This window comes from Schistocerca gregaria, chromosome 5 (genome assembly GCF_023897955.1).
Source record: "Schistocerca gregaria isolate iqSchGreg1 chromosome 5, iqSchGreg1.2, whole genome shotgun sequence".
In the NCBI taxonomy this organism is placed as follows: domain Eukaryota; kingdom Metazoa; phylum Arthropoda; class Insecta; order Orthoptera; family Acrididae; genus Schistocerca; species Schistocerca gregaria.
The window spans coordinates 126,111,870-126,688,585 of NC_064924.1; the positions used below are offsets into that span (position 1 = coordinate 126,111,870).

Sequence of the window (576,716 nt, forward strand, 5' to 3'; positions counted from 1 at the left end):
TGATTGTGTGTATTGTTCTTAGCATAAGTTATTTTAAGTAGCGTGTAGGTCTAGAGACCGATGACCTCAGCTGTTTGGTCCCTTAGAATTCACTCATGTCTGAGCATTTTTTGAGATTTGATATTTTACCGGATTGCTGATATTCACGGTACACTCGTGAAATGGTCGTACGGTGAAAATTCCCACATCATCCCTAGCTTGGAGTATTCTGCCTATCGTATTCTGCCTGTTTACGTAATTCTACAGGGTGGTCCATTGATAGTGACCAGGCCAAACATCTCACGAAATAATCATCAAACGAAAAAACTACAAAGAACGAAACTCGTCTAGCTTGAAGGGGAAACCAGATGGCGCTATGGTTGGCACGCTATATGGTGCTGCCATAGGTCAAACAGATATCAACTGCGTTTTTTTTAAAAATAGGAACGCCCAGTTTTTGTTACATATTCGTGTAATACGCAAAGAAATATGAATGTTTTAGTTGGACCACTTCCTTCGCTTTGTGACAGATGGCACTATAATAGTCACGAACGTATACGTACGTGGTATCACATAACATTCCGCCAGTGCTGACGGTATTTGCTTCATGATACATCACCTGTGTTGAAATGAACCGTTTACCAATTGCGGAAAAGGTGGATATCGTTTTGATGTATGGCTATTGTGATCAAAATGCGCAACGTGCGTGTGATATGTATGTTGCTCGGTATCCTGGACGACATCATCCAAGTGTCCGGACCCTTAGCCGGGTAGTTCAGTTATTTAAGGAAACAGGAAGTGTTCAGCCACATGTTTAACGCCAACCACGACCTGCAACAAATGTTGATGTCCAAGTAGGTGTTTTAGTTGCTGTCGTGGCTAATCCGCACATCAGTAGCAGACAAACTGCGCGAGAATCGAGAATCTCAAAAACGTCGGTGCTACATCAACATCGATCGCACTCGTACCATATTTCTATGCACCAGGAGTTGCGACAAGTTTGAACCTCGTGTACAGTTCTGCCACTGGGCACAAGAGAATTTACGGGACGATGACAGATTTTTTGCACCCGTTCTATTTAGCTACGAAGCGTCATTCGCCAACAGCGGTAACGTAAACCGGTATAATATGCATATTGGGCAACGGAAAATCCACGATGGCTGCGCCAAGTCGAACATCGGCGACCTTGGCGGGTTAATGTATGGTGCGGCATTATGGGAGGAAGAATAATTGGCCCCATTTTAACGATGGCAATCTAAATTGTACAATGTATGCTGATTTCCTACGTAATGTTCTAACGATGTTACTACAAGATGTTTCACTGCATGACAGAATGGCGATGTACTGCCAACATGATGGATGTCCGGTACATAGCTCGCGTGCGGTTCAAGCGGCAGTGAATAACATATTTCATGACAGGTGGATTGGTCGTCGAAGCATCATACCATGGCCCGCACGTTCACCGGATCTGACGTCCCTAGATTGCTTTCTGTGAGGAAAGTGGAAGGATATTTGCTATCGTGATTCACCGACAACGCCTGACAACAAGCGTCAGAGCATTGTCAATGCATGTGCGAACATCACTGAAGGCGAACTACTCGCTGTTGAGAGGAATGTCGTTACACGTAATGCCAAATGCATTGAGGTTGACGGACATCATTTTGAGCATTTATTGCATTAATGTGGTATTTACAGGTAATCACTCTACAACAGCATGCGTTCTCAGGAATGGTAAGTTCACAAAGATACATGTATCACATTGGAACAACCGAAATAAAATGTTCAAAAGTACCTAAGTTCTGTATTTTAATTTTAAAAACCTACCTGTTAGCAACTGTTGGTCTAAAATTGTGAGCCATATGTTTGTGACTATTATCATCTATCTATCTATCTGTCTATCTACATTCCTGGAAATGGAAAAAGAACACATTGACACCGGTGTGTCAGACCCACCATACTTGCTGCGGACACTGCGAGAGGGCTGTACAAGCAATGATCACACTCACGGCACAGCGGACACACCAGGAACCGCGGTGTTGGCCGTCGAATGGCGCTAGCTGCGCAGCATTTGTGCACCGCCGCTGTCAGTGTCAGCCAATTTGCCGTGGCATACGGAGCTCCATCGCAGTCTATAACACTGGTAGCATGCCGCGACAGCGTGGACGTGAACCGTATGTGCAGTTGATGGACTTTGAGCGAGGGCGTATAGTGGGCATGCGGGAGGCCGGGTGGACGTACCGCCGAATTGCTCAACACGTGGGGCGTGAGGTCTCCACAGTACGTCGATGTTGTCGCCAGTGGTCGGCGGAAGGTGCACGTGCCCGTCGACCTGGGACCGGACCGCAGCGACGCACGGATGCACGCCAAGACCGTAGGATCCTACGCAGTGCCGTAGGGGACCGCACCGCCACTTCCCAGCAAATTAGGGACACTGTTGCTCCTGGGGTATCGGCGAGGACCATTCGCAACCGTCTCCATGAAGCTGGGCTACGGTCCCGCACACCGTTAGGCCGTCTTCCGCTCACGCCCCAACATCGTGCAGCCCGCCTCCAGTGGTGTCGCGACAGGCGTGAATGGAGGGACGAATGGAGACGTGTCGTCTTCAGCGATGAGAGTCGCTTCTGCCTTGGTGCCAATGATGGTCGTATGCGTGTTTGGCGCCGTGCAGGTGAGCGCTACAATCAGGACTGCATACGACCGAGGCACACAGGGCCAACACCTGGCATCATGGTGTGGGGAGCGATCTCCTACACTGGCCGTACACCTCTGGTGATCGTCGAGGGGACATTGAATAGTGCACGGTACATCCAAACCGTCATCGAACCCATCGTTCTACTATTCCTAGCCCGGCAAGGGAACTTGCTGTTCCAACAGGACAGTGCACGTCCGCATGTATCCCGTGCCACCCAAAGTGCTCTAGAAGGTGTAACTCAACTACCCTGGCCAGCAAGATCTCCGGATCTGTCCCCCATTGAGCATGTTTGGGACTGGATGAAGCGTCGTCTCACGCGGTCTGCACGTCCAGCACGAACGCTGGTCCAACTGAGGCGCCAGGTGGAAATGGCATGGCAAGCCGTTCCACAGGACTACATCCAGCATCTCTACGATCGTCTCCATGGGAGAATAGCAGCCTGCATTGCTGCGAAAGGTGGATATACACTGTACTAGTGCCGACATTGTGCATGCTCTGTTGCCTGTGTCTGTGTGCCTGTGGTTCTGTCGGTGTGATCATGTGATGTATCTGACCCCAGGAATGTGTCAATAAAGTTTCCCCTTCCTGGGACAATGAATTCACGGTGTTCTTCTTTCAATTTCCAGGAGTGTATCTATCTATCTATCAATCATCTATCTATCAAAAAGCGAAAAAAGTGGTCTAATTAAGACATTCATATTTCTTTACATACTAGACGAATATGTAATAAAAATGGGGGTTCCTATTTTGAAAAAACGCCGTCGATATCCGTTCGACCTATGGCAGCGCAATATAGCGGGCCAACCATAGCGCCATCTGGTTTCCCCCTTCAAGCTAGACAAGTTTCGTTCTTTTTAGTTTTTTCGTTTGATGCTTATTTCGTGAGGTATTTGGTCCGGTCACTATAAATAGACAACCCTGTATATCGGTTCCTTTGGGCCTTCAGTATAGCTATTCATCAATTAATAAAATGTGATATGACATGAGAGGTTTCCGAAGATACACTCAGCGTACATACTGATCGGCATGTCCGCGCGCCAGGTTGGCAGGCCTGCCGGAGGTGCTCGGCTCATTACGGACGTAATGAGGCGGCGTGTTGGCCCAGGGGGCGTGGCTGGCGGGCCCGCATCACTCACTGGCAATCGGCGCGATGCGTGCGGCAGCGGCCGAGCCGAGGTCCGTGACGGACAACAGGCGGGCGTCGCTGGCGTCGGCTCGCGTTTCACAGTCACGGCGTCGCGACGCCCCACCTCACCTGCTGCGACGTCACAGAGACACTGCGGCCGCCGTGTACCCTGGGGCCGGATGTTGAAGCCATCGGCAAACCTCCAGAGAGGCGTGTATGTGCTCAGTAGCTTGACACACACATCAAAAAAGTATTCCAACACGCAGATTTCCAAAAGATATTTCACCAGTGGCACCTCCAGAGGGGAGTGTATGTGCTCAGCAGTTTGATACACACATCAAAAAGTATTGTAACACGCAGATTCCCAAAAGACATTTCATCAGTGTCGGCTGTCGTGTACGAGTACAAGAGCACGTCACCACCCTAAACTTTTGACACCTTCAAGAGTTATTGGTTATTTTTCTTCGAATACTGTTAAACTTAGTGTACAGGATGACACTAATTGAACTATAGGGGGAAAATGGTAAATTAGTTGCAAACTACGACGTGCAGACACATTATTCAACACGTAAATGTCATGAGAAATATTCTGATTCAGGTCATGACATGTTCGATATGCCTGCCATCATCAACGATGATGTGGCGCAGACGAACAGCGAAATTCTGCGTGACCCTCTGAAGTGTCGGAACAGCGATGTTGTTGATAACCTCCTGAATGACTGTTTTCAGGTCAGCAATGGTTTTGGTGTTATTTTAATACACCTTGTCTTTAACGTAGCCCCACAAAAGCATTCTCATATGTTCAGATCCGCAGAATATGGCTGTCAGTCTACCCAACAGACAAGAATTAACTTCAAGAAAGAAGGTTGCAAAATAATCAGTAACATGAAATGAATCAAAAGAAAAAATGAGGATTGTAACGGCATAATTGCACAGCCGTAGCGGAGAGGGGGAGAGCCGCCTCTCTATGCGCTTGACACGTTGAATGCTGACGGGAAATTGAGTGTACAAATACTTCCGTATGCCCTTTGGACTACGTAACGCCCCAGCTACTTTCCAACGCCCAATGGATTCTGTTTTATGTGGGCTCACCCCAACACAAGCTCTTGTATACCTTGACGATGTGATAATTTTTGGTGAAAACGTGAGGCAACACACAGAGACTTCAGGCAGTATTTGAGCGTATCAGAAGTGCGAACTTGTCTTTATAATAAATAAATGTCTCTTCGCACAAAGTGAAGTGAAGTACCTTGGACATGTTATAACCTGTGAAGGTGTCCGCCCTGATCCAAAATTAATCGAAACTGTCAAAACTTTTCCTGAACCACAAACAGTCAAAGAACTACAATCATTTTTGGGTTTATCTAATTTCTATCGTCGCTTCATAGCCCATTATGTAGATATCGCAAGGCCAATGACACAGTTACTTAAAAAAGGAGCCACGTTCAATTGGTCAACAGAATGCAAAAATGCAATGGAAAAACTGAAAACCGCTCTAACCACAGCTCCAGCTTTGGCCTATCCGGATTCCAGTAAGACCTTCATCCTCTCCAAAAATGCTTCAAGTTTTGCAGTTGGTGTTATTTTGTCCCAAAAATTTGATAGTCAAGAACGTCCAGTATCATTAGCTTCCCGGCAATTAAATAAGGCGGAATGTAACTACACTACCACTGAAAAGGAACTTTGTGCTCTGGTCATTGGTATCAACAGATGTGTCTGAACAGGAAGACAATTCACTGTAATCACAGACCATGCCGCATTTAAATGGCTGTTGAGCTTAAAGGATCCCAGTTCGAGACTAACAATATGGACATTAGAACTGAGCGCTTACCATTTCACAGTTACCCATCGTCCTGGGAAACAACATTGAATGATGAGTCGTAAGGTTCGTGTTTGTGTCCCATAAGCCGAGAGGTGGAATTAAAAGCAGCCCAAGAAGAAGATCCACAATGCGAAATATGGAAAAATTATCAACGGTTCGTTGAATTAGATGAATTGCTGTATAAAGTTACTAACAAAGGAACTCGCCTAGTTATTCCAGGAAGCATGAGAGCAAATCCTAACTGAACAACATGATTCCTTGCTATCAGGACACTGCGGTAAAAAGGCAACGAATATCAAAGTAACTGAAAAGTATTGGTGGCCAAGTCGTAAGGCTGACGTATTTGTGTTTGTTTCACAATGTGATTCCTGCAACAGACGGAATAATACGGGAAGAACTAAGCCACTATTACAAGAACTGCAAGAGACTAGTGAACCTTTTGTAAGAATTGGGTTAGACGTCGTCGGTCCGCTGCCGAAGACTAAGAATGAAAACAAGTACATGTTGGCGATTTTAGATCATTTCTCCAGATATCTTATGATGGTACCGACACCTGATCAAAGAGCTAAAACCATAGCTAAAGTTTTTGTGAAGGAATTGATTCTAAAGTTTGGATCTCCATTAAGCATTACCAGTGACCAAGGGACGACTTTTATGAGTGATTTACTTAAACAAACATGTAAGCTGATGCAAATAACGCAGTTGAGAACCACACCAACACACCCTGAAGGCAATGGTAGCGTCGAGAGAGAGTACACAGAACCATCATTAAAATGCTTAGCCACTATGTAAGCAGCAAACATGATAATTGGGACTTCTGTCTTCCATTTGTTGTAAATGCCTACAACGCTAAAATGCATCAACAGGCCTCAGTCCCTATGAAATTGTATATGGACGGAAGATGCGTTCACCCTTAGACTTTGCACGATCGGCAGCTGGAATCAGCAATGAACACGTAAGGGAGTTAGCTCGCAAACTGAAGGACGCATGGAGGGGAGTGAAACAGCCGAATCATCAGTCCTGTCTTCAGCAAGCCAAGCAACATGATTACCAAGCAGTCGCGCCGCAGTATCGAGTGGGAGACTGTTTACCTGAGTAACGTAGTGCTGAAGGAGTCGCAGGTCAAAAAGTTTAAGAAGTTTTGGAAGGGACCATACCCGATATTGGAGGTGGTGTCACCTCTCACTCTCAAGTTGCAACTTCTTTTCGTTCGGTTGTTGTCCATGGCAACCGTGTAAAGCCCTACTTGGGTAGATTCCCTGTAGGAACGCAGGACAACGACGAGGACCGACCGAGGGCAGACCAGCTTCTCCAAAATCCAGGAGACGAACACCGCGTCGCCCCCGCCAACCCAGCGATCCCGCCCAAGGCAGACTTACAACCGCCGTAAGCGTGTGTAGTGTGAGTGAATGCAAAGTTTGTTGCGTTTAGCCGAGTGCATATGTGAATGTGCTGTGCAACACAAAACCGCAGCTATTGCGGAAGGTGCTCGAGTGTAAATAATATCTGTTCCACAGGTCACCGAAGACACATATTTCTTCATATTCATTGTTTAATTCTAGTGTGTAGAACTTATTAACCATGTTTACTGTAATCCCATTCTTCGTTATGTTAGTGTGTTCCATTAATGATGTAGACGTAGTATCACAGAATGCACGTGTTTTGTTTGAACCACAATCAGACATGGCAGTCTCAATGTACAGTGCTACAATTGTGCTTAAATATAATTTGTCTGAATTTCACCAACAATTTGAGTCTGTTAAAAAACAAATTGATTTGATCCCTTCAATTAAGAATAATGATACAGTCTTGGAAACTGGAACCTCTTGGTATAACAACCTCAAAAATGCAAGTAGAATCCACTTTCGCTAGCTATGAGCAAGAGATTAACTGTTTCTTAAAACTCTTGCCGAATAAAAGTTTGATTAGGCGCAAACGCGCCTGGTTTGATTTTGGAGGTAGAGTTCTTCGTACTGTATTTGGTACCTTAACTAGCCAAGGTCTATAAGACATAAAGGATAAAATACTAGCCCTAGAGCAGCAATCTAACACAAATTCAATTAACTTTTCTAATGAAATAATTGTGTTAAGAAATATGCAAAAGACCGTTACTAACCACACATTATTTATTGAACAAATTGTGAAAGACTTCATTACACATTTTAACACAATTCATGGTGAAATGAATGCAACCATCCGTGAATTATATGCAATTCTTCAAGCTGTGAGTGCACATTTAGATTTAAACACCCTACTGTTAAGAATTACTGACAGTTTATCAAACGCTAAATTTTATGCTCTCAATTTAAGAATAGCCTTAGAAAGTCGTTCAAATGATTGCTTGAATAGCGTTTTATTGCATCCAGACCAATTTTTACAATTACTGCTGTTGACTGAACGTAAGCTAGATGCATCATCTACCATGATTTACCCTGTCAATTCCTACTATTTATATGCATATTACAGATTAACTACCACATATTCTTTAATGATTGAAGACCAATTAACTGTAATTGTTTCTGTACCGATTGCCAGATCCAAGCATAATTTTGAAATATATAAAATTCATACTTACCCTGTGAAATGGAACCAAGTAGGTATTGACGCAATGTATCAGCTAAAGGATTATTTATTAATCAGTAAAGACAGAATATATGTTGTATCCCTGAATGAACATGATGTTCGTAAGTGTAAACGTAGTCACAAGCTAATTTGGCCAGAGACGGCAGTATTCTTAGATACTAGAGTGTACAGCTGTGAGAAAGATTTGTTTATGAACAATCCACCTCCCAGTGATTGCCCTAGGATTTTAATGCATCTTCATCAACCATTTCTTAATAGATATTCTGAAGGTATGATATATTCGCTTAGCTCAACTCTCGAAATCACATTTACCTGTAAAATGTTTGACACACCTAAACTACCTTTCACATTCAAATTAACTGGTAGTGGATTAATTCTCAATGTTACTCACTGTGATTTATCATGTGATCTTTTTTAAATGCCTTCTGTATTACCATCCACCTTTCACGCAGATGCAAAATTCCCTTTAACAAGGATGTTATCTATTTATTACAATGAATCATACTTAACTAACCTATGCAAATCATTCCCTGTCCAGCTTACCCGAGGATGACAATTTAATTGCGGATATCCATGAAAGTGTAATAAATACTAATAATGAGTTAAATTTCTTAGAAGTAGCAACTAAAATTAAGTCTATTGAAACTTCCAATAATGCTAATCCATATTTGATTGTCAGTGTTGTGTTCTTTGTGCTTTTATTGATGCCTCTTGTATGTACAACCTATGTAATGTATAAATTGTTGCCCTGAAAACCCGCTCGTCAGTACCCATCGTCATTGTGTCTGCAAACAGAATAAATGTTGAAGTGCCTCCCAACGCCGCCATTGGCGAGACAAACGCATGACGCCCTGGAGGTCGCCTCGAGCAACCTTCGGTAGCTCGTTTTCATGAGGGAGGGTGATTGTAACGGCAGAATTGTACGGCCGGAGCGGACAGCGGGAGAGCAGCCGCGCTTATCACACTAAATGCTGACGGGAAATACAATCTGATTCGCTCACCGTGGCGTGTACACAGCCGCCAGCTATGGCAGTCAGTCTGAGACCGGCCAGTTGCGAACATGTATCGCTCTCGACTCAGTGATGACAGGTTACCAGACGCGCGTAGTGCTTTGTCGCACCGTCTTTATTAATAAATGGTAAAACTAAGTTTTCCGTGTTCCACTTTCTCCATTACCCGGAACTACCGCCCACGCATCCCATCCTAACAACAAATGGACGCAATAACATTTTATTCGGCCATCCAAAAGACCTCGTTAAAGGATTTAAAAAATATATATTTCACTGAAGGAGGAGCTATTCTGCGCCCTATCAAAGAAACAATCAGAGAAAAGATCGGTGCCGAAATATGAATTTAGCGGCGGAGGGAAGACGAATACTTAGAAACTTTCGAACCGTGAATCTGCGGAAGAATGGAAGTAATGTGATGGAGAGATGAAACAAAGAATAAGCTTGTCTCGTACAAATACAGATGAATGAGAAAAGAAAAACGTTAAAAACAACAAAGAGCAAAAGGAAGACAAGGCTAGAATGTAGGACCAGAAGAGGCTGCACAGAAAATATACACTAAAAGGGAGAGTGACTTGGTAGACACGACAATAAAAAGGTATATTATGGTACTTTAAGTAAAAACTGCCAACAGACAGCGACTGTAAAGTTTCCTTTCCCAATATAGCAGAAATTTAATTTAAAATCTTTATTTATTTTACCAAACGCACTCCAGAGAATTTTCATTCTTCTGTTTCCTTACCTGGTTCTTTATCTATTTATCGACCTAAAGTCCATTTAGTTCAGTATCCGAAAATTATACTAACTATTTGCTCATTTCGTTGTTGAAAATTCTTAAATATGGTCACATGTAAACGGGAAATGACGGACACTACCAACGAAGGACCTTACGACAGCAATAAGAACGAAACAACATAGTCAAGAAAACCTAACTAGGCAACCACTTCCACTCGTAAACAAAACACGAAAGTAAATACGCTGTCTAAGGAGCGGCGATATCTCCTGAGACGTGCGTAAGGTTAGACTGGCAGACTGAGCTTTTTTTCCCTTTATTTTTATTTCAATACCTTACAGAAAAGATGGGCCGGCAGCGGCAATATTACGTCACTCTTCAGCCACAGATACAACAAATAGGCATAAAGAAAAACAAAACACAATGGGGGACATAAAACAGTAGACACTTGAGTAAAAAACATGGAGCCGTTCACAGGTGGAGCATAATAAAAAAATAACGTTCAGCACTTTTACACGGACACTGATGACTGAAACGACACATGTGAACGATGGAGCATGGGCGGTGAAAACACTAAAGCACTAACACGACGACACATACAAAGAACCGATGGCGATGATCTCCGGCATGTGAATGTTCACTTGACGTATACGAGTCCTGGGACCTGCCAAAAGGGGAAATGGTGGGGAAGGAGGGAGAGGGAAGGGTGTAGATGCCAGTGGCAGAGGAGATGGGAAGCGAAGAAGGTACAGGGGTAGGGGAAGCACGGAGGAGAAGGGAGGGAGGAAGGGAGAAGGGAGAGAAGGGAGAGAGGGTGCCCTAAGGAAACATAGGGTGTGGAAGGGGAGGATCAAAGTTGATAGAAGGGGTAGATGGAGGGAATGAGGGCAGCATCAGGGAGGGCGAGATGGTGGAAGCCTCCTTGCGTAAGGGTATGGAGAGTGGAGAGATGGAGAGCAGGTGGGACGTGGGAATACAGGTCCGGAAGCAGACGGTGGTAGGAGAGGATGGGAGAGAAAAGTGGGTGAGGGGGATCAAGTTTTGGGAGGTGTAGAGGATCAGTATCCTTTTGAGGAGAAGGAGGTGGCGGAATGGAATAAGGTCATATAGGATCCTTGTGGGGGAGGGGAGACAGATTTGATACGCGAGGCGGAGCGCATGGCATTCTAGGATTTGAAGGGGTTTGTAAAAGGGAAGAGGGGCAGAGATCAATGCAGGGTGGGCGTAGCAGAGGATAGAGCAGATAAGGGATTTATACGCTGGAGGATGGTGGAGGGATCCAGACCCCAGGTACGGCCAGAAAGGAGCTTGAAGAGGTGGAGGCAGGAGTGTGCCTTGTCTTGGATTGTCTGGAGATGGGGGGTCCAGGAGAGGCCACGATCAAGGGTGATGCCAAGGTAAATGAGGGCGAGGGTGAGGGTGATATGACGGCCATAAATGGTGGTATAGAAGTCGAGGAGACGGAAGGAAGGGGTGGTTTTGGCTACAGAGATCTCCTGGGTCTTGGAAGGATTGACCTTGAGCAACCAATGTGTGCACCAAGTGGTGAACCGGTCAAGATGGGATCAGAGAAGGTGTTGGGAGCGTTGCAGGCTGGGGGTGAGGGCAAGGAAGGCGGTGTCATCAGCATACTGGAGAAGGTGGGGGATGAAAGTGGCAGCATGTCCGCCGTATACAGAAGGTAGAGAAGAGGGGAGAGGACGGAACCTTGGGAGACACCTGTGGAGGGGTATAAGGTGTAGGAATCCGTGTTTGGATGGTGACATAGTAAGGACTTCAGGAAAGAAAGGACTCAATCAGATGGACGTAGTTGGTAGGAAGGGCAAAGGTTTGGAGCTTGAAGAGGAGACTGGAATGCCATACACAGTTGTAAGCACGCTCAAGGTCAAGGGAGAGGAAGATGGCAGACCGACGGGAGCTAAGCTGTTTGGAGAGGAGATGAGATGAGTAAGGTGAAGGAGAAGGTCATCAGCAGAGAAGGACACTCGAAAGCCACACTGGGTAGCGCATCCACCAGCATCTCCACCAGCACCGCCTTCTTCCCGCTTGCTGAAGACCGAGGTAAGGCTGATGGGATGGTAGGAGGAGACAGCAGATGGCAGTTTGTCAGGTATGACGAATATCAGGATACAGGAGGTTTTCCACAGGTTGGGGTAGTAGCCAGTGGACAAGACCACATTATATAGCCTGGCCAGGTTGGAGAGGAATAAGGCAGGAGCCTCACGGAGGTGGCGACAGGTAACACGATCGTGACCAGGAGTGGTGATGCATTTTGTGTGGAGTGTATGGATGATATCCAGAGTGATGATGGGGCATTGAATTCATTGTGTGTAATGTTTTCCAAGACCTGGAAGCCAAGAGCGAGTGGAGGCACAGAGGAGTCAGTCCAATTGTGGACATCGAGGAAGAGGGAGTAATCGAACTGTGGATCGTCAGAGAGGGTAAAGATATTAGAAAGGTAGGACGCAAAGTGTTTGGCCTTACTAAGGTTGTCAGAGAAGGGTTGGTTATCATGATGGAGAGGGTAGTAGGGGTTTTTTAGATCCGGTAAGGCGGGTGGAAGGCAGACCAGTACTGGGACGAGTTGATACGAAGTGTTGCATTAAGACGGGAGCATGTCTGTCACCAGACCCAGCATTTCTTAGCCGCGAGCAAGTTTCTGATGTGTTGTAGTTGCCGGTGCCATCGTAGTGTGTCCGGGTCACACGTATGAAGGAAGGCACGGTAGAGATGGTGGGATACACAAAGGAGGACGACAGCCTGTGGGGGTAAACTGGGACAATGCAGGTGGGCGGCGACGGTAGGGATGTGGGTCTACACGGCCTCTGACAAGGTCTGCTGGAGAAAGGAGTCAGCATGGGTAACATCATCAGGGTGGTGGTAGGTGAGGGGTGGCTATCGACCTGGGTAGAGAGGGTATCCTGGTAGGCATTCCAGTCTGCACAGGATTAATGATGGACATACTTTGGGGGAGGGTGGATGTGAGGATCAGGATGGGGGCGATGACTGTCTGACACAGTGAGGAAGACAGTGATATGGTCACTACCAATAGGGTCAAGGACAACCACCGCTATGTGGCCAAGGAGGTTAGGGGAGGAGAGGACGACATCTGGAGTGGTACTGGATTCAGGGCGGGTGTGCTGAGGATTTGGAATGAGTTCGCCTTGCAGGGAGGAGAGGAACTGATGCCACCGTCATAACAGGGCAGTGGAACGACTATGGATGTTGAGGTCAGCGGTGAATACGTAAGAGGAGAAGGTGCAGTCGACAGGAAGTCAAAAGGCATAGGGGCGTTAGGGCGGACATGAATGGTGGCGCAGGTAATGGTAAGGCCGGGGAAGAAGAGACTAAGGAACAGGTTTTCTGTGGGGTCGGGAAGGAGGGGTTGGAGCCGAACAGGAATCTTGTGGTGGTGGTCGATGGCTACTCCACCATGCGCTATCAGGAGGGGATTATTGGAGCGGTGGAGGAGATAGGGCGATTCGTGTATGGTATGCTGGGGCTGAAGAAAGGTTTCTTTGAGGAGGAAGGCATCCACACGGTGGGTTGTGAGGGTGTGCAGGAGGAGGTTCTTATTTGCTGGAAGGGTGCGGATGTTACTGAACAAGAGATGGTTCTGTCACACCATGACATGAGTTTAGACAAGGGTGTCAAGACAGGAGAAAGTGAAGTGGTCTTGGTTATGGAAATAGTTGGCATAAGTGTTAAGGTGGAAGACAGACCGTGCTGCAAGGGATATTTGCTGGAGGGTGTAGGGTGCCAGAACAGGTTGACGTTATGGAGGTCGATGGTGACAAACCTGATGATGTCCTTGTCAGTGAGGGGGGGATGAATGGCGTTACCAGGAGGGATGGGAGCGTCCAGAGGGTGGACGGGAACAGTGAGTTCAGGAGTGGTGGGACGGGGGCTGAGCCTTGCACTTCTGGAAGTAGGTAGGGTGGGGGAGGTTGCAGGTGTTGCAGGAAGGAGAGGACTGGACGTTGGCACACTGCCAGAAGAAGTGCGCCTGTTTGCAGTGAGGGCAGACAGGGCCTCGCAGAACTCAGACGTTGGGTGTGCAGTGTAATGCAGGTAGCTCTGCCAGCAAAAGGATTTAGGAGAGGAATGGGAGAGGCCGACATTGTACTGGCGATGGAACAGGAGGGCACCCTCCTTCAGGAGCAGGTCAATGGAAGGGGCGTGTTCAGAGAACACCCACATATGGCGAGTGGGGTTGGCTGTGTTGAAAATCAGTCGTACTGCCTGTATGTCTAGGTACTGGTCTGCCTTAAGTTCCGCCAACATCTCCTCCTCCATGATCGTCGGACTAAGCCAAATAAGGGGCGACAGTCGACACGGGGGTTGTGGTTGGTGGGAGAGGGACAGGGAAGGAGCAGGGCTGAAGGAGGCATTGGGGCCAAAGAGGGTAATGGGGATCCTGGATAGAATGTTGGAGTGGAGGGTAGGGCTAAGGGAGGTGATAAGCACAGAGTCACGGAGAGGAGTTAGGAGGGAGACTCTAGGAAAGTGCTGGCAGAAGAGCAGGGTGAGGTCCTGGGCCTCGAGGAGATCAGGGGATCAGCGCGGGATAGGAGGTATTTGTAGGAGGAGGGGGTGAAGGAAGAGGAGGTGGTAGAAGGGACAGGCGGGGAGACATCCATGGCATCCATGGCGGTTGGAGGGGGAAGATGCTGGGATTTTTTGGAGCAGAGGAGGCAGGAGTACCGCTGGCACGTTTAACTGCTACAGAAGGATGAGAGGGGGCGTGGGGGTCGGGAGCAACAGGGAGATGGTGGGAGGTGGCAGGTCCCATTGTGGGCGCTGGTGCTGGTGTTGGCGATGGTGACAGTGAAGGCAACAGCAACGGTGATGGCGATGGCGATGGCGATGGTGATGCCGATGGAGATAGTTGTGTGTGGGCAGTGGCCCTCTGGGCCACCACCCTGGTGGGTGCCACAGGGATAGTGGCAACAAGGTGAGGGAGGGGAGGGAAGGGATCAGAGGAGGAGGCTAAAGGGGAAGGATCAGAGGATGGACCAACAAAGAGTGCAGGAGAGGGGAGAATGAGAAGTGGAGGGATGAAATGAGGTGACTGGGCTTACCACATAATCTTGATGGCCGTGGCGGACGGTGAAGTATAGACGATGACGGTGGTGGTGGTAGTGGTGGGTGTAGTCATGATTACAATGGGAAAAGAAGGAAAAGAACACGGCAGGATTGGGCAAAACGAAAGAAGAAAACATAGAACTCACGAAGACGGTCGAATACGGACGAAGAGGACGAAGCCCCACTCCACTGGCGCCAGTGGGAGGCGACCGCAGAGGCTGCTGGGCTGCTAGCTGTTACTGGTGCTACTGCTGCTGTTGCTGCTGCTGGCTGGACCAGTGGCTGCATCGCTGGCTGGTGGGTTTGCTGGCTGGCTGGATCGCTGGACGGCTGGCTGGTCCTGGAACACCTAATACTTCGATAAGCGGCTATGCAGTTATCGATGGGCGGTACTCTTTCGAGATACCGCCGGAGATGATGCGCAGGTTGAGATTTTTTTTTCCTTTATTGAGTTTCGATTCCCCCTGAATGGGGCGGGCTGGCAGCAGCTTATTACGCCGCTCTTCAGCCTACAGGATTTGTTTTAAAAAGAGGAAGATAATAAAAGACAACAGTTGGCGATAAAATCGGTGACTTAAAGGTAAAGTGGCAGAAAATTTTGGAACTTAAAACATAAAACACAGGGTTGATGATGCTAATCAAATACTCAGGAAGCAGGAACATAACAGACAGACAATTAAAAAAAACACGGCGCCAGTCTGGTTTCTGTTCGCAAGAGATATAAAATGCACACCCAGCGACAGCATGATTTCTGTTCTTAACACTGTGGAAAGACGCACAACACTGAACATTAACTTAAACACTGTACTAAAAAGTTGGCACAAATATGACATACCACAGCCAAGAGCAGGCGGGGGGAAACTGGCCAGATGATTGGAAAATAAAAAAGGGGGGAAGGAGAGGAAAAGTGAAGGGGGAGGGGGAAAGGAGCCAATGGAGGATGAGGATCCAGAAGAGGGGTGGGGGTTGCTAAGCAGACGTGCCAGGGAGTGGGGAAGGCAGAGGAGAGGAATACAAAAGGACTCTTGGGGGGAGAAGGGAGATAGGGAGAGGTGAGGTGGGGAGAAAATACATGATGGAAGGAGGAGGAAGAGGGATCCCAGGGAAAGGACGGAGGAAAGGAGGGGGGTGAGGATCAGAGTTGATAGGAGGGATAAATGGAGGGAGAGAGGGCATCATCTGGGAGGGGGAGTTGATGGAAGCCACCTTGGGAAAGGAGATGTAGGATGTAGAGATGGAGGGTAGGGAGGATACAACATTGAAGACGTGGCAGGGGTTGGGAATGGGAGAGGAGAGGAGCAACGAGGGGGTGAGGGGGTTCAAGGCGGCGGGAGGTGTAGAGGATGCAGATATGTTCGAGGACTAGGAGCAGATGGGGGAAAGGAATGAGATCATAGAGGATCCGCGTGGGGGACAGGAGGCATATACGGAAGGCGAGGTGGAGTGCATGATGCTCAAGGATCTGGAGCGACTTATAGAATTTGGTGGGGGGGGGGGGAGATATCCAGGCAGGACCGGCATAACAGAGGATGGGACAGATTAAGGATTTGTAGGTGTGGAGGATGGTAGAGGGGTGCAACCCCCATGTCCAGCCAGAGAGGAGTTTGAGGAGTCGGAGGCGGTTGTGGGCTTTGGATTGGATGGAGCAGAGATGAGGGATCCAGGTGAGGTGACGGTCAATGGTGAGGCCAAGGTAGGTGAGGGTGGGGGTGAGGTGGACAGGACGGGCGCAGACAGTAAGGGAGAAATCCAGGAGCCGGAAGGAGCGAATGGTAGGACCTAAGATGATTTCCTGGGTCTTGGAAGGATAGATTTTCAGGAGCCAGGCTGAGCGAGAGGCAGGCGCTTAAGTATTCTATCAGGGACGCCGCTATCGGCCACTGCAACCATATATTCCACTGTGGCGCCCTCATTCTAATTGCGGGCCAGGAGGCGCGAGCCGCCACAGCTTACGGCGTGATGGTGCAGAGACCTCTAGGGGTCTTCGACGTAAATGACGTCTGGCGGGGATTCAAATTTCGTGGCGCGCAGTACCAGAATAAGCATTAAAGAATTTACAATTATCAAATAAAGTAAGTGGTAATACTAAATAATCAAAATACCACTTTCACGGTCATAGAACACTGAAACGAATAAATAACTGGCAAATCCATCTATAAGCGGGGCATAGTTTCATAAAAATGTGTTGACCAGTCAGTAGCAAAGAGTGCGGCTCATATCGTGTGGTTATGATTTAGGTGCAGCTCCTCACTACAGATCCAATGTGGGCTGTAATTATTGTCCCGTAACGAAAGGTGGTAAAAAATGGCTCTGAGCACTATGGGACTCAACTGCTGTGGTCTTCAGTCCCCTAGAACTTAGAACTACTTAACCCTAACTAACCTAAGGACATCACACACATCCATGCCCGAGGCAGGATTCGCACGGTTCCGGACTGCGCGCCTAGAACCGCGAGACCACCGCGGCCGGCGAAACGTGGTAAATATTCCACTGTGTTAATGTGTAACCGAGTTTACGCCGGAAAAAGATTACTTCCACCAGGTGCAACTGTGGCGCTGACAATGCAAGAAAGAGGTATAGAAATGTTTCCACACTTAATGGATGAGGAACGCGACTTGCAGAGACGTCGATGGTATGCTACATCCGCATAACAACGTGATCAACAGTTGCTCGAAGCAGTTCCGATGGAGTATGAGTAACTTGTTCCTATACACTGGCCTTCAGTTCAGGTAGAGACCGAGCGTGTCCCTGGTAATTACGTTCTTTTTGGTATCCACCAGTGCGAAATAGAACGCACAACGTCCTGTAATGTTTGTTGCCCATGTGATGGACAGTTCTCCTGACACTACAATAGCGCTAGCACTACCCGGCGGACGAGGTGCACGATCATTTACAGCAGCAACAACCTGGTGAACAACTTCAACTTACATAGGACGCTTTCTTCCCCCAGGGGCCACACTAAGCTCAACCACGTTTTCGAATTTCGTTATCATGTCCTTTAAACCGTACAATGACACCAGCTCAATCATCAAACCTTTCACTCCCTGATACTCTCTCTATGCAGCAATGTAATTGCTCCGATTCATATTAAACAGTTTAGCAAACAGCACACAGATTTTCTTCTCGATAGCCATAGAGTTCACTCACCTTATACCTTGTCAAATAACATCGTGGATGCCATACAGTCATGCAAACAGTGCACAGCTCCAGATTTGCACCTGGTGGCCAAAATCGAAACTAATGTTTTTCCTGCGTAAAGCATTAGCATATCTACGGAGTTCCGCTGCCGTGCGATAATTACAGCCCACATAGGAAGTTATGTCTGTTGCTCCACGTTAATTATAGGCACCCAGTAATAAATGCTGACAACAGACACATCAGCGTGCACCAGGTTTATTGAACATCCACAAGCTGCAACCTCCTGAAAACAGGTTGCAGTTCTTCGCAGCATTGTGTGAAAATCAGATACATTTACGATGTAGATGGGGAAATGCAGAACAGCGGACAGAAACTGTCACTGCCTGACGTACCAGGTACAAGACTGAACTACCACAGTACTTAAGGACCAGGCAGACTTCAGTTGCTCTCCACTTCTTTATACCGCAGAACATGGCTGATTACTTACACTCTTATTAAATTGTGTCTCATTGGCAAATCGGTTTGTCAGTTATTTATTTATGTTAGACTTCAATGATTGTGAATTAAGTATTTCGTGTTTTTTTTTTTTTTTTTTTTTTTTTTTTTTTTGTATTAGGAGTAAGTGTCTTTGATTGCTGTAAATCCTTTGCTAGCAATGGGCTGATAACCCGAAACCCAGGGAGTTAAAAAGACTATTTTCTTTTCCAAGCGTTATTTTATTCTTAGCGACATCGATTTCTGAGTGGTATACTAATTTTTTTGTTAAATCGTACAAAATTATTATCAACATGAAAGTGCATGATGTGCCCCTTCTTCGGTTTCCTTGTTCAAGGAGCTGAGAGCGTCCCGTAGGATTCCTGAGAATTGTGTTGCCTGCATGAAATCTCCTCGCCAGACTTATCTTTCAATTATGAATTTTTCACTAGGTGGATTCTGCTTCAAGAATTGGCCTGTATATTTTGACACGGTCTCTCACAGCCGTTTAGCGAAAAAAGTACGAGCTTATCGACTATTGGAGAAGATTTGAGACTGGATACAAGACTTCCTTGCAGACAGAACACAACTCGTCGCTCGTAACGGAACAAAATCGACAGATGTAAAGGTAATTTACGGTATACCTTAAGGAAGTGTGATAGGACCGTTACTGTTTACAGTATGTATAAATGATATAGTAGAAAGCTTTGGATGCTCTCTAAGACTGTTCCCAGATGATGCGGTTGTTTATATCAAAGTAGCAACACCAGAAGATAGTAACAATTTGCAGAATGACCTCCAGCGACTTGATGAATGGTGCAGGCTCTGACAGTTGACCCTGAACGTAAGTACGAGGGTTTTCCCACAAAGTTAAGTTCAGATCGACCGCGAAATGGAAACCACTGGGAAATTCCGGTAAAGCTTTCCGCAGATGTGCCAAGCAGTATCTCTAGTATCCCGTCGATGGTGTCGCGTTGCTCTATTCAGTTTTGAATGAACAGTGAGCACGTAAAGATGCATAGGGAATAGCGTCTCCCGGCATGTATGAGGACCTGGTTGGAGATTTCGCCTGTGTCATGCAGCCCACATAACACAACTGTCGAGCAGTTCCTTCTTCATGCCAATTCTCGGGTGCACACTGCAGGGGCAATGAAGACGCTCCTGTAGCGTTTCCGATGAGAAGTGTTTGATCACCCACAATACAGTCCGTAATTGGCTCCCCCTGAGTCTCATATCTGCTCACAGGAACCGCTGGCTATGAAGACAAAACTTTTCCACGGACAATGAGCTGCAGACAAGTGCAGATAACTGGCCGAAAGCACAGGTGGCTGCTTTCTATGGCGAGGATATTGGAAAGTTGATACAACACTACGACAGAACTCTAAGTTGGAGCGGCAACTACGTAGATAAGTAGGTGTAAGGTGTACCTAACGGTTGCAAATAAAATATTTCTCGTATTCACTGTAGGTTCCATTTCGCGACCGATCGAAACTTATTTTCTGGACAACTCTCGTAATATAGCAAATTGCGCATACGTAGGAAAAGAAATCCACTACTGTATAACTGCACTACTGATGACTAACCCATGGAAACAGTGTCGGAGTAAATATCCGGAGCGACCTTAGTTGGAATGACCACATGAAAGAAATAGTGGGAAAAGCGAAAGCCACACTCAGATTTGTAAGAAGAATCTTAAGGAAATGTAACTCATCCACAAAGGAAGTGGCTTAATAAGGCGCTTGTTCGATTCATTCTTGAGTATTGTTCATATGTCTATGGATCCCTATCAGATAGGACTGATAGAAGAGATAGAGAGGATCCAATGAAGAGCGGCACGAGTCGTCACGAGATCGTTTACCCGGCGCGAGAGCGTTACGGAGATTATCAACAAGCTCCATTGGCAGATGTTGGCAAGAGAGGCGTTATCCAACACGGAGAGATTTACTATTGAAAGTTCGGGAGAGCGCTTCCGGGAAGAGTCAGGCAACATATTATTTATCGCTACATTCGTCTTGCATAATGACCATCAGGAGAAAATTCGAGAAATTAGAGCCAATAGGGAGGCTTTCCGACAGTCATTCTTCCCACGCGCTATTCGAGAGTGGAACAGGTTTGGAGGGGTCAGTTAGTGATGCAAAAAGTACCGTCCGCCACACTTCATGTGGTGGCTTGCAGAGTACGATGCAGATGTAGGTGTCTATTCCAATCTCTGTTTGCCTCCACAATTTTACTCTCTACAGCTCCCTCTAGTTCTCTGGAAGTGATTCTGTGATGCCTTAAAAGATGTCCTATGATCCTGTCCCTTCTTTTTGGTGGTTTGCGTACGTTGCTTTCTTCGACTACGCTACACACAACCTCCTCATTCCTTATCGTATCAGTGATTTTCAAATCTGAAACGTTTCGATTCTCTGTAGTTCCAGTTCTCCCACTGTCTACAATCCACTCTCATAGAATGCTGTACTCCAAATGTATAGTCTCAGAAATTACTTCCTTAATGATACAGAGTACGTATAAATGGTGGAAAAATAGAAATTAAATTCGATAGTGTTTCCTGCCTACAATGATATATACGTTATAGGGTTTCAAATGAAAAATGACCTACATATTTCAAATTTTATAGTTATGGTCATGTATGCCGCCATGCTCCCTTTATTTCTGTTACAGAAACCAGTATTGTTTCGAAAATGTCTGTGAACTTTCTGTTTCCAGCGATTATACGTATGATACGTTGTATACAGGGTGTTACAAAAAGGTACGGCCAGACTTTCAGGAAACATTCCTCACACATAAATAAAGAAAAGATGTTATGTGGACATGTGTACGGAAACGCTTAATTTCCATGTTAGAGCTCATTTTAGTTTTGTTAGTATGTACTGTACTTCCTCGATTCACCGCCAGTTGGCACAATTGAAGGAAGGTAATGTTGACTTCGGTGCTTGTGTTGAAACGTCCCCTTGGAAAAATTGCACATGACTGTGCTTAAACTGACACAAAATATTTTTTTTAGCGCAACGCAATCTGACTTTCAAAAATCCCTACAAAAGAATTTCCCTGACTAACTTTAACCTATACGTTTCACAAATCACTTACCTCATAAAAATCTTCGTTACTCGAACTAATGCAATACAGAGAGCGCCAATACTGCTAGCTAAATAAAAGATTCAAACTACGAAAGGCACTAACCTCTGATAGGCATAGTTAGCGAATGAAAGATTTTAATAGAGAACAAACATTGTATTTACTTAATAGTCATAATATATGTAGCAGTTCATGACATCAATTCTTACAAATTTCAAAACTCCGCCATCTCTCTCCCCACGTCCACCACTGCTGGCGGCTCACCTCCAACTGCGCAACGCTATGCGCTGTTAGCATCCAGCTACAATGGCGAGTATTACAACAATGCCACATCCAGCTGCCGCTGCCCAACATTACAATGGCAGACAACAATGCAAACCAGCCACAGACTGCACACAGCACAGCCAGTGATTTTCATACAGAGCGCTACGTGGCGGCGGAGTTACAAATATAAGAACCTAAACAGCCTACTTACAGTGTTGACATGCGACTCATTGCTCTACAGTACTAGCATCAAGCACATCAGTACGTAGCATCAACAGGTTAGTGTTCATCACGAACGTGGTTTTGCAGTCAGTACAATGTTTACAAATGCGTAGTTGCCAGATGCCCATTTGATGTCTGGATAGCAAGGGGCAATAGCTGTGGCGCCGTACGTTTGTATCAAGACAGATTTCGAGAACGAAGGTGTCCCGACAGGAAGACGTTGGAAGCAATTGATCGGCGTCTTAGGGAGCACGGAACATTCCAGCCAATGACTCGCAACTGGGGAAGACCTAGAACGACGAGGACACCTGTAATGGACGAGGCAATTCTCCGTACAGTTGACGATAACCCTAATGTCAGCGTCAGAGAAGTTGCAGCTGTACAAGGTAACATTGACCAAGTCACTGTATGGAGAGTGCTACGGGAGAACCAGTTGTTTCCGTACCATGTACAGCGTGTGCAGGCACTATCAACAGATGATTGGGCTCAACGGGTACACTTCTGCAAATGGTTCAGCCAACAATGTGTCAATCCTCATTTCAGTGCAAATGTTCTCTTTACGGATGAGGCTTCATTCCAACATGATCAAATTGCAAATTTTCACAATCAACATGTGTGGGGTGACAAGAATGCGCACGCAATTGTGCAATCACGTCATCAACACAGATTTTCTGTGAACGTTTGGGCAGGCATTGTTGGTGATGTCTCGATTGGGCCCCATGTTTTTCCACCTACGCTCAATGGAGCACGTTATCATGATTCCATACGGGATACTCTACCTGTGCTGCTAGAACATGTGCGTTAACAAGTACGACACAACATGTGGTTCATGCACGATGGAGCTCCTGCACATTTCAGTCGAAGTGTTCGTACGGTTCTCAACAACAGATTCGGTGACCGATGGATTGATAGAGGCGGACCAATTCCATGGCCTCCACGCTCTCCTGACCTCAACTCTCTTGACTTTCATTTATGGGGCATTTGAAAGCTCTTGTCTACGCAACCCCGGTACCAAATGTAGAGACTCTCCGTGCTCGTATTGTGGACGGCTGTGATACAATACGCCATTCTCCAGGGCAGCATCAGCGCATCAGGGATTCCATGCGACGGATGGTGGATGCATGTATCCTCGCTAACGGAGGACATTTTGAACATTTCCTGTAACAAAGTGTTTGAAGTCAGGCTGGTACGTTCTGTTGCTGTGTGTTTCCATTCCACGATTAATGTGATTTGAAGAGAAGTAATGAAATGAGCTCTAACATGGAAAGTAAGCGTTTCCGGACACACGTCCACATAACATAATTTGTTTCTTTGTGTGTGATGAATGTTTCCTGAAAGTTTGGCCGTACCTTTTTGTAACACCCTGTATGTTGGTAACAATGCAGGTTTCTAGTGTCTGTAAATGATTATCTTTACTAGTATTTACTTTCGTTTCGCTGAAGCAGTCTGTTCACGTGTTACTGAATGTTTATTGCCCAAGTGCTACATATACTTGTGGAAGCACATATCCTTTAGTGTGCAATAAATACGAACTATGCCACGCATCAAGAAATTCAATAAAAGGAAATACGTGGTAACCAGTTCTCAAACAAAGCAAGCTACACTGTTGAAAGTGTCCTAGGTATCACTTTTTCAGGGAAGAAACTCCCACATGGCACGCCACCAAGTGATTCAAATTTTTGTGTGAACAATGACGCTGTTTGTAGTGGTTGTTGTCTTTTCTTCTTTGATAAAGGAAGTGGCGTAATGTAAACAACGTGATGGCGTAGTCTGTCTGGAAATAACAGAACATCAAAGTAGCAGGAAGGGCTTAGCGTCAAAATTAATTGTTCTGTGTAGATTCTGAAATAAATCTACCTCGAAAAGGACTTCGAACATTGTGCAATGCTTGCAAAACGGAAAAGAAAAAGGCTGCTCAAACGTTTTGTGGTTTGATGAACCTTCCTCTTCCTCGCAGTAGCTTCAGCAAGTTCATAAAAATACTTTTAGGTGCCTTGACGGTTGTGTCTAAAGCATCTATGGAACGTGCAGTAGAAGAAACTGTAAATATTAGTGGAACCAGGGACATTGCTGTGGCACTTGATGGGACATGGCAACGTCGAAGACATTGTTCCTTGAATGGCGTTGTAAGTGCTAGTTCTCTGGAGAATGGAAAAGTTACTCATGTTGAATGTTTGTCTAAGTACTGCCACAATTGCCATGGTAACACTGAAGGACATATTGGACATCAGCGTTCTAAGAATTATGATGGTTACAGTGGAGGTATGGAGTATGATGGAGCTCTACAGATATTTCAGAGGTCGGTGCCCATTTATAACTCTAGATATACGAAGTACCTATGCGATGATGACTCTAAAGCCTTCAATAAAATAATGCGTTCAATGCTCATGGTGATACGTTGGTAACAAAACAGGAGTGTTGTGCACATGTGCAAAAGATGATGGGTGCTAGATTGAAAAAGCTATGATGAGAAATGAAAGGAAAGTTGCTATCTGGTGGAAAATCTCTGTCTGGCCGAGGCAGATTGCAGAAACTGAAATACACGTCCTTCAGAGTTATTGTGGACCGGCCATTACACGAAATGCACCTCTGAATGATGTTACAGTAATTAGAAAAGCTGTATGGGCCACCTACTTTCATAAGTTGTCCACAGATGACCACCCTATTCACGGACTTTGCCCTAAATGAGCAGATTCTTGGTGTGGTTACCAAAAAGCAAACGAAAGTGGTCAAATATACCATCATACGCATTCTCTTCCTGAGCCTGTTATGAAAGAAGTAAAAACAATTTTAGAGACCTGTGTGTCACTGTTTTGCTTAGTAAATGTCTTTTGGGGCACTCAGAATACGAATGAAATTTTCAACCATTGCATATGGGAAAGATTACCCGAGAATATTTTTGTAGTACTAAAAACGTCAAAAGCTGGTGTAATAGATGCAGTGATATGCTTCAGTGATGGAGTGATAAGAAGGTCGGAAGTGCTGAGAAATTTACGCATAAAATGTGGCTCTAATATGGAAGATCAATTGCTTGTGTGTGACAAACAACGGGTACATGAAGCTGAAAGATCCGCTCTTCAAGCTACCAAAGGAGCTATAAGTGCTAAAAGGAATGCCAAGAGGAAGCTTGAAGATAAAGAAATCCTGAAGCATGAAGACGATGCTTCAGGAATGTTCTGAGGCACCGTTTACTCCGACCCCTATCTTCAATCGCAATTTCCCCCAAGTTGTATTGTTCAGAATTCAGGTGCAAATATTTCCTGAAGTTTATAAAGTATTGCTCTAATTTTATGATGTATCTTGCAATAGTAGACGTAAGATTTATTGCAGAAACAACCAAAGTATAGAAAAAATTACATTTTATTAGGAAAAAATCATAAAAATTAAAGTGTAAGATGTGATATTTTTTACCCTTGTGATATACATAATAGGTGGGATTAATTAGGTGTAGTACTTCAGCAATCATGTCATGCATATCTGGTAAAAATTTGGTCTCCTTCAAATGTATAACATTGGATTAAATGATACATCAATTTGAGGAAGCATTTTGGAAAAAAATTGCATCACTTTCTTTGTAATTTTTTAATAACCCTTAGCAGGTTGAAAATTTTTTAAAATACTTCTAATTTATTTAGAACGGGTGCTGCATTACCTGATATCTACAAAAAAATCTGTAAGACATGTACGTTATAAACAGTGCTTGACAGAAGTAGATATTGATTTTGACATATTATTGAGCCTTAAATTAAGATCTATGTTTTTATATTCGCAGACTACTCTTGTCCAGGAATAGCCTCTTTGTCTGTGCTAGGCTGCTTGTGATGTCCTTCCTTCCTCCGCCACGGATTATTTGGCTTACAAAGAAGCAAAATTCCTGAATTTCGTCACCAACTCTGCTATTAAGTTTTTCGCTATTCTCATTTTTGCTACTTCTCCTTAGTTTTGTCTTTTCCAGTTTAATCTCATTAGAATGTTCATTCCATTCAACAATTCCTGCACCTCTTATTCTCTATTACTGAGGATAGCAATGTCATCAGTGAATATTATCATTCGTATCCTTTCACCCTGAATTTAACTCCATTTTTGCACTTTTCTTTTATTTTCTTCATTACTTCTTCGATGTGAAGATTGAAAAGTATTGGCGAAATATTACACTACTGTGTCACAGCCTTTTTAATCCGACCATTTCGTTCTTCATCTTCGAGTCTTAGTGTTCCCGATTTGTTCTTGTACATGTTGTATGTTACTTATGTTTCCCGATAGCTAACTCCTATTTTTCTCTGAATTTCGAAGATATTACATCATTTTACAATGCTGACTGCTTCTTCTAGATCGACACATCCTAAGAACGCGTCTTGATTTTTCTTCAGTTTTGCTTCCACTTTCAACAGCTGTACTAAAGCCAAACTGATCCTTATCTAACATGTCTTCAATTTTCTTTTCCGTTCTTCTGAATGTTATTCTAGTCAGCATCTTGGAAGCATGAACTGTTAAGCTGATTGTATGATAATTCTCGTACATGTCCCCCCCCCCCCCCCCCAATGATTTGGAAATTCCGAAGGAATTTGAGCTATCGCTTTAGTCTTGTCTGATGTAAGCCGTTCAAAGCTCTTTCTAATTCGGTGTCCAGTACAGGAATCCATAAGTCTTCGGTACCGACTCCAATTCTGTCTTCTGTCACGTGATCAGATAAGTCCTCAATGCACTCTCTCCATATCTTCGCTCACGCCTCTGCATTTAGTAGTAGAATTTCCATTTCTCTCTTAATATAGTCGCCCTTAACTTTAATTTCACCGTAGGTTGATTTACTTATCTGTATGCTGAGCCAGTCATTCAGGCAATCATCTTTTTTGCAGTTCCTTCACATTTTTCCAGCAGTCATTTCGCCTTGGCTTCCATCTGCTTTCTGTTTACTTAATTCCTAAATGACTTATGTCTCAGTATTCTTGTTTTTCCATGAACTGTTTTGGGCTTCCGTCTTGCGTCGATCAGTTGAAGTATTTCTTTTGTTACCGAAGATTTCTCCGGAGTTACCTTTGCTTCATCTGTGTTTGTCTGTCCAACATCTGTGATTGTCCTCTTTAGCGATGATCACTCCTCTACAGTAGTATTGATTGTCACAGCGTCTTCAGTTTTAGGGAATTTCAGACTTACATCATCATGCCTCACTACTTCAGTATCCGAGTTCCTTCCTTGATGATGCTTTCAGGGGACTCTCTTCAGCTTCAGTTCTGCATCTACATCTATGTGATTACTCTGCTATTCACTATAAAGTAGCTGGCAGAGGGTCCAATGAACCACCTTCAAGCTGTCTCTCTGCCGTTCCACTCTCTAACGGCGTGCGGGAAAAACGATCACTTAAATTTTTCTGTGCGATGCCTTATTTCTCTTATATTATTGTAATGATCATTTCTCACTATGTAGGTGGGTGCCAACAGAATGTTTTCTCAATCGGAGAAGAGAGGCGCTCTGCATCGCGGTGTAGCTTGCTCGCCAGGTTTCGAGAGGGTGCGTTTCTGGATGAGGTATCGAATATATTGCTTCCCCCTACTTATACCTCCCGAGGAGATCACGAATGTAAAATTAGAGAGATTAGAGCGCGCACGGAGGCTTTCAGACAGTCGTTCTTCCCGCGAACCATACGCGACTGGAACAGGAAAGGGAGGTAATGACAGTGGCACGTCAAGTGCCCTCCGTCACACACCGTCGGGTGGCTTGCGGGGTATAAATGTAGATGTAGAGGTAGATGTAGACGTAGATGAAAACTGATGTTTGAAATTTCATGAGAACATCCCGTCACAACGAAAAACGCCTTTGTTTTAATGATTGCCATTGCAATTCACGTATCATGTCGGTGACACTATCTCCACTATTTCGCGATAATACAAAACGAGCTGCCGTTCTTTGCACTTTTTCAATGTCATCCGTAAGTCCCATCTCATGCGGAACCCACACCGCACAGCAGTACTCCAGAATAGGGCGGACAAGCGTGGTGTAAGCAGTCTCTTTAGTAGACCTGTTGGATCTTCTAAGTGTTCTGCCAATGAATCACAGTCTTTGGTTGGCTCTACCCACAACATTATCTATTTGATTTTTCCAATTTCGGGTATTTGTAATTGTAATCCCGAAGTATTTAGTTAAATTTACAGTCTTCAGATTTGTGAGACTGTCCATCATTACTAAAATGTAATCGGAATGTATTTATGCTCTTGGGCATGTGTTCCAATGCAATATCTGATTTTGCGGTCTCTGTCTGGCTATAATGTAATCCAGCTGCACTCTTCCCGTTTCTCCGGACCTTTTCCTTGTATACCTCTCCCTCTTAGGTTTCCTAAACATAGTGTTTGCTATTTCAAACCAAAATTTATTGCAGAATTCAATTAGTCCTTCTCTCTCATTCCTACTGCCGATCCCATATTCTCCCGTAGCACTTTCTTCTGTTCTTTACCCTAAAATCGCATTAAATTCTCCGTGTTTGTTAGATCATCATCTCCATTTATATACTGTTTCATCTTTTTAGTATTTTCATACGCTTTCTGTATCCCTTCAGCTCCTGCTTGTGCCGTCGGTATGTATTCCTGAATTCTTGTTGTCGGCTTTTGTTACCGTGGACTCTGATGAGAACCACCCCGTTCACTGAAATATTCGTAGTAATTCATTGTCGGTCCCATCTTACTACTCATAACGAGTATTACTCTCATTATACAGTTTTCTTTTGCTGTTAATTTTGTAGTATACACGTATCCTTACCCTCTTCCCATCTCACTTCACTGATGGCCACTGCGTATAGAGTGAGCCTTTATATTTCTCTTTTCAGATTTTCTAGCTTCCCTTTCACGTTCAGACTTTTGACATTCCATGCTTCGACTCGTAATTGTCTTTGCCTCATGGTCGCCTTCCCCCGGCACTCCTCTCTACAAGGCCCAAGTGGGAGCTTACCGCGGAATACTTTGCAGATGGAGAGTTCACGTTGCCACTTTTTCATTTACAGGCCACACTTCCTGTGGATACACATCATGTGTCTTTGGTGTAGTGTTTTCCAGTATCTTCTGCTTTCTCATACCGTTGATTATTGCTAATATTTCCGCCTTTTATGGGTATTTCCCACCCCAAGGGAAAAAGAGTGTGTTGAAGCTCTCTCCGGTCCTCTGGCCTCTTTGACAAGGCCGTTGGCAGAACGAGGGCGACTTCGAATGTCACCATTACTGATGATTTTATTCATAATTTAATAAGTGGGTGGGTTCAAATTCAAGAACAGTGGTGTTTTCAATACTAGTCAAGGGTGCCACCCATAGACCATGGGCTAGCCTGCAATCCCATTCATCTCAAAAAGCCACCCGTGCACTCAATGTTCAACACTCTTAATTTTTCTGAGAGCAAGTAAAACAAGCATGTCATTGTCCGGTTAGTGGCCTCCACGGCTATCGTTTATACTCGTATATTTAACTGAGTCCGGAGAACACTAAAACACAATATAATAAAAACTACATACTAAAATTATTTGCAAAGAATGTCACCCTTCATGAGTACACTGTTCAGCAGCCAGAATGACACTGCCGTTCACCGCAAACAAGCCTTTCATATCACAGGGTTCTCTCAGATTTCTTCGCACTAACAGGTAATCAGAAATCTGCCTTGCCCCACATTCACGAAATTCGTCATCACTGATACATAACTTCTTCAAATTAGTCTTGCACCTCGCGCCGGCAACTGTGACCGAGCGGTTCTAGGCGCTTCAGTATGGAACCGCGCGACCGCTACGGTCGCAGGTTCGAATCCTGCCTCGGGCATGGATGTGTATGATGTCCTTAGGTTAGCTTGGTTTAAGTAGTTCTAAGTTATAGGGGACTGATGACCTCAGATGTTAAGTCCCACAGTGCTCAGAGCCATTTCTTGCACCTTGCCCGGTGTTCTAAACCTATTGAGGGTCTTATAAGTCCCGTATTGGAGACGGCAGCCTGATAGTAATCTCTCTTTTCCTTCCCACAGTCTTCCACAACGTCTTCTCGACGTTTCAGTTCGCCTGGCTTCTGCTGAACTTGGAGTTAACGCTGTTTGTTCTAAGTAGGATCTTCTCCTAGATTCCAGTCGTGATGAATCAACGCGAATTCAGATTGACTTGGAACTGTTTCTTGCTTCTCTTTACATTCTCTGCTTCTACTTGTCTTCATATATCAGGAGGTGCTAAACCCATGAGTTCTGGCAGACCGGTGCGACGTACTCTGCAGCAGAGGAACACAGCTCAAGTGCGGGTGCAGCAAGGATGCTGGATGCGTTCCCCATGTGGTGTTTGTCTGCTTGCGGATAATGTTGTTCTTGGTGCATACCTTCTGCCTGGTTTACTTAGTGATGTTTGCAGGTTAAGTCACGAGCCAACCTTAAACTGAAGTATTAAGACTGGCGACCCTGGTTTAGACTGTATCCTTACAAAGTGATGTTCAGTTTTCATCTTACCCCCTTATCGCTTGGTGGAACGCACACACTTTAGTTTAATCCGGATTGGGTTACAAGCGGTGTTCGACATAATAGATAGCAAGTTCTTCGAGAGAAGATGTTAGTTTGTATCTTACTTTTTCAACTGTCCCTCCCTCAGTAGCAACAGCTGTGTCGTCTGCATAGATGAAGGACCAGGTTCCATTGTTGAGTGCGCGGTCACTCTATATTTGTTACACAATATTGGAGCCAGCACACTTCTCTGGGAAAAGCAATTTTTCCTGAATTTCCCATCGAATGTTTTTGTCATTTAGCGTGATAAAGAAATTGGGTGTTCTGCAGCAGACAGTTGATGCGTATGGCTTTGGTGACACTCGAATAATCATTTGGAAAAATTTTCAAAAACAGTTTTTGCATGAATGTATTGGTATTCCGCCGATAGTGTTCAGTTCGGACCATTAACGCTTGGATGTTCGTAGGATTTTCGGTGTGAACGTGGGAAGGTGGCGCTCAATTCTTATGAACAAAATGATAAATGACGCGGTTCTTCACCGCTCGAGCTCTGTTGGCAGAAATTGTTAGTCGGTGGCATTTTGTAAACATAGAGATGCATACCTGTAGTTAGAATACTGTGAAGTGTGGCTCTTGCAACATCTAGCTCATATCTATGATGAAAAACCACGTTCCCCGGGCACTCGACTACACCCTTGCCAACTGTCGCGAAGTTTGTTTCTGAATGACCACAGTGAGCTCGTGCTGTGTGTTTCACAGCAACAACTCAAAGAATCATGTTAACCAAAATGCCGCGCAACTCCAATCTTTTTAAAATTATCTGGTATCTGATATATCGATATTTAAACATATTATAGGCTCACGATATATCTAAAACTGAATCGATGTGAAGATAGAAAGATATCGACGAACCAGCCTAAAAAATATCGGCTGCACGCTGTAAATATGCTGTGAGTTTTAGAGCTGTATAGTTAAGTACTGATTTATCTTTAGAGATTCTATATATCAACAAGCTAGCAGCCTGCTTATCCTCTTTAGAGCAAGAACTGAAAGGAAAACGTTGTACATTCACCCTTGGATATAACCACTTTGCTAACAATGGTAACCGCCATTTAAGTGGATGTTTGGTTTCGTCACGTATCGGATTTATCCACAACGCTTCATAACGACTTTACTTTTTCATTTCTGCAGACGCCAGCGAACTGGCAGTTGTAGTGTCAAAATTGCGTAGTGATGGTAAATGCTGCAGTATCTACTGGTAGCGTCGAGTGCCGGTTATGTCAGAATTTATTTATTTATTTAAATGTCAAGTTCCATAGGACCAAATTGAGGAGCAAATCTCCAAGGTCATGGAACGTGTCAGTACATGAACTTACAACATAAAAAGTAATAACAAATAAAAATAAATGTTCATGAATCTGAAAGAAAATCAGTCCATAAGTTTAAGCAAACGCTATCAGCAATACAATGAAAATCATCTTAATTTTTCAAGGAACTCCTCGACAGAATAGAAGGAGTGACCCATGAGGAATCTCTTCACTTTCAATTTGAAAGCGAGTGGATTACTCCTAAGATTTAGAATTCCAGTGGCAGCTTATTGAAAATGGATGCAGCAGTATACTGCACACCTTTTTGCACAAGAGTTAAGGAAGTCTGATCCAAATGGAGGTTTGATTTCTGCCGAGTATTAACCGAGTGAAAGCTGCTTATTGTTGGAAATAATCTAATATTGGTAACAAGAAACGACAATAAAGAATATACATATTGTGAGGCCAATGTCAAAATACCCAGACTCGTGAAAATAGGTAGACAAGAGTTTCGAGAACTCACACCACTTACTGCCCGAACCGCCAGTTTCTGAGCCAAAAATATCCTTCTAGAATGGGAAGAGTTACCCCCAAACATAACACCATACGACATAAGTGAATCAAAATAAGCAAAGTAGACTAATTTACGTGTCGAAATATCACTCACTTTCGATACCGTTCGAATAGTGAAAATGGCATTATTAAGTCTTTGAACAAGATGCTGAACGTGGGCTTTCCACGACAGCTTACTATCTATCTGAACACCTAGGAATTTGAACTGTTCAGTTTCACTAATCATATGCCCGTTCTGTGAGATTAAAACGTCAGGTTTTGTTGAATTGTGTGTTAGGAACTGTAAAAACTGAGTCTTACTGTGATTTAACGTTAGTTTATTTTCTACAAGCCATGAACTGAAGTCATGTACTGCTCTACTTGAAACCGAGTCAATGTTGCACACAACATCCTTTACTACCCAGCTAGTGTCATCAGCAAACAGAAATATTTTAGAGTTACCCATGATACTAGACAGCATATCATTTATATAAATAAGGAACAGGAGCGGCCCCAACACTGATCCATGGGGCATGCCCCACTTGACAGTACCCCACTCATATCCCACATCATAGCCGTTATCAACATTGTGAATAATGACCTTTTGCTGCCTGTTGCTAGAGTAAGAGGTGAACCAATTGTGAGCTACTCCCCGGATTCCGTAATGGTCCAACTTCTGGAGCAATATTGTGAGATCAACACAGTGAAATGTCTTGGTTAAATCAAAAAATACTCCAAGCGTTCGAAACGTTTTGTTTAGCCCATCCAGTACCTCAGAGAGAAAAGAGAATATAGCGTTTTCAGTTGTCAAACGACTTCTAAAGCCGAACACATTTGATAGCAAATCGTGTGATATAAAATGATCAATTAACCTTACATACACAGCCTTTTCGATAACTTTTGCAAACACTGATGGCACAGAAATAGGTCTAAAATTATCTACATTACCCCTTTCTCCCTTTTTATAAAGCGGCTTTACTACTGTGTACTTTAATCGCTCAGGAGGATTTCCCCTCACACGTTTGCGCCCACAGCAAAGACCATTCTTCTCGCTCAAATTTTTGTTCACCATTTTCGTCAAATTCTGTCGAGAAATCACATCGTAAATTTTGTTACTCCATTCACGCCGTCATCTCATACGCAACCTGACTTTGTCTTTGTCCCACGTATACTTGCTCCACACAGTCAAAGAGAAAAACTGAACTTGATGAAAACTCAAAATATTGTAAGACTCCTTCACACAGTGAAAGTAAAGTAATATTCTACTACAATTTCATAAGAGAAGTTTCCAATATTTACCGACAATTAGGAAGAAATATAATATAAGTTGCAAATATCGTTATCTCGGTAAAAAAGATAACCGCCTTCATACACTGAAGCACCAAAGAAACTGTATAGGCAGGCGTATTCAAATACTGTGATATGCAAACAGGCAGAACAACCGCTGCGGTCGGCGACGCCTATAAAAGACAACAAGTGTGTTGAAGTTGTTAGATCGGTTACTGCTGCTACAATGGCAGGATATCAAGAGTTAAGTGAGTTTGAACGTGGCGTTGCAGTCAGCGCACAAGTGATGGGACACAGCAGCTCCGAGCTAGCGATGAAGTGGGGATTTTCCCGTACGACCATTTCACAAGTGTACAGGGAGTATCAGGAATCCGATAAAACATCAAATCTGCAACATCGCTGCTGCCGGAAAATATCCTGGAAGAATGGGACCAACGACGACTGAAGAGCATCTTTCAACGTGACAGGAATTTTGATGCAGATTTCAATGCTGGGCCATCAACAAATGTCACTGTGCGAACCATCCAACGAAACATCTCCCATATGGGCTTCCGGAGCTGAACGCTCCTTGGTGTACCTTTGATAAAATGGAAATGAGCGTAAGGCATCGTCGGTCGGGAAAACCCATCCGGGGAAGTGCAAGTTTTATTTCGTTCAACGCCACATTGGGAGACTTGCGCGCCGGAGGATAACACAACACCCAGCGGAGAAAATCTCCAACCCGGCTAGGAATCTAACCCGGGCCAGCTTGCATCGGAGGCGAGCACGTTACCACCCAGATAAGCAGGTGAGCGAATGGACGTGCACGGGTATGAAGACAATCTGATGAATCCATGGACCCTGCATGTCAGCAGGTGTCTGTTCAAGCTCGTGGAGACTCTGTAATGGTGTGGGGCGTGTGCTGTTGTAGTGATATGGGACCTCTGATTCGTCTACATACGACTCTGACAGGTGACACGTACGTAAGCATCCTGTCTGAACTCGTGCATTCATTCTTATCCATTGTTCATTCCGACCGACTTGGGCAATTCCATCAGGACAACGCGACACCCCACACGTCTATAATTGCTACAGAGTGATTCTAGGGACACTCATCTGTGTTTAAACACTTCCGCTGGCATCCAAACTCCCTACACATGAACATTATTGATGGCTCGCATCGTGCTGTCCAGAGGACATTTCTACCCCCTCGTACTAGTGCGGGTTTATGGACAGTCTTGAAGGATTCATGGTACCAGTTCCCTCCAGCACTATGTCAGACATTAGTCGAGTCCATGCCACGTCACTCTACGGTTCTTTTGCTCCTCGCGGGAGCCCAATTAGGCAGGTGTGCTAGTTCCTTTGGCTCTTCAATGTATGTCGATTATTTGATAGAATGTCGATATATCGACATTTTTTCGACAGCCCTAGCCCTTACTGTAATATCCTGTATAATCATGCCACACCATTTAAATTACGGGACGGGTTTGTCAGGAGAGACTCCATAGTAAAAGGGATACAGTGCTTTGTATATAGAGCCCGTGTGTCAACAGTTGGCGTGTTAGTCTGGCATTGAGGCATGCGATAACAAAAGACACGCTCAGACTGAACGCAAAGCGATTGCCTGTGGCGATGCGCTTTGCCGGTCAGTGACAAATCCCGAGTCAGTACCGCTTCATGACGCGCTCGTACTCTGCGTGGCAGGAACAAAAACGACTCGTGCGTGGCGATTCGTGTGTAGCGATTGTCCTCGCGCGGCACTTGTTTGTTTGGTGAAGAGCTGGACCGGCAGTAGAGCAAGTCAACAAACGACCGAACACCATGAGAACAATTTTAATTTAAACATCACGTAGCGAGGCAAAAAAAGATGGAAGCGAACGGTGCGAGCCAGTTAAATTAGTATTTTAAAACCATTAAAATGTTATTGGGTTTAATTAGGTATCGGCTTTTTTTATCTGCACTTCTTAACACAATATTGTCGGGTAAATTAATTTATGTTAATATCTCTCTGTAATACAATTACGCCAAAGCAGAGGCAACCAATTAAAAGTAAATAAATGTCGTTTGTGTTTTAATCCTCTTCGAGCAGAGAAATCCTCTAGGACGCAAAACTGGTTCTGACCCGCAGTGTTGCGAATTTAATCGATGAACAGGATTCATTTATTTGTTTTCCTTCCATAGTGTTTTCAGCTGTAAAAAGCACTTTGAACGCAGGGGGCCATTACTTTGTAGCAATGCAGTCCTAACAACATTTTGTAACTGAAAATCATTACACTCTTTAAGATTTGTGTTACTGGCTACCTGCGACAATCACGTACACGAATTTTTGCGTCCACCTGCTAAAAGTCAGATTTATCGCAGCGTTAGTACTTCAGTCACTGAGTAACAAGCCACTTTTTAACTAATGCCTGGATGGCTGTATATTCACCAAATCGGTTAAGTTACAATTGCATTAGACGTGCGCGATTATGAAAATGATAAAACATAATTAAATCTTAACATAACGATACGTAAAGGAGAATATTATTTCAAGAACCATTTAGACAGTGGTTTATACATGGTGCGCAATCCTCGTTCGCACAAACTTATCTTGAAAACAAGTTTAATGATATTGGCAAAATAAAATAGACCTTAACATCTCATTACTAGTCACTGCACACAATGTGCACCCTACACACACACACACACACACACACACACACACACACACACACGCAAACCTCAGGTAAGTCGATTACGGCACTGGCGACATTCCAATACATTCTTCGTGCTCGCCATTTGCTTGTCTAAGAAGATAACTCTGTCTCCTTTGTCTTCTTTTAAGGGGTGTCCAAAAAGACAAAAAGACTCTCCGCAGTGCCGTGTGACTGTTAGCCGCTCGTGCCGTATAATTGTTGGCCTTTCTGGGCTTTTTCCCTTAAAGTGGTCTCTCCCAACATTCCACTTTTTCGTTTATTTCAGCCAGCGTTAGTAGAATCGTTGGTGTGTGTCGTTAAGTGTTGACGTCAACGTTTAAGTTTAGTTCCTTTGTTCATTTGTTTCGCTTTTGTCACTGTTAAAATCCTAACCATTGAAGAACAAGTGTTCAAAGCTGGAGGTAAACACACAGTTTCAGTTCGTCAGACGCTTAATTCAGTTATCCCGGATGCAACACTCCCACATCGCGATACTGTGCGAGGTTTGAATAACAAATTTCGAAGTACGGGTTCAGTGACAGATGCACCGAGAAGTGGTCGTCCTAGCGTTTCGTGTGAGGATAAACTACTTGATATTTCCGATAAAATGTCCACGAGTCCGAACAAGTCAGTAAGAAAACTCGCCCAGGAAATTGATGTTAGTGTCGGAACGGCCCATAAAGCTGTAAGGAAAAAAATAGAAATATTCCCATACAAAGTGACAGTCGTGCAAGAACTGAAAAATACTGATCATGACAAGAGACTGCATTATTGTCATTGGTTCAAAAATTTCGTTCAACAAAATGGAAGGGATATTCTTAATGAAACGTTTTTCACTGATGAGGCGTGGTTTCATTTATCGAGGTACATGAACTTGCAAAATTCTTGTATGTGGCGTACTGCAAATCCATTGTGTATTCATGAGGAACCACTTCATTCTGTGAAAATAGGAGTTTGGATTGCAATTTCTAGACGTCGGATCGCGGGTCCCATTTTTGTCAACGAAACAATAAACGCACAACCATACTGCAGTGATGTTCTGTACTCATTCATAGGAGAACCTGCGATAAGTGAAATACTGAACTGTTATTTTCAACAAGATGGTGCAACCGCGCATACAGCTCACGTTTCATTGTCACTACTTGCTGATGTTTTTGGTGATCGCAGGATTTCACTTGGACTTTGGTCTCCATGATCGCCTAACGGGCTGAGGTGCAACGGAAGCAACTGTCTATTAAAACCGTCCAAAATCCATCGATGAATTTAAAACTGCAATATCCACTTTCACAGCTTCTGTTAAAGAAGAAATGTCACAACTTGTGTTAGGAAGCATGATAAGACGAATTGAATTGTGTATTCAACAGCAGGGCGGACACTTTCAACATTTAATGTGAAAATTTGAAACTGAAAATAAATATTCAATAAATTAATAACTTGTATTTCACTGAGTTTCATTTCGGTATATTCACAGAAGTGTACCGCACGCTCGGCTAAGCATCATACGGCACTGCGAATGTGACGTTGAGCATAGGAATGTGAAAGGAGGTTAGTGCTTATTATCCAGCACAGATCTTGGGTACACTACTTTGTTACATGAGTTACACTGACAAGGTTCATTGTAAACTGACAATTTTCTTATTATTCATTTATATTTTATTTGCCAGTATTGCCATCCAATTTTCTACGAACGACCTCTGGATGACTATTGAGACATGACGCTGCCATTACTTTAGAACTTGACATTTATTACTGTTAAATCATTGGCAGCTCAGAAAATAACAAAGCATTTCGTTACAGAAAGCGCTTAAAGAAAACTACTGTCTAATTACGATGGTTTGTTCCGATTTGGCATACCTTCTGTCGAGTTTTTTAACATTTCCTTGCACCAGTTAACGAGAGACGTTTTTTAGCTTCAGAAAATTTTACAGAATCCATCTGGAACTGGTATTACTCACAGCTAAATGTTGACGGTAAGTGGATCTACCGCAGGCATCGCGAAGAATAAGGAAAGTATAATGTGAAACTTCACGTGAAGCTTTTCTTTGGATGAGTTTTCATGAATTTCGTAAAGGCTTGAATCAATAACAACAGCCTTAATCTCTTTATTCTAGTTTTTGTACTCAATCAAACCCAGAAAAGATGGTTAAAAATTGGTTTCCGGGATTCCGTTGTGATCTTGTTTCCAACAGTCTTGATTTTTATAAAAACAGATTTTAATCGTTTGTAGATTCTCTGTGGAATGTGACTGGAGGGCATCACCATGTGGTTTTCCGTAAGATAGCTGCATTCTTAGACATATCAAACATTCGAGTTTTCATGGACATTTAGCTGCGAAAAATAAATCATCTCAGTGGATTCCGCACAGATTGTTCAAAGGTAAAAAGTAGCCTCGTGTCATCTGGCGTAAGGAAAAGTCGAACGTGGAAACTCAAGGTCCGAATTTGACATTGTGACGGGATATAACAGTACGAGCCGCAAAGTAAACTGAAGTCCATTGTATGTTTGTGTAAGGTACGTGTGTTTATAGAGAATTAAGAGTGATTTAAGTCTGCTTACTACACATCTATCTTCATTTGGTCCTAGATAACTATCTTTTGTAAATAAGAACTATAGTACACCTATTTTATCTACTTAACTTATGTTGTGACACATCACAATTCTCTTAACTTACTCTCGTAGATGATTGGTTAGGTCCTGAAAATTATAACAAACAACTGAGTAATGTAACTAGATTTTTTCTTCTAGAATTCATCTGTGCAATGCACATGTGCGTGTAATCTAACAAGGGAACCTCCCCATCGCACCCCCCTCAGATTTAGTTATAAGTTGGCACAGTGGATAGGCCTTGGAAAACTGAACACAGATCAATCGAGAAAACAGGAAGAAATTGTGTGGAACTATGAAAAAATAAGCAAAATATACAAAGTGAGTAGTCCATCCGCTAAATACGCAACATCAAGGATAATCTGAGATCAAGAGTGCAGTGGTCCCGTGGTTAGCGTGAACAACTGCGGAGCGGGAGGTTCATGGTTCAAATATTCCTTCGCGTAAAAAATTTATTTTCGCAAAGTTGTAATCTGTCCGTTCGTTCATTGACGTCTCTGTTCACTGTAATAAGTTTAGTGACTGTGTTTTGCGACCGCACCACAAAACCGTGTCATTGGTAGACGATAGGACGTGCCTCTCCAATGGGAACAAAAAATTTGATCGCAAATTCATAGGTCAACCGATTCCTCCACAGGAAAAAACGTCTAATATATTCTAGACTACACTGGTGACGGCATGTGCTTCACATGACAGGAATATGTTGTCGACCCGCCTAACTGGTACACTTGGCCAATGGGTAAAACGATTCTTCTACCTTGCCCGATTTAGGTTGTCTTGTGGATGTGATAATCACTCCCAAAAAACTGATGTAAACATAAGAGTTTGTCACATAAACTAAAATTAAAAATATTAAACTTTTCGTTCGAGGGAAGACTTGAACGAAGGACCTCACGTTCCGTAGCCGATCACGCTGAGCACGGGACCACGGCGCTCCTGATCTAACATTATCCATGATATTGCATATCTTGTGCATGGACTACTCAGTTTGTATATTTTGCTTATTTTTTCACAGTTCCACACAACTGCTTCCTGTTTTCTCGATTGATCTGTGTTTGGTTTTTCAAGGTCTATCCACTGTGCAAACTTATAACTAAATCTGAGAGGAGTGCGATGGGGAGGTTCCCTTGTGAGCAACGAGCAGACCTTTATGAACATACTGCAAACAAAAGATGATGTGCCACTGACTGCAAATTATAAGCATATTAATTCATCATCTGATAAGAGCTGATTTTAAGTCCAAGAAACATAATGCTTGCAGTCTGGATGTACTGCTTGTAAACTTACCATCTGCACCTGAAAATTACACATCACTAAATTACTTGGCTATGTGGCCGTTACGTGATCTTTATTTTGCTTAAGTGCCCCATAACTTTGTAAAACATATAAAAAAGCGTCAAACAAAATCGTAATAAACTAATCTCCACCAGATAATGAAATGTGAATTAGTGCCAGTGACTAAGTTTTTAAACTTCTGCTTACAAGGTGGGGTGAAACTCACCCACCAGCCCTGTTTGCCTTAGGACGCACGTGCGGTGTAGCTCAGGTGCTATCCCCAGCTAGTGCATCCTTGTACACGTACTGGAGAGGTCACCTGCTCCATGATACGTACTAACCGAGTGGGATTCTGCTGTCGTTGTTGTTAACGTCCTTCCAGTCCACCTTGTGGGCAGATGATTAACAAAGTAGATTACGATTTCCTATATTAAATTGCATCTGTAGGTGAGTGAGAAGCTATTGTGAAAGCAGGCTGGACTCCGCAGAGAACGAGAGATGCGCTGTAGGACCATAAAACCAGATGGAGTCATCCCACAGCCCTATTTGCAGAATCACAGCTTGCTCTCTGTGCGACGGAGAACACCAGGCATGTATAATGTTGGGTCAAACAGTATTTTGTGGAACGAAATTTAGAAAGGAAGCCATCCAGCCACCACGCATCTGGAGTCAGACGCTGCAGATAACATTGAAAATCTTGTTAATAAAAGTTCTCTGTTTAAACTAGACTTAACTGCATGTGACTGCTTTAGTCTCTAATAAAACTTGCATCTGACTGCGTATTTAAGTGAACTGAACTTTATCTGACTGCATGGAAATATTGTTGGAAAATTAATACTCAAAATACACATCTGACTGCATGAAAGTTTAGTGGTAAAAATAAATGAAAGTCACCAACCTGCATCTGACTGCGTCTGTGGACTTAGTTCGTGCACTCCTTCCCGTTTAGCCGATAATAAAACATATATTCAACTCAGCCGTAGTGCAATGGCATAAAATTGTCATTCTAGATAACTTTACTCATTTTGGCCCTGATTGTTACTTAATAAAAATACTGTCCTGATCTGAATAATTTGCCAGCTGTGCAATGACATATAGATTATTTTACTCTGAAAAATGAAATTATTGGCTTTACTCACGGGAACTTTACTTCAATGTACCTTTTGGTTCAATGCAAGCATAGGAGCGGAGAACGACATAAGGTATGAAATGAAACTCTAATTTTATCTAAAAAATATCTATTGTTCAAACTTTTAAGGCACATGTGAAAAACTAAAAAAAAAAAAAAAAAAAAAGCTTCTATAGCATGGATTTACGAGAAAGTTTCACAAAACGCTTATTACATCAACAATGGGATTTCTATCTAGCTTTTAGACGTTATTTAACCAAAGAAAACCTATTTTATTAATTATTCTTTCTAGTTTCCCCAGGTATATGCCAAGTTTCGCTCAATATATAGCTTATTATGTGCGTAGCGCCAATTCTTACTTTGATGCTGTCACGACCCGGCTGCCTCCTGCAGGCATCTAGCTCCGACTCGAAACACGTCTGCTGTCTCTGCGCATCTCTTCACCACTACTCAAACTTTTACCGCGTGTATCTAGCTCTGTTAGCTGTTAAAGATCTTACTACTCGAAGATGTACTACTCGTCCAACCTTGCGGTTGGACATTTTTCACTGACTCTATCCTGATCGAATCTCAGCACATACCTTTCAACATCTCCAGGATGTAGTGAGCTACAGAGTCTGTTTTCCACAAGCAGTGTGCTCATGGGACGCACACCGCCTTAATCAGCAGAGTTCCAGAAGAAGTACCATTGCAGAGGGAAATATCAGAAAGTCAAACTTTGCCAAGAAACACGGGCTGTTAAGGTAACATTTTATAAAGTGAAACGGGAACAGAAGGTTTGTGACTTCACTGAAGATCATGGGACGCCGGCACCTCATCTAGGTGCTGCCAGATCTAATGTTTAAGGAAATGTAAAAAGAGCTACCATTGCTTCATATAAATAATTAAGAAATATGAGAATGTAGACCGACTGAAAGTACGTAGGTGCCACCACGTTGACGTGACAGAAAGAGAGAGAAAGTCGGACACGTTTTGGGGTGCCGAGTCTAAGTTTTTTGACTGGTTAACTACCTGAAATATGGGTAAGGGAGGGCGAGCACTGTCTTGTACGAAAACTTCTTAGTGGTTCTCGCTCACAAGTATTAGCATTCAGCCAGTCAAAATTACACGACGCTAAAGAACACAAAGCACAAAATGTTCTTTGTTGGTCGGGCTCTGCAGATGGTTATTTATCGGGCTGACGTGTTCTTAGGTAGGTTTTTCTACTGGCGGAATTCACTTCTAGACTTCTCCGCATGCAGGCTTGTCTGGGCGAGAAGCTCTCATCTCACTGAGTTGAACTTAGACGCAGACAGAGAGTAGCTGTGGCACAGGACCGGTGACTAATTTTGCAGTCGTTTCAACCGCCTCTTGCAGACTGTACAGAGAGATCCAGCAGCAACAGCAAAATGAACGCTAGGCAAAGGCGAATCATTTGTAACGATTTTCAATAATTTCAGTCTACATCTCGAAGATTTTTTGCCGTTAGAGGTTCAACATGCTTTCAACTCCAGCAATAGAAGCAGACTCATATCCTTCTGTAGTAATTTCTGTCTCTTAGCATTAACCTAAGGCAATCATATTACGACTTCCGTGAGTGTAAATGTTTTTTTCCAGATACACACTTGAATCACATTCCAGCTTCCAACCCAAGTTTGCCAGGTATTAGTTTACACTTATCAATTATCATTCAATTCCTTTCTTGTTAATTTGATTACATAAATGTAATAAACTGTATTAATTGAGATAATTGTTTAATTTAATAGTCAAATGCATTCATTCATCATTGATCTGATGGGTGATGACTCACTTGTGTCAGATGTTACGAGGCTAATTTAATATATTTAACTAATTCCAATTAAAGTGTTCCATTCACAAATCAGGATAGTGCAAAACCATACCATAAACTTTCGTCGCTACTAGAGCAAGACATCTGTAAAGAAAAGTTTAATTATGGTGATCTGGGCCGCATGTGAAAATAAATCTCGGAAAAATCATTCAAATGCATATGAGATTTGTTTTAGTTCCCCTTTATTTAGTAGGCAACATTTTACAAATAAGACTGAGATACAAGATAAAATCGCTACGTAGCAGTATACAAAATTCTCCCAGAGTATGCCAAAGTCCACTACCAATAGAGATATTAAGATGTAATAGCATACGTTATTCACGAAACATACGTGCAACGGTTAGTAAAATAACTAAGCTCACTATTCACATACAAACAAAGACAACATTGAAGAAACATTTTTCACGACATTCCAAGACTGTGCTCGACAGAAAGCCAATAAAATATATAATTTACTTGGTTCCGGCCGAATGAGGCTACGTAAGTGTCATACAAGAACGGATGATGAATAATTGGGCGGATATCCTCTACCAACAGGGGTACAAAGCTCAAAACCATTCACAAATTACCGAGCCAAACGGTGCTTGACCGCTGCTAAAAAGACCTCTGTAAGACATTACTGTCAACCTGCCGCATGTCAGCCCAAAAACAGTCGCACAAGGAGTGTCATATATTGACTTCTGCACGCATCTTTGGAAATTTTAACTTTTGCAACTTCAGCAAGATACGAGCCACTTTCAGGTGGTACAAGGTGAAATAAGCAAAAGACATGGTTTGTGAAGAATTTCGAGAAAACGTTGTCTTCTTACATTGATCAGACTCGACATATCGTGGCCACTGCTTTAGAGAATAAAATAACAGTTAATGCTGAATGGTATTCAAAATTTTTTTGCCAAGGGTCATAGATAAAAATGGAAAATAACAAAAAAGGTGGCGTCAGTCTTCAAAAAGACAACGCTGTGTGTCACAGGGAACTTCAAACAACTAGTTATTTGACGAAGAAAGCCGATTCGCCAGATTTATTACCTAAAGACTTTTTTGTGTCCTTATGTGAAATACAAAATCACTTCAAGAAACCGTCGAATCATTCCGAAACTATTTTTGGGGATACCAACAGCAGAGAACAATATTTTATGCAATTCATTCGAATTTAGTAAAAACTGAAAAGGTGACCTTCAAACCAATTTTTCTACAGTATGATAACAAATACTTGAAATGTATACTTCCTTCGCCATTTGAGATATATTAAATTTAGCTTTAGATTTAGCTTTATCTTCAGTTTCCTTATGTAATTTATTGTTCAGTTTGTTTTCCTAGTTGAGAATACGGCTTTCGTATTTTCGTTTTTTTTTTTCCTCAGTAAATGTAAGTTAGGTCTGGCTTTTGTAACGATCATTAACGTTGTTGTTAATGTGGATAAATGACTGGCAGGTTTACTAAGAAATAAAGCAAGTAGAATCCACAACGCTTTGAGAATATTTGTATGGTGCTGTCGGTCTATAGCATTATCCACACGTTTTATTGGTGTGTGGCGTTACCTCTATATTATGGTAGGATGTTCATTCTAAAACAACAGTCCTCCGTTTTTTTGAAAATACATTTGTTTATATATGTATTTGCCTTTGGTATTTCCCTCAGTAATTATATAGCATGTACCTTACATCCAACCTGAATTTTTTTTTAGCTAAGAGAATAAACTAAAGCTCTGTGCTGATTGTAGGACACGCTAAACCTTGTATTTTCTGTGCATCAACTGTTTCTGTTTCTGCATATTACCAGTATTTAGTTTTTTAACCTTATTTTGTCCCAGAGCGCAAGGTTTTCATTTATAAAGTGTAAACACAGAATTAAGGAGATTCTAATGAGACGGAATATCTTTTATACAGTCAGATGCTAACCTAGCGCTCCATTTACGATTTTTTGTACTGGTTAATAAAGTTTTCATCACAATCAGATACTAATCTAGAAGGTCATTTATAATTACTGAAAATGATTAAGACTTATTTACCAGGGATTTTTTTGATATAGTCAGATGTTAATCAAGGCTCCAGCTACGATTTATGTCTGTTTGTAACTGATTTGTCAGTTAATGAGTGACGGAATAATCAGATAATTCTCTTTTTTGGCGGTTCCATACCTCAATCGATTAAAATAAAATCTAGTCTGTCTGCTTGTTTGTCAGTGCGATAAACTTACGAGCCCTTTTCCTCAACAAAACGTAGAGGTATCAAGTTGAAATTCAAGTCTCACACTCAGACTACAGTCCCTTGCTGGCGTGAAAAATTTAAGTTTCGAAGTCAGTGCAATCAAAAGATACAGCCATTTATGTCACAATTTCGATACTCATCTACCGACTCATCGAAACTTATTGAAAATTGCCTGTTGACCTAGAATCATGAAATTTGGCAACAAACAAGGTTTTTCAGTAATGAAGGAAAAACCAGAAAAATTGTTATTTTGTAATTACGTGCCATAACATTTTTTTGCTGTTTGATACTTGTCTGTTTCTATGCCCGTCTATTACTCTCGGGAAAATGGATGGGTATGATGTTGAAATTTAGATTAGAGATTAGATTAGATTAATACTTGTTCCATAGATCATGAATACGACACTTCGTAATGATGTGGAACGTGTCAGGTTAATAAAAGATGTCTGTACAAGAAATTACATTACCCAAAATATTGCATGACACTAATGATTAAGTGTTTTTTTTTTTTTTTTTTTTTATTACTTACTTTATATCTAAAAATTCAGCCAATGAGTAGAAGGAGTTGTCATCTAGAAATTCTTTTAATTTATTTTTAAATATTAGTTGGCTATCTGTCAGGCTTTTGATGCTGTTTGGTAGGTGCCCAAAGACTTTTGTGGCAGCATAATTTACCCCTTTCTGTGCCAAAGTCAGATTTAACCCTGCATAGTGAAGATCATCCTTTCTCCTGGTGTTATAGGTATGCACACTGCTATTACTTTTGAATTGGGTTGGATTATTATCAACAAATTTCATAAGGGAATATATATACTGTGAGGTTACTGTGAGGATCCCTAGATCCTTAAATAGATGTCTGCAGGATGACCGTGGGTGGGCTCCAGCAATTATTCTGATTACACGTTTTTGTGCAATGAATACTTTTCTACTCAACGATGAATTACCCCAGAATATGATGCCATACGAAAGCAGTGAATGAAAGTAGGCATAGTAAGCTAATTTACTGAGATTCTTATCACCAAAATTTGCAATAACCCTAATAGCATACGTAGCTGAACTCAGACGTTTCAGCAGACCATCAATGTGTTGCTTCCAGTTTAACCTCTCATCAATGGACACACCTAAAAATTTTGAAAATTCTACCTTAGCTACAGACTTCTGTTCAAATTCTATATTTATTACTGGAGTTTTGCCATTTACTGTACGGAACTGTATATACTGTGTTTTATCAAAATTTAAAGAGAGTCCGTTTGCTGAGAACCACTTAATAATTTTGTGAAAAACATCATTTACAATTACATCACTTAGTTCTTGGTTTTTGGATGTTATTACTATACTTGTATCATCAGCAAAAAGAACTAACTTTGCATCTTCATCAATGTGGAATGGAAAGTCATTAATGTATATCAAGAACAGTAAAGGACCTAAGACCGAACCCTGTGGGACCCCGTGCTTGATAGCACCCCAGTTTGAGGAATCAGCTGTTTTAACATTACACGAACCACTTATTTCAACTTTCTGCATTCTTCCAGTTAAGTATGAATTAAACCATTTGTGCACTGCCCCACTCAAACCATAATGATTTAGCTTATCTAAAAGAATTCCATGATTTACACAATCAAAGGCCTTTGAGAGATCACAAAAAATACCAATGGGTGATGTCCGGTTATTCAGAGCATTTAATATTTGATCAGTGAAAGCATATATAGCATTTTCTGTTGAAAAGCCTTTCTGAAAACCAAACTGACATTTTGTTAGTACTTTATTTTTACAAATATGGGAGGCTACTCTTGAATACATTACTTTCTCAAAAATTTTTGATAGAGCTGTCAGAAGAGAGATTGGGCGGTAGTTGTTGACATCCGACATATCCCCCTTTTTATGCAATGGTTTTACAATGGCATATTTCAGTCTATCAGGGAAAACACCCTGCTCCAAAGAGCTATTACATACGTGGCTGAGAATTCTACTTATCTGTGGGGAACAAGCTGTCACACACATAGGTCTACGGTCTCTTGGCTGAAGGAAAACTTCAATGAAAACTTCAAGCTTCTAAGTCAATGCAGTCAAAACTTAGGGTCACTTGCGTCAGATATTTTGTTACGAAAAATGTTCAAATGTGTGTGAGATGTTATGGGACTTCACTGCTAAGGTCATCAGTCCCAAAGCTTACACACTTACAAACACGCACATCAGTGCCCGAGAGAGGACTCGAACCTCCGCCAGGAGCAGCGCGCAGTCCATGACCTAGCCTCAGGCCCCTCGGCTAATCACGTGCGGCTTTTTTGATACAAACTCACCCATCATGTTATGGGACTTCACTGCTAAGGTCATCAGTCCCAAAGCTTACACACTTATAAACACGCACATCAGTGCCCGAGGGAGGACTCGAACCTCCGCCGGGAGCAGCCGCGCAGTCCATGACCGAGCCTCTGACCACTCGGCTAATCCTGTGCGACTTTTTTGATACTCACAAACTCACTCATCAAAAGTCGTTGAAATAGCGGCCAATAGAAAGACATGTCCAAGCCGTTGGGCAGCACGAACTTGTTATTATATCTATAAAGGTAATTAATTTTGTACAGAATCCTCGGAGCGCAGGTCCTCCTCGCACTTGTCCGATATACAGTGTATTTTTTTCCACCGTGTACATCCTATAGGGATTGATCTATGATAGGATACGGACAAAAGAGGTGTAATGGACTTAAGTCCGGAAATGCATGGTTTCCATGGTAAAGACTTTTTATCCAATCATGCATTGTTACAGAGACTGCTATCTAATACGTGCTGTACCTTGCAGCCACAGTTCAGTATGCGTTCAAAACGGTTTCCATGTGCCTCAACGCATGCGTGTACGCACCGTAACATGTTCTGCCTCACACGTTCACATCGACCACGCTGCATCCAGACAGTGTCAAAGCCAGCATGAGTTCGCTGCTCCAGAGTCTTCACATCTGGAATGGGCTCTACATACAGGGTACTTTTGAGATGGCCCCATAACCAGAAATTGCACGAATTAAGATCTGGTGAATTAGCAGGCCATGCAACTGAACATCCTCGTCCGATCCATCGCCCAGGGAAGTCACGACTGAGATGCGTGCGAACGTTAACGGCGGGGTAGCCTGGAGCACTATCATGTAGCAGCCACATAACCCTTCGAATAATCAATGGCGCTTCTTCCAGTCACCCGCAATAAATGCCTCTTAGGCGACGTGGGAGGAAGACCGGTCCCAGAATACGGTCGCCAGTTATCCCGGTCCACACATTCCGGCTGCATCGATGCTCATGATTCACTGTCACCATACAATGGGGGTTCTGCATACTATTCCACAGGTGACTATTATGAAAGCTGAAGATACCACTCCGCGTAAAGGTGACATCGTCTCTGAGAAGGATGGATGACATAAATTGTGGTTGACTGGTGGAGAAACCAGTGATAAAACTGCTTCAGATGTGGAAAGTCTCACGTTAACAAGCCCTTCAAATGCTGTAAGTGATAAGGTTAGTAACAACCGTCATTGAGAAAGGCCCACACGTTTGTCTGGGTGAGCCTGTATTGGTGGGCCAACTGCCTGGCACGACGGTAGCCTTCCACAATGTTAAACACATTTTCCTCCAATTGTCGTGTCCAAACGTTTCGGGTGCATCCTTCATGATTTCCTGCTTCCTGCAACGACCCTGTCTCAGACAAATGGCGAAACACTGTTGCAAATATTGAACGGTGTGGTTGCTGACGGCGGGGTTCGGTCTCCTGGTACAACCTTGCTGCCCGTCGCCCGTTGGCATTTGCCTTTCTGTAAATAAAAACACGTCGACAAGTTGCCGATTCGGGTATGGAACCATTGTGTGCCGGCCGCAGTGGCCGAACTGCTGCGATGGTCGCAGGTTCGAATGCTGCCACGGGCATGGATGTGTGTGATGCCCTTAGGTTAGTTAGGTTTAATTAGTTCTAAATCTAGGGCACTGATGATCTCAGATATGAAGTCCCATAGTGCTTAGAGCCATTTGAACCATTTTTGGAACCATTGTGTACAACGCCACATCACATTCACTACAAGATGAGTCAGCAAGAGAAGTAAATCGGATATAGCATTACCAATTATTATTTCAGGATAGGGCGCTAGGGCATGACACGTGAGGAATTGTACCACCCTCTAGGAGGAAACCAAGTGTACTGTAACTGTGGCTACACGGTACGGTGCGTATTAGGCCGCAGTCGCTGTAATAAAGTATGAATGAATAAATGGTCTCTAACATGGAAACCATGCATTTCCGGATATGAGTTCGTTAGACCTTTATTGTTCCGTATCCTCTCATCGATCAATCCCTAGAGCTTGTACATAGTGGAAAATATCACCCTGTATAAAGAGAAGCGCTACGACTCGTATGCTCATTTCATTAACATTACAGAGTAACCCACCGCCTTGAAATGTAAGGTGGGTAGTATGCTTCCGAATTTAATATCGAAGACTTCTCATTGTTGCAGTATTATTGGTATTCAGTTGTTAATGCATTTTTAAATAATATAAAGAACATAATATATAAATATTTCTCTAAGGCTACAGCGAATTGAAAGCTTAACAATTATTAAAATGGTTCCATATAATTTGTTACTATATAGTTAATGAGAATATATAATTTATACAATGTAAATGTCAAAGAAAAATAAAAAAACAAAATGTAACACAATGAGTGTGGTTAAGAATAATTTTTAATATATAGAGGGAAGTGATATGCTGTATTTGGTTGAGTAATACAGTAGAAGTAGCATGTTGATTAGTAGTGGCCTATTTCTGTCTATTTCAGATGAGAAGGTCTCGGTTCAACCCCGAGATATTCTCATCTAAAATGGTTTGCGCTCATGTATGTTTTCACAGGTTATACAGATTAAATTCTGATTGAGCACTTCATACATGGAATACATGAATTTTAGCTTCACATGAGAAATACACTTATCTTTGTAACTTGTTGGTTGAAATAGAATATTTTACGTTGCTACTTGAATGCATTATTACTTAAATAACTTAAAACATTTCTGATATATGAAATTCATTGATTATAGCTTTGAAGAGAGAAGAGAATATACGTCTGTCTGCACACAGTAACACGAGCAATACATTACTGCTTGTGTGCAGTATACTTTAAACACTATGCAGGATGCCATTGTGGAGGACTCGCATGTGCCCTTGTTCTTCGGGAACGCAACTGACCCGCCAGGTCGATGCCTACCAGTCTTCTCATTGTTGCGCAGGTAATCTACTTGCACGCACCCACCTCAGATTTAGTTATAAGTTGGCACAGTGGATAGGCCTTGAAAAACTGAACACAAATCAATCGAGAAAACAGGAAGAAGTTGTGTGGAACTGTGAAAAAAATTAGCAAAATATACAAACTGAGTAGTCCATGCGCAAGATAAGCAACATTCAGGAGAGTGTGAGCTCAGGAGCGCCGTATTCCCGTGGTTAGTGTGAGCAGCTGCAAGACGAGAGGTCCTGGGTTCAAGTCTTCCATCGAGGGAAAAGTTTAATTTTTCATTTTCGGACAATTATCAAAGTTCAGGCACTCACACATAATCAACTTCGCTCTCCAAAATTCCAAGACATGTTCAGATTTGCTTGGACATATGCAAGATTTGACGGTCTACACACGGAAAAAACTGAAAGCGTTAAAGACAGATGTTTTGACAGAGCACAGGGAAAACTGTTTGACTGTGAAACTGTTGCATTCATTTGATGCAGTTTATGTGACAAACTCTTATGTTTACATAACATTTTTGGGAGTGATTATCACATCCACAAGAAAACCTAAATCGGGCAAGGTAGAAGAATATTTTTACACATTCGCCAAGTGTAGAAGTTAGGTGGGTCGACAACATATTCCTGTCACGTGACGCACACGCCGTCACCAGTGTCGTATAGAATATATGAGACGTCAATCGGATGACCTAGGACCTTGCGATCAAATGTTTTCGGTTCCCATTGGAGAGGCACGTCCTTTCGTCTACTAATCGCACGATTTTGCGGTGCGGTCGTAAAACACAGGCACTAAACTTATTATAGTGACAGAGACGCCAATGAACGAACGGACAGATCACAACTTTGCGAAAATAAAAGAAAGTAAACTTCTCACTCGAGGGAATACTTGAACCAAGGACCTCTCGTTCTGCAGTTGCTCACGCTAACCACGGGACCACGGCGCTCCTGAGCTCACAATGTTGTCTATCTTGCGTATGGACTACTCAGTTAGTATATTATGCTTGTTTTTTTCTTAGTTCCACACAACTTCTTCCTGCTTTCTCGATTGACTTATAACTAAATCTGAGGGAGGGGGGGGCGCGATGCGTAGGTTCCTTTGTGAGTGGAAGGCGCTGGCCAGACGGGTCCGGGCGCGATGTCTGCAGCCCCGCATCCCGCGCGTCGCGGGTTGCAGCGTCGCCCCTGCGGCGCCCAGCTGTCGCCCTCGGCGAATCGGCGTCCGCCACGCCTTCGACGGCAACGGCGACATCGCGGGGGCGTGACGGGGCCCGGAGCGGGGTAGCGGGGGTGGGTGTAGCGTGTCACGGGGAGAAATCCTCGGGGACCCCGCGCAGCCGGCATCCGGCAACGAGATAAAGTCGGTCGCGCCGCTGCAGCTATAAAATAGGGGACCTCTGGAATTGAGTTAAACCGAAAGTGAATAAAATAGCATTAGAGCAGTGAGGCGGGCGTCGGCGCCGGGGCGGCGTCGCAGATCAATATTCATCGGGCGCACCTGAGGAGGGAGGCCCGTCTGCATACCGGGAGCCGGCAATCGCCCTGCCACCCCGCCCCTGCCGCTGACACCAGTTCTTCGCCGCGCCGGAGCGGAATCAATTTGCGACAATTTGGCGAGCCGGCGTGCTTCGCCCTGGCACCGGGAGAAAGGGGCCGGGGGAGTAGATACTGCCTCCGCCCTGGGACAGCACCAGATACTCGGAGTTTATCCGACAGCTGCTGAAGATGCGGCGCAAACGGAATGAGACTGGAGTGGCAATCCTACTTCGTCTCAACAAGGCTTTTCTTGCTTTGGTAAGAGATGAGTGTGTGTCTAAAAAAAATACTATACGAGTAAATGTATCCTTATCTCGGAACTCACGTTGTCGCATTCCTTCTGGGCCCGTTGTTGAGAGAAATGTTTATATGACGCAAAACATGCTGCCTTAATACATAACGCACTAGGGACCACTACTACATGCTGCGATTCAGCATGCAGACTCAAGCAAACGTCAGAATTTGATGACCACGATAGGACGTCCAATATCTCGTTTTGTGCAAGGGACGTACCATATTCCATCCTCATGAAAGTTTGCCATTTCACACGTGCAACTTGGCGGATTGAAATTAATGCCTCACCACCATTTATAAACGCCGTAGAAGCAAAAAAGACAAGGCCAATGGGGCCGATGGTTTGACTTGGACAGATTCTTTACTTTTACAGTCACACGTCCAATGTCAACAATACGGTTCAAATTATAGTCGTAGGACGCCATTCAATCCAGTCGGATTCTTTACATTAAGTAACTTTAGAACTCATTCTGGAAATATCCGCCAGGCTGTGGCTAAGCCATTTCCCCGCAGTATCCTTTCTTTCACGAGTGCTACACTCCTGGAAATGGAAAAAAGAACACATTGACACCGGTGTGTCAGACCCACCATACTTGCTCCGGACACTGCGAGAGGGCTGTACAAGCAATGATCACACGCACGGCATAGCGGACACACCAGGAACCGCGGTGTTGGCCGTCGAATGGCGCTAGCTGCGCAGCATTTGTGCATCGCCGCCGTCAGTGTCAGCCAGTTTGCCGTGGCATACGGAGCTCCATCGCAGTCTTTAACACTGGTAGCATGCCGCGACAGCGTGGACGTGAACCGTATGTGCAGTTGACGGACTTTGAGCGAGGGCGTATAGTGGGCATGCGGGAGGCCGGGTGGACGTACCGCCGAATTGCTCAACACGTGGGGCGTGAGGTCTCCACAGTACATCGATGTTGTCGCCAGTGGTCGGCGGAAGGTGCACGTGCCCGTCGACCTGGGACCGGACCGCAGCGACGCACGGATGCACGCCAAGACCGTAGGATCCTACGCAGTGCCGTAGGGGACCGCACCGCCACTTCCGAGCAAATTAGGGACACTGTTGCTCCTGGGGTATCGGCGAGGACCATTCGCAACCGTCTCCATGAAGCTGGGCTACGGTCCCGCACACCGTTAGGCCGTCTTCCGCTCACGCCCCAACATCGTGCAGCCCGCCTCCAGTGGTGTCACGACAGGCGTGAATGGAGGGGCGAATGGAGACGTGTCGTCTTCAGCGATGAGAGTCGCTTCAGCCTTGGTGCCAATGATGGTCGTATGCGTGTTTGGCGCCGTGCAGGTGAGCGCCACAATCAGGACTGCATACGACCGAGGCACACAGGGCCAACACCCGGCATCATGGTGTGGGGAGCGATCTCCTACACTGGCCGTACACCTCTGGTGATCGTCGAGGGGACACTGAATAGTGCACGGTACATCCAAACCGTCATCGAACCCATCGTTCTACCATTCCTATACCGGCAAGGGAACTTGCTGTTCCAACAGGACAATGCACGTCCGCATGTATCCCGTGCCACCCAACGTGCTCTAGAAGGTGTAAGGCAACTACCCTGTCCAGCAAGATCTCCGGATCTGTCCCCCATTGAGCATTTTTGGGACTGGATGAAGCGTTGTCTCACGCGGTCTGCACGTCCAGCACGAACGCTGGTCCAACTGAGGCGCCAGATGGAAATGGCATGGCAAGCCGTTCCACAGGACTACATCCAGCATCTCTACGATCGTCTCCCTGGGAGAAAAGCAGCCTGCTTTGCTGCGAAAGGTGGATATACACTGTACTAGTGCCGACATTGTGCATGCTCTGTTGCCTGTGTCTATGTGCCTGTGGTTCTGTCAGTGTGATCATGTGATGTATCTGACCCCAGGAATGTGTCAATAAAGTTTCCCCTTCCTAGGACAATGAATTCACGGTGTTCTTATTTCAATTTCCAGGAGTGTAGTTCTGCAAGGTTCGCAGGAGAGCTTCTGTAAAGTTTGGATGGTAGGAGACGAGATACTGGCAGAAGTAAAGCTGTGAGGACCGGGCCAGAGTCGTGCTTCGGTAGCTCAGATGGTAGAGCACTTGCCTGCGAAAGGCAAAGGTCCCGAGTTCAAGTCTCGGTCGGGCACACAGTTTTAATCTGCCAGGAAGTTTCAGCTTTAGAACTTTTTTTATGTCTCTCAATTCATATTCCCGACCAGTATGGTGTGAACACATTTTGTTGACTTCCTAGTACTTCCTCAATCGAAGTAGGGTGTCACTGGTGCTGTATGATATAGGGTATCTCCCAAAGTAGCTTGGCGTCAGGTAAGCCATCTAACATCGTCACAAAGTCTTATTCGTTTCTCTGGAAAGACTTCACTTTTTACTGTCATGTTGCTGAAGCAAAGGGTGAAGAACAGCCATCAAGATGAAACCCATGATTCTACACCATAATCTATACGGCCTCTGAGATTGAAATTGTTGTACATCTGGCTTCGGTTGCCTGCCGGATCAGAGATTTCCTTCTCCCGGGGACTGGGTGTCCGTGTTGTCCTAATCATTCCACCTCATCTTCATCAAGGCGCGAGTCACTGTGTGAAAGTAAAATTATGTTCTACTACAGTTTCAAAAGAACAAGCCAGTCATTTATCGGCAAGTGTAATAAATTTTTTTTAAAAAAAACGCCACCTGATATTGCTGTTTCATAATCTTATATCGACACATTGGTGTAAAAGATATCACCGATGACAGTGGGTAGACACTGGTCTAGCATTCGGGAGAACGACGGTTCAATCCCGCGTCCGGCCATCATGATCTAGGTTTTCCGTGATTTCCCTAAATCTCTCCAGACAAATGCCGGGATGGTTCCTTTCAAAGGGCACGGCCGACTTCCTTCCCTGTCCTTCCCTAATCCGATGAGACCGATGACCTCGCTGTCTGGTCTTCTTCCCCAAAAACACCAACAACAATATATCGCCGATATGTATCGGTGTTTTGGTGGTAAATTCCGATATATCGGTGTATAGATACATGGACATTTTATCAACGGCCCTAACCAGCACCCCTAAATAACACTACCTGTAACATGAGAGGAAGAGTCAAGGAATCAGATGGAATCAGAGCACATACAAAGGTGTATCCCAAAAAAATGCTTGAGTTAAACTACCTTTTGGAAAAAAAGCGCGTAGACATGTGAAAGTGTATCCATAAAAACCGTTAGGAGTGCAGTTGCCATTTGCAACAAACTGCTTAGAATTATCTAGCGTGGTTCTTTAGAAGTACTTACTTGTAATCAGAGAAAGGCTTCACGACACTGAAAGGTTTTGCCTTAATATCTCTCTCTCTCTCTCTCTCTCTCTCTCTCTCTCTCTCTCTCTCTCTCTCTCTCTCCCTCTCCATAAGGAAAATATAGATGTTACCACTGGAGCAAACCTGTGTACTATCATTTTCGGGAAACTTCATTTCGATACTTAGGACTGCTTATGAAGTACTTGTGAAGTCCAGTTTATGTAATCCATCGTGTTTGCAGGGCAATTTTTTGATACGTAGGAAAACGTCTCCTCCAGGAAATGTATCTAGTTTGCGGATTTTTTTCGGGTGTATCAGTGGACAACTGACGTTTAAGTGTTCTGTTTACAGGTTCGAACTTTGGAAACCACTCGTGTTCGGAACTGAGAGTCACTGGCAGATGTTTCGGGAAGCAGACTTGCAGGGACTTTCTAGTGTATATGTACAAGAACGTGTAAGCCACATAAGCTCTGCATCATTTGCGAAGCTGATTTGCCCAACTTGCCTGGAGATCGTACTGTATTTGGCTTGGTTCACTACGATATATAAGGGGCAGTCAAATCAAAACGAGACACATGGAAAGACAAGCAAGTAAACTGTTTATTATTTCAGAAGTAAGAGCCATAACTGTTGCAGGCCTACATTTATCTCACTGTGAGACAAGATGGTAAGTGCCTTCATGAAAAAATTTTAGTGGTTGTCTAGAGTACCTTAATCGTACCCAGCTATGCACCTCTTCGTCCAAAGCAAATCGACGATGACCAATGCCTTTCTTCAGCACTCCAAAAATATGGAAACCACGTGGTGAGAGATCGGGACTATATAGAACAAGTGTATACCATGGTTCTGTAGGCAACCGCGAACATTTTTCCATGAAGGCAATGGTCGTATTGTGTCACAGTACGATGAATATGTTAACAATCAGGCCGATTACTGTGGTCATAATAAAGAGTTTACTTTCTTTTTTTCCGTTTGTCTCGTTTTCATTTGCCTGTCCCTGACATTTCCCTCATTTTGGGGTGAAAGGGCTTCGTTTAAACAAAGCAGCTCGATAAAATGTTTGTAATGTGACCAACTTACATTCCAGTTAAGAAAATTATATATTTTTAACCTGTTATATGTGAGCTACACAAAATTAGTAACACTTCTAAAATATTCTTTAAGTGAAACACGGTATGTTACTTTCCGGTTACTTTCTGCATTATCTGTTTAGTTGAAAATTCTTTCTTTATACTAAACAACATCTGGAAGGTATTGACTCTAGGTAATGCAAAGGATACTGTGTGCAGTATACAGATAGCCTCAAAAACATTGTGCACTGTTTACCTGTCCATAACTTCCACAGAAATTAACGTGAACGTCCAATTTTTCATAGTTTAGCAATTTATTGTTCTGTTAGTCACTATTATGCCTTCTTTTGTTTTGTTACGTGATAATGTTTTGGTTTCAGTTACGTGAGTAATAGTGGCTCATGCGAGGCGGACATTCGACGAAAGGAAGGCAGTTTTGAAGTGGTACATTAAGAACGAAAACGTTAATGGGGTTCAACGCCAATGACGAAGTGAGTTTCAATGGAGCCACCGACACATAACAGCTGACCGAAATTGTGACACATTTGAAGACGTAGGCTGTGTTGCAGATGCACGCAAACAACGATGTGAACGGAATGTAGCAGCAACAAGTCCTGTGAACTCTTGTGCTGTCTTACACTAATTCGCTAGCTCACCGCGCAAGTCTGTGAGGCAGTGTACCCGTGAAACCAGGGTCAGTCGCTCTTGTGTTCATCAAATTCTGTAGACTGAGAATTTTAAGTGCTACACATAGTGAACACGCCCGAGATGACGCAGATCGTAGATTAGTGAATTGTGCATGGTTTAGTGGCATGGTGCCCTACAACGAAGTGTTTTCAGAGATGATTGTGTAATCTGATTAAGCACAACTTAAGCTCATTGGTACAGTAAACCGAAAAAACTGCGACTACTGGGATGCAGCAAATCCGCGCGCCAGTTTGAGCAAATCCGTGAATTTTCAGGGACTGAATGTATGGTGCTAATTATCTAACAGGGTGTTACTGGGCCGTTCTTCTTGGATGCAGAGTTACCTGTTAAGTTCACCTAGAGATGCTTGAGACATCCATTTTACCTGTCATCCGTCAGTTGTTTGGGGTCGAAAGGTTTTACTTTCAACGAGATGGTGGTCCATCCAACTAAAATATTCATGTCAGGGAGTACTCACGATTGATAGGCCGAAGAGGTGCAGTTCGTCTCCACTAAGTTCTTCAGACTTAACGTCACTGGACTTATTAACTTACGGAGAAGACTAAAAGACTCCGTTTATTAAGGAAAATCACGCACATTGGATGACCTTTGAGAATGCATCGAATGTTTCTGTGCAGATATCCAACTGGAGACATTGCTGACTATAGTTCGTGCAGCAGTGCATAGGTTTGCCTGTGTATAGATGTTGACAGCAACCACTTCGAACATCTAGACTGATTTCCATAACTTTTACTTCAATGTACACGTCCATCAAAAACGAGACGTATCCCTAAGTTAATTTCGATGTTATGAGCAGTTAAACAATATACACATTTTTGGTCCTCTCTGTATGTAATGTTGTCGTCCACATCACAATAACGAAGAGCGCAGAGGTGTCTGAACGTACTAGGTATCGCGTCCCCAGCAGGTTGACGGCATGTTCAGCAGATCACTGAGGTATTTCGCCACGTGACAATACTATACTGGTAGCCACGAATTGGCACCAGCCCTTTTCTGGCTGCGGTGGGGCGAGCAGTGAAAATGTTTCCCTGCGACTACTTTGTATCGGTCTGGGTGATCAGATACAGCTGGACATCAGTGTCTAGACGGTTCCCTACACTGTGCCGTGTGATACAACTACGGTACGCACACGTCACGTTTCCCAAAATTCGTTACACGATAAAGGAAGACTCGCAGGTCTAGGCAGAAAACGATTGTGTAGATAAATAGGTAGAATATAGCCTCGGACTTTAGAGAAAACTTTCACGTCGCACGTACTGAATGGTGAGACTGATTGTTCAAATGGCTCTGAGCATTATGGGACTTAAGTTCTACGGTCGTCAGTACCCTAGAACTTAGATCTAACTAACCTAAGTACATCACACACATCCATGCCCGAGGCAGGAATCGAACCTGCAACCGTAGAGGTCGCGCGGTTCCAGACTGTAGCGCCTAGAACCACTCGGCCACCCCGTCCGGTGGTAGGACTGGCATTGTGTCGCAGCGTATGGAAGCCTCCAGGCATGCCGCGACCACAAATTCTACTTCAGTCATCCTGAGCAGCTGCTATGTAACTGAGTGGCCCGTCTGGATCCAAACTGCTTTTCACATCAGTCAGGGAATAGTGCTATACTTAATTTGCAGGTCTGGGTAATGGTAATTTGCCTCCACACTACATAGCACTACTGTCTGCGCCTTGTCTTTTTTGGTTTCCATTCCGGGTGTCTTTTTAGCAGCGTTTGAAGCAAGTTGTAACATTTGCTGCTGGTACAAGCATCGGAAATTCAGAGATTATCTGATGAGACAGAGCAGTCGACAGAGAACAGAGCCCATTGTCTCGGGCTCGCAGTGGCTGTGCCGCCGCGCCAGTTCTCTGATTTGCATTTGGGTGCGGCGTCGACGTCTGCGTCGCTACCGCCTCCGCCTCCGGCTGCAGCTCCGCGGCGCCCACGCCCCCTGGGAGGAGAGGCGCCAACTCTTATCATGATTGCATTAAAGGCTGAGGAAGAGACGGCGACCGGGTCCCGGCCGCCCGGCCGACAAATGCAATTTCCATTTTATTCCGGGGGCGGGACGGAGGCAGGGCGGAGACGGGCCGGCGTGCCCGGAAATTATACCGGGGGCAGGCGGGGGCGGGGGCGGAGGCGCGCCCTGTCATTACGGCGGGCCCGCCCACATGTGCGGCGACAAAGGCGATTCTTACCGGCAGTCCGGCTAAATAGCGAGCCACACCGTAAGCCGGCCACCGTGGCCACCTCAAAGAAAGATCAGCATCTTGGAAAAAGAATTACAGTCTGTTCCTCTGCCTCCTGGGAGATGCAAGGCAAAGTGGCTGTTTAATCGCACTTATACTGGGACACGTGCACACTTTTTCTTACAACAGCATGTCAATTTAACTCTTATACGGTTTTCAAAGTCTACATTATAGCTGTCTGTTTTGTGTCGTATTCTTTTTGCCTTTAATGATTATACACTCCTGGAAATGGAAAAAAGAACACATTGACACCGGTGTGTCAGACCCACCATACTGCGGACACTGCGAGAGGGCTGTACAAGCAATGATCACACGCACGGCACAGCGGACACATCAGGAACCGCGGTGTTGGCCGTCGAATCGCGCTAGCTGCGCAGCATTTGTGCACCGCCGCCGTCAGTGTCAGCCAGTTTGCCGTGGCATACGGAGCTCCATCGCAGTCTTTAACACTGGTAGCATGCCGCGACAGCGTGGACGTGAACCGTATGTGCAGTTGACGGACTTTGAGCGAGGGCGTATAGTGGGCATGCGGGAGGCCGGGTGAACGTACCGCCGAATTGCTCAACACGTGGGGCGTGAGATCTCCACAGTACATCGATGTTGTCGCCAGTGGTCGGCGGAAGGTGCACGTGCCCGTCGACCTGCGACCGGACCGCAGCGACGCACGGATGCACGCCAAGACCGTAGCATCCTACGCACTGCCGTAGGGGACCGCACCGCCACTTCCCAGCAAATTAGGGACACTGTTGCTCCTGGGGTATTGGCGAGGACCATTCGCAACCGTCTCCATGAAGCTGGGCTACGGTCCCGCACACCGTTAGGCCGTCTTCCGCTCACGCCCCAACATCGTGCAGCCCGCCTCCAGTGGTGTTGCGACAGGCATGAATGGAGGGACGAATGGAGACGTGTCGTCTTCAGCGATGAGAGTCGCTTCTGCCTTGGTGCCAATAATGGTCGTATGCGTGTTTGGCGCCGTGCAGGTGAACTCCACAATCAGGACTGCATACGACCGAGGCACACAGGGCCAACACCCGGCATAATGGTGTGGGGAGCGATCTCCTACACTGGCCGTACACCTCTGGTGATCGTCGAGGGGACACTGAATAGTACACGGTACATCCAAACCGTCATCGAACCCATCGTTCTACGATTCCTAGCCCGGCAAGGGAACTTGCTGTTCCAACAGGACAATGCACGTCCGCATGTATCCCGTGCCACCCAACGTGCTCTAGAAGGTGTAAGTCAACTACCCTGGCCAGCAAGATCTCCGGATGTGTCCCCGATTGAGCATGTTTGGGACTGGATGAAGCGTCGTCTCACGCGGTCTGCACGTCCAGCACGAACGCTGGTCCAACTGAGGCGCCAGGTGGAAATGGCATGGCAAGCCGTTCCACAGGACTACATCCAGCATCTCTACGATCGTCTCCATGGGAAAATAGGAGCCTGCGTTGCTGCGAAAGGTGGATATACACTGTACTAGTGCCGACATTGTGCATGCTCTGTTGCCTGTGTCTATGTGCCTGTGGTTCTGTCAGTGTGATCATGTGATGTATCTGACCCCAGGAATGTGTCAATAAAGTTTTCCCTTCCTGGGACAATGAATTCACGGTGTTCTTATTTCAATTTCCAGGAGTTGTATATTTTCTTAGTAAATTTCAGGTAATGGTAATGTGTGTCAAATCTTATGGGACGCAACTGCTACCGTCATCAGTCCCTAAGCTTACACGCTACCTAACCTAACTTATACTAAGGACAAACACACAGACCCATGCCCGAGGGAAGAGTCGAACCTACGCTGGGACCAGCCGCACAGTGCATGACTGCAGGATCTCAGAGCACTCGAGTAAATTTAAGGCCACAAGGGCCTCTCATAAATCAGATATGGCATTTATCACATATTCTCATTACATTCATTATAGTACATGAGCCTTTAATGGTTTCTGAATAGCACGCAAGAGCTAGAAACAATTTCTAAACAGGTGGAAGTAAATCAGGTCTCGTGCTAGCAAGCATTCGGTAAGGGGGGACAGAGAAGGGTGGGAGCAAAGACGGGAGGGGAAGAAGGAGAGAGAGAGAGAGAGAGAGAGGTCGGGGGAGGAAGTGCGATAGTCAGGAGGAGAGGAAGAGCGGAATAGTGGGAGTGAGTGGAGGAGGGGAATAGGTGAGAGGGGATAGTGGAAGCGAGACAGAGATGGATATTGAGATGATGAGAAAGAGAGGGAGGCAGAGGCTGAGGGGGAGGGAGAGGGAGAGGGAGAGTGGTAGGGAGAGGGACAGGCAGAGTGAGAGGGAGAGTGGAAGAGCAAAATGGGGAGAAAGTAAGTTGGAGAGGAGATGGAGAGTCGTAGAGAGAGTGGAGAGTGAAAGTGAGAGTCGTACAACAGAAGAGGGGAGGTGAAGATGGGGGACATACACATACACACTCTAATTACTGATTTTTGCCCAAAAGAAAAGGGAATATTTCCAAAAATAAGTTAAAATTTGTACGTATCCCACAGATCCCAACAACATTCTAGCGAGGTTCATCTTGGTTGTAAGAGAAATGTAGGTACTGACAATCACCTGTCATTCATTTCCAAATGGGAGCTTCTCTTCCTACTGACTGACATTTAGCTGACAAGAACCGCTGCTCCTCGATTGTCTTTATCACGAACAGCACACACTATTCCTTCCGTCAGAGAATGAGAAATTTTTAGCAAATAAAACAAAAATTGCGTCTAATTTGCACCACACAAATTCTGCAAACCACTGTACGGGAATGGCGGAGCGTCCATTGTACCAGCGCTTTACGCGAGATATACGATGGCGGCAGCAGCATAGTCTCACAGCGCTGTTCGAGTTCAAATGGTTCAAATGGCTCTGAGCACTATCGGACTGACATTAGTCCCCTAGAACTTAGAACTACTTAAACCTAACTAATCTAAGGACATCACACCCATCTATGCCCGAGCCAAGATTCCAACCTGCGACCGTAGCAGTCGCGCGGTTCCGGACTGAAGCGCATAGAACCGCTCGGCCACCGCGGCCGGTGCTCTTCGCGTATAACGTCCCTAAATTTATCCAACAGGGTTTCACATAAAATACATGGTCTGTCTGTCAGGGGTTCCTATTCATGTTTCTTAGAATTTCCGTTATAATTCTGTATGGGCCATGCCAATCTGTTACCACCTGCATCTCTGATTTCGTTCGATGTCCCCAGTCACGTCTACTTAGTAATTACTTAAAACACTGGAACAATATTGCGCAATCTGTCGCACTAGCGTCTTGTATGCGAATTCCTTTCCAGATGGACTTCATTTTCTCAGAACTCTTTCAACAAATCCGTAATACTGACTGTATGTGATCGTCCCACTTTGTATCGGTGCTCAGTAGTTAGCCTCAATACTTGTGCCACGCTCAAAATGTTGAGCTGTAATCATATATTTGATTGCTATTATTTCTCTTCGTTACATACCAGACATTGAAACTTCTTTATTTAAATGTGTGTGTCTGTACTTAAATTTCTGAATGACTGAGAAGATGAAACTTCTGCGCTATTTGAGTCTGAAACAGCTGAGTAAAACTCAACTTACTGAGCTTACTTTCTCTTTACTTTTTCTTATCATGTCAATACTGACCCACAACATTCTAGCGCAATGCAATCTGACCTCTCAAAAAATATTACAACCTGACTTCAAATAATTTATTCAAAAGAATGTCCCTGACTAAAAGGAAATCTTAACAATAAGCTATAAATTTCATTAAGCACTTACCTCATTAAAATCTTTATTACGCGAACTACTGCAATACAGCGAGCGTCAGTACTGCCAGCTAAATAGAAGATTCTAACTACTAAAGCCACTAACTGCTAATGGGCATGTGGTTAGCAAAGCGAAGATTTTGTTGCAAACCAAATAACGTATTTTTTACCTTAATAATGTGATATCCAGTTCAAACACTAATACAAATCGTCATTGACATCCAGTATAAAGATATGTAATCATGAATAATTTTCAGTCTCGAAGTCGGATACCTCCAGATCGTTATGCTTCGCTAACACTTCAGACCTCTGCCCTCCATCAATATTAACTTCTCACATCTAACATCCATATCTGCTGGCTGTCCACTTCCAACTGCCCAATAGCACTTCCACCACTGCTGGCGACTAACTTCCAACTACCCAACAGTACCGACGATTAACTTCCAACAACGAGTCCATCCAGCCACAGAGTCTCTTACAATAAAATCACAGTCAGAGATCCAATGCAAAGAGCTACACAGAGCTGCCAACACAAAAGCAGCCAACTTACAACATTATCTGTCAATTATATGCACTGAAAGAGAGGAAACATTTATCGTAGCAAGTGCAAGTATTTTTCTAGTGCATCTGTAGTTTATCTAAGAACGACACTTTCCTACATATCATCGTCAGCGAACAATCTTAGAGTACTAATATTTGACCCAATCCTTTAGACGTATGGCAAACATTAGAGCTCGTTTTACGCTACGTTGGGGCACACCCTATTTTATCTTTGTTTATGCGAAACACCAACCATGCAGTATAACATACTATGTTCTAACGGTCAAGTATTACAGGGGCGAATCACATATTAACGAAGTAATCCAGTATGACATTATCTTGGAGAGTACTGAACACTGTGGTACAGTGTCGAAAGCTTTTCTAAAAGCTAGGGATGTACTTGTAGAATCTACCTGTTAACTAGCACCTATTGTTTGTAGGATGCCGTGTATGATAAGAGTCAGTTGTTATTATACCTGAATCCGCGCTGATTCTTTGAGACAAGCATGTTTTCCCCAAGGAACATCACAATATTTTAGCTCAATTTAAGCTCTAGGACGCTCCAACAGATGGACGCGAGGAATTTTTGCCAGTGGTTCTGTACGCCCTATTTTTACCCTGTTTGTAAACTGGAGTGACGTGCACCTTTCTGCAGTCACACTTAACGGTTTTCTGCAGAAAATATTCTCTATGATCGTGATGATAAAAAAGGACATATATCCGAAGTTTACTAATGTGGAAGTTGACTGCAGTTCCCCGAGTGGCTGCTGCATTGTTGCCTCTAAGCAGTCTTAATCGTTTTTCAGTTCTGGGAATGCTGACATACTTCATGAGTTTGTGAGGCGATCAAACAGAGTTACGGTCATAGGGGTGAATACATTTTTAAATGCGAAATTTAATATTTCTGATTTGTGTCTGCTTTCTTGAGGCGAATCCACAACTGACTGAATGGAAGTTTAGAAACAGTTCATTGACTTTCGTATGACCAGACCGTCCTAGGATATTCTAATAGATGCTTCGCCAGTTTCAGATTGTGTTTCTTGTAGCCCCGACGCATGTCCCTTCTTAAGTGCACATGCGTTTCTAGTAGCTTTCCGCTGTCGGTGTCTATCGGGCCCGATAAAACTGTGAATGCTGGATCATTGACAGTTATTCCTTGCTGCACCCGGAAGAACTGATTGATAAAGTGGGTTTCGGTAGTTACTTTTACGAAACTGATTTGCGCGACGCTTGTTTCCAAATCCCTTTGAATGAGCAGTCGCAGCAAGTCTTTGTTTTTAATACCTATCCGGGTATCTTAAAATTTCTGAGATTCTCATTTGCCAGTGCTTCCACACCCGCCATTTTTGAGCATTTCCTGGAGCACCTGACTGCAAAAATGCCTTTTTGCTCGAATTATTTAGGTGACATTGTTGTCTTATGTCGCATTCCTGAAGAACACATTATCAATCCTAACACTCAGTTCCAAGTTTTTCGTCAGCTTGTCACAATTGTAACACACAGTAATGTATGTCTTTTCAGACTGAACCTGAGTACTTAGTACATGTCATTAATAGCCAGGGTGTCCACTCACTGCAATCACATTTCGTTACTATTCGCAACCTTCCACCCCCACACAGTTTCCTGGAATTACAATGTGTGTTAGGAAAGCTTACATATTAAGTCCGATTTATTCCTAATGCCGCTCAAATCGCGTCTCACCTCCATCGCTTGTGCAGAAAAAAAATTTCCTTTCGTTTGGTTACAAGAGTGTCAGTATGCTTGCCAGAAGTTGAAAGATCTTTGTTTAGTTATCGATGCCTTGCTCATTTTGATTTGGGTATGGATGTTTCCTCTTAATGCTTCAGTGCAGTTAAGTTGCATGAATTTGGTACTGTTGACAGACAAATTTCGTTTGCTTCGAAGTTGTCGAACGGAGCTCAGTGTAATTTTATTTGCAAATTGAAAAGGAGGTTCTCGTGTTGTCTATGGTGTAACTAAGTTACACCACTTTTTGGCAGAAAATGTTAATTGATGACTGACCACAAATCTCTAAGACCTTTGTTTATCCTTTCTCGGTCAGTCTTAATTCGCAGTTGGTTCTTCTTTTGTCACATTACTATTATGAGATTATGTATCATCCCACTTCTAAGCATGCCAACGCAGATGCTCTTCCTCGCCTGCCTGTTGGACCAGGCTCAACATTTGACGAGACACCTGTTTCTTGTTGCTACATTGGTGCACAAGACACAGATGATTTGTATATATTTCCACTTAACCACCGGAAAATTGCCCAGGCCGTAGCAGCAGATACTGATTTGCAGATGTTTCACTACATTCGCACTTATTTGGCGCGTTCAGCTAGGCAGTTTCGTAGCTCTGTCGTTCGCCGATGTTTTGCCTATTGACTCGCCCATGCGGTTCACCATGGTGTCAATTTGCTTCACACCGGTAATGGCTAGTCACATGTTATTGTGCCCCAGGCTCTATAACTTGATGTGTTTCGTTTGCAACGCCAAGGTCACTGGGGTGTTGTTAGCATAAAGCAGCTGGCGCGACGTCATAGCATTTGGCACTGTCTGGTTAGTTACATGTTATTGTGCCCCAGGCTCTATAACCTGATGTGCTTCGTTTGCAACACCAAGGTCACTGGGGTGTTGTTAGCATAAAGCAGCTGGCGCGACGTCATAGCATTTGGCACTGTCTGGATGCACAATGGTTCAAATGGCCCTGAGCACTATGCGACTTAACGTCTGAGATCATCAGTCGCCTAGAACTTAGAACTAATTAAACCTAACTAACCTAAGTGCATCACACACATCCTTGCCCGAGGTAGGATTCGAACCTGCGACCGTAGCGGTCGCTCGGATTCCAGACTGTAGCGCCTTGAACCGCACGGCCACTCCTGCCGGCCTCTCGATGGAGAAACAGAATGTCTGAGTTCTCATTTCCAAGCTTGTCCTAAACTTCAGTCAGCCCCACATGAGCAGTTCTCTGAATGGCCCAAACCTCAAGCAACTTCGTATTGTTTGCAGTTGGATTTCACAGGCCGTTACTGGAGTACACATTGGCTCATCGCCGTTGAAGATTTAAGCATATTTCCCTTCATGCTTGCTATGATCTCTACTACGTTTCGTTCCACAATTCAGATCCTGTCATAAATCGTTTGCCTCGATGGATTCCTTGAAGTGATTGTGACTGACAGCGGATCTCGGTTAAATTTTTTTTAATACATTTGCTCCCTGCCGCCGTTGGATAAGCAGCTGCAGCAGCAAGTCGAACACTCCTAGCTCAATCATTTGTTACATAGTTTAATTCTTAATTTCTTTGTGTGTTTTTGGTACTTGCATTGTTTAATTCATAAATTTCGGGCGTATTATAGTACTTGAGAGTTGTAGCATCGCGTTTTAGTACCTGAATAGTGTAAAATCGCGAAGTCTCCTTCCGCCGCCAAGCAGTGCGCAAGTAGCAGCATTACTGCATTTACTAGGCAGTCTTGTATTTTAATAAACGTTTAAATTTTGTGTCAAATTGTTTGTGCTCTCTGTAGATTAATTCAGACGTTCTTTGCACAACAGTTTTTAGCATGGATAGGAACTGCAACTACGGTGTTCGGATGCAGGCTGAGTTGGCATCCCTTCGTTCCCAGCTTCAGGCAGTGCTGGCTTCGGTCACACAGCTTGAGGCTGTTGCCAATGGGCATCACTGTGGGGCTCCGGATGGGGGATTGTCAGGGACGGACAGCTCGTCCCACGCATCCCCCGATCGGACTAAGACTGTGGCTGCCCGGGATACTGCCCACATTGAGGCTGATCCCTCACCTGTGGTAGAGTGGGAGGTCGTCTCGAGGTGTGGCAGGGGGCGAAAGACATTCCGGAAGGCTGGATGGAAGGCCTCTCCAGTTTGTCTGACGAACCGGTTTCAGGCTGTGCGTCCGGCTGATACTGATGTTCGGCCGGAGATGTCTGCTTGTCCTGTTCCAAAGGTTGCCCCTCAGTCTGCAAGATCAGGGCAGTCGCAGAGGGTTGGCTTACTGGTAGTTGTGAGCTCCAATGTCAGGCGCGAAATGGGGCCTCTTAGGGATATGGCAGCAAGAGAGGGGAGGAAAACCAATGAGCACTCCGTGTGCATACCGGGGGGAGTCATTCCAGATGTGGAAAGGGTCCTTCCGCTTGCCATGAAGGGTACAAGGTGCACCCATCTGCAGGTGGTCGCTCATGTCGGCACCAATGATGTGTGTCGCTATGGATCGGAGGAAATCCTCTCTGGCTTCCGGCGGCTATCTGATTTCGTGAAGACTGCCAGTCTCGATAGCGGGATGAAAGCAGAGCTCACGATCTGCAGCATCGTCGACAGGACTGACTGCGGACCTTTGGTACAGAGCCGAGTGGAGGGTCTGAATCAGAGGCTGAGACGGTTCTGCGACCGTGTAGGCTGCAAATTCCTTGACTTGCGCCATAGGGTGGTGGGGTTTCGGGTTCCGCTGGATAATTCAGGAGTCCACTACACGCAGCAAGCGGCTGCACGGGTAGCAGGGGCTGTGTGGCGTGGACTGGGCGGTTTTTTAGATTAGATGGCCTCGGGCAAGTACAGAAAGGGCAACAGCCTCAAAGGGTGCGGGGCAAAGTCAGGACATGCGGGGACCAAGCAGCAATCGGTATTGTAATTGTAAACTGCCGAAGCTGCATTAGTAAAGTACCGGAACTTCAAGCGCTGATAAAAGGACCGAAGCTGAAATCGTTATAGGTACAGAAAGCTGGCTGAAGCCAGAGATAAATTCAGCCGAAATTTTTACAAAGGCACAGACGGTGTTTAGAAAGGAAAGATTGTATGCAACCGGTGGTGGCGTGCTTGTCGCTGTTAGTAGTAGATTATCCTGTAGTGAAGTAGAAGTGGATAGTTCCTATGAAATATTTTGGGTGGAGGTTACACTCAACAACCGAGCTAGGTTAATAATTGGCTCCTTTTACCAACCTCCCGACTCAGCAGCATTAGTGGCAGAACAGCTGCGAGAAAATTTGGAATACATTTCACATAAATTTCCTCAGCATATTATAGTCTTAGGTGGAGATTTCAATTTACCAGATATAGACTGGGACACTCAGATGTTTAGGACGGGTGGTAGGGACAGAGCATTGAGTGACATTATACTGAGTGTACTATCCGAAAATTACCTCGAGCAATTAAACAGAGAAGTGACTCATGGAGATATCATCTTGAACCCACTGATAAGAAAGAGGCTCGAACTTTTCGACTCTGTAAATGCAGAAAAGGGAAAAAGTGATCATAAGGCCGTTGCAGCATCCCTGAATATGGAAGTTAATAGGAATATAAAAAAAGGAAGGAAGTTTTATCTGTTTAGCAAGATTAATAGAAGGCAGATTTCAGACTACCTAACAGATCAAAACGAAAATTTCTGTTCCGACACTGACAATGTTGAGTGTTTATGGAAAAAGTTTAAGGCAATTGTAAAATGCGTTTTAGACAGGTAAGTGCCGAGTAAAACTGTGAGGGACGGGAAAAACCCACCGTGGTTCAACAACAAAGTTAGGAAACCACTGCGGAAGCAAAGAGAGCTTCACTCCAAGTTTGAACGCAGCCAAAACCTCTCAGACAAACAGAACCTAAACGATGTCAAAGTTAGCGTAAGGAGGGCTATGCGTGAAGCGTTCAGTGAATTCCAAAGTAAAATTATATGTACCGACTTGACAGAAAATCCTAGGAAGTTCTTGTCTTACGTTAAATCAGTAAGTGGCTCGAAACAGCATATCCAGACACTCCGGAATGATGCCGGATTTGAAACAGAGGATGACACGCGTAAAGCTGAAATATTAAACACCTTTTTCCAAAGCTGTTTCACAGAGGAAGACCGCACTGTAGTTCCTTCTCTAAATCCTCGCACAAACGAAAAAATGGCTGACATCGAAATAAGTGTCCAAGGAATAGAAAAGCAACTGAAATCACTCAACAGAGGAAAGTCCACTGGACCTGACGGAATACCAATTCGATTCTACACAGAGTACGCGAAAGAACTTGCACCCCTTCTAACAGCCGTGTACCACAAGTCTCTAGAGGAACGGAAGGTTCCAAATGATTGGAAAAGAGCCTAGGTAGTCCCAGTCTTCAAGAAGAGTCGTCGAGCAGATGTGCAAAACTATAGACCTATATCTCTGACGTCGATCTGTTGTAGAATTTTAGAACATGTTTTTTGCTCGAGTATCATCTCATTTCTGGAAATCCAGAATCTACTCTGTAGGAATCAACATGGATTCCAGAAACAGCGATCGTGTGAGACCCAACTCGCTTTATTTGTTCATGAGACCCAGAAATTATTAGATACAGACTCCCAGATGGATGCTATTTTCCTAGACTTCCGGAAGGCGTTCGATACAGTTCCGCACTGTCAACTGATAAACAAAGAGCCTACGGAATATCAGACCAGCTGTGCGGCTGGATTGAAGAGTTTTTAGCAAAAACAGAACACAGCATGTTGTTATCAATGGAGAGACGTCTACAGACGTTAAAGTAACCTCTGGCGTACCACAGGGGAGTGTTATGGTTTTCACAATATACACTCCTGGAAATGGAAAAAAGAACACATTGACACCGGTGTGCCAGACCCACCATACTTGCTCCGGACACTGCGAGAGGGCTGTACAAGCAATGATCACACGCACGGCACAGCGGACACACCAGGAACCGCGGTGTTGGCCGTCGAATGGCGCTAGCTGCGCAGCATTTGTGCACCGCCGCTGTCAGTGCCAGCCAGTTTGCCGTGGCGTACGGAGCTCCATCGCAGTCTTTAACACTGGTAACATGCCGCAACAGCGTGGACGTGAACCGTATGTGCAGTTGACGGACTTTGAGCGAGGGCGTATAGTGGGCATGCGGGAGGCCGGGTGGACGTACCGCCGAATTGCTCAACACGTGGGGCGTGAGGTCTCCACAGTACATCGATGTTGTCACCAGTGGTCGGCGGAAGGTGCACGTGCCCGTCGACCTGGGACCGGACCGCAGCACGCCAAGACCGTAGGATCCTACGCAGTGCCGTAGGGGACCGCACCGCCACTTCCCAGCAAATTAGGGACACTGTTGCTCCTGGGGTATCGGCGAGGACCATTCGCAACCGTCTCCATGAAGCTGGGCTACGGTCCCGCACACCGTTAGGCCGTCTTCCGCTCACGCCCCAACATCGTGCAGCCCGCCTCCAGTGGTGTCGCGACAGGCGTGAATGGAGGGACGAATGGAGACCTGTCGTCTTCAGCGATGAGAGTCGCTTCTGCCTTGGTGCCAATGATGGTCGTATGCGTGTTTGGCGAAGTGCAGGTGAGCGCCACAATCAGGACTGCATACGACCGAGGCACACAGGGCCAACACCCGACATCATGGTGTGGGGAGCGATCTCCTACACTGGCCGTACACCTCTGGTGATCGTCGAGGGGACACTGAATAGTGCACGGTACATCCAAACCGTCATCGAACCCATCGTTCTACCATTCCTAGACCGGCAAGGGAACTTGTTGTTCCAACAGGACAATGCACGTCCACATGTATCCCGTGCCACCCAACGTGCTCTAGAAGGTGTAAGTCAACTACCCTGGCCCGCAAGATCTCCGGATCTGTCCCCCATTGAGCATGTTTGGGACTGGATGAAGCGTCGTGTCAAGCGGTCTGCACGTCCAGCACGAACGCTGGTCCAACTGAGGCGCCAGGTGGAAATGGCATGTCAAGCCGTTCCACAGGACTACATCCAGCATCTCTACTATCGTCTCCATGGGAGAATAGCAGCCTGCATTACTGCGAAAGGTGGATATACACTGTACTAGTGCCGACATTGTGCATGCTCTGTTGCCTGTGTCTATGTGCCTGTGGTTCTGTCAGTGTGATCATGTGATGTATCTGACCCCAGGAATGTGTCAATAAAGTTTCCCTTTCCTGGGGCAATGAATTCACGGTGTTCTTATTTCAATTTCCAGGAGTGTATATAAATGACTTGGTAGATAGTGTCGGAAGTTCCATGCGGCTTTTCGCGGATGATGCTGTAGTATACAGAGAAGTTGCAGCATTAGATAATTGTAGCGAAATGCAGGAAGATCTGCAGCGGATAGGCACTTGGTGTAGTGAGTGGCAACTGACCCTTAACATAGACACATGTAATGTATTGCGAATACATAGAAAGAAGGATCCTTTATTGTATGATTATATGATAGCGGAACAAACACTGGTAGCAGTTACTTCTGTTAAATATCTGGGAGTATGCGTACGGAACGATTTGAAATGGAATGATCATATAAAATTAATTGTTGGTAAGGCGGGTACCAGGTTTAGATTCATTGGGAGAGTCCTTAGGAAATGTAGTCCAACAACAAAGGAGGTGGCTTAAAAAACACTCGTTCGACCTATACTTGAGTATTGCTCATCAGTGTGGGATCCGTACCAGATCGGGTTGACGGAGGAGATAGAGAAGATCCAAAGAAGAGCGGCGCGTTTCGTCACAGGGTTATTTTGTAACCGTGATAGCGTTACGGAGATGTTTAGCAAACGCAAGTGGCAGACTCTGCAAGAGAAGCGTTCTGCATCGCGGTGTAGCTTGCTTGCCAGGTTTCGAGAGGGTGCGTTTCTGGATGAGGTATCGAATATACTGCTTCCCCCTACTTGTACCTCCCGAGGAGATCACGAATGTAAAATTAGAGAGATTCGACCGCGCACGGAGTCTTTCAGTTAGTCGTTCTTCCCGCGAACCACACGCGACTGGAACAGAAAAGGGAGGTAATGACAGTGGTACGTAAAGTGCCCTCCGCCACACTCCGTTGGGTGGCTTGCGGAGTATGAATGTAGATGTAGATGTAGATCTCAACTTATTGTTGTTTAGTTTGAACAGTTTTGTATTGCCTCCGGCATCGTCCAAGTCATGAATACACTATTTCACCAGCAAGCTAACAGCGAAGCTGAACTCTTTGTACCAACATGTAAGCAACAGATGAGCAATCTTAGTGCCTCATACCCAGGGATCAAGCTCTGTTGCTCTTGTCTTTCTACTGCTCCCAACCGTGTGACCATCGATCCCCAGTGAAGTTATTGTGTGTACGGCGCCACCGCACCATGCTTCCGTTACTGCACCCACCATAGCGGGTGGGGTCCATTCTACACAAACAGGCAAAGTATCACACTAACGATTCGGTCTTTCACAGTTTGTATAGCGGATAGAGGCGCTGGGAGCGAGGAACCACTGTATGGCGTGTTGGATGTTCTACGTTTTTTCTGTAGGAAAGAAGAGTATTGCTGAGAGACGACCAGAATCAAATTCGTCCTTGTGAATGTGTGGTCCTTCCGCACGCTCTGTGCTTTCAGATTTCATGCCTGCCCGGACGCAGCAACCCTTAATGCCACCAGCTCTCACAGGTCCCACACCATCGCCATTGATCCCAAGCTGATTAAAATCGACGCCCTCTCACGGTCGTCACCATTTCGACAGCAGCTGTCTTCTGGGAATGGTCTCCTTTTCCCCGCTGCTGTCCCACATGCCACCGCAGGAGTCCCTGTTGTCATCGAAATGCCTGTGTCTTCGTCTTTCTCCTCCACCTCTGCTTGTAGATGTGCACCCTCTGCCCAATTTTTCGGCGCTGTTCCTGGGCAGGCTCAGGGCATATGTTGGGCCGGTTGCAGGATCTCGCCCTCAGTTTCAAACACAGTGATTCGCATAATTTTTTTATTTCTAACTGTGAAACAAAATAAAATAATCTTAGATTTAACTTCAAACATACTTGTAAAGTGAGATACTTCCAGAGATACTTTCGTTCCCTATTTCACCCCCTAAGGGGTTGAATTTAAAGGAACACTGAAATTTGTATTTTTTTCCCAAGAAATCAAATGCCAGTTTTCAGAGATGTAGCTTTAAAAATCCTGTCGTAGTTCTTTAATAACCGTAAATATTTTCAAAGCAAATCATCTACTATTTCAACCCCATAGGGTTTATATTTAAAAATACCGCTGAAACACCATTTCCTTTATTTATCACCGAGAAATCAAAATTAACCTTCACTTCAAAATTTTCTTCATAGTGACATTTTTCAAAAAAACTTTTTCATGCCCTTTTTCATCCCCTTGGGGTTGAAATTCAAAAACTCCTTTCTAACAGGGGATACCTACACTATAAGATCAACACCCTCTCCAAATTTCAAGTTTCTATCCTGGGCGATGATGAGTCAGTCACTCAGGACACTCCTTTCATATAAATGGATTACCGTTATTATTACTGTTCATTTATGTTACAGTTTTTCACAGACCCCTACTCTGTGTTAGCTAAAAATCATTCGCTGTACATATTGGTAGATACTGCTGTTTCTAGTTTTATGTTTATTCTTCGTTGGTAAATAAAAGTTCTAGATCTTTTTCCGCTGTCATGGACAGACCTGTTAGTTCATTAATTTTCAATGTTATTTTTAATATGCTCAACAGACTGGTAAACGTACACACATGGTACATGTAAAATCTCCATTGTTTGAGCAGATCTTTACAATGAGCTGGAATATTGTTAATCGTTATTACTCTTGTGGCCTTTTTCTCAAGTTTGAAACTGTACTCGTATTTTGCTCTGCCAAGGCACTAAGGGCATAACATGCTGATGACTTTCTTTGTTACACAGGCTATAAATGCGCCATCTACAGTTAATTTAAGCGTTATTTTCCTTCTTCAAACTGAAATTTAATGTTGCTTTTTGTATAGGAGAACTCGGGGCAGAACGGGATAGTGGGGCACAATGGAAAATTGCTCTTTTCTAGACTGGACAGCGTTTCAACCTGTTGTATGGGCATGTAACTATTTCTCCGAATGGAAGGGAAGTGAGGGCAGCCATTCTGATTTAGTTTGAATTGCGAGATCTAAGTGAATTGTTGTCCGTCACGTTACCGCTTGCGTTGTTCTAACTTTTGGTGAATTTCAACGCCAGGTAAGCTGTTAATTGTTAATTTTATACCATAAAATGACACATTCCCTTAAAGTGCATGGCATTTGTTATACTTCAGTTATTTAATGCGTTTAAATACGTCAGTTATTACACTCCATAAAAGTTGTTAATCTCAAAAGTGCTCTTGTGGCAGAAGATAGTGTCCCGTTCTGCCCCGTCATATTTTGATGCAAGTAGAAAGCAAACCCAGCCTGGATCTTCATGGATGCCAGACTCTCCCAACCAGCTATGTTCGCCGAAGAACTGAGCTTCCCAGATATCGTCCGAGGCTGTCATTCCAATCCCACTAATGTCTCAAAATACTCGACGGACAACAAGACGAAAAGGAAAAACCGCTGTATTAACTAGGCCTACAGAAAGGAGGAGGGTGCACAAATATAAGCAATGTCAGGACAGAGACGTCAGGTGCAATGCAACTTAACGCAAAAGTATCAACCTGTACACTCAAAAAACCAAAACAGAGGGCATCAAATACCTGAAGAAAAATAAAAGGAAGAAGATGATGGATTAGAGAGAATCAGAGAGAAAGGATGCTGCGTGTCTCTACTGCGGGGAATTCTACTGTTTCTAATGAGGGCTGGGTCGCATGCCAGAGTGAGCACACAATTCATGTGCTGGCATAGACAGTGAAGATGAAGAGGAAATACTGATTTGTGACTGTTGTCGAAAGGGCTAGTAGTTAGTGGTTTGGTTGTTATTAAGCATTGTACATTTTTCAGAATGACATTAAAATATTTTCTTATTTTGAAGAATGACATTCCTTAGTCTGAATTGCCTGTTATATAACATTTTGTCAGTTTAATACGATATTCGTAATTCAAATTCAATGTTAATCCAATTATTTATCAAAAAATACCCTTACCCCATTCTGACCCATGGGTGGTGCGGAACGGGAAATATGCAAGTCTTTCTTTGAAAAATGGTAAAAAATGCTAACTGTATTGTTTTTAAGTGATTTTAAAATAAGGTACATTAGGTTACACTAAAAGGCGTTTTTTATCGCTTTGAGAAGTGTTTCCTTGTGTTCCATTATTTTATAGAAATTGTTAAACATTAAGTATCTAAGTATCCCGTTCCGCCCCGAGTTCACCTAAACGCCATATGTAAACTTTATTGAGAGCTCCATTTGATTTCTCTGCAAGGAGTGCTCTAAACGTTGCTATCATGAGAAAATAGAATTTTTTTCCTTATGGCTAACATGATACGGAAAGTCACTGACGTATTCAGGAACAGCACTGGTCGTAATATTCTACCCTGAGGAATACCTATATTAATGCATTGTTCACTAAAAGTTTAACTTTATTTAAGGTATGTGTTATCTCCAGACGTTGTACCCTGACTGCTAGGTATGGCGGAAACCAGCTGGAATTCTCTGTGACAGATAAAACGACCATCAGCGTGTTGTACGTGTTTAGTGTTGTTACCAGACTTGGTACATTATATAAAGGATGTGAAAAGCGTCAGGTGTTGGATGGACAGTGTGAAGGATATGGATATGCCACATACTAGTGGGAGACGACGTAGCTAGCACCTGACAGCTTTTGAAAGGACCTAACTGTGGCTCTCCATTTTTCCAGTTTGTCGGATCGTGCAATATTCACATTTCTGGGGTATTTGGATGTTACAGAGGCTCGGCGCTGGAGTGCATTGCAAAGCAGAAACAGGAGTGCTCGTCTTCAAGATTCTGGTCGACCACGTTTGGCTACCACAAGGGCGGGTCGCAACCCCTGCACATCTGCACCTGCTGTCCGAAGACAACTGACGGATTCTCTGCAACTTTCTGCGTCATCCTGCATCTTGGTCGAAGGCCAACAGCAGATGGAGTGGGGAATTACCATCCAATGCTTGGGCTGCCTTAAAAACCATGAAACAAATGGCTACAGTTGGAATGGTGCCTTGAGTGGGATGCACGCACTACTGATGAGTAGCATCAAATCGTGTTCAGCAACGAATCTCGTTTCTGCAGTGTCCCACATAACCATCGTCGGCGAATATGGATGTGACCCAGGGAGAGGTCCCAGTCTTCCAATCTTTTGGAGAGGTACAAATTTGTTAAACTTTGTGTGATCGAGTGGGGAGCCATCGGGTCTGACTTGAGGTCATGGCTGGTAATGACAGGAAGCTCTGGTGGCACAACACTTCATCACAGACACCCTGCCTCCTTCCGTATTACCTCTATTGCGATAGTACTATGGCGCCATCTGGCAACAAGACAGTGCTTGCTGATACAGGGCACGTGTTTCTACGAACTGTCCACCAAGATTTCCGTATCTGTCCCAATAGAGCGCATGTGTGTGACCTGCTCGGGAGCACTGCGTCGCAATACCAGTGTCCTGGATATCAAGGACCATTTACATCTGCTGTTGGCCAGCTTGCCTCAGGAAAGGATATGATAGTTAACTGACGCTCTTCTTAACCGAATCAATGTATGGATCCAGGCAGAAGGGGTCCAGCGTCATCCTAATATGTGGGCTCACACTGCCAATTTTTTGTAAATTTGATTCGATATTGTAATCGCCGAAATAACGTGACATACCTTCTCAACCAATGAAAATCCATTTCGTTTTCACTTCCTCTTCTGGGTGCTTAACTTTTTTGTCAGGCAATATACTACATTGCTCAACGGGGCTTTTATAATCTGTATGCTTTGTTTGCGCGCGTAGATGTTTCATCTAAGCATAGTGTCTTCTCATTGTTTTGGTTTTGTACAGATTTACTTACCTCATGCTGTGTGGTTGACTGCAACATCATATTACATAGTGTATAATTATTTACAGATGCTATTTTTCGGTAATTTTTGGGAATCTTATCAAAGTACAATTTAAATAATGTTTGATGATTTAAAGAACTTTGCTTTTACATTGCGTTTCTCAATATATTTCATGCCAACTTTAGTTTTATAGTTCTCTTGAAATATCTTGTACTTTGAATTCTGATGTACGCCTTTTGTAGGCCTGCACTATAGAGACTTTTCCTATAATTGATTTTAGTGTTATTATTTTGGAGAAACAGTCTGAGAATCTAAGATTTTTACAGCAACATCACACTTTTCACTGCCATATTTGTGGGGACGGTCGATTACTCATGTCATTGCCGAAACCCTTGCGCTGTTAACTACAGGGACGTACCAAAATGCAGCAGTGTATATTAAGTGTTTCACTAGATTCATTTGATTTACGATATCTGAGTTTGTGTTTATGTCTCCACTCAAAATTATATTGACTTTTGTGGCTGAGATTTTATCTAGAATTTCTATTAATTTAATGAGAAAAGTGTTCACGCTACGACTTGCTGATCGATACACAAACACAGTGTTTAGTTTCTTACTGATGTCGTATCTCATTAATCCATTAGCCGTTATTTCAAAGTGTTTGTCTTGTCTTGTTGAACTAAGACCATCTCTTGATTTAAACTATGTTCATCTTCTGATATAAATGTATGATCCTCTGCTCTTTGAGGTAGTCCTACTGGAACACATTTCATACGATGATAATACTGCATGTTAGATTTCTATGAAGCTGTCTTCGGTGACGTCCGCGATTCCAAAAGCCCATTGCATGCTGTTTGCTGCAAAACTGGCTGAGTTGGCCAGCATTCAATGACAGCAGGAATACCTGTCGGATTGGAGGGGGATTGTCATCGATTGTTGTTTGTGTTAGTGTTGCTACCAGGCCTGGTAGTGTATGTAAGGGACGTTAACAGCGTCCTCTTCGGTCCCTGTCGGTTAGGATCTTTAAACGACCACCGTTCTTATTGCGTGTTACATGCATGCATGCATGCTGGTCCACTGTTACCTGAAGACACGTTGGACAGGAACCACTGATACTCCCATACAACGGGGCAAGACATTTAGTGTGTGCAAATGGGTACTTCCAAACACAATAACTCCTTTCTGTTATCCTGTCACGTCTCAAAGTACATGCATCTTAACTGTGCTGATTCCTGATAACATACCAACAAATAAGACCACTTCACTGCCGTGATCAACGCCAGCAGGTCATGGTCACGTGACTGCCTAGTAACAGTTCCACCCTATCTACAGAGCTCGAGGGCGATCATTGTGATATTTTAAGGGGGTGAATAATATCTGGCCAGTGAACTTATGATTTGGTTCAACAAGAACGTTAGGGCTTCAATTAAAGGACCATTTTAAATCTATTTTAAGCCCTACATATACGCAGACTCAAGCGGTGAATGAAAATTCGTACCAAGGCCAGGATTCGAACCTGGGTCACCTGTTAACTAGGCAGATGTGCTAAACATTACGCCCCCCCCCCCCCCCCCTCCTGTAGTGCCCCTGCAATGCTGATTGAATTTAGTTGGAACTCCAGGTGAGCTGAGACGTGAATGGGAATTTGGACTGAGGTGGTAGACATGCTACGCTATTGTGCCAGGGTAGCGTAATGGTTGGCACATTTGCCTATGGAGTAGGAGACCAGTGTTCGAATTCCAGCCTTCGTAGAAATTTTAATTCGTTTTTCAGTCTACAAATGCACAACATAGATGTTTGCGACTTGAAAAGCTATCTGTAACCATGCAGTCTCACTCTATTGTAAGTTATGCTCTACTGCTTTATTAAGGAACTTTTCTATATCTACCACCAAATGCCCGGTACAAACTGTTATTTAGTTGCACTTTGTTCCGATTATTTCGTCATCAGTTGGCAGGCGTGGGCATGCAACATGACAACAACATACATTTTTATGAAACTAATGCCATGTGTAACACTATAACCATATCACATCGTTAACAGTTTACTGTAAAGCTTAAGATGGTGTGTACCACGTATCATTTATTTCTTAGAATGTGAAATGCTATGAATGTTAAAGAGACTAAAACTACATTCATATTGTACATCAAAACCATTGCAGTAAATATCATTGTTGGTTACTTTTTACTTTCCATTACACTATTTGAATAGGCGCCGTTTTATTTAAACTAAATGTCCGCTAATTACGACCCAGGATTTTAAGCGGCATTTTTGATTTTTATTTTCTCGTTGTGTGGTCACATCCTGTCTGAGTTGGCTTTGCGTGGAACATTCCGATGTTGACTGCTCTTTTTGGGACCTTCTTCGTGGCAACAGACATGATTAGTGTTTTTCAATCAGATTTGATCAATCTGTTGTACGATCTTCAAGAGTAAGCGTTTATTTGTGTCGGTGTGATTTTTTGTCGCGCGTGAATACTCATTTCAATTTTCGCTGTACAATCAGTCCTCACATACTCCAAATTTTGAAGGGAAGTATTCTCGATACTAAGAGTTTTTATTTTTCTACAGGATTGAATATTTTGTGTCATTATGCGAATGTCATTATTAAGTAATTGTAACATAAGTGCGCCACGAGATTACGTGATTTACTGACATAATAACTGTTGTGAACGGATCGTCTGGGTTGAACGGCTTGCATATGTTGTATTAGGTTTAGGTGCTCCGAGGTGAACGTACGAACTGTGACAGTGCATACAAAATAGACACACAAATACACATTTTACTGCAGTGCAATGCTTAACTAAAGTTATAGAGCAACTGGTTGAATTTGCTTGCAGACAGGTACAGTGGCCCGTTAAGTTGTGCGTTACTGAATACAATGTCAACAAGAGTATGACTATCCTGGGTGCCACACCGTCTACCACTCTAGTAGACAACTGTTACTATGCACATGAGGCTATATGCGACTGCACTTGCAGACGAGGTATCGCAGGCTGAACTCCACTACGAACTGTAGCTACGAACTACAAGCCTGGAACTACGAGGTAGAAGTGTCGTACGCCAGCGTGAACGTGAACCCCCGTTTCTGCCTGTGACCGTCGCTTATCACAACTCGGAAGCCAATCTCATTGGCGCCGGTGAGCATGTTACTGACTGGGAGACAATTGTGGTTGGCGGCGAGTTTCAAAGCGCCGCCCGTGGCTCCAGTCGGAAACTGTCTCAGCACGCCATCTCCGATTTCATCTGTTGGCGAGGAAACATCAATAACTACTTCATAAAAACATTACATTTTGTTCATAGAGAACTGGCACCCGCATTCAGTTTCTTTACTAAATCGTTTTTGCGCCACTTTGAAGCATTCACAGTTAATTGTGACCTGCGATGATAATTCAGTTTAACATGCATTTTATGAACATCTTTACTCTGAGGGAACGAGCAGGTGCACTTTCATTTTGACATAAGTTGTACACATTCTCCACTACGATGAAGTTTACGTCGAGACTGTCACGTTGTTTCTGAGACCATTAAGCCCACCATCGTGCGATCCACTGATGTACCTACTGGTCAGTGGCGGATACAGAATAACCTCAAGAGGGGAGGGGGGGAGGACGCTAAAGATATCTTAAGCTACCCTTAGTTTTACCGTAATAAAAAATTATCAAGTCACATGAGAAGTTTGAGAATGTTTTATTTAAACTGATTGTACACATATACAATACAATGCCACCTTATATAAAAACGTTAGAACTGTGGTTCTCTTCCTTAAATGATGAATTCTGTGTACCTATTCTTCCTGGAAAATTGGTTAATTACGTCTTAAATAGGACAATCAATGTCAGGGTGAGGGTTCAACACAGCTAACCATTTAAATCGATCCTTCTTCTTTGATTGAAAAACTTGTTTCTACAGCAGCAGTAGACAAGTAAATATTTTGTACAGCGAGTGCAAAGCAGGATAATCAGATCTAGGACAAACAGACAACGTTTCCATAACTGAATCACAATCATTAAGGGCGTTTATACTCGTTTTCTTGTATTGAAGAATCTCTCCCATTAGTTTCTTTTTGATCACAAAACGTGTGATTCTTCTTCAAAGAACTGTCCTTCAGTTAACCACTGTGTAAGTAGGCTGTTTAGGTTTTTATGCTGGTAACGCCACGTAGCGCTCTATAAGAAAATCATGACTGTGCTGTGTGAAGGCTGTGGCTTGTTGGCATTGTTGGAATAGTCGCTATCGTTGCGCAGTTAGAAGTGAGCATCCAGCAGTAGTGGATATATATATATATATATATATATATATATATATATATATATATATATATATATATATATATATATATGCCTATCAATAGTTAGTGCCTTCACTAGTTGGGTGGGAGTATTGGCGCTCGCTGTATTGCAGTAGTTCGAGTAACGAAGATTTTTGTAATGTAAGTGGTTCGTGAAAGGTATAGATTATTGTTAGTCAGGGCCATTCTTTTGTAGGGATTATTGGAAGTCAGATTGCGTGGCGCTAAAAATATTGTGTTTCAGTTTAGTGATGATCAGAATAAGCAAAGAGTGAATGTCTGAGTACGTTCAGTTTTGCTCAGCTGTTTGAAAATCAAATAACGTAAGATGTTTATCAGCACAGTAATTCACTAATTTTTTCTAAGGGGACGTTTCAACTAATTCAATTTATGTGCCAGATCATTACCGTCATGTTTCAGTAGTTGTGAGGCCAAAAGTTTTCTCGAACAAATGCCAGACAGAATAACGTATCGCGATCACTAGAATGGCCGCTACTTTTCTCGTAGCTATGTGTTAGCTATCTATGTGCCATACAGAAACGTATAAAATACGATGACGCGGACTCTCATCTACGTAGGAAAGTACAATTACTCGACAACTCGAATCAGTCTAGTCGACTGACGAAAGAAATGAACGAACAGCGTGCGGGTTGACTTGTGTATGCGGCGTGGGTGGCAATGCTGGTGTCCCCGCAGAGTTGGGGGGAGGGGGGCGGAGGGGGTGTAGGGGGGGGGAGGGTTAAGGGTGGATTGCTCGAACCGCGCGCCCCCGTATATATCCGCCACTGCTACTGGTGTAAGAAATACTTTAAAAAAATGAATGTTTATTGAGCTCACTGGCACAGAGAAATGGTCACGTGAGTTGTGCTCAGAAATTAACTCGAGCATCGTAATATCTCGTTTACATTTGAATTCGTGCGATTTTCTCGTTGTTCTATTGGTGAATATGTCCGAGAACTATGTGTGCGTCGTTAGTCACGTCGCATATTTCGTCTGTTGTCCGCTGCCAAAAAGATTGCTTGTGTATTTTTAGTATCGGCCTACAATTTGGCCCGAGAAATTGAATTAAGTTTTGTGATAAGAACGGGATAAATTGCAGCAGCGTTTTCGAATGTTATATATTGCTTTTGGTGTGACTGTTACGAGTAGGATAAGAGTTTATGAGTGGTATAAGTGTTTCGAAGAAGGCCATGGGTGCCCAGTACACCGCCAACCGAAATATTCGTGGGACACTTAAAGAAATAATCTTGAAGAGCCGCAAAGTCACATTTAGAGAAGTTGCTGACGATGTTGGCACATCACCTGCCTCATAGCGTGATATTTTTCGGATGTTCTGGGTATGAAACGCGTGACAACAAAAAGTGTTCCAAAACTGTTGAATTTCGAATAAAAATAGCGCCGAAAGAAAACTTCTGAGGAGTCGCTACATGAAGTTTTCTGTCACTGTATTGGATTAGCGTCACGAATAATGGAGGGCACCTTTTCTGGAAATAAGGACCAATTAACTTCTAATACGATCCACAAATTACTCTGGATTTTCTTCCATTTGCTTTCAAAGCCTTGGTTTTGCATCCATCGGAACACTAAAGACAGATCATTATTCACCTGAACCATGGCAGTATGTACAACTTGCGCAATTCTAAATCTTGATGCACTACATTGCACAAACAATATGCAACCACTACAGCTTGCTTCTCTAAGAAATTACGTATTGTATGCGTGGATGCATACACACTGGATTCTACATTCCATTATACCGTGATAGGGCTTTCGTACGACACCATGCTACATAAATGAATGTTTTTAGGCGTGTTTTTACACCTGAAACATGATGCCTATTAATATTTCGCGTCAGTCGCGTATCATCAGGTCTAGTAGCGCCGCTATGAGGACGCAAATCAAGTTTGCTTTAAATGCACGCTGTGACGGTTATGAGCGGTAGTTACCTTTGAGATTGAAAACGTTTAGTTGATGTTACTCAATGATTTCCTTAAGGGGACGAAGACACCATTGTCAACATCTAGTCGATTTTGATCTAGATCATGCCACGGTGCTACGAGAATCTGGACATATCTTCTGCGATACTGCAGAACGACAGCCATTGTACATGACTGATGGCAGCAGTGGTTACGAGAAAGTAAGACTGTAAGAAGAGCGGGCACCAAACAGCCATATGGCACAACCGAGAGGGAAGACCATCGTGTTCGACCTATGACTCTGAAGCATCTTACTGGATTTGGTGCAGCAATCTGAGTAGCAGTTGGCGCCTTGGTGACACAGCGAACTGTTACAATTTAGATACATTAAAGACAGAGGCGAGCCAGAAACCCTGCACCGTGCATTCCACTGACCCCTAAAGCACCGCTTCTTTAGACTTCAGTGGTGTCAAGTGAGAACTCAATGAAGGGCAAGGTGGAGGTCCGTTGTATTTCTGATGAAAGCTGATTCTGCCTTGGTGCCAGTGATGGTCGTGTGTTGATTGGAAGGAGACCAGTTGAAGACCTGCAGCCAACCTGTCTGCGTACTAGACGCACAAGACCTACACCTGGAACTATGGTCTGAGATGCCATTTCTTATGACAGCATGAGTACTCTCATAGTTATCCCAGGGACCCTGCCTGCAAATTTGTACAGCAAACCGTTGTTTGACGTATTGTGGTTCCATTCATGAATAGGTGTTTTCCAAAAGGATACCGCTCGCCCACAGGCCGCTGTTGTAACTCAACACGGTCTACTGAGTGTCGACATGTTGCCTTGGCCTGCTCGATAACCAGGTCTGTCTCCAATTGAGTACCTATGGGACATCATCGGACGATAACTCCATCGTCATTCACATCGACCAAGTGCAACAGGCATGGAATTTCATCGCTCAAAATGACATCCAACACCTGTACAACATAATGAAAGCACATTTGCATCTCCATCTGCATGATAATTCTGCAATTCACAATTGCGTGCCTGGCAGAGGGTTAATCGAACTACGGTACCTTTACGTTACTTTTCTAAACGGCCACTCTCGAACAGCGCGCGGGACAAACGAACACTTAAATCTTTCCGTGCGAAGTCTGATTTCTCTTATTTTATTATTATGATCATTTTTCCCTATGTAGGTTGGCTCTAACAAAATATTTTCGCACTCTGAGGAGAAAGTTAGTGATAGCAATTTCATGAGAAGGTCCTGCGGCAAGGAAAAAGACGTTTGTTTTTATGACTGTCCCCCCAATTCGTATATCTTATCTGTGGAACTCTCGCCCCCTATTTCGCGATAACACAAAACGATCTGCTCTTTTTGAACTTTCTCGGTGTGCTCCATCAATCCTATTCGATTTTCTATGTGTTCCGCCAATAAAACGCAGTCTTCAGTTTGCTTTCGCCATAAGATTATCTCTGTGGTAGTTCAAATGGTTCTGAGCACTATGGGACTTTAACATCTGAGGTCATCAGTCCCCTACTTAAACCTAACTAACCTAAGGACATCACACACATCCATGCCAGCGACAGAATTCGAAACTGCGACCGTAGCGGTCACGCGGTTCCAGAATGAAGCGCCTAGAACCGCACGGCCACACCGGCCGGCAATTATGTCCTTTTTGCGATGGGCAGTTCTTACTGGAAGATGTCATCGCCGTTGGCAAAGACATCAAGAATGAATTGAAGCCCAAAGGCCTATGCCCACGCCGCGGTTCATGTTTCAAGCAGTCGTTTTCATTATTTTCGGCGAAACAGGAGATGACCATTGATCTAGTTTAACAAGAAACGTTATTCAGCCGATCAAGCGACGCTTGTCACTGACCAACCGTTCAATGTTGATCGTCCCTAGCCCACCGTAGTCGTAAGAGACGATGTCGTTGGTTCGACATTGGTACAAGCAGGGGTCGTCTGATGAGGAGCCACATATGTCTGAAATACTCCTCTGTGATACAGACAAGAGGGAGATTGAGTCAATAATTAAATCACTGAAGACTAAGGACTCTCATGGTTATGATGGAGTGTCGAGCAGAATGTTAAAGTACTGTGCTCCACATGTTAGCTCTGTATTTAGCCATATTTGTAATTTTTCCTTTAGGAATGGTCTGTTTCCTGAGCGATTAAAGTACTCAGTAGTAAAGCCGCTTTATAAAAAGGGAGACAGGGATAATGTAGATAATATTAGAGGTATTTCTATGCCATCAGTGTTTGCAAAAGTTATTGAAAAAGCTGTGTGTGTAAAGATAATTGATCATTTTATACCATACGATTTGCTATCAAATGTACAGTTCGGCTTTAGAAGCCGTTTAACAAACTGCAAATGCTATATTCTCTTTTCTGTGTGAGGTATTGGATGGGCTGAACAAAACGTTTCGAACGCTTCGCGTATTTCTTGATTTAACTAAGGCATTTGATTGTGCTGATCACAAAATATTGCTCCAGAAGTTGGACCATTACGGAATCCGGGGAGTAGCTCACAATTGGTTCTCCTCTTACTCTAGCAACAGGCAGCAAAAGGTCATTATTCACAATGTTGATAACAGCTGTGATGTGGGATCTGAATGGGGTACTGTCAAGTGTGGGGTGCCCCAGGGATCAGTGTTGGGGCCACCCGTGTTCCTTATTTATATAAATGATATGCCCTCTAGCATTAGAGGTAACTCTAAAATATTTCTGTTTGCCGATGACACTAGCTTGGTAGTAAAGGATGTTGTGTGCAACATTGGCTCGGTTTCAAATAGTGCAGTTCATCACCTAAGTTCATGGCTTGTAGAAAATAAACTAATGCTAAATCACAGTAAGACTCAGTTTTTAGTTTCTAACACAAATAAACAAAACCTGACGTTTTAATTTCACATATCGGGCATATGATTAGTGAAACTGAACAGGTCAAATTTCTAGGTGCTGAGACAGATAGTAAGCTGTCGCGGAAAGCCCAGGTTCAGTATCTTGTTCAAAGACTTAATACTGCCATTTTTACTATTCGAACGGCTTCAGAAGTGAGTGATACTTCGACATGAAAATTGGTCTATTTTGCTTATTTTCATTCGCTTTTGTTGTATGGTATTATATTTTGGGGTAACTCTTCTTATTCTAGAAGGATATTTTTGGCTCAGAAACGGGCGGTTCGGGCAATAAGTCGTGTTACTTCACGAACCTCTTGTCGACCTCTGTTCACGAGTCTAGGTATTTTGACATTGACCTCTCAATATGTATATTCCTTATTGTCGTTTCTTGTTACCAATATTAGTCTATTCCCAAGAATAAGCAGCTTTCAGTCGGTTAATACTCGGCAGAAATCAAACCTGTATTTAGATCGGACTTCCTTAAATCTTGTGCAAAAAAGTGTGCATTATACTGCTGCATCCATTTTCAATAAGCTGTCACTCGAATTCAAAAATCTTAGCAGTAATCCACGTGCTTTCAAATCGAAACTGAAGAGTTTCCTCATGGGTCACGCCTTCTATTCTGTCGAGGCGTTCCTTGAAAGATTGAGCTGATTCTTATTGTAATGCCGACAGCGTTTGCGTAAATTTATGGACTGATTTTTTTCAGGTTCATAAACATTTATTTTTATCTGTTATTACTTTTATGTTGTAATTTCATTGCCGGCCGCAGTGGCCGAGCGTTTCCAGGCGCTTCAGTCCGGGACCACGCGACTGCTACGGTCGCAGGTTACAATCCCGTCTCGTGCATGGATATGTGTGATGTCCTTAGGTCAGTTAGGTTTAAGTAGTTCTAAGTTCTAGGGGACTGATGACCTCGGATGTTAAGTCCGATAGTGCTAGCAGCCATTTGAACCATTTGTAATGTCATGTACTGACACGTTCCATGACCTTGGAGATTTTCTCCTCAATTAGGTCCTACGGACCTTGAAGTGTAAATAAAAATTAAAAATATTCAACCGTGTGAGCTGCACGGTGTGCTCCGAAACACTTGTTCCTGCACCAGCATTCACTCTGTCGCAGACCCTTCGCAGATCATCCTCTGTTTTGCTTTACTGTCGCGAAACCAACACCAGCTGAGATATGTATTGCTTTACTTGGGTAGTACTCAAGTGCGTTGGCCATCTTATTGTTGCACTTCGTTGCGCATGTCTGAAAGGTTGTAATTTGCAGGATATCTAGGCATGGTGTTTTCCTAACCGATCGACAACGTATGGCCGTTAAAGGAGTGTGTGAGTAATGTGTGTGACACATTCTGAAAGCCAAAAGTGGTAATTTTTAGAGTGTGCGATCACTGTGAGGAAAGGCTGAAGGATGCGTCAGGATGCGTTGTAATCACGTGCACCACAGCTTCTATAGTGACTACTTAGCCGTAACAGACAGTGCAGAATAAGAGGTCAGACTGGTATATATCTTAACAGGTATTAGTTTCCGGATGTATTGTGATAGGAAGTTTTCTTTTAGTTTTCTACATCTACATCTACATCTACATCTGCATGGATACTCTGAAAATCACATTTAAGTACGTGGCAGAGGGCTCATCGAACCACCTTCAAAATTCTCTATTATTCCAATCTCGTATAGAGCGTGGTAAGAATGAACGCCTATATCTTTCCGTACGAGCTCTGATTTCCCTATTTTATCTTGGTGATCGTTACTCCCTATATAGGTCGGTGTCAACAAAATATTTTCGCATTCGGAGGAGAAAGTTGATGATTGGATTTTCGTGAGAAGATTTCGTAGCAAAGAAAAACGTCTTTCTTTTAATGATCTCCACCACAAATCCTGTATCATTTCTGTGACACTTTCTCCCATATTTCGCGAGAATACAAAACGTTCTGCTTTCTTTGAACTTCTTCGATGTACTCTGTTAGCCCTGACTGGTAAGGATCCAACACGGCGCAGCACTATTCTAAATGAGGACGGACAAGCGTAGTGTAGGCAGTCTCCTTAGTAGGTCTGTTACATTTTCTAAGTGTCGTGCCAATAAAACGCAGTCTTTGGTTAGCCTTCACCACAACATTTTATGGGTGTTCCTTCCAATTTAAGTTGTTCGTTATTGTCATACCTAGGTATTTAGTTGAACTTACGGCTTTTAGATTAGACTGATTGATCGTGTAACCACGGTTTAACGAGTTCCTTTTAGCACTCATGTGGATGACCTCACACTTTTCGTTATTTAGAGTCAACTGCCACTTTTCGCACCATTCAGGTATCTTTTCTAAATCTTTTGCACTTTGTTTTGGTCTTCTGACCAGTAATATAAAGGTTCGAGTTTGGGTTAATAAAAAAATAGGGAAACCTTAAGGCTCCAGTTTTAATGCTTCAGGTATTCCACGTAATCTCCTCCCCCACCTCCCATACAACATACTGGACAGTCACATTGTCTCGAATGCCGGTTACGTCGACAAAGCGTTGACCCTCCATGCGAATGTCTGCACTTTGTCGTTTTGTGATAGTTTCGTACTTACAAAACCAAATCTCGTCATCTGTGATAAATTTTGTCCAGAAAAGAATTGCCCGAGTCTTGCATTCCAGTCAAGTCGCGTCAGATGCCCACTCTTCGTTGTTTTTATTCGGTACACAAAGTGTGCGAAACCAACTTTGCACACACTTCTTTTTCAAAAAACACTTGGTTTATGACACAAAAACGCTGACAAACTACGGCCACACGTCCACTACTTAACACTGTCTCCAAACAACTGACCATTCGAATGCACACCAGTTGCTTACAGCCGTTAGTTCAACTTGTAACAGAAGTTACAGCCCTGACATAGCCTATATGTCAGAAATACATTGAAGAGTCAAAGAAACTGTTGTAGGCATGCGCATGCAAATACAGAGATATGTAAACAGGAGGAATACGGTGCTGGGGTCTGTCACCTGCATCCATACATGTCCATTGTGCATTCCGACAGACTTTGTCAATAACAGCACGACAATGTGATGCGTCACATGTCCAGAATTGCTACAGAGTGGCTCAAGGAACACTCTTCTGAGTTTAAACACTTGCGCTGCCCACCAAACCAAACTCCCCAGCCATGAACATTATTCAGCATATCTGGGATGCCTTGCAACGTGCTGTTCAGAAGAGATCTCCACCCCCCCCCCCCCCGTACTCTTACGGATTTATGGACAGCCCTGCAGGATTCATGGATTCATGGTGTCGCCTCCCTCCAGAACTACTTCAGACATTAATCGAGTCCGTGTCACATCTTGTTGCGCCACTTCTGCCTGCTCGCAGGGGCCCTATGCGATATTAGGCAGATGTACCAGTTCCTTTGGCTCTTCAGTGTATCTCTACATCTGAATATGCATGAATGTACCAGTGACTTTGACGCTTCAGTATAAAATCAGCCTCAGAACCTTTTGGAGGCACGCAGTATATGTCGTTTTTTTAAATCCCGTGTGTGTGTGTGTGTGTGTGTGTGTGTGTGTGAGTTTGTTTGTTTTTTTGTTGTAAATAATAGCTAGTACTGTCGAATTCCAAACTGTAGATCTGTTATCCCTTGCACAAACTGGTAGGGCGATCTTGCTCATTTTTGTCATAATGAAAAGAACACGTGGAACTGTACTGCATCCAACAACTCCAACCTTGGTAAAGAAATTCTGGAGTTCAACCTACGGACGTGCCCAGTTCTTTAGCTGCCGGATCGTGGGTCACTTACCTGTGGTTCTGTTGACAAGCCCCTTCTCTTTGGTTTACTCGATGTACTCTCTGCACAGTAATCTGTCTTTCACACATTGTTTAATGGGCGAAAAACTAAGTTACTGACTTTGAAACGGTTTCACGTGCTCCGTTTCTATGACAGCATCAGAAATAACAAATTTCTGGTTGATTCCGTGCATGCCAAGTGTATTATGATTTCTTCACACCCATGTTTCTTGACATGACTTAACTAAATCAGAAAATGAACTCCTAAACGCTCAGACCTTTGTAGTGTGTTTGAATTTCAAGTAGAACGTCGCCACTATTAATAGCACTAAAAATCACAAAATTGAAAAATATGAAGCACTTTAAAACTTTTTTGTAGTATCTACATCTTCATCTACATGGATACTCAGTAAATCGCATTTAAATGCCTGGCAGAGGGTTCATCGAACTACCTTCACAATTCTCTATTTTCCAATCACGTATAGCACGCGGAAAAAAACGAACACCTATATCTTTCCGTGCGAGCTCTGATTTCCTTTATTTTATTATTGTGATCGTATCTCCTTATGTAGGTCGGCGTCAGTAAAACATTTTCTCATTCGGAGGACAAAGTCGGTGATCGAAATTTCGTGAGAAGTACAGCCATCTATCATAACAAATATAGACGTTGAATAACTTAAGAGTGCGATATATTTGTGCCTTGAGGTTATTACGATGCACCATAAAAGTTACAATTTTGGCGTACGGCGATTAGTTTTTACTGCCAGACGTCATATTATAAATGTATATATAATACTGATGTCAGACGCTGTTCCCATGCTCTTCAGTGCACTTAATATGCTGATACAACTCCTCTACAAATTGTTAATTGTAGTAGCTGTTAAAATAGAATTATTAAAAAAATCTCTAACTTTCTAAGTATACTGTAATTGAGTGGAAGGTACTTCAATTTCTCGAGCTAAATTTACTGGTGTTCGCAACCAAAGAAGTCTAATCAACAAATTACGAAGTTAACGTACAGTTAAGAAGGTCGTGTATATCGTCGTGAAACGCGACTACAAAACATGCTGCAGATAACAGGCTATTAGCCATTTACTGATGTTCAACAAAGGCCAACTTACTACAGTCTGCGATGATCATTACAGTCGATACAGAAGTATGTTTTAAGTACAATTTTTCACTCAACAATTATACAATTAAAGATGTTACATTATCAGACCAATATGAAATATATCACACTTATGACAGCAGGGATGAAATATGTCTAGGTATAAGGAAAAAATATTATTTGTGTAAATAGGAAGAACATAATTCCGTAAAATGTTTCTGTAATATCTGACCTCCGAGAAGGAATACAACATTTCATTTGAGGAATTGGACTGGTGAATAATACCAAATTCTATATTTAAAGAATAGGTTTATTCATAATATCAGCAAAAAGTGAAAACAGTTTCCAACATCATCTTATACAGCAGACAACATGTCGCGAAAACAAGTACAGTAATACAGTAATACAATAGAGTCTACGCGATACAGTAAAAATCTTTGGCAAGAGTTACAGTAAAACTATACATGAGTGGTAATGGTCACGAATAGAATAAGTGCCGTAAAAGTCTTTAGCGTCCTACTATAGGTCAAATCCGACGAATTAACGTTTTGCAATGGTACAAGGAGAATGTGGGCAGAGGTTTCTGAGAAATTTGTGTGTGTGTTCTATATTCTTTAATATTGGTTATTAAAGGAAGAACACAGTATTTCTCACATCCCTCAAAGTATTCAGCTACACTTTTGCACTTTTTTTATATCCAGTACCTGTGTATGTAAAATTCGATAATTATATCTGACAAATTTCCAAATGTCCCTCTCTGTGAAATGAGAATCTTTAACGTCATTATACTTCAGTTTCTCATAACTGTGCTGCTAATGCCCTGGGATGATGCTCTGTGTCTCAGAAGAACGTTTTAATGTTCATTTGCTTTCTAGTAGTTACTACCGAACAATACTTACGTGTTTAGAACAGAGTGAATAATTGAGCAAAAAGACTTAAATGAATCTTCAGACAATAAGAAAAAAAATCATACTACGTTAGAACAAGGAATGAGTCCTTCCCTGAAATTTTAAAATAATATATTTGGTGAACTCACTCTAGAAAAGAGATTTTCCACATTAACCGTTATTAGAAACTAATCTTGAATGCAGCAACCACACAATGATGTTTAAATACGAAGTCACAAACTTTTAAACTTTCTGTGACGTCTGACTGAGATTTATACTGAGGAAGATATTAAATGTTTGCTTTATTTCTCAATTGCCAATGACAACTGAGCAAGATACACATTATGTCACGTAGGAGTAGAATGAAACCATTAGGAAAAGACCATACATGAACTTGATAGAGTCATTTTCAAATGGGCTTCAAATTCGAACCGGATATACCAAAACATATATTTGTGTACCAATGTGTTGGTCTGAAGAAAAAGGTGAAGTATGGTCTAACATTACTCCGACGTTGCGATTGAACATTAAGCTCACTTGTAACACAACACGGTAGAGGCGTAGCTCATTGGGTGGATCAATACAAGAAAATATGGGAATTTGCGTTGGATGGGAAGTGTTCCCGGATGGTCAAAGTAGCCAAGCCGACCGCTCGCAATAAGCGGGAGATCGACTTTCGAATCCCGCTCGGGCAAAAATTTTCCCTTGTCGCCACTGGATTTATTTGAACGCCCGATTGCAGCAGACGTCGTAGTTTCTCTTTCGTCATATGTACCTATGGCTACAGGTTCGTGAATGGTGTCTGTTCTCTTGGACATATTCGTTAGATATACTTTCCGGGATGTGAGGTCGTGGTCCAAGAACTTTTTCTGCTCCTTACGTTTCGTCCAGGACTGCGCTGGACTTCCTCAGAGGCGCTGCTCCGCTGAGTCTTGCCGACTGACTGGTCGGGTGTCTGAGAGCGACTTATATATTGTGAGAAAGGGGGGCGTGGTTCAGGTGACACGTGATGAGCAGTGATAATCCATAGCAAAGATAAGGTTGACTATCGATTACCACCTTGTCAAGATAAAAATTGTTAGCAATTTTGTAGAGCGACTGTCCATATATCGCTGAGTTTCATAGCCTCCTCTTTCCTATTAAAATTATCGTGATGTTTATAAATTTCAATAGCTTCTCTGTATAGGCGTTATGAACAACTTGATGGAGTAGCAATGGGTAATTCATTAGGCCCTGCGATTGCCAATCTTTACATGGAGTGATTTGAACAACCAGCTCTAGACAAAGCTAATAACAAACCATCTCGTTGGTATCGATATGTAGATGACACATTTGTGGTTTGGCTCCATGGCAGAAAGGCCTTGGACGATTTTTTTTGATTATTTAAATAAAATTCACCCAAAAATACAGTTTACTATGGAAATAGAAAAGGATAACAGAATATCTTTCTTGGATGTCTTAGTTATGAGACGGTCTGATAGAAGCTTGGAATATAAAGTTTTTCGGAAGGCAACACATACGGACAGATATTTACATAAAAATTCTAATCATCATCCACAACAAAAAAGGGGTGTCATAAAAAGTCTTGTCGATCGAGCGGAACGGATATGTACACCTGAACATCTGGATGCTGAAGTGAAACATCTGAAGCAGGCTTTTGAAAAAAACGGCTACTCAAAAAAAGAGATAAATAGAATTTTGCGTCCAAGGAACAGAAGACCAAAAGATAAGAATGAACCACAACGACAGAAAAATACAGTAGTTCTCCCTTTTATTAAAAAAAGTATCAGATCGGATCGGTAAGATTTTACGAAAACATGACATAAAACCGGTCTTTAAACTAACAAAGAACATAAGTCAAGTACTACGATCTGTGAAGGATAAACGCCCTCCTCTGTCGACATGTGGTGTGTATAAAATTCCATGTACCTGTGGGAGAGTTTATATTGGTACTACCAAAAGAAGCGTAAATACGAGACTGAAAGAGCATAAAAGTCTTTGTCGACTTGGAAAAATAGAAAAATCAGCTGTAGCGGAACATGCTCTTCAACCAGGAAACCACCAAGTGAAGTTTTCGGATACCGAAGTTTTAACTACAACGTTAAATTACTATCCACGCCTATACAGAGAAGCTATTGAAATTTATAAACATCACGATAATTTTAATAGGAAAGAGGAGGCTATGAAACTCAGCGATATATGGACAGTCGCTCTACAAAATTGCTAACAATTTTTATCTTGACAAGGTGGTAATCGATAGTCAACCTTATCTTTGCTATGGATTATCACTGCTCATCACGTGTCACCTGAACCGCGCCCCCTTTCTCACAATACATAAGTCGCTCTCAGACACCCGACCAGTCAGTCGGCAAGACTCAGCGGAGCAGCGCCTCTGAGGAAGTCCAGCGCAGTCCTGGACGAAACGTAAGGAGCAGAAAAAGTTCTTGGACCACGACCTCACATCCCGGAAAGTATATCAACAGCCATATTCGTTAGACTTGTGTCTCATGTGATTCTGTTGGGTGTACGACAGTGGAATGGCTGTCCATGTACTGTGCTGTCATGAATGTGTTTTATGATGAGAGAACGTAGGGGGTGAAATAACCGTGTTTACTATCCCTATTCGGTAGACGGGTCAGGCTCACCATCAACAGTGTCACATAGCTATCTTGACCGCACGAGACATCTCAGAGTGGTTTGGCATCTAATCCAGGAAATTGCCGCAGAATCTGATAGTCAGGAACTCTACGCCAACACATATAAACCCCTCGCAGGCCATATAGTCACTGTGGAAATTCCTTTCACCATCAGCGCTCGAAAAGCCCTCCTTTGATGCGAGAGCTACCGCTCAGCCCTGTGCTAGCGACTTCGTCTGCGGAGGTTCAAATGGTTCAAATGGCTCAGAGCACTATGGGACTTAACATCTGAGGTCATCAGTCCCCTAGAACGTAGAACTACTTTATTATGGAAGTTTTTGGGAACTTAAGCATCAGTCTATGTTTGGATCCAACACCAAAACCTCCAGATATCAGACACTCAGATCGGTACCAAACGTTGTGCGTCGATAGAGTATCAACCAAAACAATGATTTAGTTCGTGCTACGTGTTGTCGTCCAGAAGAACCATAGACGGTAATCAAAAGTTACACAAGAACCACGGAGTACAGTAAAAGTATAACTGTGTGCGGTGGCCCTGCAGATCTCTGGCAGAGGAGTTGGCGGAGCATGAATTCGTGGTTTTAAAGGTCCTGCGTTCAAACCACACTACACACAATTTTTTTAACTATTTACGCATAAAACTGTTACATGGGAGAACATTTTCCTGACATGTAAAAGGACTTTTCGGAGCTTGTAGCAATGTTCTTTTGCAGTCTGCTTTCGTTTCGTTAGCTGAAAGTGTCAAACTTATAGGAACATTTGTATAGATAGGTGTGTACTCTGTCGCACAGGTGCGACAGAGCAGACTCCACTAGTGATGAAGCAGCTAGTTCATTTATAATTTCACAGAATAAACATAAATAATCGGAACAGTAGGATAAAAAACAATTGATTCACACGTGCGGAAGTGTTAATAGTCCCATACAACACTTTCACGTATAATACAGTAAAAAATAATTGTCATCATTGGGGCATGAACCCAGGGTCTTTGCTACGATGATCTAACGCTACAGTAACTTCCCCACGGAACCTATACCTATTAGGTACTCACAGTTATGCCTTTCGTGTGTTTCGTAGGTCTGGTGTTACTCTTAATTAACGTTTACGCCCTTCCTCCTGGACGACAGCACACAGTACATACTAAATCGGTGTTTTCGTTGATACTCTGTCTATATCCAACATTTGGTACTGGTCTGAGTGTCGGACAGCTGGAGGTTTAGATGTAAGTGGCTCGTGTGGTAGATCTCCTGGAACGGTAGCTGTGTGGTCAGCGCGACGGAAAATCGTACCTAACGGCCCGGGTTCGATTCCCGGCTGGGTCGTTGATTTTCTCCGCTCAGGTAATGGCTGCTGTGTTGTCCTTATCACCGTCATTTCATCCCCATCGATACGCAAGTTGCCGAAGTGTCGTCAACTCGAAAGACTTGCACGAGGCGAACGGCCTACCCGACGGGAGACCCTAGCCACACACGTAATCTCCTAGAATAATGAGGTGCATGGAATGAGAGCCAGTGCCAATATTTAAAAAAAGTTGTGGATTTTTAGTTGCGGCTAACAGGCAGTTGGACTTGAATCCCCCCTCCCTTCTCCCCAAAGCACTCTATTTTTGTGGAATAACTTCCGCTCATGCTCTCTGATCCACTGTAAAATGCGCGCTGAGTGGGTAAGACTGAAGGAGAACCATTCGAGACCAGTCAGTTGGTGGAAGTGTGATGAGGAAACACGAAAGCGCCGAGTCAGCGAGGAACACGATGGCAACTTGTGAGACGGATGAACAACGAAAGGTGTGCGGACAAGAGGGGTGAGACGCCTAAGGCGACGGAATAAATGAAGGGGTTGTTACGGGAATAGGGTGGAGGGGGCTGCAACCCCTGGCGCGCCGGCATCGTCGGGTAACGCGACGCGGGCGCCAAAATCTTTCCGCCCCCGCAGGCCGTGAACGCATTGCGGAGGTGCGGCAGCGGGTCCGGGGTTGCCGCCTAAACGAGATTCCGCCCCCCGCCTGCGGCCCCTCGCGCTGCTAGCGAGCTGACATCGGAAACCGCCTCCGAAGTATCCGGCGAGAATCTTGAGCGAGGAGTGCTTTCAGCAGCACGCCGGGGGGCGGAGCGGAGGCAGAGTGAGGCGTAACCCGAGACGGCCGCCGCTCGCTTCTTAGGGAACGCCGGGGCCCGCGTGTTTGCGTCGCAGGCGGCGGAGTGCCTGTCCTGGCGTATCCACAACCGCCAAGTCTGCCGACTTTGCTGTGGAGATCCGTATGAAAGAAAATACGCTAATCGGCTAAAGCTTTGAAGGGAACGTGCTGATAAAGAAGCATGGAACGTCGTAAGCCTGAACTTTTTTCATTTGTTGCAATTTCAGTTCCTCATGAGCTGGCAGCAGTGATATGGTCGCTCATCAGTGTACAGGCTTTAAAACATAAAAGTGGTATAAAAATATTGAGAGGTGATAAACGATGCACAGTGATGTGAACTCGGTGGGGTTGACTTTGTATGGTGAGCTGTTTGGAGATGATGAGTTGCTGAGGAATGTTAATGATATCGGTTCTTCTTTGCTGACCACCTCAAGGTAACAGGTTGATAGGACAAAATTCCGATGGAGAGTGGACAAAGGATGAGAATAAGTAGTTGACATTGGAGCCCCAGGTATGGAAGAAAAGTTAGGAGATGTAATTTGTGAGGCTTGTGGAGATGGGGTCTGTGGGGTGTTGGTGGTGGTGAGGATATTTCTACCTACGTTGCATATATATATGATACAAGGAACTGACAGCCAGAGTGGCTTGATGGAGGATTCGTGGAGGCTCAATTTGATGGCGCTAATGAAACGGATAATGCCTTCAGTGGTGGGAGGAGAACGTAGTGAGTTGCTTGTGTAGTCTCAGCATGATCGGCGAACAATGGTATATCTCAAAGACACTGCCTATAAGAAGCAATAGGATGACAGCAATTATGGTAAGACTTAACAAAATAACGTGTGTGGTGCTATAAGGAGATGTCGAGGGAAATAACTGCAGAAGAAATGTCGAAACATATGAATCAAATAATGAAGAACGTTGAGTGCAAGAGCAAATCAGAAGATAAGACATTGGCTCAGAGAAGAAGTCGTGGCGGGCCTCATCACACCAGGCGGAATAGCGATCACATAAATACATAATGATTTAAAAAAAGCACTTCATCGTCTCACAATCTGGTGACTGTATACTGCAGACGTAGTTGCTCTTCTGCGAAAGTCTTATGTTACTGACGCAGAGGAGATGTCCTGATAACAGTTGCACAGCTGCTGGTACGATGAAAGGTGAACATCCTTGACCAGTCGTGGTCGCCAGAGCGTAACAGTACCATGGTGGTACCATGGCGGACCGTTCGAATTACTAGGAGCGGAACAATCTTTACTCGCCGTTATTTGGCCGACACAGTGAGTGTGAAACTTCTGAACACTGGATTTTGAGCCAAGGTTACAAACTAAATTCTAAATCTTTCCGCAGTGACTCGTTTTGCGAGACCATAAGACGCTATTGATGTTGAACCGTCCATCTGGTGAGGATGTTAATTTTGGCAACACGAAACGAGTAGTTTACCTGCTTTCTTTCCATTCTCACTGGTAAGTTAATATAAATCCTCAATGAAGACAGACACAGACTTGGCACTTCGCAACGGGCGTGATAAAAGCAACACAGAAACCAATTCCGATAGGACGTGGACCAACGCGGTAGTGCGGGATTCAACCAGTATCTGTCATTAACACTTATTTCCTTATTCTGGAACTGACAATTTTAATGTTAGAGTGTCAAAGAGAGCAGTAGGCTCACGTAAGAATACTTTTATGGCTAGTATTGGTATGACTGGGAAGCTGCCAGCGCTGTGTAACAAACGTTCACAAATCGAAGTTCACTGACGAAGCGGAGGCATACTTCTCGTACTATGTTAAAACTCACAAGAGAATATGATGAAGATGATAAACTCAAGGAACCAATCGAAATTTTAAAATGAGTTGTAATCTGAAAACTAAGAAAGTTTATGCAGTTGTGCTAAATTTCGTTGTTCTTGCGTCACTGATAGTGACCTAGTAGACTTCCCAAATTAGAAGAGTGCAATAAGTCATTAAATATTACATTTTTAACTGGAATTCATTATCACTAATCATTTATGTAAGGATTCACGCATTTCTCCTTAACGAAAAGTCAGTTGTTGCGATTACATTCAACAATGAAAACACTCATAGATATTGTACTGTTCAGTAATCTCGTTCAGTTCTTATACCGCTTTCACATTCTCTGTATGCAACGAGAAACAAGTATACAAACCCTCTCTGTAAAGCAGGTACCAAATACACGTAGCAAAAAAATAGCGAGCCTCAGGCGCCAACCGGATGTCAAGACATCTCTTGAATAAATATGGAGCTTTGGTGTTTGGCTACAATTGCATCAAAGTCAAGCGAATTATTACCTGTTCATGTTTCAGAAACGTCTACCGATTTCTCCTTGTACATTGATACCAAGTAAAACTATAGATCTCTAAATATTAAAAAAATAATTTTGTACATAACATTGCACTATGCCGACAAACAATATATTACACCTGGAATCGGAATGATGGAGTTGGAGGAATGTCCGATATGGAACGAGCTAATGAAATGTGTGGCGACACTACACACACACACACACACAAAGAGGTCAGTCTGACCGTCTACACACCTTGTTATCACAGGAACAATGACATACACAACTATTCACACATCTCCGATAAAATTCACTTCATTCGCATATGTAATTAATAACACTCACATCAAACAAATGTATCGTCTACATGTCATAAATATTTAAATAAATAATAGCTTATTATTTTCTTTGGTAACAAATTATCTGACTGTACGAAAAAGCCTAGTACAGTTTTAAAGAAATAATCGTCGACTTGCACTGAAAATTTCGCCGAAATCACGGTCTCCTAGACCCAGTTCTCAAGGTAGAGCTATCAGCTTTCGGAGCTACTTGAGTCATTTCATAAATCTAAATTTCTGTACCATCGATGGTAGACTTTGGTAAATAATGTTTTATTAACACATTACTTTGGTTTAGCAACAGTATCCGAAATACTTTGATATGTTTCAACAGCAAAACGGAATGATTCTGGAACAAAATAACATTCTGGAATTTTTGTCGAATTTGAAAGATTATTTTACTCAGACAGGATAGGTAAGGCTAAATGACTGCTGCGGCAGGTAATGCAGTAATGAGAGTCACTAACAACACATAAACGATTATGTTTATATAGTAGGGATGACACATACAGCTGTATTTGCAGGTCTTATTTCATTCGCAATCGATTTAGGTGTTACATTACATCATCTCCAGATGCGTCTATTATACCAGGCGATTGTGAGAATACATGCTAATCAGCATTATACATCTCACAGAAGGTACTGTGATGATTACCCGGTATACATACCATCACCTAGTGTCAGAGATGAGCCTCGAGATGGAATAAACTAACACTGACATCAATTGCAAATAAAATAAGACGTATAAACAAAGCTAGATGTATCATCAGCACTGCTTACAGATGTTGTAACAGGTCTTTCCATGACTTGTCGGAAGGTCGGTGTACGGAGATTGGGTAATTAACGATTATTTTATTTCGTTAAACCGGCCTCGAACGAATATACATTTACATCTCACGTTATCTTTCAGCAACAAAATGTGTAGTGCTTTACTTTCCGTAATTTATCGCATTACCACTGAAGTACGAGACTCCAAAATGTCCCTGCATGCACTAAAACCGCTACAAATTTCGAACAGCTTCTATAATTCCCAGAAGGTGGTAAGCGGACCAGAAACCGGTTTTGCGAAATAAAAGTACCGTTAATGAGAGATCCATGTTGTCATTTCTGCATTACCTGCACTTTGAAAGATTCAGACGGTTATAACAGTTCAGCGGAGTTGCCGAAGGGAAATTAGAAAGACTTTAGTGGAAACGTGAGTTTTGAAGCTCATCGTTAGAAGTCCGCCCCTCTTGAAATATACACGTCCCAGAATCTGTTTTGCTCCACAATTAAACAAGGTACACACTTCACTGTAGCTTCCGTATTCAGAAGAGAGAGTGTCGTCATTGTTCGTCCACAGCGGTCGTGGCAACGTTAACATTTTGTACGTGAAGAAGCGCCAGCGTACGTTCTCCAGAAATGCCAGAAACACTGAGGTCCATTACAGAGGTAACAGAATACAAAGTTTCTATCGTCCACAGTGCTTCTGAGACGACTCGAGGAGACATAGGTATGGGACGAGTTCCTTCGTACTTCCTTCGAGTCTCTTCCGAGCACGTTCTGCCTTCTGATGGCGTCCGCGGAAGTGGAGCAGCCGCGGCCTCTGCTGGAGTCGGCACAGTGTCTGTCGTCGATCCAGGCGATTGTCGGCGTGAGTGATGCGCACGTCGACAAACCCGACAGTCTCTGCTGCTGTACTGAGAGGTGCACACCTCTCGGATCCGGCACCCCCCTTCGCTGCGAGTAGGAAGGCGGCGAGCTGGATTCTGGAATCTTCTACTGGCGCGGCGGCACCGGATGGTGTCCCGGCGGGGGCGAAAAGGCGGGGGCAGCGGAGGCGGCGGAGGCGGCGGTGGCGGAGGCGGCGGCGGCGGAGGGCGCGGCACCGCCGCAGAGCGGCCACTACGCCACCGGCCTCAGCTCCGTGTGCTGCGTCTCCTTGTGGCGGCGGAGGTCCACCTTGCGCTGGAAGGCGCGCCCGCACAGGTCGCAGGCGAACGGCTTGAAACCCGTGTGCTTGCGGCTGTGGGTGATGAGGTTCGAGGACTGACTGAACGCCTTGCCGCACACTTGGCACTTGTGCGGCTTCTCCCCTGCAAAACACAGAACAGGACGGGGTGGTGACAACTGGAGTCAGGCAACAGCGCACTGCGACATCTGAGGCAGGTGCATGTCTGGATGTAAACAAACAGTGCAGCACGCGAAGCACAAAATGTACAGGGTTATTCATAGGTAGTTGCAGGGTTTCAGGACACGACAGATAAGCAATTCATTGAAGCGCACCTTCCCAGGGGAGTCATGTCAGCGACTCCAACGAGGTGCATTCACATACTGACATTTACCGTACCATAAAATGCGCCCATATTGCAGAGCTGTTCCGTCCACTTATATGTGTCATTTACCTGTATGTTCTGCTGTTTCCGATCGGTCTTCTTCTAAAACCCTATGTACAAGTTGACAATTATTGAACTATATGAAATAAAATCGTCTTAACTTCTGAACAGTCTGCGTTAGGACGTTCAAAATGCACGGTTGGCTTCGGGACATGATGGGAATTAGTATACGCGTGAAACTTCCTGGCAGATTAAAACTGTTTGCCGGACCGAAACTCAAACTCGGGACCTTTGCCTTTAGCGGGCAAGTGCTCTACCGACTGAGCTACTCAAGCACGACTCACGTCCCGTTCTCACAGCTTTACTTCTGCCAGTACCTCGTCTCCTACCTTCCAAACTTTACAGAAGCTCTCCTGCGAACAGTTTTAATCTGCCAGGAAGTTTCATATCAGCGCACACTCCGATGCAGAGTGAAAATCGCATTCTGAAAACATCCCCCAGGCTGTGGCTAAGCCATGTCTCCGCAATATCATTTCTTTCAGGAGTGCTAGTTCTGCAAGGTTCGCAGAAGAGCTTCTGTAAAGTTTGGAAGGTAGGACGCGAGGTACTGGCAGAAATAAAGTTGTGAGGACGGGGCGTGAGTCGCGGTTGGGTAGCTCAGCTCAGTTGGTAGAGCACTTGCCCGCGAAAGGCAAAGGTCCCGATTTCGAGTCTCGGTCCGGCACACAATTCCGCTGCAGAGTGAAAATCTCATTCCAGTATGCGCATGGTTTGGCTTAGCCCACTTTCATTTGTATGGGTTCGTCAATAAGCAATTAACTGGCGCACTTGGGAGACTGATGATCTGTAGTTCGCGATCGAGAAGTCTCTTCATCTTCAACGGGTGACTGTGTGGTGTGCAGTGTCCAGTCACGGAATAATCAGTGCCATATTCCTTGATGGCACGGTAACTACCGAACAGTATGCGAAGGTTTTGGATGATGATTTTATCCCCAATATCCAAAGTGGGCTAATTTCGACAAGATTCGGTCTTTGCAAGGCGAAGCTCGACCTCACAGAAAAAGGAGAGAGTTTGATATCCTGGAGAAGCGCTTTGGTAACAGCATTCTGGCTCTGGGGTACCCAGCGGCTAGAGGCATAGGTCTCGATTGCCCGCCATATTCTCCGGATCTGAACACATGCGACTCCTTTTTGTGGGGCTACATTAAAGACAAGGTGTACAGCCGTAACTCCAAAACCACTGTCGGGCTGAAAACAGCCACTGAGGAGGTCTTCGACAGCATCGATGTTCCGACACTTCAGCAGGCTACACAGAATTTCGCTATTCCTCTGCGTTACGTCATCGCTATTGATGCCAGGTATTTCGAACGTATCGTAACCCAAAATCGAATATCTGTAATTACGTTTACATGTTGAATACAGTGTGTGCACTCCGTAGTTTGTATCTAATTTACGTTTTCTTCATATAGTTTAATAATTGTCACCCTGTATGTATCGTCTCCGTCAATGTCCTACTGTTTTCGTCGGTCATTTTCTGAAACCCCGGAGATAGCTACGAATAATGCTGTATACAACGCAGGACAGTAATGGCTGCGTAAAGTGGAAGACCTAAAGGGGAGAGATAGGTAGTTGAAAAACAAGCTTGAACATTAGAGATGCGTAGCTTTTACAAATAGCAAATTTTTTCGATTGGAATGTTATTAAAAGTATTTATTCCCAATCGCCAATATCCGCGATTACTTCATGCTGAAATGACAGCTCGCTACGAAGTACATCAATGCATAATAGTTCTTTTTATGTCGTCACTGCCCTAGTGTCAAGCATGGTTTTACTTTTCGTAACCATGATAAGACAGCATTTTTCATTTATATCAAAGGACACAGCACTTCATGAAATAATTCCTATCGAAATGCCGCCAGTAATGAGGATAATATGCAGCGAGAGCCATGTTATTAATGTGTATGGGGCGGGGGGGGGGGGGGGGGGTAGGTTGGGGACGTGCTAGGCTAGTCCGTGCACTTACAGTGATCACTGTGTCTCGATGGCTTTGTGGTTATTCATGGTACAGGAACAGAACCGATAACGAAATCTACGCTCACTCAACGAGAAGACGCCTTCGGTCGCGTTGGGCGCCGCAGGACCCGCTACTCAAGGTTCTCTAAAAAATATTAATTATGTTTCATTTTCATGGCTCCCCTGCGGTTTCCTTCCTTTTATCCTTCCTCGTCCTGTGGTAGCTCTAGGTTAGTCGTACTGGGAGTAGGATTATGTAGGGTCCAGCGCCTTAAGTGGTGGTTTGTTTCTTTTTACTTAGGACAAAAGTTACGGTGACAATTTTGCCTCCTTTTTTTAATCCCTTTTCTAGTCTCCAGGGGAAGGAAAAAAGTGGTCGATGCATCTGCCTATGAAGCAGGAGACCTGCACACATTTTCAACTTAATCCATCGATTTGAATCAATGCCCTCTCGCAAGCAGTGTCTGTAATTTCTTTGCATCTTAGTTCGTAACGGCTGCTGGATCAAAATGATGTCTGCTCTGTAGGACACGTCCGAAAGAACATACACCACGTGTATACCAACTAGCTTAGCGTCCGCTACTTTTCTCGCGCAGACTATATCACCTGCAGAGATTTTATTTTGTTTTAATTTAATCGAATGTTTATATTGTTCAAAAGTTAGAACACCTTAGTCTTTCACTCTAATTAAGGCCGTATAAGCATGGTCTTTTCTGTATGTACTTCTGACCAGAAAGAGATTTTGGTACCTGGAGTCCAAAGTTTTTGTTAATCATCCCTTACGTGTTTTGTGGAGGTACTCATATTTTCATAGTAACTATCATCCCTTAACAAACATTTCTCTGTATCTAACTGAGAAGTGAAATACCAATTTTCATAAATTTGGCTTTAAAACTTTTTAATGCAACGAAATATTTTGCTAAAATTTTCATCCCCTATTGCACTGCCTTCGCGTTGAATTTCCAGAAACAGTGGAACGCGTATTTTTTAAATTCTAACCGAGTAATCAAATAACAATTGTCATCTATGTAGCCTTAAAAATCCTTTATTAGTAATTTAGGAACTGTTTATTTTTTAAAAAACAATCACCCACTAATTTACCCCGTTGTTGGTTGAAATTCCAAAAATGCTGAAACACGTATTTTCTTATTTTCTGGCTGAGAAACGAAATACCTGTTTTCGGATTTCCAGCTTCAAAATTCCGTTAATGGCGACAAGCTTTCAAAAAGCCTTTCGCCCCCTATTTCATTCACCCTCTTAAAGATTTAATTTCCAAAAATAGTGAAACATGGTTTTTTTTCATTTCCAACCGAGAAGCCAAACACCAATTTTCAAAGATTTAGCTTTAAAAATGCTTTGGCAATGAAATATTTTCATAAAATATTTGAAGCTCTTCTCGATCAATAAACGTGACAATTTCTCATTAGAAACTTCTGAGTTTTGCGGTCATCGAACAGAAAGAGTATTGGTGACATAAATAACCATGTAAGTCTAGCGAAAAAAGCAAAAAGGCAACTCATATCTGTCCTGAGCTATAGCAGTGTGTCAAAAAAGTCGAAACAAAACAAATATTAAAGTACTGTTGAAAGTATTCTTAGACAAGGTATCAACACCTGGCACTGAAGTTTTCGAGCACAAGTGTGGCATTTCTAGAATTGAATATGAGAAGAATGAAATATTTTCATAAAATATTTGAAGCTCTTCTCGATCAATAAACGTGACAATTTCTCTTTAGAAACTTCTGAGTTTTGCGGTCATCGAACAGAAAGAGTATTGGTGACATAAATAACAAAGTAAGTCTAGCGAAAAAAGCAAAAAGGCAACTCATATCTGTCCTGAGCTATAGCAGTGTGTCAAAAAAGTCGAAACAAAACAAATATTAAAGTACTGTTGAAAGTATTCTTAGACAAGGTATCAACACCTGGCACTGACGTTTTCGAGCACAAGTGTGGCATTTCTAGAATTGAATATGAGAAGAATGAAATATTTTCATAAAATGTTTGAAGCTCTTCTCGATCAATAAACGTGACAATTTCTCATTAGAAACTTCTGAGTTTTGCGGTCATCGAACAGAAAGAGTATTGGTGACATAAATAACAAAGTAAGTCTAGCGAAAAAAGCAAAAAGGCAACTCATATCTGTCCTGAGCTATAGCAGTGTGTCAAAAAAGACGAAACAAAACAAATATTAAAGTACTGTTGAAAGTATTCTTAGACAAGGTATCAACACCTGGCACTGAAGTTTTCGAGCACAAGTGTGGCATTTCTAGAATTGAATATGAGAAGAATAGAATAGCAAGAGAGATGATGGCTGTTTAAGAAGAAAACTGACACAATAGAAACAATACATCAGGTTACCCTCCAGTAGGAACGTTAGTGCACTCAGCGACTGTGATGTGATTTATAATTTACGGAGCGTAGTAATCGGGTTTTATTTGGCTAATCCGGATTTCGGCTAGTGCCTAGAAATTATCAATGCACTATTTACTAGACTCAATGCATTTCAGTTCCCTGTTGTTCGATTGTTCCCTGTCGTTCGGACGCTAGACCAAATAAAACCCGCAAAAAAAAAAAAAAAAAACGACGACCGATTGCTGCTATAAATTACAAAAGACGTCCACCTCCGTAACGCAGCGGTAGCGTTACCGCCTACCACGCAAGGGGGGCCGGATTCGATTTCCGGCAAGGGGCTGGGTGTTGTGAGTCCTTAATCATCAACGACACGCAAGTCGCCGAAGCGGCGTCAACTAAAAAGACTTCCAATACGGTGGCCGAACCCTGAAGGGAACATCCCGGCCAATAAATGCCATACGATCATTTCATTTTCATTATAAAAGAAACAATACAGCTGTTGTGGCTCGGCCATCTAGAAATGGTGGGTGATGACAGGTGGTAAAAACGAAATTGAAACTGGACTCCACAAGAATGAAAGAAGAGAGGATGTGGAAGGTAGGTCTCCATGTCACAACGGCAGTTATAGGCTTCCATGAATGAGACTGACTGCGTAGGGAGGGGACGAAAATGGGAGGAGAAAAATGGTGTCGGTCGTAAATAACACTTGCGATATGATAAGGACTGATATATATTGCAACTTGATTGTAACGACTGTCGAGGCAACGTTATGCACACTAGGAATGTTGGCATTTTTAAAAAAATATCGGAAATCCGATATATCGATTTTTAAAAAATATCACTGTAGGCCATCGATATACTGTGAAAATCACCGATGGATCGAAATGTCGACTGAAAAAACAACGATGTACTGTCCTATAAAAATATCGTCTGCACATTGTAAATGAACCGCCGGTTTTAGAGCTGTATATTGAAGTATTGATTTATTATTATATATTCTGTGCACCAACAAGTGTGTATCCTGCTTATTCCCCTTACAGCAAGAACTGAAAGGAAAACGATGCACGTTTACGGATGGTAATAACCACTTTTCTAGCAGTGGTAACTGCATGCAAGCGCCACAATAAAAGGTGTCCGACGGGTCCGTCCTTCAGTTTCGCCACATATCCGATTTGTCCAAAACACTACATGTCGGCTTCTATGTTTTTTCAGTTCTGTAAAGGCCAGCAACCTAGCAGTTGTAGTATCAAAACTACGTGGTTAAGTTAAACGTTGCACTTTCTGTTTGAAGCGCCAAGCGCCGATGAAATTAGCATTTCCCCTCATAGGTCTCCGCCCACCACAAAGACCAGTCCTTTCAATTATATTTGTCATTTAGATGGCGATGTGAAGGAAAAGCTCTCTAGTTTCGTTAAAAATTGTTTTGGCGATATAAATGGCTTTTTAAAGCAATTGGTGTGCTAATTCTTCACATCGAAGATCCTGTTATTCCACTCACACAGCACCTACCAGTTCAATCGGACTTCCTTTGTGCCACCTGTACTTACTTCACAGTCAAAGAAAAACACTGGAAGTCATGAAAGCTCAAAATGTAATAAGACTGCTTTACACAGTAGATGTAAAATTATGTTCTTCTACAATTTCAGAAGAACAATTTCTAATAATTATTGCGAACAAGATATAAAAATATCGTCAGCCGATATTGCCATTTCGATATCGATATATCGACATATCCGTGGAAACGTATCGTTTATCAGCATCTTATGGAAAAGTATCGACATATCGATATTCTGTCCGCAGGCCTAGACATTTTGTGGCAACAATGCTTGGGAACGAAGTGTAGGTGCTCTCACCCACTGCTAAGCTGTAGCTGACAATTACGTTGTCAGTGACAAGAGGAACATGTAGCGATACCTTGGTTGTGGATAGGTGGCCAGAGAGCTGCAGATAGAACTGGTAGAGTACGGAGTCTTTTCTTATACCACAGTATCTTGCAATACCGAGGGCGTCTGCAACTTCTCCCGCTGAGAATGACACTGCAGAGACACGCACGCGTGAAGAAGTGAGCGCGAGATGAAGGTCGCAGCGCACGCAGTACGCATGCCGAGTCGTTGCTAGGCAACCGCCAGTGTTTGTGGGCGGGACGGACGTTGCCACCAATCACGGCACGCCGTGGGCCGCGCCGCGGAAGCCTGGGGACAGGCGAGCTGTGGGAAACTGCGCGAGGCAAATGAAGGCTAAGTCCCGTCCTCCGTGTTTACAAACACCTCCACGTTTCTGTGACGGAGGCATAATTACACGTTAGTTCACTAGGTACACTGACTACTCTACTTCACGTTACCTGAACACGTAGGGGCGGATCAAGAGGAATTCGCGATACTAACCGTAGCCGTTGACCAGCGACCTAATGCTAAGGGCTCCTCTGACGTCACTCAGTGGTCCGTATTTTGAATATCATTTCTTCATAGCGTTATTTGTTGTCATATTTCCGTTACTTTCGAGATAATTTGTATGTTTAATGTTTGCCGTGTACGTAAAACAACAAAAATAGTCTCTACTGTTTCGGAGGGAATTTTTAATGTTTACACTAATGGAGTTATCAGTCTTTTTTTAATACTTATTTCTTCAATTCGTAGTAGGCCTGCATATTTATATGCAATCGCTTATCGCATTCTCCACTTGAGCTATATAGCTAAACTGTATTTTAGATACTAGCTTCGATTTATTTACTATAAATATTAATTTTCAGTTCGCACTCTGTAGCGATGTCTTCATTGCTGTTTTAGCGACGTTTTTACGATACTCGCTTCGGTATCTTTCGCACAAATAGTTTACTTTTATTCAAACGATTTTCGATTTATTACTGATACACGCATTCATCGATATTGCTTTATAGCCGAAGTGTATTTTCCGATAGTAATCGATTTACGAGAAATAATTTTTTTTAGTTCGTACTGTCGCCGCTATGCCCATTACAGCCTTACAACTTGTTTTTGCGATTCTCGATTAGTTTTCTTTCAAAGGACTGTTTCTCTTCTTCGTATATGATTATCACACCAATGGTTATTTGAACTTTTTTCCCGATGCAGTCAGTGCCCGTAATCGAGATTGTATTTGTTGTTCACGTTACAAAATGTCGCTAAGGTTCAAATGGCTCTGAGCACTATGGGACTTAACTTCTGAGGTCATCAGTCCCCTAGAACTTAGAGCTACTTAAACCTAACTAACCTAAGGACATCACACACATCCATGCCTGCGGCAGGATTCGAACCTGCAACCGTAGCGGTCTCGCGGTTCCAGACTGTAGCGCCTAGAACCGCATGGCCACTCCGGCCGGCGACTCTAATATCCCAATTAGCTGTTTACATGTAGCTGACCCGGGGTAGAGGGTCAGGTGTGGCTGAAAGCGGCTCGCAGCCGTCAGCATCAACATAGCCAAGTATTTTGTGATCCTAGAAGATAATAATAAACTTTGTCCACGCTATCGTTCATACATTGTACTCCTTCCCATAATTGTGTGAATGTGTGGAGGTGGAAGGACATCACACACATCCATGCCCGAGAGAGGATTCGAACCTACGACCGCAGCGTACAGAATATGGAAAGAGAGAAAAGCTATCGTTCATACATTGTACTCCTTCCCATAATTGTGTGAATGTGTGGAGGTGGAAGGACATCACACACATCCATGCCCGAGAGAGGATTCCAACCTACGACCGCAGCGTACAGAATATGGAAAGAGAGAAAATCGAAGAAGACGAAAGCAATGAAAACCAGCAGATATGAGGACAAAAGTGTTAGCATCATTGCCAGAGCGATATAAACATTTCCGTCCAGCACGGGGTCCGTTCCCATTGAGAAGCAAACGCTTACGAGAAACTCAACATCAGGATTGATGGTCACAAAACAGATGAAGTTAAGGAATTGTGCTTCGTAGACAGCAAAATAATCAATGACGGAAGGAGCAAACAGGACATCAAAAGCAGACTAGCACTGGTGAAAATGGAGTTTCTGGCCAAGAGAAGTCTACTAGTATCAAAGGCCTTAATTTGAGGAAGAAATTTCTGAGAATGTCCGTTTGGAGCACAACATTGTATGCTAATGGAACTTCAACTGTGGGAAAACCGAAACAGAAGAGAATCGAACCATTTGGGGCGTGGTGCTACAGACGAAAATTAGGTGGACTGATAAGGTAAGGAATGAGGAGGTTCTGCGCAGAATCGGAGAGGAAAGGAAGATGTGGGAAACAAGGATAACGAGAAGGGACAGGATGATAGGACACCTGTTAAGACATCAGGGAATGACTTCCACGGTACTAGAGGGCCCTGCAGAATGCAAAAACTGTAGAGGAAGACAGAGCAGAGACTAGAATACCTCCAGCAAATAACTGAGGACGTAGTTTGCAAGTGCTACTCTGAAGTGAAGAAGTTAGCACAGGAAAGTAATTCGTGGCGGGTTGCGATGACAGAAGACAGGTGACTCTTAAAAAAATAATAATAAAATCACTTGACAATGGAAGAAGAGCACTCGGCCGAAAGTGTGTGGAGATTTAACCAGATAATGAAGTTGGAACCTCGAAAAAATATTATTTGTTAGGTCACGGTGTGCGTGAAATGCAAAATTTTCTTTTGACAAAAATAATTTCAAGTAAAATCTCGTTTCTTTGTTCAGAAGTAATCACTTGTGGGAGACTGCGCTCTGGCACTAGGACCCTCAGCTGAGATTAATGCGTGTTTTTGTGGAGTGCTCGATGGACAAGTTCCGCGTCGGCAGAGCTCTCTAGCCGAGGCCCCGAGGAGAGCAGGGAGGCGGCACTGCCGCCCCCGGGCAGAGCCACCTGCGGCGGGGGCGGCTGTTGTGGGAGGGAGGGGGCAGACTGTCCGGAGAGTGTTTCATTTTTACAGCCGTGTCCATAAAGGAGAAGCAGAGCGCAGAGCGCAGAGCGCAGAGTGCGCCCGGAATCTGTGTAGTTTACGGCGGCAGTAAAAGCGGGCAATCTGTGTCCGTCATAAAGACGGCCTGGACCGCGCCGGGCGGGCTCTCAGATTGCTCGCAGCCCCCGCCGGATATCGATCCCGGTCCTCCGGAGCGGCGACCGCCGCCGCTTTCCCCGGGAGACGCCCCCACCCCTCCACCTCTTCACACTCTCCCCTTCCTCCGCCGCCCCCGCATCGCGGACGTCGTTTCCCGACTGGTCCGCCCCCAGCCTCCCTCACACTGATTGCTGCACACTCTTCTGGTTGCTCCTGTTACGCTCTCGTTACTATAGGCAACCCACCTCTTTCTTTATACCTTCTAGAAGCTGTCTTCTCAATGTCTCCAATCAACTTCAACCCTTATACAGCAGTCGTGCCAAATCTTAGCCTTATAACGTAAAGTTCATTCTACTCGAAGCATGCAACTGTAGAATTTCCGTTCCAGCTACACTATTTTCTCAAAAGTTTTTGAACATTGGAGATTTTGAGGAAAAAATGCAAATTGGAACCAGAAATGTTAGATATACTCAAGTCATACCTGGAATAATCTTTTACATGGAGTCAAATTTTACTCTTCTCAAAGTAGCCTAGTTTGGCTTTAATCACTGCTCTGCATATGCGAAGCATTCTTTGTGGCAGCTTCATTAGGGTTTCCTCGGTGATATTCCACCATTCCTTTTGTTGTCTGATCCAGAGGTGATGGACGTCGGTAGTAGAGCTTGATTTAACTGCTCTGTCCAAATGACCCCCAAGGCAGTTCAGTAGGATTACAGTCGGGGGATTGAGGCGGCCGGAGCATATTTTTCAGTTCCTTCTTCCAGTTTCCTAAATTTGCCAAATACGCTTTGCCCAGTTTTGAAGTGTGTTTAGGGTCGTTATATTGTTGTAGGACGAGTCCATTGCGAATCAAACGTCTTCCACATGGCTTTGTATGACACTGTAGAATGCGACGGTAATCCTCTTTCTTCATTGTTCCGTTTGACTGTGCGGGATCACGAGTCTTACCGCTTCCAAAACTTCCCCAGAACATGAGGGAACCTCTTCCGTGCTTTGAAATGGAGACACACATTTGTGTGACGTTCTTTCATCTGACAACCGGCGAACAAACTTGCGCTGCTTTGTGTCAGAGATCACAAATTTGGATTCGTCATTGAAAAGTATCTTTTTCCATTATCTTACTGCCGAACTTCGATGTTGTCTTGCCCAGTGTAGCGCCTTCTGCTCATTAATAGCCGATACTAATGGTTTCTTAGCCCCCACATGCCCGTAGATGTTCACCTCCTAAACACGTCTTTTCACAGTACTTACACTCACCGCCTTTTCTCTATTATGGTTGAGTTCTGCCGCTAAAACTGGCGCTGTTTTGAAGCGAACACGATTACTTGTGACTCTATATATTTTTCATCACTTTTTGATGTTACTTTTGGTCGGTCTATATTCTGGCCAGTGTCCGCATGCCTCTGCAAAGTATAATGGACACATCTCAAGGAAACATGTTCTTGACGCGGTATTTGTCGCATACTAGGACCGGCTGCACGTAAAGACACAATTTCAAATGGTTCAAATGGCTCTGAGCACTATGGGACTTAACTGCTGTGGTCATCAGTCCCCTAGAACTTAGAACTACTTAAACCTAACTAACCTAAGGACATCAGACACATCCATGCTCGAGGCAGGATTCGAACCTGCGACCGTAGCAGTCACACGGTTCCGGACTGCGCGCCTATAACCGCGAGACCACCGAGGCCGGCACACAATTTCAAGCTTTTTTTCTGTTAAAAGCTCCTTTCTTCGTCGCATTATCGGTGTTTTCACTGAGCGCTGTGAAATTCACTCTTTGATATCTCGTGCATAACTACATGCCGCTTTCTTACCTGTAACCATGTTTACAAATTTCTTGACGTTCTATGGACGCTATGTAGTGAGGAAAGATAATGTAACGCCACTAGAAATTAGCGGCCTGCACTGCTTAGAACCTGAACAGCATAACAAAGGAATGTTATGCTTTCAACTATAGTAAGTAGGCTGTTTAGGTTTTTATGTTGGTAACGCCACGTAGCGCTCTGTATGAAAATCACTGACTGTGCTCTGTGCAGTCTGTGGCTGCTTACCATTGTTGGAATATTCGCTATTGTAGTGTTGGGCAGTTAGATGTGAACAGCGCGTAGCGTTGGGCAGTTGGAGGTGAGCCGCCAGCAGTGCTGGATGTGGGGAGAGAAATGGCAGAGTTTTGAGAGCGGACGATACGGACGTGTGTCCGTCAGAAAGAGGAAATTTGCAAGACTGGATATGGTGAAATTATATATATATATATATATATATATATATATATATGATAACTTCTGAACATTATTAAGGTAAATACATTGTTTGTTCTCTATCAAAAAAAATGGTTCAAATGGCTCTGAGCACTATGGGACTCAACTGCTGTGGTCATTAGTCCCCTAGAACTTATAACTACTTAAACCTAACTAACCTAAGGACATCACACACGTCCATGCCCGAGGCAGGATTCGAACCTGCGACCGTAGCAGTCACACGGTTCCGGACTGCGCGCCTAGAACCGCGAGACCACCGCGGCCGGCCTCTATCAAAATCTTTCATTTGTAAACTAAGCCTATCAGTAGTTAGTGCCTTCCGTAGTTAGAATCTTTTATTTAGCTGGCAGTATTGGCGCTTGCTGTATTGCAATAGTAGTAATATTGTGGTCGACTAATGCAAGGCATGCATTAACAGGAAGCGCAAGCTTTGGCCAGTCTCACTGAATGAGACCGGTATCGAGGGTGATCCCTAATGGGGTGGGTGGGGATTATATCGACCACTCGAAAACGGCTTCACTAAATTGTACGGTTGAATCGGCAAGGTGTAACTGCTGTCAGCAATCGCGAGAAGATCTTGGGACCTCATGTGAGGTTGTAGTGAGTTGCTGTAGGTTCGGACTTCGCACTGAATGACAATAATGGTAGATCTCATACAGCACGGATGGTTGATGCTTTTTGGAATAAGAAGAAGTTGAAGGTATGGCGTGGCCTGCTTGCTCTCCCGATTTGAATCCCATAGAGCATGTCTGGGATGCACTAGGGAGACGAATAACATCACGTCAGCACCCACCAATCACTCTCCAAGACTTGCAAGTAACTCTGCAGGAAAAATGAGCGTTATTGCCTCAACATGAGATTGATGACGTCAGTCGGCCGGTGTTGCCGTGCGGTTCTAGGAGCGTCAGTCTGGAACCGCGAGACTGCTATGGCCGCAGGTTCGAATCCTACCTCGGGCATGGATGTGTGTGATGTCCTTAGGTTAGTTAGGTTTAAGTAGTTCTAAGTTCTAGGGGAATGATGAGCTCAGCTGTTAAGTGCCATAGTGCTCAGAGCCATTTGAACCATTTCTTTTTTTAATTACATGACAGCATGCGCCGTCATTGTCAAGGCTGTATTCCTGCCATGGGTGGTCACACTCCATATTGAGCACAGGAATCAGTTGACGGAATGTGTGTGCATATCCGTTAACTTTCGAAAGAATCGAAAAACGTTTTCGTCTACCGTCATGCACTTTACAATTGTTTGCGTTCTGCATTCCATACAGTGTTTCTACTTTACTATCACCTATTTAAACTGTTGTGTAGCAAAATAATCGCAACCTAACCAAATTTCCGTTTGTTGCTTTAATTTTGGACACCAGTGTATAATTCGAACCAGCCGTGCATAAAACCAGCAATTGCAACTTAGCGGAATGAACAGTGACACTGGAGTCACCAAGTTTCTCCTCCGGATGCATAAAATTGCGAAGGGTCACTTAAAGGAAGGTACTTCCGGCGGAAGGAGAGATATTTTTGGCGTCCCCGCTGCTAGGGGACTGGGTGGGAGGGCGCCCGCAAGTTGGAGCCGGCAGCGGTGGACAGTGATACAGCGGCTCGGCTCGTCCAGTCCGGCGCTAGGGAGAGCTGTCAAATCAGGCGGCAACTTTATTTGTCCTGCGGGAGGCGGCCGCTACCCAGTAGCCACTGGCCGGCAGCCGGGAGCGGCAGAGATTACGGCGCGGAGCGCTGCGCAGAATGCTGAGCAGGCGACGCCGACGCTTCATCTCGCGGCCCTTGGGAAGAGTCACCACTCCGCAGCTGAGACCTTGCTGAGCTCAGCGCCGCTTGCGGAAAACGCTTCGCAACTCGCCTGGTGTCACCCACCGCTTTGTACGAACACGTTCAGTTTTCCAAAAGGTGGCTCAGCTTGACAGCATACTCCGCAGGACAAGTTTCTAATGTGGAGTGATCAGTGGGTTGCTGTTTGCTTATTAGGGTTTATCAGTCTTGTCGGTTTATACAGATAGGCAAAATAAGACTGGTCCGGGAAACATTTCACGCACCTTAAGGTAGACAACCTAACTTGCATCCCCTGTACCTGCAGCGGATGAAAAATTTGGGTTGCCTATCTTAAGGGGCAATAGTAAGGTAACGGTAAAAAAAAATTGAAACTTTTTTTTGTTACGGTGTTCGGACGTATATACATTGAGTAATTATTCTCCAAAATATGCTCGAAATGTGAGCGTCTGAAAACGAACGTGCACGGCACTCCTCGTCGCTACAGAACAGGTTGCCACAATACTTTATCGATGCCATCGCCACTATTTATACCGATCTAAGTAAAACTGATTTGCTACATCGTTGTTTGGGCAGTTTCACTCGAAATGTGAACGAAAGTTTCAATAGTCTCATTTGGAGATACGCTCCGAAAATAACATCCAGCCGATGCGAAATTGTCAACATTGCTCCTGACGTGACCGGCAATTACGGACTGCTAATTATTTGCGTCTCACTGTATAAAGCAATGAATCTTGGTTCTGCTCTGCCCCGGATGAATATCGTCGGCGAATGTGGCGGCGACCTGGGAAGAGGCCCCATTATTCCAATATTTTGGAGAGGTACAGTTGTGTTACTCCTGCCGTACTGGTGTATGCAGCCATCGGGCGTAGCTAAAGCTCACGGCTGATAGTGTCTGGCGGTTTAGTGGTGCGTCACGGACATTCTCCGTTTCCATCTCTCACCTCTCATGCGATGCTACTTTTTTAACAGTCCAATGCTCGTCCATACCTGGTAAATGTCACCATCAACTCTATTTGCTATTTTTTTAGTTTTATGATTTTGTAAAACTGTAAGTAAGCTGTTTAGGTTTTTATGTTGGTAACGCCATGTAGTGCTCTATATGAAAACCACTGGCTGTGCTGTATGCAGTCTGTGGCTGGTGGGCATTGTTGAAATAGTCGCTATTGTAGTGTTGGGCAGTTGGATGTCAACAGCGCGTATCGTTGCGCAGTTGGAGGCGAGCCGCCAGCAGTGGTGGATGTGGGGAGAGAGATGGCGGAGTTTTGAGAGCGGATGATCTGGACGTGTGTCCATCAGAGAGAGTAAATACATAATGACTTTTGAACACTATTAAGGTAAATACATTGTTTCTTCTTTATCAAAATCTTTCATTTGCTTACTATGCCTATCAGTAGTTAGTGCTTTCAGTAGTTAAGTAGTTAGAATCTTTTATTTAGCTCGCAGTATTGGCGCTCGCTGTATTTCAGTAGTTCGAGCAATGAAGATTTTTGTGAGGTAAGTGATTCATGAAAGGTATAGGTTATTGTTAGTCAGGGCCATTCTTTTGTAGAGATTTTTGAAAGTCAGATTACGTTGCGCTAAAAATATTGTGTGTCAGTTTAGTGATGATCAGAATAAGTAAAGAGAGAAGTGTCTGAGTACATTCAGTTTTGCTCAGCTCTTTGAAAATCAAATAACGTAAGGGGTTTACCACCACAGTAATTCACTAATTATTCTGAGGGGACGTTTCAAAACTTACAACAAAAAATGTTCAAATAATAAAACTGAATTTGTATCACGTAAAATCACTCAATTTACGACCTGTTACGAAGATTATTCGGAATGTATGGGTCGATCATCGCGAAGTGGAAAATACAGTGAAAATCTGATGAAGCTTTGCACAGAAGCGTTGGGCACTGTGTCTAGTACACCCGTCCATCGCATCATGTCGCTCTTTTCAGTTATGAGCTCACAGTGAGAGCGTAAAGATGGCTATAATTAGCGTCTGCCGACAGGAATAAGGGCCTGGCGAAAGATTTCTCCTGAAGCAAAGCAATCCACATACCATAACTGTCGTGCGGTTCGTTCTACACGACAATTCTCGGCCGCACCCTGCAGGGGAATGAAGATGCTCCTGCAGCGTTTTCGATGGGAAGTCTTCGACCACGCACAATACAGCCCTTAATTGGCTCCCTCCGATTTTCATCTCTGCTCACATGAACCGCTGGCTATAAAAACAATATTTTGACGCAGACAACGAGCTGCAGCCCAGAGTAAAAACTGTCGAAAAGCACTGGTGGCTGTCTTCTATAACTAGGGAATTGAAAAGTTCGTACTACGCTACGACAGATGTCTAAGTCTGAGTGGCGACTGTGTAGAGCAGTAGCCGGAACGTGTAGCTAACCGTTGCTAAAAAAAAAAAAAAACAGTTTGGATTTTCACTGTGGTTTCCATTTCGTGACCTATCGCTCCTTACTTTCCGAATAGCCCTCGTGTATAGCAATAGGCAGCAGGTCTTTACTCGAGAAATAAATAAACATGAACTCTCTGCGTCATGTTGACGTACTTCTATTGCCACTAGGAACCGTAGACTTATTTCCGACAAAACATGTGTGGCACAAACTCGGCTGCCAACTCCGTCCCAGGAAAATTACTAAGTTATGACTAAGCTCTTAATGATAGAACATGGCTGAAATCAGGCGATCGTTCGGGAATAAACGACAGTGGCCACAATAAAAACCACTTGGAAAACGAAATAGTCTTAATAACTTTGTAGCTTTGAAATCCGATGGGAAACAACTAACCGACTTCAACATGTTTTTTTCTTTATTGCTATATAACTCCCATCGCCTCACCTGGACAGGAGTACAAAATACAGCTCTTTTGCCAAAATAAAAATATGAAGAAATACCGAATACATACGATTGGAAAGTGAAAAGTTTACTGGTATTTTAAAAAATCTATTAAAAAGATGTATTTCGACGACATTTATATAAAAACATTGAAATTGTTGATTTTCTTTGTTGTTTAAATTAAAATTGAGGGACTAAAAAGTAAAAACAAGCACATATATTTAATAATATTGCAGAAACTGCAACTTCTTATAAAAAACAGCCCTGCACTTTGTCTAAAAAGCTTAAGGTTCTCTATCGGGGAAAGGGATTTGAGGAGGGAGAAACGTCTACCAGAGGACTGAAGGGCGTGGGTAAAAAATATAGGAGCCGCTGCGTAGGAAGTGTGGAGGTGTAAGTAGGTGCTGGCGCAGGCAGTGGGAAGACAAAAGGTGAAGAGTAACCGTAGGATAGTTGGAAAGAAATTATAATTGGCTTGACGGATAAATTTTGTTGCGGGTTTCATTTAGTGCATTAGTTAACTGGATAGGACGGGTGTAAATGGTGGGGTAGATGTCGTTGTGGAGGAATTACAGGGGATGGACAAAAATATGGAAACACCAGAAACATGATACCATCTCTGATACGGCGTAGCAAAACCCTTGGCATTAAGAACGACTTCATGTCGTGTGAGAATGGATAGATACAGATGCTGTATGGTTTTGAAGACAACTTTATACCAATCATCCTGGAATGATGATGCAAGTGAGTAACGATAACAAACCTTCTCTCCACGGGAGACCACGAAGGCTCAATAATATTGAGCTCTGGTGATGATGATGGCCCAGGGGAAATGCGACAATCCGTCCTCGATCTCACAGAGCCCTACCTAGAAGATGCTATCTGTGTGAACAGGGGCGCTGTCCTCTTGTAACTCAGCATCCATCTTGATGAGGCGAAATGGTCAGATAAGCCTTGGCTGTAATTCGACCTTGCAGAGTAACCATCGGGCCCATGGAATACCACGTTATGGCTACCCAAATCATCAGCGAACCCTCGCCACGTTTCACTCTTGGGACGTAAACTTGTCCAGAAATTGGAAACAGTTATCAACTTGACTAATCTGACAAAATGAATTTCTTCCTCTGCTCCATATTCCAGGTTTTACGGCTTCGGCGCCACGTATTCTATTACGAGCATCTACATTACTGGTGGTTTTGGAAATCCAGCTCACCAAGAAGTTTCCTATTAAGAGAGCTCTTTAAAAAAAAAAAAAAAAAAAAAAAAAAAAAAAAAGTTTCGCGAGTGCTACATTCAATTCTGCAGTGACTTTTGCAACTATCGGTCCTCTTATTTTTCGTCACAATCCTCTTCAGTGACCGTCCATCAGTATTACTCAACACACACTTTCGTTGCGTTGTGACACGGATGATGTTTACCCGCTTTTTCCCTGTATACGGCATAGAAAAACACGAAACTCTTCAGCTATCTTGCTTACAGATGCACCCACAATATGACCATAAGAACTTTCCCGCATTCGGATTGACTTAGCTCCGACTTAATGCACTCGCAACTATACAGAACATTGGTCTTACCACAACTGACAATTGCGACGAATTGTGGGCATTGCGCAATTGTCGTTCGTTACCACAAATGACAATTGCGACGAACTGTGGACATTGCACAAATGTCGTTCCCAAAACTGACGATTGCGACGAATTGTGGACATTGCACAAGTGTCGTTCGTTACCATTAATGAGAATTGCGACGAATTATGGACACTGCACAAGTATCGTTCGTTACCACAACTGACGATTGCGACGAACTGTGGACATTAAACAAGTGTGGTTCGTGGTCAGTTATTTTCGGTGTTCAATGAGTACAAATGGTTCAAATGGCTCTAAGCACTATGCGACTTAACTTCTGAGGCCATGAGTCGCCTAGAACTTAGAACTAATTAAACCTAGCAAACCTAAGGACATCACACACATCCATGCCCGAGGCAGGATTCGAACCTGCGACCGTAGCGATCGCTCGGCTCCAGGCTGCAGTGCCTAGAATCGCACGGCCACTCCAGCTGGCTCAATGAGTAAAGCAGCACTTTCTTTTTCTCGGCCGATTATGGCTGAAAAACTGCGGAACTTCTTGGAGGACATAGTGGAATATTACCACTTCAGGGCCTATGAAGTTCCGATAGGTGGCGGCGCTATATCCAGGCATCACACTAGCGCCTGTAATAGAGGTGCGTTCCAAGCAGAGAGCGGTCATTGTGTTTCTCTCGGCGGAAAATCAGAACGTCTCAGATATTCATAGGTGCTTGCAGAATGCCAGCGGAGACATGGCAGTGAACAAAAGCACGGTGTGTCGTTGGTCGAAGTGTCTTATTAACGCAAGAAAGTCGCGCAAAACTGTCGGAGCTTCCACCTGAGGAGCAGCCGTGCACGACAATGAATCTCGCAATGTCAGAGCGTGCGGACACTCTCATTCAGGGTGATCGATGGATGACAATCAAACATCTTGCTGCACAGCTCAACATCTGCGATGGTGGTGCTGACGCACTCGTACACCAGTTGGGATGCTCAAAAGTGTCAGACGGGTGCATTCCTCGCCTTCCAACATCCTTTTGACCCAGTAAAGGACCCACTTTGAGGGAAGCAGTACTTGGATGATGGGGAGGGTGTTGATGGAGCAACACTTTGGCTCCAACATAGACCAGTAGAGCGGTACCACTCGGGCATGCAGGAGTTCCCAGTAAGGTGGCGTAAGTCAGTCGCATTGAACGGAGATTATGTTAAAAAATAAAAGGGTTTTGTACCCAATAGAGAGGGGGTGATATGTGATATTGGAATCCTGGATAAAACGTACCTGATTTTAGAAACAAAGAGTGTTGTATTACTTATTGAACACCCCTCGTACAACAGGACAACCTGCTGCAGCACTGCCTAGCATTTTCTTTTGTGTCGAAGTATGCATTTCTCGTGGTGTTTGCAGGTATTTCTCCAACCCCTGTGCGCTAACGACTGCAGCAGTTATGAGTGGTCTCACATGACAGTATTGAAACGAGGAATTCCTTTATTTTATAATTTTTAGCATTTTTATGCAGCGACAGCAACTGATATTGTTTATATACGAATATACAGCCTACAGTTGCAGATTAACTTTATCGTTTACCTAGGTTTCAATGTTAGTAATAACGTCTTCTTCAGAACATAAAATATTATTTAAATGTTTGCCTAGTCATACGACGAGGCCCTTACAACGGGCTTAAAGTGAATTCGCTACAGCGTGTTTTAATAGAAGTGGCATAACCTTATGGTTATGCCTCAAGTTTTATAAAGTGCGCATTCAGGAGGATGACGGTTCAATCCCGCGTCCGGCCATCCTGATTTAGGTTTTCCGTGATTTCCCTAAATCGCTTCAGGCAAATGCCGGGATGGTTCCTTAGAAAGGGCACGGCCGATTTCCTTCCCCATACTTCCCTAATCCGAGCTTGTGCTCCGTCTCTAATGACCTCGTTGCCGACGGGACGTTTAACAGTAATCTCCTCCTCCTCCTCCTTTATAAAGTGACTTAGGACATGGCTTGTTTTAGGCAAACATTTAATAATATTTTATGTTCTGAAGAAGACGCTATTACTAACGTTGAAACCTAAGTAAACGATAAAGTTAACCTGCAACTGTAGGCTGTATATTCAAAAAATGGTTCAAATGGCTCTGAGCGCTATGGGACTTCGGTCATCAGTCCCCTAGAACTTAGAACTAGTTAAACCTAACTAACCTAAGGACATTACACACGTCCATGCTCGAGGCAGGATTGGAACCTGCGACCGTAGCGGTCGCTAGGTTCCAGACTGTAGCGCCTAGAACCGCTCGGCCACCTCGGCCGGCGGCTGTATATTCTTATGTATCTTTTATTTTAAATTTTTGCTGTTGGGAGGCCTTTGTGTGGTGCGCGTATGTACGCTGCGGTCCATATAACCTGCGACACCGGCTCACTCGGTGGCATCTACATCTACATCTACATCTACATCCATACTCCGCAATCCACCTGACGGTGTGTGGCGGAGGGTGCCCTGATTACCTCTATTGGTTCTCCCTTCTATTCCAGTCTCGTATTGTTCGTGGAAAGAAGGATTGTCGGTATGCTTCTGTGTGGGCTCTAATCTCTCTGATTTTATCCTCATGGTCTCTTCGCAAGATACACGTATGAGGGAGCAATATACTGCTTGACTCTTCGGTGAAAGTATGTTCTCGAAACTTTAACAAAATCCCATACCGAGCTACCGAGCGTCTCTCCAGCAGAGTCTTCCACTGGAGTTTATCTATCATCTCCGTAACGCTTTCGCGATTACTAAATAACCCTGTAACGAAGCGCGCTGTTCTCCGTTGGATCTTCTCTATCTCTTCTATCAACCCTATCTGGTACGGATCCCACACTGCTGAGCAGTATTCAAGCAGTGGGCGAACAAGCGTACTGTAACCTACTTCCTTTGTTTTCGAATTGCATTTGCTTACGCTTCTTCCAATGAATCTCAGTCTGGCATCTGCTTTGCCGATGATCAACTTTATACACTCCTGGAAATTGAAATAAGAACACCGTGAATTCATTGTCCCAGGAAGGGGAAACTTTATTGACACATTCCTGGGGTCAGATACATCACATGATCACACTGACAGAACCACAGGCACATAACCACAGGCAAAGGAGCATGCACAATGTCGGCACTAGTACAGTGTATATCCACCTTTCGCAGCAATGCAGGCTGCTATTCTCCCATGGAGACGATCGTAGAGCAGCCGGATGTAGTCCTGTGGAACGGCTTGTCATGCCATTTCCACCTGGCGCCTCAGTTGGACCAGCGTTCGTGCTGGACGTACTGACCGCGTGAGACGACGCTTCATCCAGTCCCAAACATGCTCAATGGGGGCTGGCCAGGGTAGTTGACTTACCCCTTCTAGAGCACGTTGGGTGGCACGGGATACATGCGGACGTGCATTGTCCTGTTGGAACAGCAAGTTCCCTTGCCGGTCTAGGAATGGTAGAACGATGGGTTCGATGACGGTTTGGATGTACCGTGCACTATTCAGTGTCCCCTCGACAATCACCAGAGGTGTACGGTCAGTGTAGGACATCGCTCCCCACACCATGATGCCGGGTGTTGGCCCTGTGTGCCTCGGTCGTATGCAGTCCTGATTGTGGCACTCACCTGCACGGCGCCAAACACGCATACGACCATCATTGGCACCAAGGCAGAAGCGACTCTCATCGCTGAAGACGACACGTCTCCATTCGTCCCTCCATTCACGCCTGTCGCGACACCACTGGAGGCGGGCTTGCACGATGTTGGGGCGTGAGCGGAAGACGGCCTAACGGTGTGCGGGACCGTAGCCCAGCTTCATGGAGACGGTTGCGAATGGTCCTCGCCGATACCCCAGGAGCAACAGTGTCCCTAATTTGCTGGGAAGTGGCGGTGCGGTCCCCTACGGCACTGCGTAGGATCCTACGGTCTTGGCGTGCATCCGTGCGTCGCTGCGGTCCGGTCCCAGGTCGACGGGCACGTGCACCTTCCGCCGACCACTGGCGACAACATCGATGTACTGTGGAGACCTCACGCCCCACGTGTTGAGCAATTCGGCGGTACGTCCACCCGGCCTCCCGCATGCCCACTATACGCCCTCGCTCAAAGTCCGTCAACTGCACATACTGTTCACGTCCACGCTGTCACGGCATGCTACCAGTGTTAAAGACTGCGATGGAGCTCCGTATGCCACGGCAAACTGGCTGACACTGACGGCGGCGGTGCACAAATGCTGCGCAGCTAGCGCCATTCGACGGCCAACACCGCGGTTCCTGGTGTGTCCGCTGTGCCGTGCGTGTGATCATTGCTTGTACAGCCCTCTCGCAGTGTCCGGAGCAAGTATGGTGGGTCTGACACACCGGTGTCAATGTGTTCTTTTTTCCATTTCCAGGAGTGTATGATCATTTCATTTTAAATCACTCCTAATGCGTACTGCCAGATAATTTACGGAATTAACTGCTTCCAGTTGCTGACCTGCTATTTTGTAGCTAAATGATAAGGGATCTATGTTTCTATGTATTCGCAGCACATTACACTTGTCTACAATGAGATTCAATTGCCATTCCCTGCACCATGCGTCAATTCGCTGCAGATCCTCCTGCATTTCAGTACAATTTTCCGTCGTTACAACCTCTCGATACTGCACAGCATCATTTTCAAAAAGCCTCAGTGAACTTCCGATGTCATCCACCAGGTCATTTATGTATACTTTGAGTAGCAACGGTCCTATGACACTCCCCTGCGGCACACCTGAAATCACTCTTACTTCGGAAGACTTCTCTCGATTGAGAACGACATGCTGCGTTCTGTTATCCAGGAACTCCTCAATCCAATCACACAATTGGCCTGATAGTCCACATGCTCTTCCTTTGTTCATTAAACGACAGTGGGGAACTGCATCGAACGCCTTGGCGGCATGGCGGGGGAGTGACCTGTGCAAAGCCACTTTAAAAAGAAGCGACGCTCCGATGTGTCCCCCCCCCCCCCCCCCCCTGCCTGTTAGCACAGAAAGTACCGGCAGCAGCAGGCAGAGGTCGGCAGCCGCCGGCGGCGTGTTACCAGAGGCATTACACAGCTGGTGGGGGCGGGGGGAGGGTCTGGTCCGCGACAGGTCCCGGCGGCGGGCCGCGTGTCAGATTTCCGGCCGGCTCGCGCGTGTACACAAAACAGAGCGCGCCGCGCGCCGGCAAGGAGCTCGCTTATTGTCATAATCCCTGCTGCGGCCGCGCGCGCCGCCGTAATCCACTTACTCCATTAAACATTCATAAAGGCGGCGCTCGTAATCCACTTAGGGCGGGAGTAATGATTCATAAGTGTTGCGGCCGGCCCGCGTCGCGCCCTTAATGGCGGCCCGGCCGCAGCCGCAGCTACCCCGGTCCCACCCCTCCGGGATGAGAACGCGCGGCTGTGTTCGAGTACCACGGGCCCGCCAGGGTTAAGGAGCGTGCGAGCCGTGCGCCGCAGAGGCGACGAAAGTCGCGGGATAGGGAAACTCGCATACACAGGTGGTGGTAGTATCGCATACACAAGATACACTACTGGCCATTAAAATTGCTACGGCAAGAAGAAATGCAGATGATAAACGGGTATTCATAGGACAAATGTAGTAGAACTGACTTGTGATTACATTTTCACGCGATTTCGGTCCATAGATCCTGAGAAATCAGTACCCAGAACAACCACCAAAAAAAATGGCTCCGAGCACAATGGGACTTAACATCAATGGTCATCAGTCCCCTAGAACTTAGAACTACTTAAACCTAACTAACCTAAGGACATCACACAACACCCAGCCATCACGAGGCAGAGAAAATCCCTGACCCCGCCGGGAATCGAACCCGGAAGCCCGGGCGTGGGATGCGAGAACGCTACCGCACGACCACGAGATGCGTGCAGAACAACCACCTCTGACCGTAACAACGGCCTTGATACGCCTGGGCTTTGAGTCAAACAGAGCTTGGATGGCGTGCACAAGTACAACTGCCCATGCAGCTTCAACACGATACCACAGATCATCAAGAGTAGTGGCTGGCGTATGGTGACGAGCCAGTTGCCCGGCCAACATTGACCAGACGTTTTCAATTGGTGAGAGATCTGGAGAATGTGCTGGCCAGGACAGCAGTCGAACATTTTCTGTATCCAGAAAGGCCCGTACAGGACCTGCAACATGCGGTCGTGCATTATCCTGCAAAAATGTAGGGTTTCACAGGGATCGAATGAAGGATAGAGCCACGGGTCATAACACATCTGAAATGTAACGTCCACTGTTCAAAGTGCCGTCAATGCGAACAAGAGTTGACCGACACGTGTAACCAAAGGCACCACATATCATCACGCAGGGTGATACGCTAATATGCCGATGACGAATACACGCGTCCAATGAACGTTCACCGCGATGTCGCCAGATACGGATGCGACTATCATGATGCTATAAACAGAACCTAGATTCATTTGAAAAAATGACGTTTTTCCATTCGTGCACCCAGGTTCCTTCGTTGAGTACACCATCGCAGGCGATTCTGTCTCTGATGCAGCGTGAAGGGTAACCGCAGCCACGGTCTCCGAGCTGATAGTCCGTGCTGCTGCAAACGTCGTCGAACTGTTCGTTCAGATGGTTGTTGCCTTGCAAACGTCCCCTTCTGTTGACTCAGGGATCGAGACGTGGCTGCACGATCCGTTACAGCCATGCGGATAAGATGCCTGTCATCTCGACTGCTAGTGATACGAGGTCGTTGGGATCCAGCACGGCGTTCCGTATTACCCTCCTGAACGCACCGATTCCATATTGTGCTAATAGTCTTTCGATCTCGACCAACGCGAGCAGCAATGTCGCGAAACGATAAACGGCAATCGCGATAGGCTACAATCCGACCTTCATCAAAGTCGGAAACGTTATGGTACCCATTTCTCCTCCGTACACCAGGCATCATAACAACGTTTCACCAGGCAACGCCGGTCAACTGCTGTTTGTGTATGAGAAGTCGGTGGAAACTTTCCTCACGTCAGCACGTTGAAGGTGTCGCCACCGGTGCCTGCCTCGTGTGAATGCTCTGAAAAGCTAATCATTTGCATACCACAGCATCTTCTTCCTGTCGGTCAAATTTCGAGCAATTTTAATGACAAGTAGCGTATAAACTAGGGCTCAGATAATGCATATGAAAAGGACACGACGTGCTTATGTCCGCACGGGAATTAACAGACTTTGAACGCGGAACAGTAGATGGAGGTTGACGCATCGGACATCCACTCCGGAAATCGTTAGGGAATTCAATATTCTGAGATCCACAGGATCAAGAGGGTGCCGGAAACTCCAAATATCAAGCATCACCTCTCAATACAGACAACGCAGTCGCCGACGGTCTTAACAACCGAAAGCAAAGACGTGTGCGTAGAGTTGTCGTCACCAACAGACAGGCAACACTGCGTGAAATAACCGCAGAAATCAATGTGGGACGTAGGACTAACATATGTATTTCGACAGCGAGGCGAACTATGGCGTTAATGGACTATGGGAGCAAACGATCTATGCGAGTGCCTTTGCTAACGGCACGACACATCCTGCAGTACCTTTCCTGGGCTTGTGACCATAGACGACTGGAAAACCGTCTCCTGGTCAAACGAGTCCTGGCTTCAGTCTGTAAGAGCTGGCGGTTGGGTTTGAATGTGGCGCACACCCCACGAAGCCATGGACGCATGTTGTCAACAAGACACTGTTGGTCCATCATGGGCAGGGGACATCGGTTGGTTAAGTAATTGTCAATGTCAATAAAACTCACCAACAGCAGTTTAACTTAAGATATTATTTTATTTTATTGTGAAGGCTACTAGTTTCAGTATTTCATTATCCCATCTTCAGGCTCCATAGGCCTCTATCCAATTAAACGAACATGTTGTAAAGAGCCATAAATCTCTGGATATCGTGAATTCAATTGTTACACTATTGCTTCATTCGAAGACGTGACAACAGTTGCCATCTTGATTTCCAGAGACTTATGGCTCTGTACGACATGTTCGTTTAATTGGATGGACGCCTGTGGGGCCCGAAGATGGGATAATGAAATACTGAAACTGGTAGCCTTCACAATAAAATAAAATAATATCTTAAGTTACACGGCTGTTGGTGAATTTGACTGACATTGACAGACACTGTGGAAGCTGTTGGTCACTCCTCAACGGCGTGGGCTGGGTCCCGTGGTCCAACTGAACCGCTCATTGGCTGGAAATGATTATGTTCTGCTGCTTGTAGACCATTTACAGCCATTCATGAACCTCATCTTCCCAAAAAACGATGATATTTTTATGTTACCGGACCACAACTGTTCGCGATTGGTTTGAAGAACAGTATGCACAATTCGAACGAAGGTCTCACTATCCAGATCGCCCGTCATGAATCACACCCAACATTTACGGGACATATTCGAGAGGTCAGTTAGCGCACAGAATCGTGCACCTTCGCATTAAATAAATGTCGTGTGACGAGGGCCTCCCGTCGGGTAGACCATTCGCCGGGTGCCAGTCTTTCGACATGACACCACTTCGGCGATTTGCGCATCGATGGGGATGATGATGATTAGGACAACACAACAGTCAGTACCTGCGCGGAGAAAATCTTCGACCCAGCCGGGAATCGAATCCGGGCCCTAAGGATTGACATTCTGTCGCGCTGACCACTCAGCTACCGGGGGCGGACACTTTCGCGATTATGGACGGCTATAGAGGCAGCATGGCTCAGTATCTCTGTAGGGGACTACCAACGTTTTGTTGAGTCCATACTGCGTCAGATGCTGGGAAAAGGCGGTCCGCCATGATATTAGGAGGTATCCCACAATCTTTTCTCATCTCACCGTACTGAAGGGCCCTTCCTCAATCAGTTCCGTGCGTCCAACTGCCGACAGCCTCAACTCCCGATTGAAAGGTGCCTAACAAAAGGCTACATAGGAAATGAATTATTATATTTTTTATATTTACGTTACATGACGTTCAGGTTCCATACACCAGTCCCCCGATACAGTTCGATGGGAATAGAAGTTGTCCGAGTGGCTTTAACAGACTACAGCAAACATGTTTCTTCGATGGGCCGTTTGGTCCAGTGGTAATCACCGGCTTCATACCGTAGGACTGGCGGACGCTTCACTCTGTGCCGTCTGTCGTAGTATCGACGATGATCACCTCCTCCGGCCGGGATAGCCGAGCGGTTCTAGGCGCTACGGTCTGGAACCGCGCGACCGCTACGGTCGCAGGTTCGAATCCTGATTGGGGCATGGGTGTGTGTGATGTCCTTAGGTTAGTCAGGTTTAAGTAGTTCTAAGTTCTAGGTGACTGATGACCTCAGAAGTTAAGTCCCATAGTGCTCAGAGCCATTTGAACCATTTTTTTTATCACCGCCAATTCAACTTTGTAGCCGTTGCGGATGTCTGGTTGTTAGGGCAACAAATATTCGCGTGTTCTCTACGAGCGCTGTCGCATGTTATTGGCCCAAAATTCTTTTCTTCACACAGCTGTGAAATATTTTCCTGTCGCTAAGCCCCGGGAAATTCTCGGGATAAATGGCTGGATATTGGCATGGAAAGGCTCATCATTCTCACCATGATTTTTTGCAGTACCCGCATTAGAAGAAGCGCACTTTTTAATGAAACTGGAAGGTACGCCTTAATTAGCATATATTTGACGAATTTAATGTTGAAATGATGTAGGCATTCGAACTGAACAGAGAAAGGAACGGAAAAAATAAAAACCGAAACGAGACTCGAACCAGAGGTCCAGCGAATACCAAACTAGAACGCTACAGATATTTTCCCATCTCTATGTTTTTTATGTTTCAAGGTAAGTCTCGTTGAACACGCGCCTTTGTTTAAGAATTTGTGTCGGCCATGAATCGAAGCCAGGCCGGCCACGTGCAGGTAAGTACTGTACTATAACGCCACGCATCTCTGCAGGAAAAAATCCTCCGTTTAGTGTATTAAAGACGCTCGGTAAACATAAGGTCGATTTTCTCGTGAATGTTTGATAGTTGAATCAAACTGCTTTGCGCTATTGACATTTGAGATTTGAACGACACGTACCATGAATTTAAAAATATTACAAAAATCCGACTGCCTTGCTGTCTCCGCCTGTGACTTCCTCCCTATTTGTCTCACACGTCCGTGTCTCTGCATTCTCCAAGCTGGTTCTCGTAACAGAGGAAGATTAAAGTCCAGCGAAGTGTCGCGACCCAACGTTTCAGGTGAAACTGTAGAATGTCAGTACGACAATATTACTTATTTCTGTCTACATTATTTGCTTCAGTAAAAGAACATAAAACAAATCGCAATGAATATCTGAGCAGACAGAAATCACAAATTTTATTATAGATTGAGCCTAAAAAAAATCTTAAAGGATAGATTTCAACGTAAATCCAAAAAGCTTACCAACCATAACTTATCTGCTATCGGCTATAAGGAGATATTTCTCGGGAAAGCTTAACTAGCTTTGTTGACATGTTTAGTATAAATATTTACTGACAACAGGCTCAAAAAATGAACCGATTTATGGTGAAGTGATGAGCTATAAAAGATGACTGCCCAAGTGCCCCATGCGTTCCCACTGGGTTGCGCCTAGATGTGGGCCACAAGCCCGGTACAACTGCTGGGCAGTTTGCATACCATCCTGGCGCAGCAGCTCTCTTCTTAGCGCTTTAACTCGGCCTAGCAGGACATCGTTTACGCAGCACATGTATGAAACCACTGGGCCTTTATAATCACCGTTCGAAATACGTGCTTCCTCTAAGTTTGATAGGTCCTCCGAAAATAAGTATACGTCAATTCGCACGACTGATTCGATGCTGCAGACTTGTACAATGCAAAGGACGGTAGTCCCTCAATTCACCACTTAGGGTCAATTGTTTCTAGCTATTATCCGTCATCTTCACGGTACATCTGATCTCTATGTCCGAAATGGACATCTACCCAGTTGCTACAGACACAATGTTGGTCAATTATACATGAAAATTAAGGCAAAAATTTTGAAATACATCCTACGCTATTAATCAAATCCATTTGCACTGGTAGTTTGTTATTTGCACTCTACTTTTGTGCTGTCACGACTGGTTAACCACAAAATGTCTACCTTCGTCGTATAACCAAGGGAAGCGATCACAGGAAATACCCTCACGGATAGGTCCGGTGGCGACCTCATCATGTTACTAATAACTAGAGATATGAGAGTGACAACAAAAAGGTGACGGGAAATTGTTTCATTACTGCACGGAGGTGGAATGTGAAAAACGTAAAGTGAGGGTACGACGTGGTGCCGAGTGGAATTCGAAAATCTCCACAGGGGCGGCAAAATTAAAGTTTTTAAGTATTTCATTATGAAGTTGCTAGTACGTGCTCTATGGCAGTTTTTGTTATGATTAAATACTATAGGGAAAAACCACCCACCGTAAACGTTCCATCCGCTGCTGCAAATAGCTATCAAATAATCACATAATTATTTTACCCACGACATTCCATTTTAAATACTAGGGAAGTGAGAGATATACACTCCTGGAAATTGAAATAAGAACACCGTGAATTCATTGTCCCAGGAAGGGGAAACTTTATTGACACATTCCTGGGGTCAGATACATCACATGATCACACTGACAGAACCACAGGCACATAGACACAGGCAACAGAGCATGCACAATGTCGGCACTAGTACAGTGTATGTCCACCTTTCGCAGCAATGCAGGTTGCTATTCTCCCATGGAGACGATCGTAGAGATACTGGATGTAGTCCTGTGGAACGGCTTGCCATGCCATTTCCACCTGGCGCCTCAGTTGGACCAGCGTTCGTGCTGGACGTGCAGACCGCGTGAGACGACTCTTCATCCAGTCCCAAACATGCTCAATGGGGGACAGATCCGGAGATCTTGCTGGCCAGGGTAGTTGACTTACACCTTCTAGAGCACGTTGGGTGGCACGGGATACATGCGGACGTGCATTGTCCTGTTGGAACAGCAAGTTCCCTTGCCGGTCTAGGAATGGTAGAACGATGGGTTCGATGACGGTTTGGATGTACCGTGCAGTATTCAGTGTCCCCTCGACGATAACCATAGGTGTGCGGCCAGTGTAGGAGATCGCTCCCCACACCATGATGCCGGGTGTTGGCCCTGTGTGCCTCGGTCGTATGCAGTCCTGATTGTGGCGCTCACCTGCACGGCGCCAAACACGCATACGACCATCATTGGCACCAAGGCAGAAGCGACTCTCATCGCTGAAGACGACACGTCTCCATTCGTCCCTCCATTCACGCCTGTCGCGACACCAATGGAGGCGGGCTGCACGATGTTGGGGCGTGAGCGGAAGACGGCCTAACGGTGTGCGGGACCGTATCCCAGCTTCATGGAGACGGTTGCGAATGGTCCTCGCCGATACCCCAGGAGCAACAGTGTCCCTAATTTGCTGGGAAGTGGCGGTGCGGTCCCCTACGGCACTGCGTAGGATCCTACGGTCTTGGCGTGCATCCGCGCGTCGCTGCGGTCCGGTCCCAGGTCGACGGGCACGTGCACCTTCCGCCGACCACTGGCGACAACATCGATGTACTGTGGAGACCTCACGCCCCACGTGTTGAGCAATTCGGCGGTACGTCCACCTGGCCTCCCGCATGCCCACTATACGTCCTCGCTCAAAGTCCGTCAACTGCACATACGGTTCACGTCCACGCAGTCGCGGCATGCTACCAGTGTTAAAGACTGCGATGGAGCTCCGTATGCCACGGCAAACTGTCTGACACTGACGGCGGCGGTGCACAAATGCTGCGCAGCTAGCGCCATTCGACGGCCAACACCGCGGTTCCTGGTGTGTCCGCTGTGCCGTGCGTGTGATCATTGCTTGTACAGCCCTCTCGCAGTGTCCGGAGCAAGTATGGTGGGTCTGACACACCGGTGTCAATGTGTTCTTTTTTCCATTTCCAGGAGTGTATATTACACCACGAATACTATAGGGCTTGCACAATATGGTAGTTTGCAACAGTGGGATGTGAGCAAGACCCGGATCAGTTCCAAAGGGCACATTAACGGCGGTCCTGTAGAACAGCCAGCATTAGTGTCGATTTTAGGCGTCTATTGGTGGTTCTTTAAGCAATTGCTGCGCGGGTGTTCAGTCTCCGTCTCAAAGAATACGACACACAAAAAGTGAAAAAGCAAAGTTCACTCGATTCACAGACTGATGGCTAACACGAATTCCCTTCCACAGACTGCCTTACGATTGCGGGGAAACGAAATTAACAATAAAATAAAAATTTGCCGGCTCATGGAAAGACCGTACCTTGTGTTATGGGGTATATGTTATAGAAGATATAGAGATTAAGCCAAGGACTGCGAATAAAAAAGGCCTGGGCCAGACCAGTGTCCTATGTCTCCAGTGTAACATTTTTAAGTGATGTAAATTTTTGGCTGTCAATGCATCTATAAGTGTAGGCTGAGTTTTGCGCCTATGATCACTCTTAAGTGATCAATATACAGATCATCCCCCCAATTACAAAATCTGATAAGTTGATAAACATATTATCGGAGTGTTTTTGTACGAGGCACAAGTGATCCCTGATTAGTCGTTACAAAGTGGTAATGTAATTTCAATATTTCTGGGTGTAGTTAGACAACCGCGGGGCTCATTTGCTTTGGAGCACTAAAAAAATTGAACCCTGTCTGGAGGGACGAAGCTAGGCTGGCGATCCTTCTCAAAATTATGTATGTAGCATAGGGATGGTAGGTAACTCCAGGCCCGCATCTCGTGGTCGTGCGGTAGCGTTCTCGCTTCCCACGCCCGGGTTCCCGGGTTCGATTCCCGTCGGGGTCAGGGATTTTCTCTGCCTCGTGATGGTTGGGTGCTGTGTGCTGTCCTTAGGTTAGTTAGGATTAAGTAGTTCTAAGTTCTAGGCGGCTGATGACCTAAGATGTTAAGTCCCATAGTGCTCAGAGCCAGCCAGCCAGCCACGTAACTCCATTTTTTTCAATTTCATAGGAGAAACAGAAACTGCTTCTTAAAACTATATAAAGTGGTACAGATAACGTTGCTGCATGTGTAACTGTTAGTATAAGTCTAGTTATTGACATATTAGTGAAATCCATTGACTCTCAAATCTGTCTTTATTAATAAGGTACTAGTTATTGGAATCAGACAGATGGAGTTACAATGTTTTGATTGCCTACCATCGATAGGTACACTGAAAGTCATTTACTTAACTGTGTGTATATGTGAACAACTACACCTGCCCTTAGTTCTGACCAAGGTCTTCGGAAAGGTTCCCCTTGTTGTCAGGGGAATGATGAACCTGGAAATTCCCTCCCGAATATTACCAGTTCTGATTCTATTTACACCAATAAGTAGCTCGCTTGGTATTCGGCTGCAAAGTCACTGACTTTATAGTGGGCCATTACTCGAACAACCTCCTTAACCTCTGGAGACATGGAATCAAATGTGTTTAAAAATGTGGAGCCGTACACTGAATTGAATGGGGCCTACCAGAAACGTTTTCCTGGTTAATATTCGGAGCTGTACGTCACACCAATTTTCTCGTTCAGCCCAAATCATGGAATCCGATACACATTTGATTCCTTGTCTCTAGAGGTTAAGCAAGCTGCTCGAGTAATGGCCCTCTATAAAGTCAGGGACTTCGCAGCGGAATGCCAGGCAAGTTGCTTATTGGTGCAAAGGTAAATACAATTGGGAATATATATATAATATGGTATAAGTGCGTATGACAATTGAGGAGCTACTCGATCGAATAGTCACAGGAACCCATCACGACCGGGAGAACGATGTGCTGACCACATGCCCCTCTTGTCGGCATCCTTATCTGAGAATGACACGATGGTCCCGATGGGCCACTTGTGGCCTGAAAGCGGAGTGCTTTATAAGTGCGTATGCTTCTGTAAGTGGTACCTTAATAGGCAACACATCAGTGTGTTGGTTGTTTCTTCTCTGCATCTAACAGGCTTGCCACAAACATTTCACAAACTTTACGACTCAGTGTTGTTTGAACGGTTGTTCTCTACCACTAAGTGGACTACGCCTGTAGGTATAGACTAAATGTTTTGCGTCCACCTGTCCGCACTTCAATACCTCACCTGCTGCCCAAGGAAAAGTAAGCATTAATCGCATGCTCCTGCCACTTGTTCTTGGCTGTAGTAGCCAACCTAAAAACATACAACTTGTACTGACTTAATGTAATGAACGTGATAGGCTATGTAGATGCTTCACATGCCCTAGGGTCTTTGTAGTGTAATATGTGCCTCCCGCTTCCCTAAAAACACACTTGCATCGAACTGCTTTGGTAGATTAATATATGGGTTCCAAACTTAACGCACCATAAACACAAAAAAAATCTGATTGCGCTGTGGTCTCTTCGTAGGTGAAATGCCCAGCTGTGCCTGAGAGCCTGTGCTGTGCTGTGCTGCCGGCGACTGCCGAAAGAGTTTATCGCGGGGAGCTCTGGCGTCTCGCTGCTGTGTATCGAGTTGGTGGCCTGCAGTGAATACAGTGGCCTGCCGGCGCGCCCGGAGCTGCCCATTTGTCGGCGGTAATCCCGTTAGGGGCGCTGCCGGCGCCAGATGCCCGCGATGCGATCTGATCTGGCGGCGGCGGCAGATGGCCGCCCGCGGGCTGCTACTGGACGCCGGCCGCTGCCGCTGGAGCGCGCTTCCGGGACCAGAGGCGTCGCGTCACCGCTGGAATCCAGCAACGCCGAGCTCCCCTCTCCCTCACTCCAGCTCTTCAGTTCGTTACGAGTGCCAGACCAGCAAGTGTTAATAACGGCTGCCGTAGGAGAAACAGCGATACGAAAGGAAAAAAACCGTGACGTCTTCTTTACAGAGGAATGAAGAAACTGACAGAGGCCGATAGCGGAGGAGATATGTTTTATTATTAGGAGAAATGTTGTAACATGTGAGACGAGAACAAATGACAGACGAAGGCAAATCTACGTCTATAGTGAAACTTCCTGGCAGATTAAAACTGTGTGCCGGACCGAGAGTCCAACTCAGGACCTTTGCCTTTCGCGGGCAAGTGCTCTATCAACTGAGCTACCCAAGAACGACCCACGACACGTCCTCACAGCTTTAATTCCGCCAGTACCTCGTCTCCTACCTTCCAAACTTCGCAGAAGTTCTCCTGCCCGCGAAAGGCAAAGGTCTCGAGTTCGAGTCTCGGTCCATCACAGAGTTTTAACCTGCCAGGAAGTTTCATATCAGCGCACACTTCGCTGCAGAGTGAAAATTTCATTCTGGAAACATCCCCCAGGCTGTGGCTAAGCCATGTCTTCGCAATATCCTTCCTTTCAGGAGTGCTAGTTCTGCAAGGTTCGAAGGAGAGCTTCTGTAAAGTTTGGAAGGTAGGAGACGAGGTACTGGCGGAATTAAAGCTGTGAGGACGGGTCGTGAGTCGTGCTCGGGTAGAGCACTTGCCCGCGAAAGGCAAAGGTCCTGAGCTTGACTTCGGTCCGGCACACAGTTCTGATCTGCCAGGAAGTTTCATATCAGTACACACTCCACTGCAGAGTGAAAATTTCATTCAACGTCTATAGTATTTGCAGATATAGAGAAACCATACGACAACGCTGACTGTAATACACTCTTCGGTTGGCTCGTCAGATTTTCCCCTGGAAGCTCCAGCAGCGGTTTCTGAACTTCATTCTGATGTGGGACGGCGTTGTTGGAACCTTTCTCTCTGCGTGTGTGTGGCTCCTTTTATATTTGTTGGTACTAATTTATTTGCTCAACTGGAGTCCTGCCCTGAGTTGCGTTCATGTATGGTATTTTTGGCATTCGATGTGTTAGGTAAAGTCTGCCTAAGAACGGCGGTTTTCTACAGTATATACATAGTGAATTACTGCTGCTTGGTATATGTGGTCTTCTGGGACATGAGCAACACGATCTCGTCAATTTGGTTGTGTAACAGCATTTAGTGGTATGTTCTGTATTTTTTCTCACTGTGTTGTTATTAACTTGGTGGAAGAGATGCGTTCGGTGTCGTTAAGGCACTTCTGCGACTGTGGTTTGACTATTCATGTGCGCTTGGCTTTTATTGTTTCGTTTTAAGAAGCGAGAATTGTTTGAGATTTGTGTGTGTTGGCTTCCGGCACTTATTAAGAGCGCCCGAGTTAACGGCGCCGTGGCTATCATGTGCTGTCGGTATGTTATACTGTATTTTTGAATTTTATCTTGTCTTGATATCTGTCGTGTGTTACAGAACATAACCATGGTGCGTAAGTAATGGGCAGTTGTGGGAGGCATGTCGGGGAGCTCTCAGCGGTTTATTTCGGGGATCGTTTCTAGTGGGAAGTGTTGAGAGCTCGCTCGTCTGTGATTGCGTTGGGAGTTGCCCTCGCCATTTGGTTGTATCAAATTACTATTTTGTTATTATATTTACTGGTTGTGTGTTGCGCCTCTTACATTTTATGGAGCCAAGCGCCATTATCTTCCTCAAAGATGTTTTCATATAAATCATTTTAAACTGTAACGCCAAGTTAACTTATTATTGGATTTCTTCTTTTGGGTAAACTCTAAAAGCACTATTGTAAAAGCTTCTTTGATTTTATGGTGGCAAGCCGCCGTTATTGGTTTTAAAGCTCACTCTTTTAACCATTTGTTAAGTTCTGTAAGTTATATGAATTTGTTGTTATTTAAAAGAGCTTAGTACTGGCAGTTTAATAAATTGTGTACAGAGTCTGCTCTTTGGATATTATTGGGTGGAACTCCTTGGATAGTTGTCCTATAAGAACACACATTTCAGACGTCTGTATTGCCTTTCGCCTTCTTCTTTTGTCACATTTTTACATTTCCTCGCTTCACCTATTAGATGCAGTATCTCTTCGTCCCGCTTAACTAGGGTGCACCTCACGCAGCTCGGCGTGGCCCGCCGGTGGCAGGGTGGGGGAACCGGCCATGTCTGAGGCGCGGCGCGTCTTGGGGAGGCACGGCGGTCGGCCGCTGCCGGTGTCGGGTTTCGCGGCTGCGGACCGAGATTATTGCGATCGAGACGTAATGGGATTATGAGCGGCCGGCGGCCATCTATCAGCGCCGACAAGTTCATTTACACTGAAACCCGAGAGCCGGCTTTTTGTCGCCGGCCGGCCATTGTTGCTGATTGGGAGGGCGGCGGAGTGTGGCGCGTGGCGGAGGGTGCCTGCGGCAGGGCGCGGCGCGTGCTGCGCGCAGGGGGGCTCGTCGGTGCGTGTGTGTGTGTGTGTGCGTGCGTGCGTGCGCAGCCCGGACAACACGCTGCTCCTTCGCAGGCGCTCGCTGCGGGGCGCCAGGCAGGGGCACTCGAGAGTGAAGCGGCCCCTGCCGCGTCGTTACGGCCACCTGCTACCGACTGCACTCCGGGGATGGACGGCGTTCAGCCTAATTACTGAAATAACGCTGCTGCCGGCGTGGGAAGCGTGCACCCAGAGGATCACCGACATTTCTCATCTTTGGACCGACTCTAGTACATAGTATTTTTATTTTTTAGTCCTTCACCCCAGTGTAGTACTCTACGTCCTTAGTTACTTGTTGAATGTATCCCTCTACTCAATACCCTCCCGCTAGCACCATGAACGTTATTGCCAGATGTCTTAACACAAGTTCCATCATCCACACCTTTTTCTTGTCAGTATTCTCCAAATCATCGTCTGTGGAGAACCTCTTCATCGGATACCTTGCAAGGAGGCTGTTTAGGTTTTCATGTTGGTAACGCCACGTAGCGCTCTATATGAAAATCATTGACTGTGCTGTGTGCAGTCTGTGGCTGGTGTGCATTGTTGGAATATTTGCTATTGTAGTGTTGGGCAGTTGGATGTGCACAGCGCGTAGCGTTGCGCAGCTGGAGGTGAGCCGCCAGCAATGGTGGATGTGGGGAGAGAGATGGCAAAATTTTGAGAGCGGACGATCTGGACGTGTGTCCATCAGAAAAAGGAAATCTGTAAGACCAGATGTCATGAACTATATATTAAAAACAAAGATTCCAAGACTTACCAAGCGGGAAAGCGCCGGCAGACAGGCACAATGAACAAAACACACAAACACACACACAGAATTAATAGCTATCGCGCTTTGTTTATAATATATTTTTCCCATGTGGAAGTTTCTTTATATATATATATATATATATATATATATATATATATATATATATATATATAGTTCGAGTAACGAAGATTTTTGTGAGGTATGTGATTCATGAAAGGTATAGGTTGTTTGTCACGGCCATTCTTTTGTAGGGATTGTTGAAAGTTAGACTGCGTTGCGCTAAAAATATTGCGTGTCAGTTTAGTGATGATCAGAATAAGTAAAGAGAGAAATGTCTGAGTACGTACAGTTTTGCTCAGCTGTTTGAAAATCAAATAACGTAAGAGGTTTACCAGCACAGTAATTCATAAATTTTTCTAAGGGGATGTTTCAACCTCATCAGGCCACCTGCGTTTATACAGCCTTCTGTAGCATGGTATTTCGAGCGCTTACATTCTCTTCTTTTCCGGTTTTCCCACAGTCCATCAACCACTACTATACAACTATGTGCTCCAAACGTACAGTTGCACAAATTTCTTCAACTGATAAAGGCCGACAGTCGATACTAGTAGACTCTTCTTGGCCCACGCTGCCCTCTTTTCCTGGGCCGCTCTGATTTTTATGCACCCCTCCCTTCGTTCGTCGTGTTATTTTGCTTCCAGGGTAGCAGGGTTCCTTAGGTTCGTGTACTTCGTGGTTAACAATTTTGATTTAGAGTTTATCGGTAATCTGACATCTGCTACCCCTCATTACTTCCACCTTTCTTCGGTTTACTCTCAGTTCACCCGTATATGCTAATTAGCGTTCAATTCTTCATTCCATAAAAGAAGTTCTGCAATTGTTTCTTAATTCAACCGATCATAGCAATGTCATTGGTGTAACTTATTGATGTCTTTTCACCCTGAATTTTATTCCCACTGAACACGTCTCTTATTCTGATCATTGCTTCTCAATTCCATAAACTGAACAGTAGGAGCACTTGGCACTTGGCCTTCAATTCTTATTCTTCCCTTTTGGTTCTTCTACATATTGTACAATATTCATCTTACCCTATAGATTAATCCTATTTTAATACATTTTCGTTACTTCGCTTCTTGTCTATCTGTCTGTTTCATACAAATTTTGCAATTCATTTTAAACTTACTTCCCAGTAAGTTAGTGACTTGAAATTTTAAATATTGCTATGAACTGAATGACAGTGAGATATTAATTCGGTTTTTTTGTCGGTCTGTTCGGTAGGGATGTGGGTGAGAGAGAAACAGTTCGTAAGGCCTGACAAGTTAGCTGCCCTGCACAACCGGAGTATTGTGTGAGTAGCATCAGAACGTGTTCCAGGCTGAATGCGAGTGTAGCGACTGAGCAGAGAGTGGGGTGGTGAGGAGAGGGGCAGACGAGAAGGAGCGACATAGGGCATGCATGTGTGTACACAGGCAAAGCTCCAGGTAGAATACTAGCGTAACGGAAATATATACATAAAAATAACAAATATAATCTCAGCAAAAAATCTGAAATTCATACACAAGACTAAAAAGTAGAAATAATTATTTACTTAAAAAATTAATTTTTAATATAAAACATTTTTAAATCAGGGCAAAAAGTAGAAAATAATCTCTTCTAGCTCCATACAGGTACCTAACCCCATACAGACAGTTCTAAAAAAATGTGCTTTTGCATACTTAATATCTGTGACAATAGTTGTAAGATTTATAACGAAAAACGTGGGGCACATGGAATGGATGATAACTATTGATGCAAGAATTACGTACTGCAAGCACATCATTAATCTTGCAAGTACAGTTGTAGCTAATAAAAATTCAAAATCAATAATTATCAGTACTGTATGTATGGGATCAGGAATCTGTACGGAATAGTCCGATTTAAAAAAGTGTTATATTAAAATTTATTTTTAATTTAAATATTATTTCTCGGAACTTCGGCCTTCTTATTACGTTGTCGGTTGCCATTTCTCGGTCTATAGATCCTATGGATCTAATTTGATATTACTTAAGTGTTGCTTCTGCTATGAAGCGCAAGCTCATAACTGCCTCTCTGTGGCCTTTACGTTTCCTACAGCCAAACTGATCCTAATTTAACAGCTCTTCGATTGTCTTATCCATTCTTCTATGAATTATTCTTTTCTGTAACTTGGATGTGTGAGACGTTAAGCTAACTGTGCAGCAGTACGTACTTAGGTGTACTGCCCTACTGCGTTGCGCTTCTGAGGTGTTTTCGTGAAATCGAGGTTCATAAGTTTAGGTGCCTAGTAAGTAACACGCGCGGGGGTAGCCGCCCAGGCTCTGCCTTAGCGCAGCCTTTCAAAGCTGCAGACTGCACGGTCTCGGGATGCCCGGTGTTACGAAATGTAGATGTTGGGAATTTAAACGTGCGTATTTCCGTATCGATACTGAAGACTTAGAAACATCGAAACATGATGTTAAAGACAAAATATCGACCCTCAATGCTGTCAACAAAACTAGGCATATGTGATACTTTAAAAAATACATCTATCAATTCAAAATCTTCATTTATAATTATAATCCTGATCCCACTGAGCAAACAGTGAATAGAAACATTTCTTTCAGTGGGCTGGACAAGAATGTGGCCTTGCGCACTGGGTACTATGGTCAGTATGTTCTACATCGCTTTCTGGCTGACCACAGAAATAATTTCCAGGTTCGCCTAAAAGACGACGAACAATATTCCAATATTTACAGCAATTCCAATATTCAAATATTTTCCCCTATTACTTATGACTGATAATAGGTTATTATTAATACTTTTATTAACTCGCCGCCCCCACAGTGGGTGTGGAGAAGGTGGTCAAAAATTGTAGGTGGAGACCAAGGTTCGAGGACACTAGGCAGATTGCAATGGGTGTAGCGTGCAAATATGAAGAGCGTGGAGAGTTGCATGAAACCAGTTTTCAGACCAAAGAGCACAACAAAATTCGAGGTACCCATAATTATAAGATCTTCTGCCTACAAATTCCACGTGGAGAAGGGGAGGGGAGGAGATGTACAGGTGATTTCAATTAGGTGGACCCGATGTAGATCAAAGTAAGTGAGCGACAGAATGATTGCTAGCAAATCCAGCGAATTAGTGATCCTCCGCCGGCTAGTAGTGTCGAAATCGTTCTGACGCATCGCATCTAATTCTCCTGTCATACCTTGAAGATAACTAAATCTGTTATTGCGAAATTTCACCCACTTGGAAACTAAAGTCTGCGACTTCTCCGAGGTGACTGAAATCGGCTGTTCGTTATCTGGTGTTGATATCGGCACCCAGCTGTCATACTCGCACTTGTGCCGTGATTTATGAAGCTCTAGCTGCTGTTAACACCCCGCCAAGACCAGAGATAGCAGGTGAGTCACTTACGACACGGACGGTACGCTCGGAGGTCTGCCTTTGGTCATCTTCTACGCCATGTGATACTGAGCAAAGAGTTTACAAGGTGCGTCTAACAAGTCCCGTGAGGGGGAGGACATCAAAGCCCCAATTTCTATTAAAAATGCCCTCATGCCGAAGTCAGACACGGCGATACACTCCGCGTGGATTTGAGTACACTTAGGTAGAGCAAAGTTTTGGCAGAAACACTTGTTACCATCAGAGCAAAATCCTTTCCATTCTGCTCAATCACAAAGCCGTCTTCTGAAGTTACTTTCTATCTGTCAACGTTCCACAAAGTAGGAGTCGAAAGACAGGATGTGCCAGCAGGTTGTTATTTCGAACAGTGAACGTTACGGAACTGGAGGGCGGTAGAAAAAACAAACGTTTCGCACGAGTCAAGAGGCCATACGAGGCTTCGGAATCCGGTCATTGGGATAAAGGGGAAAGATATTCTTAATCTGGAAGGATCTGAAACGTTCGAGAAGGAACTACAGAGCGAACAACACAAAATTGGCCCAGACATAGCTTCGTGCACAGATAGGCAATTCAGCTTACACCATCCAACCTGGGTGCCGATGATGTAGGATGGGTTGTCTGTCTTAAGGTGAAGGAAATATTTTCCGACCTAATTTTACTTTTCCCACCGTGTAGACGCTCCATGCCCCTCAAGGGAAAATTAAAAGTCCAGTCCACACGATGCTACCAATAACACGGAAATTAACGACACAGAAATCTTACCTAAGAGAGCGTTTTCGACTGTGAGACAGTCTGGACGAGAGCTCATTCTTGGAGAATGGCAATCAGAAAGTATCAAAGTGACAGTCCTTGGGTCACTGTTTGGAAATCACGGCAGAGTGACTTTATGGAGAACCACCCTACGAGGAGACAGTAGCACATCGTCATGGGTCCTGCAGTCTGAACGAATAAGCATTTAGTAAAGTGGTATTGGATGATCTAATAGTAACCAAGGTTATACATACAAACTAAACGAAGGTTATTGATTGTTCTGAACTCCAAGGGGAGTAGCAGATGGTTGGTAGAAGTAGAACAAATCCGAGTTGCATTCGTTTCTACACCACAGTTAAAAAACAAGCCAGTTAATTGTGAGACACCTCTCCCAATTAGGGAGAGAGAAGGCGTAAGCAGTGAATTCAGTTAACTTCTGTTGATAGCTGATTTCAATTTTGAAAATTTTCCGGTACTGCAACGGTATGCCATGCTTGTTACTCCTGTCCATCCCGAGCGGCCTACATAAAAGAAGTAGCACTTCATGTCACATGTAGTGAAGCATTATATGCGGAAAACTCGATCGTGGTGTAAAAATACGCTTAATAACAGTGCAGGTGAAAACAAACACAGCATTTCCTTAAAGATTGCAGAACTAAAGTGAAAATAAAAATTGTTTCGATTGCAACTTTTACATACACATTCGAGCTATTCCTCGACATTGTCGCCTTTCCGATTTACACATTTGTCGTAGAGTTGTACCAACATGCCAGTACCCTCGTTACAGAACGCAGCCAACTGTGATTTCGGCCAGTTCCCTATTCTGATCTGCAGCTCGTTGTCTATGCCAAAATGCTGTCCTCATAGCAAGGGATGCATGTGAGCGAAGGCATGAAAAGCAGAGGGAGCCGAAGTCCGGCCTTTATGGTGGGCGATCGAACACTTCCCATCGGAAACGCTGCAGAAGTGCTTTCTTTGCCGCTGCAGCCTGCGGCCGAGAATAGTCACAAATAAGGAAACGCGTAACAGTTGCGTTATGCGGACTGCATGAAATCAGGCGGAACCCCTCAGCAACACATCAACACTAGATGGAGAGACTATTTTCTAGGTATCTTTCCGTGTTATCAGTGCGTTGAGACCTGAAAAGTACGACATAATGTAATAGGCATACTAGAGGCACTGTGTAACACGTAAGTGCTTCTCCGGATTTTTCGGCTGTGGTTTCAGTTTTGCGACTAATAGCAGGAAAAGAAGCTCTTAAATTCTTAAGTTAACAGAAGTGATTAAGTGACTGAATATTAACACATTAGCTTAGTAATATTGTTCCCCATAGCGATTCAATATTTACTGTTTAAATTTACGAAAATCTGCATATTTTATCTTATGCACTTTTCTCAAAGTTGTATAATTTTTTGATATAAATTCTTTCTCAGTCTACCCAAACTATTTATTAATGTGATGAGGAGTAAAGATTATACTATTTTAGAAGTTTTTGTTGGTGTGGTACGCCCAAAAATAATACATGTATATGCAACGCCACTAGACATTTCACGCACTCAACGCGTTTATCACTTTTTTTCTTCAGTCCTTTGTGCACTGCATAATTTCTGCTGTGTGTTTTCTTGATGACATTGGGAGGGATAAACCTAACACCACCTGAAAATGGTTGCTTATACCGCTTAAAATGATGAAAGAAATAGTGTGTCACACAGCAGTAAGCAGATCAATTTCACAGATTTTCAGTAATTTTTAACATGCCATGCCATTTATGAACACAGAAAAACAAACACTAAGAAGGAGCCGTCACTGCTCGGTCCATTCACAGCCGGCAATGTAATAACGGACCTGAAACCTGCGAACATCTGTGGAATGGCTATATAAGCCAGTCGATTGACAGCTACGATCAACGTTTTTATTATTTGCCATATGTCAACTCTCCTGGTGCTAAAAGCCGCAACTACAAAATTAGAAATTCGCAAGGGGAAGCCAAGACGTTGAGATTACAGATTTACTTCAAACTTAATGCACGTGTAGGCCATTACAACAAGTAATGTGAAAGTAGTAACACGCACTACTCTGGCAATTTCGAGAAAATCGCAAGAGAAGTTTTACGCGTGTATTACGTAAATCATATATGTGTGCATATACGCCAGCTGTAAGAATTCGTTGGAATAATGTAGTAAGCATTCACGCGTTACGAGAGGATCGCGAACGTGGCGGTGGTTTGAATCTCGGTAACACTTTTTAATCTTATGTTATTTGACTATTTACTATTCGTAATTAAATTTTCAAGAGCCGCGTGGTCTTGGCGTCTTGTCACGGTTCGCGCGGCTCCCCCCATAGCAGTTTCGAGACCTCCCTCGGGCATGGATGTGTGTGTCGTAATGTAGTTTAAGTTAGATTAAATAGTGTGTGGCCCTAGGGACCGAAGACCTCAGCAGTTTGGTCCCAAAGAAACTTAACACAAATTCAAAAAACAAAAAAAAAATCAAGGATGAGGGACAGGTTTATAAAGGCCAAGTCAAACCCGTAAGTCACAGAGTGCCAGACAAAAAGAGTAATACAGAATTACTTGTTGGATATTCTCTCCACATCACTCGTTGCTGGCTGTCATTTGTCATACAGACGTGTAAAACATAAACCGGAACTTCATACAAATACTTCGTACAAACACACGTGCTTTTTTTCATTGTATTATCTCTCAGATAGCATATAAATTAAATAATGAGGCCAATGATGAAAAAAATTTAGATTAAAAAGTAAGTTACATATAGGCGTTGATATAAGTCAACGGAGACAGTTTAAAATGTGTGCCCTGACCGGGACTCGAACCCGCGATCTTCTGCTTGCATGGCAGATGCTTTATACATCTTTTTTCAGTTCTTGATCGTTGTGTTTGGTCGTTACCTGCGTCACATGACATCCGTTCAAGTTCGTTTGTTAATCCTTCCGCTCTGTTACTTTTTTTAATTACAGAGGCCCACCAACTCTCTGACAGAACAAGCTAAGCTACCGTGCCGGCACCGATCTCTACCGAGGACACAGAGGATAGTGCGACTGGTTAAATGGCCGGTGAGCCTGAACTATACATATATCAAGCTGGTATCTCTTCTTTCGGACATCCAGCTTCATATATATAAAAAGTAAGTGTTGGCGTGATTCGAACCGTTTTATCGCCTACGACCCTCTTGCCATACTCGAACGCAAACTGCATGACCACGACGAATTCTTACGGTTTGCGTCTTTGGACACATACATGGCTTACATAATAAGTGCGTAACATTTCTTTTGCGACTGGCCGGGGTGGCCGAGCGGTTCTAGGCGCTTCAGTCTGAAACCGCGCGACCGCTACGGTCGCAGGTTCGAATCCTGCCTCGGAAATGCATGTGTGTGATGTCCTTAGGTTAGTTAGGTTTAATTAGTTCTAAGTTCTAGGGGACTGATGACCTCAGAAGTTAAGTCCCACAGTGGTTAGAGCCATTTTTGAACTTCTTTTGGGATTTTCTCGGAGTTATCAGAGTATTGAACCTTACTACTGTCACGTTATGTTGTTTTAATGACCTACTAAAGTGCGCGTCATTTATGACGGCGGCCGAGTTTAAGTTCGTTCCGCGCATCTGACGTCACAAAACACAGTCAGCCAATGAACAGAGGACGACGTTGCCAGAGCTCGACTGCAATGCAGAGCACGGACGAGTGTCTTCAGTTTTAGAAACGTGCTGTCATAAATAAGGTAATTGAACAAAAGCAGTGTCTTGATAGCAGACTTTCTTTTATAGAAAGTTTGGAAAAAGTATTCTTTATACCATTTGCTTCATATTGTATTAATGAATGAAACCAAACAAGCAATAAGCCTCCTAATTCAGGCGATAGCAAGGAAAGGTGTTTGTATCATTCTCACTAACCGCTTTTTCGTAATAAAGAACAGCGGTAATTGTTTATTCCCTACTGTACTTCGACGAAACGTGAGTAATTCATAGTCACACCAACAGTGTTCGTCGGTATTTTGGGTGACATTTTAAAGTCCTCCGGGAGTGCTGTTGAATGACGAGCTCCGTTAGCGTGATGGTTAAAGTGTTTGGCACCTAAGTGAAAGGTTCTGAGTGAACCTTGTTCGGTGCTGTTGTGGTTGGCAGGAGAGCCAACCCGTATAACTAAAGGAGGTCGAAATGCACGCGTTTTAGCTCACGCAGAGTGACATGAGGTCTGGAACATGACAAGGGAATTAGAATTGAGAAAAACGGACGTAGCTGGTGGAATAGTTAACTTTAATCCATTAATGAAGAACGTCGCTCTTTATGGTACATGATTCACAATATCAATAGTACGGATACTGGCGCATTGCTAGGCCGTAGCAAATAACGTAGCTGAAGGCTATGCTAACTATCGTCTCGGCAAATGAGAGCGTAGAAGTCAGTGAACCATCTGTAGCAATGTCGGCTGTACAACTGGGGCGAGTGCTAGGAAGTCTCTCTAGACCTGCCGTGTGGCGGCGCTCGGTCTTCAATCACTGATAGTGGCGACACGCGGGGCCGACGTATACTAACGGACCGCGGCCGATTTAAAGGCTACCACCTGGCAAGTGTGGTGTCTGGCGGTGACACGACAGGTGCTTAATATTTTCTTTATTTAAAAACAATATCGAAGTGTCTCACTTCATGAATTTTATTCATCTGAATGTAATTTTTTGAAATATCTAATAGCAACTATACACTATGGATTTTTACCTCTTCAAACTCTTCAAAATTTCGTTTACTACATCTAATGCTGCACAATAACTGCGTTGAACTTCGAAACAAAATTAAGTCATTTATGGGGAGAAGGTATCGGTGAAGAAGATGGGTGAAAATCAAATTTTTGGGCCAAATAGTATTTGTGAAATCGAATAATAAAGTGTGTCAAAGCAGTCGAAACACCATGTGTCTGCACAGGCGAGCAGTGCACTGATGACAAAATCGCGCACATCGCGGAATGCGGGAAGCACGTCTCTGTAGCAGCGAAAGGGTTAATGCGGCCATGGTGGCTTTACTTCATGAACTGCGAGCTCCCCCCTAAACGTAAGTTTGCGAACTATACTATGGCGCTGCTTCTCTTGGCGCGTGCAACTGGCAACGCAGCAATCTCCCGCGTCTGGGCGGGCATGCGCGAACCGCCAAGATAAAAGAATTGAACTACACTCCTGGAAATTGAAATAAGAACACCGTGAATTCATTGTCCCAGGAAGTGGAAACTTTATTGACACATTCCTGGGGTCAGATACATCACATGATCACACTGACAGAACCATAGGCACATAGACACAGGCAACAGAGCATGCACAATGTCGGCACTAGTACAGTGTATATCCACCTTTCGCAGCAATGCAGGCTGCTATTCTCCCATGGAGACGATAGTAGAGATACTAGATGTAGTCCTGTGGAACGGCTTGCCATGCCATTTGCACCTGGCGCCTCAGTTGGACCAGCGTTCGTGCTGGACGTGCAGACCGCGTGAGACGACGCTTAATCCAGTCCCAAACATGCTCAATGGGGGACAGATCCGGAGATCTTGCTGGCCAGGGTAGTTGACTTGCACCTTCTAGAGCACGTTGGTTGGCACGGGATACATGCGGAAGTACATTGTCCTGTTGGAACAGCAAGTTCCCTTGCCGGTCTAGGAATGGTAGAACGATGGGTTCGATGACGGTTTGGATGTACCGTGCACTATTCAGTGTCCCCTCGACGATCACCAGATGTGTACGGCCAGTGTAGGAGATCGCTCCCCACACCATGATGCCGGGTGTTGTCCCTGTGTGCCTCGGTCGTATGCAGTCCTGATTGTGGCGCTCACCTGCACGGCGCCAAACACGCATACGACCATCATTGGCACCAAGGCAGAAGCGACTCTCATCGCTGAAGACGACACGTCTCCATTCGTCCCTCCATTCACGCCCTTGCGACACCACTGGAGGCGAGCTGCACGATGTTGGGGCGTGAGCGGAAGACGGCCTAACGGTGTGCGGGACCGTAGCCCAGCTTCGTGGAGACGGTTGCGAATGATCCTCGCCGATACCCCAGGAGCAACAGTGTCCCTAATTTACTGGGAAGTGGCGGTGCGGTCCCCTACGGCACTGCGTAGGATCCTACGGTCTTGGCGTGCATCCGTGCGTCGCTGCGGTCCGGTCCCAGATCGACGGGCACGTGCACCTTCTGCCGACCACTGGCGACAACATCGATGTACTGTGGAGACCTCACGCCCCACGTGTTGAGCAATTCGGCGGTACGTCCACCCGGCCTCCCGCATGCCCACTATACGCCCTCGCTCAAAGTCCGTCAACTGCACATACGGTTCACGTCCACGCTGTCGCGGCATGCTACCAGTGTTAAAGACTGCGATGGAGCTCCGTATGCCACGGCAAAGTGGCTGACACTGACGGCGGCGGTGCACAAATGCTGCGCAGCTAGCGCCATTCGACGGCCAACACCGCGATTCCTGGTGTGTCCGCTGTGCCGTGCGTGTGATCATTGCTTGTACAGCCCTCTCGCAGTGTCCGGAGCAAGTATGGTGGGTCTGACACACCGGTGTCAATGTGTTCTTTTTTCCATTTCCAGGCGTGTATAAAGGTGTACAAAGTCTGAAATAAATCAATGATCCCAGCGTTGTCGCCTCCCCTTGTCAGTTTAATCTCCGGAAGTTCACGATTTCAAGCGGACAGACGCCAATCACCGCGGATGACCGGAGCTCCGGTACCGAAGACGTTTGGTCGAGGATTTCACTTTGTACGCAAGCGTTAAGCGAAAGGGGCGTACCGCAGCCAACGTGGGAGGGGCGCCGCCGCGGGGTCCGAGGTGCGGCGTGTTTAGTGCGGCCCGGCCTGCTCCATTTGCGTACGTAAATGACACGGCGCGCGGCGCCCGGCGCAAAAGAATCCACGCGTTTGAAGCGGCAGCGCGTTTATCATTCTTTTTGGCGTCCCGCGTCAGCGCCTGCCAGCGCAAACGCGCCAAATTACTTTCCGCAGTTGATGACGCCGCGGAAAACAATAGGAGGAGGCGGCGTGGCATTAGGCTGATGAAATATGCCGGGGCCCGTGGGAACGGCGCCGGCCTATTAGGCCGAGCTTTAGGAGGCGCGCGGGGACACCGGCCGGCGTCCACTGTCCGCAGGCCGAAGATTAATAACGCGGCGCGGTGCGCTGGCCGGCGCTGCCTCCATTACATTAGCGGCCCGCTGACACCTGCTGCGCCGTGTCACGACCCGGGCCGCGACACGACAGCCGACGCCTCCGCGCCTCCTGCTCGTCTTTGGCGTCGCGCGCCCGCCGCCGGAAAATACACTCCGCCGCCGACGTTAAACACGGCGGCTGCTGTGTCCGCGGGAGAGGCGGACCAGTCCGTCTCGTTTCTTCTCAACCCCCACCCCCCTCTCCCTGTCCCTCTCTCATTTCCGCGACGACTATCTCTCGAGGAGATGGTACTTAGACCAATTCCTCCACCTCACATTTCTCGAGGACGTTACGTAGACTAATTACTATACCTCGCGCATCTGTCGACTGGTATGTTGGCCAGTTTCTATACCTCATGCAGTTCTAAGATGGTACCTATATTTCGTTCATCCTATGACTAAACCTGATGTAAAGTCCGCCGCCGCCCCCCCCCCCCCCCTCCGCCCCGTAGCTGCGTGGTCAGCGCGACAGAATGTCAATCCTAAGGGCGCGGGTTCGATTCCCGGCTGTGTCGGTAATTTTCTTCGCCCAGGGACTGGGTGCTGTGTTGTCCTGGACGGAAGGATCTTAATTGTGGTCCCTCTCTTTTGAGCCCAACCCGACGGATACCTATGGTAGATCGGGTAAAACCACCATTCAGGCTGTTTTGCTGGCGGGGCCGGAAGGTGCTAACTGCCACACCACGTATCATTGGCTCAGCGTGAATTGTTTGTACAACCAACCTACACAGCCTATACCTCAACCTCCACTACACTTGTAACTTCTGATCTGAAGCTTAAAGTTAGGCACCTCTTCAAGGGACCTACGCCTCCTGGTAAGAGGCGGCGCACGGCCTGGATGGCAGGATCTTAATTGAGGTCCATCTCTTTTGAGCCCAACTCGACGGATACCTAAGGTAGATCGGGGAAAACCACCGTTTAGGTCGTGTTATCGGCGGGACTGGGAGGTGCTTGCGCCTGATGTACTCTACTAGGCCCCTTGTAGGCTCGACACAAACCGTTACCTTATTACTTTAACCACAAGTACCCTTTCATTAGCAATTTTGAGCCAAGCACAAAATCAGTTACCTCTCCATTGTAAATAGTTTAGCAGACTGGACATGGAGGTCTTAATCTTACTTTCTGGCTCTAACGTACCCTAATCTCTTCTAGTTAAGTTAGTTTTTAGGATGGTAGATGTTAAAGGCATGGTGCGCGACGGCCAGCGTCTTGAGGGTCATTCCAAGACCCGGGCCGCCGCCGACAACCAGGTGACGGGCAATATTATACCTATTCTTTCTCTATTCAATTCTCTTCCTTCCTTCTACCTAAATATTTAATTTCGTTTTGTTTATTAATATCTTACTTCATTTTGTGTTAGTTATAAGGTTTTCTAATGCTGCACAAAAACAGATATCGAATAGATGTAAACAAATAGAGCCCGCCTCCGACACGGGCAACGGTGTGAGTGGGGACGGGAGCCGGTGTGGTGTTACTTTGTCACACCGGACCCCGGACCCAGTCACAGCGGCTAAGTGGCAACATACGACCATCCATAAGAAATTCGACGGTGGGTCATAAAAAATAAGCAGCTAGTGAAAAAAAAGTGAAGTGCCCTAATCATTATCATTTCGTTCCCATCGACGCGCATGTCGCCGAATTGGTGTCAAATCAAAAGACTTGCACCCGACAAACGGTCTACCCGGGTCCCTAGTCACACGACATTCACATTTGCCTGATATAAACGAACACGAATGCTCTCGTATACTGGTGTTGTTCCGCTCTTGGAAGTAGGTCCAACTTATCTATTAGATACCTGTCACTGTAAATCAAACTTTAGGACATTCTGATGTATTGACAGCCGCCAACATTTTTCTTAATCATACTTTAGCCATGTAATTTTTATTTCAAAAATCGTGTACAGGCACGGTCTCTGTAAACGCTACTTGTGATCTGATTGTCTCGCTGCTCAAACGTACCGTTAATGGCGAGAAACATGTTGTTGTTAACGTTTTTCGTAGGATTACGGAGAAAACCCACCTCTACTTTGTTCTAGAATCACTATCTACTAAAAATAAGAACAGTTATCGTAATTTATGCTTGCCGTAATCGGTAGCGTCGTAAACCGAGCGGTCGTAGGCGCTTCAGTCTAGAACCGCACGACTGCTACGGTCGCAGGTTCGAATCCTGCCTCGGGCATGGATGTGTGTGATGTCCTTAGCTTAGTTAGGTTTAAGTAGTTCCAAGTTCTATGGGCCCGCATCTCGTGGTCGTGCGGTAGCGTTCTCGCTTCCCACGCCCGGGTTCCCGGGTTCGATTCCCGGCGCGGTTAGGGATTTTCCCTACCTCGTGATAGCTGGGTGTTGTGTGATGTCATTAGGTTTACGTAGTTCTAAGTTCTAGGGGACTGATGACCATAGATGTTAAGTCCCATAGTGCTCAGAGCCATTTGAACCATGTAGGGCCATAAATACCTTGTTTCAAAATGGAAGAGCAGTGCATGCGGGCAGATGACTTTTTTCGAATAATTTACAACGGCCTTTTAACCATACTTTTAAAAAAAACCGGGCATTTTGCAGTAGGAACCCTCAGGTTCCGTACAAACTTAACTACGTGTCTACATAGTTCATCTAGACTGAGCCACACACATCTGATTTCAGTAAAGTGTACGGGCCTGAAGATGGCGTTGACGCAACGCCGAAACTAGCAGCGAAATAAATAAAAAATATTAAGTACAGCTGGAGTAATTTTATTTTTATCAAAAATGCTAATATTGTATCGTAACCCTTTTTGTCAAGGGTACTGCAGCAACTCGACGTGGCAAGGACTCAACAAATTGGTGGAAGCCCCTGCAGAAATATTGAGCCATGCTGCCTCTATAGCCGTCCATAATTGCGAAAGTGTTGCCGGTCTAGGATGTCGAGCACGAACTGACCTCACGATTACGTCCCATAAATGTCCGGCGGGATTCAATGTCTTGCGATCTGGGTGCTAGGTCATTCGCTCGAATTGTCTAGAATGTTCTTGAAACCAATTGCGAACAGTTGTCGCCCGGTGCTGCGCCACATTGTCATTGGAACATGAAGTCAATTAATGGCTGCAAATGATCTCCAAGTAGCCGAATATAACCACTTTCAGTCAGTAATCGGCTCAGGATGCAGTCCATCCCACGTACATCCAACCCACACCATTATGGAGCCACCACCAACTTACACAGTGCTTTGTTGACAACCTGTGTCCGTGGCTTTCTGAGGTCTGCGACTCATTCCAATCCTACCATCAACTCTTACCAACAGAAGTAAGGACTCATGTGACCAGGCCTCCATTTTTCAGTCGTCTTAGGATCCAACCGATATGGTTTCGAGCGCAGGCGATGTCGTGCTGCTAGCAAAGAATTCGCGTCGGTCGTCTGCTGCCATAGCCCATTATCGCCAAATTTCGCCGCTCTCTCCTAACGGATACGTTTGTCCCACACTGATTTGTGCGGTTATTTCACTGAGTGCTGCTTGTCCATGAGCATTGACAAGCCTACACAAATTTCATTGATCTCGGTCGTCAAGTGAAGGTCGTCGGCCACTGCGTTGTCCAAGGTGAGAAGTAGTGTCGGAAATTTGGTATTCTCGGCACGCTCTTGACACTGTGGATCTCGGAATGTTGAATTCTCTAAAGATATGCGAAATGGAATGTCCGAGCGCCTAGTTTTAAGTAGATTCCACGTCTGTTAATTCCAGCCGTGTTGCCATAATCGGGTCGGAAACTTGTCACAGGAATCACCTGAAAACAGTGCGCCCAGGGTAGCTAGCCGGCACGGTAGCTCAGCGTGCTCGGTCAGAGGGTTAGCCGCCCTCTGCAATAAAAAAAAACTGAGTTAATATATCAACAACGAACTTAAAAGGGAGTATTACGACGTCCGCCCCGATCAGTTGCAACGAACGAAAACGAACAAAATGAAATTTGAAAAAAAAAAAGGTGGTCACTGCCACAGAATGTCAATCCTAAGGGCCTCGGTTCGATTCCCGGCTGGGTTGCAGATTTCCTCCGGTGATCAGTGCCACAGAATGTCAATCCTAAGGGCCTCGGTTCGATTCCCGGCTGGGTTGCAGATTTTCTCCGGTGGTCAGTGCCACAGAATGTCAATCCTAAGGGCCTCGGTTCGATTCCCGGCTGGGTTGCAGATTTTCTCCGCTCAGGGACTGAGTGTTGTGTTGTCTTAATCGTCATGATTTCATCGACATCGACATTCAAGTAGCAGAAGTAGCGTCAAATGGAAAGACTTGCACCCGGAGAACGGTCCTAGTCACACGACATTTTTGTTTAATCTGAATACAAACTACAGCGCCGCCGATGCACTGTCCTTTTATACTTTGCGTGCGCGATACTATCCTCATCTATATGTACGCACATTGCTATTCCATAGCTTTTGTCGCCTCAGTATAAACGGCCGTATCTTTTGATTGCACAGCCGGCCGGGGTGGCCGTGTGTATCTAGGCGCTAGAGTCTGGAACCGCGTGACTGCTACGGTCGCAGGTTCGAATCCTGCCTCGGGCATGGATGTGTGTCATGTCCTTAGGTTACTTAGGTTTAAGTAGCTCTAAGTTCTAGGGGACTGATGACCTTAGAAGTTAAGTCCCATAGTGCTCAGAGCCATTTGAACCATTTTTTGATTGCACTGACTTAGAACTTCAAAGTTGCTCCACCGCCAACGGACAGTGGACCTTGGAAATTTACGTAAATTTCAACATGGAGGCTCCATCGGTTCCCGAGAGAAAGGGATGTTAACAGACTAACGATGAAGTGATCCTAAAAGGGTTTTTTACCGACTAAGGTACGGGTCCGGGAAATAGCTTTTTTAGACATATGTCCTCAGAAATAGTGCTGGTCGAAATGGGTGCAGTTAAGGATGGCAGTCAAATAAAAACTGTGTGACAAGCCACATCCTCCAAAGAGACCCACTTTTCCGTCGAAACATTAAAACCCGTCGCTTTGGCTCTCTTTATCGGAGAAGTTTGTTCATCGCGAAGGGACTAGATCGGCCCGGAAAAAGAAAACAAAGAGAGGAATTGCCCTCCGTAGATGGCCCTTTTTCCCCCGAAAATTTAATTCGTCGCCCCAACCGAATTCAGTAAAATTAATCGTCAGCTCCGGCCATTCCCTACCCGTCGTCAGGAGCGGAGGCCGCGTCCGCCATTAGTAAATATTTAAAGCTTTTTGCCGGCCTCCCGTGTCGTTACACGCTGTAGCAGAAGATTGGAAACGCGCCGGTCCCATATGGCCTCCAAGTCCGGCGAAGGGTGTGCGCTCCGCGGCGCTGGCTAATACCTATCGACCGCCAGCTAAACTAACCTAACCGTTTAGCCGGCCGCGGCCACCCCACAGTTCCGTCTCCGCTGCGCAGTTTAGTTAGCACAGCCACTCTCTCTCCCTCTCACGCACGCACACACACACACACACGGTGTGGAGAACGCTCGGCAGAACCGGTCACCACCCCCTCCCTCCCACCCTCACACCCCCTGTGGTGGAGGCAGCGGCGGCGCAGCCTAATTGAACTCCGCGACCCTCTGCAGACAAAAATCCTTGCGCCAATTAACACGATTGGGTTCCGGGCGGTCCCGCGGGGGTTGGCACCCTCTCTCCGCTGCCAGGCTCGCCACTCGGCGGACCGCCATCCGCGCAGGCCTGCCAACCTAGCGAGGGCTCTTCATTAACCGGCGCTTCCCGCCGCCACTTGCATCAACACGCTGCGCCACTGCCGCGGGCCCCGCAGCCTCCTCGAGTGGCTTCGATCGAGATCAGAGCAAACTGTGGCGCAGGAAAAGCTACCGCCTGCCGCCGCACGGTGGGGGACGCTCTGTGAAATTTCCCAACCTCCGATAAAGACGCGATATAGCGCGAGTGACCACTTATGCATAAAACAGGGGACTGCTCTTGCAGAATTACGGAAGATTTCTGCATGGAAAAGCCCCATGAGATTACAATATCTAGGTCTTGGAGATGATCTTCATGTACACAGATATCCCGCAAACACCTGCGTCGCGGAGGGTACCCTGTACCGCTACTCGTCATTCTCATTCCTGTTCCACTAGCAAATAGGGAAGGGAAAAAAGTACCGCCTATATTCCTCTGTATGAGCCCTGATTATCTTATCTGTCTGGTCCTTACGACTATTGTATGATGGCGGCAGTAGAATCGTTCGGGAGTCTGCGTCAATTACCGGTTCTCTAAATTTTCTCAATAGTGTTTCTCGAGAAGGACGTCGCCTCCTTCCCTCCAGGGATACTTAACTTGAAACGTCATCTTAGAAAAATTTATACAAGACTGTGCTTAAACTGACACACAATTAGCTGGAGCATCAGTAAGCTAGACAGCCCACTTATTGAATGTTCCAAGGGCAACTGTTTCAACACTCATGACAGCCTACACAGAACGTGGAAAAACATTATCGCCGGCCGGAGTGGCCGAGCGGTTCTAGGCGCTACAGCCTGGAACCGCGCGACCGCTACAGTCGCAGGTTCGAATCCTGCCTCGGGCATGGATGTGTGTGATGTCCTTAGGTTAGTTAGGTTTAAGTAGTTCTAAGTTGTAGGGGACTGATGACCTTAGAAGTTAAGTCCCATAGTGCTCAGAGCCATTTGAACCATTTTTTTTGAAAGCATTATCGTGCAAACGTAATAGTGGGCACAAATCAAAACTAAATGATAGAGATCGTCGTACGCTAACGCGAATTGTGTCAAAACAAAACTACGGTGGCTAAAGTGACTACATGACTCAACATCCATCTTCAAGACCCCGTATCTAACGACACTGTGGAATGTCCCCTTTGAACAATTATACAAGACTGTGCTTAAACTGACACACAATAATTTTAGCGCAACGCAATCTGACTTTCAAAAACCCCTACCAAAGAATGGCCCTGACTAACATTAACCTATACCTTTCACAAATCACTTACCTCACAAAAATCTTCGTTACTCGAACTACTGCAATACAGCGAGCGCCACTACTGCCAGCTAAATAAAAGATTCGAACAACTGAAGGCACTAACTACTGATAGGCATAGTTAGCAAATGAAAGATTTTGATAGAGAACAAACAATGTATTTGCTTTAATAGTCATTTTATATATATATATATATATATATATATATATATATATATATATATATATATATATCAGTCCACGACATCCAGTCTTACACATTTTAAAACTCCGCCATCTCTCTCCCCACATCCACCACTGCTGGCGGCTCACCTCCAACTGCGCAACGCTACGCACTGTTCACATCCAGCTGCCGCTGACCAACACTACAATGGCAGACAACAATGCAAACCAGCCACATACTGCACACGGCACAGCCAGTGATTTTCATACGGAGCGCTACGTGGCGGCGGCGTTACCAATAAAAAAACCTAAACAGCCTACTTACACACTTAACGTGTTGTTCGACCCTACCGGTAACAAATATAGCAGCCCGCCTATGAATTACTGCGGTGTTCATTCAATCCAACGTGGTACGGATCCCAAACGCTCCAGCAGTACTTGAGAACAAGTCACACCTGCGTACTGTATGCGGTCACCTTTACAGGTGAATCACTCTTTCCCGAAGTTCTCCCAATGAACCGAACCGAAGTCGATCAGTGGCCTTTCCTACCACAGCTCTCACATGCTCGTTCCATCTCATAGCGCTTTGCAACGTTACGCACAGATATTTGAACAACTTGACGGTGTCAACAAGGACACTACATTACTGTATCCGAACATTACAGGTTTGGTCTTCCTACTGATTCGCATTAACTTACATTTTTGCCGTTGACTTTGTTACTGAATTCTTCTCTATTTTGGGTCATTTTTTAAGGAGTACCAGCTTGCTGTGGATCTCTTTTGACCTCTTCTACCTATTCAGAGGTGGCTTTTTTGAAAAGAAATCTCTAAAAAGGAGGTCCAGACACTACATTTCCAAGGAAGAGAGAAAAGAGGGAAGTCAAAGAATGAAGTGGTTCGGGGAAGAGTGGAAAAGAAAGGCCAGCAAATCTTACATTTTGTGCCCTCTGCAATTAGTTCAAAAGAAAGGAGAAGAACCATACATACCTGACAATTAATGGAAGAATTTTAAAGTTTTAGTTTTTAGGTCTTCTCGAAAGTGAAGTCTGCCAGCGTGTAAGTTGTATAAAATCTGAATCTCACTGTCTGCTTGTCTAATAGCTACGTGTGGCAGGTGGAGATGAATACAGCATTGGGACGCTTTGTCAGCAGAACACATACACAACTTTGACAAGTCTCCACTTGTCCGAGACCTCGCTGACTTCCAGAAAGCTGACACAGATCACACCCACATACACCCTCACAAACACCCACGCCCCCACCCACCTGCACACACACACGAACACACAAACACACACACACACACACACACACACACATACACACACACACACACACACACACGCACACACACATTATTTAGGTATCCCAATCACAGGTCAGTGTTTCACTGCACACTAAAACCAAACAACCTGTAACAGTCCAGAATTTTACTGGCTATGAAAGCTGAACAGTTAATCAATTTCTACCCCATTTGACGACTATAGTTAGATATTTGTACTCCACCTGCTGCAAGCCAAATTGGACCCCCAATTTAAATGTTACAACATTATTTACATACATAAAACGTCTGTCAAAAACTCACAATATCTGATGTGGCGTACCACGAATTCCTCTACTGTGGCAATCTCGTTATTCCAGAGTAACACTTGACCCAACGTCTTTAGCTGTTTGTCGTATGTATTCCAATCCCTGTCTTCCTCTACGGTTTTTACTCTCTACAGCTATTTCTGTTACCATGGGAGTTATTTCTCTATGCCTAAACAGATCTCCCCTCATTCCGTCCATCATTCTTGTCATGTTACCCACATATTTCTGCCTCCGTAGATACTATGGAGAACCTCCTCATTCCTAAGTCCACTTAATTTTCAAAAGCCTTTTATGACACCACAACTCTCTTCTTTTTCCGGATTTCTCACGGTCAGTAATTGACTTCCCTACAGTGCTGTACTTCAAAACTATATTCCCAGAAATTTCTTCCTTACATCTACATCTTCATGCTTAATCTACAGTTCAGGATTAAGTGCCTGGTGGATGGTTCATCGAACCACCTGCAAGCTATTTCTCTACCGTTCCAATTTCGAAGAGCGTGCTGGAAAAACGAACACTTATGTCTTTCTGTGCGAGCTCTGACATCAGTTATTTTATTATTATGAAAATTGCCTCGTATGTAGACAGATAGCAGAACGCTGGTGATTGAAATTTCGTGAGAAGTTCCTGTCATAATGAAAAATGCCTTTGTTTTAATCATTACCACCCCACTTCACGTGCCATAACCATGGCGCTCTTTGCCCTGTTACACTGTAGTACAAAACGAGCTGTACTTCTTTGAACTTTTCGATGGGTCCGTCGATGTATCTGATGCAGATCCCACAACGCATAGCAATACTCTAGAAGAGGACGCACAAGCGTATTATAGGCAGACTCTGTAGTGGAAGTGTTGCATTTTCTCAGTGTTCTGTCAATAAATCGTAGCCTTCGGTTTGCTTTACCCACAACATTACCTCTGTGACCATTCCAACTTAAGTTATTCGTAATTGTATTGTCTAAGTATTTATTGTGTAATCGAAATTTAGCGGATTCCTTTTGGTACTCAAGTGGATCACTTCACACTTTAATTATTTAGCGTACACTTTCAGTTTACTGCGGGCACAAAACACGTTAACTTTGGGGCTATCAAGAACAAGTTCTAGGGTTGCATGTCGATTTCCGTATTCCGCAGTTCCAAGTTGTGGGTGGTTCCGTTGTGAAGCTAATGGTTTCAAGTGTAAACACCTACGCAGCACTCGCCAAACAATCTTTTGTGGAATGGCTGTCTCGTGAGACGTCCGTCACTTTGATTTTTGTGGACTGCGAACGAAGTCCTCGCTAACCTGTTCGACATAAATATCAACACGTGGGCCATCTGGTGATACATCATGTCGTAATTAAAAAGCAGTCTGAACAACGTTCTTGTGTCAGGAGTAAATTGCAAGGTTGCTTGGAGGTTATTTAGCATATTCGATGCGAAATTTGCGCCGAGGAGTGGTTTCAGAGTTCGTTTCGTGAAACAAAAATTCACACTTAGGATGTTCCTCACAAGTGAAAGTAGCCATTTTAACTGTGCTTTACAGTGGCGCTCCTAGAGGCGGATCGGGGTACTGATGCAGTACGTGAACCAAAATTTCTACATCATTCAAAAGCTGTAAAGTGCCTTTTGACTCACCCTGTATACAGGCAAAACAATGTGAACACCAGTATTAATTTTGGAATGGTGTATTAATAAGAAGTTTGACCCCCAATTTGCCTGTAATACAGCTTCGATTTTTTCTTCCACTCGCATATAATGATTGTATAGTCTCCAGTGGAATGTTATGAGACTGTTCGAACTGAACTTGTTCTAACTCCCGTAGTGACGAGAGAGGCGGAAATCTCCACCGGCGTCTGGGCTCCAATACTGCCCACAAGGGTTCGATAATGTCCAAGTCCGGAGACTGTGCTGGCCAGGGAAGACGCTGCAGTTCAGCTGCATGTTCCTAATACCACGATTGTACTGTCCTGGCTGTGTGAATGCGTGCATTATCGTCCTTAAATATGGCATTATTGTTGGGAACAACATTTGAGTCAGGGGGTGCACCTGATCATCTGACATGTTTACGTAATCGTTGGCTGTAACACGGGCTTTGAGAGTAATGATGGGACCAGCAGAATACCATGATATGGCTGCCCACACCATCACGCTTCCATCTCAATGGTTAACCGTTGGAATCAAGCAATCAGGAGTGTAGGCTTCTTTTGGCAGTGTCCAGAAGTAAACCTTGCCCGATGTTGGAAATAACGAAAACATTGACTCGTCGGGCCATATGAGGTGTTTCCACTGATCAGCTATACACGATTTTTGCTTACACAATATTTTACGCTTGTTTGCTTTGGTTGTCGTCACTAATGGCTTCGGTATCACACTTCCACCTCCATGTCTAACCATTGAATCAAGTACTCAGGGCTGTAGGCTTCTTTTGGCGTTCTCCAGACGTAAACCCGGCCCGATGTTGGAAATAAGTAAAATGTTGTCTCGTCGGGCCATACGACTTGCTTCCACTCATCAGCATTATGCTCCTAACACCTTGTTTTACGCTTCTTTGCGTTCATTGACGTCAAAAATGGTTTCGGTATAGGAACTGGCCCACGAATATTCGCTTTATGGAGTTCTCAGTGGACAGTTGTATGTAGGCTCTTTAGGTTTTCTTATTGGTAACGCCACATAGCGCTCTGTGCGCAGTCTGTGGCTAGTTTGCATTGTTGTCTGCCATAGTAGTGTTGGGCAGATGGATGTTAACAGCGCGTAGCGCTGCGCAGTTGGAAGTGAGCCGCCAGCAGTGGTGGATGTGGGGAGAGAGATGGCGGAGTTTTGAAATTTGCAAGACTGGATGTCATGAACTGCTATATACATTATGACTTTTGAACACTAGTAAGGTAAATACATTGTTTGTTCTCTATCAAAATCTTTCATTTGGTAACTATGCCTATCAGTAGTTAGTGCCTTCAGTTGTTCGAATCTTTTATTTAGTTGGCAGTAGTGGCGCTCGCTGTATTGCAGTAGTTCGAGTAACGAAGATTTTTGTGAGGTAAGTGATTTGTGAAAGGTATAGGTTAATGTTAGTCAGGGCCATTCTTTGGTAGGGGTTTTTGAAAGTCAGATTGCGTTGCGCTAAAATTATTGTGTGTCAGTTTAAGCACAGTCTTGTATAATTGTTCAAAGGGGACATTCCACAGTGTCGTTAGATACGGGGTCTTGAAGATGGATGTTGAGTCATGTAGTCACTTTAGCCACCGTAGTTTTGTTTTGACACAATTCGCGTTAGCGTACGACGATCTCTATCATTTAGTTTTGATTTGTGCCCACTATTACGTTTGCACGATAATGCTTTCAAAAAAAATGGTTCAAATGGCTCTGAGCACTATGGGACTTAACTTCTAAGGTCATCAGTCCCCTACAACTTAGAACTACTTAAACCTAACTAACCTAAGGACATCACACACATCCATGCCCGAGGCAGGATTCGAACCTGCGACTGTAGCGGTCGCGCGGTTCCAGGCTGTAGCGCCTAGAACAGCTCGGCCACTCCGGCCGGCGATAATGTTTTTCCACGTTCTGTGTAGGCTGTCATGAGTGTTGAAACAGTTGCCCTTGGAACATTCAATAAGTGGGCTGTCTAGCTTACTGATGCTCCGGCTAATCGGGCCCCCACAGTCTGCCCTCTTTGGAACAACGTTAGGTCGTCTATGGCAGGTCGACCTACACTTCTGAATGCACATAAGAAGTGTGCACTACTCGTAAACAACCTGCACTGGTGCTTAGAAAGCAACAGAACCTCTGAGGTACAGGTCAAAGGACCATTTCAAGCTGTATGCATTAACAAAAAAAAAAAAAAAGTGTGTGACATCTTATGGGACTTAAGTGCTAAGGTCATGAGTCCCTAAGCTTACACAGTACTTAACCTAAATTATCCTAAGGACAAACACACAACACACACCCATGCCCGAGGGAGGACCGCCAGGACCAGCCGCACAGTCCTTGACTACAGCGACTTAGGCCGCTCGTCTAATCCCGAGCGGCCATTGGTTATCCGAGAGGAAAAAAAAAAAATCTTCCACTGTTCCATTGGACATACGAATGTATGCAGTACATCTGATTGTTGCATGGCCTATTACAACTGCGTGTTACGGTTTTGTGAATAATAGCGTAGACATATGTTCATATATTATGCTTTATTTGAGTAAAACAGTGAAAACTATTAACAACAGCATGACATAGGCAGAAGCACATGTGCCCTAATGTTACATTTAGTTATATGAGATACAATATATATATATATATATATATATATATATCTTTGAGCCACTTACATAGTTAACATGATACCCATCAATTGTTAACGTATGTTCTATGTTTTTTATAATTTTTGTAGTAGTACATTTCTTCTACTCATTGTACAGAGGCATCAATGTAATGCCGAAACTGGAAGTACATAGAATTTCATAAAATAAAATAAATTTCTACAACACATACGGCTGTTGGTAAATTATTGCATCAAGAAGCTGCATCAAGAAATTTGTCAGAGGTTGTGTGAGTGGTTTTTTGCTTGTAGCTACCACACGTGACATGTATGAATACACTTCTCGGCATCTCCTTGGAGGAAAAAGAAGGCACGGAGCGAGAGTGTAGTTTAGGGCGGGCGACACAGCAGGTAGTCTAGAGGGGAGGGGACGAACGCAAGGAGCAAGGAGCAGCGAGCAGCGAGCAGCACCGGCATTATTCAGAGGGCGGCGGCCGGTCACGTGGCCCGCCGCCTCCGCTGGGAGCCGCGTTTGCTCTGAGTGGACTTCGGGCGCGCTGAAAGATGCAGCACCGTCCAAGTGGGCCTCCGTGGCCCCAAATCTGCTGCCGCTGCCCCAGACCGCAGAGGACGGCCGGTCATCAGTACTGCGGCGTGCGACGAATGTCAGGCCGTGTTTCCCTAGCAGCACGAATTTTGCACTGCGTAGTGCGTAATGCGCCCTGTGTACTGTGTAGGGATGAGAAAAACTGACCGGTTGAGGGGGGGTAGGACATCAAACGGGCCGACTTGGAGCAGGAGAGGCTTCTCAGGACATTTTAATTTCCAGTGTCTATACTTTTACAAATAAATTCATAAAACTTTGTCAGCATCACCAAAAAGGATTCAGGATTCACGCTCATTGCAGTGAAAGTTAGAAAATGTAACAAAATGTGATATGAGAAGCTTTTTTTTTACGCTGGAAATTTCATCATTTATTTCACTTACTAATGGCTGCATTTGTTGCTATAGGTACACTTTTCTTCATACGTTAGAGAGATACTTCGATGAATTTTGCACATTATTCATACCATACTTACAGATGTATGAATCTCTAGAACTTATTTAATTTATGAAACAACGAATGAGCTGTTATATTTTAAACTTCATGTTCAGAAAAAACACAAATTTTATAGTTAATTACCTCAATTTTTACCACAGTTTTTAATAGATTTGGAAAATTCTAGAGTTTAACACACCTCTAAGTATGGTCTGTATGCTGTGGAAAATTCATCGAAGAATCTCTCATACTTATGAAGAAAAGTGTACCTATAGCAACAAATGCTGCCATTAGTAAGTAAAAAAAGATGAAATTTCACATGTAAAAAAAATTATTTCGTTATGTTTTCGAACTTCCACTGCTACGAGTGTGAATTCTGAATCCTTCCTGGTCATCCTGAGAAAGTTTTATCAATTTATTTATGAAAGTATAGACACTGGAAATTAAAATGTTCTGAGATGCCTCTCCTGCTCCAAGTCGGCCCGTTTGACGTCCTACCCCCCCTTATAAGCGATAGAGGAAGAGGTACAAATGTGGAATAGGGGTAGTAATGTGGAATACTATGATTTATCGCCTGATAAGTGCTGTACTTTCGTTAGCTGCTTAAAAACTACGTTCAGCAACGGTAGACTGCTTTGGTATGCATTCATATCACAGTTGGCAGCTAATGCGAGTGATTGAAGTGGAATGCATTAGGAGGCACAACTCTTGTAGGTTGCTGTTTCACAGTTTCATTCTTGTCACGACACATAAATTATTAATATATTTTGTAAACAGACGTTTAGCTAGTAAATTAAGCTGTTGTGTTTGTTGCCTATTTAAATACAATTTTCGATTTTATTTGCGTTTCTGAATTTCAAGATAGATGTCACTAACATGCAATACCGGCACTGAAGTGCCAAAGAAACTGGTAAGCCATGCGTATTCAAATACTGAGATATGTAAACAGGCAGAATACGGCGCTGCGTCCGGCAATGCCTATATAAAACAACAAGTGTCTGGAGCAGTTGTTAGATCGGCTACTGCTGCAACACTGGCTGGTTATCAAGGTTTAAGTGAGTTTCAACGTGGTGTTGAAACTAGCGATAGGACACTACATCTCCGAGGTAGCGATGGAGTGGGGATTTTCCGGTACGACAGTTTCACGAGTGTGCAATGAATATCAGGAATCCGGTAAGACATAAAACCTCCGACATCGCAGTAGCCGGAAAAACATCCTGCAATAACGGGACCAACGACGACTGAAGAGCGTCGTTCAACATGACAGAAGTGCAACCCTTCCACAAATTGCTGCAGATTTAAATGATGAGAAATTAACAATGGTCAGCGTGTGATACAACCAACGAAACATCATCGATATGGGATTTCGGTACTGAAGGCCCACTCACTCACCCTTAAACGACTGCACGACACAAGTCTTTACTGCTCACGTGGGCCCATCAACACGGATATTGGGCTACTGACGACTGGAAACATGTTGCCTGGTCGGACGAGTCTCGTCTCAAATTGTATTGAGTGGATGGTCGTGTACGAGTATGGAGACAACCTCATGAATCCACGGACTCTGTATGTCAGCAGGGGGCTGCTGAAGCTGGTGGAGGATCTGTAATGGCGTGGGACCTGTGCAGTTGGAGTGATATGGGACCACTGATACGTCTAGATACGATGCTGACAGGTGGCACGTACGTAAGCTTCCTCTCCGATACCTTCATCCATTCGTGTCCATTCTGCATTTCGACGGACTCGGGCAATTCCAGCTGGTCAATGTGATACCCCAAAAGCAGAATTGCTACAGAGTGGCTCCAGGACCAGTCTAGTGAGTTTAAACACTTCCCCTGGCCACCAAACTCCCTGTACATGGACATCTGGGATGCCTTGCAATGTACTGTTCAGAATTATTTAACATTGACAAATTTGAAACGAATGGAGTACTCCGTAATTTGTACCGTATAACCGGAAGTACAAAAAAAATGCCAAACTTCGTGTTAAGCCTAATTTAGAAGTGTTTCTAATGTAGTATGTATTTGAAAATATTGGATGCATTAAAATATATTCCAACGTATGTGCTATGAATATTTTGTTTGCTTAAAGTAAAAATTGGGAAATTTATGAAAGAAAAACAAAATGGTATTCCACTTTACCAGTTCCTCTACTGATATTTTAGTTCTGAAATACCGGTGCTTTTTGTTATTTGTTACCTAGTGGCTGCAACACGTTTGTCAGTTTTTACCAGTAACCGCGTAAAAAACCGATATATCAACTTGCCATTGCAGTAGTACCAAAATTATTGGTTCTTAGGTAAAACCTTTTTCAGGACGAGCAATCTTTATACGCTAAATTTCCATTCCTTTGAAGTATTGGGTTATTACAGCAAGTAATGGCAACAACGTCAGACAGAAAGCAGCAAAAGCATACGACATAATGATCGGCACGATACTGTACCTGTTGCTGTTTGGTATGTGTATTACAAGCTAAGCGCGTGCGTTTATTCTTCAAGATTTACCCTCACCTGGTCTATACGGTGGTTTCCCGGTGTGATCGTCGGACACCGGTTGCATTGCAAAATGGCACCATACGTAGTTCTTTAGGAAGTGCAATGAAGTATAAAGGTCCATTTGGTTTAAAAGATTAAAAACGGGAGGAGGCACAACATATCTCAGACATAAGGAGAAAATGTCCACAATATTCGTTAGGAGAAACGGTAAATTTGATTGATATACCTACAATTTTATAGCTGTGCTATGAACTTATGACAATACCTGGACCCTTACTTTCGTGGTTGCTTCAGGTGAAAAACAGACACATCCAAACGCGACGATGTAGGAAAGTCGTCAACTTCTGACATTTCACCATCGCTGTCGCGATGACACCCGCCATCTTTGGTGTAGGCAATGAGACTGATTTCTGCCACAGCCACAACACTCTATCGATCGACGTCTTCTATTCCTTCACCATCATTTAAAAAATTTAACCTTTGTACTGGAAAAAAATAACGATAATACAATTGAAAGCGGTTGTTTCAAAAACCGCTTATTCTGAGCGAGTTTAACTGTCGTGTTAAACTAGTGACGAAAAAAAGACAAAAGCAGTATAACCGAAAATCGATTTTTTCAGCGATAAGCTCCATCAGTAGCACTGCGTCGTCCACTTCAGCTGTGACAAAATGGTGAAAAATTTTACGACAGAAAGCAATGCTGGTGCTCACAGAGTTTATGTAAGGTGCTACAGCCTAACTGATTCCGAACAAGTCTAATTCGTTCTATGCTGCGTTCCAGCGGACGAGGAGCAAACACGGTGGAACAGCGGGCGTGCTCGCTACGGAGCACATAGAAAAGAAGAAATAACGGCTCTGGCTGAGATTTCTGGAATGTGTGAAAACATGGAAAATTGTTCTAATATGTCGATGGAGCCCAATAATGGCTTCTCAAACAGGGCTGTCCATAAATCCGTGAGAGTACTAGGGTGTCGAGGTCTTTTCTGAACAGCACGTTGCAAGACATCCCAAATATGCTCAATAATGATCATATCTGGGGAGTTTTGCGGCCAATGGAAGTGTTTAAACTCAGAGTGTTCCTGGAGCAACACTGCAACAATTCTGGACGTGAGGGGTGTCGCATTGACCTGGTGGAATTGTCCAAGTCCGTCGGAATACTCAATGCAGACGAATGGATGTAGATATCAGGTAGGATGCTTACGTAAGTGTCACCTGTCAGAATCGTATCTAGAAGTATGAGGGGTCACATATCCCTCCAATTGCACACGCCCCACACCATTACAGAGCATCCAACAGATTGAACAGTCCCCGCTGACATGCAGGGTCCGTGGATTCGTGAGGCTGTCTCCATATCCGCATTGTATTGTATTGCTTGTTAACCGGGGACCTAGAAACGACAGAGAGGTTCCGTCCACGCCGCTGCCGCAGTGGTCCACAAGCCCAAGACGACTACCGCAGTCCACTTCACCCCTCCAAAAATGGTTCAAATGGCTCTGAGCACTATGGGACTTAACATCTGTGGTCATCAGTCCCCTAGAACTTAGAACTACTTGAACCTAACTAACCTAAGGACATCACACACATCTATGCCCGAGACAGGATTCGAACCTGCGACCGTAGCAGTGGCGCGGTTCCGGACTGCGCGCCTAGAACTGCAAGACCACCGCAGCCGGCTTCACCCCTCCGCCGCCCCACATTGAACCCAGGGTTATTGAGCGGTTCGGCCCCCAGTGGACCCCACAGGGAACGTCTCACACCAGACGAGTGTAACCCCTATGTTTGCTTGGTAGAGTAATGGTGGTGTACGCGCACGTGGAGAACTTGTTTGGGCAGCAATCGCACACATAGTGTAACTAGGGGGAATAAGGGGAACCAGCCTGCATTCGCCGAGGCAGATGGAAAACCGCCTAAAAACCATCCAAAGACTGGCCGGATCATCGGACCTAGACAGAAGTCCGCCGGGCGGCTTCGTGCCGGGGACCAGGCGATCCTTCCCGCCTGGAAAGCTGTGCGCTAGACCACATGGCCAACCGGCTGGGCTCTCCATATCCGTACACGTCCATCCGCTCGATACAATTTGAAACAAGGCTCGTCCGACCAAGCAACATGTTTCCAGCCATCAACAATCCAATGCCGGTGTTGATGGGCCCAGACGAGGCGTAAAGCTTTGTGTCGTGTAGCCATCAAACGTAGACGAGTGGGCCTTCGGCTCCGAAGTACCATATCGATGATGTTCCGTTGACTGGTTCGCACGCTGACACTTGTTGAGGGCGCAGTACTGAAATATGGGGCAATTTGCGAAAGGGTTGCACTTCTGTCACGTCGAGGGATTCTCTTCAGTGGTCGTTGGTCCCGTTCTTGCAGGATCTTGTTCCTGCCTCTCCGACGTCGGAGGTTTGATGTTTTACCGGATTCATGATATTCACAACACAGTCGTGAAATGGTCGTACTGGAAAGTCCTCTATTCGTCGCTACTTTGGAGATGCTGTGTCCTATCGCTCGTGTGCCGACTGTAATACCACATTCAAATTCACTTAAATCTTGATAACATGCCACTGTAGCAGCACTAACCGATTTAACAACTGCTCCAAACACTTTGTAAGTAGGCTGTTTAGGTTGTTATATTGGTAACGCCACCGCCACGTAGCGCTCTGTATGGAAATGAATGGTTGTGCTGTGTGCAGTCTGTGGCTGGGTGGCATTGTTGGAATTTGCTATTGTGGTGTTGGGCAGCTGGATTTTAACAGCGCGTAGCGCGTATCGTTGCGCAGTTGGAGGTGAGCCGCCAGCAGTGGTGAATGTGGGGATAGAGATGGCGGAGTTTTGAGAGCTGATGATCTGGACGTGTGTCCATCAGAAAGAGTATATTTGTAAGACTGGATGTCAGATCAAAATCTTTCATTTGCTAATTTTGCCTATCAGCAGTTAGCGACTTCAGTAGTTAGAATCTTTTATTTAGCTGTCAGTATTGGCGCTCGCTGTATTGCAGTAGTTCGAGAAATGAAGATTTTTGTGAGGTAAGTGATTCATGAAAGGTATAGGTTATTGTTAGTGAGGGCCATTCTTTTGTCGGGATTATTGAAAGTCAGATTGCGTTGCGCTAAAAATATTGTGTGTCAGTTTAAGCACATTCATGTATAATTTTTCTAAGGGGACGTTTCATAACTTGACTTATAAAGGCGTTGCCGCCCGCAGCACCGTATTCTGGCTGTTTACATATCTCTGTATTTGAATATACATACGTGTACCAGTTCCTTCGGCGCTTCAGTGTCATATGAGTTACAATTATCCATGCACAGGATTGATGTATCTCTCACTGTGCTAACTAAGTTTACGCCATTTTGTTTGTAAGACTACTGCACTGGCTCGTGTTGGTCGTGGTGTTGTACACTGCCCGTGTGGTTGCCCAGAGTGGAGCTGGCTTCAGCAGCGGCGGCAGTAGAGGAAGCGCAGCAGTGCCGGCCGCCTGATGGAGGGCGCAATCCCCAGTAATGGCGGCGCCGCCGATAGCCGTAAATCCCATTAAAACGCGAAGAAATCTGCCGCCGCCCCGCGCCGCCCCACCCCGTGCAGCACCGCCCACGCAGCCAAGATTTCCCGCGCGCGGCGGCGCGGCGCTGCCAGCACAGCAGGCCAGAGAGCAGAGCAGAGGGAAAACATCACCTCACCCACCACACGGGAGCTGGCGGCGCAGCAGCAGCGCTCTGGCATGGCCAGTCGCGGATGTCCGCTCCTGCCATTCACTGCCTGGCTGTGGCTCTGTACATTTATACCACCTGCCTGCATGTATTGTGCGTAACCTCCTTCTCGTGGTATATAGAAAGATTAGCCTAATAATATTGTGCACTGAAGAGCCAAAAATCTGGTAAAAAAATGCGTATTCAAATACAGAGATACGTAAACCGGCAGAACATGGCGCTGCGGTTGGAACGCCTATTTACGCTACTGGCCATTAAAATTGCTACACCACGAAGATGACGTGCTACAGACGCGAAATTTAACCGACAGGAAGAAGATGCTGTGATATGTAAATGATTAGCTTTTCAGAGCATTTACCCAAGGTTGGCGCCGGTGGTGACACCTACAACGTGCTGACGTGAGGAAAGTTTCCAACCGATTTCTCATACACAAACACCAGTTGACCAGCGTATCCTCGCGAGACGTTGTTGTGATACCCCGTGTAAGGAGGAGAAATGCGTACCATCGCGTTTCCGACTTTAATAAAGATCGGATTGTAGCCTATCGCAATTGCGGTTTATCGTTTCGCGACATTGCTAGCAGCGTTGGTCGAGATCCAATGACTGTTAGCAGAATATAGAATCGGTGGGTTCAGGAGGGTAATACGGAACGCCGTGCTGGATCCCAACGGCCTCGTATCACTAGCAGTCGAGATGACAGGCATCTTATCCGCATGGCTGTAACGGATCTTGCAGCCACGTCTCGATCCCTGAATCAACACTTGGGGACGTTTGCAAGACAACAACCACCTGCGCGAATAGTTCGACGACGTTTGCAGCAGCATGGGCTATCAGCTCGGAGACCATGGCTGCGGTTACCCTTGACGCTGCATCACAGAGAGGAGCGCCTGCGATGGTGTACTCAACGACGAACCTAGGTGCACGAATGGCAAAACGTGATTTTTTCGGATGAATTCAGGTTCTGTTTACAGCATCATGATGGTCGCATCCGTGTTTGGCGACATCGCGGTGAACGCACAGTGGAAGCGTGTATTCGTCGTCTCCGTACTGGCGTATCACCCGGCGTGATGGTATGGGGTGCCATTGGTTACACGTCTCGGCCACCTCTTGTTGACATTGACGGCACTTTGAACAGTGGGCGTTACATTTCAGATTTGTGTTAGATCCCTGTGAAACCCTACATTTCAGCAGGATAATGCAAGACAGCATGTTGCACGTCAGGTACTGGCCTTTCTGGGCACAGAAAATGTTCGTTGCTCCCATGGCCAACACATTCTCCAGATCTATCACCAATTGAAAACGTCTGGTCATTGGTGGTCGAGCAACTGGCTCGTCACAATACGCCAGTCACTACTCGTGATGAACTGTGGTATCGTGTTGAAGCTGCATGGGCAGCTGTACCTGTACACGCCATTCAAGCTCTTTTTGACTTAATCCCCAGGCGTATCAAGGCCGTTATTACGGCCAGATGTGGCTGTTCTGGGTACTGACTTCTCAGGATCCATGCACTCAAACTGCGTGAAAATGTAATGACATGTTAGTTCTATATATTTGTCCAATGAATCATGTGCATTTCTTCTTGGTGTAGCAATTTTAATGGCCAGTAGTGTGAGACAAGTGTCTCGGACAGTTCTGATGGTGCTCCAGTCCACTTCCTCGTTAACGTCCGGACGCATCTCAATCGTGTCTTTTCTGGTCGATGGATCGTACGAGGCGGTCCACCTGCTTGGGATGCTCGTTCACCGGATCTAAACCCGTGCGATTTCTGGTTATGGGGCCATCTCAAAGGTATCGTGTATGCAGAGCCCATTCCAGATGTGGAGGCGCTGGAACAGCGTATTCGAGCTGCCTTTAACAGTATTCGGATGAGGACTGGCCGATGTGAACATGTAAGACACATGTAAGATGCTACGGCGAGCACACGCATCCGTTTTGGCAGTTGCATTTTCTACAGATACTGTAAATGTGGTTTGCATGGAGCAGTCTCTGTAACTATGTGTGGTTGGATAAACAGTCTCTAGCACGTAGACCACGCATTTCCGCACATAGTTCCTTTTTTGGTTCCGTATCCTCTCATCGATCAGCCCCTAGAGTTTGTACACGGTAATAAAATTCTAAAAGTACTACGTCACAGCAGTGTGACATTTAAAACAACATGTACATGACGTTGTGGCCGAGCGGTTCTAGACACTTCATTCCGGAACAGCGCTGCTGCTACTGTGGCAGGTTCGAATCCTGCCTCGGGAATGGATGTGTGTGATGTCCTCAGGTTAGTTAGGTTTAAGTAGTTCTTAGTTCTAGGGGACTGATGACCTCAGAATTCAAGTCTCATAGTGCTTAGAGACATTTGCACCGTTTTGAACCTTGAAACAATCCGATATGAAGCGGCATTCAAACCCTCCACCCATTTTTTTCGAAAAAAACTGAGTTTCCGCGATGTTCATATGAGTAGGGAAAACAATCCCGTGATTTTCGAATACAACATTAGTAGTGTGCTGTTCGAACCTATCAGCTCGATTAAATATCTAGACTTTACAGTGGAAAGCGATATGAAATAGAACGAGCAGATAAGGACGCTAGAAGATGGTTCAAATGACTCTAAGCACTATGGGACGTAACATGAAAGGTCATCAGTCCCCTAGAACTTAGAGCTACTTAAACCTAACTAAGGTCATCACACACATCCATGCCCGAGGCAGGATTCGAAACTGCGACCGCACCTGTCTCGCGGTTCCGAACTGAAGCGCCTAGAACCACTCGGCAACAGAGGCCGGCTGTTTCAAAGATGGGGAAGGAATTTGGCTGCCCCCTTTCAAAGGAAACTGCCCGGCCTGAAGCGATTTAGGAAAATCATGGAAAACAGATCTGGATTTTCTGACGAGGATCTGAAACGTCGTCACCCCCGTATGGAATTTCTGTGTGCTAACCACTGCCCACTTTGCTGGGTCGACTTCCCTCGCGGCAGAGGACTTCTTAGGATTTGAGACCTCCAAAGCTGTACTTGGTGATAAGCTGGTACGAATCTGCAGTATCCGAGACGAGGAGGGGCAGAAGCAGCTGTGAAGTTAGCACGCGCCAAGGCACGCGGGCAGCGGGCGCATTACTGTGGACTGGGGGGGGGGGGTAGGGGAGGGGGTGGGATGGTGGGTGGGGGGTGGGGGGGAGGAGGGGTCCAGTTTAATAACCGGGGCCCGGCGTGGCGTAAGCAGTGCAGGTAGTCGCCGGCGCCAATATCCACATTCCGTGCGTGCCGGGCCGCGCCCGCGGCTACGGCGCATGCGCAGATTAACATCCTCCGGGGGCGGAAGGCGGTTGCAGCTGCGCAGCCCGTGGCGCCGCCTCCAAAATCTGCAGCGCTGGGGCGGCGGGCTCGCCTTTAAAACAGGGCGGCAGTTCTGGGTCCCTCTAAAGCAAGCCTTCTCTGTCCTGCACTCTGTCGAAGTGTGCTACATCTACAGCCATACTCCGCAAGCCACCTGACGGTGTGTGGCGGAGGGTACCCTGAGTACCTCTATCGGTTCTATTGCAGTCTCGTATTGTTCGTGAAAAGAAGGATTGTCGGTATGCTTCTGTGTGGGCTCTAATCTCTCTGATTTTATCCTCATGGTCTCTTCGCGAGATATACGTAGGAGGGAGCAATATACTGCTTGTTTCTTCGGTGAAAGTATGTTTTCGAAACTTTAACAAAAGCCCGTACCGAGCTACTGAGTGTCTCTCCTGCAGAGTCTTCCACTGGAGTTAATCTATCATCTCCGTAACGCTTTCGCGATTACCAAATGATCCTGTAACGAAGCGCGCTGCTCTCCTTTGGATCTTCTTTATCTCTTCTATCAACCCTATCTGGTACGGATTCCACACTGCTGAGCAGTATTTAAGCAGTGGGCGAACAAGCGTACTGTAACCTACTTCCTTTGTTTTCGGATTGCATTTCCTTAGGATTCTTCCAATGAATCTCAGTCTGGCATCTGCTTTACCGAGGATCAACTTTATATGATCATTCCAATTTTTTAAATCAAAATTGAGACGCAGAGGTGGTGTGACAATGTGCAGCATACGAACGAGCAGTAAGGTTCTTGATTATCCCCGTCAATACGGATCGGAGGCTGTGCAGTTAACCAGAAAGTATGAATAATCCAAAATATACCTTATTTTATTCGAAAACTGCTATGCACCTTATTTACAAAGAATGCAAAATGCGGTGTTGCACACCTGCAAGGAAAGTGACGCAAGCCAGGAAACGGCAATTTTTAGATTATCTCGCTGAAAAATACGCGTTAAGTGCCGTACGTGCACGAAAAACGCCAGATGTCGAGTTCGCAATTGGCCCACTACAGGACAGTTCCGTAGGTGATGTCGTTGGCTACTTCACGGCGAGCACTGCTGTTGATAAGCGTGCGTGGGTCATCCAAGAAGAGTGGCTCATTCTGAGTTGAGACACTGTTCGTCTATATAATAAGTTGAATGTAACTTCTAAGATCATAACCACAATATATGCGCACATTATAATGTCCTTCAGACACGCATTCCATCCATGTCTGATAGAACAGACACTCTTTCGACGATTGTAACTGTTGTAAGTATCTCAACGTTGCAGCGTACAGGAAAAAAAATCTGTTATAAAGAAAGCTCCTATAGGAACCCTTTTCTCCGGTGAAAAATATTCCTGCGTTATGTAAGCCTACTTATGATTCTATGCTTTCATAAACTGCGTCCTTAAATTGTACCTTATTAAATTGTTTTCATTTTTATAAATTATAATTTGTATTTTCTACTTTTCTATTAAAAGAACTTCAACTTATTTTAATTTTTAATTCGAACTTAAATACTAATGTTGCCTGATGCTGATTGATGTTGGATGTCGAAGTGTATTATAGTAAGCAAAAAACATGCTATTTAGGGTGAAAAATTGGCAAAAGTCTTATTTGAGACTACACAAAAGAATCAAAAAAGTTTTTGGAAAAGATAGGAAAGTGATACAACTCAAAGAACTAACTAATAACTACCTGATAACATCTCACATTCGAGGATAACAGAACTACATATTAGTGTTGTACTTTACAATATAAGGAAATTTGCTGCCAAAAACACGTACCTGAAATTTTAAAGAAGCTTATACTACGTTAAAATAAGTTTTATAGAAAGTCCTTCCAAATACGAGGGAAATTGGGGCAAGGAGTGTAAGCCTATATTTTGTTGCCATGATGTAGGAATGATCCTAAACTGTAGACATTCTTCATCTCGGCGAGGTACTGCATGATACTTAGGGTGATTAATACGTCGTCTCCTTACTACCCGACCGAACTAAACAAATGTTACATAGCACACGTTCAGTTCAGCTTGTCTCCGACGAACACGCGGAGCCAGGACGTCCAGTTTGGCGGCAGCTCCGAGATTTTCTGGGGTGTTCCGCCCCCCAGCGACCGCCCCCTCGGCCTCCAGCCCCCGCCCCCGCCTCCTACACCCCCGCCTGCTCAGGCCCGCGCACGCTCCGTCACTGTTATTGGAACTGCTCCGGCTCCGGACGAGGGCTTTCAAATTGCATCAGTGTAACAGGCTGGTGCGGCAAGAAAAATATTTTGCCACGGCGCTGGCGGGCGCCCGCCAGTTGGCAATCTAAATTTGGCGCCAGAGAGATTGGCGCGCGGGGCCATCAAGTGTTTGTGCCGGCCGGATTGCCAGCTGCGCGCTAAACCCACGGCAAACACCGCCGCAGCGCCACCGGCGCAGACGTCGACGCCGGACGCGCGCTTGCGCACGCCGCTGTTTACTTCGCGCGGCCCTGACGTCCAGGGCTGTGCTCTTCTAGCGAAAGCTGCCGCGTATTTGCATAGCGTTTATTTTTTCGCAGACCTCGGTGTAGTCACCCAAGTTGTCGTACCTGCGGTAAACAGGCGGTGCACAGCAGATAGTACGCACGCAAAGTCGTTAACGCGGCACGGCGGCACGTGGCCACTCAGGGCGCTTGCCGAGAACGTCTGAACGGTGCTCGAGATACCACACGAGGGTTGTGAGCGCAAGTACTGGCACGCAACACACGGCACGTTCAGTTTTAAAAACATTTTACTGAAAATTTCTTAAATATTTTACTGTAACTCTCTGAAACTTTTACTGTGTCTGAAAACGAAACTGAACTATCAACAGGCCTCATCTGCAACTTCAGAAAAGCACTGCAGAAGATAATTCCAAATTCGTGTGCATGCGGCAACATGCGCTTCGTAATGTTCCAAAACACTGGGCATAAAAACAGGTTTCTTCCGGAGGTCATGCCTCGGGTTCTATAGGTATAAAAACGTAGAGTCAAGTGTATTGCATAGCTAGTTAGGGGTAGGCACCATTTGTGTAGCCAATTGAAGGACCGGCTTAGTATCACGTTCCTGCTGTAAGTAGGCTGTTTAGGTTGTTATGTTGGTAACGCCACGTAGCGCTCTATATGAAAATCACTGACTGTGCTGTGTCAAGTCTTTGGCTGGTTTGCATTGTTGGAATATTTGCTACTGTAGTGTTGGGCAGTTGGATGTGAACAGCGCGTAGCGTTGCGCAGTTGGAGGTGAGCCGCCAGCAGTGGTGGATGTGGGGAGAGAGATGGCGGAGTTTTGAGAGCGGATGATCTGGACGTGTGTCCATCAGAAACAGTATATTTGTAAGACTGGATGTCATGAACTGATACGTATATTATGACATTTGAACACTATTAAGGTACATACATTGTTCTCCACCAAAATCTTTCATTTGCTAACTACGCCTATCAGTAGTTAGTACCTTCAGTAGTTAGAATCTTTTATTCAGCTGGCAGTGTTGGCGCTCGCTGTATTGCAGTGGTTTGAGTAACGAAGATTTTTGTGAGGTAGGTGATTGATGAAAGGTATAGGTTATTGTTAGTCAAGGTCATTCTTTTGTAGGGATTATTGGAAGTAGATTGTGTTGCTATAAAAATATAGTGTTTCACTTTAGTGATGATCAGAATAAGTAAAGAGAGAAATGTCTGAGTACGTTCAGTTCTGTTCAGCTGTTTGAAAATCAGATAACGTAAGAGTTTTTCCAGCACTGTCATGCATATATTTTTCAAAGGGGATGTGCCACTGCAATACAGGACCAAAGAACGAATATCACAGACTTTATCCTGCTTAGGCAAATGGAGCAAATCGGTGGGTTCTTTTTGCATTTGATGTGGTCTACGATGGGCCTTAAGGGTCTTAAGGAGGCACCATTAGTTCATCGGCAGTTCCCTAGAAAACCCCAAAAAAGATATTTCTTACCATTTTTTTTCGTATCGAAACGGAGCCGCCGTTTCCAAACGGCTACGCTCAGCAAATGACAGAATTTTTTTACAATTTTTTCATAAGATAGTATACAGTAATACCGCGATAGAGTTGTTAAGTAGGCTGTTAAATTAATAAGCAGTTGCGCTTGTAAGAGAAGACGGACGTTTTTGCCTAAATTCTGCATGGAATCTTGCTCTCTCCCTGGTGTAAGAACGGAGAGGCAGAGTTAGCACTAACTGGTCACCCTTCTTAAGGAGTTTTTTGTACCGAAATGAAATGATCGTATGGCATTGTTGGCCGGGATGTCCGATGCGGGTTTGGCAGCCAAGTGCAGGTCTTATTTCAGTGGCGCCACATTGGGCGACTTGCAGCCGATGATGAGGATGAAATGAAGATGAGGACAACACAACACTCAGTCCCCGAGCGGAGGAAATCTCCAACCCTGACGGGAACAAACCTGGGCCCAGTGCATTGGAGTCCAGCACGTTACCACCCAGCCAAGCAGGCGGATACTTTATTAACATATATGACGTATTACGTAGCCCTTGTTGGCTGTGTGGTGGCGCTGTTAGACAATACATATAGACCGCATTTCTGTCGTCTTCAGGTTTCCAAACAACCAACCTCTAAGTCACGTGACACGGGGCGTGAATCAGAGATTCTGCTACTATGTGAAGTGAAGGTTTCTTTTTTTTTTTCATTTACAGCTGAAATCAAATCGTTTTTACATTAGCGTGTTCCTTAATTAATCAATTTCTTCTAAATTCTCCACTTTAATGATGCTGTTTTCATTTTAAGATATGGCCAGATGACAACGTAAAAATCGAAGTCTGAGCCCTGTGAAATCGCAGCAAACAGTCTGAAAACAATGTATTTATAGTTCTTTTTTGGGCAAGTGCCAGAATTATATTTATTCAGTGAATTCCTCTATTTTATTTTCAGTCTCATTTACTTCACCATTTCCACAAGGCTGAAAGACAGAATATCAGTTTGGAGGAGACATTTAAATTGTGAGATTCATTTAAAAAAAAGTGTGTAATTTTTCATATGAAACTCTTCCGTAAGGTACGACAGCCAGTTTTAACTATGATGTTTACTTTTCACACAAAATAAGCCTCAATGTTTTATGAGCTACAAATACAATACATATACTGAAACAATATTAAGATACGAAGCAATATTGATTAGAAAACGATGATTATTGAGAAAACTATCGCACGAGCGATGGGACACAGCATCTCCGAGGAAGCGATAAAGTGGGGATTTTCCCGTACGACCATTCCACGAGTGTACCGTGAATATCTTGAATTCGGTAAAACGTCAGATCGCCGTCATCGGTGGGGGCGGGAAAACATCGTGTATGAACAGGATCAACGACGACTGAAGAGAATCGTTCAACGTGAGAGAAGTGCAACCTTTCCGCAAATTGGGTTGAGTTGGTTGGGTTGTTTGGGGAAGGAGACCAGACAACGAGGTCATCAGTCTCATTGGGTTAGGGAAGGATGGGGAAGGAAGTCGGCCGTGCCCTTTCAAAGGAACCATCCCAGCATTTGCCTGGAGCGATTTAGGGAAACCACGGAAAACCTAAATCAGGCTGACCGGACGCGGGATTGAACCGTCGTCCTCCGCATATTGGTGCAGATTTCAGTGCTGGGCCATCAACAAGTGTCAGCGTGGGAACCACTCAACGAAACAACATCGATATTGGCTTTCGGAGCCGAAGGCCCACTCGTGTACCCTTGATAACTGTACGACAGAAAGCTTTACGCCTTTCTTGGGTCCGTCAACACCGACATTGGGCTACAGATGACTGGAAACATGTTGCCTGGTCGGACGAGTCTGGTTTCAGATTATATCGAGAGGATGGACGTGGCGGCTATGGAGAGAACCTCATGAATCCATGGATCCTGCATTTCGGCAGGCTGGTGGAGGCTCTGTAATGGTGTGGGGCGTGTGCAGTTGGAGTGATATGGGACCCCTGATACGTCTAGGTACGACTCAACGAAACAACATCGATATTGGCATTCGGAGCCGAAGGCCCGCTCGTGTACCCTTGATAACTGTGCGACAGAAAGCTTTATGCCTTGCTTGGGTCCGTCAACACCGACATTGGGCTACAGATGACTGGAAACATGTTGCCTGGTCGGACGAGTCTGGTTTCAGATTATATCGAGAGGATGGACGTGGCGGCTATGGAGAGAACCTCATGAATCCATGGATCCTGCATTTCGGCAGGCTGGTGGAGGCTCTGTAATGGTGTGGGGCGTGTGCAGTTGGAGTGATATGGGACCCTGATACGTCTAGGTACGACTCAACGAAACAACATCGATATTGGCATTCGGAGCCGAAGGCCCGCTCGTGTACCCTTGATAACTGTGCGACAGAAAGCTTTATACCTTGCTTGGGTCCGTCAACACCGACATTGGGCTACAGATGACTGGAAACATGTTGCCTGGTCGGACGAGTCTGGTTTCAGATTATATCGAGAGGATGGACGTGGCGGCTATGGAGAGAACCTCATGAATCCATGGATCCTGCATTTCGGCAGGCTGGTGGAGGCTCTGTAATGGTGTGGGGCGTGTGCAGTTGGAGTGATATGGGACCCTGATACGTCTAGGTACGACTCAACGAAACAACATCGATATTGGCATTCGGAGCCGAAGGCCCGCTCGTGTACCCTTGATAACTGTGCGACAGAAAGCTTTATACCTTGCTTGGGTCCGTCAACACCGACATTGGGCTACAGATGACTGGAAACATGTTGCCTGGTCGGACGAGTCTGGTTTCAGATTATATCGAGAGGATGGACGTGGCGGCTATGGAGAGAACCTCATGAATCCATGGATCCTGCATTTCGGCAGGCTGGTGGAGGCTCTGTAATGTTGTGGGGTGTGTGCAGTTGGAGTGATATGGGACCCCTGATATGTCTAGGTACGACTCAACGAAACAACATCGATATTGGCATTCGGAGCCGAAGGCCCACTCGTGTACCCTTGATAACTGTGCGACAGAAAGCTTTATGCCTTGCTTGGGTCCGTCAACACCGACATTGGGCTACAGATGACTGGAAACATGTTGCCTGGTCGGACGAGTCTGGTTTCAGATTATATCGAGAGGATGGACGTGGCGGCTATGGAGAGAACCTCATGAATCCATGGATCCTGCATTTCGGCAGGCTGGTGGAGGCTCTGTAATGTTGTGGGGTGTGTGCAGTTGGAGTGATATGGGACCCCTGATATGTCTAGGTACGACTCAACGAAACAACATCGATATTGGCATTCGGAGCCGAAGGCCCACTCGTGTATCCTTGATAACTGTGCGACAGAAAGCTTTATGCCTTGCTTGGGTCCGTCAACACCGACATTGGGCTACAGATGACTGGAAACATGTTGCCTGGTCGGACGAGTCTGGTTTCAGATTATATCGAGAGGATGGACGTGGCGGCTATGGAGAGAACCTCATGAATCCATGGATCCTGCATTTCGGCAGGCTGGTGGAGGCTCTGTAATGGTGTGGGGCGTGTGCAGTTGGAGTGATATGGGACCCCAGATACGTCTAGGTACGACTCTGTGATACGTACGTAAGCATCTTGTCTGATCACCTGCCTCCATTCATGTCCATTTTACAATCCGACAGATTTGGGCAATTCCAGCAGGACAATGCGACACCCACGCGTCCAGAATTTGTACAGGGTGGCTTCAGGAGCAGTCTTCTGAGTTTAAACACTTCTTCTGGCCACCAACCTCCCCAGACATGAACATTATTGAGCATATCTGGGATGCTTTGCAACGTACTGCTCAGAAGGGATTTCCACTCTCTCGTACTCTTACTGATTTATGGACAGCCTTGCGTGATACATGGTGTCATTTCCCTCCAGCTCTACTTCAGAAAGGAGTCGAGTCTATGCCACGTCATGTTGCGGCACTTCTGCGTGCTCGTGGGGGACCTACACTATATTAGGGAGGTGTACGAGTTCTTTGACTCTTCAGTGTAAAAATACCAATACACTTCGCCGGCCGGAGTGGCGAAGCGGTTCTAGGCGCTACAGTCTGGAGCCGAGCGACTGATACGGTCGCAGTTTCGAATCCTGCCTCGGGCATGGATGTGTGTGATGTCCTTAGGTTAGTTAGGTTTAATTAGTTCTAAGTTCTAGGCGACTGATGACCTCAGAGTTAAGTCGCATAGTGCTCAGAGCCATTTGAAGCAATACACTTCATTTAAGTAACAATTTTCTAGGAATCGTAGAAGACAAAGAAAGTAGGTGGGAGGTTGAGCCCTTGCTGAGAGAATGAGAGTATAGTGCCTCGTTTCTGGGAGGGAGGGAGGGAGGTGGGTGAGTGTGTCCAGGAGGCCAGGAAGTGGACAAACAGCGCTCGACCCGGCGGCGCTCCGAGGTTGGGGCAAGGCTTGCGGCCAGTCCACTTGTGCGCATGCGCGCACGCCCGCCCGGCAGAGTAGGATGTGCCTTATTACCCTGCTAACAATCCCGGGCATCTTCCCTAATTAGATCTCAAGATCGCCGCCGGCCGGACATTAATTCAAATCAAATCTGCCCAATTGCGCGACATTTCTGGAAGCCGCTGTGCGCTTGTCTTGCGGCGACGCGTCTTCCAGCCAGCAACCAGCGTCCGCTGCCGGGATTTGGACAACGCGCTCACCGCAATAATTCTGTTCAGACTGGGCCGGCAGCGGCTCAACGACGCATCCATGTCTCTGCCTGCACCACTCCTACCCGGTTCGCGAGGCCTCTCACAGATTCGTAGTTCGACCATATCAATGTCCGGTTTAAGCAGTGCCTACGAACGAGAAGCTGAAAAAAAATATATATATTCCATGCAATTTCCCGCTCATTTTACGTGTATACTCATAAAGCTTCAATTCTTGGCCTCAAAAGTAATAGGTCTTCAGACGTACATGGTGATTTTTTCCACCGTGTACAAACTCTAGGGTTTGATAGAAGACAAACGAGAACGAATACCAAGAACAAACCACTCAATTTATCCTCTCCTGGGCAGCAAAGAAATGTACCATAGAACTAAACTCAAGATCTACAAAGCAATAGTTCAACCCATGACGCTCTACGGTTGCTCATCCTGGGGCATAACCAGCAAATCGAACACGAGACCATTACAGAGTCTACAAAACAGGTGCTTAAAACTCATACTTGACGCCTCATGGTGGTCCAGCACAAACCAAATCCATGCAAAACTTGACATGCCGACAGTCGACACCCAAATCAACACCACCGCAAGAAGAAACGTTGAAAAATAGAACGGCTCAGACCTACTCGACAACAACTCCGTGATTTGGCAGCAGTTCAACCAGCCCAACGGCTTAAAATACGTGTTCCAAAGTCCTTCCTACAGAATGATTAAAAAAATCAACGAAGTACATCAAATAAATCTGCAATACCAGAGCATACAACGGACTGACCGCAACAACAGAAGAAAATGTCCTCCGAAATATCAATATTGTGGGCCTAAAGGACCAAAATATCGTGCCCGAAAACTCCCAAACGAAAAACAAGGTGCCCCATTTTGAAAAATAAATGGTGTCCCCAATCTCCTCCAGAGGTAGAGCCCCGGCCACCGCACAAAAAAGAAAAAAAAAATCGATGAGAGTACACGGAACAAAAAAGGTCTGATGAAGTTGTATACGGAAACGCATGGCTTCCACGCTAGAGACAATTTATTTCATCATACATTGTTAGAGAGACTGCGGTCTAGTACGACCTGTACCATCCAGCCACGGTTATAGTGCCTATGGTTTCGTTCTAGAGGGTGGTACTGTTCCTCAAACGTCATGCTCTAGTCATACTAATTGGTAATATGCTGTCCGATTCACTTCTCTTGCTGACCCACTTTGTAGTGGATGTGGTGCATCGTTGCACACAATGGTTCCGTATTCGAAACGAGAGCGTGCTTTACTTACAGAAAGGCAAGTGGCAACGGGCGTCGGGCAGCAGGGATGTATCAGCATTCCTACAACCGTCGACAACAACCACAGCGCTCAATGTTTGCAAATCGCATTTTGTCTGAGACAGGGTCGATTCGTGAAGCAGGAAATCATGAAGGACGTACCCGAAATGTTCGGACACCAGACTTGGAGGAAAACGTGATTAAAACTGTGGAAGGCGACCGCCGTGCCAGTACCAGCCAGTTGGCCCGCCAGTATAGAGTAAGCCAGACGACCGTGTGGAACATTCTCCGTGAAAATTGTTACTACTCTTATCACTTACAGCGTGTGAAGGACTAAATAGTGACAGTCTTTCCACATGGGGAGGCGTTTTGTCACTGGTTTCTTCACCAGACAACCATGATTCCAGGATTTGTGTCATCCATCCTATTCACAGGTGAGGCCACTTTTATACAGAGAGGTATCTTCAACTTTCATAGCTTTCGTCGGTGGGATAGCATGCTGAACCGCCTTGGTACAGTGACACTGAATCATCGGCATCGGTGCAGCCGGAATGTGTAGGCCGGGAAGAAGTGCCACTGATGATCCGAAGGGTTATGTGGCTGCTACACGGTGGTGCTCCAGCCCACTTCGCCGTTAATGTCCGCACTCATAGCAATACTGTCTTCCCTGGTCGATGGATCGGATGAGGGGGTCCAGTTAGACGGCCTGCTCGTTCACCGAATCTCAACCCGCGCGATTTCAGGTTATGGGGCCATCTCAGAAGTGTCGTTAGAATCCACTCGCGATCTGGAAACTCTGGAGCAGCGTATTGATGCTGGTTTTGACACTGTTCAGATGCAGCCTGTCCGATGTGGACGTGCGAGACAGAACAAGTTACGGCACGTAGAAAAAGTAACTGATATAATTATAAATTAACAATTTACGAATTTTTTTCCTTTACGTTAGATGTAAAATGAAATGAAATGTCGTGTGACGAGGGCCTCCCGTCGAGTAGACCGTTCGCCTGGTGCAAGTCTTCATCTACATCTACATCCATACTCCGCAAGCCACCTGACGGTGTGTGGCGGAGGGTACCCTGAGTACCTCTATCGGTTCTCCCTTCTATTCCAGTCTCGTATTGTACGTGGAAAGAAGGATTGTCGGTATGCTTCTGTGTGGGCTCTAATCTCTCTGATTTTATCCTCATGGTCTCTTCGCGAGATATACGTAGGAGGGAGCAATATACTGCTTGTTTCTTCGGTGAAGGTATATTCTCGAAACTTTAACAAAAGCCCGTACCGAGCTACTGAGTGTCTCTCCTGCAGAGTCTTCCACTGGAGTTAATCTATCATCTCCGTAACGCTTTCGCGATTACCAAATGATCCTATAACGAAGCGCGCTGCTCGCCGTTGGATCTTCTTTATCTCTTCTATCAACCCTATCTGGTACGGATACCACACTGCTGAGCAGTATTTAAGCAGTGGGCGAACAAGCGTACTGTAGCCTACTTTCTTTGTTTTCGGATTGCATTTCCTTAGGATTCTTCCAATGAATCTCAGTCTGGCATCTGCTTTACCGACGATCAACTTTATATGATCATTCCATTTTAAATCACTCTTAATGAGTACTCCCAGATAATTTATGGAATTAACTTCTTCCAGTTGCTGACCTGCTATTTTGTAGCTAAATGATAAGGGACCTATCTTTCTATGTATTCGCATCACATTACACTTGTCTACATTGAGATTCAATTGCCATTCCGTGCACCATGCGTCAATTCGCTGCAGATCCTCCTGCATTTCAGTACAATTTTCCATTGTTGCAACCTCTCGATACACCACAGCATCATCTGCAAAAAGCCTCAGTGAACTTCCGATGTCATCCACCAGGTCATTTATGTATATTGTGAATAGCAACGGTCCTATGACACTCCCCTGCGGCACACCTGAAATCACTCTTACTTCGGAAGACTTCTCTCCATTGAGAATGACATGCTGCGTTCTGTTATATAGGAACTCCTCAATCCAATCACACAATTGATCTGATAGTCCGTATGCTCTTACTTTGTTCATTAAACGACTGTGGGGAACTGTGTCAAACGCCTTGCGGAAGTCAAGAAACACGGCATCTACCTGTGAACCCGTGTCTAAAGCCCTCTGAGTCTCGTGGACGAATAGCGCGAGCTGGGTTTCACACGACCGTCTTTTTCGAAACCCATGCTGATTCCTACAGATTAGATTTCTAGTCTCCAGAAAAGACATTATATTCGAACATAATACGTGTTCCAAAATTCTTTCGATTTGACGCCACTTCGGCGACTTGCGCGTCGATGGGGATGAAATGATGATGATTAGGACAACACAACAGCCAGTCCCTGAGCGGAGAAAATCTCCGACCCAGCCTGGAATCGAACCCGGGCCCTTTGGATTAACAGTCTGTCGCGCTGACCACTCAGCTACCGGGGCCGGACATGTTAGAAGTGAAACCTTGCGTCTTGTCAGATGTCATGATTGTAGGACAACGATATGTGCCATGCAGGTTTTGATGAATGAATTTGCGAGTATCGAAATATAAGACATAAATGGCCGAATCTTTTGATTACATTGAATTAGTCTTAAATCTTTCACACCGCCAAGATACTCAAAACCTTCGAATGTAACATAAATATCAACTTGGTACCTCCACCCGTTCATGGAAAAAGGAATTTTAACAGTCGGACAGATAGACTGACGGACAGAACGACAACGAAGTTGTCCTATAAAGGTTACGTTTATACCGATTGAGATATCGAAACCTAATCATTAGTTTTGATTGGAAACGCCTTTTTCATTCATATGTGACTAAGATACCAAACGCCACCTGCTACCAACTGCCGCCGGCTGCGGTGGTCTAGCGGTTCTAGGCGCTCAGTCCGGAACCGCACGACTGCTACGGTCACAGGTTCGAATCCTGCCTCGGGCATGGATGTGTGTGATGTCCTTAGGTTAGTTAGGTTTAAGTAGTTCTTAGTTCTAGGGGACTGATGACCTCAGATGTTAAGTCCCATAGTGCTCAGAGCAATTTTGCCAACTGCCTTGTACTGATGGGAACAGCACGGATTCAACCAAACCTCTAACTTGTACAGTCAAGCAGCTTCTAAAATATTGCTGCATTTTGCAAGCTTGCCTTTGTAAACCATAAGGTGACAATTATTGAACTACATGAAGGAAAAAACCGTAAATTAGTTACAAACTACGGCGTACACACACTTATTCAACTTGTAAACGTCACTACAGATATTCGGATTTAGGTTATTGCATGTTCAATATGCCTGCCATCATTGGCGACTATGTGACGCAGACGAATAGCGAAATTCAGCATGACCCTCTGAAATGTAGGAACATCGATACTGTCAATGATCTCCTGAATGGCTCTTTTCAGCTTAGCAATGATCTTGGGGTTATTGCTGTACACCTTGTCATTAATGTCGCCCCACAGAAGGAGTCGCATGTACTCGGAACCGCAGAATACGGCGGCCAATCGAAGCCCATTCCAGTGGCCTCTGGGTACCCCAGAGCGAGAATCCGCTCCCCAACGTGTCCCTCCAGGACATCAAGCAGTCTCCTGCTTCGGTGGAGTCGAGCTCCGTCTTCCATGAACCACGTCTTGTCCAAATCAGTCTCACTCTGTACAATGGGGATGAAATCATCTTCAGAAAATTTCACGTACCGTTCGATTGTCACCGTACCATCAAGGAGTATCTCAGAGATTATTCCGTGACTAGGGCCGGGGTGGCCGAGCGGTTCTAGGCGGTACAGTCTCGAACTGCGCGACCGCTACCTGTCGCAGGTTGAATCCTGCCTCGGTCATGGATGTTTGTGATGTCCTTAGGTTGGTTAGGTTCAAGTAGTTCTAAGTTATAGGGGACTGGTGACTTCAGATGTTAAGTCCTATAATGTTCAGAGCCACTTGAACCATTCCATGACTGGACACTGCACACCACGCAATCATCTGTTGAGGATGAAGACACTTCTCGGTCTCTAAATGAGGATTCTCAGTCCCGCAAATGCGTCACTTTATCTTACTGACGAACCCATCCAAAGGAAAGTGGGTTTCGTCGCTAAACCAAACCATGCTTCTCCATACTAATTAACATCATGCCCGGTGGCCAACCGTGCAGTTTGAACTTGTTAACGTAAACCGTGCCGATGTTATTTTATTTCATCTAGTTGAATAATTGCCACCCTGGACGTTCTGGTACATCTGATTTTACATTTGGTGAAAATGAAATGAAATGATCGTATGGCATCGTCGTAGGATCTGTACTGATCCTGACTGTACTGTCTGCCGGCCGGAGTGGCCGTGCGGTTCTAGGCGCTACAGTCTGGAGCCAAGCGGCCGCTACGGCCGCAGGTTCGAATCCTGCCTCGGGCATGGATGTGAGTGATGTCCTTCGGTTAGTTAGGTTTAATTAGTTCTAAGTTCTAGGCGACTGATGACCTCAGAAGTTAAGTCGCATAGTGCTTAGAGCCATTTGAACCATTTGAGTACAGTCTCACGAGTTCCTACATTTCTCTGGGACCTACACATTTTCCCCGAGGCCGGCTCCTACCATTTTTACCCATTCTTCCGTAAATAATTCGTGTCAGTATTTTGTAAGCACGCCTTTAAAAACTGATGATTTAATAATCATACAGGAGTCACGGTGTTAATCAGTACTATTAACAGTGTGCGATCTTAAACTGGCCCCGTTAGACATCACACTTTCTTTCTTTCCGTCATCAGGTACGTGTGTTTCGCAGCCGCATTTGGATGCGTTTAGCGGGCTGCCCTCTGCGTTTATTGGCTAGTCTACACGACGACACTAGGTTGCGAAACTAAATTGTGAAACTACTTGCGATACTGTACTACTGGCCACGGCGGTTGCGCAGCGCACGTTTGCGGAAGGCGCTGTCGAAACTACACATTTCTGTTTTGTTCCACCTTTGGAGGTATGGAGGTACTGGTTGTGCGTGATTTGAGATCAGGTGTCGTGTCTGTAGCGTGTCATCGAAGTTAAATATGAAGTGGGGACGGAACACCCTGTTCACCTCTCGGACATACGTAGGTGTTGATGGAATTTCGTTGGCTTTGACCGCAAAAAGAAGGTGCGCTGTGTTGCTGCCCTCGAGGTCGCCGTATGCGGTGTGAACATGGATGGATTATCGATATCTGAGCTGGTGAGGAAAATTCATTCCATTAGAAACAGATGCACAGACGAATTACGGGGAACAAAAGCAAGCCGAATATGTGGGTGTGAAGCAGACAACATCTGCTCTATACACGAATGTGCATCACCATTCCCCAAAAAAACAAAAATTGATCTGTAATTTCAGTTCGGGCGACAGTGCATCACACAGTGTAGTGGCTTTCTTCCTTGTCGCATCATTAACTCCACGTGAACTGTGCTACTGCATGACTGAAATTACTTCACGCGTCCTCCATAACAATTTCTTCCAGCAAGATCGCTGAAGGAGCTAGCACAGGCTTTTTTTTCTGTATCCAATCACGTTACCAAACACGTCTCTCATTGATTTTGTTATAGCTCGACTTGATGCAGGCAAATACACTGACGGAAAAAAAAAACGCAACATCAAGAAGAAATTGCGTGACATAAATGGAAGTTGGCAGCCGTGTAAGATTATGTCCATTCAAACTTCGTGCCAGTCGCAGTTGTGTGGCGCTAGTAGCGCCGCTGTGAGGATGCAAATCAGGTCCGCCTTAAATACTCTCTGTAACGGTCATGAGCGTTAGTTACCTTTGAGACTGGACTTGGTGAGTGGATATTAGTCAAGAATGCCTTGAAGACGACACAGACGCCATTATCAACACGCCACTGAGCATAAAGGGGGTTGTACAATAGACTACGAGAATATGGATGTTTCTTCTGCGATATTGCAGAATCACTTGGCAGGAATGAAGCCACTGTACATGATTGCCAGCAGCGGTGACCACGAGAATGTACGCTCACAAGAGGACCAGGGTCCAGACGGGCACGTGGTATTAACGACAGGGCAGACCATCGTGTTCGGCGTGTGCAAAAAATGGTTCAAATGGCGATTATGTGACTTCTGAGGTCATCAGTCCTCTAAACTTAGAACTACTTAAACCTAACTAACCTAAGGACACCACACACATCCATACCCGAGGCTGGATTCGCACCTGCGACAGTAGCAGCAGCGCGGTTCCGGACTGAAGCGCCTATAACCACTCGGCCACAGCGATTGGCACGGCGTATGCCTCTGGCGCATCATAATGCATCTACAGCAGCAGCTTGAGCAGCAGATGGCACCACAGTGGCACAACGAACTGTTACAAATTGGTTAGTTCAAGGACAGCAACGAGACAGACGACCTGCAGCGTGCATCCCATTGACCTTAAACCATCTGTAACTTCATTGGTGTCAAGCGAGAGCTCACTGGAGGGCAGGATGGGATGTCTGTTGTGCCTTCTGATGAAAGCTGGTTCTGTATCGATGCCAGTGGTGACTATACGTTGGTTAGGAGGAGGCCAGTTGAGGACTTGCATCCAACCTGTCGGCATGCTAGAGACACTGGACCTACATCTGGAGCTATGGCCTGGGGTACCACTCTCTTGATTACTCTCGTGATTATCCCACTCACCTTGACCGCAAATTTGAACGTCAACCTGGTGATTCGAGCTGGTGTGCTACCGTTGATGAGTAACAGTCCGGGTGGTGTTTTCCAACAGGATAGCGCCGGCCCAAATACGGCTGTCGTTACTCAGCATCCTCTACAGAGTGTTAACATGTTCAATGCGAGGGGCGCTTGGAAAGTCTGTGCAAAAATAAGAACTACTTACGTGTTTGGGGTAAACCTTTTTTATTTCTCGACAGAGTCTCTTTTTTAGTCTTCTACACTTCGTCCAACACTGTTCTAATTGGTTGATCCCTTCCGAATAATAGGAATTAGCTATTAGTTGCTGCAGTCACCTCCTCGTTTGAATAAAATCTTTGTCCCGCGAGCCATTTCCTCAAATTGAGGAACAAATAGTAGTCCGAGGGAGTCAAGTATGGAGGATTGGGGAGATGTGAAACGAGTTGGAATCCTATTTTGCGACCACAACTGCTGAGGGGTGTGCTGGTGCATTGTCGTGATGGAAAATGACTTTTTTGCGGTCCCATCGCCGGCGTTCTACTTGCAGCTCGGTTTTCAGACGGTCCAATAACCTGTAGTGGTTTTACCCTTTTCCAGACAGTCGATGAGGATTATCCCCTGCGAATCCCAAAAGACAGTCGCCATAGCCTGTCCGGCTGACGGAATGGTCTTCGACTTTTTGGTGCAGATTCTCCCTTGGTAACCCATTGTTTAGATTGATCTTTGGTCTCAGGAGTATAGTAATGTATCCATGTTTCATCCACAGTGACGAAACGACGCTTGAAGTCCTGCGGATTCTTCCTGAACAACTGCAAACCATCCTTGCAACACTTCACACTATTCCGCTTTTGGTCATGCGTGAGCAATCGCGGAACCCATCTCGCGGATAGCTTTCTCATGTCCAAATGTTTATGGAAAATATTATGTACCCGTTCATTCGAGATTCGCACAGCACTAGCAATCTGTCATACCTCACAATATCGAAGATTTTATCAATCATTTCTGGAGTCGTAACCTCCACAGGGCGTCCAGAATTTTCAGCATCACTTGTGGCCACATGGCCACTCCGAAAATTTTGAAACCACTTATAAACTGTTCTAACCGAAGGTGCAGAGTCACTATAATGTTTATCAAGCTTTTCTTTAGTCTCCTGAGGGGTTTTGCCTTTCATAAAGTGATGTTTAATCACCACATGAAATACATTTCGTCTATTTTTTGAAAATAACTCGACTTGCTTGATTCACAAAAATGCCAAACACAAAGAAATAGATCAATGTGGCTGAAACTTGGTGAGCGTTCTTCCCAAAGATGCTACTAACTAAACATGATCTCGATACGCGCCGGTGGTACCATCTCTTGGACTTTGCACAGACTTTTCAAATGCCCTCGTATTTTTGGTAACATTTTCGGAGAACAGCGATCTTGCAAGCCATATAAAATTAGTAACAAACAGCTAGATCGCAACGACAATTTATTTAAAATGATCTGTTTCGAGCTAATCGTAGGCCATCTTCAAAACAGCGCTTCGACTGCTCGTAGTTTCAGCGTCTGAGGTCGACTGGCTGCTCTGAACATCGTTAACTCCAGCTGATGGGTGACAACTCTCCGAAGTCGGTAAGTATAAATTACTTTAAGTCACTGACTTCTTTATGGATCTAGCACGATTTCTATCCTTCACACTGCTATTCTGAAGATATCCTAGGTCTTGACGGAAACTAGTCATTTTGAATAAAATAACAATTGTGATCTAGACCGGTTTTCTTTAACTTCATTTTAACATTTGTCTTGGCCTGTTCGATCACCAGATCTGCTTCAATCGAGCACTTACGGGACATGATCAGACGAAGACTCCAGTGTCATCCACATACAGCACTAATTGTCCCTGTATTGACCGACAAATTGCCACAGAAATGGAATTCCATCCCACAAACTGACATCCAGTACTTGCACAACGCAGTGCCCTCGCATTTGCTTGCTTGAATTCAACTCTCTGGCGGTTACACCTCATAGTGATGTACCAACATTTCACATCTGCAAAGGCTAATCTCGAGTACATGACCCTGAGATCTTACAATCTTTCTTTCTTTATTTTGCTTGTGCCGTTTTCCGGTAGTGATGCAGGGTCGGCATGGTTAATTGGATTTGGCAAGTTTAATTTAAGGGGTGTCCGGGTGCCCTTCCTGCCACCAAACTGTAGCCCCCCCCCCCCCCCCCCCTGAATGGAATAAGTATACCCCAGCTGTCTGCGTCTAGTGTAAGCCATGAAATAGTGTGAATGTGTTCAGATGTCTGCGAGCTGTGTAACTGAGGTGGGACGTGGGGACCTGCCTGGTATTAACCTAGTGGGATGTGGAAAACCGCCTAAAAACCACATGCATGCCGGCCGCCACACCGGCCTCCATCGTCAATCCACCGGGCGGATTCGATCTGGGGCCTGCGCGCCTATCCGAGTCCAGGAAGCAGCGCATTAGCGCTCTCGGCTAACCTGTGATCTTACAATGTTAATCACATATGTTACCTAGACAAATGTGTTCCCGAAATTTCATTACTCTACATCGACTATTTTTTGGTGATGTGGCTTTTTCCGTCACTCGATTGACTCAGGTACTATTATTCCCTGCAGCTGCCAGAACTTTCATTTCAGAAGCGACTCTGGCATTCACAAAACATCGATGCTGAAGTGTACGCCGGTAACCCTGTGACTATGTGAATGAAACCAGTTTCGTAATAGAGGAAGAGGCGGCGGCTTACTGTGGGCAGGTGCGGCCACGTGGCGTGCCGGGATTGGCTGGCGGCAGCGGACGCCGCAATCAGGCCGGGCGGGGCGCGGGAATCGCCTGCGAGATTTCCAATTGGCGCGGGAGAGCGGCCAAGGAGAAGCAGAGAGAGAGAGAGAGAGAGAGAGAGAGAGAGAGAATGATGGGGGAGGGGGGAGGAGGACGCGCTACGGCCGGCAATCCAATTCCTTGGCCTACATTCCACCTGCGCCTCGCCTCGCTTCGCCGCAGCTCCTGCACTGCGGCCGATCGCCGCTACGCTGCAACCTGCCAGCTGCCACCTGCTACCTGCTACCCGACCCCGATACACGCCACAACGGGCATATCCTGTGCTAGGGGAGTGTGTCTGGCTAAAGGGGCTAGCACAGTACAGGCGAAAGTAGGAGCGACGGATTATGAAGAGACTTTTGTTGGACAGTGGTAATGTTTTTTTACTAATTTACTTTTCGCTTTAGGTACCGAAGACCATACAGCCAACAGGTGTTACAACAGTGCCATATTACCATGACTGACATTTCCTCACAATGGAAATTTGCCCATCGCACCCCCATCAGATTCAGTGGTAAGAGGGCCCGTCGGAAAGTGAACACAAACAGGAAGAAGGTGTACTGAACTGTGAAAAAAGAAGCAGGAACAGTGAACAGTCAAATCACAAGAACTGCAATATAAAGAAGTGAGTTTATCAGCCACGGCCTCATGGTTAAGAGGTCCCGATCACCGTGGGCGACCTTTATTTGAAGCTTCTTCAGCCCAATTCTCTCTTTCTTTCTTTTTTTAATTTGTTTTTCACTGTTCGCTATAGTCAGATTTGTGTCTGTGTCGTTGTGTAACGTCCCTTTGCAACAGCGTAGTAAGGACGGGACCTATAAGGACAGTTGATTCTGCACAATTACTCCATTAGCAGCCGAAAACAAGTGGCTTTCTAATGGGAACCGCAAACGTTTGATGACAAAGCGACAAGTCAACCGGACCCTCCGCCGGAAAAGAAGTCTGGTGTGTCATACACGGCATTAGTGACAGTACGTTTGTCATATGATAGGAATGTCTTATCGGCGCACCTAAGTTGAACGCCTGGTGAGTGAATGAGATATGCCTCCTTGCCCGACTCAGGTGTCTGTATGAATGTGAATGTGATTATACCCAGTGAAATGATGAAAACATAATAGTTTGTCACATAAGCTGCAACAAATGAACGCAACAGTTTCACAATCACACAGTTTCTCCTGTGCTCTGTCAAAACGTATGTTCTTATCGATCTTGAAGTTTCGTTCCGTTTTTGGACGTTTTGACTTTTGAATTCCTTTTTTGTAACGTAGTTCTCATTCGTTTATTTGTTGTTTTCATTTCTATGAGACGTCTGCGTGGTATCTCGCCTGCTCTCAAAATGGATTGTTGGTACATGCCAGTATGATCTGGTTCGGATCCCCCACTGCCGTTGTGTCCTGCTCACAGTGTCTAGAAGCGATGGTTATCAACCAGTATAGGTGGGCGGGTTCACCCGGGTGCAAACCTCATGTGTATGAGAGAAGTCACATGATGAAGTGAACCATGACCGAAAAGAGATGTTCGTTTGTATGGTCGCGAGGCGAGAAAGACATCGCTCCACCAAGCTCCATTTTCGAATTATACTTCTTTAAAAAATAGACGTGAATGGAAGCGTAAATAATGCTTCTATTAGAAAGTGAGTGAGACGATCTTGCGCGTTATCCCCCTGGGCTGTTCAACATTTTTATTGAGGAAGGACATATTCAGATCTAACCAAAAGGCCAAAGACCTCAAAAAGCACAGAGAAGACATCCATTCCATAAGGTGTGCACATGACATTACATTAACCAAATACTGCAAGTATCATCAGCAACAGTAACGAAAGCAAAACTGAAAGTTATCACTTCAAAAACCAAAGTAATAATTGACAAATGGTCCATTGAAGACACACAAACAGAAATCAAGACAGATGAAACCACTCAGCAATACACTCAGTTCTGCTACTAAGAATACATTGTCACTTAACTGGTGCACCACGGAAATGAAACGGTCTTTAATAACAAGAAACCGCGTCCGACAAGCAGACATGTACTATTAAAACTAGAAAATATTTCATCGAAACATTTGTCTGGAGGGTTTTGTTACATGGCTGTGAAACATGGCTGCTTATCCAACAGAATACACAACGTCTGGAAGCAATGGAAATTTGGATGTGGAAAAGGATGCTAAAAATAATCTGGAAAGAGAAAATAACCAACGGGAGGGTTCTCAAGGAAGCAGATGAAACAAAAGAGTGGATCACCGCCACAGAGAAATGGTGAACAAAAATTGTTTGGCCACACGATACAAGAAATCTTGACCACCGCTTTGCAATGAAAGGTTTTAGGAAAGAAAGGAAGATGAAGAATACGGAAGAATAATCTATATTCTTTGATGGATTGGCCTTAAATCCAAACAGTACGCTGAATTGAAACGGTCACCAGAGGAGAGACAAACATGGTTGCAGCGGCAAAAGCCTAATCTTTAGAAGATAATGTTGATGGAACTCAGGACAGTATTATTTTAAAAAGATTAAAAGTAAAAAAAAAACCTCTTGAAATGATGTCTATCTTGAGACTTACCGAGGCTGTGGTGTCCCATCAGAAGAACCTAATCGCCGGGCAAAATACTAGTGAATAGGCACGCTCGCCATCCTCCTACACAGTGATCGCTTTGCAGCGCTGTGGATAGTGAGAGCTGCTACCAGGTGCTCGTGTGACCATCCATCACTGACGTTATACCAATTACCAACAAATTTACTAAACCCCTGGAAGAATTTGCTGTCAACAGATCGAAATCGGTCCCTGTGGGACTTCACTCACAATTCGTTCCCAATATCTAACATTTCCTCTACTCCACTTCGCCACCAGTTCTTTTTTCCTGCATTCTTCTTCTTAAGAATGATTCGAACCAGTTCTTTGCAACACCATTATTTCCATGAAATAAAGCTTTCCTGATAGAGTGCAACCATCGCCGTAGTTCAAAGCCTTCGCCTTACCACGAAAGTACCAGCTTGAGATCGTTCGTCATTTATGGCTTCTAATATTTGGCTAGTAAATTTAAGCTCCCGGGACAAAATGCTTTAAAAGAGTACAGTGCTCACTTTGGAGCGCTGCAAACGGTTGAGAGTTGAGGAAGTTGTCTGTTAAACGGGTACTTTCAGTTTTGCATTAATTTTCCTTCATTACGTCGCGAACCTGTCTTTGCTGATGCTTTGCAAGGATTCTGGAACGAGTATCCATGTACACACTATAGAGTCTTCGAGTTATCTCTTTCAGATGTTGTGGCAGAAGCGTGATCACCTCTGATGCTTCCATGCGTTTTCAATCAGTCAGCACGCAGGCGGTTAAGAGTCCATGCTTGCGGACTGGTTTGAAACGCACATGTTTGCGGGTATTTGTTATGGCTGGCGGTGCGTCTGGAGGTTAGATCAGCGACAGCGGTTCGGCAGTATTGGTGAGAAAGTTACATTTATTGCGGTTATTCGAAGCAGTTGCTCAAATGTAAAAGTTTGCTCTCGAATTATTCGCGTGCTGTTCCAAGTCTAATGAATTAGCTCTGGGGCTGCTGACGGAATAATGTTCTTGTCATTCACTCTGAGTCAAGTCAATCATTCTCCCGACCAGTGTAGATTTTACATTTTTCTTAGAGTCTGAATACATGTTTTGAGTCTTTGCAATTGCTGGTAATTTCAGCTCACCAGCACGTGTTTCTCGGAAGGCAAGTGGCTTTTGTTCGATCCTTATTTAATTCTTAAATAATTAGACGATCTAATTGATTATGCTGTTCCTCATTTTCACTTTCAGTAATCATTTATTGAATACTTGCGTACATTCTTGTCTGTGCTTCGTTTACCTCCATTTTCATATTCATGTGTTACAAGTTACCACCTTCTGTCTACAAAATTGTTTCACATGACAAAGCTAACGAAGTATCTTGGTTCTCCAGTAGTTCCTCTATTTGTAATAATTAGTATCGTCTGCCATCGAAACTCGATGAATTGTATTGTTAAAGTAAGGAAAGCAAATTTGTTTATATAATTTTTTGGAATTTATTCGTATGCAGATTCTTAGTTTCTACGTTAACACTATGCATGTTTCTTATGCTTAACTAATGATTCTTTGAGATTTACATTTGTGCAAGAACAACAATGTACGTAATTTTTAATTATAATTTATGCGTTGGTAAACCACTTACAGACATAGATTTCAAAAACTCTACTGGACAGTAATTATTAATTTCTTAATCATTATTTCAAGTTATTTTATTGTAGCTGTAATCAATGATTGCTTCACTTGGCGTACCAGTGAGCAAGCTAAAAACAACGCCAATAAACACCGTTTATACTTGTATAGTCTTTGTTGCCCCCAAAGAGTTTTTCCTATGGTGCTTTGCTTTCCACTGCTGACAGCGACGATATAGCAGTTTTGGCATTGCAGCTGCCCGGTAAGCATGTGTTACTGCAAATGAACCATCTGCAACATTTAAACACGAACGACCCTAGAATGCCGTTTCACAAATCGTTGTTACTTTCGTGTGCCATTTCTACGGTAGCTCATGATAGGACTTGTCGGCAGTGTGTGACACAGAAGAAAACTTTTCTCATGTATTTATGTCTACTTTCTTTTATCTCTGACGGCTACGTACACACATGTTGGTCTCCTTGTGTAGCTAAAATTAAAAATTGGTGCTTCAGTTTTCGATGTTCACGTATTAATTATTATAAGTATCGTGTATTCCCGGTTGTGGATGTAGATCTTAACGACTACTCTTGAATGAAAAAATGCTGTGGATCATTCTATAAATTGTGCATGTTCAAGTTTCACAAACTAAATTAGAGTGTCTCACATCAATGTGCCCAGTATTATTTAATAGATTATGCACTTTCAGATCTTTCGAACGGCATATTATTCATTGATATTTGACTATTGCCATTAGAGAGGGGCCTCGAAAGCCATTCCACAATAGTCCACTATAGGTTGGCTACTATTACACTTTAACATTTGGAAGGATTCTGACGAATACCTCCTTGAGATGCTATCCACAGAAGATATGCCAGACGAAGAACAAGTACTCCGGACAAAATAACGTAAGCGATATACATATCCTACGCCGGTGAGGCAGTAAATATACCATTAGTGCAACAAGGCGTTGCAGCAATAATTCTCAAACCAGGAAAGGCAGGGCACCTAGTCCTGACAGCATATATTATACCAAATAATATCTTAAGTCCCGATATACTTTATATTTCTCATTTTGTGAAATGAATAAACCTTGTCTGGAAGGATATCTAATATGTGGGGACATTCTCGTGTTGTAATAATAAAAACGGGTACCGACCGTGATGTAACTATGTAAAAAGTCACGTAGACCATTTTTTTTTTCTAAACACTTTAGATAAACTTTTAGCCAACAGGTTACAAAGCCTTAGGAAATCATGTAGACTTAGTGAATTTCCATTCGGATTTAGGAAATTAAAAACGATGGAAGTTGCGGTTAATACAGTATATAGTTGCGATTACTGCTACAACGCGATAAGGCTGCCTGCAGAGTAGCGCTTTGACGTGGGGGAGAAAGGGGGGGGGGGCTTGTTCTCGGTTTCTTTTTGAGCTAGGAACATGGCATGAAAAGTTTTTACCTTAGATTGGAACAGGAGCCATTTGTATAGCCATTCGAACATATGTCTTACTGCAGCTATGTTACAGTATACTCGTATGAAGCAATCTTTGAACGGCGAACCAGAGCTGGCGCCAGGCAAATTGTGTGAATAGATTAATTCCTTTTGCAGATTATTTCAGTTGCGGTGAAATTAATACTCAGGTAATGGTACTATTTGAATATGCACGATTTGGATTTTACTACGCAAAAACAGTCACCTTCAAATCACTCCGATCTAGAGCGAGACTGCTACTTCAAATTTGGTCCACTGGTGTTCGGGCCTTGGTCTATGGTAAATTTTACCCGTTGCTTCGTTTATATATTACGTCCAAAATGTACGTTTTTCTTGGATGTTTCTGAAATATGTTACTTCTGTACTACAAACTTGTACAAATCGGTTAAAACTGTGGACTGAGGTAGATAAATGGATAAAGCCAAAGCGACATTTTTTCATCCACTAACCTTTATTAGTTATCGAGAGACGAGGTAAACGTAGAAAAGTAAAATTCGTTCTTACGTGAACGGAATTTACACAAATGATCTAAAGTGAATCAAATAATTAAAAGTAATTCTTACGATGAAATTGAAAACTTGCTTTCAAAAATACAGCTTCATTGGAATTTCACGTGCAAAAACGCGTTTTTTTGAGGATTTTATGCCCCACTTTTATTGTGTGAATCGGTTCAAATTTTGTAAGAAGATAAACAAATACATGCTATTAATGGTCTCCCTGTTTTGTGAAAACTTCATCTGTTGCCAAGATGCAGGTAACATGGCTCAAAGACAATAAAAATACCTATACCGCACAAAAAAATCTATATCGGTAGCCAAAAATTAAGGTGGAGTACACGTAGGAAGCCAGAATGAAAAATGATGCTATCACATAGAAAAAAAAATGGCGAACATGTCCTGGGCAGAGCTAGGGACGTAAAAGAAGGAAGCAGCTATCCGATTTACCTGAAATTTTCAAAGACGTTTAAATCAAAACATCTTGACATATTTACGGTTTTTTACCCTGGGTAGTGAGCTCCCTTGGGTGCAAGATGTTGGCATACTTGAATACTGCAGTTTATAGACTAAAGTCTCCGATCCTATGTCAGCCGTCCGGAAGATTCGCCAGCCTTAGTATACAATGTATAATACGAGTATATGGCTGAGAAGCATACACGTAATAACTAAAAGAGTTTTTGTAAGGAGGGGAGGGGGAGAGGATAAAATGTGGGTGGATTGAAACCACAAACTTGTCAAGATGTTTTGATTTAAATGTCTTTGACGCTGCTAGATAAGTCGATAAGCTAGTTCCCTTCTTTTACATCCATAATTCAACTCAAGACGCATTCACCTTTTTTTATGCTATGATCGGAGCACTTTTGATTCTGGCGTTAGTTATATTCGGAGAATTCGATAATTTAAATGTTAGAAATTTTCTTGGAGATGGTAAATTGCATATAGGCACAACATAAAGACTATCACAAAATAAGCTTTCGGCCAACAAGGCCTTTGTCAAAAATAGACAACAGACACGCGCACACACACTCACGCAAACGTAGCAGCTGACAGCGGACTACTGGCAGACTACTGGCTTCAGCAACCAAAGACTGTGGTTATCTGTCTATTTCTGACAAAGACCGTGTTGGCCGAAAGCTTTATTTCAAGATAGTCTTTCTATTATGCCTATCTGCAACTCGGCATCTCCGCCATATGGTGAGTAGCAATTCTCCTTTTCACAATATTGTTACAGTCCATTCTGGATTTTCCATTGGTTGAATCTTTCGTGGAAGTATTTGTCTGGGATGAAACCATATACCCATATACGACAGCGAAATATGGAAGATAAATGGTTTGGAGAAAAAGGGAATAGAAGCTTTCGAAATGTATGTTACAGGAGAATGTTGAAGGTTAGATAGTAGGCTGGGATAGCTAATGAGGAGGTACTGATTGGAAAGAGACCAAAAGTTGACTAAATGGAGGGCTAGGTTGACAGGAGATATCCTGAGACATCGACCAGTGGTCAGTTTTAAAATGGAAAGAACAATGGGAGAGAGGGCTGGGGGTGAGAAGAGAGCGAGGCTTCCCTGCGGCAAGCAGATACAGACGGATATAGGTTGCGAGTTATGCAGAGTTGTCGGGATGATGTTGTTCGTGAATGTCCCATCCCGTTGCACGCCATAAGTTGTGATAGACGCATCATGCGCCAGTGGAAGACTGAATGGTTGCAGGTAACAGAAAACAAACGAAAAAAACTAAACACCGTCCGAACAGGCCTGGGAAGGATCAACGATACCGACTATCCGTCGTGTCATCCTCAGCCCACAGGCGTCACCGGATGCCGTTTTGGTAGGCCGATCAGCACACCGCTCTCCCGGCCGTATGTCAGTTTACGAGACCGGAGGAGCTACTTCTCAGTCAAGTAGCTCTTCAGTTTGCCTCGCAAGAGCTGAGTGCACCCCGCTGGGCAGCCCGACAGCGCTTAAGTTCGGTAATCTGACGGGAACAGGTGTGACTACTGGAGCAAGACTGTAGGCAAAGAAAACAAGCTGCGGTCGCTCAGATCGACCGCCCAGGTATGGCGGACTTCTTGTCTGCCTCATCGCTGGAAGGAGGTTGGGCTTACCATGTTTCGCGTCGGACATGGCCCTTTAACAAATGGCTTCCTCCTCCAACGGGAGGATCCACTACTCTTGTCAGTTTTGTGCTGTGGCGCTTTCAGTTCAGCATATTTTGGCAACCAGTGTCCTATATTAGGACAGCCCTCAGTCTCGATGGAGATCTGCTAACCATCCTCCAATCCTGATTCCAATGTTGCAAGAGTGGTGAAACGTTGTGAACCGTCAGGTCTCATCCCTAAATTGGTCGGGAAGGGAGGCAAACTTGAATACATACTGCTCAGCATGGGGGGACAGCCTTCGTTCATACCCATGAGACTGGTATGCCCACTTTACGTCACGGCGCTCATGACCATGATGTTGAGTGCCTCCCACCTCAAATCATCAACACCTCCTTTCAGAGGTGAAGAGGCTTGCACATAATAGACTAGCGTGAAGAACACCACCAAAACAGTCTTCTAAATGCAGATCACAACAACAAAAACAACAGACAGCCAAGAGCGGAACAGTACAGGCACAGATGTAGCGATGTTGATTCGTTAACACAGTGTCCCCACCGCCGTATGAGAAGACTGCTGTGCTTCTTTTGTTTGCAAGAGGTTAGCAGCCGTACACTTGGCGGACGAGCGCGGGGGAGAGTCTATACAGCGGGCGGGCCGTGTGTCCACCTGCCGATAGGGGGTCCGTCCGCTTCCTTCCTGCACCGCCAGTCGATACTCCGGGGAGAAGGGCGGGCAACAGAAGAGCTCGGCGCGGCCGGCGCTCAGCCAACATGGCCGCCACGCGCCTGCCGACAGCCAGCAGCCGACACCTGTGACGTTGCCGCCGCACTCGCAGGCTCAACACGCGCTGGCCGCCAGGCAGATACCGGCTCAAAACAGCTCCGCGCAACCATCTGCAGCTGTACAGACCACACAAGACCACTCGTTTGGTTTTTTTCCTGTAGACAGGAGATCATCTGGAGGTAGGACCGTCATGGTGAGTATGAAATCCTCCTTCTAAAAAAAAAATAATAATAAAAAAGTTTTTTGTTGTATGGTCCAGAGATTGGTTTGATGCAGCTCTCCATGCTGCTCTATCCTCTGCAAGCTTCTGCATCTCCTAGTACCTACTGCAGCCTACATCCTTCATCTCTTGCTCTCCCTCTACGATTTTTACCCTCCACGCTGCCCTTCAATACTAAATTGGTGATCACTTGATACCACAGAACAAGTCCTACCAACCGATCCCTTCTTCTAGTCACGTTATGCCACAAACTCCTCTTGTCCCCAATTCTATTCAACACCTCCTCATTAGTTACGCGATCTACCCATCTAATCTTCAGCATTCTTTTGTAGCAGCACATTTCGAAAGCTTCTATTCTCTTCTTGTCCAAACTATTTATCGTCCATGTTTCACTTCCATACATGGCTACACTCCGTACAAATACTTTCAGAAACGACTTCCTGACACTTGAATCTACGCTCGATGTTAACAAATTTCTCTTCTTCAGAAACGCTTTCCTTGCCATTGCCAGTCTACATTTTATATCTTCTCTATTTCGACCATCATCAGTTATTTTGTTCCCCAAATAGCGAAACTCCTTTATTTAAGTGGCTCATTTCCTAATCTAATTCCTTCAGTATCACCTGATTTAATTAGACTACATTTCATTATCCTAGTTTTTCTTTTGTTGATGTTCATCTTATATCCTCCTTTCAATAATAATAACTTTTATATGTTTACATTTACCAGGTGCCAAATTTTTCAGCTAACTTTCGGAGAGGAGAAAGTAGCATGATACTTGGTGTCATGGAAAACGGAAGGTATTTGAGAAATTCCAACCATGCTTTGCAGTTGCTTCCGTTCTTGATTTGTGTTAGGGCGCAAAAGCAACTAAGGTCATAACTGCACATGTCAGGACCGTAGAATACGAAGGCGATAAAGGAGTTGAAAGCGATTACATGTTAAGCCCAATCGACGGAACACAGCTGAAAACGGGGACTTACTCTTGGAGAACGGTCCGTGAAATACGTCATAGAGACAACGGAGGCCCTGAACTAAAGATTAAATTACCTTCGCCATATGTCTAAGACGGATAAGAAGCTAAACGCGGTCGACAGCTCGCGCGTCGGTCACTAAAACGGACGACAAACATACGTTAGAATGTAAGTGGTTAAAAAAAAGGACATTCCGTCACGAAATTGCCAATTGTCAAAGATCGATGAAAATGAGTATAAAGTGGTGGCGGGTCACAACTTAACAAATGACGATGGTAAAATGAGTGCCCAATACGCAACTTACAAGGCAACCCTCCATACTGTAAATCACGGATTTTGAAGCGCTTCAAATATGTTGTAGAGGCACTACCCTGAGTACCTAGCTATCCGGTTTCTTAGCGACGTGTCTTGGTTTTTGAGAAAATCGATTTAGAAGTTCACTGCGTGCTTTGTATATCCATAACATTACATATGTTGCAAGTAAGCAAGCGTGGCGCCGCCGCGGTGAAAGTTGAGGGCTACCGCGATGGAGGTACCATGTTCGAATCGTGCTCGTCTTTTTTTTTTTTCAAAATCGACCGAATTTTTCAATTTTATTTCAAAGAACATCAACAAACATTGTAAGGTGCGCGAAGGTATAAAAATATATTCCATTATTAATTTTTTCAAATATTCATTCAGTTTGAGGTTCGCATCATATTCTCCCAATTCACCTTCTTCGTTAAAATCTCTCAATTCATCATCAATAATGATCTGTCTTTCGACCAAGGGACCAATCGACAATTGCAACGGAACTGAGAGAGATCACGCCAGGCGGTGTATCCGTTACGACATTCAAATCGCGGAGTAGATTTTCGGCTTATTTAATGGCATTTGTGACTTCGCCTTTTGATTCTTCGTTCAACTCCTCTACTTACGGATCTTGTTCTAGCTGCACTACCTCAGAAATACTTGGTTCTTCCATATCACAGAATTTTTCTAACACGTGGCACTAGAGACGCTTTGCGAGCAGCTGACGCTGTAGTTCGATGCGAACGTAAAGGAATGGAGCTCGCATCTTCATTGGCCGAAACTAGGAGCCGAGGTTTCCCGTTACGGCTAACGGTATTCACGGAGAGGGGGTGATAACGGGCGGAGATCGATTTCCGGTAATACAAGAAGCGACCGTTGTAGGAATATTTGGAACTCCAACTGCGGACCACAAACGGAGTGAATATTTGAAACAGTCAATAGCTGAATACATTGCTATAATTTCGCACACCTTACACACAGAGGATCAAGTAGGTAAAACGACGAGGGCTAGTAGAAATCCTTGGGTAACAGAAGAAATATTGAATTTAGTTGATGAAAGGAGAAAATATAAAAATGCGGTAAATGGAGCAGGCAAAAAGGAATACACACGTCTCAAAAATGAGATCTACAGGAAGTGCAAAATAGCTAAGCAGGGATGGCTAGAGGACAAATGTAAGGATGTACAGGCTTATCTCACTAGGGGTAAGATAGATACTGCCTACAGGAAAATTAGAGAGCCCTTTGGAGATAAGAGAACCACTTGTATCAACATCAAGAGCTCAGATGCAAACCCAGTTCTAAGAAAAGAAGGGAAAGCAGAAAGGTGGAAGGAGTATATAGAGGGTCTATACAAGGGCGATGTACTTGAGGACAATATTATGGAAATGGAAGAGGATGTAAATGAAGACGAAATGAGAGATACGATACTGCGTGTAGAGTTTGACAGAGCACTGAAGACCTGAGTCGAAACAAGGTCCCCGGAGTAGACAACATTCCATTGGAACTACTGACGGCCATGGGAGAGCCAGTCCTGACAAAACTCTACCATCTGGTGAGCAAGATGTATGAGACAGGCGAGATACCCTCAGACTTCAAGAAGAATATAATAATTCCTATCCCAAAGAAAGCAGATTTTGACAGATGTGAAAATTACCGAACTATCAGTTTAATAAGTCACAGCTGCAAAATACTAACGCGAATTCTTTACAGACGAATGGAAGAACTAGTAGAAGAAGACCTCGGGGAAGATCAGTTCGGATTCCGTAGAAATGTTGGAACAGGTGAGGCAATACTGACCCTACGACTTATCTTAGAAGCTAGATTAAGGAAGGCCAAACCTACGTTTCTAGCATTTGTAGACTTAGAGAAAGCTTTTGACAGTGTTGACTGGAATACTCTCTTACAAATTCTGAAGGTGGCAGGGGTAAAATATAGGGAGCGAAAAGCTATTTACAATTTGTACAGAAACCAGATGGCAGTTATAAGAGTCAAGGGGCATGAAAGGGAAGCAGTGGTTGGGAAGGGAGAGAGACAGGGTTGTAGTCTCTCCCCGATGTTATTCAATCTGTATATTGAGCAAGCAGGAAAGGAAACAAAAGAAAAATTTGGAGTAGGTATTAAAATCCATGGAGAAGAAATAAAAACTTTGAGGTTCGCCGATGACATCGTAATTCTGTCAGAGACAGCAAAGGACTTGGAAGAGCAGTTGAACGGAAAGGATAGTGTCTTGAAAGGAGGATATAAGATGAACATAAACAAAAGCAAGACGAGGATAATGGAATGTAGTCGAATTAAGTCGGGTGATGCCGAGGGAATTAGATTAGGAAATGAGACACTTAAAGTAGTAAAGGAGTTTTGCTATTTGGGGAGCAAAATAACTGATGATGGTCGAAGTAGAGAGGATATAAAATGTAGACTGGCAATGGCAAGGAAAGCGTTTCTGAAGAAGAGAAATTTGTTAACATCGAGTATAGATTTAAGTGTCAGGAAGTCATTTCTGAAAGTATTTGTATGGAGTGTAGCCATGTAAGGAAGTGAAACATGGACGATAAATAGTTTGGACAAGAAAAGAATAGAAGCTTTCGAAATGTGCTGCTGCAGAAGAATGCTGAAGATTAAATGGGTAGATCACATAACTAATGAGGAAGTATTAAACCGGATTGGGGAGAAGAGAAGTTTGTGGCACAACTTGACCAGAAGAAGGGATCGGTTGGTAGGACATGTTCTGAGGCATCAAGGGATCACCAATTTAGTATTTGAGGGCAGCGTAGAGGGTAAAAATCGTAGAGGGGGACCAAGAGATGACAACGCTAAGCAGATTCAGAAGGATGTGGGTTGCAGTGGGTTCTGGGAGATGAAGAAGCTTGCATAGGATAGAGTAGCATGGAGAGCTGCATCAAACCAGTCTCAGGACTGAAGACCACAACAACAACAACACTGTTTGTTGATATTCTTTGAAATCAAATTGAAACATTCGGTCGATTTTGGAAAAATACACGAGCAGAATTCGAACACGGTACCTCCAGCGCAGTAGCCGTGAAACCTTACCACGGCGCTACGCTGGCCGAAATAGTGTAATTTTAAGAATATACAAAGCGAGCGACGAACTTCAAGATCTGTGATTTACAGTATGTAGGGTCCTCTTGTTAGCTAAATTGATCTCCTCGCGGCGAGGGGGACGAGAGGAAGTCGGCCAAGTCTTTGGGAGAGGTGTAATTCGCTCGAGCTTGTTCCCATGAAGGGAGGACCAGTGGTGATGCCAAAGTGTCTTCCCCTGCTGACAGACAGCAACAAAGAGATGATCGGAGGGAAGGTAAGAACTAGCGGTCCGAGGTACGAGAACGGTGCCCTGGCAGCAGCGTCAGCGTCCTTGTTTCCCGCCAGATCGACGTGACCAGGGACTCACGTAATCACAGTGGCTCCATCAAGAGTGAGCCACTGACAGCTTTCCTGGGCCTGTTGAACTGTGGTATGGACGGTGTACATCGTACAGAGACTCTGAGAGAGTCGGCGTGAATGACACAATTCAAAAGCCTGTGTCGCCGGAAGGCTTGTACACGTGGATAGGGCCGCGCCTCTTACGCTTGCGCATAACACTCCAGCGAGAAAAGGAAGCACATCCACAACAGGTTGATCATACATGCTGACAGCAACAAGGAAGACAGGAGACGAAAACGCGACTATACACCCACCTCGCGGTGTAGCCGCACGGTCTCGGACGCCTTGCCAAGGTCCGCGCGGTTGCCCCCGTCGGACATTTGAGTCCTCCCTCGGGCATGGGAGAGTGCGTTGTCGATAGTTACATTAAGTAGTGTGTAAGGTTAGGCACCAATGACCTAAGTAGTTTGGTCCCATAAGATATACAAAAATTATACGATACGCGCATCATTTCCTTCTCTTCATTTTGGTAGTTCACTAGCGCTGAAAAAGCATCTGACAGCAATAAAAGTTGGTAAGTCCAGCGTGAGGCAAAGAAAAAAAGAAGTTACGTGTAGACATAAATCTGTACACCATTACAGGTTGTTAAAAATTAAGGTATTTTTGTTGTTTAGTTTTGTCAAATATCGGGATGGAACTGAATTGTCTACATTCGAAGAATGGTAAATTAAATGTATCATCCATATATTGCTGTACTATAAGCTATTTAACCGAACACGCTACATGCAATTCTGGTTGCTTCCCGGTTTCTGCTTTCTATGTATTCCGACATGAATACATATATTTCATGTAATTTGAATTTATTCATTGAATCACACAAGAATAAAACAAGCTAGTTTTCACGTTGCAGCTGATGCGGCTTTTCAAGGCAGGAAATTGTCACAACGAGAGTCATTGTGTGCAGATTTTAATTACTAACCGCTAAAATGAGGTGAGTGTGTTTCATTTCTATGACTTCTTTCAGCTCTTCCTTAACTACCACTGACGTCTGTGCTCACGTAAGATAGGAACGCAGCGTATTCGACCGCTCTACAGACAACAGTTTCAAAGAATGCCGCATTGAACTCATTGTGAAACGAGACGGGTCTCGGTATGCTTTTTCCGAAAGGGATGATCACGAGTATCAATGAAACAGGAAATGCCTCTGTTGTGAAGTTAAATGCCCCAAATTACAAATTTTATTGAGCACACCTGTACAGTATTTTTTATTCTATTACAGTAAAAGTAGCAAGTTACTTTCAGTTTCCATCAGAACATTCAGAACGTTTATGTATACAACATTACAGTAACCTACACAATATGAACAGCAACCTACTGTAATGTTGTATACATAAACGTTCTGAATGTTCTGATGGAAAGTTACTTTCATTTTCCATCAGAACATTCAGAACGTTTATGTATACAACATTACAGTAACCTAAAGTGAAGTTAAATGCCCCAAATTACAAATTTTATTGTGCACACCTGTACAGTATTTTTTATTCTATTACAGTAAAAGTAGCAAGTTACTTTCAGTTTCCATCAGAACATTCAGAACGTTTATGTATACAACATTACAGTAACCTACACAATATGAACAGCAACTTACTGTAATGTTGTATACATAAACGTTCTGAATGTTCTGATGGAAAGTTACTTTCAGTTTCCATCAGAACATTCAGAACGTTTATGTATACAACATTACAGTAACCTACACAGTATGAACAGCAAGTTCTGAGCAGTAGCTCCTGTCGGTATTATCTGGCAGCACAGGTTACACCCACACGTTAGTAGACAACACTGTATGGTTACAAGTACCGCAAATCATTACAGGACTTCATTTTTTAAATGATAGATTAAAAATAAAAATACGCACTGAATTACCTTTCGCCAGAACTATTTTCTCCTTTCAGTACTTCAAGAAGCCACAGCGTGCGCCCAGTGTGTGCGAATTTTACGTTATCTTGCCCCTAATTTAACTCATTTTCATTGGTCAAGTTTACACATAATGTGCCCATCACGCTCGCAGTTTCCTGACCGTTTATTACCTCTTAGTCAGTGTAGTAGCTCCCTATAATGTCAGATGAAATTAAACTGAAATGACTGAAACTGCAAAGTTATCAATATCGGCGTAACACCAGTCGGTTTCGGTTGGGTAACAATGAACTGTTAATGCATATGAAAACGCATTCAAAAACGATGGACGCAACGAGTTCCCTTTTTTATGCCTACGTTTATGTTTCGATAGGTGCCAGTGCTTAAGAAGCAAAGAACATAATTCCTCTTTTTTTTTCAAATATTACTTTCCTTTAATTTGAGTGCGAGTAATCGCAAACATTGACGTTAGGCAATATGAAATGTTTTCAAGAATAATCCTCTTGTCTTAACGATCTTCTAGCGCATTTTAAACGTGGTTTAAATCACAGAAAATGTTCTGAGGAACAATTTGGTTATACACAGACAGACAGCTTCCTAACAGAACAGTAACACGATTTCGAAGTGAAAGAGTGGTGGTAAGTTTAAATTACCCTCTACTGAAGACTCTGTACTGTTTGCGGGGTACGCCCTTTTACCGCGAGGCTAGTTACGCTTTGCAGCCACACAACATTTGCCTCGTTGTGAAATGATGGCAGAGCCGTCGAGCCGGGATGAGGCGAAGAAGCGAACACAAATCTGACGGGTGGCAGTAAAAAATTTTACGTCAGACGTAAGTGGAATGATCACACTCGTGAAAAGTTGCAGCAGTCTGTGACGAAGTGGAAAGGTGTTCTCTCGTGGAGTAGTCGGTACGTCTTCCTTGTTGCTCATTTCAGAATTTCATTAGGGATTGTAGATACAACACAGTTCACAGAAAATGAGAGCATCTGATCTCTAACACTGTCTCTGCGGCGTAATTACATTTGCCTCTTAAGATGTTGCTGAGTGCAATCTTTTACGGATATGGCGAATAACGTACTTATGAAAAACTGAAATATGGTACGACATTCAAGTATCTGCTGATGTAAAAGTTAAATAAATTTATTCGATGCTGGCGCACATCGAGGAAGATGCAAGATATCCCACAGACGTAACCGAGTGCCTACAAACGGTTCCTTTTCCATTACTATCAGTCTCTTCCAATTTATTTGTACCTTTTAAGACGTATCATTACTGAAACTCAGTCCCGTTCAGCTGAAACAAGCAGATGTGAAGGAACAGCTAAATTCAACTAATTGTAGCCTCCTGTTTTACAAAGTGGACCAAAACCCAAAATTTTTACATATAATCTTACTGTCTCCATTAAGACAAGAGACACTACATATAAATACGAAACGAACCTGTTGACAATCATTATCAAACACGAGGACAAATATGCCACTCGGCAGAATTTTGATACAGAGCTCCACGAGTTGTAGACAGCAATATAATGTATTACTAAGATTGGAACTGGTATAAAATGGAACTATATAATACGTAAGGCGGAGTAACTTTATTAGTATTAAGATGGTGCTTCTAGGAAGATGATTTCATGTTACATTTCCAGTACTAACACATAGCATAAGTTTCTCGGGAGTTGCAGTCTCGCTTGTGGAACAAACTATAGTTACTCCAATAGAATGATACGTTGCCGGAAAAGAATATCAACATGAATCAATGGAAACTTTTGGCAACAACTGCAGCGAGTAATGGAACCAGACAATATTCCGTCATCTCACAGGCACGCATCAGAGCAGCAATACTTTACCCTCCGATATTTCGGCTGATAGCCTTACAACCATCTTCATAGTATAAAGTCACACTTGGATACTCATGACGTAGTCACCCTCTGTTGTTGACGGCAACATGTACGCTCGTGGCAGTGTAATTGTACAGCAAGCTATCGGAAATTTCGGTTCTCTAAACTTTCTCAATAGCGTTTTGCAAAGAGTACGACTTTTTCCCTCCAGAGGTAACCATTGTAAGTGGGCTGCTTCTGTGTTGTCAGCGCTGTGTAGCTATTTGCATTGGATCTCTGACTGCGCTTTCTTTGTAAGAGACTCTGTGGCTGATTGGACTCGTTGTTGGAAATTAGTCAAAAATGTGTATGAAAACTTATGGGACTTAACAGCTAAGGTCATCAGTCCCTAAGCCTACACAATACTTAACCTAAATTATCCTAAGGACAAACACACACACCCATGCCCAAGGGAGGACTCGAAACTCCGCAGGGACCAGCCGCACAGTCCATGACTGCAGCGCCGCAGACCGATCGGCTAATACCGCACGGCGGAAGTTAGTCGCCAGTAGTGTTGGACAGTTGGAAGTTAGTCGCCAGCAGTGATGGATGTTAGATGTGAGAAGTTAGCATTGATGGAGGGTAGAGGTCTGAAGTGTTAGCGTAGGCTAACGATCTGTACATATTCGACTTCGAGACAATATTATTCATGATTATATACCTTTGTACTAGATGTCAATGACGATTTATGTTTGTGTTTGAACTGGATGTCACATTATTAAGGTTTTGCTACAAAATCTTTTCTTTGCTAACCACATGCCTATTAGTAGTTACTGGCTTTAGTAGTTAGAATCATTTATATAGCTGGCAGTATTGACGCTCGTTGTATTGCAGCAGTTCGCGTTGTGAAGATTTTTGTGAGGTAAGTGCTTAATGATATGTATAGGTTGTCGTTAGGATTTCTTTTTAGTCATGGCCATTCTTATGAACTAATTATTTGAAGTCAGGTTATCTTTATTTTATTTTATTCATTTATTTATTTTTGAGCAGTCAGATTGCGTTGCGCTAGTATATTGCGGGTTTCGGTCATTCAGCAATTTAAGTACAGCCAGGCTTGTTTAAATAAAGAAGTTTCACCATTTGAGTTCACGAACCATTTCCGTAATGCTCGCGTGTTGATCGAAACTACCGATGCCAAATTTTGTAACACACGTCTGACTTGCTTCGGTATCTTTCTCCAATCCTAGCTGCTGGAGGTCCCAAACACTCGAGCAGTACGTAAGAATGGGTCCTACTAGTGTGCTGCAGGTTGTCTTTCTCATAGGTGAGCTACAGTTTCGTGGAATTCTTCCAGTAAACCCAAGTCGACCATTTGTATTCCCCACAACTCGTTCCATCATGTCTTTTCGTAACGATACGCCTGGATGTTTTATCGACGTCACTGTGTTGGCAGCAAACTACGAATGCTGTATTCGAACATTACTTCACAATATTTCCAACTCATTTGCCGTACTTTTTCCACCTTTAGAGCAAGCTACCATTAATCTTATCTTAGAAGCTAGAACAAGGAAAGGCAAACCTACGTTTCTAGCATTTGTAGACTGGAATACTCTCTTTCTGAAGGTGGCAGGGGTAAAATACAGGGAGACAAAGGATATTTACAATTTGTATAGAAACGAAATGGCAGTTATAAGAGTTGAGGGGCATGAAAGGGAAGCAGTGGTTGAGAAGGGAGTGAGACAGGGTTGTAGCCTCTCCCCGATGTTATTCAATCTATGTAGTATTTGTATGGTGTGTAGCCATGTATGGAAGTGAAACATGGACGATAAATAGTTTAGACAAGAAGAGAATAGAAGCTTTCGAAATGTGGTGCTACAGAAGAATGCTGATGATTAGATTGGTAGATCACATAACTAATGAGGAGGTGTTGAATAGGATTGGGGAGAAGAGAAGTTTGTGGCACAACTTGACTAGAAGAAGGGATCGGTTGGTAGGACATGTTCTGAGGCATCAAGGGATCACCAATTTAGTACTGGAGGGCAGCGTAGATGGCAGAAATCGTAGAGGGAGACCAAGAGATGAATACACCAAGCAGCTTCAGAAGGATGTAGGTTGGAGTAGGTACTGGGAAATGAATAAGCTTGAACAGGGTAGAGTAGCATGGAGAGCTGCATCAAACCAGTCTCAGGACTGAAGACCACAACAACAACAACAACCATTCATCACACCAAGTAACCGAGTATCCTCGCCGGCCAGGGTGGCCGAAAAGTTCTAGGCACTGCAGTCTGAAACCACTACGGTATCAGGTTCGAGTCCTGCCTCGGGCATGGGTGTGTGTGATGCCCTTGGTTTAGTTAGGTTTATGTAGTTTTAAGTTCTAGGGGACTGATGACCTCAGAAGTTACGTCCATAGTGCTCAGAGCCATTTGAACCATTTTCGAGTATCCTCCTACGGTCATTCAACGACGATACTTTCCCATACACCAGAGAGCCATCAGCAAACAGTCGAATACTGCTTCTCACCCCCTCCGACAGTTCGTTCCGGCATGTAGAGAGAAACCGCAGTCAGCGAGGCAGTCCTGACGATACCCCTGTTTCTGATGAAACTGAGTTTCCAGGACAACCTACGGGGTTCTATTACTTCTTCTCCCGGCCACTCACATATACGAGAACTTATTCCGTATGTCCGGATCTTCGTGAAGAGTCTGCACTGTGCCACTGTGTTAAACGCTTTCCGGATATTTAGGAAAATGGGCGCTGCATGTTACTCTTCATCTATAGCTCGCATGATATTACGCGTGAAAAACTTACGTTTAGCATGAGTGATGCTTTTTAAGTCGGTGCCAGTTTGTGGACTGGAGCTTTTCGGCCTCGGTAAAAGTTATTCTATTCGAAGTCAGATTATGCTCAAGGATTTTGCAGAAAACCGGGGTGAAGGGTATTGGTCTGTAATTTTATGGCGCCAGTCTTTTACCTTTCTTATATTCGGGATATCCTGGGCTTTTTTCCAGTTGCTTGGGAATTCACGCTGAGCAAAAGACTCTCGTCGAATGGAAGTTAACTAAGGGGCTAAAGCAGGACACCGAATTGTTATTCCATCCGGACTTGGTGGCGTTTTTGTTTACAAAACCTTTAGCTACTTAGCAACGTCAGGGACACCTATTTCTATGTGCTCCACACGGGAGTTTGTGCGACGGTGAGATAAAAGTCCTGCTTGAATTATTTTTTTAAAGACGTGGGTGAGTTCAGTGACTTGTGGAGAGAAACACTGCTCCCTGTAGCGTGAGCACAGCCTGGGCCGCGGTGTCGGACTGACGTGGTGCTCTTCGGCTGCGAGACGGCCAGCCGAATCGATAGCGGTGGCGTCGTGGGAGGCGGAGGTGGCGGCGGCAGAGCGGGGGCGGGGGGTGGCAGAAGCGGCGGTCAAGAGGCGGCTCGTGGCCGGACTGCTAAACGCCGGGGGGCGGAGGGCGGACGCGAGCGAAATGCACGCGGCAAACACGGCGCCGTCACGCGATCTGCCTCTCCCATTCCCAATTTTCTTTTTTCAAGTCATCGGTTTTGCGATTGGTATGAAGCTCTATTCCCTGTACTCAGTTTTGCGCACTGTGTTTTCTGCGACCCCATACAATTTCCCTCATCTCTTACTGCTTCCAGTAGTGAGCTAACGGCTTCTCGACGCCGTTACGTATTTACATCACTAAAGAGATAAAACTGTCTTGCGGTCACCTGGCTTCTGCTGTTGGTTCAAATGGCTCTGAGCACTATGGGACTCAACTTCTGAGATCAGCAGTCCCATAGAACTTAGAACTACTTAAACCTAACTAACCTAAGGACATATCACACATCCATGCCCGAGGCAGGATCCGAACCTGCGACCGTAGTAGTCGCGCGGTTCCAGACTGTAGCGCCTAGAACCGTTCGGCCACCCCGGCCGGCGCTTCTGCTGTAGGAAACATTAAAAAAAAAAGACACTTTCAGTATTGCAAATAACAATTACTGACAGATACTTATGGCGCGCCGGCCGGTGTGGCCTAGCGGTTCTCTCGCGGTTCTAGGCGCGCAGTCCGGAACCGTGCGACTGCTACGGTCGCAGGTTCGAATCCTGCCTCGGGCATGGATGTGTGTGATGTCCTTAGTTTAGTTAGGTTTAAGTAGTTCTAAGTTCTAGGGGACTAATGACCACAGCAGTTGAGTCCCATAGTGCTCAGAGCCATTTGAACCATTCTGAACCTAGCGGTTCAGGGCGCTTCAGTCTGGAACCGCGCTGCTGCTACGGTCGCAGGTTCGAATCCTGCCTCGGGGATGGATGTGGGTGATGTCCTTAGGTTAGTTAGGTTTCAGTAGTTCTAAGTCTAGGGGACTGATGACCTGAGATGTTAAGTCTCATAGTGCTTAGGAGCCATTTGACCCAGTTGAACTCATGGCGTGCAAATTCCCCAGACTATATTGATCCACTAATTCAGAATGAGAGCAAGTAGTAACCTACGACAAACTTTACACGTTATTTCAAACATTTTTAAAACTTCCTCCCCTCTGACACCCACAAAACAAAAAGGAGAGAAGTTTATTGCTTATTACGTTTCTATGCAGTAAACCTTCAGCCGCAGGAATGAAGCTTTCATTTGTTACTTCTCTCCTGCTAGCGGTGTTCGCGGCACATTTTACATGCTGTGTCCACGAAAACCACTGAACGCACCTGTAAAAGTATATCACTGTTGACGTAGTTCAGCAAAGGTGACGTGAAAAACACTGAGACGCGTGAAGCAGTAGTTTTTCGCAAAACGGAGGAAAAATTAGCCTGATTATACTTTTCCAATATTTGATAATGAAAGAAATTGTCACTTGCAAAAAACTTAAACAACTTAAATAATTTTAAACATTTTCTATTGTTTTTCTCGCTTTAGGAGTTTGACAAGCTTGCCATCATATATTTAACACATTAACTACACTTCGCAACATAATTTAAGGATCACTTTCTCGAAACGCCGTGATTGTCCCATGAAGAAGTTTTTAATTTGGCGCGAAGATGCGTACAACAGTCCACTGTAACGGTACAAAAGCATCGCGCCCTGCACCATCACCCTTGAGACAAGAAGCTATCGACACATGCGAAAGATAGACTCGAGCTTACAAGTTCATATTTGGTGTAACGTGGATTGATGACGTCACATTGGCACCCTGTTTTGCCACAATTCTTCCAAAAGCCACCGTCGACGTGTCGCACGTTGGCAAGGTCGTCAAACCCCTTCTCACCCACATTTCACGCCTTCTTTCGGCACATCAGCGATGGAGCACAGCTTTGAAATCACATGGTTTATTTGTGGCTGGTCGAGGAAAAGCATTTCAGACACACTGCTTCTAAGAATCGACACAAAAAGGCCTCAGGGAGTGGCGTAAAAGGCTTCTATGAAACCACACTTTTCCTTCAGGTGTCGATTTCCACACATTTCGCAGTCTAAAGCTGTGTACTGAGCGTTCACAACAATTCGACGAAATCTGAACGCTAGCTGAACTAGCAAAGAGAGATTGTGCCTTTATGCCTTTACAGGCCTCCTGTTTCCCCCCTCCTGTGGCGTGATCAGAAGAGGCGACGTTGACACATGCGTGGACGAAACGGCAATGGGTCCGTCTAAGACCCCCTTGCGGCAACACTCTCACTGCGATCCGTCCATCTATGTTGAGCACTTCAGAATTGTATCTGTACAGAGGCAAAGTGTGGCAGAGTCTAGCTGCTTGCAGGCAGGCTATGCTGCCGCTCTTGCTCCTGCTTGTAGGTATGACTGTTGATATTATTAAAAATATCTGGAGTCTGTTATATCAATATTTAAATAAACAGTCAGCAGTCCAAATATTGAAAAAAATATCGATATACCGACGGACAAATATCGACATTCTGGTCTATAAAAATATCGGCTGCACATTCTAAATATACTACCGGTTTTAGACCTGTATATTTAAGTATTCCTTTGTTATTAGACATTCTGTACATCAACAAGTTAGCAGCCTGCAGCCTGCCTATCCCCCTCAGAGCAAGAATTGAAAAGAAAACGATGCACGTTCACCATTGGTGATGTCCGCCTCCGGTAGCTGTGTGGTTAGCCAGCACGGTAGCCCACCGTGTTCGGTCAGAGGGTTAGCTATCCCCTTAATAAAAAAGCTGAGCGAACGGCTCAACGAACAACCTGAAGCGGTGTCATGGAACGTCCGCTCTAAACATAGACAACGAACAATACAGAAAAAAAGATGAGATCAACAAAGGAAAAAAAGGAAAAAAATATAAATAAGTGGTCAGCGCGAAAGAATATCAAGCCTAAAGGCCCGGGTTCCATTCCCGGCTGGGTCGGAGATTTTCTCCACTAAGGGACTGGGTGTAGTGTTGTCATAATCTTCATCATTTCATTCAGATCGAAGCGCAAGTCGCCGGAGTGGAGTCAAATCGAAAGACTTGAACCTGTCGACCGATCTAACCGACGGGATTCCCTAGTCACACGACATTTATTTATTTACTGTTGGTGATAACCACTTTGTCAACAATGGTAGCTCCATGTAAGTGGCACGACAAAAGGTCTCCGTTGGGTCCGTCGTTCGGTTTCGGCATATATAGAATTTGTCCGGAACAGTTCAAATGGCTCTGAGCACTATGGTACTTAACATCTGAGGTCGTCAGTCATCTAGAACTTACAACTTAAACCTAACTAATCTAAGGACATCACACACATCTATGCCCAAGGCAGCATTCGAACCTGCGACCGTACGGGCGCACTGTTCCAGACTGATGCGCCTGGAACCGCTCGGTCACAGCGGTCGGCTCCGGAACAGCTCGTGTCGACTTTTCCGCCTTTTCATTTCTGCAAACGCCAGCGGCCTATCAGTTCTAGCGTCAGAATTGCGAAGTGACGGTAAACGCTGCAGTTTCTGTTGGTAGCGCCGACGTCTCCGCCCACCGCAAAGGTCATTCGTATCATTTAGAGTTTTGTTCATCAGTTTCAGTCACTGTGTTTGAAGGAGGCCGATTTGAAGAAATAACACACTAGTGGCGTTTAAAAATTGTATTTTAACGTAACTAGAGCGCTATTTCTTCACGTCGGAACCCTTGTGAATTCCATTCACATCCCTATCGATATATCAATATATCGATATTTTGTCGCAACCCTACTCCTGAGCATGGCGCATAGGAGAGGTGTCAAGGTACTGCCCGCCCATTAATGCCTAGTTCTCCGTCAAAATTGACCTCTGTACAGGTACAGCTGCGTGGGATTAGCCGAGCGGTCTTGGGTGCTGCCGTCATAGACTGTGCGGCTGGTCCCGGCGGATGTTCGAGTCCTTCCCTCGGGCATGGGTGTGTGTGTTTGTCCTTAGGATACTTTAGGTTCAGTAGTGTGTAAGCTTAGGGACTGATGACCTTAGGTGTTAAGTCCCATAAGATTTCACACATATCTGAAGTTTTTTTATTTTTATTTTTTTAAGCAGGTAGAACTTTAAAGTGTTCAACAAAAGGGGAAGTGTGCCACTTAGGGTGTTGCCGAACTGCAGTGTCTCAGAGGGACTTTTATCCATTTTGTTCACGTGCATGTCAATGTTGCACGCGCGTGGCAGAAACGTTTATATAGGGTGTTTGACTCTTCAGGTACAAACGAAAGGAGCGAGCACAGGAGAATGAAACAATGAACTAATCCTAACAAACACAAGTTTGGAAACCTATGGCTTCCTCGATAGGATCAATTTAACATGACTGTTAATACGTAAGGTTACATTTACGTTGCATCTTTTGATGAAAGGATGTGTACTTGTTACAAGCATGATGGTGCACTGGCAAAGTTTCATGTGGCTGTTCGGGGAGAACGTTGCAAGAACCTTCGACAACAAGGGTATCACTCTTGGCTCACCAATATTATGGCCTCCAAAGTCCCCCAACTGGAAGTAGCTCGATTCTTTTGTGTGGCGATATTTAAAAGATTTTGTGTATCCAGCGCTGGTGACTGGGTCGATGAACCCCTAGAACACGTTTTAGATGATTGTCATTGTACTGGGAACATGCCTGGGGGTTCCGAACGTGTACGGCTATCAGTGAGTAGGCGCAGTTAAGCTTGTCTTCACGGAACAGGTGGCCTTAAGGAACATTGAGTTTGTCCTTATGTGTAGATCTACAGTTTCGATCCTCGGGGACTCTGTTAAAAGGTGTACTCAGTCCTAACACGTCGTATTACGGAAACCTTTGGTTTACATTAGAATTATTTGCTTGTTTCAATGTCCCCGCACTCGCCCCTTTCCTATCTGACTGGCCAAACATCCTGTATTTTTACATATCTGTCAGTCTGCAAATTCCAGAGGTGATGTTTGGAGAATAAAGATAAATGAAAACTACGTCTCAGAAATTTTATTAGTAACAGTGTGAGATGGCTGCATTTCAGTTTTTACTGGGAGTGGTTCTTTACTGTGAATGTTCTTTAACCGCTCTGCAATTTCCATTTCTGGGTTGAATTATTGTTTCTTTGTCTATAACGTTTGCTTGTCTAATTTCCTGTAAGTACTTAAATTTATGCCAGTTGTTGATTCTACCATATTTTATTGTGATTGCTATTTAAATTGCGTCTTTGGTACATTGAGAGTGGGGCGACGGCAAGATATATTTCGGAGAAGGGGGGGGGGGGGGGAGAACAAACCATAACCCCCTTCCATCCCCCGCCCAACACCGAGAACCGAAACGTGGACTCGTGCTTGGTAATGTCCCAGCCAGCAGGAAGGGCGCGGCGGAAGTGCCTCCCGCCCAGGGAGGGCGAACGAAAGTCGGCACCGGCGAGATACTCGCAACCAGGGCGCCATCTTGGCCCTCTGCTCTGCAGTATCTCGTGATTTGCTTAATCAGCGTCACTTCCAAGCGCGCTTACCCACTCTCACGTTAATGAACGCTTTTTTTTTCCTCCCCCCCGCACCCTCCCTCCACTTCCGGGCTCTGCGCCACTTTGCCGTCTCCGGTCCTCTTCAAAAGTATAAGGAAATTAGAAGCAAACACTGCAATAAAAGAAAGTGGATCCGGAAAAAACGTGCCTCGAAAGTAATTAGACAATAAAAATCCGTTGAGGGTTGGCGCCAGAGAGAGAGAGAGAGGGAGAGAGAGAGAGAGAGAGAAAGAGTGAGAGACGGAGAGAGTGTCTGAGCAGAAACAAATGAACGGGCGTTAATTGGCTCCGGTAAGGACTGCGCAGCAGTAAACACGGCCGGCGAATTTCGCAGCGGCGGCGCCAGGCCCCAAATTAAAGAAACGCCAACCAGGCCGGCCTAGGGACCATTTTTATCTCGCGCTGTCAGCCGCCCGCGAGGATAAATAACGTTAGAAAAAGTCCAAAGGGTAATTATTGTGAAAGGGGTCCCCGCTTCTGAAATAATTGATAAAGATTTTTCGAGAGCGCCAGGAGGAAGGCGACCCAGCGCCTCGGCCGTAATTACGGGCCCGGGAAGGCGGCTTTTTTAATCACGAGCGGCCGTTCTGTCAAAGCGCGCTCCTAAAGCTGTCGCTTAGCTCGCCCCTCCCCCTTGCGTTTCTTCCTTAGCAGCCAGGGCGCAGGGAAGACGCTGACGCCTGCTACGTCGTCTTGCTACTTCCTCCGCTCTCGCTGCATGCGACCAACAACGACTCAAAGGAAGGCCGCGGCGCTTGTTCGTGACGTCACGTCAGCTAGGGGCGGCGAACGCCAGGTCTGTTGCAGGCATACTCATAATGGTGGTGTCTCCCTCTCTGACACAGTAAAATGTGAAACTATTGGCGGTAGTTGACCAACACACATTGTTCTGAGAGATTTCTGCAACCAATTAATTGTGCAATTCATTACACTTCTTAACAAATACTGTACTCCTGAACTTAAATTTCCACCTGTTTTAAGGATTGACATACGAAAACAACTTCATGGTCCAGCATAAACAGAATTCGTACTTCTTTACCTTATTTGTAAATCTGAGAAACTTACGTTTGTACTGGGTTGCTTTTAGAATTTGTGAACTCATTGGTGCTCTTCTTTAGGTATCTTTGTTGACTATGGGGTGAGGAGCACTGAATGTTAGTGAAATATCTTGCGATTGTACACGTTGGGGAGGGGGTTCGCGACAAAAAATTGGTTGAAATGGCTCTGAGCACTATGCGACTTAGGCAGGCCGGAGTCGCCGTGCACTTCTAGGCGCTGCAGTCTGGAGCCTAGCGACCGCTGCGGACGCAGGATCGTATCCTGCCTCGGGCATGGATGAGTGTGATGTCCTTAGGTTAGTTAGGTTTAATTAGTTCTAATTTCTAGGCGACTGATGACCTCAGAAGTTAAGTCGCATAGTGCTCAGAGCCTTTTGAACCACTATGGGACTTAACTTCTGAGGTCATCAGTCCCCTAGAACTTAGAACTACTTAAACCTAACTAACCTAAGGACATCACACACATCTACGCCCGAGGCAGGATTCGAATCTGCGACCGTAGCGGTCGCGCGGTTCCAGACTGAAGCGCCTAGAACCGCACGACCACTCCGGCCGGCGGTGCGGGGCAGATGAAGAGGCAAAAGAGAGATACTTGTTTTATCAAATAATTTGTTTTTCTATCTTAAAAAGTTTCTCCTTTCAGTTGCAAGAGAGGAGTATTTATCTTTTCTAATGTGCATGTTTAAAAAGCTCAGCAGTATTTTCGATGTATGAAGCTATTTTGTTTCCTGTTTAGAATTCCTTCCGTTGAAAACGCCTGTAATATAATGACTGACAACGGTTAGACATTTACACATGTAAATTATTTAATATTTCCATTGAAGATGTCAAACGAAAATAAATAAATAAATAAAAGAAACGAGTTTATTGCAAGGGGTTTGGGGTAAGTTTCGATGACAAAATGGATCCAGTAAATATAGTTACTTGAATGTAAAATTTCCGAAGCTTGCAATGGGGCAAAGCATTTCCTCATACTGATCTACGTTTGTTTCGACAGGATTCAGTAATACAGAACTATGATCTTCATTTGCAGCTTTACGATAGTAAAAATATCCTTCATCTAAGTAAAACTTCAGAATCCAAAACAATACCAAACATGTTGTCCAAAAATAAGATATTTATAGTGATAAGCACGTCCAGGCGTTTCTGCCTGCAGCAGACCTGGCGTTCGCCGTCCTTAGCTGACGTGGCGTCAACAAGCGCCGAGGCCTTCCTTTGAGTCGGTGTTGACGCAACACGAAGCCCACTGACTTCGTATGCTAAATGTGCACCTCACAACAGATGCAAAAATACATTGCTGGAAAAAAATGCAACGCCTTCATAAACAAGGTAATTTTATTTACAAGTGAGGTGTCAGGTATTTCATCACTGTAGGACTATATGATAACAAATTCAGACCGACAGAAAAACAAATGTCACAGCAGAGAGTGCAAAAGCACTCGCATCAGTAAACTGTTAACATCCCCCCTCCTACCACCCCTTGACCCTTTCACACTGTCGACTTCTGCAGCAACGCAAGTGTGTATTCTTGCATTCAAACGACCATAAAGGTGCCGTATAACATACTACGATAGAATGTCTCTAGTATATTGTGCTCTTTGTTGCATTTCGGCAAGGATTCTTGCAAGCCATGAAGAACGACTAAGTTTCCGTTTCACCATGCCCCGTATGTATTCTATTGACGAGGGATCTGGTGATGTCTGTTATCAGGGAATTTGTTGTACATCAAAAGGTCCAAATGGTTCAAATGGCCCTGAGGACTGTGGGACTCAATATCTATGGTCATCAGTCCCCTAGATCTTGGAACTACTTAAACCTAACTAACCTAAGGGTATCACACAGCATCAAAAGGAGGACGTTGCTTTGCAGCAGCCTTCTTGCAGAAGGGCATGCAGTAGCACGGGGACAGCAGGCTATGTGGCAGGCACTGGTTACTTTGCCTTGCAGTAATGCCAGATGTTACCGCGAGTTGTGCCTGATGAGTTCCCACATTATGGAGTCTGGAATGGGACCTCTACGCCATGACCAAACGCTCCGTGGAACACACATCTCACCAGATATACGCCGTACATGTGTACGTCCGTCACTCGCATACAGACAGAACCTCCTTTCGTCACTGAAGAAAACAAATCGTCATTCCTCTCTCCTGTAAACTCTTTCATGACACGACACATTCTTACAAGGGAAATTCCCAGATTTAGTGGCAAAATGGCACAGTGGATAGCCCGTCGAAAACTGAACAAAGATCAAGTATGACAACAGGAAGAAGGTATAATAAATTGTGAAAAAAGAAGCCAAATAGAAACGGTGAACGGTCCATGCTGTAGATGGGCAACATCGAGTCACAGCTGCGTCATTGTGTGGTCATGGTGTTAGTCTGCTAAGCGGGCGGTTGTGGTTCAAATCTCTCTAGTAACGCTGTTTTTTTTTTTTTTTTTACGCAAAAACTCTCCGTCCGGTCAATGACGTGTCTGTTCTCTTTCTATAATTTTGGTAATTGTCATACTATACATGGGTTATAGAATATGAGTCAAGTAGTAAGAATGTATTATCGTCGCAAGCAAAATGTGATGAATAGTGAGAGGAGGCGAGATGGCACATAGACGCCTCACAGAAATAAAAACAACAAATAAACGGGTATGAACTACATTGCAACAAAAGAATTAAGGACTCAAAACTTCCAAAACAGTGCGCAAGAGGCATAAAATGTGGTAATTGAGTAGGTGTGTAGGACAAATAGGGGATACGTACGTCTGGTAGTCCATTCCTTACACTTCTCTGTTGCAGACGGACATTATACCACAGCACAGAGACAAATTTGAACAGAGAGAACAGACACGTCAGTGACCGGAGGGACAGATCACAATTTTGTGAAAACAAAATATGGGGCATGACGGGGATCTGAACACAGGTGTCCCCCCCCCCCCCCCCCCCCCACTTCGTAGTCCATACCGTGCCCTTACTACCACTACGCCATTGCTATCCGAGTTCGCTGGATGTCACACATCGTGAGCTCGGACCGTTCGTTGTTTCGGTTTTGCGTTTTCACAGTTCATCACTCCTTCTTCCTGTTTTCTTGCTTGATCTGTGTTCAGCTGTTGGCGGGCCATCCACTGGGCCATCTTACCACTAAATTTGAGGGCGATGCGGTGGGAAGTTTCCTTCATTAATGGTATCGTAATGTCACTGGTAGGCTGGTCCGGGGCACACTTGAGTATAATCCTGCCGCAAGCAGACGATTACCAATGGTACCTACTGACACAGCTGGCTTACCATGTATCTGGATTTCGTCCCTGGATCACCGGAACATCATATAAAAGGTCTTAATACACAGTATTTTTCCATATGATTTCAATATTAGCAATGGTCTTTTTTGATCTTACTATTAAGATACCTGCAATTAAATAATATTTTTTGTATTATACACCACTATTGATGTCTAGAGTGCACTGGTGAAAAATATCTGCATAAAAACAAAATAAACAATCAGTTTCGAAAGATACATGGTAAACGTAATAGAAATACGAATTGAGGAATAATGACTGCAAATATTAAGAATTATTCGTTGCTTATTTTCCAGTCAGTTAGTATGCCTCTAATGTGCAACTACCGCTGTAAATGTTATGTTACAAGACTAAAAAAACGTTCAAATTTATGTGAATTGCCGGCCGTAGTGGCCGAACGGTTCTAGGCGCTACAGTCTGGAACCGTGCGACCGCTACGGTCGCAGGTTCGAATCCTCCTTCGGACATGGATGTGTGTGATGTCCTTAGGTTAAAGTAGTTCTAAGTTCTGGGGAACTGATGACCTCAGAAATTAAGTCCCATAGTGCTCAGAGCCATTTGAACCATTTTGAACACGAGACGCAGACAGGTGGGTACACTAATTCCGTCCTGGGGGGTACGGATTGGCGGCAGGATGGGTATCCGGCCACCCCTTAAAACTAACCTTGCCAAATCCATTCCTAACCGTGCCGACCCTGCGAAACCCGCGGACAAGGTACCAGCAAAGGAAAGAAAGCAATCCTAGCTCCACATGGAACTTCTAGAGTAGCTGCAAATGTACGTGCTACGTTCAACAAACACGCACAAACGGACACATTCACTAACGTTCTCTTGCGCTCTAGTGTGTACACTCCTGGAAATTGAAATAAGAACACCGTGAATCCATTGTCCCAGGAAGGGGAAACTTTATTGACACATTCCTGGGCTCAGATACAACACATGATCACACTGACAGAACCACAGGCACATAGACACAGGCAACAGAGCATGCACAATGTCGGCACTAGTACAGTGTATATCCACCTTTCGCAGCAATGCAGGCTGCTATTCTCCCATGGAGACGATCGTAGAGATGCTGGATGTAGTCCTGTGGAACGGCTTGCCATGCCATTTCCACCTGGCGCCTCAGTTGGACCAGCGTTCGTGCTGGACGTGCAGACCGCGTGAGACGACGCTTCATCCAGTCCCAAACATGCTCAATGGGGGTCAGATTCGGAGATCTTGCTGGCCAGGGTAGTTGACGTACACCTTCTAGAGGACGTTGGGTGGCACGGGATACATGCGGACGTGCATTGTCCTGTTGGAACAGCAAGTTCCCTTGCCGGTCTAGGAATGGTAGAACGATGGGTTCGATGACGGTTTGGATGTACCGTGCACTATTCAGTGTCCCCTCGACGATCACCAGAGGTGTACGGCCAGTGTAGGAGATCGCTCCCGACACCACGGTGCCGGGTGTTGGCCCTGTGTGCCTCGGTCGTATGCAGTCCTGATTGTGGCGCTCACCTGCACGGCGCCAAACACGCATACGACCATCATTGGCACCAAGGCAGAAGCGACTCTCATCGCTGAAGACGACACGTCTCCATTCGTCCCTCCATTCACGCCTGTCGCGACACCACTGGAGGCGGGCTGCACGATGTTGGGGCGTGAGCGGAAGACGGCCTAACGGTGTGCGGGACCGTAGCCCAGCTTCATGGAGACGGTTGCGAATGGTCCTCGCCGATACCCCAGGAGCAACAGTGTCCCTAATTTGCTGGGAAGTGGCGGTGCGGTCCCCTACGGCACTGCGTAGGATCCTACGGTCTTGGCGTGCATCCGTGCGTCGCTGCGGTCCGGTCCCAGGTCGACGGGCACGTGCACCTTCCGCCGACCACTGGCGACAACATCGACGTACTGTGGAGACCTCACGCCGCACGTGTTGAGCAATTCGGCGGTACGTCCACCCGGCCTCCCGCATGCCCACTATACGCCCTCGCTCAAAGTCCGTCAACTGCACATACGGTTCACGTCCACGCTGTCGCGGCATGCTACCAGTGTTAAAGACTGCGATGGAGCTCCGTATGCCACGGCAAACTGGCTGACACTGACGGCGGCGGTGCACAAATGCTGCGCAGCTAGCGCCATTCGACGGCCAACACCGCGGTTCCTGGTGTGTCCGCTGTGCCGTGCGTGTGATCATTGCTTGTACAGCCCTCTCGCAGTGTCCGGAGCAAGTATGGTGGGTCTGACACACCGGTGTCAATGTGTTCTTTTTTCCATTTCCAGTAGTGTATGTGTGTGTGTTTAGAAACCAGTCGTAAATCTACACTGTTCATCAAATAGATAGTCTGCCCAGAATCCGTAAACCAGCTACTAGTGGTTGACGTATTCATGTTTAGAAATTCGCCGTTAACAAGAGCGGAGTGACGTGGCGGCCGCGCTGAGGGTAGGATAGGATGGCCGCTGGGTTTCCGAGCCACGCGCAGCCGCCGTTGCCACTGAAGTATTTGGCGGTGCCGGTGGCCACCGCTTCGCGTGCCTGCCAGACATCAGCGCCGGAGGACCCCGCTGGCTGCGCAGCAGTAAATCCTGGGCCGCATGCAGACGGCGCTCATGGCGAATGCATGGCGGCGGGGGCGCCGGGGGCGGCGGGGGCGGCGGGGGCGGCGGCACCACCCCCAGATTGTCCCGGCCGCCTCCAACATGCATGAGCGCCGCGCTGCGCCGGCGCGTCGGGACAAAAGCCCACAGTCGCCGCCCCCTTAATAAAACAGCGCGCCCGCCGGACGTCATCTTGCGGCCGGTGTTTGTGGCGAGGGGCGAGTGTCTGCACTCTCTATCGATGTCCAGGTAGGTACTGGTCTCACAGAAAACATCTCTGCATTCTGCTTTTGCCGGGGGGAGACCATTCCCCAACAGGAACGCAACAGTAAATACGTCATGAACTATTAATAAAATATTCCAATGTGTTATGATCGCAACGATTTCACTTTAAAACCCGACATTTCGTTGCCGTCTGCGAGGATGAGGAGTCGTAGCTTTGTTGTATGTCCGATTCATACCCTCCCTCACACCCAGAGTGTGAACCGGACATTCAACAAAGGTACGGTCCTCCTAGAAAATTTCCTCCGATGGGGACGAAACGTCGGTTTTTAAAGTGAAATCCATTCCACTACGGCTTAATAGCCCGGAATGTTTTATTAACTTTTTATTAAAAATGAAATTCCTCCAGCTGTACTTAAGATTTTTTATTTACTTAGCTACTAGTTTCGGCGTTGCGTCAATATTATTTTCAGGCCCGTACACGGTGCTGAAATCATTTGTGTGTGGCTCAGTCTAGAAGTCCACGGTGTGATTAACACGTGCTCCACATGGATGGCGGGCAGTAACCAGTGTGAAGGTTAAACCAGTGGGTCAACGATAGTAAACAGATAACTTCTAGACTGATCCACACACACAACTGATTTCAGTAGAGTGTACGGGCCTGTAGAGGGCGTTGACGCAACGCCAAAACTAGTAGCGAACTAAATAAAAAATCTTAAATACATCTGGAAGAACTCTATGTTTAATAAAAATTATACCAGCTGTGTCCCACCTTCACCCAGTTTAAATATGGATGTACAAAGTTGTTTTATTAACTGTGACAATTCCGGCAGTGTAAGTTTACACTAAGCAAAGACATATACTGTCTAATAAGAAACTGACACACCCAGAAGATATGATCGGATATTCATTTAACTTCGTACATATATACATCACCGCAGGTATTTTGAGTATTAAGACTGTACCACGTAGAATGTCCACCAGAGTGGGTTAGTTTCGATCGTTTTTTGTGTTGTCGTCCTGGTAGATTGTGCAGTATCCTTCCTATCCTTCCTCCCCCCCCCCCCTCCCCCTCTGAAAAAAGAGAAAACATTTAGGACGGGTTTCTTTCACAAAAAAAGTTTAGTAAACAAGGGCAATAAAGCGCATACTTTCAAAGATTTGAGTACTTTTTCATCTTCGATGCTATGAAACACATCTCTTCTACTGCAAGCTCTTGCTCCTTACATTTTGGGAAAAGGCAGTAGAGACCAAAGCAAGAAAAAATACCTTGTAAACATTGGTTCTAAAATGCATACCTTAAGAGCTATGAGCATTTGTCCAATAGAAGAGATGTGTTTATCAGTATCGAAGACGAACGAGTGCTCATATCTCTTAATGTACGCATTTTAGACCACATGTTTACTGGCTATTTTCTTCTTCTCCTGCTCCGTCTTATCTCCTCCCAAAATATGGACATCAAAGACCTTGCAGTAGAAGATATCTGTTTCATAGTATCAAAGATTAAGAAGTGCAAGTGTTCGTACCTCCTAAAGTACACATTTCAAAGTCCATGTTTGCCAGACTTTTTTAACTTATTTCTGTATAAGGAACGTGTCACTAAAGTTTGTCGGTGTTTCTTTGGGACATCCTGTACAATAGGTGACAAAGACATACATCTGGAAGAACTTCATGTTTAATAAAAATTATACCAGCTGTGTCCCACCATCACCCAGTTTAAATATGGATGTACAAAGTTGATGGACACTAAGGTGCTACAGTCGTGGACTGTGCGACTGGTGCCGGAGGAGGTACGAGTCCTCCCTCGGGCATGGGTGTGTGTGTGTTTGTCCTTAGGATAATTTAGGTTAAATAGTGTGTAAGCTCTGAAACTGATGACCTTAGCAGATAAGTCCCATAAGATTTCACACACATTTGAACATTTTCTTTATTTTTTTTTATGGACACAGAGGTGCCGCGCACTCGTCTGAGAGAGAGTTATCAGCATCTGACGGACATTGAAAGGTGGCTTGCTGTCAGTCTCTATTTCGTCGCCAGGTTGAATTGTGGAATACCACGATTTTTATGGCATTCAGACGGAATGGTAGCCCGATGTCGGACTATATGAGCACAAGGACGCAGGCATACTTGTTGGAAAGGTTCCTATAGACCACGACTGACGGCCACAAGGCACGTCTGCACCTTTCCACGTCTGCATCTGCCATCGGAGAACAAGTAATGAATTCCCTGTGTCATCCCGCAGCACTGGTAGGAGTCTAGCAGCAGGTGGAGCTGGGAATTACCGTTCCATGTGTGGGCTGTCGCTGACACCACGACCCGAACGGTTGAGCACAGTGTCGGAGTTCTCTACTTCCCCCGATGACCGTTGTCGGCGAATATGTCGCCGACCAGGGGAACGGTGTTACTCCTGACGTTATGGTGTGGGGAGCCGTTGTGTAGTCTCCTCGTCATGGGAACTCTGACGACACAGAGGTACAACGCGGACATCGTTCGTCCTCACGCGCCACCTCTCATACGACAATATGGTGGTGCCATTTTTCAACATGACAACGCTCGTCCACACACAACACGTGTCTCTCTATGAACTGTCTGTCTGATGCTGACGGACTTCCGTGGCCAGCTTGAGTCCCAGATGTGACCCCCATGGATCGTGTGTGAAACCATCATATGTCAACTTCGACCCAGTGCCAGTATCTAAAACATCAAGGAAATATTGATAAATAAATAACATCAAGTAGCAGTGACATCTGTGGGCCAGATTGCCTCAGGGGAGGATGCAACGGCCACGCTTCCCAACGGAATGAGTGCACGCATCTAGGTAAGAGGGGGATCATGTCGTAATGATAAGTGTGTTCCTGCTAGCAACTTCATTATAAATTTGACTCGATTTTGTAATCAGTGCAGTAACACGATATACCCTCCCAAACCGCTAAGTTTCATTTCATTTCCTCCTTCTATTCCGTGTGCTTCATTTTTTTGCCAAGCGGTGAACTCTCGACGACGAACGCTTCGTTAATGATACTGACTTTCCTCTTATGTTTTACTTGTATGCTTTCTTGCAGAATTTCTAAGTCACTGCAAATAAGCTGTTCGGGGTGACTATTCGATACACACAGAAATGACACGTGTAGAAAATACAGGTAATTTGCATTTTTTATTTTTCCAACGGTTTAGGCTATAATTAACATATGCTTTTGTTCATAGGAACGACCTTCGGAAACGACCTGTGCCCAGAAGTACCTCGTGGGAGACCTCCTGGTCCGTGTTGAGGACGTGCGGTGGATAAATCAGAAGGGAAGTATGCTCGGCGAAGCTAGCTATGCTGCTTTGTCCCTCCCCCCTCCCCATATCCAGGTACCGAGGAAGTACGTCATTTACAAACATACGGTTGTCTCTCGCATAGCTCACTACTTGAAGCTTTTCGTGCAACCGTCCTTTGTTTAGATGAAGTAGCCCCATGAAATCCATACAGTCTGATGTTTTAATTATGAAATAACGAGATCATACTCATCCCACTTATCTCTTGCAAGCCGGCCGCTGTGGCCGAGCGGTTCTAGGCGCTTCAGTCCGGAATCGCGCTGCTGCTACGGTCGCAGGTTCGAATCCTGCCTCGGGCATGGATGTGTGTGATGTCCTTAGATTAGTTAGGTTTAATTAATTCTAAACCTAGGGGGCTGATGACCTCAGATGTTAAGTCCCATAGTGCTCAGAACCATTTGAACCATTTTATCTCTTACGAGCTGCAAAAACGCGCCGATAGCTTCGGAAATATCGTTTTACGTGGAAAAAATTGGTACATAATTTTTCGGTTTCTTCCCCCATTATCTCAACACCGCCTGATTCTCCGCACGCATCAAAAATTCTTCACACTATATCTTCGTATTTCATAATCTGCGTTACCCACAAGATGGAGTATCTTGAAGTCGAAAGCAGCAATAAATAGTAATAAAGTCAAAGAGCCTCCATTGATCGCTGGTAATCATAGAAGCCTTTCGTAACTGTTTAATTTTCTCTCTCCCTTCAGCAAAATGAAATGAACATTGGTTGGCTGAGTGCGTGCGATCTTAATGTGTGACGTAATTATCTCACTTTCAGGAAAAGCAATCATTTTATAGATACTCTTGTAATCAGAAAATGTTTAGAATAAGTGTCACAGTGCCATCTCTTTTGAAGCACACTGTCGTATGATGCCATAGAGATAACCAGAATTACCAGCTTCAGCTACCCTGCAACTCCACTCCAGCAAGACGCAGGGAAGGACTGAAACCTTGTCATCAGCTTCCCGTTCAAGGCGTGGTCATTATAGGTAGGACATACTCTAAGGTTGGTCAAGAATGGGACAGGAGTTCGACTGTGGCTGTTTCAAATAAATAATTCCATAATTAGGTGTTAGCGATTTGGGGAAACTGCACACAATCCGTGCCCAGACGAATGCCGGACCAGTACCTAAACTACAACGTCACTTAAATCTTTCCGAATACGGTTGCAGGGACTTTAACAATTGTCACTTCGTTAGGTGAGAAAAGTGCAGATGTGTCGTGAAATGTTCCATTCATATGGTGAGAAAGTGTATGTAAACGAATGAATTTTTGCACTTCCGTTCATAAGTGTGTCGCTTGGATAGCAAATCTCGATAAGAAGACTTTAGGTACTCCCTGGTGGACATCAGAGATGCGAAGAAATCATGTATAACTGAATAACTTAGGCCCTCCTTAGACAAAACGCATCGCAACCCCGTTTAAGACAATGTAAGCGATCATCCTTGTCATGGGCATTATCTAGATGGCGCAAAAAATCTTTATCACACATTTCAAGTAATTAACAGGATGATAACATTAATAACTTGAAGAAATTACATCAACTATATCTGCGTTGCGGCAATATCTTTTTTCAGTGCCAGTTTATTTAGTGGCAGCTACATCTACACTCCTGGAAATGGAAAAAAGAACACATTGACACCGGTGTGTCAGACTCACCATACTTGCTGCGGACACTGCGAGAGGGCTGTACAAGCAATGATCACACGCACGGCACAGCGGACACACCAGGAACCGCGGTGTTGGCCGTCGAATGGCGCTAGCTGCGCAGCATTTGTGCACCGCCGCCGTCAGTGTCAGCCAGTTTGCCGTGGCATACCGAGCTCCATCGCAGTCTTTAACACTGGTAGCATGCCGCGACATCGTGGACGTGAACCGTATGTGCAGTTGACGGACTTTGAGCGAGGGCATATATAGGGCATGCGGGAGGCCGGGTGGACGTACCACAGAATTGCTCAACACGTGGGGCGTGAGGTCTCCACAGTACATCGATGTTGTCGCCAGTGGTCGGCGGAAGGTGCACGTGCCCGTCGACCTGGGACCGGACCGCAGCGACGCACGGATGCACGCCAAGACCGTAGGATCCTACGCAGTGCCGTAGGGGACCGCACCGCCACTTCCCAGGAAATTAGGGACACTGTTGCTCCTGGGGTATCGGCGAGGACCATTCGCAACCGTCTCCATGAAGCTGGGCTACGGTCCCGCACACCGTTAGGCCGTCTTCCACTCACGCCCCAACATTGTGCAGCCCGCCTCCAGTGGTGTCGCGACAGGCGTGAATGGAGGGACGAATGGAGACGTGTCGTCTTCAGCGATGAGAGTCGCTTCTGCATTGGTGCCAATGATGGTCGTATGCGTGTTTGGCGCCGTGCAATTGAGCGCCACAATCAGGACTGCATACGACCGAGGCACACAGGGCCAACACCCGATATCATGGTGTGGGGAGCGATCTCCTACACTGGCCGTACACCTCTGGTGATCGTCGAGGGGACACTGAATAGTGCACGGTACATCCAAACCGTCATCGAACCCATCGCTCTACCATTCCTAGACCGGCAAGGGAACTTGCTGTTCCAACAGGACAATGCACGTCCGCATGTATCCCGTGCCACCCAACGTGCTCTAGAAGGTGTAAGTCAACTACCCTGGCCAGCAAGATCTCCGGATCTGTCCCCCATAGAGCATGTTTGGGACTGGATGAAGCGTCGTCTCACGCGGTCTGCACGTCCAGCACGAACGCTGGTCCAACTGAGGCGCCAGGTGGAAATGGCATGGCAAGCCGTTCCACAGGACTACATCCAGCATCTCTACGATCGTCTCCATGGGAGAATAGCAGCCTGCATTGCTGCGAAAGGTGGATATACATTGTACTAGTGCCGACATTGTGCATGCTCTGTTGCCTGTGTCTATGCGCCTGTGGTTCTGTCAGTGTGATCATGTGATGTATCTGACCCCAGGAATGTGTCAATAAAGTTTCCCCTTCCTGGGACAATGAATTCACGGTGTTCTTATTTCAATTTCCAGGAGTGTATATTCCACAAACCACTCGCGAAAGATACGTCCCATCGTACCAGTTACTAGCATTTTCTCTCATTCCATTCGCTTATGCACAGCCTGAGGAGTTATTCCCTAAATGTCGCTGTACGTGCCGTAACTAATCTAACCTTGTCTCCACGGCACTTGAGTGGGTAGTCCGTATCATAATCTGTTCCTAGATTCCTCATTCAATTTTTGTTCTTGGGACTTTTTAGGCACACATTCCCAGAAGAGTTGGCTTCTATCTACAGGTTTTTCAAAATCTATGCGACGCCATCCCACAGGTCAAACAATCCCGTGACCTTAAGCGCTGCCCGTTCTTATATACATTCAGTATCGATAACAGTCCCTGGTATGGGTCCCACACACTTGAGCAACAGTCAAGAATGAGTCGCACGAGTGTTCCGTAAGCAATTTTCTTTGTAGGCCGATTGCGTTTTTTCAACAAGCTACCAGTCAGTCGAATCTGCTACCTGATGCATCTAGCTGAGTGACCATTGCCATTTCATGTCCCTACAACGTGAATGGGAAAGAAATGGTTCTACGCAGCTGATGAGATATAATGGAATTTGATTTCTTCGGTGCCTATAGTTCGCTCCAGAATCCCAAAGAATAATGGGGAAAACGATATTACTGATATCAGTATGACTACCCTACGTCAAGGGTATAAAAAAGACCGAGAATAACTACTAACTACCTGCATGCCAATACCCCACAGGCACTAACTACAGTACATGGGTGAAGGACATTTGATTCAAGAGTAGGATAAAATGAAAGGTAGATATTGTGACTCAAGAAAGGATTAGAAGAAAATTGAAAACATTAAGATCTAACACATCCAGAAATGATTAGACTTGTCACTGACGCAACTTGTAACACGGAAGACGCAAGACTAGCTAGAAAACATTTGGTGATGTTGACACGAACAAGTGGCACACCGATGCAGGAAAATGATGGCGTATGACTTTCTACGTGAATATCGGCAAGAAGACTGCGTGAAACATGTCGTTGGGATGCTAATGTGTGGGTGGGAGCGGAATCTACAGTTTCGCAAGTGCATTGCTCAAATGCCTCAAGAAAATTTGTGCAGCTGTCTAGAGCCAGGCGTTCTTCTACGTTACTCCTTCTTTCTGAAATGAAGGAAACCTGGAAATCTGTGGTAAGGTCTTATGGGACTCAACTGCTGAGGTCATCGATCCCTAAGCTTACACACTACTTAATCTAACATAAACTGACTTACGCTAAGGACGACACACACACCCATGACCGAGGGAGGGCTTGAACCTCCGACGCGAGGAGCCCGCACGGACCATGACAAGATTCCTTTGACGGCGCGGCTATCCCGAGCGGCTGAAATGAAGGCTGTGCCAGATGTATGTAAACGTTTGTGATACAGAGAGGATAAATAAAATAACTGAATAACTGTCACATAGTGCAGCTGTCACTGATAAATGCAGAATGTCTTCACAGATAACTCTGAATGTGCGTCTTCTCAGAAACGAAAAGTCAGCAGACAATATCTGCAGTGATAAACACTGTAAGTGAGATTTTGTGTCCCTTTTCTTTCCACCCTTGCCTGACACTGCGGTATCGATAGCTGAGGGTATCGCAGTCATTACAAGTTCTACAGGTGTTTGGCAGGTTGCAAAAACGCTGTCTACGGCGACGAGTGGTAATCAGCCTCCCTCAACCCGACTGCTGCGTGACCCTTCGGTTCATTTTTTGGGACAGTGTGGCATGTGGCGTATCGGTTTTAGCCGAGACAAACCAGAAAAATTGAAAGCGACCGTCTAAAGGAGACTGAGAAAATCGTTGTGCCCTTTAGGATTACGGACTACTGTATCACTGTCTTATGTTTACTGAGCTGTGTGCATCCTGAAACTGAGAGGTTGTCTTCTGTTTACTGCCGTCCTCAGTCGTGTTCTACTTTAGGAATTTCGATATGCTTCCGCGAAATTTTTTACGAAATTCATTTATATACGATCGAAATTTTGGAAATTGTACCGTTCTCAAGTAAAAGCTGGCTACGGAATCCGTTACTGCAGGTTCACGTTTGTTTTCTTCCACTAAGCGTTTCGTGCGCTTACACCGTCGGCTTCACGTCGATCGATTTATTTTTCTGAGTACGGTCAGTTTTCTGTTCTAACCTCCGTTCACAGGAAATAAGCCACAATTCTTCTTCCGTTATCATACTGTAACACTGAAGTCGTATATTGTAACCATTAACAAGATTTACCTGCAAAAATGTTGATAAATGTATAAACTAAAATGAGAAAAATAAAATGCGGAGGGTCGCTATAAAGACCCAGTTGTATCAGTGAGTATCACATAAATACGAAATTCTGTAGCGAAACGAAGGCTAACATAGACAACTTCCTACAGCCAGGGAAAGAAAATCTAACGTTATCTGATGATTTAAGTCCTCGAAACGTTTACGTTAATTCCTCTTAAGAGGATATCTTCCTTGTGTGGACTGTATTTAAGTATTCCACGTCATATGCATAATAAAACTGGATAAAACGTCACACTTGAAATCATAAGTGTCGAATTATTGTCAATTTTACACTCTTATTTGCCACTAAGCATTGGCGCCCTTCATAGTGAGCCATTACTTGAGAATGCCACGACTTTGGAAATCGAGATGGCAGATAAACAAGTTTCACAGAAAACTGTTTCTGTATTACTATGAAGAGGTGTTTGTAATGACAGAACTATTCCTGTTTCAAACTGACATATTGCCAACTGTCAGTATGCTACATTTTTAATATTTCTATAATACTCTGGTGCCCAAAATTAAAGCAACAAGCGGAAATTTTGCAAGGTTGCGTTTATTTTGGTACAAAGCAAGTGATGGAAAAGTAGAAGCAATGTAACGAATACAAATGTATAACGGTAGACAAAATAGTTCTTCGTTTTTTAGGACTGCACGGATTTGAAAAAAATGGTTCAAATGGCTCTGAGCACTATGGGACTTAACATATGAGGTCATCAGTGCCCTAGACTTAGAACTACTCAAACCTAACTAACATAAGGACATCACACACATCCATGCACGAGGCAGGATTCGAACCTGCGACAGTAGCAGTCGCGAGGTTCCGGACTGAAGCGCCAAGAACTGCTCTGCCACAGCGGCCGGCTCATTTGTACTCATCTTCCAACTAGTTAATATGGGATGTGACCACCTGTGGCACCAATACAGGCGTGACAACAACGGGGTATGCTATGAATGATGTGATCAGACTCATTTTGAGGCAATAACGCCCATTTTTTCTTCAGAGCTTCTCACAGTCTTGGAGAGTGGCTGGTGGATGCTGACGTGATGCAAGCCGTCTCCTTAGTGCATCCCAAACATGCTTTACAGGATCCAAACCGGGAGAGCGAGCAGGCCATGCCATGGCTGCAATATCTTCCGTTTCCAAGAAAACATCAACCATGGGTGTTTATGAGGTCGAGCATTATTGTCTGTCAATAGGAAGTCTGGGCCCACATCACTTCGCAACAACAGCAGATGAGGTCCCAAGATCTCGTCACGATACCTGATAGCAATTATACCTTGCCGGTTCACCCGTACAATTTCGTATGGTTAACCTAATCCTTGCCCATACCATTGGGTATCCTCCTCGATATCAATCTCTTTCCACAGTGTTTGTGTCCCGAAATGGTGTTTCACGTTCCCTCCAGATGCGAATCCGTCGATAAACACTCTTCAGATTAAATGGGGACTCATTTTTGAAAACGCCATTGGCGCACTGTTTGCCCGTCCAGGTGGCAGGTTGATAACTCCACTCTAGACGTTCTTCAAGGACACGTCGGAAGTAGACATAAAGCAGGTATCCGACAACAAAGGCTACTCTGCCGAAGCCTTCTGTACACGGTTTGCTTCTATATAGCACTTCCAGGGGACGGTGCGAGTTCAGATGCCAGTTGCAGAGCATGTACTAAGGCGGTAGCGTCGTGTCCTTACAGGCAAATAACGGTTCTCTTTTCTGAAGTCACACGTGGCCGGTCCGGTCCTGATCTTCGGGATACAGTTTCAATCTCTATAAACTGTTGCCATATCCGGATTAACGATTCAAACTAAGCCATCGGGCCACATCAGTTTCCAACTATCCTGCTACCTTTCTTTCTCTGACCCAACACCGCAGGGTGTGTGGTAAGCACCTTCCCTGTGCCATACTGCAACGTTTGGGACTGTGTACACAGCGATTGTGTATGTGGGGCTACCCAGCAAACACTACCTCGTTTCATAGGTGCCCTGACATCATCGATGGAATAGTTGTCCGTTGACCGGAATGCATTTTCCGTGGGGAACGTGATGGTACTGACATCTGGTTGACAGTTTGTATGATTATGTAATGAATGCAACACACAGGACGGGGACGTAGTGGTTTGTTGCTTTGATTTTGGACACCAGTGTCGTTTGTAATACCACCAATCGCTTTTATACACTACTGGCCATTAAAATTGCCACACCTCAAAAATAACGTGCTACGACGCGAAATTTAACCTACAGGAAGAAGATGCTGTGATATCCAAATTATTAATTTTTCAGAGCATTCACACAAGGTTGGCGCCGGTGGCGACACCTACAACTTGCTGACATGAGGAAAGTTTCCAACCGATTTCTCATAGACAAATAGCAGTTGACCGGCGTTGGCTGGTGAAACGTTGTTGTGATGCCTCGTGTAAGGAGAAGAAATGCGTACCATCACGTTTCCGATTTTTATAAAAGTCGGTTTGCAGCTTATCGCGATTCCGATTTATCGTATCGCGACATTCAGGCTCGCATTGGTTGAAATCCAGTGACTGTTAGCAGAGTATGGAATCGATGGGGTCAGGAGGATAATACTGAACTCCGTGCTGGATCACAACGGCCTCGTATCACTAGCAGTTGAGATGACAGGCATGCTTTCCGCATGGTTGTAACGGATCGTGCAGCCACGTCTCGATCCCTGAGTCAACAGATGGGGACGTTTGGAAGACAACAATTATCTGCGCGAACAATTCGACGACGTTTGCAGCAGCATGGACTATCTGCTCGGAGACCATGGCTGCGGTTACCCTTGACGCTGCATCACAAACAGGAGCGCCTGCGATGGTGTACTCAACGACGAACCTGGGTGCACGAATGGCAAAACGTCATTTTTTCGGATGAGTCCAGGTTCTGTTCACAGTATCATGATGGTCGCATCCGTGTTTGGCGACATCACGGTGAACGCACGTTGGAAGAGTGTATTCGTCATCGCCATACTGGCGTATCACCCGGCGTGATGGTATGGGGTGCCATTGCTTACACGTCTCGGTCACCTCTTGTTCGCATTGACTGCACTTTGAACAGTGGACGTTACATTTCCGATGTGTTACGACCCGTGGCTCTGCCCTTCACTCGATCCCTGCAAAACCGTACATTTCAGCAGGATAATGCACGACCTCATATTGCAGGTCCTGTACGGGCCTTTCTGGATACAGAAAATTTTCGACAGCTGCCCTGGCCAGCGCATTCTCGAGATCTCTCACCAATTGAAAATGTCTGGTCAATGGTGGCCGAGCAAATGGCTCGTCACAATACGCCAGTCACTACTCTTGATGAACTGTGGTATCGTGTTGAAGCTACATGGGCAGCTGTACCTGTAGACACCATCCAAGCTCTGTTTGACTCAATGCCCAGGCGTATCAAGGCCGTTATTGCGGCCAGAGGTGATTGTTCTGGGTACTATTTTCTCAGGGTCTATGCACCCAAATTGCGCGAAAATTTAATCACATGTCAGTTCTAGTGTAATATATTTGTCCAATGAATACCCGTTTATCAGCTGCATTTGTTGTTGGTGTAGCAGTTTTAATGGCCAGTAGTTTAGCTCTGTGCCAGATTATGCTTTTTTTCCACAGTTGACGTTTTCTCTACAAGTTGATAACGCTCTGTTTTGGACTTTTACGGTGTCGGAAAGGGGTGCGCGAGTGTGACTGTGTTTCTGTGCTTTTCAAGCGAAAAAAAGAAAAACAACCAAGCCGTTTTGTAGTCGGCCGCAGTGGTGGTGGAACAGCCGGGGAGTATTTTCGCTGGCCGCTTATCGGCGCAAAGAAAGCGCTTGAGGGCGGAGTGTAGCGCGGCAGGAATGCCGCTCTGCGTGGAGCCGTTATTAATTGCGGCCCGTGAATAATTCACTAATTACAGCCGGAGCGTCGGCGGCGCGGGGGCGGTGCGGGAGCGGTGGAGGCGGCGGCGGCGGCGGCGGCGGCGGCGGCTGGGGAATCAGATCCCGGGACCAGGGGCCGACATATTAAATACGGGGCCGGCATTCCAGGATTCCAGCAGCCGCGCCAATCTCGGGTCTGCTGGCCGCTCCGGAGAGAGCTTTAGCTGGGTGCTGGAGTGAGGGAGGAAGGGAGGGGGCGAGATGGGAAGGGGGGGGGCAGGAGAGAAGCGGGGAGGTGGCTAAGAGGCGGGGGTGGGACCGGCTCCAGCGGCGGCAGGCGCGGCTGCCTTCCAGCGCGGCTCCAGGCCGCTGTCTGTACGCTAACATTGGACGAAGTTTCCGCCAGCTCATCCCGACGTGACACACTCGTATGAGCGACGTTCGAAAATTTATCTCCCAACAAAGAACGTGTACAGTGTGAGAGAAATTCTTCTTCTCTGAAGTCTGTTTATCTTGGAAGATAGATTAAAGAAAGCCAAACCGTTATGTACAAGGGGATGCCCAGGCATAAACCGGAATAACATTGCCGTGGGCGGAGCTTGTGTAGTACGCATTTCTGCCGCTGGGCGGTATGGCGCAACTCGTTGCCTGTTCAGTGCTGCCTGTGTTTTAGACATGGCTTGTTCTGTTCATCTGCAATGATTATTTTGGTAGCGCTGCTTTGTCCTTGTTTTCTTACTTATGATGGCATATTTAAGTGAACAATGTGCTGCTTTGAAATTTAGTTTTCTGCTTAGCACAAATGATGCTGTAATTGTATAAATGTTGGAAACAGATTGCCAATATCACGCTATAGGGAAAACATGTGCTCGAGGGGTTTGCTAGATTTAAAAACGACGTGTGGATTGATGACAGGCCTCGTTCTGCACGTCCATCAACTGCCCAAATCGACCATAATATTGAAAATATTGGAGAGCTTATGTTCACAGACCGTCGACAGACAATTGATCAATTGTCAGAGTGTTAAGAAGATTGTGCAACTGTGTTCGTCAAAAAAGACCCGATTTGTAGCAGACGGCAGACTGGTGCTCCCACAGGACACCGCACCTGCACACATAACCATGTCTGTTAGGCAGTTTTTGCAAACAATCTAGTTGGCAGAACATCCGCAACTGAACATTATAGCAGTTTATAGAAGTTTCATATCAGCGCACACTCCGCTGCAGAGTGAACATTTCATTCTGGGAACATGCCCTAAGCTGTGCCTAAGCCATGTCTCCGCAATATCCTTTCTTCCCGGAGTGCTAGTTCTGCAAGGTATGCAGGAGAGTTTCTGCGAAGTTTGGAAGGTAGGAGACGAGGTACTGGCGGCATTAAAGCTGTGAGGACGGGGCGTGATTTGGGTAGCTCAGTTGGTAGAGTACTTGCCCGCGAAAGGCAAAGGTCCCGAGTTCGAGTCTCGTCCCGGCTCACAATTTTAATCTGCCAGGAAGTTTCATTATAGCAGAAGTTGAAAATACTGCTTCAGTTGTAAATTACAGTAGAGCGCCGATTATCCGAGGTAATTGGGGGACATGGGTGTTCGGAAAACTGGTTTGGTCGGATAATCGAAATGTACACGTCTATTTGCCAAAAAGAAGTACTGTACAGTAAATTTATTCATAAAAACAGGCATCTCTTTTATATTACGAAGTAACACACAAAGGCAACTTCGGTAGGAATATATAGTATGAGGCACAGTTTATTAAATAAAAATATATACACATTACATACGCATTTTGCATGAACAATACACACAGTATACAAAATCAACGTTTAAAAAAATCCTTTATTATTGTCTGTCTAAAGCTGTTGGTATACTTTCATCTTCACTTTCTGAAGCACTGATTGATGAGATGCTGGCGGCGTCATTTTTATCAGTGACGAGGTTTACAATCTCGCTGTCCTCCATGACTTGGTGTCCTGAATCTGCATCATCGATATTCATCAATTCATGAACGTCTTCTTCATCACATTCGTGGCAATCTATTTCTTTCAGCATACCGATAATTTCGGACATATCATTCTGTTCGTCATTTTCAATCATACCTTGTGAATTTTCTTCTGTGTCCAAAATTTTGTTCCAGGCTTTCTTCAAATTCTCTTCCTTTACACTATTCCATGCTGCGCTGATCATGTAGGACGCGCCTTTCAAGTCAATATTCTTATTATCTCTTAAGAGACTTTCTTCTCCATTATCTTCTCTTTCTAACAATAACTTACGCGACAATTCTTTCCTGTAATATCGTTTGAAAGACTCTATAACACCTTGATCCATGGGCTGTAATAAGGAGGTTACGTTAGGTGGAAGAAATATTACCTTTATGAACTCGTCTTTTTCGTTTAAATATCACATGAAGGATGAGTTGGTGCATTGTCAAGGAGAAGCAGTGTTTTCTCCCTTTTCCCATTCTTTAGCTGATGAGCTTTTACAGACGGTACGGAAACGTCCAGAAACCACTTCATAAAAATTGTACTAAGCATCCAGGCACTCTTTTGTGAGGTGTACAGAACAGGCAAGGATGACATATTAACGTGCTTGAAACAACGCGGTTTTTTACTTTCACCCGTGACGAACATAGGCATAAGGCAAAGCTGTAACACGGTCCTTGCTTGTTTTAGGACCAGGCGCTGCTAATTCGTGACGTGAAACAAGAGTTTTTCTCGGTAAAGCTTTCCACTTAAGTCCAGTTTCGTCAGCATTGTAAACGTTTTCGAGAGCATAGTCTTCTCCCCTTAATATGTCCCTTAGTTTTACTTTGAAAGAATCGGCTGCTGAAGACTCAGCCGACAGTTTTTCTCCCTGTAATATAAGCTCACGAATGCCGTGTCTTGACTTGAAGCGTTTTAACCAACCCGTGCTCTCTTTAAAGTTCGAAGGCCCTCCACGTTTTTCGTTGAACTGCATTGCCTTCTCACACAGAATGGGACCTGAGATAGGTTCTCCTTCCGATCTCTTTTGTGTAAACTATTTGTAAACAGCATCATCTAGATCTGTGTTAGTGGCGATCTTCATAGTGTTACGTCTTGTTGATCCATCAGTAGAATCAAGCATAGCTGTAAAACTTGAAATGCTTGTCTTTTGTTTTTTTATATCCGTAATTGTCGACTTCCCCACCTTGTACTCATTGGATAAAGTGGTTGCAGATTCACCTTCTTCTAACCTTTTAATAACCTCGTACTTGTCCCTCATAGAAAGGACAACACGTTTACGATCAAGCATTTTGTATCGTCAAGTTCACTTCTTCACGCAGCAGCACACAAGTGGTCGTAACAGAGAACACAAGGTGACTGTTTGCACCATGAGAAGCTCTTCCTGGGGGCGCGCAATCCTTCAAACTGCGCGGAGCGGCACGTCTCAACTCCAAGCTGGCGCAGCTGTTTCTGTAAACAGCTTTGATACTACCGCTACTTCTACCGCCAGTGCCAAGACGACAGAAGTGTACTGACTGTTCAAACACAGCGACTGGCGGCTTGGCCGGTCAGCAGCGCCTTGTGAAGGCCCCATTAGAAGCAATGTTCCGCCAGCGGTGGCCCAGTGCGGCGACTACTGTGGGAGTGAGGGGGGATGATGGGCGGTAGGGTGGGAGAGTGACAGGTGCGAGCGAGTACACAGTTCGGTTAAGCGGTCGTTCGGTTGACCGACGTTCGGATAATCGACGGTCTACTGTACTTTATTTTCACACGACCAGTTTCGGACTGTTATAAGCCCATCCTCAAGTGTCGTAGCTGTGCTGCGGTCCCCGAGTGTCGAATGCACCAGGCGCGGTGTGCTGCCCAAGAGCGCAGAGCTGAAGCGATATTATCAACCTCTGCTAGGCAGTTTTTGGCTAAAAATGGCATGGTTCCGCTGCCTCACGCACCGTACTAGCCTGACCTGCCTCCGTGCGACTTTTCCTTATTTCCACACATGAAAAGTGACATGAAAGGACATCGATTTGACAACTTTAGACAAGCCAAGCAAAAAACGTGGGAGGAGCTGTCAGTTATTTCAAAAGATGACTATAAAAAGTTTTTGGAACGGTGGAAGCACAGGTGGGACAAATGTATTAGTTGTAACGGTCAGTTCCAGTTTTTTTGGGTACCCTCTCGTGTAGGGGAGAGCCTTGCATTGTCGGCCGCGTTACCGTTTTCTGACTTTACTGTGTAACTGTTGAGGTTAATATACTACTCTCTTACTTCAAGACGTGTTCTTTGAATAGCGTAGTGTAATGATTTTTATTTTTTATTTATCTACTCAGTAACATGTAAAGTAGAAGAGCTACAGTTACAAGGCTTGTAGAAAGTGTGTTGCAGTATCGCTTGAAATGCATTTTGTTTGACATAACGTTACTCACATCCATTTTAATGTACTCTTCTTTCCATTTCCCTCTTACTTTTTTCTTATTTTCTGCCATTTCATATTGAAAAGACACAAGAAGGAAAAAATCTATGTGAAAACTGAAATTACCTGTTGGCCGGTACTGTACGACAAAAACGCAGTTGTACCTAGTCATATTTTACGTTCTTTCATACCGGGTGTTTCTGTAAGAGCGTGCAAAAATTTAACGGAACATGGAGGATGCTTCACTGAACAATTTAAGGCGGGGAGCCTGGACTCAGCGCTCACGAGAAAGTGATCGGCAGACTAGCGTGTCAGATTTATAAACCAAGAAAACGTGTCAGCAGTGCGTTCCTGAAAAACGAAAAAAAAAAATCGAAATGTAGGTGCTTCTACCAGAACTGCTCTACCTTTATTGGCGTTGTGGACTAAGAATCACGGAGAAATTTCGAAAGCGTAACTTCCAGGAAAAGTTGGACGGAATGTCACTTCCTCCCTGAAACGTCCCGAGAAAAGATCACGACGAGAGAATCAGACGAATTGTAGCTCATTCTCTCCGCGCGCCGATGGTGAATAGAGTGGGTATGTGGGGAGAAGGTGGAAGACAACAAGAATCCACCGCGACACACCGCAAGGTGTCTCGCAGAGTGTAGACGTAGAGGCAGATGTAGCTGGCACATTACGTCTTAACACCTCTCGCCGTACGAGGACTCGTCCAGCACTGTCGAACGTGACCGTTTGTGGTCCAGTGTTATGATGTGGGGAGTCATAACGCTGTAGTCGAGTAGTGAACTCTAAATCTTTTGAACACACTACACTCACCGCTCAGCATTGCAGTAACACTGTAAATTCTTCCTCATATACGTCTATTCAAGGGTGCATCGTTCCTGATATCATTTCTGTGGATGACAATGCGTGACCGCACCGACCAGCGCACATGTAGGAGTTCTTCGGAAGGAGAGGATATTCGGTGATTGGACAGGTCTGCTCGTGTGACCCCCCCCCCCCCCCCCCTCCCTCGACTTAAATCCCTCCGAACACGTGTGGGATAAAACTAAAAACTAAACTCCGCCCAAACAGGCCATGAAGGCCCAACGGGACCGACCGGCCGCCGTGTCATCCTTAGACTACAGGCGTCACCGGATGCGGATACGGAGGGCCATGTGGTCAGCACACCGCCCTCCCGGCCAGACCGGAGTCGCTACTTCTCAGTCAAGTAGCTCCTCAGTTTGGCTCACAAGGGCTGAGTGCACACGTGTGGGATGCGTTAGGCGAACGTATTGCCGTACGGCCACTTGCATCAGCGAGCATCCAGGAGTTGACAGTTGCCCCGATGGAGCAATGGGAAGCTATACCATAACTCCGAAAGAACAGACACCATATCCATATAAGTATATAGTTCTGGCAATACCGGCCATGACCTTCCTTTTCTGTGCGGATGCAGACATATTACACGAACTCTTACGGGACTAGGTAAGAATGTCTACCACGATTAATGAGTGTCTTGGGTAGGGACGCTACGAATGTAGTGTGTGGGCATATAAGATGAGTATGTGGGTCTCGCGGGAGGAGTGCGCGAGATAGTTCCTGCAGTCGCACTATCCTTTGTGCACTCGGTGGCTCAGCTGGATAGGGCGTCTGCCATGCAAGCAGGAGACCCCGGGTTCGAGGCCCGGGCATACATTTTCACCTGTCCCCGTTGATATATATCAACGCCCGTCAGCAGCTCAAGGTATTAATACACATTTCTAATTCCCTTAGCAGTCTTGTCGCCAACGAGGAAGCACGTTGCAAAGCATGTACTGCCGTCCTTGATGACTCTGTAGTGACCCCAAACTCTATTAAGAACAGTGTACCAACCACTCTGATGTTCAGCGCACAGTGATAAATCTTCACTGTAATTTTTGTAGTTACCTTTTATACAATACTGCAGCAGTGCTATGTATGGTCCAAGTTGCAATGAGCTACGTTACTTGGCAGTGACACATAACGAGAAAATTAACCTTCGTTCTTAAGTTTTGCACACCAGTATAGTAACTCAGTATTGCAACAGTTATGTTGCAAACAGTGATATTTATTTTGCATGAAAATGCGTTCCTGAGATGAATTTCATTTTGAGTTACTTGCTGATTTGGCCTCGTTATTAAAATGTCAAAATTAGAAAACAGAACGATAACGCTTTTTTTCTGCTCAAATCTTTCTAGGAACTCGTTTTTGGCATTTTTCACTGTCATTCACTAATTAAATTAATAGTTACTGGAACCGTCGAAGCTAAATCAGACAAAATTAAGTGGTGCAATGAATGATGACACAGGACAGGAAGGTGACTGAACAGACACATACTCTGAGAGACCTCAGATCAAATCCTAGTGGCAGTTATTTTCAGGGCCGCTTTTACGAGCAGGCTATTTAGGCTGCAGCCCATAAAAGATTTTTAAAAGAATATTTCTTTTAATATTGGTGCTCGGGCAGCCTTATAATAGCAAAATATGCAGAAGAAATTGTTTTGCGCGTGTTCAGTTTGTTGAATTTCGCCGTGGACACCTCACACGATAAACGTCGCACTCAGCTCATTCTAATTTCGCGATCCGTTAAGTTAAATTTCTAACGCTGTTCGGTCAAATGCGTAGCTCTTCAGCTGTAAAGATTGAAACGACCTAGCCTAGCGGAGTGGCCGCTCGGTTAGAGTCACTAATTGCGCAGCCCCTCCCGTCGGCGATTCGAGACTGTAGGAAACTCACGAGATTGATGGAATACTGTCGGTTTATCAGCAGAGTCGTGGCATCGTGTAGACACAGCTTTTCGACGAATGTCCTATTTGTCGTCTTCAGATGAGTCTCTGACAAGATTTCATCAACGAAATTCGCCGAGAAAGCCTGCTTTCTCGTACAGCACACCGCTGCAAGGGGGGAGATCCAGCGAAGCTTCAAAACGCTGTAAAATTCTGAAGAAGACGAAGAGGAAACTGGCCGAAACTTGGCGGCAAGACGACGCCACTATTCAGCCGATAACGCGAGAAAATCTCATCAATGAAATACACTCCTGGAAATGGAAAAAAGAACACATTGACACCGGTGTGTCAGACCCACCATACGTGCTCCGGACACTGCGAGAGGGCTGTACAAGCAATGATTACACGCACGGCACAGCGGACACACCAGGAACCGCGGTGTTGGCCGTCGAATGGCGCTAGCTGCGCAGCATTTGTGCACCGCCGCCGTCAGTGTCAGCCAGTTTGCCGTGGCATACGGGGCTCCATCGCAGTCTTTAACACTGGTAGCATGCCGCGACAGCGTGGACGTGAACCGTATGTGCAGTTGACGGACTTTGAGCGAGGGCGTACAGTGGGCATGCGGGAGGCCGGGTGGACGTACCGCCGAATTGCTCAACACGTGAGGCGTGAGGTCTCCACAGTACGTCGATGTTGTCGCCAGTGGTCGGCGGAAGGTGCACGTGCCCGTCGACCTGGGACCGGACCGCAGCGACGCACGGATGCACGCCAAGACCGTAGGATCCTACGCAGTGCCGTAGGGGACCGCACCGCCACTTCCCAGCAAATTAGGGACACTGTTGCTCCTGGGGTATCGGCGAGGACCATTCGCAAGCGTCTCCATGAAGCTGGGCTACGGTCCCGCACACCGTTAGGCCGTCTTCCGCTCACGCCCCAACATCGTGCAGCCCGCCTCCAGTGGTGTCGCGACAGGCGTGAATGGAGGGACGAATGGAGACGTGTCGTCTTCAGCGATGAGAGTCGCTTCTGCCTTGGTGCCAATGATGGTCGTATGCGTGTTTGGCGCCGTGCAATTGAGCGCCACAATCAGGACTGCATACGACCGAGGCACACAGGGCCAACACCCGATATCATGGTGTGGGGAGCGATCTCCTACACTGGCCGTACACCTCTGGTGATCGTCGAGGGGACACTGAATAGTGCACGGTACATCCAAACCGTCATCGAACCCATCGTTCTACCATTCCTAGACCGGCAAGGGAACTTGCTGTTCCAACAGGACAATGCACGTCCGCATGTATCCCGTGCCACACAATGTGCTCTAGAAGGTGTAAGTCAACTACCCTGGCCAGCAAGATCTCCGGATCTGTCCCCCAGTGAGCATGTTTGGGACTGGATGAAGCGTCGTCTCACGCGGTCTGCACGTCCAGCACGAACGCTGGTCCAACTGAGGCGCCAGGTGGAAATGGCATGGCAAGCCGTTCCACAGGACTACATCCAGCATCTCTACGATCGTCCCCATGGGAGAATAGTAGCCTGCATTCCTGCGAAAGGTGGATATACACTGTACTAGTGCCGACATTGTGCATGCTCTGTTGCCTGTGTCTATGTGCCTGTGGTTCTGTAAGTGTGATCATGTGATGTATCTGACCCCATGAATGTGTCAATGAAGTTTCCCCTTCCTGGGACAATGAATTCACGGTGTTCTTATTTCAATTTCCAGGAGTGTATTTGCCGAGAAAATCTACACTCCAATTAAGTATAAGACGTCTCAAGTTCCAAAGCGCCGGACAGACATCTTTGCGACTCGTGACGTCATAACAAAGTCATCGTGTGCATTTTAGCAGGAAATTTAAAAGTGAAACCGAGAAATGTGTTTAGAGGAAACTCGTTTCACTCTTGTCATGGCCTAGTTTAAATCTACATCGCGGCAGATGTTTCAGGCGTAAAAACTAGATGATTCTCGTTTTGCGTTTCTCGAAAAGTTAGATACACATCCCACTGAGAGATAATCACAGCTGCTCGACAGTTATCTGAGACATATAACAGTGACTTAGACTATGAAGTATGGAATGAAGTGTTTCAGTTGACGTCTTTTTATCACGATATCAAGAGGAAAATGAAAAAGTAATTAGTCAGGAGAGATCGAGTGTATACTCCCATTTGCAAAATTAACGTCAAATATTGTTTTCCTACTATTAATGTCAGTCTAAACATGGACCTTTGAGTGATGATAATGTTCACCAGTAAAAACGGATAATTTTTCAAAATTGATGTTCACCAATAAAAGGTTTCAAACGTCGTGATAGAAATCAAGCTCCACTATTTGGATTATCTGGCCATTGAAAGTAAAACACGTACATTGTATTATAAAAAAATCCAGACATCTGGCTGAAAATGACTTGTAAGTTTTGTGGGGCCCTCCATCGGTAATGCTGGAATTCAGTACGGTGTTGGCCTACCCTTGGCCTTGATGACAGCTTCGACTCTCGCAGGCATTCAGGTGCTGGAAGACTTCTTGGAGAATGGCAGACCATTCTTCACGGCGTGCTGCATTGAGGAGAGTTATCGATGTCGGTCGGTGAGGCCTGGGACGAAGTCGGCGCTCCAAAACATCCCAGAGGCGCCCTATAGGATTCAGGTCAGGACTCTGTGCAGGCCAGTCCATTACAGGAATGTTATTGTCGTGTATCCACTCCGCCACAGGCCGTGCATTATGAACAGATGTTCGATCGTGCTGAAAAATGTAGTCACCATCCCGAACTGCTCTTCAACAGTGGGAAGCAAGAAGTTGCTTCAAACATTAATGTAGGCCTGTCCTGTGATAGCGCCACGCAAAACAACGAGGGGTGCAAGCCCCTCCATAAAAAACACGACCACACCATAACACCACCACCTCCGAATTTTACTGTTGGCACCAAACGCGTTGACAGATGACGTTCACCGGGCATTCGCGATACCCACACCCTGCCATCGGATCGCCAAATTGTGTACCGTGATTCGTCATCCCAAACAACGTTTTCCACCGTTCAATTGCCCAATGTTTACGCTCCTTACACCGAGAGAGGCGTCGTTTGGCTTTTACCGGCGTGATATGTGGCTAATGAGCAGCCGGTCGACCATGAAATCCAAGTTTTCTCACCTCCCTACCTGTTACAGTACTTGCAATGGATCCTGATGCAGTTTGGAAGTCCTGTGTGATGGTCTGGACAGATGTCTGCCTATTAGACATTAGGACACTGTTCAACTGTCGTCGGTCTCTGTCAGTCAACAGACGAGGTCGGCCTGTACGATTTTGTGCTGTACGTGTCCCTTCACGTTTCCATTTCACTATCACATCGGAAACAGTGGAGCTAGGCATGTTTAGAAGTGTGGAAATGTCGCGCACAGACGTATGACACAAGTGACACCCAATCACCTGACCACGTTCAAAGTGAATGAGTTCCAGGGAGCGCCCAATTATGCTCTCTCACGACGTCTAATGACTACTGAGGTCCCTGATATGAAGTACCTGGCAGCAGGTGGCAGCACAATTCACCTAATACGAAAAACGTATGTTTTTGCGGGTGTCCGGATACTTTTGATCACATAGTGCATGTGCTGTATTGCATTGTTGGCTGGGATACTCAAAGTGGTGGGTTCAGTCACCTGTCAGAAGAAATATTCTTCCTCCACGTACATAGGCCAATTTCCTAGCGATTGTGTGACATTTGTGTCGTACGTGAATTTGTAGAGTGTAGGTGAGTGTAGTGGATGTCAGTAAAGTGTAGTACTATGTTTATATTATGTAATGATCACGATGAGGAGAGGAGTGTAGCGTTCTCGTCCGACGGACGGATCACCATCAATAGTATCGCATGCTTTCACTTCATCAGACACTGCGGAGAGGTTTCGAGTTTAATACAAGACAGCGAAAATTTCATCCGCCACCAGTATTCGAACTGGCTTACCTCCGAGTCGTGCACCACCGCGCTAGGAGTGCGTTAGCGGCCGCAGCTACAGAGGGTGGGGTATTATCGGAAGTAATATTTTAAGATAACTGATCTACGAATATATTATATAAGAGGCGACATAGAAGTTTGTACTCGAGGGCGTTGCTGCAGCGGACATGCACCCCAGCGCGATTCCTGTGTGATATAAGCACCGAGATGTAGGCAAGGGACTAGCGTGGCATTCGAAAGGAAATTCTTTGATCGCCCTTTGCTCCTTCTAAGTAGATTCTCAAGTATGAAGTGCAGGTGCTAGAAAATTAACCCATAACATCATTTGAAACTCGTACTAGTTAGGAAAGTACTGTCTTTGAATTAAATACAAGTAAAATTTGTTTGACTGCTACAATCATTTGGTTACCTTGCATTTTCATAACAAATTGACTTGCTTCTATTCTACAAAATGCATAACACTGTACTGTCTGTAATAATGTATGTTGACGTCGTCTTAGCAAGGTGTTCCGTTTGCTTATAGTTACAGTAGTAAGTAGGCTGTTTAGGTTTTTATGTTGGTAACTTCTTTTGGATGGGAACAGCGCATAGCGTTGCGCAGTTGGAGGCGAGCCGCCAACAGTGGTGGACGTGGGGAGTGAGATGCCGTAGTTTTGAGAGCGGATGATTTTGACGTGTGTCCATCAGAGAGAGTAAATTTGTAAAACTGGAAGTCATATATATATATATATATATATATATATAGTATTTACCTTAATATTCAAAAGTATTGCTGTGTTGCAGTAGTTCGAGTAACGAAGATTTTTGTTAGTCAGGGCCATTCTTTTGTAGGGATTATTGGAAGTCAGATTCCGTTGCGCTAAAAATATTGTGTGTCAGTTTAGTGTTGATCAGAATAAGTAAAGAGAGAAATGTCTGAGTACGTTCAGTTTTGCTCAGCTGTTTGAAAATCAAATAACGTAAGAGGTTTATCACGACAGTCATTTATAAATTTTTCTAAGGGGATGTTTCACAGTTTATATTTTCGATATTGAAACGCTGAGTTTTACGTGTTTTGCACTTTTTTAAAAAAAAAATATTTTTTCACCGCGATGTTGATGGCGTTGCAAATCATTAATGATTACAATTCGTTTCAATTTTTATCTTTTTCAGTTCAATGAATCACAAATTGTACAGTGAAATCATCTCGAGTTATCAGCTTAATCGAGTTTTCGCAACGTTTCGACGAGTTTCCTACATGTCATTTTCAGGAGAAATCTTTGATTCATGTCGAGTTTTCTTTCCTTTACAGCCGCTAGATAGAAGAGCCCATCTGCAGAGGGCCCAGCCGGTGGTCTTGTCGCTTACCTCACGACGAAATATCGCTACCGATGGTGGAACCACTCGGCTTGTGAGTCTGCGGTCCAGCGGCCATAATGCAAAAACAAAAAAAACAAAAAACAAAAAACTGGACATGAGCCCAAGATTTCACCTGCAGATGACGTGTCTAAAATTCGTCGAAACGTTGCAAAAACACAACGCTCCTACCCTAAAAGATTTCAAAATTAAATTCTTAAATTGTGTCGTGGAATTTATACAGTTAAACCTTAAAGGCTGCAATACAGGCTTTTAGTTGAAGAATTCCTCTAAAATGTTGTTTTTGCGGATAAGCTATGACAAACTTTCCCTGGTAGGAGACCGAGCGAGGTGGCGCAGTGGTTAGCAAACTGGACTCCCATTCGGGAGGACGACGGTTCAATCCTGCATCCGGCCATCCTGATTTAGGTTTTCCGTGATTTCCCTAAATCGCTCCAGGCAAATGCCGGGATGGTTCCTTTGAAAGGGCGCTGCCGACTTCCTTCCCCGTCCTTCTCTACTCCGATGAGACCGATGACCTCGCTGTTTGGTCTCTTCCCCCAAACAACCCAACCCAACCCAACCCCTGGCAGGACCCACACCACAAGTTGGGCCAATGGATGTACATATGCTGAATACATTCCTGGGTATTGGTGCGACTCATCTGGCTGGCGCTGGGCGCGAGCGCAACTCAGCCTGGATGATGGTAACGAGCTGGCACTCACCGGTGTGTATGTAGGTGTGCTTCTTCATGTCGGACTTCTGGTGGAAGCGCTTGCCGCAGAACTGGCAGGGGTAGGGCCGCGTGTCCGAGTGGATGAGCAGGTGCGTCGACAGCGTAGAGGAGCGCTTGAACGACTTGCCGCACTGCTTGCACTCGAAGACCTTCTCCACGTTGTGGACAGCCCTGCAACACAAGACGGAGCCACGTTACACGCTGCAGCTCGTACAAGCGACCAGTGGCACACACACGTGCTACCTCTGACCTTACTGATCTCTTAAATTGTACAGGTTGGGCAACGGGCCCGAAAAATATTTCGTGCACGTTAAGACAGGCAACCCAGCTTACGTCATCCGCATCCTGCGTGTATGAGGGAAGTTAGGTTGACTGTCTTAACGTGCATGAAACATGTTTCGGGCCAGATTTATTTATCTCGTAATAGCGTGTAACTGTTATCAAGTCGAACAAAAATTTCGTGTTCAATCTCTACACCTACGAGACGTGAAAAAGAAACGTGAAATTTTTTTGCTTTTCGGAAAGAACATTCAGTCGTTCGTGGACATGAATGTTATCCCCTCCAAAGGAATCCCCAGCTTATTTTCCATTCCCCTACACACTTCTGGAACTTGGCTTTTGGGATAGCTTGTAGCTCTCTCGGCTATACATTTTTGCTGTCATTTACGCTTGTAAAACGCTATAAGCTTTCATTTAATTTTGAGAGCAGAAAAAAGTCACATAGGGCCACGTCTGGCGGATATGGAGGCTGTGGCATCACTACAGTATTTTGTTTGGCGAAAAATTCACGAACAAGCTACGGAGTGTGAGCAGGTAGGTTATCGTGTAGCCAAAGTAGAACACAAAAGAAGCTTCTAAGTTGATGCAATCGGCCACTAAGAAGAAGTACAATTCAAGTTTTAGTTATCGATTATTGAATAAATGGCCGGTTTTGGTGCCTTGGACATGATCGCCTCAAATCCTGGCGTTTTTTTCCCGGATTGCTTCACCTAAACGGCGTTGAACCTGTAAGTAGTAATCCTTACTGACAGATAAACTTCGTAGTAAGAATCATGGTGCAGTGTAACGTTCGCATCAAAGAACACTTTGTCCATAACGTTCACATTTCACCACACTTACCGAGATTTGGAACTTCCTGGCAGACTAAAACTGCGTGCCGGACCGAGACTCGAATTCGGGACCTTTGCCTTTCGCGGGCAAATGCTCTACAAACAGAGCACCTGCCTGCGAAAGGCAAAGGTCACGAGTTCGATTCTCGGTCCGGCACATAGTTTTAATCTGCCAAGAAATTTCATTACAGCGCACACTCCGCTGCAGAGCGAAAATCTCATTCTGGTTACCGAGATTTATTTTTTATCCAGAATGCTTCAGATGGGACAGCTGGGCCTTAGTTTCAACTTCATATCCGTAATTCAGTCTTTCATCACCTATTATGAAACGTTTCAGCAGTTCCACAGTATTATTGACATCATCTAGCGACTCCTGATCAACTTGAACTCGTCGCTGTTTTTGTTCTAAATTAACCACTTTGAAACAACTTTTGCTGCCACACGTTTCAAATCCGAAACATCCTAAAAAATTTCATGCCATGACCGAATTTATAAACCAATATCATCGCATTGTCAACACAACTGGCACTGCTAAGAGTATCCTACAACTTCCATATCGGTGCAACGGGTTAAAAAATATGGCTCTGAGCACTATGGGACTCAACTGTTGTGGTCATTAGTCCCCTAGAACTTAGAACTACTTAAACCTAACTAACCTAAGGACGTCACACACATCCATGCCCGAGGCAGGATTCGAACCTGCGACCGTAGCAGTCGCACGGTTCCCGACTGCGCGCCTAGACCAGCGAGACCACCGCGGCTGGCGGCAACGGGTCATACACAATGTTGGTGACTACTTTGAAGGTCAGTAAAACTTTGAAACAGTTACCTATTTTGTATGAGCTGTAAATAAATAGTTGCCACTATTAAAGTTCCAAACCTCGTATTTTGCTATAGGAAAATTTAACGCAAATTTCCTGACCTCCTTTTATGCAAAATACATAGTCGCCGATATTACTGAAACTCGTGTAATCTTTTTGACAGTTGACAATAGACTAAATATCAGACGTATCCGAAACTTTACAGATAATTCTCAGGTATATTTACCAACACAACAACGAAAGAATCGCGCATTACAAGCTAATCCAAATACGAAATTATGAAGTTCTCGTTACTTTTTCAACACACCTCGTGCATAATCTGCAAACCACTTTATGGAGTGCGGCGGAAGTACAAGGGCGTGGTGAAAAGTCAGTCTCCGAATGTGTCATTCTGGTCTCAATATCGGTTGACGTATTACATGTCATGCATATTGCTCGATCGACTTTCCCGCTTTGCTGGCGACCTATTACCGCTAGAGGACTCCTAATTGTAGCCTGCAACTTGGCGGTATGTAACGTATAACGTAAGGATGTCGGTGCGTGAAACACAGCGTGCTGTAATCGGCTTTCCAACCCTAGAAAACGTGACTGCAGTTGAAACTCGTAGAAGAATGAAAATACGGTGATGGTTGTATCGACATCCTAATGTACAATTTTGGGTTGTACGCGCTCGTAATGATGAAAACGGCGGTGTTAACTTAAACGTGCATGACACAGGTTGTAGTGAACGACCGCCTACGGCAACCGTAAAGACTCATCGAATTACATAGACACAGCTCCCATGTGACGTATCACCAGACTTGTGTACAGGCAATCGCAGCGTAACTGCGGTACAGAAAGCTTTGTGCACAGTCTCTGCCTCAACGTTCACTCCTGACACGAAACAGGGGGGACTGGACAAGTGTCGACAATTTTCGTTGCGTTTTGTGCGTGAGGCTGAAGGGTTCCTTAACAACAATGCGACAGGCGATAGAAGCTAGGGTCGCCATTTTGACCCCGAAAATAAGAGAGCATCAACAGAGTTCCACGCCAGGAAGTTCAAGACCTTCCCACCAGCAGGCAAAGTCATGCAGGGCTCAGGGACGTGGTGAATTAGGCAGTCGTGCCTAAGCACAATCGCATAAACTGTGCGAGGTATTGCGACACCAGCAAACAACTGAGGGCACGAATTCGAAGATTCATGCACATACAGAGCTTCCTCTCCTTCATCATGGCAGTGGCAGACCACACACGAGAGCTGAGGCATCTGCAACAATCCGACACCTTGGGTTCACTGCCATCCACCATCCTCCATACAGTCCCGACTTGGTCCCATTCGATTTTTCCCCTGTTTCAAAACTTAAAGAACGCCTTGTAGGACTTCTCTTTGATAGCGATGAAGCGATGCAAGCAGAGTTGAGACTGTGGTTCAAATGGCTCTGAGCACTATGGGAGTCAACTGCTGTGGTCATTAGTCCCCTAGAACTTAGAACTACTTAAACCTAACTAACCTGAGGACATCACACACATCCATGCCCGAGGCAGGATTCGAACCTACGACCGTAGCAGTCGCACGGTTCCGGACTGCGCGCCTAGAACCGCGAGACCACCGCGGCCGGCGTGAGACCGTGGCTCCGTCAACAATGTCAAACATTCTACAGTGACGGTATCAACAAATTGGTGAGTCGCTGGGATATATGTGTTCGTAGCCAGGGTGGCTATGTTGAGAAATACATGCGTACACATTAAGAACAAAGACGTAGAATATTAATAAGGTCCGTTTTATTTTAAAAGCTTTAAGAGTTTGCACATAAAACATTCTGAGGCATTAGTTTCTTGGACTTTCTTTACTTTACTTTGCTTTACGCGATCAGGCCCAGAGGACCTCGCGCTGCTACATGGTTCCTCCTCCGCTGAGTTCTGTTTTGTGCCTCCTGGCTCCAGTTATTCTATATTATAATCTGCAGCAAGTCCTCATGGATTCCATCACTCCGTCTTTTCTTTGGTCTTCCTGGTGGGCGTCTTCCATAGGGAGTATAATCCACAGCTTTCAAACGCCACCGGCATTTATCCATCCGACTGACATGTCCTGCCCATACAAGGCGCTTGGTTCTCAATAATCCTACAATATTTGGTCTATTGTACATTCCGTCTAGTTCACAATTATGTCTGATCCTCCATTTTACAGTGGTTTCATCTTGTACCGGATCAAAGGTCTTCCTTAAGAATTTCCGCTCAAAAACAAGCAGATTGTTCAAAGTCTTTTTCCGGACACTCCAAGTTTCACAACCATACAGTACTACGAGTTGAATCATTGTTTTATATAGCTGGAGTTTGAAATTACTCGAGAGACCATACGATGCAAGAAGTTGAGTGAGACCAGAGTATGATCGGCTGGCGGCTTGGATCCTCGCTTTGATTTCTGCTTCATTTGCTGCGTCTTCTGTAAAAGTTACCCCTCCCCCCCCCCCCCCCCCCCCGATATTAAAATTCCCTTTTGTACGATCGGTTTCCGACTACTTTCGGGAACGCCCCTGTAAATTATAAGACCTCCATTCAGGAGACGAAAATTTAGGCGAAATGCAAATCTACAACCAGAGCTCCAGCTGAAGGACTAAAGAAGGTTGCAACATTGTAACATCTACGGATGAAGATAAGACTGGCTGGTGTGGAATCAAATTAGCAGACGCGGACAACACTCGTCTTCCCCGCATACTCCTGTAATTATATGGTGTCATACAGAGAGAGTTCTCCACTAGTGTTTCGTTCTTGTACGCACCCATAACTGACATATAATGCGGACTCTAATACACATTCTCCGCAGTCGTTCATACCTCAGAGCGAAACGAAGGACTGTGACAACATGGCATCTTGTCTACGGCCTCGAGGGTGGAAAAGTGGGAGTGTCCATTGTTACCTAGTGTTCATAGATCATTATTGTAGCGTCAGACTCACTGTCACGAAATATCTCTATATGTTCTTTGTTTAGCAGAACGTGAACTTCAACACAGTTTCGTATTAGAAAGGAGCCACTCAAAAAGGCACGAAAACAAGACCCTGAAGATGCACTTCTGCTGCCGACACTTGGCGTGCACGAGGCGGTGAACTCTATTCATCCCCGCAGAGCAAACAGGGCGGTACTGCTCCTGCGTCCCCTGTTAAGACCTGTCCCGGGAAGAGTCGGCGTTCATTAAGAATAATTGAAAAGTCAACCAATCAAGGAAATTGGTTCCGTAAGGCGCAGTGGGTGACATGTTTGCACAGGACAAACACTGCTTTTATTAACGGTAGAAAGGAATATCTTTTATGGCTAGCTCCAGCGCAACCACTGTTACAACAGAAGGCTGTAAACGGAAAAATTAGGGGCTTGCTGCAGCGGTGCAGGAGAACGTAAGGATGAACACACACCACGTGTGGTGTTCTCGCTATTTCAACACGACGTTTAACTCTTACGTATATCTAGCAAATAATTTAGGATCGATCAAGGGTTTTATTCTAATTTTTTTTTTAAATACATCTGATAACAAAACTACCACTTTCCATCAGCAACATTTTTTTAGAATTCTTAAGTATCTTTGATGTGTGGGCGACAAAGTAACTAAGATCAGTGATGCATTTTTTTAACAACATACGTTAAACAAATGACGCCGTTTTATTCATTGATAACATAGAAATCATTCAGCTCTTTATTAATAGAGTTCAGCGTCATTAGCTAAGATCGTGGACCTAATATTATCTGCCACAAAACAAAATTTGACCAGTAACAAGAAGAGAATGAACAACTTGATTGTCACATTGATGATAATTTATTTTAGAGAGTCAGAAAAATCAAATACCTGGGATTCTGGCTAACAGAACGCAGCCAGCGTTTGAAAAACAGAGAAATCGGATTTGTAATTGTAATCTTTTATTTGCGATATGTTGTCAGTGCTGCTATAGGAAGTAGAAACGTGGACAGTTAAAATGTTATCCATGAAAGCGTTTGAACTATGCGTATACCGCCGCATACTCAGGATGCTATGAGTACGCCATGTGACCAATTATGAGATATTTCACCAAACTGACAAAATTTTTGAAGCAATAAAACTCAGTCAGTGTAATTTGGGGGTGAGGGTGGGCGCCTTTTCCGAAGCGAGACCTCCACTTTAATATGGTTTATCGTTGAAGGGGAGATAGAAGGAAAAAGTGGACATAGTCACAGAATAGTGACAGATACTGTGGCAGGCTCTTCAAGAATTGCCGAATATTGTGTTATTTTCATGATAGCAGAAGGATTTCAAATGACAGGTGAATCTACTAATTGACGCAAGTAGTGGTCATGGCAGAATTTACAAAATAGTCCTTTCTTTCTGTTAATTCAATTTCAAAAGTCGTGCATATACTGCCATTTACCCTCAAAGCGGCCCTCTTCCACAGTACTAAGATGTTTACGACATTCTGAAGCACCGAGCACTGAACAATATTCGTTCCTAGGTACAGTCGTGGACAAAACGAGCGAGGTCCCTCAGCTTATCGATATAACGTAACTGTTGTAGTAAGACAAAGTACCCCAGATCGATACGAATTAGCAAAATATTACGCACATTCGGCCGCCAAACTGTCTGTGTCAATATTCAGACCAGTCGTACTGGATTACGTTGCTGACCTACCATGAAAGTGTGCAAATTTAGCAAATTATTGACAGAACCGGAAAAAGTAGGCAGTAACAAGTAAGAAGTTCTAAAAGAGTTTCATACTGACATCCACAGGGCGCCGGTACAGAATAAAGGTAGCAAGAAAAAGTATTGAGGACGCAAGAAATTCTTAAAATTGCTTTGTTGGTCAATATTCAGACCAGTCGTACTGTATTACGTTGCTGACCTACCATGAAAGTGTGCAAATTTAGTAAATTATTGACAGAACCGGAAAAAGTAGGCAGTAACAAGTAAGAAGTTCTAAAAGAGTTTCATACTGACATCCACAGGGCGCCGGTACAGAATAAAGGTAGCAAGAAAAAGTATTGGGGACGCAAGAAATTCTTAAAATTGCTTTGTTGGTCAATATTCAGACCAGTCGTACTGGATTACGTTGCTGACCTACCATGAAAGTGTGCAAATGTAGTAAATTATTGACAGAACCGGAAAAAGTAGGCAGTAACAAGTAAGAAATTCTTCAAGAGTTTCATACTGACATCCACAGGGCGCCGGTACAGAATAAAGGTAGCAAGAAAAAGTATTGGGGACGCAAGAATTTCTTAAAATTGCTTTGTTGGTCAATATTCAGACCAGTCGTACTGGATTACGTTGCTGACCTACCATGAAAGTGTGCAAATGTAGTAAATTATTGACAGAACCGGAAAAAGTAGGCAGTAACAAGTAAGAAATTCTACAAGAGTTTCATACTGACATCCACAGGGCGCCGGTACAGAATAAAGGTAGCAAGAAAAAGTATTGGGGACGCAAGAATTTCTTAAAATTGCTTTGTTGGTCAATATTCAGACCAGTCGTACTGGATTACGTTGCTGACCTACCATGAAAGTGTGCAAATGTAGTAAATTATTGACAGAACCGGAAAAAGTAGGCAGTAACAAGTAAGAAATTCTACAAGAGTTTCATACTGACATCCACAGGGCGCCGGTACAGAATAAAGGTAGCAAGAAAAAGTATTGGGGACGCAAGAAATTCTTAAAATTGCTTTGTTGGTCAATATTCAGACCAGTCGTACTGGATTACGTTGCTGACCTACCATGAAAGTGTGCAAATTTAGTAAATTATTGACAGAACCGGAAAAAGTAGGCAGTAACAAGTAAGAAATTCTAAAAGAGTTTCATACTGACATCCACAGGGCGCCGGTACAGAATAAAGGTAGCAAGAAAAAGTATTGGGGACGCAAGAAATTCTTAAAATTGCTTTGTTGGTCAATATTCAGACCAGTCGTACTGGATTACGTTGCTGACCTACCATGAAAGTGTGCAAATGTAGTAAATTATTGACAGAACCGGAAAAAGTAGGCAGTAACAAGTAAGAAATTCTACAAGAGTTTCATACTGACATCCACAGGGCGCCGGTACAGAATAAAGGTAGCAAGAAAAAGTATTGGGGACGCAAGAAATTCTTAAAATTGCTTTGTTGGTCAATATTCAGACCAGTCGTACTGGATTACGTTGCTGACCTACCATGAAAGTGTGCAAATGTAGTAAATTATTGACAGAACCGGAAAAAGTAGGCAGTAACAAGTAAGAAATTCTAAAAGAGTTTCATACTGACATCCACAGGGCGCCGGTACAGAATAAAGGTAGCAAGAAAAAGTATTGGGGACGCAAGAAATTCTTAAAATTGCTTTGTTGGTCAATATTCAGACCAGTCGTACTGGATTACGTTGCTGACCTACCATGAAAGTGTGCAAATTTAGTAAATTATTGACAGAACCGGAAAAAGTAGGCAGTAACAAGTAAGAAATTCTAAAAGAGTTTCATACTGACATCCACAGGGCGCCGGTACAGAATAAAGGTAGCAAGAAAAAGTATTGGAGACGGAAGAAATTCTTAAAATTGCTTTGTTGGTAGTCTATCTGCCTCCATCGAGATTAGAACCGAAAACAAACCAGACCTCCCTTGCAGTAGCAAACACCTTTCACTACGCTAGAAGACAGCCCAGGCAAACAGCCCTCTGTTATTACCCCAGACATGAATAAGCCGGTAATTTCGCAATGAAAATGGCAAAATGATCTGCAGTTTCTGTTGCCTAGCGCTTTCTGGATTCAAAAACATGAATTTTCTACCTTTATGTCACCGCTTATGTGACAGCCATTCGGGATGTTTATCGAAATACCAAATATTTTATTAGCGAGTAAATTTATTAGGATAATTCTGCACCACCCCAGGAAATGAACGGCGACATAGCTGCCAAATGTATTCTACAATGTTTCGAATTCTCCATTGGACTCGCCACAGCCAGGAAACGTTCATTAGCCGAATTGATCCTTAAGCTATGGGAATGCTCGCATTTCTAAAGCGCGATGGCATTAATACTAGGATCCGAATTACCGCATGTATAGGCAAATGGATTTTATTTGCTTTCCTGTAAACGTGTTTTGGATCGAAAGTGTACCTACAATTAATATGCTGATGTATCGACTGCAACTAGAACATTTCAAATAAAGAGTAGGGGGAATTATTTATGTGGCCCTCATCTTCAGTGACTGTCGTAGTTATTTTCGTTGTTAGCATTTAGTCACCTAAATCGGTAAAAATGGAACCCTGCTTGTCTCACTTTCTTGACCGTCTATCTGTCTACCCAACCCTTAAAACCCATCTACCTAGACTACGGTTGGACATAATAAGCGGAAATGCATCGCATTTCCTGCGGTATACGGTGCAGAAAAGTAAGCTTCTTTGTAAATGCGACCTAAAGATACGGCTGTTAATGTAAAGAAAACTTACGCAACGGTAATCCAGTATGACTGGTCTGAACGTTGACACAGACCGTTTCGCGGCGTCATTTGTTTAACGTATGTTGTTTGCTAATTCGTAACGATCTGGGGTACTTTGTCTTACTAAAACAGTTATGTTATGTCGCTAAGCTGAAATTCATTTTTATTAGTACAGTTCATATTAATTAGCGTTTCTTCTTTCATTTATATCTTATATTTACGTGTTGTGTTTAACACACTAATCAGCATTAATATAGTCTTAGACATGATTGAAAACAGTCTGACAAAGTAAGGATGATTTTCAATTTCACGCCTGTGCATAGTATGTTGGTAGCACTTCGTCGCCTTGCCTGTTATGCTGTGTAGCAGACTTTAAAGCTGTGCGGATTAGCATAACGAAAAGGCGAGGGGTCTCGCTCGTTTTGTCCACGACTGTACCTAGGAACGAATGTTGTTTAGTGGTCGGTGTTTCAGTCTAATGACCTATTTTTGGATGACATGAAGTAATGCCCACTACAGAATGCCATAAGCACTCTCCAGTATTTTCTACTGTTTTTATTGTGGCGAGACGTGAGATTGAGTTTTGTGCAGCGACTGTAACTGTTACGAATGCTACTTATTTAACTTCAGTACTTGTATAAAATATTAATGTTATTTTTAGGATGTTCATAACTCTTCAGATAGAGTTTTATATTGAGTAAAATTACGAAAATTTTCGAAACTAGTTATAGAACGTGTGGCTTACGTGTAAGCCATGGTTCGTTACTCTGCACCATCTTGAATTCTGATAAGGATTTTTTGTTTTTACCATGTAACACTTGATATTTGCAAATAAACTGAGTTTCCCTAATATGTTCACGACTTTCTCTGTCTCTAAAATGGAAACGTATTTCAAAATATTTTTAATTTGTAACTGGTTTTTGATAATACTTCATCTTAATTTGATTTCCCTTAGTGATTATTGCTGTTTAGTAGAGCAGCAATGTCGCACAGAGGCTATAAATACAGTATTGTGACGATTTTCTCAACTGAAAAATTTGAATAGAACATATCGTTCCAAGGTACGTGACCATGTACTTTGGAACAGTTTTTCGCACATAGAGTAATTTTTTCAATTCCAGAAACAGACTGCAGAACATATAAAGTAAATGCTACAATTTCTGAGTGGAATACGAAAACATATTAAATTTATATTACAGAACTTGCTTGAGGCTAAAGCCTGGAAAGTGTTACAAGTTACATCGCTCTACTCTACGTTAAAACTAAGAGATTTAAAAATTAGCACTCTACTTCTCATGTCGTTTTTTTTGTTTTGTGTGTGTGTGTGTGTGTGTGTGTGTGTGTGTGTGTGTGTGTGAAACATAGAAGTGCCCCTAAAGCCGATTACAACAGAATATCCCCGAAGCTAGAAGCTCTCAATCATCCGAGCCGGAACAAAACAAATACGCCCTCCATGCCAGCCGATACGCAGATTATTTCCAACAGACTTCATCAGAGAATAAGTATACAGTGAAGCATTTGAAAGTATACCTAGCTTCTTCAGTAGATGTCCATAACATGATCGTGGGTGAAGACCACATATTATTCTTACTGCACGTTTTTGAGCAATAATGAATTTCTCTTTTACGGTTGAGCTGCCCAGAACGTAATTCCATAAGACATTATTGGAAGAAAGTACGCAAAATACGTCGACTTACAGATTTGATTGCCCCTCCTCAAAATTTGCAACGATTCTGAGTGCAAATGTGACTGAACTAAGTAGTTTTAGAAGTTCCGAAATGTGTTTTTCCAAGTTTAAATTCTCATTAATGTGGAGACAAAAAAATTTTGGAATTTGTACCCTGATTGTGCTTCTCTCACCATGTGTTACTCATGTGATTGATATAGTACCTCTAGATACGTGGACTGAATACGTTGTGTCTTTTTAAAATTGAGAGTGAGACAATCCACAGAAAATCAGTGAACGAGTACTGTGTTTCAGCTGCACACGCTAGAGGGCCATATTGCCTGTCTTACCACCGAAGGCACTTCTTCCACCAGGTGAGGTAGTGTCATCGACAGGAAGTGTAAATACGCCTTGCCTGTAACGCGTTGTGGAAGGATGACTGGTACAACGTAGCAGTCATCAATAGTATCTCCCACAGTCTGAGACAGAACCGGTGCTGATGGGGATCCTCCATGGCCCACAAGTGGGTGTTGTAAGGGTTAATGATATCCGCCCCTCGCAAAGGCCGGCCGGAGTGGCCGTGCGGTTCTAGGCGCTACAGTCTTGAGCCACGTGACCGCTACGGTCGCAGGTTCGAATCTTGTCTCGGGCATGGGTGTGTATGATGTCCTTAGCTTAGTTAGGTTTAAGTAGTTCTAAGTTCTAGGAGACTGATGACCACAGCAGTTAAGTCCCATAGTGCTCAGAGCTATTTGAACCATTTTGAACACTCGCAAAGACAGCCTCATCTGTGAATAGGATGGATGGTAGAAATGCCAACACCTTGCTGTTCTGAGAGACGAACCAGCGGCAAAAGTGACTCATCGGAGGCAAGTCCGTAGGCAATAATCCTTGTGATAGGGATAGTGGCAGTTGGTACCCCACTCTGGCGAGCCCCATACTTAGCGCTGGCGCTGGGGTCACTGCCAAAGATCTTTTACCTCCATCTTCAAGTGAATGCACCTTCCTTAGAAAGCATTTGCACTGATACGTCCCCGTGACCATGTTTGCTCCTCATCCTCTCCGGCATCGATTCCCCCAATTGCAAAAATCACCCTCTCTAGCCTGAAGATGGTCCAGTGTAGGCAGAAACTGGATTCTGAATAATGAATTAGATAAAAGTGTAGTTGTTCAGAGGATGACATCAGTCAAATACTGTAACTAGCAGCAGTCAACGACAGATTGCACGAAAGACAAAATATCTGGGCATGGTAGAATGAGATGGAGATGGGCACGCAGGCCGTGTGAAAAGCGGACCGCCTGGCGGCCGAGACGGCGCCGTCGACGGCTGGCTTACCGGTGCTGGCTGAGGCTGATCTCGTGGCCGAAGGTCTTGTTGCAGAGCTCGCAGGCGAAGGGCCGCTTGCCGTTGTGCGAGCGCCGCGCGTGCACCTCGAGCCCGTGCGGCGTCGAGAACATCTTCTCGCACTTGACGCAGCTGTAGACGTCGCCCAGCGGGACGCCGACGCCCACGCCGACGCCCACGCCGACGCCGCGCAGCAGATGGTGGTGGTGGTGGTCGTGGTACTGGCCCATCAGCGAGTGCCGCAGCCGGAACAGCTGCTCCTCCTCGGCGGACGCGCCGGCCGCCCCCGAGCCGCCCCCGGTGCCGCCGTAGCCGCCCCCGGAGGCGGAGCCGGACCCGCCGCCGCCGCCCCCGGAGGCTGACGTCGCCATGGCTGCCGCCGCCGCCGCCGCCTGCACCACGACCGACCGAGTTGACGGGTTGCATTTACTCCTCGTGAGGTGCTGTCACTTAACTATTAACGTCATTTTGAAACGAGTCTATCTTTCCTCCTTCAACATGACCTGCCTGCTTCCATCATGAGCGATTTGCAAGGTGAAAATTATTGAACTATATGGAAAAGAAACGTAAATTAGTCAAAGAGTACAATACTGCCCGACATAGAAAAGGTGTACAACATACTTCGTTGCTCTTTTTTGGATAATAACACTATTTTATTTAATACACCAAAGCCGGATACCAATGTAGGAAAGAAGGGCAATTTGTATATTTAATTATTCAGATGTGCACTTCCTTAAAATAGATCTCTGAATCCAGTTTGGTAATGATGCAGTAGCCCCATACTTAACAATCATACATAACCGTTCGCTCCCCGTAGTTCACAGAAAGGCAGCACATTTTGTATTATCGCGAAATATGGGAGAGAGTGTTACAGAAATGATACAGGATTTGGGCTGGAAATCGTAAAAAGAAAGGCGTTTTTCGTTGCGACGGAATCTTCTCACGAAATTCCAATCAACAACCTTCTTCTCCGAATGCGAAAATATTTGTTGACACTGACCTACATAGGGAGGAACGATCGCCACGGCAAAATAAGGGAAATCAGAGATCGTACGGAAAGATATAAGTGTTCATTCTTTCCAAGCGCTATACGAGATTTGAATAATAGATAATTGTGAAGGTGGTTTCATGAACCCTCTGCCAGGGACTTGAATGTGATTTGCAGAGTATCCATGTTGGTGTAGGTGTAGATGAATGAATGGATGTTCGTCTGCTGACCACAGATGGTGACGGTAGATGCTATAATCATCTTTGAGACGGTTCTCTGGTCACCTTTGGCCGAACCAAAGAGAGAAAATATACCAGAGCACTAGACGGCCTGGAATATGGCTCACCAATACGCTTGCAAGGTCCTCCCACAATTCTGTGGAAGCCGGATGAATGCCCATGTTTCAGCACTCTGCCGCTGGTTCTTGAGGTGTGAAGACGTGCTTTATGTGTGCTCCAGAAAAACAAATTTAATTGAAAATTGTATGCATGTAGAATATTTACAAGTACATAAACTAATAATTTCTCTTTTCAGAATGGTTTGGTGGGATGCACATGTAAATTCTTCGGAAAAAAATTCATGGCGAACATAGGATTCTGCGGAAGTGACAAAGAAACCATGTGTTGTAATTATAAGACGAAATGCTAGCGTGTGGTAGTATTAAGTTGAAATACTTGCGTGTGTAAATATAAGTTGAAAATAATTAAGATTTCCATGTGCAGAACTTGAATTAGAGACACTTAATTCCACGTGGTGAGTACAGTGTGAGTCTCAACATGACTATGAGGCAATAAAAAGAATTAGAAGTGCTGGTCCTAGCATTCAGTTGAGGATCCGAGTGTGAGATAAATAAGATACCAAAACTTCCATTATGAGATAGCTCGAGTGACGTGAGTTTGATATTCAGATACTCTGAGAGTGAATTAAGGTGAGTCAGCCATCTACCTGGCAACACCATGTGGGTTGCATTGCACAGGGAGATGAGCATAAATCCTCCAGAGTTTGTGGTAGGAAAATTATTACGTAGGTCAGTGACGTGTGAGTATGGGATGAGAATTGTTTGGTGGGGAAAGCAGAACGAGTACATAACCAGACATTTTGTTTTTTGGGATGTGTTTTTATACTGCCATTGTGATTAATTTTTTGTATTTAATCTGTGTGAATGTGTGTGAATCCGGACAAACATCAAATCTGCGACATCGCTGCGGCCAGAAAAAGATCCTGCATGAATGGCACCAACGACTACTGAAGAGAATCGTTCAGCGTCACAGATGGACAATCCTTCCTCAAATTGCTGCAGATTTCCGTGCTGGGCCATCAACAAGTGTCAGCTTGCGAACCATTCAACGAAGAATCATCGATATGGGCTTTCGCTGCCGAAGGCCCACTCCTGCACCTTTGATCACTGCACGATAAAAAAGCTTTACGTCTCGCTTGGGCCCGTCAACACCGAAATTGCACTGTTGATGACTGGAAACATGTTGCCTAGTCGGACAAGTGCCGTTCAAATTGTATCGAGTGGATCGGCGTGTACGGGTACGAAGATAGCCTCATGAATCCGTAGGCCCTGCATGTCAGCTGTGGACTGTTCAAGCTGGTGGAGGCTCTGTAATGGGCGTGTGCAGCTGGAGTGATATGGGGCCCCTGATACGTCTATGTACGACTGTCGGATCGTCTGCATCCATTCGTGTCCATTGTGCATTCCGACCGACTTGGGCAATTACAGCAGTACAATGTGACACCCTAAACGTCCAGCATTTCTACAGAGTGTCTCTAGGAAAACTCTTCTGAGTTTAAGCTCTTCCATTGGCCACCGAATGACCCAGACATTCACATTATTGAGCATGTCTGGGATGTCTTACGTAGTGCTGTTCAGAAGAGATTTTCAATCCCTGGTACTCTTACGAATTTATGGACGGCCCTGCAGGATTCATGGTGTCAGTTCCCTCTAGCACCACATCAGACATTAGTCGAGTCCATGCCACGTCGTGTTGCGGTACTTCTGTGCGTTCAATTGGGCCCCACACCATGTTATGCAGGTGTACCACTTTCTTTGGTTCTTCAGTGTAGTATCAGTGACTAACGTTTATTACACTTATTGAAAAACATTACGAATTTGTGCACCAACGGAATATTATCCACTATTGGCCAGCTACCACAACGGAGGGCAAGACAAACATGTGGTTCCTGAAGAGGCGCAGCGGCCTTTTCGGTAGTTGCAGGGGCAATAGTCTGGATGATTGACTGACCTGGCCTTGTAACATTAACCAAAACGGCCTTGCTGTGCTGGTACTGCGAACGGCTGAAAGCAAGGGGACACTACAGCCGTAATTTTTCCCGAGGGCATGCAGCTTTTCTGTTGACTTAGAGAATGCTTTTGACAATATTGACTGGAATACTTTCTTTCAAATTTTGAAGGTAGCAGGGGTAAAAAACAAAGAGCGAAAGGCTATTTACAATTTGTAGAAGAACTAGATGGCAGTTATAAGAATCGATGGGCATGAAAGGGAAACAGCGGTTGTGAAGGGAATGAGACGGGGCTGTAGCCTATCCCAGATGTTATTCAATCTGTATATTGAGCAAGCACTAAAGAAGACAAAAGAGAAATTTGGAGTAGGAATTGAAATCCACGGAGAAGAAATAAAAACTTTGACGTTTGCCGATGACATTGTAATTCTGTCAGAGACAGCAAAGAACCTGGAAGAGCAGTTGAACGGAATGGACATTCTCTAGAAAGGCGGATATAAGATGAACACCAACAAAAGCAAAACGAGGATAATGGAATGTAGTCCAATTAAATCAGGTGATGCTAAGGGAATTAGATTAGGAAACGAGACCCTTAAAGTAGCAGATGAGTTCTGCTATTTGCGGAGCAAAATAACTGACGATGGTCGAAGTAGAGAGGAGATAAAATGTAGACTGGCAATGGCAAGGAAAATGTTTCTGAAGAAGAGAAATTTGTTAACATCGAGTATAGATTTAAGTGTCATTAAGTCTTTTCTAATAGTATTTGTATGGAGTGCAGCCATTTATGGATGTGAAACATGGACGATAGATAGTTTAGACAAGAAGAGGTTTTCGAAATGTGGTTCTACAGAAGAATGCTGAAGATTTGATGGGTAGATCACGTAACTAGTGAGGAGGTACTGAACAGAATTGGGGAGAAGAGGAGTTTGAGGCACAAATTGACTAGAAGGACGAATCGGTTGGTAAGACATGTTCTGAGGCATCAAGGGCTCACCAATTTAGTATCAGAGGGCAGCGTGGAGGGTAAAGTCGTAGAGGGAGAGCAAGAGATGAATACACGAAGCAGATTCAGAAAGATGTATGTTGCAGTAGTTACTCGGAGATTAAGAAGCTTGCACAGGATAGAGTAGCATGGAGAGCTGTATCAAACCAATCTCTGGACTGAAGACCACAACAACTACAACAGTGGCCAGTTTTTTCTATAACGCCATTCTGAAGTTGTCCCTTCATGCAGAGAGGCCAATACACCTTGTAGACACCAGTGCAGGGACCTGTCATCATGCACGACAAATTGCACAGCACATTCTTATTTACTGCTGGAGAATGACAGACGCTTTAACCAGTGAGAGAGACTGTCGTTGGGCGGCGAACGCACCTGGACAGCGCCGAGGCTGAAGTAGAGCGAGGGCGCGGCCAGCAGGTTGCGGTTGCCGTCGACCAGGTCCTTGTGCTGCTGCTGGTGCTGTTGGTGCTGTTGGTGCTGCTGCTGCTGCTGGTGGTGGTGGTGCAGCGCGGCGGCCGCCGCAGACGGGTACAGCGAGGGCGGGAAGGCGAAGCTCGCCGCCGACGGCGCCGACAGCTGGCGCGCCAGGAAGTAGTCCCCGCCGCCACTGGGGTCCTGTCGGCAGGTGGCAGCACCGCGCTGCTACAGCTCGCGCAAGATAACGCGGGACCGGCGAAGGAATGGGTTCTCATCGTGAGGGTCGGGCGAGTCTATCACTCCATTCTAAACAGGCGGCTGCCTCGATACCTCTTGTCTGCTCACCATTGCACTTCGAGCGTTCTTATTGCTATCTCTTCAACCCATAGCGCGGTACCCCAGTTTTCACGCACCGTAGATGCCAGCAAAATTGTTCATAATTACACAGCTGTCATGAAATGCAGTGATATTAATATTTTGTTGCAAGAGAATGTTGCACACCAGTTATCAAATGTGTGATTCAGCACAATACTTTTCGGACTACGTTATAAAGTTTCAAAAAGATGGACACAGCAATGATTCGTTCTTTCCTTTCAGATTTTATTAAAGCATATCTAGATTTCGGCTAGTGCCTAGCCGTTATCAATGATGTCCTAGTATTTCAGTCCCCCATTGTTTAAGGTAGTAGTCTTGACTCATTTGTAACAGAAGTCCAAACAACAGGGCACTGACATAGTAGGACATCATTGATAATGTCCAGGCATAGCCGAAATCTAAATCTGCTTTAAAGAACCTCAAAGCAAAGGACGATTGATTGCTGTGCTCCATCATTTTGAAAGTCAGCTCACGCTTGTTGAGTGCATCCACGTTTCTATTGGAAGGTACCTTGATGTACATTATACAGTGCTATAAAGCAAGGAAACAAAGCCCGGCTGGGATGGCCGAGCGGTTCTAGGCGCTACAGTCTGGAACCGCGCGACCGCTACGGCCGCAGGTTCGAATCCTGCTTCAGGCATGGATGTGTGTGATGTCCTTAGGTTTGTTAGGTAGTTCTAAGTTCTAGAGGACTGATGAAGATGGAGAAAGATTTAATGCTATTCATACTAGCAAAGATGGTGCACGTAGCCGATCCGGGATTCTGGTTATGGAATGATGGGTTGGGTTGTTTGGGGGAAGAGACCAAACAGCGAGGTCATCGGTCTCATCGGATTAGGGAAGAACGGGGAAGGAAGTCGGCCGTGCCCTTTCAAAAGAACCATCCCTGCATTTGCCTGGAGCGCTTTAGGGAAATCACGGAAAACCTAAATCAGGATGGCTGGACGCGGGAATGAACCGCGTTCCTCCCGAATGCGAGTCCAGTGTGCTAACCACTGCGCCACCTCGCTCGGTATATGGAATAATGATAGTCTGATACGTGAGGAGAAGTATTCCAAAAACCAGTAACAAGGAACGGATGAAGGTGCACCCAATCTAATTGAGCAGAGCGAGGACTGATGTGATCAAACAAACGAATGCCTCACATATATCTTATGGAAGCATATACGGCTAGCTCGGATCATCTGGAGTTTTTTGTGCCGCATTACACTTCACCACAGTAACAAAAATTTCACACGCCTAATTCGGGTGTTGCTTCGTTTCCTTTGAGGTGGGAACATTTTCCTACATTTTTGGATTCCATTTGGACATGAGAGGGATTTTGTGGGTGCTTTCTCTTCCCAGCTTACATGCTGATCCAAGTTTTAGTTTATTACTATTGGGTGATTGGGTAGGATTGCTTACATCGGAAGACTCATTGAGTGCGACAGGTCAGCTACCCAGACTTTACAGTTTGAGCTTCGATGTGCCTTCTTGGCCATTGTAGACAGTTCTCTGCACGAGGTGTGCAACCGCGGGGGTGGGCGTGCCTACCTGGTGCTGATGCTGCTTGGCGATGAGGTCGGCGAACGGCAGTCCGGGGTAGAGGAACGACCGCGTCACCGACACCGTCGTCTCGGCGAAGGAGGCGGCCGGGGGCGGCACGGGGGCGGCGCCGAAGGGGGTGGGCTGCTGGCCGGACGTGGGGGGCGGCGGGGGCGGCAGCGGCAGCGGCAGCGGAGGCGCGCGCGGCGCGTCGGGCCGCAGCAGCGCCGACACGCTGAACGTCTCGGAGCGCTTGAGCGGCGCCGGGTGCGGGGGCGGCGGCGGGGGCGGCACCTGCGGACCAACGCACCAGCGCACGCGCTGCAGGAAATGCTCCACTCAGCCTGCGTTTCAATACGTGGTCGGGTATAGCCCATCGTGAGCAATGAGATACACTGCCGGAAAAGAATAAACTAGAGGAGGTATTCTAAATTAATCATCATCGTCGTCGTAAGCGAGGATTTCGCCTTTTAGCCGTTCCACGTCACATACGTAATGGACCCAGCGACCTTCGTGTTGCTGTTCTGTATGTACTCTTTCCGCTGTGGTAAATGCTGCCTAAAAAGCCACGCTAATATAAACCACGCATCCCTCCCCATAACAGCGCCAAAAAATGGTACTGGTTTTGTAGACGTTCTGCCACCTGGCTCTCACACTTCCGTCACTTTCGTTTCTGGTCAAGCAGTATCTTTTGTGTATTAGAGTTTCATAATAGCATTTGAAGACATTCGTGACTGTCTGCCCCTATCCTAAATTAAGATTAAATGATGCAGATTGCCGAAAGCTTTCAAAGTCCCTAAGATGATTCATGGTTCATACAATTTACATGATATTGTACTGTTCATTTCCTTTGTTTTTTAATTAAAGTCATGAAGTTTAAAAGGTAAAGATAAAAATAAAAAAAACAGATATTTGAAACACATTCAAAAGGGTGGTCGAAAATCATTCAAAAGCAGAACCGCACTTTTGCTACAAAACTTAAGGCTTTGCACTGGACAAATAATTCTCTTTGAGGAGAGGAAATGTTGGATGTTCCTACATGCTGAAGAGTGTGGGTATAAATTTAGGAGTCGTTATATGATTGTAAAATAATAAACTGGTAGCCAACATCGCAGGAATTCATTTTATTCCATGATTTCCGGTTCCGGCGAAACTAAAGCTGCCATCATCGGATCTAGGGAGGACAGAAAACAGTATAAAAGTGGGCTTGGACTCTACTTATATAACAAGTATACATATAAATTTAGGTACATACCTTAGGACACATACAGGTTACAACATAAAGGCAGGCAATGGTGATATTAATAGTTGCCTATAACACGCAGGCATTACAAAATTGTCATACGTAGCACACAGGCGTCCAAGAGAGATGACAGTATAAATGTTAAGTGTCTCGATCACACATAAGCGCAAGCTAGGTCCTACCGCAACTTCGGCTCTGTTCTTACACTGCCGCGGGGGATTAGCCGAGGGGTCTCAAGCGCTGCAGTCATGGACTGAGCGGCTGGTCCCGGCGGAGGTTCGAGTCCTCCCTCCGACATGGGTGTGTGTGTGTGTCCTTAGGATAATTCAGGTTAAGTAGTGTGTAAACTTAGGGACTGATGACGGTAGCAGTTAAGTCCCATAAGATTCCACACACATTTGAACATTTGTTCTTACACTACAGGCTGCGTCGCGAGATGGCGTTACCAGAAGAGGCACCAATGACTGTGACAGCTCGCGTCATAACATTCTCTGCGTGTGTGATAACACTACGTCATTAGTTCTTGTACATAATTCTAAGACTGTCGAGTTACACAACCACACATCTGTCTGGTCATATATAAAACCTACCAAAAGTCATATATAAATTTAAAAACACTGCTGTGTTATGCAATTGCATATCTGACTGGGCTTATATTAAAAAACCTACCAATAAAATACATATTGCGTATGAGCCTATGGGTTTTGGTCTTAACTCCTGCGGTCTTGGCTACCAGTTTATTGTTTTACAACCATCTAGATCGCTCCCACATGAGCACAATGTGCTCCCTACAAAAACGTCGTTATATGATGTCTGTCGAAATGATGGCAGGTGCAGGGGTGGATACTGGAAAGACGGAGAGGGAGGACTTTGGTATGTCTCGATGGGCCTAGTAGATGTGGAAAAGGGATGGAGAATACGGAGAGGAGAGAGAGAAAGGGGAACACTCAAACGGAGTGGGCTAGGGGTGAATTTAATCTTCTGGGAGGGAATGTCGGAAGAATTTGCGTACTGATAGGGTGTGGAGTCTCTGTGGGTGTAGGGATGGTAAGATGTGTCTGTAAAGTCGCGACAGCATGCCAGACTGCCCAAGAGATGAAACAATATGATTGGTTGAAATGTAGTTTGCGAACATTGTAGGACATGCAGTGGTGATCGACGTGGGCAATGTTGTCTCAAAGGCACCCGTAATTAAGTCAGTTGACACCTAAGTACCCTTTAGGAACAGGGCAGTGGTCAAAGTGTCGGGTGGGGGGAGGCGGGCTGAGCGCTGAGGGCTGAGGTTTCCGCACCTGGGTGACGGGCTCCGGTGAGGGCGGCGGGCTATCCTCCACCTCGACGTCCACGTCGACGTCTGCGTCGTCGCAGTCGGGGTCGTGGTCGTGCTCGGCTTCCGGCGAGGGCGTGCGCGATCGCGGTCGCTCCGCCTGCGGCTGGGAGGCCGCCTCCGTCATCGTGGTGACGTCACTCCGACCTTGCGGGGGCGGCGGGGGCGGCTCGGCGCGCTCCACTAGCCGGCTGATGGCGAACTTGATGGCGCCGGTCGGGGGCGGGCTCGTTTCTGCGCGCAACACAGAGGGCAGAAACACTTTATTTTTCAGACAGTTATATGACGGGTAGGTCGGCAAAGAGCCGACAAAGCTACGACGCTGAACGTCCTGAACAGAAATGCAATGTGTTTAATTGTTGACTCGGGCAAGCCCGTACCTTACTGACCATTGTATGACTGCAAACCAAGTATGTCCGTCTGATAACCTACATTACACAACTACGTGAGAATGGCCACATAGTCGAATCTGCGGAGGGGCAGTCAATGTAAAACAAAATGATACTGTAACCCAACCAGTCAATACTAGTGTGGATATCCCATTACCACTTCAAACCAGTTCTTTCCCAATCCGTACTTGTAGCCGCCCCCGTACTTTGTTTGTACGAGGGCCATTGCAAAAGTTCTGCTCACTAGGCATCCGTGACCGTCACGGTGGCGTGGTCAAGCTGAAATTGTCAGTTGTGAGCGATACTTTAGGCGATCGTATATGGTTTAGCTGGGTTTTGTGGCTGTGTGGTGAGTAATTCAGTTTTAAAACGAAAGCTAAAACCGAATCAGGTCGGATTACACGTAGTACCAGCGTTACTACATCAAAATGGAATCCCTCCGTGGAAATTTACAATGCTTTGAGAGCGGTGTGTAGTAATAATGTAGCGGTTCGTAGCACAGTATCGTGGTCCTCTACTCGTTTCCATGGAGGTCGGTAAGCACTGAGGACAACGTAAGAAGTGCAAGGTTGTCAAATGCGACAGACTACACCTCTCAGGTTATTGTTAATGACATTTTGAGAGAGAATCGAAGAGACGTATTTGAGGTAATTGCGTATGAGACAAGAATGTCTGTCACTTGAGTTTACATAATCATAACTGAAAAGTTAAAGATGAGAAAAGTTGCTGTCAGATGGGTTCCGCACGATCCGAGTGAAGAGCAAAAAGCACGTCGCAGAGAGTCGTAGAAAAATTGCTTCAACGTTATCGAACAAAAGGAGAACGGTTTTTGAAAAGGAATGATGCACTTGTTGAAACCTGAACACGACGTTTTGAGCCAGAGTTGAAATCTCAGTCGTTACAATGGAATTGTTGAAACCTGGACACGACGTTTTGAGCCAGAGTTGAAATCTCAGTCGTCACAATGGAAAAGTTCCGCCGCCAACGTTCAAACGCGAAAGTAATGGCGATATTTGTGTATGACATGAGTAGAGCCAAAGCTACAAATAGAGTGCCTCAGAAGACGCCTGTAACAGGTGCGAAGTACAAGCTGTTTCTGTAAAATGTTTTTCGCCCCAAAGTTTATCAAAGAAGGCCTGGCATTCTTGAACCTGGTGTCCGCACATTTTGCACGATAATGCAAGACCGCTTATTGCGGTACTGGTGAGAGAAAGGCTAGACAAATGTGGATGGCAAATAATACTTCCCACCCACCATACAGTCCTAATATGAGCCAAATAGACTTTCATTTGTTTCCAAAATTGAAGAAAAAACCCCGTGGGAAACGTTGATGAAGCTTCCAGTCGGGTGGCTCGAGTAATCAGACGGTTCGATCACAAAAGAACCCAATCCGGAATACAGAAGAACGTTGATAATCTATCATAAGGAAGATGGAGATTATATTGAAAGCCTGCGAAGGTATTTGTACAGTGTGCGAAACTTTTAAAATGAACCTTTATGAAAATGTTCACTGGATTTCGCACGCGTACCGAACGTGTCTAAAAGGGGTTCTGCACATCAACTAAGCAGCCATTTATTGTTACAGTGTGTCTAAAGTAAATAACTTCCACTACGTACAAGGTGTCTCACAATTCCTATTATAGGCATTTGGAGCTGTAAGTGGCGCCTCGTAAACAAAGTTTTGGTAGGGAACAAATGTTCACAAACGTACCGCTTGCATATAAAGTAAAGTTAAAGATCGGATCGCTTACAAATTTCCCACGTCAGCTCGGAATTTAGTGTGAATACCACAATGCGTAGTGACGCGTGGTTCTATTGGAAATGGTGTCCAATTTCCTTCCACATATCTCTGAACTGACTGCCCCAATCAGGTAGACGGGGGCCCTCAGTTTCAAAAAATGGTTCAAATAGCTCTGAGCACTATGGGACTTAACATCTGTGGTCATCAGTCCCCTAGAACTTACAACTACTTAAACCTAACTAATCTAAAGACATCACACACATCCATGCCCGAAGCAGGATTTCGAACCTGCGACCGTAGCGGTCACGCGGTTCCAGACTGAAGCACCTAGAACCGCACGGCGCCCTCAGTTTAAAGTATACTCGGATTCAACATTTTTCATGTTAATAAACATTGTCAGTGGTAAAAGAAGTGATAAGTAAGACATAAAAGACCTAAAAGTAAGCAGGCATCGAACACGAGTCCTTAGGATCCATTGTCTCACACTTTATCATTGAGGCGCAACTTTTTGTCACATTAAACTAAAATTTATGATCTCTTCGTCATTACAGTTACAAAATTTAATGTGATTAAAGAACATTTCTTCATTGAAAAGTAAACTAAACATTCCATCTTTGCATTTAGAAGCAATGTAAATAAACTCTTTTTCTTCTACAGAATCAAAAAAATTGACGTAATAAGTAAAAATAAAGTAAATCTCCTCTTCAGTAGTAGCTACAGAAGGTAAATCACTTACTTTAGCTTAGCTACACTAAAAAGAGAATATTTTTCTTCTTCGGTGGAAATGAAAAATCTTACACCCAGGGCACACGGAAATAAATATCTGCTTCTTCAATTGTAGGAAAAAAATACAAAATTGAAAAGGTTGTCATCTGTTTAATCACACCTTAAACAGCTCTTTTCCCTAAACATACTCATTGGGGCAACATAAAGTTTTCCAGAAGCAGCAAATTCAACAAAATTAAATTTCCTTTATTAAGTACAGAGAATGTCGTCAGATAAACTGTAAGTGTGCAGTCTTCATCACACTTTATCCTACATGTCAAATGCCTGATGATAATCTAATAAATACCGGATTTCATCAAAATAGTGCTGACAGAGGAAACCACAATCGAACTCAATTTGTATTTACAAACTCAGAACCTTTAATTTTACCCCACAACGCCAGCCGCGGTGGCCGTGCGGTTCTAGGCGCTTCAGACCGGAACCTCGGGACTGCTACGGTCGCATGTTCGAAACCTGCCTCGAGCATGGATGTGTATGCTGTCCTTAGGTTAGTTAGGTTTAAGTAGTTCTAAGTTCTAGGGGACTGATGACCTGAGATGTTAAGTCCCATAGAGCCATTTGAACCATTTTTACCCCCCCCCCCCCCCCCCCCCCCAACGGGAAATTAGCTCCCGGCTGGGACTCCTTCCCTTAAAGGGAAGCAGAGCCGAGCAACCGCCGGGTTTGAGACGCCCAGTGTGGTACTCCCCCGAACACACACGTTAACCGGTGCTGCCCAGCGGTATGCACCAAGCGCCACAATTGTTATCTGTGGGTCGCGAGCGTATAACAGCCGACGACACTCGGTGCCCCGTTTCCACCTGCCCGCTCGACCCACAATGCAGATTCCGATGAAAATATTTCGTTTTAATGCATTTTAATTTGTATTCATGTGCCCTCATTATAAATTCTAATTGAAACGAGCGTGTAAACAGGTGCCGGACCGAGCTACCGGGACAAAATTTCGAGATGAACTTGCGATCAGCTATCGTGTAAAAGTGCATCGCTAAATATTACTGCGTTTTAATATCACGTGGTGTACAGGCGACATGGAGGATGTAAGCTTCCTCTGCCTACACTTTCCACCCCCTCTAAGCGATTTGAGAGCACGTAAGAACATATTTTAGGGTGTGATTGTTGATAGGAGTAAGCAGTGCGTCGCTGATGGAGTAAGGGGTGGAAGAGCGTGTTGTGTTTAAGGTACTAAAGGAAAGCGTATCGGATGTGTTTATAAGAACAGTGCAGCCAAACCAACTCAAAAATAATGAAACGAAATTTCGGATCATCCTAAAGTGTCAATCCTTTTGTTTCGAGATCGTTCTATCCACCAAAGACCTGCAGATTGCACTGGGCAACTTACATGCAAAAGACATGACAGAGACCACAGTTTGTGAGGCACTTTGCACAGGTTAGTGCTTCCGGGCACCGGCTACACAGTTTCCTGGTGAGTTGGGAGTCTTGGCAGATTGACTGGGGCAACAAGAAAGTCTGTAATGCTGGAAACATTTACTTCTGCAGTCACCATTAAAAGAAACCACAGGGCATATGCGAAATTTCGCACTTTTATAGTTTTAAATAACTACACTGTTTGGATTAAGGGAAGTCGTTGGGATGATGGTAGTTGTGGGAATGCAAAGAAAACATCTTGAAAAATGAACCGAACCACAAGAAACAATAATCACGAATTTATGATACAGCCTTGTACACGCATTTGTGCATACGTAGCTTTGAGCAAATTTATCTACAAAGAAGAATGTAATCGTCGTGTAATTTCCGTTTTTTATTTTCTTTAAGTGATACAAAAGTGCTACTTGATTTAGTTACCCTTCACTTACAATTGTCCGTCAGTAGCGATGGGATTTTGTAAATACTATCCAGCTCTTTGAAGCGTTTGCCCCTGCTACTTGTTTGTGGTGATCGCAAACGCAATTTCAATAGGCAACTGTCACTGAAAAGGGATGCTTGGATCAGATGGCGTTAAGTTTATGCGTGGTATTACAACAATTTTCCCGGTGTAAGTCAGCTGAGCATTAATTCTCAAATCATTGCATTTGGTTACAACCGCGAGTGCGCCATCAATTCAGCCTGTTTAGAGTTCAGATTTCTTATCAGTACGACAATAGTGTTTTTCATTGATGTAAGTTCAAGCGGCGGTAATTGTGACGGATCTAATGAATGTACAAGAATTTTACAGGGCGTTTGTCGTTTCGGAATAGTAAATTGGTTTAGAAAAATCTTAATATGTGCATTAAAACTTACAAAATGGTATTGTAATGAAATAATGTGAAAAAAAGACTATAATATGCGTGACGAACAACTTAGCTTTAAAAATGTAAGTCTGAAGCTTGGCATCCATGATTACCTTCTGCCTGTGATAGTTAAGTCTCTTTTATGTTAAAATTTTCATCAAATAGTAAGTTTTACCTCAAAATCGGTATGCAATGTCGGAAGCCGTTTTTTTTAAAAAAAAGAAACCTTCCTAAAGATACCTTCTTGATCCCTGTGCTGTTAGTATGTATTGAAAAAAAAGCATGTAGACTTGAGAAGTAACATGTATGATGATTTGTCTGTTTTGAAACCATAATACAATTTTATCATAGTATCAGCACAAAGATTATGATGTACCAGTTGGTAAACAGTAGGTATTTATCTCAAATCTGGGCAACTAGAGCATCATAATCTCCATACTGAAAAAAATTTAAACCAAAGACCTTACGTTAAAGAATTCGTCACAGCTTACAACTCCTGGAGATCGTGGGACGTGGTCACGCTGCGCATTCGGTAGCGCAGCGCCCCCAGTATGGGCAAGTACTACAGGTCACGGGGTTGCCTATCTGCAGGTGTGGACTAATACGATGTGACAATACGCAGCAGCTGATTTGTTTGCAGGCTGTGACAGGCCTGCCCCATAGAAATGATGCACTCTGCGGCAAGTACGCCACGGCGCTGCTTATAAATCGAAACTTGGAGTCACGTTCTCGCCACTGATTTGGAGTTTTCGAGTAGTTGTCTTCAAAGTACCAAAAGATACTTACGGAAAACTCCGCATTCTTGCTACATGATGAAGTCGATAAATGCGTAGTGGAATTGTTTTGGGTTTTTTGTCGTCAGAAAATAAGGAATATGCAATGGGAGTCAGTCAGAAGGTAGACACTGTTGATCGTACGAAGGACGATGTAATGCAGCACTTTTTTCCCTGAAAGCAGGTTGGTTTTATTCACAATTTCAATGCACCATATTATTCCACAATCATCTGGCTACAAAACCCCTATTTTTCAACATAATCTCCGTTCAATGCATGGCCTGATATCACCTTACTGGGAGGGGGTACACAAGCATGATATAACTCTCCTGGCCACCGTCGGAGCGAATTTCTTGCTACATTTTTTTATTTCTCGGCCAGTTTCTGTTGAAAAATTGTTGTGGAACATCAAGGAATATTCCCTCTTCTGCCGCTATACAGGGTGGTCCATTGATAGTACCGGGCCAAATACAGTATCTCACGAAGTAAGCATCATACGAAAAAACTACAAAGAACGAAACTTGTCTAGCTTGAAGGAGGAAATCACATGGCGTTATGGTTGGCCTGCTAGACGGTGCTGCCATAGGTCAAAAGGATATCAACTGCGTTTTTATAAATAGGAGCCCCCATTTTTATTACATATACGTGTACTACGTAAAGAAATATGAATGTTTTAGTTGTACAACTTTTTTCCTTTGTGATAGATGGCGCTGTAATAGTCACAAACGTATAAGTAAGTGGTAACACGGAACATTCCGCCAGTGCTGACGGTACTTGCTTCGTGATACATTACCCGTGTTAAAATGGACCGTTTACAATTGCTGAAACGGTCGATATCGTGTTGATGTTTGGCTATTGTGATCAAAAGGAAACAGGAAGTGTTCAGCCATATTTGAAACGTCAACCATGACCTGCAACAAATGATGATGCCCAAGTAGGTGTTTTAGCTGCTGTCGCGGCTAATCCTCACAACAATAGCAGACAAATTGAGCGAGGATCGGGAATCTCAAAAACGTCGGTGTTGAGAATGCTACATCAACATCGATTGCACCCGTACCATATTTCTATTCACCAGAAATTGCAATGCGACGACTTTGGACGTCGTGTACAGTTCTGCCACTGGGCACAAGAGAAATTACGGGGCGATGACAGATTTTTTGCACGCGTTCTATTTAGCGAAACCGGCATAATATGCACTATTGGGCAACGGAAAATGCACGATGGCTGCGACAAGTGGAACATCAGCGACCATGACGGGTTAATGTATGGTGCGGCATTATGGGAGGAAAGATAATTGGCCCACATTTTATCGATGGAAATCTAAATGGTGCAATGTATGCTGATTTCCTATGTAATGTTCTACCGATGTTACTACAAAATGTTTCACTGCATGACAGAATGGCGATGTACTTCCGACATGATGGATGTCCGACATATAGCTCGCGTGCGGTTGAAGCGGCATTGAATAGCGTATTTCATGAGAGTTGGATTGGTCGTCGAAGCACCATGCCCTGGCCCGCACGTTCACCGGATCTGACGTCCCCGGATTTCTTTGTGTGGGGAAATCTGAAGGATATTTGCTATCGTGATCCACTGTCAACGGTTAACAACATGCGTCAGAGCATTGTCAATGGATGTGCGAACATTACGGAAGGCGAACTACTCGCTGTTGAGAGGAATGTCGTTACACGTATTTCCAAATGCATTGAGGTTGACGGACATTATTTTGAGCATATATTGCATTAATGTGGTATTTACAGGTAATCACGCTATAATAGCATGCGTTCTCAGAAATGATGAATTCACAAAGGTACATATATCACATTGGAACAAGCGAAATAAAATGTTCAAACTTACCTACGTTCTCTATTTTAATTTAAAAATCCTACCTCTTAGCAACTGTTCGTCTAAAATAGTGAGCCAAATATTTGTGACTGTTACAGCGCTATCTATCAGAAAGCCAAGAAAGTGGTCCAACTAAATCATTCAAATTTCCTCACGTACTACAGGAATATGTAATAAAAAATGGGGGTTCCTATTTTAAAAAAAGGCAGTTGATATCCGTTTGACCTATGGCAGCGCCATCTAGCGAGCCAACCATAACGCCATCCCATTTCTCCCTTCAAGCCAGACGAGTTTCGTTCTTTGTAGTTTTTTCGTTTGATACTTATTTCGTGAGATATTTGGCCCGGTCACTATGAATGGACCACCCTGTATAGCGGCAGAAGCGGGAATATTCCTCGATGCTCCACAACATTATTTCCACAATTTTTCTACAGAAACTGGCCGAGAAACAAAAAAAAAATGTGTCGCGCTACTAGTTGAAGGTCCGTCATACTCGTATTTCGTGCAAGATGAAATTACTCCTTAGCCATTTAACAGTTTGGTGGGGATGTGTGGTTCAAATGGCTCTGAGCACTATGGGACTCAACTGCTGTGGTCATCAGTCCCCTAGAACTTAGAACTACTTAAACCTAACTAAGCTAAGGACATCACACACACCCATGCCCGAGGCAGGATTCGAACCTGCGACCGTAGCAGGGGGATGTGTGTATCTCGTCATCAGGCAGTTGCCACAGCGTAGACTGGCGAAATAGAAAACGAACCGATGCAGTCGACCAACCTTTCACGGTCGGCGACGATGGTGCATGTTGTAGCGTCCGAGCGCGGCTTGCGGGCAGCCGGCGCCTTGACGGGCCGCCGTGTTTTTCCTTACTAATTGCAGGCAAACAGGGCCCTCAATCAGGGCGCGCTTCACCAAGTCAGCCGCCGCCCACACACACAGCCCGCGCTCACCCGGCGCAACCGACGCGCCGCCCGACCGCCGACCCGGCACCCTGTTTTTAAACGCTGATGGTGTGTCCCTTCAACGTAAACACTTTTAAACGTATTTTGATTGCGTAATAAAGAAATTTCCATTTTGATTACACTTCATACAGTTTTACCAATTTTCATTCGCGTCAAATCGGATATGGATTGTGTGCTCGCGTAATTTACTTCCGCGCCAAACAAAACAGCGCGTGTTTTTACACGCCTGCTGACGGAAAAAAATCTCGCAAAAACCTATTAAACAGCGCAACGATGTTACGCGCCACTAAACGAGGAACGAAAACTCCGCTTCCGAATAACTATTTTAGAATGATAATAAGGTTCTTTTTTTTTGTCGCCGGTGGCAAAAAATAATAATACGCCCGGGGCGGAAAGACGGCCGTGCGAAAGAAAATAAACAGCCCGTTTAAAACCGATATCATTTGATTTGGCTCGCCGTTCGCAGCACCCTGTTTTGGATCACCGAGGAGACGAAAAATCGGTACGGTCGGCTATGCTTTTATTTCCGGATCATTGCTGACAAAAGCGGCGACGTCCAGCGCAATTCCCCACAGACGGCGAGAAGCTTACATTGTGATTTGCGAGGTCTGTTCCCGTTTGTGATTCTGAACGACCCGTGGAAATGAAATTCGCCGCGGTGCGACATCTTTCGCTAGACTGCGATGTGTCATTGGTAGACGGAGCCATCTGGCATCGCAACAGTCCTCGCTATTCGACAGAGCGAGGCTGCGCAGCGGTTACACAGCTTGACTCACGTCCATGAGCAGCAGGCTTGTTGCCACAGACTGCTGTTGTCTCTGGTTTCAGAATACAGCTGAGGTTGTAACAAAACTTGTTACGGTGAGGCAAATGTACTAACAAGGGAACCTCCCCATCGCACCCCCCTCAGATTTAGTTATAAGTTAGCACAGTGGATAGGCCTTGAAAAACTGAACACAGATCAGTCGAGAAAACAGGAAGAAGTTGTGTGGAACTACGAAAACAATAAGCAAAATATACAAACTGAGTAGTCCATGTGCAAGATAGGCAACATCAAGGAGGGGGCGAACTCAGCAGCGCCGTGGTCCCGTGGTTAGTGTGAGCAGCTGCGGGAGGAGAGGTCCTGGGTTTAAGTCTTCTCTCGAGTGTAAAGTTTACTTTTTTATTTTCGCAAAGTTATGATCTGTCCGTTCGTTCATTGACGTCTCTGTAATAAGTTTAGTATCTATGTTTTGCAACCGCACCGCATAACTGTGCGATTAGTAGACGAAAGGACGTGCCTCAAATTAAACTTTTCACTCGAGGGAAGACTTTAACCAAGGAGCTCTTGGTCCTCAACTGCTCACGTTAACCACGGGACTACGGCGCTCCTGAGCTCACAGTCTCCTTGATGTTGCATAACTTGCGCACGGACTACTCAGTTTGTATATTTTGCTTATTTTTTTCATAGTTCCACACAACTTCTTCCTGTTCCCTCGAGTGATCTGTGTTCAATTTTTCAACGCTTATCCACTGTGACAACTTATAACTAAATCTGAGGGGGGTGCGATGGGGAGGTTCCCTTGTAAGTGAGCTTGGTTCATATGAAATGTCTGATTCCCAAGTTGAAGAATGAAAACTCCGAAATCCACTACCATATAGCTACACGAGGCTGTACAAACGTCAGAATATATAAACACGTATGCACCAACCGCAAAGACGAGTCTTGTCATTTACATTTTTGTTCATCATTTTCTGCAACTGCTTTGAAGAATGCTGATGTGAAGAAATAGCACAACAGTTGCGTTAAAAATAGTTTTTAAAGCAAATGCTGAGCTATTTCTTCACATCGGATTTGTTATTCTATCACAGCGCCACCCCCCTATGCAAACAGAATTCTTCCCATCAAATGGTTCAAACGGCTCTGAGCACTATGCGACTTAACTTCTGAGGCCATCAGTCGCCTAGAACTTAGAACTAATTAAACCTAACTAACCTTAGCACAACACACACATCCATGCCCGAGGCAGGATTCGAACGTGCTACCGTAGCGGGCGTTCGGTTCCAGACTGTAGCGCCTAGAAACGCACGGCCACTCCGGACGGTTTCCGAACCAAAGGTAAAGACTGGACGTGATGAAAGCTCAAAAAGTAGCAAGACTCCTTCACACAGTGAAAGTAAAACTTTGTTCTACTACCATTTGAAAAGAACAACTTCAAATGTATGCCGAAAATTGGGAAAAAATGTAATATAAAATAAAATATTGGCGCTTGATATTGCTATTTTGATATCGATACAGGCCTACAGGGGAAAAATGATAGCTGAAATATAAAGATATTTCTTGGAAAGAGTATCGATGTATCGATATTTTATAAACAGACCTAGACCGAAGCGAAGGCACTTTTCAGGTTCCCGCGTCCTCTACACCCACTGGTGTCACTATAGGGTGGAGGACAGAGTTCTGCCTGCGACACCCCAGAGGGCGGGAGGTCACGCAGGAGGGAGACCCCAGCTCGCAGCGCCACTTGTCCCTTGGTCTCCACTGTACGACAGGGAAAGGGGGAGGGTGGAGAGACCTAATGACTGCCCCCCCCCCCCCCCCCCAACCCCGGCTCACGATCCCACCGATCCAGCTGGCCGGGACCCCTGCGCGTGTATTTATTTCCTTGGTTTCCGCACGGCTGCGCCCGCACAGTGAATTATTCAGCAGCGACAAAGCGCGGCATCTGTTGATCCCCCGGGGAGACTGGACATTAGCGCGTTCTGCGGACCGCGCCAAGGCACGCCAAACCAAACCAGAGGTAGGGTTACACCGTCCGAGGACGCTGTTCAAATGGTTCAAATGGCTCTGAGCACTATGGGACTTAACATCTATGGTCATCAGTCCCCTAGAGCTTAGAACTACTTAAACCTAAATAACCTAAGGACATCACACAACACCCAGTGATGACGAGGCAGAGAAAATACCTGACCCCGCCGGGTACTGAACCCGGGAACCCGGGCGCGGGGAGCGCGAAGGCTACCGCACGACCACGAGCTGCGAACCGAGGACGCTGTAAGACGGCTATTTTTTGATGATGTTAACGGAAGTGTTAATATTTGAAAAAGGAAAGCGATATATTTGAAGAACTGTGGTCAGAGAAACTGTTCTTAGGCAACAGTATCTGTGTCTGCGATCGCAGCGGTATAGAGTCGTAGCCACCTTACAAGAATAAGGCCACCCCTATTCAGATCAGGAATCGGTGTGATCTGTTTTCCATGAAAGAACAACACCTAATACTTTGATTTTATCCACGACTGATCTCCTCAGAAAGTTCTTTCAACATCGGAAGACGCAGACGTTTCACGGTTGTACCTGTGCCCTCGAGCCCTTTCACATCACCAAAATTTTTCTTGTCGTCGGACACGACGCTCAAAACTTTTTTTTCACATTGACCACCCGCTTTTTCCTAGTCTTAATGGAGGCTAATGGTGAGTTTGGACCGAGAATTCGAAACGTCTTTTCGGTGTCTCAATTGTCCTTGTGACAGCATCGAAATCTGGTAAACAAACGTCTGACCAGGTCAAAATATATTTGAGAAATGTTTGCTTTCGCACTGAAGGTGTTCAGTGTGAAAAAATCGTTTAGAGCATCGTACCTGCGGATAAGGAAATTGTTCATCTGGTTATCCCAGGGGGCTACGGAACTTTATGAAAAGACTTCCAGATCTAGTTCTAATGAATAACTAGGATACCAATCTCTACTTGAGAAACAGTCATTAGTAGATAATCAATTCTCTTCGCCAAGGCTCGCCAATATACTAAAATATGCTTGATACAAATCTGGATATCTAGTTGATAACCCTTCACAATGTGAAATCCCGCCTGAGCTTTTTTCGTTTTGTCTTCTCCGTCGTGTGTATTACGTTAAGAAATGTCGTTGATTTTATGTGCACGGTGTAAAAAAAGTTATGTTTTAAGCATTTCTTTACAGATTATGATTATTGTAATTATTTTCTATTATAATAATGAGTTACTTTTTTTCTACTAACAAAACAAACGTATTTAAAACGGTAAACCAAAAACAAGGAAACCATGAATATAAAACATAAAATAACAATTTAAAGCATGATACAAATATATGTAAATAAATAATTATAACAGTAATGAATGTTTAGATGTTTTAATTAGGTATGCTCAAAATACTCCTTCACCCAACTGTCTACAATATATTTTGCAGTAATGGTGTTTCAGAAACCAGTTTTATTACACAGAGGTGGATATGGCTTCAAAGCTTCTTTAACTTATATTGTAACAAAGGTTTTAATTTTTTGAAATTAATTAATGGTAGTGGGATATTTTTTAAAATTTCAGATTTTTACTAAAGCTGATTATCCACTTTTAAAGAACATTAACTGCATATCAAGTTTTATATGAAAAACTCTTTATATATACATCATCTTTTCGAAAATATTCCCTCTAGATCTAAAATGCCAAATTACATTTTGGGGTGTGTTTTGCCCCTTAAAAGAGAAATTAGGTACGGACAAAAAAAATTTGTGTTGCACTATTTTCATCCACAACTCACCCGCCACGTTTACTGAAACTTGGAAATGTTCCCGTACTATAGTCAGCTCCAGGAACGATACTAGCTGGCGCATGTCGAAGCACAGGTGAAGATTGCATAGCTTACAATGCCCAACGACAAGTGCGGTGTGCGCATGCGCTTGCTTTCCTCTTGAAGAAAGTGCGTATCCAGTAAGTTATGTCTGTCGCTTGCTTCTGCTGAATTTATCACTTACTACCACCATCAGCAATGAGAATTCGCAACAACTGGAATAGAAATTCACTAAACAACTCGCTACGATCACGTTTAATGCTCGCATTAGCTACGGCATTAACAGCAGAGAGCTTGCAATACTACTGAACGCTCCCTGGCTGTTGGAGTATGCGTGACTTACGTGCACAGAACAAGCCTAAATTCGACCGCCATCGTTAGTGACTCCACCTGTAATAGTGTGTGGGAACCGCCTGAAACCACATCCAGGGTGGCCGGCAAACCTACCCCTGTTAATCCTCAGGGAGGTTTCGATCAGGGGACGAGGCAAATCCCCTTCTCGGAAGGAGTGCTTTAACACATCTACACACATACTCCGCGATCCACCATACGGTGCGTGGCGCAGGGTGCCTCGTACCTCAACTAGCATCTTCTCTCCTTGTTACACTCCCAAACAGAGTGAGGGAAAAATGACTGCCTATATGCCTCTGTACGAGCCCGAATCTCTCTTATCTTATCTTCGTGGTCTTTCCGCGAAATATAAGTTGGCAGCAGTAAAATTGTACTGAAGTCAGCCTCAAATACTGGTTCTCTAAATTTCCTGTGTAGCGATTCACTAAAAGAACCCGTCCTTTCCTCTAGAGACTCCCTCCCGAGTTCCTGAAGCATTTCTGTAACACTCGCATGATGATCAAACCTACCAGTAACAAATCTAGCAGCCCGCCTATGAATTGCTTCTATGTCCTCCCTCAATCCGACCTGATAGGGATCCCAAACGCTCTAGCAGTACTCAAGAATAGGTCGTATTAGTGTTTTATAAGCGGTCTCCTTTACAGATGAACCACATCTTCACAAAATTCTACCAATGATCCGAAGACGACTATGTGCCTTCCCCACAACTGCTATTACATGCTTGTCCCACTTCATATCGCTCTGCAATGTTACGTCCAAATGTTTAATCGATTTGACTGTGGCAAGCGCTGCACTACTAATGGAGTATACAAATATTACGGGATTCTTTTGACTATTCATGTGCATTAATTTACATTTATCTATATTTAGAGTTAGCTGCCATTTTTACACCAATCACAAATCCTGTCCAAGTTATCTTGTATCGTCCTACAGTCACTCAACGACGACACCTTCCCGTACACCACTGCATCATCAGCAAACAGCCGCACATTGCTATCCACCCTATCATTTATGTAGATAGAAAACAACAGTGGACCTACCACATTTCCCTTGGGCACTCTAGATGATACCCTCACCTCCGATGAACACTCACCATCGAGGACAACGTGCTGGGTTCTATTACTTAAGAAGTCTTCAAGCCACTCACATATTTGGGAATCAATCCCATATGCTCGTACCTTAGTTAGGAGTCTACAGTGGGGCACGGAGTCAAACGCATTCCGGAAGTCAAGGAATATGGCATCCGTCTGATACCCTTCATCCATGGTTCGCAAGATATCATGTGAAAAAAGGGCGAGTTGCATTTCGCAGGAGCGATGCTTTCTAAAGCCGTGCTGATGCATGGACAGAAACTTTTCTGTTTCAAGGAAATTCATTATATTCAAACTGAGAACACGTTCGAGAATCCTGCAACAAACCGATGTTAAGGATATGGGTCTGTAATTTTGAGGATACGTTCTTCTACCCTTCTTATATACAGGCGTCACCTGAGCTTTTTCCAGTCGCTCGGGACTTTACGTTGGGCAAGAGATTCGCGATAAATACAAGCTAAGTAAGGAGCCAATGCAGTAGAGTACTCTGTAAAACCAAATTGGAATCCCATCGGGACCTGGCGATTTATTTATTTTCAACCCTTTCAGCTGCTTCACAACCCCAGGTATGTCTACCACTATGTCCTCCATACGGGAATCTGTACGAGACTCAAACGGCGGTATGTTTGTACGATCCTCCTGCATGGAAGATTTCTCAAATGCTAAATATAAAATTTAAACTTTCGTTTTGCTGTCTTCCGTTGCCAGGCCAGGCTGATCAGTGAGTGACTGGATGGAAGCCTTTGACCCGCTTACCGATTTCCTTGGGTTTTCAGCAAGATCTTTTGCTAAGGTATGACGGTGGTAGTGGTTGAATGCTTCGCGCATCGCTCTTTTTACAGCAGCAAGAATCTCTACTAACTTTTGCCTGTCCTCATTCTCCCGATCTTTCCTGTACCGCTAGTGCAAACTGTCTTTGCTTCCTGAGCATTCTCCGAATTGCGCTGTTAAACCACGGTGGGTGTTTTCCGTCCGTAACCCACTTTTTCGGCACGTACTTCTCCAATGCGTGATTTACGATGTGTTTAAAATTTGCCCATAATTCTTCGCACGGCTATCGTGTCGGGTGTCGTGAAAGGTGGTTTGTTTTTACATTATAATCGAATAAACCTGAGACGCATTTCGACGGCTCACCATGGCCACTCTTCCTTTCGAGCCCACTGGGCGATTCTCGCCCAGTTCTTTCCAAGACTAGTGCCTACGCGGCTCCATACCGCCTGTGCACCACGGCTCTTTCATCTACTGCCTGATTTGCCCTCTGTCAACAGTCCATCAACAAATGATGTTTCCACGTGGTACCTTTTCGTCGTCCAGACACCTGCGCATCGGTCACAGATGCTGTACCGGACACCCGGCGCAAGCAGACAGTGGCGAGCTGCAGCGCGCGTTGGCGGCTGGGTTATAGGCCTCGACGGAGACGGCATCCATCAATCGCGGCTGCATCAGCTGGTAGCCAGCATGCGAGCAACGCCTCAAGCGCCTGTTGCTGCTGCACTCCAGCAGGCTGAGTATGCGTGCGTGCATGCGACAGTCTGGTGGAGAAACGGGAAACACTTCGATACATCGTCGACTTGTTTCTGGATCCACGTTGGGAAGAAGGCTCTTCCCACCACGTTTTGTCTTGAGAACTGATGCCCTCAACAGGTAGTGAAACACGAGCACTGCCCGCCGTATGCAGAACTGACCACAAGATGTCGCAACAGGCGGTACCGCCAGTGTGAAAGGAAGCGGAGAGTATTATGTTGGCAGCAGAGATCCAGTTAACAGCAGAATGAATCGAGGAGTGCTGTGTTCCTTTGAACGTGCACTATTGAATCTCATCGACATCTACATGGATACTCCTCAGGCACCCGTACTGTGCGTGGCGGAAGGTACATTTTACCACTATTTGTCATTTCCTTTCCTGTTCCACTCGAAAACAAATCGAGGGAAAATTAGAGTTTTAAATTAGAGTTGCTTTACTCTTAAGGCCTTCAACCTGTTTCACGTAAACCCTTTGGCATTAAATTTTTTTTTATTTTTAAGTTTTGGCCTTCAGTCGATTTGAATCTGACTTGTTCACTCCACTAAAGAACTGTTTGAAGATAAGTCTTACTTTTTAAATTTCTGATTATGCTTGTGTTTTAAATTATTGGCCTTCAGCCGCTTTAAATTAAAGTGGCTATTACCGGTAACTAAGTCCCAAAGATTAAAGCTGTGTGTTTAAAAATTTTTTTGGGCTCGTGTAATGTTTGATCAAGTAATGAAGTCGTATGTTCGTGTGTAACTGCCAGCCTTTTATTTTGGCCACTTTCCACAATTTATTCTATCTGTCCTGTCCCGCGGTTTAAGCAGGACATTTCAGTGTTTCTCGAAAAGAACGTCGCTTTACCTCCACGGATTCCTATTTGAGTTTCCGAAGCACCTCCGTAACACTTTCGTGTTGTCCGAACCTACCAGTAAAAAATCCAGCAGCCCGCCTCTGAATGGATTCGATGTCTCCCTTGGATCCGATCTGGTACGTATCCCAAACACACGAGCAGTGCTCAATAATAGATCGCACCATCGTCACATATTCGATCTTCTTTACAGGTGAACGACTCTTTCCTTAAGTTCTGCCAATAAAGCGAATCCGACCAATCGCCTTCCCTACCGCAGTTGGCCGGCCGGGTTGGGCGAGCGGTTCTAGGCGCTACAGTCTGGAACCGCGCGACCACTACGGTCGCACGTTCGAATACTGCCTCGGGCATGGATGTGTGTGATGTCCTTAGGTTAGTTAGGTTTAAGTAGTTCTAAGTTCTAGGGGACGCATGACCTCAGATGTTAAGTCCCACAGTACTCAGAACCATTTGAACCTACCGCAGTTATCACATGCTCGTTCCACCTCATATCGCTTTGCAACGTTACGCCTAGATATTTAAACGATTTGACTGTAACAAGCAGGACATTAGCAATATTGTATCCGAACATTGTAGGTTTGATCTCCCTACTAATCCTCATTTTCCACATTTAGGACTACCTCCCATTCATTACACTAATTTAAAATTTTGTCTAAGTCCTCTTGTATTCTTCTACAGTCACTCAACTTCTACTGCTTACCGTACAACACGCCATCGTCAGCAAACAACCGCAGACTGTAGCCTACCCTGTCTGACAAATTATTTACGTATGCAGAGAACAACAGCGGTCCTATTACACTTCCCTGGGGCACTCCTGGCGATAACTTTGCATCTGATGAACAATCGCCGTCTAGGACAACATATTGGGTGTTGTGACTGACAATTCGCAATTTTTCACAAAGACAACTTTTATTTATGTACGTTTACAAGGTTGATGACTGAACAACAAAAGAAAGGTAACAACAACGATGACAGTAAAAGTCTCCTAATTGAGGCAAACAGAACTTCACTTCTAATTTTCCACCAAGGTTCATGGTAACACACACACACACACACAGCTAGTAGCAATCCAGGCAGTGATTAGCTACATACAACAGTAATAGGAAAATTCCAGCACCTGAAGAAGACGACTTAACACTCGTCATAATATTGTGCATATAACGTAACAACGGCACGGAAGAACATCCGAAAGCGCGCCAATAACCACTGTAGTCGTTTCTCCATTGACGATGACATATTTTAACTTGCGGCGAGTACCCGATGATATGTCACGACCTAATTAGAAGGGTTCATTATTAGTTGCATCGAGTGGGAAAGTCAGACAACACTTTAGCACCGAGAAAGAAATCACTACAAGAATTGTGATACATATACAGCAGAACATTACATCTGCAGATTCTTGACGGAATGGTACTAAATCCATTCTCAACAAAGGAGGATTATCGTGGCATCAGATTCTAGATGCAGAAAGGATGACTGACATCTGTGCACGTGTTACATAATGAAATTTACGGCACCTTAGCGAGAATCTAAAAGGCTAAAAGGCTCTAAAGTAAATTCTTCTATCTTACTGCTGTAAATCAGAGTACCATTAAGGGTTTAAACTCTCTTATTTTTATGATGTCACCTGGCAGGTGCTGAAATATTCGGACCATAAAGATAACAACTAATTTAAGAAGCATGCTTACTTCATTTCCGTTGAGATGTAACACAAGACCTTGATACAGACTATGTAAAACTTTAACAAGAGATACAACAGCACCTCGCATTATGTTAGCACTGGAACGAGAACAGTTTTCTTTGATTACAGCTCCCCCACAGCTAACTATGATAGCCTACGTTCACCGCTGGTTTTAAATTTATATAGTATTAAAGACTAAATAAAACAGATCTCGCATTTTAGTCTAATTTACGTATTATCCTAGGTGCCTCACCAGGTTGTAGACCTGAAAGTGATAAGTAAAAACTAGGTGCGGAAACAGATTATCATTCATCTACATTTAGATCTACATGGATACTCTGAAAACCATATTTAAGTTCCTGGCAGAGGGTTCATAGAGCCACTGTGACGATAATTCTCTGTTATTCCACTCTTGAACAGCGCGAGGAGAAAACGGACACCTGCATCTTTTATTGCAGCTTTGAGTTCCCTTATTTTATTATGATGATTGTTTCTCCATGTGTCGGTCGGGGTCAGCAAAATATTTTCACTTTCCGAGGAGACAGCTGGTGATATTTCGTGAGAAGATCCCGGTGCAGCGAGAAACGCCTTTGTTTTAATTATCATGTATCACGTCCGTGACACACTCTCCACTATTTCTCGATAACACAAAACGTGCTGCTCTTCTTTGAACTTTCTTTATGTACTCCGTTAATCCAATCTGGTAATGATTCCACACAGCGCAGAAGGACTCCAAAAAGAGGTGGACAAGCGTAGTGTAGGCAGTGTACATTATTGTTTCCAAATAAGACACTGTTTCGGAAAAAAGTTGCCTAGTCTCCTCTAATAACTTTCGTCATGACGATTTACCTTCACCAAACATGCATTTGTGGAGTTATAGAGGGAGGGATAAACAGACAGATACATAGCGAGAGAGAGAGAGAGAGAGAGAGAGATGGGGGCGGGGGGGGGGGGGGGGGTGAGAGAGAAGACAGTAGCAGAGGATTTGCTACAGGCTTCGTTGCGTGTCGTACCGTACATCAGTCATCCGCGCTGTGTTCGGCCTCTCAGGATGAACTAACGTTGATTAGCAGTATAGTTTACCACAAAAGATAGCATTCAAGTGCCAGTGTCTTGCAACGAGCATGAGAACGTGAGTTTGGTCATCGTGTTTCCGCATCAACAACAATCAGCCGCGCTGCGACGGAACGCGAACGCTCGTACAAGCGATATTGTGGACAGATAATCATCAATAAGTTAACTGACATAGTCACTTATGACTTACGGAGTGTAAACAGTGCAACCTGTGATTTTCTTATCGGCTCAGAATGTAGATGTTCATACCAGACGTAGGACAGTATTATGCTTAACTTTGAGTGGCTCCCATAAACCCGCTTGCATATTTAAATACATAGTTTCAGGCAAGCCAACAACAGTGTGGAGCAGAACAATACGACCGCCGCGCGATTATCAGGTACATGGTGTGAACAGCGCGCACGGCCAAGAAGCGGCAAGCGTAAACAGTTAAATGGTCCACCTCCATTTGTACAACCGCCGGCCGAGGTGGTCGAGCGGTTCTTGGCGCTACAGTCTGGAACCGAGCGACCGCTACGGTCGCAGGTTCGAATCCTGCCTCGGTCATGGATGTGTGCGATGTCCTTAGGTTAGTTAGGTTTAAGTAGTTCTAAGTTCTAGGGGACTGACGACCTCAGAAGTTAAGTCACATAGTGCTCAGAACCATTTGAAGAATACGCCTACCAACTTTCGTTTTGACCGCACAACTCCTTCTTGGTGTTGCGATTTTGTCCGTCAGTGTAGCTCAAGTTGTAGGCGACTGCGGAAACTGCAACTCAGCTCCAATCTAGAAGAGGTCACTATTTCAAGATGCTGACTACACTTATTGGTAATGGTCTCTCAGCGGGCGGTGCCTTGACACGGCGCGGAGTGTGCAACGGAGCTGCCTGTCCTCAAAGCGCCGGGGTGCGCCCGCCATTCATGCATTATTTTACCGAGGTTTTTAGCAAGATTGTTCGCACTGAATTATAGATGCAGCAAGCAGGGCGTGTGACTTGTAAGAATGGCGCGCTTTTGCCTCCGGGCAGTTATCCTTATTTATGTTTACGGCGCCGATGCTCTTAGTGGCGTCAGCATAGGAGCCGTTATTTGCCAGCCTTCACAGCTTCCCCTTCGCGGTAGATGGCGGTAGGGATCGCGCCTGAACCTTACCCGCAACGCTAAAAAAAAGAATCAAGCGCACGCTCGCTGTGGCGGCACACTGCTGTTGCAGTTGCTTGCTCTAGTCATAGATCACGTCTTATATTCATTTATTGCTTTATTTAGCCTGATCACATTTGGAGCTTAAGGCCGTTTCCTACACCTGACCAAGAACACGTACGCAAGCTATTACAATAACATTCACGGGAACAATAACACGATAATAATCCCATTAACAATTATAGTATTTGACAATGTTTGTTGTTGTGGTCTTCCGCCTGAGACTGGTTTGATGCAGCTTTCCATACTACTCTATCCTGTGCAGGCTTCATCTCACAGTACCTACTGCAACCTACATCCTTCTGAATCTGCTTAATGTATTCATCTCTTGGTCTCCCTCTATGATTTTTACCCTCCACGCTGCCCTCCAGTACTAAATTTGTGATCCCTTGATACCTCAACACATGTCCGACCAACCGACCCTTCTTCATGTCAATTTGTGCCACAAACTCCTCTTCTCCCCAATTCTACTCAATACCTCCTCATTAGTTATGTAATCTACTTATCTAATCTTCAGCATTCTTCTGTAGCACCACATTTCGAAAGCTTCTATTCTCTGCTTGTCTAAACTATTTATCGTCCACGTTTCGCATCCATACATGGCTACACTCCATGCAAATACTTCCAAAAACGAATTCCTGACACTTAAATCTATACTCGATGTTAACAAATTTCTCTTTTTTCAGAAAGCTTACCTTGCCATTGCCAGTCTGCATTTTATATCGTCTCTACTTCGACCATCAGTTGTTTTGCTCCCCAAATAGCAACACACCTTTACTACTTTAAGTGTCTAATTTCCTAACCTAATTCCCTCAGCATCACCCGACTTAGTGCGACTACATTCCATTATCCTCGTTTTGCTTTTGTTGATGTTCATCTTATATCCTCCTCTCAAGACACTGTCCATTCCGTTCAACTGCTCTTCCAAGTCCTTTGCTGTCTCTGACAGAATTACAATGTCATCGGCGAACCACAAAGTTTTTATTTCTTCTCCATGGATTTTAATTCCTGCTCCGAATTTTGGTTTCGTTTCCTTTACTGCTTGCTCAATATACAGACTGAATAACATCGGAGAGAGGCTACAACCCTGTCTCACTCCCTTCCCAACCGCTGCTTCCCTTTCATGCCCCTCGGCTCTTATAACTGCCATCTGGGTTTCTGTACAAATTGTAAATAGCCTTTCGCTCCCTGTATTTTATCCCTGCCACCTTTAGAATTTGAAAGAGAGTATTCCAGTCAACATTGTCAAAACCTTTCTCTAAGTCCACAAATGCTAGGAACGTAGGTTTGCCTTTCCTTAATCTTTCTTCTAAGGTGAGTCGTAAGGTCAGTATTGCCCCACGTGTTATTTGACGATAATAATAATAATAATAATGAAAGTAAAAGGTGACACTAATAATTATAATGAAAATAACACAATAATAATGACAATAATAGTAAAGGGCAATAAGAACGTCTTAGTTTTACTTCGGTGACGAAAGTCATGGAATACGTCATAACGTCTCGGACGTCCATTTTGCCCGGCGTAATGGAGCAGTTTGATTTGACATGAACTCAACAAATCGTCGGAAGTCCACTACAGAAATACTGAGCCATGATGTCTTTGCAACTGTCGCAAGTGTTGCCGGTGCAGGATTTTGTGCACCAGCTGATCACAATATTATGTCCCCTCAATATCCAATGGGATCCATGTCGGACGATCTGCGCGGTCAAATCATTCGCTCGAAATGTCCACAATGTTCTCCAAATCAATCGCGACGTTTGCGGCTCGATGACATGTTTGGGAAATGAAGTTGTTCAAATGGCTCTAAGGACTATGGGACTTAACGTCTAAATCCTGAATCGCCTAGACTTAAAATTACGTAAACTTAACTAGCCTAAGGACATCACACATATCCATGCCCGAGGCAGGATTCGAACCTGCGACCGTAGCAGCCTCGTGGTTCCGGACTTCAGTGCCTAGAACCGATCTCTAAGTAGCTGAACGTAACCATTTCCAGTCAATGCTCGGTTCATTTGGATCAGAAGACAGAGTCAAAAATGGTTCATATGGCTCTGAGCACTATGGGACTTAACATCTTAGGTCATCAGACCCCTAGAACTTAGAACTACTTAAACCTAACTAACCTAAGGATATCACACACAGCCATGCCCGAGGCAGGATTCGAACCTGCGACCGTAGCAGTCCTGCGGTTCCGGAAACCTAAGGATACCACACACAGCCATGCCCGAGGCAGGATTCGAACCTGCGACCGTAGCAGTCCTGCGGTTCCGGACTGAAGCGCCTAGAACCGCGCGGCCACCGCGGCCGGCAAGACAGAGTCCATTCTATGTAAACACAGCCCATACCATAATGGAGTCACCAACAACCTACATAGCGCCTTGTTGACAACTGCCGGCCGCTGTGGCTGAGCGGTTCAAGGCCCTTCAGTCGGGAATCTCGCTGTTGCTACGGTTTCAGGTTCGAATCCTGACTCGGGCAAGGACGTGTGTGATGTCCTTAGGTTAGTTAGGATTAAGTATTTCTAAGTCTAGGGGACTGATGACCTCAGATGTTAAGTCCCATAGTGCTTAGAGCCATTTGAACCATTTGATCTCGGAACACTGATCTCTCTAGCGAATTCCGAAATGGAACGTCCCATGCGTATAGCTCAACTAACAGTCGGCGTTCAAAATCAGTTAATTCGCGTTGTGCGGCCATTAATCTCTTCGGAAACCTTTTCGTTGACCCACTTGAGTACAAATGACAGCTCCCATAATGCACTTCCCATATGAAAGTGTAACGCATATGCTCGAAGTACCTAAATGGGGATCCTTGGAAGACGGATGATGCAGGTCTGAAAATATGGGAAAAAGCAAACAGGTGATCTCCAATATCTGAATAACAACGGAACAGAACAAGACGTTTCACAGTGAGAAGGGAAATGTTACAAAGAAAGTTCTTAAAAGCAGTCCACCAAGATAACTAGGAAAGCTATTCAGATCGAGGAATGTATTGATGGAAGAAAATTTCTTGGACATACATTACAGCTATGAAAATGTTCAGCAAAGCGCGAATAGAAACTCCACACGTAAATAATATACATGTCACGGACTGGATTGATTATTAGATGTTGCATTGGTCTAAGAAAAAACTTTCGATACAAGTAGAATTAGAGAAAGGACACTTAAGACCTAAGGAATGTGGATTACAATTGTTTTGGAGAAATAACAGAATCTGTTAAATTCCTAATAATTAGAAAAGCAGCAATCAAGAGTGGCGTAAATAGCAAATAATGAATGAAGGTTTTGCCTTAGACTTTAAATTATAAAAATGGAGTCGTTCCAAAACGACGACAAAGGGCTAAGGTTATATCTCCTGTCCACAATGGCTGTCCAAGTGAATGTGGACATTACACAGAGGGGTTTACAAAATTGTTTTCCGCGAAACACTGGTGTTCTGCGAGAAGTGAATGAACTAATAATATGGCGTTTACTTTTTTGACGTTTTTAATGCTCCTACGTATTTTTAATTTTTTTAAAATATATTGCCATATTACTTATGGTTTAAACCTGAAGTAACCAGTGAATAAAATACTTTTTCTTATTTTCAAAAATATTATTAACCTCCAAATAAACATATTTTTCCTTAGAGTACCAACATTCTCAAAGTTTTCTCAAGTTTGTAGAGTTGCATAGGAATCAATGAGCTGGTTGCAGCACATGAAATACAGTCTATAATGCTCGTGAAAACACTAAAAGTAATGCCGCAAAGCTTATATATCCAGGGACAAATGTTTTATCAGAGCAGGAATTCAAGAATAGATACTGTTTTCATAATATCGACAACATTTAGTGTTTAATAGGTTCTACTTTATCATACAACAAATTTTACCGTAATTCTTACGCAAGTTTCAGAAGAGTAGTGTATAACAGAAAATGACCTTTTCTCAAGCGCTGTACGAATAAAAGAGTACTCGCTGAGGGCTTCGTTCTCTCACTGTGGTACAGTGGTGTAACACAACGTGGTTACAGGGCAACATGGGAGCCGAGGAACAACCGCTGGCGGACGCAGGCCAATTAATCCATATTTGCCGCTACGGTAATGCGATCCATTACTTATGTGGCCGTAACAAATTGAATTCACGACGTGATGAGGTAGCGTCACACGAAAGCATGGGGGAAGGGGGGGGGGGGGGGGAGGGGAGAAGGGATGCAACGCACGCATGCATGCAATAGGAGAGAATGAAGCACACGCTTCAGCGAAAACAGATTGTTAACAGTTATCGTGTCACATAGGCTGATTACATTTCACACTCAGTACGTGAATAGTATGGAAATTAACGGATAAATAAAAGTAAAAATATGAAAAAAAATCGCAGTAATGGGTGCAACACTCAAAATAAAAGCAACCACCTGGAAACAACACTTGAAATAAATTTCATAATTTTGATGAGAATGGGCCCATAACTATTATGTAATTATGGAATGAGTCATTTCGCTTCTGGTGTTAAATTTTTTTGTTGCTTTCAGTTTCAGAATTTTGTCATTTTCAGGCAAACTGGAGGAAAACACTGCGACAAAATTAAATATGCAGGGGTTAAGAATAAAGTAACAGAACGTTAATTCAGGAAACGAAAGTAGTAGTAGTCATATGGGATGTTGTTACCGTTTGACAGATGGAGCGACACTAGCGCTTTAAGTGGCGAGTAAGGTGAACATCAGACGTGTCGTAAGCATTATGTTTGTTTTGCATCCATTTCCTACGTAATTTACGAAGTATTTGAGTTATTTCCTTGCCTCCAAGGGTTTGTGTAGTATCAGGACGCATATGTTTCTAAAAATGTTTCTAAAATATGCGCAAGTATGGACAAAAGCCATGAATCGAGTGGCAAGCTACAACACATTCGTGAAGAAACAATTGTGACGTTGTATAGAATTGCAGCTTGCCTCATTGATGTCAAAAGAATGTAAACACACAGATTCACACGTAAGAAGTACAGACATGTACCTCTACATGCAAAAGCGATCGACAGCTCAGTTATCGTTCTGTAGGCCTACTGGGTTTGTCATTGTCGCCTGTTGACAGCAGAATGACCTTCATCTTTATGTTATTCTAAGTGGGACAAGCAACTGCTAAGTAGTAGGTAAAATGTGTTGAAAACATTATAATGAGCTGATTACATTACATTTCACGCAAAACCAAATATTTGAATATACTGCAAACAGTCTGTCAGTGAACAAAGTGCTAACAAATTAATGTAATCACACGAAGGAAAATTAAGTGACTAACAACAGAAGTGAATTAAATACATACCAAACATTACGATTTTGTAAGACACGAATAACTGCACTTAATGTAACCACTTCATCGTCAAAGCAGGTCTGTGTTGACGATTCACACGAATCTGGCACTGATACATGTAGAGTTGAACTGGCTGCTTCTGTATCATAGGACTGTTTTACAGCTTTAGATGGATTGTCGAATCTTTGTCGCAGTTTCCTCTTCATCGTCAGTTGAGGTGGCGTATCTGGGATGTCAAACAGTGTGGGTACTGCATTCCACACGAATTTATTATTGTCAGCATTCGAAATGTAGCGAACAAAACCTAATATTTAAACTGGGGCTTTTTTCATAAGGTCTTCTCGTCTGCTATTAAGTAGCCATTTTCTGCTCCTAAAAACCAAACATTAGTCATTAATACACATGTAGTTTGAGAGTTAATCCTGCCGATACAGTTTAGTAATATGATGGTATATACCTCTCAGGATCCTCAGGAAACCTAAAACAGAAAGCTGTGGTGTCTTCTTCCTGTTGTTGATGCAATTTATTGCGCTACCCGCTCCCGAGAGTAAAAACCATTGTAGAAATAAAATAAAAAAAAAAAAACACTATTCGCTTTCACGACCGCGCAGAAATCACAGTTTAAGTTACTGCCCGCTTGGGGCGCTGCTGGCGCGGTAGGCAACCAAATCTAGGCGAAGTGTCGCGACCGTTATGTTAGACTGTGGTTCAGCCGTGATCACACGGGTGAGGGGAGAGGAGGGGGGAGGACAGAGGAGAGAGGGCCAGGTGCCAGCAGCTGTTTGTCTCACTCCAACCAAATGATATAAAAATTTAAAAGTGATGAACTTTTTCAATTTTACGAAAATTTATTGTTTTCGAAAAAAAAGAAAGAGACAGATGGTGAATTGCGTTATTTAAAAACTAACAGACTGATTTGTTTAAAATGTTAATACAGAGTAGTATGAATGTGACGAGTTTATGTAGACTGGTAGGAGTAAGGGCATTATGGGATTTGTAGGTTATTGGATAGTGTGTGCTATGTTTTTTACGTGGAGAGATGTTGGGTTAAGGAATTTGGGAGGGTGACCACGGATGAGATTCCGAACGAAGCCTTAGGATGTGCGTGGAGGGGATGGGTGGCGACTGAACCCCTGAAAAGGGCGGGTTCGGCTGGATGTTGTAGGGCGTGTTATGCCCGGCTGGATTTCACGGACGGGTAAGACGAGTTTTTGAATGAAAATACGTGCGATTATACTAGTATCCCTAATCTTCCACACACCACGTGATCGTGAACCACACAGCGAGCACAAAAACAGGATTCTGCTTACATAGAAAGAAAAGCTTCATTCCCCACGTACACAGAAGCGAATCGCTCGTATAGCTAACGTCGTTTGGATTACAACAGCGCGAAAGTATAAGGTCGTAAACACTGGGAGGTTGTGAGCTTCGGAGTAAAAAGATATTGTTATGTGGAGTGCGCATCATATAGCTGGTAAGTTGCGTATCCACAATAGTCTAATGTGATCTAAGTGATTACAGTAATGTTAAGGGACTAATAAAAATAACACCATGTATGCAGATTAAAAGTATACAATACCTACAGACATAAGTACATGTATTCTATTCTCAAGTGTATGTCATATGGTGAAAGTCAGGTGGCTAGCCCAGTAACAATAATATTATCTTGGAACTCTTCCATTTGGTCCGTGTTTGCATAGAAAATAGTAATATCACAAATTGAGTCCGCCTTGACGCAAACACCGTGTTATTTCTTAATTATCCCAAACTAGTTTCGGCGACCAATATCACCATTATCAGTGTTTTTTTTTTTTTAATCTAAAACACGCAGAAAATCGTATGGTTGTACAAACACAGTATAATATAATTGCATTACAATAAATAAGGTAGTATGAAAGTATCAATATAGTATCATATATCAAAAGACGATTTGTTAAAATGTAATTATGTTTTACTGTGTTTGTACAACCATACCATTTTCTGCATGTTTTAGATTTAAAAAAAAACACTGATGATAATGATATTTGTTGCTGAAACTAGTTTGGGATAATAAAGAAATGAACAAACAACACGGTGTTTGCATCAAGGCGGACTCATTTTGTGATATTACGGCTTGCCTAGTGGTGGTAACAAAACCTTTAAATCACAATTATAACACGCTAAAACATCATAGATGGAAATTAATAGGTAAAGTCCTCATACGTAAAGTACGGTATATGCACAGAGTCATACACGATGTGTCACATAACACACGTGATTTACTAATATGAACACACATCAGAAGTTTTAAAACCAATCGCTTTTAAGCAAGAAGTCTATTACGACCAAGAATACATTTGGTCTCAGTTGTTGCTTTCACTATGGTTGAAAATGACAAAACGTCAAAATTTTAATTACAATGAATATTTTAAACACACATAGACGAAAAAGCTGCATTTCAACATAAAAATTTGTTTCTTAAGTTTCGAAATGCGAATGTGAGTCATATACCCTTGGGAAGCGGGGAACTAAGAAATTGGAAACAGAAGAGTTGTAGAAAACGGTAGATGAGACAATATACGAGTATTTACGATAGATGCAACAGTAAGAGCAAGCACGAAAATAAATCGATAGAAATTATGGACTGCATGCCCAACTCGCTGTATAGGCTTCGTAAAGCTTGTTTGGAGAAAATCTAGATATTACTTTAATTTGCGTGAGCTCCGTTAATTATAGTCAAATAGCAGAAAGTGTATGAAACAGAAGAATGCAAAGTTAATTTTGTTTACACACATCACACGTTGCTGCTAAAATTATTGTCTAATGGGTCTACAGACTGTCTCAGTGCTACAGTGTCGAAGTTTTTACGATTTTCCTCGTACGTGTTAATGTGAAGTGAAATAACAAAACACAGCAACTAATTATAAAATAAAGACATTAATTATCAATCCCTTTGTCGCTGCATTTCATATGAAGGGTCAGATCAATAGACGCTTAAATTCAGAGAGTCTGTGTCTATCGCCGGTACACGCATTTTCAACAATAGGTTCTTTGTTATTGTTTCTTAATTAATTGTTCTGCTTACCTGTTTTACATAACGGCAAATAAAAGTTTTTAGAAACCACGGCTGATCTATTGTGTGTATCGTCTTGGGAAATAGCACAGTATTCGAAAATGTTGGGGGAACATCGAAAGGTTCAGTGACAAAGAAGCACTAAGGGACGAAACACTGCAAAGTGTGTGTGGCAGAGTATTTTTGAGTGTACCAATACACCCCACGCATCCTCACCCAACCGAGGTTCAGCTCCGTCAGTAATGCATTCGTCGTCAATGTGAGGCTAAGCCTTACTCTTTATAACTGCTCTCGCATTGAGGTCTTCTTTATATTTTTTGAGCAGATAATCTATAACTCTTGTATCATGATCATGGTATGCACTGTTCATTTCGTAATTTGTGTGATTCTTGTTGAGAAAGGAACTAGCTAAAAGAAAAAAAAAGACTGACACACCCTCATAACCCGGCACAAGTGTTTGATTAACTTCCTGAAAGAGCACCCAGGGTGGACCCTATTCACAATTACATACAATAACACTCTGTACCGTAAGCACTGTTTTCTTGCAACTGCTCTAGGCAAATCTGATCCTGTGTATCATAAGTTTTTGTAAATACCCTAAATATACAGATTTGATTGGTTCCATGTCACAGACGGATGCAATCCAGCGGATGGCAAATGCTGCCAAGCTGAGTCTTTTACATAGGTCAAGTGCGTGAACTGATCAATTTGGGGCCGTCTGGTGTGGCTGAGCGGTTCTAAGCGCTACAGTCTGGAACCGCGCGACCGCTAAGGTCGCAGGTTCGAATCCTACCTCGGGCATGGATGTATGTGGTGTCCTTAGGTTAGTTTGGTTTAAGTAGTTTTAAACTCTAGGGGACTGATGACGTCAGAAGTTAAGTCCCATAGTGCTCAGAGCTATTTTTTTAAAATCAATTTGGGTTGCTATTACTATGTATTCTGAGAAACACTCTCAATATATTTTAATCATCATACTATATTTCAGCATGTTCCTGCTTAACTGTGCTGTGGGAAACCGAATGAAGCAGGTCCTGTTGACATGAAAGGCAATTTAATGTGAACCACTCAAGAGCTTTCTTGAATGCAGTTGTTGACGTACGTGTTCCCTAGACTGAACTTGGGTTCTTTGTCAGTCACGAAGATTGTGTTCTCTGCCAGTAGGATAAAGAGTGCTTCGTCGATAAATATACGAGTAGTAACGGACTGTGCACTGAGCCGTGTGGAACTCCACATTGCCCCAGTCACAACAGGCAGGTGCCATATCAAGATTTTTCTGTCACCTACACATTACTCGATCCTCATCCCCAGTTTTCTACTTAAACTATAGTCCTAGGAATGCTTTAGATTGACCGCAAAATATTACGCCCGGTGACATTTTTATTGTTTATGGATTCCAGGGGTTGAGGCCCGACGTGCAAAGAGCCGGCCTCGCAGGAGCCCTGCAGCTGCTTGCTATTCCGGGGCGCGATGAGGGCTCGTTAGGCATTCCCCATACTGGGAGCGGGGGCGTCTTAATCCGGAGCTGCAATCTGCTGGCGCCACGCCGCGCGCCGCATCTCAATGGCCAGCGCTGGCGCCAGTAGCCGCCTAGACCGCCTTCCAAATCTATACTCCTATACAGTGTCGAATGTCACTCATACGCTCAGTGCAGTGACACTCGATCTAAATTTCTTGTGTGATAAACTGCGGTTAGATTTGTATCGCGCACTGCTACGAGGCTTATGCTGCGTGTACACTGATCCAGCACGTAACTGATGGATCACGTCTGTACGTGTCTGTCACGCGTAACTTGCCTTTTCTGTGGCATGGTACCAATCTAGGCGCACGCACATGATACTACAAATTAGCTTTGTGCAAAATTATAAACTGGTGTAGTGAGGAAACGGTCTAGCTTGGACATAGATTCTTGTCTCATTATGAATAGCTTACGGAGCACTATCAGGTTCCAAATTGAGACAAAAAAAATATTACCGCATTACAAATATAAGTGAAAATCGGTATTAAAGTGAAAATTACAAAATAAAGAAAGATGTCGTCTTATGTGACTCATAAATATGCTCGGAAACGCAAGTCACAGGAAAGCTTGCACCGGAAGGAATCCAAAAAGAGTAAAAAGTCCAATACCGAATAAACACAAGAGCAACGGGCGCGTCCGATAAAAAAAAAAAAAAGAACACAGCGTACAGCAATTACGTAGCAATACAGCAGCCAGCGAACGTCCGAACGTGTACGGATCGTGTGCCGGTACCGTTGGAAGGCAATAGTGGCTGTAGTGATAATATGGACATAGCTGGCAACGTGACAGGGTCAAACGAGGATGTACCGTAATCACTACACCTACACAATGGCAATTTTACATTTCGATAGGTTACATTAAGCAACTATCCATTTAAGGTTGACAAAGGACTGCTAAAACCTTCTATGCACCTTCCTTTATAAGCTATCAGACGTAAAGAAACATAACTACGAAGTATATAGATAAATATAACAGCACAATTTACCTCAATAAAAGTTTAGAAAATGCGCGAACGTAAATTGCATCACTTTCACGGCGTCTGTTGCTCAACTGACTTCTAACCCTCAACCGTGACAAATAGGAACTACTGCAACAATTTATGGCTGCCTCACTACAGTTGACCACTCTGCAGGCCAGATATTAGGCCGGCCGTTGTGGCCGAGTGGTTCTAGGCGCTTCAGCCTGGAACCGCGCGTCCGCTACGGTTGCAGGTTCGAATCCTGCCTCGTCCATGGATGTGTGTGATGTCCTTAGGTTAGTTAGATTTAAGTAGTTCTAAGTTCTAGGGGAATGATGACCTCAGATGTTAAGTCCCATAGTGCTCAGAGCGATTTGAACCATTTTGAACCAGATACTGAACGTTTCCACATTACCCACAAGCTTCCACATTTACACCCCTACCTCTATATTGCACTTGTTTAGATTCTGTATTATTTACGTTGTTTCTGCTTTGCTATCATATGTTTATACTGTTTTGTAACAAAACAAACGCATCCTTGCAAAATTTCTGTTTGTTGCTTTCATTTTGGATGCCAGTGTATATTTATTAAACTGTCTTAACCTATTTGAAGACAGTCGTGGTAGTCGGGAGGCAAAGCAGTTAGGAACGTGAGCCGTGGCACTCTTTATTGGCGCGCCCGTCTCTTGGATGTCCATTATAGATCCTTCGATGTTTCTTATCTTTGCTCGCCTTGTTGTTTCCCGCATTCGCGGGTTGAGTGGCAGTTGACGTTTGCTCGGGCTACATGCTGAGACGCCGCGAGGTACGAGGTGGAAGCAACTATGTATATGTGGAGTTGTTTGTACGCGGTCTGCCGGTTCAGCAATGAGGATATGTGTTGGCTGCCTGCCTGTCTGCTCTCCTGATTTTGCTCGCCGTGCCTTGCTACCGCCTAGCTTGGGTTGCTGCCTGGTGTATCCTACACGAGCCATATCGGACTTCCAGCAGAAGTTAAGCAGCCTTGTGTTTCTTTTAAAGAAAAGGAGCAAATGTATAAGACTTTTGTAACAAATTTTGGTGGCGTCTTAAGTGTGGCCTTAGCGTTTGCGCTGCCTTTCGGGAGAGCTATTTCTTTTAAATTTAAATAGTTTAGGTTCCCGGTCCTTTATAATCTTTTGGGAGTTTTATTTGAATTTTCTCTTTGGGGTTCCTTCCTTGTGCTTGGTTAAATGTTTACTTGTATTGTGGGAAGTGACTCCTGGTTAAAACTCGGAGGTGTTTGATGTTACTGCAGCCTCCGGCATTCGTCTCTTCAATTAAGTATTGTCATCCCTTCCAGCGACCTCGTGTCACTCCTCGTTAGTTAATGCTGGTTTATGTGTACTTAATTTTGAATTGGCAATTTGAATTAATATTTTGGAGCACAATATAGCACTAAGGCAACCTCATTGTGTACTACCATGTGCCCCGGTCTAGTACCTTAATTTTCAGTGGTACGAGTTAGCTCCACTATCCGTTTTACTGATGTGCTCCCTTCAAAATCTTGTCTTGTATAAGTTAGCCCCATGTGTGTCTGGGAACACAGAGAGGAGCTTTAGTGTGAGTTCAGTGCTAGTCAGTTAAAGGAATCTTCATTTTGGCTTGGCTTCCACTGATGAGTCTGAGTGGAGCGTAGTGTGTTTGATTTGTTATTCATTTAATTACTGTAAGTTTGTTTATTTAATGGGGAGCAAGACATTTAAAGACTATTGGTATTAACTCCCCTAGTTTGCTGGGCGCTGCTAATTCGTTCCACATGGCCTACTACTTATATAATGGCAAGGCTGTTGATAAGTTGGTTACTGTGAGTAGAAATTCACGATATTTAGTTGTTGCCGAAATTGTTAATGTTTCTGCGTCGTGATTCAATCACTAGCTACGTGTTTGAGCTAAATTTATGTAAACTTTACATTGCCTCCTTAAAAGTTGTTGCCAGCAGAACCCTTAAGAGAACTAAGTTTTGTCACTGCTTATGTTAGCCTTTACTGGGAGCAATATTTCACGTATTTAAATTTTGTGTTAAAATGTGTATTTCTCTGATGTTATAAACGAGTGATAAAAGAAAAAAGCAAAAGGGCCTGTCCTTCCTATTGTGTCCGGTTTGTAACACGTATCAGACCGTTTTGTTTAGAATGACTGCAACAGCTCTTTGACCAAACACTTCTTACTAAACGGAAGATGAAAAATGGAATAAATATTACATTCAGCCAATGAAAAGACGGAAGAAAAAATTTCTGTCTCCTGTTGGGATTCAGGGGGTTGGGTGGGAAACAAAAAAATCTGTTTATGATTTCTGGGGAACCGAAATGAGCGTCGTGCACGGCGAGACGGCCTGTAAGGAGGCGGGACTGGTCCTTCCTATTGTGTCCGGTTTGTAACACGTATCAGACCGTTTTGTTTAGAATGACTGCAACAGCTCTTTGACCAAACACTTCTTAGTAAAAGGAAGCTGAAAAATGGAATAAAATATTACATGTCAGCCAATAAAAAGACGGAAGAAAAAATTTCTGTCTCCTGTTGGGATTCAGGGGGTTGGGTGGGAAACAAAAAAATCTGTTTATGATTTCTGGGGAAACGAAATGAGCGTCGTGCACGGCGAGACGGCCTGTAAGGAGGCGGGAGAAGGAACCCGCGCGGCGGTATTACATGAAATATTCATCCCGTCCGCGCTCGCCTCATGCGACGCGAAAGCGGCCGCGCCCAGCGATTACGCGCGGCGGGGCTCAATTTTTAACGCCTGCCACCTCCCTCCCTCCCTCCCTCCCTCCGCCACCACCCTCCGACTGTAGCCGAGTTTGATTTACACGGCGGGCGGCTTTCTGCCCCCCCCCCCCCCCAATCCCACGCGGCCGTGTTTGCGCAGGAGCTCTATTAGGCTCATATTTGACGTGGAATTACAGGTTCGCCAAATAAACAGAGCGGTTCCGGGCAGGGAGCAGGAGGGCCGCCGTATTCATAAGGCCTGCCGGGCACACACGCCGGTGTTTGGTTTGGCCGCCTCGTCCCTTTCCCCCCCCCCCCCCCCCCCCCCCCCCCCAGCCAGTGTAAACCCGAGGACGTCGGAGCCGTTGCCCGCTGGCCGCTGGATTTACCGACGATTTCCGCCGCTGCCAAGGACGGGCGCACCCGCAAGCCCGATTGAATATTAATGTCTGCTGCTGCGCAAGAAGAAGGAGCAGAGGGCCCGCCTAGCGCACGCGTAATGTTGTGATCGATGTCGGCAAACAGCGCGGTCGACAGGTTACAGCGATCGGGGCGGAGGCGAAATTGCCCGGCCGGGCAAACACGCTGCGACCCGCCATTAAAATTGTACCCGCGTCCGGTGTATTACTGTGCAGCGTCTGCCACGGAAGCACGGTTCGTTTGGTGTGTGTCTTGCAGCGTTGTTGGTGTACTCGTAAATCAATTTCCCCAATCCGGCGGCGGTGGCGGTATAACAGTCCGGAACGGAGTGTAATCGAGACTACCGCTGGCTGTGCTTACAGGTCACCACGAACAGAATAAAATCTCCTGATACATCGGAAGCCGTCATGAATGCCGACGAGTACTCCTTAACTCATAACCACGAAGCTCGTCCAATAAATAACGCCCAACAATTTTTTTTCCCAGGACAGGTTAATTCCATTCTTAAGGACTAGAATTTCGGGACAATGGCTCTGAGCACTATGGGACTTAACCCTAGGACGCCTAAGGGAGGGGTTCGTTGCACCCACAATTTTTTTATGTCCCCTGCTTTTGCCAGAGTAACTTTCATACTACATATTCCCTTTGAGTTATTGCTTGTTGGCTATTTTATGAAAAGTCACTGTCAATATATTTTATAGAAAACTCCTGCTATGGAAAATTTCCCTTAGTAGTATTTCGTATTTCTCATCTCTACAACAATGCAAGTTAGTTTCTTGTAGGCTGGTATTCTTGATATTCACAACAATCGGTTTACTTTCAGAGAAAGTGATTGTTGATGTCAGTCAGCTGTTATTTATCTTGTAAACTTGCAGTGAGTTAGTGCAGTTCCCAACACGCAGTCCTCCAGTAACTCTGGTGTCCTACACAGCAAAAACGAAAATAAGTAAAAACTTACTAATGTCAACAATGCGCCAATACCAATAAGGGGAATTGACAACAATGATCAAATGTCGCGTATGTACACCTGCAAGAGGGGACCAAAGAGATATCCTCTACCTGTGTTTTACTCTCTCATTGACATTTGTGCTATCAATGCAACCACCATATTCATCCAGCAACATCCAGGATGTAATGAAAAGGAACACAACAAACGGAAACTTAATCGTCTGCAATCTGGGATGGAACTAGTGAAATTGCAGGTAGAAGAAAGAAGTTCCAATGCAAGAGGTTTACCTAACCAAATTGTTCAATCAATGGACACTGTTCTACAAAAGAAAATCAAAGAAGTGACAACAGAAGCACGTCAGCCTCCTGCAGGGAAAGGTCGGTGCCATATTTGTGTAAGAAAAGCGAAAACAAAGAAGCAGAAGTACAACAATCTAAGTAAACCAAAACAGCATTGTGGACAGTGTCATGAACATGTGCGTAACACACATTCAGAAAAAACTGTGAAGTGTGCCTCTTCCCTTGAAGTTGAGGGCTCAGAGTAGTCTATTGTATATGAACACATCTGTATTGTAATATGTCAATTTTTTATTCACTCAATCCAATATTTATAACAATTAACAACATTTATAAACCGATGCCTTAGTCAAAATACATAAACCATTTTGAATGTAGTAATTTTTCGTCAATGTACTTATTTAATACCTGTGGGCTCGCCAAACCCCCCCCCCCCACCCTTAGGCATCCAAGTTAGAAAAAAATGGCTTGGGCGTCCTAGGGTTAACATCTGAGGCCATCAGTCTTCTAGAACTTAGAACTACTTAAACCTAACTAACCTAAGGGCATCACACACATCCATGCCTGAGGCAGGATTCGAACCGGTTCCGGAGTGAGCACCTAGAACCGCTAGACCACCGCGGCCGGCAGTGAGGAGAGAGTGTTGTACTTCGGAACGCTTTTGAGACTCTAGCTGGATCTGTAATGGAATTTCATACTGTACGAGGGTCACTCAGAAGAAATGCACACTATTTTTTTAAAGTCATCTTTTATTCTACACGTTTGAAAGTTTTATAGTGAGTAGATAAATCGATTAGGAACAATATTTTCATTTCTCCATATAATTTCTATCCCTCTCAACTGCCTTACGCCATCTTGGAACCCGCGCCTGTATACCCGCACGGTAAAATCCTCGACCAACCTGTTGGAGCCACTGTTTGGCAGCGTGCACAAGGGAGTCATCATCTCCAAACCTTGTTCCACGAAGAGAGTCTTTCAGTTTCCCAAAGAGATGGTAGTTACCTGGAGCCAGGTCAGGACTGTGAGGCGGATGTTTCAGTGTTGTCCATCCGAGTTTTGTGATCGCTTCCGTGGTTGTTTGACTGACGTGTGGCTGTGCATTGTCGTGCAACAGCAAAACATCCCGCTTTTGCCGATGTGGTCGAACACGACTCAGTAGAGCTTGAAGTTTCTTCAGTGTCGTCACATGTGAATCAGATTTTATGGTGGTTCCACTTGTCATGATGTCCACAAGCAAGAGCACTTCGGTATCGAAAAACACCGTAGCCATTCCAGCAGAATGTGTTGTTTTGAATTTTTTTTTCTTGCATGAATTTGCATATGCCACTGCATTGATTGCCGCTTCGTCTCTGGAGAAAAATGATGAAGCCATGTTTCCCCACCTGTCACAATTCTTCCAAGAAATTCATCTCCACCATTCTTGTACTGATCCAAAACTTTGCTGCATACCGTTTATCTTGTTTCTTCGTGAGCCACTATCAACATCCTGGGAATCCACCTGGCACAAACCTGTTTTAACGCCAACACTTTCAGTATTCTGCAAACACTTCCTTCCCCTATCCCAGCGTAGCGTGACAATTCGTTCACTGTGATGCGTCTGTCATCAGTCACCAGTTCGCTGACTCTCTGCACATTGTCTGGAGTGTGTGCAGTACGAGGCCTGCCGCTGCGAGGACAATCCTCAATATTGCCGTGCCCGCTTTCATCACGTAACCTGCTTGGCCACCGACTAACTGTACTGCGATCGACAGCGGCATCTCCATACACCTTTTTCAACCTCTTCTTGATATTTCCCACTGTCTCGTTTTCACAGCACAGGAATTCTGTGACAGCACGTTGCTTCTGACAAACGTCAAGTGTAGCAACCTTGAAGAGATGCTGTGACGGCGCCACTCACGGGAACAGTCTGAACTAAGTTTGTAAAGAAGCGGGAAAGATGTATCTACACATTGTAAAACTTTCACACATGCAGAATGAAAGTTGTATTTTTACAAAAACAGTTTGCATTTCTTTTGGAGTGACCCTCGTATATTGTCGAGGGCCTTTTTTTTCTGATTCTGTCGTAAAGCTCATTTCTGGTTGCAGTTCGTTCAGTGCTTTATGTATTTGTTGAATGTATGTGCTGGTTCCGTCTATTAAGAGCAAAGTATCGTCAACATATGTAAAGCATACGATTTTTTGACAACTGCATTTGTGGGTCTGCAAAACTTTTCTAGAGGGTGTTTTAGAAACGTGTGCTATTGTGCTTTCAATACTGAAACCCGTAACCATACAATCCAGTTGAGTATAGTTTTCGTCGTTGAATCTGAAGTAATTGTCAACATTAATTTCAGCAGTTCAGTGATATATATATATATACCAATAATAGATGTTTTTCTTTACTAGAATAGGTTCTGATCTATAGTTATTATAATTTCCTGGACCGTTATATCCATGTAACGATTGATGGTGTCACATGATACAAAGTTCTCATTTGCTGGAATTTTCATACCTTTTACTTGGTTTGCAGTGTTCGTGAATTTTTGATTGGGTATTTTTTGTCATATGTGTAATACTTTCTAAGTAAGTTGTTGTATTTCACTGATGAGGTAGGTGGGGCTGTTATATAATTGACTACTGGAAAGTTAGTGGTAGGGCCCATATTGATTTCTGTGATACTGTTAGCTGTAAAAAAAGTCGTTTACCTTAGTTATATAATAACTTCTGTTTATTGCCTTTTTCCACTTTTATGGCTATTTCATTTGGTACAATGTGGTTTGTTTTCTTTTGTTTGCCATATGTATGTGTAATAGTGTCTATTCGTCATCTGCGAATATAAGATTTGTCAATTTTTTATGCTCCTATAGAATTGAAACGGGGACGTTGTTGTATGTTAATAAGGTGCGGAATTTTCTTTTTGTGGCTCGCACGTACTTGTTGCATTGTTTAATCTACGTATTGGTCTATGAATTTAGCTATGTCGTCATATATTAAAGAATTAGTACTATCACTTAAGTTTAAAGTGAGATACAAACATTTCTCGATTAGGTGATTTCTGTGGTAAGATTTATTTTCGATTTCTTACTCCATAAATAATTTTGCTCCAAAATTCTTGATTCTTATCGTAATTTTTTGTTCCACTGTAATCTTGATGTATATTTAGGCGAGGATGATTTTGTGTGGTATACACATTTTATTTAAATTTATACTTACTGTTAGTTTAACCATTTCCACTTTTAGGTGCATGTAAGGCAGCAAGCTCTGCAAGACATGGTATGTCAACTGTTGATCTTGCTTTCCTTGCTGTCTTTACAATCACTCCGATGCCATAACGACAGCTTTCACGCATGCTTTATCACTGAAAACTAAGAAATTCAGTGTTGAGCCATCAGAAAGTGTCAGCGTGCGAACCATTCAACAAAACATCATTGGTATTGGCTTTCGGAACCGAAGGCCCACTCGTGTGTCTTTGCTGACTGCACGACACAAAGCTTTACGCCTTGCTTGGGCCATTCAACACCGACGTTGGACTGTTGATGACTGGAAACGTTTTGCCTGGTCGGACGAGTCTCGTTTCAATTTGTATCGAGCGGATGGACGTGTCACGAATCCATGGGCCCTGCATGTCAGAAGAGGACTGTTCAAGCTGATGGAGGCTTTGTAATTGGATGCGGCGTGGGAACCCTGATACGTCTGTATACGGTTATGACAGGTGATACGTATGTAAGCATCCTGTCTGATCGCCTGCATCCATTCGTGTCCACTGTGCATTCCGACGGACTTGCACAATTCGATCAGGAATATGTGACACCTCAGACGTCCAGAATTGCTACATAGTGGGTCTAGGAACACTCTAATGTGTTTAAACACTTCCATTGGCCCCAAACTCCGCAGACATGAACATTATTGAGCGTATCTGGAATGCCTTGCTACGAGCTGTTCAGAAGAGATCTCCAACTCCTCGTACTCTTACTGATTTATGGACAGCCCTGCAGGATTCATGGTGTCAGTTCTCTCCAGCACTACTTGAGACATTGGTCGAGTCGAAGCCCCGTCTTGTTACCGCACTTGTGCGTGTTCACGGGGGCCCTACGCGATATTAGGCAGGTGTAAGAGTTTCTTAAGGAGTATATAGAAGGTTTATACAAGGGCGATGTACTTGAGGACAATATTATGGAAATGGAAGAGGATGTAGCTGAAGACGAAATGGGAGGTAAGATACTGCGTGAAGAGTTTGACAGAGCACTGAAAGACCTGAGTCGAAACAAGGCCCCCGGAGTAGACAACATTCCATTAGAACTACTGACGGCCTTGGGAGAGCCAGTCATGACAAAACTCTACCAGCTGGTGAGCAAGATGTATGAGACCGGTGAAATACCCTCAGACTTCAAGAAGAATATAATAATTCCAATCCCAAAGAAAGCAGGTGCTGACAGATGTGAAAATTACCGAACTATCAGTTTAATAAGTCACAGCTGCAAAATACTAACGCGAATTCTTTACAGACGAATGGAAAAACTGGTAGATGCGGACCTCGGGGAGGATCAGTTTGGATTCCGTAGGAATGTTGGAACACGTGAGGCAATACTGACCTTACGACTTATCTTAGAAGAAAGATTAAGAAAAGGAAAACCTACCTAGCATTTGTAGACTTAGAGAAAGCTTTTGACAATGTTGACTGGAATACTCTCTTTCAAATTCTGAAGGTGGCAGGGGTAAAATACAGGGAGCGAAAGGCTATTTACGATTTGTACAGAAACCAGATGGCAGTCATAAGAGTCGAGGGGCATGAAAGGGAAGCAGTGGTTGGGAAAGGAGTGAGACAGGGTTGTAGCCTATCCCCGATGTTATTCAATCTGTATACTGAGCAAGCAGTAAAGGAAACAAAAGAAAAATTTGGAGTAGGTATTAAAATTCATGGAGAAGAAATAAAAACTTTGAGGCTCGCCGATGACATTGTAATTCTGTCAGAGACGGCAAAGGACTTGGAAGAGCAGTTGAATGGAATGGACAGTGTCTTGAAAAGAGGATGTAAGATGAACATCAACAAAAGCAAAACGAGGATAATGGAATGTAGTCAAATTAAATCGAGTGATGCTGAGGCAATTAGATTAGGAAATGAGACACTTAAAGTAGTAAAGGAGTTTTGCTATTTAGGAAGTAAAATAACTGATGATGGTTGAAGTAGAGAGGATATAATATGTAGACTGGCAATGGCAAGGAAAGCGTTTCTGAAGAAGAGAAATTTGTTAACATCGAATATAGATTTAAGTGTCAGGAAGTCGTTTATGAAAGTATTTGTTTGGAGTGTAGCCATGTATGGAAGTGAAACATGGACGATAACTAGTTTGGACAAGAAGAGAATAGAAGCTTTCGAAATGTGGTGCTACAGAAGAATGCTGAAGATTAGATGTGTAGATCACGTAACTAATGAGGAGGTATTGAATAGGATTGGGGAGAAGAGAAGTTTGTGGCACAACTTGACTAGAAGAAGGGATCGGTTGGTAGGACATGTTTTGAGGCATCAAGGGATCACAAATTTAGCATTAGAGGGCAGCGTGGAGAGTAAAAATCGTAGAGGGAGACCAAGAGATGAATACACTAAGCAGATTCAGAAGGATGTAGATTGCAGTAGGTACTGGGAGATGAAGAAGCTTGCAGAGGATAGAGTAGCATGGAGAGCTGCATCAAACCAGTCTCAGGACTGAAGACAACAACAACAACAAGAGTTTCTTTGACTCTTCGGTGTATATCTATTTTTACATATTCAGAAACGTAAAATTATCAACTTAGGAAAATTCAAAAACGTGGTATACTGTAATTACAATACTCACTGGGATCACTATAGGCATCATTGATCCCAAACGAATACCTGGTTGTGACAGTCGGTCGAAGTATGAAATGGAATGATCATGTAGGCATGGTTGTAGATAAGCCAGATGACAGGCCTTGGTTCATGGAAAGTGCACTCGGAATATTTCGTCAATCTAGAAAGTTGGTTGTCTATAAAGGACTGGAGTAACTCGCTGTGGAATAATGCTCCGACATGTATCCGTACCAAGTAGGGCTATCAAGTGGATTAGGATGTCCGATAGAACAGACAGGCCTACCGCACACACACACACATACACACACAAATTGACGGCTAAATATAATTCCTTCAATGCAAATGCACATCACATTTCATTTCCTCTATCGGGAATAATCCTACAGATCGCAATGCTAGCGAGGGATACATGGACAGGACCGTCACGTCGGCTTATGAGAAGTTTGGAGTATGCGTCGGCCACTAAGCGTGTCCAGATGGCCGAGGTGGTGAAGGCAACCGCTCTGTAGAAACAGAAAACCCGAGTTCGAGTCCAGCACCGGCACAAAATTTCAGCTCGCATCGTTAATTTTAATGCCCTAATGGGGCCGACGTGGGAAAAATTTCCCTGAATATTAACATTGCAAATGCGCACAGAGTTACCAGTTGGTTCGAACAACACGCAAGTATTACAGAGATGTTTCAGGAACTCTTAGAGTAAAACTACGTAGGGAACTCAAGAAACTGGAATTTGAAGCTGCCGCCCCTATACATTTAACGTAAGGGCCACGAAGGTAAGATACGAAGAGTTAGGGCTTTTACAGAGGTATATACACAATCGTTTTTCCCTCGTTCGTTTGCGAATGGAACAGTAAAGGAAACGACTAGTAATGGTAGAAGTTATCCTCCGCCACGCAGCGTATGGTGGCTTGCATTGTATGTATGTATATTTAGATGTAGATCTAAGCAGTCACTCTTTCCACGTGACGCAGGCGAAGCAATCGAAAGGAAGCATAATACGTCATACAACAGAAAATACCCTCTGACACACACGTACCAGCATTTTGGGGAGTAAAGCTGTTGAAGCAGATATAAGTATAAGCTTACACTTCTTATGACCATTGTGGCACTACAAAGTATTTCCATCATCCTACCAATGAATCAATTTCTGACATTCACTTCATCTATAACCAAACATATCTGACTGCTCTAGTTCACATCCCCAAACATGGTTATCAAAACGTATTTTATGACTATACTGACACCAACTGCAGAATAGTAAGTGGCTCCCACGTTTTATTTTATTGTTTAAGGAAGCACTTTTGTCCTTTGCCTACACTGATAGCGGCCGGGCTTTGCATCAGGCTAATATTTTTTCTAGAACTAACTGCTCATTTTTTCCAATGTTCCGCTTCTAAATATTAATATTTCACATGTTTATGAGCAAAAAAAAAACATGGAAAGATGATTTGCAATCGCCAACTACGGCTTCCAAAAAAATTAGTTTTGTCGCCACCGATAATGCAATCACAAAATGAGTTTCCGCGGCGTTGCGGAGGCGCTATTTCGGTGAAAGCAGGGGTGCTCCACGGCGCTCCCGGACTGGGAAACCGAGCGCACCAGAGGCCGTGTAATCGTAACGCGATTACGCGCCCGTCCTTAAATCCCGGTGCGATGCGCGGCGTCGCAGCCCCACTCCGTTATTAATTAGGGCTCCATTATCAGCGCGGCCACTTATAGAGCGCTGGCGGGTAAAACTAATTCCACAGTCCGCGACGTGCCTGCCGTAATTAAGAAACACCGTTGGATTACTTTTTCAGATATAGGAAATCCTTTTACACAGGATTTTAGAATTACTGCTATACGGGTGAGCTGTGCCGCAGGGAAGCTGCCATCCCCGTACGACGCTTCGGCACGTTGCTCAGACTGTGGCAGGTGGCACTGAAATACAGGGAATGTGAGTATGAACCACAGTGTTCTGGATATTGGAATAACGACGGTGAATATTTGTGCCAGACAGGGACTTGAACCCGCATTTGCCGCTCTAGGCGAGCAGTTGCCTTCGGCTGTCTGTGCACGTATCACGGCCAGACCCAAACTTCCACACGTCGACGTTCATTATGTGGCACAGCCTGTACTCGCACGTACCGTTTATTCCCGTCCAAGAAGGACATGCGTTTATGTTCGAAGGAACATTTCATCGTACTTCTTGATAACACAGACATTTCTATTCCGCACTCGGCACTGAAATAGTCTGCGGACTCGAAGCGTGAACCGCTGAAGAGTCGTCGAACACAAATGCCCTTCCCAGACTCGGAGAAACATCACAGTTGATTATCCACTATGTCCACTGACATTGGATCAGCAGGATTTATCGCTTGTCTGAGGCAATACATTAATAGACTTACAGGATAACAATTATTGAACTATATGAAAAACAAATAAAAATTAGTCACAAAATACAGCGTGCACACACTATATTCAGCATGTAGTGTGTGACAAGTAGGGAATTTTGGTTAGTCTTGAACTGTATCCGGGGAGACGAAGCTATTAAGGTGACCACTCCCGTAAACTGGAAATCCAGGTTCGGTTCCAGGACCGCCACAGGTTTTCACTTGCCACCACTGAATTATTTCAAGACGGGTAATACATAATGTGCACAAGAATGAAGAGGGAACAATAATATCGAAAGACAAAGAACAGATGTGGTTGGATTAAAAAGGGTAAAAGACAGGTTTGCAGACTTTCGTTCCTGCTATTCAGTCTGTACGCAGAAGCAGTGACGGAAATAAAAGGAAGTTGATTCCGTATTTCTAGATTTCCGGAAAGCTTTTGACACCGTTCCTCATAAGCGACTTCTAATCAAGCTGCGGAGCTATGGGGTATCATCTCAGTTGTGCGACTGGATTCGTGATTTCCTGTCAGGAAGGTCGCAGTTCGTAGTAATACACGGCAAATCATCGAGTAAAACTGAAGTGATATCAGGTGTTCCCCAGGGAAGCGTCCTGGGACCTCTACTGTTCCTGATCTATATAAATGACCTGGGTGACAATCTGAGCAGTTCTCTTAGACTGTTCGCAGATGATGCTGTAATTTACCGTCTAGTAAGGTCATCCGAAGACTAGTATCAGTTGCAAAGCGATTTAGAAAAGATTGCTGTATGGTGTGTCATGTGGCAGTTGACGCTAAATAACGAAAAGTGTGAGATGATCCACATGAGTTCCAAAAGAAATCCGTTGGAATTCGATTACTCGATAAATAGTACAATTCTCAAGGCTGTCAATTCAACTAAGTACCTGGGTGTTAAAATTACGAACAACTTCAGTTGGAAGGACCACATAAATAATATTGTCGGGAAGGAGAGCCAAAGGTTGCGTTTCATTGGCAGGACACTTAGAAGATGCAACAAGTCCACTAAAGAGACAGCTTACACTACACTCGTTCGTCCTCTGTTAGAATATTGCTGCGCGGTGTGGGATCCTTACCAGGTGGGATTGACGGAGGACATCGAAAGGGTGCAAAAAAGGGCAGCTCGTTTTGTATTATCACGTTATAGGGGAGAGAGTGTGGCAGATATGATACACGAAATGGGATGGAAGTCATTACAGCATAGACGTTTTTCGTCGCGGCGAGACCTTTTTACGAAATTTCAGTCACCAACTTTCTCTTCCGAATGCGAAAATATTTTGTTGAGCCCAACCTACATAGGTAGGAATGATCATCAAAATAAAATAAGAGAAATCAGAGCTCGAACAGAAAGGTTTAGGTGTTCGTTTTTCCCGCTCGCTGTTTGGGAGTGGAATAGTAGAGAGATAGTATGATTGTGGTTCGATGAACCCTCTGCCAAGCACTTAAATGTGAATTGCAGAGTAGTCATGTAGATCTAGATGAGTGGGATTAAAATTCAATGTGAAAGGATAACAGTGATAAGATTCGCTGATGACATTGCTATTTTCAGTGATAGTGAAGAAGAATTACAGTATCTGCGAGAAGGAATGAATTGTCTAATGAGTATAGAATATGGCTGAGTGTAAACTGGAAAATGACAGAAGTAATAAGAGGAAGCAGAACTGACAAAAGCGAGAAACTTAACATATAAATTGGGGATCACGAAGTAAACGACAGTAAACACTGTGCTACCTTGGAAGCAAAATTACTCATTACAGACGAAGCAAGGACGAAATAAAATGCGGACCAGCACAGGGAAAGAGTGCATTTCTGGCCAGGAGAAGTCTTTTGGTATGAATTATTGGCGTTAATTTGAGGAAGAAGTTTCTGCGAATGTACGTCTGGACCACAATATTCTATTGAAGTGAATTAATGAGAGCGGGAAAACTGGAAGACAGGCGAATCGAAGCGTTTGAGATGTGGTACTAGAGAAGAATGTTGACTATCAAGGACTGATAAGGAATGAAGAGGTTCTACGCCGATTCGGAAACACTGACGAGAAGAAGGGACAGGGTGAAAGTGTTAAGGCACCAGGGATTAACCTGCGTGGTACTAGAAGGTACTACAGAGGGCAAAGACTATGGGAGGAGATTGGAAAACGTCCACCAAATAAAAGAGGGTGTGCAAATGGCACTCAGAAATGAAGAGTCGGCTCTGGAGACGAATTCTTGGCGGGTCGCATGAAACCAGTCTGATAATTCAACAAAAAAATAGAAAAAATAACAGAAGAAGTGGACACGAACTCCGCAATTCAGAAAAGGTGAAGGAAGTTCCCACTTCTTACCCTACCCGAATTACACAACTTGTCCTTCAGGTAGAAGAATAGTTCACACTAGCACCTAACATTTTTTAGTATTACGTGAGAAGAGCACGTATAAACGCTCAATTTCAGTAGTTCCTGTCAAGAGGACCAAACAAAGACAACTATTCGCCGACAACGAAATTATGCAATGGTAAAATGGTCAGACTGCACTCATCGAACTATGTTTCATACAATGTCTAAAAGTTATCTTTAGTTTAAATACATATTGTGATTAAAAACAATTGTAACTGAAGCTCGTTATAAGACTTTTTCTTCTTTTTAAGCACTTTTCCATATTAATGCTGTCAAGGTATTCGAGATGATATTTTTTTTTAATAAATAATAATTTTTTTAATAAATAGAAATGTGTCATTGGGTCAACATCGCTACACTCCTATAGTTTGGATTAATAAAGTGTTACGGAGAGTGTCCTAGAAATAACCACAGGTCTGGTCGTCGTTTTACAGTTCGCGAACTGACAATATGGGCAATTTATGGCAGAGTTCTGTTGTTGCACAGGTAAGAGTTGTGGATTTCGCATGGACCGCGAGAAACAGCCCGTACACTCGTATGTCAGCGTAAATTCACTGATTCGCTTGACCCCAGCGACACCCACACAATTTCACGTTCTGTCGTAAAACTGTGTCGCTCTCTTTCCGTCGGCACGCGCAACAAATCTGTCGGGATCACAAGATGAAATTTTCGTTTCGGCGCGCTTCCAATCAGCCGAATGCAGGCTCATCAATCAACAAATCCCAGATGTGACAATTACGGTGGACTACTGCTTTATCATTTCAGCAATGAAAATTAATTACGTTTAGCGACGCCTTTTATTAAATCCTTCCCAAACTGACAACAGTTTTCATTTGCTCAGTCACTCGGCTCTTAATTAATCAAGCGCCAGAGACGGAATTCGTACCGGTATGTAAATAACGGCCGAGTCAATTGTGACACGGTTCGCCTCAGAACGAGGGCGGCGCGAGAGGCGGGATTAAGATACAGCGTGTGATTTATAGCGATTGAACAGCTCTCTCTCGTCGCACGCTTAGCGCTGCCCGCCATGACGCACGTAGCTGCTGCCCGCCTATTGCGCGCTTGGCACTCGGCCACATCCGAGATCCTCCTACGTGATGCGAGGTGCGTCTGAAATCAGTTGCACTCCGCGTAAGACAGGCCATCTGCACAGACAGACGCTCTGATTGTCGGCTTCCCTAAACCGTAAAAGCTGACTTTTACGTTTCCAACTTACAATACTTAAATTGCTGCTTTCACTGTTCAGTTACTTCGCGTATTACACTGAAGCGCCTAAGAAGCTGGTGCAGGCATGCGTATTCAAAAACAGAAATGAGCAACAGGCAGAATACGGCGCTGCGGTCGGCAACTCCTGTATAAGACAACTGTTTGGCACAGTTGTTAGATCGGTTACTGCAGCTACAATGGCAAGTTATCAAGATTTAAGCGAGTTTGAACGTGGTGCTATAGTCGGCGCACGAGCGATGGGAGACAGCACCTCTGAAGTAGCGATGAAGTCGGAATTTTTCTGTACTGCCATTTCACGAGTGTATCGTTGAGATGCGGTGCTATAGACGAATGTTGAAAATTAGGTGGACTGATAAGGTAAGGAATGAGGAGATTCTGCGCAGAATCGGAGAGGAAAGGAATATGTGGAAAACACTGATAAGGAGAAGGGACAGGATGATAGGACATCTGCTAAGACATGAGGGAATGACTTCCATGGTACTAGAGGGAGATGTAGAGGGCAAAAACTGTAGAGGAAGACAGAGATTGGAATACGTCAAGCAAATAATTGAAGACGTAGGTTGCAAGTGCTACTCTGAGATGAAGAGGTTAGCACAGGAAAGGAATTTAGACTGATGACAAAAATAAATCGTTAATATCCGCAATCCGGTAAAACATCAAATATCCGACATCGCTGTGGTCGGAAAAATATCCTGCAAGAACAGGACCAACGACAACTGAAGAGAATCGTTCAACGTGACACAAGTGGAACCCTTCCGCAATTTGTTGCAGATTTCAATGCTGGGCCATCGACTAGTGTCGGTGTGCGAACCATTCAACGAAACATCATCGATATGGGCTTTCGGAGCGGAAGGCCCACGCGTGTACACTTGATAACTGCACAACACAAAGCTTCACGCCTCGCCTGCGCCCGTCAACACCGACATTGCACTGCTGTTGACTCGGAACATGTTGTCTGGTCGGACGAGTCTCGATTCGAATTATTTGGAGCGGATGGACGTGTACGGGTATGGTGACAATCTCATGAATCCAAGGACTCTGCATGTTACCAGGGGATTGTTCAAGCTGGTGGAGGCTCTGTAATGATGTGGTGCAAGTGCAGATGGAGTGAGATACGACTGTGACAGGCGACACCTGCGTAAGCATCCTGTCTGATCATCTGCATCCATTCATGTCCATGGTGCATTCCGACGGACTTGGGCAATTCCAGCAGGACAATGCGACACCGCACATGTCCGTAATTACTAGAGAGTGGCTCTAGGATACTTTTCTGAGTTTAAACGTTTCCGCTGGCTCCAAAGTCCCCAGACATGAGTAATATTGAGCGTATCTCGAATGTCTTGCAACGTGCTGTTCAGAAGAGATCTCCAGGTCGTCGTACTCTTACGGATTTATGGACACCCCTGCATGATTTATGGTGTCAGTTGCCTTCAGCACTACTTCAGACATTAGTCGAGTCCATGCCACGTCGTGTTGCGGGACTTTTGCATGCTCGCGGGGGCCCTACACGATATTAGATAGGTGTACGAGTTTCTTTGGCTCTTCAGTGTAGAAGCAGTTCTGTACATAGTTATCGACAGCGAACAGAGTAGGTATCTTTGCGATAGTCTTTGAGTTGTTCAGGAAGTATTCTTTAAGTTTCGGTTTCAGCTGAGTCGACCTATCACATTGCGGCCCGCCTCAAACATGGCTCTGAGCACTATGGGACTTAACATCTTAGGTCATCCATCCCCTAGAACTTAGAACTACTTAAACCTAACTAACCTAAGGACATCACACACATCCATGCCCGAGGCAGGATTAGAACCTGCGACCGTAGCAGTCGCGCGGCTCCGGACTGAGCGCCTAGAACCGCGAGACCACCGCGGCCGGCTGCGGCCCGCCTCGCTGGGAATGTTGGATCGTGGGTTTGAATAAGCATTTTCGTTGAATGAACGCTTTGTGTCCTGGCGTGCTCGGAGTAGGACTTGTTTTGGAGTCTGATGGCGAGGGGTTGCTTTTTGCTAGGCGGCGTGGTTCAAATGGTCAAATGGCTCTGAGCACTATGGGACTTAACATCTGAGGTCATTAGTCCCCTAGACGTAGATCTATTTAGACAGCACACACATCCATGCCCTAGGCAGGATTCGAACCTGCGACCGCAGCAACAGCGCGGTTCCGGGCTGAAGCGCCTAGAACCACTAGGCCATAGCGGCCAGCAGGGTAACAAGTAGTTTGGCTATTTGCAGGCAGAGCACCCTTGCAATTCGAATCTGCTAATTGTTCACATGGAGCATATGGTTAATGTGTAATTAGTTTAAGGCGCATCACGAAGTTATTGAACGCTTGTCTCACACGTGATGCTGTATTTCTGACATATTGACGAGACTATGTTTTGAGGCTCGGTTCAAAATCTATTTACTATAATTGCACCCCCATGGCTGAACACTTAATTTCGTTACAGTTATCCTTATCAGTAAACATCCGTCAAAGTTTTGCGACTTGTATAGGTTTTGCCATGTTTGATTTTCTTACGTCTTGGAACTACGTGTGCCACGTGTTTTCGAGGCATTCATATTACACGCACTATTGTGATTAAGGCTGCTTTTGAGAGCCAGTTATATGGATTTTCATTCAAATATTCTTTGAAATCAATGTTTTCTTGCCAGTCAGTTATCTATACTGGTATCCAAAATTAAAGCAACAAAAGAAAATTTTGCTAGGTCGCACTTATACAAAGCAGTATAAACAGGCGATAGCAAAGTAGAAACAATGTAAAGTATATAGAACGTAATCAACTGCAACTTGCATAACGATACAGAAAAAGTTCTTCGTTTTTTCAAACTTAACGGATTTGCACAGACGTTCTGACTACTGGTTAATGTGCTCAGTGTTCCGGCGTGATGTCAAGCGCCGGCGTTGCGGCAAGGAATGTTACAGCAGAGAGGGCTGTGAGACGACGTCAGCCAATCGCACGCTGACGGACCCCTCTCTAGGATGACACCGAGACAGGGCGGCCTCTACACGAAGAGAATATAAGCGCCGCGCCGCCTAGCCGCTGCCCGAGTTCAAGTCGAACAGACCTACGAACGCTAAAGCAGTGACTTATAAACTGTATTGGTTCACTTGTAATACTATTTGTATATACGGAAGAACTTGCTATTGTTTGTCTTCCGCTCCTTGCTTGCGACACGTCTGTATCTCACAAAGTTGGGTATTGTAATCATTTCCTTTTCAAATAAACTCTATTAATACGATTTGCTTGAATTCTTGTCTAGCGATCCGAGCAACCAGCTTTGCTATGCATCCTGTATTAGACGAGTGGGCAGAACACACTTAGTATGGCGTGTGACCACCTGTGCCACCTGTTGTGAATTGTCCAGTGGTCACAGGTTCCTTTCGCTGTCGTAACACATCATATGTATACTGTCATATCTGTAAACAAATATGGCCAATGGGATTTCTAACGCTGTTGATGACATCAATCTCATGTTGAACCAATAACGCCCATTCTTCCTGCAGATATGCCCATAAACCCTGAATAGTGGTTGGTGGATGCTGACGTGATGCAACTCGTCTCCCCAGTGCATCCCACACGTGGCCTACTGGATTCAGAGCGAGCAGAAGGCGCCATGCGTGCAACATCTTACTTTTCCAATGGTCTGTGAGATCGAGCGTTATCGTCCATCAATACGAAGTCTGGCCGAGCAGAATCTCGCAACAACCAAGATCTTCTCATGGTACCTGACAGCAATGAAATCTTGCTGATTCAACTAGACAATTTCATGAAGAGTGGTCAACATAATCCCTGCCCACAGCGTTAGAAATCCCATAGGCCATATTTGTTTACAGATATCACAGTATACATATGATGTGTTACGACAGCGAAAGGAACCTGTGACCACTGGAGACAGTGCCAGAAGTTCCTCCAAAAAATCGTACACAGCACACACACAAATCTCATACTAACTAATGTAAATCCACCGGATGATGGAGGTTTAAACTTTTGAAACGCGTCGTGGATGTAAATAAAACGGTGACTGGTAACAGTAAACTTGTTGTTTAATTTAATGTCAATAACAGTCACGGTAAAGCCTAAGCTACAATGTTCGCATTTAAAATTAGGGATCCCTCTTGATATCGGTCTCTTTCCACAATGTTTGGGTCCGGCCGCGAGGAGCGCCCGCGCGATGAGAGGCGCCAAGTCACTAACTCCGCGGCCCCTCCCGCCGGAGGTTCGAGTCCTCCCTCGGGCATGGGTATGTGTGTTGTTCTTAGCGTAAGTTAGTTTAAGTAGTGTGTAAATCTATGGACCGATGACCTCAGCAGTTTGGTCCCTTAGAAATTCACACGCGTGAACATTTGAGTTTGGGTCCGAAAATCATGTTCCAAGTGCCCTCCAGATGCGAATCCGTCGAGAGTCACTCTACAGAGCAACTCGGGACTCATGTGTGAGTAGAACATTGGCCCACTGTTCGACCAGGTGGCTTGTTGACGCCTCCATCTAGACGTTCCCTTCTGTTGAGACACGCGAGAGGTAAACAGACAGCAGGTGTCCAACAATAAAGGCCACTCTGCTGAAGCCTTCTGTGCGTCGTTTGCCTCGGTACGACACGTCCAGGGGACGCTGTGAGGTCAGTTGCCAGTTGCAGTGCAGTACTAAGGCGGTGCCGTAGTGCCCCTACAGTCAAATAACGATCCAATATTTCTGATGTCACGCGTGGTCGGCCGTGCGCTGGTCTGCAGCATATAATTTCGGTCTCTAGCTATTACCGCCTGATCCCAGAGACAACAGAACAATTTACATTAAAGCATCAGGCCACATCAGTTTGCGACCGTCATGCTTCCATTCTTCCAATGGCCCTCCACAGCAGACTGTAAGCAACTGCTCTGTGTCGTACAGCACCGTTTGTGACTTTGTACACAACGATTTGTGAATCTAGGATTACCCGGCTTGACGGGTGCCCGAACGTCATTGCTGGCGTGATTGTCCATTGGTCGGAATGCCGTCTTCCGTGTAGAACACGATCGTGACGACATCTGGTGACAGCTTGTACGATTATACCGCGGATTAGACAGAGAACGGAGAAACAACAGATGGTTGCTTTAAATGTGGACGCCGGTATATTTAGACACGTTTATGTTTACTTGCACTCAGCAGTTAGTGTCGCATCGCATACCGATACGACCCCATGCACTATTATTGGTAACGAAGTGGCAAATTTCCGTCCGACGCTGACAGGAGTCTCGTGGGATCGGGCGAACCAAATGGTGCGCGCCCGCTAAGCCACACCTCTAACGGCTGCATCACGAGCAGCCTCTGTCGCCACGATACAGGATGGCCGGCAGCAGCGATCCGACTCACCCGCACTTGGAGATTCCCCGCTTCGACACTATATTTCGTGCCGTAGTGCAGGGATTCTCATCCTAGCTGCCACTGTGATATGTGGACTTTTTCTTATTGTTAAGTAAATCTTCTGTTCGTTGTGCTAACATGTTCATTGATCATTTCTGCTCCTGTCCAGTTTTCCTACGACCACAGTTGCCACCCCACTCTGGAGCCCACCTCTTCTTACTGTCGTGTACGAAGTTGCACACAACAGTTAGCACACGGTCACTGGATGAGAAATGTTCTACCTAACTTCAACAGTTAGTAGAATGAAGTTCAAACCGTCTGGGTTATTAGGCTGCATCACATTTCTTCTAAAACGTTCGACGTTTCGACCCCTCTGCTGGGATCATACTCAGGATCTTTTGGTGTCCACAGTGCTCTAGTGTCCCACCAGAGGGGTCGAACATTTTAGAAGAAATATGACGCGGCCTAATAAGCCAGAAGATTTTAACTTCAGTGACAACGGCCACTTTATGGGTTGATTACTGCCGTTAGTTTGAAAACTAGAATGAATATCATACCCCATGTTCTTTGCATGGTCTTTGAGCAGAAAATGAGTATAGTTATATTGATGTAGCAGGCAGAGCTTCAGTTCTTCGTTCTATATAAAGTGTGATTATCTGATGTGTTTGTCAACTGTGATAAGACTAGGTCTACATGACCGCAGCACTGCACGCAGATACAACCCACGTTGGTTGGTTTATTGATTTGTGGGAGGGAACCAAACAGCGCGGTCATTGGTCCCGTCAGATTAGGGAAGGATGGGTTAGAAGTCGGCCATGCCCTTTCAAAGGAACCATCCCAGCAATAAGCCGCGTTGCTTCACATATTTTTCACATACGATGAAATGCTAGTTAAGATTATATGGTTTCACGTAAATTTACTTTCCTTTTGCTATGCCTGTTAAAAATCGCAGTGCAATGAAGTAAACGTTCACTGCCTACATAATTTTCGACAAACTCTTTGCGATTAGATCGCATTACAAGTTTGATTCATGGGTCTAAATATGGTATACGAGAGCACATGCCTCTCAAGTCGGGGCATTTCTGGACTTACTTTCCCCAGTAGTCATCTTTGAAAACCCAGCAGGGAACTCTGTAACAGCTTAAGGCAAATGGTGCGAAGAGGACAAAACCAGTTTTCTGTCGCATCCTTCCCCAGTTCGAGACAAAGTTTCGTGTCTAAGTGCCTATTTACACGTTCCTGTCAACACACAACAAGTGACCGTAGAGTGAGCAGACTGCCTGAATCCTCTATCATTGCTACTGAGTCGTTAATACACTGAAAAGCAACAAAAACTGCTACACCTGTTTAGTATCGCGTTGGGTAGTTACACTGAATGTCAGTTAAGGTATATAATTATACACTCCTGGAATTTGAAATAAGAACACCGTGAATTCATTGTCCCAGAAAGGGGAAACTTTATTGACACATTCCTGGGGTCAGATACATCACATGATCACACTGACAGAACCACAGGCACATAGACACAGGCAACAGAGCATGCACAATGTCGGCACTAGTACAGTGTATATCCACCTTTCGCAGCAATGCAGGCTGCTATTCTCCCATGGAGACGATCGTAGAGATGCTGGATGTAGTCCTGTGGAACGGCTTGCCATGGCATTTCCACCTGGCTCCTCAGTTGGACCAGCGTTCGTGCTGGACGTGCAGACCGCGTGAGACGACGCTTCATCCAGTCCCAAACATGCCCAATGGGGGACAGATCCGGAGATCTTGCTGGCCAGGGTAGTTGACTTACACCTTCTAGAGCACGTTGGGTGGCACGGGATACATGCGGACGTGCATTGTCCTGTTGGAACAGCAAGTTCCCTTGCCGGTCTAGGAATGGTAGAACGATGGGTTAGATGACGGTTTGGATTTACCGTGCACTATTCAGTGTCCCCTCGACGATCACCAGAGGTGTACGGCCAGTGTAGGAGATCGCTCCCCACACCATGATGCCGGGTGTTGGCCCTGTGTGCCTCGGTCGTATGCAGTACTGATTGTGGCGCTCACCTACACGGCGCCAAACACGCATACGACCATCATTGGCACCAAGGCAGAAGCGACTCTCATCGCTGAAGACGACACGTCTCCATTCGTCCCTCCATTCACGCCTGTCGCGACACCACTGGAGGCGGGCTGCACGATGTTGGGGCGTGAGCGGAAGACGGCCTAACGGTGTGCGGGACCGTAGCCCAGCTTCATGGAGACGCTTGCGAATGGTCCTCGCCGATACCCCAGGAGCAACAGTGTTCCTAATTTGCTGGGAAGTGGCGGTGCGGTCCCCTACGGCACTGCGTAGGATCCTACGGTCTTGGCGTGCATCCGTGCGTCGCTGCGGTCCGGTCCCAGGTCGACGGGCACGTGCACCTTCCGCCGACCACTGGCGACAACATCGATGTACTGTGGAGACCTCACGCCCCACGTGTTGAGCAATTCTGCGCTACGTCCACCCGGCCTCCCGCATGCCCACTATACGCCCTCGCTCAAAGTCCGTCAACTGCACATACGGTTCACGTCCACGATGTCGCGGCATGCTACCAGTGTTAAAGACTGCGATGGAGCTCCGTATGCCACGGCAAACTGGCTGACACTGACGGCGGCGGTGCACAAATGCTGCGCAGCTAGCGCCATTCGACGGCCAACACCGCGGTTCCTGGTGTGTCCGCTGTGCCGTGCGTGTGATCATTGCTTGTACAGCCCTCTCGCAGTGTCCACAGCAAGTATGGTGGGTCTGACACACCGGTGTCAATGTGTTCTTTTTTCCATTTCCAGGAGTGTATTTATCTTTTGGAATGTTACGCTAAATGTGAATGCAATATACATTATAATATTTGTCTGTGGGGAGGTTACAAGTTTACCTACCGCGTGATGTACCCACAGTGGCACCAGGCCGTATTTAATCTCTCGATGCGCAGTGGTCGTAATGTTTTCCCCCACAGGTGTACCTGCCGAACATTTTATTCTGCTGATAGTCTTTCCCTCACGAACAGCTTCTCAGTAACGTTGCCTGCTCTGCGATCGGAGCACGTCAAATGTTTGGACAGATATCGACAGATTTACAGGCGCGGAGCCGTGATGGCAGACGCAGCGGGAGGCGATAGCGTTTGAGGCCGGCGGCGGGTGCTCGCCGCACCGCGCTTGATATTGGCCGCGGGCTGCTGGCTGGCTTACTCGTGCTGGCTAACAACACGCGTGGCCCGCCTCCCACGTGGATTTGGAACGAGATGCTTTTATTGGGGAAACGCGGGCGCAGTAAATCAGTCAACGCCGGATTTGGAGCGGGCGGGCGGCCAGATAACACTTCCGGCCCGGTAGGTGCGTCCGTCACAAATCCACACTCTCAGGTGGGACGCTGACGCCCGTGCGCCGAAGACTCGTCCCCTGTTTCGGCAGGATCATTGAACTGACTCTGCCACTGGCCCGGAGTCAACTACGAGAGGCGCTCAATAACATCTACATCTACATCTACGTACATACTCCACAATCCACCATTCGGTGCGTGGAGGAGGGTACCTCGCACCACAACTAGCATCTTCTCTCCCTGTTCCACTCCCAAACAGAACGCGGGAAAAATGACTGCCTATATGCCTCTGTACGACCCCTAATCTCTCTTATCTTTGTGGTCTTACCGCGAAATACGCGGCAGTAAAACTGTACTGCAGTCAGCCTCAAATGCTGGTTCTCTAAATTTCCTCAGTAGCGATTCACGAAAAGAATGCGTTCTTTCCTCCAGAGACTCCCAACCGAGTTTCTGAAGCATTTCCGTAACACTCGCGTGATGATCAAACCTACCAGTAACAAACCTAGCAGGCCGCCTCTGAATTGCTTCTATGTCGTCCCTCAATCCGACCTGATACGGATCCCAAATGCTCAGGCAGTACTCAAGAATAGGTCGTATTAGTGTTTTATAAGCGGTCTCCTTCACAGATGAACCACATCTTCCCAAAATTCTACCGACGAACCGAAGACGACTATCGACCTTCCCCACAACTGCCATTACATATTTGTCCCACTTCATATCGCTCTGCAATGTTACACCCAAATATTTAATCGACGTGACTGCGTCAAGCGCTACACTACTAAAGGAGTATTCAAACATTACAGGATTCTTTTTCCTTTTCATATGCATTAATTTACATGTATCTATATTTAGAGTTGAAACGTCCCCTTTGAACAATTATATACGACTGTTCTCAAACTGACACACAATATTTTTTTAGCGCAACGCAATCTTACTTTCAGTAATCCCTACAAGAGAATGGCCCTGACTAACATTAACCTATACGTTTCACAAATCACTTACCTCGCAAAAATCTTCGTTACTCAAACTACTGCAATACAGCGAGCGCCAGTACTGCCAGCTAAATAAAAGATTGAAACTACGCAAGGCACTAACTACTGATAGACATAGTTAGCAAATGAAATCTTTTGATAGAGAACAAACAATGTATTTACCTTACTAGTGTTCAAAAGTCATAATATATATAGCACTTCATGACATCCAGTCTTACAAATTTCAAAACTCCGCCATCTCTCTCCCCACATCCACCACTGCTGGCGGCTCATCTCCAACTGCCGCAATGCTACGTGCTGTTCACATCCAGCTGCCCAATACTACAATGGCAGACAACAATGCAAACCAGCCACAGACTGCACACGGCACAGCCAGTGATTTTCATACAGAGCGCTACGTGGCGGTGGCGTTACCAATAAAAAAAAAAAACCTAAACAGCCTACTTACAGAGTTAGCTGCCATTCTTTACACCAATCACAAATGCTATCCAAGTCATCTTGTATCCTCCTACAGTCACTCAACTACGACACCTGCCCCTACACCACAACGTCATCAGCAAACAGCCGCACATTGCTGTCCACCCTATCCAAAATATCATTTATGTAGATAGAAAACAACAGCGGACTTACCACAATTCCGTGGGGCACTCCAGATGATACCCTCATCTCCGATGAATAAGTAATGCAACAATAGTTTTAACGGCCAATTTTGGTTGACAAAAAAGGCGGAAATTGTTGTGGGGCGTTGGGGAATATTCCCGCTTCATCCCATAGAGTTTCATGAACAGGTGCCGGCGCCATACGTAGCCCTCAAAATGACGTCTGTAACGGAGGTGCGATGCAAGCAAGAGAGCTGTCATTGAGTTCCTTTAGGCGGAAAACCAGAGCAGCGCCGATAGACATAAGCGCTTGTAGAATGTCTGCGGAGACTCGGCTGTGAACGAAAGGACTGTGAGCCGTTGAGGGAGGCGTCTGTCACCATCGCAACGAAGTCGCGCAGACCTCTCCGGCCTCCCGCCGCACACAGCTCTACTCCTACAACGTTGGAGCGTGCCGACACTCTCATTCGAGCTGATCGACGAAGCACAGTCGAACAGCTTGCTGCTCAACTGGACGTCTCTTTTAGTAGTGCTGGGACATTCATCCACCATTTTCGGCACAGGAAGGTGTGTGTCCGCTGATTTCCTCGCTGTCTAACACAAGACCATAAAAAGCAACGAAGGTCCATCTGTGTGGAACTGCAAGTGCGTTACGAGGCCGATTGTGACAATTTTTTTTTCAACCATCGTCGCAGGCGATGGAACATGGGTTCACCACATCAAACTGAAGACAAAACGTCAATCCATGGAGCGACGCCACACCACCTCCATTCCAGGAAAAGCCGCATCCCGAACCAGTCAAGTCATGGCGACGATGTTCGGGGACTCTGAAGGGATTACTCTGCCGTGCCGGTTCGAGAGTGAATCAAAGAAAGTCTGTGGTCAATAGCGTGTAAATGCAATACTAGTAGGAGGCGACTTTAACCCGCCGAGAATTGGCTGGGATGTCTATGTATTCTTTGCGGGAAGTACTGAGAGGCAGTTATATGAAAAACTTTTGAACAAGCTTTCCGTAAGTTTTCTTGAGCAGTAGCTCGGCAGTCCACACGCAATGGAAATATGTTAAATCTTGTTGGTACAAGAAGGCCGGACCTTATCGACAATGTCAGTACAGAAACAGAGATTAGCGATCATGATGTCATTACAGCAACTGTGATTACGAAAATTAATAAATCAGCCAAGAAGGCTAGGAGGGTGTTTCTGATAAATAGAGCAGATAAGTAGTTACTAAAATCTCGGTTAGGCAGTGTACTGGAATTACTTAGTTCCTGTATGATGTATGTATAGGAATCATGGGAAAAGTTTAAACATATCGTAAATCAATTGAAACCCTCCTCGGTGGCTCAGAGGGATAGAGCGTCTGCCGTGTAAGCAGGAGCTCCCGGGTTCGAGTCCCGGTCGGGGCACACATCTTCAGCTGTCCCCATCGAGGTATATCAACAACACCTGTCGGCAGCAGACGGTTTCAATTAATTATCATTTATTCTAGAGAAGGTGCACGGTCATCAGTGGTTCTATCTTCATATATCGTAAATCGTTATCTGGAGAGTTATGGGCCTAGTAAGTGGATAAAGGATGGAAAACCCTCTACGGTTTAATAACGAGATTCGGCGGACGCTGAGGAAGCGGACGCTGTTGCGCTCTCGGTTCGCAAGGGAACGCACAAATGACGACAAGTAAAGGTCAGTAGTGATTCGTGCGTCTGTGGAAAGATCTATGCGCGAAGCGTACAACAGCTACCAACGTCCCACCTTAGCAAAAGATCTGGCACCCAAGAAAATTCTGGTCTTACGTAAAATCGCTAAACGGGTCTAAGGATTCCATTCAGCTCCTTGTTCACTGGTCTGGTGCAGCAGCTGAAGACAGCAAAATGAAAGCCGAAGTTTTAAATTTCACGTTCAAGAAATCATTCACACAGGAGAATCGTGCAGACATACCGTCATTTGACCACCGGAGAGACTCCCGTATGAACGACATAGGAATAATCATACCTGGCCTTGAAAAAATACTGAAAAATTTGAAAGCAAATAAGTCACCAGGACAAAAGATTAGGTCAGGATGGAATCCCAGTTGGATTTTACAACATGTACTCTACGTCATATGCCCCTTACCTAGCTTGTATTTATCATTAATCTGTTGTCCAGTACAGAGTCCCAAGCGATTGGAAAAAAGCGAGGTAACTCCAGTATATAAAATAGGTAAAAGAACGGACCCGCAAAAGTACAGACCAATACCCCTAGTTTCTAAAAAATGGTGCAAATGGCTCTGAGCACTATGGGACTTAATATCTGAGGTCATCAGTCCCCTATAAATTAGAACTACTTAAACTTAGCTAACCTAAGGGCATGACACACATCCATACCCGAGGCAAGATTCGAACCTGCGACCGTCGGGGTCGTGCGTTTCCAGACTGAAGCGCCTAGAACCGCTTGCCCACTGCAGCCGGCTCCCTAATTTCTGTTTGCTGCAGAATCCTTGAACGTATTCTCAGTTCGAATATAATAAAGTTTCTTGACACTTAGAAAATTATATCCACCAATCAGCATGGTTTTAAAAAGCATCACTCATGCGAAAGTCTGCTTGCCCTTTTCTCACATGATATACTGAGAGCTATGGATGAAGGGCAACAGGCAGATTCGAGATTTCTAGATTTTCGGAAAGTATTAAACAGAGTGCCCGATTGCAGGCTGTGAATAAGTTCACAGATATGAGAGTGGTTTCAAGATTTCTTAATTAATAGAACCCAGTATGTTGTCCTCAATTGCGGACGTTGGTCAGAGACATGGATATATTCAGGAGTGCCCCAGGGCAGTGAGATACGACCGCTGCAGTTCCCTATATACATTAAATGACTTGGGGGAGCAGGGTGGGCAGCAATCTGCGGTTGTTTGCTGATGATGGCGTGGTGTACGGTAAGGTGTCGAAGTTGAGTGACTGTAGATACATGGTGATTTTGACAAAATTTCCAGTTGGTGTGATAAATGGCAGCTATCTCTAAATGCGAAAAAAAATTAAATTAATACGGGTGAATGGGAAGAACAAACCTGTAATGTTCGAATACATTATTACAAGTGTCCAGCATGGCACTGTCAAGTAGTTTAAATATCTGGGTCTAACGTCGCAAAGCAGTATGACGTCGAACAAGCATGTGAAAACTATGGTAGAGATGGCAAATGGCTGACTTCGATTTAGTGAAAGAATTGTAGGAAAGAGTGGAAAGAGTGAGAATGAGTTAAGTTTTTTATTACATGTATGCTTCGTATGAGATGTGACAAAGAATAATACTCTGTATGTGGATCTGTTTTACTTAGTATTGTGTAAATTTATAAATTTAACCTGATGATGTCAGAGGACAGCGGTAATTAACGACGAGTAGCGATACATATGCCGGCCGTTGTGGCCGAGCGGTTCTAGGCGCTTCAGTCTGAAACCGCGCGCCCTACTACGGTCGCCTTAGGTAAGTTAGGTTTAAGTAGTTCTAAGTTCTAGGGGACTGATGACCTCAGATGTTAAGTCCCATAGTGCTCAGAGTCATCTAAACCATTGAACGATACATACGAACTAATCTTTTGTCCATCGCCGCCAAACTGACCCGTTCTTCACCATTTTGACAAAAATTGTTCAATGTTCTTCGGAGCAAATAGCTAACTGACATCCTTGCCACGCTCAATTGTCTCTCTGACTGTAGCCAGCAGTCCTATAAATGTTACCTAAAGCGTGCTGTAGCGCATGAAGATTACTTGCTGGTGTATAAAAGTATATTTTAATTTATGTTTCCTTCGATTTGTAAGGCCACTCACAGAAAATTTTTACATACACTTTGACGACATGCTCAAGGCTTGATTGAACATCGCTCAATATAGGTTTATACAGAAGTATCTTCAGTATTTCAGAAATGACTGAGTGAAAATTGTAAGATATACATAAAGATGACACCAGTGGATAGAGCATTCCTCGAAACTTTTAGCTTGTTCGGCGGGTAAATGTCGCGTGACTAGGGCCTCCCGTCGGACATACCGTTCGCCGGGTGCAAGTCTTTCGATTTGGCGCTACTTCGGCTACATGCGCATCGATGGGGATGAAATGATGATGATTTCGACAACAGAACACCCAGTCCCTGAGCGAAGAAATCTCCGACCCAGCCGGGAATCGAACCCAGGCCCTCTAGGATTCCGTCGGGCTGACCACTCAGATACCGGGGGCGGACCTGCTTTACGGGTAATTGGTATAGTCACCGTTTGTGACGCGGCAAACGCCAATTCGTTGAAGCACACTATGGAAATGGGCTCATTTGGTTGCCAATCTGTAGGAGCGAACTAATACGATGCGATAATATGGAGTAGGTGATTTGTTTACCTGTTCTATCACGTCTGCCTCATAGTGCAAATACGCTACTGCGCGTATTACGAATCGAAACCTGGAGAGATCCTCCAACTCCTGATACGGGCGTTTTTTCTGTACGTCTCTTCCGCACAGTCGTTTTACGTAGCTCCAGAGGTACTTATGAATAGCCCTGTACAGGAGACATCGTCGCCGAGAAAAGCGGAAATAATAGGTATTATAATAAACGCGGAAGTATTAAGACTCAATTCTGCTGGACACAGCAGCTTAGGGCGAGGACGGAAGACAAGACGGAGAAAACGCTGCCTGGTGAACACGTGTAGGCCCGACAGAAGGCAATCGGAGCGCCGTGGCGCAGCCTTGTCGACGGGTAAACATCACTGATTGATCAGGCCGGCATCAATCGAAGTAATTAAGAGCGCCACAATTAGGAGCGTAATTCGCCTTGGACCGGGTCCGCGGGGTTAACCGCACGGCCGCAGCCGCCGCTCCGGGTGGTCGCGTGCTGACGTCACTCACAGGCCTAGATTTACTTTGATTCAGGAGCCACTGGATGCACAGCATGTGGTGGAAGCTCCAGTCGGTCTGTTAATTATTGGCCCAGGGCTCAGTGACTGGCGCCGCGAGACTCGTTCAAGTAAATTAACAATACACGTCCGGCACACTAATATAACACACCTGACGGCTCCTCAGGAAGATAAGATCAGTGGTTCCCAACATGGGGGTAATTACCTCCTGAGGAGTAAAATGAAATTTTCTGAAGGGTAAAAATTTAACGATTCCATACTGTTTCAAACAGGAAACTAAATCATTTGCGAAAGATTGTTACTATTATCACAATTCCTGATCTACACTCCTGGAAATGGAAAAAAGAACACATTGACACCGGTGTGTCAGACCCACCATACTTGCTCCGGACACTGCTGTACAGGCAATGATCACACGCACGGCACAGCGGACACACCAGGAACCGCGGTGTTGGCCGTCGAATGGCGCTAGCTGCGCAGCATTTGTGCACCGCTGCCGTCAGTGTCGGCCAGTTTGCCGTGGCAAACGGAGCTCCAGCGCAGTCTTTAACACTGGTAGCATGCCGCGACAGCGTGGACGTGAACCTTATGTGCAGTTGACGGACTTTGAGCGAGGGCGTATAGTGGGCATGCGGGAGGCCGGGTGGACGTACCGCCGAATTGCTCAACACGTGGGGCGTGAGGTCTCCACAGTTCATCGATGTTGTCGCCAGTGGTCGGCGGAAGGTGCACGTGCCCGTCGACCTGGGACCGGACCGCAGCGACGCACGGATGCACGCCAAGACCGTAGGATCCTACGCAGTGCCGTAGGGGACCGCACCGCCACTTCCCTGCAAATTAGTGACACTGTTGCTCCTGGGGTATCGGCGAGGACCATTCGCAACCGTCTCCATGAAGCTGGGCTACGGTCCCGCACACCGTTAGGCCGTCTTCCGCTCACGCCCCAACATCGTGCAGCCCGCCTCCAGTGGTGACGCGACAGGCGTGAATGGAGGGACGAATGGAGAGGTGTCGTCTTCAGCGATGAGAGTCGCTTCTGCCTTGGTGCCAATGATGGTCGTATGCGTGTTTGGCGCTGTGCAGGTGAGCGCCACAATCAGGACTGCATACGACCGAGGCACACAGGGCCAACACCCGGCATCATGGTGTGGGGAGCGATCTCCTACACTGGCCGTACACCTCTGGTGATTGTCGAGGGGACACTGAATAGTGCACGGTACATCCAAACCGTCATCGAACCCATCGTTCTACCATTCCTAGACCGGCAAGGGAACTTGCTGTTCCAACAGGACAATGCACGTCCGCATGTATCCCGTGCCACCCACCGTACTTTAGAAGGTGTAAGTCAACTACCCTGCCCAGCAAGATCTCCGGATCTGTCCCCCATTGAGCATGTTTGGGACTGGATGAAGCGTCGTCTCACGCGGTCTGCACGTCCAGCACGAACGCTGGTCCAACTGAGGCGCCAGGTGGAAATGGCATGGCAAGCCGTTCCACAGGACTACATCCAGCATCTCTACGATCATCTCCATGGGAGAATAGCAGCCTGCATTGCTGCGAAAGGTGGATATACACTGTACTAGTGCCGACATTGTGGATGCTCTGTTGCCTGTGTCTATGTGCCTGTGGTTCTGTCAGTGTGATCATGTGATGTATCTGACCCCAGGAATGTGTCAATAAAGTTTCCCCTTCCTGGGACAATGAATTCACGGTGTTCTTATTTCAAATTCCAGGAGTGTATATTAACGACATAGGAGACAATTTCAGTAGCCGTCTTAGATTGTTTGCAGATGATGCTGTCATTTAACGCCTTGTAAAGTCATCAGATGATCAAAACGACTTGCAAAATGATTTAGATAAGATATCTGTATGATACGAAAAGTGGCAATTAACCCTGAATAACGAAAAGTGCGAAGTTATTCATATCAGTACTAAAAGAAATGAGCTAAATTTCGATTACGCGATAAGTCATACAAATTTCAAGGCTGTAAATTCAACTAAATACTTAGGAGTACAATTACAAATAACCTAAATTAGAACGATCACATAGATTATATTGTGGGTAGAGCAAACCAAAGACTGCGATTTATTGGCAGAACACTTAGAAGGTGCTAAAAGTCTACCAATGAGACTGCTTACACTATGCTTGTCCGCCCTATTCTGGAGTACTGCTGTGCGGTGTGGGATCCTCATTCGGTGGGGCTGACGGGTGAAATCGAAAAAGTACCATGGAGGGCAGCTCGTTTTGTATTATCTCGAAATAGGGCAGATAGTGTCACAGACATGATACGTAAATTGGAGTGGCAATCATTAAAAGAAAGGCGTTTTCCGTTGCGACGGGATCATTTCATGAAATTTCAATCACCAGTTTTCTCCCCCGATTGCGAAAACATTCTGTTGGCACCCACCTACATAGGGAGAAATGATCATCACGATAAAATAAGAGAAATCAGGGCCCGCACGGAAAAATTTAAGTGCTCGTTTTTCCCGCATGCCGTTCGAGAGTGGAACTGTAGAGAGACAGCATGAAGGTGGTTCATTGAACCCCCTGCCAGGCACTCTATTGTGAATAGCAGAGTAGTCACGTAGATGTAAAATCTTGTAAGACTCTAATACTGATTATATAAGTTATCAGTAATTACTTTTTCTCAATTGATAGCATTAGTGCGGTGGAGGGAACAATAAGAGTGGAAGACTGAGTACAAAGTGCTCGGGTTAAAACGGTTATAAGACAGAGTCGTGATCTTTCGCCCCTGCCGTTCAGCCTATAGACCGAAGAAGCACTGACAGAAATAAAAGAAAGGTTAGAGAGTGGAATTAAAATTCAATGTGAAAGGATATCAATGATAAGATTCGGTGATGACATTGCTATCCTCAGTGAAAGTGAAGAAGAATTACAAGATCTGCTGAATGGAATGAACAGGCTAGGGAGTGCAAAATATGGATTCCGAGTAAGACGAAGAAAAACGAAAGCAATGAGAAATATCAGAAATGAGAACAGCGAGAAACTATCAGGACTGATGATCACGAAACATGAAGTTAAGGAAATTTACTACATGGCAATAACGCAACCCAAGACGAACAGAGCAAAGAGACAAACAGGAAACAGGACATAATACGCAATCTCGAACTAGCAATGCAGCGTTTTGTGGTGGACTATTAATACGACGATATATGTAAAATACCTGCGCGAGAGATAAATACCCTGTGGAATTTAAGAATCTCTGTGCGAACTCGATAACAAAGATATACAGACTGCATTAAGCTACGGCAAAGAGATAATTATTCCATGTTGGACATTGGAAGAGAGATGTTCTATGTCGGATTGAGAGGAGATTGTTGCAAGCTGCCATGAAGGCAGTAATCTATGTTTTATGGTATTCAAGAAAATAAAAATATATAAAAGCACAAAAGGAGTATCAGATGTGTAGAGTTCGTAACCCTCAATCATATATTCAGTGATTATAAAGACGTAAGTCGTTTGGAAGTGTTGTGTGGTTCGATGGTGCGAACCTGTAGTTCTACACGGTTTTTGAATTCGTCGAGAATATTTCTCCGAAGACCTAAACAATTTCAGCAACTAAAGTTGGACGCTACACTCCATACACATGACACAGCATAGTACTTGGCTGTAACGATAGATTTCTGTAGCGATATCAGGTGGAGAAGTTCCAGCAAGGAGACTCAACGAGATCTGCTGCTGCGAAACGCATACGGTTTACCGTATTCTTTAACTTACGGAGAGCAGTTAGCAGTATTGACTTCATAATCACCGCAAACATAATTAAAAGGACTCGACTGAAATAAAAGGAGCAAACAGCGAAAAGGAATCGCTAAACCAAACCATAAATAAAAATAAATGAATACTAATACGCAATCACATTTATAAAACGCTCATTAAGTAATAGAGAGAATAAAAATAAGAACTTTAAAACAAAATGGGCATTCCTGGCCAAGAGAAGTCTACATGTATCAGACATAGGTCTTAAGTTGGGGAAGAAATTTCTGAGAATCTATGTTTGGAGCACAGCGCTGTATGGTAGTGAAACATGGAGTGTGAGAAAACCGAAACAGAAGAGACTTGAAGGAACTGGGATTTGGTGCTACAGAAGAATGTCGAAAGTTATGTGGAGTGATAAGGTAAGGAATGAGGATGCTCTGAGCAGAATCGGAGGGAAATGAACAGATAGAAAACACTGACATGAAAAAGAGACAGAATGGTAGGACAACAGATAAGATATCAGGGAGTAACTTCCATGGTACTAGAGAGACATGTAAAGGGTAAAAATAGCTGCAGAAGACAGTGATTGAAATACTTCCAGCAAATTATTGACGACGTAGATTGCAAGTGCGACTCTGCCATGAATAGGTTGGCAAAGGAGAGTAATTCGTGGCGGGCCGCATCAAACCAGTCACAAGACTGATGAGTAATATATAAATGCGCTTTTTTGGATATCTCCTTGGTATTGACCCAGTTGTGAGTGCCACTCCAAATACAGTATGCGTCAAAAATGTATACACACTTTGAACTGTCATAGACAATTTATTTCCCGTTCTACAAGGTTAAATATCTGCGACAAAGTAATGTTATGTTTCTTCAATGGGTGGCAGCAGTGGCAAGGAAGTAACTGCAACATGGAGGACGTGCGTTTGAGCTTTGAAGTGCGGAAGCAGATAATTAAGTGGTACTGGAAGTTTGAGAATGTAGCTGTGATCCGAAAACAGTGGAGAAGTGAGTCTGGTACAGAACCACCTTCAAGGTTAACAATTACACGTCTACGAGACAAACTCTAAATTCATGGAACAGTGTGTGATGTGCATAAAGGTCGATCAGGGCGACCTGGTACAGCTACAAGTGATGATTCCACAATTGCGGTCTTAGAACTGTTTCAGCGTTCGCCTCAAAGATCTTCAACTCAAGCGGCACGTGAGAGTAATGAAAGTGATAGTAGTGTGCTACACATTCTGAAGAAAAGCAATGTTCGTGTGTACATTACAAGGCTGGTGCAACAGCTAAGTGAGGACGATCCAGCTCGAAGGTTAGAATTTTGTGAATTGGTTCAGGAGATGGTGAGACATGAACTGTGATTGATGGGTAGCATAATTTGGTCGGATGAAGCCCAATTCAAACTCAATGGAACTGTCAATAGACACTATTGTGTGTACTGGGCTGAAGATAATCCTGACATTACAGTTGAAAAGGCTGTGAATTTGCCTGGTGTAAATGAGTGATGTGGTTTGTCTGCAAGGGGACTCATTGGGCCTTTCCGCTTTGAAGGTACTGTTACTGGAGAAACGTACCTAAACAATGCTTGCTGACTCCACATTCCCTGCCATTCGTGAATTATACGGTAATGATGAATTTATTCCCAACAAGATGGCGCCCCGCCGCACTATCATAGGGACGTACGAGCATACCTGGATCACAATGTGGATAGGACGCAGGGGACCAATCGATTTTCCTGCACGCTCTCCAGACCTCACGCCGCTGGGTTTCTTCTTACGGGGTACAGTAAAAAACGAGTTGTACAAACGTAAACCACGTAACCTGGACACACTTTGGAATGAGATTCAGGCGGTGTGTGCGGAAATCTCCTTGGACACTTTGGTACGATATACGGAATCAGTGGTGACTCGTACTCAGAAATATATTGATGCTGAAGGCCACCAGTTTGAACATTAATCACATTTGCAAAGTACATTTATTTTTCCAATTGGACTTTAAGCTTTCTATTTCCAGTAATTTAACATCGTAGAACGGGAAATAAATTTTCTATGAGGCTTCAAAGTGTGTACACATTTTTTTGACGCACCCTGTGTTTTTTCTTAAATTCCACCCAGACACCGACAAACAAGTAGAGGCATGGTACGTCGTGGGATTTCTGAACGTGAGAGAACTCCACGGTAGGTGAGCTACTTGGTGAGATGGCGCGTGCCGGTGCCTACCTTTGCCCGGGGGCGACGCCAGCAGGTGCGGGGGCGGCCTGGCGAGCAGTGGCAGCAGTGGAGAACCCCACACACGGCCGCAGAAAGGGGCGGCGCCCGCCCCCGCGGCCGCCTCCGCGTCTGCCTCCGCACCTGCACACACCCACCTTAACGTCACCACATACTCCTATGCTTCTCTTTGGTCACCACATATGCTATGCTACTCCTGGGTCACCATACTGCTATGCTACTCCTGGGTCACCATATACTGCTATGCTACTCCTGGGTCACCACATACTGCTATGCTTCTAGTGGGCCACCACATACTGCTATGCTTCTCTTTGGTCACCACATTTGCTATGCTACTCCTTGGTCACAGCATACTGCTATGTTACTCCTGGGTCACCACATACTGCTATGCAGCTCCTGGGTCACCACATACTGCTATGCTACTCCTGGGTCACCACATACTACTATGCTTCTCTTTGGTCACCACATATGCTATGCTACTCCTGGGTCACCACATACTGCTATGTTACTCCTGGGTCACCACATACTGCTATGCTACTCCTGGGTCACCGTATACTGCTATGCTACTCCTGGGTCACCACATACTGCTATGCTTCTCTTTGGCCACCACGTATGCTATGCTACTCCTGGGTCACCACATACTGCTATGTTACTCCTGGGTCACCACATACTGCTATACTACTCCTGGATCACCACATATGCTATGCTACTCCTGGGTCACCACATACTGCTATGCTTCTCTTTGGTCACCACATATGCTATGCTACTCCTGGGTCACAGCATACTGCTATGTTACTTCTGGGTCACCACATACTGCTATGCAGCTCCTGGGTCACCACATACTGCTATGCTACTCCTGGGTCACCACATACTGATATGCTTCTCTTTGGTCACCACATATGCTATGCTACTCCTGGGTCACCACATACTGCTATGTTACTCCTGGGTCACCACATACTGCTATGCTACTCCTGGGTCACCACATACTGCTAAGCTATTCCTGGGTCACCACATACTGCTATGCTTCTCTTTGGTCACCACATATGCTATGCTACTCCTGGGTCACCACATACTGCTATGTTACTCCTGGGTCACCACATACTGCTATGCTACTCCTGGATCACCACATATGCTATGCTACTCCTGGGTCACCACATACTGCTATGCTTCTCTTTGGTCACCACATATGCTATGCTACTCCTGGGTCACCACATACTGCTATGTTACTCCTGGGTCACCACATACTGCTATGCTTCTCTTTGGTCACCACATATGCTATGCTACTCCTGGGTCACCACATACTGCTATGCTTCTCTTTGGTCACCACATATGCTATGCTACCCCTGGGTCACCACATACTGCATGCTACTCCTGGGTCACCACATACTGCTATGTTACTCCTGGGTCACCACATACTGCTATGCTACTCCTGGATCACCACATATGCTATGCTACTCCTGGGTCACCACATAGTGCTATGCTTCTCTTTGGTCACCACATATGCTATGCTACTCCTGGGTCACCGCATACTGCTATGTTACTCCTGGGTCACCACATACTGCTATGCTTCTCTTTGGTCACCACATATGCTATGCTACTCCTGGGTCAGCACATACTGCAATGCTTCTCTTCGGTCACCACATATGCTATGCTACCCCTGGGTCACCACATACTGCTATGCTACTCCTCTGTCACCACATACTGCTATGCTTCTCTTTGGTCACCACATATGCTATGCTACTCCTGGGTCACCACATACTGCTATGCTTCGCTTGGGTCACTAACACAGTACACCTCTTCATTTTTCACCTAAGTCCTTTTTCTGCAGTCAGCTGTCAGATGTGACAGTTTTACAGAATATTTTGGTAACAATGACTATTAAAGTGTTCCCAAGATAATGGGAGTCGCATGAATTTTGTGACAATACCCAGTTGACGTAGATATCTTGCTATGGTAGCTCGACTAGGCAGCCCTCTTCGTGTGAGTTTTACTCTGGCGATTGTTGTTGTAGGTCGCTAACTTAATACTAAACACTCGCGCTGTATCGAATGCGCACAGGTTAGTGCTGCAGGACCGTCCTCTACCGAAATTACTCCGTGAGAGGTGCTCAGATGCATGCGAACCGGTTCAAAAAATGTTTCAAAAGGTTCTGACCACTATGGGACTTAACATCTGAGGTCATCAGTCCCCTAGACTTAGAACTACTTAAACCTAACGAACCTAAGGACACCACACACATCCATGCCCGAGGCAGGATTCGAACCTGCGACCGCAGCAGTAGCGCGGTTCCGGACTGAAGCGCCTAGAACCGCTGGGCACCAGCTGCGAACCGGTGATATTGCATGCACGTCCTCTTTCAGATAGTAGGGGAATTAAAATTGATAATCAAAACAATAAAATGCAAGAACGTAAAATTCTGTCTTGTGAAGATCTTAAAGAAATCACGGGGTCCCACACCTTGTCAAATTTCAAACTCTCGTCACTATCAATAACATCTTCCACCAAACATATTTCCGTATATCCTTTAATAATTCAGTCACAAAAGAATCTCGCCTTAGCCAAAATTTTCGAGTCAGAATAATTATAGAATGTCCTACGGGGATACAACGTTCGGCTGTGACTAAATTCGCAGGAATCCTAAAGAGACATTTCGTTCAACATCCCGGCCACCTACAAAGATCTTTCGTCTCTGCTTTTCTCGGCTCAGTACAATCTGATTTGGATTTGCGCAAAGCTGTAGTCAACAGAATACCGTGGCACTGTGGCAAAACCTTACATTGGTCAGACCATACAAAAACTTCGAAAACAAAATCTTTATTTTAATTGTTTTTTATCCACTTTATTTCTAGAGGTGCCCCCTGTAATATTCTCTGCCAGAAAAACGCGACGTTGCGCCAGTCTCAGGCGAACGCGAAACCTGACGAATGGGAGTACTGACACTCACGCAGGTAGTTCGTGAGAGTGAGCTGTGACGTCGCCACACATGTACTGTAGGTAGCGGCAGGCAGCGCTACAGGTCGCTACTGAATTTCCTGTCGTCGCAGCTAAGAACGTACCAACCGATCATTCTGAATTGGTCATGTGAGCAGTACCTGTTGTCAACAAAACTCGGGCACTTCTATCGATTCGCCCGCATTTAATTCTCATTTAGTTCACTTTGTTCTCAGTTGTCGGTACAAGCAGGCGCAGCGAAGTCGAGCATATTACGACAGAGCTGTCAACATGTATGTCACGTAATCGAATTTGCCACCTGGAACAACCATCAGTAGTGTTTGACGCTATTTTAATATACCTTCCCGGCCTCTGCCAGGCTAGGATGCATCCACACTTATCTCCAGTCCAGTTACAGTAACTGTAACTAACATGTTCGTTCAATAAATGAATCTAAACTGTCTCTCTAATAATGTCAAGAATCTGGCCCCATTTCTATCCTGTGTCATAAAATCTGGAAGTTTACCTTTACACCTTTCTGGCTCACAATTATTCAACAGTCATCTGGAGTAACGTGCCCACCGGCTAATGGTACAGGTACAAGAACTCACCAGTTCCAGGTAAGAGCAGTTCTTATGTTGCTAACTGAGATTTACCATCTGTAAGAATGCTGTGATACTGTGACAATATTTAATGTCTACTACTACTTCTTCCTAAAGTTGCTACTGGTGCGAGTAACAGTGACTCTGCACAAGTGTGACACGTATCACTTGCCGGCAAAGACGTGAAACCAAAAGTCATTCTTTCAGCCACTATCAAAACAGCGTACATACAATTAGTCTTTTTTTTTTTTTGACAAGAAACTCTACGAGTAAGAGATTGTCACTAGATATGTGTAAGATGGATTTTTTTAATGATGTTATTGGATGTGTTTATAATGGTAAAGGAAAATGATATATCTGAAGGATTGTGGTCAGAGAAACAGTTGTTAGGCAACAGTATTGTATCTGTGATGGCAGCACTGTGGAGTTGTAGAATCTTTGACAGTCAATGGTGGATAGCTGCGGTGTGCAACAGGCGGATTTTTCGTTGCGTGTACAGTGTAATTCATGGACGCATTTTCGGAACTATGTGAGCTGCAGATTTATTACATGGAGGAATGATGACCCAGAACAATGGTTGGGTAGCAGACGTACGTAAAAAAGGTTTCGAAATGAACGACAAGGTATTATTTGATGAGGTTAAAAATTTATATTTATTGTTGGATCACTTCACCCTCGTCACAGTCGAGTTTTGATAATTATTCTAGTGATTGTTCTTCTGAATTAATTTACTGTAGGCACCCCGTGGAAGTATTAGATTAAACGAATTTTCATATTCGAGTCTATAATTGTTTTCTGTGATAAGTTCCTTCCTAATTGAAATTTCAGAATTTAAAGGTTGAGTCATGTGTTTCATTGGCATTCTGCGTCAAGATTATGAATCCAGTTTCTCTGGACCAACTGTAGTTAGTTTTCAGCAGTATTTTTTTAGCTGTTGCGGAGTCCAGCCGTATTGCTGTTTCTGCCAGTACTTCATTTTGCAGGTGAGATTCACAATACGAGAGTGTTTCGTTTTCTTTGTGCAATGTAGGTTCCACCAGTTTCTTTATTTTACCAGGGCCATGTTGTTGTTGTTGTCATCAGTCCTGAGACTGGTTTGATGCAGCTCTCCATGCTACTCTATCCTGTGCAAGCTGCTTCATCTCCCAGTACCTACTGCAACCTACATCCTTCTGAATCTGCTTAGTGTACTCATCTCTCGGTCTCCCTCTACGATTTTTACCCTCCACGCTGCCCTCCAATGCTAAATTTGTGATCCCTTGATGCCTCAAAACATGTCCTACCAACCGATCCCTTCTTCTAGTCAAGTTGTGCCACAAACTTCTCTTCTCCCCAATCCTATTCAATACCTCCTCATTAGTTACGTGATCTATCCACCTTATCTTCAGTATTCTTCTGTAGCACCACATTTCGAAAGCTTCTATTCTCTTCTTGTCCAAACTAGTTATCGTCCATGTTTCACTTCCATACATGGCTACACTCCAAACAAATACTTTCAGAAACGACTTCCTGATACATAAATCTATATTCGATGTTAACAAATTTCTCTTCTTCAGAAACGCTTTCCTTGCCATTGCCAGTCTACATTTTATATCCTCTCTACTTCGACCATCATCAGTTATTTTACTTCCTAAATAGCAAAACTCCTTTACTACTTTAAGTGTCTCATTTCCTAATCTAATTCCCTCAGCATCACCCGATTTAATTTGACTACATTCCATTATCCTCGTTTTGCTTTTGTTAATGTTCATCTTATATCCTCCTTTCAAGACACTGTCCATTCCGTTCAACTGCTCTTCCAAGTCCTTTGCCGTCTCTGACAGAATTACAATGTCATCGGCGAACCTCAAAGTTTTTACTTCGTCTCCATGAATTTTAATACCTGCTCCAAATTTTTCTTTTGTTTCCTTTACTGCTTGCTCAATATACAGATTGAATAACATCGGGGAGAGGCTACAACCCTGTCTCACTCCTTTCCCAACCACTGCTTCCCTTTCATGCCCCTCGACTCTTATGACTGCCATCTGGTTTCTGTACAAATTATAAATAGCCTTTCGCTCCCTGTATTTTACACCTGCCACCTTTAGAATTTGAAAAAGAGTATTCCAGTCAACATTGTCAAAAGCTTTCTCTAAGTCTACAAATGCTAGAAACGTAGGTTTGCCTTTTCTTAATCTTTCTTCTAAGATAAGTCGTAAGGTCAGTATTGCCTCACGTGTTCCAACATTTCGACGGAATCCAAACTGATCCTCCCCGAGGTCTGCATCTACCAGTTTTTCCATTCGCCTATAAAGAATTCGCGTTAGTATTTTGCAGCCGTGGCTTATTAAACTGATAGTTCGGTAATTTTCACATCTGTCAGCACCTGCTTTCTTTGGGATTGGAATTATTATATTCTTCTTGAAGTCTGAGGGTATTTCGCCTGTCTCATACATCTTGCTCACCAGCTGGTAGAGTTTTGTCATGACTGGCTCTCCCAAGGCCGTCAGTAGTTCTAATGGAATGTTGTCTACTCCGGGGGCCTTGTTTCGACTCAGGTCTTTCAGTGCTCTGTCAAACTCTTCACGCAGTATCGTATCTCCCATTTCGTCTTCATCTACATCCTCTTCTATTTCCATAATATTGTCCTCAAGTACATCGCCCTTGTATAAACCTTCTATATACTCCTTCCACCTTTCTGCCTTCCCTTCTTTGCTTAGAACTGGGCTGCCATCTGAGCTCTTGATATTCATACACGTGGTTCTCTTCTCTCCAAAGGTCTCTTTAATTTTCCTGTAGGCAGTATCTATCTTACCCCTAGTGAGATAAGCTTCTACATCCTTACATTTGTCCTCTAGCCAGGGCCATATGTCAGTACAAAAATTTCTGTGTGTTTCAGATTACATTCTTATAAAGGTCGACATTACAGTTTGACTTTTTTTAAAGTACAATTACGTTCTTTGTTCGCACTAAGTCTACTAAGCGTGAAATTATTGGTTTCCCTATTTATTTGCTTGTAAATGAGATCGGTTTTCACACGCAGGATTGTTTTTCAATTGCATGTAAGTGATGTGGCTCAGTAGTATATTTAGGTTGTCAGTTCACATTCCTAGGTTTGTATTTAAGATAACACACATTCAAGTACAGGCTACTAACTTATATACGTCAGAACAACAACGGCAGTATTCTTTTTGATAAGATCAGAATGAACCATAATAACAGCTCCTCAGCGCTTCTTTCAGTTGACGACGGTAAGATAAACGGTGAGAATAACTACTCATCCCGATGCTGTGCACGTCAAATAAGAATACATACCTAGTTTGTGCAGCTCGTAAGCATAAACATGAAGTCACTTTTACGAGGACGTCCTGAAAAGTAATGTTTGAATTTTTAATGCAAAAACTCTCAAAGATTTCTAAATATTTATTTCCCTCAGTTTGTGTTTGTGATCATTTTGTGTATTTAAGTTACATCATAAGGGAACATGAAAATTCTTACGTATGGCATCATCACAGCGTTATTCACACTGGACCAAACAAGGTACTGTCTGTGTTAATTAAGTTACTTCACAATCCCGTTAAAGTTTTCGAGTGGGCTCAAAGCACATACTGCAAGACATGACACAATAACGTTCCTGATGTGTAGTCAGCTTAGTTGTGAAATGGTCTTGTGATGGTGTAGTATAAAATAAAAGAACGTTTTTCAGATTGCCTCGTTTTGTGATGGTATAGCATAAAATAAAAGAACGCTTTTCGGATTGCCTCGTTCCCATTAGGTTCGACCGTCCAACATTTGTTTTCCTGTCACATTTTCAGTTTCTTCTCATGTGTTAACAACGCATAATACAATAAATATAGGATATATTGGGCTGTTCATGCCAGAAATTGTGAAAAAGCATTTCATGGAATGTTATGGCTGGCAGTTACTTACATACAATGTGTTGTAAGTTATTTCTGTGAGACAAATTGCACTCATGTGAAAAATCAGCTGGGACGTAACTTTAACAAATAGCTATTATGAAGATTAGATAATACAGGGTGATTGCAAAGGTTTTGGATGAATGTATTTGACAAAGTATTACCTACAAAATAGTGGCTGAGACATTTTCAAGTTTCTCACACATCATTACAAATGTTCCGTGTGTTGTCCTTGTGTTACACGACACGTATCTATGCGGTAGTCAAGATCAGCCCATAGACATTCGGAATGTCCGTCACAATGTTCGCTACTGCAACAGTGAAGAGATTCTGCAGTTCAGCCAACGTTGTCGCACAAGGTGGTACGTCACATTGCCTTTCACGTATACCAAAAGAAAAAAAATCACAAACTGTAGCGTCGGGAGACCTTTGGAATAATCTGACGGGCGCCAATCATTCTGCGTGCATCGCCCAAGCCACCTGTTTTGAAGTTCCTTGTTCACATTGCGACACACTTCTCTATGCCAATCAGGTGGAGCTCCATCTTGTTGGAATATAAAGCATTGATTACCAGCTATCAGCCTCTGAAACAATCAGTCTTGTAACATGTATCGATACGTCATACCCATCACAGTTTTCCCAGGAAAAAAAGGATGGCCAGAGAACTTTGCTAAGTGAGACAGCACAGAAGACGTTCGCCCTTGCAGAATCTCTTTAAGTCTCCACTGTAACATTGAAATTTTCGGGGTGTTGTGGCGTTTCACTTTACCGTTTACCGCAACAATGATCACGAGTTGGCCGGGAAATTCGTCATCTTTCATTGCTCCCCGGAAACGTTCATAGAATTCATTTCTGATGGTGTGATCATTTGGCAGTAAAAATTGCAACAGGTGTACGCGAGACGGTTTCTGACGTAACCGTTTCCGCAGAATCTTCCACACAGCTGACTGAGCAATGCTCAGTTCGCGACTTGCACGACGTGTTAATTTCTTGGGACTGTGAAGGAGCACATCTCGAACGCTCTCCACTGTTCCCTCCTCGATATGTGGTCGTCCAGAGCCTTTTCCTTTACACAGGCAGCCTGTGTCCTTGAACTGTTGACACCATCGCAGAGTGCCTTTGTTGGCTGGCGGCTGTATGTTGTACTGTCTTCGGAAAGCACACTGCACGGTACTGACGGATTTTGTCATCTCATATTGCAACACACAAAATGCTTTCTGCTGCTTAGTCCCCGTTTGGGAGACTGTTATCACGCTGCCATCTGGTGACTCAAAATGCAACCTACAATGACATATACGAAACTTTAAAGTTTGCTCATTCGATTGGTTATTAGTACGGACAGGTGGGCATTATATATATGAAGCTGTAAGATGTCAAAAACCGACAAAGCTCTTGTAATCACCCTGTATTTAAAAATCAAGAGCAGATATTAAGGTTAATATTATATATACGTAAAACCGTTATAAAGTAATTTTTCTTCAATGGGACATCATGTTTTCTGTGAGACCATGAGTGATACGCGAAACTGTTCCCTGTAGGGCTGTTGATAATTATCGATACAACGATATATCGATCCTTTTACCAAAATATATCGTTGCATGCGGGCGATGGTCTTCCGACGATCATAGATACGCCGATATCAAAATGGCAATAATCTTGTGACGACATTTTGACTTCATACTATATTTTTTTCACAATTTTCAGTTAATACTTTAACTTGTTCTTTTGAAATTGTGGTAGAACATAATTTCACTTTCACTGTGTGAAGATGTCTTACTACTTTTTGAGGTTTCATCACGTACAGTCTTTCTTTTTGACTGTGTGAAGCGGATAGGTAGCAAGAAAGAGGAAGTCCGATTGGGCTGGGAAGGGGGAGGGGAGGTTGGCGGTGTGAATGGAATAACAAGATTTACAATGTGAGGAAATAATACACTAGTTGCCTTAAAAACAGCTTTTAGCCCAGCTAGTGTGCATTTCAAACATCGCCAATCTTCAGAAACAGCTACGGAAAATGGTAAGAAATATCTAAATGAGAACAAGATTGGTCTTTGGAGTAGGCGGAGACGTCTGAGAGGAAATGGTGATATCGTCGGCGCTAGGGGCTTCCGAAAGAAACGGTAACATTTAGCTTCACCACGCAATTTTGACACTATAACTTCTAGGTCGCTGGTGCTGGGAAAACTGAAGAAAAAAACAGGGAAGTCGACATGAAGTATTCCAGACAAATCCGACGTGTGACAAAATCGATTGACGGACCTATCGGATGCTTTTTATTGTGCCACTACCATTCAGGTACCATCGTTAGCAAAGTGGTTATCACCAACCTTGATCGTGCGTCGTTTTCCTTTCAATTCTTGCTCCAAGGGGGACAGGCAGACTGGTAGCTTGTTAATGTACAGAGTATCTAATACTGAATCAGAATTTAAATGTACGGCTCTAAAACTTGACGTATATTTACAATGTGTAGCTGATTATTTTATAGGCCGGAACGCCGATATTTCTTCCGTCTGCATATGGATAATTTTCTTCAGATATTGAGAGCTGATAATAATATTGGATTCCCAATATTTTTAAAAATATCAGCAGTCGTAGTTTCCTGCCGTTTGGTCTCAGACCAGTTGCGTTTGCCAAACATGGTTCAAATGGCTGTGAGCACGATGGGACTTATCAGCCGAGGTCATCAGTCTCCTAGAACTTAGAACTACTTAAACTTAACTAACCTAAGGACATCACACACATCCATGCCCGAGGCTGGATTCGAACCTGCGACCGTAACGGTAGCTCGGTTCCAGACTGAAGCGTCTAGAACCGCTCTGCCACTCCGGCCGGCTGCGGTTACCATTTTATCTCCGACGCTTCCTACGCTGTCGGAGGTTAAACGTCTGAGAATTGTGCTGTGTATTAACCACAACCTCTCGGCACTGAATTTTTACCTGAAACAAGTGTTTTAGTCTGTCTGACACCAGAGCACTAAGAAGGCAGTATATTTACTAAGTAAGAAACTCGTAAGTGTAAATACAGCTACCGAGTTAACTTGTTATTGCCACAAGGGTGTGATGTGGAAGGGTCATCGCTAGTGATTTATTTAAAACGGACAGTGAAAAATACATATGAATTTTACCAAAACGGGATTCAATATCATCGCTTCCGTAGCTACAGCGGTAGACTTCCCAGACGTGGGAGGATCGTGAGAGCGGGGCTTCTGGAGTTAGGGTGTGGCCGGCCGTCTTACAGGAGGACGTGACAGCTGCCGGCACAGCTGCTCAGGGCGATAAGGCGCCACCAGCAGCACAACGAGGTACGCTTTCTGCCGTCGCAGGAGCACCAGCCACCAGCTGCTCACGGGGTGGGCACAGGAAGGCTACCGTCTCTCGCAGCTCAACGGACCACAGGTTTTCTCCAAACATTTTCACTCATCTACATCTACTTCTACATCTCTACCCTCCAAGCCATCCTACTGTGTATGTGTGTGTGTGTGTGTGTGTGTGTGTGTGTGTGTGTGTGTGTGTTTGGGGTGTGGTGTTAGGTGCCAGAAGGTATTTTGCGTACCACTGCCACTCCAATCCAACCCCTCTCCCCTCCCACCCCCACCCCGGAAATCCTTCCGTGATCGGAAAATTGCCTTCAAAATTCAGGTGCGTCTTCATGTTCTTTTTGTTGTTGTGGTCTTCAGTCCTAAGACAGGTTTGATGCAGCTCTCCATGCTACTCTATCCTGTGCAAGCTTCTTCATCTCCCAGTACGTACTGCAACCGACATCCTTCTGAATCTTCTTAGTGTATTCATGTCTCCGTCTCCCTCTACGATTTTTAACCTCCACGCTGCCCTCCAATACTAAATTTGTGATTCCTTGAGCCTCAGAACATGTCCTACCAACCGATCTCTTCTTCTTGTCAAGTTGTGTCACAAACTCCTCCTCAATTCTATTCAACACCTCCTCATTAGTTATGTGATCTACCCATCTAATCTTCAGCATTCTTCTGTAGCACCACATTTCGAAAGCTTATATTCTCTTCTTGTCCAAACTAATTATCGTCCATGTTTCGCTTCCATACATGGCTACACTCCGTACAAATACTTTCGGAAACAACTTCCTTACACTTAAATCTATACTCGATGTTAACAAATTTCTCTTCTTCAGAAAAGGTTTCCTTGCCATTGCCAGTCTACATTTTATATCCTCTCAACTTCGACCATTATCAGTTATTTTGCTCCCCAAATAGCAAAACTCCTTTACTACTTTAAGTGTATCATTTCCTAATCTAATTCCCTCATCATCACCCGACTTAATTCGACTACATTCTATTAACTTCGTTTTGCTTTTGTTGATGTTCGTCTTATATCCTCCTTTCAAGACACTGTCCATTCCGTTCAACTGCTCTTCCAAGTCCTTTGCTGTCTCTCACAGAATTGCAATGCCAACGGCGAACCTCGAAGTTTTTATTTCTTCTCCATGAATTTTAATAACTACTCCGAATTTTTCTTTTGTTTCCTTATACTCAAAATTAATATGAAAATGTTCAGCTTTTGAATTAAAGGTCTCACCCGTCTTAAAAATCACCATATATTCGATGCCGCGGGAAACCTATATATGTCTGGCAACATGGTATTTAACTTAGAGTATCAGCGCACCGATGCGACGAACATGTTTTGCAGGGATTCCTAAGCTTGCTAACACTGTCTCTCTCCTGCCCCGCCATCACAAACGCTTAACACTGTCTACCACCGGCCGGAGTGGCGCTACAGTCTGCAACCGAGCGACCGCTACGGTCGCAGGCTCGAATCCTGCCTCGGGAATGGATGTGTGTGCTGTCCTTAGGTTAGTTAGCTTTAATTAGTTCTATGTTCTAGCTGACTGATGACCTCAGAAGTTAAGTCGCTTGGTTCTCAGAGCCATTTGAGCCATTTGAACCACTGTCTGCCCTAAGATGCGTCGTTGCGCAGTCTACGGTCCAAGTGAACTTGAAGTGAAAGTGATTTGTGTTATCGGCAACAGTACAATATTTTGGTTAGTAGCTAGTTTCGCAATGGAAATTATACAAGGTATTCCTAAGACAGAGTCTATAAATTGAAGGTTATAGCATACACATAAGAACCTGGAAACAGAGCAGCTCATGGAGATTTAGGAAGTCCACCAACAGAAAAAAACCATCGCTATTGGCGGGCTAGTACAAAAGAGCTGAAAAAATTAAGGAAGACTAAATGTGCAAGCAGAGGAATGAATGGAATATGGCCACAACTAGAAGGTAACGTACTGAAACGGACTCAACGACACCATCAATTGGCATTGAAATTAATACAAAAATGATTCAAATACACGCCCGGAAGCTAGCGCTACGGTGGATCTTAACAGACTTTAAGGATGGAGTTCGTTGGTGCTACAGGATTACGAAGCGTCGTAGAGTAGCACGCGAACCCAATCAAAATAGCTAACAAAATGTGACAAGAGTATGAAGAGAAAATATTATCTGTCCACCGCTTTCTTATTCAACATCGAAAGAAAACCTGTCTGGAACTACGCCGAATTTTTGTATACAACAACAACAATAACAACACAGCGAATTGACTCATGAAGCTTCTGATGATATGCACTGTGTAACTGATACGTGCTTCAAACAGTCATATTCTGATAACACGCCCTTGCAGCACGTACAAAGCTATTTTCCGGTCTGTAGATTTCCCGTCATTAGGAAGTCTCTTTTTCGAGCTGCCACGGGCGCAGCGGCCCACGCAGCACCACGTGGCGCTGGGGCTGCGTGTAGTTCTTTTGTCTGCGCTTTGGTGTTATCTTCTACACTCCTGGAAATTGAAATAAGAACACCGTGAATTCATTGTCCCAGGAAGGGGAAACTTTATTGACACATTCCTGGGGTCAGATACATCACATGATCACACTGACAGAACCACAGGCACATAGACACAGGCAACAGAGCATGCACAATGTCGGCACTAGTACAGTGTATATCCACCTTTCGCAGCAATGCAGGCTGCTATTCTCCCATGGAGACGATCGTAGAGATGCTGGATGTAGTCCTGTGGAACGGCTTGCCATGCCATTTCCACCTGGCGCCTCAGTTGGACCAGCGTTCGTGCTGGACGTGCAGACCGCGTGAGACGACGCTTCATCCAGTCCCAAACATGCTCAATGGGGGACAGATCCGGAGATCTTGCTGGCCAGGGTAGTTGACTTACACCTTCTAGAGCACGTTGGGTAGCACGGGATACATGCGGACGTGCATTGTCCTGTTGGAACAGCAAGTTCCCTTGCCGGTCTAGGAATGGTAGAACGATGGGTTCGATGACGGTTTGGATGTACCGTGCACTATTCAGTGTCCCCTCGACGATCACCAGAGGTGTACGGCCAGTGTAGGAGATCGCTCCCCACACCATGACGCCGGGTGTTGGCCCTGTGTGCCTCGGTCGTATGCAGTCCTCATTGTGGCGCTCACCTGCACAGCGCCAAACACGCATACGACCATCATTGGCACCAAGGCAGAAGCGACTCTCATCGCTGAAGACGACAGGTCTTCATTCGTCCCTCCATTCACGCCTGTCGCGACACCACTGGAGGCGGGCTGCACGATGCTGGGGCGTGAGCGGAAGACGGCCTAACGGTGTGCGGGACCGTAGCCCAGCTTCATGGAGACGGTTGCGAATGGTCCTCGCCGATACCCCAGGAGCAACAGTGTCCCTAATTTGCTGGGAAGTGGCGGTGCGGTCCCCTACGGCACTGCGTAGGATCCTACTGTCTTGGCGTGCATCCGTGCGTCGCTGCGGTCCGGTCCCAGGTCGACGGGCACGTGCACCTTCCGCCGACCACTGGCGACAACATCGATGTACTGTGGAGACCTCACGCCCCACGTGTTGAGCAATTCGGCGATAGGTCCACCCGGCCTCCCGCATGCCCAATATACGCCCTCGCTCAAAGTCCGTCAACTGCACATACGGTTCACGTCCACGCTGTCGCGGCATGCTACCAGTGTTAAAGACTGCGATGGAGCTCCGTATGCCACGGCAAACTGGCTGACACTGACGGCGGCGGTGCACAAATGCTGCGCAGCTAGCGCCATTCGACGGCCGACACCGCGGTTCCTGGTGTGTCCGCTGTGCCGTGCGTGTGATCATTGCTTGTACAGCCCTCTCGCAGTGTCCGGAGCAAGTATGGTGGGTCTGACACACCGGTGTCAATGTGTTCTTTTTTCCATTTCCAGGAGTGTATTTACTTACAGCAATTCTGTAAAGAAAAATACAAGAATTGGGAAATAGAAAATAAATAAATTTATGGTATAATTGAAGAAGACAGGAAAGATTAAATATAGCTATGTCTTCACCAAAACTACCTGTGTGGGAGGGGGGGGGGGGAGGGGGGAAGGGGACTTGCTAGTTAACATCAAGTGCAGCGTCCATATGCGGTGCTACACATTTTAATGTTATCCACATGAACATCCCTCCCTTGGGAAACTTGATTTGTTCAGTCCATGCGGATCTAATCTATGTCGCTGTTGTTTGTTAAGAAGGAATGACATGCTATATCCTCCGGAATAGACACCCAGTCTGTGTCGGAATATCGGGTGATTTGAAAATTCCTGAGAGATTAAAACTGCGTGCCGCACAGGAAATGAATCCAGGACTCACGTTCGAAACCAGGTCCGACGCACTACTTTAATCAGGCTGAAGGTCTCACGCTGCGTTCTGTTTGTTAGGAACTCTGTAATCCAAACTGGTATGATTTTCCGTAGGCTCGTGCTTTGTCCATCAACCAACAGTGCGGCACTGTATGGGACGTCATCCGAAAGTCGAGGAATAACGCATCAGTCTCGGCACCGAAATCTCTAGCTTACTGGTTCTGGTAGACGGACAAAGTAAATCTACTTTCATTCACTGTTTGCGAAATCCATGTAGATTCCTACCGAAGATTTTTAGGCGAGCGTAAATGAGTTCCGTAACTGTACAACAGACTAACGTCACCGATATAGGACCTGCAATTTTGTGCTTCTCTTCAACGACTCTTTCATGTAGACTGGTACAGGTATTTGTCTGTCTATTGGGCGATTTTGGTTCATTCCCTCTTCCGCGGTCACTAACTTCGATGTCTGTCACTCTGTTCTTCGAACGACGATTGCAAAGAGGAACTGCAGTGCAGTCTTAATCACTCATTCATACAGATTGAGGCAACCAAAGCGTAAACGTGGGTCGTTGTACAGTCGCTGTTGTACAGTGAGAGGGAAAGCGAACGAAGCGGTGCAGTGCTTGTAAGCGTGTGGAAACGCGGTGCGAATCTTTATTTACCCACTAAGCTGCTTTCCCTATTTTCATCGTCAAGCAAACTCGAAACACGTCTGTAATAAAATGTGGTTAGGAAGGTTACATTTTGGCACGCCCTTTTTACTCTTTGTGTTAGTCATTGTTAAAATATAAAATAAAAAAAATGTTTCAGCTACATTGTTAAGAATGAATACAGGGTGATTCTAAAGTCACTATACATTCCAGTGATATGGTAAGACACTATACATTTGGATATGGTAAGTCACTATACAGTTCAGTGATATAGTAACGGAATATTTGTTTCTTGCAGGTAGTACGACATAATGCTAACCAAAGAAGAACGAATCGCTGTTGTTTCTGCTCGTCTTCGTGGAATGACGTATGAACAGGTGCGGACAGACTTTTCCCGTCGATTCCGGAAAACAGGCCCAACCAGGCTTGCTATCAAGACCCCAGTCAATGAATTCCAGATTACTGGTAGTGTTGAAGAAAGCCCAGGGAGGCCGGCCACAATGCCAGACACCGTGAAAAGTGTGCAGGATGCGATCACATGTAGCCCTTCCGCATCTACCAGGGGACTTAGTAGGTAGCTTGGTATTCCTCAAACCACTGTATGGAGAGTTCTTCGTTACAAACCGCACAAACATGCGGATGTGCGTACCATATCCAGGTCGTACATAGACTTGAAGCGGAGGACTACGCAACCAGACAAGCTACAAGCTGTGGAAAATGATAACTTGATGCAAAGTGTCTTGTTCAGTGATGAAGCTACATTTCATACCTGTGGACATGTGAACAGACACATCTGCACGATCTGGGCTGACGGACAAGCAAGTGTGCTGCAGGAGTGGCAACGGGGCACAGTAAAAGTGAATGCGTGGTTAGGGATAACGAGGTGAACAGTGTACGGGCAGTTCTTCTTCGCACAGCAAACTGTTACTAGAACCACACACCTAGATATGTTGGAACAGTTTTTGGAGCCCAAGTTAGTACCTGATAGGATAATGGATACTGTTTTTTTTATTTTTTTAACAGGCTGGTGCGCCACCCCATTTTGCCGTCATTGTTCGGGATTATCTGAATCAAGCATCTCCCGGCAGATGGATTGGTCGTGCCTCACCACGGATGTGGGTAGTTTATCGAGTCGAAGGTATACCAGGTGAAGATCCGCAGCACTCCACATTTAACACAGCGGATTCGAGCCGCAGCTGTTAAGATTACACCAGATATGCTTGGGCAGGTCTTTCGGTCTACAATGGAGCGCTGAGGGGTTTGCCTTGAGATGCAAGGTGGTCACATTGAAATGTACTCAAATTTTGTCCTACTGTAACATAAGTTGCAGTGCCATTACATACTGGTTAATAAAATTGGCTCAAGTACAAAGTGTATAGTGTCTTTAGAATCACACTGTACGTGTCGATACTTGATAGAAAATTTACATTGACTATATTTCGACATTATTTGTGAAGGCTGAATTCGGAAGCGAGTAACTGAAGCACATAATAATTGTTAGATAAGCGTAAGAAATTCGCAGTATAAATCTCTCTAGTACTGTTCTCGTGCTGTGTTTGATGACTACGTATTGTTGTGGACAAGTATTTCCTTTTGCCATTCTTGCAAACGTGAGATTAGTCTGCCTCGAATATATAATGTGTGTAGTAATTCTGTATTGAGTGATAAGTATTTCGCTTATCTTTGAAGGGCTATTTATTTCGTGAACATACGGGGTATCTGTTTTTTACCATCAAAATCTTTTCGCCTGACGTCCCCACCACCTCCACCCATATGGAAGCTACGAGATAAGACTTTTGTGTACTGCTGCACAACTGATAACTGGTAGAATGCTCCACGGCTGAGTCAGTGCCGATTCCAGACAGAAAAACTGGTGAGATATCCAAGCTTTCCCGTCACAGGAGGAATTAAATTTCTAGACTTTCGAGAAACACTACTGTGTCAAAACAAGACACGTCACCATGCCATATTGTAGGTACTTCGCGGATAGTTAGTGTCTCGGCATAAGCTTCAGTATGTGCAGGGACTTTCACCTGCTCAACGTCGACTACAGAAAAACCTGTACTGGTGGTTTGCAGCACAAACTGCTCATCTTCGATATTATTACAGCCTAGATATCGAATAGAAGAGTTTCACAAGAAACACTTACCGGAAGTTTGAAATCCTAATGGTTCATTGAGATAAGATATTAGCAACAGCTTGAGATTAATGAGTGGCTGGAATTCTGATTGTTTGGCGCATCCATACGTTGTCCGCGCATTCTTACAGGCGCTGTCTGCGATGACTATAATCGAAACACTGTTCCAGACTTGTTACACGACCAGGTTCAGCAAATAAGAGGAAACGTGTGGCATTTAACGACAGCGCTCCTACATAATTGCTGGAGATGCATTCAACCGCTTTCGACAATTGCAGTAGGTAACGATGGAAAAACGCTTCTAATGGAAGGGCTAGTCTTTCGGTTTTTAGTGTGCTGAATCCCAGTACGGTAACAAAAAGGCCGTATCACCCACAATGCTTTTAAATTAACACCTAATGTTAAAAAAACGCATTTTAACGTTTTCTGAGACCGCGCTTTGCTGTCTGCTTAAATGGAAGAGAAAAGAAAGATGAAACACACACTTATAAAACGTACGGGAATCGGATAATGCCCTAGTCTTCTTCTCTCCATTCTCTCCGTCCATTATTCCCTCCCCCTCACTCTGTCTGCTTCCCCCCCTCTCTATCATCTTCTCCTTCCTTCCCCTCTCCGTGCGTCTCCTCCTACCTTCCTCTCTCCTCTTCTCGCAGTCCATCACCTCCTCCTCTCTTTCTATGTACCTCCCCCTCTCTCTGACCATCTTCTCCTTCTCCCTCCCACTGCGTCTCCTCCTGCACTCCTCTCTGCCCTTCTCGTAGCCTATCACCTCCTCCTCCATGTCCATCTTCTCCTCTTCTCTCTTCATCTCCTTCTGCCTCTTCTCCCAGTCCATCTCCTCCTTCCCGTTTTGTATGTGCATTTCCTCCCACCTCTCTGACAATCTTCTCTTTCCCCCTCTCTGACCTTGAGCTTCGTTTTTTGCTATCGTATACTGAGAGCCTGTAATAGAACTGTAATCACAAACCAGTAAGACATCAATACAAATTTCCGGATTGCTAAGAACTTTTCACTATTTATTATACATATATTTATCTATAATTCAGAGTTGTGTCAAAATTTCAAATCAATCGGCCAGGAACTTTCGGAGATCAAAGATTATGAACAAACCGACAAGTAAATTTTATAATGTTCCCCTTTTTTGCATATATGTTACACATGCACGAGATGGCGTTCCAGTAAGTGTAAAAAAAAAAAAAAAAAAAAAAAAAAACACTTGAGTATTCGAATCCAGCGTCGTGCCAAAATTTCAAAGCAATCCATCAACAACTTTCGGAGATCTGAGATTCTGAAAAAACGAACATCTGCATTTGTACTTATATAGAAATTGTAGATGTTCCTAATCGCGCATCTCCGGAAGTGTTTGATGATTGCTTTGAAATTCTGACGCAAGGTTCTATGGGTAAACGTGCGTGTTTTTATTTATCTATTTTTAAGTATATGTAATACATAAATTTAATAATCGGGAAAAGTTGTTACAAAAGTCTAAAAATGTAACATTTTTAGACTTCTGTAACAAAGTTTCCCGATTACTAAATGTATGTATTACATATACTTAAAATAGGTAAATAAAAACACCCGCGTGTATCCATGGACCTTTGCGTCAGAATTTCAAAGCAATCATCAAACACTTCCGGAGATAAATAAGTACCAAAAACCCGCCTGTATTAGGATGCAAAGTTGTGTCAAAATTTCAAAGCCATCTGTCAACAACTTTCGGAGACGCACGATTCTGATCAAACGAATCTTTACATTTTTACTTATATAAATATTACACATACTACTTCAGTTAATAGCAATACGAAGCTGAAATTTTAGTGGCAGTAGTTCGTATATTAAATTGTGACTACTGTAACAAGGTCGCTTTGGTTATTCTATCGGTTACTCGAGTATCTCGTGGATACGAAGAGAAGTTCTCATTATCTCTCGGCATTGCGTTGGGCCTAATGAAACAGGTTGTGAAACCTTTTCCCAAAAAAAGGAGAATGTTTCAAGTATTTTTGCGGCATGTTTCTTCATCTGTCAAAAGATAAATTGACAGAACTCTCGTTTTTGAACTTGACATTTGAAAAACTGACTCTTCCAACTTTAAATGGAAATTGACTGAGTGACAGTGAGGCTTGGTTATCTTTTAAGGAAGATGTCACTACGCTAATAGACAAGGAGAAACATAATATCTCTGTTATTGCCACCATGCCGGAAAAGTTCAAGAAGTAGCACTGTTTGATGAGTCGCAAGTTTGTAAGTTTCACTGTTTCCAGATTTGCGTTGATACATTCCCCGAAAATTTGGCTGATTAAGTGAAGAACAAGGAGACCTCTTTGAGAGAGTCAGCGAAGTGATGCAAATACGGCATCTGGGCTGCTAAAAAAACCGGGGTGATCGGAGATAAGTGTTGCTCAATTTACCGAGATGTATAACGGGGAACCTACTGCAGACAAAAGTGTATTACATACCTTGAGGAGAAAGGAAGAAGTAAACATAAGCTAACGAACCTGTAATTCCTGTGCAATAAAGAGGTGTCTTCATGAGTATAACTCGGTAAAACCTTTGTTCATACAAAGAAAAGGGTGATAGCAGATTAGCAGATATAGACTCAGTGTAGTGTCTGAAATGCTGCAACAGTCCGTGATCCAACCGGTGCATCTGCATTTGAAACGAGCGGTAGATTTTCGGAACACTTGTTACAGATTTGTGACTTAAGATATTTTGCAAAATGTCCTTTTATCAATAAATAACTTACACAAATATTTTTATACGAACCTCTTGTCTAGTTTACGCATCTTCCCTTAGTATCTGTTAACGTAATTCTGATATACCCTGTACAGTGTTGCAATTCATTTTATTTTTATTTTATACCACCATTCTATAAGTTTTCAACCAAACTCCACTGATAAAATTTCTGGAGTTATTTAGGGATTTTTTTGTGTGTTGGCATAGTATACTCATGGTCTCCGGTGGAGCCACACAGAGTAGTTGCATTTAGTTTTACTACGCTCCTTTATTTCCCTCCCTGTATCGCACAGAAAACAGAGCTGTGCGACCGTCAACGATGTACGCTGTGAGTCTGCTTTGGAAATAAGTTTCATTCACTTACCATGTCTGCTGTTGACAACAGCTCACTTCGCCCTCAAACTTGCATTCAGCATTGTTTGTATCTGTCTAGGGTCTGCTTCTCTGGCAGTGTTAGTGGTACATTGACAGTGATACCGAGCAGTGGATAGATCTGTTGACTAAGATTTGTCCAACATACACCTCATGTGTGTGGGTTCGCTGAATGCGGTGGAAGAGCGGCACAGTCAGACTTGCTCAGCTGTTCTTGCAACTACGGCAATCACATCACACAACTTTTAGATCTGTAACTTGTACATAATATCATCAGTAAACTTGTTTGTTATGCTGTGTTCACTGTTAAAGTACAACTAACACTGTCGACTTGTTTGAGAGGTGAGCAGTTTTTGCACAGATTATGCCAAGGAGTATGGAAAACAATAATTACAAAAAGAAGTTTAAACTGTCTAAGATAACTCCATAAGATACATCATTGGTGTGGTACTAAAAGATTTTCAACTTTGAATTTATAAGGATTCCACATTTGTATCAGTTGTACTCTCCTTGGTTGTTGTCAGGTTTCTAACAACATACGATATGCCATAGTCGTCTGTTACTCTTGTGCTCCACTCACGTGGCCAGTGAGAGTAGCTCGCTGGCCGAGACCGAGTTCCAGAAGCGTCGTTTCGGCGCTGCGGGCATCTTCAGGGCCGGCGCTGGCAGGCGTAATCCGCGGCGAGTGATTGGTCAGCTCCCGAGGGAGCGCAGCGCACCCTGATTGGCCAGCCGGAGGCTTTAACGCCGGCGCTTACCACCGCGTCCAAACCTGTCCACCCCACTTTCAACCACAGGAAGCAGCACAGCTTCATACGCAAGCCCCGCTAACGCAGTTTCCTCGAGGTACTGCGACAAACTAGTGCGTACTTCAGATCACACGTAGGTCGCTACAACGTTCGTTTTCAGCCTGACACGTATCATATTTCTTTATGTACACCCTCACAAATTCGTTTTGCCTGAACCACATGAAATAACTTAAGTTTGCTTTCTTTTCTCATTTCTTTCTTAATAGAAGTTTTTCAGTCTTTCCCTATGTTATTCTCTTCCTTCTTCTATCCATATATCAGCACTCTTTTTCTTTGTTTTCTGCTGGAAGCCCTCAAAACTTTTTTTTGTCTGACCTTTCTCTTTCTCCTATTTCTTTCTCCGTTATTCCCACCGACATAATGTGATAACCGCCTTGTGTTGCTATTAGTAAGATTTCCAATTCCACATGTACATAAAGTAGACGATGCTGCAGTTCTTGACGGAGGCCGTCCGCAGCTCATGGTCGTGCGGTAGCGTTCTCTCTTCCCGCGCCCGGGTTCCCGGGTCCGATTCCCGGCGGGGTCAGGGATTTTCTCTGCCTAGTGATGACTGGGTGTTGTGTGATGTCCTTAGGTTACTTAGGTTTAAGTAGTTCTAAGTTCTAGGGGACTGATGACTATAGCTGTTAAGTCCGATAGTGCTCAGAGCCATTTTTTTTATATGGAGGCTACGTTCAACAATATTCTTTCCTACTGAATTCATGTATGGAAAGAGGGCAAAGCGACTGCCTGCATGCTTAAGAACCTTTTTAATAGTGATGTGAAAGAGATAACTTATCTGTGTTATACGATATATGAAAAAGGTGAATGGCTAGATGACCTTCTCTCGGCAAAAACGATAACTATTGAGAAGAAACGTGAGAATTTTAGAACCATAAGTTTGATCTCTCATGCAGCGAAAGTTCTACTAAGAGTGAAAATAGAAGGGCAGGGCAGGGAACAAGAGATGCAACTGCACTGCACGTGAGAGGTACATTGATAGAAAAAGAGAAGTTTATACTGTTTTCATTGACCTGGAGAAAACCTTTGACAGAGTTGACTGAAATAAACTAAAATACGGATGTTGTAAGGCAGAACGGAGGCAACTGGAGGGACAAAAAGCTGATTAAGAATCTATATCTACAACAGAAAAAATACGAGTACAGAATGGGATGAGGTGACAGAGAAAGCACAGTGGAAAGGTGAGTGAAAGAGGGCTGTTGTCTCTCCCCAATACAGTTTAACATATATTTAGAACATATTATTCAAAAATGTTTGAAACAAAAAAAGGGAGTGCGAGTTCGTGATAGGAGGATAGAATGTATTCGATTTGCGTATGATATGGTTTTATTGGCAGAGAGCGAAAGAACTATAATTGAAATACTAAAAGAGTTAAGTAACAGCTGTGAGGATTTCGGGATGAGAATAATAAGAAAAAGAAAAGAAAATGTATGGTGATAAGTGGAATAAGTAAGGACAACTGTAGAGTTAGGTCAAGAAGATAGAGGACAAATTAGTGCTTTCAGAGGTCTGTAAAGCATAATTATGGGAGATACGAGGTGCAATAAGGGGGGGGGGGGGGGGGGGAACGCGTTTAGAAACTGTCAAGGAGGTATATAACAAGAAGAGGAGGCTTCTATGTGGATGCATGGACAAAAACATGACGAAGAGACTGGCGAAGTGCTGTATATGGAGTGTCTCATTATACGGAGCTGAGACATGTACACTGAGAAAAGAGGAAGAAAGAAGAATAGAATCATTTGAGACGCGGATCTGTAGGAGGATGGAAGGGATAAAACGAATAGACAAAGCGAAAAATGAGGAGGTGTTGAGAAGAGTGAGGGAAGAGAGAGAAAACTTAGAAGTAATCTGGAAGAAGGAAGAGATTGTTTACGAATGGATACTGTGTAAGAAACGGTGAATGGAAGAGGAAAGAGGAAAAGTAGAAGAAGAAGGCGGAGAAGGTTCCAGATGATGGACAGTGTGAGAATAGAAAACAGTTATGAGGGAACGAAAAGGGTAGCAAACGACAGGGCTCCTTGGAGAGCTACATGTGAAGACCTGCCCTAGAACATAACACTTACCATGTTAACGACGATGGTGTAGGTTTCGGTGTGCGTTCTACGCTTCATTATCGTATTTTCAACATCACAACTTGAGATAGGCGATGTAGGCAGGAAAACTGTAGCACAGTCTTCCTTGAAAAAGTTCTCTGAATTTACGCAACACGATTTCCCGACAGCAATGTTATCTTCCTTCCGATCATCCCATTTACATTTTCTGAGAATTTCTGTTGTGCTGCCATGTTTCCGACACCGGCCTGAAAGGCGCGTTACTTAATTCCGTAGTGGTCTCTCACTTTACGAATTAATATTGTCTCTACACAGTGGAACCACCCTTAAGAATGCATAACACTTAATTTTTGTATGATGGTTCTTGAGTCGATACGCTGTCCATTTCTCCAGAATCCATCGTAGAAACCTGTCTTTCGTTCACCTTCCCTACTACTGAATTTGCGGCTGGTTCCACTTTATAGTATTAGTATTAAGTACGCTATAAATCGGACAGGCTAATGGTGCCTGAAAAGTTTTCTTTATACGCATTAATTTGCATTTGTCGGTAATTCATCAGGGCTGCCATTTAGTATACTAAGTAGAAATAGTATTAAATGTGTCGCACATTTCCTTGTAATTGACGAATTATGTCGCTTTCCCGTTGAGAACCTGATCATCAGCGAACGATTTGAGCGTCTCCTGACGATAGTCGATACGTCGCTTTGGTTTCTTGAGATCATTAACATACAGATGTACGAAATGGATAGCACATTCTAAAATACTACAGACAAGGGGAAGAATCGTTATATTAAGCAGTGGCCATATAAACGCAAAATACGTCCCTTGTCGACTGCGCCCAAATACAGGAAATGTCAGAGGGTAGACAACAAAAACAACAAGTTTTCTTTCACTTGTAGCTTCTTCAGTCTCTGGTAATGATTGATTAATGTTAAAAACGAAGGCTCAGCATGGTTCGAAGCCCATGTTAAACTGCAGCCGCCCTGTAACTGGCGGGGTCATTAATTGGAAAGGTCACAGGGAGGCAAGGCCATACCAACTGCAGCAAGACCATGTGTGCTAACGTACTGCTTTATCCAAGTTAGTCTTCCGATTGTATATATCTTTATTATAATAATTTTTTTAGGATTTAGCAACTTTAACAGGAGCGTTATCACATTAGAAGAGCACTGATATTAACAATACTCTCGATTTTCATCATATCACACGTTATACATGGTACTTAAAACTAGTATTACCTGTATTTTTCATCAGCTGTGGTATTTACAATACAAAGCGTAAAAATGAAATATATGCCTGGCTCACCTTAATTGACAGTGGTACACCAGCCAACACGCACAAATTGTGAAGCATTTTCTATCCATATTAATAAGTATCATGCACGAATACTGCTCTTACGGAATAAAATAAAATGTGCCATATCATTTCATGAGGGCTGGAAACTTTGATATATATTTGCGCTCATTTCCATTGCCTTAGGAAAGTCAGATCTTGGAACGACAAAGTGTTCTTTGTAAAACTACTGATAAGAAAAAGAAGAGAGTGCAATCGTGGACTATATAAAGGCGTTTGACCGAATAAATAGGCAGCTTTTCTTGAGCTTAACGAAAGGAAGGGGGTAAATACAAGCACATCATACTCATATTGAAACACAAATAAACACTTGATTATTCGCTGATGACCAGCTAATTATATCTGATGATGAAGATGAACTGCAGACAGCTGTCCAGGAGTTGAGCTTACTGTGTCAAGAATTTAACATCAACATCTCCGCTGATAAGATCAAATTCATGGCATTTAGTGTAATCGAGTACGTAAGATGAAACACTGTCAAATAATGGGGCAAATAAAAAGTTCTATCTGTCTTGGAAATCAGGTAAGTTACCTAGCAAGATGTGAATAAATAAGGTTAAAACTCTAATGTATGTGTTGTACCGTAAACAGAACTTTAAACAGAAATTAGATTTTTTAAACTATACAAGTCGTCGTACTTCTCTGCGTCCATGAGAGTTAGACGTTTACCGAACGACAGAGAAGGAAGAGTCAAGCGTCTGATGTGATCTTCCCAAGAGCTGTATGTAGGAAATTAGATGAAATTAAAAAATTAGATATTACAAAACAGTTAAAAGTTGAATTAATAGACAATATAATAGATGAAGGAGCAGATAAATGAACGTACAATGACGAAAGAACATCAGAGCGGCGTTTGCCACTACAAGCGATTACATATGTAACACGCGGAAAAATAGATCATTGAAGACTAAAGAAGAAATGGCTGAATAAGGCAAGTCCATGAAGGCGGAACAGGCATCACGCTTAATACCTGAAAAAGAATATGGTGTTGTGGATGATGATGAAATCATTGTTTCAGAGACGGGACCTATTGCCACCACATCTATATTCCACAAGCCATTTTATGGTGTGTAACAGAGAGCACTTCTGGTACACTAACTGATCCTGCTCTTATCTGTTCCATTCAGTAATGGTGCGTGGAAACAATATCTGTAGATGAGCCTCAGTACGATGTCTGATTTACCTGATTTTTCGTCATAGTCACTACCCGAGACGTGTGTGGCAGGAAGTAATATATTTGCCGACTCTTCCTGGAATGTGTGTTCTCGGAACTCTATTGCAGTCCTCTCCGTGACACAGAACATCTCTTTTCATGGCACCTGCCACTGAAGTTTGTTGAGCATATCTGAAATTCTCTCACGTTAATTAAACGACACCGTGACAAAACGTGCCATTCTTCGGTGGAGCTTCTCTGTCTCTTCCATTACTTCAATCTGGTGAAGGGTCTCAGTGTGATGAGTAATTCTCAAGAATCAGTCGAACAACTGTTTTGCAGGCTACTTCTTTCCTGCATGAAATACATTTCTATAAGATTCTCCCAGTGACTCTCAGCCTGCCATCTGCTTCTTCTATAGCTCGTTTTACTCAGTCATTCGGAGCCGTGCCAGATGGTTATTCCAAGGTATTTTACGGTAGTTACTGTTTACATTGATTTTACTTCAATCGTGTAATCACACAATTAAAAAAAAGAGTAAATGTAAATTATATTAGAAACACTGAAGCAGACAAGAGTTTTATTTATGAACCCATAAGAAAACTGGATGAGAAATAGATTAAAAAAGCTTTTAACTTTTTTAAAGAAATCCAAAAGCACCAGTGACGTAGATCAAAAAAAGTTAAATCAAAACAGCAAAATGGGAATAACACATGTATTTTAATTTGGTTGTTGAGGCCTCCGTTACACACACTTGTACAACCTCAGGTACTCTTGGGGTGCAGATAGACATAAAATTACACGCTTCTGGCCCTCAAGACACGTGATTTCCGATTTGGAGTCCCATTACCACTAACCCAGATTACTGCTATCTGGCCAAGATTGTTTTTCGTCTGCTAATCTTAGATGGTAGACGCTGAGAGTAGGCGGGAAAAGATGGAGAACTGAGAAACACAAGTGTTTCATTTTAACAGAACTCCACGTGGATTTTGAATCTAGATGGTCCGTACAGGACTTTATTAGATGATATCAACGATTCGATTTACCCATGCTGTAGCTGGGTGCATTTGGAAAGCCAAGATTTTCGGTATTACCCTTCATTTCTAGAAATTTGTGTTACCCTTGACGGCTGTTATCGCAGCGGTTTTTAAGTATTTGTTCCAATCTCTCACTCATGTTTCAGGGAAGAGATTTGTCTCCTGGTTTGGCAGCAGAGTCACTTTACTGCTGTGATTATGAGATAGTACAGTGAAGATTCTGTCTACACGTACAGAAAATGCCTATGTTTGGGTTTACGTGAGAACCGTCAAGTTCGTAATGTCGCATAAGCAATCAGTGCCGGTGATGGATGAGGCAGATAAAGAATTTGTCCAGTGTCAAAAATAAGCGATACAGAGATTCATCATAGAGGGAAGGAGCAACTTTGGCTGATAAACTAAGGCCAAACAGCGTAGCCTCTTCTTCCTGCCAATTCAATAATACACTGAACCAGACGGTAAGTACAAGTGTCATTTTCATCCTTAATTAGCCAGGATTCTACTCGGAATTACTACTGGAAAGAGATTCTCTTGCAGTGAGAGACATTGCAGATATCAGGTGAGGTCATTTTAGTTCCAATATACTGCGTTATGTTTTTGTCCAAAATGGTAATGATGCAGAGAGAAGCGGAAATCCGAGACATATCATTGGAGAGCAGTTGACATGGTCAGAGACAACAGCCATTCGACAATAAAGGCTTTTGCGCTTTTTTGTTTTTAGGTGGTTTACGATCAATTCTGCTGGATATCTTTATTGTCGTTGTTGTTGTTGTCTTCAGTCGTGAGACTGGTTTAATGCAGCTCTCCATGCTACTCTATCCTGTGCAAGCTTCTTCATCTCCCAGTGCCTACTGCAACCTACATCCTTCTGAATCTGCTTAGTGTAATCATCTCTTGGTCTCCCTCTACGATTTTTACCCTCCACGCTGCCCTCCAATACTAAATTGGTGATCCCTTGATGCCTCAGAACATGTCCTACCAACCGAGCCCTTCTTCTGGTCAACTTCTCTTCTCCCCAATACTATTCAATACTTCCTCATTAGTTATGTGATCTACCCATCTAATCTTCAGCATTCTTCTGTAGCACCACATTTCGAAAGCTTCTATTCTCTTCTTGTCCAAACTATTTATCGTCCATGTTTCACTTCCATACATGGCTACACTCCATACAAATACTTTCAGAAATGACTTCCTGACACTTAAATCTATACTCGATGTTAACAAATTTCTCTTCTTCAGAAACGCTTTCCTTGCCATTGCCAGTCTACATTTTATATCCTCTCTACATCGACCATCATCAGTTATTTTGCTCCCCAAATAGCAAAACTCCTTTACTACTTTAAGTGTCTCATTTCCTAATCTAATTCCCTCAGCATCACCCGACTTAATTCGACTACATTCTATTATCCTCGTTTTGCTTTTGTTGATGTTCATCTTATACCCTCCTATCAAGACACTATCCATTCCGTTCAACTGCTCTTCCAAGTCCTTTGCTGTTTCTGACAGAATTACGATGTCATCGGCGAACCTCAAAGTTTTTATTTCTTCTCCATGGATTTTAATTCCTACTCCGAATTTTTCTTTTGTTTCCTTCACTGCTTGCTCAATATACAGATTGAATAACATCGGGGATAGACTACAACCCTGTCTCACTCCCTTCCCAACCACTGCTTCCGTTTCATGCCCCTCGACTCTTATGACTGCCATCTGGTTTCTGTCAAATTGTAAATAGCCTTTCGCTCCCTGTATTTTACCCCTGCCACCTTCAGAATTTGAAAGAGAGAATTCCAGTCAACATTGTCAAAAGCTTTCTCTAAGTCTACGAATGCTAGAAACGTAGGTTTGCCTTTCCTTAATTTTCTTCTAAGATAAGTCGTAAGGTCAGTATTGCCTCACGTGTTCCAGTATTTCTACGGAATCCAAACTGATCTTCCCCGAGGTCGGCTTCTACTAGTTTTTCCATTCGTCTGTAAAGAATTGGAGTTAGTATTTTGCAGGTGTGGCTTATTAAACTGATTGTTCGGTAATTTTCACATCTGTCAACACCTGCTTTCTTTGGGATTGGAATTATTATATTCTTCTTGGAGTCTGAGGGTATTTCGCCTGTCTCATACATCTTGCTCACCAGGTGGTAGAGTTTTGTCAGGACAGGCTCTCCCAAGGCCGTCAGTTGTTCCAATGGAATGTTGTCTACTCCGGGGGCCTTGTTTCGGCTCAGGTCTTTCAGTGCTCTGTCAAACTCTTCACGCAGTATCGTATCTCCCATTTCATCTTCATCTACATCCTCTTCCATTTCCATAATATTGTCCGTAAGTACATCGCCCTTGTATAGACCCTCTATATACTCCTTCCACCTTTCTGCTTTCCCTTCTTTGCTTAGAACTGGTTTTCCATCTGAGCTCTTGATATTGTCAAAGATGTAAATTTTCAATCAAAAAATCGAAACAAAAATATAGTCTCGCTCTGCAAGGGACTCAAGAAATTATGCGGATACAACAGTTTCTTAGAGGATAACAGAATTCGTTGAAAGAATCGGTCTCGTATTTCGTACTCAACTACCAGTTCAGTGATTACACTCCTCAGGATAGTCACAGATCAGTGTCACAGAATGTTCGTTAATTTCAGTGCGATACATTAAAGGAAAGTTTGATAAGACATGCTCCATAGCTGTTAAATTTTCAAATAAATTCATGTTAAAAACACAGATTGCTGCTAATATTAATTACTTTATTTTGCTGCCTGTTTCGATAATAAGCGATCTTCCCCAGGCATAGAAAATTTTAAACTTGCTTTCTATGTGTAAAAATATTATTCATAGAAACTGGCCATTCGAACATATATCGAATTAGTTATTATATGATGAAATCCGCTTCAAGAAATTTTACTCTCGAAATTGTAATTCATAATCGAACTGAAATTAATATCATATGCCTGCTGTCATTAATTTCTGTTTCGTTATGAAAGACAAAACCTACACCACATGTTCCTACAATTGAAACGAGAACTTGTTCCTTGGCTATTATAGGGATGTTTGGTGTAGTTTTGCCCTTCAAAGCAAAGAAGAAAACTTTGGTGTACATTTTGTTGCATTGCTTCATCCGTGTTTCTCCACTCTGCTTACAGTAAATGGAGAAGATGTCTAAGTTATCGTAAGTCATTTAGAAGCAACATATTATTAGATAACTGGCATGGTTTTAGTTATCCGAACAAGAGGCTCAGTCCCCATTAAAATTATCTACTGTCCTCTGAGCAGGTAACATTGTTCATCGTTTTCTTCTTTTTAGCTGGTTATTTATTCAGTCAAAGTAGGGTTCACCGGATTCTGCTGAGATCGTCCATCCTTATGTCCAAAAAGATGAAGCAAAAGTATAGAAACATACACAAAGAGGCAAACGATCCTGCTGGTTGACTCACAGCATACAATTGGATCAAGTACCTAACGTCTTTGAATGAAATGCGTAGGTGGAGCAGGTCACGTGATGGGGAACAACTTTTGTTACAGGCAAAAGGTTTGCTGATACTTCCCAGCAACGGTAGCCGTCCTTCAGTATTCGTTGGTAATGGGAACACACATTGTAGGCAACACACAAGGGATACGCCTGCTGCAGAGTGCCTACACTATACTGCCTCCGAGGGGCGTAAGCTGTGCCCTGTGGCAATCCGATGGAAGGGTTTGAGTTTGGCAGATTCATAGCGAACTTTACCTGGCATCACGTGTACACTAACAGCGATGAATGGAGGAAGTGATTTTACGATGTAAGTCTCTTTTCGTGGTTACGTTGTGGCCCAAATGCTGCACAAAAGAAAGCACTAAATGCGGACGGGTACGAATACATTTTACAAAAAATGGTTCAAATGGTTCTGAGCACTATGGGACTTAACATCTGTGGTCATCAGTCCCCTACAACTTAGAACTACTTAAACCTAACTCATCTAAGAACATCACACACATCCATGCCCGAGGCAGGATTCGAACCTGCTACCGTAGCGGTCACGCGGTTCCAGACTGAAGCGCATAGAACCGCACGGCCACACCGGCCGGCTGCATTTTACAGCAATGTGTACTGTGTACATTGGAGGAACAGTTCAGTTTGGTTGGTTGGTCGATTTTGGGAGAGAAGACCAAACAGCTAGGTCATCGGTCCTATCGTATTAGGGAAGGATGGAGAAAGAAGTCGGCAGTGCCCTTTCAAAGGAACCATCTCGGCATTCGCTGGAACGATTTAAGCAAATCACGCAAAACGTAAGTCAGGATGGCCGGACGCGTGTTTGAACCGTCATCCACCATAATGCGCATCCTGTGTGCTAACCACTGCGCCACCTCGCTCGGTTGGAACAGTTCAAAGACAATGAGTTTGCATCAGGATGACAATGCACAATGTCATAAAGGAGCGTGAGTGAAGCAATGGTTTAGAGACAATGACATTCCTGAAACGGCTGGCCTACCCAGAATCCCAATTTAAACCCAATGGAACAACTTTGTGACGCATTTGGATGTCGACGCGGTTCTAGACCCCAGAGTCGAAGCTCACTAGCTCCTGCGGTTACCACTGTTGAGGAAGACAGACATGCAGAAATCTCACTGACAAAGTATTCCCAGCAGAGCTCTGGCCACCACAAAGGCGAACGGTCAACTAAATACACTGCTGGCCATTACAGTTGTTACACCTAGCAGAAATGCAGATGATAAACGGATATTCATTAGACAAATATATTATACTAGAACTGACAGGTGATTACATTTTCAGGCAATTTGGGTGCATAGATCCTGAGAAATCAGTACCCAGAACAACCACCACTGGCTTTAATAACGACCTTGATACGCCTGGGCATTGAGTCAAGCTGTGCTTGGATGGCGTGTACAGGTACAGCTGCCCATGCAGTTTTAACATGATACCACAGTTCATCAAGAGTAGCGACTAGCATATTGTGACGAGCCAGTTGCTCGGCCACCATTGACCAGCTGGTGAGAGATCTGGGGAATGTGCTGGCCAGGTCAGCAGTCGAACATTTTCTGTATCCAGAAAGGCCCGTGCAGGACCTGCAACATGCGGTCTTGCATTATCCTGCTGAAATGTAGGGTTTCGCAGGGATCGAATGAAGGGTAGAGCCACAGGTCGTAACACATCTGAAATCTAACGTCCACTGTTCAAAGTGCCGTCAGTGCGAACAAGAGGTGACCGAGACGTGTAACCAATGGCACCCATACCATCACGCCGGGTGATACGCCAGTATGGCGATGACGAATACACGCTTCCAATGTGCTACGTCGCAAAACACGGATGCGACCACCATGATGCTGTAAACAGAACCTGGATTCATCCAAAAAAATGACGTTTTGCCATTCGTGCACCCAAGTTCGTCGTCGAGTACACCATCGCAGGCGCTCCTGTCTCTGATGCAGCGTCAAGGGTAATCGCTGCCACGGTCTCCGAGCTGATAGTCCATGCTGCTGCAAACGCCGTCTAACTGCTCGTGCAGATGGTTGTTGTCTTGCAAATGTCCCCATCTGTTGACTCAGGGATCGATACGTGGCTGCATGATCCGTTACAGCCATGCAGATAAGATGCCTGTCATCTAGACTGCAGGTGATACGAGGCCGTTGGGATCCAGCAAGGCTTCCATATTACCGTCCTGAACCCACCGATTCCACATTCTGCTATCAGTCATTGGATCTCGACCAACGCGAGCAGCAATGTCGTGATACGATAAACCGCAATCGCGACAGGCTACAATTCGGAAACGTGATGGTACGCATTTCTCCTCCTTACACAACGCATCACCACAACGTTCCACCAGGCAACGCCGTTCAACTGCTGTTTGTGTATGAGAAATCGGTTTGAAACTTTCCTCTTGTCAGCACGTTGTAGGTGTCGCCACCGGCGCCAACCATGTGTGAATGCTCTGAAGTGCTAATCATTTCTGTATCGTAGCATCTTCTTCCTGTCGGTTAAATTTCACGTTGGTAGCACGTCATCTTCGTGGTGTAGCAATTTTAATGGCCAGTGGTATAGATGTCGGAATAGTTTTGGCTTGATGGTGTATCTGAGGCACGGGTAACTTGGAAGGGTGGCGGGAGGAGTTGCCGCAAGTGGACGCTGTTATTTCTGAGGGATGATGCCGGTGATGATGATGCCGCCGCTGCCGCCGCCAGCCCGCGATCTGTGTCAGGGCAGCCAGCCTCCCCGCACGCCCGCGGGGCGGAAATAATGCCGGCTGATTGGCAGCGGTCTGTCCGCAGGGACGGCACGGGCCCTTCCGGTCGGGCGTCATTTAAGGCGGCCGCCGATCAAAGGGGTGCCACGCGTGGCTGATTTACAACCCCCGGGGGTGGCGCCGACAAGCCTATTGTCGCCATTAGCGCCGGAAGGATTGATGGCGCGTGCGACCTCGACACCCCCACCTAATCGGCTTACCCCGCCGTCGCCGCCGCCGAAACCGTCCGCCCTCCACCGTCTTCTGCCGTTACCGCCGAGGCAGGACAGTTCTGTTCTGTTGCAGGGCTACCAGCAGGGCGCGCTCGTGCCTGCCCTAAGGGGAGAGACATTCCGTCTTTAGCCCCACTAACTTCCTTAAGGAAGCCTATACACATGCAATGATCAGCTGGTCTGTCCACGTTTGACAAGGTAACAGCGGCGACGCATCGTGGCACGGAAGCAGCCTTGGAAAGTCGCTGGAGATACTTCGCACCACATCTGCAGACACAAGTCACCTAATTCCTGCAAATTGCCGGGAGCGGGGTTACGAGCTATGACGTCACAACCAACCAGCAGGCGGGCGTTATCCCGTACGCGCGCTGTAGTTGTTCTAGCAGCGCGCGCCCTGCTGGTTCCCCGGCCTAACGCCGAGCCAAGCGGGTTGCATAACCAGCCGGCTAGGCGCCCAGCGGGCAGTGCGGCACTATGCTTTGTTAATTTTTTTCAAATTGTTGCATCCTTGAGCCCCCGGTTCACGATGTACGCTCACCGGTTAATGGCTGACGCTACCTGGATTAGAATCTTTCGCCGACCGAGATGTCATCGCCTACGAGACATGGCACTGTGGGATCGACCCGAAGACGCAAAGTAGACCTAGTTTTGTTTATATTAATATGCCTTTTATTCTGTATACCCGTTCTTGTAGGAAATTTTCTAACGATGACAAAATACATGTATGGATGAAAGGACTTGTTGTACTTGCTGAAAATGGTGGTATTACTTTGTATCACAATTATTAATAAAGTTTGATCTGTAGCGTCAGCCATTAACCGGTGAGCGTACATCGCGAACCGGAGGCTCAAGGATGCAACAATTTGAAAAAATTAACAAAGCATAGTGCTGTACTGCCCGCTGGCGAGTTGTGGGCCAGCACATCAACTGGAACTCGCCATTGTGTTCCTCGACCCCTTCCTTCACACTCCCGGCCTTGTGACACCGAGCGTTATCTTGCTGAAAAATGTCACCGCCGTCAGGAAACATGAACGTCACGGTGACGGTAAGTTCCCGTAGTACCACATTGCTGAGGTCATCGGTCCCTAGGCTCACACACTTCTTAATCTAGCCGGCCGCGGTGGTCTCGCGGTTCTAGGCGCGCAGTCCGGAACCGTGCGACTGCTACGGTCGCAGGTTCGAATCCTGCCTCGGGCATGGATGTGTGTGATGTCCTTAGGTTAGTTAGGTTTAAGTAGTTCTAAGTTCTAGGGGACTAATGACCACAGCAGTTGAGTCCCATAGTGCTCAGAGCCATTTGAACCATCTTAATCTAACTAACTTGCCCGACGGTGGAATCCCTGACGCGGGAGGGGGAGCGCATGATCCTGACAAAGCAGTGTGGCTTGCTACCAGTGTACGATACTCCTTGACCGTTACGATGCGTTGCACGAGCTCCACTTGACCTATGGGTGCTTACATTAGTGTCCCCCAGAGCATACTGCAGGCCGCGCCAACTTGTCACCGTCCTCCTATAAAGGTGTCAACGAACTGTTCGTCTGGAAGACGACGGATTCACTCCTTCCCATCGGCATGACGAAGAAGGTATCAGAATTCATCAGACCTTTCAACGCTCTACCACAGCGCCAAGGTCCAGCGTCCCATCCATCGCTCGTGCACCGACTATAACGTCACGTTCACACTCACGTAAATCTTGATAACCTACCATATTAGCAGCTGTAACCGAACTAACAACTTACATAGGCATTGCCGTCCGCAGCGCTGTATTCTGCCTGTTTACATATCTCTGTAATTGAATACCTATTGCAGTTTCTTTGGCGCTTCAGTGTAGTTTTGAAAATGTTTCGCCCGAATTATTTCACAGAATTCATATAGTTGCCAAGATGTGCCCAACCCAAGCAGGCTAAAGTCGTCCTAAGCCTGGAGGTGAGAAAAACTCAAAATGTAGAAAGATTCCTTCCCACAGTGAAAGTAATATTACATTCTACTACAATTTCAAATGAACAACTTCAAATATGTATCGAAAATGATGAAAAAATATAATATAAAACAAAAATAACGGCTCTCGATATGTAGGGAGGAAAAATATCGCTGATAAATATAGATAATTTTTGGAAATATGTGGATTAATCGACATTTTATCAACAGCCGTAGTTACCCGTCAACAGGTGCCACTCTGGAGAGGCAGGGGAATCCCCGCTGTCTACAAGCGGCCAATGCGCCTGTCCGTTGACGCTCCGCGACCTGACCCTGTGACGTCACCGGCTGACTCAGCGCCACCGCCACGGCTGATGTCAGAGCCCAGCCATGATACGTAGGCGCTCTGCTGCTGATGCCGAACCGGCGACTCCGATTACCCTGATACTATCGCGAATTGTTCTTTGTTTGTAGAGGGTTTGGGGAAGGGGGAGGGTGGGGGAGAGTGAGGTAGAAAGGAAGGAGGAGACCACACTGACCCGTGAACCTAAACGAGTAGCCGTTTAACCCTTTAACTGCTGTCGACATATATATACCCGCACAATCCGCGTTCTTCTAGTGTTAACGGTGTGTATGCATGACAGGAGCTGAGCGAAACAGGCGTGATAGCGTCGGATATAGGAGAAGGTCGGGTACTACTGGACACGTAAGCTTTTTCTGAAGGGTGTACTACAAGTTCCTTCACATTGGTGACTTAATGGAATTATGTATCTCAATGCCGCAAGAATATACGTTATTTCATTTTTAATGTTCCTCAAACCTTTGAATTTTCATCATTTAAATTTTTGGTGTTTGTGTCGGAAATGAAACTATAATACGCAAAAAAATGTTTTGTTGCAAAACAGTTTTAATTGGATCTAAATGGTTAAAAACCTGAACTTGTCAATCACCTCAGCTGCTCGGTAGAAGAGCCTATCAACGTTTTCCATGCTGAAAGAAACTGCTCGCTGCAGACACTTGGAGTAAGCTGTCGCTATCCTTTTATTTTCATGTCTTTTCACAAAATCATATTCAAAGCCTGTCCCAACTTTCATCTTTGTCTAAGTGAACTAATGCTTTATTTTCATTTGATCTGCTTATTTGTACACCAGATTCAAGAATTCATCTTCACTCGAAGGCAGTCCATCTAGATTTTTAATATGGTAGTAAAATACCGTTCCCCGTTCATCCCGAATTTTCTCGGAGAAAAAATCTCGTTATGTCATAAAACGGATCCCATGGCCACCTGCGTTTTCCAGATCTTGAATTATAACCGCTTTGCTGCACTCTTAATTAGTTTATTTAACGACCGGTTTCGTAGCCTAGTAGCCACATCATTAGGTGAGATCAACTAAATTACACAAATCATTCGCTACAATTATTGTCGAATTATAGTTACACTCAACAGTGAGAAACAGGGCATGTTACTTACGTGATGAATCATGACATTAAAGTTGCAACAGGTACGGGACCGAACATTTCTTGTCTATGAATAAGTGGCGCAGTTAGCGTATCCTAAGGTAATCACGAAGTGTAGGTGCACGGTTCCTCAAGTGTTATGCGAACCCGGATGTCTACTTGAGCCTGAGATTGTTCCTCACACAAGATAGTGTTAAGGTACCATTTGCAACAAACTGCGCAACTGTCAGTTCAACAAGAAAGCGTATGCCGTTACTTGTATGAAATAAAAGACAGTATTATATGTTTACATGAAAATACGACGTGTATTCGAAAGTAAGGTCCGATCGGTCGCGAAATGGAAACCACTGTCAAAATCCGATGAAGCTTTGCACAGATATGTCGGGCTGTGTCTCTAGTACGCCCTTCGATCGCATCACGTCGCTCATTTCAGCTCTGAGCGCACGGTCAACACACAAAGATGCGTAAGAAATTGTGTCTCCCGCCAAGTGCAAGGGCCTGGTGAGAAATTTCGCCTGAAGCTATGCAGCCCACCTCACACAACTGTCATGCGTTTTCTTCTTCAAGACAATTCTCAGTCGCATTCTCCTGGGGCAATGAAGACACTCCTGCAGCGTTTTCAATTGGAAGTGTTTGATTTCTCCCGTAGGTGGCTCCTCTGAGTTTCATCTCTGCTCACATGAAACGCGGCTATGGAGACAATGTGTTAGCACATACAACGAGCAACATAGAATTGGCGGGAAGCACAGACAACGAGGTGTAGGCCAGTGTAGAAAATTGGCGGGAAGCACTGGCAGCTGCCTCCCATAACGAGGGCATTGGAAAGTTGGTACAACGCTACGACAAACGTCTAAGTCAGATGGGCGACTATGTAGATAAGTAGCTAACTGTTGCAAATGAAACATTTTTGATTTTCATAGTGATTTCCATTTGGCGACCGATCGGACCTTACTTTCCGAATACACCTCGTATGTGATATTACTAACTTCACTGTAATATTGTTGCTTTATTTGTGGTGTAAGCGGTGCTGCTAGTCTTGACCATAAGAGCGGTTTAAAAGCTGTGAGCTACCTGAGGAAGTTAACCTTGCATTACTGCGCAACTGTTTCACCAGGTATCCAATCTAGCTTACCAAATTCCCAACCAGACTAACGTTAATTATAATCTTTTAATAGCCATACAAAACCGGTGATATATATATATATATATATATATATATATATATATATATATATATATATATAAAAGAGAATTTAAAAAAAAAGAAATAAATCAGTTTATATTTGGAAATTTATTTTAACACTGTTCATTGAAATTTCAGCATATTAAACTTGAGTCATAACTAAGCTGGTGCCTTATTTAGGATTGTGAAAATGTGAGTTTGTAATCTTACGGAACACATCAAATAGGGAGACTGCATACAGCACTACATTCATAAAATAACACACGAAGAACATTGAAACATATGCAAGAGGAAGTTAACCACAACCAACCGATTCAATTTTCACCTAAAGAAGTTACATTCGTAGCGCAATCCTGTCCGTTATGTAATTACCACACACTGGTATACTAAATTCATACTAACTCTCTGAGAAATCTTCCCGAAAAGAATAACTGAGGGCTACTTTGATTACTACACCACATGCTTCACGTGGTCAACTTGGTTTACACAAAGAGTGTAACTCCACAATAATTTTGATAATTAAAATAAATTAGATCGAAAAGCAATTTACAAAAGAAAAACCTCGAACTGGTTACTATCGTCTTACTATTAACCTGATGGGTGAAACAATTGTACAAGCACGTGGTACTGGTCTCACAAAGTACACCCCACGTGGGTTGAACATAAAGGAAAGTTGCTATATAGAAAAATATTGTCAAGACGAGACGTTATAATCTCCCGCACATTCGCATTTAAGATTGATGATCTTAGTTAGAGTTACTGGTCAACTCGTGGTTCCACTTTAATTACACAGTAGTGACAAAGCAACTACCGGAATACATTTCGAACTTCACACTCGAATTACACTGCGTTGCAATAACATTAGATATTTTAGAGCTAAACCTGAAATAAAGGTGATTAAATTTTCAGTTAGGCTAAACTTAAGAAATCCATTGTCCTACGTACTTAGCAGACACGCGCTTAGCCGGAGATCTTACCACTTCAGACGCTCGCCACGGATAGACTGACCTGCGCTCCTACCAAGGGTGCTTCCGTATACAAAACGGAAGTGACCAGAGAGGCAGCTTCCTATACCAACATGACAAGGGACGGACAGGACAATACTAAGGATAGAAACCTCTTTGGTTTTAGAAAGCGTAGTTGCCTGTTCCGACGTTGGTCCTACTGTTCTCTAGCAGACAGGCTTGTCTACTACCATCAAGCATGCAACTAGAAATACATTTGCTCATTCATCCTCTCACACAGAAGGGAAGGGGGATGACAGTATCTTATCATAAACAGTATATAAAAGAAAGCGGATGTAGATTCCGTATGAGACTGTGTGACATGAATTGCATATAAACTGTGTTTTAAAGTGTAGTAGTGTGACACATCGTTCTTGTTTATGTGTAAAAGTAACACGTTCCACTACTCAGTCTCCTCGCAGATAGTCAGAAACGCCACAGTAAATTTAGAAGAGGAATTTATGCCGTAAATGATAACAGATTTAAGAAATTAACATGAAAGGAATCCAACAGAGACCTTTCATCACAATTCCCTAATAGTTAATCCCATCGCTATCCTCATCGATTATAGCTTCGCATCTTAGCCCTCTCTCCTATTAATCATCCACGTCTCCAACCTCCATAAACGATGTCTTTGAGTTTCTAAGAATTTTAGCAGCAGCTCCATAGGAAAGCTTGCACTCATTTTAAACTGCAGCCGGCTGGGGTGGCCGAGCGGTTGTAGGCGCTACGGTCTGGAGCCGCGTGACCGCTACGGTCGCAGGTTCGAATCCAGCCTCGGGCATGGATGTGTGTGGTGTCCTTAGGTTAGTTAGGTTTAATTACTTCTAAGTCCTAGGGGACTGATGATCTCAGATGTTAAGTCCCATACTGCTCAGAGCCATTTGAACCATTTTTAAACTGCAACCGACAAAAAACAAAAACAAAATTCAACTCCCACACTGTTTATCTATACACATTGATTACAGATTCCAGACCACTACCAGAGATGTCGTTTGCGGAAGTTACATTTAAAATTATGGCTTACACTTTCGCCTGGATCGGCCCGTACATTAAGTTGCGACAATTACGAGTGTCTTCCCGTATCAGTTAATGCACAGAGAACACGCGTTAAAGAGTGCCACAACATCGCCACGTCTCGAGAGTTGCCTGCAAGCGTCCTAGCGTTCCGGATCGGCAATTCGGCGAGGCGCAGGGCGGCGCAGCTCTGCGCGGGCGCCCGCTGTCCGCTATGAATTATTCAGCACACACTTAACGCTAGCGCCGTCTTCCTCAAGAATTCAGAGAGCGCGCGCCACTTATTTGCACTCTCCTCTGCCGGGCGCGGGGAGCCATACTAATTGAGTCTCAAAAATACCCTAACAACGTCAGAATAACGCCGGCGAGTATTTTTGTGCGTCGTGTGCTCCTCGGATCCGAGCTTTACATGTTTGAATGCACGGGGCGGGTAAACAGCGCGCACCTACACTCTCCAGTACTTGCCAGACTGCTGCTGTCGGCGAATTTCTGTAGCTCTACAGTCACAGTCATCGTAAGAGATACACTACTGGCCATTAAAATTGATACACCACGAAGATGACGTGCTACAGACGTGAAATTTAACCGACAGGAAGAAGATGCTGTGATAAGCAAATGATTAGCTTTTCAGAGCATTCACACAAGCTTGGCGCCGGTGGCGACACCTACAACGTGCTGACATGATTAAAGTTTCCAACCGATTTCTCATACACAAACAGCAGTCGACCGGCGTTGCCTGGTGAAACGTTGTTGTGGTGCCTCGTGTAAGGAGGAGAAATGTGTACCATCACGTTTCCGACTTTGATAAAGGTCGGATTGTAGCCTATCGCGATTGCGGTTTATCGTATCGCGACATTGATGCTCGCGTTGGTCGAGATCCAATGACTGTTAGCAGAATATGGAATCGGTGGGTTCAGGAGGGTAATACGGAACGCCGTGCTGGATCCCAACGGCCTCGTATCACTAGCATTCATGATGACAGGCATCTAAACCGCATGGCTGTAACAGATCGTGCAGCCACGTCTCGATCCCTGAGTCAACAGATGGGGACGTTTTCAAGACAACAACCATCTGCACGAACAGTTCGACGACGTTTGAGGCAGCATGGACAATCAGCTCGGAGACTGTGGCTGCGGTTACCCTTGACGCTGCATCGCAGACAGGAGCGTCTGCTATAGTGTACTCGACGACGAAACTGGGTGCACCAATGGCAGAACGTCATTTTTTCGGATGAATCCAGGTTCTGTTTACAGCATCATGATGGTTACATCCGTGTTTGGCGACATCTCGGTGAATGCACATTGGAAGCGTGTATTCGTCATCGCCATCCTGGCGTATCTCCCTGCATGATGGTATGGGGTTCCATTGGTTACACGTCTCGGTCACCTCTTGTTCGCATTGACGGCACTTTGAAGAGTGGACGTTACATTTCAGATGTGTTACGACCCGTGGTTCTACCCTTAATTCGATCTCTGCGAAACCCTACATTTCAGCAGGATAATGCAAGACCGCATGTTGCCTTTCTAGATACAGAAAATGTTCGGCTGCAGCCCTGGCCAGCGCATTCTCCAGATCTCTCACCAATTGAAAACGTCTGGTCAATGGTGGCCGAGCAACTGGCTCGTCACAATACGCCAGTCACTACTCTTGATGAACCGTGCTATCGTGTTGAAGCTGAATAGGCAGCTGTACCTGTACACGCCATTCAAGCTGTTTTGACTCAATGCCCAGGCGTATCAAGGCCGTTATGACAATGAAAGGTGGTTGTTCTGGGTACTGATTTCTCAGGCTCTATGCACCCAAATTGCGTGAAAATATAATCACATGTCAGTTATAGTATAACATATTTGTCCAATGAATACCCGTTTATCATCTGCATTTCTTCTTTGTTTAAAAACTTTAATGGCCAGTAATGTATATATGGGAGAAAGTAATATAATTGTAGACTAAGTAAAGGAAGGATATATTTTTGGCTCTGAGCACTATGGGACTTAACATCTATGGTCATCAGTCAGCTAGAACTTAGAACTGCTTAAACCTTAACTAACCTAAGGACATCACAATACACCCAATCATCACGAGGCAGAGAAAATCCCTGACCCCGCCGGGAATCGAACCCGGGAGGATATATTTTTAAAGAAAGCCATGGTCGCTTGTGCTAGTTTACTTTTTTAATCCAAAGACCACTCCAGTCGCTCTGTAGAACTTTATTTAGCCCGTCGCCGCCTTCAGCTTTTTTGTTAAGTCCCTGTCAACTGTGCCTGAAACTGCCATACATATGATAAATGTACACACGTATAGGACTAAAGAAGAAAAACCAAGGCTTACAGATATTCTTTTGCATGAATAGGAGACGTTTGTTCCTTTGAAATAACAGACGCAACGCACATCCTGCAGCTGTGAATCACCAGTAAGCAGGAGATCCCGCGTTCGAATCCCGGTTCCATGAACATTTTCGCTGCTCGCCACTGATTCCGCTTAATGCCTCGCAGCTCACAGCGATTACCCTCCTTCAGTTTACATAGTGTTGTACAGCTGTGGGATCTGCATGGTGTCTGACTGAAGGAAGACTTCGAAGCAATTCAGAGGCGGGCTGCTAGATTTGTTACCGGCATGTTCGAACAACACGTAAGTGTTACAGAGATGTGGCTCTGAGCGCTATAGGACTTAACATCTGAGGTCATCAATCCCCTAGAACTTAGAACTAATTAAATCTAACTAACCTAAGGACATCAGACATATCCATGCCCGAGGCAGGATTCGAACCTGCGACCGTAGCAGCAGCGTGGTTCCGGACTGAAGAGCCTAGAATCGCTCGGGCACAGCGGACGGCTTACTTTCTAAGTCTTCTATTACTGTCAAGAACGACAGCCTAGAGAAATTTTTGCATAGACTGGCTAAACGGCTACAAACGTATCCAGGGTATATGACCATTTAATCTAATGTCCAGTGTCACTCGTAAACCGTAGTACATAACATGAACGTTTTAATATTCACAGAAATGCCAGTCGGTGTGGCTGTGCGGTTCTAGGCGCTTCAGTCTGGAACGGCGTGATCGCTACGGTCGCAGGCTCGAATCCTGCCTCGGGCATGGATATGTGTGATGCCCTTAGGTTAGTTAGGTTTAAGTAGTTCTAAGTTGTAGGAGACTGATGACCACAGATGTTAAGTCCCATAGTGCTCAGAGCCATTTGAACCATTTTTTTCACATAAATATGGCAGATAACTCTGCTCAGAAAGACGAATTATTCGTTTTTAGTCGTTCAAATAGTGGTCTTCTTTGTATGCAAAATTTAATCTTCTCTTGGCGGTACATGAATACTTGCCATTCATCTTGGAACTATGATTTGAATACTTATCATAACCTCACCTAATTCTATCTCTTACATACAAGATATTCACTAAAAATATCACTAACCGCAAAAGAGAACATTAGAACTTAAACAAAAGAGCTAGCTGCCCTTGGGAGTATACATACTACTTGCTCGTAGCGCACGAATGCACTAAATGGAGCAAAGTGCATGAAACAGCCAATTGTCTGGCATTCATAGGATATGAGAAAGATTTCTACTCTGTTCAAGCAAGACATACACTAAGCAAGTTACTGATTCAACAGTACACTGAAGAATATATACTTTTTCCGCTATTCATTACGTTAGCGGCAAATTCAGTAATGAAAGACGAGTTCTAGCACCCCTAAACAGGTAAACATCAGAAGAAGTGCGTGCTAAGGAACATATCTGGAATCATTCCATCAACCTTATTTAATGACTCTACATACACGTTGTAATAAATATATAATGACAGCGTAAACTTAAGGTTACTTAATTAATTTTTTGGTTGCTTGCAGGCACATCTAAGACAGAAAGGGTAGATAAGCGCGAGAAACGTCGTACAATCAGCTAAACGGTCGTTGCATCTAAATCGCTTCCAAGAATAATATACGGAACAGTGGAAAAGTAAATTGAGGCTCTGATAACCTCTTCCCAGAGCGCCCCAACCCACAATTACACACACACACACACACACACACACACACACAAACAAACAAAATTGAAGCTCTGTTGGGTGTTTGGTTTGGGAAACGTAAGGGAAGAGAGAGGAAGTTCTAACATTGCGAATGGCAATGGAAGTAAGACTTTCGACCAATCAGGACACTTTCAGGAGGATATGTAGACCTTGAAAACAGTAAAATCACACAAGATGTTCGAAATTACGGGAAAAATAGGAGTGAGCTATAGGTAAGACTAATAATATACTTATAACATGTACAAGTACCAAGGGAGAGAAATTAGAATGGAGAGCAAAGAACGAAATGCACGCATTGAAGAGACTGTAAGACACTGATGTAGTGTTTCTCCTCTGATGTTCAGTGAATATCAAAGAGGAATAACAGAAATACAGGTTCCAGAGTGGGATTAAAATTTGGGGTGAAAGGATATCAATGATAAGATTCGCCGATGACATAGCTACACTGATTGAAAGTGAAGAAGAATTAAGGGACGTGCTGAATGGAATGAACAATGTAAAGAGTGCAAAATATGGACTGAGAGTAAATTGAACAAAGATGAACGTAATGAGGACCAGCAGAAATCAAATTAGCGATGAACTTAACATAAAAATTTGGGTTACTGAAGCAGACGAAGTTAAGGAATCTTGCTATCTTGGAAGAAAAGTTACACGTGACAGACAAAGCAAGGACTACAAACATCTAAACTAGCGCTGACAAAAATGGGATTCCTATCCAAGAAAATCTGTTTGTGTCAAATATCGGCTTTCATCTGAGGAAGAAATTCCTGACAATGTACGTTTGGAGAATAGAATTGTATGGTAGGTAATCATAGACTGTGAAAACCAGGAAAACAAGAGAATGTAAGCAAAGGGGATGTGGTGCTAGAGAAGGATGTTGCAAATTAGGTAGACTGACATTATAAAGAATGGGGAAGTTCTCGTAGAATCGGTTAAGAAAGAAACCCGTGGAAAATACTGAGAAGAAGAAGCAACACGATGATCGGATCTGTGTTAAGACCTGAGAGAGTAGCATCCATGGTACTAGAGCAAGCTGTAGAGGGTAAAAACTGTAAAGAAAGGCAGATGTTGGAATACAACCAACAATAATTGAGGACGCTAGCTGCAACTGCTACTTTTAGATCAATAGATTGGCGCAAGAAAGGAATTTGTGGTGGGTCGCATCGAACCAATCAGAAGACAGATCACTCAAATAAAAGTCATTTATTTTGTTTTGGTTGCTGTAGCGGCGAACAGCGATATTCTGGCGCTGGGATTCAATGTATACAAAGGCTGCTGACTTGTATCTGCAAACAAACAAAAATTAACTAAGCAGCGGTATTATTATTATCACTATTATTTCGAGATGGTAATTGGAACACGTGTCTTCCCTAGATACTGTAGTCGCTATGTGAGATGCTACACATTATAATCGTTTCATCGAAAAGAATAAATTTCCGAATGGCTTTTTAAAAACAAACCGCTGCTCAGAATTTAGTAGCGAATTCCTCTTTCAGCGCGGCGCTGTTACTGAAACACCTGATGCTTTTCGCAGAATGCTGATGCGACGTAATATTTTCTTTCCCGCAGAGGATTTCGCGAGAGAGCGACTGTAATCACTCGCTTAAAACAACAGCGGCGTCGCCGCAAAGCAAACCGCCGCGCCGCTGATTTGCAAAAAGACCGACCGTGCGCCACTGTGTGACGTCACAGCAGCGCCCCACGGCACTCGCTCCGGATTGGGCTCCGGATTTCCTGACTGCGTGACCGCGCCGGCGAGCGGCTGTCACGTTCTCACCCAAGATTACCGCACAGTGGGCTGGTTCGGAACGTTCGGCTGCGATCGTGCCTTTCCGCGTGAGGTCACTGTCGAGTAAGGAGACGTGCTTTCACTTCCTGATATGATATTACTCCGTTTAAACTGGATATTAATTTACGAAAACTGAACGGCAGTGTAACGAATTATGGGTAGATCGAAACATACACACAAAAGTATTGTGCGTTGCTACATCCTTCGGATACGACACTTGTATATTGCATGTAATGGCAGGAGTAGAATTAAGACTGCTCTTAAGATGTGCAGGTTGTGAAAGATAACTGTTTACACCTGACCGCGGTGGCGTACAGGGAGTCGCAACGAAAAATTTATGTAGGACACTTGTTGCCTATCAAATTGTGAAACTACCTAAAATTGAAATTATAATTAAATGAACAGTCCTAGCTGCATACAGGTGTTGATATAAGTCAACGGGGACAGTTGAAAATGTGTGCCCCGACCGAGCCTCGAACCCAGGATCTCCTGTTTACATGGCAGACGCTCTATCAAAATGGCTCTGAGCACTATGGGACTTAACTTCTGAGGTCATCAGTCCCTTAGAACTTAGAACTACTTAAACCCTATTAACCTAAGGACATCACTCACATCCATGCCCGAGGCAGGATTCGAACCTGCAACCGTAGCGGTCCCGGGGTTCCAAACTGAAGCGCCTAGAACCGCTCGGTTACAACGGCCGGCGACGCTCTATCCATCATTTTCTTTCTTTTTTTTCATTTGATTCGATATAGTACGCTGCGTTTGGTCTGGGCGGGCGTTACAAGACATCCGTTCAACGTGATCGTTGATTGTTTCACTAAGTTCTTTTTTTCCTTACAGTGAGCACGCAGCTCTCTGTTCGAACACGCTGAGCTACCGTGCCGTCTATCCAGCTGAGCCACTGAGGACACATAGGTTAGTGTGAATGCAGGGACTTATCTCTGGCACGCCTCCCGTGAGACCCACATTCGCAACTTATTGTCCCGCACTATATTCATGGTGCCCCTATCCATTATACTCATTCCCGTAAAAGTATATATAATCATTAGTCCCAAAGAAAAAATGAATGGGACCTTTCGTAGGAAATTTAATGCACTTTGATTTCTTTACTGGGACACGTTGTCGATAGAGGCCGCAGTTTTCCACTTATTCAAGAAAAACGTACGAAAGTGATCTTCAGACACCCCCCCCCCCTCCCTCCCCTGCTGGTCAGGATTTTTAGTATTTCACTGATGTCACTCCCTTCTACCTCCACACAAAATTTGACACAACAAGGTTTGTTTGTCATATTCGACGTTCCTTAGTCTTTATTAACTGTGATACTACGCCACCGGTATAGTCGTGCACTTACAAATTGTAAAACTGACGTTTGTCTAAATTTTACCTCACAGTTTCCTCAATGTTAACAGCATAAAACTAATAATTGAATAGTTCTGTTTATCTGGCGTTCTTACTACTACGAAACTGTTGTGCTTGTAAGGATTAAGTTTAGAGCGAATTGTAAAGGTAGTTAGTTTCTGCATAACGTTTACGTAGGTTTCTTTCATTACCTCCACGGGAAAGTTTAAATTACGAATGTTAACGAAATAGCAGACTATGGCTGTGGCGTAATATCCCAGTCAATGAAGAGAAAACACTGTCGAATGAGGGTAAAAATAATCCGGTTATTGGCAAATTTTTCTACAGTGGTAAGAGGGAGTGCCATGAACAACATACAAAAATGCTGACCATTAGGGAGGGGGGTGTGACTGAACATCACTTTTGTGCCTTTTTCTTAGATAACTCGAAAAAGGCAGCCTCTGGTGAAAGGTCTTCCAGTACAAAAGTGAACAACATTTAGTTTGCTGCAAAACAGATCCTACTCTTTTTTTGCTTTTCTAGGACTGATAATCTGCGCGAAGAGAGAGAGAGAGAGAGGGAATATTTGAAATTTCTCGCGAAGCGTGTGCTGTACCTTAGGTGGTCTTTGTGAGCCAATCTGAGGTAGTTTCCCGACTTGAAAGAACACACATGTCCTCCTCTACACTACTGTCGTACATTGTAAATAGTTACCGTTTACACCCTGTGTATGCTATTACCCAGTGTTTTATACAAGATAACTTCTATCCTGCCATATGTCATTTGCAGGAGTACTGCATACGCAGCAATCATAAGAGTTTTCTATGTATAAATAGATTCTGTGTCTCACAATCGCCTATTGTGTTTAACATATCTTTTAATGGATATACAAAATAAGAAATAAACTCCTTAATTTCAGTCGTTTGACACATGGACAGTTATACAGAAGCTTGAGATTAATTGGCATACATTAATCAAAATGCCAGAGAGAAACAGCAAAGAATTAGGTGAAAATCTTTAAAGCTCTAATTCCGAGTAATGGTACACCCATAATGTTACATAAATTTAAGTTTGGTTGGACAAAGAGCAGGAAAGTAAGGTTTTACTTCATGCATTTTGGCTGCGTTGGTTCCCTTCTTGCATTTGACGAGATATACAATTTGTGTGCCTGTAATGACGTTTTGTACCAACGGCCTTTCCCCATGGTAACACCGGTTCCCGTTCGATCACCGAAGTTAAGCGCTGTCGGGCTTGCCTAATACTTGGATGGATGACCGTCCAGTCTACCGAGTGCTGTTGGTAAGCGGGGTGCACTCAGCGCTACTTGGGCAGATTTAGGAGCTACTTGACTGATAAGTTACAGCTGTGTTCTCGTAGACTGACAACGGCCGGGAGAGATGTTTGCTGACCACATGGCCGGCAGAGTTGGCCGAGCGGTTCTAGGCGTTACAGTCTGGAACCGTGCGACCGCTACGGTCGCAGGTTCGAATCCTGCCTCGGGCGTGGATGTGTGTGGTGTCCTTAGGTTAGTTAGGTTTAAGTAGTTCTAAGTTCTAGGGGACTGATGACCTCAGAAGTTAAGTCCCATAGTGCTCAGAGCCATTTGAACATTTTTTGACCACATCTTTCCGTATCTCTAATCAGTAGCGCCTTCAGGGTGAGGATGACACGGCGGCCGATCTGTACCATTGGGCCTCCCGAGGCCTGTTCGGACGGAGTTTAGTATTTAGTAATGATTTTTTTTTCTAAAATATGGTGTACGTTCAAAAATGGTTCTGAGCACTATGGGACTCAACTGCTGTGGCCATCAGTACCCCAGAACTTAGAACTACTTAAACCTAACTAACCTAAGGACATCACACACATCCATGCCCGAGGCAGGATTCGAACCTGCGACCGTAGCAGTCACACGGTTTCGGACTGCGCGCCTAGAACCGCGAGACCACCGCGGCCGGCTGGTGTACGTTAATCAATAATTTAGCAGAATATCTAAACTGAATGTCAGCAATTTCTTTTATTTTCAGTGTATTGTTTCCTATTATTTAATGCTTATATTTTTCCCTAGGTAGTATTATTCCTTTCTGAACTTTCTTGATCCCATTCTCAATACGTCCTTTTTCTGATGCTTTGTTTCACTTTATTCAACACAAAACTTATTCGCTTCAAGGCATAAGAGGGCGCAAGGACTGATCGGAACTTCCCTACAGTGAGTTAATGTGTAGAGCAGTGAAAAATGTTGATTCTGTGCAAGCACATGAGACACACGCAGGTTCTTACCAACACTTCGGCCGCTCCAGTTTCAAGGCACAGTATACACAAAATAATTTGGACCCTATCTGCGCATGTGACACGATAGTGGGGGGGCTCTGTCCTGAACGGGCTCTGTGTGGTGGGGGAAGTGCAGTTCGCCAGCGGAGGCCCACACACCAATACGTGTCTCATACTGCTTGTAAGCTATGGCTAGTGAGTGTGCAAACCATCGTATTAACAAGTCGTAGCAGTGTGGCCAACAATTTGGCAAATGTACCTTTCCCTGACCACTCTCACCCAGCATTACATGGAAATAAAATTAATATGTGGGAAAAGAAGTAACCCAAGGAGAACAATTACTAGGACCTTTCAACAACAAGTGAAGGAGGAAACCTCTTTTACCTACTACAATACCAACAAATGACAAAAAAGCAATGCGCTGCACCAACTGCCTGATCTAAACACAGCAAACATGCACAGTAAACAAAATCTCACAAAAAATATCTAAAATATGAAGTAGGTGCAGATGGAAGAAAGTGCAATGCCACAACGTCAATTACCATAATTACACTGCAAAGATAAACAGAAAGAAGGAGTGAGAAAAGCTAATCCGTTATACGAAACTATTATTATGCTGCTCGGTACGAAAATAGCTCATGTTCACACCCGCGCGCCATTTAAAGGTGGCTTCATCTATGCATAGGAATGATGAACAAAACCACGCATACTGTAACTGTGGCTGTGCGGTGCAAAGCGTATTAGAGCGCCACCTCTGTAACGAAGTATGAATAAAATGTCTCTAGCATGGAAACCATGCGTTTCCGGACATACGTTCATGACCTTTTTTGTTCTGTATCCTCTCATCGATCAGTACGTGGAGTTTGGACACGGTGGTGAAACACGCCCTGTATACAGGGTGTTACAAAAAGGTACTGCCAAACTTTCATGAAACATTCCTCACACACACATAAAGAAAAGATGTTATGTGGACATGTGTCCGGAAAGGCTTAATTTCGATGTTAGAGCTCATTTTAGTTTCGTCAGGCTTCATTCCAACGTGATCAAATTATAAATTTTCACAATAAACATGTGTGGGCTGACGAGAATCCGCACGCAATTGTGCAATCACGTCATCAACAACGATTTTCTGTGAACGTTTGGGCAGGCATGGTTGGTGATGTCTTGATTGGGCCCCATGTTCTTCCACCTACGCTCAATGGAGCACGTTATCATGATTTCATACGGGATACTCTACTTGCGTTGCTAGAACATGTGCCTTTACAAGTACGACACAACATGTGGTTCATGCACGATGGAGCTCCTGCACATTTCAGTCGAAGTGTTCGTACGCTTCTCAACAACAGTTTCGGTGACCGATGGATTTGTAGAGGCGGACCAATTCTGTGGTCTCCACGCTCTAACCTCAACCCTCTTGACTTTCATTTATGGGGGCGTTTGAAAGCTCTTGTCTACGCAACTCCGGTACCAAATGCAGAGAATCTTCGTGCTCGTATTGTGGGCGGCTGTGATACAATACGCCATTCTCCAGGGCTGCATCAGAGCATCAGGGATTCCATGCGACGGAGGGTGGATGCATTTTGAACATTTCCTGTAACAAACTGTTTGAAGTCACGCTTGTACGTTCTGTTGCTGTGTGTTTCCATTCCATGATTAATGTGATTTGAAGAGAAGTAATAAAATGAGCTCTAACATGGAAAGTAAGCACATGTCCACATAACATATTTTCTTTCTTTGTGTGTGAGGAATGTTTCCTGAAAGTTTGGCCGTACCTTTTTGTAACACCCTGTTTACGTTCTTACAGATATCCCGTCAGGTACAGTCGCCTTGTTACGCATGTGCGACGGATAAACGCCGCATCTTAAGTGGGAGAGCTCTCGAGGAACCGATGGAGACGTCTCAATCGAAGCTGCAGCGCGCGCGGCCCGAACAGCAGCAGCCGCTGCCGCTGCGACTCTTGGCAAAAACGCCGCCAGCGGCTGCGGCGGTGTGAGCAGCCGCGGTGCCTGCCCTTCCCTCAGGGGCTGCAGATGGTGCCGGTCGGCATGCGGACCTGAAAGACAACCCCGCGCCACAAGGCCGCGCCTCGCAAAAAGCCACCGTGTCTGCTATAAAGACGCCACGGCGTGTATATTTAGACGCGATGGCACGGCGCACAGCCGTGCGAAAGCCTGCCACACCGCACCGGACCCGCAAAAAAATGTCGCGCGGCCCGAAACGGAGGAGAGCGACGTCGCAGAGAGGCGCAAGAAAGCGGCCGGCCGGCCGTGATTGCCGCCTCGTAATCTCTGCTCCGGGTCACATCAAAGCCCGCCTGTGACGTCACGGGCGACAGCTGACGGCCGGCGGCGCGGTCTGGAGGCTGCCGGTATCTTCCTCACACGAAAGCCACTTGTCAGCTCTCGGCTGCCACCAGACTCCAGATGTTTACCTCCAGCTTGTTCCTCAAGTCTGTCCACGTTGTATATACGTTCCGTTCTCAGTGCTTCGGCTTCTCGTAAGGTGCGCGCAGAATAATGTGGCCGGTAGATGCGCAATTGGCAGGGCGCGCGTAGGGAGAGCGGAAATGGTGGGGGTTGCTGGCAGGCGCCGTAGAGGAAACAGAGGTAGCAGCAGGCTACCATAGATCGCTGGAGCAACGAAGCATTCTCTAACATTAAATGCAGTTGCAGTTACAGTATTGGTTAAAAACTGTGTTGGTTGCAATTTTAGTTTTTCATTTTTCAACTACGCGTTTCGCCTTATTTAGGCATCTTCAGGTTACCTTAATTTTGTATTTCTTAGAAGGATCCTTTAGTTAGTGTAGCCAAAGGGCATCGTCGAATATATCATGCCAACATCGCCTTCGTTAAAATCAGTAAAAACTTTTCTTGATAGACGCGACTAACAACAAGACCTGCGTAACGCGTTCCCGTTCACGGGAGCGAGTAACTGTTATCGATCCTTTGACACGTCTTTCTAGAAAAGTTTTTACTGGGTTTAACGAAGGCGATGTTGGCCTGATATATTCGACGATGCCCTTTGGCTACACTGACTAAAGGATCTTCTAAGAAATACCAAATTAAGATAACCTGAAGATGCCTAAATAATGGCCGCCCGCGGTGGCCGAGCGGTTCTAGGCGCCTCAGTCCGGAACCGCGCGATTGCTACAGTCGCAGGTTGGAATCCTGCCTCGGGCATGGATGTGTGTGATGTCCTTAGGTTAGTTAGGTTTAAGTAATTCGAAGTTCTAGGGGACTGATGACCTCAGATGTTAAGTCCCATAGTGCTCAGAGCCATTTCAACCATTTTGAACCTAAATAAGGCGAAATGCGTAGTTGAAAATTAAAACACTAAAATTGCAACCAAGACAGTTTTTAAGCAAAATTGTTAAGCACTGGTTTGCTGTATGCCACATATGGATTGGAAGAATTTCTATAGTTGCAGTTACATTTTCCTGGAGACATATCATCTGAACGTTATCTTCAATAACGTTAGAAGCTGAAGCGATAAATTAAAATTTTTGCTGTGGCTAGTACTTGAACCCAGGAGTCCACGTTACTATCTGGATGTGCTAACCACAATAACATTGTAGCACCGCGCCTAACACATCTGCACAGGACCCTACCGAACACAAACTTCAGTCCACATCTTCAACCCATTTTCCCCTTCTTAAATCGTCAGTTCTACCAAGGCTCCCTGACACTGGAATAACAACCCAGGTTTGAATGTGATGGGAAAATCCTGCCTCTACCTCAGGCATGGGTGACGTATTGATCTGATGGAATTTCATTTTCCTGGAGACGTACGACTCTCCAAGTTATCTTATCGCTAATCTGTGCAGCTGAGGTAGCCACAATGCTACGGTGTGGTAGTGGTTAGCACAGCTACCTAGTAACTAAAAGATCCGGGTTTAAGTCCTGGCTGTGGCGCAAACCTTAATTCATTGCTTCAGCCTTTAACCATATTAAATACAGGGTTCATAAGAACTTCCGTCGTTTCAAGACGCATACAAGGAAACTTCTATCGGGAGAATATAAAGTCAAGGGCATACAAAATATAGATAAGATTTCCTCGACATCTAGGAGCTGGAATCTGGGATGCAGCATCGGCCATTTCACAAGATACGCGTCCTAATGTATTCAGGCCTTCTCTTCAGCAACGGAACCAACGCTTCAGAATTACAGAAGCCATATTGAAGCCCGAGGAAAATGTATACGTACACCGACAATGAACATATATGCGTATTATATAAATGCATCCATTATTTCTTAGACATGGGTCGACACTTTATGAGCGCGCTGTACAGTGCGACAGTATGTTGTGATACGCCTACGGCCTAACCGTGCGCCGCTATGTCACAGCGTTTTTTATGAATCGAAACTTGGAGAAATGCTTTATCTCCTAATACGTCTCATTTCCCTGTATATCTCGTAGTTTTCACGGAGTCGCTTCTCAAAACCTCACAAGCACTGTATAATGCAATAGTCTATAGCGAAGACTGCCGGGCAAGACCACGATCAGAAGTGAAGGCGGCATTAGACCCACAGGGTGATTATAAAGGCTGAAAGAAATGACGAAGGAATCTAAATGCAACCACTCTGACATACGAACTCATGGTCTTAAAAGTAATCCTCTAACAGTGGCAGTTTTGGACTTCAGGAACAGCAAAGTACACGAACACACGAGCCTGGAGGTCAGCAATGATAATATACTGATTGGTTGTCTGCAACTAGACGTAGCACCTGCTGACATACCTGTGTGAGTTCGTGAAGTACACAGTGCCACATATCCAAGGAGTTGGATTAAAATTGGAGGTCCAGATGCGTGGCCACAACGTACCCCTGACCTCACACCTATTCATTTCTTATTTGTTTTTATTAAAAAAAAACTCACCCATGTGACACTAGTTTCCAGTATGCCGATCGCGTCATTTGGCTGTTTTCAGTTCTGAGGGCACAGTGAGCAGGTTGAGATGCCATGAAAACAGGGTCTCCCCCCCCCCCCCCTCCCCACCCCCACCCCTTCACACGGGCATGGGTGTGTGTACGTTGTCCATAGCGTAAGTTAGTTTAAGTTATATTAAGTAGTGCGTAAGCTTAGGGACCGATGACTTCAGCAGTTTCGTCCCACAAGACCTTACCACAAAATTCCAAATTTTTTCCACCTAAGAAATGTTTGGCACTGGATACTTGCAGCATCTGATGAGGTTCGTGTGATGCGTGTCTTGCTTGGTAGAGTGCGTCAAAGGTTTCTGCGAAGATGTTGCGTCCTTTCTGATTGTCGTGCTCCCCATTTTGCATACACTCTGTAATGTAATGACTTTGTTGAATAAACAATACATCATCTTTGGCTCTCTGCATTGGTTATTCTTGTTCCTGATATTCCAGAGGTTACAGTAACTCAGCATTACGTCAGAAAAAGTAAGTTCATCTCGCTGTATTTCGACTCCTCTATCAGATCCTTCAATTTGTGGGCTACCTTTGAATCGTCATGTATAGAAGAGCAAGTTGCCAGTAAAAAAAATAATATCAATCCTTTATAAGTGACATACGGAAATTGCCTAACATTCCATTGAAACCCTGAGTATACACAATTAACATCTACTTCTACATCTATGTGGCTACTCTGTTAATGACACTTGAGTGCCTGGCAGAGGGTCATCGAATAGCGTACAGAAAAAACTAACTTATATCTTTCGTGCGAGCTCTGATTTTCCTATTTTATTATGATAATCATTTGTCACTACGCGGTTCAGTGTCAACAATATATTTTCACATTCGGAGGAGAAAGTTGGTTATTAAAATTTCTCGATAACATCCCACTGCAACGAGAAACGTCTTTGTTTTAATGATGTTCGTCTCAAATCCTGTATCCCGTCTGTGACACTCTCTCCCCTATTTCCCGATAATACAAAATGTGCTGCCCTTCTTTGAACTTTCTCGTTGTGCTTCGTTAATCCTATCAGATTAGGGTCCCACACCGCTCAGCAGTACTGCAAGGGAGGTCGGACAAGCGTAATGCAAGTATCCTCTGTAGTAAATATGTTGCCTCTTGCAAGTGTTCTGCCAATAAATGCAGTCTTTGGTTGGACTGCCCCAACAACATGTTGTATGTGTTCTTTCCAATTTATATCTTTTCTAATTCCAATTCCTACGTATTTTCTTGAATTTACGGCACTTAGATTTCATTGATCTATCGTGTGACCGAAGTTTAACGGATTTCTTTTAGCATTGATGTGGATGACCTCACACTTTTCATTACTTAAATCAATTGTCGATTTTCGCACCATACAGATATGTTTTCTAAATCGTTTTGCAATTTGTTTTGATATTCTAATGAATTTAGTAGACGATAAATCTCTGAAAACAATCTAAGGTGGCTGCTCAGATTGGCTCATAAGGAACTTTAGAGGGCCAACTACTTTACCTTGGGGAACGCCATAAATACCTTGTGTTCGACTCGATGACTTTCCTTCAGTTACTACATTTATGACCTCTCTTAGAAGGAGATCACGAATCCATTCGGATAACTGAGACGCTATTCCATGGGCACGCAATTTCACTACAAGCCACATTTGTGTGATACGCTGTCAAAAGCCTTTTGGAAATCTAGAAATACGGAATCAATTTGAAATCCCATGTCGATAACACTCAACTCTTCGTGCGAGTAAAGAGCTACTTGTGTTTTACAAGAATGGTGTTTTCTAAATCCGTGTTCCCTGTGTCTCAATAGATTATTCATAATGTTCAAACACAATATATGTTCCAGAATCCTGCTGCATATCGACGTTAATGATGTGGGCCTGAAGTTTAGTGGACTACTCCCATTGCCTTTCTTGAATATTGGTGTTACCTATTGAATTTTCCAGTTTTCCAGTCTTTGGGTACGGATCCATCGTCAAGCGAGCTATTGTATCAGCGTACTCTGAAAGGAACGTAATTTGTATACAATCTGGACCGGAATTGGTATACAATCTGGACCGTAAGACTTGTTGTTATGAAGTGATTTAAGTTGCTTCACTACTTTTAAGTTACTCGTGTTGGCAACTGTTCTTGATTCGGATTCTGGAATATTTACTTCGTCTTCTTTGCTGATGGAATTTCGGAAGGCTGTGTTTAGTAAGTTTCCTTTAGCTGGACTGGCGTTGACAGTGTTTTCATTGCCATCGCCCAGAGAAGGCATTGATTGTGTCTTACCGCGAGCATACTTTACATACGAAAGGAACCTCTTTGTTTTTCCTGCCAAGTTTTGACAAAAATTTTCGTCGTAAATTACGAGTTTCTGTTAAGATTAATCTTCGGGATACTTCGTTCGTTTTAATTTGACGAGCTTTTCTCATTCTTTCTGCACCAGAGTTCTGACCTGTTTTGTGTAACATGAGGAAAGAGCTCCGTCGTTTGTTAATTTATTTGGTATAAGTCTCTCAATGGCTATGGACAGTATTTCTTTGAATTAAAGCCGCATCTGGTCTACTTACATTGTTAACTTGGAAGGAGTGAAGATTGTCTCTCAGGAAGGCATCAATCCAAATTTTATCTACGTTTTTGAATAGATATATTTTTCGTTTATTTTTTGTGGATTTAGCAGTTACGGTATCCAGTCTTGCTACGACAACTCTGTGTTGACTAATACCCCTATCCCTTTTGGTGGTAAGGCAAATGAAAGGTTTATAAGTTCCATAATTCGCATGAGATTTAATTGTAAATCGTTCTCCAGCCATCTTCACCGAGTACAGGCTCGGGACAACCCTTTCTGTGAGTATATTTGAGAGTTGTTAGCAAAAAGAACAGAGCCTGCCCTTAAAGGAGAGAAACCATCATAATTAAAAATAACTTCAAACACTTTCATTTGCTACAGGGTCTGCAGCTGCGATGAATTTTTTGAATGATGCGTTGTAGGACCTTTACTGTACATAAAAAAACGTAATGAATAATGTCGAAAGTTTTATATGCTGTTTGCCGGTGATGATGTTTCATATGCAGAAGATTCCGCGCCAGAAACTCGTAATGCAACAAGACACGCAGTGGATAGATGTTGGTGTAGGGATTGCAAGTTGAACCTCAGTATAAACAAATGTAATGTATTGAGCATGGATAGGCAGAAAGCCCTCTTACTATATACGATTGTCGAAGAAGCGTTGGAAGCAGTCGCGTCCACCAAGTATCTGGGAGTGAGCGCACGGAACGATTTAAAGTGGAACGACTCTGCAAAAGTAATCGTCAGTGAGGCAGATGCTACACTTATTGCCCACCCGCAAAAGAGCAAGCTTCCAAAATACTACCTGTTCGATCAATACTCGCATATTGCTCGATAGTCTGTGACTCATACCAGACAGGACTGATAAATGGAAAAAAAATGATGAAAAGAAAAACAGCCCATTTCGTCATAGTTTAGTTCAGAAATCGCGAAAGCGTCATGGATTTGTTCATCCAGTTCTAGTGGTAAACGCTTCACGGGAAGTGCTGTGCATCACGTTGTGATTAAAATTCCGAGAGAGTAATTTCTTGCGAGTAGACCATGAACACAACGTCAGAGAGACTGGCGCTCATACGGAGGCTTACCATCGGCGGCAAAATTTCTTTCTTATTACCTCTGTCCTTTAAGATCCTTCCTACTTGTCCTCGAATTTACCACTGGTGCCACGAGGTTTGCACAGACGTTTGAATGAGACTCCTGCCAACAATTCCCATTCCTGCTTGCTGTGGAACACCTGTTTATCGTGTAAAAAATGTATATAATCTAGCATTTTCTAAATCGAGACTGTAAGTGTTGTCCTGTCTGCTGGTTAACATCTGGGAAGAGCACGCCTCAACCTAAAACGGGTGGTAGACCAGCTCAGATGAGCTAAAAGATAACGAAATGAAGTCGCGTCTTTATATCTTTTCACAGTAGGTATTAGCACTGGACAAAGGCGAATTCTTGGTTCGCCACGCAGTAAGTGGGAGAAGAACTGTTCACCCGCTCGGGACCAGATAATTGCACCCTGTCAACTTTTGCCGCAAGCGGGCCCCATCTGGCCTTTGTCACAATTTGCGAAAGAACGGCGTCTGATGAAACGCGGAGCCGCAAGCGACGGCTCTGCGCCATCAGCTATTCCGCGACACTTGCTCGGGCGCGCGTCCCTCGCGGCGACGCCCGCCGTCCTCAAAGAGTAATGGCGGCTAAAACGCGGCGACACGGCCGCTGATGAGGGCGGCGTCGCGGAGCGCTAACCGCGTTACCGTGGCAACGGCGCCGGCGTCCTCGCTGCTTTGACGGCAGCGGCAGCGGCGCGCCTCCGCAGGCAGTAATTGCGAGTCCGGCGCACCCCCTCCCCCCTCCCCTCTCCCCCCCTTCTACCACCCGCATCATCGCCGTATGACACCCGATAAAGCGCGTCACGCCTCATTTTCGCTCCGAGTCCGTCCGTGACAGCGCCCCATGAAGATTCATTTTCTTTCTGCTTTAGCGGTAATTGGCCACTTACGAGGCCCGCTGCTGTCAAGGGGTGCTGTTTACTTAATAATTCTCCTGTGATCCCCAAGTTCGATAACATAATTTCCTGTGTGATTATCTACCCTTAATAGCGAAGTGCTCATTAGCTCTATCGTTGGGACTATTAGCACCATACTTTACAAATAGTTCTATCATGTCCGAGTCTGCGACCAAATTAAAGGTTCCTTGCTCGATTGCCGTACACGATATACTCCTTTTACTTCTTCAGCAACCTCGGTGACCTGCGATTCATATAAAATGTAGCTCCCTAAGACAGGTTAGGTCAATAGTGACCCTACGACTTACCTTAGAGAACAAATTAAGGAAAGGCAAGCCTATGTTTCTAGCATTTGTAGACCTAGAGAAATCTTTTGACAAAGTTTATTGGAACACTCTCTTTCTAATTCCATAGGTGGCAAGGGTAAAATACAGGGAGCGAAAGACTATTTGCAATTTATACAGAAACCAGATGGCAGTTGTAAGAGTCGCGGGGCATGAAAGGGAAGCAGTGGTCGGGAAGATAACGAGACAGGTTTGTAGCCTATCCCCGATGTTATTCAATCTTTATATTGAGCAAGCAGTAAAGGAAACGAAAAAAATTGAGTAGGAATTAAAATCCATAGAGAAGAAATAAAAACTTTGAGGTTCGCCGATGAGATAGCACTTCTGACAGAGACAGTAAAGAACCTGGACGAGCAGCTGAACGGAATGGACAGTGTGTAGAAAGGAGGATATAAGATAAACATCAACAAAAGCAAAACGAGGATAATGGAATGTAGTTGAATTAAATCGGGTGGTGCTACGGGAATTAGATTAGGAAAAGAGACGCTTAAAGTAGTAAATGAGTTTCGCTATTTGGGGAGCAAAGTAACTCATGATGGTCGAAGTAGAGAGGATATAAAATGTAGACTGCCAATGAAGAAGAGAAATTTGTGAACATCGAGTATAGATTTAAGTGTCATGAAGTCGTTTCTGAAAGTATTTGTGTGGAGTGTAGCCATGTATGGGAGTGAAACGTGGACGATAAATAGTTTAGACAAGAAGAGAATAGAAGGTTTCGAAATGCGGTGGTACAGAAGGATGCTGAAGATTAGATGGGTAGATCACATAACTAATGAGGAGGTATTGAACAGAATTGGAGAGAAGAGAAATTTGTGGCACAATTTCTCTAGGAGAAGGGATCGCTTGGTGGGGCATGTTCTGAGGCATCAAGGGATCACCAATTTAGTATTGGAGGACAGGATGTCTCGCAGACGCATGCGCCAACCGTACCGTCACTTCATTGAATTTGAAAGAGGGCGCGTTATTGGCATAAGAGAATGTGATGCAGTCATTCGGGAAATTGCTGCTCATGTAGGACGAAGTGATTCGCCAGCGCAACGGATGTGTGCAGAATGGCGCACGGAAGGCCATAGAACATGACCAGATGCGTCAGGTGGCACAACCCAGACCAGCCTCGGGGATGATCTAAATCTCATCCGAATGGTATTCCACGACAGATCTGAATCCTCCTGGTCTCTAGCGCAACAGTAGAACGGTGTAACACATCGTACACTATGAGAGGTGACAGTCAGTCACCTTTTATCACGGCGTGGGTTACGTTCGCGTCCTTCACTTCTCCGCCTGTCTTAGGCGAATGTGCAGACACGTGTTAGACGGCAGTGGTGCTTGGAGCGATGTCACTGAGGACAGGAATGGCATCAGATAGTGTTTCCGGACGAATCCAGGTTCGGTTTGTCTGAAAATTATGACCGAATTTTGGTTCACCGCAGACAAGGGGAGCGGCATCACGGTGACAGCATTCGCACAAGACATACAGCTTCAACTCAAGGCCTTATGGTGTGGGATACTTTGGGTACAACCACAAATCACAGCTGGTTCGGGTCCAGGTCACTGTGACCAGTGTGGCCTACGTGAATGACATCCTGCGACCCGTAGCTATACCCTTTCTGCACAACATCCCAGCCGTCATTTTTCAGCAAGACAATGCACGACCACGTGTTGCTGCACCAACATGTGCCTACTTGGTGTCACAGGGTATCAGCTTTTTGCCCGCCAGATCACCAAACTTGTCGCCAATCGAAAGTGAGTGACATGTGGTGAAAGTACAGGAACCGCGCTATGACCCAATGCCAACCACCACATGTGTACTTTGGAACAAGGTGAGTGCAGCATGAGTGGCTATATAAGTGGACGCCAGTCGTGCTTTATACGTGTCGATGCCATCACGCATGGAACAGTTATCAGGGGCGACTGCGGACCCCGTGCCTACTGGGCAGCAGACACATGCTGAAGCGAGGTGACTGAAATGCTACGTATTTCTGCAGAACGTGCTAGTGTACATGTCCTGTGAATACAAATTTTCTATCTCTAGTAGTTCAAGGTGTTCTGTTTTCTCTGAACATGAGTATAAAAGAGCTAATGTGTCTGATAACTTTCGGTCAGTACTGTGATCAGTGGCATTTGAATGGTCATAACTGTATAGGGTGTAAAAAACCCTATAAAATTTTTAGTGTTGATACGAGATAAAAAGAAACACATTTTATGTGACGAAAATGTAACAGGTGCACCGTTACACTGCGGGTGGTCCATGACAGTAGTGCTGTTCCGTGACGGCGATCTGACTGACGTTCGATGAATATTATTTTAGAGAGGTTACTGACTTCCTGTGGATTTCTTTTTGTGGTGGGGATGAAGCGTTTGGTATAAGAGATACACACACACTCCAGAAGAACTGGTTGCTCGTTTCGCTGAAGCTCCAGCTGTTACTCTTGAAATATTTTGGTCGTTTTAAGCGTGCCAGATAATTATCACACGCAGATGCCAGTTGTAAATTAATGTAAACGGAAGGCATTTTCAACAACATCTCTGCAACAAAATTCGTCTCTGAACACAGCAACCGTGAAAACCTTAAAGGACCAGTCAGTGGAGAAACGGTGAACATATGACACTTGTGGCATGTGAAAAGGTATTTCTTTTTATCTCCCCAAAACACTCTAAAATTTTCTATACGTAGTTTCTTTTTTACACCCTGTATATACAGGAGGGGCAAAAAAAAAGTCGGGTACGAAACATGAGCCAAGCACCTTAAGATATGCTATCCAACTTGCATCATCCATACAAGGTGTAAGTTGAGGTGTCTGTCTTAAGGTGCATGGAGTAACTTTTTGGCCAGTTTTAACAGCGGCTATTCGTTATTAAAGAACAGTCGGTCGCGGTATGGAAACCACAGTGTAAATCAAAAATAGTTTTATCTGCAACAAAGTTTCTCAACATAGTCCCTGCTGCGACTTAGACATTTATCTTAGCGTTTTAGCGACTTACCAATACACTCGCCTTAGAAGGCAGCCACCTGTGCTATCCCCACAATTCTCTGCGCTGCTCTGTAGCACACTCTCTGTGCCAAAAGGTTGTCTTCCTAGCCAGAGGTTGATGTGAGCAGAGATTAACTCAGAGGGAGAGAAGTCTAGATTTGTATGGTGGATGATCAAACACTTGCGCTCGAAAACGCTGCAGAGCCTCATCATTGGCCCAGCAGCGTGCTGCGACAGTTGTCATGTAGAAGGAAATATATGGCAGTTACGTCATGTGGGTTGCATGAAATAAGGAAAAACTTCGTAGCAGGCACTCATACTTCGCGGCAGACACTGTTTTCTAGGCATCTTTACCTGCTCACTGTGCCCTCAGAACTGAAAACAGCGACGTGACGCGATCGGCATACTGACCACTACATCTGTACAAAATTTCATCCGATTTTCACTATGGTTTCTATTTCACGACCGATCAGACCTCGGGAAAAGAAAAGCCGTCTTAGTTTGCCTACCGTGTACAATTATAGGTCAGGGAAGCTTTATAGACACTAGTCTAATGAAAGACGTACATAGGCTCGAATAAAACAGATACAGTATAACATCGAATAAATAATAAAATTAGTTCTCAAAACATGCTTAAATGATCAAATACGAATACAAGAACGTAAGCTGTCTCATCACTGAAGGCAACTGTACTCTAGTCAATGAGATCCCAGGCCAAATACTTGTCTGGAGACGCCGCAGACAGCATCGAGCACCAGTCAGATTGTCACCCGATGTACGGCCCGGCAGTTGGAAGTAATGATTTGGGGTGCCATTTCTTTTCAAAGCAGGACCTCTCTGGTTATCATCCGCGATGCTCCTACAGCACAGAGGTACGTCAACGAAATTCCACGCCTCGGTTTGTTGTCCTTCATGACAAGGCATCTTGGGCATATATTTCAGCAAGATAATTCTAGCCCGAACACGGCGAGATTCTACTACTTGTCTTAGTGCTTACCAAATCCTACCTTGGCCAGAAAGATCACCGGATGTCTCCACAGCTAAGAACTTTTGGAGCATTGTGGAGAGGCCCGTGCAACCTGATCGCGATTTTGGCGATCTAACGCGACAGTTGGGCTGGATCTGGCCAAATATCTGTCAGGAGGACGTCCAACAATGCCAAGCCGAATAACTGCTTGCATCAGGGCAAAAGATGGGTCAACGCATTATCGAGTTGCTCAATTTGTCAAGCTTGTTCTCTTGAATAAATCATCGAATATATCTGAAATTGTAATTATTTCTTTTTCTGTGCCTGTACATCACATCTACAAATGTTTGCCCCATTAGGATAATTCCTTCGTCGTGCGTCGTTTATATATGTACAGCTATACTGGAGTGTGTTATTATCTGCACGCTACTACTGGGTCGTAATTTACGAGAGTTGCGTGACGTGTGTGTAGACATCTGATACCACACACCTCCGGAAACCTACCAAGACTTGTAGATTCCGTGACACTGTATTGTTGCTCTCTTGCATACCAAGGGTTGAGTAACACGTTATTAAACAGTAAACAGGTGGTCATATCATTCTGGATCATCAGTGTATCTAGCTTTGAGGAAGGCTGATGTTATTATTTGGATTAATTCCAAGAAATTACCCACGGCAGTGGTCTGTAAGCAATTAGACAATTTTTGAGATATTTTTTCGTCGAGTTCGCAATCGAAAACAGAGAAAATGGTCGAAGAAGACCTATGAGAATCGACATTGGTTTGTTTAGACAAGTCAACAAACAACAATGACAAAAGCTACAAAAAAAGTAACTGCTGTTGACAGAGAGGATTACTCACAAGACTCCGAGAGGCAGTCCCCAAAACCAGGCAATAAACGTACTAATACCCTCAACATAGCTTCAACGATGTGATACGTCGTTAAAATTAACATCCGTCAAGAGGAAAGAGGGAGGTAGAGAGAAAGTAGTATGCAGTGGTACACGGTGTGACCTTCGCCATAAGCCATCCGGCAGACTTATGCTAAGGCTTCCCAAACTTTTCCTGTGACGTAAGACTTTGACAATCCTGATACTTTAACGAACTCCTTGTTTATTTTGAATGTTTATAAAATTTTAATAATGTCAATAACTTGTTTTATTCAGTGATTTCTTCAATTTTAAATCATAACTAATAACACAAATATTACAAGAAATTTTTTTCAAAATAATTAGTATCCTCAAAGTGTCGAAGCACCACCATGTATTAACAGTTTTTCGCGGAGCAATTATTCGATACCTGCGGAACATCAGTGTGTTCCCCGGAACACAGTTTGGGAAACCCTGGCCTCCGCAGTACAGATGTTCCCGGCTTTCGTTGTACTGTCATTCAAAGTAATCGAGTATTGTGTGTTTAGCTTTAGTTGGAAGGACACTGCAATACAGTGCTGTGAAAACGTTTACAATTTTTGACAGTTCTTCATGAACTACCGTTGGTAAAAGGCAACAAGGATTGTGAGCATCCATGTTTAAAAATTAGGAAATATGTAGCATAACTGAAACATGATCGCACTTGTCCCAAAGACGAATCCTTACAACTTTATTTTCCATTTCACAACTATATCTCCTTCTCCTACACATTAATACTAGAATAACAGCAAGAAGTTTTCAACACGAACTTGCCTCTCTTCACATGGTACAACCGCTGCCTTTCCCAGATTTGTATAACTATCTTAGATTACTTGTCCGTCAACATGCCGAGATTTTTTTCTGAATCAGAAAGTACAGCCAAGCTTTCTTCTTTATCTTTCCTCTGGCAGTTGTATTTTTTCTAATGTGAAACTGATCTCGTGCTGTGTGTAGATATCTAACTACTTCTCAAAATAAATGGTGACGTCACATATTCGGACGAACGTTTAATACGTTTAACAAATTTTTTTTGAGGGTTTATAAATCAATCCAATAGTTTTATAACATCTACCGTCAATGCCAGAATATGACATCATCAAGATTACCGAGAAGTCAGAGGTATTCCTATAGATAAAATTCAGTTCTGCTTTGTGTCTGAGCCAGTGAAACAAAAGCGTGTCGTTGTCTGCATGAATTAAAATAAGTTACTCAATCCGCCTTATCGTGAGACCATGCTAATCCTTCAGTCACTTTGATTTATGATCTTTTATTAAAAATACTGTATGGCGCGGACCAAATGACAGATGAAGTCCCTTATCTTAATTATAATAAAGAATATAAGAGAATACGCTGTGATTAAGAGCGGGGCCGGAATGGTAAAAAGGCATTTGCTTTCTTGATCCCTTTCATGTCTCCCTCAAAGTCCCTCTGAAACACATACACAAATAACACAGTGAAGTATTCGAACCGCGATGAAGACGTTACATGTGGTGACGGCCAGTGGTGCAACGAATGGAAATAGTTGACGTTATCTCTTGGTTCTTTGTTAGTTAAGGAGAAAATGTGTAACAGTAGATGGTGAGAAAACAGTAAATGTAGTCTCAAGCCATCCGGGTGAAAATTATTCAAGCAGTAGGCTAGTGAAGGTTCGTAAAGTGAGCGCTTTGAAATTAGGGAGTCTTGGTCGTAAAATAACATTTTTTTTTTTAGGTCATCGGTCTTGGGACTGGTTTGATGCGGCACGCCGCGAATTGCTGTCCTGTGCCAACCTCTTCATCTCACAGTAGCTCTTGCAACCTGCGTTCTCAATTATTTGCTGGATGTATTCCCATCTCTGTTTTCCTTTACAGTTTTTACCCACTGCAGCTCCATCTAGTACCATGGAGGTTATTCCGTGAGGTCTTAACAGATGTTCTACCACGCCGTTCCTTCTTCTTGTCAGTTTTTCCATGTATTCCTTTCCTCGCCGATTCTCCGAAGAACCTCCTCATTCCTTACCTTATCTGTCCATCTAATTCTCAACATTCGATTCTCTTCTTTTCTTGTTCACTCACAGTTATTCCTTAGTACTTCCGTATCCCACTTCTTTGCGCATTGATTCTTCCTTACTAGTCTCACAAACTTTAGCCTTCTGTTAATCACTACTAAACTGTGTTCTGAGTCTATAGCTCCTCCTGGGCACGTTTTACAATCCGGTGTCTGATTTAGGAGTAGCTGCCTGACCATGTTGCACTCTAACTGAAATCTTCAGATATCTTCCGGCCTTTTCTAAGTGTATCTCTTCCTTTTGTGTTTCCTGAACAGAGTATTCGCCATTACTAGTTTAAATTTACTGCAGAACTCAGTTCGTCTTCCTGCTCCCTCATTGCTACTACCAAGCCCCTAGTTTCTCGTATCCCTTTCTTCTACTCCTTCCCCTACAGTCGCTTTCAATTCCCGCAAGGCAACTAGATTTTCGAAACTTCGTGGCAGATTAAAACTATGCCGGACCGAGACTCGAACTCGGGGCCTTTGCTTTTCGCAAGCAACTGCTCTACCATCTGAGCTACCCAAGCACGGCTCACGCCCCGTCCTCACAGCTTCACTTCTGCCAGTACCTCGTCTTATACCTTCCTTCCTAGATTTTCATCTCCCTTTACGTACCGAATTACCCATTCAGCATCCTCATATACGAGTTCTTTCTCTATCTCTTCATCTTCTGCTTGCGACTTCGGCATGTAGAGCTGAACTATCGTTCTCGGTATTTGTTTCCTGTAGATTCTGATGAAAACAAGTTTCACTCCCACGTTCAGACTTCTGACATTCCACGCCCCGATTCGTAGAACGTTATCCTTAAGGTTCTTATTGCATCATCTTGTCACGGTCACCTCGCTCTGGCAGTCCCCTACCGGAGATCCGTATGGGGAACTAGTCCGGAATCTTTTGACAATAGAGAGATCATCATAACATTTATTCAACTATAAGCCACATATCGTGTGGATACACTTCATGTATCTTTAATGCAGTGGTTTTCATTGCTTTCTGTATCCTCATGCCGTTGATGATAGCTGATGTTCCCGCCTTATATGGGCAGTTTCCCACCCTAAGACCAAGAGAGTTCCCTGAACTTACTGGCTCAGTTAATGGTGACTTCTTATCCCGGAAGTTCTCGGCCGCCATTGCTAATGACTTTTATTCAAAAGTTAAGCGGTGGCGAGTACAAAATCGGGACCGAGGACTTCTGCTTACTAATCAAAGACGCTACCCCTAGAACACGGGAGGTCATACTTTACTTTTTATATTGACATAAACAACGTAAATTCCTCAAAGTCTTCAATTTGACGTAGTCAGTTTCACTGCACACACCGCAATATAATCCACAGTCAGAAATGAGTTATGAAATGAAAATCTTTTTCCATAGTAATTAACGAGTTGTCTCTTCTTCCAACATGGTGTTTGTGACCTACAGAAAAGAAGCGTCAACTCCGTAGATTTTGGTTTGTGAGAAAAATGTTCCACAGCTTTTCAATTGCTTTCGCCGTTTCCTTTACGTCGTCTGACTTTCCATGCACAGCAAAATGTTTCCGTATGTATGAGCCCATCAGCAGTTATATACTGAAAGAAATATTGTTCGAACTTTTTTATGTTTCTAGGTAGTCACTGAAGCCATTCACTGCTAAGTGTGAACAAGTTTCCAGACTCAAGCTGCCTGGAGGGGCAAACACGTCCTTCGCATGCTATTTTACCGTCGTTGGTTCACTTAATAAAACCGAGAGTAACGACAACAGGTGGGTACTGCACCGAGCTGTTGTGACACCGGCTATAAGCCGCCTGTTCTTAAGCGGTACTGCCGTATACGCCTATACTATGACCCAAACTAATTTGCATCATTTTAATGTGCAAAGAATCGTTGAGATGTTCCTCTACATCTCCGGGGCTTGCTGTTTACTTTTCGAATGTCATCTCACTCCCTACATACGTACGTATTCGCACGGTAAACAAGCGCACGGTTTTTCGTCGACCAGTGTAAGAGTAAATACAATTCGAATTGTTGGCTTGATTAACAAGCGCTCTGCTTTCACGATGCTTGTAGGAAATATGAATGTAACGACAAACAGTTAATAATTGTATACACTCTAAGAAGAGGAAGAAGAGAAATGACCCAGTACGAAAGAATTACACGAATGGGTTGAAAATAGGCGGATGTGATATACATGTAGACACAAATAAATGATTACAATTTCATAAAAACTGGATGATTTATTAAAGAGAACCAGATTCACAAGTTGAGCAAATCGATAGCGCATTGGTCCACCTCAGGCTGTTACGCACGCAACTACTCGCCTTGGCATTGATTGATAGACAATTATTCAAAATAACAGTCACAATCGCATTATTTATTTTGGCGCCAACCGGTTTCAACCCGCGATGGGGGCATCTTCGGGGTAATTTACACCACTTGGTCTCTCGCTGGAGTCGTCATCCTGCCTGTGTACGGTAGTTACCACCCATGCGATTGTGACTTATTTTGAATAATTGATTATAAGTAAATTAATCGCTGTTTATCACCATACAACTATGTTGTCTAAAAATTTATTGATTGATAGAGCTGTACGTCCTTAATCGCATTTATTATTATTATTGTTATTATTATTATTATACCGCCAAACGGTTTCAACCCGACGTAGGGGTCATCCTCTGGGCGTTTACACCACTGATCGACTGCTGGTGGCGTCACTCCTGTTTACATAACGGCAGGAAACTATCAGTGTTCTGTAGACAGGAGTGACACCAGCAGCAATCGACCAATGGTGTAAACGCCCAGAGGATGATCCCTACGTCGGGTTGAAACCGGTTGGCGGTATAATAATAATAATAATAATAATAATAATAATAACAAATGCGATTAAAACTGTTTTTGAACAATTGATATACCGCGGAAGGACGTACAGCTCTATCAATCAATAAATTTTTAGACAACATAATTGTATGGTCCTGGTGGCGGTCCGGAACACTGGTCTTAGCCCATATCTCTGCAGCAGACGTCCTAACTTGCTGCTAGTTGCTCCACAGTATGGCAGGAACGCAGTCCGTTTGACCTCTTCTACTGATTCACCAGGTGTCTTTCGTCGGCGGCCCTTGAAAGCGTTTGCGATGTCTCTTTTGCTCTAACCATTTTCCCCGAAAACATGTTTTAAGTCCTGCAATTCAGACTGTAGGTGGTCGTCGTCAGAGATAATCTTGGCTCTATGAAACAATGTGTTCAGGACCGCTTTTTTGTGTACTGAGTGGTGGAACCTATTGGCATTCAAGTACCGATCAGTGTGTTTTGGTTTCCGGTACACTGAAAGACCAAGCTGGTCTCCTGCCTTCCGCTCAAACAACATTAAATTTTCTGTCTAGATAGAGAAGCTACCTTTCTTGGATGTTTTGGTTGAGCGGACACAAAAGTGTTGGCTCATGCATCTACATATTGGGACCCCGTTATAAAGTATGCGGCAGAGATTCGTTTAAACAACAACAATTTCAACAGAGACGCAGCAGGGCATGGAAGCGGGCGTTGGACATCGAGAGGATGCAGTTTGAAACAAGGCGCCTGCCCCTGGTGCCACCTGACGGCACCGATGCTGCCACGGGCAATAGCTCCGCTGGCTACCCGGGTCAACTTAACGCGCGCGCGCTACATTGGGTCTATCTGAAAATGGTTCAAATGCCTCTGAGCACTATGGGAGTTAACTTCTGAGGTCATCAGTCCCCTAGAACTTAGAACTACTTAAACCTAACTAACCTAAGGACATCACACACATCCACACCCAAGGCAACCTGCGACGTAGCTGTCGTGCGGGTCCAGACTGTAGCGCCTAGAACCGCTTGGCCACTCCGGCCGGCTGGGTCTATCTGATTGGCTGCTGCTGATGTCATCGTCCCTATATAAGCGAGAAACCGTAGCCGCCCCGGCAATCAGAGAACTGACGACGATGGCGGAGATGGTCATCGAATGCTCGAGGATTTTATTCGAATTAACGCGGCTTGAAAACCGAGAACGTTTTATTCAAGGAGAAGTTTTGTTTCGAGATATAATCTGCTGGAGGAGAAGAACAAGGACGAAGGTATTCTGCTATTAACACAAGAAAGCTCAGATCCACAGATGACTGCTAAACGTGGAATGCTGTTTGCACTTACGAGTGCTGTACAACAGTACTGCGCGAGACACGGATTTCTGGAGGCACCGTGCAGTCCGCCGTGTTTTCTGGCGCCAGATACCGCGCTGCGACCCGCCTCGTAGCTTATCTGCTGCGGACGTACCAGATTTATCACCTGTCGCTCGAATCCGTCACGGAAGCCGAGCCGGTTGCGACAAGACTCTCGAAAGTGACGTTGGAGCGACAAGCCGAGTCTCACAAACAAGAAACACTTAACGAAATTGCGTCCCATAGCGTTTCTTCGGAGTGGATTCGAATTCAACGAGGTTCGAGAACGGTCTGCAGAGTACAAAGAATTCAAAACCAGTCAGGTAGCAAGGCGAAAAAAGTGAATATTCTGTAAACCTTAGTAACACCGTGTTAACTAACTGTTGAGGAAAGCATCAGAATTCTATTGTATAAGATACACACATCAAAAATTTTTTGCATCACCCCGGTTCCCAGAACTCCTGAAGACAGACGTTGACTGTGGATACTGTATTAAGATACAGCCCCTTTGACTGTTCAGAGGTGTCAATAAACCCGCCCAAAGACGTAAAAAACCATGCAGATTTCAGTGCTGGGCCATCAAAATACACTCCTGGAAATGGAAAAAAGAACACATTGACACCGGTGTGTCAGACCCACCATACTTGTTCCGGACACTGCGAGAGGGCTGTACAAGCAATGATCACACGCACGGCACAGCGGACACACCAGGAACCGCGGTGTTGGCCGTCGAATGGCGCTAGCTGCGCAGCATTTGTGCACCGCCGCCGTCAGTGTCAGCCAGTTTGCCGTGGCATACGGAGCTCCATCACAGTCTTTAACACTGGTAGCATGCCGCGACAGCGTGGACGTGAACCGTATGTGCAGTTGACGGACTTTGAGCGAGGGCGTATAGTGGACATGCGGGAGGCCGGGTGGACGTACCGCCGAATTGCTCAACACGTGGGGCGTGAGGTCTCCACAGTACATCGATGTTGTCGCCAGTGGTCGGCGGAAGGTGCACGTGCCCGTCGACCTGGGACCGGACCGCAGCGACGCACGGATGCACGCCAAGACCGTAGGATCCTACGCAGTGCCGTAGGGGACCGCACCGCCACTTCCCAGCAAATTAGGGACACTGTTGCTCCTGGGGTATCGGCGAGGACCATTCGCAACCGTCTCCATGAAGCTGGGCTACGGTCCCGCACACCGTTAGGCCGTCTTCCGCTCACGCCCCAACATCGTGCAGCCCGCCTCCAGTGGTGTCGCGACAGGCGTGAGTGGAGGGACGAATGGAGACGTGTCGTCTTCAGCGATGAGAGTCGCTTCTGCCTTGGTGCCAATGATGGTCGTATGCGTGTTTGGCGCCAGGCAGGTGAGCGCCACAATCAGGACTGCATACGACCGAGGCACACAGGGCCAACACCCGGCATCATGGTGTGGGGAGCGATCTCCTACACTGGCCGTACACCTCTGGTGATCGTCGAGGGGACACTGAATAGTGCACGGTACATCCAAACCGTCATCGAACGCATCGTTCTACCATTCCTAGACCGGCAAGGGAACTTGCTGTTCCAACAGGACAATGCACGTCCGCATGTATCCCGTGCCACCCAACGTGCTCTAGAAGGTGTAAGTCAACTACCCTGGCCAGCGAGATCTCCGGATCTGTCCCCCATTGAGCATGTTTGGGACTGGATGAAGCGTCGTCTCACGCAGTCTGCACGTCCAGCACGAACGCTGGTCCAACTGAGGCGCCAGGCGGAAATTGCATGGCAAGCCGTTCCACAGGACTACACCCAGCATCTCTACGATCGTCTCCATGGGAGAATAGCAGCCTGCATTGCTGCGAAAGGTGGATATACACTGTACTAGTGCCGACATTGTGCATGCTCTGTTGCCTGTGTCTATGTGCCTGTGGTTCTGTCAGTGTGATCATGTGATGTATCTGACCCCAGGAATGTGTCAATAAAGTTTCCCCTTCCTGGGACAATGAATTCACGGTGTTCTTATTTCAATTTCAAGGAGTGTATGTCAGCGTGCGAACCATTAAACGAAACATGATCGATATGGCCTTTCGGACCCGAAGGTCCACTCATGTACTTTTGATGAATGCGCGACACAAAGCTTTACACCTCCTCTGGGCCCATCTACACCGCCATTGGACAGTTGATGACTGGAAACTTGTTGCCTGGTTGGACGAGTCATCTTTCAAATAGTATCGATCGGATGGACGTAAACGATTATAGAGATAACCTCATGAATCCATGGACCTTGCATGTCAACAGGACACTGTTCAAGCTGGTGGAGGCTCTGTAATGGTGTCAGAAAGGTGGAGTTCGAGTGGTGTGGGACCCCTGATACCTCTAGATATGACTCTGACAGGTGAAACGTACGTAAGCATCCTGTCTTATCACCTACATCATTTCATGTCCATAGTGCATTCCGATGAACTTGACCAATTCCAGCAGGACAATGCGACACCCCACACATCCAGAATTGCTATAGAGTGTTTCCTGGAACACTCTTCTTACTTTAAACACTTCCGCTGGTCACCAAACTCATCAGACATGAACATTATTGAGCATATCTGGGATGCCACCCAACGTAGTGTTAGAAGATATCCACACCCGTTGGTACTCTTACGGATTTATGGACATCCCTGCAAGATTTATGGGGTCAATTTCCTCCAGCACTATTGTTCGAGTCCATGCCACGTCGTGTTGCGGCAGTTCTGCATCCTCGCGGGGTGCCTACACGATATTAGGCACGTGTACCAGTTTATTTGGCTTTTCGGGGTATGTCAGAAGGCTGATACGATAGCTTCCGAGATGAGTAATTACACGAAGAGCAGAAATAGCTGAACTTAATTATTAGAAAAGCTCATTAATATGCTTGATCCAATACAAGTTTACATTAATACAGGCGCAGAGACGCGCTCATGATCTTAGTATCATTCAAAGGGTGCTGGAAACTGGCTATTGAGGGCTCAATAGCCAAGTGAACGGGCGCGCCGTCGCAGCTAGAATGATACGTCACACAAGTGTCTTACCTACTGATTCGTATCTCTCCATTGTAATGGCGCCCCAGGACCGAAGTCTGAAACTCATTCACTTGAGATACTTGTGCTTCTGAGGACGAGATGAGCTGATAGCTAATCGAACGTATGACAGAGACGTGGCGCTCTCTTGGGAGACGTTGCGTGCAATCGTATCGCTTCCGCGTATTTCGGAAGTGCTGCGAGAGCGCATAGGAAGGCTGTAAGGAGGTATTCCCAGCAGACAGGGTACGGTAGATGTCCCAGGTGTACGGCACGCAGCAGGAGACAGCCACAGGGACAGAGGCACAGGGCGCGACGGGACGCAAATATTTGAGCGACGCTCCGTCACTGTCAGCGCTCACGTGTACCCACAGGAGCGCCGGAGCACGGCAGAGCTGCCAACCGCACTCACCGGGGACTCTGTGAATACGCGTCTGGCTGTGGCAGCAGTGCGTGCCAAGTGCAGGCCAACTGCCGTGCCGCTAAGTACTCGTCCAGACACCACGTATATCAGTATAATCAAGGCGAGGACGTCCAACGGTGGTGCACGCCGAGCTTGAACTGTTGAAGGAATCAGCGAAATGTCGGCAATAATGAGGATAATGGGCTTGGGGCTCTACATAAGCGTACTGCCCGCAAAATGCCGTGGCCGCCAGATGCGCAGTCGGCTGGGGAAGAAGCATGGGGAGAGCGGCTATGGTCTGGTCGGGGAGGGGGGTCGCTCAGAGCGCCGTAGTGGAAATTCCATTCTAAACGGAAGCCTACACTCACCTTTTTGTTAAATATTAGGGTTGAAACTTAAATAGTGGCAACTATTTATTCACAACCGATAAAAAGAGTTACATGTTTTCCCCTGTTACTGCCCTTCAAAGTAGTCACCAGCGTTGTGTATAACCTTGTAATGGTACTTGAATTACGTAACTATTACGGCACCTCATCTCAACCTCTCGATACCAGCAATATCCGACTGCGTTTCTGTAAAATAGTCAACATATTTCTGTGACAACAGTTAGATTTGATTTCATTAATGTAGAGGTGCTTCGATACATCGATATGTATATATAGCAATGATATTTTTCTTATGTGTATTCTTTCTTTTGTCACTATGATCTTTGACGTACTTGTAACTCTGATTTTTGGGCGCGTAAGCGGTTATTAAAGAGTGAAGTTTTGGTCGTCATGTTAAAAAGACGCAAATTGTAGTCAGTTTATGAAATGTGAGCTTTAGCAGTGAGGAAGATATTTTCAAGTATGTTTTATATTGTGAATTGATGTTTTAGAACGAGTTACGTGATATTGCTACAAAAGTAATAAAAAAGAAGTGTAACTTAACTTCGGAGTGCTGATTACTTTTTTACATCACCATTGTCCTAACTTGCAAAAGTTTAATCTTCAAGAATGGTTTATGAAATACATCTATAAAACTTTTGAATATCGCAGAACAACGCCTAGGTCTCTTTGCATCCGAGCTTGGAATCATCACTACCTAGATTTTTGACGATTGAGCCATGAGTTCACAACGAGATCAGCGTGGGAAACACGAAAAGATGAGTGCCTAGTTTATCCATTGTCTCAAGAAATGACCTTATTAACTGTGCTCTAATGACACCTGCAACATAATATAACTTTGTTGTTGCCCGAAAATGCAATATTTAGCAGCGTGAGCAACACTATAATCATACTTAATTTTTGACCTTTGTTGTGGTAGGGTTGTTAGAACCTGTTGTCAGTGATGTGGAAGGCGTAGTATACCGTTTAGCAGAGCCTGTTCTGTTGATGGTGCGAATGGAGCGGTCTGCTTCCTGTCGAACCTATGGAACAGTTCTGAAGTGAATGCTACGAAGTGGTTCCTTCGTCTTCGGAATCAAATAAAAGTCACAAGGACTTAAGTCCGGGGAGTATGGTGGATGGTACAGTACTTCCAAGCCCCATCGACCGGACAACAGCAACAGTTTGCGCTGTATGCGTCCGCGCATTGTCGTGCAAAATGACGGGCGGATTGCGCAGAAAGTGTGGCCGCTTCTTTCACAAAGCTGGTCGCAGGTGATGCTCCAAGAAAGACCAGTAATACTGTGCATTGACAGTCTGCCGTGGAGCAACATAATGCGTTTGGGTAACACCGTCACAGTCGTACACGAGAATCACTATAACTGTTGACCGTTGCATTCGCACTATGAACGGTATATTATGCCTTCCACATCGCTGGCAGCGGGATCTACACAACACTGGTGACTACTTTGAAGGACAGTAACAGGTGCAAATATGTAATTCGTTGTATCGGTTGTGAATAAAGAGTTGCCACTATTTAAGTTCCAACTCTCATATGAAGCCCATCCACATTCACATTCCATCATTCAAAAAGATTTGTCACGTCTCCTTTGGTTAACATCTAAAAGGAATTCGGCCAAAAATGCATCGATTTATTTTCGCCTGGTTTGTTAACCATTTGTAACTGTCAGAGAAGAGTCAAGAGTGAGGTATTTTGAATAAAAGCTACACATCTATCTTGTTGCTAGGTCAAAATTTGCTTCTTTTGCCAAAACTCAGCGGAGTATACACAATCGCACCTCAGTGACATGTTGTGCAGACGCAATTGCGAGAGAGTTCTGAAACATTGGTTACTTAAATATATTAACTGACGAAGTGAGGAAAAGTAAGGTCGGCATCTTATGAAAAAGGACATCCTCAATGCAAAACAACGTGTAATGACTTCACTTATGTTGTTCCACAACCCATAGCATTTCTCATCTCTCCTTTTGAAGTAGAGCATTAAGTTAATCACGAGCTGTGGAATAATGGGAAGAGGAGAAAATCAAGGCGTTTGTGACGTGTTGCAGAAGAGTGCTGACAGTTAAGTGAAGGGAAGAAATGAAGGAGTTCTCGCAGAACAGGCGAGGAAAGGAGCGGGTGGAGAGGGCTCACTACACGAAGACAGGATGATGAAATGTGTACTATGCATAATGGAATAACTTCCGTAGTAGTATAGGGAGCATACAGGTCAAAACCTGAGGGGGGGAAACACAGGCTGGCGTATATACAACAAATAATTAAGGACGATAAGTGAAAGTGCGCCAATGGCCTTACTGCAGTGGTAACACCGGTTCCCGTCAGATCGAAGTTAAGCACTGTCGGGCTGGGCTAGCACTTGGTTGGGTGACCATCCGGTCTGTTGAGCCCTGTTGGCAAGCGAGGTGCATTCAGCCCTTGTGCGGCAAACTGAGGAGCTACTTGACTGAGAAGTAGCGTCTCCGGTCTCGGAAACTGACATACGGCCGGGAGAGCGGTGTGCTGACCACACGCCCCTCTATATCCGCATCCAGTGATGGCTATAGGCTGAGGATGACACGGCGGCCGGTCGGTACCGTTGGGCCTTCATGGCCTGTTCGGGAGGAGTTCTTTTTTTTTTAAGTGAAAGTGCTACTCTGAGATGAAGAATTTTGACAGAGGACAGGAATTCGAGGAGGGCAGGATCAAGTCATTTAGATGATTGATGACCCAGAAAAAAAAGTATTTCAGAGAACAGAACTGCTGCAGTATATTAATGTGTTTTTGATGACGACCGTTACTGAACAACACGAAGTGCACCTGAGCAACATGTATCTCATAAATTAAATAAAAAGGAGCTAATGTAATACCCTTACCAAGCGTCGTACTTTCCACTCACCTTCCGCAAATGAAATAGGCAAAGGTTTAAACTAAAGTGGTACCTAAAGTATCCTACCTAACACACCGAAATGTGACTGCCGAACTAGAAATATAGATGCAGTGAAGCATCTTTATAAAAGTCCCTTCATTGACTTTCAGAACTGATACTCACTTTTACTTTCCTAAACAGTATTATTTAGGTGTCGATGCTTCTATAAATTTAAACTGAAAGGATAAACTGGGTAATGTATCTGGAGGCCATAGTGATATTTCAATACGAAGAAAAATACCACACCTCTGAACCGTATTTCGTGTCTTAATCACTTTTCACACTGGATAGAGAGATATTAAGTGTTTAATTTTGACACAAATCATATATTTGTCACGCTATTTTTTTCATTTTTTTTTTCTCATCTGTCTGCTTGAAAGTGAGTTTGTCGTCTGCTGGAGTGTCTATGTGTCTTTGGAATTTGGGTAAGTTTCTTTGTGTGTAATGACGGCTTAGTCAACTTTTGTGCATTTCAAGGCGCAAGTCTTATGGGTCAGACAGACACCGGCGAGCGATGATACGTTCCTTTTGTTACGTTGGCACAGTTAGAAATTGCATATTGTCTGTGCACGGGCTTCCTGTGGGCGAGAAGCTAGCAGCGCTGGGAATCATCAGAGAGACATCTTGCTTTAATCCCTAGTGCAGTAATTTTGTGAATGTGTAAGTTTCAATTAAACTGAGTTCTTAGTTCATTTCTTAGTAGATTTCGGCTACTACGGAATAACTCGGGATACAATATGCAGAAATGGAGAATAATTTTGCGAGTTTTGGAATTTAGAGCAGTGTTTTCTTTGTGCTCTATAACTTTATGATTATGGGTCAGGAGGCCACGTGAATTTATGAGTGTGACTAGATTCCTGAAAAATAGTGAACCTGATATGGGCGGTGCTTATGGTTTTAACATTTGATAGACAAATTAATAAAAGACCACTGCGTTTTCTGTAGATTTGATTGAGTTTTCTCTGTGCATGATTGGTAGCAGTTACCACGTGGCTCGTTCGTGAGATTGTGCTTACTATTCTATGCTTCCAAATAAACTAGTTTCCTTACTTAAATTCTCATGCTTTTCTCGTTGATTTCGTAATCTTTCTTGTCGTAATTTTCTTTTATACTTTATCGATTTTTCTTTGGAGTGGGTAGCCACGTGGTTACTAATAATTTTCGGTAGCTCCTATCTTTTGGAAGAATCGTTCACAGGACGTAGTTCCCGTTCATTGTTCTTAATTCCAATCTCAAGTAATTTTTTATACATTTGGAAATAATTTTCTTTTAAAGTATTCGACCATCAATGCTGGTCTCTCTCTAACCCAATTTAGATCTTGTTTCCTTTATTAAACTTTTGAATATCTTCCTCTGTGACGAAGAATTAGTGTGAATGTGTGTCTGTGTAATCCATCTTTCACACAGTTCTCCCGATTTCAAACGATCGTGTTATTCATGTATGCGTCTTAGTTCGTTTTTACCAGCAGTGTTCAGCACCATCACTGCATCGTAGGTTAAGGCTTTTCTGTTACATATATGTTGGTTCACATGTTTCCCTCTTAAAAAACTAATCCTGAAATAAAAATGTGGTGAAAGGCACTCCTGATGTTCACTAAGTCACCGCACTATTTATCCAATTTCCTATCGAGGGTCTTCCGGGCCAGCACACATGCGTATGATTATTGGTATATTCAAGAACATTTCCCAAGCTGATTCTGCTGTAGAATTAATAAAGAACTATCGAGGTATATCAAGATTTCATTGATTATTCTTAAACTGAGGCCAGTTCGCCATTTTTAAGCAAATGTTCAGGGTCATTAAGTGGTAGTTCAATTCAAATGGCGACCCGAGAAGTCTTCTATAATAAATTCATAATTTACTTGCAGATTCACGTAATAATTTGCCAGCCTAAGGAACAGAATAATTTTCCACCAACGAAGCTAACTGTATAATTAATTAGCTACGTTACAACATATTTTTATCATCAAAAACATACAGGGAAAGTAAAACATAGAAGAGTATTTAGAGAATGTGATATAGGATGAGACCATTACTTGATGATATCAGAGACAGACATGTAAAAAAATGGAAAAGAAAACCACAACAAGAAGTTTTAGAAATACAATATTAAAACAAATTATCATCAGAGGTCTGTACGAAAAGAGACTGAAGAACATTCTAGAATAAATAGGAAAATCAGACGATGTTGATTAATATAGCATAGGGATACGATGAATAAGGCTATTGTTGAAATAGTTGGGGAAAAGATAAAGACAAGAAGTGTGAGGCTTTATAAATCTGGAACGAAGGGGTTGAAGAGGTTAACTGGGAAAAACAAGAATCTTACCTTATGTATTTCTGGCAGTGTGCTCCAAAAACACATTATAGACATAAAAGTAGGTGCCGATTTCAATTTTACAATGAAAGTGCTTCAAAACTGTTCGTGGAATTCTGCAGCAGTGCATCGACGTATACTGGGACGTGAAGAGGACCAGTATTCAAACGTGATGCTAATTCCTTCCTGAATCGCCGTAATCATAAAAATTGTGGAATAATGCAGCTACCTTTTCGTCTCTTCAGTTATCTCGAAGAAATAACGGGCACTTGCAAATCTAGTGGCAAAACAACTGTCTGCAGTTGTTTCCGACAACGGTGGAATGGCGTGGATTTCATTCTCTGGTGGTCGTTCGACGAAGGACAAATTAAAAGTTGAACATATTTTTTATAAAATAAATCTGCCAACTCTAGCTATGTGTCACCAGATTTTTACTGTTCATTAAAAACACTGTGTAAAGACAAACTCTTAAAGAACCGTAACTACCAAGTAACCTGCACTGACAGTATTCCTGTACGGCGGAGAAACTTTTACTTTGCTTGCTGAACGGTGACAGTGTGTGTAAAAGCATCCCAGTGATAGGATGGAAGTAAAACCATAAGCATCAAACAGTTTACCATGTTTGCTTATGCTTTTGGATGCTTTCAGTAGGCGTCACTGCTAGTAAAACCTAGACATACGATTTTATCTGCGACTTTTCGCTAGTTTCACATCTGCCAATGTTTGTTAATGTGAGAAATGACGAGTTGCAGTGTGATCTGGCATCCACATTTAACTATAGGTCTTGCTTTCAAAACCTTTAGAGGCCACGAAACTGAATGGTCTTTGCTTACGTCATTTTATGCCCATTGCTTACATTTTTTGTAATTATAGTGATCAACAGTTAGTTTGGAAAGTAGTCTGAACGAAATTCTGTCATATTCATCTGCAATCTCTTCATCTGACAGTTCTGAAAACCCTGTTCTCAGCTGCAAACCGCAATATTTCGTTGCATCTTACAAACGTTTGTACAGGTGTTCTCTGTCCCTCGAAGCTGATGGATACCCAATGGAAAATCGGGCACAATGTTTTTCAGTAGCAGAACACCAAGCATGAAACATGGTGGCACCGACTATCTAACAGCACTCCCTTCCCGTCTGATTGTCGCGTAAGGCAGTTTTGTAATTCATGTTGCCTTACCAGCCTTTTCACTACCGTCATTAGTCTTCCATGACAAGCCACGTTCAGCGTGTTTAACAATTGTACGCATCTGCGAATGAAATAAGTTGAGAATCTTTATACGTATTCTTCCATGTGTGTGATTTTCGCTAACATTCTTTTTTATAATTTGTGCATTCAGCTGTAGAACACGTGTCTTCTTACAGATGTCGACAGATAACGATGGTACATCTCCCATATTTTCAGGAATTAATCTCACTGATTTTCTTATTATACTCGTTTGGGTAAAGAACAAACACACATACGTATTTCCTTCACTGAATCAAAACTTAGAGTGTTGGAAATACCGGCGTGACGATGACGGCGATGGAAACGGCCGTTCTTCCTCGGATATTATGTAACGTATTTCATAATTCGTCCTCTGGATTCTTTTTGAAAGTCAGTTTAGAGACACTATCGATTGGCCGTTCTAGTTTAACCGTCTGCCTGTGTCTAGCATATTCCGCATTACGTCTCTCCATTTTCATCGCGTAATTGTTTCATTTGATGTGGTATGTTTATTAAACTTCGTAGGAAAAATTTTATTATTTATTGCTTCGTGGCTTTTGAAGATGGCATGTGTAACTTCATTTGTGGTTCTGGAATCGTTTGCGAGCTTTAGTAGGGGAGACCGGGAACAAAGTAACAGGCCGGCCAGTATGGCCGAGCGGTTCTAGGCGCTTCAGTCTGAAACCGCGTGGCCGCTACTGTCGCAGGTTAGAATCCTACCTCGGGCATGGATGTGTGTGATGTCCTTAGGTTAGGTAGGTTTAAGTAGTTCTAAGTTCTAGGGGACTGATGACCGTAGATGTTAAGACGTATAGTGCTCAGAGCCATTTTTTGAACAAAAGTAACAGGGTATGAAAGTAACATCCCTCCCCTACCTTCGCATATAGCTTCGAAAATCTCTTGATTCAAACAACGTATTCCCTTCATGTTTCCCAACTGCCTACCAATTATTGGCCAGTATTGGACAGTCTCTGTTTTTTCAGTGCCTCACGTAAGTTTTCTCAATTATCCTAGATTTGTGATAACGGTGGCATTACGCTGTAAACGTAAGTCTACTGTAATAATTTAACTATGCGAAACTTTCAGTTTTATGCCACAATTATCAACTTTTTTATTACTTGCGTAGATTGTGTCTAAAATATCAATTAAACAGAAAAGCGTGGTCGGGGATAAAAGAAACATTACTGCTGGGGACGAAAGGAACAGTGTTTCTTTCGTCCCCGTTACTGAAAAGAGTATTATTAGCTGCAGGTCCCTTTTTTTTCGTTACCGAACAGTATACTGTTAGGACTAGCAGTGTCTTGCTGAACAACATCGTTATTATTGAACAGACTCGTTATTTACTTAGTTATTTCGTTTCTGGGAATTATACCACGAACACGGGTTAGGACGATTACAAGATGACTAACTCCAACTACTGTATATCAATGCAGCGCGGAATTAGCAGAGAGGTCTGGGGCGCTGCAGTCATGGACTGTGCGGCTGGTCCCGGCGGAGGTTACTGTCCTCTCTCGGGCCTGGGTGTGTGTGTTTTTTCTTAGGGTAATTTAGGTTAAGTAGTGTGTAAGCTTAGTGACTGATGACCTTAGCAGTTAAGTCCCATAAGATTTCACACACATCTGAACATTTTGTATATCAAACTGCGACAGATGGTGTTGCAAATTATAATATGAGTATTAGGGCAGCAGCAAAGAAACACAGTGTATGCCATGTGACATTGCGTGGTACATTAAAAAGAAAGAGAAATGTATGAGTGATTGGAGCACACCAATGCCTCGTGTTGGATATAGAAGTGTAAAACGAGTGTTGTCTGACGAACAAGAACTCATCTGCCATTCCCATACAATAGAGCAGGAACTTCGATAATTTTCTAAAATTTAAGTTCTGTTTCCTTTCTGACGTTTCGTCTCATTGTCCTACGTATTGTACCGCACATTCTAAAGGAAGTCGGTACCTTTTTTTACAGTGCCTCAGTTATACCTGTGGCGGACCTCACAACCAAGATACTTTGATGTGAGCGGTCATCTGTAGTACAGAGGGTGAATGCTAATAAAACAAATGGCACGGACGGATTCCTCACTGGAAATGGCGGATAACACATCCGATCAACATGTGTCCATGGAAATGGAAGTGAGCGTTTGGCGTCATTGGCCGGGAGGCCCGTTACGGGGCAGGTCCGACCGCCTTGGTGCAGGTGTTATTACATTCGACGCCACATTGGGCGACCTACGCGCCGGATGGGGATGACATGATGATGAAGACAGCACAACACCCAGTCCCTGAGCGGAGAAAAATCCCCGACCCAGCCGGGAAGCGAACCCGGGCCCCTTAGGACGGCAGTTCGTCATGCTGACCGTTTTTTTCTCTTTTATAATCTCATTTTTGTTCGCTTTTGTTCGTTGCATCTGCTCGGGGCGGACGTCGTAAGACATCCGTTTAAGCCGGCCGCGGTGGTCTAGCTACGGTCGCAGGTTCGAATCCTGCCTCGGGCATGGATGTATGTGATGTCCTTAGTTTAAGTAGTTCTAAGTTCTAGGGGACTGATGACCACAGATGTTAAGTCCCATAGTGCTCAGAGCCATTTGAACCAGTTGAACATCCGTTTAAGTTCGTTGTTGATCGATTAACTCAGTTTTCTTTATTACAGAGGGCAGGTGACCGTCTGACCGAACACGCTGAGCTATCGCGCCGGCCCATAAATGCATAGTTGCCACGGTAAATGGCGGCAAACGAATGAAAGTTCCTCTGACCACGTGCCGTTGTGTTCCTCGCGTGTTGCACGTTGAATGACTGACGCAGCGAACTGCAAGCAGCAGACTGGTCCGGTATTCAAGTCGGGAACAGGCCTAGATTGTGTTTGTATACGGCCAAGCAGAAAGAAATGTTCGAGAGGTAGCACGGCTGCACCAGAACAAGTACCCTCACAGACACCAACCACATCACACAACATTTCAAGCCATTTTTGGGCCTTGTGTGATCGTGTGTCCTTCCAAACAGACGAACGTGCAAGGAGGGAGCGAACTGTGCGTACACTAGATTTAGAGCTTGTGCTTGGGTTCATCTTAATCTTTGTTTCTTCTTCTTTCACTGGTGCCATGTCCCGCGCTGACGCAAGGTCGGCAAGGTTAGTGCAAAGGGGTGGCCGGATGCTCTTCCTGCCGCCACCCTGTACCCACCGGGACGGAATTAGCGTACCCCAGCTGTCTGCGTCGAGTGTAATTAATGGAAAAGTGCGAGCGTGTTCAGATGTCTGCGAGTCGTGTAACGGAGGCGGAACGTGGAGACATGCCCGGTAGTCACCTAGCGGGATGTGGAAAACCGCCTAAAAATCACATCCAGGCTGGCCGGCACACCGACCGAAGACGGTAATCCGCCGGGTAGATTCTATCCGGGGCCGGTGCGCCAACCCGAGTCCAGGAAGCAGCGCATTAGGGCTCACGGCTAACCTGGCGGCTCTGGGTTCATCTCAATATCCTGTAGAATCCTGTCCTCCAAATCTCGTGCACGCACAGTCCGCTGTATTCCTGCACGTTCGTCTGTCTGAAAGGATCCATGACCACACAAACGAATTGTGTGTGATGTGGTTGGTGAGTGTTTTGTTATAGCCGTGCTGCCTCTCGACCGTTTCCACCTGCTGGGCCGTACACAAAACATCAACTCGGCTTGTGGCGGACGTGAATACGGGACCATTATGCTGTTTACAGTACGCTGCGTCGATCACACAGCGTGCAGTACACAAGGAACAAACGGCACGTAATCAGAGGAACTGTCATTCGTCAGTGCCATCTACCGTGGCAACGACGCATATCCGGACATATGATCATAGGAACTTTCTTCCTCCAGTTTCAGTCAGGAATCCATTCCTTTTTACTAATGTGCTCCCTATATGGTTAACATGGTATCTTTAGCTCGGTTGAGGATGATCTCTATATTTTGCTTTGAGGTTTTATAATTATAACCTACAGATAATTTGTATCATTTGTAGAATTCCGATTTCCTCATTTCAACTCTAATTTAAAAAAAAAAAAAAAGACTAGCTAATATGAAATATTGTGAAGCAGGAACTAGAGTATATACAGGGTGTAAATTTTAAGTTGGCAAACCAGAATAACTCGAAAAATAAGCTTCACACCAAACAATGTGTAGAATCCAAAGTTTATTATTTTCAAGGAGGAAATCTGCTGGTTCTAAAATTAGTCCTCCACCTCGGCCCCCTGGGGGTGGGCCGGGAGGCGACTTTAAAATTTCAAATGGGAACCCCCATTTTTTATTGCAGAATCAGATTCTACATAAAAAACACTACATAAATTTTGTCTTAAGCATTTGTTTTGATTCTTGGTAGTTGGCGCTGTAATTCAAGAAAATCCATGTTCTCATTTTTGCGTGGGAACAGGTTACGGATAAATAAAAAATACTTATTTACTTCGTAAATTTTGATCCGCTAAAACTAAAACTCTCCCTCTCTCCCCATAGGGTGGGGTTTGAGAGAGAGGAATTAAGAGTTTTACAAATGTTGACCACGAAACAAACAAGTTATCCGAACTTGCTGAAAAAATTAATATGTGGGCCAACATTTGTAAAAACTCTAATTCCTCTCTCTCAAACCCCACCCTATGGGGAAAGAGGGGAGAGTTTTAGTTTTATCGAATAAAAATTTACGAAGTAACTAAGCATTTTTGTTTATCCGTATCCATTTTCCGCGCAATAATGAGAACATGGATTTTCTTGAATTACAGCGCCAACTACCAAGAATTAAAGCAAATGTTTAAAACAAAATGTACGTAGTTTTTTATGTTGAATCTGATTCTACAATAAAGAATGGGGGTTCTCATTTGTAATTTTAAAGTTGCCTCCCACCCTACCTTTTCCACACACACACACCCCTCCCCCTCGAAAATAATCAACTTTGGATTCTACACATTTTTTCGTGTGAAGCTCATTTTTTAAGTTATTCTGGTTTGTCAACTTAAAATTTACACCCTGTATGTCTGTATGAATGGCTGTTAGAAGGTTCCGGTACATTGTCGTACGGTTCGTTAGCAAAGTGCGCATTTTTACAGAGGCGACGGCAGACGTGTGCATACCTAGTGTTTCGACCGAATAAATAGTGCTCATAGATTACTCCCTTCAAAAATAATAGTTTTAATTGTTCTGTACGGATAGCGAGACGAAAACACCTAATACTTACCGAGCAATGTAGTAAAATGAGGTGAAATGTATTTATTAAATAAGTGTTTAAAATGTTGATAATCTTCGTCAAAGAGATGGGTTGGTTTCGTTTCTCATCCATTATATTCTGTTGGTATTAACAGCCATAAACGGTAGCACATCAGATTGCTAACCGCCATTAAAATCGAGCAAAAATTGCTTTTGAAGGCAGTCAGCAGCGTTTTCTATGCACGCGTAAGCTACACAGTCCTTCGCATTTCTTTCTTCGCGGAATTGTGGACTCAAATTGACTGTTGACGGCGGCAGCAAATACACCTTACTTAACAAGACAGATTGCAGCTGTTTTGCTTCATTTGCGTCCCATCTTCTCCATACGCACTGAGACACCTGAGCTTTGATTTCAGATCTAATAATCTCCTTTCGTACCACTCTTTTCTGTATTTCCTAACCATCGTTACAATTCGCAATATGACATGACGCAATTCTTCTCTCTCACCTTCCTCCCATCTCCATCTCTGAGGCATTTCTCTCTAGAAAGCCAACTTGTCTTCGTTTACACTTGTGAGTATAAAGTTAAGAGCAAGGATGTGTGCCCTGTTACTCTAAAAAGTCTTTGTTCTAATGTGTTTACTAATGTGTACAGCTCTTCATAGTTTATGGTTTTCTCGTAAAGAGACGTACACTATGTTTTCTTATTTTAGCTGTGTCCGTATCAAGCAGGTTGTAAGACCCATTCATCTCTTCCACTTGTCTAACATAAATCATTTTTAGATCATTTATTGGTTCATGACAAGTCGTACACAGACGTCATTTATTCCATCATTATTTATTTTCGAGCAGATTCGTCACAGTATAAAGTTAGGTAACTTTTACTTCTAGCTCGCATGTACATGTTTACAATGCACAGAATACTTAAAACATTCTTTGCAGAGACCGTCGAACCACTGAAAATCGTAGGGGAAAATTAATTCTTCAGCGAAAAGACCCCTTTCCTAAAGATTAGGAGTGATGAAGCTAATGTGAATAGGTAGCGCATGATAAAAGAATCAGAACACTGGGGCACTTTATGTATTTTACTTGTCTATCATACTCGGTATCTTATCACATATACTGTAAGACTTACACTAGATAAATGTTTTGCTGATGGTTTGAAGCCAAGAGTAATGTTCATGTATGAATGAAGATTTTGGTCTCTTTTCCGCTCCAGTCACTTGTGTTGGCGGAGTAATCGTATAACTGCCCGAGAATTGGCAATCATGCGTAAATAAATATCCATTTCGGTGAAATTTAACTGCTCCCTCTCTTGTGCCCATACGTAACCTCTCTTTCTTTGCGCTAAAAACTGTGTTAGCACGTCGTTACTGGACTGCAACGCGTATGCGAAATACATAGCACTTCGCTGTTGCTTTACGCAATTAATTGCTACAAAGAAGTATGTCTTATGTCGTGCCTGATAATATTCACTCTGTGAGAAGGGCTTCAGGCTTCTAGCGAGACTCGGTGAAGAATAATGATAATAAATCGAAACACGTTACTTGCTGTCCCAAATTACAGTTCATACGACGCCTGTTTGCACTAATTACGATTATTCAGTACATAAAATATATCAACAGATGAGAAATACAACTCTTGTTTATCGTCGACCACTCTGTGTTTCTTGACCATGCTTGTGTATTCGCCGAAACATTGGGGCCATAACAATTACATAGTCCAGGTTTCCTGTCTCACTTCTATAGAAAAACAAAAGCTGAGTTGCCTTTTGATGCAGGAAATTTCTCGCGACACAGAACGTTACATAATACAGTAAACCGCCATGTAAGCACGCTTGATCCATAAAATAACGTTAATTTCTTATATGTAAGACACAATATCTGTAAATCTGAATTCTTCACATTCCTTTTACGAAAAACACGAATGGAAGCAGATACCTCTTCGAATAAACTCCTTTGCTGAATTATTTAAGCCACTAGTTGTACTTATGTTTGATGTCAACGGATATAAAAATACATTAGCGCTATAGCGCAGATATATTTAGACACAACCTTTATAAAAATTGAATATGATTGGATTCAAGAAATAGGCCTATTTATATACTAGGCGGAAAAGATACGCTATCATTGTTCACCGAGTTTCCAGCTAGGGGAATGTAGATAAGGTGGCTTACCTTGTACCTATGTTAGAAAATTTAACACAAGTGTTAAGATGTCGAGCTACATTAAATAATAAGCACAGAAATTTCTCTCATAATGCTTTCCTTGTTTTTTAATCGATTATTTTTCTATCTGAAAAAGAATCACATCTGCACTGAGTAATACTGCCAGGGTCAGAGTAACAGGACATGTTTTTTTGCAATTTTTTTTTGAAAAAATTATTAGGTTCTGTCCTCACAACAACCCCCTATCCGTGCACCGGCAGTAAGCAGAGATTAACTCCTATATTAACGAACTGTTAAAGGTTCGTGGGGAGTCAGAATATAGCTCGTTTATAGAGAATTATGTCACTACAGTGTAAAAATATGCTCTGAACAATAGTAATAACTCCAGTCTCATGCTTATTTACATTTACAGTAAACCTTTTACAGTGGCATGTTTCATATTAAATAATTTTGAAGAGGCACATGCATAATCATACAGTGAAGGTTGCCACAACCAAAGAATACTTAAGAAATGCCGTTACACAGTTTTAAGGAGTTATCGAAAACGAAATGATTGAAATAACACTGCCGTAGACGGCACAGAAGGCGCAACAGCTAGAGACAAGTTTCCGATGTCGTTCCACGGAAGTCAGAACATCAAAGGCGAACTATCCCAGAGAAATGGTTAATGCCTTAATACGTTTTACTGATAATGTATAATGTGAATCCCAAATATAATTATTTTCTGTCGAACAATGGACAGGTGCATTCACTGTTATAAGCAAAGACATTGGTAATCGCAAAATTAATGATGTAGTGTAGTAACGTTGTTCGGTGAGCTACGTGAGGTAGTTAATTTCACATTTGATAAGGAATCTTACAACCGACTAGAAGATTGCAGTTGCGAGTTGCGTAAATTCCCCTTTTACTTTTTGCAAAACAAAGTAACTTAATTAGATTTTCCAGTTGGTGCACTTATTCTACAGTTCGTCCTTTGAGCTAAGTAAGCTGCCGCAATGCCATTGAAGCACTGGCTAGAAGAAGCTACAATTTTAGCGTCCGGACTTCAGCGACACCGTAAAATATAAGAATAACTATACAGAGGACCACTGGCGAGCCAAGTATGGAAACAGCTATGAACGGAGGTTTTTTATTGTAGAACCGATTTCCGTATGCTCTCTGAAAGATGAAACCACCCGTAAGTTAGGACAAAAATACTCCAGAACGTTGAAGCTTCAATGAAATCGGCATACGCGAGAGGTAGAAAAGAGTAGTCGACCGAAAAACGAAACTGATTTCTGACGGATATGAAATAAAAACTCTGATTGCGTAAAACTTCGTTTCAACTCAGATCAACGTTCTACTGAAAAACTCTGTTACGTCACAGCTAATTATGGTCACAGATGATAACAAAACAACGTTCCCCTCACACAATCGGCTAACTGGAACAGAAGTGTAGTTCCAAAAGACCTGTAGAAATGGATACAACGTAAAATCTCCGTTTACATACTTCAGTGGGCAGTGTCAAATTTATTGTGCAGATAGTATGCTACACTGATTACGAACCCGACCATGTAATTGTTGATAAGCATCACATATCATCATTTCGAAACAATAATGTTTGTAACTGCAGTTGTTCACCTTGTGTGGGTGAAGCAGTTAGCACACGGAAGCCGGTGGTCGGAAATCCTTGACACACTTCAGAAAGCCATGATGAGGACTTACTTCGGTATTGCAGCTGTCGTTTTATGCTTATAAACAAAATATTTCTCTTCCTCGCACCCGACAAAGCGACGCAATGTACGAATTTGATGGAGTCAGTCGGGTTAAAAGACCCGGGTAACATGAAAGGCGATGCACGGTTGGAGCTCGGCAAATAGTATTCCCTGGCAGTTAAGTGTAATTTATCCGTTGAACCCCGCTGTTCGTGGCTTTAGTTAATTAATATTGTTGATTTATCACGAGAGATTGATGGGGAAGAGTGCTCGCTCGAACTAAAAATTACTTTGTACGTAGACTGTTCTTCTAATCTCTTCAAACGAGAGAGGCAGTCCGGTCTTAGTAGAGCAATTTATTACAGTTAATTATTTCTAAGTGATTATGAAGGCAACGTGAAACAAAAGTTGTTTGTTGCACTACAGGCATGTTTATACAAACGGTGAATGACTTTTGTCGTAATTTTTCCGTTCCGAGAACGTAACATAAAACTACTTCAGTTCACTTGTGCCATTTTACGCCTAGGAATGGAACAAGACTAAATCTCTTTCGGAAATCTATTTTTTTTCTTTATAAAAGTGCATCATTGACCGGAGGAAGCAACGCAAATAAAGGAGCAAAATTGGAAAAAAAAAGTTTATCTGCGACATCTGTAATTTTCTTGTTTGATTGTTCATTTTCTTATTGTTATATGCTTGTATGCAACAGACAATGAATTTTTCCTTCGCCGAGCGCGGTTACCTGTTTAGATTACGAAGCAAATCACGCATAAGGGAATTAACCTACATGTTAAATTAACCACTTCCATGCGACTGACATTTTCTTCATAAAATGAAATACGTGAACACCAAACACGGTAAAAATTCGTTTATCCTTTACAGAGGGACAGATGGATTGCGATTAAGCAGAGAACAGTACATGATGATTAGTGCACACATTCGGCTACGGACATAGGACTTTCCGTGGCACCTATGTCTACGTTCTACTTTGCACAGTTAATAGTTGGTAGTAGTCATATGTTAGCTTACGGAAATTATTCGTTAACGCAGTTTCTCGTAGGTAGGCCTATAAACTTTGGAGAAGTGTTGCTGCTTGAGGAAGGATAAGAGCTTGGTTACCAAAAGATGTCGGGCACGTATTAAGAACGTTTCAAGCGCCCACAAAAATTGCAGAAAATGTTGCGGCAAACTAGAATCGTCAGCTTATTTGTACACGGGGAATAAATCTTATACATTCACTGGTAGCGTTCTTTGACGTTACTAAATATTTTATTTTGAATGTTTTTCTTCCGAATGAGATGCTCTTCATAAAAATGTAGTATCGACGAAGTCTTTTTTTTATTCCGGAATTGTTTATAAAAATAGAACATGAAACACTATGAACCTAGAAAACCTTTTTTTTAATTTTTGGACGCACTCGGAAGAGTAACAAAATAAAAGCAGTTATCGTAAAAATCCATTATTAACGAAGACGTTCTGTTCTCTGAAAAACACACAGTGGAGCATGTAACGTCCAGTTTAGAAGCTTTTCTTCTCAAGTTTAGCTGTTTTACTTAGGACTGCTTTTTTCCTGAAAGTGTAGTTTTTTCATAGTGTGGTACACTGCTAACACAATAATAACAGAAAAGCTGTAAAGTAAGAGCCGTTTTCCTTTTTAGTTACACACAAATTATTACACTACAAGCTATTGTTTGAGTGTTTTCCTTCACAAAATTTTTTGTTTCGAATAATTTACGAATCTGTATCATTGCTGCAGCAATAAAAGAGAGATCGTAAACATTCGCTGAAATGTGTCGATCACGACGCGTTTCACTGAGCTACATCTTCAGGTGAAAATCCTGTCCCTTAGCTTGTCGGACAATCACATCTGCATTTGGCAGCGTTGTTCTCGGTGACGCAACACCTTTTAATGCTGACGGGCTAAAGAGAAGTGATCGGGAAAACTATTCAACACTGCCCATTTTCAGCGAAAGGCTAATTGTTGTTTGCGTTAATTTAATTGATAGAATACAACGCTGTAGGGACAACGGCACATTTGTTATCGAATCTGGTTCATCGGTGATAGAGCAACGAATAACGTCCTGTAAGCAATCACTAAAACGTGTGGATTACGAAGCATTTCTGAAACTTTGCTACGCGTTCAGAAGATAATGTCGTTCCTTAGATCGTCGGAAATAGCTTTCAGGAAGACGTCATCTTAGTCTTTTGCCATAATCATGCCTCTTATCGAGAGTAGCTGATATAAAATTCAGGGAGTGAAAAATGACTGACATTTTCTACAGAAACGAGACTGCAGTTATATGACGAGAAGGACATGAAAGCGAAATAGCGGTTTGGGTGAGACAAAGTTGTGTCCTATCTCCAATGTTATTCAACCTGTACACTCAGCAGTAGAGCAAGCAGCAAAGAGAACCAAGAAGAAATTTCGAAAGGAAATTAAAGTTCATTGGAAAAAATATATAATACTTTGAGACTTACAGGTGACATTGTGACTCTGTGAGAGAAAACAAAGCGCTTGGAAGAGCAATTGAACGGAATAAACAGTGTCTTGAAAATCGGTTATAAGATGAACATCAACAAAAATAGAACAAGATTAATGGAATGCAGTCGAATTTAATGCAGATGGAGGAATTAGATTAGGAAATTAGACACTATAAGTTTTGCTTTGAGGGTAGCAAAATAACTGATGTGGTCGACACTGTTGTAAACATCCGATATCTGATATAAATTTAGCTATTTGGAACTGTTGCATAAAGTTATTTGTACCGAAGGCAGCTTGGTACGGATGTCTTAGCAGTTCTGACGTCAAGAGTATAGAAGCTTCTGACGCGTGCTGCTACAGAGGAATGCCAAAGCATCGATGGGTGTGTCTAATAATTAAGTGGGGGATACTGAATCGGACTGAGGAGAAAGCAAACTTATGGCAGAACTTGACTAACTGAATGTAGGGCTACCAATTTGGTGACGGTGGGAGTGGGCAAGAGGAGGTGTGGGGGAATTATAGAGGTAGATCTGGGGAACAATGAAGCAAGTAGTTTCAAATGGATCTAAGATGCTGTAGTTACATAGTTGCGAAGAGGCTTGTACATGACAGTGTATCGTGGAGAGCTGCATCACGAAAGTCTTCGGACTGAAGACCACAACAACAAAGCCAGGCAGCAGAATTTTCTATCAGAGCAACCATGTGTTGTAATGCACATAGAGAAACATTGTGAGTAGCTTCACATGTCAACTGAACGTAATAAGGCTGCAAAATACTGTTACAGCTCAATAGAACAGTTAAATCAGAGGTAGCATGTGATCAAGAGTGAGCGCTTTAACCACCATGACAAGGGAGTGGTTCTCTGCCTTTCTTTATTGCAATGACGTAGGGGAAACAGAACATGCATTACCATATCTGCGTAATTGATGTTAGAGCAACAAAAAGCACTCTGTAACGAGTCCCTAAAATGTGTCAACACGAAACGTTTCGGATACTTCGGATATCTTCAGGTGACTATTTCGTCCGGTAGCTCGTCGGTAACAGCTGCCAGCAACGCGTCTCCAGGTGATGGTCAAGTATCGTAATTCGGCAGTCTAGCTCTCAAACGAGAAACGCCGATGATACTAATGGTAACGCGCTGAGGGACGGCTCTGGGACCTGAAGATGGGCCCGAGCGTCCGAAACGTCGCCAGTCGAGTGAGACACTACGGTGCGGTTAGGCGGCAGATCACACTGTATTTAGGGACGCGGCACGTGCAGAGAAGAGTGCGGCACGCACCTGTCTTGGCCTTGGCGGGCGTGACGACGCGGAAGGCGGAGTGCGCGGTGGCGCGCGACAGGCCCGCGGGCTGCTCGCGGCTGCCCCGCACGGCCGCCAGGCTGAAGTCGAGGGGCGCGGCCGACACCTCCATCATGACAGCTGCTCAGCGTCGGCTCTGCTCAGCGCCGCATGCCGCCGCCGCCGACGCCACCAGACTGACGGCGCCGCTTCCGCCGCCGCCGCCGCCGCCGCCCGCGCTGCCCCCACCACGCCGCGCGGCCCGCCCGGGCGCCGCCCCGCCCTCGCTCCCCTCCCACCCCCCTCCCGCGGGAGGCGAATCTCGACCTTACGGGCGGCGCCGGGCCGCGTGCTGTCTCGGCGGCCACTCCCACCGCCCCTGCGACCGCAAATCGAAAACAGACTTAACGACCACCTGGCCCGACAGTGATCCGCGCGTTTACATCGATCTGCAAAGCGATACGCCTTTCCACTGCGAACAGTTCTTTGTTTCCTTTCTGTACTCCGCTTCTTACCGCCGTTTTATAACGTTGGTCAACAAGGTCGCATTTAGAAGCGGGGTATCCAGTTAACCTTGGCCGCAAAGTAGAGATCGAAACAGCGCTAAATAACTGATCGGTTTAAACTGCTACCAATCGCGTCTATATTAGTAATTCAATAGTCTATACAAGGGTGAACCAGAACTCCAGTGACCAACCTTCAGAGTGGGTAGCATGGATCAAAACAAGGAAGAATGTCTATCAAACATGATCTCTTAAATATATTACCTTAAGAGCTATGAGAACGTGTTCATCTTCGATACTGCTAAACATATCTCTTCTACTACTCGCCCTTCACCCTCCGTAATTTGGAAGGAGATGAAACGGACCCAAAGATGAAAAAAAAATATATATAGTAAAGATGAGCTCTGAAACACATACCTTAAGAGCTATGAGCACTCGTTCAGTAGAAGAGATGTGTTTCACAGAACTGAATCTGAACAAATGCTCATAGTTCTTAAAATATGCACTTTAGAGTCGATGTATATGGATTTTTTTATTTTGTCCGTACTACCTCCTCCAAAAACATGGAAACCAAAGAGTTTATATTAGAATAGTTATTCCACAATATGGAAGACGAACGAGTGTTCATATCTCTTAACATAGGCTGCGCGTTTGAGAGCCCAAGTTAAAATTTTTTTTTTCCCACCTCTGAACGTTCGTCGGTGGAGATTCGGTTTACTCTGCATGAATAGATGACGTCGTAAAGACATGGCGGAATAAAGTAGTGCACCATTATAGGCGTGATAATAAGGTTGTAAAAAGACTACTGTGTGCAGATGATCAAATTATCTTATTCTAGGAAGATAAAGCATAGAGAGCAATTTGGTCCTTGAACATCGTAAATAATAACTATGATAATATCTAAAAATGACCCTGAGGTTATATCATTTAATACTATGGAGCATATTAGGGCAAAAATAATAATTGGTGATTAACCGCTATAACAATTAAGTTACTTTTAAATACTTTGGATACGAAATTATATGTGGCGTAAGTCTGGGTGTGTTGGATCACTATTTTTCTTCAGCACAAAAAATTGTGTGTTTTTCACTTTTTTTCGACCTCTGGCAGCATGTTCATGTAGAATGTCATACAAACTTAAGTACAATATATTCTTGTGGCTCTGCTGCTTAAAATATAAGAGATGTGATAAAATGAAAATATACATGAGCGGCTCTTCCTACCGATATGTGTATGGGTGAGACGGGCCAATGCAGTGGGAGAGGTGGACCATACGAAAATGGCTATACATGAAAAAAGAGTCAATTAAAATTAGTTACATATTTTTATTTGGAATATATTGCAATGATTACAGAACTGTACTGTTAAATATCTTACTGCAAAACAATTTTATCAATTTACTATAAATCTGGATTCAACACTCACTTTTCTTATGAGCTATTGGCTTTGTTCAAACATTAACGTAGCTTTCTCTCGTCACAGCAGTTACACACATTACGAAAAGTTGATTATCATTTGTGTGACCATCGGGTGCGGGAAACACAACGAATCCAGTCGTCATTTTTATTGCTTTCGTAATTGATTACGAAACATCCGACACAGTCATTTTCATCCACTTCAACAAAGTTATTTTCGTAATATTCTTCAGTGTCTGCATTTAATGAACTCGGCGAGTTATTTGCAGTATTTTTCTTTTCCTTGCTGCTTCAGTCCGTTTTTCTTTCAGTAGTATTTCCCTTTGGCAAACTTTTTGTACCTTTTTTCTGCTTCCTTTCTTTTCTTGTCCCTCTTTTTCAATATTTTCATCATATTTTAGTGCTTTGGATCCAGTTGTTGCTTTTCTCCGAAAGTTCATGATTTTGGCAACAGAGAGAACACGTGATAGTTCCTCGAAAAATGTTGTCTATATTGCCTTAGGAGTAGGCTGCTTAAAAAAAGTGATAATCTTGGATGGTTTAGGTTTAGTAGGAGTGGAACCAGAAAATTTTGAATTGTGTAGCTAATTTTGATTTTTTGACGTGCTTGGGATCATTAGGTGTAGTACATTTTTAACGTGTCAGTTGTTCACTTGCGATTTCGGCGTTGTGTTTCCCAAAGGCACACTGCCGGCAACTTACAGGCCTAGTCTACTTTACCACTGACCCTGGACTCACATTTCACTGCAGAACACATTCTGAGGTGGATTACACGCTATAATAACATGAAGGTGTGGCTGGGTATCGACAGTTGCCTCTTCCACAGTAATATTTACGATATTAATACTTAGGTAACCAATTGTTTCACACTGCTCCATCTTAAATCTGTTACATCAGAGCTGGCTTAAGGCTGGTAAGGAATTTTGAGATTCTAAACTCAGTTGTCTCATTAAGAATAGTATATCCGGGACCTCCTGTCTGTCCGACTATTAACACCTCTTGTTCTCAAGAACAGATAGAGATATGAAATTGAAATTTTTGTCACGTAATAACTCAATGCTCCCTTGGCGGTGTGAAAAATATAAAAGTCAATGCAATCAAAAGATATGGACATTCATGTCACATATTTTGAAACTACAAAACTCAGTCGTCAAAATCTATACGGCACTTCCTGTTGACCTAGAATCACGAAATTAGGCAATCAGCAACGTTTCGCAATACAGGTAAACGAAAAAAAAATGTGTAACTTATAATTATATTACAGGAAAAAATATTTTTTGTCAGTTATTTATCCATCTGTTAAGCCCCTTTCTCTCAGGAACGTGCGGATGTATGGAATAGAAATTTGTGTGAAGTACTAATGTCTACGGTTCCTTGGCGTTGTAAAAGAATTATGCTTCTACCTCAATGCAAATAAAAGATACGGCCACGTATGTCACATATTTTGGCACTCGGAAACTAACCTAAAATCTACAAATGAACGATCTGTATATATATTTGGCACACCTGGCGGTGTAGGGGTACACCGCTTGCTTACGAACTAAGAAGTCACTGGATCGAATTTCACTCGAACCACGTACGTTGCAGTTTTGGTTTTAACCTAGTTTTCGCCTCTCAACGATGTGAGGAATCACCCTGAACAGCAAGTGGTTCGAACTCCACGTTCAACGGTAGCTTCCCTTTCTTGGCTTGGATTACTGAAGTAGGTTAGGAACACGCCAGTCGCTGGTGTGGCTTCCAATAGAAAGGCAAGGACCAGGACATTGATCCACACGAAATTATTGTTATTAGCGTGTAACTACATAATTAAGTTTGTACAGAACCCTCAGAGCGCGTGTCCTACTTGCACGTGTCTGGTTTTTTTTAGTATGGATACGCAGGTTCGAATCCTGCCTCGGGCATGGATGTGTGTGATGTCCTTAGGTTAGTTAGGTTTAAGTAGTTCTAAGTCTAGGGGACTGATGATCTCAATAGTTAAGTCTCATAGTGCTCAGAGCCATTTGAACCATTTTTAGTGTGGATCAATGTTTTCATTTATTCTAAGATACTCATTCTTTCACTATTCTTTGATTTTGAGCAAAATTTTCAGTTTGGTTGGTTGGGTGATTGGTTTGGAGAGAAAGGTACGAAACTACAGGGTCATCAGTCTGAAATTTTTAGGTTGCCTTCGATTATCGGAGGATGGTCAGTGTCTTTAATACATTTTTCTGCTGTTGATTTCTTACATTTATCCAGCCTGTAGTAGCCCATATGTTTTTGCTAGTGTCGCCGGTGTATTATTTCTTTCACTGGTAAGTTTGTTAACTAGTTGAGTTAAATTATCATTTCATGGGATACAAGTTTGGCTGTATGTACAGACACCTGAAGATGAGCAGAATACGCTCGAAACATGAAGCGTTATGTTAAATTAAATATTAAAATTTACGATTTAACACGAAAGATTATTTCAGACTATTCAAGCTGCGGCCCTAAAGGGCCCCACACGACAGGAGTTTAAAGTAAAAAATTGTCTTTGTTTTAATATCATGGTGCAGGCCCTATCATAATCGCAAAAGAAGTAGAGGAACGTATTTTCGATATGGGCTTATTCGACAATTTTTCAGTAGACAATTGATACGAAATAAGTCAGCACTCACCTCTCAAACCCCGCGCTCCCTCGTGTCAAATTCCCACCGGTGACCGGTCATACGCGTGAAAATTCAGTTGAAAAGAGAATAATGGTTAACGGCGCTGTCGCAGTTTGAATGAAATTCGATTTCTCAGAAAGCCGATTACTTACATATCTCATTTCAGGCAAACCAGGACGCATAAAATTTATTACTCCCTGTTCTTCGACGCGCATACTTGATCCCTTGGAACTGGGAAACCCATTTTCAGTTAACCGTATTAGTTAGCGAGACATCGCCCAAAATATATAAGATATCTTTAGATGTGTAGCGTGTGACAAACTGTTAGTTCATGACGTCATCCCAAGGTCACACGACCACGGTGAGCGTTTAATCAGGAAGTCCAAAACTGATATAACGAAATTCGTATCTTTAAAGATTTTTGAAATATATTTATTGTGTTAATAATTATAGACTCCATCACTGCCAACAGTTTACGTCTATAATACGAGGGTGCATTGAAAAGTAATGCCTCCGAATTGTTTATGCTGTACTCAATATCGGTTGTATTACACGTCACATACATTAATCGCTCGACTTTCCCGCTTTGCTCACGCACCTTGCAACCCTTTCCGCTAGAGCGCTCCAGATTTACATCGTGGTGTGTAACGTAACTACTAGAGTTGGAACTTGAATAATGGCAACTATTTACTCACAACCGATACAAAAGAGTTACATGTTTGAACCTCTTACAGTCCTTCAAAGTAATCACCAGCGTTGTGTATAACCCGTTGCCAGCGATGTGGAAGGCGTTGTATACCGTTAGCAAAACCTGCTCTGTTGATAGTGCGAATGGAGCGGCCTACTGCCTGTCGAATTTCTGGAACAGTTCTGAAGCGAAAGCCACGAAGCCAAAACTGAAACGCTAATCCAATGCATGGCGTCACTATGGGTCGTCGCGAAAGTTGTGCGTCAGAGCCCCAGTATGGTGAAAGTTGTGATGATTCTCGTGTGCGACTGTGATGGTGTTATCCTAACGCATTACGTTCCTCCACGGCACACCGTCAATGAGCAATATTAACGTTCGTTTTTGGAGCCTCACCTGCGAACAGCTTTTCGAAAGAAGTGGCGACACTTTCTGCGCAACGCGGCAATCATTTTGTACGACGATGCGCGGGCGCATACAGTGCAAGCTGTGCTGTGTTTGGTCGATGGGACTGGGAAGTACTGTAGCATCCACCATACTCCCCGGACTTAAGTGCTTGTGTCTTTGATTTGATTCCGAAGGTGAAGGAACCACTTCGTGGTATTCCCTTCAGAGCTGTTCCAGAGATTCGACAGGCAGTAGACCGCTCCATTGGCACCATCAACAGAACAGGCTCTGCTAACGGTATACTACGCCTTCCACATCGCTGACAACGGGTTCTACACAATGCTGGTGACTACTTTGAAAGACAGTAACAAGTGCAAACATTTAACTCCTTTCTATCGGTTGTGAATAAATAATTGCCACTATTTAAATTCCAACCCTCGTATGTCGATGCGTGAGAAATAATGTGCTGTAATCGAGGTCCTAACAGCAGAAAACGTGCCTCCAATTGAAATTGTAAAAGCTGTGTACGCTGATAATTTTCACGACATCAGCAATGTACGACGTAGAGTTGTTCACCATTTTGATCCCGAAAGCAAGAGAGCATCAATGGAGTTCCGCCACAAAGGATCGACGACTCTAGAAATGTTGAAGCCGATGCCATCAGCAGACCATGTCATGCTGACATAGTTATTGAATGTCCAAATATGTGGTTTCGGAATTAATGCCTAAAGGCACCACCATAAACTCTGCAAGGCACTGCGAGAAACTCGGAAAACAGAAAGCATGAATTCGAAGAGTTCGTCCCCACACATAGCTCCACCTTCTTTAACATAGCAATGCCAGACCACCAGCGACTGCTGCGAAACCTACACTTCCACGCCGTGGGTCCTCGGCCATCGATCATCCTCCTTACAATTATAAATTGGCCCCATCGATTTTCACCTTTTTACGAATCTTAATGAACACCTTTAGTCAACAAACACAAACATGCTGCAGTGACGGGATTAAAAAATTGGCCTGTGGTTGGGAGAAATGTGTTAAAAAAAAAAATGTTCAAATGTGTGTGAAATCTTATGGGACTTAACTGCTAAGGTCATCAGTGCCTAAGCTTATACACTACTTAACCTAAATTATTCTACGGACAAACACACACACCCTTGCCCGAGGGGGGACTCGAACCTACGCCGGGACCAGCCGCACGGTCCACGACTGTACCGCCCTAGACCGCTCGGCTAATCCCGTGCGGCGAGAAACGTGTTCGTCGCCGGGTTAACTACGCTGACTAATAAATATATAAACATGAAGAATAATTATTTAGAATATTGATAAATTTAGTTTTGTAAAGTGCGTACCTGCGAGATCTCAGAATCGAATACCGGTCGGACTACAAAAATCTATCCGTGAACTCTCGATGTGAGGAGTCACCAGTAGCAATCCTTTGTTCGGATTGTACTTAGGTCCCCGTTCCTCCGTTGGATAATTGGGATGGATAAGAGACACAGAATTTGCCGAAGTGGCGCCTTAACGAATGACTTTCATATAACAACTCAAGTTCCTAAGCGGTTAGCTAGCATGATGGACAATAAGTTGCTTCCAGAGTACTCGATCAGTGTCAGTCAGGTTTTCAGCGTCCTTCCATTTCATGCTCGCATTGAAGATGCTTCGTAAAAGCTCGTTTCCAGGTGTTACGACATCCTCCTCTACTTCTGTATCCATCCGTTAGTTTCCAGAAGAGTGTTAATTTGGGAATTCTCCTATCTTTCACGCGCAGAACATGTCCTACAGGTTCCATCTTCTCTCACCAACGACTTTTCATAGGCTACGTAGACCATTTCTCAGCACTTCATCAACTGTAGTCACAGTAGCTGATCTTCAAAATTCGCCTCAAGCATCGTTGGTGAAAAGCCTTATTTATTCGCTTATTTATTCACATTAGTATTACTTTGATTTCTCTCCAGAAGCTTTCCCCAGAGCTAGCGTTCTTGTTCCAGTCCGACGCGTCTGTTTGACGTGGGTGTGATTCCCCCTCCCTCCATGACTGACTGATCCGATCACCACATATATCTTTTCGCAATGTTATATGCCTACACCATGCCCACAATTATAGTCCATACTGCTTGTACGCTAATAGCCCCTCATCTCGTTCGCAGTATAACCTCCTCACTGTATGTTTCTGTATGAAATTTAGCCCAACTTTACCTCACACTCTACAAAAAGTTTATGTACAACCTAAACCATGTACCCACAAACTGTTCTCCAGCTTAAATTAGTATACTAATTTTGACTAAATAGATTGTAATTTGAACTGTAACTTGTCTGAATACAGCTTATCTTATATTAAATGCACAACCGAAATGCCGGCCGCGGTGGTCTAGCTGTTCTAGGCGCGCAGTGCGGAGCCGAGCGACTGCTACGGTCGCAGGTTCGAATCCTGCCTCGGGCATGGATGTGTGTGATGTCCTTAGGTTAGTTACGTTTAAGTAGTTATAAGTTCTAGGGGACTGATGACCACAGTATTTAAGTCTCATAGTGCTCAGAGCCATTTGAACTATTTTGAACCACAACCGAAGTAAAACAGTTATCTGACCCCAATCAAAATTTCTACTTACCTAGCGCCTTGACAACATTTTTGCAGATTTCTGGAAAGTACACCAGCGAACAGCAAGCAGGCAGCGGCTAACCTAGATTTCTGTTTTTAAATAAAATTGCCGACTGTTGAATACCACATGGTGCAATGTGGTAATTCGTAATGATAAACGATCTTTCAACATCGAAATGGGAAGAGTAACTTTTTCTGTGAAATGATATTCGAAGACAACGATTTTAGAATGAAGTATGTTTTCAAAAAGACAGAGTAAAGTTTTGCGTCATCTTCTCACGTGACGCTGGTCCGAACATTATTAAGCTTAACAAAGCAAACAATGGTTTGAAAAGGCTACAGTGTTAACAGAGAATATTATAAAAACCAAACCGCTTAATCAGTTGATACGTTAATGCATCCCTCATGGAAGTACGGTGGTGTTTCTCTCAGCACTAAGCTAGGTAACTAGCTGACAATAATCATTCCTTGCTCCGCAGTGTTGCAGTCTTATCTCAGACTTATTATCTTCAAAAATAATAACATTATTCAAAATTTATATTCTTTTCGCCTTCCAATATTTACACGATATTCATCGTTGCTGCCCTTCAAAATAAATCTTTCTTAATCTGACAGATACAGTCATTACGTCAACACAGTACCACGTCCGTCACCTACCACGTTCCAACTACGAATGTATTAGACTGCGCAAAAGCAAAGACTGTGTCACCACAAGACCAAAGATAGTTTATCAGTAACATAACTTGCACGTTGATAACTTACAAAAATCAAAATGACTTCCCCTCCTTAATTCTGCTGGTGCCACCTGAAGATGAAACTTTGTGCTTCGAGAACTGTTGTGGAATAAATGAAGAAATTCCTGGCAGCTGAAGCGGATTTTTGTTGTATAAAAAACTTCGAACTTGTGTGTCGAATTTGCTGACATTTTGCAGGTCTCACACGCGTATGTGGCCATAGGTAGGGTGACAGATGAAAGTAATTAGAATTTTTAACTATTACGGATAGAATCGTTTGATAGGACACATCCTGAGGTATCAAGATATCATCAGTTTCGTAATGGTGGAAAACGTTTCGGCTAAAAGGTGTGGAGGGAAGCAAGGGATCCACTACAGTGTACACATTCAGGTCGTTGTAGATTCCCTGTCGTCTCAGCTCCGCTTGCACGGATTAATTCCGCGATGATGTTACAAACTTTAAGGGATTTTCGTAATTTAATTTAGGCGTTCATTAATTGTTTTGATATGCTTGCTAAGCATTATTGTTTGTAATTAAATTTTGTGGCTGTAAGCCAACAAGTGAAAAGAGTAAGTGGAAGAGATACGAACAATGAAAATAAATCTCGTCTGAATAACTTTTGCCACTAGATTCTCTTTACTTGCGATCAGGATATTCTCTTTCTTGTGTTTAGAAGCTAGTTTTTCCATTCTAATGTTTCCTCCGGAAATCAGTTCTACCGCTTCTCCTGCTTAGAAGACGCGATGGAGTCCCCTTATATTTTTTAATCGCCTTTTTTTAAGTACAATGATTAGTAACTTTTATGTTCTTTTTGCCAGACGAAAGGATTTTCGTCGGCTTGAAACGCAGATAGATAAGAGCAGAACCTGCTGAATGACAACAGATAACGTGCTATAAACAGCAAATATCGTATGTTTCCTGAGTGTGTTGACGATAGCCTACGCTTGATAGCTTTGAAAACGCGACAGTGTAATTTATGCCTAGTCGTCATGCTTCGTTGAGATTGTAGCTAAGAACTTCAACAATACTGTGATGACGTCCTTAACATCGTGTTATCTTTGTTAAAAAAGGAAAGAAAATAAATGTGGAGATCAGTTCACCCATATTAATGGTGGATGTGCCACATGGCTGAGGAATAAATTCTTTGAAAGAGGGTTCTGAAAAAAATATATAGAAGTATTGTGTAATCATTTTAACATAACGTGGAACTTTTAGTTCTACAGCATTTTACGATTTCACTTCTCTGTTATGCCTCTTGCAGTATTGTGGGCATTCAAGGCTGAGGACAATATTTATTAGTTGACCGCGAAAAGATAGTCATGATACTGAACTTCCTTCACTTTAGGATCCATATAATAAGTCACACCTAGCAAGAAATGAGATACAAATAATAAGAAAATCATTTGATACTTCCTGGCAGATAAAAGTGTGTGCCAGACCGGGATTCGAGACTGCGACGTTTATTGTACTACCGACAGAGCTATAAATTAGGGAAATAAATCAGCAGGTATAAGAATTTTCCCTAAAATAATAATTTCACATTTGTTACAACAAAGTAATCGTCAGGCATTTATGTTAATGAAGTGGATGAGTCATTACAATTTTTTTTCGGGTGAAAGTGATTTGTCCATTTTTTTTTTTTTTTGTTAATTGAACTGAATACATAATAAAATTGAGACGTGAGACGAAAAAGAAACTAACTCCGATATGCAGGAGAAATTGTGTGCAGTTTGGAAGATAGAGGAAGAGGTACAGGCGGAAGCAGAGCCGTGAAAGTGGAGTTATAAATCTTGCTCGGATAGATCGGTTGGTGGAGCAAAGGTTCCAGGTTCGAGTTCCGGTCCAGCTCTCAGTTTTCTAACCCGCCAGGAAGTTTCAAATCGGCACACACTCCGCTACAGAATGAAAATTCATTCTGGAACTAAATAAATGTCTTCGGCGTGTGGTGCTGTTCCGCTATAGAGAGCATACGTAGAGGTGCGCTGGGCTGACGGCGTGGGCCTCGCTCACAGCTGCAGCTGCCGCGGCGACAGCAGGTTCATGCAGTCGGCACGCACTCCACTCACGCAATGCGAGCACGCATTCCAGGGCAGCGCGCGCGCCGAACCCGCCACTGTGCCGGCAGGTGCGCGCATGCGCACACCGTCCGGCACCGCGTGGCTTCCCCCCACCACCGCGCACCGGCCACTCTGTGATTGGCCGGGCAAGTGGCCTCGCAGACCCCGCCAGCGGCCACGCCCCCACGCGTGCTCGCCTACATATCGCAGCACCCTCTCTCTTCCTTTTTCCCCTCACTGCCTCAGTCAACGCTACCAAAGACATCTAGCCGCGACAGGTTTGGCATATTGTTTTCAGGTATTAGTACCAGAAGTTTTTCCAGTTTGCCTATCGTCCAACGAAGGAAGTCGAGGCCGCAGTCATCGACCTGTTACAGGAATTTACAGCATACACTGTCTTCCAACATAATCAAATACATCGATGAAAATGATGAACCGACACAAAACTAGCTCACATTTAGAAAATACCGTTCTCGTGAAAGACAATTAGCTCTTCATTCACACAATCGATTCAGGATTTCATGTGGACATCCCATTTCTAGATAGGCCTACTCAAAAGGCTGTCGACACCATTCTTCAAAACTGGCTTCTGATCAAATTGTGGGCCTATGAATATCGTTTCAGCTATACGACTGAATTCGTGCTTTGGTGTCAGAGAGGTCACAGATCGTAGTAACCGACGGGAAATCATCTAGTGACACCTAAGATATACCTGGGGTCCTGCTGTTAGAGGACAATCCGAGCAACACCGTTGCACTTTCTGCAGACGACGCTTTCGTTAACTGCCTAGTAAAGACATAGGTAGATGAAAATGAAGTTATACAAGACATATGCAAGGTGCAAAAGTGACAATTAACCGTGAAAATTAAGAAGTTGGATGTCGTACACATGAGAACATTGGGGAGGTGTCATAATTTGTAAAGTCTCCCCCTTCTCCCACCCCGTCACCCACATTCAAAAATAATGTGGCTCAGATGCCTGGGAGTTCAAAAGTACGTTAATAAGAAAATATATTGATGTAACAAAATAGGTTATTTACACCAATGTTTAGTACATCACTTTGAATCACTCCCAAACAATTGAAATTCAGAGAAACAGACGATTTTAAAAGCATTTGTCCAAATATTTAAGAAGTACATTTGTCTGCATTTAATTTAAGACCTATTCTATAACGCCAATAACCTCGAGCAACTTCTACGTCACAATTTACAGATCTTAAAATAGAAATGTCCGCTAACCATTATCAATATTTCACTTAGCATTATGACTATGTACCCAGAACTGTAGAATATCGCTAAGCGAACGTGTAAGCTAAATAAATGAGAAACATCATGATCCATCGCCAAGAGCTGCTGACTAACGTTTTGTTATTATGCAAACAGTTTAGATCCACACTACTTTGAGGTGTCACAAAATAAAAAAACTACAATACACAATATTGATATTAACAATAATTTCTTTTATTTTCTCGGGTGGACCACAAACCAATTTCAATTCCTTATTGGTTCTTCTCTTCATTTCTTCCACTACTCTTTCATAAGTTCCTTATGTATTTTCTTCCTTTCTTCTGATCACTTTAGTTTCTTTCACTGACCTACCATGGAATCATTCCATATTCAGTATTGTTCCCTGAACATTCCTCTGTCACTTGTTCCTTCAGATTTTATATTATTACATTCTCAATCATTTTTTACTTCATGGATCCAACATGTTGTTGCCTTCTTATCCTGTTAATATTTGAAGACCTTTTTGGTTAATCCACTGTCTTGCGTTCCATATAAATATCAAAAATTACTAGCCTTCTTTTTCTCAATACTTCTGTTTTATTTTCCATATTTCTATAAATTTATTATTTTGTAATTTTCAACCTTCCGTAGCTTTTAGTGGGGGTAGTATTTTCCTAATGATTCGTCTTTGTAGTATTTGTAACTCAGCTAAACAATATTTAAATGCTACCCATTCGCTTGCATCACGTCACGTCAAACCATCGTCGCCTTACTTCGAAGTCATAATGCTCTCAACCAGTCACAATGTGGCCTGTCCCCTAAAGTATCCAAACGATTTGAATTATTTATCAGTCTTTCGCTGTTGCTTACCATTCGACGTTTGTGCTCTGTTGTGAGAGGGTCAGTGTGTGGATCCTTGTCATAACTAACAAATTAAGTTTATAATTATTCCGGAGACTAGCCACCATCTCCATGCAGAATAAGAAGGCATGTACGTAATCTCATAATTAATAGCTTTTTGAGATAATTTTCTACAATTTTTACTGATTTTTCAAAAACATCGATGTCTCTATCCTAAACATTACATTAAAAAATTACAGCAGGATATAATCCAGCGAGAAATACGCTCTAGTAAATATAAACAAATAAACCCTTGCTAAGTCGTCCCTACATTGCTAATGTGTGTGAGGTTATAGTGTACATAACGAAACGAACTCATTCTCCTACTGATAAAAAAAAATGATGTCACGACATTTTCAGAAAAATCTCTGTGCATGTTACCAAAATGTATGCCGTAAGACGCTAGTGCGTGACGTCATAGCAAAATTCTGACAGTTGACCAGCACCGCCTTGAGTATTTAGATTCTATCTGTCACCAATTCAAACCGATCAGATAGTACTCACTACACTAACTCATCCCCCTAGAAATGGTAGGGAATTTGCAATGCATATATAACAGTTGCCTAGTTATTGGCATGGCTCTGGCAGAAAAGGTATTGCTACTACACAAACTCCCTCTCCTATTACTTTTAATAGCAGAGCTTACGGTTCAAATGGTTCAAATGGCTCTGTGCACTATGGGACTTAACTTCTGAGGTCATCATTCCCCTAGAAATTAGAACTACTTAAACCTAACTAACCTAAGGACATCACAGACATCTATGCCTGAGGCAGGATTCGAACCTGCGACCGTAGCGGTCGCGCGGTTCCAGACTGTAGCGCCTAGAACCTCTCGGCCACCCCGACCGGCAGAGCTTATGGATAGGCGACGCTTTTTGGTAAGCGGGAGCTCCTAGGATGTATAAAGAGACATATAATTACAATTAATCTGTCACAAAATCATATTTAAACAAATAAACTCTTGCTAGAAACCAAATGTACATCACTATCATCATCATCATCATCATCTCCAGCATAAATGTGTGGCATCGTAGTGTGTGGTAAAAAATGTGAGTTATTGTAGTTTAAACGCCAAAGGCCGTGTCGCAGTGATAGCACGAATTCCCGTCAGATCTCCGAAGTTGAGTGACGCTGGTCTTGTCTACCAGTTGGATGGGTGACTTTTGGGATCTGTTGCGGGCTGTTGGCAAGCGAGGTGCAATCAGATCTTGTAAAAGCAAATGTAGAGTGCTTGACATAGAAAAAGCACTTCTGGTCAAGAAAACAGACGACTGGGAGAGTGATATGCGCAGTCTGACGACACGCCCCTCCATACCCGCATCCACTGAAGATGCGGCAGTCGATCTGTACCGTTGGACGCTCAAGGCCTGTATCTAACAACAAATACCCACTTGCTAAGTGCCATGCGTACATTATCCCTGCATTGCTAATATACGGCATCATAGCGTTAAAAAACGAGAAAAAGATGGTCTAAACCAGGCTGTTCCAGCTCGTGGGATCCGTTGTGAGCCTTCGGAGCGCTCCCTGCTCCAGGGAGCCGTGTCGCTCGCTGTGACCATTCAAGTGGGCCAGCACGCCGGCACGTGGCACGGCTGGCTGACGCAGGCGGCAAGGCAAGCGTTTTGATGTGCCAGCTGCGTCTTACAAGATCGACAACCTCTTACTCTTAGCTGCTAAGACGTGGTGACATGCTACACCAGGAAATACGATCTTCAGGAAACAAATAATAAACAATTGTTTTACAAGAAATTGCATACTAAATTTATTGGGCCTCTGTAGCTTGAAATTTTCTTTTCATTGCAAAATCGGAAATATCAGGCGTCAAAGTGTTCGCAGCGTTAATGCGGAAGATGGCCTTCATTGTTGCATCCTCAAGAAGCGATCGTTCCTTACTTTTTACTCTTTTCATTGCTCAGAAAAGCTGCTCACATCAAAACGTAGAGCCAAACGTGCTCATGATCTGAGCGGCATTGTTGTGAAGCTTGGGAAATGATTTTTTTCTGTAATGAACGATACCATCGTGACAAATCCAACGTGTTGCAGTACCTCTCATTCAACAAAGTTGAATTTTGCAAATCAATAATCTCCAATTGACGTCACGATGACAAGTCATCGGTGGAAACTGAAAATGCAACAAAACTCTCCGCCTTTTTTCTGAGCTGTGTCTCTAAATCCGCTGCCATGTCTAGGATTCGACGAGACATTGTTTGCTTCGACAGGCAAACCCCTTCAATTGCTTTCACCTCCCTTGGAAACAAACATTCTGCAACTGCTACCATGCACGATTTTACGAATGGTCCCACCGAAAAAGGCTTGCCACTCGTCGCAATGATGTGAGTGACCCTTTAGCTTGCTCGAATTGCAGATTCAGTAGTGTTTTCTCCACTCTCATTCACCTGAAAATTATAAACGCATTACAGATCACGAACTACGTTGCATGTTTTGATATCCTCTGTATTACGAAACCGTTTTTAAACTTACGTCTAGTGGTATGTCGTTCTTAAGCCTGGCTACCACTTCTCTGCGTGCAACTCCTTCTACCTGACTGTAGTTCTCTGCGTGAAGACGTGTGTAATGTCATTGTATATTGTACCTCTTCGCAGAATTAAATACTTTATGACATACAAAACACTGCGGTCGACCATCCCTCTCAATAAATAGAAGAGTATCCTCCATTAGAGGTACAGAGCTCCCGTGGCTAGTCATAGCTGTCATTGAACAAGGATTATTGCGTCAGTTGCGGCTGCATGCGGCCAGAGGGCAGTGGGTTCGCTTTCTCCCTCCACGCGGCCTCCGAGCTGCCGCAGTGAGCGCTCCGGCTCCCTGGAGCTCAATTGGAACAGCCTGGATTAGCGCGGGATTAGCCGAGCGGTCTCAGGCACTGCAGTCACGGACTGTGCGGCTGGTCCCGGCGGAGGTTCGAGTCCTCCCTCGGACATGGGTGTGTGTGTTTGTCCTTAGGATAATTTAGGTTAAGTAGTGTGTAAGCTTAGGGACTGATGACCTTAGCAGTTAAGTCCCATAAGATTCCACACACATTTGAACATTTTGAAACAATCCAGTGTACAAGCACCTTTCAATATTTGCTATATGTTGACTATCTCCCACTTTTTCAAGAAGATGCACATATATACTAGGATGAACACGTTGCAGACAGGGTAATCAATATCTACATCTACACCTACATGTACCTGGATACTCTCTCACATTTAACTGCCTGACAGAGGGCTCATCGAACCACCTTCACAATAATTCTCTATTATTCCAATCTCGTACAGAGCGCATAAAAAAACCAACATCTATATCTTTCCGTGCGAGCTCTAATTTCCCCTACTTTATTATGGCGCTCGTTTCTCTCTATGTAAGTCGTCGTCAACAAAATATTTTCGCATTCGGAGGAGAAAATTTCTGATTGAAATTTTGTGAGAAGATTCTGTCGCGATGAAAAACGCCTATGTTTTAATGATGTCCACCCCAAATCCTGTATCCTTCCCTCTCTCTCCCCTATTTTTTTCGCGATAATACAAAACGTTTTGCTCTTCTTTGCACTTTCTAGACGTACACCGTCAATCCTGCAATCCTACCTAATGAGGATACCAAACCGCTCTGCAGTATTCTAGAAGAGGACGGACAAGCGTAGTGTAGGTAGTCGCTTTAGTAGATCAGTTACATTTTCTAAGTGTCCTGCCAATAAAACGCAGTCTTCAGCCAGCCTTCTCCACAGCATTTCCTTTGCGTTCCTTCCAATTGTTCGTAATTGTAATTCATAGGTATTTAGATGAATTTACGGCCTTTACATTTGATTGACTGATCGTGTAACTGATGTTTAACTGATTCCTTTTACCAGTCATGTGGATTACCTCCCACTTTTCGTTATTTAGGGTCAACTGTCAATTTTTGCCCCAAACATATCTTTTCTAAGCTGCATAAATAAAAAATAAATTAATGCTACTGAGAAGCACAACTCCTCTGCACCTCGTGTATATGCAACGACTAGCTCGGGGAAGAACTGCCACAGCTTTAACACATATGCACTGATTGTCAGTAACTGCTGCGAAAGAGGCCTACGTAAAACACATAAAATCGTAAGCACCTACCTGCGCTGCTCTGACTAACGGTCCATAATTCCTTTCCTCGACATGACGCACGCACCTGACTTCCGCAGATAACGCTCACAGTGTCTCAGCCGCCTCGCAGCGTCACCAACACATATAATCATCGCCCTCCGGCCGAAGGAGTAAGAGCGATAAGGCGGTACCCACCGAGTTGTCCAACAGCCAGCAGACACTGGAAGCAGACAGTCTCAAAAACGTTTTAAAATTACTTTTATTAAACGACTCATGCATGTCGATGAGCTCGTCTGCGAACTGCTGGATTTGCCCATACAGTCTTATTAACAAAAAAAGGCTATATTCTGCGTTAAAAGCATTTTTGTTGATAGATGCATTTGTACATATATTCGTTGCAATAAAAACATCAGTTTTGAAGTGGTGAATGTCAAGATTTACCAGACATCCTCCTCTCTGGGTTTCCATGTATTGTTAGACCATCAGCAACGTCCCATCTACGATACTGTCATTGAAGATGAAGCACAAATCTGCTCATATATCAGAGTCAACATCAGTGCTCGAAGCTGCCAACAGGCGAAGTCTGTAGATATTACACATACGCCACTATTTCATTTTTTTGTGAAGTGTTAAATCTATCACTTTATTTGGAAGGTGTACGTAATCGTTCTGTATGATGATTTCTTCTTATTGCGTGGAACGTGCTGTGTAATTTTTAGGGTTGGGTGAAAATGGTATCCCACGTCTGTTAATCCGAACTGATAAGGGTCTGACGAGCTAGTTCTGTATCCTGATTCAGTATCTTATCATCATCATCATCATCATCATCATTTAAGACTGATTATGCCTTTCAGCGTTCAGTCTGGAGCATAGCCCCCTTATAAAATTCCTCCATGATACCCGATTCAGTGCTAACATTGGTGCCTCTTCTGATGTTAAACCTATTACTTCAAAATCATTCTTAACCGAATCCAGGTACCTTTTCCTTGGTGTGCCCCGACTCCTCCTACCCTCTACTGCTGAACCCATGAGTCTCTTGGGTAACCTTGCTTCTCCCATGCGTGTAACATGACCCCACCATCTAAGCCTGTTCGCCCTGACTGCTACATCTATAGAGTCCATTCCCAGTTTTTCTTTGATTTCCTCATTGTGGACACCCTCCTGCCATTGTTCCCATCTACTAGTACCTGCAATCATCCTAGCTGCTTTCATATCCGTAACCTCAACCTTGTTGATAAGGTAACCTGAATCCACCCAGCTTTCGCTCCCATACAACAAAGTTGGTTGAAAGATTGAACGGTGCAGAGATAACTTAGTCTCAGTACTGACTTCCTTCTTGCAGAAGAGAGTAGATCGTAGCTGAGCGCTCACTGCATTAGCTTTGCTACACCTCGCTTCCAGTTCTTTCACTATGTTGTGGATACAATTCCCCGTTCCACTCATAACACTTCTCCATTATTTGCCGTAAGCTAAAGATCTGGTCCTGACAACCTCTAAGAGGCCTAAACTCACACTGATTTTCATCCAATTGGTCCTCAACTAATACTCGCACTTTCCTTTCAACAATACCTGAGAAGATTTTACCAACAACGCTGATTAAAGAGATTCCTCTGTAGTTGTTACAATATTTTCTGTTTCCATGTTTAAAGATTGATGTGATTAGTGCTTTTGTCCAGTCTGATGGAACCTGTCCCGAATCCCAGGCCATTTCAATTATCCTGTGTAGCCATTTAAGACCTGACATTCCACTGTATTTGATGAGTTCCGACTTAATTTCATCCACCCCAGCTGCTTTATTGCACTGCAATCTATTGACCATTTTCTCCACTTCCTCAAATGTGATCCTATTTCCATCATTATTCCTATCCCATTCTACCTCGAAATCTGAAACATTACTGATTGTATTTTCACCTACGTTGAACAACTCTTCAAAATATTCCTTCCATCTGCCCAAGGCATCCACGGGATTCACCAGCAGTTTTCCTGACCTGTCCAAAATACTTGTCATTTCCTTCTTACCTCCCTTTTGAAGACTGCTAATTACACTCCAGAATGGTTTTCCAGCAGCTTGACCCATAGTCTCCAACCTGTTTCCAAAGTCTTCCCAAGATTTCTTCTTGCATGCTGACATTATCTGTTTGGCTTTGTTTCTTTCTTCAACATAACCTTCTCTGTATACCTGAGTTCTAGTATGTAGCCATTTTTGATACGCTTTCTTTTTTCTTTTGCAGGCTGCCTTGACTGTGCCATTCCATCAAGCTGTTTGCTTCATCCTACCTTTACACACTACTGTTCCAAGACATTCTTTAGCCACTTCTAGTACTGTGTTCCTGTACCTTGTCCATTCCTTTTCCAATGACTGTAATTGATTACATTCAACTAACTGGTACCTTTCTGAGATCGCTGTTATGTACTTGTTCCTGATTTCCTTATCCTGAAGTTTCTCCACTCTTATCCTCCTACATATGGACCTGACCCCCTGCACTTTCGACCTCACAATCCGAATTTCACTGCAGATTAAATAATGATCAGTGTCATCAAAGAATCCCCTGAATACACGTGTGTCCCTCACAGCCTTCCTGAATTCCTGATCTGTTATCATATAGTCAATGACAGATCTGGTTCCCCTGCCTTCCCGAGTATACCAGTGAATGTTCTTATGTTTAAAAAAGCAGTTTGCGATTGCTAAACCCTTCTTTTTTTTTTGTCATCAGTCTACTGACTGGTTTGATGCGGCCCGCCACGAATTCCTTTCCTGTGCTAACCTCTTCATCTCAGAGTAGCACTTGCAACCTACGTCCTCAATTATTTGCTTGACGTATTCCAATCTCTGTTTTCCTCTACAGTTTTTTCCCTCTGCAGCTCCCTCTAGTACCATGGAAGTCATTCCCTCATGTCTTAGCAGATGTCCTATCATCCTGTCCCTTCTCCTTATCAGTGTTTTCCACATATTCCTTTCCTCTCCGATTCTGCGTAGAACCTCCTCATTCCTTACCTTATCAGTCCACCTAATTTTCAACATTCGTCTATAGCACCACATCTCAAATGCTTCGATTCTCTTCTGTTCCGGTTTTCCCACAGTCCATGTTTCACTACCATACAATGCTGTACTCCAGACGTACATCCTCAGAAATTTCTTCCTCAAATTAAGGCCGGTATTTGATATTAGTAGACTTCTCTTGGCTAGAAATGCCTTTTTTGCCATAGCGAGTCTGCTTTTGATGTCCTCCTTGCTCCGTCCGTCATTGGTTGTTTTACTGCCTAGGTAGCAGAATTCCTTAACTTCAATGACCTCGTGACCATCAATCCTGATGTTAAGTTTCTCGCTGTTCTCATTTCTACTACTTCTCATTACCTTCGTCTTTCTCCGATTTACTCTCAAACCATACTGTGTACTCATTAGACTGTTCATTCCGTTCAGCAGATCATTTAATTCTTCTTCACTTTCACTCAGGATAGCAATGTCATCAGCGAATCGAATCATTGATATCCTTTCACCTAGTATTTTAATTCCACTCCTGGACCTTTCTTTTATTTCCATCATTGCTTCCTCGATGTACAGATTCAAGAGTAGGGGCGAAAGGCTACAGCCTTGTCTTACTCCCTTCTTAATAAGAGCACTTCGTTTTTGATCGTCCACTCTTATTATTCCCTCTTGGTTGTTGTACATATTGTATATGACCCGTCTCTCCCTATAGCTTACCCCAACTTTTTTCAGAATCTTGAACAGCTTAGACCATTTTATGTTGTCGAACGCTTTTTCCAGGTCGACAAATCCTATGAACGTGTCTTGATTTTTCTTTAGCCTTGCTTCCATTATTAGCCGTAACGTCAGAATTGCCTCTCTCGTGCCTTTACTTTTCCTAAAGCCAAACTGATCGTCACCTAGCGCATTCTCAATTTTCTTTTCCATTCTTCTGTATATTATTCTTGTAAGCAGCTTCGATGCATGAGCTGTTAAGCTGATTGTGCGATAATTCTCGCACTTGTCAGCTCTTGCCGTCTTCGGAATTGTGTGGATGATGCTTTTCCGAAAGTCAGATGGTATGTCGCCAGACTCATATATTCTACACACCAACGTGAATAGTCGTTTTGCTGCCACTTCACCTAATGATTTTAGAAATTCTGATTGAATGTTATCTATCCCTTCTGCCTTATTTCACCGAAAGTCCTCCAAAGCTCTTTTAAATTCCGATTCTAATACTGGATCCCCTATCTCTTCTAAATCGACTCCTGTTTCTTCTTCATCACGTCAGACAAATCTTCACCCTCATAGAGGCTTTCAATGTATTCTTTCCACCTATCTGCTGTAAATAGGCTGTTTAGATTTTTTTATTCGTAACGCCGCCGCCACGTAGCGCTCTGTATGAAAATCACTGGCTGTGCCGTGTGCAGTCTGTGGCTGGTTTGCATTCTTGTCTGCCATTGTAGTGTTGGGCAGCGGCAGCTGGATGCTAACAGCTCGTAGCGTTGCGCAGTTGGAGGTGAGCCGCCAGCAGTGGTGGATGTGGGGAGAGAGATGGCGGAGTTTTGAAATTTGTAAGACTGCATGTCATGAACTGATATATATATAATGACTATTAAGGTAAATACATTGTTTGTTCTCTATTAAAATCTTTCATTTGCTAACTGTGCCTATTAGTAGTTAGTGACTTCCGTAGTTTGAATCTTTTATTTAGCTGGCAGTAGTGGCGCTCGCTGTATTGCAGTAGTTCGAGTAACGAAGATTTTTGGTGAGGTAAGTGATTTGTGAAAGGTATAGGTTAGTGTTAGTCAGGGCCATTCTTTTGTAGGGATTATTGAAAGTCAGATTGCGTTGCGTTAAAATTATTGTGTGTCAGTTTAAGCACAGTCATGTATAATTTTTCAAAGGGGACGTTTCACTGCTCTCTTCTCTGCATTTAACAGTGGAATTCCCGTTGCACTCTTAATGTTACCATCGTTGCTTTTAATGTCACCAAAGGTTGTTTTGACTTTCCTGTAGGCTGAGTCTGTCCTTCCGACAATCATATCTTTTTCGATGTCTTCACATTTTTCCTGCAGCCATTTCGTCTTAGCTTCCCTGCACTTCCTATTTATTTCATTCCTCAGCGACTTGTATTTCTCTATTCCTAATTTTCCTAGAACATGTTTGTACTTCCTCCTTTCATCAATCAACTGAAGTATTTCTTCTGTTACCCATGGTTTCTTCGCAGCTACCTTCTTTGTACCTATGTTTTCCTTCCCAACTTCTGTGATGGCCCTTTTTAGACATCCATTCCTCTTCAACTGTGTTGCCTACTGCGCTATTCCTTTTTGCTGTATCTATAACGTTAGAGAACTTCAACATATCTCGTCATTCCTTAGAACTTCCGTATCCCACTTCTTTGCGTATTGATTCTTCCTGACTAATGTCTTGAACTTCAGCCTACTCTTCATCACTACTATATTGTGATCTGAGTCTATATCTGCTCCTGGGTACGCCTTACAATCCGGTATCTGATTTCGGAATCTCTGTCTGACCATGATGTAATCTAATTGAAACCTTCCCGTATCTCTCGGCCTTTTCCAAGTATACCTCCTCCTCTTGTGATTCTTGAACAGGGTATATACTATTACTAGCTGAAACTTGTTACAGAACTCAATTAGTCTTTCTCCTCTTTCATTCCTTGTCCCAAGCCCATATTCTCCTGTAATCTTTTCTTCTACTCCTTCCCCTACAACTGCATTCCAGTCGCCGATGACTATTAGATTTTCGTCCCACTTTACATACTGCATTACCCTTTCAGTATCCTCATACACTTTCTCTATCTGTTCATCTTTAGCTTGCGACGTCGGCATGTACACCTGAACTATCGTTGTCGGTGTTGGTCTGCTGTCGATTCTGATTAGAACAACCCGGTCACTGAACTGTTCACAGTAACACACCCTCTGCCCTACCTTCCTATTCATAACAAATCCTACACCTGTTATACCATTTTCTGCTGCTGTTGATATTACCCGATACTCATCTGACCAGAAATCCTTGTCTTCCTTCCACTTCACTTCACTGATCCCTACTATATCTAGATTGAGCCTTTGCATTTCCCTTTACAGATTTTCTAGTTCCCCTACCATGTTCAAGCTTCTGACATTCCACGCCCCGACTCGTAGAACATTATCCTTTCATTGATTATTCAATCTTTTTCTCATGGTAACCTCCCCCTTGGCAGTCCCCTCCCGGAGATCCGAATGGGAGACTATTCCGGAATCTTTTGCCAATGGAGAGATCATCATGACACTTCTTCAACTACAGGCCACATGTCCTGTGGATACACGTTACGTGTCTTTAATGCAGTGGTTTCCATTGCCTTCTGCATCCTCATGTCGTAGATCATTGCCGATTCTTCCGCCTTTAGGGGAAATTTCCCGCCCTAGGACAAGAGAGTGCCCTGAACCTCTATCCGCTCCTCCGCCCTCTTTGACAAGGCCGTTGGCAGAATGAGGCTGACTTCTTATGCCAGAAGTCTTCGGCCGCCAATGCTGATTATTTATCAAAATGTAGGCAGTGGCGGTGATCGAACTCGTGACCGAAGACGTTTTGGTTATGAGTCAAAAACGCTACCCCTAGACCACGGGTACTATCGGTAAGCTCATACTGGCACAGAAATCCAAGAGGTGTTTTCCCGTTCCTGTTGGCCTCCATATCCTTTCCAAATTTACCCATAAACTTTTCATACCTTTCTGTTCGATTTCCAATCCTGGCATTAAAATCACCCATGAGCAGAACACTGTCCTTGTCCTTTACTCTAACAACTACATCACTGAGTGCCTCATAAAAACTATCCATCTTATCTTGATCTGTCCCTTCACAATGCGAATATTCTGACACAATCCTTATTTTCTTGCTAGACACTGTCAAATCTATCCACATCAATCGTTCGTTTACATACCTTATTGCAACTACGCTGGGTTCCATTTCTTTCCTGATGTAAAGCCCTACACCCCATTGTGCTATTCCTGCTTTGGCTCCTGACAGGTAGACCTTGTATTCTCCCACTTCCTCTTCTTTCTCACCCCTTACCTGAATGTCACTAACAGCTAAAACGTCCAGCTCCATCTTACTTGCAGCCTCTGCCAGCTCTACCTTCTTCCCAGAGTAGCCGCCATTGATATTAATAGCTCCCCATCTCATTACCATTTGTTTGCCAAGTCGTATCTTAGGAGTCCCTGGTTTGTCAGAGGTGGGACTCCGTCACCTCCAAAGGTCCGAGGCATTTTGCTCTGATTGTTGCCAGCATCATATTTAAAGTACCAGGGAAGCAGGTTGCTAGTCTTACTTGCTTCGAGTATCTTATTAGGTAACATAATTGTAGACTAGACTGATCACATTGAATGAACATGTGTATTTCCCGACACCATCTTGACATCATAGAATGGTGGAACTGCAACACACATTCAGATACTGTGTGGTATTATACCTTTGGACTCGTGCGTAACACAAATCGAGAACAGCACATTACGTTGCGCGACATTATCCGTAGTGTCAATACGTATATTAATTTTATAAGAGTCGTGACCAGACTGACATAATGATCACATGATAAACTTACGGCAGTTCGTAAGGCTAAAGATAAAATTTCAGGCATCAATCAGCGTCACATTATTTGTACCACCATATTCCCATAAAGCCTATAGTACTCCCAGAGAGCGTGGAGGTGGAAATTCATTGACAACCCACATACAGGTTGATTCAGCTGCCCCTACCCTTTGGTTTTATGGAATTCCCAGCAGCTTTAAGAACAACACACATCAAAAAGCGTTTTGCATCACTTTGGTTCCGAGAGTTCCGGAACCTGCAGGCCTACAGAAAATTGGAACAGAGATCAAGATAAACATCATTTCCTCCCTTTCCATTGCTCATGAAAACCACAAATTGCATGTTGTACCACAATACAGCGAGACCTTCAAAGGTGGTTGTCCAGATTGCTGTACACACCGAGACCTCTAATATCCAGTAGCACTTCCTCTTGCATTGATGCAAGCCTGAATTCGTCGTGGCATACTATTCACAAGTTCATCAAGGCACTGTTAATCCACATTGTCACATTCCTCAACGGCGATTCGTGGTTCCACGTCGCGCATTAACAGCTCTTTTCAATCTAACCCAGGAATGTTACATAGGGTTTGTGTCTGGAGAACATGCTCGCCATTCTAGTCGAGCGATGACGTTATCCTGAAGGAAGTCATTCACAAGATGTGCACGATGGGGGCGCTAATTGTCGTCCATGAAGATAATGCCTCGCCAATATGCTGCCTATATGGTTGCACTATCGGTCGGAGCATGGCATTCACGTATCGTACAGCCGTTACGGCGCCTTCCAGTACCACCAACGACGTATGTCGGCCCCACATAATGCCATACCAAAACAGGTGGGAACCTCCACCTTGCTGCACTCGCTGGACAGTGTGTCTAAGCCGTTCAGCCTCACCGGGCTGCCTCCAAACACGTCTCCGACGATTGTCTGGTTGAAGGCATTTGCGACACTCATCGGTGAAGAGAAAGTGATGCCAATCCTGAGCGGTCCATTCGTCATGTTGTTGGGCCCATCTGTACCGCACAGCATGGTGTCGTGGTTGCAAAGATGGACCTCATCTTGGACGTTGGGAGCGAAGTTGCGCATCATGCAGTCTATTACACACAGTTTGAGTCGTAACACGTACTGCGGCTGCATGAAAAGCATTATTCGACATGGTAGCGTTGATGTCAGCGTTCCTCCGATCCATAATTAATAGGCAGCGGTCATCCACTGCAGTAGTAGCCCTTGGTCAGCCTGAGCGAGGCATGTCTCTCTGTGTTTCCTCCATGTCCGAATAACATCGCTTTGGTTCGCTCCGAGACGCCTGGACATTTCTCTTGTTGAGAGCCCTTCCTGACACGAAGCAACAGTTCGGTTTTGACCGTCTAGACATGGTTGAACTACAGACGACACGAGCCGTGTACCTCCCTCCTGGTGGAATGACTGGAACTAATCGGCTGTCGGATCCCCTCCGTCTAATAGGAGGTGCTCATGCATGGTTGTTTACATCTTTCGGAGGGTTTAGTGACATCTCTGAACAGCCAAAGGTACTGTGTCTGTGACAGTCAACGTCTATCTTCAGGAGTTCTGCGAACCAGGGTGATGCAAAAACTTTTTTTGATGTGTGTACATGAAGATTTTTATTTTCTCTTGATGGCTATTTGCAAACTAGTAGTACTACAGAAAAAATTAATTGGACCTTATTTGTACCAAATTTAATGTAGTAAAATTTTTTACTGGGATAGTGGTCTCCAGCGAAAACGTATCCCAGTACAAAATTTTAGTACAAAAAATGTACAATGTGTACAGTTAACTTTTCTGTAGGGCTAACGCTTTGCATGAAGTGAGCGAGAGAATATGAAAATCTTGCCCTTGATTTTTGAAGGTGTTGTGGGTTGCATAAAACCAGTAGATAGGGGTAGCTGAATCACCCTACATTTACACTAATATCTTCATCTTTAGAGATGTATAGATCTTCTTTGCGCTCTCAGCTGTACAGTCGTGCAGACGATGACTTTCAGTAGATTCTTTCATATTCCCAACATTGCTCTTATAATACTAATGTTACTCTGGTTTAGCGTTTATTTTTCATACTTAAGAAACTCAGTCTCCCCTCCCCCAACCCCCCAGTCCCTAACTTTTCTCACTTTGTTTTCCTGATGGATCACGCAGGATCATAAAATTATTCACACAGTCTCTTGAGAATAATTACAGTTTCGATTGGTAAATGGTTGCAACTTGCACATGTTTGACCGGAACACTACGATATCAGATCCATTTCACCGAACGTGGTGTGCAAGCCCTAAATAATTGTAGATTAGGTCGGCCCAGGAGGGAAAACAAGTGCCTACAGTGGCTTATTACCAGTAGCCTAGTGTGGTGTTACGTCGGTATCAGGCAGGGGATTTATAACGATGAGTAAACTACCTGGAAACCTAATCATGTCCACCTTCACATTTTTTGTGCTTTCTCTACTGCAATAAAATCATCACGACAGCAAGATCTGCTAGTTTCGCGTTTGTAGCATTACAGTAGTAAGAAATTCGACACACAGGAGAAATGTGGCATCCTGAACCACCCAGCCAGCCACATAAGGCCTTCTTTTGTCAATAGTGTCAATACATGTTCTAATATACTAATTTTAGAAGTCATGAGAGGAACTGGCGTCATGATCAAGTGACAAATTGGAGAGGTAATGATTTAACTCTTCTCGACACATTAACTCCTTTACGTATCTTTATCTTTGTCAACAAGACAGCCAGGCTTCTCCTTTATTACAGAGATATTTAGCTGCCCTTTTCATTCTCAAGTTTACTGTCACTAGATTTTTTACATATTTTTAACACTAGCGAAAATCTCTGGCAAAGTGGAACGTTTGCCTTCCATAGCTGCAAGTACCTAACTGTGAACAATAATAAAAAAATTTCCAATATAGTTTCTAAAGGAAGTATCCAATCTCAGCAACAGGTTGACCAATCGACACCCACCCTCATTCACTCCCTACTGCCATTAACAAATGTTCCATTAAACCGACAGTCTTGTAATACATATGTATTCCATACTGATTTTCAAATATTATTTGCTCACGACGAAAAGACAGTTATTCAGCTCGAAAGATATACTTTCATCAAGATATGGTCTACGATGAAACTGTCAGCATCGCTGTTTGGTAGTTTGTTTAATCGATTTCCATATTAAATAATTAAAACTGTACACATAAAGAGCATAGTTTTATAAGCCATTATCAGTCATGATAATCTGGAATGTGTATACTTCCACACAAGTCAGCGTCACGACGCCTAGAACTGGTCATGAATGCCTGAGTCCGATATATCTGTGACGTTCGACTTTTTGATCACATTTCACCAGCATATGCAAAATTGTCCTGGCTGCGTGCAGACAAACGCAGAGATTTCCATACGCTCTGTCTCATCTACTGCCTTATAAATGTAAACTGTCCTTCATATCTCTCCTCGTCCCTAACGCTCATGTCGGAACAACATGACAGAAACACACGTTCCCATTATAATAAAATCCTCTCCGCTCCACTGCATCGCTCAGTCACCTTCTCCAAATCCTTTACAGTAGCGGGAACCCGACTCTGGAATAACCTCCCTCGTTATGTTAGAGAACTTAAAAACATGTCCAGCTTCAAAAAACAGTTAATGACGTATCTACATAAGCAACAGTAATGCCTTCGTCTGTAAATGAATGCACTTCACCTCTTTGCTTCCCTCTTTCCCTCTCCTTAAATCTCCATTCCCCAAAACACGCTAAACTAGTAAACATCTACTTTACACACCAAGATATTATGTACATCTACACAAACCTTCATTACTATTGCAAATCCTTCTCATGTATGTCATTATTATTTGATTTTTTTACTGTTATTATTATTGCTTATTATTGCTTTTATCATAATCTGTATGTATAGCACCTCCTGTAAAAATACTGCCAGCATTTAATTTATTAAGTCTTAGTCATGTTTATCATTACATTTTTTTTACTGTTATTATTATTGCTTTTGTCATAATCTGTATGTATAGCACCTGTTGTAAAAATACTGCCGCATTTACTTTATTAGGTCTTAGTCACTACTCTTTATTCATATTGTCACTAGAGTAAGCTAATATTCTCATTTAAACTATGGTCATGATGTAACTCTGATGTGTGAAATGGTGCATGTGTGGAACACTGGTCCGATGTAAGAGAGGGCCTGATGGCCCTAATCTGATCAGGTTAAATAAATAAATAAATATACGTATTTACGTTAATTCTCTGGAAGGTGCTAGTTTTGATGCCACAATAGTCTGTCTTCCTATTTGTATATGTGTAGCACCTACACTGGACTATGTCTTAGCATCGCACTATGATTAGAACGCCTACCAACATCAAATATTTTTGTGAATGACGGTTATCTGTACCAGTAGTGGAAGCCTCTTGTTAAAAACCAAGATGACAGCACCTCTGGTAAGCTTATGTTTTGGTCATACCTTCTAAATTTCAAAGGCGTTGCAATCCAATTATAAACTTCTCATACAGTTACAGTGTTCTGGATGTACTCTGACATGGATACATTAGGGGGATGCAAAAGTGGATCCACTAACAACATGTAGATACATATGTCTTTTGTATGCAGAATGGTAGTAGCTCTACACTACGAAACACATACTAAGGCAGGTAAACAAGTGGCATATATTTATTAACGTATTAGTCCTGATGTAGGTGGGCGTTGACCAGTTCCACTTTTTAGCAAGAGTGCATTAGTGACATTTATGATTACTCCACCTATACCATGCTTTTTTTTCAGAGTGTGGTGTCATGTCTTTTCTGTATCTATTGCATATGTCGAAAATTTCGACTGGTCTCTCTGTATAAACATACACACTATGTATTATCATTTCGCATTTGGATATTCCCGAATTTTTGGTACTTACCACAGTGTTTATGCATTTTCCGCTTTTCCAAATTTTTCCATGTTTTCTACATTGTAAATAGTCTAAACATAAACTTACAAGTATATATAACAATAAGTGTGTGTGTGTGTGTGTGCATGATTTCTACAAACTGAACTTCTTCCAAATGTCAACCCACACAATACCAAACGCCAAAGCTCTCACCTATATATGCTAAAACACAGTGGTTCTCTGGGGGAGTGCTGATTTAGATATATCTTAACTACAACTTAATGTCCACTGATTCTTATAAAATATCAGAATCTTGAAAACTATTTATGTGTTCAAATGTGTGTGAAACCTTATGGGACCTAACTGCTAAGGTCATCAGTCTCTAAGCTTACACACTACGTAACCTAAATTATCCCAAGGACAAACACACACACCCATGCCCGAGGGAGGATGAAACGTCCCCTTAGACAAATTAATGAATGACTGTGCTGATAAACCCCTACTTTATTTGATTGTCAAAGAGCAGAGCAAAACTCAACGTACTCAGACATTCACTAAAGTGACACACAATATTTTTAGCGCAACGCAATCTGACTTTCAGTAATCGCTACGAAAGAATGGCCCTGACTAACAATAACCTATACCATTCATGAATCACTAACTTCACAAAAATCTTCGTTACTCGAACTACTGCAATACAGCGAGCGCCACTACTACTAGCTAAATAAAAGATTCAAACTACTGAAGGCACTAACTACTGACAAGCATAGTTAGCAAATAAAAGATTTTGATAGAGAACAACCAATGTATTTACCTTAATACTGTTCAAACGTCATTATATATATATATATATATATATATATATATATATATATCAGTTCATGACATCCAGTCTTACAAATTTACTGTCTCTGATGGACACACGTCCAGATCATCCGCTCTCACAACTCTGCCATCTCTCTCCCCACATCCATCACTGCTGGCGGCTCACCTCCAACTGCCCAACGCTACGTGCTGTTAACAGACAACTGACCAACACTACTATAGCAAATTCCAACAATACCACCCAGCCACAGACTGCACACAGCACAGCCAGTGATTTTCATACAGAGCGCTACGTGGCGGTGGCGTTACTAATATAAGAACGTAAACAGCCTACTTACATAGTCCCCATGCTCCCCACAAAAAAAATTTACAAATTGTTTTGGGCAGTGGCCAATTCGTAATTGTTAAAAATTTTCATAATTACAATAACAAAGATATCAAATGCATACACTTATTGATACAATGCTGGTCAAAAGCTAAAGTCTTCTCACAATCCATAAAGACAGTCCTGATCATTCATCACAGTAAAATTGCAGTGTTTTTTTGTTCTCAAAGTCTGAGCAGTAAAAGAAAATGCACATAGAAGTAGTGGATTTCCATGCAGTCTTGAAGAATTAGTGCTGTCCTTCCAGCGGAAAGACAGTGCTCACTCTTGACATGCAGACAGGTAACAGGCCACAACAGTGCAAACCCACAACAGAGTCAGTCGAACTTTTGAAGAATATTGGTAGGTAGGTCATCACACAGTAGACCCATTGTAGTCCTGGTAGAGATTACGGTATTGGTGGGCCACCAGAGGTGCAGACCCACTGCAGTCCTTGTAGAAATAATGGTACTGGTGAGTCATCAAAGGTGTAGACCCACTTCAGTCCTTGTAGAGATAGCCAGCAGCGATCTGTTGCGACTGTGCAGGTGCACAATCACCCTCGAAGAGTCTTGCGGAGAATATAGCAAGTCCATCAACCACCACTTGTGCACGCACAAAGGTTTTGGAATTGTCCTTACAACGAGCAATGCTGTTAACCAGTCCCTTGCTCAGTTATCAACACACGTGCAAACACTAACAGTCCTTTTTTTTCACATATTGTGCAAATATTATGACCAACAGAAATGTGTGCAGTGAAATGAATGCTTACAAGTTACTTAATTTGAAGAACTAGTGTCCATAAAAATTATAAATTTACAACATAAGAATACAATTACAAAGGTACAAAATACTTCATCAAAGAACATAATAGTACAGTTAACATTTGTAATAATATAGGCTTTACAAAAGAATAGAAATAGACATATACAGCAGTGTTACAGCAATTATGACATAAGTAAATATATAAAATAATGAGAATAGTTTTAGAAACATTAATTTCACACATGAGCATTAAAACAGAAGAGAATAAATAATGTCTAAACATCTTTACAAAGTAAATAACATAGTATTAATGCAAATTATATTTGAGGATAAACAGTATTCCTCATCATAGTGAATGTAGCTTAGTATTAGAAAAAAATTCTATAAAACAGTACACAGAGACAGGAAGAACACAAATACACAAGGGTACACAAACACATAGCAGGATAACACAAAAGGAATGGCCAGGGTTTGTTTTACTGTGGTAGTTGTAATATTTGATTTGCAAATAAAATTTTCTTTGAGATCTCCCTTTGTTCTTCATTATTCCCAAAAGGTCCTATCTATACCTGTTGTCCCTAAACCCTAATGTTTTGTTCATATTCTCTTTCTAAATAAATTTTTCTCGTTGTACAATACTCATTTTTGCACAAATATTTTTCATATAACTTCTCAATGCATTCTTTCCCTATTCTTCATAGTTAGTTTCTTATATAGTCTACCCCCCTCTTAAGCTAACTTAAATCTACTGAGTTCAGATGCATAAACTAAGGGATGAGGCAGTGCAGCAGTACAAAACAATTAACACAAACAGCAATGACAAAAAAATGCAAATTGGCAAAGCAAGCAGCAATATATATAAATTAGCAAAGAAAATGCAACATTATCACTAATATTAGCCAATGTGCAGCAAAAAGAAAAATAAATCAGTAGTAAAACTGGCTTAACAGAGTAATACAAACTGAAATTCAGTAGCACTATGCCTGGCAAACAGCAACAGCAAATGCAATAACATATCTAAACATGGAAAAACTCAAGCAGAAAAAATATTACACTAAAGACATGAAATGTCTAATACTTATGTCACATCTTAACACTAGGGTGATGCATCACTATAACTTACTCCAAGAGACAAATTACCAACTCACTGACAAAAATTATGTGTGCAGATCCTCTGAAGTGGAAATGTCTTTTTGTGCTCCCTCGTTCTTTTTGGAAGTAGATCATAAAATCATTAATTACTGGATCTGTAGGCATAAAATATCTATATTAGTACATCTATTAAATTTTATATTAACCAATGCTGCAGTGCAGCTAGAAACTAGATATAGTTATACGCAAATAAGTACAAAGGAAGGCATGAAACATCATTCACTAGCCATATGGCATTTCATAAGGCAGTAAAAATAATCTCTCAACTAGAAAGACAGTAATCAGGTGTACAGACAGAAAATATTTCTCGTCATTTCATTAGGCATTTCAGTAAATATAATAAATTAAGAGTTCCACAGTGTAGTCGAACGTATTCAAGTTTGGACGTGTCGTATTTGCGATGTTTTCTACAAAGAACTGTCAATAGCGAGGATAATGGCCTCTTTTTTCTCCACCTTGTAAGCAGGCTGTTTAGGTTTTTATATTGGCAACGCCACGTAGCGCTCTGTATGAAAATCACTGGCTGTGCTGTATGCAGTCTGTGGCTGGTTTGCATTGTTGTCGACTATTGTAGTGTTGGGCAGTTGGCTGTTAACAGTGCATAGTGTTGCGCAGTTGAAGGTGAGCCGCCAGCAATGGTGGATGTGGGGAGTGAGATGGCGGAGTTTTGAGAGTGGATGATCTGAACGTGTGTCCATCAGAAACATTACATTTGTAAGAATGGATGTCATGAACTGCTATACATATATTTTGACTTTTGAACACTATTAAGGTAAATACATTGTTTGTTCTCTATCAAAATATTTCATTTGCTAACTATGCCTATCAGTAGCTAGTGCCTTCAGTAGTTAGAATCTTTTATTTAGCTGGCAGTATTGGCACTCGCTGTGTTGCAGTAGTTTGAGTAACGAAGATTTATGTGAGGTAAGTGATACATGAAAGGTATAGGTTAATATTAGTCAGGGCCATTCTTTTGTAGGGATTATTGAAAGTCAGATTGCGTTGCGCTAAAAAATATTGTGTATCAGTTTAGTGTTGATTAGATTAGGTGAAGAGTGAAATGTCTGAGTACGTTCAGTTTTGCTCAGATGTTTGAAAATCAAATAATGTAAGAGGTTTATCAGCATAGTAATTCAATAATTTTTCTAAGAGGACGTTTCATATGTCGACCCTTAGCCGAGGATACCTCACTGGAATCTCCTGATTTTTTCTTGTAGTTTGTGTAATTAGTGTAGCTATTGTTTATTGCTAGCGCGTAATTATAGAGAGAATCTCCTGTGTAGTAGCAGTCTTTCGTTGTTGTAGAGTAAAGCAGTTGTGGCATGCATGTAGATTTGCACCAAGTATTTCGCAGCTGCGCTTGCAATTAACTAGATATTATTTTCAGTGCTATGTTAATGTGTTCTCTTATTTTTGCTCTTAAAATTGTGCTTTTCTGTGTTATCGTGTGATATATTGTGACAATAATGGCGTGTGAAAAACGTAACACTAGGTTCCAAAGTAAACTGAGAAATAATAGTGACGACGAGCGTAGCTTATCAGCACCACTGTGTAATGAATTAACAGACATTCAAAGTAGTAATTTGGTAATTGTGCATAGGTAAATGGACCAGGCGGCAAATAATGGCGTAGACAGTGAAACAAGTAGTGAACAGGGAAGCATTATCGATAGATCGGACGGCAACAGAAGGCCTCTGGAATCCGAAATGACAAGACACAATATCGCAAATACTGTAGATTCAGTTTTTAGGTCCTCACCGTTTTCTCAAATAAATCAAGATACATTTTCTACTTGCCAAAATGTGAGTGTTACCAGTGCAAATTCACTGCCGAAAAGCACTGAGGAACATGTTTCAGACACCAGTGCATTGTTATTACAATTAATACAACAAATGGGACAAACACAGCAAAAGCTTCAAAAGTTAGACACAATCGAACAAAATCTTCGAAAGTTAGACACATTGGAACAAAATCTTCAAAAGTTAGACACAATTGAACAAAATATTCAAAGATTAGACACCACGCTTGAACAAACACGTGAAGATTTAACTACTGAGTAACATAAAATCGAATCGAAACGTTTAAAAGTCTGTAATGACGTAAAAAAACAAATTTGTGTGCATTTCCAACCTATTTTTTCGCGGCATGAAAATACATTACAGAATCACGAAGCAGCCATAAAAGAACTGCAAGTCATGAGACCTTGCAAGCTAAAATTGACTCAGTCGCATCTACCGATTCGGTTACGCAACTTGAAAAAACTCAGGAAAACTTAAAGGACACAGTAGATACTCTGAAAATTGGCTCAGATAGACACATGGAGGAAATTAGTTCATTGTCAGAGAAAGTAGTTGAACTTTCAGATCAGCTAAATAATTTATCTACGAAGGTAGATGATAATGTGAATGACACAAAACCGGTAGTCTTTAATGACACAGAAGAGTGCGAACAAATTAGTAAATTCAAACAAAATCAGAATCAAATTAATACGCAACATCAAAGAGAAATTCGGGAAGTACAAGATCAGCTGACACAGGTAATACAAGAAAACCGTATTTCAGAGGACACTCGCGCTCCAATACAGGAAGAGGGACATAGAAATACAGAACAGCCACAAAATAATAACACGGGGTAATTCGGAAATTATGAAAGAAATTGGCAACGTACACCGAATTTTGAGATGGAACCGCCGAAACGAAGTAACAATGACCGATATGCGACTCGCCGATATAATGATTTTGACTATAAGCTGTTTATTACTACACGTAAATTCAAAACATTTAAGAATTCCGACAACGACATTCATCCACAAGCGTGGCTTCATCAATTCTCTCATTGTTTTCCTCCCAACTGGTTATCAGAGCACAGATTAGAATTTATATGTGGCTATTTAGAGAATGAACCGGCTGTAAGAATGCGATCGGTCATTCACGATTGTCACAGTGAAGGAAAATTTTATCAAGCCTTCCTCTCAGCATATTCGTCTCAAGACCGAGTAAAACATAGCACCATAATGATGAAACATTTCGAACAATCTGAATTTTCCAGTCTAGTGAAATATTTTGAAGACATGTTGTACAAGAATCAGTAGTACCTGTAGAACACATACAGCCCCTCAGAACTCATCCACATTTGCTTAATCAATTTGCCTGAACATTTACGACATATTATTTTGGCAGGACGTTGCAAAGATGACATTGAAGCTTTTCAATGACTCTTACAAGAATTGGAAATTGACACTGACAATCACGGAATGCGAAAACAGGAACACAACAATTACAGGTCACATCCGTCGCAATTCCGCGATGACAGAAATAATAAATTGACACGACAAGGCTATTCTCACAACACAAATCGTGACCAAAACAGACACCACCCATATGACAACCACTGGCAGAGTAATAATAGTTACAGAGACAGATCGCATTTCCGTAGTAATGACTATCACAGAGACAATCAGAGAAACAGACAATATGGAAACCAAAATAATTATTATCAAGGGAGACAAAATAACTTTAGACGCAACGGTCCAGCGCGCAGTTACGATTCAGGGAGAAATTCTCCACCACGTGACCCACAAGAAAGAAACTATGGAATCTACCGACATGACGACAGACGATATGATCGTAACGACAGACCTGAATTGCATCAGAACTGGCGGGATTCAAACAGGGCGGGGCCCTCTCGACAAGGTGAATTTGTAGATGTTAGGTCTCCAAATGCCAATAACGACGCGCGCCATCAAAGAGACAATAGGCAATGACTCATACCGCTGGCAGCCACAAGATGTACTTATGAAACTGACGACGCAGCTGCCGTAGCTAGTAATTACGTAAAAATGGAAGACATTAGGGACATCTTACTCCAGTAACACGACATAAAACATAACAACATTGCATATCCAGTGATTCACATTACGGTAAATGACGTAAAATTTTTGGCAGTACTTGACTCTGGCAGTCCCATTTCAGTAATTAGTGAAACAGCCTTTAGCAAATGCAACAAATCGAACGATTGCCCCACACTTCCGTTACGTAAGATTAAATTACAAGGTGCAGTCATTTGAAAAAGTGCAGATTTACGCCAACAAACCAACTTAGAATTCTTTTGTCAAAGCCACAGCTTCTCTATGAACTTTCTTATTGTTCCATTATTGTCGACGGAAATTATATTGGGAGTATACTTTTTGAATGAATAAAAAGCAATCTTAAACTTTCAAGATGCTGAAATAAGTTTAGAGACAGAAGATAAGTCAACAGCTTTGAAATTTGAAGATTGGCTCTCAAACCATGATGAGGAAATTAATCGGCTTTACCTCCTGTTAGACAACAGTTCGGAATTTTCGACGGAACTTGACACTAGCAATCACTCTGCAAGTACTGACAGGGATGATACCGATGGCGCATTTGATACTAATGAGTTAATTCAGAGTAAAATTCAAACAATTGAGAATTGTAATGACACTGATAGGCAGGACCTTTTTGAGATTTTACAAGCACATTCCGCAGTTTTTATTCACAATACAGGAGCAATCAAGGGATTTCAATACCAATTTCATGTTCGCGAGCACACTAAATTTTGTGTTAGACCATACGTAATTCCGGCACGTTATAGGGATCGTGTTAGAACAGAAATACAATCTATGCTTGACGAGGGCATTATTGAGCCTGCAGTAAGCTCATACAACAATCCATTACATGTTGTTGAGAAGAAAACTGGATCGATCAGGCTTGTCTTAGATTAGAGACAAATCAATACTATCATCATTCCTGAAACAGACAGGCCGCAAACGTTGGAAGAACTTGAAACTTCCTGGCAGATTAAAGCTTTGTGCCCGACCGAGACTCGAACTCGGGACCTTTGCCTTTCGCGGGCAAGTGCACTACCATCTGAGCCAGTACCTCGTCTCCTACCTTCCAAACTTTACAGAAGCTCTCCTGCGAACCTTGCAGAACTAGTACTCCTGAAAGAAAGGATATTAAGGAGACATGGCTTAGCCACAGTCTGGGAAATGTTTCCAGAATGAGATTTTCACTCTGCAGCGGAGTGTGCGCTGATATCAGCGCACACTCCGCTGCAGAGTGAAAATCTCATTGTTGGAAGAACTTCTTCACAATTTTAATGGTGTAAAAGTACTGTCTTCTATTTATCTCAGATCCAGCTTTTATCAGATCGAACTTCATCCAAAATGTAGAAAATACACAGCTTTCCTTTGTTTCGGCGTTTGTTATCAGTTTCGGAAACTTCCTTTTGGTTTGAACATTTCTTCGGCAGCATTCATTCGCGGGCTAATTCCAATTACCTGAGTTCTTAAAACGTCACATCACCTTATATGTGGACGATATTCTGATAGCTGAAGCATCATGGGAACAACATAACCGCATCCTCAACAGCGTGTTACATATTTTTGCAGAATCTGGAATTACAGTTAGCTTGGAAAAGTCTGAATTCGGTAGAACAAAGGTGAAGTTTTTGGGACATATTATTTCTTCTGAAGGCATTCAGCCGGATCCTGAAAAGTTAGAAGCAATCAGAGCCATTCCAGTTCCATCCACAAAAAAGCAAGTCCGCAGTTTTCTAGGTCTCGTAAATTTTTACCGTCGTTTTCTGAATATGCAAATTCTAGTTACACCAAAACTTTGTTCTGTCACTGGAAAAAAATACTATTTGGAACTGGTACGAACAAGCACAGTTGAAATTCAATTCTTTGAAAGAATCGCTACTTAACGCTCCAATACTAGCTCATCCAGATCTGCCTTATCATGGATTTTTCTAAAGTCGGTCTTGGTGCCCATTTATTTCAAGAAGCCACAGAAAATGACACTACTGTTCAGATACCCATTGCTTTTGCAAGCCGAGTGCTAACAAAATCTGAAAAAAAATTATTCCGTTACTGAATTAGAAGCTTTAGCTATCGTTTGGGCATTTAACAAATTCCGTTTCTTTCTTCCTGGTAAGCACGTAAAAGTACACAGTCATCATCGTGCATTACAATTTCTTATGTCTTCAAAATTAAATCATGACAGGTTAAAACGTTGGGCATTGTTTCTGCAAGAATTCCACTTCACAATAGTCTACAGTCCCGGCAAAGAGAACATTGTTGCGGACGCACTGTAACGCGCACCGGCTGGGCTTGAGAAAAGTGACACAGAAGGCAACCTCTAGAAAAATTTCAGTATTCTTCACGTTCAGAAAGTCGCCTTTCAAAACTTCATCTCCACATCTTTAAAGGACATTGCTCATGAACAAGATAAAGATCTGATTTGGAAAGACATCAGAAGTAAATGGCATGAAAAGACACACACTCAGATTCGGCATTATTGTCTAGTTAGAAACAACATACTCTTCAAACGCTGCACTGTTGATGACAAGCTATAGGTACTTTGCATTCCAGACGATTTTGTTAATAAGCTCATTTGGTACATTCATTTCAGCTATGCACATTTTGGTCCACGAAAATGTTACCATATTCTTCGGACGACTTGTTATTTTAACATTATGGAAAAAAGAATTCGAAGAGTATTGTCTATTTGTACGCTTTGTCAAAAGGCGAAACCATCTACCATCTCACATCGTGCTCCGTTGTTTCCTATCATTGCTTCTAAATTAAAAGAATTTGCTGCTGTTGATCTCTTGGGACCCCTTGTCATAACATGGAATGGATTTTCGTACGTTTTAGTCGCTGTTGAACTTATTTCAAAATTTGTTTCTTTCACTCCGTTACGTAAAACCACTGGACGATCTGTGTCTGTGTTAAAAATTTCTTACGTGAAGTCGGACACGTTAGTAAAGTCATTTCAGATAACGGACAACAATTCAGGTCTACTGTTTGGTCACGCATGCTTCGGAACCATAAAATCAAACCTGTTTTTATTTCATTGTACTCACCACATTGTAACCCGTCTGAACGGATTATGAAAGAAAACCCGTCTGAACGGATTATGAAAGAAATCAATAAGCTTTGCAGACTTTATTGTCACAGAAAGCGTCAGCATTGGGACAGATATTTAAACTTATTTCAAAATGTGCTCATGAGTCCACTGATTTACTACCTATTCTTGTACTGAAGAATGAAGAACCTCCGAACAGAATCAGAGAGCTTGTACCTTTTCCGAATAAACGTAAACTTCGACACAAAGACATAATTGATTTGGCTATTAAAAATATAAATTCTGCAGCAGACAAAAGGAGAAAACTACACGGTAAAGCAAATGCAAAGAAATTGTATATTGGTCAGAAAGTTCTCATTAAAGCTCATTCATTGTCACACAAGAAGAAACACTTGAGTCATAAATTATTTCTGATTGACAATGGACCTTACAGAATCCGACGTATACCACATGATAATTGCGTTGAAGTTGAAACTCTGCGTACTAGGAAGAGTAAAGGATTGCACCCCATTTCACATGTAAAACCGTTTATTGAAAGATAATCTGTTTTTTATCTTAGTCTTTGCTATAAAATTTTTCACTTTACATTACTAGTATGCTTTGTCAGACTTAGAATCTGTTAACATGCAACAATGTTTGAAGTTAAATATCCAGTCAAGAACCTAGAGAACTTATTTAAACAGAAATTACGAATGCATTGTTATAGTGAACAGAGGACACGGTGATATTGTGTGTGTACATTCTTGCTTGTTAAATGCAGGATTACGTAACGGCTACAAGGCTTACATACTTAGAACATATACTGATAATGAGATTTTAATGCAACATCTTGGTTTACTTCAAAAGACATTCTTTATTTGAAGTACTTTCTGTGACACAATTTACATTGTTGCTTTTGCGGTGTATCTGTTTTATATCTGTACAGTTTTTATGTATTATTCTGGAAAGTAAAACATGTTTTAGTAGTAACTTTTGTGGTATAGTTACAATGAGACAGCCTTTCCTGTAGCACAACAATACGTTACAGTACAGTACTTCCTTCATCACTTCAATAAGCATGATAACTACGATATCTATACGCAAAGAATTTCACTTTTGTTTATGATGAATTGAGTACATTGACTTCAGCAGAACTTTGCTTACAGAGGACAATAACTACGACATTTCCACAGAATTATATTACAGCAAGACGCAAATTTAGCGCTACAGGACACGTATTTGAGTGATTAATTTTGTACTTAAACCATATATTTTTCAATATTTTTGAATTACAAAGAAAGTTTTCCGTGATACATTTCATTCCATTGCTGTAATATGTAACACCTGATGGTGTAATTACATTAATCCTCAGGGGGGTACACGCTTACTTTGTGTGCCACGTGTGTGTCAAGCACCAAGATCCCTAGTTAATATGGTATTTGCTTATAAACCTTTACACATCGGTACCATATTTCTCTAACACAGAATTACATAGCTATCTGATCATTTAACTAAGAGACACAAATATTTATTTTACAACATCAGTTACAGATGTTTACGTAATTACATAGTTGGATAACTTCACACTTATGAAATTGTATTTTGTCTGTACTTTGTGAACTGTTCATATTTTTTCGGAACCATTGTGATACTATGAGAGCTTTGTATGATGTATTTGGTAGGGGATCATGATTTTTTAAGTACGTTTGAGGTAGATAACACTTTTGACATGAGCAGAGATTTTTTTTTTTTGGTTTTGGAATTATTGGAGGAAGCTACGACGATTTTGAGATTTGGCTGAGGTTTTATGATGTTATTATTACGATGATGATGTGTATTATTCTGTCGAAGTATGTTTATGATCAATAAGCTGATGCTATATGAGGAATCTGATTATGCTATGTATTTATTATGATGAAATGTTGAAGAAGTGTCATCGAATATGTATATGTGTAATAAGGTAAGGAGTAATGAGTAGTGGTTAGGGACTCTGACTTGTGAAAAAGGATGTTGGAAACCAAGAATCCTGGTTAAAATTAAATTTAATAGTTGTACTAATATAAATATTTTTTGTCTACAGATCCAGTAAATAACAATTTTATGATATACTTCCAAAAAAAAAATGATGGTGCACAAAAAGACATTTCCCTTCACAGGAACTGCATACATAATTTACTTTTCAAGTACTTGGTAATTTATTTTGTAGAATAAGTTGTGGTGCACCACTTTAATTACATAGACATTAAGATGTGAATATACATTTCCCTTATCTAACATTGTTTTCTTTAGTGTAATATTTTTTCTGCTTGAGCTTTGTCGTGTTTAGATATAAGTTATAGCATTTGCTGGTGCTGTTTGCCAGGCATAGTGTTACTGAATTTGACTTTGTATTATTCTGTTAAGCCGGTTTTACTATGGATTTATTTTTCTTGTTTGTTGCACATTGCCTTATATTAGTTGTAATATTGCAATTGCTCTCCTAATTTCTATAATGCTGCTTGCTTTGCAAATCTGCATTTTTTGTCATTGCTGTTTGTGTTAATTGTTTTGTGCTGCTACATATCCTCGTTTCTTAGTTTAGCACCTGAGCTCAGTAGATTTAAGTTAGCTTAAGAGGGGGTAGACTATATAAGAAACTATGATGAATTGGAAGAAATGCATTGAAAAGCTATAAGTAAATGGTTTGGCCAAAAAAAGTATTTTGAAAGAGGATATGAACAAAAAAGTAGGGTTTAGGGATAACTGGTTTAGGTAGGATTTTCTTGGAAATAAATGATGAGGTAAGACAATGGAAAATAAATAATGAGGTAAGAAACATGTGAACATATAAATACAGAAAGCATGCTTGGATAGGATTTTTTTGGCGGAAACAAATGTTGAAATAAGATCTATGGAATGATATTTGAGTTAGACTGCAGTACCAAATGTTACATTGCAAACAAACCCTGCCCTTTCCTCTTGTGTTAATCTGCTATGTGTTTGTGTACTCTTGTATATTTGTGTTTTTCCTGTCTTTGTGTGTTTATCTGATAAGAGTTATGTTGTAGAATTTTTCTAATAATGTGTTATTTACTTTGTAAAGATTTTTAGACACTATTTATTCTGTTCTCTTTTAATGCTCATGTGTGAAATTAGTATTACAAAACTATTCTCATAATTTTGTGTATTTACTTATGTCATAATTCCTGTAATACTGATGTATATGTCATTTCAATTCCTTTGTATAGCTCACAAAAGTTACCTGTGTTGTTATTTTCTTTAATGATGTATTTTGTACCTTTGTTATTGTATTCTTATGTTATAAAATTGTAATTGACACCAGTTCATCAAATTAACTAACTTGTAAGTTACATTTCACTGCACACGTTTCTGTTGGTCATAATATATGCACAATATGTGAGAAGTAGGGACTGTTAGTGTTTGCACATGTGTTAATAATTCAGCAGAGGACTGGATAACAGCATTGCTGGTTCTAAGGACAATTTCAAAAACTTTGTGAGTGCGCAAGTGGTGGTTATGGTCTTGCTATATTATCAGTAAGACTCTTCAATGGTGATTGTGCAGCCGCACAGTGACAACAGATGGCTGCTGGCCATCTCTACAAGGACTACATTGGGTCTGCATCTTTGATGGCCCACCAATACCATTATTTCTACAAGGACTGCAGTGGGTCTGCATCTCTGATGGCCCACCAATACTGTACTCTCTACCAGGACTACACTGGGTCTGCTCTGTGATGACCTACCTACCAATATTCTTCAAAACTTCAACTGACTCTGCGGTGGGTTTGCTCTATTGTCACCCATTACCTGTCTGCATGTCAAGAGTCAGCATTATCTTTCCGTTGGAAGGGCAACACTACTTCTTCAAGACGGCATGGAAATCCACTACTTCCGGGTGCATTTTCTTTTACTGCTCAGACTTTGAGAAAAACACTGTAATTTTACTGTGATGAACGATCAGGACTGTCTTTATGGACTGTGAGAAAATTTTAGTTTTTGACCAACAATGTATCGCTACGTGTGTGCATTTGATTTCTTTGTTATTGTAATTACTAAAAAATTTTCAAATCTGTGTTGGCCACTGTCCAAAACAATTTGTAAATTTTTTTGTGGGGTGCATGGGGGCTATGTAAGTAGGCTGTTTAGGTTTTTATATTGGTAACACCACGTAGCGCTCTGTATGAAAATCACTGGCTGTGCTGTATGCAGTCTGTGGCTGGTTTGCATTGTTCTTAGCTATTGTAGTGTTGGGCAGTTGGCTATTAACAGCGCATAGTGTTGCGCAATTGTAGGTGAGCCGCCAGCAATGGTGGATGTGGGGAGTGAGATGGCGGAGTTTTGAGAGCGGATGATCTGAACGTGTGTCCATCAGAAACATTACATTTGTAAGAATTTATGTCATGAACTGTTATACATATATTATGACTTTTGAACACTATTAAGGTAAATACATTGTTTGTTCTCTATCAAAATATTTCATTTGCTAACTATGCCTATCAGTAGCTGGTGCCTTCAGTAGTTTGTATCTTTTATTTAGCTGGCAGTATTGGCACTCGCTGTGTTGCAGGAATTTGAGTAACGAAGATTTATGTGAGGTAAGTGGTATATGAAAGGTATAGGTTAATGTTAGTCAGGGCCATTCTTTTGTAGGGATTATTGAAAGTCAGATTTCGTTGCGCTAAAAAATATTGTGTGTCAGTTTAGTGTTGATCAGATTAGGTAAAGAGCGAAATGTCTGAGTACGTTCAGTTTTGCTCAGCTGTTTGAAAATAAAATAATGTAAGAGGTTTATCAGTACAGTAATACAATAATTTTTCTAAGGGCCGTTTCAACCTTTGCCTCTGGAAGGAACACACTAATGGCTTTTTTCCAGGTGACTGTTGCGCAGCTGGGTGCTTACAGTACATTACGTCCAGGTGACCTACCTTCCTTACCGTAATAATTACGACATCAGTTTCCGCTACAGTGACAGTTTGATACAAATAAAATGTCGCAGGTCGAAATATTTGCGTTACAAATCTGTAGAAACAAAATCCTATAAATATAACAGTGTCCAAAAAATTTTCGCCGGCATTGTGATACATTCATGCATTTACGCACACTTCATAACTCTTAAAGTAGGATTCTTGGTTTCCAACATCCTTTATCACAAGTCAGGGTCCCTAACCACTACTCTGTATTCCTTACCTTCTTACACATATACATATCCGTCAACACTTCTTCAACATTTCATCACAATAAATACACTCCTGGAAATTGAAATAAGAACACCGTGAATTCATTGTCCCAGGAAGGGGAAACTTTGTTGACACATTCCTGGCGTCAGATACATCACATGATCACACTGACAGAACCACAGGCACATAGACACAGGCAACAGAGCATGCACAATGTCGGCAGTAGTACAGTGTATATCCACCTTTCGCAGCAATGCAGGCTGCTATTCTCCCATGGAGACGATCGTAGAGATGCTGGATGTACTCCTGTGGATCTTGCTTGCCAGGGTAGTTGACTTACACCTTCTAGAGCACGTTGGGTGGCACGGAATACATGCGGACGTGCATTGTCCTGTTGGAACAGCAAGTTCCCTTGCCGGTCTAGGAATGGTAGAACAATGGGTTCAATGACGGTTTGGATGTACCGTGTACTGTTCAGTGTCCCCTCGACGATCACCAGAGGTGTACGGCTAGTGTAGGAGATCGCTCCCCACACCATGATGCCGGGTGTTGGCCCTGTGTGCCTCGGTCGTATGCAGTCGTGATTGTGGCGCTCACCTGCGAGGCGCCAAACACCCATACGACCATCATTCGCACCAAGGCAGAAGCGACTCTCATCGCTGAAGACGACACGTCTCCATTCGTCCCTCCATTCACGCCTGTCGCGACACCACTGGAGGCGGGCTGCACGATGTTGGGGCGTGAGCGGAAGACGGCCTAACGGTGTGCGGGACCGTAGCCCAGCTTCATGGAGACGGTTGCGAATGGTCCTCGCCGATACCCCAGGAGCAACAGTGTCCCTAATTTGCTGGGAAGTGGCGGTGTGGTCCCCTACGGCACTGCGTAGGATCCTACGGTCTTGGCATGCATCCGTGCGTCGCTGCGGTCCGGTCCCAGGTCGACGGGCACGTGCACCTTCCGCCGACCACTGGCGACAACATCGATGTACTGTGGAGACCTCACGCCCCACGTGTTGAGCAATTCGGCGGTACATCCACCCGGCCTCCCGCATGCCCACTATACGCTCTCGCTCAAAGTCCGTCAACTGCACATACGGTTCACGTCCACGCTGTCGCGGCATGCTACCAGTGTTAAAGAATGCGATGGAGCTCCATATGCCACGGCAAACTGGCTGACACTGACGGCGGCGGTGCACAAATGCTGCGCAGCTAGCGCCATTCGACGGCCAACACCGCGGTTCCTGGTGTGTCCGCTGTGCCGTGCGTGTGATCATTGCTTGTACAGCCCTCTCGCAGTGTCCGGAGCAAGTATGGTGGGTCTGACACACCGGTGTCAATGTGTTCTTTTTTTCATTTCCAGGAGTGTACATAGCATAATCAGATTCCTCATATAGCATCAGCTTATTGATCATAAACATACTTCGACAGTATAATACACATCATCATCATAATAATAACATCATAAAAACTCAGCCAAATCTCAAAAACGTCGTAGCTTTCTGCAATAATTTCAAAACTTAAAGAAAATTCTCTGCTCATATCAGTAGTGTCGTCTACCTCAAACGTACTTTAAAAATCATGAACCCTTACCAAATACATCATTCAAAGCTCTAATAGTATCACAATGGTTCCAAAAAATATATGAAGAGTTCACACAGTACAGAAAAAATACAGTTTCATAAGTGTGAAGTTATCCAGCTGTGTAATTGTGTAAACATGTGTCACTGATGTAGTAAAAAATATGTTTGTCTCTCAGTTAAATGATCAGATAGCTGTGTAATTTATGTGTTAGAGAAATATGGTACCAATGTGTAAAGTTGTATAAGCAAATGCCATATTAGCTAGGGCTCCTTGTGCTTGCCAGACACATGGTACACAAAGTAAGCGTATACCCCTCTGAGGATTAATGAATTATACCCTCAGGTGTTACAGAATACAGCAATGGAATTAAATGTATCATTGTAATTCAAAAATCTTTAAACATAAATGTTTTAAGTACAAAATTAATCACTCAAATACGTGTCCCTTAGCGCTAAATGTGCGTCTTCCTGTAAGATAATTCTGTGGAAGTGTCGTAGTTATCGTCTTCCGAAAGCTAAGTTCTGCAGAAGACAATGTACTTACCTCATCATAAACAAAAGTGAAATGCTATGCTTATAGATATCGTAGTTACTACGTTTATATCCGCGATGAAGAAAGTACTGTGCTGTAGCGTATTCTTGTGGTACGCAAAAGGCTGTCTCATTGTTGCTATACCACAAAAGTTACTACTACAACATGTTTTCTTTCCAGAAGAATTCAGAAAAACTATGCAGATATAAAACAGATACAGGGCAAAAGCAATGATATGAATTGTGTCACTCATTAGTAGCGTCGTAATATAATCGTGTAGCTGTCAAATAAACTAACCACTGTGTCATCTGGTATCTCTCAGAAAGTATTTAAATCAAGAATGTATTTTCAAGTAAACCAAAATGTTGCATTAAAATCTCATTAGCCGTATATGTTCTAAGTATGTAAGTCTTATAGTCGTTACGTAATCGTGCAACTAACAAGCAAGAATGTACACACACAATAACACTGTGCTTCTGTTCACTATAACAATGCACTCATAAATACTGTCTAAATATGTTCCCTAGGTTCTTGACAGGATATTTAACTTCAAACATTGTTACATGTTAACAGTTTCTCAGTGTGACAAAGTATACTAGTAGCGTGAAGTGAAAATATTTATGGCAAAGACTAAGTTAAAAAGCAGATTATCTTTCAATAAACGGTTTTACATGTGAAGAGTGGTGCAATCCTTTACTCTTCCTACTATGCAGAACTCCAGCTTCAACAGAATTATCATGTGGTATATGGTACATCGGTAAAGAATGCTCAAATTTTTCTCAAGGTTAGCGTCTATGTTATTTTTCTCTGACCAGCTGGCGAACGTGGCTGTTTCCGGTGCGAGTCATTGTCTGTCTCTTTGATGGTGGGCCTCGTTATTGGGATTAGGAGACCTTGCCGAGAGGGCCCAGCCCTGTTTGAATCCTTCCAGTTCTGATGAAATTCAGGTTTGTCGTTATGATTACATCGTCTGTCGTTATGTCGGTAGTTTCTGTAGTTTCTTTCTTGTCGGTTAAGTGGTGGAGAATTTCTCCCTGAATTATCACTGCACGGTGGACCGTTGCATCTGAAGTTATTCTGTCTCCTGTGATAATAATAGTTCTGGTTCCCATATTGTCTGTTTCTATGATTGGCTCTATCATATTCATTACTACGGAAATGCGATCTTTCTCTGTAACTATTACTCTGTCAGTGGTTGTCATACGGGTGGTGTCGGTTTTGGTCACGATTTACGTTGTAAGAATAGCCTTGTCGTGTCCAGTTATTATTTCTTTCATCGCTCCTGTATTCGCGTTCCGCGATTGTCAGTGTCGATTTCCAATTCTTGTAAGAGTCCCTGAAAAGCTTCAGCGTAGTTTTTACAACGTCCTGCCAAAATAATATGTCGTAAATGTTCAGGCAATTTGATTAAGCAAATGCGAATGAGTTCTGGGGGGCTGTATGGGTTTGACAGGTACTGATTCTTGTGCAACATGTCTTCAAAATGTTTCACAAGACTGGAAAATTCGGATTGTTCGAAATGTTTCATCAGTATGATGCTATGTTTTACTCGATCTTGTGTAGGTTGAGACGAATATGCTGAGAGGAAGGGATGATAAAAATTTTCCTTCACTGTGACAATTGTGAATGACCGACCGTATTCTTACAGCTGGTTCATTCTCTAAATAGCCACATATAAATTCTAATCTGTGCTCTGATAACCAGTTGGGAGGAAAACAATGAGAGATTGATGAAGCCACGCTTGTGGATGAATGTCGTTGCCGGAATTCTTAAATGTTTTGAATTTTCGTGTAGTAATAAACAGCTTATAGTCAAAATCATCATGTCGGCAAGTCGCATATCGGTCATTGTTACTTCGTTTCGGCGGTTCCATCACAAAATTCGGTGTACGTTGCCAATTTCTTGCATAATTTCCGAATTACCTCGTGTTATTATTTTGTGACTGTTCCGTATTTCTATGTCCCTCTTCGCGTATTGGAGCGCGAGTGTCCTCTGAAAAATGTAATTCTTTTATTACCTGCGTCAACTGATCTTGTACTTCCTGGATTTCTATTTTGTACTGTGTGTTGATTTGATTTTGATTTGATTTGAATTTTCTAATTTGTTCATACTCTTCTGTGTCAGTGAAGGCTACGGGTCTTGTGTCATTCAGATCATCATCTACCTTTTTAGATAAGTTAGTGAACTGATCCGAAAGTTCGGCAACTTTTTCCGATAGTGAACAGATTTCCTCAGTGTGTTTTTCTGAACCAAGTTTCAGAGTGTCCATTTGTGTTGAAATCGTATCTACTGTGTCCTTTAAGTTTTCCTTAGTTTTTGCAAGTTGCGTAACCGAATCGGTAGTTGCAACTGAGTCAATTTTAGCTTGCAAGATGTCGTAATTTTTTTTCCTGGGCTTTAAAATCTCGTCGTGAGGTACATTACCGTTACCTGAGAAAGTTGAAGCTATCTTACAATTCTCATCACCAAACATTTTTAAAGAATTACGTCGCTTCCTCAGTGTGCTTTATTTCTACCGCCGATATATGAGGCACGCAACAGAATTACAGAAAACGTTAACGGCTGCCCTTAATGGCGCAAAGACCAAAGGCAACTCATCTGCTTCGTGGTCGGAGATCATGACCTCCACTTTCGAGGTGGCAGAACGAAGCATAGCATATTCTGCATTATTCGCACATATGACCCAAATATGCCCTTGCCGCCAGCGGTTGACGAGAGCCGGACAGCAATTGGCGGAATGCTACAACAATAATGTGATGATGCATGGCAGCCGCTAGTAAGGCAGACTTCCACCGTCACAATGAAAATGGAGCGCCTATGACAGCGGGCTTCTGGCAGTCTATGAGGCTATTAAGTACTTCAGACCTCAGCTTGAATCCGGAGAGTTCCGAGAAACACAATGTTCGAGGGTAAGTCGACAATCCTAGCGTGGCGCTGTGTGGATAGTACATGACCAAACCAGATGTATCACTGCAATGTTGTATGTTCTTGAACATTTTGTACAAATTTAATCTTCGGCTGTCTCAATTATGTGCATCTCGTGTGCCAGCCACATTCTCGCCTTGCCTTTGGCTATCCACTGTTGCTGGCTAGCGCCGATTGCAAGACTGACACCCGCATCCAATGATACATATAGTGTTTTCTGCGACATATTCTACACAACTGTACACAACCAATAAGCAAAGGACTTTCCCCATTTTGGACTATTGTGGCACCCTCAGCTGTTTACCAGACAACGATCAGGTCGCGAGTTGACTTACGAAATAAATTACCACTGTCGCAGTCAACGGTGCCTTACAATTCAAAAAGTATGGTGTAAATGAAGGCTCGTCCAGTCTGTCCTGGAGGGGCGTTAGCCAGTCTGAGTGAAAGTGAAATGCAGGAGTAGGAAGGGGAGAGAAGGGTGATGCACGTTCGAACCAGCCTGTGGGCAGCCGAAGAGAGTAGAGCCAGATCCAGGTGGTACGAGGCTGTCCGCTCCATTGAGCATATCTGGAATGCCTTGTAACGTGCTCTTCAGAAAGGATCTCCACCCCCTCGTACTCTTACAGAATTATTAGCAGCACTGCAGGATTCATAGTGTCAGTTCCCTCCAAACCTACTTCAGACATTATTCGAGTGCACGCCACGTCGTGTTACGGCGGTTCTACGCGCTAGCGGGGGCCCTACACAATAGGTGTACCAGTTTCTTTGGCTGTTCAGTGTAGGAGTAGTGAGTGTTCTCGGAGAGTTGGTTGCCAGCCAACCGCTCAACCCCATTTCTCGAAGGACCAGGATTTTCTTTCGGTCTTAGCCCCCTTTGCAAATGTCCTGGTTATTTTAAAGACGCCGGAAAACTTTCATACTCTCCTGTTGACTACAACATGATGTAGATGAAGTTAAGGAATTCTGCTACCTAGGCAGCAAAATTATCAATGACGGTGGAGCAAGGAAGACATGAAAAGCAGACTAGCATTGGCTAAAAGGGCATTGCTGGCCAGGAGAAATCTACTAGTATCAAACAGAGGCCTTAATTTGATGATGAAATTTCTGAGGATATACGCTTGGAGCACAGAACTGTATGAAAGTGCAACATGGACTGTGGGAAAATCGGAGCAGAAGTGAATCGAAGCATTTGAGATGTCGTGCTACAGACGTACACTGAAAATTAGGTGGAGTGATAAAGAAAGGAATGAGGAGGTTCTGTGCAGAATCGGAAAGGAAAGGTATATGTGGAAAACACTGGTAAGTAGAAGGGACAGGATGATAGAACATCTGTTAAGAAATCAGGGGCAGATTTCCATGGTGCTAGAGGCTGGAGAGGGAGACAGAGATAGAAATACATCCAGTACATAACTGAGGACGTAGGTTGCAAGTGCTACTCTGAGATGAAGAGGTTGGCACAGGGGAGGAATTCGTGACGGGGTACCTCCCGCTGAAGTACTTTCGCGGTAGAATCGGAAGCAGCGTTCCTCATGGCAGTCCTCCAAACAAGCAAGTAAATGACACTGACGAACAAGCCGGCCGCTGTGGCCGAGCGGTTCTAGGCGCTTCAGTCCGGAATCGAGCTGCTGCTACGGTTACAAGTTCGAATCCTATCTCGGACATGCATGTTTGTGACGTCCTTAGGTTAGTTAGGTTTAAGTTGTTCTAAGTCTAGGGGACTGATGACCTCAGACCTCCCATAGTGCTCAGAGCCATTTAAACCATTTTGAACTGACGAACAAACGAATTCATATGTGACTATCATTCACCTAGTCATCGCCGAACAGGATGAGTTGCCTCTCCTACAAAGCACCACTCATCCGTGTCGTGGTCAATTTTCCTGTATTTTTTGGCGATCTAGCCCTTCTGTCCTGTCTCTTGCGCTTGTTTTGCGTTTACAAAAAATGGTTCAAATGGCTCTGAGCACTATGGGACTTAACTTCTGAGGTCATCAAGTCCCTAGAACTTAGAACTACTTAAACCTAACTAACCTAAGCACATCACACACATCCATGCTCGAGGCAAGATTCGAACCTGAGGCCTTAGCGGCCGCGCGGTTCCAGACTGTAGCGCCTAGAACCGCTCGACCACTCCGTCCGGCTCGCATACAGGTATGAATAGTATTATAATGATATACAGGCATTTCCTGAAGACGACTGATTTCTTACATAAAAATATACTGGATGCATCCTGCACCCACCTGCAGTAATATGTGTAGGTTCTACAGACAGTGCAAAGTAAACGTATAATATTCTTGTAACGCTCTAATGTATACACCGGTTTAAAAAAAATTAAACTCTTTAACATTCGGAACATAAAATGACAGATATACTAAATTTTGCATAAAGGACCTTATTTTACAGACACCTGAAATCTACAGTTTTATTCCTACTGAAAATTAAAAAGAAATGTTGTAGAATGCATCTAAGTGGTAACCAGAACACATGTTAAAAAATTAGATATTCTGGGAGCAACACTTCGATTTTACAGCACTTTTAATGTTTTTCTCGAAACTAGTGTGCATCACGTCATATGGGTCGTGTGTTAGAAAAATGAAAACTATTCCGAAGAGCTGGCGTCTTTACGTGTCACAAAAGGAAATCTGATTGCACCATTCCGCCTGGGAATAGTTGGCGAAGGTGGATACATTCCGAAAATAGCGACAGCAGTTTTGTTGGAGGTAAAGAGTACACAGGCTACCATAATAGCTTTGTGATATACATTTTGTAAAAGACAAAGGAAAAGAAAATCTAGCTCATATTACGCGACGTATTGGGCTTCAGACAAATAAGGAGACCATCCGCCAATCGAAATCATTTATTATTTTTCATTTTTTAAAGTGCTTGTGGTACTTAAAGATCAGAACTCAAATATCAGTTTGCAAAACAGTTCGATACTACTCCCAGACATTCTGTAGAAAATCGATTTTGAAGCACTGTGAACATTTCGAGAGAGGTCGTGGAGCTGTATGGAAAAATGTTCGCCTATAGCGTGTATACCACGTGTTCGACTCCCAGCCGTTTGAAGATTTTAAACAGAACTGTATACTCGTTGAAAACTTGCATAAATACGTAGGGAAGAAAAAAAAATCATTTGTAATTTTTTTTAAATCAAAACAATTTGTTGAGAAAGATTTATATTTGTAGTAAAACTGCATTTTTGTGTGCGATATATAATTAGAAATAGCAAGAGGTACATTTTTCATAAATAAACTGCACGCAACTGCTAGTAGAACATACAGATATGTTTAAAAATTGGCCTCATCTAGGAATGTAATTGAGCAGGCGACCATTTTACTACACAATACAAAGCCTTTCGACAATCATCTAAATAGCTTTAGCATATCAACAAAGTTCGAAAAACTTCAAAGTCGCTTTTTTCGCGAATTTTCTACAGCAGCACGAACTGTTTTGCGGACTTAATGTTTGTATTCTCAACTTCACATTTCATAAATATAAAAAATTACAAAAATGCGATTGCTCTGGGGTCCCCTCAGCAGTTGATGCAGGAGTGAGCACGGATCGGGATTCCTAATACCTTCCGATTCGCTGTCCGAACCACTTTGTTGCCCAATTTTGACCCCAAGTCACATTTCGCTGTTCCCTACGTTCAAAAAATTGTTTGTAAGGTTAAGCTTTCTGTTGAATGATGATTGTGATGCTGAGATGTAAGAAAACTTCTTTACTATTGGAATAGAAAGTTTGGAAGATAACGGAGGAGAAAAATATTATGTTTATTGGGGCTTATTTGTGGAAACAGATTCTGTTTTCGCGGAAAAAAAGTATTATTTCGTTTGTTTTTACCAGACATTTGAACAGTCTCTCGTATTTGTGCCATATATCTGCTACTCCCGAGAACCGAACCCTCTTCCGCGGCAGCTGCTCAGGCAGTCGCGACTTGTGAGTCACCCAATGAACTTATAGGAAGCGTGGCATGCCAACAGAGGGCGTGGCCGGTGTGCTGCACGGCAAATTCCGTGACGCCGAGGTGCTGAAATACGCGTGCGACTCACGAACGCTCGCAATGCTGCACGGGTCTTTATTCCTATTATTATAGTACCATTGTTATTATTAAATGGATCATCGTCAACCGCTTGACTTCAGACGATATCCTCTAGATTTTCCAGCGCATTACGGCCTTCAGTGTCACGAATCGATATTGTTCTTGCGCGTTTTCTTGTATCATCTATCCATCTTCCATCCTGCCGCCTTTGAACATTTCTTATATGGTGGAACGTTACCTAACTATACACCATATCTCCTTTACTGGTTTGACAACGTATACGGTGCCTGATACATGATGTTCCCGTTAGAGCGTGATGAAATTAAACAGGAAATACAGGATACTGCACTAGACGATTTGATGTAGGGAATCTGGGGACGGTGAAGCCAGATTAAGTAAATATGGAAGTAAATTTTTCTGCCGCGTTGTCTACGTTACTGTTTTCCAGTTTATTTATAACTAACATGCACACACGTTTACACGTATTGTGCTGTTTATTTATATCAAGATTCTTTATTCACTGGAAAGAAACAAGGAGAACGGGTCTGATTACTAGGAAGTCGAGATGCAGATTTTGTTTACTTTATAGGGTGGCTGTGTCGTATCGTATTAACGCAGCCACATGAGAGAGCGTGCTATTAATCAACGACAGACCCATTCTTTACTCAGTGCTATTCTGAGACGTGCAGTACAATGCGATGGAGCAGCAGCGGCACAGTATTTCCTGATCGGGGGATTAAAAGAGGAGGTTCTATTACACGGTGTGCGAGGTCACGTGACCTGAATCCCCTTGATTATTTCCTATGGGGATACCTAAAGTCACTTGTGTATGACACCCGAGTGGATATAGAGTTCGCCGGCCTCTGTGGCCGAGCGGTTCTAGGCGCTTCAGGCCGGAACCACACTACAACTACGTTCGCAGGTTCGAATCCTGCCTCAGGCATGGATGTGTGTGATGTCCTTAGGTTAGTTAGGTTTAGGTAGTTCTAAGTTCTAGGGGACTGATGACCTCAGAAGTTAAGTCCCATAGTGCTCAGAGCCATTTGAATAAGGCGCTAGGACGTACTTGAGGGGCGACGGAGCAAACACGCAGGCTCGGTCAGCGGTGGCGCGGCCGGTCTACCTTGCAAGACGGTCGCGAGGTTGTGGTGGACCTGTCTGGTGTCAGCTTCGGGCGCTGCTCGTCGCATTGCTTTGGGGCCTGTTTTCTCCCAGAGACCCATCCCACGAGACCATATCGAACAACGCTCTCCATCTTACGTGTAAGTGGTCTTGGTGTCGTCGTTTCGTCAAACGATTTGCGTTGCAGCGAGTGAACTTGTTGGTCGCTTGTCAGCCGGCAGAGTCTGTGTGACTGTATGCACACAAGCTGTTACTATTTGGTTTAAAATCCGCTCGTTGGAAGACTATTAAAAGGCAGATTAGCACGAAGGCGCGAGTGTTATTTTGGGATTTTGGGTTTATTGCCATCAAGCGACGTCCCTGGTATATTGCTGTAAGTTGTTTTTTTTTTTCCTTTTTGCAACCAGTTAATCTGTTATTAGTAAAGCTTGTATTTGTCAATACTACTCATTTATAAGTGCAAGAATTGAATGTACTCAGTCAACAGTAATTGGTTTGTGTATTTTATCGAGTTCTCAACGTATGTTGATTGACGTTTGTTTGGTGTTTGTGGTGTCTTCTACGGTCTGTTTGTGTTCCACTTTTGCGAGTTTAGGTGCGTGGTTGCGGCGCCACGTCCCGCTTCGGTGCACAGAAGCTGTGACGTTCCGTCTAATGGGAAGTGACACCCGGTTGAGCCCCGGCCTTTAGGTGTTATTTGGAAGGCTTGTCGGCTGCTTCCGCCGTTTAAGTCAAGTCACCCTCGCCCAGGGCAGCCTAGGGTCACTGCCCGTTTGATAAATATAACCTAGTTCAGGTATCTTTTTTTTAAGGGTTTTACACTCGCTGCATATGAATTATTATAGTCACGCGTTGTTCTGGTTGGTTTTTGGGTGTTCTAAACAAACCGATGCTATTGGTAAACTACCAATATATTGTAATTTTTTTTAAAAAAATTTGGTTTCTTTCTTGAAAATTCAGCATCATACTGTAATTTATTTGAAATCTCTGTGGGTTATCTCTTTAAGTCTGTTGATAATTGTTATCTACTGTCCTGCTTGAGAAGCAAAATATTTGTAATATTTTATAAAAAAGATGCCCACGTTGATTGTTTTGAATAAACAAAGTATTTGGTAGTTTGTTGTTTAAGGAGTGACGTTACAGGAACCTTGACCTTCCATCCTAAGTGTACCCTTCATCCCCACTTCCTAAGTAACAGCATCCTCTATGTCTTGTTTGCGCGCTCTTACGGAAATACCTTGTATAGTAGCTGATCACAAGTTTCCGGAAACCAGATGGTGGAGATTAATCTGGGATGTGTTCAACTTCTATATATAAAGGGCTTAGACTCTGCTGGGGACACTTCCAGTGATCTACCTGAATGTCTGTTGAGAACTCTTCTTCCTCGAGATCCGATGCCAGAGACGGCAGTGATGTCGGACGCTGGTTTCTGGAGCGCAGTCATGAGTCTAACTCAGCCCAGAGACATTCCATTGGGTTCAGCTCGGAATTCTTGGCAGCTCATTCCGTTTCAGGAATCTAATTGTGAACAAATTACTGTCGCACATATGCTGTTTTATGACAGGGTTGAATGTATTGCTGAAACAGTCATCGTTTACGAGTGCTTCCTCTAATTTACGCAGTACACGCTGCCGTAAAACATGTTCATATTCTTCAGCATTTAATGTTTTCCTTAGCTCAATAACGGGACGACAACGGGCAACGTTCTCCAGGCATTCGCCAGGCTCAAACCTTTCCATCGGATTGCTACAGAGTATACCGTGATTCACCACCCCAGTCGTCCACTGTTCACTGACGTTGCTCTTTACGCCACCTAAAGTGTCGCTAGCACTGACTACAGAAATCTGTGGCTTATGAAGACGTGCTTGACTCTTGTACCCCATTCCTTTCAACCTCATATGCAGTCACTGAGCTGGCTGGTCTGCTGGCAGCACTCTGGAACTCACGAATGATTCCTCCCTGTGATTTCATGCCGTTTTTTACAACCATCCGTCTCAGTACTTGACATGAGGGCTGCCTGGTCATGGATTAGCTGTAGTTCTGTTGTGGTTGGCAGGAGAGCCAACCCGTACAACTAAAGGAGGCCGAAATGCACGCGTCTTAGCTCACGCAGGCTGGCGTGAGGTCTGGAACATGACAAGGGAATCAAAATTGAGAAAAACGGACGTAGCTGGTGGAATAGTTAACTTTAATCCATTAACGGAGAACGTCGCTCTTTATGGTACATGATTCACAATATCAATAGTACGGATACTGGCGCCTTGCTAGGTCGTAGCAAATAACTTAGCTGAAGGCTATGCTAACTATCGTCTCGGCAAATGTGAGCGTAGAAGTCAGTGAACCATCGCTAGCAAAGTCGGCTGTACAACTGGGGCGAGTGCTAGGAAGTCTCTCTATATCTGCCGTGTGGCGGCGCTCAGTCTGCAATCACTGATAGTGGCGACACGCGGGTCCGACGTATACTACAGGACCGCGGCCGATTTAAAGGCTACCACCTAGCAAGTGTGGTGTCTGGAGGTGACACCACAAGTTCAATGCAAGCTATCTATCCAACTATCATATACATTTGTGGAAAAAATATTAACACCAAAAGCTAATTAATGTTGAGTAATGAAATTTGTGCAGAAACCAGATGGCAGTTATAAGAGTCGAGGGGCATGAAAGGGAAGCAGTGGTTGGGAAGGGAGTGAGACAGGGCTATAGCCTATCACCGATGTTATTCAATCTGTGTATTGAGCAAGCAGTAAAGGAAACAAAAGAAAAAATTCGGAGTAGGTATTAAAATCCAGGGACAAGAAATAAAAACTGTGATGTTCGCCGATGACATTGTAATTCTGTGAGAGACAGCCAAGTACTTGGAAGAGCAGTTGAACGAAATGGACAGTGTCTTGAAAGGAGGATATTAGATGAACATCAAGAAAAGCAAAACGAGGATAATGGAATGTAGTCGAATTAAGTTGGGTGTTGCTGAGGGAATTAGATTAGGAAATGAGACAATTAAAGTAGTAAAGAAGTTTTGCTATTTGGGGAGCAAAATAACTGATGATGGTCGAAGTAGAGAGGATATAAAATGTAGACTGGCAATGGCAAGGAAAGCGATTCTGAAGAAGAGAAATCTGTTAACATCGAGTATAGATTTACGTGTAAGGAAGTCGTTTCTGAAAGTATTTGTATGGAGTATAGCCATCTATGGTAGTGAAACATGGACGATAAATAGTTTGGACAAGAAGAGAATGGAAGCTTTCGAAACGTGGTGCTACAGAAGAATGCTGAAGATTAGATGGGTGGAGTCCGCAGCTCGTGGTCATGCGGTAGCGTTCTCGCTTCCCGGGTTCCCGGGTTCGATTCCCGGAGGGGTCAGGGATTTTCTCTGCCTCGCGATGACTGGGTGTTGTGTGATGTCTTTAGGTTAGTTAGGTTAAAGTAGTTCTAAGTTCTAGGGCACTGATGACCATAGATGTTAAGTCCCATAGTGCTCAGAGCCATTTGAACCATTTTTTTAGATGGATAGATCACATAACTAATGAGGAGGTATCGAATAGAATTGGGGAGAAGAGGAGTTTATGTCATAACTTGACAAGAAAAAGAGACTGGTTGGTAGGACATGTTCTGAGGCATCAAGGGATCACAAATTTAGCATTGGAGGGCACCGTGGAGGATAAAAATCGTAGAGGGAGACCAAGAGATGAATACACTACACAGATTCAGAAGGATGTAGGTTGCAGTATCAGGAGATGAAAAAGCTTGCACAGGATAGAGCAGCATGTACAGCTGCGTCAAATCAGTCTCAGGACTGAAGACCACAACAACAACAATGAAATTTCGGGCATACACTTGTCTAGGTAACAAATTTAAATGATTACCATTGCTAGATCGCAGGGTAATGTACGCTCGAGATAAGCCATTGCGAATAAGAAATGCTGGTACGTTAATAACAGATGTGACCACCAGAATGTTGAATGCAACATGGACATTACGTGCATTGTTTTGTACCGGTGCCGGATGTCAGTTTGTGGGATGGAGTTCGATAACTACTGCACTTTTTAGGTCAATCCGAACAGTTAATGCTGGGTAAGGTTGACTATGGAGATGTCGCCCGATGATATCCTATATCCACTCGACTGGAGACAGATCTGGTTGCCGAGCAGGCCAAGGAAACATTTCAACACCATGTAGAGCATGTTGGGTGAGATCAACGGTATTTGGGTGAGTGTTATCGTGTTGGAAGACACCTCCTGGAATGCTGTTCATGTATGGCAACACAACAGCCGCGTCTACAGACCGCCATAGAAGTTTGCTGTCACGTTGTTTGGCATAACCAAAAGTGTGCTCTCGCATCCCAAACCATATGACCAAGTGTAAGTTCAGTGTGTCTAGCAAGTAGACAGCTTGGTCTTTTTCATATTTTCGATGACGTTGTAAGTAGGCTGTTTAGGTTTTATGTCGGTAACGCCACGCAGTGCTCTGCATGAAAATCACTGACTGTGCTGTCTGCAGTCTGTGGCTGGTTGGACTTGTTGGAATATTCGCTTGTGTAGAGTTGGGCAGTTGGATGTGAACAGCACGTAGTTTTGGGCAGTTGGAGGTGAGCCGCCAGCAGTGGTGTATGTGGAGAGAGAGATGGCGGAGTTTTGAGAGGTTACTATAATCCGACGATCTGGACGTGTGTCTGCCAGAAAAAGGAAAGTTGTAAAGACGGTTTTCATGAATTGATAGATATATATGATGACTTTTGAACATTATTAAGCTAAATACATTGTTTGTTCTCTATCAAAGTCTTTCATTTGCTAACTATGCCTATCAGTAGTTAGTGCCTTCAGCAGTTAGGATATTTTATTGAGTTGGCAGTATTGGCGTTTTTCTGTATTGCAGTAGTTCGAGTAACGAAAATTTTTGTGAGGTAAGTGATTCATGAAAAGTATAGGTTACTGTTAGTCAGGGCCGTTCTTTTTTAGGGGTTATTGAAAGTCAGATTGCGTTGCGCCAAAAAATATTGTGTGTCAGTTTAGTGATGATCAGAATAAGCAAAGAGAAAACTGTGTGACTATGTTGAGTTTTGCTCAGGTGTTTGAAAATCAAATAACGTAGAAATTTTCCAGCACAGTCATTCACAATTTTTCAAGGGGAGGAAGGAAAGTAACGCTGGGGTATTCTTTACTTTCTTCTCAATTGCAGCTGGCACAACAGGTATCTATAATCACCAGTCCCAAAAATGAATGATCGCTCATTTTGAATGAATGTTGGTGTCATGACAAATGCACACAGCTAAGCAAATACTGGAAGATGCTATCGGCTTAGCACTGCAGTGTCAGCCTGGGAATGCAGCTCAATGTTATTTTCAAAGCCGGACTCCGGTGGCACTACGTGCGTCTCGAGGTTCGTTCGTGCGGTTGGCCGTACCGAATCTGAGGGTTGGGGCGCGGGGTTTAAAAATTCAGCCATTGAATGGAATAGGAAATTTTAGACCGAAAGTAGAAGGCGTTCACTTTCCTATCTTTCGAAAGGAGTAAACGCCTGCTCTTCTTGAAAAAAAAAAGAGCTTGGTGATTGGTCAGTACGTCACCACCAAGTTTTGTCGCTCTCTGTGCACAGAGGGACGCCAATTTGAGAGTTAAAGACAGTTTGCTGTGGTGCGTACGATATCAGTGGGAGGAAGAAGTCACTGCGCCGTGGTCAAGTAAGTAGAAATTTTTGCACGAAAGTCAGTTTGATACCGAATCAGATTTCTCTATAACAAGTACACTACTGGTCATTAAAATTGCTACACCATGAAGATGACGTGCTACAGATGCGAAATTTAACCGACAGGAAGAACATGCTGTGATATGCAAATGATTAGCTTTTCAGAGCATTATATATATATATATATATATATATATATATATATATATATATATATATATATATATATATATATATATATATATCCGAAAGAACAGATACCATATATATATATAAGGCTCACCGACCACGTGACCAACTTCTTCTCCTGTGCGAATGCACAAACAGAGCCCGAACTCTTACGAGAATCAGCAACGCCCCGCGAGTAATGAGTATAATGGCCGGGGACACTACGAATGTAGTGCGGCACAATACGTTGAGAATGTGGGTTTCGCGGGAGGCGTGCCAGAGATAAATTCCTGCAGTCGCGCTATCCTCTGTGTCCTCGGTGGCTCAGATGAATAGAGCGTCTGTCCATGTAAAAATGGTTGAAATGGCTCTGAGCACTATGGGACTTAACTTCTAAGGTCATCAGTCCCCTAGAACTTAGAACTACTTAAACCTAACTAACCTAAGGACAGCACACACATACATGCCCGAGGCAGGATTCAATTCAAATGGCTCTGAGCACTATGGGACTTAACATCCATGGTCATCAGTCCCTTAGAACTTAGAACTACTTAAACCTAACTAACCCAAGGACATCACACAACACCCAGCCATCACGAGGCAGAGAAAATCCCTGACGCCGCCGGGAAACGAACCCGGGAACCCGTGCGTGGGAAGCGAGAACGCTACCGCACGACCACGAGATGAGGGCAAGCAGGATTCGAACCTGCGAGCGTAGCGGTCGCGCGGTTCCAGACTTAAGCGCCTAGAACCGCTCGGCCACTCCGGCCGGCTCTGCCATGTAAACAGGAGATCCCGGGTTCGACTCCCGGTCTGGGCACACATTTTCATCTGTCCCAGTTGACGTATGTCAACGCCTGTAAGCAGCTAAGGGTGTTCATTTCATTGTAGTTTCAGAGCATTCACACAAGGCTGGGGCCAGTGGCGACACCTACAGCGCGCTGACATGAGAAAAGTTTCCAACCGATTTCTCATACACAAACAGCAGTTGACCGGCGTTGTCTGGAGAAACGTTGTTGTGATGCCTCGTGTAAGGAGGAGAAATGCGTACCATCACGTTTCCGCCTTTGATAAAGGTCGGATTTTAGCCTATCGCGATTGCGGTTTATCGTATCGTGAAATTGCTGCTCGCGTTGGTCGAGATCCAATGACTGTTAGAAGAATATGGGATCGGTGGGTTCAGGAGGGTAATACGGAAACACTGTGCAGGATCCCAACGGCCTCGTATCACTAGCAGTCGAGATGACAGGCATCTTATCCTCATGGCTGTAACATATCGTGCAGCCACGTCTCGACCCCTGAGTCAACAAATGGGGACGTTTGCAAGACAACAACCATCTGCACGAACAGTTCGACGACGTTTGCAGCAGCATGGACTATCAACTCGGAGACTATGGCTGCGGTTACTCTTGACGCTGCATCGCAGACAGGAGCGTCTGCTACAGTGTACTCGACGACGAAACTGGGTGCACCAATGGCAGAACGTCATTTTTTTCAGATGAATCCAGGTTCTGTTTACAGCATCATGATGGTTGCATCCGTGTTTGGCGACATCTCGGTGAATGCACATTGGAAGCGTGTATTCGTCAATGCCATACTGGCGTATGAGCCGGGATGATGATGTGGGGTGCCATTGGTTACACGTCTCGGTCACCTCTTGTTCGCATTGAAGGCACTTTGAACAGTGGACGTTACGAAACCCTACATTTCAGCAGGATAATGCACAACCGTATGTCGCAGGTCCTGTACGGGCCTTTCTGGATACAGAAAATGTTCGACTGCTGCCCTGGCCAGCACATTCTCTAGATCTCTTACCAACTGAAAACTGGCTCTTCACAATACGCCAGTCACTACTGTTGATGAACTGTGGTATCGTGTTGAAGCTGCATGGGCAGCTGTACCTGTACACGCCATCCAAGCCGTGTTTCGCTCAATGCCCAGGCGTATCAAGGCCGTTATTACGGCCAGAGGTGGTTGTTCTGGGTATTGATTTCTCAGATTCTATGCAGCCAAATCGCGTGAAAATGCAGTCACATGTCAGTTCTAGTATAATATATTTGTCCAATGAATACCCGTTTATCATCTCCATTTCTTCTTGGTGTAGCAATTTTAATGGCCAGTAGTGTAGTTCAATGTGAGGCTTATATGCATAGGTTAGACAGTGTTGGCGATACACTGCTGTACGAAATATTTCCGAAATTAAATCACTGACAGTCAGTGTATTAGGTGTATTAGGTACACACTGATCAGTCAGAACAGTAATATCGACATAAACCCGTCCAGGTGTCAGCAGCGTCACCTGGCTGGGAATGACTGCTAGTCAGATAGATGCACGGGCCATGAACTATTAGTGAGCGTGCTGCCCGTGAGTAGATTGGGGAAGGCGCACAATCTATCTGAGTTGGACCGAGAGGAGATTGTGATAACCCGGACGCTCGGCACGAATATTCCGGAAACTGTGCTTTTTGTCGGGTGTTCGAAGAGTGCTGGGTGAGTGCCTCCGGAACGTGGTGCAACCAAGGTAAAACGGAGTCTGACGTCGTGAGGATGGGCGGCCACCTTTCGTTACAGATGACAGACGTCGTAGGCTTGGCAGACTGGCAAAATAGGACAGGCGGCGAACTGTGGTGGAACTAACATCACACTTTAATGCTATGCAGACGACAAGTGTGTCTGAACACGCAGTCCACCGAACACTCCAAACAGTGGGCCTCAGGAGCCGATGACCCATGCATCTGTCAATGTCAGCACCACGACATCGAAACTACGGCTGAAATGGGAACGTGCCCTTAGGCACTGCACGTTGGCGCAATGGCAGAGCGTTGCATGGTCTGATGAATCCTGATACATTCTTCATTAGCAGATGGGAGGGTGCGAATCCGTCGCAGTGGAACAGCTCCTTGACACCTATCCTGCGGGACGGAGACAAGCTGCGGCGGCTCCATTATGCCCTGGGGAACATCCACGTGGGTATCCAAGGATCCAGTGGAGCTCGTGCAAGGCGCCATGACGGCCAAGGAGTATCGTACACTGGGTGCAGACCGCACCCCTTCGTGGCGATCCTGTTTCTCGATGGAACATACGGGGTCTTGCCTAATCGTTGTTAATGAGGTGTCTAAGGGATGCAGCGTTCTCGGAATGTTATACAACAATTCAAACAAATAACATTAGTAGTTTTATTTCTACAAAGCTGATTGACAATACCTAACTCTGGAGATACATCGCTGACACAAGTAACACGCCAACCATAATAGTCCTCGCTATAGGCAAAGTCCAGACAAGTAACTGTTAAGGATCACAACTAGTTGTTCTTGCAGCACGCTCCGCAAGTATGTTGCACTAAGGCAGTACACTGAGGCTGGCAGGAGCGGCGCTTATTTTCACTTCTTCCAGACGTCTCTCATGGCGCGGCGTGATCCAGTTCCGCGCACCACTGGCCGACGTTTCCTCACGGCCTTCTCTGTTCTTTCGTTCGTCTTCGTTCCGGGGCTTGTGGTTACCCCAGAAGTGACATTTTTCAACAAGACAACACGCCTCGTCACAAGGCCAGAAGTGTGATGGAGCGTTTCAAAGAACTCAATGGCGAGTTCCAATTGATGAGTTGGTCCCCCAGCTCGCCGGATCTGAAACTGATCGATCTGATTGAGCGTGTCGTCAGAGCTTATCGCCCCCTTCGCGGAATTTTCGAAAATTAGGTGGCTTGTATGTGTGCGGATATGGTCCCAAATCCCTACAGCGAACTTCCAAGGCCTCATTGTTTGCAAGCCACGACGTGTGACGTCTGTTATCCGTGCACTTTAGGTATGTGGTCATAATTTTCCAGTCGATCAGTGTAGTTGTACCCAATAGTGACATGTGAAAATCCATTGGACCAGGAGTCAAACCCGGACTCCCCAGATATCGCGAACAGTCGCCTTAAACACTTCAGCTATCCACACACTCTCTCCAGAGCGACCCAAACTTTCATATGCCACACCGTCCACATCTCTTTAGCCCGGTCTACAAAACTTATTACCTGTTCGCCCCTGTAGTTGAGTGGTCAGCGCAACGGAATGTCATACCTACCGGCCCGGGTTCGATTCCTGGCTGGGTCGGAGATTTTCTCCGTTCAGGGACTGGTGTTGTCCTTATCATCATCATTTCATCCCCATCGACTCGCAAGTCGCCGAAGTGGCGTCAACTCGAAAGACTTGCACCAGGCGAACGTTCTACCCGACGGTAGGCCTTAGCCACATGCCATTTCCATTACCTAATTCTCGTAACATTACTTGTATTCTCGCAGCAACTGGAATGAGATAACGAAGAATCGAGACCACTGTTGTTATCGTCATGTGGCCCCATAGACTTGTACAGTCTGGAACCGTGCGGCCACTACGGTTTTAGGTTCGAATCCTGCATCGGGCATGGATGTGTGTGATGTCCTTAGGTTAGTTAGGTTTAAGTAGTTCTAAGTTCTAAGGGACTGATGGCCTCAGAAGTTAAGTCCCATAGTGATCAGAGCCATTCGAACCTTTTTTTTTTTTTTTTTGTAATACGTGGCGTGTTTTGTAAGTAAGTACCATTCTGTAATTAAAAAAAGACGTGCTATGATATTTCAATAATTTTATTTTCACATGAAAGCCTGTACCTTAATCTACTTGTCTACATAATTTTCGTCAATATTGAGGCACTTGTCATAACGTTGTACCAGTTTTTGAATACCCTCCTCATAGAAGTCTGCCGCCTGTTTTGACTTTATCATCACCTTGAAGTCGCTGACTGCCCACGTGTTTCTTCAAGTGCGGGAAGAGATGGTAGTCACTGGGCGTAAGATCGGGGCTGTACGGAGGATGATCTAGAGTTTCCCATCGAAAAGATGTGATGAGATCTTTTGTATGATCCGCCACATGCGGACGGGCATTGTCTTGCACCGAAACGATGCCCTTTCTCAACTACCATGGAATGTTGTTTTGATTTTGGTGCGACGTAGGCCACCCATGTTCCACCGCCCGTAACAATTTGGGTTAAGAGATTATCACCGTCGTTGTGGTAGCGCTCAAGGAAAGTCAATGCATTGTCTAAACGTTTGGTTTTGTGCACATCCGTCAACATTTTCGGTACCCAACGTTGCGCACAATTTTCGGTGCTCGGTCACAATGCTATACGAAACACTACCAAAAACGTTAGGAAAGTTATCCCACAAGGAGGAAATCGTAAAGTGTGTCTGTTTTCTCTCACCTTATAGTCCACTTCCTGCACCGAAGGACCCCCACTCCGTTTTCCATCAAGCACATTTGTGCGGCCATTTTTAAATGCTCTCACCCACTTTCTTACCATTCCATCATAATGTTTTCTCTGTAAACTGCACGGATCTCATGATGAATATCGATCGCTTTTAGGTCTTTAGCACTAAGAAATCTTATAACAGCCCGTACTTCACAGTCGGCGGGACTCACGATTATCGCAGGCATCTTAAACACTCAGTGCACAACGTAAACAAGGAAGAATCAGACTGTAATGGCGTCAGTGCGTAGAATAAGGTACATGCTTTCATGTAAAAATAAAATTATTGAGATATCTCAGCACGTCTTTTTTTAATTTCAGAACGGTACTTACTTAAAAAAACACGCCTCGTACTTACATTAATCCCAGTAATGTTGCGAGCGTTAGGGATGGATTTATTGGACTGCGATAGAAGGATGTAGACAGTGTGATATACGGAAGTTCGAATCGGTCCACAGAACATGCATGGATAACCTAGGCGGTTAAGGTGATCACTTTCGATAAGCGCGAAATCGGAGTCCTGGTTCGGCATCATTTTCCATATGTTACTATTGGGTAGTAGATCCACACGTAATACAGCTGAGGCCATGGAATTCACGGTCAGTGAATTAATTTCGTACATCTATGTATCGTCAACAGTGTCTGTCCTTTCTGACATTGATATGAGCTCTCTGTAACAAGCGAGGAGTTGTACATATGAGGCTGTAAGAAAGAGGTTACACAGGTGATGCATTTTAATACCCATTGACTATCTACACTATATCAACAGATAATAGGGGCAAATGCCCAAAACTGGTACCATAAAACGTTTAAGCAAATGAAAGAAAATTAATACAAGCAGCTGCTATCGACACAACTATGTCAAAGTGACTTTTACGACACAAATAATACAACGTGATAATTAGATTCGGTGACATGAAAATGGACGTGTGCTGCTGAAACACATACTGTGAACTAGGATTTACGAAGTATAGTGTAGATGTAATTAAGCTGACGGTGTTCCGAGGGCCGCAGTGAGGGTTGTATGGGTTGCAGGACTCTGAAACATCGTATGTATGCTCATTAATCGGACCGCACGCGAACTATGCTCAGAAAACTAATTGTTACCATTTCTGAGACCAGATGAAAGTAGGGCGCTGTAAGCAGTCAGAAAGTGAAATGTTTCCTGATTGACGACAGTATGCTGTCTGTCACTTGGCCAAAGAGAAGTGACTGGTTAAGAAGGTTGAAGTTTCTCGTACGAAATGGAATGTCTATTGAAGGCAAAGACTGCACATTTCTGGTAAAGTTGTTGTATCAGAACAGCAGTAACAGCAGTGCTACATTTCGGGAATCTTCTGCGAAGAAGCCCAATGCCAAAGAACGGCCTAAAGAACGGACCGAGAAACTTGAAGAAAAGGTGAATTAGACGGTGCAGCTGTTGTTCATGAAGTTGCTGTAGCTATAGCCGACCGGCCTCAGAATTTGCTGCTAGTAATTAAGCTGTTTAATGGCAACTGTCTTTTCCATGGTCAAAAGTTCAAAAGAAGATGCGCCACTGGTACCCCTACAAGATTCAGAATGTGCACCAAATGTAGCTCGAAGATGACCTACAACCCTCGTTTTTTTTGCAAGCATGTAAATAGATGACATGTGCCTGGGGGATGTTCTATGGACGGACGATGCAGATTTTACTTTGTACGCCGTGAATACAGAGAACTGTCGTATTAGGTGGTTTAATCTGTCATATGTTGCTCAGGATCATCAATGACAGTCAGCCTCTATGACTGTGTGGTGTGATTTCACAAGCTCGTTCATTCTCGGCCCTTTTTTTCTGCGAGGAGATGACACTTCACGATCCTGTTGGGTGTACAGTGACATCTGCACCTCTCAAGGACGACACGTGCAACACGTGATTCCAGCTTTGCAACAACGCAACTGCGACCACACCACTAATTTCATGAGAGATGGGTCGACAACAGATGTCTATTGCCAGGTGAAACATTTGCTTCGAGAATTCTCTGGTAACGAGTGCATCATCTCTAGGCAATATCGGAGGGTGTGGCCTTCCATATCCCCGACCTAAATCCACGTCACTTCTGGCCGTGAGGATTTCTGAAAGAAAGTGCGTATCAGGGATGTATCTGGACTCTTACCGATATAAAGGATAACATACGGCGACATATAGCACTGATTACACCAGATATGCTGCGAGCAACTGTCAACCACGTCTTGTTACAGATCCAGCATATTAGTGAGTCGGGAGACCGTACTGAATAAAAGCGCAAGAACCACCATTATCATGTTTTTCATCGTTCCTCCTCGTTTCCTGCACCCACATCACATCCCGGCTGTATATTTTCACCTGGTAGCACAAAGAGGACTATTACTTTTCTCAGCATACTTCGTCAGCCGATTACTGAACACAACTACGATATTAAATTTTCTGGCAGATTAAAACTGTGTGAGTCGTGCTTGGGTAGTTCAGTTGGTAGAGCACTTGTCTGCGAAATGCAAAGGTCCCGAGTTCGAGTCTCGGTCGGGCACACAGTTTTAATCTGCCAGAAAGTTTCATATCAGCGCACACTCCGCTCCAGAGTGAAAATCTCATTCTGGAAACATCCCCCAGGCTGTGGCTAAGCCATGTCTCCGCAATATCCTCTCTTTCAGGAGTGCTAGTTCTGCAAGGTTCGCAGGAGAGCTTTTGTAAACTTTGGAAGGTAGGAGACGAGGTACTGGCAGAAGTAAAGCTGTGAGGACGGGGCGTGAGTCGTGCTTGGGTAGCTCAGTTGGTAGAGCACTTTCCCGCGAAAGGCAAAGGTCCCGAGTTCGAGTCTCGGTCCGGCACACAGTTTTAATATGCCAGAAAGTTTCATATCATCGCACACTCCGCTGCAGAGTGAAAATCTCATTCTGGACAACTACGATAGTTCAGCGTTCTGCAATGTATACAACCCGGACTGCAGCACTCGACACACCGTCAGTTTAATTATGACCACTAGGTACATATTAGAAAGTGACTGAAGCAGAAAATTACGAAATTTTGCTTCAATTTCGCAACAAACTTTTACCCTCAGCTTAAGTATTCCTGGCTGCTGTAATATTCAATGAGTTGAAAAGGTGGCTGTATACAGGGTGTTTCAGTAAGAGCGTGAAAAAGTGTAAAAGGACATAGAAAAGACTGAACACTTTGAGATAGAGAACCTGGGGTCACACAAGCTAGCTTAAGGAGATATGGGCATAGACCTGTCAACCGCTTTGTCTAGCATTACTGCCTTTCAGCTTATTTACAACTAGCATGTGTACAAGTTTACACATACTGTGCTATTTATTTACATGAAAATTCTTTATTTCCTGCAAGGAAACACGAGCGACGAGCCTGATTACCAGGAAGTCAGGATGGATGTTTTGTTTACTTTACTTGTCCATAAGGTGGTTCTGTTGTATCGCATTTACATTGATCCATGACAGAACGTGCTATGAATCAACGACTGACCCGTTCTTTTCTCAGTGCTATCCAGAGACACACAATACAGTAGGATGGAGCAGTATCAGTACAGTATCTCCTAGTCGCTGGATTGGAAGTAGAAATCCTTTTCCATCGCCTGAGAACTCACGTGACCTAAATCCCCTTCGTTATTTCCCATGGGGATTCCTAAAGTCATTTGTGTATGAGACCCAACTGTATACGGAGATGAAATTATAGCTGCCTTCGACGTGATCCGAAACACACCAGGAATATTCCACAATGAGCCAGAATCTTGTTTGCCTACGTCATGCTTGCACTAAGGTTGATGGCCGTGCGTTTCAGCACATTTTGTAAAATACAGTACAAATGGTACCTTCATTGCGTTAATGACGGTATTTGCAGTTAACTGTAACTAATGTAAATAACACTGTTTTGATGGACCACTGTTTTGGTGGTCTCGGCAGGGAGAAGAGCTGTTCCGACCTCGTTAGACAGTCCTCATTGCAATCTGTGGAATTAGCAACGACAAACGTTCACAATTCATTACGGACGTTGCAAATGGTACTCAGCATTCCTCTCGTTCAATAGGGCGTAAGTGCTACATTTGTTATGATACGAATGCGCAGTCAGTAAAGAGTTATTCTAGCCACTTCACGGCAAGCATGTTGGACTATACCGTATATGTTTTGTGGGCCCAATATCCTACTTAACCACCTTCATTATATATGTTAATTATTGGATAAAAGCCACTGTTTGACAGTATTATGTCGTGGGTTTACAATTAGGTGGCGTCCGCGAGTCATGTACTTCACTACTAACTTGGCGAACTTGTTTACGGCCCAATTAATAAATTCACCCGTGTTCATACCGATATGGACATCCTTGTTTCTCACGCTTTCTCAGTGTGTTTTCCACTACACATTGATGCGTAAGTGTGTGTGGTTTGTCTTCCAGTAACACGTGGTCTCATATTCTTTGCCTTCAGCTAGTGATCATCTATACTCATATTAATATCTGCAGTTGATCTAAAGAAACCAATAAGGGTTCCGAAAACATCGAGGGTGTGAAGCCCAACTCGCTCGGTTCATCCAGAAGCAGACCCAGAAAGCAGTAAATACAAGCTCCCAGGTAGACGCCGTGTTCCTCGACTTCCGAAAGGCGTTCCCTACAGTTTCGCGCTGCCATATAATGAATTAATTACGAGCCTACGGAATATCACACAATCTGTGTGACTGGACTGAAGAGTTTCCACCAAATAGAACACAACATGTCATTCTGAACGGAGAGAAGACTTCAGATGTAAAAGTAACTTTCAATGTGGCCAAAGGGAGTGTTATAGGATCATTACTTTTCAGTTTGTGCAAATTACGTAGTAGATAACGTCGGAAGTTCCGTGAGGTTTGTTTCGGATGATGTGGCTCTATACATTGTAGAACATTGTAGTGGAATGCAGGAAGACTTGTAGAGGATGGATTCTTGGTGCATCGATTGGGAACTGTGCCTCAACATAAACAAATGTAACGTATTGCGAATACAGAGACGAAACGATCATTTACTGTACGACTACACGATAGCAGACCAATCACTGGATGCAGTTACTTCTATAAAATATCTAATAGTATGCGTACGAAACGATTTAAATTGGAAGGGACACGTGACGTTAATCGCGGGTAAGGTACATGCCAGACTGAGACTCACTGGAAGAATCCAAAAAGAAAATGTAGTCCATCAAAAAGGAAGCAGCTTACAAAACACTCGTTCGACGAAAAGCTGAATATTACTCGTCCGTCTGGGAAGAGCACCAGGTAGGACTCATAGAGGAAACAGAGATCCAAAGAAGATCAGCACATTTGGTTACAGGTTCATTTCAAAAGGGCGAAACCGTCGCGCTCAACCAGCTCCAATGGCACGAGCTGAAAGAAAGACGTCGTACATCATGGTATGGTCTACCAGTAAAATTCGGGAAGTGTACGTCCGTAGAGGAGTCGACCAATGTATTACATCCTCCTACGCAAATCTCGCTACTTTCACCCTGCTTTATAATTGTCCATGCTTCTGAACCAAACTTAAGTACTGGGCGTATCAGCGTTTTGTAGAGTCGACACTTAAGTCTCTCGTGACAGAAGATTCGATTTAGAATGTCACAGCATTCCAAAATACCATCAATTAGAAGCACTTTTGAGGGCCATAATTTCAATCAAATTTATACCATTTGCTTCTGTCTTTGCACCCAGACAAGTGAAACATTCCACTCTTTCAAAAGTCGCCCTATCAAGGGTTACTGTGGGCTGTAAAGTTTGATTTCTAGCATTATACATATTGTTTGTCTTTCCTTCATTAATTTTCAGTCTCAACTTCTCTGCCCTCAGTTTTAGAGCTGAGATCGTAGATCTCTAAATGTTAAGATCCAAATCATTTGTAAATCGCAACAGTTGTACGGACTTATAGTAGATCGTAACTCTTGTCTCGATACCCGATCCACTCACCACTTTTTCGAGTGCCAGATTGAAGAGTAGGCAGGAAAGCCCATCCCCTTATCTTAACCCAGTTCGTGTGGGACACTGGGGTGATAGCCTGGGCTGCTCTCGCACAGTACAATGGAGGTCTATCAAACGCACCAACTTCCCAGGCACCCGAAATTCCCGCATTGCCCCATAAAGTGTAGTCCGATTTATAGCGTCATATGCATATTTGTCATCAGTGAAAAGATTGTGTACACCAACATCAAATTCGATGGTGTTTTCTACTATTTTCCGGAGACTAAATATCTGGTTCAAAGTTGACTTTCCTAGGCTGAATTCACATTGATAACTTCCAATAACGTTTCCTGCTATGGGTGAGAGTCTACTAAACAAGATATTTGACAAAAAATACAATATTTAGGAGTGTAATGCCTCTACAGTTGCCGCATATATCTCCTATCTTGTGTACCAAACACACTATCCCTACACTTCATTCGTCTGGCAACACTTCCTTTTCCGGATATGGCACAAAATCTGGTTTATTCTGCGATTTAATTCAACTCCTCCGGCTTTCTATGGTTCTGATGTTATATTATCAGCCCCTGGAACTTTACTGTTCCTCAGTCGGGCTATTGCTTTGTCCGCCTTGAGAGAGAGGGACTGCATCATCTGCTTTTGGGTGGGTTATGATATCTTCAATAGGGGGCTCTGGAGCATTCATCAGTTCCCTAAAATATTCTGCCCAACGCTCCAATGTCTGTTGGTCATCAGTTAGCAATTCCCTATTTGTGCTTTTACATATATTAATACGTGGCTTAAATGTCCTTTCACTATTAATTTTCTGACAGGATTTTCTGATATCATTTGTTCTTCCAATTACCTCCACTTCCTCAGTCTGCTTTCTATCACATTCCCTTTTCTTCTTCTGATGCAATTTCTTCTCTTCTTTCCTTTTATCTCGATAATTTCTTAGCGCTAAACGTGTGCAGGATTTATCAAGCATTTTTCTATAGCCAGGTTTTTCTCGTGACTATTCTCTTAGAATCTTCATCAAACCAGGAATTTCTTGGTTGTTTTCCTTCTTTCCCTACAACTTCTTCTGCTGCCTTAATGACCTTCTCTGAGACGTTTTAGCTGTCTGTTCCTTTTTTTCACTTTCCTTGCGTTAGATATTCGAGCTCAGTTCCACAAATGCAAGGTGGTGATCTGAATCCACGTAAACTCCCCTGTAGTTACATATATGTGCTAAACACCAACTGTCAATAAATACATGTTCGTTTTGGTTGAAGGTGTACTGACCAGGCTATACCATGTTCCTTAACGGATTCTTTTGTGTGGGAACATAGTGCAGCCTACACAGCCACGTAACGAGACAGTACAAACCGAACAACTCTGTATCCATTAACATTTCTGTATTTATGGAGGCTTTGCTTTGCTATTGCTGGACAGTAATGATCTTTTCCTATACGTGTGCTGAGGTCTTCAACAGATCCTACAAGGAAAGCCTGCTGCAGTGAACCTGAAGGAAGAAGTGCAAGAGGGCGACCGAGGTTGAAATGGAATGATGAGCTTGGAGAAGTCGCTGCCCGTGTTGGTTGCCGTAACTGGAGGTCCAAAGTGAAGTCTAGAGAGGAAAGGCGGAAAATTATCGAAGAGGCCAAGTCCCACCCTGGGGTGTGGTGACAATGGAAGATGGAAAAAGGCGTACACCTGCGAAAATATCATGCAGATAGAATCAGAGAGATTCGAGAATACTCGGAGGCTTGCCATCAATCACTTTTTCCGGCGAATAATATGCGAGTGACACAAGGAAATTAGGCGATAGTGGTACACAAAATATCCTCCACCACACACCGCAAGGAAGCTTGCGGAGTATGGGTATAGATTCAGACAAAACTGTCACTGGTTTTTATAATGCCGCTTACAATATGGTGAGTTTCAGAACATTATTTAGCTATTTCTTCTACCGAAACCAGCAATTTTCCGCATCTTTCGTTCCAGGGTTCTTCATGCCCATGATTACAGTCCTTCGGGTCAGTGGATATACCGCAAGCAACAGGGTACAAATGTAATCTGCTGGCACGCCAACCTGGGCAGCGAACTGCACGGCAGGGGATGCCCTGGGGACGGAAAACCCGACCGGTTAAAACCGTTATCGGTATTTTGTTGTGAATAACCGATATTTTTCGGTATTTGTTTGACCTAGGTTATAACATTTTATTTTTTATTTTTGTTGATAACCAGAAAATAAACTGAAGTTTCAATAAGGCAGAGTAGCAGTGCTAATAATTTACGTTTTTAAACAAACCTTTTTTACGTAACGAGTACTTCTTATTCCTCAAATTTACATAGCTTACAAATGTTGCTTTGTTATAGAAAAAAGGAAAAGCTGACAGTGCCATTTTAATAACTATGCAAACAGAAACGAGCAACAAATACGTGGCATAAGAATTGGTGCAGCATTGCTGTGACAGTAACGCCGTGTCACGTGGCCTACTAGATGTTACGTCCGTACATGCAGTGAGCATGACTTCTCCCGCTGGTCTATATGGTCGTTTCAGGGTCTCGTTGTTGGACAGCACTTGTATTCCGAAATGGCACTATAGCTAACCTGTATGTGTTTTATGAACGGCAGTATTAGTGATGTACAATGGTCCACTTGCTTTCTGTGGTGTCACCGCCAGACACCACCCTTGCTAGGTGGTAGCCTTTAAATCGGCCGCGGTCCGGTAGTATACGTCGGACCCACATTTCGCCACTATCAATTGATTGCCGACCGAGCGCCGCCACACGGCAGGTCTAGAGAGACTTCCTAGCACTCTCCCCAGTTGTAAGCCGACTTTGCTAGCGATGGTTCACTGACTTCTACGCTCTCATTTGCCGAGACGATAGTTAGCATAGCCTTCAGCTACGTTATTTGCTACGACCTAGCAAGGCGCCTGTATCCGTACTATTGATATTGTAAATCATGTACCATAAAGAGCGACCTTCTCCATTAATGGATTAAAGTTAAGTATTCCACCAGCTACGTCGGTTTTTCTCAATTTTAATTCCCTTGTCTTGTTCCAGACCTCACGCCAGCCTGTGTGAGCTAAAACGCGTGCATTTCGGCCTCCTTTAACCATACGGTTGGCTCTCATGCCAACCACAACACTTTCAAAGTTAAAAACCGGCAGGAGCCACAACAAACTTACGTTGTGACACAAAAGAAAACTTCAGACTTAACAATTTATTTATAGTTTACAATAAATGTAGGAAGAAGCTGATCTACTGCCTGTGTCTACATAACATTTCTTTATCTACTTGCCGATCTTGCAAAACGGACAAATTAACACGAGAAATAAGAGCTCTTCAACCTCGTTTTTCAACCTTCTAGTACTAACTACTCACAACGCCCAAGTACTAATATGATACTCTACACAATTTTTGTGCAGAGTTTCAGAAACTTGAATCAATACGTAAATACTTGCAATTCTCTGTAGTATTCCACCACTTATCATTTTTCGAGAAAAGCGGCGAGCGGTCGATGTACTAGGTGTTCTTTCACTGGCTAATTATCTTTAATATGTTGACGCTAGGTATCTGGAAGTCGAGAGAGGAACAATTTTTCAAACTTTGTTAGACTTTTACGTTTGTTACAGGAAATGACAAGTACAAAAAACGGAAATTCTGTTATTACAGATTGTAACAGTAAGGCTACACTGGCGTTGAAGAAACCGATATAACCAAAAACCAGTTGTTTCAGCGATAACCGTCGTCGCTAGGATAGCCTGAAATAGTTCTGTGTATCGAAACCGGTAGCCAATAGAGAATATAAAATATTACGATTATATACTTAAACTAATACACTTGGATGATGTCGTCCAGGATACCGACAGCATACATAGCACACGCCAGTTGGAGATTTTGATCACAATAACCAACATCAACACGATATAGACCTTTTCCGAAATTGGTAAACGGTCCGTTTTAACACGGGTAATGTATCACGAAGCAAATACCGGCCGCACTGACGGAATGTTACGTGATACTACGTTCTTATACGTTTGTGACTATTACAGCGGCATCTATCACAAAGCAAAAAAAGTGGTCCTACTAAAATATTCATATTTCTTTACGTACTACACGAATATGTAATAAAAGAGGGGGTTCCTATTTAAAAAAACCTCAGCTGATATCCGTTTGACCTATGGCAGCGCCATCTAGCGGGCCCACCATAGCGCCATCTGATTTCCCCCTTTGAGCTAGACGAGTTTCGTTCTTTGTAGCTTTTTCGTTTGATGCTTATTTCGTGAGATATTTGGCCCGGTCACTATCAATAGACCACCCTGCAGATGACTACCACGTGTTGCGTTATTTAATTTTGCTGTTTTCTACAGCATCTCTTAATACAGTTTTCGTAGTTATTCTGTCCTATGAGGGGTCGTTTGTTTCAACTGCCTATTTCTGACTTGTCTGACTCTGTTTTTGTTATGTTCACCGTCACAAAACACTGTACTGTGTAAATGTCGGATGCATGTAGCGTAAGAAACAGTGTATACTACTGTATGATATGGCAGAGAGAAATTGGCAAATAAAAACAAATACTGAACCCAGAATCGAACACTCGACCTCCTGCATGCTAATGCAGAAAAATGGTTCAAATGGCTCTGAGCACTATGGGACTTAACATCTGAGGTCATCAGTCCCCTAGAACAACAACTTAAACCTAACTAACCTAAGGACATCACACACACCCATGCCCGAGGCACGATTCGATCCAGCGACCGTAGCTGTCGCGAGGTTCCAGACTGCAGCGCCTAGAACCGCTCGGCCTCAACGGCCGGCATGCTAATGCAAAACGCTATCCATTGCACCAACTGCACACCGATATTGGAATGTACTGAAAGGGTTAGTTACCGTACCTATGATTACTTTTTTTCCTTTATTGATTTACGATTCCCCTCTACCTGGGAGGGGCGGGCTGACAGCAGCTTAATACGCTGCTCTACAGCCGAGAGAAAAGTTAAACAAACAACGATGAGAGAACAAACAATATAAAAAGGCGATAAAACGGTGAAGTTTTTAATAACAGTAAAATGGCGGAAAGTTGCAGAACTTAAAATACAAAATCACGGCGTTGAGGATGCGGATGAAGACACATAGGAAGGAGACATGAACGACTAAAAAAACACGGCGACACTCTGGTTTCTGTCTGCACGATATAAAATCACAACTAGCCACAGTATGCTGGCTGTTCGCAACAGTGACAGCGGACGCACAGCACTGAACACTCACTTATAACAGGTGTTGCTGCGGCAGTTGGGGGGGGGGGGAGGGGGAGAGCGAGGACCCGGAACGATGAGAGGGAAGGGGAGGAGAGGAGAGGAAAGGAAAGGCAAAGAAAGGAAAGGAAAGGAAAGGAAAGGAAAGGAAAGGCAAAGAAAGGAAAGGAAAGGAAAAAAGGAGGTGCTGATGGAGGGAGGGGACATAGAAAAAAGGGGGGGCTGGGAGGGCGCGAGAAGGAGCGGGAAAGGCAGTGGAGGGGTACAGTGTTGCCAGGCTGCCAGGCTTTGATGTCCATTTAATGCCGGAGATATGCAGCAGACGAAATTTTGTAACAGACATTTTTGTATTGCTATTATGTGAGGAATCGAGCTGTGAAGTAGTAGTGCGTGAATTTTTCTTCACCCTGTATACTAAAAGTGTCGCAATCTCTTGCAATCAAGCAGCACAATCTCCGCGCCGACTGTTGCTTTGAAAACTGTTATAGTTCAATTCTTTTATCTTGGCAGCTCGCGCCCACCCGCCCAGACGCGGGAGATTGCTGCGTTGCCAGTTGCAAACGACGCACGCGTCAAGAGAAGCAGCGCCATAGTATAGTATAGTTCGGAAACTTACGCGCAGTTTATGAAGTAAAGCCACCACGCCACATTAACCCTTTCGCTGCTACTGAGACGTGCTCCCCGCATTCCGCGCTGGTCGAGATTTTGTCATCAGTGCACTGCTCGCCTGTGCAGACACATGGTGTCCCGACTGCTTTGACACATTTATCATTCGATTACACAAAAGCTATTTGGCCCAAAAATTTGATTTTTACACATCTTCTTGACTGATACCTTCCCCCCATAAATGACTTAATTTCGTTTCGATGTTCAGCGCAGTTATTGTGCAGCATTAAATGAAGTAAACCATTGCACTATATTTTGAAGAGTTTACAGAGGTAAAAGTCCATAGCGTATACTTTCCGTGTGGTCGATTTTAGTTGGCACATTGTTGAGAATGAAATGTGGAGAAGATACGTAAGTTTCATAGAAAATTTACTGTATAACAATATCTCATTTAATTTAAGTACCAGGTAGGTGTCGTATGTAATATTGGGAAATATTCCGTCTTTCGCGACTGTAATAAAACTTTTATTTATTCCAGACTCATTTCGCTTTTTTCTTAAACGTTTTGATTAAAACAAAGTTGGCGAATTACACAAAACGTAATTGTGGACGTAATAAAACATAGAAACTAAAATATATTGTCAATGAGGCGCAGTGCGCAAACAATTTGTGTTTGTCACAACAGACAGCAAATACTTGCCAAAACATAAGTAGACGAAAACTTTGAATGTGATGTTGCCAAAGCAGCGAAGCAAAGAATTGCGTCAGACAATCAAGTAGCTCGGCAACGTACGAGCCGAAATTCTGCTCTAAATAATACTTTTAATACTGTCGCAAAAGGATATATCTCAATATGAATAGTAAAACAGCGACTGCGGAAGAGAAGATACACAAACAAAACAGATAACATGAATATTGTATGTGTACCTTTTCATTGTTTTTAATTGCTGTGAAAAGAAATATTGGAGGACAAAATTAGAAAAATCGAAAACTTATTATGATTACAATGAAGAGACAAAGCACTAGAATTTTCAAAAAAATTACATTCAAACGAATAAAATTCGTGACGTAAGACACTTCGATATTGTTTTTAAATAAAGAAAATATTAGGCACCGTGAAAGTTTTGAACTCTGAACCTTGCACTTTGCAGCCAAACACCTTTCTTTCATCTCATTTTGCTCTATACTGATCTATGACTTTGTTTGTGGCGGACGTCCGATGACAGCCGTTCAGGTTCTTTGTTGATCCGTTCACTCAGTTTTTTTATTACAGAGGATAGCTAACCCTCTGACCGAGCACGCTGCCTTTAACCATTACGCTAACGCAGCTCGTTGTTCGAGCGAACTCCTGGAGGACCATAAAACATCACGCAAAATACCGACAAACACTGGTGGTATGACTATGAATTACTGACGTTTCGACGAAGTACAAAAGGGAATAAACAATTATCGCTGTTCTGTATTGCAAAAAAACCGGATTGTGAGAATGATACAAACACCTTTCCTTGCTATCGCCTGAATTTGGAGGCTTACTGCTTGTTTGGTTTAATTAATTAATAGAACATGCAGCAACTGGTATAAAGAATGCTTTTTCCAAACTTTCTATAAAAAAAAGTCTGCTATCAAGACATTGCTTTATTTATGAGTGAACGTTTCTAAAACTGCACTGCAATCGAGCTCTGGTAACGTCGTTCTCTGTCCATTGGCTGACTGTGTTTTGTGACGTCAGATGCGCAGAAAGAGCCTACACTCGGCCTCCGTCGTAAATGACGTGCACTATAGTGACTGCTACAGTCCACTACAGCCGTAGAAGTACCTCAATGTACAGCTACATGTGTCTGTCTCGCAGTAGCTCCGACAGTTCCATGCGAAAAGCATTGGTGCTTTAAAACAATGTGAATAACACAGCGGTTTGAGGCAGAAACCACTGCGGCTCTACGTGTGAAGCACTGGCACGCCTCCACGGAGGTGTCTCGGCGCCCAGTCTGCAGCGCACGGAAGCCGGCCCGGTGTGATGTGGCGCTGCCTGACCTCGTCCTGCCCGTGGCTGTAAGTGACTTGGCGGAGCGTAGGGACGCAATGCGATGCCACAGACCTCGGGACGTCTAGGCGCGCAGCCGAGAAGCCGCTCCAGCCCGGCGCGGCCCGAGGTTTCAATTTGCATGCTGATGGCGGCCGTCTTAGCGCCGCAAATCTCTCTCCAGAGGTGAGAAGCAACACAAAGCGCCTCCCGTCCGCGCTAGATTTCCCTCCCGTTTTTGGAACAAAGCAATGGAGGAGATTGGTAGCTGGCGCTCCAGATGAGCGCACAAAGGCCGTGGACTTAAGTCGGCCACGCAGGAAATTACCGCCTCCCGGAGATACAGATTTGCTTCGGCAGAACCTCTCTGTGCCTCCATCTGCAGAGTACCCTCACGTTCTCCGAGCATTAGCAATTTCCTAGCTGCCGTCGTTACTGGATATTCGCTGAATTTACGGCAGCCTTTGTTGAGCTCTATCCGAGTCTCGAGATACCTCTCTCTTCTCCAAAATAACACGTATTTGCCCGCAAAATCTTACTCGTTGCAGTCTCATGTGTTACTGATTGCTCGTTCTGAAAAATATAAGCAGTAAGGTTCATAAAATGTCCCTTTCGTTGTGCTCACACCTTCTGTGAAAGACATTTTTATTGAAACAACCACAAAGCTGCAAAAAATCATTATTATGCTGCAAGTAGTTCAACAATCTATGTTACCATCTGGCAAACTCAAGAGTTTACAACGATATATGAGGATCGTTCAGAAATATAACAATTCCTATTTATTTATTGTATTTTTTGGCGCCAGATACCACTTGTGTAGTGCTAATACTTAAATCTTCCTCTTTCAATTGCAGGTCGTTCCGTTTGTAAGTAGGCTGTTTACGTTTTTTGTGTTGGTAATACCACGTAGCGCTCTGTAGGATAATCACTGACTGTGCTGTATGCAGTCTGTGGCTGGTTGACATTGCTGGAATATTCGCTATTGTAGTGTTGGGCAGTTGTTGGATGTGAACAGCGCATAGCGTTGCGCAGTTGGAGGTGAGCCGCCAGCAGTGGTGGATGTGGGGAGAGAGATGGCAGAGTTTTGACAGTGGATGATCTGGCCGTGTCCGTCAGAAAAAGGAAATTTGTAAGACTGGATGTTATGAATATGATGGCTTTTGAATATTATTAAGGTAAATACATTGTTTGTTGTCTTTCAAAATCTTTCATTTGCTAACTATGCCTATCAGTAGTTACCGCCTTCAGAAGTTAGAATTTTTTATTTAGCTGGCAGTAGTGGCGCTCGCTATATTGCAGTAGTTCGAGTAACGAAGATTTTTGTGAGGTAAGTGATTCATGATTGGTATACGTTATTGTTAGTCAGGGCCATTCTTTTGTAGGGTTTTGTAAGTAGGCTGTTTAGGTTTTTTTACTGGTAACGCCACGTAGCGCTCTGAAAATCAATGGTTGTGCTGTGTGCAGTCTGTGGCTGGTTTGCATTGTTGTCTGCCATTGTAGTGTTGGGCAGCGGCAGCTGGATGCTAACAGCGCGTAGCGTTGCGCAGTTGGAGGTGAGCCGCCAGCAGTGGTGGACGTGGGGAGAGAGATGGCGGAGTTTTGAAATTTGTAAGAATTGGTGTCATGAACTGATATATATATTATGACTATTAAGGTAAATACATTGTTTGTTCTCTATTAAAATCCTTCATTTGCTAACTATGCCTATCAGTATTTAGTGCCTTCCGTAGTTTGAATCTTTTATTTAGCTGGCAGTAGTGGCGCTCGCTGTATTGCAGTAGTTCGAGTAACCAAGATTTTTGTGAGGTAAGTGATATGTGAAACGTATAGCTTAATGCTAGTCAGGGCTATCCTTTTGTAGGGAGTTCTGAAAGTCAGATTGCGTTGCGCAAAAAAAAAAATTGTGTGTCAGTTTAAGCACAGTCATGTATAAATTTTTCCAAGGGGACGTTTCAGTTTATTGAAAGTTAAATTGTGTTGCGCTGAAAATATTGTGTGTCAGTTTAGCGATGATCAGAATAAGTAAACAGAGAAGTGCCTTTAGAACCCATGTGTACTTGAATTTTTTGTTTAGAATGGTCATTCCTGTCATAGTCAGCCGGTGTGGCCGAGCGGTTCTAGGCGCTACAGTCTGGAACCGCGCGATAGCTACGGTCGCAGGTTCGAATCCTGCCTCGGGCATGGATGTGTGTGATGTCCTTAGGTGAGTTAGGTTTAAGTAGTTCAAAGTTATAGGGGATTGATGACCCCAGATGTTTGGTCCCATAGTGCTCAGAGCCCTTTGAACCATTCCTAACATATCCCTGAATACAGACCATCACTTCTGAAAAACCTTGTACATAAGTTTTGCTGAGTTTTGCTCAGCTATTTGAAAATCAAATAACAGAGAGGTTTTCCAGCACTGGTATTTATAATTTTTTCCTGAAGGGGTGTTTCGCGCCAGCAGATCAGTGTTCCAAAATGGAGTCTGATACTGGCGCGTGTATGAAACAGCGATGTCTGATTGCATTCCACACTGCTGAAGTAATTGAAATTCATCGACCATTGGTGAAGGTTTATGGAGACGAGACGATAGACGTTAGCAATCTGAGGCAATGAGTACGGCATTTTCAAGGTGGTGAAAACGATGTGCATGAAAAGCCATGGTCCCGTCGAGCCAGCACAGCTGTCATCTCTCGCAATGAAGAGCGTCTTGATCACCTCTTCCGTGCTGGTCGGCGAACAACGACCAGAGAATTGTGCCCAAAGCTGAATATCGGCTGTAGTGCCTTGGAAACAATGTTGGAAGATCGCAAAGTCTGTGCGAGACGGGTCCCGCGGACGCTTGCAGAAGAACAAAAGCTCATCTGGTGTAAGTTGTAAATAGGCTGTTTACGTTTTTATGTTGGTAACGCCACGTAGTGCTCTGTATAAAAATCGCTAACTGTGCTGTGTGCAGTCTGTGGCTGGTTGGACTCATTATTGGAAGATTCGTTTGTGTAGTGTTGGGCAGTTGGATGTGAACAGCCCGTAGTGTTGGGCAGTTGAAAGTGAGCAGCCAGCAGTGGTGGATGTGGGGAGAGAGATGCCAGAATTTTGAGAGCGGACGATCTGGAAGTGCTACTGTCAGAAAAAGGAACTTTGTAAGACTGGATGTCATGAATATACTTTTGAACGCCATTAAGGTAAATACATTGTTTGTTCTCTATCAAATTCTTTCATTTGCTAACTATGCCTGTCAGTAGTTAGTGCCTTCAGTGGTTTGAATCTCTTATTTATTTGGCGGTATTAGCGCTCTCTGTATTGCACCAGTTTGAGTATCGAAGTTTTTTGTGAGGTAAGTGATTCATGAAAGGTATATGTTATTGTTAGTCAGGGCCATTCTTTTGCAGGGAGTATTGAAAGTCAGATTTCCTTGCGCTAAAAAATATTGTGTGTCAGTTTAGTGATGATCAGAATAAGTAAGGAGAGAACTGTCTGAGTACGTTCAGTGTTGCTCTACTGTTTGAAAATCAAATAACTTAGAAGTTTTTCAGCACAGTCATTCTTAATTTTCGAAGGGGAAGTTTCAAAGTCTGTCTGGACCTGCTGAACCAATATGAAGCTGGAGGGGAATAGCATCGTCACCGGAGATGAGACGTGGTGTCAGCAGTACTAGCCGGAATCCTAAAGACACTCCATGGGATGGCGACGTGCCAATTCTCCGTCAAAGAAGAAATTCATGACACTGCCCTCTAAAGGCAAAGTGATGTGCACAGTCTTCTGGGATAGACAGGCTGTAGTTCTTTTGGATTTCCTGCAGCCTGGGGAAACTGTCAGTTCAACACGCAACAAGCTGAAAGCCCGAATTTCCAGGGTAAGGCCAGAGAGGAAGACCAACTTTCACGCCAGGCCCCACATCAGATTTGCGACCACCTAACTCATTGCAGATTCGGCTGGACTGTCTTACCACGTCCATCGTACAGTCCCGATTAAGTGCTTTGAGACTTCCATCTCTTTGGGCCTCTGAGAGATGGACTACATGGCGAACATTTTCAAGACTCGGATGTTGTAAGGAACTGGTTAGCCTCAGCTGGCTCCGATTTTTACAAGCGCAGCATGCAGGCTCTGGTTAATCGTTGACAACATTGTGTAGATTATGTGGAAAAATGACAGTGTATATCTGAAATATTGCTCTATTTAGCTGTGCTGTTGCGATTTATGTATCTCCTCTGATTTCAGTGAGTCATTACTTTCGGAACGACCCTCGTATAATATACACTCCTGGAAATTGAAATAAGAACACCGTGAATTCATTGTCCCAGGAAGGGGAAACTTTATTGACACATTCCTGGGGTCAGATACATTACATGATCACACTGATAGAACCACAGGCACATAGACACAGGCATCAGAGCATGCACAATGTCGGCACTAGTACAGTGTATATCCACCTTTCGCAGCAATGCAGGCTGCTATTCTCCCATGGAGACGATCGTAGAGATGCTGGATGTAGTCCTGTGGAACGGCTTGCCATGTCATTTCCACCTGACCCCTCAGTTGGACCAGCGTTCGTGCTGGACGTGTAGACCGCGTGAGACGACGCTTCATACAGTCCAAAACATGCTCAATGTGGGACAGATCCGGAGATCTTGCTGGCCAGGGTAGTTGACTTACACCTTCTAGAGCACGTTGGGTGGCACGAGATACATGCGGACGTGCATTGTCCTGTTGGAACAGCAAGTTCCCTTGCCGGTCTAGGAATGGTAGAACGATGGGTTCGATGACGGTTTGGATGTACCGTTCACTATTCAGTGTCCCCTCGACGATCGCCAGAGGTGTACGGCCAGTGTTGGAGATCGCTCCCCACACCATGATGCCGGGTGTTGGCCCTGTGTGCCTCGGTCGTATGCAGTCCTGATTGTGGCGCTCACCTGCACGGCGCCAAACACGCATACGACCATCATTGACACCAAAGCAGAAGCGACTCTCATCGCTGAAGACGACACATCTCCATTCGTCCCTCCATTCACGCCTGTCGCGACACCACTGGAAGCGGGCTGCACGATGTTGGGGCGTGAGCAGAAGACGGCCTAACGGTGTGCGGGACCGTAGCCCAGCTTCATGGAGACGGTTGCGAATGGTCCTCGCCGATACCCCAGGAGCAACAGTGTCCCTAATTTGCTGGGAAGTGGCGGTGCGGTCCCCTACGGCACTGCGTAGGATCCTAGGGTCTTGGCGTGCATCCGTGCGTCGCTGCGGTCCGGTCCCAGGTCGACGGGCACGTGCACCTTCCGCCGACCACTGGCGACAACATCGATGTACTGTGGAGCCCTCACGCCCCACGTGTTGAGCAATTCGGCGGTACGTCCACCCGGCCTCCCGCATGCCCACTATACGCCCTCGCTCAAAGTCCGTCAACTGCACATACGGTTCACGTCCACGCTGTCGCGGCATGCTACCAGTGTTAAAGACTGCGATGGAGCTCCGTATGCCACGGCAAACTGCCTGACACTGACGGCGGCGGTGCACAAATGCTGCGCAGCTAGCGCCATTCGACGGCCAACACCGCGGTTCCTGGTGTGTCCGCTGAGTCGTGCGTGTGATCATTGCTTGTACAGCCCTCTCGCAGTGTCCGGAGCAAGTATGGTGGGTCTGATACACCGGTGTCAATGTGTTCTTTTTTCCATTTCCAGGAGTGTACATAACGCATACTCCATCTTAATCTGTAAAGTGTATCAATTGCTGAATTAAATTCTTGAAACCAGTTGGATAATGATAAACATGTATTTAACAGCCTTATGGTGACATCCATACATCTGTCAAATATACAGAGTGATCCATTGATAGTGACCGGACTAAATATCTCACGAAATAAGCATCAAACGAAAAAACTACGAAGAACGAAACTCGTCTAGCTTCAAGGGAAAACCAGATGGCGCTATGGTTGGCCCGCTAGATGGTGCTGCCATAGGTCAAATGGATAGGATTTTTTTAATAGGATCCCCTATTTTTATTACATATTCGTCTAGTACGTAAAGAAATATGAATGTGGGAATGTGGGACCACTTTTTTCGCTTTGTGATAGATGGCGCTGTAATAGTCGCAAACGTGTACGTACGTGGTATCGCGTAACATTCCGCCACTGCAGACGGTATTTGCTTCGTGATACATTACCCGTGTTAAAATGGACCGTTTACCAATTACGAAAAAGGTCGATATCGTGTTGATGTGTGGCTATTGTGATCAAAATGCCCAACGGGCGTGTGCTGTGTATGCTGCTCGGTATCCTGCACGACATTATCCAAGTGTCCGGACCGTTCGCCGGATAGTTACGTTATTTAGAAAACAAGAAGAGTTCAGTCGCATGTGAAACGTCAACCACGACCTGCAACAAATAATGATGCCCAAGTAGGTGTTTTAGCTGCTGTCGCGGCTAATCCGCACATCAGTATCAGACAAATTGCTCAACGATGCCGTTTTGTTTTTTGCAAGCGTTCTATTTCGCAACGCAGCGTCATTCACAAACAGCGGTAACGTAAACCGGCATAATATGCATTATTGGGCAACGGAAAATCCACGATGGCGGCAACAAGTGGAACAACAGCGACCTTGGCGGGTTAATGTATTGTGCGGCATCATGGGAGGAAGGGTAACTGGACCCCATTTTGTCGATGGCAGTGCAATGTATGTTGATTTCCTACCTAATGTTCTACAGATGTTACCACAAGATGTTTCAGTACATGACAGAATGGCAATGTACTTCCGACGTGATAGATGTCCGAGAGATATCTCGTTTGCGGTTGAATCGGTATTCAATAGCACATTTCATGACAGGTGGATTGGTCGTCGAAGCACCATGCCATGGCCCGCACGTTAACCGGATCTGACGTCCCCGGATTTCTTTCTGTGGGGAAAGTTGAAGCATATTTGCTATCGCGATCCAACGACAACGCCTGACAACATGCGTCAGCGCATTGTCGATGCATTCGAGAACATTACGGAAGGCGAACTACTCACTGTTGAGAGGAATGTCGTTACACGAATTGCCAAATGCATTGAGGTTGACGGACATAATTTTGAGCATTTATTGCATTAATGTGGTATTTGCAGGTAATCACGCTGTAACAGCATGCGTTATCAGAAATGATAAGGTCACAATGGTACATGTATCAGATTGGAACAACCGAAATAAAATGTTCGTACGTACCTACGTTCTGTATTTTAATTTAAAAAACCTACCTGTTACCATATGTGAGCCATATGTTTGTGACTATTATAGTGGCGAAAAAAGTGGTCCAACTAAAACATTCATATTTCTTTACGTACTATACGAATACGTAATAAAAATGAGGGTTCCTGTTAAAAAAAAAAAAAACAGTTGATATCCGTTTGACCTATGGCAGCGCCATCTCGCGGGCCAACCATAGCGCCATCTAGTTTCCCCCTTCAAGATACACAGGTTTCGCTCTTTGTAGTTTTTTCCTTTGATGCTTTTATCGTGAGATATTTGGCCCGGTCACGATCAATGGACCATCCTGTATGTAATAAACATTTTTTTATAACTATACATTTTTGTATAACACAATTCTAATCAGTGGTTATAAAGACCTTACTTGTAGCTCGAAATCCCCCCCCCCCCCCCCCTTAGAAAAATTAATGACTGACTTTGCTGATAAACCTCATACATTATTTGATTTTCAAACAGCTGAGCAGAACTGAACGTACTCAGAATTTTCGCTCTTTACCTATTATGATCAACACTAAAGTGACACACAATATTTTTAGCCCAACGCAATCTCACTTTCAAAATTCCCTACAAAAGAATGGCCCTGACTAACAATAACCTATACCTTTCATGAATCACTTACCTCACAAAAATCTTCGTTACTCGAACTACTGCAATACAGCGAGTGCCGCTACTGCCAGCTACATAAAAGATTCAAATTACTGAAGGCACTGACTACCGATAGGCAAATGAAAGATTTTGATAGAGAACAAACAATGTATTTATCTTAATAATGTTCCAAAGTCATCATCAGTTCATGATATCCAATATTACAAGTTTACTCTTTCTGATGGACAAACGTCCAGATCGTCCGCTCTCAAAATTCTGCCATTTCTCTCCCCACATCCACCACTGCTGGCGGCTCATCTCCAACTGCGCAACGCTACGCGCTGTTGACACCCAACTGGCCAACACTACAATAGAGAATATTTCAACAATGCCAACCAGCCACAGACTGCACACAACACAGTCAGTGATTTTCATACAGAGCGCTACGTGGTGTTACCAACACAGAAACCCAAACAGCCTACTTACAGCCTTCTATAAATTTTACCAGAAACTTAAAAAAAATGACAGTTCAATGGTATTTTATGTCAGCCTGCAGAGAGTGCCGCACGCGTCCGCTGGCGTTATCATCTTTAGCGTCCCTGGCGCAGTGTTAAAGTGGCGCAGCAGACAAGATCGTTCGACAGCATACAGCAGCTCGCTCGGCCCTGGGCCCTGTTTGCTGCCGCCGTTTATGACCCCCACCCAACGTCGTTATGTCGGCTAATGACGGGACTGCTCTATAAAGACAGCCCGGCGGCTTATCACTGCCTGCGCTATCGATTGGCTACAAACAGCCGGCCGTTGCTTCCACTGCACACCCCCAACAAGTCGAATCCTTCCCACCCAGCGATCGGAAACAGCCAGAAATCTGGATCGCTGAAAATGCACTGCGTGGCAAAAGGTGGTAAACTCTATCTGTCATACTAATCGATGATGTGAAATCCACTGATTTTAGCGACTTTGAGAAATCGTAGATTGTTATTATTGCATGACGACTGGGAACTAGCGCCTTTCAAAAGGTGCAGCTCGTCGATTGTTCGCGTGCTAGTGTCCTCAAGCTTTGTGGAACGTCTTTAAGGGATGGCGAAACGACGAGTGTCCGACGTCCAAGGTTCGTCACAAACACGGCAATATCTTCTCGGTTACAACACCCAGTGACACACAAACATTCAACTTTCCAATCACTGGTATACCGTCTGGTATCTGTTCCCAAATCCAAAAATATTTAAAAGCAGAGTTAGATACAATAATGGGCATTACCTCAAACAGGGATTATAATCCTGTGCTTACCAACATCTTGCATAGGAGACAAAAACTGAAGAGTATATTCTCCAATATGCCCCAACCGCTACTCCTTCGTAATACATAAGTTAAGTCGCATAGTGCACTGAGCCATTTGAACCATTTTGTAATGCAGATGAGCATTCCCTTCACGTGTTTCAGCCAAGTATTATGCATATTTATGCCATCGGGAATACTCAGTAGCAGCCAAACTACATGTACATTTAACAAGTAAGCGTCAGCAACGAGCATTAGTGATGAAATCATAGGAGGCAATGTGTTGTGCAACCTTTGTAGGGACAAAATCCGACTATTTGGGAGTAGGATCTTATATATATATAGAAGGGTCCTTATTGGCTGAGGGAGAAAGGTGGGGTGGACTCTCTTGTCCTTCAGGAAGAGAGAGTGAGTCAGTCGCGAGGAGCCACACAAAACGCACGGTCGAGTAACCGGGTGGCTCTAAAAGAACGGTCGCGAGTGCATATTTCAGATGTTAAACAAGATATAAAGTGAAGTTACTAGTTATAAGAACGCCATGTGTCGTGGGCTGGGTCTACCATTATGTAAAGTCAGAAAACGGGATTAATGCGTGTAAAGGGTCGAATATAATGGCGTAATCCAGAGCCGCCATATTGCAAATGCCGATTCTGTGACGTGTGTGACAAAGCAATTTCTTTATTAAAAGAAGTATAGTACAATTGAGAATTAACGACTGGCATCCCTAAACACTCCAATTCAGCAGGATCACCACCTACATGGAACGTGGCGACTGAGCGCCACTTGTGTGCTACGAGGGACTTAGCGAAGCAGCAAGACACCACGTTAGTGATGCCGTCCAGAGAAGTACTTCCTTCTCGCTACAATGCCAATGAGGGTGTTGTACCTTTCACCGTCCGCAGAAAGTGGTGCACAATCCCATATATAACAGAGATATTACAGATTGTAGTAATAACATCCTACAGCTACAGAATTTCGTGCTATATCAAGAACATCACAGCCCAGCGTATTTTCAGTAGCAATTACAAGACAACAGCGGGGTACCTGTTCTGATTGTGGTACGTTTTGTAGTCGTCAGTCAGGCAGATACTTAGCAACTGGGCTGGCTGAACACGAACGCAGCTGGAGGTTGCAGAATTCTGACTGCACACTTGCTGAACATGTGCTGAGTGAGGGCCATAACTACTAGCCACAGCCGCATGTCCTTCTCTTAGAAAACGAAGACCAAACTCTCAGTTTGCTGAAGGCCCTGGGAGTCGACAGATATCTATCCCACAGTCGCGATCTAATCTTAATTACCCAAACACAGCATAATACTTTTTCTCTTCTAAACTTCCACGCTCAAAACCTCTTCTTTCAGCTCCTCTCCGGTTGTGAATGCGTCCCACCCAGGTGTTTCTTCAATTTACGGAGGGCATGGAAGTCACTTGTGGCTATGCCTGTCCTGTATGATGGGTGTGTGATAGTATGCTATCCAAATTTTTTTGGTGGGGTTATTTGTAATACGGGCGATGTGCAGACGAGCGTTGTCCTGATGGAAACGCACTCCTTTATGGATCACGCCTCTCCTCTTGTTTTGGATACCGCGGCGAAGGTTCTACGTTTCACAGTAGCGGTCGGCATTGGCTATTGTACCCACAGGCAGGAATTCTCACAAAAATTACTCCTTCTTATCCCAAAACGTTCTCGCCTTCACTTTGCTCGCAGACAGTGTTTGTTTAAACTTCCATGGCTTCGGCAACACTTGGATATTTCCCCTGACAGGATTGTTGTTTCGTTTCTGGTGTTGTGTAGTGGACCGATGTCTCGTCCCCAGTGACAATAGAATGTAAGAATTCCTCGCCATCAGTTGTGTAGGGCTGAAGAAATTCGTGGGCCGTTGACACATGTATCCGTTTGTCGTCTTCCGTAAGCATTCTCGGGACCCACCATGCACAAACTTTGGAATACACTAAATGTTGTCTCAGAATTTTGTGCTGGTCTTACAGAGCTCCCGAACCGACATCCTTCGATCTTCTGGCATTGCTACTTCCACGTCTGCAATCGTTTCATCTGAAATCGATGGCTGTTCAGGACGCTATTCGTCATGGACGTCTGTACGTGCATCTTGGAATTCTCTGCACCATTTGCCGAAATGTTGTACGCTCAAGAAGCTTTCTTCGTACATTCCACACAGTCGGGAGTGAATGTCCAGCGGTGCATCTTTTTGCACACAAGAAACGAATGACAGAGCGTAATTCACACCTGCCGTGAGGCGCTAGTGGGAGCTCCATCTCTGACGGTTGCCAAGCCAATACTGAGTGTCGCAGCGGCTCTCCAGGGCGGGAAATGGGAGAAGGAGAACCTACCCACACGCCAGTGTTGGCGGACCCCATGTAACAGCGTTCCTCGCGACTGCAGGTCCTTGGGAACATTATTTTACGGAAACCCTCATATTTAGTAGTTACGAAGTATTGTCGGTTTCACTAGTTTACATTAATCACTATTACTAACAATAAGCATTCCATTCTAGTCCAGTGTTTGCTATCACCATACAAAGAAAACGGCTACATGCATCGCCAGTTAGCATGTGCTTGAAGTATGTAAGTATATTACACTACTGGCCATTAAAATTGCTACACCAAGAAGAAATTCAGATAATAAACGGGTACTCGTTGGACGAATATATTATACTAGAACTGACATGTGATTACATTTTCACGCAATTTGGGTGCATAGATCCTGACAAATCAGTACCCAGAACAACTACCTCTGGCCATAATAACGGCCTTGATACGCCTAGGCATTGTGTCAAACAGAGCTTGGATGTCGTGTACAGGTACAGCTGTCCATTCAGCTTCAACACGATGCACTGTTCATCAAGAGTAGTGACTGGCGTATTGTGACGAGCCAGTTGCTCGGCCACCATCGACCAGACGTTTTCAGTTGTAAGAGATCTGGAGAATGTGCTGGCCAGGGCAGCAGTCGAACATTTTCTGTATTCAGAAAGGCCCGTATAGGACCTTCAACAAGCGGTCGTGCACTATCCTGCTGAAATGTAGGTTTTCGCAGGAATCGAATTAAGGGTAGAGCCATTGGTCGCAACACATCTGAAATGTAACGCCCACTCTTAAAAGTGCCGTCAATGCGAACAAGAGGTGACCGAGACGTGTAATTAATGGCACGCCATACCATCCCGGCGGGTGATACGCCATTGTGGCGTTGACGAATACACGCTTCCAAAGTGCGTTCACCGCAATGTCGCCAAATACGGATGCGACCGTCATGATGCTGTAAACAGAACCTGGATTCATCCAAAAAACTACGTTTTGCCATTCGTTTACCCAGGTTCGTCGCTGAGTACACCATCGCAGGCGCTCCTGACTGTGATGCAGCGTCAAGTGTAACCGTAGCCATGGTCTCCGGGCTGATGGTCCATGCTGCTTGCAAACGTCGTCGAGCTGTTCGTACAGATGGTTGTTGTCTTGCAAACGCCCCCAACTGTTGACTCAGGGATCGAGACGTGGCTGCATGATCCGTTACAGCCATGCGGATAAGATGCCTGTCATCTCGACAGCTAGTGACTCGAGACCGTTGGTATCCAGCACGGCGTTCTGCTTTACCCTCCTGAACCTACAGATTCCATATTCTGCAAGATGGTACGCAATTCTCCTCCTTATATGAGGCATTACAACAAAGATTCACCAGGCACCGCCGGTCAACTGCTGTTTGTGTCTGAAAAATCGCTTGGAAACTTTCCTCATGTCAGCACGTTGTAGGTGTCGCCACCGGCGCCAACCTTGTGTGAATGCTATGAAAAGCTAATCATTTGCATACCACAGCATACTCTTCCTGTCGGTTAAATTTCGAGTCTGTAGCACGTCATCTTCGTGCTGTAGCAATTTTAACGGCCAGTAGTGAATTATCGCCCGTCGGTCAGCCGACCGGTCTAACGCACGGCTTTCCGGAGGGAAAGAGCGCCTGGTCCTCAGCACGAATCCGCCCGGCGGTGTTGCGTCGAGGTCCAGTGAGCCGGCCAGTCTGTGGATGGTTTTTAGGCGGTTTTCCATCTGCCTCTGCGAATGCGCTCTGGTTCCCCTTATTCCGCCTCAGCTACACTATGTCGGCGATTGCTGCGCATACAAGTTCTCCATTACTCTACCACGCAAACATAGCGGTTACACTCCTCAGTTGGGAGATGTTTACTGGACGGGGGGGGGGGGGGGGGGGGTGTCCTCAGGGGGGTTGTGGACCACTGAGGCTGCGGCGGGGACGGACCTCTCCGCCGTTTCTAGGTCCCGGTTAACATACAATATAATACAATGTTATTATCTGACCGTATGCCAACGGCCTTCCAGCAGTAGTAACACTGGTTCCCTTACAATGACCGAAGTCAAGCGCTTTCGAGCTTGGCTAAGACTTGGATGAGTGATGACCGTCTGGGTCTGCAGAGCGCTGTTGGAGAGCGGGGTGCACTCAGCCCAATTAAGGAGCTACTTAGCTGACAGGTAGCGGCTCTGGTAACGGAAACTGACAACGGCCAGGAGAGTGGTGTGTTGACCACACCCTCCTCCATATCCACATCCAGCGACGCCTATTGGCTAAGGACGATACAGCGGTCGGTCGGTGCCGCTGGACCTTGCGAGGCTCGTTCGGACGGAGAGTACTATTACTTGACTGTATAGAAACGGGCCAACTATAAAACACGCCTAACAGTTACTTATTGTTGTGACCTTCATTCCACTGACCGGTTTGATGCAGATTTCCATGTTGCTCTGTCTTGTTCAAATTACATCGTGTCCATCACAACAAATGGGACATCCACACATTTGAACCTGCTTACTATATTCAAGTCTTGGTCTCTCTGTACTATTTTTACCTCCCCATAATGTCTTTCATTACAAAACTGATGATTCTTTGATGCCTCAAGATGTGCCGTGTCAGTTGATCCCTTCCCTAAGTACTGCCACAAATTGCTTTCCTCCCCAGTTAGATTCACTACCTCCTCATTAGTTGTCCAGTCTACCCACATAATCATTAGGAGTCTCCTATAGCACTGTATTTTAAAATCTTCTTATTTGAACAGTTTCCTGCCGAAATTTCACTTCCAATACATGGCCACATCTCACGGAAAACCCTTCAGAAAGTATAACGTAACATAGGAATTGATATTCGCTTTTAAGTAATTTGTCTTTTAGAAAAATGTTTTTCTCTATACTGTCAGTTTGAATTTTATACCCTCTCAATTCGATCATCAAAAACTGACCAACTACTCTTAGTGTCTGAGGCAACACCTAATTTCCCCAACATTGTAGAGTTCATCTTACTACAGTCTATTATCGTTATTTTAGTTGTGTTGTTATTCGTCTTATAACCTCCTTCTAGGCTTCCTCACCGATAGACAGCAGTCAGCAAAGGTAGATGAATCGGCACCTGCTGAGGAGGCCCATGTGCAGGAATGTTCACTGAATGGGCGTTTAGGAGACGCTGTTGGTAGCCCCTGGATAATCTGGACGGTCAGAACCCCTTCCTTCATCTGGGCGGTCAGTTGCTCAACAGCTAGCCGCTGTGGCCGAGTGGTTCTAGGCGCTTCAGTCTACGGTCGCAGGTTCAAATCCTGCTTCCGGCATGGATGTGTGTGATGTCCTTAGGTTAGTTAGGTTTAAGTAGTTCTACGTCTAGGGGGCTGATGACCTCAGATGTTGAGTCCCATAGTGCTTCGAGCCATTTGAACCATTTTTGAGTTACTAAACAATTGCCGGTCTCTTCGCCCATACATACCTCCGTGGCCGTCGTTCACCCTTGTCATCTGGAGCCCGTAGTGCACAGCCGTTGCCTCAGCATCGTTTGTGGAAAAGGCATTTTGACATGAACGCTATACTTTGACCATGACGGTACCTGAACAGTATACAAACTTACTCTTGGCCAGAAAGGTAATGATCATACCCTTACAGACGTCAGATAAATAGCTCCGCCTTTCCTTTACGATAACGACTGTAATGTTTTCCGCTTTCCCCGAAAAGCTTTAAAAATCCTTCACTGCGAGTTTTGCCAGCTACCGGTTCTTAGCGGTTACTGCACGTTGATGTCTAACACAGGCGGTGGTCACATTTATGTGGCAAAACCGTGTATGTCCCCTGTTCTATCACTTTATCATTAACGATGATTTTAGTTATAGTTGTATATTTACTTTGAAAAAAAAGAAACGTAAACTACTGGATATTAAAGTCGCGCGTTGGTCGAGATCCAATGACTGAATATGGAATCGGTGGGTTTAGGAGGGTAATACGGAACGCCGTGCTGGATCCCAACGGCCTCGTGTCACTAGCAGTCGAGATGACACGCATCTTATACGCAAGGTTGTAATGGATCGTGCAACCACGTCTCGATCGCTGAGTCAACAGCCATCTGCACGAACAGTTCGACGACATTTGCAGCAGCATGGACTGTCAGCTCGGATACCATAGCTGCGATTGCCCTTGACGCTGCATCACAGACAGGAGCGTCTGAGATGGTGTACTCAACGACGAACCTGGGTGCACGAATGGCAAAACGTAATTTTTTCTGGTGAATCCAGATTCTGTTAGAGCACCATGAGGGACGCATCCGTGTTTGGCGACATCGCGGTGAACGCACATTGGAAGAGTCTATTAGTCATCCGTCATCGCCATACTGGCGTAACAGCCCGCGTGATGGTATGGGGTGCCATTGGTTACACGTCTGGGTCACCTCTTGTTCGCATTGACGGCACTTTGAACAGTGGACATTACATTTCAGATGTGTTACGACCCGTAGCTCTACCCTTCATTCGATACCTGCGAAAGTCTACATTTCAGCAGGATAATGCACGACCCATTGTTGTAGGTCCTGTACGGGCCTTTCTGGATACAGAAAATTTTCGACTGCTGCCCTGGCCAGCACATTCTCCAGATCTCTTACCAACTGAAAACTTCTGGTCAATGGTGGCCGAGCAACTGCTTCGTCACAATACGCCAGTCACTACTCTTGATGATCTGTCTTATCGTGTTGAAGCTGCATCGTGGTTGTTCTAGGTACTGATTTCTCAGGATCTATGCACCCAAATTCCGTGAAAATGTAACCACATGCCAGTTCTAGTGTAACATATTTGTCCAATGAATACCCATTTATCATCTCCATTTCTTCTTGGCGTAGCAATTTTAATGGCAGGTAGTGTAGTTTTAGAATCTTTGCCGGAATTGTTCTACTACTTTATCATCCATTAATTCAATCATCAATGACAGTTTTAAGAGTCTGCCTCGAGCGTGGTATGTGTGATGTCCTTAGGTTAGTTAGGTTTAAATAGTTCTAAGCGCTAGGGGACTGATGACCTCAGATGTTGAGTTCCATAGTGCTCAGAGCCATTTGAACAATTTTTTGAGCGGTTTTAAGTAGAGACGTGTGATTACTTCGAAACGACAGTTCCAGCTACTGTACTGCAGTTAGGACCAACGCTTTTGAGCCACATTTTACCAGTCTTCACAAGGGTACCATCATCTTCAAATTTCGTTCCGCGAAAGGCGCAGTTTTCAATTTCTTCTCATTCAGCGAGTTCGCATGATCTGAGGTAATCGTTTCGAGAATTCTCGTTCTTGTTTCACATGTTGAGGCTAGTTGTGTCATTTTTCCATCTAGATTCTCCAGGGCTTTTCGGGACGAGTTACTGTATAAAGGAGTTAAAAGTTATGCGACGATAACTTGGCAATAAGTCAAAGCCCAAAGTGATATGATTTCTATGGCAGGCTGAAATACACTGCTGGAAAAAGGCGCAACACCAAACATTAACTAATTTAGAGTAATGAAGTTTCAGAAATAATGTGTTTATCTAACATGGTCAAGTGATAACACTGCAAGACCACAGGTTAATGTAAGCGCTAGATAAATCATTGCAAATGTGAAATGCTGGTACATTAACAATTGCGTAGCCGGATAATGTTGAATGCAAGCATGCAAAAGTGTTTGCGTTGTGTTTTATGGGTGGCGGTTAGCAGTTTGTGGAATGGAGTTATGTGCTTGTTGCACTTGGTCGACCAATACAGGGACAGTTGATGCTGTTCGTGTATGACGCTGGAGTCATCGTGCCATGACGTCCCATATGTGCTCCATTGGAGACAGATCTGGTAACAGGCCAAGGCAACATGTCGACATTCTTGAGAGTATGTTGGGTTACAACAGTGGTATGTGGGCGAGCGTTATCCTTTAGGAAAATGCCGCTGTAATGCTATTCATGAATACAGCGCAGCAAGTCTAATCACCAGACTGGCATACTGCTCTGCTGTCAGGATGCGAGGGATAACCACGAGAGCGCTCCTGCTCCCATACGAAATCGCACCTCATACCATAACTACAGGTGCGTCTAGGACGCAGACAGTTTGGTTGCTTGCCCTCAACTTGCCTCTTTCTAACAAACACACAGCCTTCACTTGGAGCGACGCAAATCCGGCTTTCATCAGAAAACACCCTCCAATGGGCTCTTACTTGGCCCCACTGAACCCGCAAAAGGCGGTGGTTTGGGGTCAGTGGAATGCACGCCACAGGACGTCTGGCTCGGAGCTGTCCTTGAAGTAACAGATGTGTAAAAGTTCGTTGTGCCACTGCGGTACCATCTGCTGCTGATACAGTGCCATGCGCCACAGCCACACGCCGAACACGACGGATTTCCCTTTCAGCAGTGCCACGCAGCCATTCGGAGGCGGGTTTTCTTCGAATCGCACAATCTCGGAAGCACCGTTGCCAGCAATAATGTACAGTGGCTATATTCCTGCCAAGTCTTTCTGCAGTATCGCAGAAGGAACACCCAGCTTACACGACCTCGTTCAAACTCAGTGAGGTGTTGATAATGGCGTCCTTGTTGCCTCAAAGTGATTGTTGACCAACTTCAGCGCTCCATGTCCAATCTTAAAGGTAACTAACGCATGTATGTAAGTCCGCAGCTCGTGGTCTCGCGATCGCGTTCTCACTTACCGAGCACGGGGTCCCTGGTTCGATTCCCGGCGGGGTCAGGGATTTTCACCTGCCTCGAGATGACTAGGTGTTTGTGTTGTCCTCATCATTTCATCACCATCATGCAAGTGGCGAGATTGGGCTGAGCAAAGGTTCGGAATATGTACGGGAGCATATAACCGCGCAGTTGAGCGCCCCACAAACCAAACATCATCATCATCATCATCATGTATTTAAAGCAAACCTGATTTGCATCCTCATAGTGTCTCTACTAGCACAACTCTTTTGCGACTTATTACGAAATTTTGATAGATTTCATGTAGATGTAGAAACACGGCTGCCAACTTTCGTTTGCGTAATACAACTCCTTGTTGGAGTTGCGAATTCCTCCCCCCCCCCCCAACCCTTCTACCCCACCCCGGCACTATGTATGGGATGTTTCAGAAGTGATGGTCAATATTCAGAAATATGACAGAAATGATCGTTCGAAGCAAAGAGTCGAGTAAACAAGCTCTTTAAAATGCATGCCTTAAGAGCTATGAGTAATTCTTGTTCGTCGACTGTGAAACAAACCTCTTCTACAGCAGGCTCTTTGCTTTCCATATTTTGGGAATTGGTAGTATGGACCAAAACAAGTAAAAATGAATAAACATCTGCTCTAAAATGCATACCTTAAGAGCTGTGAGCACTTGTCCATCTTCGCTACTTTGTAAAACAACTCTTCTAATGAACTAACGTTTAAGGCACGCGTTTTAGAACCCATGTGTACTTGAACTTTTTGTTTCGAATGGTCATTCCTGTCATAGTCAGCCGATGTGGCCGAGCGGTTCTAGGCGCTACAGTCTGGAACCGCGCGACCGCTACGGTCGCAGGTTCGAATCCTGCCTCGGGCATGGATGTGTGCGACGTCCTTAGGTTAGTTAGGTTTAAGTAGTTCTAAGTTCTAGGGGACTGATGACCTCAGATGTTTGGTCCCACAGTGCTCAGAGGCCTTTGAGAGCCCTTTGAACCGTTCCTGTCATATCCTTGAATACAGACCATCACTTCTGAAAAACCTTGTACATAACAAAAACACGTTGTTTCCATATTCCAGTTTTTAGGGATTCACTGCTTGTTCTCTCGATGGAATTGCCAACAGAGTAAACATCCCGTTGACGTCGGCGTCACGAGGAGGCTGGTGCAGTGGCTGCTGCTGCTATCGCTGCAGCTCACGCTAGAAGGCTGCCTGTTAGCGCTGAGTGGCGTGGCGACAGCTCGTGTGTGTGATTGCCGCGTCGCGTCGCGCCGGCGCGCCAGCCTGCGCAGCATCACCAGTCTAATGGCGGAGGCTCTGCTGCCCTCATCCCTGGAGCCACCGCTGCCTCAGCGCCAATCCATCCTACAGCACTCCGCTACGATTTCTGTTTGACAACACGTGGACCTACAAGATCGTAACAATAATCACTTTTCGTATTTGAAAAAAAAATGTTTGTCTACATTTTCAACACATACTGCCGGAAAAAAGTTAGCGCACCATGAAATACGATGAAGATTTTGATTCGATGATGTCATACACAGCCTGGGGGCTAGCAGATGTACTGATAATGGTTTCAAGCTCGTCCGCCAGCACATAGTGTCTACCCTTTAATAGGAAATTCTCAGAGCCAGGAGGCTCAGTGCAGTGCAAACGAGCGAAGTAAGTAGATAACCATGCTACGGAGACACCTTCGTGCTTCCTAGAGCCAATTGAGCGAGTCTGAAATGGGTCAGGCCGCGCGGGATTAGCCGAGCGGTCTAGGGCGCTGCAGTCATGGACTGTGCGGCTGGTCCCGGCGGAGGTTTGAGTCCTCCCTCGGGCATGCGTGTGTCTGTTTGTCCTTAGGATAACAGGTTAGGGGCTGTTGACCTTAGCAGTTAAGTCCCATAAGATTTCAAACACATTTGACCATTTGAAATGGGTCAAGTTGTGGCCATGTGTGGCAGGATGGGGCATTTAGTAAGAAAAAAGTCGGAGGCATAATTACAGAAGCCAGCACCTGTGTGTTAGAAGTATTGACGCTGGCTGTTGAGACACTTGTCCCACTGTGACACAAGGCAGTTATTGGCTGTCTCATAAAATTCCCAGGGCTGCGATGTTAGCCAGTTACGCACGTACAGCTGGACGTCGTCGTCCGAGGTCAATCGTTCGCCCCTCAGAGGCTTTTCAAGGGGACCAAAAATGGCGTCATCACAGGGAGAGAGAACCTCCCATTTGAATTTCTGCAGGAGAGCTGCGATGTGTTGGCCGTATGAGACTTTGCATTTTAGTGGAGCAGACTGACCCCACGGATGAGATTGACTTGATCACTTGGCGAAGGGTGGTCAAGGTTTGTAACGCTGGGCATTCACTGTTGTCCTGTGCTGCAGGAAGTGAATGAGAAGGGGGCCATCTTGGTCAAAGAAGAACATCAGCACAAAATTTCCTGATTTCGTGTGGATGGCCTTGGCTTTTTTTTTGGTGATGGTGACCCTGGATACTTCCACTGGAGACTATGTCATTTTGATTTTGGTTTGAAGTGATGACTCCATGACTCATTTCCAGCCACCACTCGTGCCAGGAATGCATTCCCTTCCCGAGCATAGCGCAGCAGATGAGGAAGACAGTGGGCCTTTCGATATGCTTCCTGGTGTGGTTGAAGACTGTGGGGCACCCATTCGGCACACAAATTGCGCATGCGTAGTCGTTCCTTCATGATGGTGTGAACACTTCCGACGCTCAATCCGACCACAGTGGTTATGACTTTCACTTGTCACTTGGTGGTCATGAGTAATGAGAGCATCTACCAGCTGGACGATGTCAAGGGTAATGCAGTGTGGTGCTCCAGACCGTACATCACCGGCTAACGACACCCGGCCTTTCCTGAAGCGCTTATGCCACGCCTTGACCCTTGCAAGGGACATGCAGTGTTCGCCGTAAACTTGTGATATTCGTCGATGGATGTCCTTTCCTCCTACTCCTTCCGCTGTCAGAAAACATGCAACACCTCCTTGCTCTTCTTTTGACGCCTCCATGTCACTGTTTGTGTAGTATCGTTGCCACAGATACTACTAGAAGGCCGCGCCTACAGAAGGTTGGCAGCCCGTCGTCTGCCGAGCACAGCGCACTCTAGCGGGCTGTGCAGCTCGACGGAACTGGAGTGTGCCTCGTTCACTTCTTAGCTAGATTTCAACCTAGGCTGACGCATTTTCATAATCGGCGCTCAGCCAGTTCTGTGATGTTTGCATTGATTCTCTGAGGAGGGCACATCAGGCTTAGTCCCTGAGAATATGTTGTATTAGTTCATGGTATATCATGTTATGAGATGTCAGTTCATAGCCGCAGCTGCAGTCCTACAAACTACTGAAGATAAGTAATATCATTGTTTCTTGAATAATAATCCTTCTCTCTAACAGTCTGCCGTATCGCATATTATTGCAACCTGAACTGTTTCAGCACCTATCAACTCGGCCTCCTACTTATTTGCATTTAGTAACGAGCTGAAAACACCCACGCGTTTTGTGCCTCTAAACAGTGAGACACAATAGTACTCAGTGCGGCTGGCAGAATTGGACGATTGATGCATGCTGCTGCTAGCTCTGTATAGTCACGTGACATGCACGCGTGCCCTCTAGTGACGGGCTGTGAACTACCAAGCTCTGGTCGGAACCACACCTCGTTCCACACGCCACGATATTACCCTCTTGTCACCAGTTTACGCTTTCGAGACTGCGGCTCGTTTTCTTTTTGAACGCCCCTTATCCTTGCAGAGAGTTGCCACACAAGCTGGACGAGCTGTGCAACTTTGATGTTATCAGTAGTCACGTGAACATTCTCACAGCCGTTGACGTCCGTGCAGCGCAGACGCCCGCCGAAACTGTCATATTGTAAGGGCAGCAGTGCAGAATGTACAGCTACCACAGCACAGAAAAAAGGGCTTGTGAGCCCAGACGTGTCAACACGAACTGTTGCGTACGGGTTATTGGTGGTTGGACTACGGGCACGCACACCTCCAGCCCGCCACGCTACAGCACCGACGTGTGAGGGTCGACTGGTACCATCAGAGTCTAAACATTCATGGTGGTGTCTGTTTGTTCTATATCGTGTCTCCCTACCACTTTCGCGCAACGACGCTCTGAGCGTGTTTTTTAGGGAATTGACTAGTTTGAACCTGGGACCTGTTTCTGGTAAGGAGACGCCTGACCACACATGACATGTAGAACTCAGAAGAGTTCAGTGAGACTAGCGATGATATAACCAAATACTTAATGATTTCAGCGTCAGCTCCACTGCACTCCCTGTAAAAGAATCTTAATACTGACTTGTAGTAACATTTTTTGATATCTACTTTTAATCACAAGTTTTTCATTTTTAGTCATAATTTTATCCATCTTTTGTATCAACTTCTCCACTTTACTTTCTAATTCATCAAAGTCTTTTAAACAACATCGTGGTGATAAATCACTATAAACACACTCTAAGATCTTAAATTCTAATTCCCGTAGGGCTACTTGGCCACGGCATACTAGATCAATACTACTATTATGCGAGGGCTCCATATTTATTATTTATTTTAATTTATATTAAAAAATCAATTCTAAATTTTTGCAAAACTCCAACTCTGTGGAGAAACACCTAACCGCATTAAGTTTTAATGGTTCAAGAAACAATTAAAATTAAAACATCTCAGTAATTAAGCTATGCATAATTAAAAGTTCTCAGTAATTATTCCATGCTTAAGATCATAAGTCAAGTTTCTTTTACCATACATAATTATGTATGCTAAAGTCTTGTCAGGAATTGGTGAATTAAAAGTAGCTGACAATTTCATGGCAGTTTTTTGTGCAGTGACAACATTCTTTCTCCTGCTCATATTTATTACATATACAGGGTACGAATTAATGAAATTGTATGCACTAATTTTATGGTCATCTTTTCAATTCAGTTATTCTCTTAAAGTCTGCAAATGCATTGTATGCCTTCAAACAAGTGTATGGAGGATCTATGTTCCACAGTTCTTCAGGAAATATCTCATTTCTGCCATTCTTTAGATAAATGTTTTGGAGATGCACGTGATCATACACTGATGAGTCTGCATCTTGGTTTCCTTTCCTGTTGGTCTGAAACACCACAAATACAAAATAAGGCATGTCAAACTCCATAGAATTGTAGTAATTCGTTATGTCTAGCTCAAAGTTTCTCTTACCACTAATTCCTGCTATTTCCTGCGTCTGAAGATCAAAAAATGAAATCGGAATCTTAGGATCCTTTAGCATCTTTTCTCTTAGCTCTAACTCATAGTTAGGCTCATACTTAACAATGGGTACTCTAATCTCCATATTTGTAATGGTTACTTTACCCAACTCAGGTCGAGAGCCTTCAATATCTGCACCACTATTATTTTTTGAAAACCATCTAAACAAGGCATCGCCAGCGTTTGCGCTTCCCACAAAAGTTACTGTTAGGTCTCCTTCCCACATGATTTCTTTGTAATCTTTAAAAAATCCACCCAACATTTTTAACGGATACAGTACCTCGTTTTCCTTTTTTCGTAACTTACCATTGTTAATGAAATTACCCTCGAATCTAATGTCATCGTCGAGAGAAGAAGTAAGGTGGTATAAAACCGTCGACGAAATGCTTGGATGCTCTAACCTGTAGATTATGTGACCTCTTTTCTTAACAATTACTGCACTCCATAACTGTGTCGAAAAGTTGTCAACGAGTTTAACATTCGATTTACCTTCGTAAGAAGTGTAATCTGATCCATTTGCGTGAGTAACATTATAGGTCATATACAAGTAAGCATTGTTGTCAAACCAACCATCACCAACTTTGATGTCTATTTCTACATCTTTGTTCGGTAGGTTTAAATTATTCCTAGTCTTCTCATTTACTGGAAAAGACTGCCACTGATAACTTTCTATTTTATTCATTTTATTTACTGCAAGATTTTAATTAAAACATTTCTAAAAGAACTGTTACCGACGCTCCTCCAAAATCTATCGCAGCATCATTTTCATCCATTACACTTACTTCCAGGTTTTGAACTTTATCGTGCACAGGGAAAAATAATGGATAACACGGTTCGTATATAATTGGACTGCCAAACTGTAAGTGACCACACATTTCCAACTTGGGTTTAAAACAAGCAATAATATTTGTCTCTCGATGAAAGTGGTCAGAATCCTTTACAAACATACCATCAGCTAAGTTAAAATGCACTTTAATTTTTTCAAAAGGGATTATTTTCGGTAGCTCATTTGCTACAACTTTTGTTGCAGGTTCCACAATTTCGTCTCTAAAACCTAGCATCCTCCCAATACTACATTCCTTATTAAAATACAGCTTAAAGTCTAAGCTTTCTATCTCAACTCTATTTAGGATTTCGTTAGCCTTAATCTTTATATTACTAGCATTGAAAGGTTCCTGGCTCTGAATACACCTCTCTAAATTGTCTAGACTGTACTGCCCTGATGGAATATTTAAAGTATTAACCACACCATCTTTCTCATAGTGTAATCTGTTATTATCCTTTGTGACATTTGGAGTTAAGAATGTTGAATAAAATCCGACCAAACCAACCTTTGTATACATGTTTCTTATTGGTACATTTAGCCTCTTTTTTAAGTTTGAGGATGTACCACTAATTTCAAAAATTCTATTCATTTATTAATTAAGTAATAAGTAGTAAATAAAAAAGTAAAATGACTGATTGGGATCCAAAGATCAGAATTCGAGAAAAACGAATCAAAAGCAGACATGGGAAGTTATTACCTAGTTCAATTCGTTGCGCCATCGTTGGATCAAGTGGATGTGGTAAAACAACTTTAATGGTTGATAATTACCTTCTGTGCCCTGGATGGCTTAACTGGAACACCATTAAACACTTGTACATCTACTCGAAAAGCTTAGAACAGTTTAAGTACAAACATCTTATGGAAAAATGTGAAAGAATTGAAAATGAACACAATGAGAAGGTAGCTACATTTGTTAGTAACTGTGATGACATTATACCATTAGACAAATGTGAAGAGTGCTCCGTTGTAGTGTTTGACGACTTTATATCAGAAAACCAAGATATTGTAAGAGAATACTTCACCAGAGGAAGACATAAGAACATTGACTGTTTCTACTTAGCGCAAACGTATTCTAAAATACCCAAGCAGTTGGTGAGAGACAACCTTAACTTTTTGAACATATTTAGACAAGATGACATTAATTTGAAACACATCTACGACGAATTTGTAGGTGGAGACTTTAAATGGAATGACTTTAAAGAGCTTTGCAGTAAGGTGTGGAACGAGGACTTTGGATTCATAACTGTTGACGTGACTCGAAAGCTGTATGACGGTAGGTACCGTAATAAAATTAAAACTTTTATCAGATTTTAATGGTTTTTTAACCATTAAAATAACACATTTTTTCTGTTTACCCAACTATTGTGTGAGCTATCAAAACCTAGCCACTTAACAAATACTTTGTCACCCTTTTTTTCTTAAAACTTTTTCTACAAGATACACATCTGGATACTTTGTCTTTTGTAACTCCTGTTCGTAAAAACTTCCTTTAATTTCTTCTTCACTTGTATCTTCTAACTTGTATGTAGTCGGACTTGTGTTATTAATCTGAGTCACTTCAAATATTTCTGTCGACCAATTAGCAGTATAGCCTTTCTCGAACAAGCCTTTAAGTTTACTTATCCTAACTTTGTCACCTATCTTGAACTTGGGTGCATCTGTTTTGAGTTCCGCTGTAAAAGCGGCCTTCACCACCTTTTTTGCATTCTTTTCATCTACCTCTATAGGTTTCATCCCTATTGTCCTATGTTTTCTGTTGTTGTAGTCATATACCAGTTTAGGTAGTAAGTCAACCCACTTTTGATTGCCCTGAAGAGCAAATTGTTTCCACATTCTTTCCTTTAAAGTCCTATTGAATCTTTCAACTACTGAAGCCTTAAGTTCTGTAAATGTAGAGTAATGATTTACACCTTCAATCTTCATGAGCTCTTTAAAGTGTTTATTGTAGAATTCTTTGCCATTATCTGTTTGTGTTTTGGCTTCCTTTCTTGTAGTATACCTTTAAAAGCGCTGGTAATACTTTCACCTGATTTATCTTTAACAGGAATAGCCCAAGCATACTTTGAAAATACGTCTATTACAGTCAGTAAATACGTGATACCGTTGTTGAATTTTGATATACCTTTAAGGTGACCAGAATCCATCTCAACCAAGTCAGCTTGCCACAAATCATCTATACCATAGGATGTAACAGGTTTTCTTGGAAAATTCTTTCTCAGTGGTTTGTGAAGCTCATGTATAATTTCTTCACGAATACTTTTACTTGTTGCAGACATTACTTTATTTTTATAAACTTACTTTTCTTGGTATTACACACCCCACAATAGCCCTCAATCCTATGACGACCGTTTTTCATGGCAACAGTGTGAGGCTGAATGTAGCAGTAAATCTCTTGCACCTTAGGCACCAAATATGTTTCTGTTCTATCATTTATTTAATTGAAAATTAAAGATCAAGATTCTAAGTACTTATCAATAGCATCTTTAAATGATGCTAGTTCGCCAAATAGTAAGAGTTTTACGTCCACAGGGACTGTCTTCGCCGACTCTTTTAGTCTTACGGTTAGGAAATTTCCTTTATGAATTAATATTGGGTTATACTTATTCTCAATTACGTGTACTTTGTCATACATACTTACTGCAACATCAAAATCATTAAATGTTAAATCTTTGTTTATATCTTTTCCAATGACAATAACTTTTTTCAGTACAAAATCATACTCGAAGGTGTACGTTTGTTGTTCTAATCCAGTCATAAAAGTGAATTCAACTGTTTGTTTATCACATATTTTGTTCAGGCCTTGTTCAGTTTTGTTGATGTATTGTGATAAATCACCTTTTGTATAATAATCTGAGAAAACTTTTTCTAGGTCCTTTTTACTGTAATAATGGTCGAGGTTGGTTTTACTTACATAATTATTAAGGGTTGTTAGTATACTTGTGTATTTGGCATTAGCAACATCATTAACAGCATCGAGCTGGCTTTTAGTGACTGCATCATATCCACCTATGGCATCTGCTATGTTTACAATGCGCCTTCCTTTCAATGATACCCAGTTCTTTGAAAATGAGAAATACTTCTTAATATTAAGTTTACTGATACTAGATTCTAGTCCGTTTATAACTTCTCTGACATCGTCTAATTGTTCAATACCCTTCTTTACCTTATTTACAAAAATATCCATTTATTGTATCAAGAATTTTAATAAAACTCCATCCATCTATAAATAGCTTCAGTACCATCACACACAAATGACCGCATATAAACTGATCGAAATTCTGAATTCTTTCTGAGTTGTAAAACAGATTGTCAGGACCCAGGTATTTCACTAAAGTTTGTGGTATACTGCCACCGAATGAGTCAAAAACGTATTTTTCATCACCTTTCTTGAAGTAGCATATCCAGTGAGTACCTACGTGATCAGATGTATCCAAGTTAACTACCCCTGATTCTACTTCTTTAGGTTCTAACGGTAACTCGTCGGCCATGAATACACCTCTAAAATTTTTGATTTTTAAAGACTTTGCTAACCTCTCGATATCATAGTTGCTCAATGGGTGATCATATTTTTGCACAATTTTTTCGACTTTTTTTCGACTTTTTTCTTTAAAAAAATACCATATCCCGCTTTCTTTTCCATTTCAAGATTATGCCTCTTTTGCTCTGCTAACTCTGCGTCTTCCTTTTGCTTTTTGTGCACAGCACTTGTTATTGCCGCAGCACCACCAGCTAAAGACCCGATTGCTCCCAACGCTGCAAGTATCAGTGGTAGAAATCCACCTTCGTGCTTATTCAATCCAGAACCTGCTTTCAATCTCTTAGAGTTTAGGTACTCGAGTATCTTCTTCACAACAGGTATAGAAAATGTTATCAGTAAGCTACCACCTTTTTTAAGTTTATTAGCTTTCTGTTTCATTTGAGTCTCTGTAAGATGAGCATCTAGAAAGCCTTGATTTTTCAGGTCGTCATTGGACAGTTTTATTTTAATAGATTTCGCTCTCGGATTCCCACTGGAGGGAATGTTGTAGTCAATACTAAATCCTTTCATTTATTATCTCAAATAAATTAAATATTTTAGTGCTACACTCATATTAAATTTTAATGGGTTGTGACCCATTAAAATTACACCTCTTCATTCACATTCACAATACCCATCCATTATCATCTAACCCTAGACCTAGCTTCCTTTTCCCAAACATTATTCCAGCTACAGCTGTTGAAGCTAATCTTTCTCCTAGGGAAGCATCTTTACTGAAAATCCTTTCCTTTGCCGCTTTCTGCAGTTCTTTATCAGCTTGATGTCTTTGTTCCAAATCTTTATGATCCCTGTATGCGATATCATGCCTTTTGCAAGCTTCATCTAGAGGATTTATTCCAGCATCTCCTCTTTCTAATCGTTCTTCTAGTTTGGTACCAGGGCCGCAGTAATTGTATCCAGGTAAATGCATTTCAACAGGAAGATTATTAATTAACGAGTTCACTAAGCCCTTTCCATAACTTTCTGCCTTCCAGAATGTATGACGGAGATTGTTTAGAAATCTAATTAGGTAAGGTATCCCCTTTGGATTATTTACTATGAAGTCATTAAATTTACTCGTAAGCATCTTGGTTATTCCAACCTTCTCATTGTGGAAGTTATTATTTCCCGCATTCTCTTCACCATGAATAACCATTAGCCTATCAATTAAGTCTCTGACGTCATTCATCCACACGTACTCCACCGGTTTGTCTGTATACCTCTTTACAAAACCCATACCACCCTTTGTGTTTGGCGAGTTACCACGTTCTTTCTTGAGTGACTGCCATATTGGTTTAATGATGTTGTTGTATTTTTCGCTACTGCTTGACTTGGGTTTATTCCCCTTTGGATCATTGTTCTGATATATCGCATTGGTAACCTTCAGCATAGTTGTATAGGTATCAAGATCGTCAGATGTGTACTCTTCAGGTGATACGGTTTTCTGAGTCAGGAGCTTCATAAACCCATTGGTGGCTTTAAAGGAGTTACCCTTCACCATAATATTATCGTTGTTGAATGTTACTTCGGAGTCACCCATGTAATGCCTTCCATTGTCAAAACGGAGACCAAAAATTGTGTCACCTAGAGCGCCTAAGTATTTTGAAACTTTTGGGCCCAGGTAAGTTGTTGAGTAGTCTGAAACAGCCTTCATCTTCTGCCGTTCCTTGTCTTCAATTTGTTCCAACATAGGCTCCAACCTCTTACGTGTCTTTGGTGTGATGGGGTCATCAACAAATAAGCTTCTCTCAAACGATGTTACCTCAGGAGTAGATGGTATTGGGAACATATCGTCAAACCCCCCATCGTAAGGTAGTAGCTGCTTTTCAATCTCACGATTTTTTTCTATAGCGTCAATCACTTCTTTCCCTATCGCATCTAATTTGTCAATTACTGGTTGGTCCTCCTTTTTGTATTTTTCGTATTCGGTTATAGGCTTAATTTTCCATTCTTTAAATTGGTCTTTGATTTGTTCAAATTTCTTTCTGTTCTTTTTTGCTTGCTTAACAAGCTTTTCATCATATTTTGCAAACATTTATTTAAGGAAAAATAATAAAATTATTCGTTGGGACGTTGACGTTGGGACGTTTGGACGTTGACGTTGGGACGTTTGGACGTTGACGTTGGGACGTTTGGACGTTGACGTTAGGACGTTGACGTTGGTACATTGGAGATTTTAAGGGTAAAAAACCATTAAAATCAATTTAAAAGAACTCAATATCGTGTATCTTGTTGTCTTTGTTTGTTTCTTTGGTACCATTGTATAACATCTTTAATCCAACCAAAGTATTGCAATCATCCCAGCTTAATAATTTGGTGTATCTATCGGGTAATATAATCTTGTATTCACTGTCGAGTTGTAGAAAAATCTTTTGGCCATATTTTGTACTTATATTCTCAGCATTTGTAATGGTATAAGTGTGTCCCTTTTCTAACTCATTCAGCTTTGTAAACGTTTTGTTGGCGCTGTTAAGTTTCAATAGCAGTTGATTTCGTTCCATTTATTTACTGCAATATTTTTTTAAAAAAATTCTCTTTAGGGTTTTAATGTTTCTAGCTGAGTCACAGTATCTTTTAAACTCTTCACTAGTACTGTAAAAGAAGATGACTTCTTGGGACAGTTTATGCCAAATAAAGAAAGATCGAATTTACCTGCTCTTACTAGTACGTTTGAGAATTCATTGTATTCATATAATATACCATCCTTGAAGAAGTACAGCAAACCGTTTATGTATCTAAAAACAGAATCAAATGCTGAAGGTACTCCTGGGAAGCTTTTACTAATCACACCATAAGCTTTTGCTTTCAAGCTACATTCTTCGATTTCTGCAAAATATATATGGTCATAAAAAATGAAGGTTCTACCAGAGTAAGTGTTCACAGCTCCATGTACAACAGAATGTTGTCGCAACCCTATATCAGATACTCTTTTTGGGTAACCAGGTTGTAACGTTAAACTCGGTATCTGAACCATGTATATCATGTTATTAATGATAAGAACGACTTCACCTGATGGTCTCTGATAAACAGCAGATACATTTTCGAATTGTTGAGGTAGAAACGTTAACCAGTCTGTGATTAGTTGCGGTTTTGAAAGCTCGTCATTACTATTAAGAGCAGTCATCCAAACCCACGTTCCATAAAAAATGTATAGAAACTCATTCACAATTACAGAACTTCCAAACTGCTTCAGTGTGCACAGTTCAGGCTCTTTTTTGGGTACTGCTTCAGGCGAGGGTGAAGCCGGAGTAGAAGTAGGGTGCTGTTCAGTATCGCTAGAAGCACGTTTCCCATATAAACTTTGGATACCGCGTATATCATCTTCAGATAGGGTGGTGATAGTGCTATTGTAAAAGGCGTACATCACCGATTCAGAGAAATCTGAATGCGCCATACCCAACGTGTGACCAATCTCGTGAACTAGAACAATAAACAGGTTTGTCTGTGAAGAAGGTGTGTTACCGTCCATTTCCATGTACCAATATTCATCCTGATCAACGTGAATTTCAATGGGGTCGTTGTACAAGTTAGGAAAGTCGGCATGAGCTAATACGTTTCCTCTACCATCAAAACTTCGTTGACAGAACTGTAGGGCTGAGTTTTGGCGTCGGTGTGCTCCTCTCTTAGTCGAAATGACAATATCAGGACTTTGGTTGCTGTTCTCAAAAGTAAGATCCGTGTGTTCTTCCCACATTTTAAATGCTGATTGTACCACCTGTAACATTTTTCTAGTTGCGAGATAGTAATGCCATTTTATATTCTTCTTATTCCACTTGTAGATGTGTGTAGTAAAGCTTAAAACGTTATCTTCCACGCCACACCTCGGGTTCTTCATTAATTGTAAAGTTTCATCAGTCAGCTCACCATTAGCCACGAGATGATATTTCTGTTGGAATAACGTAAGTGCATCTTTGTACGCTTCTTCACTCAGTTGAGAAAGTTGATCTTCTTGATAGTCCAAGTACCCAAAGCTGTGCAAATATTTTACTGCTGCTTCATCGTGAGCAGATACAAATGATAATATTGAAAGTAGAATTATTCTGTTCATTTATTTGAATAGAAATAATAAAAATGATTTTAAAAAGAAAATAAATAATTAAATAAATTAAATCAGGGGTAGTATTTAAGTATTTTTGACACTCTGCCTATGTAAAAGAGATCTACCCACAGTACCTGTGTAACACTGGTATCAAAAACTTGTTTTACAAGAGTTGCGTTTACTACAATTTTTAATAAAGATACAGGTTATACTTCACCAGAACACTATAAAACATTTGTTATTGATAGTCTAATCAATGATGAGTTGATGGATAACAGAAAAAATGGTTCACTTTTAACATTTTTAACATATGAAGGGTTATTAAAGGTTATTTATGGCTCTAGAGGCAATCCTATAGTTCAAAAATTTAGAAAATGGGCAGAAAAAGTTGTTTATACCTCTCATTTGGGAACAACTGAACAACGAAAAGAATTGTCCCGTAGTGTACTCAGAGGTGCAAACCCAGAATCTATAAGTGATGTCTTAGGTTGTTCTGTAACCTCAACTCCATGTATATATATTTATTTAATTTAGGTTGCGTAAAAGACCTTAAAAAATCAGATATTTTTAAAGATAAATTACAACCAAATGGCGGTTAATGGTTACTAAAAATATTTTTATATATGAAGAATGCTCTTTTAATTTACGCTAGAATGAAGTGACGTGTCTCGCCTCTTGCGACATCTTCACGGCCAAGGCTGCTCCGACTGTGATAGCCAGCTGGGAGGCCAAAGGTGAAGGTCAGCTCGTCGACGTCATGAGTGCCTGCATTAGTCACAACAGTGCTGCTCTAGCGTAATAATTTAACTTAAATGTATATTATTCACTTAAACGTAAATTTTTCGCTAATAAATTGTTGTTTTTGGATGTTGATGTGTATGTTACACTATGTAATGTAAGTAAAAATATACGTTAAGTCGGATGAAGCGCAATGCTGAGAGAGAGAGAGGGAGAGAGAGAGTAAGATTAATAGCTTACTCGAATGCATTTGTTTCGCCGGCGCGGTAGCTCAGCGCGTTCGGTCAGGAAGACTGGCCACCTTTCTGAAGAAAAAACTGAGTAAAGTTTTCATCGTGGAATTTTGAGTGACGTCATGAGACGTCCGCACTGATCCTCTCTCCCTCATCTGTTAAGAAGTATGGGACGAGACGTGGTAACAAAGAGGAAAAAAAACCCTGTGGGGCAGAAGAACAATGACAACGACGAAGAAATGTTACAGACAAAAGACCCCACAGGGTTCCTCGGCACCGAGGTTTTGCTGTTTTCGACAAGAATTATTTTTTTAATTAGATAATACATATAATAAATGTCTGTGAGCAATAAACTAATACCTCCTTGTAGCATGACAGCTATAATGAAAGGCGGCGACAAGTCAGCAGTACTTCCTTTTGATATAAATAAGGTGACAGAAAATATGTTGTTTCCCGTTTTTAATTATCTGCGCAGCCTTCAGTATTTACAACTGATTATTATGGAACATGTAGAAGACGAGAGAGAACTCAACGCAATAGGTGAAGGTACGTCACAGCTAGAAAAAAAATTTGAGAAATTGATGGTTGAAATAATACCACATTATAATTAAATTAGATGAAGATATTATGATTGACTTGTATCTAAATATGGTCAAAATCAACCATAAAATATTTGAGTAGTTGTATCTAAAATTATGGTTAAATTAAGGTATAAATACCCAAATATTTAGGTATAAAAGAATATGAAAAGTATAATAAATGGATACTCAAACAAAGCGAGAAATTTTCTATGTCGCCTTATCAGAAGAATTGACTAAAGATGGTATAGATTATACCATTGAAGGGTTAAAAGCATTTATAGATCAGTTGTCTGACGAACAGGTTCACAAGTTAATACAAACAAAAACTAAAGAAGAATGGCTTGCTCTCTCCACAGAAGACCGCAACAAATTCGAAATAGTTGCTATCCGATAGATTAATGGCTACCCTAAGATATAATGGATTCTTTAATGGGTAATTACTCATTAAAGAAACTGGGAGTGTGTACTAATAATAAGTGAACAGTTTTGGTAAATTTATGTTTATACATTAAGCATAAAAAAGTGTATTTGTTTATTTGTTATTTTTACAAAATAAAGGTAAATTTAACCTTTAAAATTTTATTTTTTCGAGGTTATAAACATGATTTTTTAAAAATAAAATAAATAAGTAAAAAATGAATAGCAGCAATGAGTTTGTAACCTGAAGCACTTAGACTATGTGAGGAATTTGGTGGGTTCTGGAAGCTTGTGGAGAGTCTGGAATTTAAGTTTTATGAAGCTAACGCAAAAGTTTTAGAGAACATACTACACGAATATAAAGAGTACAAGTTCTGTGAAGGCTTAGCAAAAGAGAGATTTCTCGCGACCTCGTCCAGTAACGAGGAGAAGGTAAGCCCCCATTTACACACTTTGAAACAAGTTAAAGAGTACCTTAAGGAAAGGAAAATTAGATTCACTAAGAAGGATTGTGAAGATAAATTGAGAATACTAGCTTACGATGAAGCAAAAAGAGAACTGAGACAAAACTTTGATAAGACATTTTGATATGAAGGTTAGCTTTTACCTTAAAATTTTGGTATCTCTGAATATTCTTTAATGGTTAAATTGGACCATTCAAGGAAAATTTTTTCGAGTTTATAAAAAATGAATTTTTTAATAAAATAAATCAGTAAATAAATGAATATGCCAGAAGGAAATAAATATAACTATGCAGATAAATACTGCAACAAGTGTGGGTGGGAAATCACTTATAAGAATTGGTCTAGGCACTTGAAATCAAAGGGTCATCTTAAGAATGACCCAAACAATGAAGAGAAGGAGGAGCACAACAAAGATAAAATATACTGCGAAGATCTTAAGATCTTGGATAAGGATTATAATCTTAGTGGTGTTTCGAAAATGAAGAAATCGCAACTTAAAGAAGCTTTGGAAAAGACTAAGGACATGTTGTATAAGAAGCAGGATTTGGAAAAGCTAAGGGTACCACAGCTGCGAGAGATTGGAACAAATAATAACATTAAGGCGACTGTTAGGATGGGGAAGGCTGAAATAATTGAATCCATTTTGAAGACGCAAGACATTGTCTTTCGTAATAAGGTAGCTCAAGAGTTAGGCTTTCACGAAGACTTGATAGAACCACCCAAGGAAGGAAGAAAACCACCCTACAAGATCACTGAAACAAACGCACAGTTCATTAAGAAATTTAATGCCACTGAAGTAGACTACACCATTAAAGTTGATAAGTTAATGCAAGTTGAGAACGCCATCAATGCAATGATTAAACTGGCCAAAGAGAAATGAAACTACAAAAAAGGAGACAAATTAACAGTAGTAGCAAGCAACCCAAATTTCCATCATGATATTTCAACCGTGGTACAATCTAATGTTAACGCCAGATCTTTCATGAGTCATATCGGTAGAATTCTATCTTCTAACGAGGACTTAAATATCACACAGACCAGGTTCAATATTAAGATTCTGAATGTACCTAGAGGTCAAGGCAGGTCGAAAATTATAAATCTGTCTGAAGATGTGAGAACAAAAAGATGCATCACCCAAATAAAGAACAAAGATAACTTGTGCTGCCATAGTAACAGCCCTGACCTACCACACGAATGAGGTTCTCGGTAGGCAACTTAGTGACATTAATATTAAACATGTCAGAGGCGACAGACGCATTCAAACGGAGTTAACTGAAGAGTTGTGCAAGAGGCTAGGAAACTACAACGAGGAAAGTTTCACACTTGAAGATATTAAAAATGTAGAAAAATTATTGAATATTCAAATAAAGGTTGTGTGTGCCGAAAATTTTAATTCTGTTATATACTCAGGAGAAGAAAGAGAAACCAAAATTTATCTATACAAAAATGGGAACCATTTTGACGTCATAAACAGTATGAAAGCTTTTCTGGGAAGCTGTTATTACTGCAATAAGTGCGACTCACCTTACAATAATAAAGACAAACATAAGTGTAAAACGAAGGGAAATGTGTGTATTCTGTGCAAGAAACCTGTGCACTCCCCCGAAGAAAAGAATAAGGTTTATTGTAAGGAATGTAACAGGTATTGTTACAACCAGGAATGCTTAGATAACCACTCAGAAGTTTGTAACACAGTTTATAAATGTAGAGGATGTAATTTAATTTTATCGAGATCTAAAGAGCATAAATGCGGATACTCCTTTAGCTACAATTGTATGGAACCTTATAAGACTGGTGAACATCAATGCTACATACAACATAAACATCAGAAAGGCGGAAGGTGTGAAAGTCGGTGTATTTGTAAGGCTACCGATAAGGAGAGTTTTTTGGAACACTTTGTAGCTAAAAACAAGGATAAACTTCTCAAAAATTTTAAGCTCACTACCCTTCAAAGACAATTTGGTAATGGAGATATTTCAGAACAAGAGTATAAAGTACTCTACAATAATACACTGACTGAAATTATAACGTTATTAAATGGTTGCCATTACACAAAAAAGTATATCTGGTTCGACTATGAAGCTGAGCAAGATACTGGAGTGCACATCCCCAACCTCGTAGTAGCCCACTATATTGACGGTACCAAAGTTTCCTTCAAAACAAATGAAGAGTTCTGCAAGTGGTTGATTTCTAAGAACCACCAAGGGTACACGGCTATTGCACACAATGCGAAAGGCTATGACTCACAATTCATTTTAAAATACTGTATAGAGAATACGTTGAAACCATACACTATATACAATGGAACAAAGTTGATGATGCTAGAGGTAAACGGACTAATAAGCATTATTGATAGCCACAATTTCGTAGCTTCTCCTTTGAGTGACTTCCCTAAAACATTCGGGCTGAAAGAACTTAAGAAGTGTTACTTCCCACATTTCTTCAACACAAGAGACAATCAGACTTATGTAGGACCTATTCCTGAGACCAAATACTATGGCGTAGACACGATGAAGACAAAAGCTAGAAAAGAGTTTCTTGAGTGGTATCATCAAAAGGTTAAAGAAAATTATATATTTGACTTTCAAAAGGAATTTATGGACTACTGTAACTCTGATGTAGATATTCTGCGTAGAGGTTGTTTGGAGTTAAGGAAACAATTTTTAGAGATTGCTAACACAGATCCATTTCAGTACATAACTATTGCGAGTGTCTGTATGGGTATTTATAGGTCCAAGTACCTCCAGGAAAATACTATGGCTGTGATAAAAAGTGACAAGAAAGAAATGTATAGTAAAGAGTCGATAACCTGGCTCAACACCTTCGGGGGTGTACAACACGCTTTGAATGGTGGAGAAGTAACGATTCGTGGGACAAAAGTAGATGGATTCAATAAGGACACTAATACAGTATACCAGTTCCACGGTTGCTTTTGGCATGGATGTCCTGATTGTTATCAAGAAGAGACTATTAACAATGTTAACCATGAGACTATGGGAGACTTGTACGAGAAAACAAAGCGAAGAAGTCACCAAATTAGGGAAGCAGGATACAACCTTGTCGAAATGTGGGAATGCAAGTGGGCTAAGAGTAAAGGATACAACAATACTACTCCAATCGTTGAACCCTTGAACCCTAGAGATGCTTTCTATGGAGGAAGAACAAATGCAAGCAAGCTTAAAGTGTGTGGTAAAAAGCTGAGATACATAGATGTATGCAGCCTCTACCCTACAGTTCAGTATTTTGATTACTATCCTGTCGGTCACCCTATAAAATTATACAAACCTAAGAGGTACAACAAAAATTGGTACGGTTTGATTAAGTGCAAAGTATTACCACCGCGCAAGCTGTATCATCCTGTTTTGCCTATTAAAAAGGATAAGTTGATATTTGGGTTGTGTGGAAAGTGTATTGAGGAAAAATGTGGTGCTTGTCAGCACACAGACGATGAAAGGGTGATAATAGGAATGTGGACTACAGATGAAGTGAAGAAAGCTATAGAGAAGGGGTATAAAGTGGTACAAGTATATGAGGTTTGGCATTTTGAAGAAAGAAGTAATGATCTATTTAAAGGATACGTTAAGGACTTTATGAAAATTAAGCTAGAAACGAGTGGGTGGAAAGAAGACTTTGAAACTATTGAAGAGTACACCACAGCAGTTAAGGAACATCTTGATATCGATCTGAATCCCGAAGAAGTGGTTCCGAATCCTGGTAAGCGTGCCGTTTCAAAGATTTGCTTAAACTCATTGTGGGGTAAATTCGGTCAAAGACAGAACTTGACCCAAAGTGAATACGTAGTGGATGTAGAGAGGTGGTACAAAATAATGTTAGATGATAGGGTTGATATAAGCAATATGATTTTTATTAATTATAATATTGTACAAGTCACCTATAAGTACAAAGATAATTTCGTTGAAGACTCCTACTCAACCAATGTGTTTATAGCAGCATTTACAACTTCTAATGCGCGCCTACGGCTTTATGATATGCTAGACAGGCTAGGGTCAAATGTGGTCTACTACGATACTGATAGTATTGTTTATATTGATGATGGTACCAACACTGTTGAAACTGGTTGTATGTTGGGGGAGTGGACTGATGAACTGGGTAAGGATGATCATATCACAGACTGGATTTCTACAGGACCTAAGAGCTACGGGTACGTGACATACAAAGGAAAGGAGACAATGAAGGTAAAAGGTTTCACGTTAAACTATGAAAACTCTAAAGCATTGAACATCAAAACTATGAAAAATATTGTGGATAAGGACATCGATAAGGTTAAATTGAAATATAAAATGATTATAAGAGATACAAAGTCTAAATGCTTGATTAATAAGGATGTTAGTAAAGAATTCAAATTCGATTATGATAAAAGAATGATTGAGTCTGAGGTCAATGGTATTATTGAAACATATCCTTGGGGATATTAAATAACAAAAGAAATAGCAAAGTAAGATAGACACAATCTTGAAACAGATTAAGATAAATAGACAAGTTAAGGTTAAAAGAGGTTATAATTGGTAAGATAAGTTAAGGTAAGGTTTCACCTTAAATAAGATTAATGTAGGTAAAATAAGTTAAGGTAGACACAAACCACAATCTTAAATAAGATTAAGATAATTTTTTATGGTTAATAGGACCTTAAAAAAGTGTTGGATAAGTATAGGAATAATTCTTGAAAAAATCTTCGATTACATTTTAAGGTTAAGAGTAACCATAAGTTTTAACACTTTTTATTGAGACTCTTTATTTAAATAGAATGGATGGTTCTCACCACACATTTAATACTTGTTTAAGATGAAGCTTAACCATAATCTTTCTCAACACTTTTCAATGCGTTTTAATCTTTTTTATGATGACTTTGAACCATATTTTTTAATAAAATCTTATGACGTTTTTTCAGTTTAGTTTTAACCTTAAAATAGGTTAACTTTTCAAGATTGGGTGAACCATAAAATAGGTTCATTATTTTCGATTACGTTTTATGGCTAGTTCTAACCTTAAACAAGATATACTTTTGGAAACCTCATTGGGAAGAGTGTGGTTGGTTTGAACCATAACTGTTGATTGTGTTGTATGGTTGTGTTAACCTTAGTTTTGAAAACCCCATTGGTGTTTGTGTGGTTGGTTTTAACCACAAACAAGGTTAAAAATAAAATGAATTTAAGGTGAACTTGAACCATAAATAAAAAATTGAGAATTGATTTTTAAGGTTAAATAGGACCTTAAAAGTTAAATAGAATTATGGTCGAATTTAACCCTAGAAGAGGGGGTGGTCCCAAGTGACCCACATACTACTCTAACTTGTCGTAAATTACAGTGGCTTCTCAATAATTATATAACAGAGAAATCATCGCGTTTCAGATTTTTACTTCAAGTGGCAAATGTGAACACCATGAGCTTTAATTTACGGTCGGCACTAGTATTACGCAAAAAGGGGTGTACCAGATGAGACTTCTGCAGTTCTGAGTGAAGCTTTATGCGCTGTTATGCGGCATCGCGTGCGTTCATTACCTTGTCGTTGGTTAGGCAGCTTCAGAGGGGGGGGGGGGGGGGGGGGGGCAGCGGCCGGCGCTGCAGCCATCCAGCTCGCCGTCTCGGAACTAACTCTTCTTCTCCTTACTACAATGAACTGAAGTTGGTTTAAAAAAAACTATCTGGCTGTGTTTTCATCTGACCAATCAGGGTCTCAATGTTAACCTTAAGCTCCGCTTACAAAAATTCTGTCTATCCAATGAGAAACGTTATACTTTTCGTGGTGGAGCAATGTTTTTAAAGTTTGCAACGTAACAGAGACGCGAAAAAGTCTCACGCTAAAACCTGCAGCTGGTGTGGTCCTTTTAGCGTTATCGTAAGATCTATACTGTTCTTCTGGAGGGCTCTGTCTTTTAACATGGGCGCAGGGGTGGTCCAAACGTAACAGAGACGCGAATAAGTCTCACGTAAAACTTGCGGGTGGTAGTGGCCCTTTTTGTGTTATCGTAAGATCTATACTTTTTTTTCTGGAGGGCTCTAGCTTTTAACATGCGCTGTGCGGGGGGGGGGGGGGGGGGGGGGTCCTTGACGTAACAGAGACGCGAAAAAGTTTCACGCTAAAACGTGTGGGTGGTGTGGCCCTAGTGGTTAGCTGGCGACGTGGGTGTCCAGTCCGTCCCTTATCGTAGGGCTTTCTAGCTTAACACGGTTCTGCTCTCGGCTTCTGTTCTCGTTTCTCCCCTCAGAACTGCGTCTGCCTCACGGTGGGAAGGTACGACATGCATTTAGGTATTCTTGTGTTAGTCTGTGGTATTCCATTTGCTCACTCGTTACTCGTATTACTATGGTTAATTTAATGTCACGATTTATTCGGAGCTATGTGACATACTACTGGATTTGCTTATCATGTCAGGGTTTTCATGGAAGGTGTTGGATTTGCCTGACACCTTACAAGAGGATCACTTGGAAGATGAAGTGACTCGCCGTGGTCTTCAGCGATGAAAGCAGATTCTGCCTGCACGAAAGTGATGGTGATTTGCGCGTACGACGAAGAGCGGTGAGCGGTGAACGCCGTGTAGCGGAGTGCATTAGTCTGAGACATCCTGGCCGCGCCCCAGGCCTTATAGACTGGGGTGCGATAAGCTAAAACTCTCATTCATTTTTCTTGTTCCTGTAGGGGACAATAATCAGCGATCTGTACGTTCAGCATCTTATTAGGCGCATTCTTTTACCGATGTTGCATCTCGAAGGTGACGTGTTCCAATAGGGTAATACCTGCGCACATACTGCCGATGAATCTCAACGCACTCCGCAAGACGTGCAGCAACTTCCCTGGACTGTACGATCTCCGGACTTGTCTCCAATGGAGCACGTGTGGAATATGATGGAAAAAGAAGTAACTCGCGCGAATTGTCAACCAACAAATCTTACAGAACTACGTGAACAGGTCGAGCATGCGTGGCAAAATATATCCCAGGTTCAAATGGCTCTAAGCACTATGGGACTTAACATCTAAGATCATCAGTGCCCTAGACTTAGAACTACTTAAACCTAACTAACCTAAGGACATCACACACATCCACGCCCAAGGCAGGATTCGAACCTGCGACCGCAGCAGCAGCGCGGTTCCGCACTGAAGCCCCTAGAACCACTCGGCCACAGCGGCCGGCGAGGATAGTGTACAATCGGCTGGTTTCTAGAGGCAGCGTCTGTGATGCTGCCCGTTTTTCAGCATGGGTCAAACCTGGTACCCCAGAACCGCTTCTGCTATTGATCTGTAAACGTAATCAATTCATGTACTCCACATGCACTGTTGCAACAATAAGTGTTGACTTAATTGGAAACTTCTAAAACGGTGCACTAATTTGTTTTCCGAAAGTGGATTTTCCTACTTCTCCATTGTGCTTGATCCAGCGGTCCACAAGCTTGAATATTTCTGACAAGAAGAAGGTTTCCGCTTCTCGTGAAGCCACTTTAGCACCGCTTCCTGCACCCTTAGCCTTGATGACAGCTTCCACTCTCGCAGGCGTATGTTCAATTAGGTGCTGGAAGGTTTCTTGGGGAATGGCAGCCCATTCGTCACGGAGTGCTCCACTGAGGGGAGGTATCCATGTCGGTCGCTGAGACCTGGCACGAAATCGGCGTTCCAAAACATCCCAAAGGTGTTCTGTAGGATTCAGGTCAGGCCTCTGCAGGCTAGTCCATTACACGAATGTTATTGTCGTGTAACCACTCCGCCACAAGCCGTGCATTATGCACAGGTGGTCGGTCGCGTTGAAAGATGCAGTCGCCATCCCCGAATTGCTCTTGAACAGTGGGAAGCGAGACGGTGCTTAAAACATCATAGTAGGCCTTTGCTGTGATAGTGCCACGCAAACCAAGGGGTGCAAGCCCCCTGTATGAAAACACGACCACACCGTAACATCACCGCCACCGAATGTTACTGTTGGCACTACACACGCTGGCACATGACGCTCACCGGACATGCGCCATATCCACACCCTGCCATCGGATCGCCACACTGTGTACCGTGAATCGTCACTCCTCACAACGTTTCTCCACTATTCAATCGTCCAATGTTTACACTCCGTTCACCAAGCGAGGCGTCGTTTGGCGTTCACCGGTGTGATGTGTGGCTTATGAGCAGCCGCTCGATCATGAAATCCAAGTTTTCTCACCTCCCGCCTAGCTATCATAGTAGTTGTAGTGTATTCTGATGCAGTCTGGAATTCCTGTGTGATGTTCTGGATGTACGTCTGCCTATTACACACTATGACCCTGTTCAACTGTCGGCTTCTTCTGCTGACTTCTCTGTCTGTCAACAGAGGAGGTCGACCTGTATGCTTTTGCTTTCACGTGTCCCTTCACGTTTCCACTTCACTATCACGTCGGAAACAGTGGACCTAGGGATGTTTAGAAGTGTGGAAATCTCGCGTACAGGCGTATAACACACGTGACACCCAATCACCTGACCACGATGGAAGACCGATGTCTATTTTGTACTGAGGTCCCTGATATGGAGTATCTGGCAGTAGATGGCAGCACAATGCACCCAATATGAGAAACGTATGTGTTTTGGGGTGTAAAGTTGTAAGTTCTGTGAGTTGACATCTGTCGATGTGAGCCATGCCTCGCCTAAAGAGCCGAAAAACTGAAGATCTAAAACTGCTGATTCCACTTCACTCAGATACCATCCCTAGAACCAAATACGAAAGAGTCAGAATACAGATAATGTTTCTACGTGACGATCTCTTAATTCCCATTTGGACAGATAAACAGCACTGAAATTTCGTGGAACTTTGTTGCAGGTTTTCAGTCAAGTAACATTTTTCGGTGTTCGAACGCTTCGAATAGTAACGATTTTTATTCGCTGCAGAGCCCATTTTGCGCTATTTTGTCACCAAGGTCTGTGTACAGGCTTTGGTAGACATTTTTCCGAATCACTTCAGGTATAAAACTTTTGCAAAAACAATTAAGCTTACGAATTTTGCTTTGCATAATACCTGACCATGAACACGTGTTGTCTTATCGTGATCGTCATTTCTTGCTGCATTCAACGGGCCACTAAACACGTCTGCTCCTCTCACTCATTCAAACACAATGACACAGTCATTATTCGTCCAGAAAACTCTGCAATGCAAAACTTGGTAGTAAAATGTGGCGAAATTGACTCTGCAGCGAATAAAAATCGTAACTATCCGAGAAGAGTTCGACAACCAGAAACGCCCAGGGCAAAGCCTCTACGCCGTTTATCTGTGCAACAGGAAATTCAGAGATCGTCGCGTCCAAACGTTGAAAACAGAGCTGTTTCCTTACAAATTTACTGATGTGCATGAGTCAAAGCGTCCAGGCGAACTTTTGCGTGTTTATTTTTTCCGTTGGTTTCTGAGAAAAGTGGAAACAGGACGTCTAGATCTTCAGGTTTAGATATCTTCAGATGAGGTCTGGTTCAGCTTATCGGGGTAAGTGACTCACAGAACATCTACATCTACATCTACATCTACATGACTACTCTGCAATTCACATTTAAGTGCTTGGCAGAGGGTTCATCGAACATTCGTCATTATGTATCCAAAAATGTCCGTCATTACTTCGAGGAGTCGTTGCATAATGTAATATTTCTAGTTTTAACGGCCATCATACGCAACTCGAAAATTCTCTCTTCGGCGCAGTTGATACATGCAGCACTAAGTAGATGTCGTAATACGTAATGTGAGGTATCAGTAGAAGATCGTATGAGCGGTACCACTTTCGTGGGAAAGAGCGCCCCAATTGTAGTTCACGACTGTGATTTGCTGCTGTGTTCAGAGACAGCGCGCCAGAACACAAATTTTCTATCATTAATATTATAAAAGCTGTGCCTTAAATTTGCTTGCCATTGAATGTAGGCACCTCTAAATGCCAGGTTATCGCCCACTTATTTCAAATCATAATAATAAACAAAACTAAGAACGGAATTTAGATGAAAAGTCAGGGTCTCAGCTAAACTGCATTGCCAAGCGCATTCGTTTGCGCTGCGAATTCACGCCTGAACGAGAAGACAGGAGTCACAGAAATGTTGTCTGCTGCGATCGGTTGTATTTCAGTTCTATAAAGAAATATTAAGTCGAGAATAGTTAAAAAAATACGTAGATGTGTGATCAGTTATCACTGTTTAAAGAGAGAAGTTGTGAAATTATAAATGACGTGTGAATTGTTAAGCAGACGGTGGATAAAGATTGTAATTCGCAGTTTCTCTTATTCTACTAGAACAATGCGAGTGGGCGGCGTCCAAAAAAAGTGAAGGAATCAGTCACTTAAACAGTACCAGTTTCTTGCTAACAGTTCGTTACAGCCACCAGGTAACGGATGTGCGGCCTGGACCTGCGTGCTGTTTTCTACGCGACGGGGTACGTATAGAAGATCGCAGGTTGGTGACCTTTGTCAGAAATCCAGTGTAAGTCGGAGAAGTGAAAGCAACTAAGCACCTCGCGTGTACTGCATTCTTAGCAAAAATGGGAACAGTGACATGTAATCTGTGGTAACTCAGAGGAGATAGATATGTGGAAAAACATGAAAAGTCTTTTGCAAAGTAAAATTCTTTTGCTCAATAATAATCGCAGTAGTGGTGTTTGCATCGTACCACGAACCGTTCATCAAACTGTTAATGCTGACCGGTACATACAGAAACTGTGTGATCGATATGTGAATCCATTCAGATTAGATGAATGACCATATTTGTGCAACACGGAGCAAGTACTCACTCCGCCTTGACGATCTTTCCACGAGTGCATGAGGCGTTCAGTGAAAATAGGACAGTCAGCAGAGGCATTGGAATCTCTTGGCCGACTCGATCATCTTGTGTCTGTCCACATCTACATCTACATATACATACATACTCCGCAATCCACCATACGGTGCGTGGCAGAGGGTACCTCGTACCACAACTAGCATCTTCTCTCCCTGTTCCACTCCCAAGCACAACGAGGGAAAAATGACTGCCTATATGCCTCTGTACGAACCCTAATCTCTCTTATCTTTGTGGTCTTTCCGCGAGATGTAAGTCGCGCGGATTGGAGAGTCATAGGTGCTGAAATAATCCTCACACACTTGATGAGCTATGGCGGTACGCTGAAACCACTATTAATACTGTCTATTAGATGGAGCTGTTATACGCGTGTCCCACAGTTTTACACATCAACCACAGCGGTGCATCGGCCTGTGGTGATAAGCCAGTGGCCATTTCCAGAATCCTCTAATGTTCATTAACAAGGGTCAATTTATGTCAATCTTGTTGTAAATGCGAGGGACCTTCCGAAAAAAACGTTCCGTCATTGTTTTTCACACGGGAACTTTATTGCCAACAAACAAATACACCTTGACATCACGTAGACCGAGGACTGTTTTTCGACAAAGTCGCCACCGATATTGAGACATTTGTCGTAGCTTGGAATCAGTTTGAAAGAACCTCTATGGTATAACGCGGTACCCTGTGATGTACAGGTCCGTCTCACAACCTGCTCCGACATAACGTTGGTTTGGAAGTGATGTTTGTCCCGAGAGTGCCGCTTTCAATGCAGGGAACAGGTGAAAGTCTCCTTTGAACATGCAATACCAGCGGCTAATTATTTGACGAGTATGACCTCTTCACCACGCGACGTCTGCAGGCGTTCATTGATGACGGGCACATTCATACCGGATAACAGCACGCAGTTCCATTGAAGACCACGTTCTCAGTACACGTTTGTCTGCCATTGTGATTGCTACACGAATAACCTCGGGTAAGCCGGTCTGCTGCTACTCTCTCTTCTTCGGAGCCCTGCGCTTCTGTCACGTCTCCTCCGCTGATGCCCCTCCGTCGTTGAACCAGCAAAGGGTGTCGATTCATATAGTGTTTGTTCGTGTCACCTGCTGCATCTCTTCTCCATCAAAAACAATGATGAAACTTATACTACTGGCCATTAAAATTGCTACACCAAGAAGAAATGTAGATGATAAACGAGTATTCATTGGACAAATATATTATGCTAGAACTGACATATGTTTACATTTTCACCCAATTTGGGTGCATAGATCCTGAGAAATCAGTACCCAGAACAACCACCTCTGGCCCTAATTACGGCCTTGATACGCCTGGGCATTGAGCCAAACACAGCTTGGATGGCGTGTACAGGTACAGCTGCCCACTGCAGCTTGAACACGATGCCACAGTTCATCAAGAGCAGTGACTGGCGTATTGTGACGAGTCAGTTGCTCGGCCACCATTGACCAGACGTTTTCAATTGGTGAGAGATCTGGAGAATGTGCTGGCCAGAACAGCAGTCATATTTTCGCTATCCAGAAAGGCCCGTACAGGACCTGCAACATGCAGTCGTGCATTATCCTGCTGAAATGTAGGGTTTCGCAGTGATAGAATGAAGGGTAGAGCCACCACGGGCCATAACACATCTGAAATGTAAAGTCCACTGTTCAAAGCGCCGTCATTGAGAACAAGAGGTGACCGAGACGTGTAACCAATGGCACCCCATACCATGACGCCGGGTGATACGCCAGTATGGCGATGACGAATACACGCTTAGAATGTGCGTTCACCGCGATGTCGCCAAACACGGTTGCGACCATCATGATGCTGTAAACAGAATGTACATTCATCCGAAAACTGACGTTTTGCCATTCGTGCACCCATGTTCGTCGTTGCGTACACCATCGCAGGCGCTCCTGGCTGTGATACAGTGTCAAGGGTAACCGCAGCCATGGTCTCAGACCTGATAGTCCATGCTGCTGCAAACGTCTTCGAACTGTTCGTGCAAACTGTTGTTGTATTGCGAACGTCCTCGTGTGTTGACTCAGGGATCGAGACGTGACTGCACGATCCGTTACAGCCACGTGTATAAGACGCCTGTCTTCTCAACTACTAGTAATACGAGGCCGTTGTGATCCAGCACGGCGTTCCGTATTACCCTCCTGAACCCACCGATTCCATATTCTGCTAACAGTCATTGGATCTCGACCAACGCGAGCGGCAAGGTCGCGATACGATAAACCGGAATAGCGATAGGCTACAATCCGACCTTTATCAAAGTCGGAAACATGATGGTACGCATTTCTCTTCCTTACACGAGGCATCACAACAACGTTTCACCAGGCAACGCCGGTCAACTGCTGTTTGTGTATGAGAATTCGGTTGGAAACGTTCCTCATGTGAGCACGTTGTAGGTGTCGCCACCGGTGCCAACAGTGTGTGAATGCTCTGGAAAGCTAATCATTTGCATACCGCATCATCTTCTTCCTGTCGGTTAAATTTCGCGTCTGTATGACGTCATCTTCGTGGTGGAGCAATTCTAATGGCCAGTAGTGTACTTCCTTTGACGACCACGTTGTCAGTACACGTTCGTCTGCCATTGTGATTTCTACTCGAATAACCTCGGGTAAGCCGGTCTGCTGCGCTTCTGTCACGTCTCCTCCGCTGATGCCCCTCCGTCGTTGAACCAGCAACGGGTGTGGATTCATATGTATTTGAGTCACCCGCTGCACCATCTTCTCCTTCAAAAGCAACGATGAAACTTACTTTCGACACGTCTCTCGTACTTTCCGGTCACTTTCATTTTGCCCACCTTCTAGTTCGTAATATTTCTGGCTTAGCCAGCCGTCATATTAGGCTCAAAGAAGCTGTTCCCAGAGCAGTGGAGATGCAAGACGTATATAGATGAGGAAATGTGGTCCGAGGTACTGTGACAGATGCTAGATTCGGTATCATTCCCGTGAGAAAGACCGCCTGCATAATGCTACTGCTCTGTGATTGTCTGCTGTGTTCGGAGCAAAGGCGCCAAAACGTTATTATTATTAGTTAAATTACTCATTGGAATGACTTCAGTTTTTAATATACTCCTGGAAATAGAAAAAAGAACACATTGACACCGGTGTGTCAGACCCACCATACTTGCTCCGGACACTGCGAGAGGGCTGTACAAGCAATGATCACACGCACGGCACAGCGGACACACCAGGAACCGCGGTGTTGGCCGTCGAATGGCGCTAGCTGCGCAGCATTTGTGCACCGCCGCCGTCAGTGTCAGCCAGTTTGCCGTGGCATACGGAGCTCCATCGCAGTCTTTAACACTGGTAGCATGCCGTGACAGCGTGGACGCGAACCGTATGTGCAGTTGACGGACTTTGAGCGAGGGCGTATAGTGGGCATGCGGGAGGCCGGGTGGACGTACCGCCGAATTGCTCAACACGTGGGGCGTGAGGTCTCCACAGTACATCGATGTTGTCGCCAGTGGTCGGCGGAAGGTGCACGTGCCCGTCGACCTGGGACCGGACCGCAGCGACGCACGGATGCACGCCAAGACCCTAGGATCCTACGCAGTGCCGTAGGGGACCGCACCGCCACTTCCCAGCAAATTAGGGACACTGTTGCTCCTGGGGTATCGGCGAGGACCATTCGCTACCGTCTCCATGAAGCTGGGCTACGGTCCCGCACACCGATAGGCCGTCTTCCGCTCACGCCCCAACATCGTGCAGCCCGCCTCCAGTGGTGTCGCGACAGGCGTGAATGGAGGGACGAATGGAGACGTGTCGTCTTCAGCGATGAGAGTCGCTTCTGCCTTGGTGCCAATGATGGTCGTATGCGTTTTTGGCGCCGTGCAGGTGAGCGCCACAATCAGGACTGCATACGACCGAGGCACACAGGGCCAACACCCGGCATCATGGTGTGGGGAGCGATCTCCTACACTGGCCGTACACCTCTGGTGATCGTCGAGGGGACACTGAATAGTGCACGGTACATCCAAACCGTCATCGAACCCATTGTTCTACCATTCCTAGACCGGCAAAGGAACTTGCTGTTCCAACAGGACAATGCACGTCCGCATGTATCCCGTGCCATCCAACGTGCTCTAGAAGGTGTAAGTCAACTACCCTGGCCAGCAAGATCTGCGGATCTGTCCCCCATTGAGCATGTTTGGGACTGGATGAAGCGTCGTCTCACGCGGTCTGCACGTCCAGCACGAACGCTGGTCCAACTGAGGCGCCAGGTGGAAATGGCATGGCAAGCTGTTCCACAGGACTACATCGAGCATCTCTACGATCGTCTCCATGGGAGAATAGCAGCCTGCATTGCTGCGAAAGGTGGATATACACTGTACTAGTGCCGAAATTGTGTATGCTCTATTGCCTGTGTCTATGTGCCTGTGGTTCTGTCAGTGTGATCATGTGATGTATCTGACCCCAGGAATGTGACAATAAAGTTTCCCCTTCCTGGGACAATGAATTCACGGTGTTCTTATTTCAATTTCCAGGAGTGTACAAATATCTCTAAACAGCTGTCTATCGATTATTAAAAACAATTTAAATCAAAAACAAAAGACTGAGGAAATTGCAGACGAAGCACTTCGGAAGCGTTCGGGTCACGCCTTTTCTGGTATGGCGCGCGAAGTGTATAAGGGCTGTTCGTCACTCTGCATTAGGCAGTCGAGAAGAACAGACATATTGTCTGTCGTAGGATGTGTTTCCAATTTTATTTAAGTTCTTGATCGTCACTCTGGATTAGGCAGTCAAGATGTACAGTCATGTTGGCTGTGGCAGGATGTGTTTGCCAGTATTCAGTATTAAAAGATTCACTCCGGTAATGACGGGCACAGACGCGTGCCACAAATAGTGTAAAGATACATTTTTGTAAACATTGTGTATGATGATGTACTTTGCTGTATCAGAAGGTGTTATATTAAGATCAGGTAGTCTTCTCGTGTGGCTATATTAAAATAAGCGAGTGGTATCCCAAAGAAGTGATACATTATTTCAGAACAGAACCTCGCTAAAGGTCAGTTTCAGCCTCAAGATACGGAAACTACGATCTGCGTGCTGTTTTCTGTGCTGGGGACATCAACTTGAAGACAGCAGGTTAGTGAACTATAACAGAACCTTCGTATTCCACACAGTGCAGTGGAAAAAAACTAGGCACGCGACGTGTACTGCACGCACAGAAGAAATGTGGTCAGTGACACTGTAACCTCCCAACAGATAAAAAATATAACATTCACATATAGTATAACCTACGAACAGATAAAATAATTATGTATAGCATTCACACTTAGCGTAACCTACCAACAGATAAATTCCGTAACCTACCAATAATAAAAATGTGACTAATCTCTCAATAAAATTGTGGCATGCTTATAACCTTTCAATAATTGACTGTGAATTTAAACTGGTAAATTTCGGACGTCAGCAGTGCTGCGCCATGGCCCTGAAAGATCATACTGAATAAATTAAAAATTCTTACCTCAATAAGGTCGCCGGATAACGCGTATGTATCTGCTGCTACAAGAAATTTTTCTGGCACAGCCCAGTGCAATGCTGGCCGCCAGATTTGTCGTGTATAAAAGGAAACAAGTGATTTTTCTTTACAATAATCAGGATGACCATGGATTGGAGAGATTAGTAAATTCTTTAAATTGAGGTGAATGATTGTCAAAAGTTAATTTTTATAAAAAAAGATTATTATTAAGAGATTTTTTTAAAAACATTTACATGGGACTTGATATAACAATACTACATATGCGCGAGGCTGCTTTTACCTTATGCTACAACGCTCAGGCACCAACATCGCTGCCGGCCGCGGTGGTCTCGCGGTTCTAGGCGCGCAGTCCGGAACCGCGCGACTGCTACGGTCGCAGGTTCGAATCCTGCCTGGGGCATGGATGTGTGTGATGTCCTTAGGTTAGTTAGGTTTAAGCAGTTCTAAGTTCTAGGGGACTGATGACCACAGCTGTTAAGTCTCATAGTGCTCAGAACCAGAGCCACCACCATCGCTCCACACGACCGGCCCAGCCTACACGATACACCAGACTGCTCGCTACTACTTAGTCCTACTGCCACACAGTTCCTACTGCTGACAACACTGCTCTCTGGTCTGAGATTCTCTTATAGCTTACATATCGCAGGCAGCGCGTGAACAATCCGTCGAAAATACATCTGCTCGAGTGCGCTAGCAACAAACTAATTATGGACCTCTTAAAACACGTCATTTGCAGTAATGCAGAGGAGGTTGAGGAGTATGATCGTTATTAACACCAACAATCAATTCATTCTTCCTTTCTTTCCGTAAGTTGTAACAATATAGTGCAAAGTGATGGCGCTAGATGTCAGTGGATTCCACGCGCTGTGAGCGCTGAGTTGTTGCGAGGCGAGCACGCCGCGCCCAGCCAGAGCGGGCGCCTGTGTTGTGTCGGCGGCCACCCCAGGGTGCGGCCAATTACGGCTATTGAGACTGGCTGCTGGCTGACGTCACGGCCCGATGGGTTTGCGGGCCAGCTGCTCCGCGGGGTCCGGCGCCGGGCAGAGCTCAGACCCGGGGGGGCCACCCCGCTCGTAATGGTCCGGCCGGCGCAGATTAGATCGCGCAGTGTACACACACGCACGCGGAGGTTCTTCCCGGCGAATCGTCACTCTCCCCCCCTCTACTTCGAAAAGTTGCAACCGTATTGAAAGCAGCTAACTGATGAGATTCCTGTTCTCAGTGAAAGTGAGAAAGACTTCTGAGGTCTGTTGACTGGAATGAACATGTTAATAAGCACATTATATGGACTCAGAATTCAGCAAAGAAAGACGAAGCACAAAATGAGAGTAGTGATAAAATAGACTAAATAGGGGACCATGCAACACAGTGAAGGAATTCCGTTACCATAAAAGTAAAATCGCACCAGAGTAAAAAAAAAAAAAAAAAAAAAAAAAAAAAAAAAAAAAAAAAAAAAAAACTCGGCAGTAACTAAAAGATTACATCACATTTGTGATTATTTAGTTTCCTAAGGGAACCTGAGAGATATGAAACGATGTGTTCCGATTCTCTTCTAACGTACAGACGATTACTGAATTCTGAATACTACCAAAAAAAATCGCTAGTAAACACCAGAAGACCTGTCTTTTTGCAGGAAGATGGGGTGTATATTCCCAAAAGGAACGTAATACCTAGTCGACTATCAAGTAAGCCACCACAACTGTACCATAGGAGAAAACCATACAGATGTGATAACAAACCATCAAAAGCAATAAAACTGTTTTCCAACACAGGAGACACCAATTCAACAAATGTTGCTAAATCTGGGCCATGAACGGCAAGAATCTTCAACACATTCGCTTTTGAAGCAAAAGTAATCACAGCTATAAAAATATTCGTGTATCAGAAATTCGAGTGAAGTGTAAGAAAGGGTGAATCACTGGACTCCGTAAAAAATTTTTAAGTGTCATGGGAAGTGGCTATGATAATAACAATAGAAATATTTTGCTTCTCACGCATGAAATGTATTCATATTCCCTTGCTTTCAGCGAAATAATCTGCAACTATAGCCACATTCGAAAGTATTTCTTCATGAACGAGTTCTAGCTTTTGTCACTGAATCAATGTGTTTCGTCTGTTTTTATGTTTATTTCACCATAATTTATGCCTCCTGGTAACTTATTAACGCACGGAAAGCAAAAATGTAACCACTATTCCATTCATTAATTAGAAAATAATTAAAACCGAGCACTGTCCTTACGACATATCTACCTGCTTTCTCACCGCTTGGAGCGCTAGCGTCGCTCCATCTGTCAAACGGCAGCAACTTTCACACCAGAGGGTCTCGTGACTGTATTTATTAGACTGCGGTAGTTCTAACTCTGTGCCTCTGGTACTGGACTACACACAGAGGTGGACTATAAGCAGAATTTAAACAAAAATTTCGCTCTCTATTTACGAGACCACTCGCTAATTTAATCTCAGTTGCTTTCTTAATAACATTATCCCAAAAGATGGAAGTGCACGCCAGAATGTATGTGTTGTTATACTACATATACTGATCGATATCTGGGATTAAGAGAAAGAAAATCCTTCGTGTCCTCAGCCGTACACACTCTCTCTCATTCTCTCATGGAAGTAGCGGCCTCACGTTCTGTCTCCCTTTGACTTGAGCACGGTCACTTGCTTGTTGCAAGCCCATTCCGATCAAGGTCTTCACCTGGTCTGTCCATCTTAAATAGTGCGGGTCCTGTAGGTTTTGCTCCGTCAATTTTTCCCTCTATCATTGTTCTTTCCTAAGTCTCTTGCCCTCTGGCAAAATATTTTAACTGGTTTGGGTTGACAACAGTCGACAGTCTTCTTCTAGTGCCGACCCGCCTTAGGGTCGATTCATTAATTTGATGTGCTATCCATGATATTCGAAGTAATCTTCTATAGGCCACATATCTAGAGCCTCAATTACGCGACGATCCATCTTTCTAATGCCTGTCATACAAGGAAAGCGGAGCTAGAGAGAGCTTGTCTGTAGCTTCATCAACCACGGACTTTGCCGATGGTAGGGAGGCAGGCGTGCCTCACCAATACTGCGATACAGATAAACGTGTGGTTCCTAAACAGTGACAGCTGCCTTTTCAATAGTTGCAGGGACATCAGTGAAGATGATTGATTGAACTAGCCTTGCAACATAATCCAAAACAGCATCGCTGTGCTGGTACTGCGAACGGCTGAAATCAAGGGAAACTACAACCGTAATTTTACCCGACGGTATGCGGCTTTACTGTATGATTAAATGATGATGGCATGCTCTTTGGTAAAATATTCCGGAGGTAAGATAGTGACTCATTCGGATCTTCGGGGTGGGGACTTCTCAGGTGTACGTTCTTATCAGGAGAAACAGAACTGAATTTCTACAGATCGGAGCATTGAATGTCAGATCCCTTTATCGTGCAGCTAGGTTAGAAAATTTAAAAGGGAAATGGATAGGTTAAGATTAGATATAGTGGTAATTAGTGAAGATCGGTTTCAGGAGGAACAGGATTTGTGATCAGGCGAATAGAGTTACAAGTTAGTACCAGTTCATATGACAGCTATCTCCGCAGATGATCAAGAGTCTGAAGAAATGTATTATCGGATAAAAAAAAATTATACAGACAGTTAAGGGAGAAGAAAATTTAATAGTCGTGTAGGATTTGAACTTGATTGTAGGAAAAGGAAGAGAAGGAGAAGTAGAAGGTGAATTTGGGCTGGAGGTAACGACTGAAAGAGGAAGGCGCTTGGTAGAATTTTGCTCAGAGCATAACTTTATCATCTCTGACACTTGCTTTAAGAATCATGAAAGAAGATTGTATACGTGGAAGAGACACGGAGGCAACGGGAGGTTTCACATTGATTATATAATGGTAAGACGGAGATTGAGGAACCAGGTTTTAAATAGTAAGGCATTTCCAGAGGCAGATGTGTGCTCTAACCACAATTTGTTGGTTGCAAAGTGTAGATTAAAATTGAAGAACCGCAAAAAGGTAGGAACTTACGGAAGTGGACCCTGGATAAACAGGAAGGACCAGAGATTGTAGAGAGTTTCAGAGGAAGCATTAGGGAACGATTGACAAGAGCATGACAAAGGAAGACAGTAGAAGTATGGCAGCTTTGATATACTGAAGGCAGCAGAAAATCAAAAAGATAAATAGGCGATGGCTAATAGAAAAACTTGTGTAAAACATGAGATATTGAATTTAACTGCTGAAAGGAGAAATATAAAAATGCAGTAAATGAAACAGAAGATAAGAAATACAAACGTCTCAAAAATGACATCCACAGGGAGAGCAAAGTGGCTAAGCCGGAATTGATAGAGGACAAATGTAACGATGTAGAAGCATATGTCACTAGAGCTAAGATAGACGCCAGCTACAGAAAAGTTAGAGAGACATTTGGAGACAAGAGAACCACCTGTATGAATATCAAGGGCTCAGATGGAAACCCAGTTCTAAGCAAACAAGGGAAACCACAAATGTGGAAGGAGTATATAGGGGGTCTACACAAGGGCGATGTACTTGAGGACAATATTATGGAAATGTAAGAGGACGTAGCGGAAGGTGAGATGGGAGACATGGTATTGCGTGAAGAATTGGCAGAGCACTGAAAGACCTAAGACTAAACAAGATCCCAGGAGTAGACAACATTCTGTTGGAACTGCTGATAGCCTTGGGAGAGCCAGCCAAGACAAAATTCTTCCATCTAGTGCGACAGGCGAAATACCATCCATTTCAAGAAGAATATAATAATTCCAATTCCAAAGAAAGCAGGTGCTGACAGTTGTGAAAATTGCCGAACTATCCGTTCAATAAGTGACGGTTGCAAAATACTAAAACGAATTGGAAGAAGCCGACCTTGAGGAAGATGTGTTTGGCAGTTTGGATTCTACAGAAATGTAGGACCACCGAGGCAATACTGACTCTACCACTTCTCATAGAAGATAGGTTAAGGAAAGGAAAACCTATGTTTACAGCATTTGTAGACTTACAGAAACCTTTTGACGATGTTGACTGGAATACACTCTTTCAAATTTCGAAGGTGGCAGCGGTAAAATACAGAGAGCGAAAGGGTATTTACAATTTGCACAGAAACAGATGGCAGTTATAAGAGTCGAGGGACATGAAAGGGAAGCAGTGGTTTGGGGAAGGAGTGAGGCAGGCTTGTAGCCTATCCCCGATATAATTCAATCTGCATATTGAATAAGCAGTAAATGAAACGAAAGAAAAACTTGGAGTAAGAATTAAAATCCAGGGAGAAGAAATAAAAACCTTGAGGTTTGCCGATGACGTCGTAATTCTGTCAGAGACAGCAAAGGACTTGGAAGAGCAGTTGAACGGAATGGACGCTGTCTTGAAGGGAGGATATTAGATGAACATCAACAAAAGCAAAATGAGGATAATGGGATGTAGTCGAATTAAATCAGGTGATGCTGACGAAATTAGGTTACGAAATGATATACTTAAAGTAGTAGATGAGTTTAACTATTTGGGAAGCAACAAGACTGATGATGATTGAAGTAGACAGGATATAAAATGTAGACTGGCGATTGCAAGGAAAGCGTTTTGACGAAGAGAAAAATGATAACATCGAATAGATTTTAGTGTCAGGAAGCTTTTTCTGAAAGTATTTGTATGGAGTGTAGCTATGTATAGAAGTGAAACATGGACGATATATAGTAGATACAAGAAGAGAATAGAATTGTTTGAGGTGTGATGCTACAGAAAAATGCTGAAGATTAGATCGGTAGATCACGTAACTAATGATGAGGTACTGAACAGAAGTGGGGAGAAGAGGAATTTGTGCCGCACCTTGACTAAAAGCAGGGATCGGTTGGTAGTACACGTTCTGAGCCATCAATGGATCACCAGTTTAGTATTAGAGGAAAGTGGGGGGGGGGGGGGGGGGTAAAAATCGTAGAGAGAGACCAAGAGATCAATACACTAAGTAAATTCAATAGGATGTAGATTGCGTTTGTTATTTGGAGATGAAGAGGCTTGCACAGGATAGGGTACAATGGAGAGCTGCATCAAACCAGTCTTTGGACTTTTAGACCACAACAACTAGATCGAAAGTATAGCTCTTTTGGAAAATCATTAAGCTTAATTATTGATTTGGTACTACTGCTCTTTTTTGCTTCAAAATCCATAAACTCATTTACTGTACCGTCAGCTATACTATTTTAGAAAATTTATAAATTCGATAACTTGGTCCGTAGTCACGAGATGGCGCAGTGGTTATGGGATGGCGGAGAAGGGGATTTCAAACGCCTTCCAGATCACAGTTTTCGGTTTTCTATGTTGGACTTATAGGGTACCAATTACTGAAGTATCAGAAATAAAGTCAGCATAACTTCTGATCAGTTTGCGTTAAGACGTTCAAACTGCACGGTTGGCCTTGGGACATGATGGGAATTAGTGTGCGCTGTATAGTTTGGTTCAGCGACGAAGCCCACTTTCATTTGGATATGTTCGTCAATAAACAATATTGGCGCATTTGGGGAGGGGGGTAGAGGGGGGGGAGAGGGGGGGCTGAAAATCCACATTTCGCGATCGAGTAGTCTCTTCATCTTGAACGGGTGACTATGCTATGTGCGATATCCAGTCACGGAATAATCGGTGCAATATTCCTTGATGGCAAGGTGCTACCGAACGATAAGGGAAGATTGTGGAGCGTAATTTCATCTCCAGTATCCGAAGTGGCTCTAATTTCGACAAGATGTGATTCGTGCAAGATGGAGCTTGATCCCATCGAAGCAGGAAAGTGTTTGATGTCCTGGAGGAGCAGTTTGAGGACCGCATTCTGGCTCTGGTGTACCCAGAGGCGACTGGCATGGGCTTCGATTGGCCACCATATTCTCCGAATCTGGAAATATATTTAAGACAAGGTGTACAGCAATAACGCCAAAACCATTGCTGAACTAAAAACAACAATTCATGACGTCATCGACAACATCGATGCTCCGACACTTCAGCGGGCCATGCAGAACTTCGCTATTCGTCTGCTCCACATCATCGGCAATGATGGCAGGCATATCGAACATATCATAACATAATTCCGAATATCTGTACTGACGCTGACAGGCTGAAAAAAAGTGTGTGCACGAGGCAGTTTGCTTTTTTCATGTAGTTCAGTAACGTGACTTTAAAAACCGCAATGGCTATCCTGGTAACATTGTGATAGGCATTCTGCCATGCTCACCCGTTTCAGCCACTGTGGCGAAATGTTTTCACTGTCGTAACAGATACGGATCTTGCAGGAAGATTCACAGGAAAATTTCAGCGGATACCTGCAGAATCTGAAGAATGCACTCTCCTCGACAGAGAACAATTATCAGAGCACCGGTCTATCGAGGCTCGGCTAAGGAAGCTGTAAAAATCTCTGTCGCTAGCGTGTGGGACGATGTACTGTGGCACGAGAGAGCACTCCTCTGCCCGTGGCTAGGGGACTCCCTGCTGCTCAAGCTTTGTCTACCAGCATGCGTTCTTCTGCTTGAACACAAGGACCTAAACTGACGCCAGTAATGCAGCCTTCTCGCCATCTACCACCAGCAGATCACCCTTTGCCCAGCTGCAGCTCTAGCTGGCCAACAACACTAAAACTCAGTCAGATCGCCTCAAAATTACGCCGTGCAGTTAGTCACTAAAGAACTCCGTACACATGCAACTTCCTGGCAGATTAAAACTGTGTGCCCGACCGAGACTCGAACTCGGGGCCTTTGCCTTTCGCGGGCAAGGGCTCTACCATCTTTTTTTTTCTTATCATAAACAGGAATTTATTTAATAAATTGTCATAAATGGTGTGCCATGAGACTAAGACCATTGTTACTTGTCTCCAATACTGAACTGATGGACATAGGAAGCAATGAACTCATTCGCAATACAAAAATTTGATAAAAACTTACTACAGATAATGTAAAAGTAAAGGGCTTATCTCCTTCATGGAACATATGCCCCTATAAATTTTATTTTGTATTCTGAAAGAATACAGTAATTAGCACTTTCAACAGTCACATAATAATGCCAATAATTTACAGTGTCAGTAGGAATTAAAGTTCACATAACATCTCTGTTTCACTAACAAATCAAAAAACTTCTCCTAGTGTCATTAAACACTATCACTGTCTTCTGTTAGCTCGTAACAAATTATCTGTGCACCTGGCAGTAAAACAAAAAGTCAAATGGCTTTCTAAACATTCATCAGTCGTCTAAATAACACATCCTGAATATAAAAATACAATGAAACATAGACAATACAAGAATTACATTATTTGCCAAAAAATGCACACAATTCAGGCGAAGATGACTGAGCGCTGGTGATGTTACAACACCTGTGCAGATCAAACGGATGAGTCAGAGCAAATTAGTCTCTCTCGTTACATCAACGAATAGCAATCAATCCTGATTCCAAAAGCTTCTGAATCTTTGAAGCAATTTCAGGATTTTGCAAATGCTCTGCAAGAGCTTTCGGATCATTCTGCATTTGCTCTAAAATAACTCTCATGGCTGGATCTCGCATAATAGCTTGTATTTCAGGATCAGCCATTGCCCTCTTACGAACTTCTTCTGGATTTCAGTTTACTGCCATTGTACAGGTTCTGTAGCCATCAATAGCTTCAGCATTTGATGGATCTAGTTCCAGTGCTTTTTGGTATGCTGAGATGGCTTTGCCAGGTTGCTGCATTCCCTGCAGAATTTTACCTTTTCTTATCCAACCTCGAGTGAACTTTGGATCCAATTCAAGACATTTCGCACAGTCTTTTAGTCCCAAGTCAAATGCAGCAAGTCTTGTGTAACATGCAGCACGGTTGCTGTATAGTTTTGGATCATCAGGATTCCGCTTTATTGCCTCTGTGTAGTGTTTGACAGCTTCTGCATAATTGCCATTTTTGAAGAGTTCATTTCCTTTCTCCTTCTCTTCTTCTGCCTTAGCTGGATCAATGTATGCCTTTCGCTCCACTTCTTTTATCTCTCTCTCTACATTTGAAAGCAAAGCCTTCACCTCAGGGTTCCTGAACTCCGACATGGATTTTTCAAATGCAGTTTTTGCACTGTACAGGTCCCCAAGTTTTTTGTGGGCATTCCCAATTCTGGTAAAGGCTTTGGCAATCAATTTAAAATCAGCCCTATTTTCTCTCCCAATTTCAATAGCCTTTTCACACTGTTCAATGCACTTTTTATACTCCTTTTGTTCAAAATACACAGCTGCTATGTTATTAAGAAAGGTCATATCAGTCGGATCGAGTTCAACTGCTTTGTTATAATGGTTCAGAGCCTCTTCAAACTTTTCCTTCTTGTACGCTTCATTTCCAAGATCTTTTTCTTTCCGTGCTTTTATTTGACTTTCAGAGAGATTTTCATTTGTCTTCTCTTCTTTCGGTTTTGTATTCGATTGTGACTGGTGTTTTGGTGTTTCGGGTTTAGGGGGTATAGGTTCAGTTTCCATTTCTTCATCTCCATGAGGATCAATGTTTAATCCAAGTAAAACACTTAGTGTTGTTAAAATTCGGGTATCATGTAAATGTGTCCCTAGGCTATTTGGATTATTCTGCAGTTCATTTATCAATTTCACATAATCAGGATCTTCCAAATACGCTCGAGTACGAGGATCACTTCTCAATTTAATAAATAAATCTGGCATCCTAAATGGGTTTGCCATCCCCTTCTCAGCAAACTGCTGAGCTTTTACATCTTCCAAGTCTTTCTTTGA

The 576,716-nt window shown here is 43.9% G+C and overlaps 1 protein-coding gene, 1 non-coding gene and 1 pseudogene across 2 annotated transcripts; 1 reads left to right on the forward strand and 2 right to left on the reverse strand.

The window, feature by feature from the left end:
• Positions 1–95,083: 95,083 nt before the first annotated feature.
• Positions 95,084–436,886, reverse strand: LOC126273256 (zinc finger protein Gfi-1-like). The gene is made up of 8 exons (XM_049976800.1): positions 436,754–436,886; positions 273,962–274,230; positions 271,667–271,720; positions 269,621–269,725; positions 269,483–269,569; positions 264,864–265,177; positions 252,532–252,713; positions 95,084–102,149 (listed from the first exon to the last, which is right to left on the reverse strand). Exons 1-8 carry the CDS (start codon positions 436,884–436,886, stop codon positions 101,959–101,961), a joined length of 1,335 nt encoding a protein of 444 aa, XP_049832757.1. The 3' UTR covers positions 95,084–101,958.
• Positions 333,650–333,723, forward strand: Trnat-ugu (transfer RNA threonine (anticodon UGU)). Its single transcript has one exon. It is a non-coding gene; the product is annotated as a tRNA-Thr (tRNA).
• Positions 436,887–574,916: 138,030 nt separating the features above from the next.
• LOC126272957 (stress-induced-phosphoprotein 1-like) overlaps positions 574,917–576,716 on the reverse strand; it is a 2,284-nt pseudogene continuing 484 nt past the window's right edge.

Coding starts and splice junctions, on each gene's coding strand:
- LOC126273256 (XM_049976800.1), bottom strand. CDS start 436,886: ATGGAGGTGTCGGCCGCGCCCCTCGACTTCAGCCTGGCGGCCGTGCGG. Junction 252,714..264,863: donor ATCAGCCTCAGCCAGCACCG/GTAAGCCAGCCG, acceptor CTTGTGTTGCAG/GGCTGTCCACAACGTGGAGA. Junction 102,150..252,531: donor GCACACCTACATACACACCG/GTGAGTGCCAGC, acceptor TGTGTTTTGCAG/GGGAGAAGCCGCACAAGTGC.